We start from the raw sequence: 482755 nt of genomic DNA, 5'->3' as shown, positions 1-482755 counted from the left end.
CTAATGTAGTCATAGGTTTTGGGGATTAGGATCTGAACATCTTCAGGATGGCCATTATTCTGCCTGCTATATGGAATTATTTTAAATTTACAAAAGAGTTGCAGGGTACAGAGAGTTCCGAATAGCCTTTGCCCAGTTTTCCTAAATGTTACATAACCATAGCACATTTGTTAAAACTAGGAATTTGGCGTTCCCTGGTGACCTAGTGGTTAAAGATTTGGTATTGTTATTGGTGTGCCTCAGGTTCGATTCCTGGCCTGGGAACTTCCATATGCTGAGGGCTCAGCCAAAACCAAAACAAACAAAAACTAGGAACATTGGCACAATATCCTTAACTAAAGTCCAAATTTTATCTGGATTTCATCAGTTTTCCCACTGTTTCCTTTTTTTTTTTTTTTTCACTGTTTCCTTTTTTATTTCCAGGATCTGATCCAAGATACCCCACTGCATTTACCAGGAGGGTTTTCATGGCTTTCTTGTTACTGTTTCTGCACTAACTAGACACTGAAGTAGTTATCATGTTTCTTGTGCAGACAGTAAGGAAAGTTGGTGACCAAGGATAATACCTTGAGCATTGCATGTACAATAAGTAGTTTTCAAAGAACTGCTACTCCAATTCATGCATTAGATATTGTGAAAAACGTTCTTGGGCATTCCTGTTGTGGCTCAGCAGTAATGAACCCCACTAGTATCCATGAAGATGCAGATTCGATCCCTGGCCCTGAGCCGCGGGTTAAGGATCTGGCGTTGCTGTGAGCTGCAGTGTAGGCCCGAGGCTACAGTTCCAATTCAACCCCTAGCCTGGGAACTTACATTTGCTGCAGGTGTGGCCCTAAAAAAGACAAAAGAAAAAATCTTACTCTCTGATTTATGGCATTTGCTTAGCAACATTATGACATTTGCCTGGGCACACTGGTTTCTAGTGCAGCTTTTTATTTCAAGCTCTGCAAAAAATACAAATGGGAGGGGATGTTAAATTTCACAAACAGGATTGCCTCGAAATAGAACAAGCTGTTTCTTGGTCTATAAAGCTAGTTCTGAAAAGATGCTTACAATTGTTGCTAGGTCATTTTGGGGTAGGTAGACTGTGTAATTTTTGTACAGGCAAAATTATAAAGTACTTTGAGGTTGGTTTTGGTGCCTCTTTTTGCTATAGTGATTTAAAAATAAAATTATACATATAATTAATCTTTTTTTGCATAAGAATTAGAAAACACATAGGAAAAGACTTTTAATCATGCGTGATCTCATTCCCCAAAGATAATAATTGCTAATATCCTTTTAGCACCCACCCCCACAGTTATAAAGGGTATTATAAACATAATTCATATGTGAAAATCAGATACTATACATACTGTTTCCACTTAATCTGTCACCAACACATTATTCACAGCATTGTTTACAACCACTTCGTAGCAGTGCCCACCTCTTTTCGGCTAGGCTCCCAGGTACTTTGTATTTGAGTATATTTTCCTTCAATAATTCTGCCAAGTTCAACGAATTTTCTGGCAATAGAAGCTGGAAAAGTATATGTAAGATCTCTATAGCACTTTTCAGAGTATTTTGGCACATACTGACTATATAATGGAAATTACAGTGACATTTATTCCATAGCATTATTTAAGTAAAGTAATAGCGTATAGCACATACAAAACAACCCATAATGTGCGTTACTGCTGACATCGTCGATGTCATGGGAAGTATCACCATGATCCTGTATGTATTTTAGATGAGGAAACCAGCCGGAGAGGTGAAGCAAGGGCTTAAGGACGTCAATCTGATAACCTCAGCTCACTTGACCTCAAATTCTAAACTTCTGGTACTGCACCATATTGACCCTTTCCTGTTGGACATGTTCTTTCTGACAGTACTGCAGGCAGTTCTAGACCTGCTACTCTGTCTCTGTCAAACATTACTTTCCTATTTCCCCACTCGTCAAAGCTCTCCAAGGAATTCCTGGACTTTAGTGTGATGATTGGGTTGGAATGAACAGGGACCGTAATAAAGTTAGGCCACCAGAACAAGAGCTGCAAGGTAAACCAGGACTCCAGTAGGAGGGTTAGAAGCTTCGGTGTCTTCTGATTTTGCCGCGCGGCTTTGCCGTTGCCCTGGAGGCTCGGGAGTGTGGAAAAACGCGTAACGCCCAAAGGACTACATTTCCCAGAAGTCCACACGCCGCGCACCACGTGACCGCTAGCTGGAGCGCGCCGGGCCCTTCGGTCCCCAGAGGCGTTCTCGGCTGCTTCCCACTTCTTTCCCCGCCTCTGGGCCTCCGCACTGACGCTGCTCGGGCGGGAGCGGAGCCGTAGCAGGATCCGGAGCCAGGGCCAGAGCCGGAGCCGCGGAGACGTGGAAACATGGAGGCCTGAACCACCGTGCGCCACCCCGGCTGCGGCGGCGACCGAAGCTTGTCCTGTCCCTTCTGCCACCCACTTGTCTGTCTGTGAGCTGGAAGCCGATCTCCCCGTTGGCTGGGACAGGTGGGCTGTGGCGCCGCCCCTGGCAACGCGGCCCTGGAAGCCCCAACTGGGGCCTGCACCCCTTGCCAGAGCAGGTTTGGGGACACCCTTTCCATCTCCGGGAAGGGCAGGGGAGAAGGGTCCTTCTGCCGGGGGTTGGGGAACGGAGACACCCTGGAGGGCTGTGCCTGAGCCGCGAGAGCTGCCCATAACTCCCCTTCCCCCAATTCTAGGTTCAGTTCTGGCACTTCGAGTCCAGAAGTGAGGGGGTGTGTTAATCAGAGTGAGAGGGGCCTCTGTCCGAGTCTGGGGCTAGGAGTTGGGGAGGGGGGTTACCAAAGATCAAGTCGATGCTTTGGGAGATGGGGTTGAAGTGACAAATGGGCGTGTGATGGGCAGGGCGAGCAGTTTTTTTTTTTTTTTTGACATACACATTTTAATGGTAATTTACATACCATAAAATTCATCCTTTAAAAGTATAGTTAAAGTGTAACTCAGTGTTTTTTTTTTTTTTTTAAGCATATTTACAGGGCTGTTCAACTATCTAATTTCAGAACATTTTCATCATCCAAAAAAAGAAACCCGTACCCATTAGCAGTCCCTCCATATTCTCCTCTCCTCCACTCCCTGACAACTAGCAATTGTGTTTCAACAGAAAGGTGAGAGGGAGGGAAGTTAGCCCAGGTGTTTGGGAACTGGGCACAGTAGTGGGTGAATAAAGCTGATAAGATGAAAGTACTGAAATGTAGAGAAGCTGTGAGAGGATTGTAATAGGGTCAGCAAGGTAGTATCCAGGATAGACTTGGGGGCAGATTGGGTGGGATCCTGTAATGAGAAGAGGTAAGGTGCTGTACTGAAAGATACTGGGGTTTGAGGGCAGTGGAGAGGGACCCTGCCCTTGGGGCAGATGAATTGAAGGCTCAAGAGAGGAACTGGCTGTGGAATTGAAGAGGATCTATAGGAATAAGTGATTGATTGCTGCTGAGCATATGAAATTTATGAATAATGTAGATTTCTAGAATGCTGACTCTGCTTTGTAGTGTTTATCTTAGATAATTGTCTCCACAACTTGGCCTGGGGAATTGTAAATTCTCATCCTGCAGATGAAGAAACAGTCTTTTAATGGTTAGGTGACTTCCTGAAACTCATCAGGTTAGTAAATAGGGAAAAATGAGTGGAGATTAGAGAATAATTGATGCACTTGGCTTAAGTGGCAGACCATTGAGGTCGGACAAGGTTACAAGAAGGTGTTTCAATTGTTAAATACACTAAAAAATCTATATTAGTATGATAGGCCAAGGACTTTGTTTTTGTACTTTATAAATATGGAAAATTTCACACAATGGGGTCATATGGTAAACCCCTTTGTACCTTCTCCAGCTCTAACAGTAACTCGGGTTAATTTAGTTTCGTCTATGGCTCCACCCAGTCCTATTCTCACTCCATTTCATTTGTAAATATTTGCGTATATTGTCTATAGAAGATTGAGTCCCTCTCTTTTTCTTTTCTGCCACGCCCACAGCCTGGGGAAGTTCCTGGATCAGAGATGGAACCTGTGCCATAGCAGCAACCCAAGTTGCTGCAGTGACGCCAGACCCTAAACTAGCCGCACCACCAGGGAATTCTGAGTCATCCTCTTTTTAATATACCCGAAATATAATGATCGCACCTAAAAAATTAATAAGATCTTAATATGTAGAAGTACTTTTTAAAAAAATGTGGTACTCATTTGATATAAAGGGAATAAACAGCGCAAACACTTTAATGTTTGATTCTCTGAAAAATACAGTATTAATTGTTGCCTAATATTTCCAGTCAATCTTGCCTTCCTGATGGTTTCTTTTTCTTGGTTAGTATAGTTCATCCTTTTACAGAAAGTTTTAGGAATTGTCACTTTGGCTGGCTCTTTAATGGATGGAGTTTTGTGAAGGCAGGAGGAAAACAGAAGTGAAATTTCCACAGAATGCACAAATAGCTATTATATTTCATAGTGCTCTGAATATTTGGGCAGTTTGATTATGCTTTTCTTCTTTAGATGATTGTTAGAAGTTAGTTAATGTGTATGTATTCGTCTTCTGATTACTCTAAAATTATCACAGATATAGTGGCTTAAGACAATACAAGTTTAAACTTTAAGTTTATAAATTTAAACTTATACACTATAGAAAGTAAAACTTAAATTTATTAAATATAAACTTAGAAGTTTATAAATTAAAACTTTTTAAATTTTAAATTTTAAGTTTTGTATTTTAGAACTATGAAATGATTTTCACTGGGCTAAAATCAGTGTTTCAGTCCTATGTTTCTTTTTGGAAGTGTCTTGGGGAGAATCTGTTTCCTTGCCTCTTCCACCTTCTAGGGGCTGCCACACTCCTCGGCTTGTGATCCGCTCCTCCATCTTCTAAGCCAGCAGCGTTGAATCTCTCTGACCGTTCTTTTTAGTCAGCCTGACCACAGCTGGGAAAGAAGGGGTCTCTGCTTTTAAGGACCCATGTGATTAGATCAGGTCCACCTGAGTAATTCAAGGTACTTCCCACCTCAAGGTCCTTAACTTAGTTACACCTGCCAAGTTCCTTTTGTCACAGGTTCCGTAGATTAGGATGTGGATATCTTTGGGATCGTTCTGCCTACCACAGCATTTTGAGATATTTTGTTGAGACCTGAGAAAATTGGTGATTTTGTTTGCCACTTACAAATGCAGTGTGTCATCTTTCACTTTGTAGACAATGGGAATGGTTACTGCTAGAACTGTTCCAGTGACTATAAACAAACATATGGGGAATTCCCTTGTGGTGCAGCGGGTGAAGGATCTGGGATTGTCACTGCAGCAGCTTGGGTCCATGCTGTGTTGTGGGTTTGATCCTTGGCTTGGGAACTTCCGTGTGCTGAGGGGGTGGCGAAAAACAAAAACATGGAAAATACCTGTGACACCTGTAGGCTAGGTTTTGGTAAAATGAGACCTTTAAATACGAGTAAGTAAAAAAGGAAAGTAATAACATGTGAAGTTTTTCTATGTTTTGTTTTAGTGTTTTTGTATTCATGTTTTTTAGGTAATGTATGCTTTTTTTTTTTTTTTTTTTTGCTTTTTAGGGCTGCACCTGCATCATGTGGAAGTTCCCAGCCTAGGGGTTGAATTGGAGTTTCAGCTGCTGTCCTACAAGGCCAAAGCCACACCAGATCTGAGCCTCATCTGAGACCTATACCACAGCTCATGGCAACGCCAGATCCTTAACCTACTGAGTGAGGCCAGGGATTGAACCAGCATCTTCATGAATACTAGTTGGGTGCATAGCCCAATGAGCCACAACGGGAACTCAGTATTGTATACTTGTAATCACAGTGTATATAATGCTGACCCACTACTTGAAGTCACAGAGCAGTCTGGGGCTATGATGGTGTGCATGCCCAGTGGGTGACAGAGGCACCTCTAATTCACCAGAAAGACTCAAAGTGAGAGAAAATTTTCAGGAAGAATGAGTGTCTGTGAGACTTGGGCTTGAATTCTCTTCTAGAATTTCCATCTTGGGACCCAGCTAGGCATGGTTGAGTGCTGTGGGCCGGAAAAGCAGAAGGGCAAGATGGCTGTTGCCATCCCTTTCCAGGATGGAGAGAAGACTCTGCATCTTAGAGTGGAAAGAATTTTAGGAAGTCCTATAATTGGGTATCTTGCTTCCTTAGAGGGTTCCACTTTCCAGCTTCCTCTCAAGGTCCTGACTGTCTCCAGGCATGAAGGTGCTGGCTCTCTGATGGTGGTGTGTTTTCTTGAACCGCTGACAGTAGGTGTAGTGGGAATTGTTAAACATCTGTGCCTATCTTTAAGCTTATTTTCCTTAGTGAGGTTCTTAGTTGAGCTTAATGCTCTGAACTGCTACTTAAAAACTGCTTGCACTTTTTTTTTTTTTTTTTTTTTTTTTTTTTTTGTCTTTTTGCCTTTTCTAGGGCCGCTCCCATGGCATATAGAGGTTCCCCGGCTAGGGGTCGAATCGGAGCTGTAGCTGCCAGCCTACGCCACAACCAGAGCAACGTGGGATCCGAGCAGTGTCTGCGACCTACACCACAGCTCACAGCAACGCCGGATCCTTAACCTGCCGAGCAAGGTCAGGGATCGAACCTGAAGCCTCATGGTTCCTAGTCAGATTCGTTAACCACTGTGCCACAACGGGAACTCCTAAAAACTTTTAAATTATCCTTATGTTTATCTCTTTCTAGACAAAGTAATCTATTGGGGTTGAGAACAGTTTTACAACTAGCTCTTATTCACGAGAAGCTTTTTAAAATTCCATTCCTTTAAGGACATTTGGTAGTGCTTTTTGATGTCTTCTTAAGTTTTTGTCATGTCCTTTAAAAATGCAGATACCAGGTGAGGAGTGGGGGTAGGTGAAATGGATGAAGGTAGTCAAAAGGCACAAACTTCCAGTAATAAGATAAATAAATCCTGGGGATGTCATGTACAGCATGGAGACTGTATGTTTGAAAGTTGCTAAGAGTGGATCTTAGAAGTTCTCAACACAAGAAAAATTAACTATGTGTGCTGATGGATGTTAACTAGACTGTGACAATCAAGTTGCATTAATCATTGTGTTATATATACCTGCAACTAATATTAATGTCAATTATCTCAATTTAGAAAAGCAGACACCACAAGTGGCTGTAACTCTCCAATAAGGACATTAGAAGAATTAAAAGCAGTTTTTTGTATGTCATATGATGATAATAAATTTCTTTTTTATTATTTTTTGGCCACTCCTGTGGAATGCGGAAGTTCCCCTGGCTGGGGATTAAACCTGTGCCACAGAACTGACAATGCTGGATCCCTAATCCTCTAAATTTCTTTTGTAGATGAAGTCAATCACTGAACCTTGACAGTTCTTTAAGAAGGTCTCTTGCAACCTTCTTAGAATACATACATTCAAAGCCTCTTGTGTCCGTTAAGATTAGCTTTGGCTCTGAGTAGCATAAAAACACTAGCTTAAATGTGTTACTAGTTTGTTTCTCATGTAAAAGAAGTCCAGAGGTAGACAGTTCAGGGCTAGTATGGTGGCTCCACTGTCATTAAGGATCCAGATTCTTTTCTAGCTTCTAACTCTGTCACCCTCGGGTGTGGCCCTTGACTTCTGGGTCCAGATGGTAATTATGTCATACACTCAGATAAATGGTCTGGCACTCACAGACAAGAGTCACTCACAAGACAGTTCTGGACTAGACATAGATAAATTGAAATCGTCATTGTATAGAGGAAGACTGATGGGGGATGCCTGTGATTTTATGGTTCTAGTGGGCACAGTAGAAGACATGCCCTTTAGTAAGTCTCCCCATCAGGCATTGGCTTGTTTTCTGGCCTTTTTTGCTTCCTTCTGTACTCCAGATTTGTTGAGCTGCTGTCACTTTCTTGAATGGGCCCTGCCTGTTTTCCTAATCCTAGGCCTACATATATGCCTTTTTCTTTACTTTGAACATTTTCTGAACTCCACACCCAACCTGGACCATCTTTCAGGTCTTACTTATATTTAGGGCATGACCTCTGGAAAACTTTCACTGAGTTTTGAGTAGTTGCCATATTATAATTTCATGTTGCTTTATCTATATCTCTTACTCAACTGTAAATAAATTCCATCTTTTGCAATTTTAACGTTGGCTCATAGCATTGTACTGGCTACAGAGTGGGCACTCAGGAAATATTGACAGAGTCCTTGTCCTTACGTAACCAGTGTGATGTAGCTTGGGTATTGCTAGTTTGTTTTTTCAAGCCTGCACTATTCTTTGATATTTGCACATTGAGTTGTTTATATGAATCAATGACTGTGCAGTAGTAAAGCACATTCTCTCCAATCTATTTAAAAGTTAATATTTTTACTTAAAAGTAATCCTTGCCAACTGTTAGAAAAGATAATGAATTATTTATAATAATATAAAAAATTCAGTAGTACCCTACCTTAGTTATCCTTTTCAGCTGGTTCCCAGATATAATCTCTTTTATTTATTTGTTTTGGCCCTACCCATGGCAAATGGAGTTCCTGGGCCAGGGATTGAATCAGAGTCGCAGCTGTGATCTATGTCACAGCTAGGGCAGTGTTGGATCCTTTTAACCCATTGTGCCGGGCTGGGGGTCAAACTTGAGCTGCTGCAGAGACAACACTGGATCCTTAACCCGCTGGGCCACAGCAGGAACTCCCAGAGATAACCTCTTTTAACTGTGTTTATAAATAATGTCTAAATGTCTATTTTCCACATTGCTGTGGCTGTGGGGTAGGCTGGCAGTTGCAGCTTGGATTCCATCCCTAGTCTGGGAACTTCCATATGCCATAGGTTGAGTCCTAAAAAAGCAAAAAAAAAAAAAAAAAAAAAGGCTATTTTGTGACTTACCAGGTTTAAGTAATACTTACTGTCTCCTATTATGGTAGATAAGGTCTTCCTCCTCCTCCCTCTCTCCCAGTCCTTCCAATACAGATACTTAAGAATTCTTAGTTTGTTTAGTGTTCAGTTTGCATTATCATCATGACTGCATAAATATCACTGCTGAGCTGAGTAGTTTACCTTGTTTCCCTGCCCCTCAATGCTATTGCTTATTTTTCCATGAATATATTGCTGATTTTTACCAAATACTTTGAAAGACCTGTGGGGATTGGAACCCAGGAAACTGATGCAAGATGTTACCCTGGCTACTGCTGTTACTGTGAGCAGTGAGTTGGGTTTTTTTTTTGTTTTGTTTTGTTTTTCCCCTTGCCGTCTCAGAGGCTTTATTGTCTTTGTTACTGCACAGGTAAAGTACAATCTCAGACCTTCACAGTTCCCAGCTTGACAGTGTCTTGACCTAACTTTGTTTTGTTTGGGACTCTTATTACTAATCTATTAAGACCTTCTAAATGGTCTTATTTTCTGTCTCTTGCCTTCCATCTCTTTGTCTTCTTGCTCTTTATTATGGGATTTTCCTTGACCTTGTCTTTTCTCTGTTGTTTTCATTTAAAAAATTTTTTTAATTTTTTATTTATTTTTCTTGCTTTTTAGGCCACACCCACAGTATATGGAGGTTCCCAGGCTAGGGGTCTAATCGGAGCTACAGCTCCTGGCCTGCCCCACAGCCACAGCAGTGCAGGATCTGAGCCCCACCCATCCGAGACCTACACTACAGCTTACAGCAATGCAGAATCCCGCACCCACTGAGTGAGGCCAGTGGCTGAACCCATGTCTTCATGGATACTAGTCAGATTCATTTCTGCTGTGCCACAATGGGAACTCCTGTTGAATTTTTAAATCAGTTTTAAATTTGAAGTGTCTTTTCTTGTTCTTTAATTATTTCCTTTTTTTTATGATATCTTGTTCTTAGTTCATGGAATTTTTTTTTATTGATGAAATTAAAAATATAATACTAATAATGGTTGAGAATTTTTTTTGTAATAAAGGTTTGCTAATGGGAAGAATGAAATCGCTCTTTTGGAGAAGGGATAGCATTTTACTTAATTGGAGTTTAAAGTTGCTGTTCTCTATCATTAAAATTAATTACACATGTTCATATTGAATGCTGATTTCTATTGAGATTTTATGTATTTCATCTTTGAATATATCTTTTTGCTCAGTTAACTATTGCCAAATACTGGTAACGGTCTGTGAACATATGGTTTTTAAATTTTTTAAATTTTTATTAAGGTATAGTTGATTTGAATGCTCTGCTCTGAACATATGGTTTTCATGGAGCGTATTTATTGCTTGGACAGCATCTGTAGACTTCTGTTAGATTCATTTCTTGATATTTACCTTTTAGCAAATCCTTTACTAACTGATCACTTCTAATTGGGGGTTATGTAGAAGCTCCTTGTCGCACAGCTAAATGATTTTTGAAGTGTAGATAGTATTTCTATACTTGCATTGAGGTCTGAAAAATGCTGCTGGAACTGTAGTTTGACTTTGGGAAATATATCTACTACATACTTGTATGGGACTGTAAATCTCAAGTCTTATTTTGATATTTAACAGCTATGGAAGTGTATAAAGCAGCTTGACATTGCCTGTGATTCATCGTCAGTTGTTCTTGAGATTACTTTACCTCCATATAAGTTTTAAACATAAGTGCTGTTGGCCTTCTAATTTTTGGTTGAATTCCTTGTGAAATCTTATCAAATCTGCAGCGAATACTAATTTCCAAAGCCACTCAGTGCTCAGTGTTCAATAACAGTGATTGATGGGGTTTGTTCAGAATTGTTGTGTGGTAGGATGAATCAGGGTATTCAACTTTTATTTCTGGGAAAAATTTTATGGAACTGACAGTTAAGTTCATAACTGTTGACACTACGGGTTCAATAACACATAACGGATTCAAATATTTTATGTAGAATACCTGCTGATAGTTCAAAGAATAATGAACAGGCTTTTATTTAAAAGTGTTTTCACAAGGTTTGTAAGCTAGTCCAGTGAAACTTTTTTTCTGCTTCACACTTGTTTTTTTACCAACATCTATTGTTATACATCTTAGCAAATTCTGCTTCAGGTTGTACTGAATTAATATTTTCTCAACTGTTTTGGAAAACATTCATGGCTATGATTGTTTTGTACAGACTGTTCTTTGAGCAGCTATTTTCACTGCAAGACAAAGATGTTTTATTTTTTATGGACACATTTCTTTTCTGTAATCAAACAATTTAACTCATGATTGGTAAATGGTTTTTCTTGCTTGGTTAACAAATGAGCTATTTCGAATCTTACTGGTTGCAGCGTCATTTTCACTTTTTATTTTTTGGAGCACAGTTTGCTTGTGATGAAATACCTTGTTTTAAATTTTTTTGTCTTTTTAGGGGTGCACCTGCGGCATATGGAGGTTCCCAGGCTAGGGGTCTAATCGGAGCTGTAGCTGCTGGCCTATGCCACAGCCACAGCAACGCCATATCCAGCCCGCCTCTGCGACCTACACCACAGCTCACAGCAATGCTGGATCCTTAACCCACTGAGCGAGGCCAGGGATTGAACCTGCAACTTCATGGTTCCTAATCGGATTCATTAACCACTGAGCCACAATGGGGGCTGCCTTGTTTTAAATTTCTAATTTTCCTGATTGTTGCTCTCATGAGTTGGGAGTGAGTGCTGTGTATGGGACATGTCAGGTTATTACCTTAGTTATATTCTTCTTACACAGGTGTGATGTTATTACATGATAAACATAATGCTTTGATATCTAATTAGACTTAAAAAAATCTACACAGAAAAAAATCATGGACATGGAGTACAGACTTGTGGTTGAAGGGGAAGGGGGAGGGAGTGGGATGGACTGGGAATTTGGGGTTAATAGATGCAAACTGTTGCCTTTGGAGTGGATAAGCAATGAGATCCTGCTGTATAGCACTGGGAACTTTATCTAGTCACTTATGATGGAGCATGATAATATGAGAAAAAGGAATGTGTATGTGTGACTGGGTCACCTTGCTGTACAGTAGAAAAGTGAATAAAAAAAAAAAAACAGAAAAATCTACACTCCACTGTGACTTGAAAGTGTGACGTCGGGACTTTTCATTGTAGCTCTGTGCACCAAGAACCCGACATAGTGTCTGAGGAGGTGGGTTTGATCCCTGGCCTCCCTTAGTGAGTTAAGGATCTAGTGTTGCTGCAGGCTGCAGTTTAGGTCACAGATGAAGCTCATATCCCATGTTGTGGTGGCTGTGGCATAGGCCTAAGCTGCAGCTCCATTTCAGCTACTAGCCTAGGAACTTCCATACACTTCAGGTGCAGCCATAAAAAAGAAAAAAAATATGTGACATCAGAGTCTACTTTCTTTCTGTTTGGATGTGAGAGATACACTGGTAATTAAAAATGTCAAAGTATGGCAGTATGCATGACACTTGAAATGCTCTCTGGTCACGTGTCATTGATTTGTAGTCACTAAGTAGCAGTATAAAGGGATGAGTGCACACATATAGTCTCTGTAGTAACTACTCAACTCTGCTGTTGTATCATGAAAGCAGCTTTAGAATATGTAAATAAATGAGACTGTGTTCTAATAAAATTTTGTGAACACTGAAATTTCAATTTCATATAATTTTCGCGTGTCACAAATTCTGATTTTTTTTTTTTCAACCACTCGAAATGTAAAAAATCATTCCTCATACAGCAGGCTGGATTTAGCCCTTGGGTCATAATTTGCTAATCCATCATCTAGGCAGGGAAAGTAATAGCAGTACCACCTCATTGGTTGTGGTGAGGATTCAATGAGTCCATGTGTGTCAAGCACTTAGAATAGTATCTGGGACATAGTAGGTGCCACATAAATGTTTGCACTTATTGTTTTTATTATCTCTCCTAGAATATTAGTTTAAAATTTTTTCTTAGAATCATCTGTTTTCTGATTAATTTGTTTTTTCCTTTATTTCATATTGGAGGTTTTCCTCACAAGCCTAATAATTTTTGGTGGGCTGTTCTTAAGATTGAGACTCCCAACATTGATTGGAAGCTCTCTGTGTGAGTGGATTTTGATGAGTAGTGGGCATTGCTCTAGGTAACAAGCCAGAATTTTATTTATTTTTTTAGGGCTGCACCTGCAGCGTATGGAAATTCCTGGGCTATGGGTCAAATCGTAGCTGCAGTTGCTGTCCTGCCTCACAGCCACAGCAACTCGGGATCTGAGCTGTGTCTGCGACCTACACCACAGCTCAGGGCAATGCCGGATCCTTAACCCACGAGCAAGGCCAGTGATCGAACCTGCAACCTCATGGATACTAGTTGGGTTTGTTTCCATTGAGCCACAACGGGAAATTCTAATTTTTATTTTTTATGTTTTTGGTCACACCCAAGTTATGTGGAAGTTCCCGTTCCAGGGATTGAACCTGTGCCACAGCTGTAACTAGAGCCACAGAAATTTCAACAGCAGATCCTTAACCCACTGAGCCATGAGGGAACATCAAACCAGCTTTTTAAGTGAGGGGAGTCTATCTTTTCCCTGGGTCCTCCTTCAGTTTCTCTTGAGAAACATCCTCAATCTCCTGCCTTGGAAGCTGGGAAACCCACTGGGTAACTGTGTAGCAGTCAGCCTCTAACTTCATTCCCCTGGTTTTCATCCTCATTACCCTTTCCAAACTTGGCTTCGGAGTCCAGAGTCTCTCCAGTCAGATTTCTCCAGAGAGCACGCACATGGTCTCCTTCTGTGGGGAGAGACTCACGGACTTGAGCCCCACTCCTTGCCCATCTTCTGTGGTGCTTTTCTCCAGCTCTTTCACCTTCCCAGGGTTTCCTGGGGTGGATTGGCTTCCTTCTTGTTAGCATCTCCTTTGGCAGGCATTTGCGTTGGGGGCTTCCTCAGCTCTGCCAGTTCAGTTACTACCCCTATCACCTTTCCATTGTTCACACCTCCTCTGATCCTATACTTGTGGGCTTATCTCTTTTTATTTTCATCACTCTCATTTCACTGGAGTGGAATATGGAACTGTACTTACTTAAGTACACTTGGAACATAGTAACCTTTTAGAGAATGTTCCATTACTTGATGGACTAATGGCACCTGTAGTGTTTAACATGACTTTTGGCCAGTGATTGTTGCCCCCTCTTCTCTGGACTCTTGTTTTAGTGATGAGGTTTCACTTTTTTTTTTTTTTTTTTTTTTTTTTTAGGGCTGCACTGGCTGCATATGGAGATTCCCAGGCTAGGGGTCTAATCGGAGCTACAGCTGCCAGCCTACACCACAGCCACAGCAACACAGGATCTGAGCTGCATCTGTGACCTACACTGTAGCTCACAGCAACACCGGATCCTTAACCTACTGAGTGAGGCCAGGGATCGAACCTGCAACCTCATGGTTCCTAGTCAGATATGTTTCCACTGCGCCAAGATGGGAACTCCCGAGGTTTCACCTTAAGGTCTGTTGAGTCCAAATGAATATGTGTATGTGTACACACATATATATGTATTCAGGTGATTCTGAAACATAGTTCATAGTTTATGGATTCTCAGCCTAAGGTGGGAAAAAGTGCACTAGAGTGTTATTTGCATGTTTGTAGGGTATCAGGATAGAATTTGGATATCATGGATTTTTAGATCCACTCATGGTTACTTTCCAGCTAAGACTTATTAAATCAGGAGACAGCACACATAAAAAAGGAGATTTACTTTTATTTATGTCTCAGATATTTCACAAATTAAATACAAAATATTGAGTACATCATTTCTTGTTCAAAGTGTTAGCACTCATGATAGTAAAATTGACTTGAGGAAATAACTGATCCGAAAAGTTAAATAGCAGTATTATAAGAGTCAGCGAAATAAGGCATTATTAGAAGATTACATAAATTCCAAATGAGTGGTGGAGATAGACTTCTAGGATTATAGAGAAAAAAGAGCTCTCATGCTGTGCTTAGTGACTAGGGTTCAAGGTGCTATGGGACAGGTGTGGTGGTGGAAGGCAGGTGTGGATGGCAGGAGCAGAGCAGCGGATGCTAGGTGTTGAGAAGTCGGTTCACCTTACTTTGTTATGGCACTTATTTGCACATTGAGGTTCACAGACTACTTTTGTCAAAATCACTGAGTGCTTTTTAGAAAATGGAGATGCTTGGGCTCTACCCTGCCATTCTGAACCTTTGAGGCCTAGGCATTTGCATTTTTAGTCGCATGCTCCTCAGGTGGTGTTTTTAATGAGCCTGTAAGAGAGCTGGTTTGGAGGACGATTGAAAATAATGTCAGAAAGTGAGCTTTCAGACTGGAGGTTTTTTTTTTTTTTTTTTTTTTTTTTTTTTAAGTATAGTTGATTATATATATATATAAAACATATATGTAAGTAAATATAACAACAGACTGTGGAGAGTCCTGCATGTGGGTATTTGGCTTTTCAGGTAATGAAGAATCGTTGAATAATTTTGAGCTGGTGAGTGAAATGATGAAAGTGGTAATTACTAATATTAAAAATAGTTTATGATGTGTAGACTGGCAGCTGCAGCTCTGATTCGACTTCTAGCCTGGGAACTTCTATAATTGGAGGGGAGCCCTAAAAAGGAAAAAAAGAAAATTATATTTGACTTTTTATTTGGCTAAGCATACTCTGAGCCAGGTCCTTTACTGAGTGCTTTGCTTGCGTCATCTTGCTTCATCCTCAGACAATCTTAAGAGTTGTAAGTAACGTCTTTTTTTTGGTCATGCAGTGCAGTTTGATAAGCGGTTAAAAATGGAGATTCAGACTGACTCTATATAGACTTCGAGGGGTCTGTGTCACATTAGAACCTTTGGTCTTAATTTCAATGTTGGTCTGAATTTCCTGTTTTTTTTTAAAGGATTACTGTAGTGAGTGTGCAAAGTGAATGGAACTGGAGAGATTGGAAGCAAAGAAATCAGGATGCTTTTGTTCTGAGACGTGAGATTATAGAAGCCTGGTCTAGCATGGAGGCAGCAGGACTAAAGAGAGATGGGTTTGAAAGATGTTAGAACTGTGGATATTGTAGAAGAACCTATCAGACTTGTTGAGGTCATTGGAGAGTCACCCCCGTGAAGCAATAAAGACCAGGAACTCTGGAATTAGATTGCATGGGTTCAGATTCTGGCTTTGCTGACTTACTGTCTCTGGGACCTCAGGTATTTGGTAAGTTCCTTAACCTGTCTATGCCTTAGTTTCCTCATCGGTAAAATGATAAAATTGTGCCTGCCTTGTAGAGTTGTTAATGGGGACTAAATGAATCAGTAAATGTGAAGCACTTAGACCGTGTAAGTAAATGGGTTACTAGTGCCATTGTATAGGTGGTCTCCTCTTCCCTAGATGCTCCTGTATATTTCCACAGCTTCTTGTAATAACTCCACTGAGCTTCTTTTATGTGCAATGGTAATTTATTGACATGTTTGTCTCTCCCACTAGGCTTTGAGTTCATTAATGGCAGGGACCTGATTTTATTCATTTTTGCATTTTCAGTACCCATTGTTACAGCAAGCAGTCATTTACTGTTTATAGTAAGTGTGTAAGAGGCATGTGTGGAATGATTCCTGGGTATGTGAGTGAGATAAGTTGAGCCAAGAATGCTGATAAAATTGATAGGAAGAGGAATAGTGACTTTTTGAAGGGTTGCTTATTTGGGGAGACAAATGTTACATTCTATTTTAAAATTTAAGGTGATAGCAAGACATCAAATTGAATGTTCAACAAGTAAAGATTTATGTTTGGGTTTTGACTGAGAAGTTAAGACAAAATATTAGTTCTGGAGTCACTCTTAAAAGAGTTTAAAGCACAAGCCAGAAGTACTTTCCAATCCTTCCTGAAGCGGGGAGGGTAAAGAGAGAATACGTTTATTTAAGATTTTTTTTTTCACTTTAAATCACAGCATGTCTATGGTTTAAAAAAAAATTAAGCATAGTATAGAAGGTCATAAAGTGAGAAGTCCCTTCCCTCCAGATTTCCAGTCCCATTCTTCCAAGGTAACCAGTCTTGGGCCCTTATGTTTCCTTCCAGAATATGTCCAGGCATATATAAGAATTTACGTGCTTATTGCAACTAATGGGATCCTACTATATGAGTTGTTCTGTGTCTTTTTGTTTTTACTGGAGGTATTTAGGATATCTTTTTACGTATTAACATGTGACATCTGTGCTATTCTTCAGTGGCTACATTGTATTCCATCATAACCTTATTCCATACTGTAGTTAATCCCCAAGTGATGATCATTTAGGTTATTTTGTGTATTTGCTATTCTAAAGAATGATTAAAATCTGTATGTTTAGAAGTTCTCAATTTGTATGAGTTTACCCATGAAATTTTTTTTTTTTTTTTTTTTTTTTTTTTGGCGAGGCAGTGAATGTTTAGTGAGGCAATGTTTATTTAAAGAGAGAAGATAGGTGTGCAGAAAGCACAGGCACAGACAGGCTGGGGGGGGTGGGGCAGGGTAGAGAGGGAGAGAGAAAGAGACAGACACAAAGAGCAAGAGAGGAAGAGAGCCTATAAGATAAATTTTTAAAAAGCAAAAATTTTGGCACAGAGAGTATGTTCACTTAAAGTTTTGACAGACATTGCCAGATATGACACTGCTATTTAGATTTTTTTTTTTAAACCTTTACTAACCTGATGGGTAAAAATGATATATTATTGTTTCACTTAGCGTATTTTATTCCTCATTTAATACTGAAGATCTTTTCATAGATTTATTAACAATAGGACCTTGGCTATTTTCATAAGTTTTTTTTTTTTTTTGAGTAATTTCTCTTCAGCAGTGTTCTGTAGGTTAGTTAGGGATAAGGAGGAAATGTAAAGCCTGATTCATGCCTCTCAGGGATAATCTAGGGGGCTAGGTCATATATATTACAGAAGCATAACATTTCAAGATAGTTTTTACATCACAGGAACTTTAGGGGAGTAGTGAGGTGAGGGGAGACTGGTTTGGGAGGGAGGATGGAATTCGTTTTACACATGTTAAGATGGAGTTACTGACTGCATTGGATTAAAGATAGGTCTTTTGAAAGGTTTTCTGCTAAAAACATCAGCAATTGCATGCTGCTTATTTCTAGTATAGATTTATGTAAGGAGCTTTGTCATCCACACAGTTACACACACACACACGCACGTGCATGCACACTCTGTATATACATATATACATACATACACATATATACATATATACACATATATACACATACATACACATACATATATACATATATACACATATATACATATATATACACATATACACATATATACATATATATACATATATACACATATATACACATACATACACATACATATATATACACATATACACACACACATATATATATATACACACACACACACACACACACACCCTTAAGATGAAAAAAAATGTCTTAAGTGTTTTAGGCATATGGTATTCCTTTCAGAGGTTGGGACTAGGAAAGATTTGAAAGTAATATCATGGAAGCCACTAGTGAAACCAGGAGGGAGGCTCAGTTACTAATACATTGAAAGAAGAGCTGAAAGCCAAGGAACACTTGTGAGGCACAGTGAGAGGGAAGAGCAGAAGGACCTTAGCAGGTGAGGTGATTGGATAGTGGGTTTTTCAAGTTCCGTTGTGTTCTGGTTTTCATTGGTAAGAGCCTTGGGACTTCCAGATACATGGGCATGCACGTGATGTGTGTGTGTGTGTATGTTTGGAGTCCTTGGCATGAATCAAATGCAGCAGAGATGCCATTGAGTCTTGGGTTTTCTGCTCTGCTTTCTGTGGGGGTTGGGAGCAGGTGGAACTTTCTGGCAAGAGTACCTCCCGTGGTCTTTGCTTGGCTGATCGTGTGCCTCCTTGGCATTGCAGCTGCCTCAGGCAATGCCCGCCCTCTCTGTTCTCAGCAGATAGTACCTTGTTGCCGCCTAGGGGAGTGAGGGCAAGGGTGAGTGGGCAGGGTGTCCTAGCCAGGCCTGTTGCTCCTGGCCTCTGGCCCTTTGCTGACCGTCTGCCTCTGGCCTGGGGTTGCTGTTCCTACTCCCGATGCCCTTGATGGAAGGCTCTGGCACCTGCCCTGGATGTCATTTCCCTTTTCTGTCCATCTCTAGCTGTTTTACATTTTATTGGGATTCCTCACAGCTTCTGGTTTCTTTTGAATTTTTGAGCATGGTGTGTAATGATTGACCAACATTGTTTTGCATTATTTCCAGGGTTTGGTGAGGAAAAGAGGGGAAGGAGGCATTGCATTTTGTGCTCAGTTGGCTGTCTTGGTTTTCCTTGTTAGTTTTTTGTTCAATCTCTTCTTTTAGCTTACAGGGTTTATTCGTACTTTAGAAAGGTTTCATATTGATCCTGGATCGAGAAGTTACTTTGATAGTTTGGTCTAGCCTACCAGCTTTGACAGGAAAATTTCCTATAAATTGATAGAAAATTTGCAAAGGCTATGAACAGGGTAATAGCCTTATTCACAGCAAAAGAAATGAAATGCAAATTAAAATCATCTTGAAAACAATTTTCACCTTTCAGCTGGCAAAGATCAAAAAGTTTGATTAAACTGCGGTGACTGTGAAGTGGAAAAACAGGCATTGCCAAAGGGAGGGGAAGTTGGCGACCTCTAAAGGCAGCTAGGCAGTGTGGGGGAGGGAAAATAATCTTCCCTCTCTCCTTCTGAGTTCTTAGCTGAAGCCCTTGTGATAAAAGATCATCAGGAGAAAAGCAGAAGTTATTAACTTGCATTCCTCATGTATACATGGGAGACAGCTAGAGAAAAATGAGTAACTCCCAAGGTGGCTTAGAATTCAGGTCTAAATACTATCTTAATAGGGAAAGGGAGGGGTGTAGGCCTCTAAAGGGAGTGTAAATGGTTTTTAGGAAAGGCGAAGAGGCCTTAGAAGAATAGATGAGAGAGAGGTAGTTGGTGACAAAGTTTGTCTCAACGTCCGGTCACCTTCTTGCTCTCCTGTGCTAAGAGTCATTCTTCCCTGGTTGATGAAACTGATTATGATTGGAGTTCCTTTTGGAGAATCTGTCCTTAGGCAGGTAAGGAGGGTTCAGAAAAGGCCTCACCTTGCAGTTGCTGTTTTTCAAGTGCCTGCAGCTCAAAATAAACTGCCAAAGTGGCATATTTTGAGGTGGCATGTTCTGCTGCCTTTTAGCAGTATCTACCAAAATTAGAAATGCACATCATCTTTGTCCCAGCAATTCTGTTTCTCTGGATTTATTGTACCTATATACTGATAACATGCGTATATATACCAGATACTTATTGGAGAATGATTTGTAATAAGCTACTTAAATGTCTCATCAATATGGCATTTATGGAGTTAAAAACTGGAATGTGATAGAGTTGTAAAAATAAATTAAGTGCTTTATGAAAAGATATGTAACGATTTCTAATATATATTAACTGGGTAAAGTAAAGAGGCATATATAATGTGTTATGGTGTGTGTAAAAAGGAGAAAATATGTTTGTCTATACATAGAAAATCTGTGAAATGATCCTAAGAGACTAGTAATATTTTCTGAGTCGAGAAACTAGGTGGTTAGGAAAAGGGATGGAGGAGAGACTTTTTACTATATACTCTTGGAACCCTTTGTATTTTGTACCATATACATTATAGGGTTGAAAAAATAAAATACAAATAAAAAATCAAGTCTGACTTAAATTTTCAGTAATGGCCTCTATGATGATATTTTCATTGTTGCCTTTTCTAGGAGAGGTGGGATGGAATTATGCTCTTTTGAAAATTCAGCATCCATGGACCTGATTAAATCCCCACAGAAATTTTTTTTTCTTCTTAGGGCCGCACCTGCGGCATATGGAAGTTCCTGGGCTAGGGGTCAAATCAGAGCTTTAGCTGCTGGCCTACACCACAGCTACAGCAATGCCAGAACTGAGCTGAGTCTGTGACCTACACCACAACTTGCAGCAATGCCAGATCTTTAACCCACTGAGCAAGGCCAGGGATCGTATCTACATCCTCACGGATACTAGTTGGGTTTGTAACCTGCTGAGCTACAACGGGAACTCCCAGTAAATTTTTAATTGATTGCTTTTTGGGTACTACAAGAAAAGTAAAATATGGTTTATTTAATTGAGAACAAATTGCTCTGATTCTCATTTCTTTTTATCTGATTTTTATCCTGTTAATTTTAATGTAGCAAAGAGAAGGGAAATTGAGTCCATGGCAGAGCCAAGGGAGCCCATAACTAAAATACTTACTGCCAGTAAACCAGTACTTGCTCAGCTAACCATTTTGATCCACACTTAGGTGTTTATGCAATAAACTGTTGTTAGGCTCACAGCGCTAACTCTTAATTAGCGTGAGTCCCCAGATAAATAGAGAGGACTTGATAAACAAGTTGTGGAGTTTTTTTTGTTTTTTTTGTTTTTTTTGTCTTTTCTTCAGCTGCCCCTGCAGCATATGGAAGTTCCCAGGCTAGTTGAATCGGAGCTGCAGCTGTTTGCCTATGCCGCAGTCACAGCAACACCAGATCCTTAACCCACTGAGTGAGGCCAGGGATTGAACCCGCAACCTCATGGATACTAATTGAGTTCGTTATTGCTAGGCCACAGAGGGAACTCCTGGAGTTCTTTCTTGTTTGTTAAAAAAATTCATTGAGGTATATTCAAGAGTTGCAGGGATTATTAGACAATTTGGAAGGTTTGATAGGAAATAGTGCCTTTAAGTAGGTGGTAGAGGTCAAAATCTGCTGTATATTCTCTGGAGTTATGAAGTTAATGTGGAATCCCCAAAGGACCATGACTTATTTTGTTTTTGCTGAATAAGTTCAGTTTTGAATAAGATACGAAAGAAAGAATTTATTTGGGGAAACTAAGTGAAAGAGCATTCCAGGACACCAGGTAAAATAAATGTGATATCCCAGTATCTCACGTGATAATATAGGTGAATAAGTAATTTAACATGTAAAAGTAAACATAGTGGTTCTGATAGAAAATATCCGTTAGTCTGATTTGTTGGCACTTTTTTTGGGATATGTATGATTTTTGGATTTGATTTTTTAATTAAAAATTTTTTATTTTGAAATAATTATAGACTCATAAGTTGCAGAAATAGTACAGAGAAGTCCCATGTACCTTTCACCCAGCTTCTTCCAAGATTTAGATAACTATTGTACACTAATAAAACTAGGAAACCAATATTGACTGAACAAAATAGACTATAGGCTGTATTTGGATTTCTCCACTTTTTACGTGCACTCATTTTCTTTTGTGCATATAGTTCTATGAAATTTTATCACATGTATAGGTTCACTTCACCACCACCACAATCAGGATTCAGAACTTTTCAGGCCCCAGAAGTGAAATTTCGTTGTCAACCCTACCTTCTTAGCCTGCCACACACATCCTGGCAACCATGGGTCTGTTCTTTGTCACTACAGTTTTGTCGTCTTGAGTGTTACATAAATGGAGTCATGGTATTAATCTTTTTTGTTTGTTTGCCAAAACTCTTTTTTATTTTTTATTTATTATTTTTTTTTAGGGCTGCACCTGTGGCATATGGATGTTCCCAGGCTAGGGGTCGAATTGGAGCGGTACCTGCCAGCCCACACCACAACTCCAGCAACACAAAACGCCTTTTTAATAAAGAGTTTCAAACATTCAGAAAAGTAGAGAAACTAGTATAAGGAACACCATTTACTTCATCCTTCCAGAAATAATAATTGTTAATAGTTTTCCATGTTGTTTGCTTTGTCTCTGTTTTGTCCTGAATCATTTGAGAGTAAGTTGTGGACATGTCAACGTGTTTCTTTGTTCCTAAATGTGTAAGCACACATCATCCAAGAATCAGGTCATTTTCCTACTCACTTATATTATCATTATGTCATCTGTGTCCATAATATCTCCTATTTAGTCCATATCAAGTTTCCCTAATAGCCTCAAGATTGGATCTCAAGATTGAGTGGGTTTCTTGTAGTGTTGTGTTTTGTTTTTTCTTTTTCAAATCTGGGTTTGTTTAGGATTTACATTTGACATTTGGTTGTTGTATCCCTTTAGTCTCAGTTTAGAACAGCTCCCCCCACATACATACTTTTATTTTCATGATACTGACTTTTTTTTTTTTTTTTTTTTTGTCTTTTTAGGGCTGTCCCCACAGCATATGGAGGTTCCCAGGCTAGAGGTCAAATTGGGGCTATGGCTGCCATAGCAATGAGGGATCTGAGCCGCATCTGCGACCTACACCACAGCTCACCGCAACGCCAGATCCTTAACCCACTGAGCGAGGCCAGGGATTGAACCCGCAACCTCATGGTTCCTAGTCGGATTCGTTTCCGCTGCGCCATGACAGGAACTCCTGATACTGACTTTTTGATGAACCCAGGGCAGTGGTTCTTTACAGTGTCCTGTATTTTGCATTTGTCTGAATAGTTCTTCATGGGGGTCCTCTGATTTGCTTCTCTATCCCCAGCTTATCCTTTTAGGCACTCAAAGCATTTTATGATTTCCCTCCCTTCAATTTAAGATGTGTTTTGTGGCCCAGAATGTGGTTTATCTTGGTGAAATATTTAATGCGAGCTTGAGAAGAATTGTATTCTGCTGCAGTTGGATGAAGTAGCTGTAGATATCTGTTGTATCCATTTGATTGATAGTGGTGTTGACATCAGCTATATCCTTACTGATTTTCAGCCTACTAGATCTGACCGTTTCTGATAGTGGAGTGTTCAAGTCTCCAGCTATTATAATGAATTCATCTTTTTCTCCTTTTACTTCTGTTGGCTGTTGCTTCATATATTTTGATACTCTGTTGTTAGGTGGATACATGTTAAAGACTATTAGGTTTTCTTGGAAAATTGACTCTTTTGTCATTATATAATGCTCCCCCCCCCCTTTTTGTCTTTTTAGGGCTGTACCCACCATGTATGGAGGTTCCCAGGCTAGGGGTCAATTCATAGCTATAGCTGCTGGCCTACACCACAGCCATAGCAACTCGAGATTCCAGCCGTGTCTGTGACTTACATGACAGCTCATGGCAATGCTGGATCCTTAACCCACTGAGCGAGGCCAGGAATCAAACCTGTGTCCTCAGGGATGCTAGTCAGATGCATTTTTGCTGAGCCACGACACAAACTCCCTGTAATGCCCTTCTTTATCCCTGACTACATGATCTTTTTTGAACAATTTTTGTTTTTCCCAAAGTACATAGTTAAAAAAATCGTTTACTCTATGGTCTATATAACTGTTTTTTATTCCTTCCATATTCTACAGTATTTTAACATTTCCTAGAATAGGATCAGAGACATCAGGTGACCTGTCATCCCTGTGTTTTCTTCCTGAGGAGGTCACTGGGCCATGTTGACCCTTGTCCCAGTTGCTGTACAGCTGCTGGCCTGTGACTTCTCCTTAACACTATGTTGTATTGAATCCTGTTTCCTGAATTTTCCAGGTCTTCATTTTCCTTGGTTTATTCCCTTATATTGAAAGAGTGCATCTTCTAGTAGCTTTAAATGGATGCGTGGGGATTTTTCGAGACTTGGCACATCTAAAAATGTCTTTCTTTTACCTTCATATGTAACTGGTAGCTTACCTAGCTATAGAATTCTAGTTAAATTATTTTTTCTTAGTATTTTAAAGGCTTTGCTTCCCTATCTAGTTTCCAGTGTTGCTGAGAGATTAACCATTTTTTCTTTTAAAAAATTAATATATAAGACAGGAATGGAGGATAATGAAACAAAACCCCATGTGTCTGCTGTCCATTTTCAGCAAATGTGAACATTTGCCACGTGTGCTTCATCTGTTTCTATTCCTTCCCTTTTTTGTTTATGAGAGTATTTATCGACACTCCTGAAGCCCCCTGTCCCTCTCCTGATAGCATTATATGAAAGCATTCTTCTGAATTTGCTGTGTATTTTTCCCATGGATGTTTGAATACTTGTACCAGCATGGATATATCTACAGTGTTGTTTGTATATTTTAAAATTGTATAAGTGAAATCATACCATGTCTCGTTTGGCAGCTTTCTTTTATTTATTTATTCATTTATTAATTTTTTATTTAAACATTTTTTTTTCTTTTTAGGGCTGCACCCACAGCATATGGAGGTTCCCAGGCTAGGGTTCGAATTGGAGCTACAGCAACGCAGGATCTGAGCTGCATCTGTGACCTACACTACACTTCACGGCAATGCTGGATCCTTAACCCACTGAGTGAGGCCAGGGATCGAACCCACAACCTCATGGTTCCTAGTTGGATTCATTTCCACTGTGCCATGATGGGACCTCCTGTAGCTTTCTTTTAAAAAAGTATTTTTGAGATATGTCCATGTTGGCAGTTGTAGCTCTCATTAATTCATTTTCACTGGTGAGTTGTATCCCATTGTCAAGATATTAAAAATTTTACTTCTTAATTTTTATTTATTTATTTTTGCTTTTTAGGGCTGCAACCGCGGCATATGGAGGTTCCCAGGTTAGGGGTAGAATCAGAGCTGTTGCTGCTGTCCTATACCACAGCTACAGCAATGTGGGATCCGAGCCACATCTGCAACCTACACCACAGTTCATGGCAACACCGGATCCTTAACCCACTGAGCAAGGCCAGCGATCGAACCTGCAACCTCATGATTCCTAGTCCGGTTCATTAACCACTGAGCCATGATGGGAACTCCCAGTCTGTATTTCTTAGAACCATTGTTTTAGTTGTTAAAAGAGCTTCATTTTCAGACTATTTGTTAGTAACCTATGATTGTTATCAATTTTCTTTGGGACATTTTCTTGGTTAGAGGTATGCCCATTCTAAGATATCCAGGTACAGATTCACATTTTGTATTTTTGTTGGTTAAGGCAATTTTGTATCTGATGTCTATTTCAAAATAAAGAGAGGTGTGATTTTCTTAATAAGTTTGGAGTTTCTTATATTTAGGTCAAGGTCGGGAAAAGTAGGATGATTATTTTGAACACATTTGAAATTTCTTTTCATTCTTTATAGGTTGTCTTGTGGAAATGAAGGTTTAAGGACAAGTTGTCTATCAGATTAGAAGATGGGATCGAACAGCAGCAGAATCGGTGATCTTCCTAAAAATGAGTACTTAAAAAAATTATCAGGCACGGAATCTGTCTCTGAGAATGACCCATTCTGGAATCAGCTTCTGTCATTTTCTTTCCCCGCACCAACTAGCAGGTAAGAGGTTACTTGGAGATTGAAAATTTGTCTAGAGGGCCACACAAACTTGTGTGATATGCTGATTCTTTAAAAAATTTTTTTACTTTAAATGTTCTGTCTGTCCATCCATTTGTCGTACATATACCAGTAGAAAATCCAGAAGTATGAAAAGGAGGAAATAAGTTTTCTCTTTCCTTTCCCCCACTCTACTACCTTCCTTCCCCAGAGATAATTCCTGATGGTAGTTTCTTTTGAATCTTTCTAGAGATAGTACACCCATATATCTCATGTAATTTTACAGAATTGGTTAAACACAAATTGTAGCATACTACACGTATCTTGCTGTTTTTCTTTTGTGCTTGCTGTCCCTTGCTTTTTCCTACCACAGTTAAGTAAAACAAATGTACATGCATATATGCAACTGCCTTATTCTTTTAAATGACTGCAGAATCCATAGATTATATTAAATCAGTTTTTTATTGGTGGATACTTAGATTGTTTCCAGTCTTTTGTTATAGTGGATAATGCTGCATACATAATTTCTCATGCATATAAATATACTTCTTGTATAAATTCCTCAAAGTAGAATTTTGCTGGGTCAAAGTGTAGTACATTTGTAGTTTTGGTTAATGCTGCCATGGAAGTGCTAAACTGTGCTCCGTGGAAGTTGTACCAATTTATACTCCATTGAAATTGTACCAATTTATACTCCTACCAGCAGTGTATGAGAAGGTCTGTTTCCTTACACCTTTGTCAGTTTGCTGCTGCATTTTTAGACTCTTGGGCCTTTGTCAGTTTGATAGGAGAAAACTAGTATCTCTCTTTCTCTCTCTCTCTCTCTCTTTTTTTTTTTTTTTTTGCAGTTTTAGGGCTGCACCTGCAGCATTTGGAGGTTCCCAGGCTAGGGGTCAAATCAGAGCTGTGTTCGCTGGCCTACACCACAGCCACAGCAACACAGGATCTGAGCTGCGTATGAGACCTATACCACAGCTCACAGGAACACCAGATCCTTAACCCACTGAGCGAGGCCAGGGATCGAACCCACAACCTCATGGATCCTAGTTGGGTTTGTTAACTGCTGAGCCACGAAAGGAACTCCAAGTATTTCACTTTTAACTCTTTTTTATGAACCCTGACAAATATTACACAGTGTCTAGAATATTGAATTCCCATTATTCATTATCTAGATTTTAAACATTTTTTATTTATTTTTCACAGCTTTACTGTGGTAGGCTGAATAATGGCCCCTAAAAGTATCTGAATTCCGATTATTCATTATCTAGATTTTAAACATTTTTATTTATTTTTAATAGCTTTATTGTGATAGGCTGAGTAATGACCCCTAAAAGTATCTGTGTCCTAGTCCCTGGAGTCTGAATATGTTGTGCTGTAGCACATATCAGTATTGCATTCCTTTTTTATTTCTGAATGAAATTCCTTCATATGCTTATGCCATATTTTGTTTATCCATTCATTAAAGAATAGCCATTTGGATTCTTTCCATATATACTTCATCCATTTTTTTAAGTATTTTATTTTATTTATTTATTTATTTATTTTTTATTTTCCCACTGTACAGCAAGGGGGTCAGGTTATTCTTACATGTATACATTACAATTACATTTTTTCCCCCACCCTTTCTTCTGTTGCAACATGAGTATCTAGACAAAGTTCTCAATGCTACTCAGCAGGATCTCCTTGTAAATCTATTCTAAGTTGTGTCTGATAAGCCCAAGCTCCCGATCCCTCCCACTCCCTCCCCCTCCCATCAGGCAGCCACAAGTCTCTTCTCCAAGTCCATGATTTTCTTTTCTGAGGAGATGTTCATTTGTGCTGGATATTAGATTCCAGTTATAAGTGATATCCTATGGTATTTGTCTTTGTCTTTCTGGCTCATTTCACTCAGGATGAGAGTCTCTAGTTCCATCCATGTTGCTGCAAATGGCATGATGTCATCCTTTTTTATGGCTGAGTAGTATTCCAATGTGTATATATACCACACCTTCCGAATCCAATCATCTGTCGATGGACATTTGGGTTGTTTCCATGTTCTGGCTGTTGTGAATAGTGCTGCAGTGAACATGCGGGAGGATGTGTCTCTTTTAAGTAGTGTTTTGTCCAGATAGATGCCCAAGAGTGGGATTGTGGGGTCATATGGAAGTTCTATGTATAGATTTCTAAGGTATCTCCAAACTGTTCTCCATAGTGGCTGTACCAGTTTACATTCCCACCAACAGTGCAGGAGGGTTCCCGTTTCTCCACAGCCCCTCCAGCACTTGTTATTTGTGGACTTATTAATGATGGCCATTCTGACTGGTGTGAGGTGGTATCTCATGGTAGTTTTGATTTGCATTTCTCTTATAATCAGTGATGTTGAGCATTTTTTCATGTGTTTGTTGGCCATCTGTATATCTCCTTTGGAGAAATGTCTATTCAGGTCTTTTGCCCATTTTTCCATTGATTGATTGGTTTTTTTGCTGTTGGGTTGTATAAGTTGTTTATATATTCTAGAGATTAAGCCCTTGTTGGTTGCATCATTTGAAACTATTTTCTCCCACTCTGTAAGTTTTCTTTTTGTTTTCTTTTGGGTTTCCTTTGCTGTGCAAAAGCTTTTCAGTTTGATGAGGTCCCATGGTTTATTTTTGCTCTAATTTCTATTGCTTTGGGAGACTGACCTGAGAAAATATTCATGATGTTGATGTCAGAGAGTGTTTTGCCTATGTTTTCTTCTAGGAGTTTGATGGTGTCCTGTCGTACATTTAAGTCTTTCAGACATATGCTTTTGGCACTTCTGTCACTTTGTTGAGACTGCTCCCCTCCTCCCCAGCAACTCAGTGCTGGTTTTTGATGTGTGACCTGAAGAACCTTGACATCAAGTGGGCGTTGAGATAGAAGGTGCCACCTTATTGACAGGGATAGGATTACCTAGTTTATGAATTATTCAAGGCTAAGATAAATATCTATAGGGAAAGACTAAAAATCCAGACATTTCTGAGATTGCTCACTCCTAGAATTCCTTGAATCCCATATGTGCTGTCTTTAAGTGCAGCCAAAAATTGATGTCTGCCAATTTTTTTAGAAGCACAAAGTCCTTTAAGACTTATCTAATTCTTCCTTACTATAAACTGTTTTTGGCACCACAGTAGCCACATTTAATTTCCAGGCATGGTTGAAAAATCTTTAAATTCTTCAATAGTTTTTGTCTTTTCACCTTATTAAAATTCCTTGTGAGGCAAAGATCTGAAATAAAATCAGAATTAATTCAAATAAAGTTTAAGTAATACATAGTTAATACATAGTTTATTTGTCTTTTTCTTTTCTTTTTTTGTCTTTTTAGGGCTGCACCCGAGACATATGGAGGTTCCCAGGCTAGGGGTCGAATCAGAGCTATAGCTGCCAGCCTATGCCAGAGCCACAGCTACGTGGGATCCGAGCTTCATCTGTGACCTACACCACAGCTCACAGCAATGCCAGATCCTTAACCCACTGAGCAAGGCCAGGGATCAAACCTGCATCTTCATGGATACTAGTCAGATTTGTTTCTGCTAAGCCAAGATGGGAACTCCCCATAGTGTATTTTTCTCAAGAAAATATATAAAAATTACTTATATGGCTGATTTCTTTTTTTTTTTTTTTTTTGTCTTTTTGTCTTTTTTGTTGTTGTTGTTGCTATCTCTTGGGCCGCTTCCGCGGCATATGGAGGTTCTCAGGCTAGGGGTTGAATCGGAGCTGTAGCCACCGGCCTACGCCAGAGCCACAGCAACGCGGGATCCGAGCCGCGTCTGCAACCTACACCACAGGTCAGGGCAACGCCGGATCGTTAACCCACTGAGCAAGGGCAGGGACCGAACCCGCGACCTCATGGTTCCTAGTCGGATTCGTTAACCACTGCGCCACCACGGGAACTCCTGATTTCATACTAAATATTGCAGCAAAGCAAGAAACGAAACAGCACTAAAGGAAAAGGTAGTAAAATTATCTATATCCACACTAAGTAATTAAGGGATACATGAAACAAAAAGATGTAAAATGTGATGGAAATGCTATAAAATTGGCTCGTGATGATCATTGTGCAACTATAAATGTAATAAAATTCATTGAGTAATTAAAAAATGTAAAATATGTTAAAGGTATTAAACTATATATATATGAAAGTATATGCATATAGTTATATGCAAACCATATGGTAACCACAAGCCACAAATCTATAATAGATAACACACAAAAATGGAGAAAGGAATCTAAACATGACATCAAAGATAGTTTTCAAATCACAATGGAAGAGAGCAGAAGAAAGGAACCAAAAACTTACAAAAGAATTAGGAAATGATTAACAAAATGGCAATAAGTACATACTTATCAGTAATTACTTTAGGTATAAATAGACTAAATGTTCTAATCAAAAGACATAGAGTGACTAAAAGGATATAGAAATAAGACCCATCTATATGCTGTCTATAAGAGACTCACCTCACATCTAAAGACATAGCTGCAAAGTGAGGGGTTAAAAAAGGTATTCCATGGAAATGGAAATAAAAAGAAAGCCAGGTAGCAATATTTATATCAGACAAAATAGATTTTAAATCAAACACTGTAACAAGAGACAAGGACATTGCATAATGATAAAGGGATCCAACAAGAAGATCTAACAACTGTAAATAATTATGTATCCAGCATAGGAGTACCTAAATACTTAAAGCGGTTAACAGACGTAAAGGGAAGAATTGATAGTAAGACAGTAATAGTAGCACACTTTAAGCCCTGCTTACATCAGTGATTGTCCAGACTGAATATCAATAAGGGAATACTGGTCCAAATGATACATTAGAGCAGATGACCTTTACATATTATATATATTTATATATAAAACATTCCATCCAAAAGCAGCAGAATACACATTCAGGTGAACATGGAACATTCTCCAGGATAGATCACATACTAGGTAAATATAAGAAGATTGATATCATATCAAGCATCTTTTCCAGCTACAGCAATATGAGACCAGTGATGAACTACAAGAAAAAAACTTCAAAACACCCCAGACATGTGGAGGCTAAATAATATGCTACTAAACAACTGTTGGGTAACTGTGATACCAAAACCATACAAAGACCACACACACACACACACACAAATATTGTAGGCTAATAATCACTGATGAACATAGTGATATGCGTGTTCTCATATCATAAAATTCTCAACAAAATAGCAAAATGAATTCAACAATACATTAGAAGACTCACATACCATGATCAGTTGGAGTTTATCCCTGGATGCACGGATAGTTCAGTATCTGCAAGACAGTATGATATATCACATTAACAAATTGAAGAATAAATCATATGATCATCAATAGATGCAGGAGATGACAAAAAATCAACATCTATTTATAATAAGAATTTTGAACAAAGTGTAGGTATAGAGGGAATGTAGCTCAGCATAATAAAAGCCATATATGACAGACGCACAGCTGATGTCATACTCAGTGGTGAAAAGTTGAAAGCATTTCCTATAAGATCTATAACAAGACAAAGATGCCCACTCTTGCTACTTTTTTTAACATAGTATTGGAAGTTCTTACCATAGAAATCAGACAAGAAGAAGAAATAAAAGGAATCCAGATTGGAAAGGAAGAGGTAAAACTGTTACTGTTTGCAGATGATGTGATACCGTGTATAGAAAATTCTGAAGATACCACCAAGAAACTGTCAGAACTTATAAATGATTTCAGTAAAGCCACGGGTTACAAAGTTAATATACAGAATTCTGTTGAGTTCTGTACACCAACAATGAAAAGAATAATTAAGTAGAAGAACTTAAAACAATACCATTTACAGTTGCGTCAAAAGAGAATAAAATACTTAAGAATAAATCTAACCAAGAAGGTAAAAGACCTGTACTGAGGACACTAAGAGACATGAAATAAATTGAAGGCAACAGAAACAAATGGAAAGGTATACCCAGCTCATGGATTGGAAGAAATAATATTATTAAAGTGACCATATTCCAGAGGCAAACTATAGATTCACTGCAATCCCTGTCAAAATACCAATGGTGTTTTTCATGTAACTAGAACAAGTAATTCTAAAATTGGTATGAAACACACAAGACCCTGAATAGCCAAAAAAAAAAAAAAAAAACCCAAAAAACAACCTCTTGAGAAAGAAGAACTAAGCTGGAGATATCATTCTCTCTGATTTCAAACTATACTACAAAGCTACAGTAATCAAAACAGCATGGTACTGGTACAAAAATAGACATGCAGATCAATGGAACAGAATTGAGAGCCTAGAAATAAACCCATGCACTTATGATCAATTGATCCATGAGAAAGGAAGCAAGAATATATGATGGAGTAAAGAGAGTCTCTTCAATAAATGGTGCTGGGAAAACTGGACAGCTACATGTAAAAGAATGGACTTAGAACATTCTTTAATGCCATATACAAAATTAACTCAAAGTAGATTAAAGACTTAATGTAAGACCTGAAACTATATAGCTCCTAGAAGAAAACATGGCTAGTATATACTCTTCGTCATTGCTCCTAGCAATGTATTTTTGGATATGTTTCCTCAGGGAAAGGAAACAAAAACACAAATGGGACTACATTAAACTATAAAGTTTTTGCATAGCAATAGAAACTATTGAGAAAACGAGAGGCAGAAGATATTTACAAACTATCCAATAAGGGGTTAATAGCCGTGATACATAAATAACTCATACAACTTAACATCAAAAAAAACCCAACCAGATTAAAAAATGAATAGAGATCCTGAGTACACGTTTTTCCAAAGAAGATGTACAGATAGCCATGAGACACATGAAAATATATTCAACCCCACTAATCATCAGGTAAATGCAAATTAGAAGCACAGTGAGATACCACCTCACATCTGTCAAAATGACTGTCATCAAAATGACAGCAGACAGCAGGTGTTGGTAAGGATCTTGAGAAAGGGAACCCTTGTGTACCATTTGCAGGAATGTAAATTGGCATAGTCAGTATGGAAAACAGTGTGAAGCTTCCTTAAAAAGTTTAAAACTACCATACACACAACTTAGAATAGATTTACAGGGAGATCCTGCTGAGTAGCATTGAGAACTTTGTCTAGATACTCATGTTGCAGCAGAACAAAGGGTGGGGGAAAAATGTAATTGTAATGTATACATGTAAGGATAACTTGATCCCCTTGCTGTACAGTGGGAAAATAAAAAATAATAATAATAAAAAAAGTGAAATTTTACTTAGTTAAAAAGTGCTAAACTAGATGGATGCCAGGACAATAAACCAAATGCCCCAGGCAAACCAGAAGGTGAACTTACCCATATTAAACATCACATTATACTTGGTCACTTACGTATAGTGTGGTGGCATTTGGAGTAGTGTGCTTTTAAAATCTGAATTTAATTTTGTAAAATATGTAGCCAACACTATAAACTTAATCTAAAATGTCTAGGATAATTTACATGAGTGTTGCAGAGAATTTTACAAGTCTGAAAACCTATGATGATAAACTACTGAAAAATGAAATATCAGATGCTTTTACTCAGTGAAATCAAGCACATGATACATTTTTGTAAATTTTGTGAATCTACAGTTGTCACAATATTTCATTTTATGTTTCTTTTTCCTGAATAAAATTACAAAGTGCTATGGTTAAAAAAATAAATAAATAAATAAAACTACCATACAATCCAGCTATTTCACTTCTGGGTATTTTTCTGAAGAAAACAACGCTAATTAGAGATATATGTTCCCCTATGTTCATTGCAGTATGTTTATAATAGCCAAGATATGAAAGCAATCGAAGTGTCTATCAGTTGCTGAACATGTCAAAATTTATATAATCATTTACCTTTTCCATTTGGATTACTTTTCCTGTTACATATTATACAGTGGTGAATATCCCTATGCATGTGGTAGAAGTGATTTCTGTCCTGTGAATAAAGTATGGTCAAATGACTTTCATTAATTCTTCTAGTTCATGTTGGCAGGGCCTGAGAAAGAAGTGTAATAGGTCAGGAACAGATTTTATGGGGCACTGACAGTGCTTCCTAACATATTTCATGGTTTTTTTTTTTTTTTTTTTTGCCGATCAGGTATGGTAGCCTGGAGACCCTGAAGGTATGGGGATTCTTACTATGGAGGACTGAATGGGAAGATCAAGATCTGTTCACCTGTTTGGCAGATGGATTTTGGCACACTTTTTAGAAAGCCGAGGATTAGAATTGTGGTTCTTTGTAGTTTCTTGTTTAACTTGGTGAAAGCATTGCTTTAAGGAGTTTAATTTTGGAGTGGAGTGCATGTTGGTTTTGAAAGAGCAGGAAGGAGGAGAAATTCAGGCAGGAGTTTCTCCTACTAGGTGAGAGGCAACCTGCAGTGACATAACCACCATGTGATGAAGGTCTGAGTTTCTGTGCCTCTATAGGAAATGGAAAGCCCTTCATCCACTATGAAAGTTATATTGTTCTTTTATTTAAAATAAAAGTTCTTTTAAATTGGTATTTGATTTCTGCATTAGTACTTAACTAAGAGTTCTAGATTTGGGAGCAGAGCTGAGCAATGTAGTGACAGCTTATATACTTAGCAAGAATGAGAATCATTTTGCCAAAAAATGTGCTGATTTTAGGCAAAGTGTAGAGAATGGAGACAGTGAAACATGGTGGGGGAACACAAATTTTGGAGCCAGACTGACTTTGTCTTGCATCTCAGCTCTACTGCTTACTAGGTTGGTGAATCTAGGCAAGCTGCTTAATTTCATCAAGCCTGTTTGTTGATGCTTCTGTAAAATGAAAATATTATTATCTATCATGTAGATTTGTGGGGAAGATAAAACACCATGATGCGTGTAAAGTGTCTGACTTTCCTTTTCTTACAAGGAAATTAATCAACTCACTAATTTATTTATTTTTATTTATTTATTTTGCCTTTTGAGGGCTGTACCCATGGCATATGGAGGTTCCCACCCTAGTGTCCAATCAGAGCTATAGCCACCGGCTTACGCCACAGCCACAGCAACACGGAATCCGAGCTGTGTCTGTGACCTACACCACAGCTCATGGCAATACCGGATCCTTAACCACTGAGCAATGCCAGGAATTGAACTGCGTCCTCATGGATACTAGTCGTGTTCATTAACCACTGAGCCATGACGGGAACTCCTCAACCCATTAATTTAAAAAAGAGCAAGGGCTGTCTCTTGACAGTTAGTCTAAAACGTTTGAAGTTTGAAAATAAGCCACAGAAGCTTAACCAATTTTTTGATGACTGCTTTATCCTGTGATTGAAAATACCATGATTCTCTTGAATTAAAAGTTTAACTGTTTTAAAAATGAGACCAAACATAGAGTATAATATTTGTATCTGGGCAGACTCAGTGTCCTTTTTATAAAGGTTAGGGCTTTGAAACCTTTATTGAATAGTGAAAATTGTGTTACGTATACTGAGCACTAGATGGTGCTCAAATAAGGCAAGAAGTAGCTTTTGTTGCTGTGACAGTCACTAAACTCATATTTCTTAGTACCAAAGTGATGCATGTTCATTTTTATTATCTTTAAATATAGAAAAGCTCAAGGAAGGCAAAAAAGATAAAGATGATACTAATCAGAAATAATCATTATTAACTTTTTGGTCTATATCTTGTCAATTCTCTCACTTAGAAATGTTTGCATCATATTCTACACATTTCCTTAATTTACGTATTCCTTCTGTAATTGTTTTCATATAACATAATTTTAAATGGCTGTAGAATGTTCTGCCTTGTAGATGTCCATAATTTATATTGTTGAACATTTTGGTTATCTCTTATTTTTCCTGATGATATATAAAACTACGATGAGCTTCTTTGCAGCCAAATATTTGTCCATATCTCTAATTGTATAATTGGAGTGAGTGCTTAGCAGTTGATTTGCTGGTAAGATGGTCAGTTTTTTTAAAATCACACAAATCTTTAATTGTATAAAAATTAGAAAATATAAGAATAAAAGGGAAAATAGTCATATAGTCTCATCACATAGAGATAACCACTGTTGATATTTTGGTATATGTTTTTTCATATTTTTTTATTTTTTTTCATATATTTTTTAAATGTACATATCTGGTTGCTGTGAGCTATGGTGTAGGTCGCAGATGCAGCTTGGATCTGGCCTGGCTGTGGCTGTGGTGTAGGCCAGTGGTTACAGCTCCGATTAGCTAGCCTGGGAACCTCCATGTGCCGTGAGTGCGGCCCTAAAAAGACAAAAAAAATAAAAAAATAAAAGTAAATGCACATACCTGAAGATAGGCATGTATATTTATATCTGCTTCACCTTAAATATGTCATATAATTTTGGTATTTTGGAGTTGAACCTCGTCTGCTCTAATTTGCTATCACTCCTATAATATGGAAAGATGTATTCACGTAGTTTGTTTTATTGTGGTATAATTTGCATAATTTTACCATTTTAGCCGTTTTTAAGTGTATAATTCAGTGGTGTTAAGTACATTCCCAGTGTTTTACAGTTATCACCACTGTCCATTTCTAGAAGTTTTTCGTTATCTCAAACTGAAATTCTGTATTCATCAAATAGTAACGGCCCTGTTCCCCCTACTTCCCAGCCTATGTTAACCTCTTTTCTGCTTTCCATCTCTATGAATTTGCCTATTCTAGGTGCTGCATTTTGTGTTTGGCCTATTTGACTTAGCATATTTTCAAGGTTCATCCATATTGTAGCGTATGTCAGAAGTTCCTTCCTTTTTAGACTGAATAATATGCAATGTATATATTCTCCACATCACATAATGTTTTTGAACTTCAGTTTGTTGTACTTCCTTATAAATTATCTTAAATAAATGCCCTTTGTCTTCAGCATTGTTAGGTTCCAGTTACTACTCTAAGTTTTTTTTTTTTTTCAGGGATCTCCCTTGCATTATAAAAAATATGTTCGTTCTGCTAAGAGGCTTGGCTGATGTAAACATCACTGTTACTTTAGCAGTTATTTATTGAGCACTTACGGTGTGTTAGGTGCTGGGCTCCTTGCCTTAGGTGCCTTTCCTCATTTCATTCTCACATCAAGTCTTTGAAGTAGATGTTATTACTCTTATATGTGAGAGAACAGGCTTGGGGAGGTTGTCCAAGGTCATGTGGCTAGTAGCTCACATGGACCAGATTCAAACCAGGTTTATGTAGCTCCAGAGATGAATTCTGTTGGCTCTCATGCTACACAGTCTTCATTTGGAAGCATAGACTAATCACAGACTGAGCTTCAAATAGTGGCTAAAGAGATGAAGCCTTATATTCTATACGCTGAGGTGTCCTGTTTTGGCTCAGTGGGTTAAGTACCCGACTAGTATCCATGAGGAATGTGGGTTCGATCCCTGACTTTGGTCAGTGGGTTAAGGATCTGGTGTTGCTGCAAGCTGTGGTGTAGCTCACAGATTTGGCTTGTATCTGGTATTGCCGTGGTTGTGGTCTAGGCTGGTAGCTGCAGCTCCAACGTGACCCCTAGCTTGGGAACTTCCGTATGCTGCAGGTACGACTTTAAAAAGAAAAAAAAAAATTACATATGCTGATCTTCAAGAAAAGAATCACCAGATTTATCTTTTCAGGTTTCAAGCACTTTTGTTTTGTTTTGTTTTTTTCTGGCTACACTTGCAGCATATGGAAGGTCCCAGGCCAGGAACCGAATCTCAGCTACAGCTGCGACCTACACTGCCACGTGGCAATGCTGGATCCTTAACCCACTGCACCAGGCCAGGGATCAAACCTGCATTGCTGCAGAGGCAACACCAGACCCTTAAAGCACTGTGGCACAGCGAGAACTCCTTTAACACTTTCAAAGCAAGGGTGATAACAGTATACTTTATGTTTGAGCATCATTATTTACAATGTAAATGTAATAACATATTATTTACAGCTAATACAGGCAAGATGATGGATAATCTGTCCCGTATTTTAACCTTGCCTTGAGTGGAGTGCATCTTCTTGGTTTATGGAGAGCTGCCTGAATAATCCTTTCCCAGAGTTTCTTAACCTGCTTCCTCAGTTGTGAAACAGGAAAAGAGACTTTTATTGATTTAGGTCACAAGTTTTTAACTGACAAACAATTAAGTGGTTGTAAATATTTTCTTTGAATTTTTGTCTCCACCTTTATATTTTTATTCTCTTTGGCACACTCTGTGTACAATTTTGGTAGAATTTTTCAAGCTGGAACAATCTGCTCTGTCATTGAGGTGGGCTTGGGATAACTCCTAAACCATCTTCTAAACTCTCTAATTCTTTCATAATAAGTTTACTTGAATGGTGACCAAAATAGTGTACAAGGTCATTTTACCAAGGGAATAAATAACTTGAGACTTTTACTGGCATCTCATTTTCTCAAATTGAGGGACCAGAAGAGTTCATTTTTTATATCTTGAGTCAGAATCTTTATTTCCCTTTCTTTGATTTATACCTTTGTATGCAAAATCAGTTTAGAAGATGCTTGAGTTTGCTCAGGATTGTTTGCTCTTTTCAACTAGAAGTTTAAATGGGAGAAAACAAAACTAACACTGTTTAAAGCATTAAAATAAGGGGGAAAGTAAGTTTTGCTCCTGTCTTTCCTTTTCTCATTGTTTTGGTTGGAATCTGAAGGGTTTTGTTTGTTTGTTTGTTTGTTTTTGTGCTTTTCAGGGCAGCACTTGTGGCATATGGAGGCTAGGGGTCCAATCGGAGCTATAGCTGTTGGCCTATACCACAGCCACAGCAACATCAGTTCTGAGTCACGTCTGAGACCTATATACCATAGCTCATGGCAACGCTAGATCCTTAACCCACTGAGTGAGGCCAGGGATCACTGTTCCTAGTTGGATTTGTTTCCACTGTGCCACGATGGGAGCTCCTGGAATCTGAAGTTTTAAGCCATTTCTTTTGTTGCTTTCTTGAGAAAATAAATGCAATATGACCTTGTATGGTAATTGCTGAAATTTCGACATTTGAATAGTTATACTTTCTTTCATTTTTGCAGTTGAATGACAACACATAGGATTGTCTGTGAATCACATGAATATAAATACTTTTTGGTTCTGCTTGGTGCATTAAAAATTGCCATCATAAATTTATATGCAGTTTTTATCCTTTGACTTTTTCCTATGAATAGGTTCTTTTAAAACATTAACATTCCCACAGTTTAACCACTGAATGGGCTAATTCTTGTCAGTTTTGTGAATGATTTCTGTAATTCTCTCTTTGCTAAGGTAAGGGGAAAAATGTCTTCAGAAGTGCTTCTATGCTTTTCTGAATGGTTACTTGTTGATTTTACTCAGGTTGTGTCTCAAACTGACAAACATAACTTGTTAGAGAATGTGTGTTGTGGGCTGAAAACGACATTATTAATATAAAATATCAATTTTGAAGTAATTTTATGGTGGAATTTTCAGTGAAGAAGACTTAAGAATTTTCCGTGTTTATTTTATAAACCTCATAATTACAGCTACTTTGATCATTCAGCCAGTCAGTGTTCAGAAATCTATAATTCTCCCCCCAACAACTTTCTGTTCATCTGCTTTTCATTAAAAGATTTGAACTGTGAGTTTATCATCTTTCATTATTGGATTCACATGAGATTGGTGTGCTTAAAAGTAAAGTAAAACCAGTGTAAATTACTGAAAGCTGTGAAATAGGGAATGTATAATGACATTTAGCTTCCTTACCAAACAATAGTTTATGATTTCAAAGCAATTACAAAAAATTAACCTATCATCTTACCATTTTCCTTATTGGAAATTTTTTCTATTTTTTTCTAGTTCTTTATCATTCACGTATTTTTAAGTGATTTAAATCATAACATAGATACAATTTTAATAATATATATTAAAATAAATAAATAAATAAATTCGGAGTTCCCGTCGTGGCGCAGTGGTTAACGAATCTGACTAGGAACCATGAGGTTGTGGGTTTGGTCCCTGCCCTTGCTCAGTGGGTTAACGATCCGGCGTTGCTGTGAGCTGTGATGTAGGTTGCAGACGTGGCTCGGATCCCGCGTTGCTGTGGCTCTGGCGTAGGCCAGCGGCTACAGCTCCGATTCGACCCCTAGCCTGGGAACCTCCATATGCCGTGGGAGCGGCCCAAAGAAATAGCAAAAAGACAAAAAGACAAAAAAAAAAAAAAAATATATATATATATAATACATCTGTGACAACTTCTTTTAGGTATATATAGAAATTCCAGTTAGTGGTAATGTTTTAGTTTGATATTATGTGACTTTGCCTTAATAAAGTAGCTAAATAGTATTCATAGTTAAAGAATATTAAACTAGAAGCTAGATATGTGTATTCTTATGTTGTGACCTTGAACAAGTTACTTAGCTTTTCTATTTCTGTCTCTTGTAAAATGAAGATACTCCTATTTCTTTAGTCAACTTCTCAGGGTTTTTAAAAGCAATCAAATGAAATAATCAAAGTGAGAGAACTCTGAATAGTATGTAAGTCTATACACATTACAAGTTGTAAGCTAATGAGCAAATTTATTTGTATATCAGCAATTAATATGCTAGAGTCTTTGAACGCATTTCTTTTGTAGAAGCTTAAAGAGTTCTTTTCCTAAATCTCCTCCTCCCATGTTGAAATACTTTCTTTAAAAAGTCAGTTTCAACTCAATTTAGCCAAACAACCTAAATTAGTAGAGTTCAAATTACCAAAAATCTGCTAAATGTATAAATACTTAGTTGCAATTTTAGTTTTTTAAAATAAATTATTTTTCTCTGTAGTATAAATTTTTTAAAAATCTGATTTAAAATCTGCAACTCAAATTGCTTCTGTGTATGAGAATATGGTAATTTTTTTTTTTAGTTGTGTTATTGTTCTACAACCAGTTGGTAAGCTTCTTTTCTAAGATTATGTATTATTCAACCTCCTTTTTCTTTTTCGGCCGTACCTGTGGCATATGGAAGTTTCCAGGCTAGGGATCGAATACAAACCATAGCTACGACCTGTGTCACAGCTGCAGCAATGCCAGGTCCTTAACCCACTGTGCTACAGTGGGAACTCCTCTTTTTTCTTAAATCCCTGAGGGCCAACACCATAGCCTGGCATTTCCATTTCTGTCTTTTTTTTTTTTTTTTCCCAGTCTTTCTGCCTTTTCTAGGGTTGCTCCCGCAGCATATGGAGGTTCCCAGGCTAGGGGTCTAATTGGAGCTGTAGCTGCCAGCCACAGCCACAGCCACAGCCAACTTGGGATCCGAGCTGCGTCTGAGCTCACGGCAACGCCAGATCCTTAATCCACTGAGCAAGGCCAGGGATTGAACCCCCAACCTCATGGTTCCTAGTCGGATTTGTTAACCACTGAGCCACGATGGGAACTCCTCCATTTCTTATGTTACTTAAAATCGGAAGTGTGGACAGATGAAGAGTGAGACAGATGGGTTGATAGAAAAGAGAAAGTTGAAACAGAAAAATAAATGTTGCATGGTAGAAACTGCCTAAAAGACCACAAACAATTCCTTCTGGTGCTGTAAGTTGGTGCCATGAAATAGGTCACAGGTCATCGATTAAAATTATCTGCTTAAATATGTTGTTTCTGTTAACACCAGTGGGTATTTTTAATTTGCCAACTGTAGCCTGTCTGACCTGTTATACCAGCTGACTAAAATACTGTAAATAAATCTTACATATTTTCATGTGTGACAGTGATCAGGAATAGGTATTAAGTTCATTAAGGTGGCCTATGTTATATATTTATTTTGGTTGTAGGAACTTGAATTCCTGAACTACAGGCTTCATATGAAATTTAATTTTTTCCCCCTACTGACAAATGTTCTTTCTTGTTTGTCACTTTTGGAAAACTGCTTGCCATCTAACAGTGGTACTCTGTTGATGAATGAAGGGATATGTGCTGTACCACTGAGCTGTGCTCTTTTTATTTTCACGCACAAACTAATGGCAGGGTCTCCCCCAAGAGAGCAGATCTAACCATCAAGGCTAGAGGAGTTTTTCTTCTCTTCTGTCACCTCATGAATTGTGGCTGATGACATTCGGACACATATTCTGCATAAGTGGGTGATATAGTTGATTATCCCTTTTTATAATGAAAAAAATACTGTCCACATCATTTTTACTTCATATTTTTTTTCTTTTTCTTTTGTGCATTTCTGTATCCTCTTCACTATACCATGCTTCAAGTTAAGGCCAGAGTTATTTGTCATGCCAGAGGCTTATAACACGGAGTTTAAATAGAAAGAAGTTGTAAACTCTCTGTACCCCACCTTCCATGTTAGTTAATACAGAAATCAACTGCCTGGTACAGTGAAAGAATTCAGGTGGTGTTGAACTTGTTTTAAATTAACAATGGTGTGATAATTTGCCAATTAGATGCCATATCCTCCTTGATTTTCTCTGTGGGCCATTTTATTTTATTTTTTCTGTAGGCCATTTTAGAGGGGAAAAAGAATCTGTATTTGTCATGAAGGTTCTTATGCTTGCTTACTGTCAACACATGCTTATCTGAATAAAAAAATCATTGGATTTGGTGTCAGAAGATCTGGGTTTGTAATTTTGCAGATTTAGGAGTATGTGTGGGTTAAAGCCACAGTTATGCATTTTGGTGGGAATGGTAATTGGTTAAATCCTTCTGGAATGTAATTTACAGTATTCATCAGAAGAGTCATTGACCTAGCAATTTGACTTCTAGAGTTTATGTTAAGGAGATGATTGGACAAGTTCAGAAATATATGTAGACAGATGTATGTGTAAAGACGTTCGTAGCAATGTTTATAATAACAGAAAATTGCTAACATCTGAGTTTCTGCCAGTAAGGAGATTGGATGAATGAACAAACACATAAAAATGGTGCATCTGCACACTGAAACAGTACACAGTCATTAATAATGATCATGTGTACGACACTGTCACTGCTATGCCTTGGGTTTAATCCCTGGCCGGGGAATTTTAGGCATGCCAAAAAAGCTGTGATCATGTGTTTATAGATGTGGACCACAGCATATTAAGTGTTTGTTAAAAGCCAGTTATGACAACATTCATATAGCATAAACCCATTCAAGCAAAATTGTGTATGTATGTATATAAAAAGTATATATGTTTATATAACTTCTATTTAAGTTTTATAGCTTTTATTTGTATTTATTTATTTATATTTTGCTTTTTAGGGCTGCACCCACAGCATATGGAGGTTCCCAGGCCTAGGGGTCGAATCGGAGCTATAGCTGCAGACCTACACCACAGCCACAGCAATGCAGGATCTGAGCCCTGTCTGTGACCTACACCACAGCTCATGGAAACACTGGATCCTTAACCCACTGGGTGAGGCACAGGGATTGAACCCGTAACCTCAGGGTTCCTAGTCAGATTTGTTTCTGCTGTGCCACAATGGGAACTCCATGATTCTTCTTAAAAAAATTATTTCGATGAGTTCCTGTCATGGCACAGTGGTTAACAAATCCGACCAGGAACCATGAGGTTTCGGGTTTGATCCCTGGCCTTGCTCAGTGGGTTAAGGATCCGGCGTTGCCGTGAGCTGTGGTGTAGGTTGTAGATGCAGCTCGGATCCTGTGTTGCTGTGGCTGTGGTATAGGCTCCAATTAGACCCCTAGCCTGGGAACCTCCATATGCCATGGGCGTGGCCCTAGAAAAGACAAAAAGACACGCAAAAAAATATTTTGAAATATAGGTTCACAGGAAGTTGCCCCCCCCCCCCCCCCGCAGAAAAAAGTACAAGGAAATTCCTTGCATCCTTCTCTGTTTTCCCCCCTGGTACCATCTTGCATAACTGTATAGTTGGGTGCCAAACCCAGGAAATTGACATTGGTAAAAGTGACAAAGTTTATTGAGATTTCAGCAGTTAGATATGCGCTCATTTGTGTGCACATACATAGCTCCATACCATTTATCACATGTGTAACCACCACCACAGTCAAGATATATGATTGTTTCAGCCCAGCAAGGCTCCCTTGTGCTTTCCCTTTGCAGCCACATCCATTCTATCTGCCTTTCCCATCTCTAACCCCTGGCAGCCACTAATCAGGTTTCTATCTCTAGAATTTTGTTATTTCAAGAAAGTCGTATAAATGAATCATTTATCATATTATTCCTTATATAATATGTAACATTTTGAGGTAGGCTCTTTCACTCAGCATAGTGTCCTTGAGATCTATTCAAGTTGTTGTGTATATCATAGTTCATTCTTTTTTATTGCTAAGTAGTAGTCTATGTTGTGTGTTTACCATAGTTTGTTTCAGCAGTGACCTGTTGAAGGACATTTGGGTTGTTTCTAGTTTTTGGCTATCATGAATAAAGCAGCTCTGAACATTTGTGTACTGGTTTTTGTGTGAACATAAGTTTTTATTTCTTTGAGATAAATGCTCAAGAGTGGAATTACTGAGTTATATGGTTAATGTTTAGTTTTATATAAAACTCCCAGAACAATTTTTCAGAGTGGATGTATCATTTTTACATTCCTACCAGTAATGTATGTGATAGCCAATTTCTCTACATTCTTGCCAACCATTTGATGATATCACTCTTTTTTTATTTTAGCAGTTCTGATAGTGTTACCTCATCATGGTTTTAGCGTGGTTCATTTTTACAATAATAAATAAAAACTATTTTCTTTGTATAAAGGAAAAAATTTACCTAGATTTAAGTTTCTTTTCTGCTACTTGTTAAATGTTGTTTAATACTGAGAATTTTTGCTAGATGAATAAGGAATCTTGATTTCCATTGTAAGCCACTAGGGTTATATTTCTATTATAGTAACATATTAATGGAAATAAAGTCAAAGCATCTCACCTACAGTTTTTTGACACAGCTGTTTTGATACTATTTCAAAATGTAAAACCGCTTCAAAAATTACTAAATTATGCTTTATACTTCCCCTCTGCCTCAGTGGGGGAAGAAAGGCGACAACTGGCAAATTACCTGTAAGACATATTAAGGGATAAATATACGCAGAGTTGACAGTTTCTCACTTGTGGTATTGTTTTGTTTTGCTATTGAGGGGTTAGGGAACTTCTCTTTATTGAGTTGAGTGCTGAGTACTTTCCATGCTTCGCCATGTAGTTCTCACAACTATCCTATGAGATGGTGGCATCCTTACCTCCACTTTATGTGTAAGGAAACAGAGACTCTCAAATGAAGTGTCTTGGCTGGTCATATACTTAGGAATGAGGAAGCAGGAATTTAAATATGTGGCTTAGGCGTCTGTACTCTTTCTATTATATGGGCATATACATTATCTTCAGTAGTGCGAGTGACGGGAAATCCATGTGGCAGTGTGCAGGAATGGGTTTGATAATTGATGGTAATGGTTAAACTGAGGCTTAGTACACTCAGAGGGTAAGTATTGAAAGTGACCTGTCTCTAAATGGGTACAGAGTCATCCATTATTATTTCTGTTAGTGGTTTTTTGGTGTATTATTAGCTCATAGAATTTTTAAAGATTACACACTTGATTGTGTTCTGCTGTTAGTACCAGTTAGTGGTTTATCCAAGTTTGTTGGCCCAGTAGTTGGCAGCAATGATTAATTATAGTAGATGTTGTGAGCACGTGGTTAGGCTTTATCATATGTACTACTGGAGGCATTGTTGTTGCTCTTTACATTATCTTTTTGTTTTTTTGCCAAAAATCTGAGAATGAACATTTAACTGATGTATACCTGGGCACCTTGCTGCTGCTAAGCGTTCTGTTAGTGTATATCTTTGATTCTGTGGTTACCGGCTTCCCATTTTATGTAGGATAAAACCCAAATTCCTTAACATGGCTTTGAGGTTCTTCTCTCTTTTGCTTCATTTTACCTTTCCAGTCTTCTCTGCCACCCACACTCCCCAGTTAGTGAACTTTGTCATGGTGTATGTTGGTGCACTCTGCAGAGGTGGCAGAGATTTCATTGATTATTTGGGACATAACTTGGGAGTAATCCAGTTGTGTCATTGGTATTCCTTGGGGAATTTCGTCGTGGAAACTCACTGAAACATGTGGAGAGTGCGAAGTTGAGGGTGATGACAGTTCTCTCCTGAGGGAGGTTCTGTTTGTGAAATCAAAGTAGGGAAGGGAATAGACTTAGGATATAGCCCAGCAATGGCAGTGGTAATGTTCAGGAACTTTCCTGTAGTTGTGAAAAAAATATATATATATATTTTTTTGTCTTTTTGCTATTTCTTTGGGCCGCTCCCGCTGCATATGGAGATTCCCAGGCTAGGGGTCGAATCGGAGCTGTAGCCACCGGCCTACGCCAGAGCCACAGCAACGCGGTATCTGAGCCTCATCTGCAACCTACACCACAGCTCACGGCAATGCCGGATCGTTAACCCACTAAGCAAGGGCAGGGACCGAACCCGCAACCTCATGGTTCCTAGTCAGATTCGTTAACCACTGCACCACGACGGGAACTCCGAAAAATCTTAATAACCTCTTCCTTGCTCAGTTATCTTCAGGGAAACCCAGTGAAGGATCTTAAAACTGGAAAAAATCCCTAGACCAGTTTCAAATTCCCTGGTGTGTGAGTGCGAGGTTCTTGGGCATAGCTCTCCAGTCCCGTTGGTCTCATTGTCCACTGGGACATCACCCGAAAAAACTGAGATTCCTGTTCTGTGAGTCCATCTGTTTCTGTTGCTGCTGGAATGATAGCAGCCCGGAGGAGGAGCCTGATCTGCTGTTACAGCTAAGGATTGGTTCCAACACAGCCATTGGATCAATATGATTGTTTATCTAGAGTTTAGTTCATTAGCAAATTTTGACTTCCAGTTTTAAGTGTTTATTCCCAGTCTCTCATTAATGATATTTTCCAAGTTGTGCTAGTTGTGGAATTTAGGTATACAGGACATTTGAAGACCTCTGTGTGACATTAATCTATTTAATCTGTATTGATATGAATATTTGCTGCCTTTTTGCCCTTTTTTTGTTTGCTTCCAATGCCCCAAATCTGCTTTCAGAAACAGCATTCGGTTTCTAATTGTAATTGTCTTGGAAACATTGGCATCTTTTGCAGTTCAGTTTTACTTTTATTTACTGCAAATGATGATTTGTTAGTTGTCTGCTGCCAGAACATCTGAGCTCATTTGTTTGACTAAACAGGACTGTGCATAGATGCCTATAACAGGCAGCGACAGTTACCAACCACCCCAGTTGCTCACCACCTCATTTTAGCTCTAAATCAAGCAAATGGGAGAGAAGATTATTCTTAAAATGTTCCAAGAAGTGTAGAAAATTGGATGGAGGGGTGGGAGGAAAGGAATTCTATTATAACAATCAGTGTGTTGCTTTTGGCAGGGGTTGCCTGGCTGATTTCCTTTGTAGAACTTCAGAGGGCAGAAATGGCAGGGATATGGCAACAAGCAGAGCTCTATGAGACCGTGATTTGATAGGTCACTACCAGGCATTTTCCTTCTGGCTGAGCCACTGTACCAGGCATGGTGCGGGGGGACATGCAGGTGAATGAAACATTTCCCTTGTTCTCATGGAGCTTATGTTCAGGACACTCAAGATGCCTCTGACCTGTAGTGGCAGTCATTGAGGAGGTGATAGCTATGGTGCTGTTACAGAACCATGGCTGTGTGTAGGGGCCCCAGGCTTGATGGGCCTCAGTACAGAATGGCTGGTGCTGGCTGGTTCACCACAAGGCAGAGCTTTTCAATAAAGATGGGCTAATTCCCAGCCTTTCCTATCCCTTCATCCTCAAATGACAGCCCAGGTTGCTTCCAAAAGATACCTTATTTTACATTTGGAAACAAGTAAGTGACTTTAAAAATATCTTAATAAAAATTTAAGCTTGGGGGCAAATGTTGCCTCGAAATCTGGAGAGTGTATAGTGTCTCTTGAGGGCCAGGGAAGGAGTGAATTTTGTCCTGATGAATGAAGTATCTGACAGAGGATTTCATTGGTTCAGTGCATTTTTATTAAGTGCCTGATTTGCACCAGGCTGGGAACTCTGTGATGAGTAAGGAGTCCATAATCTAGGGGGGCCACAGACAGATAATTTGGCAGTCTTGCTACTATGTGCTTGGTTTTATGATTAGATACTTTGGGGATAGAAACCAGGCTTCTTACTTGGCCTTTGGTGCTCAGAGGTGGCTTCCTGGAGAAAGTGTTCATTCCAACCTCACTAGTACTTGGTGGAGTTATTTTTTCAGGCTGATGTTATATTAAAAAGAAATTGGAACCCTGTTTGTTTTTTGTTTGGGAAATACTCAATATCTTTCTGTTGAGAATGAGTTGAGAAACGAACTCTGCACTCTAGCCGTGTAGTATGTTATTCCAGGTTTGTAGTTTACTGACCTCTGCTTCCCAGAGCCTGCCAGGCTCTCTGTGACCGCCGTGCCCTTGCATACACTCTTCCTTGTGTCTGGAAAGCCCTCCCCCTTTTGTCTGTGCAGCTGCCTTCTCTTGCTTCTTTAGGACAGACAGTTACTTCCTCCAGGATGCCTACCTTGACTGCTAATAGGTAGGTTGGGTGTACTCCTGTAAACCCAGACACAGGGCCAGGCTTGATCTCCATTCTTCCCTGCACCAGATAGTCTGTCTACTTCTTCATGCCTCAGTGTAGCCTGGAGGCAGAGGCAGCATCTTTCACAGAGCCCAGCATGTCCTGGGCATCCAGGCAGTGTTTGTTGAACAAACAGATTCCAAAGCTTTTGAAGGTTATAGCCACATGTATATAATTGAAGTTCATGGGTCCAGCTGGTTTTAAGAGAGTGTTATTGACTGAGGAAAGTAGAAGCACCAGTGAAACAGATTTTATGCATGTGGTCTAGTTATTAACCTCATAAAACTCTTTACAATCTTTTGCATTTTATACCTCTTTACTTTTATTTTTTGCCCAAGTAATCCATAAACTGAGTAATTCATAGTTCCCACTTCTTGCCAACTACTAATGTGTATTATTAAATATGACCACCGTGATTTATTAATTAGGAGCCTTTTGGTTATTAACAAAAATTAATTTGATTTAGCATATGCCAGAAAGAGGGCCCTGTGTGATGAAGAGACGGGGCTGTCTCTTGGAATCCAAGATCAGAAACATAGCTGGGCTTCAGGAAGAGCTGGTCCCAAGAATTGGAAGGCCAGCAGGAATCTTGAGAGTCCTTTCTGTTTATCCTTGCTTCTCAGTGGCTAGAGGATGGCTTCCTGTCACCCTCAGCTCTGTAGCCCAGTTCTCTCCATGGTGGAAAACCTTTCCATCTCAATTCCAAATTACCTATGACTCTGGCATAGCTTTTATTCGATGCCTGTCTCTGATCCAGTCATCTATGGCCAGGGAGTGGAGTCAGACTGAATAAGCTGTGTGCCTCTGCTCACCACTGAGGAGTAGGTGGGAAGGAAGAAGAAAAGGATGGGGAGGGCAGCAGACAGATAATGGGCAGACACTCCCCCAATATCTACTATAATGATAAAGATCAGGGACATGTAAGCACCGTAGAATTATTTCTAGGTTATTTTGGCTAAAAAATTTGCAATCTTAGAAGAAACTTAAAGATTTACTTTGAAAAGATATTTATCTTTCTGAATATGGATATAATTTGAGATTCTTAAGGTAATGGCATATTCCTTGAAGTAATTAGTGAGTTTTAGCTTTGTATGTATGTATAATACTACATTCATATGGTCCTGTCCTCAGTTGCTGGGAGACAAGTTCTAGAGCAGTTCTAATAGAAATAAAAGGTGAGATTTGAATGTACTTGAAATTGTCTGTAGCCACATTAAAAATGTAAAATGAAACAGGTGAAATTAACTTCAACAATATATTTCATTTGGCCCAATAGATCCCAAATATTATAATTTCATGAACGTAAGGATTAATAATGAAGTATTTTCTATTAAAAAAAAAATCTTTGCAGTCAACAGTCTGGTACGTATTTTATATCTCAGTGCACCTCAGTTTGGGCTGGCCACATTTCAAGTAGTCAGCCGCTACATGTAGCTAGGGGTTACCACATTGGACAACATAGTTCTGGAACTAGCTAAAGCAATCCATTTTTTTTCATAGTTTCTCTTAAAATTTTCTTGTCATAAGCCTTAATGCTTATGGATTGCTCTTTTTAAAAGTATGCTTCATCAGCCACAGCAGAGAACCCTAGGAGGTAGGATTTTTAAACTAGCCATGGAAGACTTGCCCATTTGGAGGATTTGCTGTGTGCCATGTGTATTGGCAGAGCAGAACACAAATTTTTAAACCAGTCACCAGGCTCTAAGGCTGGTTCTTGTTTTTCCTAATCTTCTGATTCCCGGAATGTTACTTTTAAAGTCCTTGGAAGCTTCAGTTTGCTTATCTATTAAAATTGGGTTTATGAGGGGCTTGCTCATTAGAAAAGGTTTTAATGGAATTTAAATGTGCTAATAAATTGGAAAGTGCTTTGAAAAACATTTAAGAGTTATACAAATGTAAAGCATTATTTTAATTTACTAACTGGGAAAAAAGCAGTGTATTTTGGAATCTGTAATAGCTACTACTACTGAGATTTTATTTTGTGCCAGGCACTGTTCTCAGTGCTCTTATACCTATTACATAATTTAATGATAACACTTTTGAAGCAGGTACAGTTATTACTATCATCTCTGTTTTATATATGAGGCATAAAGAGTTAAGAAACTATCCTAAGCTTACATAGCTAGTAACTAGTTGAATTGGAATTGGAAGGCACTTTTTTTTTTTTATTGTAGCAAAATACGCACCACATAAAGTTTATTATTTTAACCATTTTAAAGTGTACCCTTCTGTGGTATTAAGTACATTCACACTGTTGTTTAACTGTCTCCACCCTCCATCTCTAGAACTTTTTCATCTTCCCCAACTGAAACTCTGAGTTTACCACACACCAACTCCTCATTCCCTCCCCTCCCACCTCCCTGCCTCCAACCACACCAATGGCCAACCACCATTTATGAATCTGACTACTTTAGGGACCTTATATATAAGTGGAATCATACAATATTTATCTTTTTGTGACTGGCTTATTTCACTTAGTGTAATGTTTTCAAAGTAACATGTTAGAATTTCCCTTTTTAAGGCTGAATAATAGTCCATTGTCTGTATATACCCCATTTAGTGCCATCATTCATCCGTCAGCAGACGCTTTGGTTGCTTCCACCTTTTGGCTATTGTGAGTAATGCTGTGAATGTCAGTGTACAAATATATCTGTTTGAGTCCCTGCTTTTAATCCTTTTGGGTATATGTATAACCAGAAGTGGAATTGCTGGATCATATGGTAATACCATATTTGATTTTTTGAAAAATTGGCTTACTGTTTTTCACAGCACCTGTACTATTTTACACACCCACCTGCAATACACAAGGGCATGTTACTTACTTATGTCCCCTCCAACACTTACTCTCCTTTCCTTTTCTCTTCTTTGCTCTGCTTTTTGCTATTAAGAAATAATAGCCATCCTAATGGGTATGAACTGGTATTCATTGTGGTTTTGTTTTACATTTCCCTAATGACTAATGATGTTGAACATCTTTTCATAAACCTTTTGGCAATTTTTATGTTTTCTTTAGAGAAATGTCTGTCTGAACCCTTTACCTATTTTTAAATTGGGTTTTGTTGTTTCAGAGTGTTTTTTTAGGGCTGCACCTATGGCATATGGAAGTTGCTGGGCTACAGATCGAATCAGAGCTGCAGCTGCCAGTCTATGCCACAGCCACAGCAATGCCAGATCCGAGCTGTGTCTGAGACCTACACTGTAGCTTACAGCAATGTCGGATTCTTAACCCACTGAGTGAGGCCAGGGATCAAACCTGTGTCCTCACGGATACTAGTCAGGTTTGTTACTGATGAGCCACAATGGGAAGTCCTGTGCCAGAGTTTTTAAAAAATACATTCTAGGTATTAACACCTTATCAGGTGTATTATTTGCAAATATTTTCTCCCATTCTCTTGGGTTGACTTTTCACTGTTGATAGTATCCCCTGATGTGCAAAAGTTTTTAATTTTGATGAAGTCCAGTTTACGAATGTTTTTCTTTTGATGCCTTTGTTTTTGGTGTCACCTCCAAGAAGTCATTGCTGAATCCCTTGTCATGAAGCTTTCTCTGTTTTTAAATATAAGAATGTTTTTGTGGTGTTCCTGTTATGGCTCGGCAGAAAGGAATCCAACTAGGAACCATGAGGTTGTGGCTTCGATCCCTGGCCTTGCTCAGTGGGCTAAGTATCCGTTGTTGCTGTCAGCTATGGTGTAGGTCACAGATGTGGCTCGGATCCAGGGTTGCTGTGGCATAGGCCAGTGGCTACAGCTCCGATTAGACCTCTAGCCTGTGAACCTCCATATGCTGCAGGTGTGGCCTTAAAAAAAAGACAAACAAAAACAAACCCTCTAGTCTCTGTGTCTCCTGTCAGTTTGCATCTTTTTTCTGTTTTTCTCTATATAAATTACTGAGGTTTATGCATGTGCTCTCTTTCTCTTCTTCCCTTTTGTTGTTGTTGAACTATTTGAAAGTTTTTTTTTTTTTTTTTTTGGTCTTTTTAGGGCTATACCCATGGCATATGGAGGTTCCCAGGCTAGGGGTCCAGTCCCAGCTATAGCTACCACCCTTCGCCAGAACCACAGCAATGTGGGACCCGAGTCACGTCTGTGACCTACACCACAGCTCACAGCAACGCCAGGGATCGAACCCGAGTCCTCATGGATATTAGTCGGGTTTGTTAACCGCTGAGCCACGACGGGAACTCCCTGAAAGTATTAGATATTGTGAGACTTAAAGTATTTCTTAAAAATAATGACATTTTTCTAAGTAACTATAATCCTGTGATCAGCACTGCCCTTGGACCTGGGTACTTGGGACCCCTGCCTTGTGCTCTGTGCTTGGGAATACCTTTCTTGAATTTTTCCAGGTCCCTTCAGCCCTCCTTCCTCTCCACTTCAGTACCCACTAGGTAGGGCGCCCCAAGTGGTTTTCTTTTAGTAGTTTTGTGTTGAGTAAATTTTCTAATTACATTGAGAATAGAAGCTTAACTTCATTTTGATGATTTTATTGTTCACCACTCTATACTGTATTTTCCTTCTAAATTGTCTTTCTTATCTTTCTATGTTCCTTTAACTGGTTAGTGTGTACATAGGGGTATAATTATTAATTACCTTTCTTTTCTTTCTCTAGTACCGAGTTGAAGCTCTTGGAGGAGGCAACCATTTCAGTCTGCAGGTCTTTAGGTAAGGAGGAAAAATGAGAGAGAAAGGGTGGGGAGAGAGAGAGAGTGTGTGTGTAATGTGTATATATATGTATGTGTATGAAGGAAATTATTTCAGAATTTCTGTTAAAATTTTTATTAGTATAATATGAATTGAATTAGTGAGGTGATATATTTTTGATGATGATAATTACAATAGTACTAATAATTCTGTCATGGTTTTCACTGATGCTACTAGAGAGTACCATTCAGTTAACAGCAGTGAGTCACATGTGATTAGTTCCAAGTAGTGCTAATAGACTCTGCTAAGCCAAAGAGCTTGTTCTTTTTGTGAATTTCGAAATACTGAGAAAACCTAAATATTATTAGTTTAGTAGTTGACTGTATAGTTCCTAGAGAATATAGGATCATTCATCCTTTGCTTTGTCAACCACATGTACTATGTATGCTGTTGTCGGCCATGCTAACTAGAATAATTATCGCTCATTAATTGGAAAATATGTTAGGAAGCTTCTCAAATTAGTAGTAACAACTTGGTGTTATAGTAAAGTACATGGGCTCTGGAATTATTTTATGATCTTAATTACAGCTCTGCTACTTATCAGCTCAGCTTGAATTTCCTCCTGTAAATTCCAGGGTTCTCAGAAGGAGAAAATCAGATAACATATGAAATATCCAGTATTGTGTCTGGCATCTCATAATTATTCATTATTTCTGTCAACAAATTTCATTTTTTGGGACCTCATTTATCAATACTTTCAATTTGGTAGTTACTGGATTTTTTTTTTTTTTTTTTTTTTTTTTTTTTTTTTTTTTTTTTTGCTTTTAGGGCTGCACCTGTGTCATATGGAGGCTCCCAGGCTAGGGGTCTAATCAGAGCTACAGCTGCCGGCCTATGCCAGAGCCACAACAACGTGGGGTCTGAGTCATGTCTGTGACCTACACCACAGCTCACGGCAATGCCGGATCCTTAACCCACTGAGCAAGGCCAGGGATTGAACCCGCAACCTTGTGGTTCCAATCGGATTCATTTCCGCTACGCCATGACGGGAACTCCCTTGGTAGTTATTGGAAAGAAATGTGAATGCTTAAAAGATGTGAATAGTTATATGTGTCATTGTTACTTTGAAAATCGGAGATAATGTAGCGAAATGCCTGTTGTACAGGAACTTAAGAAGTGATAACAAGCTTGTTTTGAATCAAGCTTGGGGTAAGCTCCATGTAAGTTGTGTGGCTAACTCCCATATAAGTTACTCTGCCAGAAGCAGTCTTTGATGAAATATTTTTGCTTTTAAAAACAAATTATGTTGGTAATGATAGAGATGTTATCATAATAGTTGCCTTGAATTTTGTTTGCAGTTAAATAGATTTGAGAATTTTGCACTAAACAGATCTGGCTTTCAAAAAGTTGACAGCTTGCTGATAATTAATTTTATATTTAACAGTGATATCAATGCAGTTATTATGGTGATGACTTTGAATGTGACCTTGGGGTTTTTACAGAAATAACATTTTAAAATTGGGAGTAATATTTACTTATTAATATAATGTGGAAAGCATACCAAAATGGAAAAAAAGAAGTAATTGCTCATAATTCCACAACCCTGAATAGCCCTTTTAATGTTTTGCCTTCTATTACTTATTCTTTGGATATACATTTACAAACATATATGCATGTGCACAATTATTTTAATCTTTGTTTTTCACTTGATATTCTGTATTTAAGTATGTCATTCTATATTTAAAACTTTAGGGAACAGCAAAAAAAAAAGAATATATGTATGTGTATTATATATGTTAATGCCAAAAATATGTGTTAATATATATATATTTAATTCCAAAAATTCCAACAGTATAGTGGTACAGTTAAAATTTTCCTGCATTACCCAGTTTGGGAAATCACTGCTGATCTTCTTTGCTAAGATTTTGTTCAGAGTATTATGTATTTATTTATATGGATAGTTTTATGTAAGTGGTATTATTTATATGTTGTTTTTACTCAACAGTATTCAGAAACTTATTTTCACATCCATAAATATAAATGTATATATCAACCTTTAAGAGCTATGTGGGTATGCAACAATTCTCTCTTTGGTCTGAAAATGTTTTCATTTTTCTTTCACTTTTGGAAGATGTGTTTGCTGACTGTAGAACAGTTTGGCATTAATTTCTTTCTGTACTTTAGTACATCATTCTGTTCTTGTTCCTCTCATTTTTGTTGAGTTTAAAGCTGTCAGTATTACTACTGTTGTTTTGAAAACAATGAAGTTTTTTTTTCTTCTGCATGCTTTTAAGGTTTTCTTTTTTGTCCTTTGGTTTTCAGCATCTTAGAATAATATGCTGAGGAGTGTCTTATATGGTACGTTTGTCACAACTAAGGAATCAGCATTGGTACATTACTGTCAACTAAACTTGATACTTTACTCAGATTTCTTTCCTCCCTCTCTCCCTCCTTCCCTCCCTTCTTTCCTGCTTGAGATTTGTAAAGGTTCTTAAATCTGTGGGTTGATGTCTTTCATCAGTTTTGGAAAATTCTCAACTATTATTGATTGATACATTGATTCTGTCCTGTTTTGCCTGTCCTATCTTTCTAGGATCTCTGTTATACTTCTGTTAACATCTTCATTGTGTCCCGTATGCCTGCTAGGCTTTTACAAAATTTTACATTATTTTTTTCTCTATGACCTTCGGTAGAATATTTTCTGTTAACCTGTCTTTAGTTTACTAATCTTTTCTTCTGTTAAACCCATCTACTGAGATTTTTTTTAAACTACAATTTTAAGGGAGTTTCTGTTGTGGCTTAGCGGTAATGAACCCTACTAGTATCCATGAGGATGTGGGTTCAATCCCTGGCCTTGTTCAGTGGGTTAAAGGATCTGGCATTGCCATGTGCTGCGGTGTAGTTTGCAGATATGGTTCGGATTCTGTGTTGCTGTGGCTGTGGCATAGGCTGGCAGCTACAGCTCCTATTCCACTCCTTGCCTGGGAACTTCCATATGTCACAGGTGCAGCCCTAAAAAGATAAAAAAAAATTTTTTTTAAATTTAGAATAGCTTTAGATTTATAGAAAAGTTGCAGAGCTTTGTAGCAGTCCCATGTAACCCTCATCAGTTTCCTTTATTGTCAACATCTTATACAGTACGTTTGTCACAACTAAGGAATCAGCATTGGTACTTTACTGTCAACTAAACTTGACACTTTACTCAGATTTCACTAGTTTTCCCAAATGTCCTTTTCCTGTTCCAGGATACTACATTACATTTAGTTATCAAGTAGCCTTAACTTCCTCTGGTCTGGCTCTTTCTCAGATTTTCTTCATTTTTAATGGCTTCTACAGTTTTGAGGAGTACTTGTAGAGTAGTTTCTAGAATGTCCCTTAGTTTGTTTGATATTTTGCTCTTGTGGCTAGATGGGGGTTTGTGGGAGGAAGATCATAGAAGTGACCTACTGTTTTGAATACATCATATCATGGGTACATGCTATTAATGTGAGTTTCACTAATGATCTTGACTTTGATTGTGTGGCAGGGTTGTATTTGTCAATTTTCTTAATTATAAAATTGTGCCCCTTGCTGTTGCCTTGATTTTTTTTTTTTAAACTGATATATTCTTGTGTGGGTCTTTTTTCACTCCTTTTACTGGAGATAAACGATGGAGTCTTTCAGTTAAAAAATGCATTTCCTTCAGATGTGAAGGATTTTCTTTTAAGGTTTCTTTTCTAATTTCTCCCCATCAATTTTTAAAAAAATTTTTATTTATTATTATTTTTTTTTACAGAATAAAATACATATATTTACACACAATTACATTCACACAGATTATTATAACATGGATCTTAAGAAACAGATTAAGTGACTCCCACTGGAGAAGTGGAATGGAAAATATGCTGAGGCAAATAGGAAGTTTATTCTATACTTTATCCCAATTTTATGGCTTTCATCTTTACTACTTAGTTTTATCTATTACATTTCAATTTTTCTTTAAAAATTAGCATTATATTAAATTGTTATATTATGCAACTAAAATTTATAAAGAAAGCCTTATATACCATTAAATATTTTATATAGCATAGTAAAAAGAATAACTGGTAAGCATAACAAAAATAATACACCCTCTGAAAATAAGTAAAATATAAAATGCATAAGTTGGTTAAAAAACAGTGTAACTATATAAATATGTCCTCACAATTTGTTCCATCTCATTGATTCTTCAATAAAGGCATTACACCATTCTAGGTGATGTGATAAACAAGACGTTATAGACTTTACATTGTACCTTGGGGAGAAATGGTTATTAATAATACAATTGTAGAACTGTATTATTTAATTGTACAGTGGCATTATGTAATTATAATTATCATAAGTTCTTTGCTGGAAAGGAAATCAGAATCAGATCTAAGAAGACTTCAGCATTCCAAGAATGATGTCAAATGACCCCCTTCATGGTGGATTATGCACTTATTTACTGTGAGATATATTTCTTCTCCAGAGATTCCTTGTTTGTGTATCAATTGTAGATTTTTGGTTTGCAGTTATTCTGAAGTTTTGATGTAAGAGTCTATATGTATATGAGATTGTTTTAAGTTGTTGGTCTCTTAATTGCAAGTTCATCTCTGGTGTCCCGCATTTGTACCCACCTTTTCTCATGATTTCTGATTTTGATGGTATAATTGTGCATGGATGATTTTGTATCTTTACTGTATACATACCTTTACTGGTGAGCCTTGTCATTTGTGGAATTTTTGTTTCCTGTTGCTGATCTTTTCTTTCCTGCCTAGAGAAATTCCTTTAGTATTTGTTGTAAGGCTGGTTTAGTGTTGCTGAATTCTCTCAGCTTTTGCTTATCTGAGAAGGTTTTTATTTCCCCTTCAAATCTGAATGAGAACCTTGCTGGGTAGAGTATTCTTGGTTGGAGGTTTTTTCCTTTCATCACGTTAAGTATATCATGCCACTCCCTTCTGGCCTGCAGAGTTTCTGCTGAAAAATCTGCCGATAATCTTATTGGGGTTCCCTTGTATGTTACTTGTTTCTTTTCCCTAGCTGCTTTCAAGATTTTCTCTTTGTCTTTAATTTTGGTCAGTTTGATTATTATGTGTCTCGGTGTGTTCCTCCTTAGGTTTATTTTATTTGGTACTCGTTGTGCTTGCTGGATTTGAGCAGGTGGTTCCTTTCCCATGTTAGAGAAATTTTCGGCTATTATCTCTTGGAATATTTTTTCTGTGCCCTTCTCTCTCTCTTCTCCTTCTGGCACCCCTATAATACAGATGTTGGTGCGTTTAACATTGTCCCAGAGGTCCCTGAGACTCTCTTCATTTTTTTTTCAATCTTTTTTCTCTTTTCTGTTCTGCATCCGTAATTTCTTCTAATCTGTCCTCCACCTCGCTTATTTGTTTTTCTGCCTCCTATATTTTGCTGTTACCTGCTTCTAGTGAGTTTTTTATTTCAGTTATTGTATTTTGTATCTCTTCTTGTTTAAGTTTTATATCTTGTATCTCTTTGGTTAGTATTTCCTGTAAGTTATCCATCTTTGCCTCCAGTTTATTTCCAATGTCTTGCATCATCTTCAGCATCGACAGTCTAAAGTCTTTTTCCTGGAGGCTGAGAATCTCCCATTGCTTAGCTGATTTTCTGGGGTTTTTCCTTTCTCCCTCATCTGAGTTATAGTTCTCTGTCTTTTCATTTTTATAAGTTTTTGGTGTGGTGACCTTTTTATAGATAATAAAGCTGTAGCCTCTCTTACTTTTGGTGTCTGCCCCCCTGTGGCTGAAGTCAGTATATCTGCCTTGATTTTGAAGGAGAGTTTTTCTGCATACAGAATTTTGGTTGGCGTTTATTTTCTCTCATCCCTTTGTCATTCCATGGCCTTTCAGACTCCTTTTTTCTCAGATGAGGAGGCTATTCTTTTTTGTTGTTGTTGTTAAATTACTCAATTTTATTACATTTATAGTTGTACAGTGATCATCATGATTTTATAGCATTTCCATCCCAAACCACCAGCCCATCCCCTCACCCCCAAACCTGTCTCTTTTGGAAACCATAAGCTTTTCAAAGTCTGTGAGTCAGTATCTGTTCTGCAAAGAAGTTCATTGTGTCATTTTTTTAGATCCAACATGTAAGTGATATCATATGATGTTGGTGTCTCACTGTCTGACTAACTTCACTTAGCATGATAATTTCTAGGTCCATCCATGTTGCTGCAAATGCTGTTATTTCTTTCCTTTTAATGGCTGAGTAATATTCCATTGTGGATATGTACCACATCTTCTTTATCTATTCCTCTGTCAATGGGCATTTGGGTTGTTTCCATGTCTTGGCTATTGTATATAGTTCTGCAATGAACACTGGAGTACATATATCTTTTCTAGTCATGGTTTTCTCTGGACAGGTGCCCAGGAATGGGATTGCTGAATCAAATGGTAATTCTATTTTCAGTTTTCTGAGGCTTCTCCATACTGTTTTCCACAGTGGTTGCACCAATTTACATTCCCACCAACAGTGTAATAGGGTTTCCTTTTCTCCACACCCTCTCCAGCATTTATGGTTTGTAGACTATTTTTGATGATGGCCATTCTGGCTGGTGTAAGGTGGTACCTCATAGTGGTTTTGATTTGCATTTCTCTAATAATGAGTGATGTTGAACCATCTTTTCATATGTTTTTTGGCTATCTGTATGTCTTCTTTGGAGAATTGTCTGTTTAGATATTCTGCCATTTTTTGATGGAGTTGTTTGTTTTTTTTTGGCATTGAGCAGTAGGAGGTGTTTATAAATTTTGGGGATTAATCCCTTGTCGGTCACTTCAGTTGCAAATATTTTCTCCTATTCTGTGGGTTGTCTTTTCATTATGTTTAGGGTTTCCTTTGCTGTGCAGAAACTTTTAAGTCCCATTTGTTTATTTTTCTTTTTATTGTCATTACTCTAGTAGGTGGATCTGAGAAGATACTGCTGTGGTTTATGTTGGAGAGTGTTTGGCCTATGTTTTCCTCTAATAGTTTTATAGTGTCTGGTTGTGTATTTAGGTCTTTAATCCATTTTGAGTTTATTTTTGAGTATGGTGTTAGGGAGTGTTCTGAATTCATTCTTTTACATGCGGCTGTCCAGTTTTCCCAACACCACTTATTGAAGGGGCTTTCTCTTCTCCATTGTATATTCTTGGCCTCCTTTGTCGTAGATTAGTTGGCTGTAGGTGCATGGGTTTAATTCTGGGCTTTCTATCCTGTTCCACTCATCTATATTTCTGTCTTTGTGCCAGTATCATACAGTTTTGATGACTGTTGCTTTGTAGTATAGTCTGAAGTCCGGGAGCCTGATTCCTCCAGCTCCATTTTTCTTTTTCAGGATGTCTTTGGCTATTCTGGGTCTTTTGTGCTTCCAAACAAACTTTAAGGTATTTTGTTTGAGTTCTGTGAAAAAAATGTCCTAGGTACTTTGATAGGGATTGCATTGAATCTGTAGATTGCCTTGGGTAGTATAATCATTTTGATAATATTGATTCTTCCAATCCAAGAGCATGGTATGTCTTTCCATCTGTTTGTTTCATGTTTTATTTCTTTCATCAGTGTCTTATAGTTTCCAGAGTACAGGTCTTTTGACTCTTTAGGTAGGTTTATTCCTAAGTATTTTATTCTTTTGGATGTGGTGGTAAATGGGATCATTTGCCTAATTTCTCTTCCTCATCTTTTGCTGTTAGTATATAGAAATGCAGTTGATTTCTGTGTATTAATTTTGTATTCTGAGACTTTGCCAAATTCATGGATGAGCTCTAACAGTTTTCTGGTAGAGTCTTTAGGATTCTCTAGGTATAGTATCATGTCATCTGCAAATAGTGGTAGTTTTACTTCATCCTTTCCAATTTGGATTCCTTTTATTGCTTTTACTTCTCTGATTGCCATGGCTAGGACTCCCAGAACTATGTTAAATAGTAGTGGTGAGAGCAGACATCCTTGTCTTGTTCCTGATCTCAGCGGGAATTCTTTCAGCTTTTCACCATTGAGAATGATGTTAGCTGTGGGTTTGTCACATATGGCCTTTATTATGTTGAGGTAGATTCTCTCTATGCCCACTTTCTGAAGGGTTTTTATCAGAAATGTGTGTTGGATTTTGTCAAAGGCTTTTTCTGCGTCTATTGAGAGGATCATATGGTTTTTATTCTTCAGTTTGTTAATGTGGTATATCACACTGATTGATTTGTGGATATTGAAGAATCCTTGGAATAAATCCCACTTGATCATGGTGTACAATCCTTTTAATGTATTGTTGGATTCAGTTTGCTAGTATTTTGTTGAGGTTTTTTCTATCGATGTTCATCAGTGAAATTGGCCTGTAGTTTCCTTTTTTGGTGGTATCTTTGTCTGGTTTTGGTATCAGGGTGATGGTGGCCTCATAGAAGGAGTTTGGGAGTGTTCCTTCCTCTACCATTTGTTGGAAGTTTTTTAATCACAGTTTCAATTTTAGTACTTGTGATTGGTCCATTCACTTTTTCTATTTCATCTTGGTTTAGTCTTGGAAGATTGTATTTTTCTAAGAATGTGTCTATTTCTTCTAGATTTTCAGTTTTATTGGCATGTAGTTGCTTATAGAAGTTCTTATGATCCTTTTTATTTCTGTGATGTCCATTGTAACTTCTCCTTTTTCTAATTTTATTAGAAAATAAAATTTCTAATTTTATTGATTTGAGTTTTCTTTTTTTCTTGGTAAGTCTGACTAAGGGTTTATCAATTTCATTGATCTTTTCAAAGAACCAGCTTTTTGTTTCATTGATCTTTTCTATGGTTTTCTCCATTTCTATTTTATTTATTTCTGCTCTGATCATTATGATTTCTTTTCCTCTGCTAACTTTAGGTTTTGCCTGTTCCTCTCTCTAGCTGCTTTAGGTGTAAAGTTAGGTTGTTTCTTTGAGATTTTTCTTCTTTCCTGAAGTAGGCTTGTATTGCTATAACCTTCCCTCTTAGAACTGCTTTTGCTGCATCTCATAGGTTTTGGAGTGCTGTATCTTTGTTGTCATTTGCCTCAAGGTATTTTTAAATTTCCTATTTGATTTCTTCTGTGATCCATTGGTTGTTTAGTAGTAGCATGTTGTTTAGTCTCCACATGTTTTTGTTTTTTGTAGTTTTGTTCTTTTTGATTTCCAGTCATATACCATTGTTGTTAGACAAGATGCTTGATATAATTTCAGTTTTCTTAAAGTTATTGAGGATTGATTTGTAGCCCAGAATGTCATCAATCCTAGAGAATGTTCTTGTGCACTTGAGAAGAATATGTATTCTGCTGCTCTTGGATGCAATGTCCTATAAATCTCTCTTAAGTCCATCTGGTCTAATGCTTCATTTAGGGCCTGTGTTTCCTTGTTGATTTTCTGTCTGGATGATCTGTCCATTGCTGTAAGTGGGGTGTTAAAGTCCTCCACTGTTATTGTGTTATTGTCAATTTCTCCTTTAAGGTTGTTAGCAGTTGCCTTATAGATCGTGGTAATCCTATGTTGGGTGCATGTATATTTACAATTGCTATATCTTCTTATTGGATTGATTCATTGATCCTTATGTAATGTCCTTCTTTGTCTCTTATAATATTCTGTATTTTAAGGTCTATTTTGTCTGATATGAGTATTTCTGTTCCAGCTTTCTTCTGATTCCCATTGGCATGGAATATTTTCTTCCATCCTTTCACTTTGTGTATGTCCCTAGAAGTGAAGTGGGTCTCTTGAAGACATCATATATATGGGTCTTGTTTTTGTATCCATTCAGCCAGTTTGTGTCTTTTGGGTGAGGCATTTAGTCCATTTACATTTAAGGTAATTGTTGATATATATGTTCTTATTGCCATTTTTACTAACTGTTTTGGATTTGTTTTTGTTGCTCTTTTTTCTTCCCTTCTTCTCTTGATGTCTTCTCTTGTGGTGTGATGACTATCTTTCATGTTGTATTTGAGTTGATTTTTCTTATTTGTGTGTGTATCTATTGTAGATTTTTGGTTTGCAGTTACTCTGAAGTTTTGATATAAGAGTCTCTCTCTATATATATGAGATTGTTTTAAGATGTTGGTATCTTAATTGCAGGTGCATCTCCTGTGTCCTGCATTTGTACCCTCCGCTTCTCACGATTTCTGATTTTGGTAGGGTTTATACGTGAATGATTTCCTACATTTACTGCTTATATGCCTTTACTGGTGATCCTTGTCATTTGTGATATTTTTGTTTCTAGTTGTGGCCTTTTCTTTTCTGCTTATTAAAGTTCCTCTTGGAGTTCCCATCGTGGCTCAGTGGTTAACGAATCCGACTAGGAACCAGAGGTTGTAGGTTCGATCCCTGGCCTTGCTCAGTGGGTTAAGGATCTGGCGTTGCCCTGAGCTGTGGTGTAGGTCACAGACGTGACTCAGATTCCGATTTGCTGTGCCTGTGGTGTAGGCCAGTGGCTACAGCTCCGATTAGACCCATAGCCTGGGAAGCTCCATATGCCGTGGGATTGGCCCTAGAAAAGACAGAAAGCCAATAATAATAATAATAATAATAATAATAATAATAATAATAATAATAATGATGATGATAAAGTTACTCTAGTATTTGTCATAAAGCTGGTTTAGTGTTGTTGAATTCTCTTAGCTTTTGCTTGTCTGTGAAGCTTTTGATTTCTCCTTCAAATCTCAATGAGAGCCTTGCTGGGTAGAGTAATCTTGGAGGTTTTTTCCTTTCATCACATGAAGTATATTGTGCCACTCCCTTCTGGCCTGCAGAGTTTCTGCTGAAAAATGTGCTGATAGCCTTATTGGGGTTCCCTTGTATGTTACTTGTTTCTTTTCCCTAGCTGCTTTCAGTATTTTCTCTTTGTTTTTAATTTTGGGCTATTTGATTGATATGTGTCTCAGGGTGTTCTTCCTTGAGTTTATTTTATATGGTACTCGTGCCTCCTGGATTTGAGTGAGCGGTTCCTTTCTCATGTTAGGGAAGTTTTCCCTGGTATTATCTCTTGGAATATTTTTTTCTGTCCCCTTCTCTCGCTCTTCTCCTTCTGGCACCCCTATAATACGGATGTTGGTGCATGTAATGTTTCCCAGTGGTCCCCGAGACTCTCTTCATTTCTTTTCAGTCTTTTTTTCTCTTTTCTCTTCTGCTCAGTGATTTCTACTAATCTGTCCTCCACCTTGCTTATTTGTTCTTCTACCAGCTGTATTTGCTCTTGGTTGCTTCTAATGAATTTTTCAGTTATTGTATTTTGCATCTCTGCTTGCTTAAGTTTTAAATCTTGTATTTATTTGCACAGTGTTTGTTGTAGATTATCAGTCTTTGCCTCCAGGCTATTTTGGATGTCCTGCATCATCTTCACTGTCATTAATTTAAAGTCTTTTTCCTGGAGGCTGCTAATAATCTCTAGGTCAGTTAGCTATTTTTCTGTTTTTTTTCCTTTCTCCCTTATCTGAGTTATAGTTCCTTACCTTTTCATTTTTTGTAGGATTTGGTGTGGTCTTTTTGCAGACAATAGAATTGTAGCCTCTCTTACTTCTGATGTCTGCCACCCTTGTGGCTGAAGTTGAGAAGGGAGCTTGCTATAGGTTTCCTCATGAGAGGGACTCGTGCCTGCCCACTGGTAGGTGGAGCTGGTTCCTTTCCCTCTGGTTGATGGGACTTTGTCTCTAGGTGAGATTAGAGGTAGCTGTGTGCCTGGGGGGTCTTTAGACAGGCTGTTTACTGATGGGTGGGGCTGTGATCCCATGTGGATTATTGTTTGGCCTGGGGCTTCTCAGCACTGATGGGTGGGGCAAGATTTTCCCAAAATGGCCACCTCTAGAGGAACACACACTGATGAACACTCCCGAGACCTTTGCCTCCAGTGGCCTTCCCCACAACAAGCCACAGTCACCCTGTTTTCCCAGGATATCCTCCACGAACTGCAGTCAGGTCTGACCCAGATACCTATGGAGTCTCTGCTTCTGCACACAAACCCCACTGGCCCTCAATGCCAGACGCTCTGGGAGCTCTTTCTCCCAATGCAAGATCCCTATGTATAGGCATCCAATGTGGGGCTCAGAACTCTTACTCCTGTAGGTGAGTCTCTGTGATACAGTTACTTTCCAGTGTGTGGGCTGCCCACCCGCTGGGTATGGGGTTGTTAATATCGTGTAATCCCCTTCTACTGTCTTGATGTGGCCTCCTCTTTGTCTTTTGGAATAGGATATCTTTTTGAAAGTTCATTTGGTTGAAGGTTGTTCAGCATTTGGTTGTAATTTTGTTGTTTTTATGAGAGAAGGTGAATTCCAGTCCTTCTAATCCACCATCTTAATCCCTTATGAGAACTTTGTTTTTTTTTTTTTTTGTTTTTTTTTTTTGCTTGATAATCATTTTTAAAATTTTGCACTGTGTGTATCTTCAGAGAGGTCTGCTCTTTAATTATATTGCTGTTTCCCTGTAAGTGATGAGTCATTTTTTTTCCCCCTTAATTGCTATCAAGGTTTTATCTCTGTCTTTATAACATTTTAAAATTTATTCTTTGTCCTATATAGGGTTTGTTGATAGTCTTGGACTTGTAGGTTAATGTTTTTATCAATTTGGGGATGTTTGTGGCCATTATTTTTGTTGGGCTTTTTATATTTATTTTTATTACTTTTTCCCCTGAATCTACACAGAAAGTTTTCTGGGTCCAAGACAGATCTATCTTCCTCCTTCCTTCCTTTCTCTTTTTTGGTCAGCACCTGTGGCATGCAGAAGTTCCCAGGCTAGGGGTCAAATCAGATGCAGCTGCTGGGCTCTACCATAGCCATAGCAACGTGGGATCTCAGCCACATCCCAACTACACCATAGATCATGGCAAAATTGGCTCCTTAACCCACTGAGTGAGGCCAGAGATTGGACCCAAGTCCTCATGGATACTAGTTGGGTTCGTTAACACTGAACCACAACATGAACTCCAGATTTCTTATTAAATACCTCACAGTAAGTTATCAATGCCTTTTTCTTCCTTCTTCCTAGTTCTTACCCACTAAATAGTGCTGTGAGAGCCAGGTCAGTTTTATGTGAGGAGGTGAGGGACAAGGTAAAATGATTTTCCTTGCTTATTAAAGGGGAAGGAGTTGGCTGTCCCCTCCTATCTTTACCCAGCTCTTTGGTATGTAAATAGAATCTCTAGAACCCAGATACCTTCCCTCTTCCCTCTCTTGGCTTTTTAGACCTACAGGTGTCTCCTAGCTCTGGGAACTTCTTTCCTCCTTGAAACATAAATATTTGGGAAGATAATGCTGTAGTTTCTCCTGCACCATTAGATTCACCCTTGGTGTTTATCATACCACAGCAGTAACCAGAGACATAGCAGTGACAGTACTGGATCCATAACCTGTAGAGCCCCAGGGAACTCCAGGTTGCTTGGTTTAAATGAGACCTTCTATTACTCCTTCTCTTTGGCTTTGATTTTGCTGAGAATTCCAAAAATTCCAAATTGAACATGTGGATAACATTTTTTTCTACTTCTACCCTCAGCATAAGCTCTGCGTTTGCTTAGTTTAATTCTTCAGTTGTTTTACGGGAGTTGTGGCCCCTGAATGTGTATAGAAAGTTGTTGGGTGGCATAATTAGCACGAATTTTCTGGTTGGAGTAGATAAAGGTATTTTCAGGCAGTTAGGTTTACTAATGACCCATTGATTACCAAATAAAATTTTGGTTCAGTTCTGTAAAATTGTATGTAGTTAGTGGAAGTATTTCCTGTGGGTTTTTTTGTTGTTGTTTAAAGGACTATCCTGATTCAGCATTTTTGTGATCTTTATCTTTTTGTATATTTTCATGGGTACTTTATTTTTAATTCTTTATTTAAAAATTTCATATTCATACAAAGGCAGACAATAATATAATGACCTCCCATATGCTCATCTCCCGGTTTATTTATTTATTTATTTTGCTTTTTAGGGCTGCACTCGTGGCATATGGAGTTCCCAGGCTAGGGGCCAAATTGGATCTGCAGCTGCTAGCCTATGCCAAAGCCACAGCCACATCAGATCCTAGCTGTGTCTACAACTGACACCATAGCTCACAGCAACACCAGATCTTTAACCCACTGAGAAAGGCCATGGATTGAACCTGAGTCCTCATGGACACTAGTTGGGTTCGTTTACCACTGAGCCAAGACCGGAACTCCTCAGATTTCTAACTGTCTTAGTTTGTTTGAATCTGGAGCCAAGTCAGGTCCACATCTATTTATTGAAGAATGTAGGTAGTAGAGTTACCCGCAACGTAGATTTTGTTGATTTCATCCTTATGGACTATTAACATTTCTCTGCCTCTATATTTTCTATATATTGGTTATTGCATCTTGGGGCTCATGGGTATTTTTGTGAGATAATGGAAAGGTTGTTGCAGAGGCTGGAAACAAGTTCCACCTCTCACCCACATGGAGATCCTCTGTATAATACCCTTATCTGAGTACTACCCAGACTTTGCTGGAACCCTTGTGGAGGTAGGGAATTCCCTTCTTTCCACAAAAGCCACTTCAGTGATCACATTGCTGCAAGGTCAGACTCAGGAGTCAAATGAGTTAATTTTCTATTGCCTAAGTGTTATTGTTATCTTAATTTTTGCAGATGAAGAAACTGAGGCATGGGGAGGTTAAGTTGCCAAGTGTCATACAGCTAGTTAGTCAGTGGTGGAGCTGTGCTTTGAACCTAGCTAGTTACCTTCTATAGTCCAGTTCCATATGCTTTTCTGCCTTCTTGTCAGATGTTCCCTGTTCCTACTCTGGCTTTAGAAGCTCCTTCAACTTCAACATAGCATTTGATTTTTGTCAGTTAAGTTTGATCCTGTTAAATTCTATTGAATTATTTTGGATTATTGAGTCTACCATTGGGTATTGTTTGTGGAGCATTGTTAAGTGTACTTAATTTTATAAATGTATTGCCCCATCAGCATCTTATCCAAAAAAGCCCAATGGGAACTTAACTTAGAATGTCAGGGAGTTCTCTTTTTAAGTAGTTCCATGTATACATGCTGTGTGAATGAAAAGGGTACACAAAACTTTAATTACATCAGTCTAGTGGTCTTGGTTGTTCTTTCCAACAGTACAGGGTTGTTTGTTATTTTAACAGCTAACCATTTATAAATTCAGACAATTACTTATAAAACTGTTCATGAACACAAGATTGTAAAGTTGGGATTCTGAATTATGGTTATAGTCCTGTCAGCCTCAGTTCTTTGTTTCAGCATTTTGTTTTGATTTACAGGAGCTAGGTAATATTAATTCACACATAGATGCACTTGAAAGCATTAACTGGTTTTTAAAAAACAGGATGTCTTTTTTTTTTTTTTTTAAATGCCTGCATCTGTAGCATATGGAAGTTCCCAGGCTAGGGGTCAAATCAGAGCTGCAGCTGCCAGTCTATATCACAGCTGTAGCAGCTGGTGATCTGAGCCACATCTGTGACCTGTGCTAGAGCTTGTAGCAATGCTGATCCTTAACCCCCCCTGAACAAGGCCAGGAATTGAACCCATATCCTCCTGGATACTAGTGAGGTTCTTAACTAGCTGAACCACAATGGGAACTCCAAAAAAAATCCCAAAAAAACAAAAAACCCAGTTTGTCCTGAAGTCTCAGGATATTTCATTAAAGTACAGTGAAATCTTGAAGGTAGGAAATTTTCATTTTATGTATGTATGTATGTATGTTTTTTAGGGCCACACCTGTAGCATATGGAGGTTCCCAGGCTACAGGTCCAATTGGAGCTACAGCTGCTGGCCTATACCACAGCCATAGCAATGCCATATCCGAGATACATCTGTGGCCTACACCACAGCTCAGGGTAACACTGGATCCGTAACCAACTAAGCAAGGCCAGGGATTGAACCTGCATCCTCATGGATACTAGTCAGATTTGTTACCACTGAGCCACAACGGGAACTCCAGAAATTTTTCTTTCAAAGTGAATTTCTAACAAAAGCTTTTTTTTTTTGTTTTTTGTTTTTGGCTGTGCCCGAGGCATACAGAAGTTCCCAGGCCAGGCCAGAGATCAAACCTGGCCACGACAGTTTTGCCACAAAAGTGACCCGAGCCACAGTGTGACAATGCCAAATCCTTAACCGCTAGCTCACTGGGAAACTCCACAATACCTGATATCTTAATTGCATATCTGTTCTGGATTATGAAAGCTGGATGAATCCTGCCCTAACTTAGAGCACAGATTGCTCCTTGTCACTCACAGTGGTGCTCTCCAACCAGCAGCACTGGCATCACCTGGGAGACTATCACAGGTGCAGAATCAGAATTTAAACTTTAATAAGAATGCCCTATGATTTAAATGCACATTGAACTTTGAGAACTTCAGTAGTGTGGAGTGGACCTGGGATTCTGTACTTCCAGCAAGCTCCAGATAATGAAATGCTGTTGCTGCTAGTCTATGAACCACGGATGGATTAGCAGTGCTACACATTTGAGTACAGTGAGAAGGTTATGCAGTTACTTGCATTGATTCTCAAGCTGTGACGGGAACGCATACCCAGCAGATAGGCCTTAGTTGGACAGTTACTGAGCACAAAGCAGGTATGCTGTAACGGTGTTCTTATTCCCATGTACATCTCTTCTTGACAGTGTTGGATTCTGAGATGAGAAGGCTGTTTTCTCCTACATCTTGGAAATCATTTTTTGTTACTTAGAATTATGACTAAACACTGCTTTTTTTCTCATTGGTAATTTCCCTAATTATATTTGAAATTTTCAATAAGGTTGGTCTCTGAGCAACTTCAATTTGACATTTGGTTTTATAAGTATGACATTTCCACTTTGACTTCAGTTTTTCATTTTAACTTTTTAAAACCTTTTTTTCTCTTGCAGTTGAAAACAATCCACGAACAGGAAACCTTGGTGCACTCATTAAGGTCTTCCTTTCTAGAACCAAAGAACTAAAACTTTCAGCAGAATGTCAAAAGTAAGCTGGCTGATTAAATCAGGTTCTCTTTGTATTTTAACAATATTAGTATTTTTTTCATTTATTGATAGAAATAGTTTATGGTCTTTTGGAAACTGTAAAGGAATTACTCTCACTATTAAGGGAAGCAAGTAAAAGGGGTTTTAATTTATTGTTCAAGTATAAATTCTGCAGTCTGTTTGATTTTGGCATTTTAGACAATCTTTAGGAATGCATTCTTTAAGATTAATTATGTAATTATTATTTAAAAAGGTAATTTTCTCCTCTTACCGCTGCTGATTGTATCTAGTTTAAATGCCAGAGTATTTAATGCTAGAGATGCTAGAGTATTATTTCATTCTACATTTGTTTCATTTATGTCTTTTTTTTTTTTTTTTTTTTTTTGTCTTTTTAGGGCCACACCCTCGGCATATGAAGGTTCCCAGGCTAGGGGCTGAATTGGAGCTGTAGCCAGTTGCCTACACCGCAGCCACAGCAACACCAGATCCTTAACCCACTGAGCAAGGCCAGGGATTGAATCTGCATCTTCAATGGATGCTAGTCAGATTAGTTTCCATTGAACTATGATGGGAACTCCTAGTTTTTGTCTTTCATATTAAATGAATGAAGGTTTGGAGTAGATATTATAGTTTTATATTTACATAGTGGAAAGTTCACCTTCTATGCAGTCAAGCATTTTTTTTTTTTTTTTGTCTTTTTGTCTTTTGTTGTTGTTGTTGTTGTTGCTATTTCTTGGGCCGCTCCCGCTGCATATGGAGGTTCCCAGGCTAGGAGTTGAATCGGAGCTGTAGCCACTGGCCTACGCCAGAACCACAGCAACGCAGGATCCGAGCCGCGTCTGCAACCTACACCACAGCTCACGGCAACACCAGATCGTTAACCCACTGAGCAAGGGCAGGGACCGAACCCGCAACCTCATGGTTCCTAGTCGGATTCGTTAACCACTGCGCCACAATGGGAACTCCCAAGCATTTTTTTGAAGCCATTTTTTGGATGGCCATTTCTTAAATGATTACTCATTCCCCTGCTTCCAAACAATTTATATCAAATCCAATGAAAATTTTTCTTGTGAGTCCATGATTATCAATATAAACAGCTGGTATTGTACTGTGCAGCTGGTGATGGATGCCCTGTTTAAAATTTTGGTTGTGAGTTTGCGTATATTCTCTTTATGTTACTATACTTTTTTATTTTTTCTGTTTTTTACTTTTCTTTGAGTTGCCTGTGTGTGGGACAACTATAAAGATCAGAACAAAGAGCAGTCCATGCCTAAAGGAAAAAAAAATTTTAAGTTGACTCACTGTCTAAAATACACAGAATGAGATGTGAGGTAAACTATAGTAGGTAGCCCTGGTCCAGTGTCATAAATCATGAACCATGAAAAAAGATATGGACCCTGTTCTAATATTACAAAATGTTACAAATCTCAAAATGATTGAGAAATCATGGGCTAGAAATAAACTGATCAGGCTCACGATTAACACTGATTCTTATGCGATGTTGGTCTTTTCCTTTCTAGTCACATCTTCATTTGGCAGACACACAATGCTTTGTTTATTATTTGCTGTTTGCTGAAAGTGTTCATTTGTGAGATGTCTGAGGAAGAGTTGCAACTTCATTTTACTTATGAAGAAAAATCTCCTGGCAGTTACAGTAAGTATTGCCTTTGAAGATGATTTGGGGATAACAAGTGTAACACATAAGAATAAAATTTGAAGAATAAAAGTATAATTTTCAAAATTCCATTTTTCCTTCCATAATTTTCTTTTTTTTTTTTTGTCTTTTTTTATTTTGTGTGTGTGTTTTGTAGGGCTGTGCCTGCAGCATATGGAGGTTCCCAGGCTAGGGGTCTAATCGTAGCTGTAACCACTGGCCTATGCCAGAGCTACAGCAATGCAAGATCCGAGTCTGCAGCCTACACCACAGCTCATGGCAACGCTGGATCCTTAACCCACTGGGCGAGGCCAGGGATTGAACCCACAACCTCATGATTCCTACTCAGATTCCTTAACCACTGAGCCACGATGGGAATTCCACATAATTTTCATTTTTAAATGACCTTGACACCATCACTCTTTCTTTCCAGCATCTGTATTTAAAACATTGTGCCGGTTGCTTGGCTGAATGTTATAAAACTGGTCAGTGTATTTGGTCTAAAGTGTTCTTTAGGGAGCCAGTGAGTGATTTTAAATGTTCTTGCTGGGCTTGGACATTCTCTAGTCTAAGTCAAGGAATGACAGTTCAGCAAACTCATATTGAATATATATCGTATGTCGTCAGACCAGCTTGTTGGAATTGGTTGTTAACTCGCTTGGGTTATGCTGGATAGCTTTGGCAGAGAGAGATTTAGGTAGCTCTTCTCATGACTTTCTTTACTAATTGAGCTAAGTCTCCTACTTCTAGAATGAGATTTAATGTGGTTATTGAACTTGATTCTTGCTGTGCATTCTTTTTAGCATTGATTGGTGTCTTCAGTGTGATTTAATAGTCTCTTCAAGCTTTGCACTTACCTCTTAGATGGCTACTGTGCCAAGGCAGCAAGGAATTTCTTCATAATATCTGAATATCGGGTGATACTATGATCTAGAAAAAAGAATTACTAAGCTTCTTTTTGAGATTTCAAGTGTTCTCATGTTTTGGAAGTAGCCACTAGATTTGTATTTAGATACTGTGATCAGTTCGGCAAACATCTATTAAGTGTATATTATGTGCCAAACTCTTTGTTTGTCACCCTCAAGAAGTACAAAGTCCGAGAGTCCCCATCGTGGCTCAGTGGAAACGAATCTGACTAGCATCTGTAAGGATGCAGGTTCAATCCCTAGCCTCGCTCAGTGGGTTAAGGATCTGGCATTGCTTTGAGCTGTGGTGTAGGTCACAGACACGGCTTGGATCTGGCTGTGGCTGTGGCATAGGCCGGCAGCTGCAGCTCCAATTCACCCCTAGCTTGGGAACCTCCATATGCTTCGGGTGTGGCCATAAAAAAAAAAAAAAAAGTATGAAGTTGAATAGGGGCCTGCCTTACTTGTAATCAGAAATTGTGTTATAATGTAACCAACATATATGATGACAGACAGATACACAAGGCATAGGTGCTGTTGAGAAGATGATGATGATGATTATTTTTTGTCTGTTGTCTTTTTAGGGCCACACCCATGGCATATGGCCACACCCACAGTCCCAGGCTAGGGGCCAATTGGAGCTGAAGCCAGCGGCTTATGCCACAGCCATAGCAATGTGGGAAATGAGCTGTGTCTGCGATCAACCCCACAGCTCAGGGAACGCTGGATCCTTAACCCACATCCTCATGGATGCTAGACAGGTTTGCTAACTGCTGAGCCATGATGGGAACTCCGAGATGATTGTTTTTATATAGGGTGAGACAAGAGAGTTGGGATTTATGGAGGAGATGGAGACCGAGGATGGCTCAAATAAATAAAGATTGGCTTTTTTAAAAAGTCAGGATTTTTTGTTGGTGGGCATTCCCAGCAGAGAGAATGTTATTGCTTATGGCATGTAGCAGGGAGCTTGGTGTGGCAGGGGTATAAATGGTGAAGGGAGTCATGGTGAGATAGAAAGGGATGCAGGGCCTGTATCTTGAAGGGTCTGATGCATTCACTTTGGGGCTTTGCGTTTTTTTTTCTGATAGTAGTAATCAGCTTAAAGCAGTTGAAGAGGTCTAAACCAGGCGAGTGAAGGGGTGGAATTTAGTTATTATCTCCCTTTAGTTAGCAGTCTGGAGTTTGGATTGGAGAGGAGTAAAATTGGGGGTAGGAATACTAATTAAGAAGGTTTAAAGATGTCATGGAATGGGTGTTCATTCATTAAATTTGCTTAACTGAAATGATGAAATAGTGAATGATAAGGAGTAAGGAAAGAGGTACTACAGAGAGGGGGGCTGTGTAATTCAGAGGACCTAGAGATTGCTTGGTTATAAGATGAGTAAGCAAGAACAGTCTGGGTTTGGGGCCTAAGTTACTGATGTAGTCTCCAAAAAGGAGAATACAGAGTAAAGTGGATTTGAAGTGTTAGGAGAGATGAGTTCAGTTTTGCACGTGTGGAGGTTGAGGGCTGGGCAAGAGGTCCAGGTGGAGGTGGCCAGTAGGTCATTAGATGTAAAGCTGTGAAGTGCAGTGGAGAGTCCGAGAGAGTAACTGGAGACCTGGAAGTCACCAGCATGAACGTGGTGGTCGATGAAGGGGGAACACAGGGAAGTGAAGAGAAGACACCTAGGGATGGAACTCTGGGGAACATGCCAGTGGTGAAGGGTATTCTGGGGAAGTGGATACTGGGAATGAATAGAAAAAGTAGCAGGTTAGAAAGAAGGTGAAGGGCCTGGGAATAGAAAGGATTTCACCAAGGAGCAGGTGTCAGTAGTGTCCAAAGCCAGGAGCCCCACGAGATTCTGATTGGCTTTGGAAGTTAGACGGTCACTTAGTTTAGAGCAGTTTGGGACAGAGAGGTATTTCTATCGGGACAGTCATTTGAAGCCCACCTTTGCTGCTTACTTATTCTGTGACTTGGGAAAACCATTTTGTCCTTGGCTCTTTGTGAAGAGCTGGTTGGCCTCTTAGCGGGTTCTAGTCTATGATGGTTATGGCTCCATGGGTTCAGAGAAGGTGCTTTGAGGGGATCAAGGGTGAGGTCAGGTATTTGTTGGAGGAGGAGGTGCAGGTAGTCTATTCCTGATTACAGCAAAGCTTCAGTTTTTATCTATTTGATATGTTTGACTTTAGTACATGATTTTATTTGAAAAAGCATAGCACAGTATAAGAAATAGAAAACTATTAGTCTGTAGGAACCATAGTTACCTTCAAGAATTTAAAGCTATATAATTAATAGCTGGTATTCAAAATTCCTCTACTAGATGAAGATTATAATAGATACTGACTTGCTCATGATACAGATTTTATTCAGGGGTCAACATTAGTGTTTGAGTGTCTAATAATAGCTCTTATCATTAGGAATTAAAACTGAACTTCTAAACAACCAAATTCTATTTTATGCTTTGTTAAAAAAATTTTTTATGTGTCTTACTAGGTTCTGACTCCGAAGATCTTTTGGAAGAATTGCTCTGCTGTTTGATGCAGTTAATCACTGATATTCCACTCTTGTAAGTTCTGGTCAAGCCAGGATTAGTTTTATCTTCTTTGTATATTGAAGATGACAGTTGATCATGTTGCAGAGTTTGTGGGTCATGGTGTAGTAATACTGTCACATGTGCCTTTTATGTGTGCCTTCAAGGACATGCTTGGGGTTCTTCTGTCTCTCTTGCCTAATAATATTTAGACGCTGACTCCCCATCATGAAACGAAGAATTTTATATTGTTGAGGGGAAAATAATCAAACTTAGTAATATTAAGCATATGATAGGCACAGAATTAGAGTGATCTCTGTAAACAAGGGTTTGAGAGAGGAGCAGTTTGAATCTCATCCAGGTATAGGTGCAGCTAGTTGTCCACCCATCCTTTGTTCTCCCTTTACCCCCTTCCTGCTGTCTGAGCTTTTATGGAGAGGTCAGATTTCCACTTCCAGCCTTTCAGAAACTAGGTGTGGTCAGTGGGTTGTAGAGGGAAGTCCTTCAATAAAACTTGTGGGTAGAACTCTTTAAGGCCATCTGACTCATCTAGGAGGCATATCTTTTTGTTCAGGAGAGCCCACTTTCCTGCTTTCTGGAATGTGGACAGGGTCTCTTGAGAGTTGTGTTGGACCTCTTGGCACCATAAGCTAAGACACTCGCATAAAATTTTGCTTTGACATCATTGAGCTGCTGAACCAAAGTCATCAACTAGTATCTACCCCACCACCCTGAATTCTCATGTGAGAAAAATAGACTCTTATTTGTTTATACTAGATTTGGTTTTTTTAAAGTTTTATTGAAATTTAGTTAATTTACAAGGCTGTGATAATTTCTGCTGTACAACCAAACAACCCAGTCATATATACTACGCTAGATTTGTTATCACCAGATTTTGTCACCACAGCTGAATAAAGTTCCTGTAAGAGTCAAAATGTTTGTTACTTTTAAAGCAATTACTCTCAGGCTTATTTTTCTTTTTTTTTGATTTTCTTGGTGATTTATTCAGATGCTGTCATCTTTGTGTGAAGATAGTCCTTTTGAACAAGTGTTTTTTTTAATTTTTTTATAATTTTTTTTAATTTTCCCACTGTACAGCAAGGGGGTCAGGTTATCCTTACATGTATACATTACAATTACATTTTTTCCCCCACCCTTTCTTCTGTTGCAACATGAGTATCTAGACAAAGTTCTCAATGCTACTCAGCAGGATCTCCTTGTAAATCTATTCTAAGTTGTGTCTGATAAGCCCAAGCTCCCGATCCCTCCCACTCCCTCCCCCTCCCATCAGGCAGCCACAAGTCTCTTCTCCAAGTCCATGATTTTCTTTTCTGAGGAGATGTTCATTTGTGCTGGATATTAGATTCCAGTTATAAGTGATATCCTATGGTATTTGTCTTTGTCTTTCTGGCTCATTTCACTCAGTATGAAAGTCTCTAGTTCCATCCATGTTGCTGCAAATGGCATGATGTCATTCTTTTTGATGGCTGAGTAGTATTCCATTGTGTATATATACCACACCTTCCGAATCCAATCATCTGTCGATGGACATTTGGGTTGTTTCCATGTCCTGGCTATTGTGAATAGTGTTGCAATGAACATGCGGGTGCATGTGTCTCTTTTAAGTAGAGTTTTGTCCGGATAGATGCCCAAGAGTGGGATTGTGGGGTCATATGGAAGTTCTATGTATAGATTTCTAAGGTATCTCCAGACTGTTCTCCATAGTGGCTGTACCAGTTTACATTCCCACCAACAGTGCAGGAGGGTTCCCTTTTCTCCACAGCCCCTCCAGCACTTGTTATTTGTGGATTTATTAATGATGGCCATTCTGACTGGTGCGATCAGGCTTATTTTTCTAATTGTCTCTCTGAGGAAACTTTTTAGAAATTTTTTCCTTAATTACCTCTCTGGAGCCCTAATGAAATTTGAATATTACAGATACATTGAGTATCTGTTTATGTGCTATGGCCTTTTGAAGGATTGCACTTCATTATAATGTCTATGAAGTTTTTTTACCCCTAAAGAACCAGTTTTCATCTCTTGAGGATGATTTTGCCCCCACTGAGAATGCATCCTTTTTTTTTTTTTTTTTTTGGCTTCACCTGAGGCATGTGGAAGTTCCCTGGCTAGGGTTTGAACCCATGCCACAGTTTTGACCTGCACCGCTATGCCTGATCCTTAACCCGTTGCACCACAAGGGAACTTCCAAGAATGCATATTTTAAAGGAATTAATTTTGAAATAAAGTAGATTTTAAGACTTATCATCATAGCATCTTAATTATCATTGGAAATGTGGCCCCAAAAGGAATGACAGGTGTTGGTGAGCAGGTAGGCTCCTGGCTTCTGTTGTGCCCCAGTGCAGCATCCAGAATTGTAATACAGATTTAGGAATGAGAACCACTAAACCTCCTTGGGTCTTGGTCTGTTGATATGCAGCATGGAAGGTTGGGCTGAGACAACTGAGGAGTCCCTGACAGGGAAGGGCATGGGGGAGTCCCATGCTTTTTGCATGTCTGGTATCCTTTCTCACCTTCCTGTACAATATTGTTGGGGCCGAGGGTGGGCACTGTGTGCCCAGCTTAGTTTTTGGGCACTCTGGGAATGAAATGTGGCTCCATGACACGGTTTGTGCCAGTTACCTGTAAGCAGAGTCATGAGCTTGCAGAGCATGTACCCATGTACCTTAAGCTCATTGCCCTTGGCCTTTCTCTTCTTTACCGGATGTGGAGCCAGTGCACTGGGCCATCTTAAAACGATGGTGATGAGTGCCACATACAAAAAAAAAAAAAAAAAAAACAAAAAAACAAACCAGTGTCCCGGGGCGTGGGATATAGATAATGTTATGAAACTATTAACACCAGCCCTAGATGGCTTATCTTTGGATTTTGTCTTATGTGAAAAGAGCATATACTTTTTTTGGTTAAGCCACTGTGGTTACATATGATCAAATGAGGGAAAGGAAACACATATATTGTCTACTCTTTGCTTATCATAGCATGTACGATGCTTTATGTGCTCCTGATTTAATTTAAAAATAGAACCACCTCTATTACATTTATTTCATTACCAAATACCACCAATTTTGTATATATCCTAAATGGTATATCAGGATATATACAAATACACTCATTGTGCATTTGTTTTGTTGTTGAGAAAATGTTTTGGTGGGAGGATGGAAATTATAAATCCCCTTCGGATAGTAAGCTGTGAATGCAGTGAGTAGACCAGCCACTTAAAGAGTCTTGGGGAGCAAGTAGACAGTGTTGTAATATTTCAGACGTTTCAATGTTTTAATGTGTTTATACTTTTTAAATGAACTGAAAATGCACAGACAGCCAGATGTCTTGTATTATGTGCAACCAGCTGCTGAAACAATTTCTTATGATTTAATGTTGTTGGAACTCCCTCCTACAAGAAGGTTTGTCTTGGTAACAGTTTCCATGTGAAACCAAACTACTCTTTAAATGTTTCATCTACTATAGTCAAAGTACAGTGGTATGGGTCAGCTTATAATTTAAGAAGGAATATTGACCTATGAAAACTGAGGAGGCTCCAGACACACCTGACTATCATCAGTCTTACTGTAAACATTGATCTGTAATGTTGGCATGCCAGGGCTGCCCCAGTAGGTGGATAGCAAGAGGAATCTAATTTTCATGCTCATTGCAGGTCATTCAAAAGTAGCTTAAACATTTCCTTTGAGACTGTGAAGTCATTCTATTAATGCTGAAAGCCAGTGGTCACCAAGACATAGATAGATATTTAGAAGTCTGTAAGTTTTTGTTGTTGTTGTTGTTGTTTTGCTTTTAGGGCCACACCCATGGCATATGGAGGTTCCCAGGCCAGGGGTCAAATAGGAGCTACAACTGCTAGCCCACGCCACAACCACAGCAATGCAGGATCCAAGCCTTGTCTGTGATCTACACCACAGCTCATGGCAACTCCAGATCCTTAACCCACTGAGTGAGGCCAGGGCTTGAACCCGCAACCTCATGTTCCTAGTTGGATTCATTTCTGCCACTATGGGAACTCTCAGTCATAAGACGTCGTTCCCGTCTTATGACTGAGAGAACAAGATCAACTATGGTAGTTTAAACTCCCAGAACTTGTAGGAATTCATTTGTAATGAAAATTGACTTCTGAATAGTAAGTGGATACTGGTTCTCAGTTTGGATTTCTCAATAAAATGCTAATTCTCCGAGGTGTTAAACTTCAACAAAGATTAAAATTACACATCTTCCAGGAGTTCCCTGGTGGCTTAGTGGATTGGGGATCCAGTATTGTCATTGCTTGGTGTGAGTTGATCCCTGGCCCAGGAACTTCCACATGCCATGGGTGTAGCCAAAAAAAAAAATACACACCTTTTAGGAATCCTTCCTTAACTTCATACCTCTCAGCTTTTATGTAAGTATTTAAAAGAAAGCTCAAGTCAGGCACAGTCTTGTGACTTGACATGTTTCAGTGTATATTGAGTTGATCCATTAGAATTGAAATGCATTCCAAAAGTAAAACCTTATCTGTAATTGTTACACCTTCTTGATATCAAGGAGTTGAATGGGAGCAGAATAAGGTAGGCTAAAGCTCTGTCCCTCAAGACACTAATGGTGGAACATGGTCGGCAGGCTAGGGGTGAAAGCACAACCGTTAGAATTTGTGACACTGGTTGGTTCTTATAGTGTTACTGGGAGGGTTGCCTGAGACCTCGTGACTCTACCCAGCAGTAGAGTTCAGGTGAGGCCCTAGCAGCAGAAGCAGTCAGGTTGTATGGGCCTAATAGTTATGTTTTGAGGACTGCTTATGATGCTTTTTTATTATAAAATAGTTGCTTTGAGAACTTGAACTGGATTTCTTTCCTTGTCTTTTTGTCTGTTTTTGTTGCTGATGTTTTTGTCAAAGCTGTCACTCTTAACTGTGTATAATCATGCCATTGTTGAGAACAAGTCTTACTCCCTCTCTCTAGTGCCCCTGCTCTGGACAGGTCGCTGTGAGGTCTGCTCAGAATGGGCATCTCTGTTGACTCCAGCCCCTTCCTCTGAGATCCATTTGTGTGTCTTCTCCTTTATCAACTTGTGAGCTTGATAAGAAGGGCTGGAGCTGCTGAATTCTCAGCTTGGCCTGATTGGCAGATATTTAAATTCCACAATTTAAGAAACTAGGTTTTTTGTAAGTGGTATATTGATAAAGATGAGATATTCAGTCAATTGCTTTCACTGCCTTTTCCAGGGAGTGTGTGTCTGATTGTGTAGCGGGACTTTGTCTGCCTCTCAAGCACAGGGTTATCTGGTGTTGTCTGCTGACCTTGTCCATGTCACACTTTCTCCTTCAGCCATGGTGGTATCCTTGCTAATTTGGAACATGCCAGTCCACTCCTGTCTCCAGGGCCTTTGACCTTTCTGCTTCTGCCTTGAATATCCCCTCAGATATTTGCACGGCTTATGTCCTGACCTCCTTCAAGCCTCCTTTTGCTCAAAGGTCTGCTTCTTAGAAATAGCTGCTCTGACTACCCATAATACTCCTCTCATTTTCTGTCCTTTTATCATACTTTATTTCTTTTGTTCTAATACAGAAACATTAGACCTTTCATGTTACCTGTTATTTCTCAAATACAATTAGAATGAAGCCTTCCACGAAAACAAGGGCTCTTCTTATGCTAGCATTTGTTTTGCTCACTGCTGTACTCTTAGTCCTCCTGTTAGCCTGGCATATGGAAGACTGAAAAAAATATTTGAGTGAGTAAATTTGTGGGGGCCACAAACTATGCAGTGTGCTTAAAGCATTTTGTTTGTCTTTCATATGTGCTAAGCCACATTCCATTGCCGATGTAGTGGCTCAAAGCCCCTTGCAGTTGGTATATTATATAAACATTAGATATCTCATAGACATTAATAGTAGAAGGGGGCTACTAGAAACTGAAACACTGAGAAATAACATCTGACACTATTTAAGGTAATGGTGGATTAATTACCTATAAATGCTGAGCCGTCTGGAGCCATTTAGTTTAGAGACAATCAGCATTGTATCTCTGTGGTCCCCACATTATCTCTTTACATTATAATTATTTCTCATTAAGTTTGTCTTCAAAAACATACCTTATGAATATACTATGTGTATATACTATACTGAACCCTGGATAAAGAAAGGCTTGACTTTGAAAGAGCTTAGCGATGGGTAGATGCGTAGAAAGATAGCCTGGTAAGAGGAACAGTTGATAAATGCTGCAGTCATTTGGAAGTGTAGTGATGAGCAGTGCTTAGGTCTTCAAGGAGGCAGAAAGGAGCTGCATAGGGACCTCTTGGATATGTCCACTGTGTTTGGAGAATCACAAGTGCATTAGTTTGATTAGAGAGAGGGTTTGTGGGAGATTATTGCTGGAGAAGCTATGATGTTTGATGGAGTAAAGACTTGAATGATAGAGGGACTAGATGTTTGATTATGTTTAGGGTTCTCTGTTTATTAAGATATAAAAGAACATAATATATCTATTTTTTGGAGCTATTTCTCCAAAATCCATTTTGGATGTGTTTGGGGAGGGATAGAACTGATTAAGAATCGTATTTATAAAATTCACTTTGTCCACTGGATTTATGAAACGTAATAAAATGATATAAAGTACACATTTTTTCGACTCATGGATGTTGGTATTGGCTTAGATGTTATACTTTGGAAAATTTGAATATTGAAAACTTTGCTAACAGTGGTGGCTTAAGAACCTGAAGAGCCATAAACAGTTTCTTTATGAAGTCTGCAGGGTTTTGAGAGTGAAAGAACTGGGGAGACTCATGGTCGGTGGTGAAGGGCCTAACTGTCAGGAAAATCCTTTCTACAGCCCTGCATGTGGATATCCAAACTCCTCTCAAATCCAGCCTCAACAGAGTGGGTGGCTAAAACAAGTCAGCATTTAAGTTTTAGGTGCTGTAAAGTAAATATCTAGTATAGCTTTCTGGCTGAATGAGGTATTTAAAACATTCCCAGCACTGAATTAAAGATGATAGCATTTTCAAATACTGAGACAGAAATAAGTTTACAGTAACTTATTAGTTTGAAAATTGATTTCTGGTGCCTCCGGTGGTGGGGGTGGGGGGAAGGAGGGGGGAATCCAGGTTAAAAATTGTTATTATGTAAAACCTTCCCCAGGTTTATTGAAAAAACCTGACCAGGATATATCCAGTAGCACAAATGTTTTTACAAGATACATGCTCGGATTTCATAATTGCATAACTGATTATTGCCAAGAAGTGTAGGAGACATTGTGTAGTAGGAAAAAAAACACCACTAATTCTAATTTGGAATCCCAAAGACAGGGCTTAAATCCTAGCACCAGCACTCATCAGCAGTGCACTCCAGGCCTTGGTTTTCTCATTTTGTTTTTGTGGGTTTTGTTGTTGTTGTTGTTGGCCGTGCCTATGGTATGTGGAATTTCTCAGGTCAGGGATCAAACCCACCCTATAGCAGTGACTAGAGCCACAGCAGTGACAACACTGGATCCTTAACCCACTGTGTCAAGAGGGAACTCTTCAGTTTTCTTTTTTAAATTGGGGTTCATAGATCATAGACTGTCACCTGGAAAAGGTATTTGGAGATACCTGGTGCAGTTGTTTAATATTTTAGATATGGAAACTGAAGTGCATAAGTTTGGAGACCAACTCATATTGCTATTGAACTTGGTAGTTTAATATACACCATGTCCTTAACTGCATTTGGGGGGCCAGCAGCTGAGAGGAGACATATCATCCTGGATTGAGGTCTTTCTAGTGCTCTTCCTGCCTACTCTCTTACTTAGGATTGTGTTGAAGACTAAAGTAATGCATTTGAAAATGCTTTTGTAAAATTCAAAATGTTTTATGATTATGAAAGTGTATTGCTGTACACATACTAGGTACTTAAGAGAAACATTGAATGTATTTGCTTCTGAGTTAATTTTTCTATTTTAAACTTCTCAGTAAAAAGTAGTAGTACTTGGTCATTGACAGATATAGTGGTCCTAAGGATACAGAGTGTCTAAGATTCAAAATAACAGGCTGAAGAACCTGTGTGGGAACTGATTTAAGTTTTTGTTGGGTCAGGTTGCTTGGAGGAGCTTCTCTGGCAGCTTTGGAGGACTGCTTCTAGCTTGACATTAGCTGTGAAAGATTAGCAGCAGCTAAAGAGTCCTAAATCTTAGCTGTCATTTTGCATATGTTTGTATATTTCCTTGCAAGTTATGGACTATTTAGAGGCATATATCATTGGGTTTTTAGAATTAGAATTAAGCTTGTTTTATCATTTTCATTTTATGTATGATGGTACTGAAGAAGCGAGAAAGTAAGTGACTTTCTTAAGGTCAGTTTGCAGGATTCTTCGCTCAGCCCTAAAAATGCTGAATCTCTGTCTTCAAAGAATTTTTACTCTTATAAAAGCAAGGCTGGTCCAGGATGCTTTTGTTAATTTCTTTTGCTCTTATTAGTGCATGTATGGCAAAATATGAATGAGGTGGTTTTGACATTAACAACTGCAGAATTTTAATTCTGCCAACAAACAGTTGATTTTTTTCTCCCTCTATAATTTTTGTGTTACTTATGTAAGTTAATTCTTTACAGAGTAATTTCATTTTGGGGGCATAATTACATTACCTTTGGGTATTTAATACTAGTTATTGATGCTGATGCAGTCATTTTACATTATAGTGTATGTGTGCACATGGTTTGGGGAGACAATCAAATAGCATGGAGGACTTATGATGAGAACAAATTTCCTTGTCCTATCCCTTTCTTCCTCAGAGACAATCATTTTTCATTTTTAGCTATTCTGGTGGTTTATAGAAACCTTTACCCTTATCTTACCTTTATATATATTGCTAGATAATATAACACTATTCTTTTTGTTTAAATTAAAGGCTTTATTTTTCAGAGCAGTTTTAGATTCATACCAAAATCCAGCAGGAAGTACAGAGTATTCCCGTATCCCTCCTCCCACACACACAGCCTCTCCCACTGTGAAATTTCTCACCTCAGTGATAACATTTGTTACAGTCAATGAACCTGCATTGACACATCATTATCACCCAACTCACAGTGAACCATTAGGGTTCACTCTTGGTGTGTTGTACATTCTGTGGATTTTGACAAAGGTAAGACATGTATCCACCATGACAGAATCATAAGAATGGTTTCAAAAAAAAAAAAAAAAAGGAGTTCCCGTCGTGGCGCAGTGGTTAACGAATCTGACTAGGAACCATGAGGTTGCAGGTTTGATCCCTGCCCTTGCTCAGTGGGTTAAGGATCCGGCGTTGCCGTGAGCTGTGGTGTAGGTTGCAGACGCGGCTCGGATCCCGCGTTGCTGTGGCTCTGGCATAGGCTGGCAGCTACAGCTCCAATTCGACCCCTAGCCTGGGAACCTCCATATGCCATGGGAGCGGCTCAAGAAATGGCAAAAAGACAAAAAAAAAAAAAAAAAAAAAAAAAAAAAAAAAGAATGGTTTCATTGCCCTAAAAATCATCTGGGCTCTGCCTGCCCATCTCCCCACCCCATTAACCCTTGGTTACCGCAGATGTTTTTGCCGGCTCCATAGTTTCACCTTCTCTCAAATAGCATAGAATTGGAATCTTGTAGTTCGTAGCTTTTTTTTTAGATTGGCTTTGTTCACTTAGTAGTATGCATTTAAGATTCCTTTAGTGTTTGTGGCTTAGTTGCTCATTTCTTTTTAGTGCTGAAGAATACTACATTTTCTGGATGTACTTATGTAGAAGTTAACTTTATGCATATATACAGATATAGTCCTTATGCAAGTTTTAGAATTACGTATGACCATTTAAAAATTTAATAAAAATAAATTTGGTAAGAAAAAATTCTCTAAGGAGAGTATACCAATTATAATCCCACCAAAAACGTTTAACAGAGCCTCAACAGTATTGTTTATTGCCTAAGTTTTTGTAAGCTAAAAATGGAAATCCCTATTGTGATCCTTTTTTTTAAAATTTTTTATTTATTTTTTTTCCACTGTACAGCATGGGGACCAAGTTACACATACATATATACATACTTTTTCCTCCCATTGTTGAATTGTGATGTAAGTATCTAGACATAGTTCTCAATGCTACACAGCCGGGATCTCATTGTAAATCCATTCCAAGAGCAATAGTTTGTATCTGTTAATCCCAAGCTCCCCATCCCTCCCACTCCCTCCCTCTCTCCCGGGCAGCCACAAGTCTATTCTCCAAGTCTATGATTTTCTTTTCTGTGGAAACGTTTATTTGTGCTGTATATTAGATTCCAGTTATAAGTGATATCGTATGGTATTTGTCTTTCTCTTTTTGACTTATTTCACTCAGTATGAGAGTCTCTAGTTTCATCCATGTAAATGACATTATGTCGTTCCTTTTTATGGCTGAGTAGTATTCCATTGTGTATATACACTACATCTTCCTAATCCAATCATCTGTAGATGGACATTTGGGTTTTTTCCATGTCTTGGCTATTGTGAATAGTGCTGCAATGAACATGCAGGTGTATGTGTCTTTTTTAAGGAAAGTTTCATCCGGATATATGCCCTATTGTGATTCTTATGTACATTTTCTCATTACAGGTGAGGTTGAACATCTCTTTACATGTTTAAATGCTGTTTCTAACTTTAAGTAGAAGTTTAGTAGTCATTAGTAATTTTTGAGGGCTCTTTTTCCCTTGATTGTTCCTTGTTTTATGAATGCACCATTTAAGCCAGCATTATTGTAGTTTGGAGCCCACATAACCACTTTGGTATATCTGCTTTATTATTACATATCCACCATATTAATCCATCTTAATTTTTTACTTTTTATAATGTTAAAAAAATTTTTTTGGTTAACCTTTATTTCGAGATATGTGGCTGTATTTTATACAGTTGATGCAGTCCTTGAGGAACCATAAAAACATGGAATGGATTTTGAGTTTACCTGATGCACACCATTTTTACATATGATAAAGTTGATAGATAAGTTGACTGATAAAGGTGAGGAGTGACAGATCTGATACTAGAATGCTGTTTTCTTGACTCCTAACCTCTAGGCACTTCCGTTCCATTCTTAATAACTTTTACAAATGAGGAGTATTACTGTGTCTTTGATTTTGTTTTAAAACTAGCCATCACTGCTATTGACAGCATCAGTAAAATACTATACCACTTTTTAATCTTTCCTCATAATTTACTTTTAGAATGTCCATGTTGGCATGATACTGATATTTCTAACTTTTGGTCTTAATCCTTTGAACTTGTCAGTTGTTTTTGTTAAACTTATGTTCCATTTACAGTACTGTTGGTTTCTTATCCAATAGTAAATCAAAGGATGTTTTTTTCCTGCGTATTCATTGACTTTGCCCTTTGCCAACACTAACACCCATTTCATGAAGGCTTTTGTCTTTATCCAAGTGTTCCACTCTGCCTTAGCAGAGCAGTGCAAGGTCATGGCGCTTGCCTTTTTTTTTTTCTTCACATGAAATTAATAACTTGCTCCAACAGTAGTTTGTTCTAGGACATTTCCAGCCCAGATGGTGGAAAGTTCTTGGGATAATATGGCAGCCAGAGCAACATTTTGGCTTTTTAAAGTTGACTTTGTTTTGGCGATTGTGTAATGAAAATCCTCTGAAGATTATACAAGGACGTTAAACAAGAAAGATCTGTTGGCTTAAAACATTTTTCATCTTTTAAAAACGGCCACACTCAGCATGGTAGAATTTTGGTTTCTTTCATGTATTGGACTGTCTTGGCTCTTTTCCTTGATTATTTGGCACTTAAGATAGCCCCAATTAATATATTTTAAATTTTGTTTTCACAGGAATATGACATTGCTTTGAGTTCCTTTTATTTGAGCATTATAGGATGTTACAGCAAGAAATGAAATGAGGGATCATCTTGCCCGATGTACTTATTTACAAATAAGAAAACTGAGACCCAGAGGGGTTATTTTGAAATAAGCAGAGTGAGTTTAATAGAGAACTTAGAAGCAGACCCTGAGTTTTCTAACTTGGGGGTCAGTAACTCCTATAATATTTAATTTTTTGTTTATTCTTATTTCACTGTCATCAGATTTTAATCAATAAAATTTTGATTTTAACATTTATGATAATCCTCTAGCTTTAGTTCCTGATTAATATAATTTTCAAACAGATGCTACACTTACGTTGTTCAAATACCAAACACATAGAAGTGGACATGAACCTGTCCTACCTGTCCCTGTTCCCCATCTCTCCAGCCTTGAGTTTGCCTCCAGAGTGATCACTGTTCTTAGTTTTCTTATGTATCCTTCCTGAAATTTTTCATGTGTATATATGCAGTTATGAATATAGACTCTTATTTCCTCCTGTATTCTCATAAAAGGTGGGAGATTATACATAGTGTTTTGAACTTTCCTCTTTTTCTGCTTAACAGTCTATCTTAACACCTTCTGTATACAGGCATTTAGAGAGCTTTCTCATTTTTGTCTTTCATTTTTTGCTTTTTAGGACCACACCCACAGCCTATGGAAATTCCTAGGCTAGGGATCGAATTGGAGCTACAGCTGCCAGCCTACACCACAGCCACAGCAGCAGGGAATCTGAGCTGCGTCTGTAACCTATGCCATAGTTCACGGCAGTGCCGGATCCCTGACCCACTAAGCAAGGGCAGGGATCAAACCCTCATCCTCATGGATGCTTGTCAGATTCATTTCCGCTGTGCCACAATAGGAACTCATTTTTGTCTTTTAAGTAACAACTTTATTGAGATATAATTCAAATAACCCAGCCTTTCAAATATTCTTTCAAAGTGTATATTTAGGTGGTTTTTAGTATACTCACAAAAGTTGTGGACCTGTCACTGCTATCTAATTCCAGAACTTCATTACCCCAAAGAGAAACACTGTACCCATTAGCTTCTTAGGAAGGAACAAAATTTCTAGGTGTAAAACCTTTCAAATAGTGTTTGCTTCTAATGACTAAATGCTTTTAATGAAAATGAATCTGGGACTCTGTGCCCTTTGCCAGTATTTAAAAGCTTAACTTCTTTGGCAAGTGTGATGGTTAATATTGTGTGGTAATTTGAGCTGAGGAATGCCAGAGGTCAGACGTCATTTCATTATCTCTGGGTGTGTCTGTGAGTGTGTTTCTGAAAGTGACTAGCATTTGAATTGGTCTGTAAAACAGATCATATTCACTAGCATTGGTGAGCATCACCAGTCCATTGAGGGCAGGGATAGAAAAAAGGTGGCAAGGGGCAGATTTGTCCTTTTGCATAAGCTGAGCCATCCATCTCCTCCTGTCCCTGGACGCTGGCACTCATGTTCTTTGGGCTTTTGCACTTTGACTGGCTATTCTGCTTCTCAGGGCTTTGGATGTGAACTGGAACTACATCGCTGGCTTTGCTGGGTCTCTTGCTTGCCGATGGCAAATAATGAGACCTCTTAGCCTCCATAATTGTGTGAACTAATCTCTTTTAATAAATTTCTTTCTCTCTCTATGTATATACCTCTGTATCCTGATGGTTCTGTTTTTGGAGAGCTCCAGGAATGCGACAAGTATGGCTAGTTCATTGCTATAGTCAGAATATTCGTGTCCTCCCCAAATTCTTTTTTTTTTTTTTAACAGCCACACCCACAACATATGGAAGTTCCTGGGCCAGGGATTGAATCTGAGCTTGCAACTGGAACCTACACCACAGCTTCAGCAATGCCAGATCTTTTAACCCACTGCTCTCTGCTAGAGATGAAGCCATGCCTCTGCAGTGACCTGAGACACTGCAGTTGGATTCTTAACTTACTTTGCCGCAGTGGGAACACCACCCCCCGCCCCCAAATTCATATTTTAAAACCTAACTTGTAGGTGTTCCCACTTTGGTGCAGTGCGTTAAGTGTCTGACTACAGCAGCTCGAGTTACTGCACAGGTACAGGTTTGAACCCTGGCTTGGCACAGTAGGTTACAGGATCTGGCATTGCTGAGGCTGTGGTGTGGGTTGCAGCTGTAGGCTCGGATTCAGTCCCTGGCCCTGGGAGCTTCCATATGCCCGCGTGGGTGCAGCCATAAAAAATAAATAAATAAAACCTGACCTCTAAGGTTATGGTGTTAGAAGGTATGGGGCTGGGCCTTTGAGGGAATGATTAGGTTATAAGGCTCTGCCCTCATGAGGGGATTAGTGCCCTAATAAAACATACCCAAGTAGACTTGCTTGCTGCCTTCCATCATATGATAACACAGTAAAAACACTTAATCTCTGTGAACCAGAAAGCCAGCTTCGTCAGACCCTGGCTATGTAGGTATCCTGCTCTGAACCCTCAGCCTCCAGAACTGTGAGAAATAAATTTCTGTCTTTTATACGTCACCCAGTCTATATTTGTTATTACAGTCCAGAAGAACTGAGACCCTCAGATTGTTTTTCCTTGTTGCAAATCCCCTTTGTTTACAGTGAAGTGAGAGAGAGGCATAATTAAGAAAACCTATAATCAGAATGAGATTAGAGATTATCCTCAGACCATCTCTAACATTTTTTTTTTTTTACAAATTTCCCGATAAAGACAACTGGTTTGAAGCAAATGTTTCTCCCACTCATATTCTTTATGCCCTTCTCATTTTAAAAATTTAAATTAAAAATAATGAAAATAGTCACCTATAACCTTATCTTCCAGGTTTGCTGTTTTTATTTTATGCAACTTAGTATCTGCATGTATATTCATTCATATGGTACATACTAGTCTGCTATCTTTGCTCAACATAACATCATGAGACAAATATTTCAATAAAATGTGTTTCAAAAGCAGAAGGGGGAACTTGTTTTATGATGCCAGCATAACCCTGATACTGAAACCTAACAATGACATTCCATAAAAAGAAAATTACAGAGCGATATCTCTCATGAATATAGGAGAAAAACCTTTTTTGTTAGGGCTGCACCTGCGGCATGTGGAGGTTCTCAGGCTAGGGGTCGAATTGGAGCTGTAGCCACTGGCCTACACCACAGCCATAGCAACTCCAGATCCAAGCTGTGTCTGTGACCTGCACCACAGCTCACAGCAACACTGGATCCTTAACCCACTGAGCAAGGCCAGGGATCGAACCTGCATCCTCATGTATGCTAGTCAGATTCATTTCTGCTGAGCCACGACGGGAACTCTGAAAAAGCTTTTTGAAAAAGCACATTGCATCCGTCAGTATATGAACAGGATAATACCTTGTAACCAAGTAGGGCTTGTTTCAGGAATATAATATATAATATTGTTAACATTTAAAAATCAATATAATATGCCACATTGACAAAATAAATTAGAAAAGGTGTACGATTGTTTCAGTAAATGTACAAAAAGCATTTGACAAAATTCACTATCTATTCATGAAAAAAAAAAAAAACTCAGCCAACTAGGAATGGAAGGAAACGTCTTCAACTAGGTTAAGGGCATCCATGAAAAATCTGCCATCACACTTAATAATGAGAGACTAAAGCTTTCCCTCATTTATGATTAAGAACAAGTCAAGGATGTTTGCTCTCAGCATTTCTGTTTCCTATTGTGTGAGACTCTAGCCAGTTTAATAAAATAAAGAATAAAAGGCATAGAGATTAGAAAAGAAGTAAAACTATCCTTATTTTCTGGCAACATTATTATTTATGTAGACGACCCTAAGGAGTATACAAAAACTTTTTATTGAAAAATACCTTTAGCAAGGTTGCAGGTTATAAGATGATTATACAAAAATCTTATACTAGAAGCAAACAATTAGGAACTAAAACCTTAAAAATTCCATTTTAAAACAATATAAAAAACATACTTAGCAAATTCACCACATGTGTACAATTTATATATTGATAACTAAAAAAATTGCTCAGTGAAGTGAAAGAAGACCTAAATATAGACATATATCATGTTCAAGAATTGGAAGCCTTGGAGTTGCTGTCGTGGCTCAGCGGAAATGAATCTGACTAGCATCCATGATAACTCAGGTTCGATCCTTGGCCTTGCTCAATGGGTTAATGATCAGGTGTTGCTTTGAGCTGTGGTGTAGGTTGCAGCTGCAGATCGGATCTTGCGTTGCTGTGTCTGTGGTGTAGACCAGTGGCTGTAGCTCCAATTCGACCCCTAGCCTGGGAAGTTCCATAAGCTGCGGGGACAGCCCAAAAAAGCAAAAAAAAAAAAAAAAAAGAAAAAAGAAAAAAGAAAAATTGGAAGCCTTAATAATGTTAAGATGTTAGTATTACTCAGATCGATCTACAGATTCAATCATCGCATTTGTTCTGGGTTTTTTTCCCCTCCATGGTAATTGACAAGTTGATTCTAACATATATATGGAAATGCAAAAAAGAACCTAGAATGTTTGAAGAAATAGTTGAAATAGAAGAACATATGGAATATTTACACTCTATCACTTCACAGTGTATTATAAAGCTATAGTTTTTTTAAACTCAATTTTATTACATTTATAATTGTACAACAATCATCACAACCCAATTAAAGCTGCAGTTTTGAAGATAATATGGTATTGACCTAAGTATAGACAAATCAGTGAAACAGTACATGGAGCCAAGAAATAAACCTATGCTTCTCTGGTCAGTTGTTTTTTTGAGAGAAACAACGAAAGAGTTCAGTTGGGATGGAAAAGCTTTTTAAACTAATGGTGCTAGAAAAGGTAATTTTATGGGGGAAAAGCAAAAAAAGGTTGACTCCTACCTTTGCATATAACACAAAAATTAGAAAAATATGCACAACCTTGGTTTAGGCAAAGATAACTTAGAAAGCATACAGAAAGCAGTAGCCAAAAAAGGAAAAACTTGATAAGTTAAACTTCTTCAAAAATAAAAATCTTGCCTCCTCAAGAGGGACTGTTTAGGAAAAAAATAGTCAAGCCACAGATGGGAGAAAATGTCTGCAAAACATAAAGCTGACAAAAGACTTTATTCTTAGGTATATAAAGATCTCTTAAATTTAAAAATAATTAGGCAAATAACCCAGTTGAAAATGGACAAAAGATTTAATTTGATACTTCACAAAAAAAAGGTATATGAATGGTCAATAAACACACTAAAAGGGTGTTTTTTTTTTTTAAGATTTTGTTTTTTCAAGTCCATAGGTTTGGTTTTTTTTCTATAGATATGTTCATTTGTGCCATATATTAGCTGCCGCATATAAGTGATACCATATGGTATTTGTCTTCTCTTTCTGACTTACTTCACTTAGTATGGGAACCTCTAGTTCCATCCATGTTGCTGCAGATGGCATTATTTTGTTCTTTTTAATGACCGAGTGGTATTCCATTGTGTATATACACCACATCTTAATCCAATCATCTCTCAGTGGACCTTTAGGTTGTTTCCATGTTCTGGCTATTGTTTTAATGTGATTAATCATCAGGAAATGCAAATTAAAGCTCTAGTGAGATATTACACAGCACTAGAATAGCTAAAATTAAGACTGATAGTATTGAATGTGGTGAAAATGTAGAACAATGAACTTTCAGAAATTGCTCTGGGTGAAGAAGCCAATCTGAAAAGGCTACATACAGTATTATTTTGTAAAAGGTAAAACTACAGAGACAGTAGAAAGATCAATGGTTGCCAGGGTTTTAGTGTTAGAGGTGCATAGGCAAAGCATAGGGGATTTTTAGGGCAATGAAACTGTCCTGTATGGTACTGTGATCGTGGATACATACTATTATACATTCGTGAGAATTTATAGTGATTATTAGAGTTCCTTTTTTGGCTCAGCGGTAGCAAATTTGACTAGTATCCATGAGGACGTGGTTCAATCCCTGACCTTGCTCAGTGGGTTAAGGATCTGGTATTGCCATGAGCTGTGGTGTAGGTTGCAGATGTGGCTCGGATCCGGCATTGCTGCCGTTGTAGCATAGGCCAGCAGCTGCAGCTCCAAATGGACCCCAAGCCTGGGAACTTCCACGTGACACGGTGTGGCCCTAAAGAGACAGACATACACAAAAATTATAGTGACTATAGAAACTGCATGGCAGTAGGGATCTTTAATGTAAATCATAGATTTTAGGTTATAACGATGTGTTAATTTTGATTCATCATTTTTGGCATATTTGGAACTCTGGGACAGGATGTTGATGTCAAAGGAGATTGTGCTTGTGTAGGGGCAAGGAATATAGGAGAATTCGCTGTACTTTTTGTTCATTTTTGCTGAGAACCTAAAACTCCTTTGAAAAATAAAATCTATGTTAAAAATTGCTATGGCATATAAAACGGTACAACCAGTTTGAGAAAATGTTTGACAATTTCTTATGAAGTCAGATATCCACCTGTCCTCTTGTCTAGCAGTTTTACCTTTAGGTAATTGCCTAAGAGAAGTGAAAATATATGTATGTTTGCATTTTTGGGGATTGGATTTTTTAGCTTGATATCATTTTGAGTAAATATTTGTATATGCTATAAGCCTTCCCTAGCCCTCAACATCAAAGTTTCTATGCTTCACTGCTATAGCTTTGCAGAATTCTGCGGTGAGAGAATATGGTTCAAGGGTAATAACTCTTTTCCTTTTCTCCCATTTGTGGTGTTACTTGGTCCAATTAATTTTGAAGAACAGCCTTCTTTTCTAAATCTACACTTTTTCCTTAAGATTGTTAGACCTAGTATTTATTAGTAGTCATAGGTTTTAGTTTAACCAAATTAAAGCAATTTCCTTCTGGATCTGGGACCTAGAGTGAGATGTTAAAGTATAAACTGCCAAAGTTGTTTTTATTATTATTATCTGGGATCTAGAGTAAGAAGTTGAATTGTAAACCACTGCAGTTGTTTATCATCAGCAGCAGCAGCAGCAACAACGCAGTGGTTGAATACATTGACAAATTTGTTGGAGGTGGTCACCTATCTTGATAGGCTGTATCCTGTGGCAAGATAGTTTGTTCTTCAGAATTTGGCTTTAATTCCTGACCCAACTAAAAAGCCTAGCCAATTGATTATAGAGTATGGATTCCTGACAGGCATAAACTCTATGAATAAATAATTATTGTGATTCAAAATCCTTTGAGCTTTTGAGCACCCACATCATCATTCGTGAAGAATTAATGAATCAACATGACATATCAGGGTTGCCTTTCACTTCAAGAAACGCAAATACATGTAGGAATTGCCTTTTATGTGGTTAATATTTACACCAGTAGTTATGGAAATTTCAGGAAAGGGAATTGTTGTACAATACCAGTCACATTTCTCAGTAGAAATGACATTTGTTCATTACATAATAAAATCATTTCCCCAGGCCTCTTGTGTTTTGTTTTGTATACTTGGCTTTTAAAAGGTATTCCTATCAGCAATAACTTCTTAAAATATCTGATAGAACTTAAAAATCTGGTAAGCTTGCCCATTTCTAGAATCAAGTCATCTTTAATTTCTTTACTGAGCTTCATTTAAGTAGGTGTTAATAAATGTTTTTCTTTGGGCTTACCATGAATATTTCAGTTCTACAAAATATATTTTGATGTTCTTTTGGAGCTGTCATTTTTTGTTGTATTGTTGAGATTTCCACTTTTCTGGTCTAACATGTTACTGTTCCCCATGATAAATGTGTTTAAACTTTTGAAATAGTTGGAGATTTCTTGATGTGTTTGTTCCCATTTGCACATGGGAAATATTATTTCCTTTTTATTTGATCTTAGATTTGTTTCTAAAAAGGATTGATGATCTAAAAAGTCCTTCATGCAAGAAATTTGCTTAATAAAACAGGAGTAATTTTTTACTATTCATATTTTGCTGAACAGGCAGAGTTGACCTGGAGAAAGTGGACACTTAGAAGATCTAGATATACCACTGTTCTCACTGTTAAGTGATTATTGACTCAGAATGGCATCATTTTCTTCCTTACACTGTGACTTCCTATTAGTTTTACGATCTGAATATTTGTTTCAGTATTCTAACTAAGCAGGGCTTTAGGGTGGCTCTTCAAAGCAGAACACTGCTGGTAACTATTTCCATTATACACTAATTGACTTGTCATTCAGTAGTACATGGGAACTGAAAAACAGGAAAGTAATGGGATATCTGACTCAAGTATAAGAACTAATGACATGGAAAGGGTTTCATAGTTTTGCCTGACTTAATTTTTTTTTTTTTTTGTCTTTTTGCCTTTTTGCCTTTTCTTGGGCCGCTCCCGCAGCATATGGAGGTTCCCAGGCTAGGGGTCTAATCGGAGCTGTAGCCGCTGGCCTACGCCAGAGCCACAGCAACGCAGGATTCGAGCCGCGTCTGCAAACTACATACACCACAGCTCACGGCAACGCCGGATCGTTAACCCACTGAGCAAGGGCAGGGATTGAACCCGCAACCTCATGGTTCCTAGTCGGATTCGTTAACCACTGCGCCACGACAGGAATTCCTGCCTGACTTAATTTTTAAGTTAAACATGTTCATATTTTTTAATAACCTAGAAACATGTTGGATATTTTGATTTGAGTTTTTAAATGTATAGTTTATTAGAAAAGAGAACACATTTATCTGCCAAAGTAATCATTATTCCTCTTTGTTTCCTATTTTCCCAGAGATATTACATATGAAATATCCGTAGAAGCTGTGTCAACAATGGTGGTTTTCCTTTCCTGCCAACTGTTCCATAAAGAAGTTTTGCGACAGAGTATCAGTCACAAGTATTTGATGCGAGGTCGCTGGTATGTTTCTATTTTAAATTTGTCTAGTTTTTTATTGTATAAATCTATATTTCTTGTCTTGTCTTCTTACTTTAGTGTTGTCCCATAGCTCCAAGCAGACATTTCCTCTGGTTGTTCCCTCAGAACTTCAGACCCAGCACATGAGGATCTGCTTTCCAGCCTAAGCATCCATCCTCCCTGCCCTTTGCATCCTCCAGCCTCTCTGCCTTCTCTAATGATTCCTTTATACAGTCGAAACTCTGAAGACACGAAGACACATTTTTTTTTTTTTTTTTTTTTTTTGATTTTCAGGGCTGCACTCGTGGCATCTGGAAGTTCCCTGGCTAGGGGATGAGTTGGAGCTACAGCTGTTGGCCTATACCACAGCCACAGCAGTGCCGGATCCGAGCCGTGTCTGTGACCTACACCACAGCTCCCAGCAACGTCAGATCCTTAACCCACTGAGTGAGGCCAGGAATCAAACCAGCGTCCTCATGGATACTAGCAGGGTTTGTTACCTCTGAGCCACAATGGGTACTACTGACTGTTACTACTTTCATTTAGTCAAAAAATATTTCTTGTGTGCAAACATAGGGGGCATAGATATGTTAGGATGTGGAACTGTGCTCCTGAGCAGAAGTTTATGGTCTCCTAGTGGATGGGGATGGAAGTAGATAAATATTAAATACAACCCCCCCCCCCCCCACATATACACGCACACATGCGCAGAGACGTTTTCTATTGACATACTCTTCACAGAACTTTCACTGGAAGTTTTGTCTTTTTCACATTCCTTCTTGCTATTTCGGTTATACCTGTGACGCATTCACAGAATCCTTTAGGGCTCTTTTGGAACATATTTGAAAATTACTGATAATAGGGATGAAAAAGCCTTAAGCTTTGGCTCAAGACTGTTTAAAAGTCTTCTTTAGACTGTAGGAATTAATTTATCTCCAGTTAATGGACACATACCCCTTTTAACCTATTTTCTCTTCCTTCTCCTCTCATTCTGTTACTTTAAAGCAGAGCATTAATGTTTAAAAAATACCTATATACATGTAGATATATTTTTGGATGCATGCATGAATTGAATAATTTCATACTTTCAATTTATTTAAAAAAGTAAGATATTTAATTATTATACTGGTTATATGTTGAATATTTTGGATGCATTGGGTTAAGTCAAATATACTTTTCGAGTGAATGTCCATATTTATTAATTCTTGCTTTCCCCTACTGATTCTGTGTTGCTACCTCCCTTCAAGTGCCCAGTGCTGTATTATACCCTGAATTTATAATATCTCACCTCTTGTACAGATTACAAGTAAGGTAACTGAAGCTTTGGCGGTGAGGTGATTTGATGAATGACATATGGCATAGTGAGAGAGGAAAGCCAGAATTAAGCCTCAAGTCTGACTTCAAAACCTGTGTTCCTCAGAGTGAGGTGCCAGTGCGAGATTTCTTTTCATTGTGTGAATCTCTTTATATCAATGGATTATTATGGGTTATATTTATCATAATACAAAGTCAGATGAGTCCCATAAATATGAGTTTCTTTTTTCTTTTCCTGTAGTCTTCCATACACCAGCAAACTTGTGAAAACCTTATTGTATAACTTTATCAGACAAGAAAAGCCTCCGCCTCCAGGAGCACATGTTCTCCCCCAGCAGTCGGACAGCGGGGGACTGCTGTATGGACTGGCCTCAGGAGTAGCAAGTAAGTCCTATCAAATTTTGTCAGCTCCCTGATGTATGTAGGTTTTGTCCATTTTGTCATAAGAAGTTCTCTTCATGTGGCTGCCACGGCTGTCTGTTACACTGGACCTGTGCATCTGGCTACATGTGAAATACCAGAAGTGATTTAAAATATTTTTTTCCATTTGGTGCAGTGATTTATATAAGGAAATATATGCAAATAATGAATAGATTCTTTACTATAAGACACCATTTTTTTCAAGAAGACTGTTTATAACTCTGCATACTGCATGAGTTATTACTGTACAGTATAAATACAATTATACTCTTAGAAAGTTTTTATTGCTTGCATTTTATGAGGAAATCATTCTATTTTAGGGACTTCATTGGTTAGGATTTTACATGACTAATTAAGTGTAGTTTTCTCATTATACTCAATGCTTCATTTGTTCAGTGACAAATTAGCACATTTTGAAGAGTCTTGTAATTCTGAAGTGGCACAGACCTGAGTTTTATCAAATTGGAGGCACATTTTATTAACTGAAGAAAGTCCTTTCCCGCTGTTAGAGTAAAGCCTCATTTCTGCTTCACAATGTTTAGATCTAAAGAAACTAAAAGTACAAGGGTACCTCTGGCTTTCCCCTTTGTTAGTGTAGAGGACCTGGGTCCTGTGACATTTTACCACCTGAACTTTTTCTTTGTTCTGAGGGAGAAACAAGAACAAGACCAGCACTTTGACAGTTTCGAGGTCTGCCTGGGTGCTCGTACTAAAGTAGCAGTGTACGTTCTACTTAATTACGTAGTGCAGAGGTCAGCTCTCTGAAGGATTTCACATGGACCTGAGGTCCACAGCTGCATTAGGCTGTGATGTGCTCTCCTACTCAGACAGAAACATCAGTTTGATAAGAAAATGGGGTTCTGCGTGGTAACTTATGAGATGGTCAGTCTTAGGAACCGCTTTGGATTCAAGGACCACGGTTCGAGGTTTGCTTTCCTTTGATTTCTCTTAATTTTATGAATTGAATTGCATTTGCAGTTGCTCATGGCTTTGTCTTTGGCATGAGTGTTGTACCTAGAACACCAGGCCTGAGAGGTACACGCTCTGAGGGACCTTTCCCACTGCCCTCATCGTTTCAGAGGAGGAGGCTGTACAAGGCTTGTTCATTGCCTGGCCTCTGAAGGCAGCACAGGGCAGGCTTTGTGTGTCCACATGAAGGTTTGAATAACCCATTAGTGTTTTCTTTTTTCAGTCATTAAACTGAACTAAGTATTCAGAAGCTGAGTGTTTTCCAACTCTCCAGTATGGATGGAGATTTTTTTGGAGGAGATAGTATAAATCCTTTGACCTTTCTTCAAAACAATGCAGTTTTTAAAAAACATAGATTTGGGGAGTTCCCTTTGTGGCTCAACAGTTAACGAACCCGACTAGGATCAATGAGGATGCAGGTTCGATCCCTGACCTCACTCAGTGGGTTAAGGAACTGGCGTTGCCGTGACCTCTGGTGTAGGTCTCAGATGTGGCTGGGATCTCACATTGCTGTGGCTGTGGCGTAGGCCAGTAGCTGCAGCTCCCATTCAACCCCTAGCCTGGGAACTGCCATATGCCATGGGTTCAGCTCTAAAAAGCAGCAAAACAAAACAAATAAACAAAACACATAGATTTGTGTGTAGTTCTTGATTTTTCTTGCAATTGTGTGTCATCATAGAGAAGTCCAGTGTGGTATGTGTTGTCATCGGTACTGGGTGCCAAAAAACTTGTTAATTTTAGGTCTATTCTGGGTATCAGAAGGAAGTTCCTTAATTTTCCTAGCTCCCAGTTTCTGTGTCTGTCACATGTCTGTCAAGGTTGGGATAGATGATCTCTGAGACTATTTCCACATAACTTTTAATAGTTCTGTGGTCTTTTCCTCTACCATTAAGAAATTTAATATTCCGCTAAGGGCATTAAAATAGACTTAGGATTTTTAGTGTGCCTATAATCATAAGACATTTTACATAGCTTCTTTAATCTTCATAAAACTATTCATGTAAAAGTATAAGTGATGGGGGAGTTCCTGCAGGATGAGGATCTGGAATTGTCTCTGAGGGAGCGTGGGTTTGATTTCTGGCTGGGCACAGTGAGTTAAGGATCTGGTGTTGCCACAGTTGCAGGATAGGTCACAACTGCAGCTTGGATTTGATCCCTGGCTTGGGAACTTCTATATGCCGTGGGTGCAGCGCCAGGAAAAAAAAAGTATAAATGATGCAATAACTTATCCTTTTACAGTATGTGACTCAAAGGATTATAAAAAACAGCAAAAGGATATTTTCCTTCTAAAAAGCACAGCTGTGTATTGTGGGCTAAATGTACATACACATGAATGGTCATAGTCATGTAATTAAAAAAAAATAATAATTAACTTATTTTTGCTTTTTAGGGCTGTGCCCATGGCATATGGATGTTCCCAGGCTAGGGGGTGGAATCAGAGCTACAGCTGTCAGCCTACACCACAGCTTACAGCACAGCTTACAGTGACGCCAGATCCCCAACCCACTGAGCAAGGCCAGGAATTGAACCTGCATCCTTGTGGATACTAGTCGGATTCGTTTCTGCTGTGCCACAACCGGAACTCCCATAGTCATGTAATTTTTAATTAAGCCGCATTGTTGAAAATCAACCAAGTCAACAAAGGGAGTTTGACTTTAGTCTTGTGATCTTTTTGCTTGATGATCTTTTAGTTGGTAATTAAGGAATTTGCTCTCTGTTTGTTTTTAGTGCCGCACCCTCAGCATATGGAAGTTCCCACACCAGGGGTCGAATCAGAGCTACAGCTGCCACCTATATCACAGCCACAGCCACACCCGATTCTAGCCAAGTCTACAACCTACACCACAGCTCATGGCAACGCCGAATCCTTAACCCACTGATCAAGGCCAGGGATCGAACCTGTGTCCTCATGCATTTGCTTCTGCTGAGCCACCACAGGAACTCAGAATTCTTTTACTTTAATATTGGCTTGAGAAAAACATGATTTGGAAGTTCCTCATCAAACAAACTATTATATCCCAAAGCTAAATGTAAATTATAAACTCTTTTGGATTATATTAATTTTCATTGGGATTAAATTTTTCCTGGATATAGAAAGCATTTCCTTTTATAGTACTAAGTATGCATATAGTATATTTTTCTTAAATTATTTCCTTTGAATCAGAGTGCCTTATTGCAAAGAACTGAGGAGTTTTAGACAGTGAAGTTCTGTTGGTACTGGAAGGGAAGGGGAGAATCCTTGTGCTAAAAACGGGGCTCCATATGAGTAGTGAGCTCCTCACAGGAGTTAGGCAGGGCCTTCTCCAATTTATTCTTAATTTTTTCAGATTTATATCTGGCTGTTAAACTATTTGTTTTCCAGATTTTAGCAAAAACTCTCTTGTTGCATGCCTGACATTCTTCCTTTTTCATACTTTCTCTTGGGTTATTTCTTAAACCTAGAGTCTTACTTCCTTCTCTTCCTGACTTTGATTTTTCCTCCATCCTTACGATAGCTCTCATGTCACCTTTTCCACAAGACTTTCTTTTCTCCTGCCTAGCTAGATGTGATCTTTTCCTGTGGCACTTAATGCTCTGCTGTCTTTTATGATCATTAAATATTGTTCTCTCTCCATTGGCTCTACATACAAAAAAATGAGATTTTATATTTACATATATATATATAATACTTAAGAGTTTATAGAGCAGCTTTTGTGTGTCTTACTTTATTCTCATAGCAACCTTGTGAAATAGATGGTTTTACTTTTTTAATATAGTTGATGAAGAAGTGTTCCTAGTTATTAAATTCTCACATAGAAAAGAATTGATACTGGTTTGCACTTGAGCTCAGTTCCTTTGACCCCTGGCCTTTGCTGTCTGGTGTTTCATTGTCACCACTTGAGTCCTGAGTGTGTAAGCTGATTCTTGACTTGTGTAAGGGTGTTAACTGCAGCAGAGCACCTTATATCTGTGGACCACCCATAAATCCTTATTGTATGTAATTAAACACCAAAAACTAATACTTGTCTACACTCAGGATAAATGTGAACTCAGTTATAACATATCTATCATTTACTGAGTGCCTTATGTTTGCCAGTCACTTTAATAATTTATATACATTATTTCATCTACTCTTTATTTAGTATTTTTCTGTTTCAACATTGTGGAAAATTTCAGATGTATAAACATAGAATGGTAGAATGAATCTACTGTATACACATAACTCATCTTCCAGAATTATCACCATTTTGCTATTTTTCTACTTTATTTTCTTTTAAAAAACCTTTTTATTTGGAAATATGTTCACAAATATATGAAAATTATAAAAATAAAAAAATTCATCAAATTATATACCTTTAACTAGACTGATTTATTGTTAACATTTTGTCAAACTATTGTTTTGTGTTTGTGTCACCTCCCCCCCCCATTCTACACACACACACACACACACACACACACTCTCTTAAAAAAATTTTTTTTGGCCATGCCCATGGCATGCAGAAGTCACCAGGCCAGCAATCAAACCTGTACCATAGTAGTGACAGTGCCAGATCCACAACCTCCAGGCCATGAGGTAACTCCACAAATTACTTTTTAAATATTTGTGGACATGGGAGTTGCTGTTGTGGTGCAGTGGAAATGATCCGACTAGGAACTTGAGGTTGCGGGTTTGATCCCTGACCTCGCTCAGTGGGTTAAGGATCCGGCATTGCTATGAGCTGCGGTGTAGATCACAGATGTGGCTTGGATCTGGCGTTGCTGTGGCTCTTGTGTAGGCTGGCATCTGTAGCTCTGACTAGACCCCTAGTCTGGGAACCTCCATATGCCACGAGTGTGGCCCTAAAAAGACAAAAGATAAAAAAAAAAAAATTGAATTATAATTAACTTACAATGTTGTGTTAGTTTCAAGTGTATAGCAAAGTGATCCAGTTATACATATATATTCTTTTTCAGATTGTTTTCCATTATAAGTTATTATAAGATATTGAGTATAGTTTCCTGTGCTATACAGTAGGTCCTTGTTTATCTCTTTCTATATAGTAGTGTATATATGTTAATCCCAAACTCCTTATTTATCCAGCCCCCATCCCCTTCAGTAAGTTTGTTTTCTATGTCTGTGAGTCTGTTTCTATTTTGTGAATAAGTTAATTTGTATCATTTTTTTAAGATTACATGTTTAAGTGATGTTATATTTGTCTTTGACGTGTTTCACTTAGTATGGTAATCTCTAGATTCATTGATGTTGCTATTTGATTCATTTTATCGCTGAGTAATATTCCATTGTGTGTGTATATATAACACATCTTCTTTATCCATTCATCTGTTGATAGACACTAGACATTTAGGTTTCTTTTCTGTCTTGGCTTTTGTAAATAGTACTGTTTTAAACATTGTGGTGCATTTATCTCATATTATGAATATCATAATTATTTTTTCTGAATATATACCCAGGGGTTTTTAAAGGAACCTAGAGGTTTTCCATAATGGTTGCACCAATTTACAGTCCCACCAACAACAGTGTAGGAGTGTTTCCTTTTCTCCACACCCTCTCCGGCATTTATTATTTGTAAACTTTTTGATGGCCATTCTTACTGGTCTAAAGTCATACCTCATTGTATTTTTGATTTGTATTTCCCTAATAATTAGTGATGTTGAACATCTTTTCATGTGACTTTTGGCAATCTGTATGTTGTCTTTGGAGAAATGTCTATTTAGATCTTCTGCCCATTTTTTGATTGTTTTTTTTTTTTTTTTTTTTTTTGTTATTCGCTTGTATGAGCTGTTTGTATATTTTGGAACTTAAGCCCTTATTGGTTGCATTGTCTGCACGGATTTTTCTCCCAGTCTGTAGGTTGTCTTTTTGTTTTATTTATGGTTTCCTTTGCTATGCAAAAGCTTGTAAGTTTGATTAGGTCCCATTTGTTTATTTTTGCTTTTCTTTCTATTGCCTTGGGAGACTGTCCTAAGAAAACATTGGTATGATTTATGTTAGAGAATGTTTTGCCTATATTCTCTTCTAGGAATTTTATGATGTCATGTCTTTAAGCCATTTTGAGTTTATTTTTTGTGTATGGTGTGAGGTTGTATTCTAACTTCATTGGTTTACATGGGGCTATCCAGTTTTCCCAACACCTCTTTCTGAAGAGACTGTCTTTTTCCCATTATATATTCTTGCCTCCTTTGTCAAAGATTGATTGCCCCTAGGTGTATGGGTTTATTTCTGGGCTCTCTGTTATGGTCCATTGATCAATATGTCTATTTTTGTGCCAACACCATGCTATTTTGAGTACTGTAGCTTTGTAATGTTGTCTGAAGTCTGGGAGGGTTATACGTCCAGCTTTTTTTTCCCCCCTCAGGATTGCTTTGGTAGTCCTGCGTCTTTAGTGGTTTCCTATAAGTTTTAGGATTGGTTGTTCTAATTCTGTGAAAAATGCCATGGGTAATTTGATAGGGATAATTTTAAATTTGTAGGTTGCTTTGAGTAGTATGTATACCCTTCATGTTACTTCTTCCTTTCACTGGAAGTGATCAGGATGAATTATACAAAAATATGTTACTTTGGTAATGTCTATAATACATGCCAAGAAACCGCTATTCCTAATTTTGCTGTACAAGAAAAAATGCTTTACTTCCTCCTTAAATATATTTTTTTTATTTAAGGCCACACCTGTGGCATATGGAAGTTCCCAGGCTAGGGATCAATCAAGGCTGCAGCTGCCTGCAGTCTACATCATGGCCACAGCAACACCAGATATAAACCGCATCTGCGACCTATGCACACACCTTGTGGCAATGCCAAATCCTTAACCTGCTGAGCCACAACAGAGACTCCAACTTCCTCTTATACTTTTTAAAAGTTTAGATATTCCTCTAGAGTGCTGACAAAATGAAGATTCAGTTGATGTATCACTTTACTTTTTAGAACAGAGTGCTATAATTTTAACTAACGTAGCATTTTAAAAATGAATTATAGAGCTCCAGGATTAGCAGAGATAATGATAAAGATCATCTGGTGGCTCCCAAAAGGTAGCAGCTCCGCGTGGCAACTTTTTAAAAAAATGCGTGAGCTTGTACTTATACCTGGGAATTTCTAAGTCATTAGACACGAAGTGGGGCCTGATCATGTGTATTTTCAGTAAGCATTCTAGATAATTCTGAAAAAGCTAGTCCATCTCTGCACTACTCTTGTGGTCCAGGTCCTGTTCCAGTGCTGTGGTTTCATCCTGGCAGACAGTTAAGCCAATACTATTAACCACTGGGCAGGACATTGTTTTGAGGCAGCTATAATGGGTTTAACCAACCCTCTCCTTTAGTATTTTCTTGCCTTTTCTTACTGACTTCTGCTGCTGCTGAGGTCTAGTTTGTCAGAATTAAATCTGATCATCAGTGTAATACTGTAGCATGAAATAGGTTGGACTCTGACCTCCCGGATTCTTGACACTGTATTTTCTTATTAATCTAGACTAAATGCCCATTGACTATTTTAGTAGATAACACTCAGTTATTAATTAATTTATTAGTAATATTTTATCATCTAAGTCTTTTCCATACCTGTAGCTTTCATATTCTGTCTTTCCCCTTCAAGTTTTATATATACAGGTACAGAACTTTCAGTACATATAATTAGTGTATATAATCTGACCTTTCAGTCAGATATAATCTTGTTAGCGTGGTGTGGTCCATAGTTCCAGCAACAACATAAGGTTTGCTCTAGTTTTGAGCCCTAGAATGTCAAAACAAATGTTTTGGGGCTTCCTGATTTATTCAGGGTTATATCCTAGGCATCACATGGAAAGGATTGACATATTCTAATTCCAGTGTGGAAAGCAGGGTGTTTCTATACACATATAAAATAACAAAAATTAGTTTGACTAGGGATTTTGCGACTACTCCATGTAGAATAGATTCCATTTCCTGGAATCCCACTGAGGACAGTAGCCTGGTTTTCCCAGGTAGCAGACTTTGACTTTTATAGAGTCAAAGAGGATTCCTGCAGTTCCCCCTGACTTGTAGGATTTACCTACAAGGATATCGTGAAACTCGAGCTAGTCCCCCCATGGCAGGAGGTGTTGAGTGAGCCTCATGTGAGTTCAAACCAGCACCTGCCTTTACTCCCACTCTTAAGATTACACCACAGGGCCCTCTACTGCCCTTTCTCTTCTCTCATTCCTGGGAGTCCTTGTGGATAAGAGTGGATTTCCAGAGCTTGATATTGAGAATCAGATGATTTAGGATGGAGCCCCAGCTTAGCATGACCTTTGACAAGTTTTAACTCTTTGAATCTCATTATTCTCCTTGATGAAACTGAAAAATGAGAGTTTTTGTCTGGGTTCCTGTGAAGAATAAATGAGCTGCTATATGTGAAACCTCTTCTAAAACTATACAATATCTCTCCTCAGGTGAATAATTTTCCTTACCGGTCCTCTAGCTTTGCTGTGTACTGTTAATTAAAATAAACATAATTTAAAAGAAAATAAATTCAATTAGATGAAGTCATTGATCAGAAAATCTCTAACAAATTTATGTAAGACAATTAAAAAATTTAGGAGAATATTTTATCTTTTTTGTATGCTCAAATTTTAAGATTTACGTTAAAAATGTTTTAAAATACTGACTAAAGTAAATATACTGGCCATGTTTTTGCTCATTCTCCAACTGGCTTTTCATTTTATGTGGTGCAAAATTTGGCCAATGACAGTCAGAAAGGAAAATTTGATTGTTAATAGATATTGCCCGCAAGAGATTTCTCCTTGCTTCCTAAATGAACTTGCCTTGACAACAGTAACTATGGTACCATTTCTTACTCACTAATTTATTGTAATTTTGTATTTTCTTTTTGATAGTTTGTTTATAAACTTAGCCAAAGATTTTAGTAAAGAAAAGATGTTGATCCAACCTAAATTGTAATAAATATTTCAAATGTTCAACTAATCCAAGATGGCAGTAGTATTAGTGGTCTTTTATAGTCAGTGAGGCAGTTGATACTTGATGCTTACTTTAATCTGTAAGCACATCACCCTACAATGTTAGAGATGTTTTACAAAGCATATGATCAAAGACCCTTACCTGTATATTTTTGTTACGTGATGGAGCAGGACGTTTGGTGGTGTAACACATAGTCAACTCTGATTGTTATAACAAAATATTATGGACTAGGTGGCTTGAACAATAGACATTGATTTCTCACAGTTTTGGACGCTGGGAAGTCTAAGATTAAGTTGCTGGCAGACTTGAATCTTTGAGAAGGCTCTTTTCCTGGCTTTCAGACATCGTATCCTCACATGGTGCATTGTATCTCCACATGTGTCTCCTCACTCGGTCTCTCCCTCCACTTATAATACATCATGGGGGCTCCACCCTCAGGATCTCATCTAAACTTTATGACTTGCCAAAGGCCCCACTTGCTATTAGGGCTTAATATATGAATTTCAGGGCTTAATATATGAATTTCAGAGGGGGACACAAACATTTAGTCATTAGTAGGTACTAAGTAGGTCATGCTCAAATTTCCCTCCCTAAAAGTTCTCAGTTTGGGAGGCCACTGGTCTCTTTGTTATGTTGATAGGTCAAGCACTCTTTTTTTTTTTTTTTTTTTTTTTTGCTTTTGGCTACCTGAGAACCACAGCAGTGACAACACTGGGTCTTTAATCCTCTACCAGGAACTCCCAGGGCGCCTGTTCACTCCAGTCATTCTTTATTTTAAACCACAACCTGTTTAAGTGCTGGTGATGAGGGTTGTGGCCAAAGTAGGTCATTCACAGCCCATTCTAACCTCACTAATACGTTTTGTTTTGTTTTGTTTTGTAAAAAGGGCATTCCAGAATGCATAAGGAGCCCCTCCAAAAACAATCCTGTGATTGAAACAAATTGTTTTCTTTTCTGCTTTTGGAGAACACCACTTATATTCTCCTTTGGAAGGACTGGCTCTAGATTTTGGTAATTTGGTCATGGAAGAGGTACATGTATCAGAATCCAGTTGTTGGTGTCAGACCTAGAATTGAATGCCAATCCTACCATTTACTAACTAGATGTTCTTGGGCTGTCTAACTTCTCAGTGACTCAAATTCTTCAAGGTAAAATGAGGAGTATACCTTCCTTTGTAGGACTACTGAGGTCATCAAATGAGCAAAACTGTAGGAAAGAGCCTGGCATCCAATAGGTACACAATAAATGGTTACTAATAGTAACAGATAGTACATAATAATATTTGAAAGATAACTTTTGTTTAAAAAAATAGAAAAAGTCAGGGACTTTATAGTGATTTACAAGTATACTCAGGTTTTTTTTTTTTTTTTTTTTTTTTTTTTTGTCTTTTTGTCCTTTTTTGGGCCACACATGCAGCATATGGAGGTTCCCAGGCTAGGAGTCAAATCGAAGCTGTAGCCTCCGGCCTACACCACAGCCACAGCAATGCAGGATCCGAACCATGTCCTCAACCCACACCACAGCTCATGGCAAGGCCGGATCCTTAACCCACTGAGCGAGGCCAGGGATTGAACCTGCAACCTCATGGTTCCCAGTCAGATCCGTCAACCACTGTGCCATGACGGGAACTCCTTACTCACATTTTTTTAATGTAAATTATGAAAATGTCTGATATTTGGTATATACATTTATAGTAGAGACTTCAGATAGTTACTACAAGAATTATGTTGAAAGTTTATATTGTGAAAGGAAAATTGTTATAACATTTATTACTTTTTCTTTGATTCTGTCCTTACTTCTTTGACCTGATCTTTTCATATATTTCCAAGCTTCTAAATTGCCTCTAATTCCTAAAAAAATAGTGAAGCAAGGAAAGGTTGACTTCGAAATTTCTTGTGTGTTTTTTCATTATAAGACAAAGCTGTAATGTGATTATAACTGAGTTTTTAATGTTTTAAAGAGCCAAGTCTAATTAAATGTGTTCTGCCAAATGGTGCTTTCCATCATAAGTACTGAGGTTTTACACAATAACTTCTGATATATGGCTTTTCCATTTGAATGAGCCATCAAAAATGTTTTTTTTTCCTTTGCTTGCAGTGGTGGGTGCCCCAGCCAAATCATAAGGCCAAAGTAGTGATTATTTGTTTAGGCAAGTGCTATAATAGAGAAATTAATAAAGTAGAATATGAAAATTAAAACTCATTTCTCCCAATACTGTTGAGAAAGTTATTGAATTGATTATGATAAGTATGGTATGCAGTAGTTGTAATTCATTTTATGTGACGTTGTTTTTGTCTTCAGTTTTGGCTTTTTTTGGGCTGACTCACTGAGAGAAAGAAAAACCACAGTAAGAGAAAAAGTATGTGGCACTCAGACACAGGCATAGTTGTGCAAACATTTCTAATTAAAGCACTTTGAACCTTCAAAAAAAGAAAGTGCTTTATAAACAGTAATCACATTCTCAGTTCATTTTTGTTTGGAATGAGTTGTTAGATTTTTATATACCAGGTGAAAGAATGACCCCTCCCACCCCCATGCCTTCTTTATTTTCAGGGCTGAACTCAGTTTGTGAATTAAAAAAATATAGTTAATTTCAGTTTATCATTTCCTTTAGTGGTTCCTTGTGGGATTACAGCGAATTTAGGCAAATCTCTACAACACAAACTGACCATGTTTAGTTGTAGAGTCATAAGGTATTTTTACTTTTAATTGCTCTCTGAAAAAAGTATTTCAGATTTTTAGGCTTTTAAAAGAGTGTTTATTAAATGATGTTCATTGGAAATAATATAGTGTCAAAATATAGTATTGACTTATCTTTTATCCTTACAATGTGCTGACAACCACTTCTAAACCAGTTTCCAGAAATGTCTTTGAAAGTGAGTGTACCAGCCCTCTATTCTTATTTTCTTCTTAAAAGGTTTGAAGGGAATATTGAGGCCTCTTTTATGCAATGAATAATTGGGGAATGAATTCATAAAGCAATCAATTTCAGATGATATCCTAAGAATAAGTTTCTAAGGCTTGCCTTAAGTGTTGTTTGTTTGGCATCAGTGATTTAATCTATTTTTGAGACTTCTGTAACATTATTTTATTATGGAGTTTAAAATATTAAGATATTTTAAACATAAGAATACTAAAGTTACAGAATTCTGATTTTTGAGAATGTAAATCTTACTTGAAAAATGAAACAAAGTGAATTTACTTTAAAACCTGTTAAATTCTTTCACCGTCAATGAGTATAACTTTTATTAAGCAGTTGCTTTGAAATTTACACTAATTTCAGCATGGATGTTTGGAGTAAATATCAAGGTTAGATTTATTCTAGGTTACTTGCTGACAGAATTTGTGAAGGGTAGTAAAAACTCTCATAAATTGAGGGTTGGTGTAGTTTTGAGACTATTTTAGATGAGTAAATAATTTAAAGTCTAGTGTTAGGACAGAGACATCCCTTTAAAAATGTTTAAGATGCATTAATTAAAATAAGCTACATTGATGGGGATTATAAGGATGCATAGATGCGTAGGGCTCTTATCTCAAATACAGCAAAATGTTAATGTAAAATCTTGATGGTCAGTATATGGTTATTCACTATGTAATTTTTTCAATTCTGGATGTTTGGCAGTTTTCATAATTTCATAATAAAATGTTGGGGAGAAAATGGAATTACTATGAGGATGAATTAGTATTGTAAATTTCATTTTTTTTTTCCTGCTAAAAAGCCGTCTCTTAACTTCCAGTCCTTCCAGAACTACTAGGTAAGATTCTGAAGAATGTAGGGTCTGGCCAGGCTGGACTCAAACCCTTACTGTAAGCTAATTAGCTCTATAACCTTCTGAAAGTTTTGTCATGTTCTCCAAGCCTTTTCCCATCTGCAGAAATGGAATAATGAGTCCTTACAGGATTATGATAAATGTCTCTTCATTTTTCTCCTCTTGTGCTTTGCCAGTTCATGGTCCTTAAAGGCCCATTGAATCCAGTTGGATGGAATGGTGTAGAGAGGGGAGGGAGGTACCATTCACTGTGTTGCCTGACAGCTTCCAGAGTCACTGCTGCAAGGTCATAGGGGTCCCATATGTGACAGTGGCTGAGCAAAAGAAAGGGAGGGGGAGAGTGAAAGGATCTTGAATTGCAAGAGAATATAACTTCTGGCATCAGATAGGTCTGAGATGGAAACTGGGCCCTCTCTTTGACTAGCTTTGTTTATTTATTTATTTATTTAGTCTTTTTGGCTTTGCTGGGGCCACTCCCGCGGCATATGGAGGTTTCCAGGCTAGGAGTTGAATCTGAGCTGTAGCCATCAGCCTAGCCAGAGCCACAGCAATGCGGGACCCAAGCAGCGTCTGCAACATACGCCACAGCTCATGGCAACACCGGATCCTTAACCCACTGAGCAAGGGCAGGGGCTGAACCCGCAACCTCATGGTTCCCAGTCGGATTCGTTAACCACTGCACCACAACAGGGAACGCCAGGTTTTGTTACTTTAAATTAGTTAACTTCACTGAATCCTAATTTTCTTTTTTAAATTAGAATATCTTTACCTGTGGGAGTTCCTTTCGTGGCTCAGTGGTTAACGAATCTGACTAGGAACCATGAAGTTGTGGGTTTGATCCCTGGCCTTGCTCAGTGGGTTAAGGATCCGGCGTTGCCGTGAGCTGTGGTGTAGGTTGCAGATGAGGCTCAGTTCCCGAGTTGCTGTGGCTCTGGTGTAGGCCGGCAGCTACAGCTTCGATTCGACCCCTAGCCTGGGAACCTCCATATGCTGCGGGAGCGGCCCAAAGCCTAGCTTCCATTGGCCTGCCTCATCTACCCTCCCCCCCCCAACCCACCTGGGTCAGTTTCTTTAGTTTTCCCACCATCTTACATATTTCATATTCCCTTAGCCTTTCTGCTTACAAAATTAAGACAATCTCCTCCTTTTACAGGTTATATAAAGGGATGATAAACTCAGATGCCCCAGGAACCTCTGTAATAGCCTTAACCATAACTTCATCAAATTGAAAGCCTTGTTCTAGTTATCAGTGCCATTTTTCAGGCCATTTGAGTGGTGCAAAAGCAAGCCAAGTTGAGCTAATTTTGCAATTAAAAAGATCAGAAGTTGGTGATCATGTATTTTCAGAGTCTGACATGTATTATATTTTCTGTGGCTCCTGATGCTGTGGATTGAGGGTAAATGTTGAAAAGTTTTAAACTTGTCATTTCAAAACTCTCATAATACCTCCCATGCCTTTTTGAAGTTAGTCAATTTCCAACCCCCAGTTTGTGTATTTTAGAAAGTGTACACAGATGAATAAATACTAGCATTAAGAGATTTTTTCAATAGTAATTATTCCAAAGTATAAAGCTTTCCATGAGTATTTCTAAAAGTAAAAATAGTTTTTCCTACTTCTACATCTGTATTAGTCAGTAGATGATGCTGTATGAGTAAAATAGCAAATTGGATTTATCTGTTTATTTATTTATTTACTTTTCAGGGCTGCACCCATGTATATGGAGGTTCTCAGGCTAGGGGTCAAATTGGAGCTACAGCTGCCGGCCTACACCACAACCACAGCAACGCCAGATCTGAGCCGTGTCTGTGACCTACACCACAGCCCATGGCAACACTGGATCCTTAACTCACTGAGTGAGGCCAGGTATTGAACCCGCAACCTCATGGTTCCCAGTCAGATTCATTTCTGCTATGCCGTGACAGGAACTCATGTTTGTTTATTTTTATTTTTATTTTTTATTTTTATTTTTTGCTTTTTAGGGCTTCACCTGTGGCACATGGAGGTTCCCAGGCTAGGGGTCTAATTGGAGCTACAGCTGCCCGCCTATGCCACAGCCACAGCAACCCTAGATCTGAGCTGTGTCTTCAACCTACACCACAGCTCGTGGCAACACCACATCCTTAACCACTGAGTGAGGTCAGGGATCAAACCCAAAACCTCATGGTTCCTAGTCAGATTCGTTTCCACTGTGCCATGATGGGAGCTCTTGGTGTTTTCCCTTTTGCATCAGCTTTTCAAAGTTTGCTCCATTGAAGTAATATTGCCACTTTTGAAAATGTGTAGTGTAAGCAGAACTCTGCAGCCTTCCACTTAGATTGAGCCAAATTCCTCCCTATGCTTTTTACTGGTGGAATGCATTTTCTAGTCTTTCGTGTTCTTTTTACTGGCTGGGCCATAACTCTCATAGGTATTTATTTATTTATTTGTTTTGTCTTTTTGCTATTTCTTTGGGCCGCTCCCGCGGCATATGGAGGTTCCCAGGCTAGGGGTCGAAACAGAGCTGTAGCCACTGGCCCACGCCAGAGCCACAGCAACGTGGGATCTGAGCCGCATCTGCAACCTACACCACAGCTCACAGCAACGCCGGATCGTTAACCCACTGAGCAAGGGCAGGGACCGAACCCGCAACCTCATGGTTCCTAGTCGGATTCGTTAACCACTGCACCATGACGGGAACTTCTCATAGATATTTAAATGACATACAATTTGAGTCTCCATTTCCTTCATGCCCTTTTCTTGCTCTGTAGTTGCAACACTGACTCATGCTCATGACTAGTTTTAAAAATCCTGTCTTGTTCATGTAATATTATATATTTTCCATGCCATTAATATTTCTTCATAAATACAATTTTAATCATGTATCATATGTATTTACCCAAATTAATCAAATCAGTTGATTAGTCACTTTGGTGGTTTCCACTCTCTTGTTAAAACACCTATTGAATATTTTTGTACAATGTATTGAAAGAGAACCTGCTGGCTCTCCTACAATAAGAGCCTTACTACCTGAGCAGGAAACAATTCAAACCTTGGTTGCATCTCCTAGAGATCCCACCAGAAATTCTGAGGAAATTACTCAGAATTCTGAGAGATGAATTCTGAGAGAGATTAAGAGATATGAAGATTTTAAAGATGTGACAGAAATTTTAGAAGTAAAAAGAAAAGCAGAAAACATAACACAACTAAATAAAACTGCAGATCCCCAAAGCTACTAGATAGTGGAGATTTTCTTTCTTTCTTCCCACCCAACCCCTCACTTGGTTTGTCTCCTATTTTCTGTCCTATCCTGAAGCCAGCTGGCAAAGACAAAATACAGCTTGCAGGTTTCTAGCCCTCTGTGCTATAGACTATAGGTGGGAGGGGTGCAGAAGTGAGAGCAAACAGACATTAAGTGGCTAGTACTATGATTCATATTTTACAGAGGTTATGTAATTTTCATAAAGTCACACAGCTAGTAGGTGGTGAGACTGAACTTTAAAATCATGTGTGGCCATCTTTCTCCACACTGTGTGCTCTATATATGTAAGATACATATACGTGTGTGTTTATAAAATCTTAACCATTGTTACACAAGGAGCACTAAAAGTTAAAAATTTTTAAAAATATGATTAGCTGTAATAACTCTACCACTGTAAGAAATCAGCTGTTTGCATTTTTTATTTTTTCAGTCCTTGTGTAGGTATTTACTTATACTTACAGCAGATTAAATATTAAAGTAGGAAGCATTTAAAATATGCAAGTAATATCAAGTTTTTTCTTATCATTAGGGTTATGAAGATACAATAAGATATTACTATATACCTGAAAATTTGAGTCCTAATAAAGAAAGGTGCAGTTTAAATCCAGGTTGCTACTGTATCATATATATGATTTGAGCTTAATGGATTTTCTTAGCTAACTGGGTTTTTCTTTCTCTTTTCTCCAAGCGGTGTGATATATTACCAAAAGACTGAAACCTGAATTTAAGCCTACTTGTGGATGGTAGTGGAGATAATTAAATCTCTACTTTCTGGTAGCTTTGGGGATCTACAGTTTTATTTAGTTGTGTTATGTTTTCTGCTTTTCTTTTTACTTCTGAAATTTTTGTCACATCTTCAAAATCTTCATATCTTTTAATCTCTCTTAGAATTCCATTTGTTTCTCAGAATTTTGAGTAATTTCTTCAGATTTACCTTCCAGTTCACTAATTCTCTTTCCAGTTGTATCTAATCTATGAAATTCTTTCACCAGAGTTTTATAATGTTCAAGTTACAACAAATTACAGAATCTTAAATGTACAACTTCATGCAGATTTTAGTGATAGTTTGATTAAGGAGAGGCCTTAGTATTGACTGCTGGAATTCAGTAAGTTGGAAGTTGATAGCTACCTGGTCAGGATTCATTTAGGTGGAATGGTGTTTAGAAAGCTGACTAGCCCACAGCAAATATAATATTCAATGGATAAAAATATAAAGCCTTCCCACTAAAATCTGGAACAAGATGGGGATGCCCACTCTCACCACTGCTATTCAACATAGTTTTGGAAGTCCTAGCCACAGCAGTCAGACAAACAAAGGAAATAAAAGGCATCCAAATAGGAAGAGAAGAGATAGAACTATCACTTTATGCAGACGACATGATACTATACATAGAAAACCCTAAGGACTCAACCCAAAAACTACTTGAACTGATCAACAAATTTGGCAAAAAAGTAGGATATAAGATTAACATTCAGAAACAGTCACGTTTCTGTATACTAACAATGAAATATTAGAAAAGGAATATAGAAATATAATACCTTTTAAAATTGCACCACAAAAAATCAAATACCTGGCAATACACCTGACCAAGGAGGTGAAAGACTTATATGCTGAGAAGTATAAAATATTAATGAAGGAAATTAAGATGTAAAGAAATGGAAAGATATTCCATGTTCCTTGATTGGAAAAATTAATATTGTAAAAATGGCCATACTACCCAAAGCAATCTACAGATTCCATGCAATCCCTATCAATGACATTTTTCACAGAACTAGAACAAACAAACAATCCAAAAATTTAAATGGAACCACAAAAGACCCAGAATTGCCAAAGCAATGCTGAGAAATAAAAATCAAGCAGGAGGCATAACTCTTACAGACCTCAAGCAATGTTACAAAGTCACAGTCATCAAGACGGTGTGGTCCTGGTACCAAAACAGACAGACAGACCAATGGAACAGACTAGAGAATGCAGAAACAAACCGAGACACCTATGGTCAATTAATCTTTGACAAAGGAGGCAAGACCATAAAATGGGAAAACGATAGTCTTTTCAGCAAGAATTGCTAAGAAGTCCGGACAGCTGCATGCAAATCAATGAAACTAGAGCACACCCTACCACCATTCAGGAAGGTAAACTCAAAATGGCTGAAAGACTTAAATATAAGACAAGATACCATCAAACTCCTGGAAGAGAACATAGGCAAAACATTCTCTGACATCAACCTTAAGAATATTTTCTCAGGTCCGTCTCCCAAAGCAACAGAAATAAAATAAAAAATAAACCAATGGGACCTAATCAAACTGAAAAGCTTTGCACAGCAAAAGAAACAAAAAAGAAAACAAAAAGACAACTTACAGAATGGGAGAAAATAGTTTCAAATAATGCAATCGACAAGGGCTTAATCTCTAGAATATACAAGCAACTTATACAGCTCAACAGCAAAAACGCCAACGACCCAACTGAAAAATGTGCAAAAGACCTGAACAGACATTTCTCCAAGGAAGAGGGACCAATGGCCAACAAGCACCTAAAACAATGCTCAACATCCCTGATTATTAGAGAAATGCAAATCAAAACTACCACGAGATACCACCTCACACCAGTCAGAATGGCTATCGTTAGTACGTCCACAAATAACAAGTGCTGAAGGGGTTGTGGAGAAAAGGGAACCCTCCTGCACTGTTGGTGGGAATGTAAGCTGGTACAGCCCCTATGGAGAACAGTATGGAGGTACCTTAGAAATCTATACATAGAACTTCCATATGACCCAGCAATCCCACTCGTGGGCATATATCCGGATAAAACTTTCTTTAAAAAAGACACATGCACCTGCATGTTCATTACAGCTGTCTTCGCAATAGCCAGGACACGGAAACAACCCTAATGTCCATCGACAGATGACTGGATTTGGAAGATGTGGTATATATACACAATGGAATACTACTCAGCCATAAAAAAAGAGTGACATAATGCCATTTGCAGCAACATGGATGGAACTAGAGACTCTAATCCTGAGTGAAGTAAGTCAGAAAGAGAAAGACAAATATCATATGATATCACTCATATCTGGCATCTAATATGCAGCACAAATGAACCTTTCCACAGAAACGAAACTCATGGATTGGGGAATGGACTTGTGGTTGCTTGGGGTTGGGGGGGAGTGGGAGGGATTAGGAGCTTGGAGTTAACGGGTGCAAACTATTGCTCTTGGAATGGATTAGCAATGAGATCCTGCTGTGGTAGCACTGAGAACTATGTCTAGATACGTAAAACGCAGCACGACAATGGGAGAAAAAATTACGTATACATGTATGTGTAACTTGGTCCCCATGCTGTACAGTGGGGAAAAAAAAGGGTGTTGGGAGAAATAACAATAAAAAATAAATTAAAAAAAAAAGGAAGTTGATTAGCGTGGGTTGATGGGAGAATGGGAATCTCAGAGTATAGGCAGAAAAATAAAGCAGCAACTGGAAGTGGACATGGATTCTAGAGAGGGTTTTGTTTTTGGCTGGGAAATGGCACAACATGTTTATATACTGTGGTAGGAAAGATTCATTTCAATTCTGTAAATATTACTAAATGCCTGCATTCATAGAACTTTTTTTTAGAGACAAATTGTTATTCCTGAAGATAGGAGAAGGGGATATTTCACCCCTTTAAAACATGAATGAAGGCAGAGTATACCTATGTTGATGCAGATGGGTGTGTGGGTTTTAAAGTGGAAAAACAAGGTAATTCTCTGGTAGACTATTGAGAATCAGCAGAGCGTGTAGATTGGGGATTGGTGTTAGAAGGTGGAAGGTTAATTCCCCTAGGGAACTAGAGAAATGTAGTAGGGTTGCTGCATAGAGCTGAGGACCCATGTGAAGTTTATGGGAATGAACTTAAAAGCATTTGAAATGGCTGTCTATTGTTCTTCGGTTATGTATATAGCTGCATTGAAACATGGAGTAGGTGGAGAATTGGATTTATTCAGGGCCAGGGTTTTGTCAGGCACATATGACGGAGGAAATGAGGACTGTAAGGAAGTCGAGAAGGAGTGTTCAAGGGAATGATCCTGGTGCTGATCCACTGAATCCTAGCTGGGTTAGGAGGGAAGCGAGGTCAGGTGGTGATGGACAATGAAGAAGTGGTTGAGAGAGACAACCAGGTCAAAATTTGAATCAGTTACTAGAGGAAATGGCCTGGAAAGCTAGGAGGTGGTATTCAGAGTGGAATACATGGATTCAAAATTGTGGTAGTTATGTGATTATTAGTAAAGAGGATGTGTAACCAGGGCATGATCCTGGGAATGAGTAGTTGAGGTAGGCTAGAGGAAGGGAACAACAGATCAGGGTCTTAGAAACTACATTTTTAGGTGGCTTGACTATGAGTATGTTGCTATTTTAAAAATGATGACTGGAAAATAACTTTAAAAAAAATGAGAACGGGAGTAGTGTGGAAGGAAGGACAGTGAACTAGGTGCTCAAATGATTAGAAAGTGAACAGGAGTGACTGTGATTGTCTGTAGATGACTGTAGCAAGAAGTATTGATGGGTAGTACAGTCCGATTAGGATACGTCAAGATGGCTGGGATATCAGGAGAAATGATTGGGCAGCTCTAATGCTTCTCTGTGGTACATGGGTTGTGGAGAGAGAAGAAGCAAGTCCCCACTTAAAAAGGCTTCTGAGAACAAACTGTCCTCAGGGGACACCCAGGTTTCTGTTAGATCAGGGGCAAGTGGGAGCTTGAAAATATTGAAGATTTCTCTGATGGCATATGTGAGTTTCAGAGGGCATAGTAGAATGGTTGGAATGGGGAGAGCTATGGGAGACTATGAATTTAGGGCATGAACTGAACCACATGGCACTGGGCAGGTATGTGGCGGCTTTAGGTCTCCTTGCTGATCAAGGTAAACAGGGATATAAGGCATAATTATATTTAGCCCTGAGTATCCTTTAGGGGAAGGTAGGTGATAATTTCATTTTCTTCCTTCCTCTTTCTTTCTTTTGATGCACCTGTGGCATATGAAAGTTCCCAGGCTAGGGGTCGCATACGAGCTGTAACTGTCAGCCTAAGCCACAGCCACACCAGATCTGAGCTGTGTCTGCAACCTACACCACAGCTCATGGCAGTGCTGAATCCTTAATCCACTGAACGAGGCCAGGGATCGAACCCTTAGCTTCATGGATACTAGTTGAGTTCGTTACTGCTGAGCCACAATGGGACCTCCAGATAATAATTTCTGATGATAGTTTTTGAGAGTTTGTCATGATGAGGCTTTTGGCTTTATCACCTGAAAAGGAGGTGTGTTACTGAAGAATTCAGGGCTCTGTGAACCTCCCTTATATATCCTGCTGGTTGGTTGTGTCCTGGCAGTGGAAGGGTATCATATTAGTAGCGTAGACTTAATGATTATGCATTGTTAATCTTACATAGGGTTAACTAGAGAAGCCACAATCATTGTAATAGATCATTTTGAAGCTAATTTAACAAATTTATAACTTAAGAAGCTTGAAATGCATCAGTTGAAGACCATGACCAATTCAAAACAAAATGGATAGTGCCTCAATAATAGAATATTCTCCCAAACTGCAGGAATTCCAGGCACCTGTGATATGTGTGTCTGCTGTGTGCATGTTTGTGCACGAGGAGCTTTGCAGCACAAACATTGCACAGCAGCCAGACTTTTTGATAGGAGGCTTCATTATTAGAATCCCCTGTAGGAGTTCCTGTCGTGGCGCAGTGGTTAATGAATACGACTAGGAACCATGAGGTCGCAGGTTCGATCCCTGCCCTTGCTCAGTGGGTTAAGGATCCGTCGTTGTCGTGAGCTGTGGTGTAGGTCGCAGACGCGGCTCGGATCTCACGTTGCTGTGGCTCTGGTGTAGGCTGGCGGCTACAGCTCCAATTGGACCCCTAGCCTGGAAACCTCCATATGCCGTGGGAGCGGCCCTAGAAATGGCAAACACACACACACACACACACAAAAGACAAAAAAAAAAAAAAAAAAAAAAAAAAGAATCCCCTGTAAACTCTAGTAATTGTTTTTCTAAGTTTATGAAATTATAATATCTCACATCAGATTTAGTGAGTTAATAGTTTGGTATTAATCACAGTTTGTAAAACTGATAAAGAAGGTTATATAATTGTCTGTCTTTGTCATTCATCAGCAAAGGGTGGAATTATTGGCCTGTTTGTGTCCATCAGAACTGGGAGTGAAGTGACCTTGAGAAGCACTGTCATGCAGCCCCCTCCCAGACTGCCCCTCTTCCCAGCCTTACCACAGCCTCTCCAGCTGGAGCTCCAGGTGTACCATTCACCCTTGCCCAGCTGTGTCTGCTACCTTTCCCTGCACGTAAATGCCTTCCTCCTCTCCACCTGCAGATCCCTCACTCCCCTTCACACCCCACCTCACAGGCAGCCTTCTTTGGGAAGCTCTCCTGGAGTGCCCTAGCAAAGCTAGTCCTCTTTTTTTTCCCCCACAGGACTCTGCAAAACTCTCAGGACATTGTGTTATAAAGACATTCCTGCCTGTCTCCTCCCTTAGGGTTATGGGCACCTTTGAATATATTGAAAGCGGTTTATTCATTGAAGAACCTGAGCATGCCTGCCAGCCTGCCAAAGAGACAATTTAGTAAAGGTTTATTCACCAGAAGAAAGGGGCAAAATGCCTAGGAGAGATGGTTCCTTAGGGGGAAATAAAGAAATACAGATGCAGTACCATGGTGAACAGAAGGTGGAAGAACCGAAACAAAATAAGACAAAACCCTAATACAAGCAAAACTTAAAAAACAAAAATATATAGGGTTTTGTGGTTGAGGTTGAAGAGTGGGAGAGTAATGTGTCTGGCAAGATAATTTGGGGCCAGACTCAGTGTAAACCACAGAATGCGATTCTTTAGAGCACACAGATTGAATTTAGGCCTGGGTTATAATTAACCCAGGTGCTGAAGCTCTGGTCTCTGCTAAGTTTTAAACTTGCAATTCCCAGCTGAGGCCAGGGGCCCCCTTTATTGTTTCGGTGTGGAGAGGCAGTGAGGGTAGAGGGTGAGAACATCTGCTTTACACCCAGAGCACTGTGGGTGCACATCAGCTTAGCTCTGTTACGAGAGTAAGGAACTTGGCCACTTTGAGGGTAATTTCTCTATGTGTAAAAGTGTCTGAATGATGGTGGAGATCTAAATGTGGTAATTTGTGTAGATCGTCATTAAACGGAAAAGCTGCTCTTTTTCTTCCCTCTTTTCTTTCACTGCTGCTCCCCTCAGCAGTGCCTTGAATATGGTAGTCTTTCAACTTTATTGATTGTACATCCCATAAATATAACCTTTTAAAGAAGCTCCCTGATTTAAGTGAATTGATTTATAAATTACATAATGCATTGTTATATTAATATATCATGTACATTATATCTGCAGATTGATATTTTCCAAAAGAAAAGATTAATAAAAAATTTCAAGTGCAGAAAACTGAGTATAATAGGGATTCCAGAAGGAGAAGAAAAAGAAAAGGGGATTGAAAATATATTTGAAGAAATTATGGCTGAAAACGTCCAAATCTGAAGGAAACAGATATCAATATACAGGAAGCACAGAGGGCCACAAACAAATTGAACCCAAACAGGTCCGCCCCAAGAGTAAAAATCATAAAAATCATAAAAAATTTAAAAAAAATAAAATTGAGTTTATTACCAATACAGGAAAATTTTTTTTTTTTTTTGTCCTTTTTTTGTCTTTTTAGGGCTGCAACCGCGGCATATGGAGATTCCCAGGCTAGGGATCGAACGGAGATGTCGCCTCCGGCCTACGCCAGAGCCACAGCAACGCCAGATCCGAGCTACATCTGTGACCTACACCACAGCTCACAGCAACACCGGATCCTTAACCCACTGAGCGAGGCCAGGGATCGAACCTGCAACATCATGGTTCCTAGTTGGGTTTGTTTCCGCTGCGCCACGACAGGAACTCCTTGATATTTTAAATATTAATCATCATCTGGATGAGTTTTTAAACTCAGTTGCTAATCACAGTGGCTTCATAGTATCATTATTTAATGTTTTAAGGAACAGAATTGTTCATTGTTAATAATAGGCTGTAAATCTCTCTTTCTGAGAGTGTTGGTAACGGATAGGGAGACAGTTTTCTTTAGAGATATGATATACATTGTTTTTAGCTTACAAAAATGACTAACAGGTGACACAGGGAGCAGAAGGGTTGTTGGCTCTACTGTTGTTTGTTTGTACTTGAATCTTTAACACATATTTTTTTCTGTGATTTCTTTACCAGAAAGCTTAAAACAGTATTATGGTACCATTAGTTTTAAAATAGACTTTTATGAGAGTCAGTTTATTTAAACCTAGATAATACAGTTAAGCCCACTAAACTGTAGGAAGTGCCATTATGCTGCAAGAGAAGGAAGGAGTGAGTACTTCTGTCACCCTGTCATGGGCAGGACCCTCACTCAGGGTCCCTAGATTACTGGGCTGGCACACGACTTCCTGACAGGTAAGTGAGTGTGGGCACCAGTACCAGCCTGTATAATGTGTATTACTAAGGTTTAGTGTCTTCATATTTCATAGATGAAACACAGAGTTCTAATACTTTCTTTTCCTCACCCACTTCAGAGACTGCTAGTGTTAGTGTGTGTTTATTAACTGCTTGTTGGATTGCATTGAATGGTCTGGGAATAGTTCTTCAAGCTCATGAGTACTTTGTGATCATTGGACCTACAGTGTTCACACTTGTTTGCGTATCTCACATTTGCTACCTGTAACTTTGGCTTGCTGATCGTTTATATCTTGGCAACTTTTTTTTTTTGTTTTGTTTTGTTTTTTTTTTTTTTTAGGGCCACACCTGTAGCACATGGAGGTTCCCAGGCTAGGGGTTGAATTAGAGCTGTAGCTGTTGGCCCTCACCACAGCCACAGCAATGATAGATCTGAGCCACGTCTGCGACCTACACCCCAGCTCATGGCAATGCCATATCCTTAACCCACTGAGCAAGGTCAGGAATTGAACCCGCGTCCTCACCGATACTAGTCAGATTTGTTTCCACTGAGCCATGGTGGGAACTCTGATGTCTTGGGAACTTTCTGGATTCATTAGTGCAGAATCTTCTTTTTCAAATATTTATGGTTGTCCCCTCATTTCATAGATTCTGGTTTCCTAGTGCTTCCCAGGCTCCTATCATACTCTTATCCTTTGATGGTAGGTGACATACATTGCTGTTGCTGCCTTTAAGGCATTTAAGAATTCATTTTAAAATTAAAATGGTCAAGGTTTTGGAAGAAATACTTCCTATCTTTCCTTGAATGTCACTTTCAACCAAAAAGTAATAGTTTCAGATTATCAGTTTTTAGTTCCCAGAAAAGTAGCAGCTGGAGACCTATATGGAAAAAAATAACTGTTACTAAAAGTGGGAATGAATCTATTCTACATATTTTATTATAGTTATTTGATTTATATTTTACTTCATTCATTTATTTTGTATTATACTTCTTCACAAGTGGAAGTCAAATGCTTTATGTAGGGACTCATAAAGATTTTACTGTTAGAAACTTATTTGTAGATCCCAAATTGATTCTTTTTGGCTACCGGTATTGTTAAAGTTAATAAATTTATATTCATTGCATTTTTGATTATTAATCTAATCCTAGTTTTAATATAAGTATTTTGGGACAAAAATATCTTGCATAATTCAGATTTCAATCCTGATTTTTATTTGGAAAAAGTAAAGAATGTCATATGAATATTTTTACTTAAAAGGAAAAAAAATCTGCCAAAAAGAAAAATTAAAAGTTGTTCATTTTCCTATTTAATGTAATATTAAAAAATTACATCATTTAGGTACAAAGGAATCAAACCATGGTGAAGAAGGGAATACACTCATCTCAAGGAACCCACACTCTAACAGGAAGACAGTCATGCAAACCAGGGCTGTGCAGTAGCACAGCCAGGTGTAAGAGGCAGATGAGGGTTGCATTAATGATGAAAATTCTGGACTTAATAACAGTTTTCACAGAGGTGACATACTGCATTATTGGATTTCCTCAACTGAAGAAGCAGTGAATGTTTATATGTGGTTAAAGCTTGTTGAAAAGTAACTTATGTTTCTCTTCCATCATTAACACACACCTAAATTTTGTTTCATTGAGGATGCTTCATTGCCAGCACATGGAAGGGTGGCCAGGGTGTTGAGGGGGTTAGAAACCATGTATCATGAGATAATGTTGTGGGAACAGGGCTTTTTTGGAGTCCAGATGCTTAGAGCTGTGATGAGAAGGCTTGTCTGTTTTCCTATAGGCATATTTCTCCAATTTCACCTCACATTCATGCAGCCACTATCATTTTGTCTTGTATGTGTACAACTTGAGTTCCAATTTACTTAACTTTCACTTTTTCAAAAATTTAAGCATATTATTTGCTCTATCCTTATATTACATGATCAGAGTCCTTGAAAATTGCAAGATTGTTATTCTCTTTATGTATTTCTGATATATTTAACTCTTGAAGATTTTTAAAAAGTGCTCTGCTTAACTGTCTCTCATTATCAGTGGTCCATGTACCATTTTGAGAAACACCACTTTAGGGGCCATTCTTGAGATACGTGGATTGAAGGTACTAAGGAAGCAGTTGTGGGCTGGTTCAAGAGAAGGGTTATCTGTCCTCTGAGCACACAGGCACAGTGCCCCTTTCATATTTCATGGACCGGAATTAATTTCTCTAATGTTTTTGCATGGGGGCATGAGATGGGATTTATCTCAGAGGACACTAGCTTTTTATTCGTTTTGTTTCCTTTTATGCTTTACACTTTAACAAGATACCTGCTTCATCTCTGCTTCTCATAAATGCTTATTTTAGGGATGTGCAATTCTCGAGTTTTATAGACAAATGAATTCTATTACCTTTCATTGTTTTTCCTTTTTAAAAACAGGTGTTATTTTCATAAATACTGAATTATTTCCATGGATTTTTAAAAAGTTTTTCTATAGTAGTTCTCTTTTCTATTCTTAAAGGAGTAAGACTTTCAAAAAAGTTTCATATGGCTTATATTATGCTGGATTATAAATCAGAGATTCTGACAGATTTCAAACTACAAAGGTGGATAAAATGTTTTACTGTGCTATGAGTTTTAGAAACATTTTCCTCTGTTCTTTTATGGTGTGTTTTTTTCTCTTTTTCGAGATGGTCAAAGCATTCCTTTTGGGAGACAGGCTGGGGGTAGTAATATCATGTTGTTTTGTGTAAGGAAAATTGAATTTGACTCAGAACTGTTTTAGGAGCTAGCAGTCACCAGATATTTTAAGAGTGCTTTAAATGTAAACATATGTAAAAAAGTGAAAATACTAGTGACCTTCCCACCACCCTCCCCCTTCTCCTAGTACTATGCTATGACTGGCCATAGTTCAGGCTTGTGTATGTTGCTGTTTTATGTTCATTCTAAAATGAGAAAAATAATAGCTAAAGAATGTTTTCTTAACATATAGATTGATTACATAGAAGAGAAGTATTTGTGGACTCTGCCCTTTTATACAGATGTAAAATAGGGTATGTTTTCCTCAATAAACTGATATCTTAATGTGTTTCTTTTAGGAAATATGTTTCTAAAGATAGTGTGTAAGCTTTTTTCAAATTTTATGGTTTCTTTTACTACATTATCATTGTATAATTCAAAGCATTCTAATGAGAAAAACAAATCACCTTTAGTTTTAGTAATCAAAGCTAACCACTCTGAGCATTATGGTATATACTTACCGTCATCTTACGAAAGGAGATGCATGCTGTGTTTTCTTAGCGGTAAACATTTTAAGTTTAATATATAAGAAAGTGTACAAGCAGTGTATAGCTCAATTCATTATCATAAAGTGAGTGATACATGTGATTGTTAGTCAGGTCAAGTAATTCCAGCACCCCTGAAACCCCTCTCCTAGCTGCAGAGGAAACCACTGATCTGACTTCTGGCACTAATGAGTATATGAGTCACTATGAGCCAGAAGTCACTGTGAGCATATGAGTCTATTTATATAGACTGTGTATGTTCTTTTTTATGTCTTCTTTCTTTTGCTTTTTTTTTGTGAAATCATTCATATTTTTACATTGTTCATTTTCATTACTGTATATTATTCCATCTTAAGACTAACACCACATTTTATTTATCCTTTATATTACAATATGTATTTGATGATTTCCAACTTTTGCCTGTTAAAATGATGCTGCTATGTACATTTTTGTACATTTTTTTGGCATGTACTTAAGCACTTTATTGGATATAATAATTAAGGAAATTGCTGGATCCTAGTTGTGCACCATTTACTATAGTGGTTACAGTTAAACAGTTTTCTAAATTGTTTTCATCAGTTTACACTGTCACTGTAGTATGTGAGAATTCAACTTGCTCCTCATCCATGCCAACATGTTTTTAGAGAGGAAAAGAATAGTCATGTTTATTGAGGTATGATTTTATATATAGTGAAATTTACCTTCTGTTAGTTTTATAAGTATGTACAATCATGTAATAACCACCATCACCAAGATTTTGAACATTTCTGTCACTCTAAGAAGTCTGCTTGTGTTCCTTTGTAGTCAGATCCTAACCATTGGTCTTCCAAAATAGTTGTGGAATGCAGACATCTACCATTTGATATCAGTAATCTATTCATGAAAATCAGACATTCTGCTGAAAATACTGATCTGGAACCTATTTAAAAATTTTAAGTTGTTATGTATGTAATATCACAAAATATTCAGTCAGTTTTCTAAAGCGCACTAAATACCACTGTTTAGCAAACTAAACAGTGTTTTTATATAAAATGCTTAAAAACCTGACTTCTTGATCAAAGTGATGATGATTGAATAGTAGTTTGGTAAATAGTAATCTACTCTCTTGCATTTAGTCATTTTTTTCTCACTCTTTAAAACCTGTTCAACGTTTGCCTCTTATTGTATAACACTTTGCAAAACTGAAGGCTCCATGTGAAAGGGTTTATGGAAACACATTTAGCGTGTGTGCCCAGTGGTGGAGAGTGGCTTACACAGGGCATGACACCAAAATGCCTTGTTAGTTACCAATGGCATCTGAGACATTCATCTCCTTTTTTTTTTTTTTTTTTAAGACACAGTTCAGTTTCAAAATGTCAACAATTCTGTCATACCAATTATCTTTGCAATGAAACTTGATTCCCCCCTCCTCCAATACATTATTTTGTTGAGAGTGTTTTGAGTTTGGGAGGTATAAATATAAAATATAATTTTTGTAAACATTAGTTGAAAAGCATTAAACTGAGTGAAATAGTCTAGGAGGGTTAGATAATGAAAACTAGGTGACATTGTACTGGGAAAATAACCTTTTGTTGACATTCTGGGGGATATGCCTGGATTTCTACCCACGGGCTTGGTTTTCTGTTGTGTTGATGAAATATGTCACAATTAATTCAGCCAGATCCTTCTTATTTGATATTTAAGTGTTTGAGTTTTTACTGAGTTTTAAGATAGATAGCTCTTGAATTTGACCTTTGTATTCATTCTTTAGACTAAATTGTAGAATTGAACTTGCTAGGCCAAATAATCTGTATGTTGTTAATGCTTGGGACAGTGACAGTGCATCACATTTACAGTCCTACCGCTTGGTGTCTGACTGCCCCCTAGCACCTTCATCAACATTGAAGTATTATAATTTAAAATATAGGTTTAAAGCCAATTTTTGACACCTGTATTTAGAACTTTTAAAGTAGCATGCTTTCCCTTTAAATAGCAAATACAAAATCTGTTATTTATATACCTTTAAAATATCAAATAGAAAGTCTATATTATACACTGTAAAAATATCCTCTGGTAAATGGAAGTAAAGAAGCAAATTAGGTTTATAAGTTGGAGCCCTCTAAGGAATATAAAACATGAAAAAGATGTAGCTCTTTTCCATCAAGGAGTCCACGGGAAAATTTGTGCGTGTGTTTCATACATAAGGATAATCAAAGTCAGACTGTGGCGAGTACAATGCTGGAGGGAGCTGTAATCAAAGTGCTGTAAGAGCGGGTTTTTTTTTTTTTTTTTTTTTGCTTCATGTGTTAGACGAGTATGACTTGGACCTTGAAGGAATTTTTCTAAGCAAGAAAGAGAGTAGGAAAAAGAAATGAAAGAAAAATGTTAAAACATAGGGAGAAGTGGAATGGCTTTTACAGCTGAATTGTAAACCTGAAAAAAGTCTGTAAACCAGTGATCAGTTCTTTAATCACTGATTTCTTAGCTATTTCTGAACTATTTTTTCTTCAGGGGTCATCCTGACATTTAGGTAACACTCTTTTTCTCTCCTTCAGACTCCTTGCAGTTTATTTATTTGCTTGTCTGTTTCATGTCTGTTTCTCCTTTAGACTGGAAACTTCATGGATAGGGACTCATTGTCTTGGGGATCATTAGTGTCTAATCTAGTTTCTTGCAGTCTGCCTAATCCATAGCAGTATCTTGCTAAATGATGAGTGTAAGTGCCCTGGCGTCAGTACATATTTGGGGCTATATAGGGCCTTTATTTTGTGGCTGGTATGTGACCCTTAAAATAATTCAACTTCCAAAAAGTTAAGTGATCATCAAATATTTTTCCCATACAAATATTCCTAACTGGTGATGGAATGGTTTTATATTTTGATGGTATCAGTGTCACTATCCTATAGTACAATAAGATGTTACCATTAGAGGAAATTGGATAAAAGGGTACATATAATTTTTTCTTAAGAGCATATGAATCTATACTTATCTTAAAAACTTCAAAAAGTTTTGATATGCAAAAATTTTTTAAAAATTGTTCTTAGTTTTTTTTTTAAAAGGTCTCTAACCAAGCAATAATATTGTGGACCTTTTAATATATAATTGTGTTATGTTATTGGTTTGGCTCTTAGTAAAGATCAGATACTGATGGCTTAAACAGGGTAGAAGATTTACATGAAATCTCTCACATAAAAGTCTAAGCTAGTTCAGGAGTGTAGTCAGGTTTGCTTCCTGAGGACATCCAGGGACCGAAGTTCCTTTTGTCCTGTTTTGCCATTCCCTTGCTGGTATCCATCCTCACATATGGAGTTAAATCTGTCTACCCATCACTTTCCCTGGGTTCTAGCCCATGAGAAGGGTAATGGTTTTGAAGAGAAACGTTTCCTTTTAAGGATGTAACCTAGAACTTGCATGTGCTCCTCCCACTCACATCCCATTGTCTGGAATTTAGTCATGTGCCTATAGTTTGTGAAGTGTAGTTCTGTCCTGCTAAATCCCAGGGCATTTTGGTAATAAAAAGGAAGAGAGAGCATGGCATTGAGATCAGGTAGTTACTGTACCCCAATGTTTGCCCTGGAATGCACGTTCAGTAACTTTATTGGGGAAACTTTATTTCACTATATTTATGTAGGAAAAGTACAAATGTTTTAAAATCTAGGTATTAATCATTATGGCATTAAAAATGATTTGAATATTTGTTTCCCCTTTCTGCTAACTTTCGCAAAAGACAATGTATGATTTTTTTCTCCTTTGTGTTTTTGATGACGCAGGGCCTAGCACCACTTAGACGCTTACTACGTATTTATTGACTGATTAGCCTTTTATCTGTTTTGATTGAAATGTCTCTGGCAGAATTTTCATAAGTATTTTTAATAGCTGACCTGCTTTTTTCATAATATCTGTTTTGTTAACAGTATTACATGTTCAAAATATATGAATGTGACCCTTGTTGCAGATTTTTATAACTGGATGACAGTATAGTGTAGTATCATTAGTTTTTGTGTAGTTATGCTTGAATAATTAGTGTTTTATAACATGTTTTTTAGGTATAAGAAATTAATGATAGTTTGACAAGTGGCATGGTTAGCAATATAAAAAAACAGTAATTTGCCTTAATTTCATTGTCTTGATAGTTTGCTATTGAGTTCAGATTTTTTTTTTTTTTTTTTTTTTTTTTGGTCTCTTTAGGGCCGCACCTGCAGCATATGGAGGTTCCCAGGCTAGGGGTAGAATCATAGCTGTAGCTGCTGGCCTACACCACAGCCACATCAATGCAGGATCCAAGCCGCATCTGGGACCTACAGCATAACTCATGGTGACACTGGATCCTTAAGCTACTAAGCAAGGCCAGGGATCGAACCTGCGTCCTTATGATGCTAGTGAGATTTGTTTCCGCTGAGCCATGACAGGAATTCCCAGAAAATTTTTAATGAAAGTTCTTTTTTCTTTGATTATTATTTTATTAATGTGTCAATTTTTCAAACTTTGTTTTTCTCACATTTTTGTTGTTAAGAATAAATAATGAGTCAGTCCTTTAAAAAAGTTGAATCATCAACACTAGATTTATTCTTTTAGTTAATTTCAGTACTTTTTTTTTAGTTTTAGATGACTTTTAAGTGTTTATTTGGAGGTCCTGAGGGATGCAATTAAAAAACTTTGGAGACCATCCTTAATTTGGTTTTTAGAACAGAAGGAAATATACTGTAACTTTCCCTTGTTTTTCTGGTGGAGAGAATCTTTTTTTTGCCAACAGGAAAATGCAATTCCACTAAGATTCTTGGGTCATAGATCAGAGGCTTGGATCAGCAAAAAGAAATGAACTTTTGGAAGAATTCTGGTCCAAAATTATGGGCCAGTTTAAACTACAATGTAGGCAATGGCAGGGTGCCTCATTTCTCCCTATAAGGAAAGGCCCCAGAGCAGTGATGCTTACCAGAGAGAGGAGGGCTGTGGGTCAGGTCAGGGTGGGGTGGGATAGTTTCTCCATAAGATTTTCATTTGTCTCATAGTATAAGCAGCTTTGCAGCCCTCTTGGAAAAACTTGAAGGGGGTAAAAAAAAATAAAAGGAAACTTGAAGTCCTATTAAAAGAGAATTGGTGTTTTGTTGTGAAATTTGTCCGGTGGTAGTCAACTCTTATTTCTCCTAGTAATGAAGATGTGCTGCTATGAAGAGAATCCAAACAAAACAAAACAAACAAAAAAGCAAGCAAAAAACTTTTACTTTACATTGGAAAGCATTATTTTTGTTGCAGATTGAACTTTCTAAATATGTTTTTCTTTGGTTGTAATCCTGGAACACACAGTGGTGGAGATAGGGGGAGGCAGTTATGGAGCATACTATGAGTGAAAGGAAGTGGCTGGAAATTTGTAAAATGTTAAGATAAATAACAAATCAGTCCCAAAGCAAATAACACTGGCTGTGGTTGTACTTTCTTAGATAACTTTTAATTTTCTTATTAAATGCCTTAAGTTTCCCAACTATAGCATGAGCACTGTTTGGAATAAATTTAAATTTGTAATGTGTAGAAATCACTTATTAGTTGATAATTTTTATCTGCATATTTAGATTTTCCTAATGAAAAACAAGGCATATGCTTAGCAGAAATTCATCTTAAAATTATACCTATGTTTATAAAAACCAAATCCTTGCTGATTTCTCTTGCCGGCCTCAAGTTTGCTTGTGCCTGCCCTGAAGGTTTAGACCAGATATGTGGTGTGCTTTGATGTTTTCTTGTATACTCCTCTGGGGACCTCTGAAACTTAGGTAGGAGGGTTATTATCCCCACTTTCAAATAACAGCTTTTTTTTTCTTCCAGGTTTATTGAGATATGCTTGACATACAGCACTATATAACTTTATGGCGTATAACATAATGATTTGACTTACATGCACCATGAAATGATTACCACAATAAGTTTAGTGAACACCCATCATCTCATATAGGTACTAAGTTAAAAAAAATAGAAAAAAAAATTTTCATTGTGGTGAGAACTCTTAGGATATATGTACTCTTTTGATAATTCATATATAACATACAGCAGTGTTAATTATGTTTGTCATGTTATACAGTACATCTTTAGTTCTTAATTGTCTTATAACTTGAAGTTTGTACCTTTCGACTGCCTTCATCTGATTCCCTTCCTGGCCCCCATCCCTGCCTTGGGTGACCACAAATCTCCTCTCTTTTTCTGTGAGTTTGCTTGTTTATTTGTATTTGTGTTTGAAGTATAATTGACCTATAACACTCTGTCAGTTCTTGTTACATAGCATGTAGTGATTTGATATTTCTATACATTTCAAAATGATCACCACAGTAAGTCTAATTATAATCTGTCACCATACAAAGATATCACATAGTTATCGACTATATTTCCCACACTGTACAATTCATAAATATCACTCATTTCAAATTATAGCTGCTGCTTCTTTTTTTTTTAACAGCCGTGCTTGCGGCACATGAAAGTTCTTGGGCCAGGGATTGAATCAGAGCTGCAGCTGGGGCCTGTGCCACATCCAGGGCAACACTGGGTCTCAGCTGCATCTGTGACCTATACTGCAGCTTGCCGGATCTTTGACACACTGAGCAAGGCCAGGGATTGACCCACATCCTCACAGAAACAACGTTAGGTCCTTAACCCACTGAGCCACAATAGGAATCCTCAAATAATGGCTTCTTAAGAGTTAATAGTAAAATCATTCCAATGAGTCACAAAAGAAGTTTGAGATTTGCAAGATTAAAATTGTGTAAGAAATGGTACATTGATAGGCTAATCCATGACATAGTTTTATATGTGTTCAATAAAAAATGCACAGTATTAGAAATGAACAGATGTTCAAATTGAACTGTTTACAGTGTAGAGAAGAAATAAAAGTATCTGCCTTTATTCAAACAAAATTAAAATTTCATCAGTTTTGCTTCTTTTGGTATCCATTTGAAATTTCTTTAAAAACGCATTTCATTTCCTGAACAAAGGTGATCTTGTGAAAATGGCATCTGCCCATTTTAATAGGTAATGAAAAAATTAAACGTGTAAAAGATTAAAATATCATGCTCCTTGCCACCATCGTGGACAGGTGTTAACATGTTGATTATCACCTACCCAGAGTTATCAGGAGGTGCTTTTTAAAATTTTTTTTCCTTTTTTCTTTTTAGGGTTGTGCCTGTGGCACATGGAGGTTCCCAGGCTAGGGGTGGAATCAGAGCTGCAGCTGCTGGCCTACGCCAGAGCCACAGCAGTGCAGCCTTCGAGACGCATCTGTGACCTACACCATAGCTCGTGGCAATGCCAGATCCTTAACCCACTGAGCAAGGCCAGGGGTTGCTCCTGCATCCTCACCAATACTAGTTGGGTTCATCACCCCTGAGCCACAACAGGAACCCCAGGAGGTGCTTTTTAAAAATAAAAATCATAGGTCTGTATCCCTAGACCAGTTGTGTATTTATTGCATCACATTTTCTGGGTTTAGTGACCAGGAATTTTCTTCCTTCTCCCCCTTCTTTCCTTACTGTTGTTTAATTGCTTAAGTTATACTTGAATATGTCTATGATTTAAAAGAGTCAAACAAGTAAAACCTGAACAAAATATGAGACTCCTTCAAGCCATTTTCACTCTTACTCTGCCCCATGATGATAGGTAACCACTGTCAGCTGTCCACCCTCCCAGACACCTGTAGGTACATCTACATGCATAGGTATATATGTTTGCAATTGTTTAAAAAACAAATGGGGCATTTTGTGTATAAATATCTTGTTTTGTGATTAGCCTTTTTACCTGTTGATGTATCGATGAGGTTTTCCAATATCCTGTGTAAATGTATACCAGTGGGCATCTCTTTTTGTTCTTTTATTTTAATTTTATTATTTTACATTTATTTTAAAATAAATAAATGGATATATTTCTATTAAAAAAATTTTAACTATGCAAAAAAGCAAAAGTCCTCTGTGAATCCCACACCAGAAGTAGTTTCTCTCGAGTTTCTGTCGTGGCACAGCAGAAAACTGGGAACCATGTGGCTGCAGGTTCGATCCCTGGCCTCACTCAGTGGGTCGAGAATCCAGCGTTGCCTTGAGCTGTGGTGTAGGTCACAGACGTGGCTAGGATCTGGCATTGCTGTGGCTGTGGCATAGGCTGGCAGCTACAACTCCGATTAGACCCCTGGCCTGGGAACCTCCACATGCTGTGGGTGTGGCTCTAAAAAGACCAAAAAAAAAAAAAAAGTTTCTCTTATCAGTATGATATACACTTTGTCCTTACTGTTTTTTAAAAAGGTATATTTATATACATATACATACATATGGTTTAGGTGATTTTCAAATTATTACCTCCATTTTTATGCAACTTCTTTACTTAACAATATTCCTTACAGAAAAATCCTTGTTAATAAATAGATATAGGCCCTATGTTGTAGTCCATAGTATGGATTAACATAACTTGTGTAACCTTTTACTGCTGGTGAACATCTACATTGTTTCTATTTTTGGCAATTATAAACAGCATTATAGTAAATATTCCTATATATGCATCTTTGCGTAGCTGTTCAAGTGTTCTTCAGTATAAGAAAAAAAAACCCTGCTGATGGGGGTGTGCATTTTTAATTTCAGTGATAAGTGCCAAATATCCTCCAAAAATCTGGTACCACTTTGATCTCTTCCTGCTGGTAATTTTTCTGTACCAATACTAAGAGTATTATGAATCATATCATTGATATTATAGTTATCAGTGATCTCATTATCATATTAATTAATTTTCTCTCTTTTGCTTTGGACTTTCTCACCCACTTTTATTTTGGCTTATTAGCTTTCTTTCTCTTCCTGATTTGTAGGAAGTCTTTAAAAAAAAAGTCTTTTCTGTTTTGTATGTTGCAAATTGCTTCTCTTCCTCTCTTACTTGTTAATGATATATTTCATTACATAAAAGTATTTAAATTTTATGTAGTCAAATTATTCTTTGTATCTTAGGTTTTTTTCTTGCATAAGAAAAAGGCTTTCTCAATTCAAGGTTTAAACAGATACTTCTGTGTGTTTAAATAGGGGAAATGAATAAATTTTATTGTCCTTAAGACATTTATAGATTTTTTTTTTCTTACCAATTTGGAACACTACCTGTATCATAAAGTTAATCCTCAGACACATACAATTTTGTTTCTGAAGTCATTTCTCTTCCATTGAACTATTGGTCTAGTCTACTTCCATATCACACATTCCTCTATTTGCTTATTTATTTGGCTTCACCTATGGCATGTGGAAGTTCCTTGGCCAGGGATTGAACCTGCAACACAGCAGTGACCCCAGCAACCCACAGCAGTGACAACACCGGATCCTAACCCATTGTACCACAGGAGAACTCCCATATCACACTTTTAAATGACTATAACGTTATAAAAATTTTGCTATTTGATTAGGAGCATTTCTCTCCAGTTTATTCCTCAAAATTTTTTCTTACATGGTTTTATATTCAGCAATATTTTATTTACAATGTATTTCAAAATATTACATAAATTCTTTGTATTTTGATAGTGATGATATTGAATTTTAGATGAACTTAGGGGCAGTTTTGTAGTAGTGAGTCTTCTTGTACATAAATATATTGTACGTTTGTATTAATTCAGATCTCATAAAACTTTCAGTCTCAAGTTTTGTGGTTCTCTGCCTAAATGTGTTACATCTTTCTTTTGTGTTTATTCTTGAATATTTTATTGGATTTTTTCCTGTTGTGATTGGACATTATAATTATTTATTGGTCATATATAGGCAGGCTTTTGATTTTTTTTTATGTTGAATATTTAGCTGCAGAGCTGTACAAAATCTGTTAGTTCTAATAGTGTGTCAGTCGATGCTCTTGATGTTCCTGGGTAAGTCTGTCCAATAGAATTGAAATGGGAGTCATAGATGTAAACCACATAGATAATTTAATATTTTCTAATAACCATATTAAAAAATAAACGTGAAAATAATTTTAATAATACACTTTAATTCATTATATCCAAAATATTATAATTTCAACATTATTGATATTACAAAATAAGCGAGTGATTTTAATTTTTTTTCATATTAAGTCTTCAGAATTCAGTGTGTATTTTATACTTGGAGCACAGTGCAGTTTGGAGTAGCTACATTTCAAGTGCCCAGTACACACAGTGGCTCAAGGCTGCTGTATGGAACAATGTTCAATCATATTGTTTTCAAATAACAAATGTTTTTCTGTTTCTTTTATTTTGCGGGGGTGGGATTCTTGCCTTAATGCTTTTGCTTGGAGCTCAAGTAGTACAGTGCTGATGCTGGTGACATGAATGGGAATTCTTCCAATGTTTGACCACTAGGGGTTTCTTATTAGATAGACGTGAGAAACTAAAGTGGCTTCTTTCCTTTTTTAGTTCCTAAGAATTCTTTTTCTTTAAAATAAGAATAAGCTTTAAGTTTAATTTTTTTTAAAAAATTCCTATCTATTTAGATGACCATATTTTCTTTTCCTCCATCTTTTTAAAATGAAGAGATATAATAGATTTTTTTTACTTTAAATTTGTTTCTTTTAATCAAAGTATAGTTGACTTGGTGTTGTGTTAATGTACAGCAAGGTGACTCAGTTACACATGTACATACATTCTTTTTATTATTATTTTCTGTCACGATTTATCCAAGGATACTGAATGTAGTTCCCTGTGCTATACAGTAGGACCTCGTTTATCCATTCTGTATATAATAGTTTGCATCTACTAACTCCCAATTCTCCATCCATCCCTCCCACCTCCCTTCCCCCTTGGCAACCACAAGTCTCTTCTATATCTGTGAGTCTGTTTCTGTTTGTAGATAGGTTAATTTGTGCCATGTTTTAGATTCCATATTTAAGTGCTATCACATGGTATTTGTCTTCCTCTTTCTGACTTCACTTAGTATGATCATCTCTGATTGCATCCATGTTGCTGCACATGGCAAAAATTTGTTCTTTTTATGGCTGAGTAGTATTTCATTGTTATCTGTGTACTACATATTCTTTAATCCTCTGTCAATGGACATTTAGGTTGTTTGCATGTCTTGGCTATTGTGAATAGTGCTGCAGTGACCATAGGGGTGCATGTATATTTTTGAATTATAGTTTTGTCCAGACATATGCCCAAGAGTAAGATTGCTGGATCATATAGTAATTCTCTTTTTAATTTTCTGAGGAACCTTAGGTTTTTAATGGTGAACAGTTCTTACATTTCAGAGTCAAAACCTTGATCATGATGCATCTGTTCTTCTAACAGATTTTTCTACAAGATTTCACCTGCTTGTCTTTAATTTAGGTTATTAAAAAAAAATCTCTGGGAGTTCTTGTCGTGGCTCACTGTTTAACGAATCTGACTAGGAACCATGAGGTTGCGGGTTCGATCCCTGGCCTTGCTCAGTGGGTTAAGGATCCGGCGTTGCTGTGAGCTGTGGTGTAGGTTGCAGACGTGGCTCAGATCCCGTGTTGCTGTGGCTCTGGTGTAGGCTGGTGGTTACAGCTCCAATTTGACCCCTAGCCTGGGAACCTCCATATGCCACGGGAGTGGCCCTAGAAAAGGCAAAAAGACAAAAAAAAAAAAAAAAGTCTCTATTCGTGGAGTACCTGCTGTGGCTGAGTGGGTTGCTGTGGAGGCATGGGTTCCACCCCTGGCCTGGCACAGTGGGTTAAAAGTATTTAGCATTGCAGCTGCTGCAGTATAGGTCACAACTGCAGCTCAGATTCAATCTCTGGCCTGGGAATTTCCAGGTGGGTGCAGCCATAAAATTAAATATCTCAGGAGTTCCCCTTGTGGCGCAGCAGAAATGAATCCGACTAGGAACCATGAGGTTGTGGGTTCGATCCCTGGCCTTGCTCAGTGGGTTAAGGATCCAGCGTTGCCATGAGCTGTGGTGTAGGTCGCAGACGTGACTCAGATCCTACGTTGCTGTGGCTGTGGCAAAGGCTGGCAGCTATAGCTCCGATTTGACCTCTAGCTTGGGACTCTCCATATGCTGCGGGTGTGGCCCTAAAAAGCAAAATGAATGAATAAATAAATAAATAAATATCTCTGTTCATTTCTCTCTTTTGTTTTAAATGAATTCTTTATACAATTGTGTATCAAAGAGATTTTTTCTGGCCTTGTCAAATGAATTGTGTACATATGGTCCTTGTTCTATATTTTGGAGCTGCATACATAATATGAGAATTGTCTGTGCTTTGAGGGTTTAGTAGACCTACTTTGCAAAAAAAAAAAAAAAATCTGCACTTGGTTTTTTTTTTTTTTTAAGGGTTAGCTCTGACCCTGGCTTCCACTCTTCTAAGGTTATTTATCCACTTAGGTGTTCATCTTCTTTGGCCAATTTTAATGTTTTGTTTTTTCCTAGACATTTTAATATTTTGCTTTGGTTTTCAAGTACAGTGCTATAAAGTTGTACATGAAATTTTCTTATGTAATGTTTTGATAATACAAAGAAAAATCAAGAAAGATATGTAAGGGACTTAGTAGTATTTTGGTTATCTATGGGAAGTAGAAGTGGAATTATCGGAATGGGGAATGATAGTCTTTACAAATTTTATATCCTTGGGCAATAATATAAGAATTTCCAGGAGTTTCCGTCGTAGCTCAGTGGTTAACAAATCCGACTAGGAACCATGAGGTTTCACGTTCGATCCCTGGCCTTGCTCAGTGGGTTAAGGCTCTGGCATTGCCATGAGCTGTGGTGTAGGTTGCAGATGTGGCTCGGATCCCACGTTGCTGTGGCTCTGGCGTAGGCCGGTGGCTACAGCTCTGATTTGACGCCTAGCCTGGGAACCTCAATATGCCATGGGAGCGGCCCCAAAAATGGCAAAAAGACAACAAACAAACAAACAAACAAAAAAACAGAATTTTGTAATTAAGGACTGGTTTTGCTCTCATAAGAAGAGAGTGTTATTCCAAACTTTAAAATATGAGCAAGTATAGAATGTTGTACAGAAATAGATTCATTTTACTAGTCCCAGCGCATTTTAACTGTGTGTTTTCTTCTCAAGCTGGACTCTGGACTGTCTTCACACTGGGTGGTGTGGGCAGCAAAGCAGCTGCTGCTCCAGAACTTTCTTCCCCTCTGGCCAACCAGAGTCTCCTGCTTCTGCTGGTGCTGGCCAACCTGACAGATGCTGCAGACGCACCAAACCCCTACAGACAGGCCATCATGTCCTTCAAGAATACTCAAGGTTTGTGGGGGTTTCTTTCTCTGAGTATTTTTTCTAATGAGGAAAAAAGGTATTATTTACTCCATTTTGTTTACCGACTTTCAGTTGTGGAGATTACTTGTTGAATTGTGTATTTTCATGTCAGTTAAAGATGAGAGAAGCTTAGATTTTATGTCTGTATTCTCAGGAAGATCAAGTAAATCTTACATGAGGCCAGCAGTTCCTTATATTCATTTATATTTACACTTTTCTTTCTGAGATAACCAAGCCAGCATGTGCTTAATTTGGATTTGCCTGTCCTACCTTATTAGGGGTAGGAATTAATCTGGAAAGCTCCAAATAATAGGTTGTTTGAAATTTTTAATTCAAAGTCTGTATTGCAGGTAGAGTTTTATAGGATGAAAAATAAGAACAGAATTCAGCAAAGTTTTTCCGGCAAGGGGCAGATGGCTTTGCAGGGCCATGTGGTCTCTGTCACCACCTCTTAACTGCCATTGTAGCATAAAAGCAACGTAGGTAATACTTAAGCAAGTGAACATGGCTGGGTTCCAGTAAATCTTTATTTCCAAAACAGGTGGTGGGCTGCCCGTGGGCTGTAATTTGCCAAACCCTGAAGTAGAGCCTTTGCAGAAAGTTCCATGTTGAAACAGTAATCACTGACCAAAAGACTGCACTCTAAAAGCAAGGTTAGCATGGTTGCTAGATTTTCAAGATACATCTAACACTAATGTAATGAAGATGGTAAGAAGGGCGGTTATTGGATAGGAACATTTTTAAGGTTTCTGGTGCTCTTTGCTTAGTTCCTTTCTGGAGCTGTTCTGATACATGTTTCTTATAGAGAGTGGGTGCCAGTTAGTTGTGCCTTTGCTGACTCTGGCGTTATTATTTGCAGGGGGATGTGAGTCTCTAACAGTTTGATAGGTAAGAATAGAAACTCCTGAATCTAGTTAGTGTTTTCCATTCTCATTACTGTACTCTTCTTGGTGACAGTGTGACTCAAGGGTTAGGAAAGGCAGTTGTGGAGTCAAGCTGACCTGAGTTCAGGCCACACTTCTGTCACTTCAGAGCTATGAGGCCTTTCACAGCTTGCTTAATCTCAGTAAGCCTCAATGGCTTTTTTGTAAAATGAAGATAGTATCACCTAATAGTATTTGTATAAGTACCAAACAGGCTAAGGCTTTAAAATGATGAGCTCAGATTTTGCAACCTAGCAGGTGTTCAGTATTTGATCTCTGCTATTGTTACTTTTGCTGCTCTGGCCAGATGTTACTGTTTAGAGTTGAACCTTCCTGGGATAGTCATCTTTTGAGAGACTGTGATTCAGAACATTGGCTTTTGGGTTAGATTGACCTGAGTTCATATCTCAGATTTTAATCTTAAAATACTAGTTTCCTTATTGATGAAACAGGTATTATAATCTCTATCTCATAAGGTTCTTGTAAGAATTAAATGAGCATTTATCAGAGGACAAACTCAATTTTTGCCACTATTATAAGAAATGATATAGTGTGGTGAAAACAACAGGAACTGATCTGTGTTATACTAAGAGATGACCTTGGAAAAGTTATTTAATCTCTCCAAGCCTCTCTTTCATCCTTTGTAAAACTGGTTAGACTAATGACATGGTTGTCCTATGGCTTAAATAAAGGATAATTTACGTAAAGCTGTCCATGTAAAGACTGGTTCATTGTTCTTTCTAGCTAGTAATGTATAGACACACAACAAATGTATTCCATTTGCAGTCAGGTGAACATGTTACTTTGCTTCCATTGTAAAGAAGTGTAGTATGTCCAGAATCTTCCTCCACTGAGTCTTCTCTAGGTTCTGTCATGTTGGCATACTCTCTGTACATCCAACACATCCTTTGCAGAGTATAGGTTGCTCTCACAAAACAATTGTTTTTTTAAGTGTCAAAAATACAGTGTTAGGATTGAAAAAATAACCTGTGTTATAAATGTGGAGGGAAAAGATGAGGGCACTTTGAAGAAAAATTGAAGATATTTTTTAGATGTATTTTTCTCATGGATGTAAAGGTTAGAAAGAAAAGTCTAAGAGGCACAGGACTGTGCTATCAAAGATTTTGTTGGCATATATTTCTTTTTTCTTTCTTTTTTTGGTCTTTTTGGAGCTGTGAAGACGCACAGTATCCATGAAGTATCCAGGAGGATGCAGGTCCGATCCCTGGCCTCACTCAGTGGTTTAAGGATCGGGTGTTGGCCGTGAGGTGTGGTGTAGTTTGCAGATGCGGCTCAGATGCATCATTGCTGTGGCTGTGGTGTAGGCCAGTGGCTACAGCTCTGATTTGACTCGTAGCCTGGGAAGCTCCATAGGCCACACATGAGTGCGGCCCTAAAATAGCAAAAAAAAAAAAAGTTTCTTAGCAGTTGTGGGTCAGTTCCACATGCTGCAAATGTGACCAAAAAAATTTAAAAAAGGAATCAAAATTATATGTTGTTATCCTAGCTGTTTTCTTCATAAGTAGATTAATGACATTGGTGAATATTTCAGCTGTGATGATTCATTTGAAAAAAATTAACATCTTCAAGGCAGTTTTTTCTTTTTAACTGTGTCTTATAAGAGGATTTTCTGTTTGTGTCTCGATATTTTTATTTAGGGCTGGTGGAGATTTAGTTTTGGTAACAAAAGAGCTCAGTGCCATGGTTAAATTTTATGTATTAGAGGACCGTTTGCCTCATTTCATAGCTATATTTTTTTTAAATATATGTGTGTGTGTGTGTGTGTGTGTGTGTGTGTGTATCCGTATGTATGTATTTTTTGTTGGGGGGGCTTGCCTGCAGTAAATGGAATTATCAGGCCAGAGATCAAATCCATGCCACAGCAGCGACCCAAGCTGCTGCAGTGACAACGCTGGATCCTTAATCCCCTGTGCCACCAGAGAACTCCTAAGTTCATATTTTTAATGATAGTTTAATTCATCTATATTAGTGCAAAAATAGTATTTTTTTTATATTTGGCTTTAAAAAAAATAAAAAGTCACTTTGTTACAGAACATTTGCTCAAATATTTGTAATCAGTGGAAATCCATGGTTTAGAATAGTACAGGGAAATAAACTCCCATTTGGGGTTTGGGTTAGGTTTTTATGTTTATTTTATTTTATTTTATTTTATTTTATTTTATGAGAACATTTCAGTTCGACTAGCAAATTTTGAGTATACTATTATCAACTATAGTCAGGTTTTACATTAGTTTAGTTCATTCTTAGGTAAAATTTAGAATACAGCTTGAAAATTTGAATCTGAAATGTAGCAGCTTAGTAGAAATTTAATTGTATGTATTAATGGCTTTTATTATATATATTTAATGCACAGTCTAGAAAGTGCTAATATAATACTTTTAAAATGTTGTTTTCTGCATTCCAGATAGCAGTCCTTTCCCCTCATCAAATCCACATGCTTTCCAGATTAACTTTAACAGTTTGTACATGGCCCTCTGTGAACAGCAGACATCTGATCAAGCAACCCTCCTTTTGTATACATTGCTGCATCAGAATAGTAATATTAGAACATACATGTTGGCTCGTACAGATATGGAAAATCTTGTGAGTATCACACTAAACATGGTTTTTGTATTTTATAATATTTTGAAGAGTAATTTCTTTTCCCAGGAGGGTATGTATGTTTGCCAGGTTACAGACGTCATGATCAAGGTTGATGAGATGCCAGCAGATGAAGGCAGGGGTGTGACTCTTACAGTGTAGGAGACAGTGCACATAGAGATGACTTCACAGCACAGAGGGAGAGAGCACACAGCATGACAGGTTTCCCTGACCTTTAGGTCCTTAACAGCTACCCACTACCTGTGACTCAGCCTGGATCAAGTCCTCCAAGACGCACTGGCTGCTGTTCTCTAGAATAATTTTATATCCTCTTGGTTCCTTTTTGCTGCTAAGTGCCCACCCACCACGTTCAAGTAGCCAGTCACAGTTGCAGCGTATTCCTGATGAGATTGACTAAGAGGAGGTTGATTTTTCCACTCAGTTTCCCAAGTGTCCTGTCCCTTCAATGGGCTTAACTTTAAGGCTCTCTGGGAGTTCCCGTCGTGGCTCAGTCAGTGGTTAACGAATCCAACTAGGAACCATGATGTTGCAGGTTCGAACTCTGGCCTTGCTCAGTGAGTTAAAGATCCGGCATTGCCGTGAGCTATGGTGTAGGTTGCAGATGCGGCTTGGATCCTTTCTTGTTGTGGCTCTGGCACAGGCTGGCATCTACAGCTCCAATTAGACCCCTAGCCTCAGAATCTCCATATGTCTTGGGAGCGGCCCTAGAAAAGACAAAAAAAAAAAAAAAAAAAAAAAGCTTTAATGCTCTCTGAACTCAGTTTCTAGAATGTTGTAGTTCTTTTTCAGTACCATTGCCAGACATCACATAAATGCAGACTGTGCTTCACTAGGTGAGTGAAATTGGTTCCAAATTTTTGCTCATAGACAAAAACTCCTATAAGCAATCATGTATTTCCTTTATCACTAGTGTGTAAACAAAAATCTTTCTTTCTTTCTTTTTTTTTTTGTCTTTTGTCCTTTCAGGGCCGCACCCGCGGCACATGGAGGTTCCCAGGCTAAGGGTCGAATCGGAGCTGTAGCCGCTGGCCTATGCCAAAGCCACAACAACATCAGATCTGAGCCGTATCTGCGACCTGTACCACAGCGTATGGCAATGCCGGATCCTTAACCCACTGAGCGAGGCCAGGGATTGAACCTGCAACCTCATGGTTCTGAGTCAGATTCATTTCCGCTGCACCACAACGGGAAGTCCATATTTCTATGAAAACTAAGCTACTTCACTAAGATTTTAGGTTATACTTGAAATACAAAATATATAAATAATGTTGGACTATTCATGCATTAATACAATTGTGAACATCTCTGAAATAGCAGCTTGCTTGTGGCAAGAAGAATGTCCCCTCTGCAGCAGTTTTTATAGGGTGATAGCAGGATTCACCAGGGATTTGGTGGCCATTTTTTTCAGCATTAAAGATGAAAATAATGAATAAACATGGAATATTATAATTCATTTGAAAAAGCTTATTCTGTGTCAGAATGACACTAAGGACAAAAAAAAAAAGTGATGAAAAGAACCTGTCTGCAGCACAAGCTGTAGGAGGAAACCATTGGCTTAAGTAGCAAAATTAGATATAACAGTGTATTACTCGTGTTAGCAAAAGCCTATAAAGAGAGGGCTTGTTTCCTAATGAGTGAGTGAGTATAAACAGACAATTCTGAGCATGATGTAGCCTAAAGGAAATGATGGTAGTAAGCAGAAAACCCATGACATCCTGTGTTTTAGAAAGATCCATGCAAGGGATGTTGGTACATAAGATGCAGGGAAACAGTTGTCTGCATGTGGTGAGTTAACACCAGTAAACAGTTAAAAGGTTTTGTTTTAGGATTTTTTTAGGGGGGTGAGGTGGGGTGAGGTGTAGTTTGTATATTTGTTTTCAGTCTCTTACATAGATTATCTTATAATGTTTTAACCAAAAGCATAATGTTCTTCCCTGTCTGTCTTCTATAATTTGTTGAGGCTCAGATAAGGAAAGATACCACTGGTATAAAATTTACTGTGCTGATATGGTCTTGTTGTTAATAATTCTTTTATTAAGAAGGTAATGTTTGACATATTATACAGCTTTTCTAAGAATACCCTGTTGTGTAAGTTCCTGCTAAGCTGAAGGCTCACTTGCTCTCTTCAGTGTCAGATGCTTACCAGTGAGCCTAAATGGTCCCTGTAAATCCAAACTGTATGTGGCAGCCAACCTTCACAGAGGGGGATGCCTTTCTCTGTTGGTACCTTAGCGTACACATGGAAAAATACTTTTAGTCACAGGCTGGTTTGTATTTTTTTTTTTCCCTTCTAAGGAAAAATACAACTAAATTAAAGCATAGGGTATGTAAGAAAAGTTATAAATAAAATACTGGTTTATAATAAAGTAATTGAAATAGTAAATTAAAATTTTTATTCACTAGGTTTTACCAATTCTCGAGATTCTGTATCATGTGGAAGAAAGAAATTCACACCATGTGTATATGGCCCTTATAATATTGTTGATCCTTACGGAAGATGATGGCTTCAATAGGTCCATTCACGAAGTGGTAAGCTGCCTTCACTTTGATCAGAGTTACAGAACAGACACGTCACTCCATAAAATTTACTGCCCTTAGTACCCTTATGTCCTTCTTTTCCCTCTGGTGGATGTTTTCTGCTAGTGCCTGATTTAGAAACGGTGTGTCTTTCTTCAGATTTATTAAGTGGTGTTTTGTTTTGTTTTTTCCCCAGAATGACTATTAGCTGCTATTAAAAACTCTCTCAAATAGTTTCTTTAGTAGTTGATAGAAATGTTTTTACTGCACCAAGTTCATTTTTCCTTTCCATTTTCCCTTTTTACTTGTAGCAGAAATTCTCAAACAGGTTTGTTCCTTTTATATAGAAGAGTGAAAAGCAGGGAACAAGAAGACTGAAAAAAATGCTTGGTATTTTTAAAAATAATATAATTTAACTCTTTAAATTTTAGTCCTATTGGCAAGTTCCATTCCCAAAATGATGTATCTTCCTCTTTGGTATTTTCTTTGTGTCGAAGTAGTAGAATGTAATCGTTTTAAAACTTGCATAGAAGTACTGGGTTTTAATACAAAATAGCAGACCCCATGTCTACCCCATACCTGATTCCCACTCCCTAAAGACAAATGCTTTGAGCACTATGTTTCAAAAGAACTTGCTTATAATATTATTTCTTTATTTTTCAATTTAGGTAGATTAACTGTTACCTCCCTGAGCTGTTAGCTCTTCTTCCTGCATGTCTTCAGTATTCCCTCTGGGTTCCCAGACCCCTTTCCAACTCACAGATTTTTTTTTCCTCCTTCCATTTTATTATTTTTTTTGGTTAACTTAGCTTTTACATTATTATAATTTTGTTAACTATTATTCTGTGCTCAGATGAAGTGTATGATAATTGCATTTCCTTTCTTGTACATGTTTTAATGTTCCTGTAGCACACCACTGCCCTGTTTTATGTTCATGTACCAATCACTAATGCAACTCTCAGTTCTTCAGCAGAACTGAGAATCCCCTCGAAAGCTATTAAAAACATATTGCATTTTTTCTGAAGTTCCATTTTCTTCTTTGACTTCTGTCTTAATCCTCATTGGAGGCTTTCCTCAACTGTGCGGTGATTCTTGCTCATCTGTTCCTGTTTGGGAGCATGCACTAAAACGTTGATTGGAAGTTCTGTGTGTGGGCAGCACTTCAGTCTCTTCCTCTGGGCATCCTACTCTCTGTAGGCCTTTTCTTTTGGAGCGATCAGTTTCTCAGAAGAGATTGTTCCAGTCTTGTGTGGGAATCTGGTGGGAGACGGTCTTAGAGGTCACAATCTTCTTCAGGTACAAACACTTTCTTCTTTTTCTCTTCAGTAGGCTTTTCGTATCATCTTTATCTTCCCTGCTATTCTGTTGAAACTATTTTTGTCTCTTATGTAGTGGGTCTTAGAGGTCACAATCTTCTTCAGGTACAAACACTTTCTTCTTTTTCTCTTCAGTAGGCTTTTCGTATCATCTTTATCTTCCCTGCTATTCTGTTAAAACTATTTTTGTCTCTTATGTAGTGGGGTCATCATTTCAACTTAGGTTTAAGGAATCTTGACATTGTAGAAAGGGTTTAAAACATACAATTTTTTTTTCATTCTTGTATTTAGTAAAGTACCACCAGAGAAAATATTTACACTGCCTTAATCAGTTTTTTTTTTTGAAAAATAGTATTTATCTTTCTTTTTTTTTTTTTTCTTTGTTTTTTTGTTTTGTTTTGTTTTGCTATTTCTTTGGGCCGCGCCTGCGGCATATGGAGGTTCCCAGGCTAGGGGTCGAATTGGAGCTGTAGCCACCAGCCTACACCAGAGCCACAGCAACGCGGGATCCAAGCTGCGTCTGCAACCTACACCACAGCTCACGGCAACGCCGGATCGTTAACCCACTGAGCAAGTGCAGGGACCGAACCCGCAACCTCATGGTTCCTAGTCGGATTCGTTAACCACTGCGCCACCACGGGAACTCCTATCTTTCTTTTGATAAGGAATAAAAAGCCAAAATGATTTTAAAAAGCATTTTAAAATTGAAGTATGAAGTAGAAAGTGCACAAATTTTAAAGTCACAGCTTATTAGTTTCTACGTATGTATATACCTGTATTATTACCACCCATATCAAGTATTGAACATTTCTAGCATAATAGAAAATTCCTTTTTGCCCTGTTCTGGTCAGTACCCAACACCAACCAGAGTTTACTATTCTGACTTCCTTCCTAGATTGTTTTTTTTTTTTTCTTTTTAGGGCCCTTTTTTAGGGCCACACCTGAGGCATATGGAAGTTCCTAGACTAGAGGTCAAATCAGAGCTGCACCTGCTGGCCTACACCAGAGCAGCACCAGATCCGAGCCGAATCTGCAACCTGCACCATAGCTCATTGCAATACCGGATCCTTAACCCATTGAGCAAGGCCAGGGATTGGACCTATGTCCTCATGGATACCTGTCTGGTTTGTTACTGCTGAGCCACAATGGGAACTCCCTAATAGATTAGTTTTTGCATCTCCTTGAATTATTGTAGTCACTAGGGGAAAAGAGGTAAAAGGTGCATTTTTCTTAAAACTACAATAATTTCAAAATAAAAAGTATAATTTAAAATGATGGGGAGAAATTTGGAAAAATGCTTCATAAAAGAAGATATACAAGGACATGGAAAGTACATGAAAAATGCTTATTATTACTGGATATTAGGAAGTGAAATTCGTGTGTTCTCTTTTATTTTGGCTCCTTTTACTCAACATAGTGTTGCTGAAATTCACCCATGTTACTACATCATTTGTTTGTTCTTTTAAATTGGTATGTGCTATTCCATTGTATGAATATGCCACAGTAGATTTATTTATTCCCTTCTGGGTTGATATTTGGCTTTTTTTCCACTCTGGGGCTATTTTTGCTTAAGTGACTGTGCACATTTTTGAACGTGTTTTGGTGGACATATGCACTCATCTATTTGGACATATACGTAGGAGTAGAACTGCTGGGTCATAAGACAGGTGTGTGTATAGTTTTAAGAGATATGGGTGAAACTGAAGCTGTGTATACCCCACAAGTCAGCATTTTACTCCAAGGCTGTCTATAAAGACTCTTGCACATTTGCATAGAGAGGACATGTCTATTAATGGTCATCTAACACTGTTTATAATATTGAAAATTTTTAGAACATGTAGAGTAAAACATGTTACTGGCTATATCAAAGTAAGAAAAAAGAATGAAAATGGGGAGGGCACACAGTAGGGCTTCTTTTAGGTCCATAATCTTCTGTTTACTTCAACAGCAGCAAAAACCAAAGTAAGAGTGACTGTTGTGGCTCAGCAATAATGAACCTAACCAGTATCCATGAGGATGTGGGTTCAATCCCTGGCCTTGCTTAGTGGGTTAAGGATCTGGTGTTGCTGTGAGCTGTGGTGTAGGTCACAGACGTGGCTTGGATCTGGTGTTGCTGTGGCTGTGGCTTAGGCTGGCAGCTGCAGCTCCGATTCAACCCTAGCCTGGGAACTTCCATATGCCTCGGATGTGGCTCTAAAAAAGGAAAACAAAACAAAACAAAACAAAACAAGAAAAAAGCCCCCAAAAGTAGAACCAGTAACCACACAAAACTTTCAAGCGTATCTGACAAAAACGTTAAGATTTAACAAAATTCAAGGGTGGATATACTTTTAATTGTATTTTCTGTTCTTTTTTGTATCTCTATTATGTTTGGTAATTAAAACAATTTTAAAATTAGCACAGAATTTTGCATTAAAATTAAACTTTACTGACCTCCAAAACAGGGAAGGTTAGATAGGGAAAGCATTAGGTTCAGCTCATATTTAAGTCCTTTCCATAAGGATTTCAGGTGGTGACATTTCAAATTCAGGTATTTAAATAATTTTTTTTCTCTAGAACTTGACTTTCTTGTTGATCTATTTATTTTATCCTTTCCCTTTTTATGTGTAGTAGTAAGAATAAATAAATATTTCTATAAAGTTCTCTATGTGGAATCATCCACTGGGGACATAATTATGAAATATATTCTGGTATGTTATTTTGGTTAGAATTTTCAGTTCTTAATGCCCAGTGATATTGAGCAGTTTTCGTGTACTTTCATGTGCTTATATATTTTCTTTTGTGAAGTATTTTCCAAATACTTTTCCAAGGAAAGATTGATAAAATATACTACATTGAAACTTAAAGCTAAAAAAAATTTAAAAATTAAAAAAAAAAACTTAAAGCTTTTATTGAAAAATATTAGTGAGAGAATGAAAAATCAAGCCAGAGGGTGGGAGAAGAGATATATATGTACATACACACACACACACACACACATATATACATATGTGTGTATGTATATATATATATAATTCACAAATGGCTTATATTTAGCATATGTAATATGATGTTATGTAATGAACTCCTACAAACCAGTAAGAATAAGACACAATGGTAAAATGAATAAGAGGCTTGAGGAAGCACTTGAAAATGTATCCATATGGTCAATAAACTTATTAAAAAGTGTTTTAAAAATTTCATTAGTAATTAGGAAATAGCAAATTAAATCACAGTGAGGTCTAGTAGACACCCACCTGAATGACTAAAAGTAAAAAAGGATGATGATACCTACTACTGGCTAGGATGTGGTGCTGCTGGTAGGGTTTTAAATGGTTGTAACTCCTGGTATTCCTGCTATGGTGCAGTGGATTAAGAACCCAGCTGCAACAGCCTGGATTGCTGCTGAGGTGCAGATTCAATCCCTGGCCCAGGAACTTTCATATGCTCTGGACCACTAAAAAAAATTGTCACAACTCTTTTGGTAAACTCATTTTCTCTATAATTTGAACACATACACACACACAAATCCGAACACCTAGCAATTCTAGTAGGTATGTATTCAAAGAAACACACATGCATATATACCAAGAGACATGCCAAAGATTATGTGTTTCAGCAAAGTGTCATGATTATGCTAATGAGCCTAAGGATACTGGTTTCATTAAGAAATATATAAAAACCCATAGCACATAAAGGTTTTAAGCGCTTGGGTGTAACTATGCAAGTACAATGGTTGATGATGTGTAAAGATAGTGATTGAATACATCTGGTCGAAGAACTCTCCTTCAAACCAGGGTAAATATGAACAATAAAGTAATGTAACAAACAACCTGAGAAATTTGGAATTTTTTATGTACTAATACAATTGAAAGTATCTTTCATGTTGAATATATGTGTTCAACTTGTTCTAATGGATCCATTTTCATATTAAATCTAAATACTGTAATATGTGAAATTACTACCTGCTTCAATTACTATTTCTAATATGAAAAATCACCTCTCGAATATCACTGCTATTCTGCTGATCCGCCACAGTGCTGTGATATTCATGTTAAATTTTCAATTCACAGATAGTGATGGATTCACTGATATTCTAAATCACGTATATTTATTACCATTACCATCAGCAACAATAACTTTATTAGACAGTTCAGCAAAGTATGCCCTGCAGGCCAGCTGCTTAGGTTTTTGTTTTGTTTTGTTTTGTAAATAAGGTTTTATTGCAAAACATCCACAGCTGTTTATGTGCGCTCCACTGTTGCTGTCGTTATTTTTTTAATGATTTTTATTCTTTCCATTTTAGTTGGTTTATTCCAAATGCGGTAGTTTACACCTATTAACCCCAGACTCCCAGTCCATCCCACTCCCTCCCCCGCCCCCTTGGCAACCACAAGTCTGTTCTCCAGGTCCATGAGTCTCTTTTCTGTGGAAAGTTCCATTTGTGCTATATATTAGATTCCAGATGTAAGTGATAGCATATGGTATTTGTCTTTCTCTTTCTGACTTACTTTACTTAGTATGAGAGTATCTAGTTCCATCCATGTTGCTGCAAATGGCATTATTTTGTTCTTTTTTGTGGCTGAGTAGTATTCCTGTGTGTGTGTGTGTGTGTGTGTGTGTACCATATATATATATACACCACATCTTTTTAATCCATTCATCTGTCGATGGACATTTGGCTTATTTCCATGTCTTGGCTCTTGTGAGTACAGCTGCTGTGAACATACGGGTGCATGTATCTTTTTCAAGGAAAGTTTTGTCCAGATACATGTCCAAGAGTGGGATTGCTGAGTCATATGGTACTTCTATATTTAGTTTTCTGCTGTACTGCTATACTGTTTTCCATAGTGGTTGTACCAACTTACATTCCTACCAAAAGTGTAGGAGGGTTCCCTTTTCTCCACACCCTCTTCATCACTTGTTATCTGTTGACTTGTTAATGATGGTCATTCTGACTTGTGTGAGGTGGTATCTTGTGGTAGTTTTGATTTGCATTTCTCTAATCATTAGTGATGATGAGCATTTTTTCATGTGCCCATTGGCCATCTGTGTATCTTCTTTGGAGAAATGTCTATACAGGTCTTTTGCCCATTTTTCAATTGGGGTTTTTTTGTTTGTTTGTTTTTGCTGTTGAGTTGTATAAGTTGTTTGTATATTTTAGAGATTAAGCCTTTGTCAGTTGCATCATTTGAAACTATTTTCTCCCATTCCGTAGGTTGTCTTTTTGTTTTATTTTCATGGTTTCCTTTTCTGTGCAAAATGTCAGTATGATTAGGTAACAGGAGAGTCGAGTCATTGGTGACAGGGACTGTATGACCTGTGAGCCTAAATTATTTAATGTGTTTAGTCGTGAAAGAAATTGACAGTGCTTAAGAATACAGAAGAGGCAGCTGCAGAAAGTAGCTGTTGCAGAGAGGAAGAGGAAGGAATTTAGAAATTTAAAGGAAGCTTCTCCATACCTACCCAAAGCTGAGATCCAGATCTTTGAGCAAGAGGACCTGGTTGCCCCGGGAATACACAATCTTCCAGGAGTGTGGGCAAAAGTGAACTGTGAAGGTCACTTAGGTAAACATTACGAAGTCTCCCGTGCTGATCTGTTCTTGACTACTGCATAGAAAACATGACACTGAAAGGAGGGAGGAAAGAGTCTTCCTTTTGCTTTGGTGTTGAGGTGTCCCTCCAAATGTCCTCTGTTTATAAAACTTAACATCAAGACAGCAAACAAAGGAGAAATAACTACAGTGTTCAGCTCTGGTGTCCAAAGCAAGGCAAAGAAGGTCATTATTTCAAGGCAGTACTGACAGAAATGTAATCACAGAGCTTATAAATTTAATTTGTAAAATAGAATAAAGCAAGATAGGAAAAAGAATATATCTGTCAATACCAACTACTGCAGGAGTAGAAAGATGGCTTCATATTAGAAAATATCTTGATGAAGTTTATTAATTTAAGCATTAAAATCCATATAATCATTTCCAGAGATGCAGAAAAAGCATGTGGTAAAGTCAACACTTAATTCATGATTTAAGAAAAACCTTGAAGTTCCTGTTGTGACTCAGTGGTAACAAAGCTGCTAGTTATCTATGAGGATGCGGATTTGATCCCTGGCCCCTCTTGGTGGGTGAAGAATCTGGCGTTGCCATGAGATATGGCGTAGGCCAGCGGCTGCACTCCAGTTCAACCCCTAGCCTGGGAATTCCGTATGTCGAAAGTGCGGCCCTAAAAAGCAAAAAAAAAAAAAAAAAAAAAAAAAAGGAGAGAGAAAGCTCAACACAATAAAGGTAGAAAGAAATTCCTGTCTCTACAGAAACCTATAGTTAAGTACTATATTTGGGGAATTTTAGAAGTATTTCCTTGAAAGTCAGAACAAAGTGTTTATGCCCTTTATTATCGCTTTTCAACATTGTACTAGAATTCTAAGCAGATTGTTAAGACTAGAATAAGCTATAAGTGATTAAAAATTGAAAAGAAAGGAAATCTAAATGTTCATATATGTAGTTATGATTGCACAGAAAATTTAAGAGTCTAATTTTAAAACTTTGAGGAAATTCGAACACATTTTCTGGATCAAAGATCAGCATACAAAATAAATACTATTTCTGCATAACAATAACAAGGAAATTCAAAATGTGATATAGAGATATTATTTAAAATGGCAATAAAACTACAGTGAACTTAGAAATCAATCTAAAAGAAGTATAGTTTTTAAAAATTATAGTTGATTTACAGCGTTGTGCCAGTTTCTGCTGTGTAGCAAAGTGACATTCTTTTTCTTGTGTTATCTTCCCTTATAGTCTATCTCAAGAGACTGGCTATAGTTCCCTGTGCTGTATAGTAGGAACTCATTATCCATTTTAAATGTAATAGTTAGCATCTGCTAACCCTAACTCCCCATCCATCCCACTTCCCCCCCTGCCTTGGCAACCACGTCTTTTCTGTTTTGTTAGATAGGTTCATTTGTGCTATAATTTATTTTATTTTTTATTTTTATTTTTCCCACTGCACAGCATGGGGATCAAGTTGCTCTTACATGTATACATTTTTTTCCCCACCCTTTGTTCTGTTGCAATATGAGTATCTAAACATAGTTCTCAATGCTGCTCAGCAGGATCTCCTTGTAAATCTATTCTAAGTTGTATTGGATAACCCCAAGCTCTCGAACCCTCCTGTTCCCTTTCTCTCCCATCGGGCAGCCACAAGTCTGTTCTCCAAGTCTATCATTTTCTTTTCTGTGGAGATGTTCATTTGTGCTGGATATTAGATTCCAGTTATAGATGATATCATATGGTATTTGTCTTTGTCTTTCTGACTCATTTCACTCAGTATGAGAGTCTCTAGTTCCATCCAGGTTGCTGCAAATGGCATTATGTCATTCTTTTTCGTGGCTGGGTAGTATTCCATTGTGTATATATACCACATCTTCCGAATCCAGTCATCTGTTGATGGACATTTGGGTTGTTTCCATGTCTTGGCTCTTGTGAATAGTGTGGCAATGAACATGCAGGTGCATGTGTCTCTTTTAAGTAGAGTTTTGTCCGGATATATGCCCAAGAGTGGGATTGCTGGGTCATATGGAAGTTCTATGTATAGGTTTCTAAGGTATCTCCAAACTGTTCTCCATAGTGGCTGTACCAGTTTACATTCCCACCAACAGTGCAGGAGGGTTCCCTTTTCTCCACAACCTCTCTAGCAGTTGTTATTTGTGGACTTATTAATGATGGCCATTCTGACTGGTGTGAGTTGGTCTCTCATGGTAGTTTTGATTTGCATTTCTCTTATAATCAGTGATGTTGAGCATTTTTTCATGTGTTTGCTGGTCATCTGTATATCTTCCCTGGAGAAATGTCTATTCAGGTCTTTTGCCCATTTTTCCATTGGTTGATTGGCTTTTTTGCTGTTGAGTCATATATGTTGGTTATGTATTCTGGAGATTAAGCCCTTGTCCATTACATCGTTTGAAACTGTTTTCTCCCACTCTGTAAGTTGTCTTTTTGTTTTCTTTTTGGTTTCCTTTGCTGTGCAAAAGCTTTTCAGTTTGATTAGGTCCCATTGGTTTATTTTTTATTTTATTTCTGTTGTTTTGGGAGACTGACCTGAGAAAATATTCATGATGTTGATGTCAGAGAGTGTTTTGCCTATGTTCTCTTCTAGGAGTTTCATTTGTGCTATAATTTAGATTCCACATATAAGCGATATCATATGGTATTTGTCTTTCTCTTTCTGACTTACTTCATTTGCTATGAGAGTCTCTAGTTGCATCCATGTTGTGGCAAATGGCAAAATTTACATTCTTTTTTATGGCTGAGTAGTATTCCATTGTGTATATGTGCCACATATTTTCTTTAATTACTCAATGAATTTTTATTACATTTATAGTTGTACAATGGTCATCACAACCCAATTTTACATCATTTACATCCCAAACCCCCAGTGCATCCCCCTCACCCCCCCAACCTGTTTCATTTGGAAAACATAAGTTTTTCAAAGTCTGTGGGCCAGTATCTATTCTGCAAAGAAGTTAATTGCATCCTTTTTTTAGATTCCACATGTAAATGATATCATATGATGTTGGTGTCTCACTGTCACTGTCTGACCAACTTCACTTAGCATGAAAATTTCAAGGTCCATCCATGTTGCTGCAAATGCCGTTATTTCTTTGCTTTGAATGGCTGAGTAATATTCCATTGTGTACACGTACCACATCTTCCTTATCCACTCCTCTGTCGATGGACATTTAGGTTGTTTCCATGTCCTGACTATTGTGTATAGTGCTGCAATGCACATTGGAGTGTATGTATCGAGTCATGGTTTTCTCTGGATAGATGCCCAGGAGTGGGATTGCTGGATCAAATGGTAAAATAAACAAGTGGGACTTAGTTAAAAGTTTCTGCCCAGCAAAGCAAACCCTAAACAAAAAGAAAAAACAACCCACAGAATGGGAGAAAATATTTGCAAATGAAGCGACCGACGGGATTAATTTCCAAAATTTATAAACACCTCCTACCGCTCAATACCAAAAAAAAAAAAAAAAAAGCCCATCAAAAAAATGGGCAGAAGATCTAAACAGACAGTTCTCCAAAGAAGACATACAGATGGCCAAAAAACACATGAAGAGATGTTCAACAGCACTCATTATTAGAGAAATGCAAATCAAAGTCACTATGAGGTACCACCTTACACCAGCCAGAATGGCCATCATCAGAATGTCTACAAACAATAAATGCTGGAGAGGGTATGGAGAAAAGGGATTCCTCCTACACTCTTTGTGGGAAACAGTATAGAGATTCCTCAGAAAACTAAAAATAGAATGTACCACTTCTTCTTAATCCATTTATCTGTTGATGTACATTTAGGTTGTTTCCATGTCTTGGCTATTGTGGGTAGTGCTGCTATAAACACACGGGGTGTGTGTAGCTTATTGAATTGTAGTTTTGTCTGGAAATATACCCAGAAGTGGGATTGCTGGATCTTATGGTAATTCTATTTATAGTTTTCTGAGGAAACTCCATACTGTTTTCCAGAGTAGCTGTACCAATTTACCTTCCCACCAGCAGTGTAGGAGGGTTCCCTTTTCTCCACACCTTCTCCAGCATTTGTTCTTTGCAGTAGTTTTTAAGTGGTATAAATTACCTAAATGAAAGATATTAAATATGGATTAATAAGTGGAGATACCATGTTCACACATGGGAAGAGTCAGTGTCATAAAGTTGTTAATTTTGTCTCCGTGTTAATCACTATGTTCATCTGATCAAAATCTCAGCATTTTTTTTATGATACTTGAGAAGCTAATACCATAAATCATAGGGAAAAGCAAGAAGCCTAGAAAGTTGTTGAAGCAGTTCATTGTGGAGTAACTGTACCACATAGATAAGTTATAAAACTTCAGTTCTTAAGATTGTGTTTTATTAACATAGAAATATGAAATAGATAAATTGAATTCCGAAGAACTGAGAGAGTCCAGAAACGACCCATTTTTATATGGAAATGTGAAGTGTGGCAAAAGTAGTAAGTAAATCATGCTGAGATTGGGAACATGGCTCATTCAGATGGAAAAAGTAAAATTAGATTTGCTTGCCTCACATACAAAGAAAAATTCCTCTTGGATCAATAAGACCTAGATGTGAAAGACTGCATTTTAAAATTTCCAAAGAGAAATTAAAAGATAGTATTTCTATAAATTTGAAAAAGGGATTTCTTAAGCAAAAACATGTGTAAACCATGAATGAAAAGATTAATGTTTGTGTTAAAATTCACTGTTAGAACAAGTAAAAACAAGCCACAGATAGGATGATGGGTTAGCATTTTTAATTTGTAAAGAACCCTTATAATCAGTTCCAAAACCAAAGTATTGATAGAATAATGAGCAAAGTAATAGAAAAAACAGACTAGGAAACCTGAATGGCCAGTAAGCATTTTTAAAAGATGTTTAATTGATGATTCATCATGATCATGCTAGTTAAGATAACCAAAATATTTTGTACTCATCAGATTTGCAAAAATTACATCTCATATATCAGGTGAGGCTGTAGATAAAGAGGACTCTTATATTCTGGTAGTGACAGTATAAACTGGTCGAACCACTTTCGAGAGGAATTGGCCTCTCTTATTCCTCAAATTACCTGCAGAATAAATACTCTACCTTCTAGCAGTTCCATTTCCTGGTTTGAGTCCTAGGAAAAACTTTTCGATAGATTCACCAGAGCACATTTGAAGGAATGTTCATTGTAGTATTGTTTGTAGTGCTCAAACATTCAAACAGCTGATAACATAAATACTGCAGCAGAGCTACAATGAATGAAATAAACTAAGTTTTGGTAATAGTAAATTCAAAAATATTCAGGTCATGAAGCACCAAATTTAGGAGAGTGGTTGGTTGTCAGAGGTTAGAGGATCAGGGAGTACTAGCTGGGGTCTTTAGGTGCTTCACAAGCATCAATATTAATATTTAATAAAACTGCATGAAAGATACAGTGGTGGTCCCTATACCAAGTTGTTGATTCGAACTTTCTATGTTGATGGAAATTTTCTGTAACTGCACTGTCTAATATGCCAGCATTTGAAATGTGGCCAGTATGACTGAGGAATTGAATTTTTAATTTTATTAAATTTCAATTTAAATCCCTGCTTGTGGCTGGTGCTACTATGTAGCACACTGGTGCTCTGTGCTTTTCAGTTAATAGAGATCAGAACATACATTTTTAAAAGGAGCTGTTCAGTGTCTTAGCAATTCTACTTCCTAACAAACTCTTACAACAGTCCTTGTGAAGTTGCTAAGTATCACAAACTGGGTAGCTTGAAAACAGGGACTTTATAGGTATTTTTATTTTCAAAATCTATGTGATTCCTGACTTGCACTAATTAACATCCAGCTATTAACAGTATGGAGTGTAAGGACTCCCTGCTTTCTGAGTTTAATATAGTGAGATTTTGCTTACTGAGGGCAAGAATCTATACTGTAACATTGCTTTTTTGTTTCTTTTTTGGCGGCACCACGGCATGTGAAAGTTACTGGGTCAGAGATGGAATTTGCACCACAGCTGTAACCAGAGCCACAGCAATGGCAATGTCGGATCCTTAATCCACTTAGTTATGAGAGAGGTAACCTTGTTTTTAATAGGGGGAAAACTGGAAATAACTTAAATTTCCATAGTAGAAAAGTGAATAAAACTGTGGCCTTTTGGCACAGGGCTGGTTGGATGGAATGAAGTAGAGGTGATTTTCAACTATTTAAATGGCATGACCTTTGTTCCTTTGTTCTCTGCTGTACATTAATTGCCAAACCATGAAGAGGTCCTGGGGGAGTGGTTTGGGGGTAGCAGCTGTTTACTATCTAGTATGTAAGTAGTTCATTTAAAAAAATATAGCTAGTACTATTAGACTTTGGCATACGTGGTAAATATTCTTTTTTGTTTTGTTTTGTTTTTTGGTCTTTCCTAGGGCCACTTCTGCGGCATATGGAGATTCCCAGGCCAGGGGTCTAATCGGATTTGTAGCCACTGGCCTATGCCAGAGCCATGGCAACGAGGGATCTGAGCTGCATCTGCAACCTACACCACAGCTCACAGCAATGCCAGATCCTTAACCCACTGAGCGAGGCCAGGGATGGAACCTGAAACCTCATGGTTCCTAGTCGGATTCACTAACCACTGAGCCATGATGGACACTTCAAATATTAATTCTTATATATATATCAATATAGAGGAGTTGCAAAGACATATTGAGTGAAAAAAGTAAGATACAGGCAGATCCTTAAGTCTGTCAGTTTACTAGTGCTGCCATAACAAACTGAGTGGCTTAAAACAACAGAAATTGGTTGTTTACAGTTTTGGAGACTCTTAAGTCTAAAAGCAAGGTGTCAGCAGGGCCATGTTCTCTCTGAAGGGTCTAGGGGAGTATATGCATCCTAGCTTCTGGTTGTTCATGGTGTTCTTTGGCCTGTGGCTGCATCCAGCCTCTGTGTCTGTCATCACATGGCCTTTTCTTATGAGCATGTCTTTCTTTCCTCCTTTTTTTTTTTCCCCCTGCTTTTTAGGGCTGCACCCATGGCATGTGGAAGTTCCCAGGCTAGGAGTCGAATCAGAACTATAGCTGCCAGCCTGCGCCACAGCCACAGCAACGTGGGATCCAGGCTGTGAGCTATACCACAGCTCATAGCAATGCCCAATCCTTAACCCACTGAGCAAGGCCAGGGATCAAACCTGCGTCTTCATGGATCCTAGTCTGGTTCGTTAACCACTGAGCCACTAAGGGAACTCCATTTTTGCCTTCTCTTCTTATAAGAACATCAGTCATAGGATTTGGGGCCCACCCTAAGTCAGTATCATCTCATCTTAACTTGATTGTGTCTACAAAGACCCAGTTTCCAAATAGGGTCACATCGACAGGTTTTGGGAGACGTGAATTTCAAAGACACTACTCCATCTGATATATTATGATACTATTTATATAAACTAGAAAATATACAAAGGAATGCCGGTTTTTGGTTGTGTGTGTGTGTGTGTTTATCTGTATGTATACATATAAAGTATTTAAAATGGACCAAAAAGGTACAGATTAAACACAAGAGAGTGGTTTTCCCTCTTTGGGGACCTTAAATGTTCATGTTAATAGAATGTTAATGTCACTTGTCGGAGTACGGAAGTTAATTCTTTGCGCTTTTCTGTATATGTTTAGTTTTTTAGAGTTGATATTGTATGTTACTATGTAATATTCTAGCCTATGAAACATATGGAAGGAATATATTCAATAAAAACAAATCACATGAGAGAAAAAAGCTGAAAAAAAGACCCGAAACTACAAACAATTCTTATATACTTTTCGAGAAGGAAGATGTTTTCAGATCCTTGAGGAGTTTCCTTCTACATGTTACTTGACTAATTTTAGAATAAAATGATAAATACATATAACACATAATCGAGATGATAACAGTCTGCAGCTATTAAACTGTATGGATGGTGAATGCAAGAGATGAGGAATTGTTTTTATAAGAACCAAATAAATAGGTCTAGAACTACAGCCAAGTTAACAAGAAAATTTTCTGTATGCTGCCTCTTATGCATTGACGTCCCATGGGAAGCTGTGTAAACTCTCTGACTAGTTATTTTTAATTTTTCTTAAACACTACCAGAATTTCCAGACATTGATTTATTTTTCACAGGAAGAAAAGACAGACTTTTATTTAAATGCTAAATTGGATTTCTAATTTTCATAGTAACATTGTAAGTTTACCATGTGGATACTCATTAAATATTTGTTGAATGTTAAATAAGACTACTTTTATTCAAAACACTTCTTCCATCCAGTTGTATAATTGACACACACAAGCAGACATTAAGAGCCAGTGACCTTGGTTTCAAATAAGGATGGCTTATGGTAATTTATTTCTAAACACCAGAGCCAAGAGAGAGGAGAAACCAAACTATACTCAAGTGTGTGACCTTTTAAAAGACAGAGGCTCCTCTGACTAGTAAAGCTGCCTAATGAGGATCCTGGGTTAGTATTCCCTTGGAGACTCAGGGCAGTGGTTCTTAACCTTTTTGGTCTTTACACTTAAAAATAATTGAGGATGCCAGATAACATCCTTTTGTGGGTTATTGTTCTCTACATTAACCATATTAGCAGTTAAAACTGACATATTTAAAAATTTTTGATTAGTTCATTTAGAGATAGTTAATATGGTAATAAACCCATTACATGTTAGCATTAGTAACATATTTTTATGAAAAGAACTGCTTTCCACAAACAAAAACTTAGAAGAATGGCTTCGTTGTACATTTTCGCAAATCTCTTTAATGAATAGCCTTAACTGATTCTCAGTGAGTCCTGTATTAAGCTTGTTGTGCTGTTAAACATGTAGCCTCTGGAAAACTGAACTACACGCATGGAGAAGGAGAGCAGAAAGTAATGTCTTGGTATTATCATGAAAATAGTGTTGACCTTGAGAACACTGCAGAAATGTCTGAGGGACCTGTAGAGGTCCCAGGGCCACATTTCCAGAACTGCTGCCTTAGAGAGTAAGTCACAGGGACTGAGCATAGCAACATTTAAAGATTCAACTGCCAAATCTCTCATTGTTTTGAATATGTTCCATTACTGTCATTTGTTTTGCATGGAGGTTATCTCTTCCAGTTAATTAAGGTCATTATTAATCATGAAGAAATGGAAATGTTTACGATTTTACATTTTTTACTTCATAAACAGTACTCAACGACCACGTACTGGGCACTTGTAAATGCCAGCCTCTGAGCAGAGCGTGCAGAACAAGGTCAGGGTTGGGTTATCTGTAATGAGGGATGCTCGGTGATGTGAAAATCTTGCCAAAAAGTTGAAGTGAGGAAAAATCTGTTGTGGAGGTACTTGTGGGCATTTAAATGAAGCTGAAGACAGTATTTCTTTACTTCTTTATTCTTACCTGTTGTCATGCCCCCTTTGTCATTTTTAATATTGTTTGGAGTTTGGGGGGAGAGGGACTTAGCAAAGAACTGTTTTGTTGGTCTTTTGGAAGAAATAAAGTCAACTATATTATTGAGATTTAATTATATTTCCTGATTGTGGGTTTTGTTTTTTTTTTTTTTTTGTGGTGGTTGTTATTTTGTTATTGTTTAGTGGACCCTGTTTTCCCTCTCTTTAATTTTTCTGGCTGTTAATGTTTCATTGTTTCATCACGGTGGTGAGGCAGGGCAGCTTAGCACTTTTGTGTGTGGTGATTTTTTTTCTCTCCCCAAAACAGCACACGGGTGGCTATAAGTCTTTAAATACTCATAAGTCTTCATTTTTCTGTATTTTGTCTGGTAGTTTCTCTCCATACACAATTCTGGAATTATAATCTATTCCTCAAAAATTTGTAGACATTGCCCTTCAGATGTATGGTGTTCAAGATGAGAAATCTAATGTTAGTCTGCTTTTCATTCTTTTTCTGACAACATATTTCTTCTGTCTAGAAGCCAGTAGGATTTTTTCATATACTGCGAATTCAGAAATTTTATCAGAATAAATTTTGATTTTTTCCTAATATTTTTGCTTAAAATGTTGAAAGTTTCTCTTTCCTTCAAAGAAATTTTCTGTTACTAATTTTTTCATTTTTCTTCTACAGTCCTCTCTCAGTATCAGCGGGGGATTGGTTCCAGGACCCGCCATGAATACCAAAATCCACAGATGCTCAAGTCCCATAGTCAGCCCTCTCTGTCTGAGAAGGCAACCTGCAGATACAGAGGGCTGACTGTATATTTATTGGAAGGAAAAATTTGCATATAAGTGGATTTGTATTGGTTCAAACCCATGTTGTTCAAGAGTCAGCTTTAGTCTGTCCCTTTTGGAACAGTTTTTTTTTTTTTTTTTTTTTTTTTTTCTTTTTTTAGGGCCGCACCCGAGGCACGTGGAAGTTCCCAAGCTAGGAGTCAAATTGGAGCTGCAGCTGCCAGCCTATATCACAGCCACACCAGATCCTTAACCCACCGAGCAAGGCCAGGGATCAACCCACATCCTCATGGATACTAGTCAGGTTTGTTAGCTCTGAGCCACAATGAGAACTCCCCTTTTGGAACTCTTATTAATGGATCTCTACTTTTCTCTTACACTTTGTCTTTTTACCTTTCATTGCTATTGTCTGAGGGAACTTGTTGGTTTTGTCTTTCAAATCACAAATTCAGTTTTCCATAGTGCCCATTGTGCTAATTCCTCTCTCTCTTTTAAGTTCAGTCATCATATTTTTAATCTTCAGGAGCTTTTCTTCGTTCTGTGATTCTCATTTTTCATAGTAGCCTGTTCTTGTTTTATGGTTACAGTATTCCATCACATCTCACCAGAGATACTAATTAGGATTTTAAAAACTTTTCCCCAGCTTCTTAAATTATCTTTGTTTAATTAGAGCTCTATTTTTCTGCTTGTTTAGTTTCACATTTATTGTTTCATATTATTTGTTTATTTAGTAAGCTTTTATGAACACATTAAATGTAAACATAATTGGAAAATAGTATAATGAATCTCAGTGGACTCATCAACATTCTTCTGTTCTTATTTCATCTGGCCACACCACCCTCTCTGCCTTTTGTATTTTGGCTAAAATATATTTTTTAATCCTGTAAATCATATACACAAACACACACACACACACACACACACACACACACACACACATAAAATTTCACTTGTGAATTTTTTTTTTTTGTCTTTTTTTTGTCTTTGTTAGGATCCCACCCTTGGCATATGGAGGTTCCCAGGCTAGGGGTCAAATTGGAGCTGTAGCTGCCAGCCTACGCCACAGCCCCAGTAACTCAGGATCCAAGCTCTGTCTGCAACCTACACCACAGGTCACAGCAATGCCGGTTCCTTAACCGACTAAGCAAGGCCACGGATCAAACCTGCAACCTCATGGTTACTAGTTGGGTTTGTTAGCCACTGAGCCACAACGGAACTACATCACTTGTGAATTTTTAAGTATGTCACTTTGATATGTATGGGCTTCAAAAAGATCTATAACCATTGGAATCCCATTGTGGCTCAGTGGGCTCATGTAGGTTCAATCCCTGTCCTCATTCAGCGGGTTAAGGATCTGATATTGCTGCAAGCTGTGGCGTGGGTCACAGATGTGGCTTGGATCCTGCACTGCTGCAGCTGTGGCATAGGCTGGCAGCTGCAGCTCTGATTCAACTCCTAGCCTAGGAACTTTCATATGCTGCAGGTGTGGGCCCAATAAGGAAAAAAACAAACAAAAACCATACACACACACACACACACACACACACACACACACACACACACACATACACATAATACCATTATCACATCCAAAAAAATCAGCAATATTTTTAAAGTATTAATAGTCCGTTTTCTCCAATTATCTTTAAAATGTCTTCTTTGAGTTGGTTGGTTTGAAGCTGTTCCAAAGCCTACTTAATGCATTTAGTTTTTGGCTTTTTTTTTTTTTTTTTTGTCTTTTTAGGGCTGTCCCTGCAGCTTATGGAAGTTCCCACGGTAGGGGTTGACTCGGAGCTGTAGCTGCCCGCCTGTACCACAGCCACGGCAACACTGTATCCAAGCCATATCTGAGACCTACACCACAGCTCGAGGCAATGCTGGATCCTTAACCCACTTTAGCTAGGCCAGGGATCGAACCCTTGTCCTCATGGATCCTAGTTGGGGTCATTACGGCTGAGCCACAACGGGAACTCCAATTCTCAACTCTTTTTAACCTATAACAGTCTCTCCTTCTCTCACCTTATTCCACCATTTACTTGTAGAAACTGGCTTATTTGTTTACTAGAAATTCATACACTTGGGTTTGGGTGATTGTATCACTGTGTTACCGTGTTCCATCCTCTGTGTTTCATATATGCTGATAATTAGAACAGAGACCTCATTAGATTAATCATACCTTTGAGATTGTTGAATTTCTCTACTTTTTTGGTGGCTTGTTATTCTCCGTTCATATTTGTAAATGAAAGCCTAGGTTCAGTTGTTTTGAAAGGCAGTGAGACCTCCTTTGGAAGGTGTAAATGATGGAGGTCTGCTGTACTCTGCGTAGGATCATATCTTAGTGGAGGGAGTGAGAACCAGCCAAAAGTCTCTTCCTTTTTCAGGCATGGATGGAAAGAATGTGGCCTATTGGCACCATATGTCAAGGAGAGAAGTAGGAGTGACCTTAATGGAAGAGAATGTCAGGGGAGTTCTGGTGCCAGTTGAGCCTGTTGGTTCTTGTGCATTTTGCCTCCTTCATTAGGGCAGCCCAGCATTGGCCTCTGTGCCACCCAATTTCTCTCTCTCTCTCTGTCTGATGCCCCTGTTACAAGTCTGTGGAACTGCACCAGTGCAGCTGGACAATTCATGCCTATACTGAGGCCTGGGCTGAGCACCAGAGCTGCCTGCTCTGAAGAGCCAGAGCAGAGCACAGGCATGTCTTTTCTAGAAGATCTTGGCCTCTCCGTGACACAAGTGTGGAGATTTTCTGTGGTGGTTGAGACAGCTCTACTTTTCAAGAGATGCCTCAGTTTTCTTATTTTTGCTTCAAACTACTCAGTTCTAGTGGTTTTATTGTCAGGTCAGTCTTGTCCTATGTGCATACCTTTTCAGATATAGCTCATTTCAGATATAGCTGCTACTGATATCCTGTTTTCCAGACCTGTTTTTTTCTCTTATATTTAAGAAGGACAGGTAGGTAAGTACATTAGCACAGTTTTGCCATCTTGAACTGAAATTCTCACAATTTACTTTTTTTTTTTTTTTTCCTTTAGGGCTGCACCTGCAGCATATGGTGGTTCCCAGGCTAGGGGTCAAATCGGAGCTCTAGCCTCCAGCCTACACCACAGCCACAGCAACACAGCATCCAAGCCACGTCTGTGAACTACACCACAGCTCACGGCAACGCCAGATCCTTAATCCACTGAGCAAGGCCAGGGATCAAATCTGCAACTTCATGGTTCCTAGTTGGATTCATTTCTACTGTGCCGCAAAGGGAACTCCAACAATTTACTTTTATATACTGTTTAGCTCATCTTCAGAGCAAAGCCTTAGCTTATCAGAAATTGCAGATATGGATAATCCCCTTTTTGACAAGCAGTCATGTTTACTTAAACTTTTCTTCTCCATTACAGATATTAAAAAATATTACTTGGTATTCAGAACGGGTTTTAACTGAAATTTCACTGGGGAGTCTTCTGATACTAGTTGTAATAAGAACCATTCAGTACAACATGACAAGAACCAGAGTAAGTGTTCCATAGCTATTTTTCTACCTTTATATCTATAACACTTTCAATATTTAGAGTGCTAACATCCTCATGGAATATGGTGGGAAAATATAGATGAGCATATAGCACTGCATTATAATCCTAAGATAATGTTTATAGTGTCTGTTTCTATCCCCCCCCCCCTTTTTTAGGGCCACACCCGAGACATATGGAATCAAATAGGCTAGGGGTTGAATTGGAGCTGCAGCTGCCGGCCTCCATCACAGCCACAACACCACCAGATCTGAGCCATGTCTGTGACCTACACACTCACAGCAACACCGGATCCTTAACCCACTGAGCAAGGCCAGGGATCGAACCCGAGTCCTCATGGATACCAGTCAGATTCATTACCGCTGAGCTACAGTGGGAACTCCATATTTCTTAATATTTAATAGGTTGTATGATCAGATATATTTTACATGTAATAGAAAATAAGCTATGAAGCACCTTTAGATAAAAGATGTATGTCATTGCTGGACCAGTAAAACTGATTTACCTTTTAAAAGCAGCAGCAACAAAGTTTACGAAGATGTAAGCACAAGAAAATATGAATTCAGGTAGGAAAGAAATGTGGAAGAAAGAGAATAAAGAGTAAAAGGAAAATTTCAGCTGGTTTGTTGTATTTGCTATACCTGGGAGCATGTTTCATTTGCAGTCAATAGAGAGGCAGTATATAAAATTCATAGCTCAGAGAAGTGGTCAGGTGTACTGTACTGCTTTCAGTAATTGCCCTCTATGAGACTAACATAGGCACACATCCACAGTCTTTTATCTGAAACTATAAAAGCCACATGTGTTTTATTTTTTCATTCATTCATTTTTGTCTTTTTGCCTTTTCTAGGGCCACTTCCTGCGGCATTTGGAGGTTCCCAGGCCAGGGGTCCAATTGGAGCTGTAGCCACCGGCCTACGCCAGAGCCACAGCAACTCGGGATCTGAGCCTCGTCTGCCACCTACACCACAGCTCACGGCAACGCTGGATCCTTAAACCCACTGAGCAAGGCCAGGATTGAACCTGCAACCTCATGGTTCCTAGTTGGATTCGTTAACCACTGCACCATGACGGGAACTCCAGCCACATGTGTTTTAGAAGGGAGAATTTTTTAAGTTTTTTTAAAAAATGTTTGTTTTTTTTTTTTCCCATGGCCACACCCATAGCACATGCCAGGCCAGATATTGAATCTACACCATATTACAATCTACACCATAGCAGTGATCACACCGCAGGTGCAGCAACACCGGATCCTTAATCCACTGCACCACAGAGGAAACTCCAGTTTTTTACTTTAGAAAGATAATTATAGTTCATTACTATATGGAACCATTAGGTTCTGGAATAGCACACTATAACTAAACCTTAGTATTTCTGCAGCAAAATATTTGAGTATTCTCCAGGGTGGGGTTAATGAAGACCATAAATAGCATTATCATTTTTTGTGCCAGATGTTGCCTCCAAATTGGTGGTGAATTTTCAGTGCTTAATGGATTTTGGAATCTTAGAGAAAAAAGCTTGTGGGCCTGAAAAATAGCAATGACAGTCAAGTTTGTGTCTAGTTAATTTTGCCTAAAATGTTGAGAAGCCTTGATGTGTGTATTAAATTTGCTGTTTTCTGACAGGACAAGTACCTTCACACAAATTGTTTGGCAGCTTTAGCCAATATGTCGGCACAGTTTCGTTCTCTCCATCAGTATGCTGCCCAGAGGATCATCAGGTAAATAAGAGCTTTAAAAGAAATACTAATTTTTGCCTTCTGGCTGACCTACTGAAAGAGGTACTATGGTGGTCCCTTTTGAAATGCTCTCTGTAAGGAACATCCCATTTTCTACTTAATTTTTATCACCTTCTTGTTTGGTTGAAAATACCTTGTTCTGCTTTGTTTTCTAACCCAAACTTCTCTGTCAAGGTTAATTGTATTTGCTTTCAACCTTTTTTATAAAATCTGCTTTTAAGCTTTTGTGTGTCAGCCCTTTACAGGGGAGCAGGTGTATTACTCAGCAATGCAAACTAAATCTTGATCAACATTTTTGCTGAGCATTTTATAGATCATCACTTGACTCTTTTAAAATACAGTTATCTGTTTCAGAAAATTCTTTTCATAGCAGTTAACTATTGTATTAGTTTCCTATTGCTGCCATAACAAATTACCACAAATTAGCGGCTTACAACAATGCAAATTTATCATATAATTCTTTTTTAAAAATTTTATCTATCTATCTATTTATTTATTTTCTTTTGTCTTTTTGAGGGCTGCGCCCATGGCATAGGGAGGTTCCCAGGCTAGGGGTCTAATCGGAGCTGTAGCTGCTGGCCTATGCCAGAGCCACAGCAACGCAGGGTCCGAGCCTCGTCTGTGACCTACACCACAGCTCACCACAATGCCAGATCCTTAACCCACTGAGCAAGGCCAGGGATCAAACCCACAACCTCATGGTTACCAGTCAGATTTGTTAACCACTGGTCCATGATGGGAATTCCTCTCCTGTTTTCAGAGCCAGCAACAGTAGGTTGTTGAGTCCTTCTCACATCTCCTCACTCTGACCTTCTCTTCTACTTTGAGGATTCTTGTGATTGCATTGGCCCTACCCAAATACTCTACCCATCAAGGTCTGAAGCTATGTGAATCATAGCTGCCGATTCCCTTTTGCCATGTAAGGTAACCTGTTCATGGGTTTGTGGTGGTAAGGATGTGGTCATTTGGGAGAGCCATTATTCTGCCCGTTGCAGCATTGCCAGAAACACCCATGTCCATTCTCCATTTTTTGCCAAAGACGCAATCTTTTTTTTTTTTCTCTATTTCTTTTTAGGGCTGTGCTTGTGTCATATGGAAGTTCCCAGGCTAGGGGTCGAATCTGAGCTGCAGCTGCCAGCTTATGCCACAACCATAGCAATGCCAGATCCAAGCCATATCTGCTACCTGTGCTCCAGGTTGTGACAATGTCAGATCCTTAACCCACTGAGTGAGGTCAAGTATCAAACCCTCATCCTCGTGGATACTAATTAAGGTAAGGTTCTTAATCCGCTGAGCCACAAGGGGAGCTCTAGAGACACAATCTTTAAGGCTAGGAAAGGTAGTTAACAATTGATAAATGATTATCATTTGTGGGGATTTTAACAAGTGTGGGTACTTTCTGTTCTTCAGGTAGAATGCAGAATATTGTCCTAGCAGCTTTCAAGTAGAACATTTGTTGTGTAATCAGGGACGTTAAATCCTTTCCTTTAATTCTTGCTTTTGAGACAGTGCAGTTCTGATGATTTGTTTTTGTATTCCAGTCGTTTGGTGGTTATCATAGCTCTGTATCACTTTGATCTGATTTTCCATTCTTTGGTTAGAGATATTTATTGACCTGGGCTCATTTTTAATAGTCAGTCAGTTACCTTATGTTCTTAGTCTGTTTATTTGTCCTCTGAATTTAGCAAGGATCTTTTCCTTTGACCCACTGTTTACTTTAATAGGACATTATTTTGGATTTTTTTGTTTGTTTGTTTGTACATGATAGGTTGTCTGGTTGACTGACTTAGCACTAACGCTGACTTCATGAATCAAAGTAAACACAGCATCTCCTCATACCTCAGCTTCCTCCAGGTGTTCCAAAGTGCTTTTAGTGTCTAAAAAATGAACCTTTGTCACAATGCCCCGTTTTAGCATGTCAGATTTAATGATACCTGAGCTGCTTTGTGGTCTATTTTAGTTTGTGTGTACATGGAGTTTTATAATGGTTTTCAGAAGATTTCATTACAATATTTTCCTCAGCTGATATATGAACATTTGGACTGTTTAATTTGAAAATGCCAGAAAAACTGGTTCGGAATTTAAGTTCTGATAAAATGTATCAAGCAAGATTAAATACAGTTTTTCTAGGTGTAAGAGTTGGAACAAATGCAAGTGAAACACTTTGCCCAGGAGTTCCTGTCATGGCGCGGTGGTTAACGAATCCGACTAGGAACCATGAGGTTGTGGGTTCGATCCCTGCCCTTGCTCAGTGGGTTAATGATCCGGCGTTGCCGTGAGCTGTGGTGTAGGTCGCAGGCGCAGCTTGGATCCCGCGTTGCTGTGGCTCTGGCGTAGGCTGGCAGCTACAGGTCCGATTAGACCTCTAGCCTGGGAACCTCATATGCCACAAGAAATGGCAAAAAGACCAAAAAAAAAAAAAAAAAAAAAAAAAGAAACCCTTTGCCCAATTTTCTATGATAACGAAAGTAGAAAACCAATAGTATTTGGAGAACTAAGAAATACAGTTTAGATTTGGAAATATTTAGATCAAGTTTATCATCATTACGGAATAGTGCTTTACTTCATTTTGATGAAGCTTTATTTGGTGTTAGTGAGGAACTGTGTTGAGCAGTACAAGGAATATCAAAATCAGTTTTAAAAGCTTCTGCCCTTAAGTAGCTTGTAATTCAGTAGCTGAGATAAATGAAGACTAACATATACCACTTGAACGAAGTAAATTTTAGAACAAAAGAAAAACTCCTATGGTGAGGGTGTGTCATTGTTTCAAAGAATGGCGAGGTCACATCTCATTACGAAGGCAAGGTAAGTAGAGAGCAATGACTCTAGAGATTGGCCTGATTAGGGAAAGTATCAACCAAACAAACCAAAACAATGCAAGAGGGGGTGTGGTGAGAGAGCATGGTTTATATTTAGAAAGTATCAATTCCATTCAGTTGGCATGGTGTGGACCTTATAGGGATTATAGGAGAGAGGCCTGAAAAAATCACCAGGGACCTTCTTGTGGAGGGCTTTCCTATGAGATCCACAGCTTAGGATAATGGAAGGACAGAAAGAAAAGAAGGTCTCATCTTCTGTACCAGCAAAAAAGGAAATGTCAGTGAATGAGTTGCAAATGGACTTTAAAAGCATTACTTTAACATAAATGTCTCGCGTTGTCAGTTTCCACAGATAGTATTGGTCACATGGAGGGGCGGGCTGTTCTAAAAGGTTCCAAGTACTGCTGGCACTTCCATTCCAAGTGCCGTGTTTGAGTCGCCAGTGTGGAGGAGAGCATCCACATCATCCTGGAGTGAGCGTCTTCGACAAGCAGTGTTGACCCAGCTCCAGATCTGCTGAATCAGACGCTTCCATTTTAACAGGATCCCCAGATGATTTGTACATACATCTAAGTTTGGAAAGTACTTTGATTTGGGGGCTGGAAATCAAGATTTATTCCCTTAGAAAACGCTTGTCTTGAATTGGAAGTGGGGGGCCAGCTTTTTTGTATCTTGTGGAAACTCATTTTCTACTAAATGTTTGTGTTTGGAGTAAAAAATTGTAAAGTATAATAAGGAATGCATAGCAAAAAGCTGTTTAGATACACAGAAGACTTGTTATAGCAGTACAGCTTAAGATGCACCAGATGCTCTAGTGACTCTTTCAAGAGAGAAGTAATTCATTTTCATATACACGTTTTCTAACTCCTTCATAAGGAAGAGACTACACAATTTTGTTTCTGTCATTTGCTTGCAGAACTTAGAGGAGCCAGTATTTCATGCAATCTTCAACACAATGCAAAACAGAGTAACATGTTTCATTGCTGTGAAAGTAGAATGTGAATAAAGCTTTAAAAAGTCTTTTTAGCTGGACATAAATGTATAGGATGATCTCATATGATGTCTAGGCTGTTGTTTCATGTTTATGACACTGTGTCTTCCATAGACTCTTGATATTCTAGAAAGATCACAAACCTACCTGATTTGGGTTTTGCTTAGCTATGACATTTTTGGAATATACTCTAAGCATGGATACTTGATATCATTGTTTGAGGTTGTAGGGTTATCAATTCAGTTGAAATATTTATATAGAGTAGGTGATGTGCAAGGGATTTGCTGTGGGTTCCAAAGATAGCATCACCTATTTCCTGCCCTTGAGGCTTCCCCGTTGCCTCTTTCATCCCCACCCTTCACTGGCTCCTTCTTCTGGCTCCTCCTTCACCTTTGGCTTAAATTAACAGATAGCTACTTAGACTTTTCTCCACTATTTCATTCTAGATTATTTTCTTCTCTCTCTTTTCTCATGTCCTTTGGGCATTTACCTCGATGCCTGTGGCCTCAACTACTATGTACTTTTATACTGAAAACCATCCAAATCTACATTTATAACCCCAGTCTTTCTCTTTTTTTCCTGAGGCGGGTAGTACAGCGTAGTGGTTAAGAGCACATAGTCTGAGTTTGGGATCCCAGCTTCAAAACTGACTAGCTATGGAATCTGGGAGAAATAACTTATGTATGCAGCCATTTCCCTGTCTTAAGATGGGGTGATGACAGTAGTTGGGATCTCGATGAATGGAGTAAAGACTAAGGGAGCTAATGTTTGTACAAGATTTGGCATGTAACTTGCACAATATAAGTGTTGGCCTCCTGATCACTAACTCTGCTAATCTCACCACCTGGACATCTCACACTGACCTCCAGCTTTTATTATGTTAAAACAAAACTCATTTTAAAACTTGCTCTTCCTGGGAGTTCCCTGGTAGCTCGCTGGGTTAAGGACCCAGCATTTTTACTATAGCAGCTCAGGTTACTGCTGTGGTATGAGTTCACTCCCTGGCACAGGAACTTCCACATGTGGGTGCAGCCAACAAAACAAAACAAAAACCAGGAAAGAAACAAACAAACTTGGTCTTCCTGTTAAATTCCCTATCCTAGGTAATGGCCCTCACTACAGCCAGCTAAATTGCCATGTCATAAACCTACAAGTAATTCTGTCCCACTGTCCCTTCCCCTCAAATGCTTTATTTAAATGGGCCCCAGAGTTCTAACTCTGTTGTAACCTGCATTCATACCCTGTTTTTCTGTCTCCACTACTGTTGCCTTTGGTCACATGTTCACCTTCTTTTCATCTAAAACTAAGTCTTTAGTCGGCCTAGTTCTTTTGCCTCCTTGCCTGCCTCCCTCTCTACAGTCTACCTCTGCATTGCTCCATTCATTTGAAAAGCAAATCTGATCATGTCTGTATTCCTTCCTGTGCTTAAAATCATTAAATGGCTTCCTATTGCCAGCAGCAATCTCCTTAAAGCAGTGGCTCTCAAACAGGGGTGGTTTTGCCCCCACGGGACATCTGGCAATGTCAGGAGTCAAGGTGGTGGTGGTTGTTGTTTTTGCCTTTTTTGTTTTTTTTTTTTTGGTTGGCACAACTGGGAAGGAGTTGCTACTGACATCTAGTGGGTAGAGGCCAGGGATATTGCTAAATATCCTGTAATCCACAGGACTACAAAGAATTAGTCCAGAATGTCAGTAGAGCAGAGGCTGAGGAACCTTGTCGTAGAGTGACATGATTGGGCCCTGCTCTTTGCTCTTAATCTTCTGTTCCCACTTGACACTTAGCTTCTTTCCTTACTGAATCATTACAGCCCACTTCTTTTTTTATAGCTGCACTCCTGTGTCTGGATAAATGTGGTCTGGAACTAGAAAGAAGTTGAAGCACTTCCCTGGTATCCCCTCTTCTTTCTGTAGGTTCTATTCCACTGGCTTCCTACTCCTCTATCCTGCCTTATCTTGAACCTACAGTGGCCAAGCCCCCCAGCCTCACCCACCCACTGTAGCTCCCAGGCCTTCTTTCTTTAGACCCAACTACTGCCAGCACAGTTGTTTCATATTTCCCTATTGAGATTAGAAAGAAAAAGAACCCAGTCATCTCTTTGTAGCAGTCCAGGAGTTACACAGTCAGCTTCTGGCCCAGGGGCTAGTTTTGGTGTAGGAGTCGGGGGGCCAGGAGAGGGGAAAGTCCAGGAAAGGAGAAAGACTCATGTTAGAAAATATGGCTTCTGGAGTTCCCATTGTGGCTCAGTGGAAATGAACCTGACTAGTATCCATGAAGGTGCAGGTTCGATGTCGCAGATGCAGCTCAGATCCCATGCGGCTGTGGCTGTGGCGTAGGCCAGCAACAATAGCTTTGATTCGACCCCTAGCCTGGGTACCTCCATATGTCTTGGGTGTGGCTCAAAAAAGACAAAAAAAATCGAAAAAACAAAAAAGGAGTTCCCGTCGTGGTGCAGCAGAAATGAATCTGACTAGGAACCATGAGGTTGTGGGTTCGATCCCTGGCCTTGCTCAGTGGGTTAAGGATCTGGCATTGTGGTGAGCTGTGGTGTAGGTCACAGATGTGGCTTGGATCCTGTGTTGCTGTGGCTGTGGTGTAGGCCAGCAGCTGCAGCTCTGATTCGACCCCTAGCCTGGGAACTTCATATGCCACAGGTACAGCCCTAAAAAGCTGGGGAAAAAAAAATATATATATGGCCTCCCTCAGAGGTAGGTGACAGAGAGAGAGAACTTCAGAGTCTTGACCTGGCCAGTGGGTACTTCTGACACACTGACTGGCCTGACCTGAAGTTACGAGTCTTGCTGCTTTTAAGCAGAGTAGTAGTTACTGGGGAGAAAAGATTTGTGTTATATTTATTTGCATTACTTCATGAGAGTAGCTGTCAGCAGGCACACAGTAGAATTTTAATAAATACCTAGTGACTGATTCTTAGAAGATGGCGTATCATTTGGAACTTAAGCTTAGTTCTGGCACCCACCTTTCTGAGACTTCACCTTAGATGATTCATCTCATTTTGCAAATATCTGCTGCTTCTCAAAACTAGTGAAGTTGATGACAGTGCATGCTATTATTGAAAGCTTTATGGTCTTTTAAGCCTCCTGAGAATAATATAACATCACACATAGATTAGATTTTAATTAACATTGTTTAATTAGAGTAGCATAGTACTATTGTTTTTTTTATAAGATCTAGTCATGTAATTTAAGAATTTTAATATTCTTCAATGCATGATTTATGCTTAGCCCTTTTTCACTGTTAATAGCCACTAGTAGTGAACATATATACTCTTCAGATTTTAAACAAGTTCACTGCTGTCTGTCTTTTCTTTGTCTAGCCTCAAGCTGGCAGTTTATGTAAGGTGTACTCTGCACAAGAAAGGGTGCACCTTGTAGTCACCCAGCTTTTTTCTGAAGACTACAAAAACACAAGTTGGCATATTTAACTCTGGGGGGTTAGTTCCTCTATTTTGGACAAATATAGATCTTTAAGAATAGCCTATGGAATCAAAGGAAGTGGAATAATTTGCTTTTTGTAATACCTTCTAGTATTAGCTTACCACATCAAGCTTCTTCACTTTTGTTCCCACAAAAGTCTTTGGTAGTGAATTTTTCTCTAAACCAAATGATGCATTGAACTGCAAACATACAAGAGAATGTTACAACGCACAATAGCGTATTATTGGGATTCATTTATATTGTACAACACAAAATATTCAAAAAATATAGTAACATCTGGTTTTTGCTCTTGGTTTTGATATTTCAGGAATACTGTCTTATTTTAAAAATAAGGTCCATTTAATGATAAGTTCATACCTGTCAACTTCAGTGTCACTTGTTTCTCTTTTGTTAGGTTTAAGACTAGTAAAAGTCTGGAGGCTTCTATGATTTAGGGTGTTGGCATTACACAGCGGAGAAGTGGCTATCCCAGGTTTGTCCGATTAAAAGCCTATGCTCATTCTACTGTACTCTCATGGAAAGACTGCAGAACATTATTAACGAGAGTAACTCACCTGCCATGTGACCATCAATCCAAACTCTAGGCAGGGAGGGGGCTTCTGAAACAGATGGTTCTCAGGTAGCTGAGCCCTTGTTGATTATTCTGTTTGCTGCCCCCACACCTCATTCCAGCCTCCTTCCAGGATAGCTAAGTAACTAAAGTTAGAGTAGCAAAGACTGGAGGGTCTTCTTCCTTCTCTTCCCTTCTTTTCCCTCTTCCCACTTCACTCTCTCTCTCACTTTCTTTCACTGACTAGTTGAGAAAGGTATGGATCGGTCAGGTATTACGTAATATATGGATTATTTTCCTGGAAAATAAACATGGAAAAGAAGACAAAGACTGTATTACTTTTAGCCTGAAAATCTTAATATTTTCTGTATATCTAATCCTTCATATTTCATTGTATTTTTAATTCAATAAGACTTATGGGGATTTTGCTATATGTCTGCCACTGCCAAAGTCCTCTTTAGTTTCATATTTGTTTACATTTTAATTTCAGATTAATGCCATTCCTTGAATCTAGAAATTAAATGTTATAGTCATATTGGTTTTATTTTTTAAAATTTAATTCAGTTTCAGCCTTATATCATTATCTGATTTCATTGTAGTTAGGAAGTTGTTTCTTGAGGGAAGGAATTTTCTGATATTAAGAGTTACAACAAATAGTTCAGTTTTGTTTCTAAAATCTTGGTAAGTTGTTCAACATTGTTTTCCATCTCTAAAATGATATAGGAGACCAATTTCGTTGTAGTGTTGTCGGAGTTAACAATGGATTATGCAGTCTTTCACGGCTCTATTTTGTTATAACATTTTGGAAATAATTTTAATTTAAAAATAAATCTAGAGAACACCTCTACAAAAAGTTTCTTGCTTTCTGTTAATATCCCTCCATTCTGATTCCTTGCCTGAAGGATCATCAAATTGCCTGTATTTCACAAGTATTTCCCTCAATGAAAACCTCATTGAATATAGATGGGTTTTAATGATAATGTTTTATTTTGGATTGGTAGGAGGTCTAAGCGATGGTTTTTGCAGTATAAGCATTTCTTTTAAACTTATGTGATTTATTTTTTAAAAGACAGAATTAACTTGTTCTTGCCCAGTGCCTGGGCAATAAAGAAACTCCAGTTTTTCCACTGCTTTGGTCTTTGTTGATCCTTGTTTGCTCTTGGCATAGCAGTAGCCAGGAAAGGAAAAAGGAATATTTTGCCTTAAAAATCTTGCTTTCTGTACTTCCTACAGCTAGTGGCGCTTTGAACATAACTACATTTTTTTTCAGGAAAGCCTGACATAGTTTTCTTTTTCAGTTTAGTCCTTTCTTTGGACACTATGTTGAGAAAACATTTAGACAGCTCCCAGTTGAAAATTTGTAAGTTTCCAATAGAAAATTTATATTTAGAGATTGCTGTTATTATACAGTAAAGGGTTTTGTTAGACTTGATGGGACATGTGAAAACTTTGTAGTTTAATTTCCATTTAGACTGTTGACACATTCGATATGTCAATTTTTAATTGACATTTATCTGAATTTTGATTTCTTATAAGTAAAGACCTTTCTGGACAGAATTGCCATGTGGGAAATTAAACATTAAAATAATTTACTATTGTGAATGAGCGGAGATTTTTACCCTGCTTTCAAGCTGACAAATTAGCCTGTCACAAATTTGTGGACCCTGGTCCAGACTCAAGATTCCTAGGCCAGGAGTTACCATCATGGCGCAGTGGAAAAGAATCCGACTAGGAACCGTGAGGTCGTGGGTTCGATCCCTGGCCTCGCCTAGTGGGTTAAAGATCCAGTGTTCCCATGAGCTGTTGTGTAGGTTGCAGACGTGGCTCGGATCTGGCATTGCTGTGGCTGTGGTGTAGGTTGGCAGCTGTAGCTCCGATTTGACCTCTAGCCTGGGAACCTTCATATGCCATGGGTGCGGCCCTAAAAAAAGCAAAAAAAAAAAAAAAAAAAAAAAAAAAAGAAGAAGAAGATTTCCGTGTCAGAGACAAATGACAGTTTATTGCTCACCATGGTGTGTGCCAGGGTTTCATCATTTTCTTGCGTGGCTCCCCATGCCCAGAGAAGCGTGACAAGGGTCAGGTAGTATCTGCGCATGCAATGGGTTACATTACAGGAGAGAACCCTCAGCTTAGGAAATCCCATCTTTCATAGCAGGCTTCAAGCAACCCTGCCCAGACTTTGTTTTGGACAGAGACATCTTTAATATATTTGACAGCAGCAACCTGCTGTTGGTTCTAAAGGGAGTCACTCTTTCTCCTTTCCATGTCTATTCACTCTCCAGAAATCCATGAAAAACTAGTCCAGAGGACAAGGCTGCTAAAACCTCTGCTTTCAAGATGTGCAGAAACACTAAAGACCTATGGGGAACTCTCTCCCCATGGTATTACTAGCTATTTATGCATTTCTGTTGCCAATTGGAAAAACCTGTCACCAAGTCATTTAGTTAATTGATACTGTTTTAGGTTTTCTATCTCACTTGCTAATGTGCTGGATTTATGTATCTTAGAAGAGGTAGTAAAGGGCCAAGTGGCCTCACTAGCCTCTGCTTTGTCCATGTGTCCTAATGAATCTTCTACTCAGGTGTCAATGTCAGTAATACCACCCTTACAGCCTTGTTTTTGAGTGGCTTTGACATAACCCAAGTATTTTTGCATTCAACACAAATCATAAAATTTTAGATTTGGAAGGATCTTTAAAGAACATCCAAGACAAGTTTGCACACTTCACTTGTGGAAATATTGACACCTAGATTTATCATGTGACTAAGTCTAAGTGAAAACTATTGCAGAAGCAGATGTAGAAATCAAGCCTCCCAGCTCCTTGCCTAGTGTTCTTCTCAGAACGAAAGAGAAAAACCGTGTGTGTTCATGCACATGTATTCTCTCTCTCTTACATAGTTGTGATCCCTAACACATTTAAAATGCTAAGGCCAGGTAAGAGAAATAAAATCACTTAATAAAGCATTTTCCTGCTTGATGAATTGCACATGCTTGATGGACTTTGTAAAAAGCAGCTTTGTCCAAGACAAAGAAATAAGAGTTGTGCTAACAGGAGAAATGAGAGTAAACAGAAGGTAAAGAGATTTAAAATGACTCATGTGCCCAATATAAATACAGACGGGCCCACAAGGGATGAGAGAATGCTGCTTTAGGAGAGATAGAAGGATAGTTGGGAAAAGGTACCTGCTACAAAGGAGGGTAAATGCTGTCACAAATACTGATGAATATCTTGAGCATTTAACATTTGTTTATTCTTTAAATGGGCCTCAGTTTCCTCATTTACAAAATGGCAATATCCTGCTAGGACTGCTTTGAGGAATAAATGGGTTTTTATACGCAAAGCGCTTAGAATAGAGCCTTTTCAGTAGCAATCACCTAGAAATTAGCAGAGGAAAAAAAAAAATCTTCCTTATTAGAGGACAGACAGCACAATGTCTTGCTTGTGATGGCCCAGTATGTATTTGAACAAATGATGAAATTCTGATGCTCTAATGAGATTAAAAGAAAAATGGTTAAATCTGCAGTTCTAAGGAGGAAACAACATGCCATATAGACCACCATTTTATTTTTTGCTTATTTATTTTGTCTTTTTGCCTTTTCTTGAGCTGCTTCCGCGGCATGTGGAAGTTCCCAGGCTAGGGGTCAAATCGGAGCTGTAGCCACCGGCCTACACCAGAGCCATAGCAACAAGGGATCCGAGCCACATCTGCGACCCACACCACAGCTCACAGCAACACCGGATCCTCAACCCACTGAGCAAGGCCAGGGATCGAACCCGCAACCTCATGGTTCCTAGTCGGATTCGTTAACCACTGCGCCCCAATGGGAACTAACTCCTCAGTGGCAATCTTTTAGTAAGTGCTGACTGAGATGATTCCAGGATGAATTGTGGGGTCTCAGACACCTTGTGATACTGTAGCAGCTTTTCTCAGTTAGGGTTTCAGGACTGAGTCAAACCCTCTGGGGAATGTGATGAATGACAGTTGTCTTAGTTCTTTTATTTTCTTTGTATATCTACCTTTTTCTCCTTATTCTGGATTCTTTCGAAGTGGTTTCTGACACTTTATCAAAATTGTACGATGTTAAAAGGATGAGATTTTTATGAGCATCTATTATGATTTGGTCCCTCCACAGGTTAGAAAAAATAAAGTCAGTGTTGCCACTGTTTTTCAAGTTTGGACATTACCCATATTTTGGATTCTCAGTCATTCAGAATCCAGTTCACTCTATCACACGCAGCTTGTCATTGTATTATGGAGACTGTCCAATTGTGACTATAGCTGTGTATGAGGTACATAGTCTCTGTTTTAGAGATGAGGAAACTGAGACTCAGAGATCCTGCAAAACTTATTCAGGATCAGACAGCTCATAGTGTGGAGGAGCTGAAATCGGAATCCTTGAGTGACCCTTGTCTAGAGGCGTGCTTTCCTCTCTCTATGGCAGACCTGACATTGATAAATACTGAAAAGGAAAAACAGATGTCAACCACTTTAAACTCAGGTTCTCAGTTAGGAATGAGTGAAATGTCTCCTGTATAGAGTTTCTTCAGTTTTCTTCCTTGGATCACACCAATGCAGAGGTTGTCACAGTGCACTTCACAGACCACAGAGGTTCCATGGGGTCTAAACCATTTTTAAGAATGAGACATCGTATGCCATTTTCACCATGTGGACATTTGCACCAGTGTTGTAAAAGCAAAGTTGGGGTAAAACTGCTGGTGCCTTAGCAAAAATCAGGGCAGTGGCACCAAGCTATACTGGTAATCACTGTGTTTTCCACATAACACACTTGCTATAAGGGAAGAAAAGGCATTTTGCTTAAAATCTTTGATGAAACAGTAAAAACGATGAGTTGTGATAAATCTTGACCCTTCAATCCATGCCTTTCTAAAATTTTGTGTGAGGAAGCGAAGTTCATGTGCAAAACACTTCCACTGCGTGCTGAATTATAGTGATTTTGTATGTGATTGAATTTTGAGCTGAACTAGCCACTTTTTTTGATAGGATACCATTTTTTCCATGAAAGAATGAGTGACAATCTGTAGTTATTTAGACTTGGCAGACATTTTCTTGAAAATTAATGAAGCGAGCTTGTCACTTCAAAGAAGACAACCACCAGTGTGGGTTGCCAATGATAAAATTGGAACTCACAAGCAAAAATTAGAATTTTAAAAAACTGGTTTTGGCACCATGAGTTTGACAGCTTCCCAATAATTAAAGACTTTTGTGATGAGATTGATGATGATATTAATGAATGTGGGATTTTTTTTGGATACTGTATGATGCAATGTGTCAACATTTGGAAGATGTTTACAGCTCAGTGAACCAGTATCTTTCAAATGACCTATGCATGAGTGAAAAGAGTCATTAAAAGTACAAATAGACTAATGCATCTTAATGCAACACACTCAGAAAGTTCTTTGTTATAGTGTTTGAGTCTGCCTTTTTAACCATCTTTAAGAAACTATCCCTTGTTTTAGTGTAGTATCAAAGAAGATTATATACAATTTTCTGTAAAGGGCATTAAAATACTACTTTCTTTTCCAAGTGCATATCTCTTTGAGGCTTTTTTTTTTTTTCATGTGCTTCAACTAAAACAACATATAACATGAGATTGACTTAAGAAGCATCTGTTTTCTTTTAAGCCAGACAGTAAAAAAGATTTGCAGAAATAGAAAATAATGCTACTTCTTCACACATTTTCTTTTGATTTGGAAGGGAGTTGTTTCTCATGAAATATTTTGTGTTAACATGTAATGCGTTCATTATTATATTTAAGTGAATAAATATTTTAGATTTTTCTCAGTTTTATTTCTACTGCAGTTAATGTTTGTAGATATATCCCACATATAAAAAAGTTCTTTGGGGTCCTTAATAATGTTTTAAGAATTTAAAGGAGCTCTGAGAGAAGTTTAAAAACCACTGTTCTGATGCCCTTTCAGAGAGGGGGGGTAGAGGTAGTGATGTGAGCATGTCTGTCACAAAGCTCACTGTACATACTTTCAAATTCCTACTGTTTCTGAATTAATTATACCCCTACTTTCTTCCATCAATATAATCAATAGTTAGCTATGTGTGTATTATTCATGCCTTCATTTAATAAATATTTACTGGGAACGCAGTTATTAGAGCTTCGAAGAGAAAGGGGATATACAGAATCTATAAATCATATTTATTCCCTGTAAGGACACATGGTTTCTTGAATCTTTAAAAGTCATAAGATGGGGAGCTTACTGTGGTAAATTGTCTTAGAAGTTTATTACTCATCTTGCCTGGGTATGACTATAAAATAAATTTGTCCTGGTTGTTTATTGCTGTGTGACAAACCACCCCAAAACTCAGTAGCTTACAGCAACAATTCATAATGATCTCTCCCAGTGCTGTGGATTCTCAGCTTGGCTGAGTGATACTCACTCAAGTGTTCTCACATGCTTGCATTCGGACAGCAGCAAGGCTGGATGTCCAGTATGAACAGTCTCATGGCTGGCGGTTGATGCCACCTATCAGCTGGGAGGTCTGTTGAGATGGTGACTAGAGCATCTCAGTTTTTCCATGAGACCTGTCCACAAAGCTTGGTTTTCTCACAGGTTCTCAAGGGGATGCTCCCAAGAATAAACATCCCAAGAGTGAGAAAAGCTAAGGCTTCTGACGACCTAGCTCACCTATCCCACAGTGTCGCTTTCACCACGTTTTATCAGTCAAAAACAGGTCACAGGACCAGCACAGATTCAAAGGAGCGGACCACACAAGGACATAAATGCTGGGAGGCTTGGTTGATTTGTGGCCGTCTTTGAACAGTAGCTGCCACAAGACTGTCATGAACTGGTGAAGCTGGGAAAATGAAAGACTACTTTCCTTCTCAAATTCTAGGCTTAAGATAAATGTCTAGATTTCGATTCAAAAAAGAAAAGCTGAATGCATTCAAATGCTATCTTTGCATTTTTCTTTCCTTTGTTTAATTTACACTTGACATAAAAGTTCTCTCCCCTGACTTTTGCCTGTGTTGTATTTCTTTGGTTCAGAAGGAATGCCCACTTGCCAATAATGAATGGTGTCTTTACTTAGACTAATGGACAGAGTTCCTGTCTTATAAACGCTCATGGGGCTGCACTTGCTGGTCACCTAGTGGTTGATAATGGCCAGCTCTTGTCTTTGGGTTGAGAAAACTTAAGGGCTGTGTTTCCCTGGGGGCAGTATGACTGGCCTTATGTTCACTCTGGCACTGGCAGCTGCAGAAGTCCTGTGTGGGGGAGGTTGAGGGGGCAGCATGACGTTTGGAGGGTGGAGCTAGGAGATTGTCTGGAAATGGCATTTGTACATCAGTCACACTGTCTCCAGTTGATTATGTGTTTGCCTTGAGATCTGGCTGGAGGACGTTTGATGGGGGGGGGATGCTTTAGCTAAAGTGCCCCTTGGTGGTGCTGTTGCGCTATAAACTTCCAAAGAAAACATCTTCTGGTGCCATTTTTTTTTTTTTTTTTTTAAAGCAAACATTTTATTGGACACCTGTGGTACACCAGGCCCAGTGCTAGGCTTAGGGGAAATAAAATCTGGTTATTGTCCTCATAGTCTAATCCTTGCTATTGACTTTCTTGACATTTTCTGAAAAGTGGTAAAAATAATACCTCATTGAATTCAAGCCAGGCCCATAGCTGCCTGTAGGCCTTAGGAAAGTAGTGACCAATTTGCCTAAAGATGTATTCACAAAGTTAAAAACATTTTAAGTTATAAAAAAGTTATCAAATAATCCATATATTTTTTTTTAAACACTCAATTTCACACTATTAAGAAAAATGCAATTTAAAACTTCACTAAGATGCCATTTTCCACATATTCGATTAGGAGGATCTGTTTGGGTGTTTGTAACATTCTCAAAATTTTGGGTAGGAGTGTAAATTGGTATGGCTCCTATGAAGAACAGTATGGCAATATGTAAACAAATTCTAAGTACATTACCCTGTGAGCCAACTGTCATACTTCCACATTTGTGAAAGTGACAATGTACAGGTTTATTTTGGCAGTGTTTTTCTTTATAACAAAAAAGATGAGAAACGACTCTAAATCAATAGAGACGTAATTCAGTATTGTACATTGATACAGTAGACAGTGTGTAGCTATAAAAATTTAAAAAAATAATAAGGCTTTTCAAGATATGCTGAAAAGCAAGGCATGGCACTGTACGTATACAGTGGTCCCCTGGTACCCAAGATTTCACTTTGCTCAGTTTCAGTTACCTGTGGTCAACTATGGGCTGAAAATGCTAAATGGAAAATTCCAGAAATAAACGGTTTATAAGTGTTTAATTGTATGTCATTTTTGTGCTGTTCTGCCTGGGACATGAATCATCTCTTTGTCCAGTGTATCACTTAGTAGTCACATTACGCACACATTATGCGTGTGTGTGTGTGTGTGTGTGTGTGTGTGTGTGTGTGTGAGATGACGTAGTTCTGTAACATGATGGCTTCAAAATGTCATTGAATTTATCCAGTGAAATTAATAATGCCATGTGGACATTTAAGTTGTCGGTGCGTATGCACGTACGTAGACATAACAGTTCTGGAAAGAAAATCCTTGTGCATGTGTGAGGAACAGCGTATGGTAGTGGTTAGCAGTACACACTGTAGTGAGGCCCACCTCTGCCTCTTACTGGCTGTGTGACCTTGGACAAGTTTTCAGACCTTTTCATGTGTACGTTTCCTCATCTGTAAAATGTGGATAATAATTCCTATTTTGTAGCATCATTGTGAGGATTACAACAATATAACGTGAAAATCTTTCAGAACAGTGTTGAGCACATTTAAGTGTTAGCCAGCCTCTTCTCTCCAAATGTGCAGCATGGGGATAAAATACAGACTTGATTCCGAGTGACTCTTACTGTTCATTATTAATGAGCCTCAAAACTCTTGACAAACATTTGTTTGTAGCTCATCCTTTCGGTACTGTCCTCGAAAGTGATTCCTGGGGTCACAAGCAGAAGACGCTTACGGATAATTTGCTTGATACAATTAGCATGAGGAGAGCCAGGATGAGCGGCTGCAGGGGAGTTGTTCTCTTCCCTTCAGGGAGGGGAATCTAGTTATGCTCTCAAATCTCAGGTGTGTCTGGGGCTTCTTTCAGTAGCAGGGAAAGTTATTCAGAGTCTTTCTGGGGAAAGCATGTTGAAAATGGGTCGTCATTCACCTGGCTAAATGATGTGAACAAAGAGGAGACCTGTTTGGACTGATCTAATTTGCTTAGTGTACATGCTGCGTTCATCCCCCACCTCCGAATCTATGTAGCTGCCTTTTGGGGCAGTCAGCTCGCATTTCCCCATTTCCTTAGGTCATTATTTATTTTCTAAAGGCTTTATTTTCATTTCTTAATAATTGTTGATTAGCTCCTAGAAGTCATCCCTGCCTGTTTCCCATCCTGAGTCGAACCATTTATAAAGCAGTTTCTTTTTTCCACATCTTGGTTTACTTGAAGTGGGATATACTTGATCACATTGAAACAGTTCTGATGACATGACTGAGAATGGCTCTTTATATGTATTTTTTCATTTATGTATCAGTGGATATTTCATAGACCACCACACAGAAAGGGAAACCTAGAAGTCCTTTCTGATAGGTTTTAAAAGAAGGTTTTAGTTTTTAGTTTACCTAAAAGTGACCCCCTGGAGTTCCTGTTATGGCGCAGTGGAAACAAATCCGACAAGGAACCATGAGGTTGTGGGTTCAGTCCCTGACCTTGCTCAGTGGGTTAAGGATATGGCATTGCCATGAGCTGTGGTGTAGGTCGCAGATGCGGCTCGGATCTGGCGTTGCTGTGGCTATGGTATAGGCCGGCAGCTACAGCTCAAATTCGACCCCTAGCCTGGGAACCTCCATATGCCACAGTGGAACCCCAAAAAGCAAATAAATAAATATAAAAAAATAAGTGACCTCTGAAATGTGAATAAAACATTTCACAACCAAAAATTTTTTTAGCAAATTACTGAGTCTTTTACACAGATTCTGTTTTCCTCATGTATCTAGAAACCCCATGTTTTATGTTCAGATTGAATTAGCTTAAACAGATTTTGTTTGCAGAAATCTTCGATTCCTTATGAAGAAATAAGGATAGTGTGAAGATTTTATAGTAGTATCTGCTTTTACATTACAATGATGAAATGGAGTATTTGTGATAATTAAACGATTGAGGCATTTTCAAGCCTATTTTTTTCTTTCATAGTGATATATAGTACTTACTTGAAATTGTGCTTTTCTTTCCTACCAAACCATTTGCATCTATTTTGCTGATGTATATTGCAAACCATAATTAGTAATTCTGACCAGTCCAAACACTGATAGTGATGTAATCTTAGACCATTTTGTTTCAACTTTCTTAAAATTGGATCATATACAAGTGTTATGAATTTTGAAGTAATAATATATCTGCGGCAAATAAAGTGAAAATAAACCTTATTGAAGGCTATCTAACTATCATCATTCCACATATAAAGTATTCACAGCTTGAAGTAATATTCTGCTTTAGCCTTTTATTCTTGATAGCAGTTAACGATGCTGTGCTGTGTTGAAAGGATTTCATCAAATGTATCAGTCAAATTTAGGTTCAGCTGTGAGTAACTGAAAAACTGACAATCCTAGTGGTTTAAAGAAGAAAGAATTTTATTTTTCTCCAGGTAGAAGTTTAAAGCAGACCTTCAAGGGCTGATTAAGGAGACTCTGCTCCAGGAAGTCTATTACTAGTTTCCTTTGTCTGCTATAACAAATCACCACAAACTTAACTGCTGAAAACAACACAAATGTATCATGTCACAGTTCTGTAGGTCAGAAATCTGGCTTAGTTCAGCTGGTGTCTCTGCTCCAGGTTTCACAAGGCCTAGATCAAGTTGTTGGTCTATTGGGCTCTTCTCAGGAGGCTCTGGGGAGCACCTGCTTCTAGATTCCAGGTTCCTTTTGATTGTAGAACTTAGATTCCCATTTCCTTGTTGATGCTTTTCTGGGAGCTGCTCTTAGCTCCTAGAAGCCTCTTGTACAGGCCCCTACATTTCAGAGCCTAATGGCACATCAGATAGTTGGCATGCTTGGAATCTCTTTTATTCTTTGGCCACACCCCCCTGACTCTAGCCAGAGAGAGTTCATTGCTTTTAAGGGCTCATGTGATTAGCTTATGCACATCTGGACAGTCCAGGAGACTCCCCATTTTAAGATCTGTAGTCTTAATTACATCTGCTCATTCCCTCTTTGACTTAGAACATGCGCACAGGTCCCAGGGATTAGGGCATGGGCATCTTGGGGGTAAATTCCTTTCATTGTACCGCCACCACCCCTAGGGGCTGAGCTTTCTGGTAAGGGTCCCAGTTAGCATCTGAGTTCAAGCCCCAGAATGGAGGAGACAAAGAATAAAAGGTGAGTTAAGGCTCCAGGTGACTCTGGAAGGAAGGAAGGAAGGTTTTCTGAAGCGGCCTCAATATCTCTTAAGCCAGAATTTAATCACCTGACCACATGTAGCAACAGGGGAAGCTGAGAAATAGAGTTTTTAATCATTGCAGCCATGTGCTCTGCTATAAAAGTCTGTTGCCAGAGAAGGAGAAAAATGGATACCTGGAGAACAACGAATAGTTGTATTTTTTCTACTTCCTGGAAAACAAAAAACTAGAGGAGATGATGGTAGCACAGCTACCATACCGGAAGAGTGGGACAACAGTGGCTTCCAGAGTGAAAGGCTCTTAGGGGAACACTGAAGAGAAATCCTCAAATAATGCACTTGACATCAGAGCACATATTTCTCTGCCTAGAAGAGCATCTAGCCTTGATTCTTTTTCTGTGCTTATGTACCCAGCACAGTGCTTTCACAAAGTAGGTTTTAGTAAATATTTTTGGAATGAATAAAAAAATGTTGCTACTCATATGGCATTTGGAGTGAGATAAGCTGTTTTATAAAGCTACAGTGGATTTTTTTTAAAAATCCAGCTGTTCTGTGAAAATACATTCTTGGATATTGAATTGAATCTCAACTAGAAATCCCCACACTACCTAACTGATCTGTCCATTTTTGCATTTATGTGGGTCCTTAATGCCCACATTTAAGTATCTTGAGTACCAAAAAAAAAAAAATGTAAAAGTACCATTTATGAATAAGAAATTTAGTTTTAGTCCAACAGAATTTCTCTAGGGCTAACTGTAATGAGGCAGAAAGTGATAAATTGTTCAAAGTGCTGAGGGATATAGAAGGAAGAGAGGCGTAATTCTGACCTAGGATAAAGTGAAAGACTCCATGCAGTACATGGCAGAAGCTGAGAAAGTATGCATAATATTTCAACAGGTAAAGGTAGGGGAATAGGAAAATCATACATATGGTGAAAAAACATCAATGGTCTGACAAGAATTTTGGTAATATTTAGAACTGCCTGTGATTATAGAAGAATTGCTTGCTTTTTATTTTATATCAATGTTTACTTCTGAACTTTTGTGCAACCTCTGTTCCTTTCCCTGTTAGCAAAAGTAAAATCACATACAGACACTGTTTTAGGAACCATGTCGATGTGGCCTTTTTCACTTCTCATGAGTACCCCAACCTACATTTAGACTTTGACTGAGGTTCTTCCGGTAATTTTTTAGCTCTAGATGTGCTAGTACAGTGTGAGACATTTTAATGGCTGTTTAATGTCATTATCTTTGGATCTAGACTGCCACTAACTCAAAGGAACTGGACACAAATAGATTCACCCCACCCTGCTCTGTTTTGGGGCATGCTGACGCTAATAACTAAAAGGGGTGTGGTTGCTTTCATATATTTCAGTGTCTTTCACATAGAACAGTATAACAATGACCTATGTTTCAGCTTAACCTGGGAAAACACTGAGGTAACTTAAGCTATTGAGCAGTGGTTATGTACCTTTGGAGACAGCGTAGAAGATTGATGGAAAGCAAAGAGCCGTGAGGCCCTTCTCAAATCCCAAGCTGCTACGATTCTGCGTTTGAATTTTGTGTTTTGTTCTCCTGTTGATTTCCTGTTTTTCTTGGTGGCAGCCACACGAGCCACCAGGGCTCTCAGGCAACTTTACTCCTCCCATAGCAGCACTGCTCTGCTAGTTCTCTGTTCCTTGTTGCACATCAGCTTTCATTTGAAGAAAGGGTTTTCAGGAGTTCCCTTGTGGCACAGTGGGTTAAGGGTCCAGCGTTGTCACTGCAACAGCTTGGGTTGCTGCTGTGTCTCCAGTTCAAACCCCGGCCTAGAAACTTCCACATGCCACAGGAATAGCAGAGAGGGAGGGAGGGAGAGAGAAAGGAGGGAAGGGAGGGAGAGAGGAAGAAAGAAAGGGTTTCCATTGCCTTATTTATTTATTTATTTATTTTTGTCTTTTTGCCTTTTCTAGGGCCGCTTCCCGTGGCATATGGAGGTTCCCAGGCTAGGGGTCTAATCGGAGCTGTAGCCGCCACTCTACGCCAGAGCCACAGCAATGCAGGATCTGAGCTGCGTCTACAACCTACACCACAGCTCACGGCAACGCTGGATCTTTAACGCATTGAGCAAGGGCAGGGATCAAACCCGCAACCTCATGGTTCCTGGTCGGATTCCTTAACTACTGCGCCATGACGGGAACTCCCTCCATTGCTTTAAATAAGTACATGCATACATACCTTCATCAATAAATAACTAAGGTGAAAATTAGGAAATGCTTCTTTAAACGATGTAATAATTAGGCTAATCTTAAGGTTCCTCAAACTTCTCAAAAGGCAATATGTTATTCTGAGGTATGCTGTCCATCTAAAAGACCTAAAAGAATAATAGCATTTTTAAAGTAGCATTAGTGAAGTCAGTGGTTTTTTAAAAATAATGACTCTAGTTATTTAAACTCTGTATTTTCTTATATATTTGTAACATAAAAACATTCTCTTTTGTCTTTTATTTATTTCTGCATATAGGTTATTGAGTTTTTCTGCTTGGCTCTATCATTTACTCTCTCTTGTTCTAGAGTTTTATCTGTTAAAAGATAGAATGTAGATTCTTATGGAGGAAATCTGTTTTATTAATTATAAGGCATATGTCCCAAGCTCCCAAACCAAGTATACTGAGTGTTTTGAATTAAATATTTAGTGTTTCATTGACTCTTTCCTCTGACTTCCATTAAGACCTCTAGAAATAGTTCTTCTCTAATAAGCCTTTTGTTTCTTTGGGGCCAGTGCACGGATTGATAGGGAATGAACCATTGCTGTACTGTTCAATGTGTGGTAAGCTTTTCTCGGTAACATATCTAACTTCAGTATAATTCATTTTTGGTGAGATGGTCAGTTTCTGTCAGAGCAGGAAATACTTGGTTTTTGTTCTCAGCAGATAGTAGTACTTATTTGGGAATAGTAGGACATTTTTGATGATGGCATGGAACAAGAAACTTTAAAAAGGGCTCGATAGTAAAGGTTTTTACTAAGACAAATGATCTGTGCTTGAACAGGATATATAGAACTGAGCCCGGAATCTATAACCTAATTTTCTTCTTCCCTTGAATCCATTTGGTATGTTTGACTAGCAAAAGCTAATATTTCCATAGGTGATTGTTTTTAATTTTTTAGGACAGTATAAAAATTGCTTTATTATGTACCGAAAGTTTCACCTTGTTGAGTTGACAAATACATATCTATTATCATGATCAAGATAAGTTTTATCTCCCTAAAGATTCCCCTGTACAACTCTATAGTCATACCCTTCCAGCCACCCAAACCTTATTCGGTTTCCTTGTAAGTGAAACCGTCTGAGATGTAGTCTTTTGAGTCTGGATATTCATCTGTTTTGTTAGACCATTCCTTTTTATTGCTGGCTAGTATTCCATTGTATGGATACTATAGTCTATCCATTTATCATTTGAAGGACATTTGGATTGTTTTCATTTGGGGGCATTTATGCATGAATTATTATAAGTATGTGTGAAGAATTTTGTGTGAATGTAAGTTTTCTTTTGGGTAAATGCCTAAGATGTTGTCTTTGGGTTATATGATAAGTGTATATTATAAAGAAACTGTTAAACTCTTTTCCAAAGTGATAATACCATTTTGTATTCCTACTAGCAATGCATTTTCACCAATAACTAATATTATCTTTTTGTAAAAGCTATTCTAATAAATACATAGTGATATCTCATTGTGCTTTTAATTTGCACTTCCTTGATGACTAAAAACATTGAGCAACTTTTCATGTGCTCTTTGTATTCATATAACTTCTTCATATGCCTATAATTCATGTAACTCTTTATATTCATATATTCATTTAACTTATATTCATGTAACTTCTTTGCCAAAATGTCTGTTCATATCTTTTGCCCCTTTTTATTGGGTTCTTTGGGTTTTTTATTTTTGACTTTTGAGAGTTCTTCATACATGTTTTGGATATAAAGCACACAGGTGTGTGTTTTGCAAAGCTATATCTACCAGTCAGTGGCTTGTCTTTTCCCATAACAGCATCTTTTAAAGAGCAGATTTTTTTTTTTATTTTGATGGAGTCCAATTTATCATTTTTTTCTGTTATGAGTCATGCTTTCGATATCTACTTAAGAACCCTTTTCCTAACCCAAGACTACAAAAATTTTCTCCATTGTTTTCTTCTGTAGAAATTTAATAGTTTCAAGTGTGATCTTTAGGTGTGTAATTTATTTTGAGTTCATTTTCACATATGGTACAAAGTATGAATCAGTGTTCATCTTTTGCATGTGGATATGTAATTTTTCCAGCAACATTTGTCAAAAAGATATCTTTTTTCTGTTGAATTTGGCAATTGTAGTACACGGGCGGTTTTTAAAGAATTTATGGAGATGAGCCTTTCACCATCAATGTTCTTCTTACCACCTATCAGAATGAATAATGGATGAAAAAGAAAGTTAATAAATAAAAAGGGCAATGGTAAAATTGGCAGCCATTTGAACACTGAAATGTTCCCTCCTCTACTGGTACCTCTGAGCTTTGGCCTTGTAACTGGAAGAGCCCAGGAGCATCCCTGTCCCTTCCCTGTTCCCTTGTCTTCTCCAAGTTTCTGCTCTGATGGTGGTCTGTCCTGAGATGATTACCATCTGAATCACAGAAGCCACAACTGCAAATTATTAAAGCCACATTTTTACCTTTATAAATCGATTTTATGTTGGAATGATAGATTTATAAACATCAAAGCATTCTTTAAACGAAGAATTATTTTGAAAGCAGCCAGAATCACTTGGATTCACAATAAGTCAGCACCTGTAAGCGGTGGAAGTGTGAAGGGAAACTTGCTTTCCTTTCTGGACAACAATTTGTACAGCAGATTTTGAATATACTTCATGTGTTAAGTCTTGCCATTTCAGAAACGATTAGGGCTGGTATTTTTGTTTTTTGTTTTCTTTATATTGTTTCAAGTTGTATGTTCTTGGAAACAACTGAAGTACTCTAAGAAGAGAGCAAGAATACTTAAAATCTGTGGTTTGAATGTGAAGGTAGAGTTTGGAGAACATTTTTGGAAAACCTTATTCTGCTTTGTTCTAAGACTGTTCTTGATGAGTAATGAGGAAAGTAGTTGAGGACAGCTAAGAGGTCTTTAAGTTTTCTTCCTGTTTGGAGTCTTCCATTTTAAGTAATGATGAAATTGATGTAGGTAGGATGGCCTGTCTGCTGCTGCTGTTGTCACCTCAGCTGTCAACCAGGTGTCAGGAGGAGGAGGAGGAGGTCCCCTAAGCCCACAGGGAAGGGGCTGTGATGATGTATAATCTCATCATCTCTAGTTGAATGGATATACCTTGCCCACTGTATTGGTTTCCTACAGCTGTTGTAATAACGTACCAGAAACTGGGAGCTTAAAACAATAGATATTTATCACAGGCTCACAGTTTTGGAGGCTAAAAGTGCAAAACCAAGATATCAGCAAGGCCACGTTTCCTCTGAAACCTGTAGAAGTATAATACTTGCTTTCTTCTTCTAGCTGCTGATGTTTGCTGTCATTCCTTGGCATTAGTTGGCTTACAGATGAATCACTTCAGCTTCTGCTTCTGTCATCAAATGGCCATTTTCTCCCTGTATGTTTCTGTCTCTCTTCTCATAAGAACACCAGTCATATTAGATTAAGTGCCCACCCTGCTCCAGTGTAACCTCATCTTAAATAATTATGTCTGCAACAGCTCTGTATCCAAATAAGTGACATCTGGAAGTACCAAGGGTTAGGCCTTAAACATGTCTTTTGGGACGATACAATTGGATCCATAATACCTACTTAAGATTCTTCTCCTGATACTTACTTGTTATAGTCTACAGTCATCTCTTCTGTCCCTATTCTTTACCGCTTTTTGTCATAGATTCATTACTTTGTCAATTAACAAATATATTGAATTGTATTGGCTTTTGTCATTTAGTTTTTAGTCTCTTTATATCTTGAATCTTTAACTACATTATAAGCTGCCTGATGGGTAACCATTAGTTAATTTCCTTGTATGTTACATACCAAGTAGAGATGAGTCACAGAGCTGTTTATTCAGATGCTAGGTAAATAAGTTAAATAGCTTCTATCATGATATAGATCATTCTTGTACCCTGTTTTTTCCCCTCTGTGAATTGTCGTAAAAACAAAGCACTTTGGAATGTCTGTCTTTCCATAGTAAGCTTTTTTTTTAAACCCCTTTTTTGATCTTTTTCATCCCATCTTTGCCATTTCCTATATCCAACAGTTATAACTTCTGTTAAAAAGGATATGAAGCCTTTCATAGGCATCTAGTTCTAGAATTAGGTAGGTTGTTGCTAATTTTGATCCAAAATAACATAAAGTCTTTCATAGAATGAACAAACTTTCATAGAATGAACAAAGTGATAGCTAGTAAGGTCTTCAGAACTATTTCAGGATGGCCAGCTCTGAGCTTAATCATGTCATCCCAGTTCTTTATTCCATAGAAAGAAAATAAAAAGTTTTTGTTCATTTAGGGAGGGTGATTAATACAATTAAATCTTTTGCACTTGTACAAAGTGGACAAATCATGGGATTCTTTTAAAACTAAAAAAAAATTTAGCAGTTAAGTCCTTATTATGTAAGTTCCTGTTGCCAGTGATTTATAGACCTTTGCTCTCTCCTAAGGAAGGAAGTAATTTTATGTTTATGGTTATGACTCTGAATCCCAGCCCAGCCTACAGTGGGATTGTCAGTGTAGTATAAATGCACCCAAACTCTCATAAACAGAATAACCTGTGGATCATTGAATATGGAACATTAATTTTTGTCAGTCTTCCTCCAGTGAATCAGTAAATACTGTGCTTGCCTAATGACAGTCATTGTGCTGGGTGCTAGGGAAACAGATATAAACATTCAGGATCTGCCCTCAGAAAGGTTGTGGTTGAGAGGGAAGATAGATGCGAAGACAGTTAATAACACGTTTTAAGTTGTATATTGTCAGTAAGCACAAGTCAAATGGGAACCTAGAATGGAAAGCACCAAAGTGAGCCTGAAGCAGTCAGGGAGAGCCTTACAGGAGAGTCATGCTTACAGAATGGAGGAAGAGGAGTTTGCCAAAAGTTCAGGAAGATGCAATGAGCATCTTCAGGTAGTTGGCAACAGGTGCAAGGACCCAGAGGCAAGGAACACATGGCCATCTTTTCCACCAGAAGGAGGTGTGCTGGTGTGTCTGTCAGTTACTGTGGCAGTAAGGCTGATACTTTTGTGAGGCTGATGAGAGCGTTGAGCGGGTGAAACCAAGATTACACTTTTCATCTCCACCCACCTACGCCAGTGAGCTTCTTCCGTTTTGCGATGACCACATTCCTTGACAGACAGCACCCATCGTCCTGGCCCGCCAGCTCACAGATGAGGGTTTAGTGGGTGTCACCACGCCCACTAAAGTGGGTGAAAGGATGAGGGAGTGCGGCTCTTTTCAGGGTATATCCATGACCACACTGAAAAATGACTCCAAGACAGTCTCCGAAAGAGTTTTTAGCCATGAAGACTTGTTCTTATTTTTAATGCCCTTAATAGATTTTCAACTCTTACAATCATATAGCATTTTATCTTGCGTGTATTTTTCCATCTCTGCTGTAGAAAGGTGCGACATAAATATTTAATCAGTCTCAACAGAAATTGGCTTTTTTTCACGGCTTCAGATTGTCTAATTTCACTGATCTAATACTTGTGGCACGTATGTTGAGAATTAAGTCTGAGAACTCACATTTTTTCAGAATTTTACAGTAGCTATAAATCTTTGTGCCTTTTTTGTTGAGTTTGTAAAATATAATGATCTTAGAAGTGAGCAAGCTTTTTGATGGTCATAAGATGTACTGAATATGTTATTTTGTACCTATTTCATTGTGAACCCAGTCTATCCATTACATCCTTAGTGTTTGTACCCCAGATTACTTAGTGTAGACTGATGTGTGTGCACTGAAGGACAGTTTTGAATCTAGTATATAGTCATTATTAATGTCCCCTGAAGACTAGATTTTTAGAAATAAGTCTCTTAATTTCAGAAGATGATGTATAAAGATAAGTTTAAAGACTCTCAGGCTGAGCTCTCTTTGATAGCTATTTCTATAATGATCATGTGCTTTGGGTCTTTTTTCCTTCAATCAACTCCACCTCCACTGGAACCAATTTGGCATCTGTGGGTGTCATCATTTTAATGTATGCTCTGTCAATCTACCACTCCACTTGACACAAGGAGGAAGGTAATGACATATAGAAATGTTTCTTTGAGAATATAAATTGTAAACAAATCCAATCAAGCAATTGTTTTCAAGTAAGTTTTCTTTTCTTATGAAATTTCCGTCAGCATTCCCTTCCTCTGAACTCTTAAGTTCCTGGAAAGAAAGTGTTAGAGAGGAGCTTGAAATGAATGTCTGTATTTGTGGTTTTTTAGACCTTGTTATTAGACCACAAGTAGGGCAGACAGCAACATGCTATTAACACGTTGAAATACAACTTCAAGCCATATAGCATAACTGTGCGTTGCTGGGAACCAAGCCGGCTCTACATTCCTGCATGGCCATGTTGGGCATTTGTAGAGCAAATGTCTGCAGTGGAGAACCATGATGACGTTTTTTAAAAAATAGTTGCCTTGTCCAAAGTCAGAAGGCTTTTTAAATACATATGCCACGTAAAAAGGAATGGCTCTAATAAATTGATTTGTTTGTCCATACCTGTAATGTATATTATAGCATCATCTTTAAAACAAGGGATGTTGTTAAAACTTAATGAGTACCATGTAAATTTCCATCCGCTTAGTGTAATATTTTTAGATATTTGGTACATATGATCCTTACTTAGTGTTTACAAAGCTTTGCAAAAATTATTTTCAAGCGCCTTATTCCCTTTGCTTTGATAGTATGTAAAAATAAATGCCTTAAACTATTTTGTTTTCACAAAGGAGAATGAGATTCTATAAACTGTGGTCAGGTTTCCAAAGTTAAGATTCTCAAAAACGCTCTTGGAAATAAAATTTGTCCATTAAAAATAGTGTAATCCTATAGATACTACCTACCAACTTCATAACTGATTATAACAAATATTTTAAAATCAAGCAAGTACATTTACAAAAACATCATGTAAGTGCTATCCAAATTATCTGCCTATTTTTTGTTGCTTCCCCACATTTTAAAAAATTGAAGCATAGTTGAAGTACAATATTAATATGTTATAGGTGTATAATATAATGATTTGTAATTTTAAAAAACTTACTCCATTTATCATTATTGTAAAATATTGGCTATATTCCTTACATTATGTAATTTATTCTTGTATCTTATAACAGCTTTTAACCTCTTAATCCCCTACCTCTATGTTGCCCCTCCCCACTTCCCTTTTCTTGCTAGTAACCACTACTTTGTCCTCCATATCTGTGAGTCGGTTTCTTTTTGTCTTACATACTGGTTAATTGCATTTCTTTAGAGTCCACATATGAGTGATATCATACAGCATTTGTCTTTCTCTGTTTGACTTATTTCACTTAGCATGATGTCCCCCAAGTCCATCCATGTTGCAGCAAATGGCAAAATTTTGTTCTCTTTATGGTTGAGCAGTATTCCGTCCTGTGTGTGTGTGTGTAGTTGTGTGTCTTTTCCCATTCATCTGTTGATGGACACTTAGGTTGCTTCTCTATCTTGGCAATTGTACATAATGGTGCTGTGAACATTGGGGTGCATGTATATTTTTGAATTAGTGAGTTTTTTTTCTGGATGTATATCCAGGAGTGGAATTGCTGGATCATATCATATGCTAGTTCTATTTTTAGTTTTTTGAGAAACCTTCATACTTTTTTCCATAGTGACTCCACCGATTTACATTCCCATCAACAGTATGGGATCTCACCAACATTTGTTATTTGTGTACTTTTTGATGATAGCCATTCTGACAGGTGTTAGGTGATATCTCACTGTAGTTTTGATTTGAATTTCCCTAATGATTAGGGATGTTGAGCATCTTTTTATGTAGGCCTGTTGACCATCTGCATGTCCTCTTATTTTTTTGTATCTGTATCCTAAAGCAAAGGAAATAAAAGAACCTAATTAAGCTTGAAAGCTTTTGCACAGTAAAGGAAACCATTGACAAAACAGAAAGACAGCCTACTGAATGGGAGAAAATATTTGCAAATGATATGACCAATAAGGGGTTAATATTTAAAATAGAGAAGCAGCTCATGTAACTCAACATTAAAAAAACAAACAACCCAATTAAAAATGGGTAGAAGCTGGGGAGTTCCAGTGGTGGCGCAGCAGAAACAAATCTGACTAGGAAACATGAGATTTCAGGTTCGATCCCTGGCCTTGCTCAGTGGGTTAAGGATCCGGTGTTGCCATGAGCTGTGGTGTAGGTCACAGACGTGGCTCGGATCTGGCATTGCTGTGGCTGTGGTGTAGGCCGGCAGCAGCAGCTCCGCTTAGACCCCTACCCTGGAACCCTCCATATGCTGCAGGTGTGGCCCTAAAAAGACAAAATACCAAAAAAAAAAAAGGGGGGGGGTAGAAACTGTGATAATCGATGTGGGAAAAGAGTCTGAAAGAGAATGAATGTATGTATATGTATAACTGAATCACTTTGTTTTATAGAAGAAATGAGCACAACCTTGTAAATTAACTATATTTCAATGAAGCTTTAAAAAATGGAAAAAAAGTTGGTAGAAGACCTGAAATATTTGCCTGTTTTAAAAGTTTCTAAAAGTATTCACATTTTAGGTCTTTATTGATGCTAATTTAGGATGAAAGTGTTTATTGGAAGACCCTTAAATCAGAGAATTTGATTAAATTTCAACAATCAATAACAGTATAAATTCTAATTGATTAAAATATTTTTGTTATACTGCAAATCTAGGGAGTTTTCTTATTTTGAATTTATTCAGCAACTGAAATAAATAAGAAGTTTGTACTGTAGTGTTAGACTGTTGTTGAAGAGGTCCTTTTATTATTATTCAATCTCTGCTACTTTCTAGACCTGGCAATGGGATGTTAGGTCATTTCATCCCTTCTGAGCTAGTACTAGATTGTTCCTTTCAAAGTATTTTCCAGTGTTCCAGCCAGTTTGTTAATCCTTCATACTAGAGATTCCCAGGATCTTCATTGCTGGCAGTAGATTTAGCTCCAGGAAAAATGGCTTCTGGTGCCAAGGAGTTAAGTGATTCAAGAGTTGTGCTTCCACCACAGCTGCGTAGTTTCCTGACACTCATCCCAGATTTTCCTTTGCTTATTTTCTTGGATATCCTTAGATATCCACATTGTACTAAGTGTTTTATACTGTGTAAAATTGTGTGTGAGAGAGCTATTTTATAAAATTTTTGGTTTGCAAAAAATCTCCCCTGGCAGCTTAACAATATTTAATGTGTGTAGATGAGCTAATCAGTGGTATTAAACATGAGTCTTATATCCAGGGTTGGGTTTTAATGAATGATACTTTTTTATGATACTAACAAAAGGGATTGTTAATCACCAATGACTTTCATATTGCTCAGTCCAGGGGACGGCTTCTGTCTTATTTGTCCTCTCAGTTGCGTTTGCCACTTTTAACTACTCTTTCCTTAAAACCATCTCTCCTTGGTTTCCTCATCTTGCTTCTAGGGTGATTGGTTTGTTTGTTTTGGCTACTACTCGAAATCCTGTGAAGATTTGTCTTCCTCTAATCTAGATTGAACATGATCTTATGACACCGTTAAATGTTGGCATTTCTCAAGACCACTCCTACCTCTCCTTTTCTCTGCCCCTTCCCATAGGTGATGGAGGACTCCCAAATGCACAAGTCCTCAACCTCTGAAACTTTTTTGTCCAGACAGCTATGTGGTATCACCTTTTGACTTTCTCAGAGTCTTCTCACACTCAACCCGTGTAAGACGGAGGTCTTGCCCTGTCCCAGCCCTCCCCAGTCCTCTTTTCCTCTTCCCTGCTTTGCTGAATGACGTCACCTTTTATGCAAGCCAGAAACCTGGGAGTCATGTTTTTTTTTCTTTTTTAAGGCCTGTATCTGTGGCACGCAGAAGTTCCTGGGCTAGGGGTTGAATTGGAGCTGCAGCTGCAGGCCTACACCACAGCCACAGCAACACCGGATTAGAGCCACATCTGCGACCTACACTGCAGCTTACAGCAACGCTGGATCCTTAACCCACTGAGCAGGGCCAGAGATCAAACCCGCATCCTCACCGACACTATGTCAGGTTCTTCACCCACCGGACCACCATGGGAACTCCCGTGGGAGTCATTTTTGACACTTCCTTTCTCTTCCCTACCACATCCAGTTCAGTTCCATGCCGTGTCGGTAGCTCTTTCTCCAGTCCATCACTTCTCTCCTTTACCCTTTCGCCTTAGTTCCCTGCTCTACTGCAGTAACTTCCTAACAGGTCTGTTACCAACTCTTACCTCAACAGCCTGCAACCAGACCCATCCTTGCAAAATGCCCTTCTAATTCTATAACTCCTCTACTTAGAACACTTCAGATGCCTGCTGTTGTTTGAAGGATAAAGACAAATCTCCCATCTATCTCTCTTCTTCCCTAAGGTCAGTTCCTGCCACACTGTCTTTGACTTCTGCATAGGAGATGTATTCCTTTCATTCTAAATTTTGCCATTGTTCTTATATGTGATGGTTTCATCTATAGATGGTTGACTGAATTAGTTATTTCATTACAAACTGCCAAAGGAAAATTTTTAATTGTAATATTAAAGCTTATTTTAAGGTAGGGTTCTTTTTTCCAGTTAGGTTTGGTTTGTAAGATAGGATTAATGCTTAATTAAGTCTTTCCTTTTAATTATTTCCTTGTTACCTCTACTAGTAACTAGTGCTTTGTTGTTTTTTGTTATATATATATATATGCATATATATATAATATTATATAATTAAATATATATTAAATATGTATGTATAATGTGTTTTAATCATTTGCAGAGTAATCATTCTGATTTCTGGTTGTGCCATTTTGTATGATATTGTCTCCATGTCCTTTTGTTCGTCTTTGATAGTTTTCTCGCTTCCTTTCTCTTACGCCAATAAGATTCTCAGGCTGTCTTGCACATTTCCTGCCTCAGATGTAGAAACAGCCATTCTTGCAAGGACCCTGGTTTCTTTTACTGGGAATGATACTTAGAAATCACAGTCTGGTTGGTAGGTGATAGGGTTGCTAATTGCTAAGGAGTTTGTCATTTCTTTCCACTGTCTTTGGTGGACAAAGCTAGGAAAATATAAATCCTTGAAAAGGCAAAACTGTTAGTTCTCATTCACATTTAAGATTATTTAACATAAATTCTGATTTGATTCTTGAATCAGCATTATTATATTTTTTATTTTTATTCCGCTATGTGTCTCTATATATGCCTGTGTCTCTCTCTATATATATACACACGTGTGTATATATATTTTTTATTTTTATTTTTTATTACTACTAAGTGAATGAAGTTTAGGATTTTTTGTTGTTCATTTGTCCTTAGATTATATCCCACTGAATATGAGCAATTCTACATTTTAAAGTTATACAAAATAATTTGTTGTGTAACTTTTTTTTCTCCCTTTTTTGGCCGCACCTGTGGCATGCAAAAGTTCCTGGGCCAGGGACCAAACCTGTATCACAGCAGCAACCTGGGCTGCTGCAGTGATGATGCTGGGATCCTTAAGCCACAAGGGAACTCCTGTATAGTTTTATACAGTAGCTTGATATATAGATAGATAGATAGATAGATAGATCTATATATATAGTTAAATTTATTTTTTTCAATTTGAGGGATTTTTTTCTTTTTGATTTAATTTTACTTTTTTGAAATAATTTTAATCTATACTGATAGAATATAATTTTCTTATCACTGCCCAAAACACATCTAAAATGATGTGTTCACTTATATTGCTGTATTTTAAGAATAACCAGTGTTGCACCAAGCAGGGGATAATATCAATGGTTTGGGCAATAAGAGAATGTATTGTTTGTGCCTGTAAAGAACTTAAAAACTATAATAAAACTAACTAAAAGTTGGTCTGCTTTTTTTATTGTCAGTTCTAAATAGTATCCGTGAGAAAATAATTCTCTTTGCCCTTCTTACATTGCTGAGGAACTTACTAATCAATGTGAATGTTCAAAGAAGAGTAATAAGACTGATGAAGAATTTAGAAATTATAGCCCATGAAAGAACAGATATCTAATATCAATCAGAGAAGAAAAAATTAAGGGGTTCACAGTTTCTTTTTATATTTAAAGGCAGTCATGTAGAGAAAAAAGTTAGAGATCTAATTCCAGATGTCTTAGCTGCTTAGAAATTTACCTTGTTATAAGGAACAGTTTTCTAATTATTAGACTTACTTGTCTATGGAATGAGATTGTCAAATTAGAGGGTTCCCTTTTGTTTAAACATGTGCAGTAAGAGCAATATATGCACAACTTACAAGGGTAGAAGTACTGTCTGTTGTGGGTAGAAGTTTGGATAAAACAACATTCTGATAGATGCAAACTATTACATTTAGAATGAATAAACAATGAGGTCCTACCATATGGCACAGGGAATTATATCCAGTCTCTTGGGATAGACCTTGATGGAAGATAGTATAAGAAAGGTAATGTGTATATGTATGACTGGGTCACTTTGCTGTACGTCGGAAATTGGCACAACGTTGTAAATTAACTATAATTTAAAAAATTTTTAAAAACAAAAACAAAAAACCTCCCAGGCCCTCTCTACCTTGTGACTGTGAAATTACAGATCCGCACGCAGGCATCCTCGTTTTCCAGCCCCATCCACTAAAAAAACTCATTATCTCATTCATGTCAAAGCCCTGTTAAAGTTTGTTAATATCTCTTTCAGTTGAAATATCAAATGTTTTTATTCAGTTATGTAGTGAAGAATGTAAATTAGTCCATAATGTTATGAAATACTTGAGAATTTGAGATTGTAGTTCTTCTAGGCGTTCATTTCTCAGTTCAGATGTCATTCCGTTGGTGAAGTCTTTCCAACAATCCAGATTAGCCCCTCCAGCCCCTCTCCCACCACCCTTTTTCCCATTTTCTTTTTTTATTACCTGAAATTTTCTTGTTTTTTTTTTAACTCATGTACTCTCAATCTTCCTTTATTCTAATGTATGTTCTGGGAATTTAGAGCCCTGTGCATGAAATGTCCATATTCCTGTATTCTTGCCATCCGCATCAGCTTTTTTTAAAAAAACAATAGCCAAAAATTGGTGTTTCATTGTTGAAATTTTGTTTTTTGAATCACTTGTGAGAGTAAATTATTTTCAAATGTTTATTGCTTATCTATTTTATGAATTACCAGCATGTGCCCTTTGTTTATTTATCGGTCATGTTTCTCATCTTTTCATTTATTAACTTTTAAAGATGTTTTTATAGACACAAGGAGAAATTGTCTACCTTGTGTTATAAATATACGTGTTACCTTTTAATTTCAGTGATTTTTTTTTTTTTTTTGCTGTTTTGAATGTTGAAGTTGAATCGACTAATCCTTTTTCTTATAGCCACATCTCCCACATGCCTCTTTTATTCTTTTGGTCCTTAATTGCATTCACCTCTAATGATGTGGATTTAGTTTGATTTTTCATATAAGATATATGTCTGTTTTTCTTTTCAAATATGTTAATGGTTTTTCCAAACATATCAAAAAAAAAAGTCCCTCTCCCTTCCAAGGTTTAAATTCAACCTTTATCACATATCAAATTCTATTTTTTGCTTTTTTTGGCTGTTAGGTTTATTCATATGCCTATTTTTCTTTTCTTTTTTTTTTTTTTTTTTTTTGGTTTTTAAGGCTGTACCTGTGGCATATGGAAGTTCCTGGGCTGGGGTCCAGACGGAACTGCAACTGCCGGCCTATGCCACAGCCACAGCTACCCAGGATCCGAACCACATCTGCAACCTACACCACAGCTATGGGGCAACAGTGGATTCTTTTTTTTTTTTTTTGGTCTTTTTTGCCATTTCTTGGGCCGCTCCTGCGGCATATGGAGGTTCCCAGGCTAGGGGTCTAATCGGAGCTGTTGACACCAGCCTACGCCAGAGCCACAGCAACTCGGGATCCGAGCCGCGTCTGCAACCTACACCACAGCTCACGGCAACGCCAGATCATTAACCCACTGAGCAAGGGCAGGGACCGAACCCGCAACCTCATGGTTCCTAGTCGGATTCGTTAACCACTGCGCCACGACGGGAACTCCATGGATTCTTAATCCACTGAGCAAGACCAGGGATCAAACCTGCATCCTCATGGATACTGGTTGAGTTCGTAACCTGCAGAGCACAACGGGAACCCCTATTTTTCTTTTAATAATTTTTCCCCACTTTTATCATTTTAGATTTATGTATTTAAATAACATGTGCTTATATTCCTCCTAATTACTATTATTCTTTTTCAAAGTTCTCTTGGTTCTTTCACCTGTTTCTTTTTCTCTGCAGGAGCTCAGTACTTGCACTTCATGACTGGGGTGTAGGGATGATATAAGTGGGCTTTAGGTGTCCTGTGAAGATCTTGAAATTTTATATAAAATTATGTGTGTATATGACAGTACATTTTTCTCTAAGGAGTTACATATCTTTTATTGGCTTTTAAGGTGGATGCTTAAATTTAGGAATCACTGAGAGTTACGTTGTCAAAATCAGATATTCCTATTGAGATTTTTGAATCTGTGGAGGATAATATCATTCTTTATGCAATTTTGTTTTCCCATCCAGAAGCATACTGGTGTCTCTTCATTTAGTGCGGATTTCTTTTATGTACCATAGTAAGTCTTTGTAATTTTCTTTATATAGTTCCTAAACATTTATTATTAATTTTCCTGTATTTTAAACCTAGTGAATCTGCTGACCAGCATTTTTGAAAGAAAGAAATGGAAAGAGGGAGAGGGTGAGAAAAAAAGAAAGACGGAGGTTGGAAAGCGATACACAAAACATCCTAGGTAGTCCCTAAAGTTTGACATGCTTCTGGTAATCTCATTTTATTCTGTAATTTTATTGTCAATGTATTATAAAACACATTATTAGAAAGCCTGACCCTGGGGTCTTTTTTAAGCATCACTCTCTTGCTTGTGGTTTTGGGGATCTTTTACAGACTGCAGTGTTGTTCTAGGACAGAACCTTTCCCTCCTTTGCTTTGGTGAGGCATAACCATATCAGGTAACATTCTGGAACTCTACATTGCATAATCTTGGACATTTTCATATAAGAAGGCACTAAGGAGATTTTATTTTTTATGAAAAAGCAACTCTTAAGTAACAGTGACTGTTTTTTATGGGATAGCTCCAGACCGCATTTGCTTACTTCCCACGCTCTAGTTTTTCTGATGTCCTAGAAGCTTTAAGTACAGAGGTCAGAATGACATTTTAGGGCTCTCCATCTGAATTCCATAATCTTAAAATGGATACTATTCACCATATCAAAAAGGCTAGTTCTATTTTCTTTATTTTCTAGATTAAAAATATATTCACTTTTTGATATATTAATATTTTATTCATTTTAAACAACTTTTATCTTGAAGTTGCAGTCTGAAAAAAATGGTATAAAGATTTCTTTTTTAACCTTTAACTCAGATGCCCAAGATGCTAAAATTTCACCATATTTGCTGTATCGTGTGTCCTATTTTTTTCTGAAACGTTTGAGAATAGGCTTATAACAAAAAAAAGAATAAGCTTATAGACATGATGTACCTTTAGCACCAAGAACTTTAGTGTGTATTTCTTAAAAATAAAAAGGCATTCCTCAGAATTAGGAAATATTGAGAAAATATTTGTGTCTAATCTACAGGCACTCAAATTTGGTCATTTGCCCCACTGATTTCCTTTCTAGGAAAAAAAATGCCTTTTTACTCCCCTAGTCTAGGATCCAATCCCAGAATCATGTACTGCATTTAGTTTGCCCTCTTCAGTCTCCTTTAATCCAGAACCGTGCCTTGATTTTTTCATCTTTCAGAATTTAAAAAATACAGACTTCTGCTTTTTTCAAGAATGCCCCTCAATTTGGATTTGCCTGATGATTCTGTGAGATTAGACTTAAACTCTGCTATGATCATTTCAGGAGACATGTGATGTCTATTTTATTGGTGATAATATTCACTGTGATCACTTGTTTAAGGTGATGGTTGATTTTTTTTTTTTTTGTCTTTTTTGCCTTTTCTAGGGCTGCTCCCCCTGAATATGGAGGTTCCCAGGCTAGGGGTCGAATCGGAGCTGTAGCCACCAGCCTACGCCAGAACCACAGCAGCGCGGGAACTGAGCTGCGTCTGCAACCTACACCACAGCTCATGGCAACACCAGATCCTTAACCCACTGAGCAAGGGCAGGGGCCAAACCCGCAACCTCGTGGTTCCCAGTCAGATCCGTTAAGCACTGCGCCACGATGGGAACTCCGGTGGTTCATATTTTTAAAGAGCACAATTTTTATGTTAAGATTTTGTTTTCCTTTGGTGGAATGAGTCCTAGAGACCTTTCTAGGACTCAGTAAAAATATCTGTTTAATTGTAAGCCTTAAAAACTTTTTTCTAAGCTCCACCTTACCTTGGACATTATCAGCTTCTTAAGACTCTTATCTGGGAGAATCAGGCAGGAAAAAGACTTGGAGAGCTTCCAGAGCAGATGGGTCCTCAGCCTGAATATTTGTTTATAGGGGTTAGGAAGCCTCTGCACCTGATCGTGACAGAATTGTTGGTGGATCCCATGGGGTAGAATTCTATCATTACTAATTGATAAGACAGCTAACATGTCACTTATTTTCTTTATTCTGCAATTTTATCATTTGTTAAATGGGGATTGTGATACCTGTTTTTAATTACCACAGTGAAATATGGGGACAAAATAATAGATCAATAAATGTGAAACTTTTTTTTTCACAACCCTCCTTCATATATTTATGGCGGAAAAGCACAGAAAAGCTGTTGATTATTGTTCATCTATGTACCGATGGCCGACACAGAGATCTCCAGTGCATTTTTCCAGGAGGTCTGTCCTTGACTTGTTTCTATTCAGTGCTCCTATTAATAACTTTCTTAGAAGAAATTATGAAAGATGTTCTTAGTTTTGTAGATGACAAAGTCAGAGAATTCATATTCAAAATTATCTTGAAATACTAGAATTAAAGCCAGGTACTGCAAGATGACATTTCCTAAAATAAGTTCCAAAGATCAGTTGTAAAATAGAGGATTGAAAAGATGAACTTAATATGAGCAACTGCAGAAAACCTAATTTAAACCTATAGTCATCAAAAAGAGGTTATACTATTCCATTCAAAGAAGGTAATAGTAAAATTATCACTGTTTTAAGAATATTTAAAAACTAGGGTATATCTAGAAAAAGGTAACCAAGATCTTGATCTTTTTGTCACAGCGAGATTTCAGTTAAATACCATATAACTGTTTTTCGGTAATGATTAGAAGATATTCTTTTGTGTAAAATGCTGAAGTAAATGCAACATTACATCTTTTTATCCATTTTCATATTGGCACCTTTTGAAAAGTTTTATTAATTTTATGTAGATGAAATACTTTTAAAATAATTTCATAATTAAAGTCTTATTCAGCAACCAATAAATATTATTTATCCAGTAGATACTCATAAAGATTAGTTAATAATGACAATATAATTAAAAACCAGTTTTCTGTGCCTTCATTTATATTTAAGGAATACAGCTGAATTCAAAATAACAATTTCAAGGTCTAGGTCTTACTGAATTTCTGAATTTATTTTTTACCATTATCGCAGTTGCTGTGGAAATATAAAGACAGTCTTCATAATGGAATTGTAAATGGTTAAAAGGTAATTATTTAAAGCTACTTGTATTGGTTTTTGTTCACTTCTTGTTATTTTGTAAGCTAAAGGTATGGAACCAAAGGATTTTTTACATAATGAAGATAAATTTCTCACATGTCTGCGAGTCACCTGGTCTGTTTCCATTCAATCTCTTAAGTATTAGTAAAGCATATTTCAAGATGATTAAATTAAGAGGAAGAACCTTCTGGATTTGAGCGCCTCTGCAGCCTACACCACAGCTCACAGCTCACGGCAATGCTGGATCTCAACCCACTGAACGAGGCCAGGGATCGAACCCACCTGCATCCTCATGGATACTAGTTGGGTCTGTTACTGCTGAGCCACAATGAGAACTCTGTATGGTCTATTTTTGAACTCTTTTGTAGTATTATTTTTCCTTAAAATCTTTGATCAACTTGGCATTTAAGAGATGAGGCAGAGAGTCAGCTATATTTTTTTCTAGTTATCTACCCTATTACCCCAAGACTATTTATTGCATAACTTACCTGGTTTTTCTGTTTTAAAGTAACACCTTTATCTTATACTAGGTCTGTCTCCTACTTCAGTCTATTCTGGTGTACTTTCCACTCATGCGCGCTACCAAATTGTTTCTGATGATGTCACTTTAGAGGTTTTTTATACCTGGTAGATATAGTCCCATCTTTTAACTCTAGTTTTTCAGAATTTCCTGGCTCTTCTTAAATGTTTAATTTTCCTATGAACCTTAGAATTAACGTGTCTAGTTTCTAAAAAATCGTACTGATGTTTTTGAGGATATTAATCTTTAACATATGAACATTCAGTGACTTTACACTCCTAGAATTTCCTAAGAAATTTTTTTTCCATTATACCAAGTCTAAAATTTTTCCTTACTACTATTTTAAAGATTTCTTCATAACATATTTACTCATAACTTTTTGATTTATTCTTGGATACTCCATCATCTTTTGGTGTCATTGTAATGGACTCATTGTATTTTTAAAAACTGATCGTTTTTGAATAGAGGAAGTCTATTAATTTTGAGCCCACTCTTTTTATCATATTCATGTATTGTTTGTAATAGATTTTTAATTCATGTCCCTTGTCCTCAACCCACACTGTGTGTGTGTGTGTGTGTGTGTGTGTGTGTGTGTGTGTGTGTGTGTGTGTGTGTGTGTGTGTGTGTGTGTGTGTTTAGGGCTGCACCTGCAACATATGGAAGATCCTAGGCTAGGGGTCAAATCAGAGCTGCAGCTGCTGGCCTACAGCACAGCCACAGCAACGCCAGATTCTTAACCCACTGAGCAAGGCCAGGGATCAAACCTGCATCTTCATGGATACTAGTCAGGTTTTGTTAATGCTGAACCATGATGGGAACTCCTCCCACACTCTTTATTTAGCTAACTTGCATTCTTCCTTAAGATGTCAGCTTCAAGATGACTTTGTAAGAGCCCTTTCTCAACCTCCAAATCTCAAGATCCCCATTGTACTCCTCTTAGCTTTCTGTACTTCTCCTTAGAGTGCTTGCTGCAGCTTGAAGTTTGAAATTATACACTTTTGGTGGGATTTTGTTGTTGTCTTAACATTTGTCTTTCCCTCTATCTTGTAAACTCTGTGTGGGTAAGAAATGTGTGTATTTTCTTCCTCTACCTACCTTCAGTGTGGAGCACTGAGCACTGTTCCTACATGCAGTAGACAGTAGATACTGCTTGACTGATTCTTGATTGATTAGTTGGTTGAATGTGTGATTGGATTGTCCATTTGTGGAAATTTACCTATTTCTAATTTTTCAGTCTCTTACTATTATTTTGAGTTCCACCACACTTTAAAAATCACCTCCTGGGGAGTTCCCTTGTGGTGCAGTGGATTAAGTATCTAGCATTGTCACTACAAAAGCTTGGGTTGCTGCTGTGGTGTGGGTTTGAACCCTGTCTAGGGAACTTCTGTATGCCACAGGCATGGACAAAAAGAAAACAAAAAAAAAAAAAAAGAAAGAAAAAACACTTGTTGCCTTCTTGGGAACTTGATCTACTTTTGTTAAGGTTTATCAGACATGATTCTCAAAGACAAATAGTCTAGGCATATCAGTTGATGTGTTCACTGTTTGATTAATCAACCATGTCAGATTGAATGGGTATTTTCCTCTTTCAAACTTGTTATTTTTAAGTGGACAGAAATGTGATACAAGTAAAATTGCTCTGAAAATGATAATACTAGTAAATTCTTATTATTATAGTTTTTTTTTTTTAATATCGCTTCAAAATTTGGGAGTAATTTAGAGTTTGTACTTCCATGTTGCAGTTAGTGGAATTGAAGCTTAGAGAGATCAAGTACCATAAAGCTGCTAGTGACTGGGCTGGATCTAGATTTCCAAGTTTTCTGACTTTTAATTCTGTATTCCCTCTACCATGGCATCACCCACATTGCTGTGGAAGTGTTACCTTTCTTCCAGGAATAAATTTGTAATACTGTCGGAAGAAAATGCCTCATTTTACTTTGCTCTACCAAGGCAAATTTCATATGGTTAATGAATGACAACATACTTTGAGACGTTTCCCCTTGTCAATATATCTCTTTTCTTCCTTGAGGAAAAGACTTTTTCTTTAAGAATAGTTTTAGATTCCCAGCAAAAGCGAGCAGATAATACGGAGAATTCCCATCAAACGCCTGCCTGACCCCATACTCAGCCTCCCCCACTATCATCATTCTGCACCAGAGGGGATACATTTGTTACAATTGATGAACCTGTCTTGCCACATCATTATCACTCAGTCTGTATTTTACATTAGGTTTCACTCATGGTGTTGTACATAATGTGAGTCTGAACAAATGTACAATGCCATGTAGCCACCATTATGGTATCATAATCGAATAGTTTCACTGCCCTCAAAATCCCCAGTGCTCTGAATACTCATCCCTGCCTCCCCTCTAACCCCTGGCAACCACTGGTCTTTTTACTGTCTGCATAGTTTTGCTTTTTCTAGCATGTCATAGAGTTGGAATCACACATGATGTCATCTTTTCAGGTTGGCTTCTTTCACTCAGGAATATGCATGTAAGGTTCCTCCATGTCTATTCATGCTTCATAACACATTTCTTTTTTAGTGCAAATAACATTCCACCATCTGGATATACCACAGTTTATTTATCCATTTACATACCAAAGGGCATTCTAATAGTTTCCAAGTTTTAGCAATTATCAGAAAAGCTGATATGAATATCCATGTACAGGTTTTTGTGTGGACATAAATTTTCAGCTCATTGGGATAAATACCAAGAAAGATGATTGCTGGATTGTGTGGTAAGAGTATGTTTAGTTTTGTAAGAAAACTAAAACTCCTCCAAAGTGGTTGTAACATTTTGCATTTCCATCAGCAATAAGTGGGAATTTCTATTATTCTACATCCTTCTCAGCATTCGGTGTTGTCAGTATTCTGGATTTTGGCCATTCTTATACATGTGTAGTGGTATCTCATTGCTGTCTTAACTTGTATTTTCTTAATAACATATGATGTGGAGCATATGAAACATATGCTTATTTGCCATCTATATAACTCCTTTGATGAGGTCTACCTAGGTCTTTTGTCCATTTTTCAAAACCAGGTTGTTCATTTTCTTTTTTCATCTTTTTAATGTTCTCTTTTACAGTTTTTTTCTTGGGCACTATCTAGTGAAAATAGAGAGAAAGCTTTGAGGTCATTGAGAATGATTTACCTTTTCAAAGGAAAACTTCTCTCTTTCTGTTTTTCTTCTTTTACCTTTGTCTTTCAGTTATACCTGCCGCCACTTGCGGAGATATGTTTATGTGTTGGACAAACTGTATTTCCCCCACTCTCACTGTTCTACGCTTCAGCATTGCTTCTCGACCCTCAGTGACAATGGAGAGGAACTCTTGTCTTTAACTTGCTCTCACATTCTCAGATCCTATGCTTCCAGGTTATTAACCTCTGCTGTCCATTTACTGCATGCTGCATGCTATATGTGACTGATAATTGCATGTTTTAATGGGACACCTGTCAATGAAATGATTAAGGAGCAAATTTATATTTGACATGATACTAAATAATTCTTTAAAATAATGGCTGGGTTTTTTTTTTTTTTTAAACAAAATGGCCTCAAGTGTACTTTGTTATGTTTCATGGGAGAGAGAAAAGCTTTCAGCCACACTGCTGTCATGTAAACTTGACAGAACTTTTTTATACTTTGTTTCATTTGGAAATCTTTTGGTTTAATTTACAGTAGTTGGGAGGGCTCTGTCTGATTTTTATATGAAATGTCTCTACCATTCCTATTAATTACATATGAATTTTGAATTCTCTTTCTTGCTCTACACACACAGCTGGAAGCTGGCTGTGAAACTTTACCCATGTTTGATAGAGGCACATTCAGCTGAGCAGATTCTGTATAATAAGAAGGTAGAACTTATTCTTTGGGGTTTTGTATTTCTTTCTTTCTTTACATGTGGAAGAGTTATGAAACAGCAAATTGCAGTGTGTCATGGATGAATCTAGATTAAACATCAAGGATGGTGGGAGTAGTAAGAGACAAGCCATCAACCTCAAGTGTCAGAGAACATCACTGCCTGTTGTTTAGTGTGTATCATGCACCAGGATGGAGGGGCAGTATGACATGACTGCTTTGTACTTGCAGTTGATATTTTTAACACACATTTTCTGTAAGTCAGAGGTGTCTCACACCGGCATTATACTGTTAGCCAGCTATGATATTTGAGGACAGTATCTTCACTGCTAATTGATTAAGAGGAAGAAGAACAACAACGAAAAAACTCCATGACCGCCTTCTAGAAAAGAGCAAGCATTTAGAGTTAAAATAGATCTTGCCAGGTAAAGAAGCGTAAAAAAGCTTCAGACTACACAGCATATCTAAGAAAACACTGCTTATTAGGAGTTGAAGACAGTATGGTGTCTAAGGTGACAGAGCTTTTTCTTGGTAGCAGAAAAACTTCAGACTCTAATAATGTTGGTCAGACTCTTATTAACAACATTTTTAGGAAGTGGAAGAATTTAGGGATAGAAAAGCAAATGAAAATAGAATGAATTGGAGTTCCCGTCATGGTGCATTGGAAACGAATACGACTAGGAATCATGAGGTTGCGGGTTCGACCCCTGGCCTTGCTCAGTGGGTTAAGGATCTGCTGTTGCCGTGAGCTGTGGTGTAGGTCCCCGATGTGGCTTGGATCTTGCGTGGCTGTGGCGTAGGCCGGCAGCTGTAGCTCCAATTTGACCCCTAGCCTGGGAACCTCCATATGCCACAAGCACAGCCCTAAAAAAGCAAAATAAATAAATAAATAAATAAAAAAACAAAGAGGAAAAAGAAAAAGGAAATAGAATGAACTCTTGCGTATATAATACAGAAGAATTTATTAAACTAAAGCCAGTGACTTTCAACTGGCTTATATTAAGTGAGTGAATATCAGGTAAGTGAATATTCTTTGGGCCTGGAGACAGAACTTGTCTGGTTTCAAGGAACAGAGAGAGCAGCTGCTAATCATTGACCCTCTTAATTGGGCAGCATAAATGGTCTTGGCCTTGTTTACTAGTGTATTAGTTAGGGTTCTTCAGAGAAACAGAACTGATTGGATATGTGGAGGAGGGGGAGAGAGAGATTAAGATTGATTTTAGGGCATTGGCTTTGGTGATTATAGAAACAAGTCTGAAATCTGTAGGACAGGTGGAAATTCAGGTGGTGATGTTGCAATCTTAAATGCTCAATCCATAGGGCAGGCCAGCAGACTGGACACTCAGGCAGGATTTTTATCTTCTAGTCTTGAGACAGAATTCTGTCTTCCTCAAGAAACTTCAGGCTTTACTGTGAAGGCCTTCACCCACATTACAGAGGGTAATCTGCTTTTCTTATTATAATGTTCATCGCACACACGAATACCTTCACAGCAACATCTAGATGAGTGTTTGAGCAAACAGCTGGCCACTGTAGCCTAGCCAAGTTGGCACATAAAGTTCCCATCAGACTATGCTGCTTGTTTTTCCTTTGTGTGTCTTCATGTGCATCACACCGGTCTTACCAGACTGTGAGCCTCCTAGTCTTATTCCTCATCTGTCTCACTCCTTATATGTCGTATAGCACCTCATGCCTGGGGTGCTGTTCGTTAACACTAGTTGTGGCAGGTTTTACCATTTGCCACCTGTGACAGGGCACCCCTGTACCTTGGAGTTACACCCTTCTACTGTGCAGGAACAGGTAGGAGAGGGTCAACTGGGAAAATAAGAGGAAATGGAAGGAAAAGGACCAGGGAGATGAAGTAGAGAGCAACAGGAATAATCAGTTGAGAGGGGGCAAGACAAAGCTACCATATGGCAGAATTAAATCCACTCAGTTTCTGAGTCACTGTAGCATTTCTTGCTCACTTTCCACTTCCTCTCTCAGCGTCTTTGCTCAAAGGATGCTGAGCAGAGGATCCACGCAGCCCGTCCCCACTCTGGGTCCTTTCTTGTCCCCAGGAAATTGTTCAGTACTCTCAGCTGAGGTTTAAGACATTAACCCTCAATACAAAGCCTTGTTCAGGGCTGGAAAGCCTCTAGGACGCATTGGTAAGGAAATACTAGGCCCCAGTAGGCCCTGGGTAAGGAAACATTCTGATTCCAGGAAAAGTTACAGCATTTTCAAAATGCTGCCCCCTTGCAAGCCTGTCCCTCTCTGCCAGTCTCCCATCTCCTCTTCTCTTATAACAGCTTTTGCAACAGCGCTGTATGCTGCCTCCTGGCCTCCAAATGTCCACTTTTTCTGAACAACAAAGAAGAAATGTAGTGGTTGGGGATATGGGGTCTGGAGCTGAGCGTGCCCCCTGCCCCCTGCTTCACGTCCCCTCTGCCACTTGTAGCTGAAACAGTGGGCAGGAGACACTTCCATACTGGACAGACCTCAGAATGTGGGCAGGCCTTGCATAAAAGGAGATATCTGATCACTTTTGCAGCATGTTTATCTGCAAGTGACTAAACACAGTGACACATGGTCAAGTGTGATCTAGTCCCTGCAGCTGAAAATTTTTCTTTCAATAAAACCACGTTACATGGAAACCACGCTGCATGTTTGAAAGGAGCAATCACAGACTCACTTCACAACCTCAGAGAGCATTTGGTTATGTGGAATATTTAAAATGGATGCAGATTGTCACATGTTAAGTCTTCCTGCCAGTTACTTTCATATATTGGTCTGGCTCTGCTTGGGAGAAACACACAAATGTATAAACTTTGCTGCTTATGAAAACCCTTCAGGTTTTTAAACAGCTGTCATGACTCCCCTTAATCGTTTTTCTTTAGCTTCAGTAGCCTGATCATTCCTGAAACAGATGATTTTTAGGTTTATTCAGCCGCCTTATCTTCCTGGGTGATTATATTTGTCAGCACCCATCACCACATTTTGGTATCCAGAAATGGATGTATTATTTCAGTTATACTTTATAATTTTGGCCTTTAGAAATCAAAACTATATAAATTATAAATTGAACTATAGTTATAAATTATACTCTGTTAATTTGTCCTAAGACAAACCACACTGACTTTTTTTTTTTTTTGACTGCGCCCGCAGCATGTGAAAGTTTACAAGCCAGGGATCGAACCCATACCATAGCAGTGACCCAGGCCACTGCAATGACAAATGCTGGATCCTAACCTGCAGCACCATAAGGGAACTCCCCACACTGACTTTTTAAAGCAGGCACATCTTGGCTCATGTAAAATTCCGAGATCTTTTTCACAGGAACTTAATTTTTGAACCTAATTGCAGGGCTTTACATTTATTCTTACTTTAATGTATTGATTTTGTCCTGTCTTTCTCTGAATGAAGCTATAAGCTTTTCAGACTTGGTAGACTTGGTAGCTTTTCCCATCCTCACAAGTCTTGAGATCAACTTTCAGAGTACTAACCTAAGAGTCGACATCTATAGAAATCAAATTTAGAATTTTGAGTGAGCATTTGAGAATTTTAATTAATCACTAGTAATTACAAGTAAACTATATCCTATCAACTCAATGGGATATTTTGCAGCTATTAAAAATATTTTAAGACAAAATGAGTAGAAATATGGAAAACATTTGATGTATTGCTAAGTGAAAAAAGAATATAAAGTTATATGCTGTTGTCAGTACAACTGTATAAATTATATGTCAGGGACAAAAACTAGACAGTGTTTAAAAGTATTCGTGGAATATTAGTAAAATATATGTGACATTGCTTTTCAAAATAAGCTTATTTTTTAGCCTTTTTAAAAAAAAATCCTGCAAATTTAAATTGTAAAGTTTCTTCTTTCCCTTTTCTGTGCCCTTTCTCCACTGCCCCAAGTAAAATCTATGTTTTAGGCTTTTCTTTTTTTCCCCTCACTACAGCAATAATGCCATTTTTTTTTTAGTTGGGTAAGACCTGCAGTGGTTTATGGGAATAGATTGGATTTCCCTGATCTGTGATCACAGAAAATTTCTCCCACAGCTTATAGTTTTTACAGCTTTTTTACAGATTTCTCTTTTTTTCTTTTTAACTGAATGGGTTTATAATTGTAATCACAACATTCAGTCATTTCTCTATCTAACCTGTAGTACTTTAAAATTTAGGAATGCTTTTACCCATTTGGTATGTCTTTTATATTGTGGTTTAAAAAAAAATCACATCTGGTACCATTTTATTGCTTTGAAAGGACTGCATCTTCAGTCTAAATCTAAGGTAATATTCTAATGGGTTTCCTCAAAAGAGGTTTTGAAAATTACTAGAACAGTCTTGTCATAGCGTATATACCACGCACTAAACGTATAATGAGTAAATATTTGAAGCCATAGTAATAATTTTTCATGCATATGAGACTGCCTTAATAATTCTGTTGTGGCTGTGCGCTTTATTGATTTTTGTGCCACTCTGTGGCATGAAATGAAATGTATTATCCCACTTAAACCATTATGGTTTCCTTTTGAATTACATATTCACTACTTGATCTTGTCATCAGGCTTATCCCATTTTCTGTAATGTGATGTTCAGTCTTACGATTTACTGCTTTAGTACTCAGTGCCGTAGAAATCAAAACAGGACAGGTAAATTCAGGTCAGAAAAGCTGGGAGGAATAAACAATAGGCAGTTCAATTTTTTTTTTTTTTTAAATCGCTATTCTAAATGAGTATGTTTTCTGATTTGGGGGCTTGGGGTTTTCCATTTCTTCTCAAGAATTGCAGGAATGAATCATTGCTACGTATTCCAGAGAAGAGGGGAGGGGAAGGCTTGACAACCCAGGCACCATCTTTGCTTGGTCTCAGAGCTGAGGTGTATGTGGACAGCTTGGCCCCATGCCCCTCCCTTCGCTTCTGTGATCACATGCCTCCCGGCTCTCTTCCCACCATTTTGTCCTTTCTTTTTAGGCTCTTTGTATTATGTATTTATTTATTTATGTCTTTTTTTGGGGGGGGGGCCCATACCCATGGCATATGGAGGTTCCTGGGCTAGGGATCGAATCGGAGCTGCAGCCGCTGGCCTACACCACAGCCACAGCAATGCCAGGTCCGAGCCGCGTCTGCAACTATACCGCAGTTCAAGGCAATGCCAGATCCTTAACCCACTGAGCGAGGCCAGGGATCGAACCCGTGTCCTCATGGATGCTACTCGGGTTTGTTAATCACTGAGCCATGATGGAACTCCCCTGGGCTCTTTTTTAAAATATTAGAATTTTTAAAGGCTTGATCCTGAGATCCTCCTCTCATTTCACTTAAACTCTTACCTTGGGCATTTTAATCTATTTCTGTGCCTACATGTCATCCAAGTGCCAATACTTCTCAAATTGATAACTCCAGCTGCAGTTCTGAGCTCCCATCCCATACTGTCAGCTGTCTTCATGCTAACATCACCATTCACACCTCTCACATGTCCCATCTCCCAGGTGAACTCTTAACTTTTTCTTTTAGTCTACTCGTCTCAGTAAGTGCTGTCTCCACCTGTCAAGTTACTTATGACCATCACATGAAACTCTTCATTCCCTCACCCCCTACATCCATCCTCACCCCATTCATTTCATTTCTGTATCCAAAACGTAAACAGAATCTACCTCCTTTTTTCTGCCCCCCACTGCCAGCTACTCTAGCTCCAACTGTCTTCTCTTACACCCAGACTGAGATGTATTTAGTTTCTCCTCTTCCGCTTTCATCTCTCCCATTCCATCCCTAATTCCTCATCTAGCAAGCATCTTCAGATACTCTTAAATCCAATCATGACCCTTCACTGGGTTCCCTTTGCCCTTAGGATGGTACATCCTTTAGCCACAGTAATTCTTTTGTAGGATTTGTTGACCCCATGTCCATCTTTAGACTTTTTACATGCTCATTCCTATCCTCATTCTGTTCTTACCTCAACTCCCTATATCTCTTACACTTCTTACTTCCTCAAACAAATTTTCCCTTATCCCTTATCCTCAAATCCATTGTTATACTTAATACTGCCTTTTCTCTCACATTATCATTCTTTCTCTCTCTGTCTCTCTCAGAGTAGAGTATAAGCGCCATGAGGGCAGAAGATATGTGCTTTTTTATCCACCATACTCCAGCACCTAATATGATACTTAGGTATGCAATAGGTGCTTCATATTTGCTGAGAATGGATGATTTTGGTTTATTGCAATTAACTTTTTGCAGACTTGCTCAATCTAATAATGACCACTTTTTCAGAGATTACTTGGCTAGAGGCAGTGAGATGACAATCCTATTGTAATGGTACTCCATCTTCAAAATGGCATTCAAGGTAACATCTTTAGATAATGAAGTATTGTCAGAGTTTCTGCAGATATGCAGATGTGCCAAGGAAAGACTCCTTAATTCTTCCTGAATATGTGAAATTGCATTGCTTTTTTTCTCCTAAATATTTTAACAGGTTTTCTACTTTTTGGATTTATATGGTAAACCATGACCTTCAAAGCAATACCAACATAGTTTGAAAGTCGGTTTATAAAAATGCAAAAATAACATTTTTCCCCAATGGCTCTAGCTAAGCAGAAAAAACTTGGAGCAGTAAAATTATTTTACATTAAATTTTCCTTCTCAAAATTCAACCATAATACTACACGTCATAATAATACAAAGCATTTCAAATAATTTGAAGCTAGAATAGTTCTTACAAACTCTACCACCCTCCCACCCGAAAAGTTTTCCTTTGAAATAAATCAATTATGGATGCTGGTAGCTGTAAAAGTAGTAACAGAATGAAGTTTCAGAAATATAGGTAAGAAGTAAAAAAAAAAAAAAAAAAAATCACTCTGTGTATTAAAAATTCTATTTAACTTCTTTTTTCATTCAGAATTGCTTAATAGAGAGGCAAATGTATCCATTATACTGTACCCAGTCGGAAACATTTAGGAAAATGTTTTCAGTGTTACTTATAAGAACATTGATAAGATTTGTTAAAGATCAACTGTAACATTAAAAACCCTGGTCAAAATAAATTGTTATACTCCCCTGCCACGGTGATCTCTGTTAAAATGTCCACAGGTCATGCTGTGCAATTTATTGTCCGAAAGGAAGAAGTTTAGATTAAATCAGTAAAATATAACAAAAGATGCTTTTTTTTTTGGCCTGCACACAGGCCAGGGATCGAACCTGCTCTGCAGATGCAGCCTGCGCCAGCTGTGGCAACACTGGATCCTTAACCCACTGCGCCACAACGGAACTTCCAAAAAAATACTTATTAACTAAGTAAAAAAAAATTTAGGAGTTCCCGTCGTGGCGCAGTGGTTAACGAATCCGACTAGGAACCATGAGGTTGTGGGTTCGGTCCCTGCCCTTGCTCAGTGGGTTAATGATCTGGCGTTGCCGTGAGCTGTGGTGTAGGTTGTAGACGCAGCTCGGATCCTGCGTTGCTGTGGCTCTGGCGTAGGCTGGTGGCTACAGCTCCTATTCGACCCCTAGCCTGGGAACCTCCATATGCCGCAGGAGCGGCCCAAGAAATAACTAAAAAGACAAAAAAAAAAACAAAAAAAAATTTAAATTGGTAAGTTGGACTTAATAAAAATTAAAATTCTCTGCTCTTCCAAGGACTATAAGAAAACTGATTAGAAGAAAATATTCAATGTACCTATATGTAAAAACACTTCTAAAAAAAGATATAAAAATGCCTAGTAAAAAAGAAAAATTATGAGTTACAGATAAGTAAAAGTTTCGTCTGAGAAGGATGCAATGAAAATTTTGGCATGTGGAAACGAAATAAGAAAGATGATACAGTAAGGAGGGAAGGATTGGGAGTTTGGGGTTAGCAGATGCAAACTATGACATATAGGATGGATTGACAACAAGGTCCTACTCTACAGCACAGGGAACTATATATAAAATTGTATCGCATTGGTTTAATCTTGATATCCTGAGATAAACCATAGTGGAAAAGAATGTATATGTATGTATAACTGCATTACTTTGCTGTACAGCAGAAATTGACACGACACTGTAAATCAGCTGTACTTGCATTTTTAAAAATTTTAATAAAAAATGTGAAAATGAAGAAAGAAATGATAGAATCTTAGGAAAAAACAATATGAAATTCATATTTGATCCCCCAGAATGGTAACAGATCTTATTTGCCACCAAATGCCCATTGGCAAAGGAGGCACTCAGGTCTTAGTTGATGTACCTCTGGTGCGTAGGTGTAACTAGAGTTTCTGAAAATGAACACTCGAAGCCACAAAATTAAAATTTCTCATGCAGTTTAGACTATGTATGGAGCATTTGGAGTGGATACAAAATTCCCCAAGTGGGATGCTCTTTCCCTGGGGCTGCCATTTGCAGGGAATTTCATGTACATATTCAGACATGCGGGCTTGCATAACTGCTTATTATAGAAATATTCTTGGTTACTAAATGTCTAACAGACTTAAACATACAGAGTTTCCCGTATATGGAAGAAAAGTGATTTCACCCATTCTCCATGCCTTGGCACGTCATGATGCCAGCCTTACATTTATTTGACTTCTAGAATTAAAATAGGCAGTGATGTAAATCAGAAGTTACTGTTTCACCTACTGGCACTAAGTAACTAAATCATCATACTCATGATGCGAAAGGTAAATCCTTTTCAATTTGGCCACAGAGTGGGAATGACATTTATTCTAATCTTATCCGTCTAAGTTAGATTGACAACAAAATGATTTATTTCCATCTTACAAAAGGTGAGGAATTAGAGGAGAATATAGAGAAGTTAAATGGTTTGGCACAGATCACACAATAAGCTTGAAGTAGACTCCAACTCTCTAGAGATCAAAGTTTCATCTTACTGAATGTCACGGTATTGTCAAGTGAGATAAATGCCGCTCACTGTGCAACTGCTTAATGAGCTATTCTCCAACTTTTAAAAAATTTTAGGTTTTGAGATTTTTTAAATTTCAGTTCAATCCTGTTTTATTTTAAATCTGTTACATTTTAAATCTCCATCTTAAAGCATTGAGCTGCAATGAGAATTGAAGAGTTACTGCCTTTCTGAGGCATTTTTCCATGTGCGTTCTTACATTATGGATCTTAAACTTGAATCAGATATGTTTCAAGAGGTTGATTGTTTTGCAAAACAATTCTGTAAACTAGCTCTCTGCAAGAGACCATTCATTAAAAATTAATTTCGAAATGAACTTTAGATGTACTATATAGATATTCTAAAGGCTATGTGTTAGAGCATACATACAAAATATTTTCTTTGCCCTGTAGTGGTGATAATAGCTACTGTTTATTGAACTTTCTTACTCTAATGGACAGTGTTCTAATTATTAATTACTTTTATTTTAATCCTCAAAGCAACTCCGTGAGGTAGTTAATATCATCATCATCATCATCATCTTTTTTTAGGTAAGGAAACTGATGCACAGACTAGTTTAATACCTTGCAAGAAGATGGTAAAGCCAGTATTGAGACTGAAATATTCTAGCCATAGGGAGCTACACTTTTAGCATCAAACTGCCTCCCAAGAAACTTTTTACTAGTAGTATGATTTTATTAAGTAACTTTGCCCTTGAAATCATTTCAGCCCATTTTAAGAGCCCAGTACAAATTTGATATTATTTGATGATTATACATTTTAAATTATTTGTGTTTAGGAGTTCTTGCTGTGGCACAACAGGATCAGCAGTGTCTCTGGAGCTCTGGGATGCAGGTTCAATCCCCTTCTCCACACAGTGGATTAGGGATCCGGCTTTGCCACAGCTGTGGTGTAGGTCGCAACTGCGACTTGGGTCTGATCCCTGGCCCAAGAACTCCATATACTGTGAGGCGGCCAAGAAAGAAATAAAATAAAATAAACTATTTGTATTTAAATTCTTATACTTCTCTGCCCACTCAAAATTTCACTTGGGGATAGTTTATACAACTGGCTAAATTTCAAAATTACACCATAGACTATAGAAACAGAACTGTATTTCTTGTTCCTGTAAATTCTGTAGGTACTATTTAGTCTGGTTTCTACTCTCTAAACATGCAGTGCCTCCTGTTATTCAAAGCTACTAATCCTAAATTTCATAGTGTTGTATCCCAGATGACTAAGTTTGGCCTTAATTTTTGCTATAGTTTTGATTTCTTTTTTCTTCACAGAGTAATAGTAGATTCAAGCTGTTCTCAAAAGGTTTTTAACCCATTTTCACAAAGCAAGCATTTATAGGCAGATTTTCAAGGTAACCCAAAGGATATATTTTACATTTTACTTACCACTGGGGGAAGAAAAAGTAAGAGCAATTAGCAACTGAATGTAATTTCCAGGAGTGACTAAAGGTCTCGTTTCTCCTCTAATGAACAATTGTGTCATCCTTCTAACTGAATAAACAAGCAGAAGCTTTCTGGGGGATTTAAAATTATAGTTACTATCCATGTATGTACATTTTTTTATCCAGGTGACATTTAGACAAACTTTAAAATGTTTGTTATTTTAAGTTTATTCTTGGTGTATCTGATGTTGATTCAGTTAATCCTTTTCCTTTGTGCATTTATTCTCAAGTAGCACACACTAGAAGCCAGTAGGAAGCTCCAGTCCCCTATTGCTCAGGGCAGTAGAAGTTTATTGTATGGTCTCTACATCATGGCACACAGTGGTTGTGGCCACACTGGGAATCTGCGCAAAGAGTGGTTGTGTCTGGTTGGAGTGAGTCCACCTTTTAGGATTTATATAATGTCCTTCAGCCCTAAACTTCCCCAAGCATGTTTGAACATAGGGATGCAACAACATATAATAGTATTTTAGTATCATTTCTGTAAAATATTAGAAAGTAAAAGAAATGTTGGCAAATTAATCTAAAACCAGTGCATACGTAGCTGCAGGTAATTTTACTTCTGAGTATGCAGTAAAAATAGTATATTTGGGGAGTATTTTTCATAGTTTAGCAAATCGTAAAGTAGCCTCTGGATTGCTCTTACTGGTCAGGTAGAGAGCATCATTGTGGATTAACAGGTCCATAAAACCCAACGTTCTGTTGACTTTGTAATTCTTGCTATTTTCTTGTTTTGAATAACAGTATATTACTGTAGCAGGCAAGACATGGAGGTGATATGTTGTGATAGTCTAGTTTAAAGAAAAGAGCTCAAGAACCACTTCCTTTTTTTTTTTTTTTTTTTTTTCTTTTTTTTTGGTCTTTGTGCCTTTTCTAGGGCCGCTCCTGGGGCATATGGAGGTTCCCAGGCTTGGGGTCAAATCGGAGCTGTTGCCGCCGGCCTACACCACAGCCACAGCAACGCGGGATCCAAGCTGCATCTGCGAGCTACACCACAGCTCATGGCAACGCCGGGTCCTTAACCCACTGAGCAAGGCCAGGGATCAAAGGCGCAACCTCATGGTTCCTAGCCGGATTCATTAACCATTGCGCCACGACGGGAACTCCAAGAACCACTTCCTTGATTTCTGTGCCTGGCACTAAGCAGCAAATGCAACCCAGGCTACCAATTTGCATGACTCTTGGTGTGATGATGATAAGAGTTTGTGGTATTTCCTGTTACCATAGTTTAAAGAAATTGTATTTCACTCTTGCTGTCTGGTTTTCTAGTCCCTCCCTTCCTCTTTTGAATCTAATAATGATAATAGAACCTGTTTATACAGCAAATCTATATACATTAATAACTTGTGGTTTCACTGAAAGATGATCCAGTTGAGCTAGAACCATGATGAAAACTAAGAGGCATCAGTTGCAAATTTGTGAATGTAACTCATGTACGCATCTTCTCCTTAAGTGAGATCAAAGTCAGTTTGGCTTTAATTGGCACTGCTTTTTACAACTAAGATGGTAGTGGTTCTGTTCTGCTGTCATGGGAATATTACCCCAAACAGTAAAAAGAACTCTTAAAATTATTGTTTTGTTAACTAACTCAGCCCTGGTGTATTTGTATTCTTGGATTTGAATTTGTTGGCATGGGGCTTAAATCACTGCTCTCTATGTACTGAGGAATGTATATACCTGTATGAGTCAGAAATGAATCTGACTAGGAACTATGAGGTTGCTGGTTCAAACCTTGGCCTCGCTCAGTGGGTTAAGGATCCGGTGTTGCGGTGAGCTGTGGTGTAGTTTGCAGATGCTGCTCGGATCTGGCATTGCTGTGGCTCTGGCATAGGCTGGCAGCAGCAGCTCCTGATTAGACCCCTAGCCTGGGAACCTTCATATACCATGGGTGTGGCCCTACAAAGACAAAAAAAAAAAAGAATTAAAAAGACTAAGTAGTCTTCTCATAGGGTAATGTGGCCTTATTTGTTTATAGCATGTGGAAATTTAACATGCCTCCCCATAACCAAAACCATAGAACTAACTTTCCCAATACGTGTTGCATTCTTTTGCATAATGAAGCTATATGTATTATCGTGTTATTCCTAATCTGGTTCTGGGGAGTGCATTCTCTGTTTTTGTATATTTAGAGAAGCTGATTTTCCCTCTTACATAATCAAATGGTGTTTCTTCTGATGACTTATACTTGTATAAATGCAGTAGTTATTTCCTTGCCTATTAATATTTGTTATTCAAATATTTTTCTGAGGTGAGTTTAGTTTTCATTTTATTATTTTTAGATATGTTATCATTAAAAATATCTTTCTGGTGCCATCCTGTTTCAGCTTTGAATTTTAATTCATTGTTGTTTTAAATAAGCCATCATGTTCCAAAATTACAGCATTGGGAGTTCTTTTGTGGCTCAGCATTGTCAGCAACATGGCTCAGATCATTGCTAAGTATCTGGCATTGTCACTGCAACAGCTTGGGTCGCTGCTATGATGTGGGTTCAGTCCCTGGCCTAGGAACTTCCACATGCAGTAGGTGTGGCCAAGAAAGAATTACAGGGTTATCTAGAACTAATTATCTTCCTTTTTGAATGTAAAATCCCCCTGAAAAAAACATAAAATGCAAATGAAGTTTTTTTCATATATTAGTTCATTAGACTGGCTCACTTAATATCACTTTGGCTTAAAAGAGCTGGATTTCTGTGGGATGTTTTGTTTTTCTGATTTTTCTCTGTAGCAGATATCTCTGTCCTTATTGTCAGTGAGGACAAACAGAGTTTGGGCAAGTTGTAGCTGAGAGAAGCACAGTAAAACCAGTGTTGCAATTCACCCATTTCCCTCCCAAGACGTATCATAATACTCTAATTTTGTGTTACCAATGCATGTGGTCTTTTTGACAATCAAATCCACATATGACTGTTTGCCTTGTATCCCCTAAATGCAATGGTTGTATTTATGATTTTTTTACCAATCCAATCTAGGTTCCTCTAGATTATGCATTCTCTTTGGTTAATAGATATAGGCTTCTCTAAAAGCCCTACTTTTAAGTTGTAAAGTTTGTCAAGGTTCACATTCTCTTTGATGTAAGAGAATATGGTGAACTTCACAGTAGTGTAATAACAAAAACATCTCAAATTTGAATCTGATGGATTCAGCCCCTAAATAGGACAGGTGGGTAGAAGGGTGATCTCAGGTAGGCTTCACGGACTAAAGTGACTTTTAAAAAGTGATTTGAGGACAGATATGTGGTGGATCAGTAGGTTGTTCCAAGCGTAGGGGGTGACATGAAAGAAGATAGAGGCAAGAGTAGGCGAGAAAGACAAAGGGTTCATTTAGGAGAAAAGAATCGGGAATGGGACAGGGTGTGGGAGGAGATGAGATCAGACATAAAGTGGGAAAGAGTTGTGGAACCATTTGGAGAAAAAAAAAAAAAGTTATACTTTAAATGTTGAGAAAGCCAGCAGTCTCAGAAGAAAAGGTGTGGCAAACTTACTCCCCCAAAAGAAAGAAGGATGGCAGTTTACTGTGTTTCATTATGTAATAAGGAAGACGCCTGGGCAGAGCAAACAATGAAGTGACGATTAAGTGGATGACTGTAGTATTTATCATTCAAACCAGGACCCTGAATAGAGTGAAAGCGAACTTAAACAGTTCCACTGGGACAAAATATATAAACTGGGACCGTCGGGACATATGGTTATCACTTTGTTATTGAATACCTCTTTGGCATTCATTCATAGCTCACAAAGATAGGAAACATTGAAATCCTGAGTTTTGAAAGTGATACACCGTAATATTCCTCAACACAATAAATTGTAAATTGCTTCAGATTCTGGCCAGGACCAGCAGGACCCACTGCTGAAGTTGATTTACAGATGTTGGCATTTTCATGGCAGTGTGGCATGTTGCTTAGATGTTGGGTCAGGCAGCCTAGACTTGGGTGCTAGTTCTGCCACTGAGTAGCTGGAAATTCTTGAGCCATAAAGATGGAGATAATAGGGAAACCTGCCTTTTAATATCAGATTTAAATGAGATGATGTATGCGGATATACCTAGCACAGTGCTAATGTCACATGTTAAGCACCCAAATTCTGCTTTTATTGTTTTTCACATGATTACTGCAGCAAAACTGCTACTGTTTATATATTGGTGGTTAGCATGTTTTCAATTTAAGCTAATTTAAAGTAACAAATACTTTAAGCTTTCTGATGTTGCTGGTAGCTTTCTGACTTTTATTTGCCATGATAATTTGGTAATTAAAGAAATAAGTTTAGAAAACTGCTTTTCATTCCAGCTTTAGTGTAGTGTAGCTCACATCTCACCTTCTATCTGTCTATGCCAATTGTATTCAGAAGTAGACAGATTTTTCACAGTCATATTATTGAATTATTGAACACAATAACTCTGATTTTGCATTCAAATTAGTCTCAAAGATGTTTTCAGTAGCATTGTATTTTTCAAATCCAACTCCTGTTCTGCAGCAGATTGCTGACTGAAGAGTAATCATTTAATTTTCTGTTTTAGGTAAGAAAAATTAAACTTAGTTTTGCTAAGGGTAGCGTATGGTCTTAGCAATTAAAAATAAGGATGTGTTTTAGATCTTTCAAGCTTTAAATAATCATTAAAGAAGTTCTTGACGTTGTTTCCAGTAATGCAATTTGAACATGCCCCTCTTCGCTCCATTTGCACTTATTATTCCTTTTTTCTAGAATGTTCTTGCCCCAGATAGCTACTGAACTCACACCGTCACTTCTTTCAGGTCTTTACTTAAATATCACTTTCTCAGTGAAGCCTTCTCTGGCTATCCCATCTAAAAACAGAGTCTCTCTCTCTGCTTTCCATTCTTTCTTTAGCTTTATTTTTATAAGTGACAGTTTTTTTTTTTTTCAGAAGCACTATGATCATCCCCGTACTTCTGAGATATGTATTTTTGCAGGAGCAATTATAAACTCTAATCTTATGATGGGATAAAAATCTGTGCTTCTCTAATACCTCAGTAACTCAGTCCCTAGGGAATTGAGCTTTCTTTTAGAATTGAAATTGCTTATAAACAAGGTTCAAGAATGTCTGATCTTTTTGGTTTGGAGTGAATAGTGGTGGCAATGGCTAGGGGTGAAATGGCAGCACTGTTTCTGGAGGAAAGGCAGAAATAAATTTTTTTTTTTTTTGTGCTATTTCTTGGGCCACTGCCACGGCATATGGAGGTTCCCAGGCTAGGGGTCGAATCGGAGCTGTAGCCACCAGCCTATGCCAGAGCCACAGCAACGCGGGATCCGAGCCGTGTCTGCAACCTACACCACAGCTCACGGCAACGCCAGATCATTAACCCACTGAGCAAGGGCAGGGACTGAACCCACAACCTCATGGTTCCTAGTTGGTTTCGTTAACCACTGCGCCATGACTGGAACTCCCTAAATTTCTTTTTAAACAGAAGAGAGAGGACTCCCTGGTAGCCTAGTGGTTAAGAGGTCAGCATTGCCACTGCTGTGGCTAGGGTTCAATCCCTGGTCTGGGAACTTCTGCAAGCTGCAGGCATAGCCAAAAATAAATAAATAAATAAAAATAGAAGAGAGAGTTCCCACTGCTGGTCCTTGAGACCGAAGAACCCTAGCCTGCCTTCTAGTTGGGAGAGAGGAACAGCCTCATCTTAACCACCTCTCAATGTGCATTGGGCAGCTCAGCCCACCGTAACAAAATATCATAGACTGAGTGGCTTATTTAACAGAAATTTATTTTCTTACACTTCTGGAGTCTAGAGGTCCAAGATGCAGAACTGGCAGGTTGATGTCAGGTGAGGGATCTCCTCTTGAACTGCAGGTGGCAGCCTTCTGACTGTATCTTCATGTGATCTCTTCTTTGTACCCACATGGGGAGAGTGGAAGGGAGCTCTTGTCTTTTCCTATAAAGACAGTAGTCCTATTGAATCAGGGCCTCATTTCGCCTAGTTATGACCTCATTTAGCAAAAATTATTTCCTTACTCCAAAAATAGTTACATTGGGGGTCACGGCTTCCATGTATGAATTTTGGAGGGACATATAATTCAGTCCATGACATGCTGCATCCCAGGTTATTTCTGTTTCTGAGTTTAGTTAATTAAACACTTTTTTTTTTCCGTCTTTTTGTCTTTTTTTTGCTATTTCTTTGGGCCGCTCCCGCAGCATATGGAGGTTCCTAGGCTAGGGGTCCAATCGGAGCTGTAGCCCCCGGCCTACGCCAGAGCCACGGCAACGCGGGATCCGAGCCTCGTCTGCGACCTTCACCACAGCTCACGGCAACGCCGGATCGTTAACCCACTGAGCAAGGGCAGGGACCAAACCCACAACCTTATGGTTCCTAGTCGGATTTGTTAACCACTGAGCCACGACGGGAGCTCCCTTTTTTTTTTTTTTTTTTTTTTTTTTTGAGACTCTTTAAAATGCATAGGCACTAAGATAGGTACTAAGGAGGCCAAAGTGAATTATTCCATGCTCAATAATTTAATGTTTTAGTGGGGGAAATAAATATGGATCCAACTAAATAGAAAATGTGATCAATACTTTTTTTAAGTTTGTAAGTAGAAACTTGCCAAGTAGATTTATGTAAGAAATGGAAGTAAAGGCAAAAGGTTAGCATGAGCAAAGGCCTGGTATATTCAGGAAATGATGAGTCGATCAGTGTGAACAGTGTATGCAGTGAAGTAGGGAGTGGCAGATCTGAACTAGAAATGTAAACTGCTTTGTAGTGTGTGTCTTCCCTAATGGTGTCACAACATCATCTGAAAAAGTAGAGAGTAGCTAGTATGTTGGTTTCTACAGTGAAGAATAAGAAAAAGACTAGGAAAGATTGACACTAACAATCAACAAAAGAGACTGTGCAAATACAAATATGGTAGAACAAAGCACGTAATCAGTGTCATTATTTTAAAGGAATAAAGTTTCCATACAAATTGAACTAAGTGTGTACTTAGTGTCATGTTTGAGAAATCAGGGTGAAATTTTAAAAAACTGTGATTATTAGAGGTGAGAACAAAGTGTGCAATCACAGCTTCAAGTAAGGAAAAATAATAGATTAAAATCTTGGGCTTTCTCCAATCATCCTTAAGTTTTTATGCAGAATTTCTAAAACTATGCAGTTTTTCATGTAAGTAGCTTAAAATTACTATTCGCGTCCAACCAAGATAGAGTAACAGAGAATGGATTTACCTTTTCACGTGAAACAACAACAAAAATGGAAAAAAATACATGAAGCAGTGGTTTTCAAGCACTGAGCATCAGGCAATAATAATAATAATAATAATAATAATAAAAACTAGTCCCTGAGAGATGGGAAGCAAAAGGAAGTGATCCCTACGAATACCACGGCTTACTGTTTTAAGAGAATTTCTAGACCACCACTTAGAATTGCAGCTAATAAATAAATGAGTGGACTCACAAGAAACCTCAACCCAAAAGAAGACAGAAAAAAAGGGGAAAGACAAAAAAATAAATGGGACAAATAGAAAACTAACAGTAAAATGATAGACATTACCTTAAACCCATCAGTAGCACTGGTCAAAAGAAAGGGGAAGTGACTATAGAGCATAGATTCTCCAGGAATAAAGAAAGCCATTTCATAATGGTCTTGGAGTCAGTTCATCAAGAGGACTGTTAGAATGCTAAATGTAGGTACCAAATAAATAGCAACTTGAAGATGCATGAGGTAAAACCACGGATAACATTCCAAGGAGAAATGGACAACTCCACAATTAGAGTTGGAGATGTAAATACATCTTTCTCAATAGCTGATAGGAGGATTAGACTGAAAATGAGCATAAATATTGAAGACTGAGACACCACTTTCAATCAGCTTGACCTAATTGACCTGATAGAGTAACCTAATAGAGTACTTGACCTGGTAGAGTACTTGACCTGATAGAATACTTGACCTAATAGAGTACTTGACCTGATAGAGTACTCCAACCAATAACATCCAAATACACTTTCTTCTCATTTGCACATGGGAGTATTTATCAAGTAAGACCATATTCTGTGCCATCAAACAAGTCTCAATAAGTTTTTGTTTTTGTTTTTTGTCTTTTAGGCCCACACCTGTGGCATATGTAGGTGCCCAGGCTAGGGGTCGAATTGGACCTGTAGCTGCTGGCCTACACCAGAGTCACAGCAATGTGGGATCCGAGCTGCGTCAGTGGCCTACACCACAGCTCATGGCAACGCCAAATCCTTAACCCACTGAACAAGTTCAGGGATCAAGCCTGCATCCTCATGGATGCCAGTCAGGTTTGCTAACCTTTGAGCCATGATGGGAACTCCTCAATCAGTTTAAAAGGGTTCTAGTCATGGAAAGCAGGTGTTCTCACCATAAAGGAATTATAACAGAAATCAATAACATAAAGCTCTCTGGAAAATCACGCAACATTTGGAAATTTTAAAACATACTTCTGGAGTTCCCATCGTGGCGCAGTGGTTAACGAATCCGACTAGGAACCATGAGGTTGCGGGTTCAATCCCTGCCCTTGCTCAGTGGGTTAACGATCCGGCGTTGCCGTGAGCTGTGGTGTAGGTTGCAGACGCGACTCGGATCCTGTGTTGCTGTGGCTCTGGCGTAGGCCAGTGGCTACAGCTCCGATTCAACCCCTAGCCTGGGAACCTCCATATGCCGAGGGAGCGGCCCAAGAAATAGCAACAACAACAACAACAACAAAAAAAAAAGAAGACAAAAAAAAAACATACTTCTGAATAACCCATGGGTCAAGGAATCAAAGGAGTTTGTTTTTTTTTTTTTTTTTTTTTTTTTTTTTTGGTCTTTTTAGGGCCACACTTGCGGCACATGGAAGTTCCCAGACTAGGCGTCTAATTGGAGCTGCAGCTGCTGACCTATGGTACAGCTGATGCAACGCAGGATCCGGGCCACGTCTGTGATCTACACCGCAGTTCATGGCAATGCTGTGTCCTTAACCCACTGAGCGAGGCCAGGGATCGAACCCACAACCTCATGGTTCCTAGTCGGATTCGTTTCCCCTGAACCATGGTGGGAACTCCGTGTTTTTGTTTGTTTGTTTAAAGTAGTTTAGACTAAATGAAAATACAACAGATCAAAATGTGTGGGATGCCACTAAAACAGTATTTAGAGGGAAATTTATAGCCCGAAATGCCTGTGTTGGAAAAAGAAGTCTCAAATCAATGACCTCAACTTCCACCTCAAAAAAACTAGAAAAAGAGCAAATTAAACCAAAATAGGAGAGATGAGAGACAATAATAAAGAGCAAAAATCAATAATATAGAAAACAGAAAAGCACTCGAAAAATCAGTAAAACCAGAAATTCATTCCTTGAGAAGATCAATAAAATTGATATACCTCTAGCCAGGATTGAATGTTGGTTGAATAAATTTGGACTGTATCCTGGACATATGAGTGTTATATTGTAGAGACTTTGGATTCTATTATAAACAAACTAATCTGTCTCTCATAGAACAGGGTGTACATATTTTCTTTACTGGGAAGTCAGGGATTAAACTGAAATGCGTGTGCATAAAAATCAAAGATTTTTAAAGTGGAATGTAAGTATAGTACTGAGCTATCTCAGAAACATGATCTGCCAGAAAAAAAAACACTTTGTGCATTGAGTTTCTCTCATAAAAATCCTCTTAGTTTCCACCCTTGACTTTTCCTGCTGGAGCACATCTCTTTCTTTTAGAATACCTGTCTAGCCCCAAAACGGCCTTGACTTCAGATGCTTTGTTCAGTTTCATGACATGTGACATTTCCAGTGAAGACTCAAAATAGAAACTACGTTCTGACCCCCTGCAGTCTGGTTTCAGCCCAGAGCGATGCTGTGTTTGGTTTTAGTACAGTGTGTTTAAAAAGTTAGCATTTGTTGCTAATATATAACAGGTAAATGGAATAGCTGGTAACCCAGGGCCCACGTTTCTCCATGCTAGTAAACAATTGGAACCGACTGGTGGCTTTTTCCTTAGGCTCCCTATTAAATGTTTTTACACTAATTGTTTCATTGAATCATCACTACTCTTATTCAGTAGCTTTCACCATCATTATCACCACATGTAAGGAACTTGAGGCTCAGAAAAGTTAAGTACCCACATTTACATCACTAGTAAGTGAAGGGCTGGTGTTTAAACAAAGGTGTATCTGAATTAACCTAAATCCCTTCTTTATAACATCAAAAACAAGGTTACTTTTATCTGTTATTTCTGCGGAAAAATCAATATCAATAAACGGTATTTGGTAGAGCCCAAGGTAACAAGTTTATCAGATTATTTAAAACTGCAAGATTAAAAATTTACATTCATCTGTCAATTTATCCTAAATTCCTTAAGACTGGACTTAACCCAGGCTTCTTTCTCATTTCTAAAATGTTGACATTTTTTGTTTGTACTGTCCAAATAGGTTACCAATAAGTAATTGAGAAATATATCCACTTGAACACTAGTTTCCTCCTTATTTAAATATTTTAACGTGATTCCCTTCCATGAAAAATAACAACTCATCACTGCCAGAGAACAAAGATAGGCGCACTAATGTCTATACTTTTCTGTTTTCAAAAGGAACACAGAATTTAAACTTTACTTTGAATAAAAATTGTTCACGATTTAGATAACAATTTGTATCTTTCATCCTGAAACAAATGTCTCTTCCCCACAAAGATAGACTTGTATATTCTAGCTTAATAAATATTTACTTTTTGTCTGAATAGATTAGATTCTTTAATCCCAGACTGTTTGTGTCTATCTAAATAGTATTGTTATCAGACTAGAACTAGTATTTTCAGTTTTCCACACACAGACTACTTGACAAATAATTAAATACATCCATTAGACAAAAATCAATTGGAATTAATCTTTGTGAACACTTACGGTATAGGTTCATATACCATCTTCTATTAAAAGTAAGGTAAGTATTAACCTCCACACTTCAGCTTAAATTTTAAAAGAAATTAAATAGGCTCATGTTTTTAATAAAATACCTTTTCCCCTCAAAGCTTTCCTTCCTAATTGGGCACTGTCCAAGAAAATCAGAACCACGGACATTCTTTGTATTTATGCACTGGATATTGGTCAAATGCCCTTATCAATCATAATTATAGTTTAGAGAAAAATCTGTGTGTAGCCCAAATATATCAAGCTTCTGATTTTAGGTACATGAAGACATTGAAATTGTTATGGAGTAGAAGGAACTTTGGATTGGGAATCAGAAAGACTGAAGTTGTTCTGTCTCTCAGCACTCTGTGTAATCTTGGTCAAGTCATGTTTTTCTTCTCTTGTTTTCCCTCAAAGCCCAAAGGAGGGAGCTGGATTATATCTTGAAGATACCAACATTGCCTTTCAGTGTGTTGTAATCAGACTGTGTTGTATAAAATATCTCCCAAGAATGGCATTAACTAGAACCATAAAGCCAGCAGAGGGAGCACAAAGCATGAATTTATGTCTGGATCTTGGGTAAATTGGGGGGTTTCGTGTGGTTAAACATTAACCACAGTTCTTAAAACAGAAGATTATTTCTTATCAGGTTATGTTCGACTTGATTTGAGCTATAATTTTGTCTTGAAATGGTGACATTTTTACGACTACTGTAGAATTCTACCTTTGTAATTATTGGTAGTTGTAATAAAGACCTGTGTTCTGCAGTGACATTTAATAATGATTATGCACGAGGATTACTATGGTTTATGTTCTGTATTGTTATATATTTTAATAAAAAATACCCTAATTTCTATCATATCAGAAACATTCTGGTTGATACTCTAATAATTCTGCTGTTTGCACTTAACCCAGAATTAAAAGGGACTGTGGCTTCAAGTATTACAGGCTTTCAAAGTTCTCTCTAAGTGATCTATCTCATTTATCTAGAATCCCTGGAATTACGGATTTCCTTGTATTTTCCAGATAACAAGAAAGTACTACTTTAAATAGTTTAAAAGTATTTCATTGAGCGACATTGCTGTTGCACACTTTTCTGAGTTTTTAAGTATAAGACTTTGTACACATTGAGTCTTAATACTTTTATGGATGTGAAAATGGACTATTGTACTAAACAGTAGTAGAACTCTAAGTTAGCTCCTACTTTGATGTCAAAACTCTTTTCTCTTTCTTGGTCACGCTGCTAACCATTTTGGGACACTATCCTGGTTTTCTCTTCTTCACTAATTTTATTATGTAGGAGCTTTAATGGAGAAAGCTCATAATTTAACTTGCTGAGAATTGTGTTAAATCAGACTAATAAGACTTGAAGTTCATAGCTTTCCTTTGGGCACTGCTAACCATTTCTTGCATGGAAATGTCTATGTTTGTGGTTAAGATTTGTCTCCAGAGGTAGGAAGGGGGCTACCCCTCTGAGGATGAGTCATGGTAGAGGAGGGTTTCTTCTTCCTATGATGAGTATATATATTTGGTTTCTTGGTTATTCTAAAAACATATTTCTAAACTTTAACTCGGAGTATATCTTATCCTCTAGTAATCAGTCAGTGAATATTTAAAAAAAAGAAAGAAAGAAAGTGGGGAAGGAAATAACTAACTCACTGTGTATACATGGGAGATACTGAAAAGGAGTTGAAAGAAAGAGGAATGGACATCTGTGCCCTTGAAACTGTGTTCAAAGAAGAAATGGAATAAATACACAAGCAAAAGATAAAGGAATATGTAGAAGAATAAATTAGCAATTAAGTACACAGTGGTTGAAAGGAAATTGAAATAAAAGGATAGAGTTTTTACAAATCTTAAGGTTTTTAATAGTAATGAAGCTGGCAGATGTTAGAAAAAGGCATTTACTAGTAAAGACCTATAATTCCAATTAGGACTTCCTGTTTTTATCACCCCCCCCTCCAGAGACTGATTATATTTGCTAAATTAAGATTAAGGGCTAAGAAAAAGGAAATCCTGAAGTTCTAGTTGGGATCCTTGAATTAAGGGTCCACCACCATCTTCCTGATTAATTGATTTTAAGAGTAGGTATTCTGCGGCATTTTCTAAAGACAGCTATTTGTGTCATGTTTCCTTTGACTATCTTTGTAAAAATCTGACATATAGTGAACATACTTTATTTGGTAGGTTTCTCCCTAAGAGGAAATTTCTTTACAATTAGGAAGTGCCTTACAACTTGTGATAATAACTTATAAACTGTTCATTCTGGCTCCTCTTGTGTTCACTATGAGATAATCCCACTTTCCAAATGAGTATTCTCATTATATATCATTTCAGTCCTAATTGTTGTCATAAATGAGTGACATTGTGCTACAGAATTTTTATTTTTAAGGAAATAGCTTAGCTGTCTGCTTGGTAGAGGGTGATAGAGAAAAAAAAGCTAATGTCTTCCAAGTCAGCAGATGCATTTCTATTCTTAATGGAATGTATTTTCTAATAGAAAAGAGAAAAATACAATCAAACTTCTAGTAAGCTTGATATCTCTAGAATTGCATTCTAATTACAAAAATACTTTGTTTTACATTGTACCTAAGTTTAAAAATGTGAAGATACCCATTTTTAAGTATGTTATCCATGAAAGAACTATGAAACAGTAAATGAAGACTAGCGATAAAGTTTTTCTTTTCAGATAAATCAAATTACCAATTTTTTAAATTTAGTTAGGTCATTCTTAGTAGCATTTCTGACCAAATGTAGCCAAAATGGAGACAGTCTGCTTAAGAAACAACCCTTTTGCATTATGTTCACTTATTAGATGTTTTCCCCTGTATTACTTTAAAGGTTAAAAACATGCAAGAAATTTGCATGGATGCCTTGGTGAAAAGTAGAAGTAATTGCTTTTAAGCTAATGATAGATTCTCTTATTTCATGCACTTTATATTTTTTATAACACAGTTACCAGATCATGTATTTTATCCATTATTTTCAAAATATTTTTACTTGTAATAATTTGTATAACATTATTTTTTAAATAGTTATCTTTCAGTTTTCCTTCTGTGTCCTCCTTATGTTGTTACTGTAGTGTAAGCAGGGGAAATTCAGTTCCTGAGTTTGAAGCATTTTTTTAAAAGAAACGTCATTTAGTTGCATATTTTGCCATGTTGCATGACATGCTCACAGAGCAGATCATACTGGACATTGTAACCTAATTTCAAGTTCTTGCCAAGATATCTTGTGTATTTTTATGGCAAAGAGATTGGATCTTCCAGTTGCAGTTCAGTCTTACTAGATTTTATAAATGCATGTCTTTGTATCTTCTGCGTTTACTTCAGAGTGTTCGAAGATGAGTTGCTGGGTTTTTCCTTAGAGTGTTGAGGTATGGAACAATATAGATCTGATGGACACAAGTTTCCATGCATTGTGCTTTGTACCGCTAGTCCACTAAACATTTGCATTTTAACAAGCCTTACTTGACAGCGGCAGGCTAGTGATGCTGAGGTTTCTTATTTTGTACTCGATGCCATTTTATCCCTTGTCCTGAATGGAAATGAATTTCAAGCTAGTTGTTTTATATATATGTAAAATAATGTTTGTGGTTATTATATCAATTAAATGTGAATGAATGGGCAACCTTGCTACTTTTTGTAAATGTCAGTGTTCTTAGCAGAGATAATTATGTAGTTAGTTGTCTCCTTCATTTTAATTTTAGGTCCTTAAAAATACAATTTATGTTCTCTAAAAATAAACAAAGACCTTTTGTTTCCAATTTTGTAAGGCAGGATTATGGAGATCTTTGCCACAGTTTCCTTTACTGGAGTAAGAAAGATGGATGAGAAATAGAAAGACATTATTAGTAGCACACGTATATTAGGCCCTGTTGTATGCAGAAGACTATAAAAAAAATCTACAATCAAGGCCATACTAAGCTTTTGATGGGGGAGAGACATGTTTACAATACATGTATATATTATGTATGTATACATAATTTCAAGCGAGTTAGGTGCTTAGTGATTTAAGAGCATAAAGCAGCTTATTAAAACAAACAAAAAATTAGGAGTACATAATTTGTTAGGCAGGAAGAGCCTGGGAAATTTCCTTCCCTCCCTCCTTTCTTACCTTCCTTCCTGTCATTTTTATTATATTCTACAAACAGAGGGACATGTTCCATAAAATGAATTTGTTCTAATCTTCGTAGCCTTTGAGTTTTTAATCACTCAGGGGTGTTTTAATGCTCCGGTTTGTCCCCCACATTTATTAAAGCCGTCCGTCATCTCTCCCTTTCTCCCTCAGCCTTTTCCGCCACCTCTGATTTGGTCTTTGACAAAGGCTGCTGGGATCTCGTCTTTGGCAGTCATTGCTCTACTTGACTTTCTCTGAATAGATGGAGGGATTTTTCATGAGAAGCAGAGAAGTGGACTGAGGAAGAAAAAATATTCACTATGAATAGACCAGGATTTCAAAAGTACTGGTCATCATTTTAAACTCCCCTCCAGCTACACACATCTACAGGCACACACTCCAGCTGCTTCTTGCACACTGTCCCAATACAGTTAGGCTGCATCAGTAGTAAGTGTTGACCCTGTGTATAATCAGATGTTATTCACAGACTAGCTATAGAGTATAATATGGTAATATTTATTTATTAAACAATTTGTCTTGAAAGTCTTCATTTTAATCTTTAGAATAAAAATTTGGCAGAGTTGCGAGTTCTGTGTTCAGAGTCATTTTCACTCTGCATGTAGTCATTGTTTTGTAGCCGTTACGATGCCTAATGTGTCCCATTTCTTGACATTTGTATATGATACCCCCTCTCTTTTTCTCTCAGTTCTTATGATCTTTTGTCACCAGTGTTTATAAAATTCCAGTCATATGCTTTTTTGAGGGACTTTTTTTTGTTTGTTTTTACCTATTTTCTGAATTCATGGCGGGCTCTCTCAGTCTGGAAGTGCATATTTTTCAGTTTTGAAAACTTTTCTTGGACTAGTTCTTTACTAATTTCCTCCTTTTTCCCTTCCACATTCTATGTTAATTTAAACTTTGTGGACTAGTTCTCTGCCATTTTCCCACTGCTTTCCATCGCTTTGTCTTTTTTATTCCCCTTCCTGGGAAAGGTCTTCAAATTTATTTTTTCAACTCTTCTCTTGAATTAGCATATTTACGTTTTCCAAGAGCTCTTTTTTGGTTCTCTGATATACCTCTTTATATGCCTTCCTTCTTGTTTCATAGCTGCTCTGTATTTACTTTTTCTTTTAGCTTACTAATAGTGATATTTTGAAAGTTTTAATCTCCCTGCTTTTTCTCTATTTCATCCAGATTCTTTTTTTCATTTTTGCTTGTTTGTCATTTTAGTGGCTTTTGTGATGATCTTCGGCAGAGTTGATATTTAAAAGTGAGCCACTAAAGAGCAAATCAGAAGTTCTGTGTGCTTGAGTTGAGCTTTGTTGGCTGGTGGCTTCATTTCACACTGCTCCTGCAGGGTTGGGATTTTGGAGAAAATCCCCAAGTGTGGGTATCTTTGGGTGTTTTTTGAATTTTCTGTCTTACACTTTTCATTTTCTCCTGAGAGTAATCCTCCAGTATTTTTCTTAAGTATATAAACCTCACTGATGGCTGATTAGGGGATGAAGCAGGAGGTTTCAGTGTTCAGCATCTAGGCTTTTACGTAATTATTCTCTCTGGGTGTAGCACTCCCATTCTCCCTTGGACCTTGTATCTCTTGTATCCCTTGTATCCCCAAGTCCAGAGTCTGCTTCATCCTTTGGAGACACCTCCATTCTTCTGCCAAGAGTGAAGGCACTCACTGGGCTGAGGGAGGGAGGAGAGGAAACTGAAAGTTTGACTTTTTTAATGCAGACTCTCAGTCAGTCTTCCTGTCTTGGGCCTCATTTGCATCCTCCTTTCTACTACTTGGTACTTTTAGTATCTGTCCCTTGCTGGAGTTCTAGAGCATGAACTCATTAGCATTTGGTCCTTTCCTTCTACTTAGGTTTTAGCTTTTTCTGGTCTCTCTTCTGCTCTCTATCTATACTAGTCACTGAGTTTTCTCATCCATTGCCATGGCTTTATTTTCTAGTTGTATGTTTACAGTTCCCAAATGCATGGCTTTAACCTAACTCTCTTTCCTAGGAACTCTCTTTCTTCATGGGCGAGGATCCATGAGGATGTGGGTTCAATCCCTAGCCTTGCTCAGTGGGCTAGGGATCCAGCCATACATCCAAATGGCTGCTTGAAGCTTTCACTTAGGATAATGAATCGACATCTCAAACTAGCACATCTAAGAGGGAGTACCTAATGATCTCCCTGGAACCACCTCCCACCCCAGTGGACAGTCTCCTATCTCAGTTCATGGTATACCTACCCTTCCATTTGCTACCAAACCCTGATCATATCCTTGACTGTTCTCTTTTGCCTCAGCTCCAGTCTGTTGGCTTTAGCATAAGCTAGGTTTCTATACCAAGGAAAGATAATTGGAGGCTTACTCTCAGAAGAAACTGACAAGTGTAAGACAATTATATTTCTAAGTGAATGGGAGAGAATTCTTTTTTTTTTTCTTTTAGTGCAGTAAAAATACAAAAGGTGATATTTGCCTAACCATAAAAATACTAGGTATTGGTATAAAGAATCAAAAACCAGATAAACTTTGAAATTTTAAGTTTAGCCAAAGTATTTTTCAGGGAATTTCTATTTTGTATTTTCCTCAGTGAACCAGTATTGAATATCTGCCATGCACCAGGCATTGTTCTAGGTACTGGCAATATAGCAGGAAGCAAGATGGTGAAAATTCCTGCCATGGTGGGGCTTACAGACTAGTGCAGGAGTCAGAAAACTTTTTCTGTAAAGGACTAGATAGTAGATATTTGAGGCTTGGCACATCAGATTATCTGTGTCACAACTACTCAACTCTGCCACTGTAGCGTGAAAACAGCCATAGACAATACAGTGGGCTAGGGATGGATGTGGACGTGACCCAATACATCTTTATTTACAAAAACAGATGGTGGGCCAGTTTTGGTCTGTGAGCTATAATTTGCTAGCCTCTGTTCTAGAGGATGGAAACAGTAAAAACATGTAAGTAAAACATATACTGTTTTAGAAATTGATACATAATAAGGGAAAATAATCAAGCAATGGAAGGAAAACAGGGCACACCAGGGTTGGATTGTGATGGGTCTCAAAGAAGAGATGAAGATTGAGCAAAGACTTCAAGGTGAGGGAGTAAGCCATACCATATTCTAGCATGTGTGAAAAAGGAGAGGGGTTTTAAGGCTACTTAGTGGAGAATAGCTCACAGAAGAAATGCAGGCGAAGGTGTTTCTGTCATGGCTTCGCATAATGAACCTGACTAGGATCCATGAGGACGTGGGTTCAATCCCTGGCCTTGCTCAGTGGGTCAGGGATCCAGCTTTGCTGTGAGCTGTGGTGTAGGTCCCAGATGTGACTGGGATCTTGCATTGCTGTGGCTGTGGTATAGGCCAGCGGCTGTGGCTCCGATTCAACCCCTAGCCAGGGAACCTCCATATGCTGTGGGTGCGGCCCTAAAAAGCAAATGATAATAATAATAATAATAAAACAGTTGAGGGAGTTCCCGTCGTGGCGCAGTGGTTAACGAATCCGACTAGGAACCATGAGGTCGCGGGTTCGGTCCCTGCCCTTGCTCAGTGGGTTAACGATCCGGCGTTGCCGTGAGCTGTGGTGTAGGTTGCAGACGCGGCTCGGATCCCACATTGCTGTGGCTCTGGCATAGGCCGGTGGCTACAGCTCCGATTCAACCCCTAGCCTGGGAACCTCCATATGCCGCGGAAGCGGCCCAAGAGATAGCAACAACAACAACAAAAAAGACAAAAAGACAAAAAAAAAAAAAAAACAGTTGAAAAGGTGAATGACAGAGTACATTCTAAGTAAGTGACAGCTACTATCATTCTTTTTATTTGTCCTCAGCACATAGAAGGATACCAGTGGCATCCGTCCTTGGAATGTAAGGTTGCGTTAACATACCATCATTATCAATCAGTACATTCTACTGTATTAATAGGCTTAAAAAGAAAACTGTATGGTCATCTTAGTAGGTATAGAAAAAGCATGTGATGAAGTTCAACACCTGTGCATGATGATGAGAAAATTCAGTTAGCAAGGCATTTTCCTCAGTTGAGGAAATTCTATGAGAAAACTTACAGCTAAAATCATACTTAATGATAAAAGACTGAATGCGTCTTCCCTGGGATTAGGAAAATGGCAAGGATGTTCACTCTCACATTTATTTATTATTCATCTCACATCTATTGTGCTAGAGATCCTAGAACAGTGCAGTGAGTGAAGAGAAAGAAATCTTAATAATCCAGATTAGAAAAGAAGACCTAAAGCTGTTTTTATTTAACATAAAACATGATAGGGAGTTCCCCAGTAACCTATCAGTTAAGGATCTGACATTTTTACTGTTGTGGCTGGGTCACTTTCACTGTGCTGTGGCACAAGTTCAGTCCCTGGCCTGGGGAGTTCTGCATGCTGTGAATACAGCCAAAAACAAAAACAAAACCTACAGTCATGTGTTTAATAATGAATCTACAAAAAAATCTGCTGTAGTTAATAAGTGAGTATAGCATGGTCATTGGATACAAAGTCAGTATGCAACAATAATTGTATTTTGATATTCTCAAAAAAATTGAAAATTTAAAACAATGTTCTTTATAGTAGCATAAAAATATGAAATAACTTCAGAATGAACAGAGGAAAAACAGGCATGATCTGTACAATGGAAACAAAAACACTGCTGAAATAAATTAAAGCCCTAAATAAACCTGGTAATCCCATGCTCATGAATCAGAGAATTAGTATTGTTAAGATCCTGAAATTGATCTATGTATTCGTATAATCATAATCAAAATCCCACCTGACTTTTTGGTAGAAATTGACAAAGTTGATTTTAAAATTTACATGGATATACAAAGAACCTGGAATACCCGAAAGCAATTTTGAGAAAGAAAACTTAAGTTGGAGGACTACCTGATTTCAAGATAAAATTTAAATTAAAGCTATTGGGCTATGATAAATTTTTAGACCCATGGAATAGAGTCCAGAAATAGACCTCATGTACATATGGTCACTGAAAGTTTGGCAAGGCTGCCAAGGGAATTCAAGGTGGAAAGGGATAGTCTTGTCAACAAATGGATCCAGAACAATTAAATATTTACATGGCAAAAAAAACAGTTAAAAGGAACCTGGCTCTTACTGTATACATATTACATCCAAGTGGAGCACAGACCTAATTGTAAGAGCTAAAACTTTAAAACTTCTAGAAGAAATTATAGGAAATCTTTGGAATCTTGGGCTAGGCAAAGATTTTGTCTGATGCGAAAAGCACAAGTAATGTTTTTTATTTCACAAAGGACTACACCAAATTCTAAAACTTTCCTGGAGTTCCTGTTGTGTCTCAGCAGGTTACGAACCCAGCTGTATCCCTGAGGATGGAGATTCAATCCCTGGCCTCGCTCAGTGGTTTAAAGATCTGGCATTGCCGAGAGCTGTGGTGTAGGTTGCAGATGTGGCTCGGATCCTGTGTTGCTGTGGCCGTGGCGTAGGCTGGCAGTTGCGACTCTGATTTTCAGCCTCTAGCCTGGGAACTTCCCTATGCCACAGGTGTGGCCCTAAAAAAGAAAAAAATAATAAAAAAACAAATAAATAAATAAATAAATAAAACTTTCCTTCCTCTGCCCTAAACCCTCCCCAGTGTGGGAGAAGTTGTTTACAAAAACATACCTGATAAAGGACTTGTATCTAGAATATATAAAGAACTCTCACAACTCATGAAGAACAAAAACAACCCATTAAATGGACAAAAGATGTGAATGGACACTTCAACAAAGAAAACATGAGCACAGGGAAATTCATTAGGGGAAGGCAAATTAAAACCACAGTGAAATCTTCACACCCACTAAACTCAAAGACTGAAATATCAAGTGCTAGCAAGAATGTAGAACAGTTTGGTAATTTCTTACAGAGTTAAAATAAATTGCACACCCCCAGCAGTCCCACTTCTAGGTATTTATTCAAGAGAAATGAAAACATATGTTCACATAAAAATTTGTACGAGAGTGTTTATACTTGCTTTATTCATAATGGCTCAAAACTGGATACAACCCAAATGTCTGTCAACTAATAAATAAGCAAATTGAGGTTCATTCATACAATGGAAAACTACTCAGCAATAAAAAGGAATGAATTACTGACACACAAAAGAGTGAATTTAAAAAAACATGCTAAGCGATAGACACCAGACACAAAAGAGTACATATGGTCTGATTCCATTTACATGAAATCAAGAAAAAGCCGGACAAAAGTGATGGGAAAGAGATCAAGGGTTAACTTGGAGTGAGCTCTAGGGGTGGGCCTATTGGAGGAGGGACTTGACCTCAGAGGGCACAAGGATAATGGGGTCATGAGAATAGTCTCTGCCGAGATTGTGGTGACGAATTTCATGAATGTTGATATTTTCAAAACTCATTGTCTACTTACAATTGGTCTATTTTACTGTATGGAGATCATTCCTCCATTAAGCTGATTAAAAATAAAGTAACCTGGGAGTTCCCATCGTGGCTCAGTGGTTAACGAATCTGACTAGGAGCCATGGGGTTGCGGGTTTGATCCCTGGCCTTGCTCAGTGGGTTAAGGATCCGGCGTTGCCATGAGCTCTGGTGTAGGTCAAAGATGTGGCTCGGATCTGGTGTTGCTGTGGCTCTGCCATAGGCCAGTGGCTACAGCTCCGATTAGACCCCTAGCCTGGGAACCTCCATGTGCTGCAGGAGCGGCCCTAGAAAAGACAAAAAAAACTAATAATAAATAAATAATAAAAATAAATAAAGTAACCAGTAGTGCAAGACTGTATTTGTTTATGTATATATATATTTGGTCTTTTTCTCTTTTTAGGGCCACACCCATAGCATATGGAGGTTCCCAGGCTAGGGGTCCAATTGGAACTGTAGCCACTGGCCTGCACCATAGATAGTCACAGCAACATGGGATCCAAGCCACATCTGCAACCTACACCACAGCTCATGGCAACGCTGAATCCTTAGACTGCTGAGCGGGACCAGGGATTGAACTTGAATCCTCATGGATGCTGGTCGGGTTTGCTAACCACTGAGCCATGATGGGAACTCCAAATGACTGTGTTTGAATGTCAGCTGAGTGGTGAGGAGGTTAGTGTGGTTCAGAGGCAGGATGAGCCCAGGTTAGGGAGGGTATGGAGTTGTGCCTTGACAGAGGTGGGCAGAGGGGGACGGAGGGCTTCCTTCCTGTAGGAGTCTGTGTCTGCAGAGGAGAGCACATGAAGATCGGTGTAAGGAGATTTGGTTTCTAGTTGTAGATCTGTCTTTAATAACTTCCATAATAGTTGGTATTTCTTTGCATTGTAATCGCTCCTTTAGAGTTTGTCAAGAACGTGTATATTCACTGCACCATGTAACTTTGACCTTGAATGAACTATCGGCTCTGTAGCTAAGTTGCTTTGTCTGTTCCCTTTGTAGGGTAGAGTTGTCTATTCCCTTTGTAGAGTAGAGTTTGTGTTTTTTGTTTTTTTTTAATCCTTCTTTACCTTTTGACAGTGATGAGTGGTACCCTCCTTGAGATTATTTCTTGGCTTCCAGAAGAACATCTTTCTCCTCTTGTTCTTTGACCTCTCTTTCCTTTGAGTACCCTTTACTCTGCCGCCCCTTTTAGTCTTGGTGTGTCTCGGAATTCTGCCCTCATCTTTCTTTTCTTTCATTACACATTATCTTTGGGTAATCGCCTGTACTTTTAGGATTTCAGCTGATGCTGATAACCCTAAAAATTTTCTCCTGAGCCCCAGATGTGTATTTCTGAATCTGGACGTTTCTAACCATCTCCATCTGGAGGTTCCTGAGCACCTTTGAGTTTCAGGGCAGAACTGTTAAGAGCACAGATTTGGGAGCCTGGATTTGACTCCTGACTCCACCAGTTAGTAGTTCCCTGCCTGAACTGCCCTGCACCTTAATATCAGCATCCCTTCCAAATTAAAAAAGAAGGGAGAAAAATTGCACATGCATCAGGAGATCGTCTGATGAAGTGTCTGATACACAGGAAATGCTCTGTCAGCCAAAGCTGCTGCCACTTTGAGGCACAGCTCTTTGTCTTCTCCCTTCCCCTTGGCTCTTCTTCTTATATCCCTGGCACGTTCAGTCACATTCTCAGCCAGCCACTAAGTTTCTCAAACCCAGGAGTCATCTGTGATTCCCTTTTTTCACTCTGTGTTCTCTCTTTTGCCTCCCAAGTAACTCATATTTGCTTCAGTTTGAGGCCTCCTCTCTTGCCATCTTTAACCCTCCATCCCCATGAACTTGCGCTGTTCTGACCCTAGAAGCTATTGGTACCTCCCTGAAACCTCTCTCTGCCTTTCTGTACACCTGTTCTCCCTTTCAGAATGGCTCTCCCTCCCCCTTTTTTCTTCAAGCAAACCCCCTAACCTTCAAGGTCACTGTCAAGATAGATCTCTTCTGAAATGTGCTTAACCTTCAACTGACCTCCCCCAGCTCTCTCTTCTGACCCATGGTGTTCTTTGCTCTCAATATTGCAGGCATTCTTTTTTCCTTATCCCATTAGGCTGGAGTTCCTTGGGGGCAAGGAACCATGTCTCTTTCCTTATTTTGTAAGACCAGGGTTTGATTAGCTTCTCACTCCATATAGAAGAGTCCCGGGCTTTTGATGTGCCGTAAGCTCTTCACAGTCTCCAGACTGTCCTTATTCTGGTCTCGTCTCCTCCACCAACTGGGCCCCCTAAACCACAGCCCTTGGCAGCAGCCAGTGGTTTTCTGAGCATAGTCTAGGTTGGACTCACCGCACATGTTTACATGCTTCTTTCTTTTGTGAAATGCTGGCTCTTGGCAGGGGCTCTGTTTTCTTCAGGATAGTGTGTTCTTTTTGTTCTAACTTTTAAACCGTGTAATATTTTAGGCATACACTAAAAAAGCAGAGAGTAATACAGCAGTCCCTCGGTGTATATATCCAGTAAAACTGAAAGAACATTTGAGGGAGAGGAGCTGGGATTCCTCCCTGATCCTGTTTCTTTCCCATCTTTGTCAGAGAATAATGACTCTCCTCCATGTACTGTTTATCATTTCCATATGTTTGTTACTTCAAATATTTTACCTGTGGAAGATAGGTAATCTTGTTTTGCATTTGAGAAACACAAAACAGTGCCTTGTTCATATTCTCTATAAGAGTCCCTGCTTATAGAACAGCGTCGTTTTTAGATACCTTTCAGTGGCATATGGTATGTCATTGTATGACTGTCCCACAGTTGATTTACGCACTGTGTTCTGACCAGTGTTTTGGTTCTTTTCATTGCAGACCAATTTGTAATGAACATTCTCATACAAAAAGGAAAGTCTAATCTTTTTCTAATTTAAATTTAAAAAGTGTTGTGGAAACTATAACCTGAGTAAATATCGGTTACACCTGGAAGTCAGTTTCACTTATTTCCAGAATCAGTTACCTCTTCCATGAAAATATTATATGGGTCACTTACTCTGTCATTGAGCCAGGGCTGGACTTTTGAATGCAGAAGTTTTAAGCAAAAGTTACTTTTCTCAGCAGTTTGAAAGTCATGTCTCATAGAAATTTAGGTCATTTTGCCCTAAAAATGCTAAACAAAAGACAAAATTAGAATGTTTTTTAATATTAAAAAAAAAAAAAAAACTTTGAGAGCTCTGGCTAACAGACCTGAGGGCGGGGGGGGGAGCCTTATTGGATTGTAGAAAAATAACAACCTGAGTAAGTGTGAATTCTCTGTTTCTCATTCATGATAGAAAACTGAAAGTGAGCTCAAGTCATCTGGTCTTACACCAACTTCCTTAAAAACAACTGGGAGCAGTAGCCACAGCTTCTTGAGATGGACCATGTCAACATTGTATGCCCATAACAGTCTGTCCAACTAGAAGAGGTTATGTTTAAATTGCAGCTCCTTCCCTTGTTTTGTCTTCTACTAACAAGGAAAGCAGATTGTCATTATTCTCTTTTAAAATAAACAAACTATCCTTTCTTCTCCAAAGGAAGCAATTTCAAATCCTTTTTTGCTTTGATTCCTGGGACTCATTTAATTTCTTCAATTATTGATAAGGAGGTACCATAGCACTGTTTGTCCTTCTCTGAAGGGTACACTTTTAGGACACAGAAAATCCTGGCTTTATTGAAGCCATAAAAATAGCTCCTGGAGTTCCTGTTGTGGCTCAGCGGGTAATGAATCCAACTAGTATCCCTGAGGACTTGGGTTCAATCCTTGGCCTCACTCATTGGGTTAAGGATCTGGTGTTGCTGTGGCTGTGGGTTAGGCCAGCAGCTGCAGCTCTAATTCAACCCCTAGCCTTAGAACTTTTATATGCCATGGGTGTGGCCCTAAAAAGACAAAAAAAATAAATAAATAAATGAAAGAAAGAAAGAAAGCAGCTCCTGAATTCTGGTATTTTTAAAACTTAACAAAGTATGCTACTGTATTTCACTTACCCCCTTTCCTCTTTCTACCACCAAAAAAACAAAAAACAACAAAACAACCCCTCACTTCTTCCAGGTCTATTTATTGCTTTCCGTTTTTGTTTAGGCATCCAGTTAATGTGTCTGAGTCTTGCCATGCCATGTACTAGAATCAACCACAAATTCCATTCAGTCTCAGAAAATTTCTGAAATTCCATTTAACCCGGAAAATATACTGCAACCAATTAGAAAAATCTTACTAATTTCCCTCTTTTATGCAGTTCCATGTGGATATGCTCTATACACTGTCCCAACATATTTTTATCTTTTAATTTTCATCGCCTGCAAAATAATTTGTATATTTAAGAATATATACCCCTAATGCAGTTTACTACTGTGTTTAGTTTTTGTGGGGGGTTTTTTTGGTTTCGTTTTTGTCTTTTTAGGGCCACACTCAGGGCGCAAGGAAGTTGCCAGGCTAGGGGTCTAATCGGAGCTGTAGCTGCTGGCCTACACCACAGCTCACAGCAACGCCAGATCCTTAACCCACTGAGCAAGGCCAGGGATCAAACCTGCGTCCTCATGGATGCTAGTCAGATTTGTTTCTGCTGAGCCACAACGGGAACCCCTTTTACTTAGCAATTTATTCTTTAGTCAGTCTTATCTTGGATATGCTAAAAATTATGTACAAGGGTGTTCACTGCATAGCTATTTATAATGCACAAATTGGAAATGTTATAATGATTTATAATGGACAGGTTAAATTATGGTATATCGATATGCTCGGAGGAATTTATTAAGTGGAAAAAGTGCAGGGGATAGAACAATACCTATTTTGTGGGATGAAAAACATGGATATGTATGTACAATAATTATATACATTCCTTGATGTATATAATATTTCTGGAATCATATACAATAAACTGCTAACATTTGTTACCAATGGATCATGGGAATGGATGTGAGGAGAAAGTGTAATGTTTACTTTTAACTTTAAAAAAGAAAAAAAAAAGCAAAACTAAACCTCAAATGGAGAAGACACAGAAAAATAAAATGATTGGAAAAAATGTGCCATACCCTTAGAGACTGAGTCTTTTTCCTGCTTCTTTACATAGCACTTCCATTTTAATCTTCTCACCATCACCTTTTTTGCCTCTGTGCTTTGCCTTCTGTTTGAAAATGCCTTCTCTTTTCTCTTGCACACCTTTTTTTTTTTTTTTTTTGTCTTTTTGCCATTTGGGGCTGCTCCCTTGGCATATGGAGGTTCCCAGGCTAGGGGTCTAATCGGAGCTGTAGTGCCGGCCTACGCCAGAGCCACAGCAACACGGGATCCCAGCCACATCTTCAACCTACCCCACAGCCCACAGCAATGACGGATCCTTAACCCTCTGAGCAAGGCCAGGGATCGAACCTGCAACCCTGTGGTTCCTAGTCGGATTCGTTAACCACTGCACCATGACGGGAACTCCTTGAACACATTTTTTTTCCTCTTCAAGCCTTCATGTAAAATTTAACCTTTTTATGAAACGTTGCTAGACTATTCCATTTCAGAGAAATCTGCCTTGTAAACATATGCTTGTCAGTATCATGTGATTTTCCACTTATTCACTCAGTAATTATTTTAGTTATTTTTTTTTCCTGCTGTATTTGAGTGTATATTTAGAGAATATGCTTGCCTCTGTTACATTGCTTTGTACACATCCAACATTACCAACAAGTGTTTAAGGGATTTTTTTCCCCATGATAATATTAGTTGAAACAAAATCTAGAAAGTATTTAGTAGCCTTGTCTTTGGTGATTATTCCATTTAAATTATTTGGAATAATCAAGAATTTTCCTATATTGACATGCAAATCACTATTCTGTTTAGAAGGTATTGATAAGAAGTACAAAAGTTGGAATTCCCATTGTTTCTCAATGGGGTTAAAACCTGACATAGTCTCCTTAAGGAAGTGGGTTCAATCCCTGGCCTCGCTGAGTAGGGTAAGGATCTGGCATTGCTGCAAGCTTTGGTGTAGGTCGCAGATGCACCTCGGATCTGATGTTGCTATGGCTGTGACTTAGGCCTGCAGCTGCAGCTCTGATTCAGCCCCTAACCTGGGAATAATATTTCAGGCATTAAAAAAGATGCTATAGTAGGTTAAGGATCTGTCATTGCTGTGAACTGTGGTGTAGGTTGCAGATGAGGCTCGGATCCTGCATTGCTGTGGCTACTATGGTTGTGGCCAGCAACTATAGCTCCAATTTGACCCCTAGTCTGGGAACCTCCATATGCCTCTGGGGCAGCCCTAAAAAGAAAAAGAAAAAAAAAAGATACTATGGGTCAAACTTATATGGGAAAGTGCTTAGAATCAGAATTGCCTTTATTTTTAAGCTATCATCTAAACTTAAAAAGGAATTCTTTATTCATTAGATATAGTAGGTTTACTATTAGGATCATATAATTCATTATATTTGAAGCTATATTGTTAGGCACATATATGTTTAGGATTGCTATAACCTCTTGGTGTATTAGCCCTTTCATCATTATAAAAATTTTCTCTTTATTTCTATTAATAATATTCTTAAACATAAGCCTATTTTGTCTAAAGTTAACATAGCCACTCCAGCTTCCTTATGACTAGTATTTATACAGTATCGCTTTTGCATTGTTTTACTGTTCACTTATCCATATCTTTAAATTTGCAAGTGTGGCTCTTGTGAATGGCATGTAGTTGGGTTTTTGCTTTTTTAATCCAGTCTGACAATCTGTGTCATTTAACCAGAGTGTTGAATCCATTTACATTTAATATAAATTTGTTTTATTCTCTGAAAATTACTCATTTAGATCTGTTAGGATGCATCTTGGAATAATCTTTTTTTTTTTTTTTTGGCCTTTTCTGGGGCCACTCTCTCGGCATATGGAGGTTCCCAGGCTAGGAGTCTAATCAGAGCTGTAGCCGCCAGCCTATGCCAGAGCCACAGCGACGCAGGATCCAAGCCTCGTCTGCAACCTACACCACAGTTCACAGCAACACTGGATCCTTAACCCACTGAACAAGGCCAGGGACTGAACCTGCAACCTCATGGTTCCTAGTCGGATTCGTTAACCACTGCGCCATGAAGGGAACTCCTACATCTTGGAATAATCTTTACTCTGGATTAGAATAGCCCCTCTCCTAAAGCAAGGCCTTTCTGAGAATTCAACTGAGTATTTATGTTCAGTGAGTTTTATCCACAATGACTGGTTGGAACCTCAGTGTCCCTCCAGCCTTTTGTGACCTCTAAAATCTCTGTTCAGTTTGTGACTCCTGGATGGTGGTTCCCTGTCATACCTTGTAGGGTCTTTTTTTGCATAGTGCACCTTAGTGTTTAGAGGATTCTTGGGCACATTGTGAACCTCCATCTTGCAACTCTCTCCAGTCTAATAATTTACCCTGCAAATTCCAGTGGCCACAGAAGCCCCAAATTCGTATCTCTGTCTTAGTTCAGCCACATACTATGTGTACTGTTTGGACCCCAGCTTTCTGAACCACAGTCTATAATGTTCCTCTAGGCAGAAACTCACTATTTGAGGGCCCACATGGATCTCTCTTATTTTAGTGGTCATAATTCCATATTCTCATGTTCAGCATTTCATTTAATTTGTTCAGTTTTTTAGTTGTCTACACAGAGGATTTGTTCAATACCAGTTAATCCACCACAGCCAGAAACATAAATCTTATAATGCATATATTTAAAGTTATTCCTTTTTTTCTTTTTATGGCCGTACCTGTGGCATGTGGAAGTTCCTGGGCTGGGGATTAAATTGCAGCTGCAAGCTGCAGGCCTATGCCACAGCCACAGCAATACCAGATCTGAGCCACATCTTGCAGCAACACTGGATCCCTCACCCAGTGAGTGAGGCCAGGGATTGAACCCACTTCCTCGCGGACCCTATGTCAGGTTCTTGACCTGCTAAGCCAAATGGGAACTCCTAAAGTCATTCTTTGGGAGAAGTAAGAATATTAAAGCTATAACCTAGAATCATAGACTCTGTATTATGTTAGAGGAATAATCTCATCTAGTACACTTATTAGAAAGATAAGAAAATTGAGATATAGCAAGCTCGGTGATTTGTAACAGATTATCCTATAAGTTACTCATAAAGTCATTCCGTATCCCAGGTTTTCTAAATTTCTGCTCCCTGTTCTTTCCATAATAGTAATCTTCTGAAAATTTCTCCTGCATTTGAAATACAATTTTAAACTGTCAAACTTTTGTTTTTTAGACCCTTTATAATTTAAACATTCTCCTCACTTTATTTTTTGCTATATCAATAATATTATTAATCCTGCTGTTAACACAGGCATGAGAAAAGAATCACTTACAAGTACATTTTAGAATAATTGGCATTCTGTAGATAAGACCTGGAAAAGGAGATATTTAAGTCTTTTAATATAATTAAAGTTTTTGTTTGTTTTTCAGCTTGTTTTCCTTGCTGTCCAAAAAACACAACAAAGTTCTGGAACAAGCCACACAGTCCTTGAGAGGTTCACTGAGTTCCAATGATGTTCCTTTACCAGATTATGTAAGTAGTTACTGTACTTTCTCCATGAAATTTTTTCCTTTCATTGCTAAATTAAAAATAACAATACCCTTCTCTTCACAAGATATGATTGTGATCTTGGCCCCTGAGAAACGCTTAATAGGTAAATAAAGGCATGACATCTCAAATTAAGGGGGAAAATATTTGATGATTATTAACAAGTGGTTGGAGAAAGTCAACACTAAATCAGTGATTGTTAATAATTAGGAAACTTACTACCTTAGTTAAGAAAACCACTCAAACTAGTTACAGAGAAACAAAAGGAGAGATTTTATAAGAAGTGTGCAAAGGTTTCTCACTGATCTCAAAGGGAAGGCATACACCTGGATTTAAGAGAACGAGAACCTGAAATTGAAAAGCCGTTGGAATCACTCGAAATAGCCTGTCTTTCTGGGTCATTTAGTTTCTGTTATCTGCTTCTTCCTTGCTTCAGTTTTATTCTGCTGCTGCTTTCTCCAGGCCTGGTTTCTCTATTTGCTGACTGAAATAGCAACTCCAATTCCTCCCCTCACCTCTCTCCTCCTCTCCCCTCCCTTAACATGTCCTTGTGAGTGTCATGCTTCTTGCTGACTGATCAGACTCCTAATTCTTAGTTTCTGGGAGAAAGAATCTAATTGGCTCTGCTCCAGTCAGTATGCTGCTGTGGTCTTGTCAGCCATGGTCAGCAGAGAACAACAGTAACATGTTGTATTTGGTCCATTGGTTTTAAAGATGAGGAGCTAATTACCACCCGACCTCAGGGGATGATGATGGAATAGAATAGACACAGCACAGGGATGAGCATCATATGATAAGAGAAAGGAGAAGGCGTTATGAGTTCCTTTAGGACACTGCCCCCATCCATGACACTGCTTATATTTTGGGACATGCCTTAGGTGAGGATGCTAAAAATCTCATGTCACGAACCACAGAGTGGTTCTTCATGTTCTAATAAAGACCTCCCTCTTTGTTTGCTGGGGGACAACTTAGTTGATATTTAGAAGCTTTATGAGAGTTTTTATATTCTGAGTTTGAGGTGGTGATGTGTACCAGACAGGTGGAGAGTTGTTTTGCTTGTTTCCTGCTGTGGTTTGTTTCACTTCTAAATGGTTGTACTGATATGAGACTGTGGGAACAGCACCCAGTCCGGATATCAGACGCCAATAAACAGAGATAGCTGTGTGTAGCCACAACCTGACCGGTGCTATTTTTCCTCTCTTTTATTTATTTATTTAGTGTGTGTGAGAAATGTTATGATCTCTCATCCCTTTAAGGTATTAAGTTTAAAATTCCAGAGTTCTTCTCTCTTACTAAAAAAAAACCCCACCCCAGTATCTTCATTTTCCTGTAAGTTGAGTATTCTCGACTTAAAAAAACAAACAAAAAAAAAAAACAAAAAACTATTATGGCTCATTTAATTTTATCCTGTCCTTGTCCTGACTTGTTCTAAGAAAAATAATTCTTTCTAATTGCTTCCTTGAAAATCTCAATGGGGGCCAGAGTGGCAATGGGGATTATGTTTATTAAGAACTTGCATTTTGTTCGTCTGTAAATGTTTTGTCATTTTTCTACAATTTTTTTTTTTTAGGCAAGAAATAGATTTTTTTAAGGTAGGATGCTTGTGAGAGATGCAAGTGGGCAGGCAAAGAGGCTCTGCCCATTTTTATACATTTTTTGTTTGATTTATATAGTGTTCCTCTTGTTTAATCCCCAAAAATGTATTGAGTGTATATAGTACTGAAGGTGCCCTGGCAGTATTCTCCTTTAACCAGAGGCTAGAAAATTGATACTTCTTTGACAAAATAGGTCATATTTAATAGTATTTGCCAATTACGGGGGTGATTATGCAGTGAAAGGATAAGCTGAACTCCTGATGGACATATGCATTCTACTCTTGAACTCTACAGTTTTTAAAGTCATTGAACTGTTTTCTTCTTGCATGAAATTTTCACCAAGTTGAAATGAATTTCTTAAAACTTCTGCTTCCTGGAAATCCAAGGAAAGTTCCATTTGGAATCTATCATTGTCCTTATTTTAACATTTGTGTGTATGATACTTTGCAAATCACAACATTTTCCAAATGGGCTTCTGAAGTTGGGTTTTGATGACTTTCCTCAGAGTTTAGTGAAGAGGGCAGGTAACACTGATTCAGAAGTAGAAATGATAACTGAAATCACTCCTCCTGCCACTGATCTGAAAGGTGATTAAAGAAAACAGTAGCAACCTTAAAAAAGTAAGTGGTACACTATGTACATCTTTGGTGATAACTCAGGTTCTATTGGTCATTGCCATTGCTCACAACACTATGTATAAGTGAATTAACATTTGAAGCCATGTTTTCATTGTTATTCTCTTTTAAATTGCTTGTTAAATGGGAAAATTAGGTTTGTCCCTTTTTTCTTCCCTAGAAATGGCCAACAGCCACATAAAATTATGTGTCCTGGACTAATGCTTAGACCTCTTATGTGTAAAAGATGGAAAAGGCAAATGAAAGGGTCCTCATGCAGTGGTGGAATCCTGGATGTATACTTGCCACACCAGGATGGAGAGAACTGTGTTAGCAAGGAGTTTGATTATAAGCATATGTTTTCCTTCTCACTGTAGTACATAGAGTACTTTCAGTCTGCCTAGGGATTTCTGAGTTTAAGAAAGTGTTTATTCTCATTATACCATATAACTCGCCAGTCAATTGAGTAACAACGTAGAAAGCAGATAGCAAGTTACAAAAGCATTAGTGTTATTACTTTAGTACAGCCATGTTTGTCTGAACATCTCAGGGGAAAGCTGAAGCCTTCAACCAGCTTCTAGATAATAAGGAAATGCCCTGGCTGCTTAAAGAAAAATAAAACAAAAATTGCACTCAGGTTCTCCATAGGGAGAGAGAATGCCCACCACAGAGAGGGTTAAGCGTGTCTAGGAAAGACAGTGAAGTTCAGTTGGCGTGGCTGAGCTCTGATGTCTTTATACCAGAGTTTCATAAAATTTAATTCAGTAACTGAAGAGTCATGGGAGAATTCTTAAAAGACTCTTTTGACAATTTTTTAATAAGAATAAACCTCTGAAAAAGAGCGGATGTACATATATATATATAAATCAACCACTATTGTGCAGCAGAAATTATCGCAACAATATAAATTAATTATACTTCAATAAAACTTTAAAAAATGAAAAAACAGCAAAAAGAATAAACCTCTCAAACAATTTTGGCCATATAAAAACAGAACCTGAATATAGAAAATGAAACAAAAATAATGAGTTATAGTTGCTTTTTAAATACAACTGAGCTTTTAATTATGACTCTTGTCGCCATATCACGTAAGCTTTGTTTCCCTAACTTCTAACAATTAGCCACTACTTGAGAGGAATCTAACTTTTATTTGAGGTGGAATCATGAGGAACCAAATTATATTGCCCCCTAATCATCAAAGAACTTTTGAACCTTTTCACAGGACCCACTTTTCCATCTCATTCCCAAAGTAAATGCAAAGGCCCAAGCCAAAAAGACCCTGGCCAAAAAGAGTTAGGAGCCAGATCAGAAAATCAGAAGAATAAATAGAAACAGTTTATCATCAACTTTCTGAGCAAATACAGTCATTCCCCACTTCCCCACAATTTTGCTTTCTGAGGTTGCATTTACCCAGAATCAGCCATGGTCTAAAAATCTTAAAATGGAGAATTCCAGAAATAAACAATTCATAGTTTTAAATTTCATTCATTCTGAGTAGCATGATGAAATCTCTCGATGTCCAGCTCTGTCCTGCCTGGGACATGAATCATCCCTTTGTCCAGCATATCCCGACTGTTAGTCACATAGTAGCCATCTGGGTTATCAGATGACTTTCAGACATTTGGTTTCTTCAGAAATGTATTATGAAGTCTTCTGACCTTGTTCCATATGACAAGATAATTTAAATTCAGGAATTTTTCCATTTTTTCCCCTTGTTCATTTTAGGTCTTTCTGTTTTGAAGATTCCTTGTCAGTGTTTACTATTTAACTCAAATGTCAAAACCATTTGACTCAAATAGTTGATCGGTTGGGTAATATTGAAAGCTATCTTCAGCCATCTGTTTGTGCCTTTATTGAGCTGGTGTTAATATCTTCTTCTTCACACACACACAAGTAAATAAATACAAAAATACACGTACATACTTCTCTGTATTTCATAGTATCAGTTTTGGATGAGACTGTCACTTAAAAATTTTTCTGAAGATTTAAAGGTTGGAGTCAAGAATCTAACTTTTATAAAATATGAAAACAGGGATTCCCATCATGGCACAGCAGAAACAAATCCGACTAGGAACCATGAAGTTGCGGGTTCAATCCCTGGCCTTGCTCAGTGGATTAAGGATCCCGTGTTGCCATAGGCTGCGAGGTAGGTCGCGCACACAGCTCGGATCTGGCATTGCTATGGCTGTGTCATAAGCCGGCAGCTGTAGCTCTGATTAGACTCCTAGCCTGGGAACCTCCATATGCCACAGGTGCGGCCCTAAAAAGACAGAGAAAAAAAAGCAAAAACTTGAAGACAATTATTGGAGTTCCTGCTGTGGTGCAGTTGGTTAAAAATCTCGATTTCAGTCCCTGGCCCAAGAACTTCCATATGATGCAGGTGCAGTCATTTAAAATATATATATATATATTTCTTAAATGTGTCGCCATATCTAAGAAGTTTGAAACTACGAAATTTGTCACTGTTAAAACAGTTCCTTTTAGATGTTGTCTTTTTTTTTTTTTTTTTTTTTTCATTTTAGGGCCACACCTGAAGCATATGGAAGTTCCCAAGCTAGGGGTCGAATCTGAGCTGCAGCTGCTGGCCCATGCCACAGCCACAGCAATGCCGGATCCGAGCCATGTCTGCAGCCTACACCACAGCTCATGGCAATGCCAGTTCCTTAACCCACTGAGCAAGGCCAGGGATTGAACCCACATCCTCATGGATGCTTGTCATATTCTTAACCCACTGTGCCTCAATGGGAACTCCTAGATGTTGTCATTTTTGAAGAAATTGTTCTGGGGTATTTATCCCAGTGATGGCGACATTAATCAGAAATATTGCTTAAAACTTTGATTTTGAGAGTTACTACTGTGGCGCAGTGGGTTAATGATCCAGCTTGTCTCTGTAGAGGTGCTGGTTTGATCTCCAGCCCAGTGCAGTATGTTAAAGGACCTGGTGTTGCTGTAGCTGTGGTAGGTAGGTCGCATTTCCACCTGTGATTCTATCCCTGGCCTGGGAACTTCTATATGTCACAGGAGCAGCAAAAAAAGGAAACAAAACAAAACTTTGATTTTTGGGATTATTTTAACATGATGTGAGGTAAAAATGAAGACGGCATAGCACATACACACCTATGGGGGTTCTAAAAGGCTATTTAAAACAAATGCATGAGGAGTTCCTGCTGTGGCTCAGTGGTAACAAACCTAACCCTAATCCATGAGGGTGTGGGTTTGATCCTTGGCCCCACTCAGTGAGTTAAGGATCCGGTGTTGCCATGAGCTGCAGCGTAGGTCACAGACACAGCTTGGATCCTGTGTTGCTGTGTCTGTAGCATAGGCCGGCAGCTGCAGTTCTGATTGGATCTCTAGCCTGTAAACTTCCATAGTGGCCCTTAAAAAAAAAAAGAAAAAAAAGAAAAAAAAAACCTACAAAAAACAAATGCACAACTAAAATACAATCCAAAAATGACAGATTTTATAAGAGAGCTATAACCAAACTTGTGGCATCTTGGAAGAGGGAGAGAACAACTTTGGGGAAGGTGAAGAGGAATTATTTTTATTGAAAGGAGTTGAAATTTGAGCTGGGTGGTATTTTTAAAAGGAGACATTAAGGCTGGAAAACATTCCAGGGGTTATGCTTTTTGAACAAGGGTATAGACGTGAAAACATCACATTATTGCCACTGGGTTTCACATGTCCAGCACGGTGTCTGGCATGTGTAATAGGTGCTCAAGAACTATTTGTTACCCCTTTCTCATACCATACACAAAAATTAACTTAAAATGGGCCATACACCTAAATGTAGAGATAAAATTGTAAAACCTTTAGAAGAAAATATAGAAGTAAATCTTTAAAACTTTGGGTTAGACAAAGACTTCATAGATGATACCAAAAACACAAGCAACGAAAGGATACATAAATTGAACTTCATCAAAATTTAAAACTTGTGCCTCAAAGGACCATTAAGAAAGTAAAAATACAATCCAGAGAATAGGGGGAAAAATACTCGCAAATCTTACATCTGATAAGAGGCTAGTATTCAGAACATGTAGAGAACCCTTAGAGGTCAATTATAAAAAGACAGTCCAGTTTTTAAATATTTTGTAGCTTGGTTCTTTTGTAGCTGTCTGGCCTTGGGCAGGTCATTTTGCCTCTCTGGGGCCTCAGTTGCCTCATATGTAAGATGGGAGTAACAGTAGAACCTACTACCCAGAGTTGTTGTGAAGATTAAATAATGAGGAGTTTACTTCATGGCTTAGTGGGTTAAGAACTGGATGTAGTGTCTGTGAGAATTCAGCTTCAATTGCTATCCTTGCTCAGTGGGTGAAGGATCCGGCATTGCCACAAGCTGCAGATAGGTCACAAATGTGGCTCAGATCTGGTGTTGCTGTGGTTGTGGTATAGGCCAGCAGCTGCAGCTCTGATTAGACCCCTATCCCAGGAACAGGTGTGGCCATAAAAAGAAAAAAAAAAAAAAAAAAAGATTAAGTAATGAGTCCGGGTAGGGTCCTTGGCATACAGCATACTTATTAAGTGTCAGCTTCTACAATTATGCTGGCAGCTCCTGTGTGGAAGAGACATTCTAGAACCACAGGAAGTAGTTCAGAGGATGGAGATGTGTCTGTGCCCCCTGGTGACAGGGAGAGCTTCCTGCAGGAGGAGAGATGTGACATCAGTGGAGAGGGAGGAATAACAGAGGCACCCTTAGCTGACACAGATAAGCAGCAGCATCAAAGGCATGTCTAACCTTTTTTGGCATCAAGGGATGAATCTCAGCCCCAAAGATGGACCTTCACTTCCCATCGTGCTCCCTGACTTTAGAATTACCGGAGCTGGATATGTTCCAGAGGCCCTAAAATGAACCAAACCAGAATGACCACCAAGAGCAAAGGAATGAGTTATATTGCCATCTGTCTAGTCATTCAGCTATCTTTCCTGAGTGCCAGGCATGGGCCTGGCACTTGGGTAAGTCAGTGACTAGCTGGATCCTTAGCAAACTCATTTCCTCTCCTTGATTACACAGCCAAGCAACATTTTCCAATATCCTTGCATCTTGCTGGGGGTATCTGACAAGCTCTAGCCAGTGGAATGTAGGTGGAAGTGATCTTTCACCACTTCTCTCCCTTCATCTTCCTCCAGCTAGATGCAGGAAATCCAGTGGGAGGTTGCAGGATCCCAGGGGATGGATGACAGTGTCTGGACCCCTGAATCATCTTATAGAAGGCAAACTGAGTACCCTGCTGGACTGTGATTCAAATGAGCCATAAAGTGTTCACTACATTTTTTTAAATGGGCAAAAGGTCTGAATAGACATTTCTCCAAAGAAGACTTACAAGTGACCAATAAGCACATCCAAAGATGCTCAACATCATTAGCCATTAGGGAAATGCACATCACAACTACAAAGAAGTTCACATTCATTAATCAAAAAGACAGATTATCACAAGTGTTGGTCAGAGGGAGGAGAAATTAGAACTTCATACAACTCTTGGTGAGCATGTAAAATTGCATGGCTGCTTTGGAAAATAATACACAGTTCCTCAAAAGGCCAAAAATATAGAATAACCATATGACCCAGCATAGGGTAATTAATAAACCCAAAGAACTGGAAACATAAGTCCACACATACATGTGAATGTCCTTAGCACCTTTATGCACAATAGCCAAAAAATGGCAATGACCCAAATGTTCATCCACTGGTAAATGGATAGATGTGTATATCCATACGGTGGAATATTATTTGACAATAAAAAGGAATGGAGTCCTAATATGTGCTTCAGCATGGAGAAACCTTGGGAGCACGCCAAGTGGAGGAAACCATGACAGAGGCCATGTTTCATTTGTATGAAATGTCCATAGAAGCCGAATCTAAGGAGGTAGATAGATAGTGAATCCGTCGGGCTGGAAGTGTGGTGCAGGATGGCAAATGACTGCCAATGGTTGATGATTCGGGGATGATTGAAATATTGGAAAATTAGATTGTGGTGATGGTCGCACAATTCTGAATGTACTAAAACCCATTGAATTGTACATTTTAAATTGACAAAAGTACATGGTGCGAGAATGTTATCACGGTGAAGCCATTGAAACAAAAAAGTAGGACTTGGAGCACTCGGGAAAAAAGAACTGTGTGTTGAATGTAATGGTATATAGATACCAGCTTGGCTGGCATTATGGCTTGAGTATAAAGTAGAAAAATAAATTTTGTACTTTTAAAAAGTTAATATTTTCAAGGAGAGAGAATATGTTTCTTGAGCGGTGACTTGAGAAACTGCCAGTCAGTTAGATAAGCAGTTACACAAAGGTGTGTGTATTTTTCAGCCTCCTTGAAGAGCAAAAAAACGGAAACAAGCACAATCTGGCAGTAGGGGACTGATTACAGTATAAATTTATCCAATGCAATATTCTGCCATCATTTTGTAAAATGAATTCAGTCCGTATAGGTTTATATGATAAAATATCTATAATAATTAAATCAATAGAAACAAACAGAAAACCACTCTTTATACTAAGTATGTAGGTTATGTGTACATGTATGTTTGAAAATATGCATTTAGTTTTTCTAGAATAAGGAATAAGAAACTATTAAATAGTGGCTACCTGTGGGGAGTTAGACTAAAGGGAAGGGAAAATGGAACTTATACTTTTAACCTTATACTCTTCTTTGTAGGTATAGGTCTTTACATTTTTGTCAAGTTATATGACTTACTGTCTCCTGCCCTCCTTCTCCCCTTCCCTCCTTTCTCCTCTCCCTCAGTCCTTCCTTCCTTTATTATTTTCAGATAATTTTAGACTTAGAAAAGAATTCTTTAAAAGAGTTTTAAAGAATTTCTGTATGTCCTTCACCCAGCTTTCCCTTTTGTAAATATCTTACATAACCACAGAATATTTTTCAAAACTAAGAAATTAACCTTAGGAATTCCTGTCATGGCTCAGCAGAAACGAATCTGACTAGTATCCATGAGGACACAGGTTCAATCCTTGGCCTTGGGTAAGGATCTGGCATTGCCGTGAGCTGTGGAGTAGGTTGCAGACGCAGCTCAGATCCCTAGTTGCCGGGGCTGTGATGTAGGCCAGCAGCTGCAGCTCTGATTTGACCCCTAGCTTGGGAACCTCCATATGCAGGGGGTGAGGCCCTAAAAAGACAAGAAAAAGAAAAGAAATTAACCTTGGTACAATACTGCTAACCAAAACACAAATAAATCTCGTTTGAATTTTACTGGTTTTGACACTAATGCCCTTATTCTTTTCTAGTATCCAGTCCAGGATCCCATGTTACATTTTGTTGTCACATCTCCTTAGTCTTGGATTTCGTGATCTTGACACTTTAGAAGAGTACTGGTCAGTTGTTTTGTAGAATGTCCCTCAGTTTGGGTTTGTCTGGCATTTTCTCATGATCGGATTAATGTTATGCATTCTGAGAAGGAGACTACACAAGTTGGTGTCATTTCAGGGAGTGCACGATGTTGGTGTGTATTACTGTGATATTTACCTTGAACACTTCACTAGGATTATATCTGCCAAGATTCTCCACTATAAGCTTGCTCATTTCCCCTTTGTGTTTACTGTATGTTTTATGTAATAATTATTTCTACTATTTGTAAATACTTTATTAGATTATTAAATATTTCCACTCTGTTGGAATGGGGGAGATACTTTGAAATTATGCCAGTACCCTGTTTCTGCCTAAATTTCCCCACAAATTTGGCATCCATGGATCAATCTTGCCTGCAGTATCATTTTCCTGATTTATTAGTGATTCTCTATTTGTCTCATTCCCTCTATATCTATTGAAAGAATTCCTCTGCGAGGAGGAGTTGTCACCTCTCCCCAGTGTATTTATTTATGCAGTCATTTATCTATATCAGTATGGACTCCTGAGTACTTGTAATTTTCTTCTTATCATCTAGGACTGTTGCTATTTTGTTACTTAGGTTATTCAGCTTTGGCCACAGAGAGCTCTTTGAAGGTTGTATTCACTGCCCTTTGAATATGCTCCTACCTTTTTTTTTCCTTTGAGACTTTCAAGATGCTCCAACTCATCTGGTATTTCCCCTGCTCCAGCCCCCAAATCAAGCAGTTCTCTGAGGAGAATCATGAAATTTGAATCAAGATCTTTGTAGTTATTTCATAATGTTGAAACCAGTGGTGAAAAACAGAGCCAAATCTTGAGAATAAGTTTGGAGAACGTCCCTTGAAACAATTGCTTGAACTTAAGTAGATTCCAGCCCCTCACTGATTAGGTCCCAGGAAGTTTCTTCCCTAGAACAATTCATTTTAAAAATCAAATAAATAAGCCCTCTAGCCAAGTGAGTAAGCTCTACACCCCATCCCTGCCCTCCCCCCCTTTTTTTCCTAATTGAACACCAGCCCTGACTTTCACACAATCAGACTGATTTTCTTGGTTGCTTTCTGACTCGGCTTTGGATTCATTTCTGAACTAGGAGTTGCAGAAATGTTCTGAGAATGCTCCTAAGGACAGTTTTAGTTGGAGGGATTCCCCTCTTATTTAAAAAAGAAAAATAAATTCCTTTGTTCTTAAACAGAACACCTGAATTGAGGGAAAGACTATTCCCTTTCTTTATTCCTTGAGAGCATGTTTATCCTGTCCCTTTTTACAAGGTATGGCAGAATATTCCTTATAAGGGTTTTTAAAATATTATCATTATGGAGTTCCCGTCATGGCTTAGAGGTTAGCAAACCCGACTAGCATCCATGAGGACGTGGGTTAGATCCCTGGCCTTGCTGTGAGCTGTGGTGTAGGTCACAGACACAGCTCAGACCCCACGTTGTTGTGGCTGTGGAGTAGGCTGGTGGCTACAGTTCGAATGGACCCCTATCCTGGGAGCCTCCATATGCCACGGGTGTGGCTCTAAAAAACAAAAAGACAAAAAAAAAAAATATATATATATATATCATTAAAAATACTTAAGTAACTATTATGTTCCTTCCACTGCCTTATAAAAGGAAAAATGATGTGTTACATTGAAATCTGGGAATGATTAATTAACTTTCTAAGTAAAGTTTAAAGAATACAGGAAAAATAGGCCATGCATATTAAATTCAGTAGCAATGTGTGATAGATTTGTAAAAAGCCAGTGATCACAGTTTTTCCCCCTTTCCATTGTAGTGAAAATATTCTTACCTGCTGCTGTACAGAGCTAGTATACCAACATCTTTTCCTAAGATTCTTCAAACTTTGTTATTTAAGAAATCATTAAAAAATTTTTTGCTTGAATTTTGATTATTTTTCCCTCTCTTTCTCCCTTTCTGCCTGAGTTCATAGTTCCTAATAGGAAGAAAAGAAGTCTACTATTTGGAATTTTCTTTGATATATCCTTGATTTACATGGCAAATAGAAAGCAGCTGTCTATTTAAGCATCTAATTCTTGAAACCATAGTCCCCTCAAGCGTCATCTGGAAATAATGTAGCTTGTAAAACAAAGCTAAGAAGAAAAGGCAATGTTTGTTTTATGTGGGATGAATGATTTCTGTTGGGGTCCTTTAATTCGGCTATTATGAGGGTTATTAAAAAGCAGTATTACAAAAGAGGTTTAAATGAAAAGAATTTTTTTGAGCTGGTATCTTATTATTACAGTTGATTATAGTCAAAGCTGCAAATATTTTATAAATGGCACTTTATTATAGTTTCTCCAAATAAGACCCCCAAAAACTAGTAATCTTACTCATTGTACGAGTGGAAATTCAACTCTTTCCTTAGTGGATTTAATTTCTGAAAACAAATTGCATTTGAGAATTCAGCTCTGCCTGTTTTCCTGGAAATGTCATGGCTTTCTGAAAAATTCTTAAGAATTCTTACAAGAATATTTGGGGATTACCTTATAAGTGCAAAAATGAACATGAAAGCATCAGCATTTACCTAGGCTTCAGGTATTATTAGAAGATTCAGTTAACACCAGATAAAGATAAGCCTAAATTGCTTCTTAACTTATGAATTATTTGAGTTTCTGAGTTGTGAAATTGGGGGTCTCATGAGAAGTGGCATATACTCTGGGAAGCAGAAGACAGGTTACTTTGTGCCTTGACGGTTGTTAGAGGCTCTTTGATGGTTGGAGTGTATTGGCGTTCCTGATTTGTTAACACAGCAGAGTAGTTGTTTTTTTGGGTAGTTGACATATAAGAATGAAGTTTCGGTCCTTAATTGTACTTGGTACCGCAGAAATGAAGTTACTTAGCATGTTTGTTTATTAATAAATAGGGCAGGTGTGGTTCATTATTTTTATGCAATTGAGTCCAATCTCTCACCTGGTATCTTCTATGATCTGAAATTTTGATTGAGATCATCATGAGGAAAGTATTGTGTTGCTCTGAAACATACCTTTTTTCTTTAATTACAATGATAGTTGATCAATGTAGTTGTTGAATTAATGACTTACCCTTTTGAGGGTCAGGTTCTAAACATCTTCTAAAAAGTACTGAGCCTTTAAATAACCAGGTATTAACCCTCTTATGAAGTTGTATCATACTGGTCAGTGAACTCAATTAGAGCAATTTTTATTTCACTGTTAGTAGTTTTTTAGCTCATTAACCAATTCCAAGTCCTAAATTTCCCAAGCCCGTTGTGAATGCTCCATATAATTACTGATATTATCCAGGTGAACAGTTAGTAATACCAGTTACAAAGGAGTAGTAAATGTATTAAAAAAGAAAAAAAACTCCATATGGTACTTGAAATTCCTTATTTCATCCAATAAGTAGTGAGCAGCTCCTACCTTCTCAGGCACTTTTCTCTGGATCTCTGCCCTCATGAAGCTTACATTCTAATGAAGAGAGACATATAATGATTGTATGCACAGGCAAATGAATGAACAAATGAATGAAATGTTAGAAGTTCCCATGGGAAAATAAAGCAGGATAAAGAGTTTGGGAGTGCTAGCAATGGAAAGGTAGCAGTGTGATAGGTGGCCAGTGGAGGTGGCCTTGCTGAAAAGGTGACATTGGAGCAGAACCTGAGGAAGGAGAAGCAGTGAGTCATGTAGCTATCTAGAGGACATGTGTTCGAGGAAGGTGAAACAGGGAGTGCAGAGTGCTTGACCCAGGAACCTCCATCAGCCCTGCCAGGGTATTGTGGCTTGGAAAGAGATTGTCTGGACTATATTTATAATTATCTTGAACAAATGCATATTGAGGAATGATCCAGAAAATTTTGGGATAGAGCAACAGCGTAAAAATTAGAAGACCTGTGTTTGCTTTTTTGTTGTAGTTTTTTAACTGTGGGCTTGGACAACTTTTGCCATTCTGACCCTTGTTTTTCTTGCTTTTAAATTGTATCTTGAAGTAGATTTTGTGTGTGTGTGTCATTTCTTTAACATCAACATTTTCTGGTTCCATTAGTTCTATGAAGAGACACTGGATGTGTAGAAAGGGATTGTACTGCTGCAATGCACAGCAATGACAGGGGATTCCATTCTCATTGCATTTTGTATGAACCATGTCTCCTGAGCTATGTCCCAGAATACAGTGTGCATGGTGTGCCCTGGACGTAGACAATAATAGTGGGCCTGGGTGTTTGGCAAGGCTGGGTAGGAAATGCAGAGTGATGATGCAGACCCTTTCTTTAAGGAGTTTAGACAGACATTTGTAGATATCACAGAATGATGTTCATATTTATGGATAAGATACATATCAGGTTGTTTTGTAGACTACTAGAGGTGGATAAATTTTATTTTTAAATAAAATTAGAAATAAAAATCATTTCAGAAATGTTAGACTCTACACAAAGATATTTAGTAAAGAAATACATATGCCTTAAGAAAAATAGAAAGTAAAAGGAAGAAAAGCTTGAAAGCAAAAAGGGAATGAAAGAAATAAAAGGATTTGAGGGAAAATGACTAAATACTATAGGTGAAGATCCAACATATATAAAATAGGAGTTCCTTGGTGGCTCAGTGGATTAAGGTTCCAGTGTTGTCACTGCTTTGGCCCTGGTTACTGCTGTGATGCGGGTTCAGTCCCTGGCCTGCGAACTTCTACATGCTGTGGGTGAGGCCAAAAAAAAAAAGATCCCTCATATATAAACTAGGAATTCCCCCTTCAAAAAAATAAAAATAAAAAAATACTTAAAGCTATGCTTTAAGGAAACTTTCCTAAAATTATGAGGAAAAATGTTTTGAGACTGCATGTTGAAAGAACGTGTACTGTATGCCTTGGAAAATCAACTCAGGACAACAAATACCAGAATCCAGTGAACTTGCAAAGTAACAAAGCTAAAGAGAAAGAAGAGCTAAGGAGTACTCAGACAAAAAGACCAGGTCACTTTTAAGGAAAGGAAGTTAAATTGTCAACAGACTTTTTGGCAGTGTTTTATGCCACATTAAAACGGAATAACATTTTAAAGATACTTAAGGAAAGCAATGTAAGCCAAGGATTTTATATCCCACCAAACTGACTGGTAGATATAAGAGATACAATCTTATGAAATCTAGGAACTCTGAGAGTACTGTTCCCTTCCTGAGGCCTCTGCTACAGTAGTGGTCAGCAAAGGTTTTCTCTAAAGAGCCAAAGAGTAAACATTTTAGACTTTGCAGGCTACATGCTGTCTTTGTGGCATATCTTTGTTTGGGGTATTTTGTTTTGTTTACAATCCTTTAAAAATGTAAAAACCATTCTTAGCTCAAAGACCATGTTAGAACAGGCCACAGATCTAACCTGGCCTGTGGTTCGTAGTTTGCCAATTCCTATACTAGAGAAAGAACTTTAGACAACCACAATGACTGGAGAAATATGAAGAAGAAGATTAATGATGAGCATTAGCTGTATTTTTACTTGTAGAACTAACTCCAAATAATACACAGGAAGGAGAGAGTGTATTATAGTATGAAAGACTGTCTCTGATAATGAAGATACATCACAGCTATTAAAATATAGAGGGGAGAAATGGGGAGAACATGGAAAAAGTGGAATAAGCTGCTGATTGCCTGATGGTTAACTGGGAGTTAAAGGATATTATTTCAGAATGGGTGCTGAGAGAGAAGTGGGAGGAAGAAGAGGAGGTAATTACCTAATGTGATATTGCTTACAGAAGCAAACCAAAACAAAATGACCAAAAATAAGACAGGCATTATATAAAGTTATTCACATAAAGGTAACTATTAGAACAAAAACACAAATTTCCTGAATACCAAAAAATATACCAAACATAAAATATAAAAAGAAAGCAAATATAATAGGCCCCATATGGAAAGGCTACTATCCAAAAGACCTGCATATATGAATATAACATAAAGTTATATGTGAGAATATTGAAAACAAACAAATTGACCTTCAGTCTATAACTCTATCAATAAGAACTGGTCGAATGAACTTCGGTACATTCACACAGTAGAATGCTATCCAGCTATAGAAATGAATGAAAAATATTTCGATATGAGACTCTGTAAGTTACCACATCCTCCTCAGGACAGGTTGGTGTTATCCATTTGTGTCTATTTATGTTTGAAAAGAAAAAAACGAAGGATAAATTATAAAAAAAATTTTTTTTTAAGTTACTTATAAGGAGAGTGAAGAGTGTGAAAGTGTCTGAGAGGAATAAAGGTAGACTTCAATTGTTTTTTTTTAGATTTAACTTAAGAACTAACTGCATAGATAGTTCTTAAATTAAGAAAAAGTTCCTTCTGTAGAGTTGGATTGAATATTAGTGGTTATACATATAACATAATAAAACAGTTTAAAAAAGCAATCTCTAAAATTTAAATGAATTGAAATAAATAACCCTAAATATACATCCAGTTGGTGGTATAACCAAACCAACCATCCAAGTGACTCTTCATCTCTAGTAAGCTGTAGCTTAATTATACAACTGAAAAGAAAATTAAACTGCTTTTACTAATCCTATTTGTGTAGCAACCTTGGTATTGTTATTTCAAGACATGACTTTGTAATGTGAGATAAAACAAATGAGTAGTCCTACAGTATTCTAATTATGTTTTCCCCATTGTCTTGGGAACCTGGATTCTTGGTGTGGGAGCAGTATATGAAGATGTAAAGTCGAAGAGATTGAGTAAAAGCTCTTTGATCATAGTTTGAATAGGAAGTCTCTGTATGGACTCAGGTTTTTTGTTTTTTAATATCTGTAGCTATGCCTAGTCATTCTAATTCTGTCCTTTGAACTCATAGAAATGATGACCAGCCCAGTAGCATAGCATTGAGCATTGCTAGCAACCAGATTTCCATTAAAAGGAACAAAGAATTTATCCTACCTTCATATAAGATAGTAATAAAATAAATAGATATGAGAAAGTTCCTCTTTAGAGAATTATTATAGCTGATAACTGAAAAGGGAATGATACAATTAGAATATCACCATCCAGCTAACCTTAATAAATTAGTAGAGCCAAAACACAAGTGGCTACTGACTTATAAAAAGAGATAACCAGGGGAGTTCCCATTGTGGCTCAGTGGAACTGTATCTGACTAGTATCCATGAGGACAAGGGTTCGATCCCTGGCCTTGCTCAGTGGGTTAAGGATCCGGCATTGCTGTGTGCTGTGGTATAGGTTGCAGACTCAGCTCGGATCTGGCGTTGCAGTGGCTGTGGCGTGGATGTAAATGCAAAAGTACACTTTCTTTCCCACTAGAGATCCAAGTAGAACCAAGATGAAGTCTGCATTTAACAGAAATGCTCTAGAACTGATTCCAGAAATAGAGTGGAGGTGACTGCTCAAATCTCTTTCTAACTCTCTATCCTGTGATTCGTTTTGTGTCTATTTATCACCAACCTCATTGCTTTATTTCATCTCATTGAATAACTCAGGGTGAGACCTCTCTCATTGTAGCATCATTATTGCTTATAGAGGTAGAACACTCTAGAAAGCTTCATGGAACTTCCATGATGCTGGGAGACCTGGCCATTGTCCTTGGGGAACCTCAGTAACATCACAAAGGGAAGCCACAGAGGCTTTTTAAAATGAATTTATTGTAGGAAATTTATATTCTCAACATGTAAATAATAGTATGCATCTACTTACTTTTCCATGAAAAGAGGAAAACATACAAGTTCTTATATAAAAGTCATTGATAAATCATATGAGCTTCAGTTTCTCCATCCAAGAAGAAAGACTCTGGAGTCATACATACCTGGATTTGAATCCCACTTCTCCCTCTTAGTAGCTATGTAATAGTAAGGAAATGACTTAATCTTTGGAGTTTTAATTTCCACTTCTAAAAATAATCACAAAAGTCCTACTCTTGGTTACTTATTAGTCTTTAATTAGGATTAAACAGAGTAAATACAAATGTAAAACACCACATAAATTCAAGGAGGGCATCACCCATTTGAAACACATGATTTTATTCATGTTGTATTTTTCCCTAGGCTTTGAGTATGCAGTGATGAATGAACAGACATGGATCCTGCTGGCCTCAGGGAGCTAGTGGAGGGAAAGGCTCCATCAGTTAGCAAGCAAATGAATACAAAATTATAAATAGGGTTAGGGAAAATAACTTCCAAATAATGCAAGAGAATCACAAGAATCTTAATTTAGATTTTGGGATGTGGAAGAGATCGAGTATTTGCTCTTTGAGAAAGTGATGCTTAACTGAGACCTGATAAATGAGTAACCACCAGAGGAAGAGTGGGAGTAGAGTGTTTTAATAGCATATGCAAAGGCAACTGAAGCAGGACAGGGAAACTGTAAGCAGTTCCAGGAACCTGTAAGCAGACCAGAATGTCTTAGAGTGTGGATGTGGGAGGTAGGGGGGAGTACCACTAAATGAGATTGGAGTGATGGGCTCCTCAATTGTAAGGAGTTCAGATGTTATCCAAAGTTCAGCATGAAATCATGAAAGGGTTTTGAACAATGGGGTGAATGGCCTGATGTGCCTTTGAAAAAAAAATATTGTGAAATGATTTAAAGAGGTGAGAGTTGAGACTGAGTGAGCCTTCAGTGAAGTCAACTTGGTGAGAGATGATGGTGGCTTAGAAATCAGAAAAGTCTAGACTGGAAATGGAAATGCAGAATAAGATATTCAAAGTCATGAGATAGATGAGAGTACAGTGAGACAGGAAGAGGCCTGAGAAGGAAGGAGGGATGGGTCCAGAGCCCTGACAGGCCTCCAGCCTTCAGAAGTCAGGTAGAAGAGGAAGTTCACTATGTCAGGTCGGCAGGTCTTCAAGAGGAAGAAATGTTGATCCAACTGTGGATTGAAGATTGAGAATGAGATGCGGATTAAAACATAGCCACTGGATTTGGCAAAACGGAGGTGGTATCTGGGCATGTAAAAGTGGGAATTATTTTGAATAGCATAAACTGGAAAGTAGCTAGATTAATCATGAGAAGAGTCTTTTAGGGATCAGATGTTTTTAGTTGAAGTCTAAGAAAGAGGACAACATTGCTTATTCTCAATCTCCTAGTTAACCTTTCTTACCTTTGAATATGTGTAAACACCTGTTCCTACTTATTAGCATACCCAATCTTATGACGTTTTTGAGTGGACTAATGATGATAGTTAAGCTTATTTAAAATGCAAGTTAAATATCAGTACTGTAATCAATAACAACTTGGGATGGTAAACCTCATAGTAGCTAAATATCCTGGTTACTTTTCTTTAAATCTGTATGTCTGTCAGATGTTAAATTAAGTTATGCTTAATAAACCAAGTGAAAAGTACTAAAATCAAAACATACATTATCCCCACAACTCAGGTTATAGGAAGCTCCAGATGGTTTCCTCATAGCATTGGAATTATTTCCATGAGACTGCAGGATCTATTTAAGTATCTCTTACCTTATAGAATAAACTTTACATTCACCATCCCATCTGTGGTTCAAAGGAAATACTCTGAAAACATGTTATAAATGTATTTTTGCTTTACAAATGTTTGTCGTTTCCCTCTCAAAAAGTATAGAGAAAGAGGTTTTGAGAACTGAGTACAAATGACAAAAATGCGTACTGTGTAACAAAGAATGACAATTAAGAGAGGGAGAGAGAGGGAGTCTGTGTGTCTGAAAAAGCTTTAGATTGTTTTTTTTTTTTTTTTTCTTTTCAATCTTTCATCCTTGTGTCCTTACTGTTATATTACTTATGTAAAGCCTTCTGTCCATTGAGTTCAAAGCACTTACAATCATCAAGTCATTTATTTCTTGGATTTATTGAATGGGTGCCCATTGTTCAAAAGCCCGTGGGCGTAAGTACAAAGTTATAAAAGCACACAAATTAAATGTAATAGCACAGGAGCAAGAGAGAATGCCAGCAGGATCACTGTTGCGCCTATTGAGAATGCCAGACTCTTATAAAGAAAGAAAAGAAGAGAAAAAGAAAAGGAATGGAACAGCCACCTAGGGTTCGTCATGTTCTGAGAGTTACAAAATAAATTTGTCAGTCAAAAGCAATGACCATAGGGTATAGTTGAAGGGCCTAATTGAATTTAGAAGGTGCTCTGGAAAATGGTCCAACTCTCTTGGACCCAGATTCTTCCCTAGTAATGAAGCATGAGAAATTATTATTCTCTCTCCCTCATTTTGCAGATGAGATATTCAGATAAAAGGGGATTTGGTTAACTGCCGTTGTCTCAAAGCAGTGTCATCAAATTTGAAGCGTGATCCTCCTCTGAGATTCCCAGTTAAATCTTGTTTCATTTCTTTCAGCGTGTTTCCTTTTAGTTGTCTCCTTCATATGGTGGTTTAAATGTGGATAATTTCAGTTCAGTAAATCAGAAAAAAACTTAAGCTGATTCTAAAATGAATTTAGAAGAGGAAAGGCCTCATTTTTCAAGAAGTCAGTAGATAATTGAAAATTCTAAAATTAAGAAGAACCAGCACACACATACTGTTTCAGAAGAAGAAGACAGATGTTGGAGGAAATAGCTAAAATGGTTCAAAAGACTTGTCTCTGGGGAGAGGGGGTTTGGACAAGTGAGGGGAGGATGGCTTCAGGACCTGCTCTTGTTTTGTTTCGAATCTCACAGTAGCCTTGACTTTCACACTGTGTGCATTTGTTACTTTGGTAAAAATTAAAGCAAGAGTTTAGGGAAAAGAAATAACAGGAAACCAAACACATGCACAATGAATATTTAGGATCATTTTCAAAACTGAGTTTAATATATTGTTCTCTAGATCTTATTTGGCGGGTACAGTAACAGACTTGTCAGCCCCCTCACTTTATGAAGCAGAGTCTGATTTTTGGTAATTCAAGAGAGATTGGCTAAAACTGCTAATAAATTATGCATTCCACAATTAGGCATTTTTCTCCTACTTCTGGTATTCTTCCTTATTTAATTGGAAATCTCTAATGACACTGACTGAAACTCTTGAAAGCATTATAATGTGAAGTCTTCAGTGGGACACTTCCTGTGCTGTTTTATTCAAGTCTCCGCCTAAATTGCTTTTTTTTTTTTTTAATCCTCCCATTTCTCCCTATTCTTTGCCTGGAAGGATTTCCCACAACTCATAGTTCTCTCCCACTGAATTCTAGGCTCCATATAGGCAGGGATTACTTCCCTTGGTCTCTGCTTGAATCCTGCACCTAGTTCAGTGCCTTTTCACAGCACCAGTCATTCAGTATTTCTTAAGTGAATGACAGATTTCATCTGGGAATATTGTGTTAACTAATAAAGAGCTGTTGGGAGGGTTGATTAAATTGCACCAATTAGCCTGGTAACCTGAAGGAGTTAATAAAATTTCCCCAGCTGCCGAGGATACGTTGAACCAGACCTTCCAAGGCCAGAAAATTACAGGGGTTCACAGAATACCGGGCAGGTGTTCTGTATCCTTGCTGTTATCAAAGCTCTCAAGAGGTGTAAGGAATATTCAGATAGCAACTGTTTTTGAGGTCTTTTGTAAAAGGTACTTTGTAACTTTTTTTTGTGTGTGTACAAGGTTAATGCGATTTTAACTTCTCCCTCTGTGTCTTTGTCTTTCAGTTTTTGTATTTTTGCTCAACATGACTGATTTCTCACCCAATTTACTCAAATTTTGATTGACAGAAAGTTGAAGTCATTAAGAAGGTTGTAATCATTCTTTTATTTCGCTTGTTGGAACACCAAAGAGTTAGAGTTAGCAGTGACTGTTGAATAATAACCAGTAAATTAGTTCAAATAATGTCACAACATGTTTCTCAAATGTAAATCAAACACACATACAAGGAGAAAAACTGCTTCCTGAACATTTTGGTTGGAGAGGCATTTTATTAAGAAAGCAATTGAACTGCTAAAATTGATTTTATACTGCCTTGTTGTTGTTGTTCTTGGGATATTTGAGCGTTCTTGTACACCTAGTTCTCAGTATGATCTTTTGGTAAAACTAAGTGATTTTCAGGAAAGTTTGAACTGATCATTGGCTTTGTTGATGACACGAGGTGGTGGTTTCTGCGTTGCTGTGCTTGATTAGGTCCTTGTGAAAACTAAGTGAATGCCATCCGCTACAAAAGACACTCTCTTGTCGGTGATTGTTGCCCATGGGCATGTACAGTCCATTCCACTTGAGCTGGTGCACGTCTAACAACATCTATAACTTTAGACTTTAAGAAAATCGTGGTTTTCCCTTAACTAAAGAAAAAAGAAAACTGCCTGTCTCTTATCTATAAACTTACAGGACAGCTGACCAAAGAAAATTACCACTAAATCACTGCTTAATGGTCTGCACAATATAGAAAACCCTGCATCTTCATTGTGTTACTTCCGTGTACTGCCGTTGTGCTTTTGGGGTGTGTGAGAAATGCTACCGAGTGAATTTTAGCTGTTACCAGTGGTGCCAGCATTAGTACCTGAAGCAATGTACTCATTACCTCTTTTGCTTCCATTTCCTGTCTTCCTAGTAACAAAATTTTTTCCTTATTCCCAAATTGATTCAAGTAGACCTAAAGACTCACAGTAGAGGAAAGGGGAAATCATATTCTTTGTTGTCAAGTAAATTTTACTTGAGACTCCTTTAATAGCCTTTTTCTATATTTCTATATTAATATCACCTTTTCCTTGCCTCTAAAAGATGGATTTCCTTCATGCTACATTACCTATTTTGATTTTATCTTTTACATATATTGATAGTTGTTCCTATTACCCTTTGTCTAGGAAAAACTTCCAGAAGATAAAATTAAGCATCTCTCTCTTTTTCCAAAAAATCGGCACCAAATAGCAGAATGACAGGCAGCCCCAACTCATGACTTGATTGCTAAACTATGATCCTTGGGTGAGCCATTTCAAGTCAGATCCTTCTAAATGTTACATACGTTAAGTTCCGTCCCCTCAAATTAATTTCATGTGGTAGAAACACAAAAAGAGATTTCGGTGAGTGAAAAATTTGTGTTTTATAACTCTGTATCACAAACAATAACAAGATAAACATCAAGTTCTAGTTATGCTTTTGGGTGCCTTTGGGGCTTTTGAAAATCTAAGTCCAATTCCATTTAGAATGAAGACGTCTTGTTTTAGTAACTCTTCCTGTAGTAAGCATTCTTCATTACTCTAAGGACCTTCAAACTGCTTTTAAAATTAGTTTCTGCCACAAGAAATAAATTGCACATTTAATACAGAATTGCCTCCCAAAGTTTTTGAATGGTAATTGCTGGGCAATAGGCTGTTGCCATGGAAACTTCTTCAGTGATCTCTTACTCTAATTGTAGCAGCAGACTGAGTCACCCTCATTGCCATTGACCTTGCCGAATCGTGAGCATTGGCAGTTGTTTGGTTGGAGAAAATGTAGGCATTGGTCCCAGTCATTAAGCTACTGTAAATACAACTTTTGGTCATTATGTGGAATATGGTTATAAGGTAGTGGCTTTCAAATCAAGCTATCTTCAATCAGGGGTCACCTATATTTCAGCAATACTCTTGGAATATTTTTTAACATAGTTTCCTAGGGATTAACTATTTAGTATGACAATAGCACTTAGGTTCTTAAAGATCTCAAATTCACAGTTAGCTGAGAACATCTCATTGTAATGCACACAAATGTTCTGAAATTCAAATTTCAGTGTCATGGAAGCACTTCTCTGTAAATGGATGTAAAAGCGCAAGTCAGGAGACAATACAGTTGTTTGATTTAGTGTCTTATGGAAGTAACATCCCAATTACATCTGTATCTAATAGGAAGCTTTATACTTAGTATTTCTTGAGCTGCTGTTATACAAATGACATTGGGGTAGGTGTTTTACATATTCATTATCTTGTTTCCACTCTTAGTTTTGTTGATAAAGAAATCAAGGTTTAGAATCTTGCCCAAGATCACAAGAGCAGTAAATAGTAGAACAGGGATTTGGAGGCTAGTCAGATTGACCACAGAGCCTTGGCTGTTAACTACTGTGCCACAGTACTCTTCTCCTGTACTTTGGCCAGTTTCCCATAAAACAGGAAAGTCATTAATATAAAAGTAATTGCTCCTGATTTGAATCCATCAAAATAGTTTTCTGTGTTTAGATTGAGGATCATTGTCCCTCAGTTAGATTTGCAGTATTTCCAAATGCAAATAATGACATAAGTTTTTGTTCCCTTTTCTAAATTTTAAATTCCTTACATATCTTGAAAACTGTTTTTGAGACATTTCTGTTTTACAAAATTAGTCAGGATTTTATAACTCCAAGGTGAAATAAAGGGCAAAGACTGCATTTTATTTATATCCTCAGAACCTGTTCTCAGTACTTAAGACATATGGCATGACATGACATTGACCTTCAGTTACTACTGTTTGTGAAATCATTGTCTTCTGTGGTTATTTTATGCTCATTTCTCTGTCTATTTCAGTCAATTGAGACTCTGTTTTGTCAAGTTTTGTAAAATTGTGGGATAGATTTGTTTATTCCCATCTAGAAATAATCAATAGAGAAAGCCTAGTTTTATGTTTTAGAGGGGCTTCCTTTTTGAAAATGAAAATACCTCAAGCATAAGATATAATTTGATTTTTAAATTAACAATTCAAAAAATGTGTCTTATATTATTGCTTTGTAATTTTAATTTGCTCATTATCTGAAAAATAAATTGGGGTGGTATTTCATACTATTCGAGACTTAGTCTCCATACAAACCTTTTGCTGCTGTTCTGCTAGAAATCTCACAGACCCCAAGATTTTCACCCAGTGCAGTTTGACAACCATTGATTGAGTGGAGAGGTGGGCTTGCAAGATCACTGGGCTAATTGTTTGTTTGTTTGTTTGTTTCAAATATACAAAAAAGTTGAAAAATTTTTACAGTGAACACGCTTATACCTCCTACCTAGATTCTGTAGTGAACATTTTACTAAACTTGCTTTATTACCTGTCACCTCATCTAAGTCCTTATATCCGCCTCACTCTCTTATACATATCAAAGTGAGTTGCCCAATACCCATCATTTTAATAACTCCATGGTATTCCATTGTCCAAATGGCTGTAGCTTATTTAACCAGTCATCCACTGTCTCACATTTGAGATTGTGGTAGGTATAATGACCCTTGAGGAATTGTGGTAGAGAAAAGTGTCCACGTCCTAATCCCCAGAACTCATGGATATATTAAGTTACATGGCAAAGGGGACTTTGCAGATGCAAGTTTTTGAACCTTTAGATAGGGAGAGTAGTTTGGCTTATTCAGGTGGACCTGATCAAAACAAATGAGCCCTTTAAAGGCAGAGAACTTGCTCCATCTGAAGCAGAAGACAAACACCAAGAGGAGAAGTCAGAGATTCAAAACTGAAAGGGATCTGACACACCATTGCTGGTTTGAAGATAGCAGGGGCAATGTGATGCAGGCAGCATGAAGTTTCGAGGTTCCCAGCTGACAGCCAGAAAGAAAATTGGAAACTCAGCACTGCAGCCATGAGGAACTGAGTTCTGCCAATGACCTGAATGAACTTGGAAATGGATTCTCCTTTGGAGCCTCCAGATAAATGTCTCACCCAGCTGGCGCCTTGATTTTGGCCTCCTGAGGCCCAAGGCAGAGGAACCAGCTGAACCTACTTGAATGCAGAACTATGAGATACTAAATGTATTATTATCAAATAATAATAAATTATTATTTATTGTAATAATAAATAGTAGCACAACAGCTAAAGTTGTGCTAGTTTATTATGGCAGCAATAGAAAACTAATTCAGGGATGATGAGACTTTTTTACTTTCATACAGTAAATATCCACAGAGAAATCTTATTTCCTTAGAATAAATTTCTAACATCAGAATTGCAGGGGCCAAGAAAAAAAAAGTCTTATTTTTTAAGACTTTTAGTATAAATTTATAAATTGATGCCTGGAAAAGGCTATCTCAGGTTATACTTCCACCAGTACTCTGCTGAGAATTCCTACTTTCTTTCTTCTTGACAGCATTGAGAATTACAATTATTTGTTATTTTTAATCATTGTGACAGGTGTAAAAAAAAAGAAGTATAGTGTTATAATTTTATTGGGTATTTTTAAACTCCTAGCGAAGTTGAACATATCTTAATTTTTTTTTCTTTTGTGAATTAGGTGTCCATTGTGCATTTTTCAACTGAAGACCCTTTCTCCTACTTTACCAAACAACTTTTCAGATGAGAAATGAAAATTAACTTTTCCTAAATTCCGTTTTTTGGGGGGACTGGAGGGAGCACATCCGAGGCAGTTGGAAGTTCCTGGGCCAGGGATCAAACCCACACCACAGCAGCAAGCCAGGCTGCTGCAATGACAACACCAGATCCTTAGTCCATTGTGCCATAAGAGAATTCCTCAAATTCCCTTCTAAAACTGTCTAGGATGATAACGTTTTTCTCCTTTGCGTGTTAATTTTATTACTTCAATAGATGTCCTAGTATTGGTCTTTTCTAGAATTCTTAAACCTATTTGGGTTGTAGAATTTTTCAATATGGTGTTGACTTTGATTTGTATATGTTTTATTGAGTATTTTAGTGACATTGATTTTTATTTTTATTTTTGAGCTAACTTTACCATATTTTGAAATCAGTTATGCTTACTCTCATTTAAGGAAAAAAATGAGAAACTATCTTTTTCTTTTGATCTAAAAGCTTATTAAATGGTATAGCAATTATATATTCCGTAAAGATGTAAAGAAATTACTTATAAAACTATAAGAGCACAATCCCCCTTTTAACAGAATATCTTTGACATCTTTCTCCCTTTTTTTATGTTATTCTCTTTACATATTTTATGTAATTATAGGTTGAATTGAATAATTTATATTTATGAAGGCAATCTTTTTTCATTCAAATTGTTAACTTAAAAAAATATTCTAGGAGTTGTAGTGTGGCTCAGCAGGTTAAGGATCTAGCATTGTCACTTCAAAGGCGCAGATTGCTGCTGTGGCACAGGTTTGATCCCTGGCCTGGGAGCTTATGCATGCCACAGATACAGTTAAAAAAAAAAAAATTCTATTATGAAAAAAATTCAAATATATCAAAAAATTGTTTCATGAACCCCTATATGCCTATTATCTAGATTTGACAATTAGATTTTGGTCACGAGTCCTTTGTCTGAACCTTTTATTTTTCCTTTGCTGAAATCTTGGACTTTTACTCCTTCATATTTTGGTATTCAGCTCTAAAAATAGTAGTTTCTTTCATAATCACATATCATTATCACACCTAACAAAAGTAGCAATATTTCCTAGACATAATCTAATAGCATAATCAAATTTCTACAGTAGTCTCAAATAGGGCTGTTGGCAGTGTATTAAATGAGAATCCAAATAAAATTCACACATTTGGCTGTTATGTCTATTAAATCTCTCTTAATCCAGAGCAGTTCCCTCTCTGTTTTTTTCCCTGTACCATTATCATACTACAGGAACAGCCATTTATCCTATAGAATCTTCTACAATCCTTTTGCTTTCTTTGGTATTATTTAACTTGTTCTCTGTCCGTTATATTTACCGAACCTGGAAGTTAGCTCTAAAGGCTTGAATCAATTCAGATTCCTATTTCTTGACAAGAATACGTTATAGGTGATACTGTTTGCCCCATGCATTAGGAGGCGTTGTCTTACTTGAAGTGATGCTAAGACAGATCAGTGATTTTGGGTGGGGACAGACTCATTTCTCCATTCTAAAGTTTCTCTTCAGATTTCTATCTAATAGTTTTTAATTCATTGACTATTACTACTAAAATTAGTTGATTAAGAATTGTAGTACTTTGGTTTTCAAAATTATGTTTCCTTTTATATTCGCTAGTTGTAATTCTTTTATAAAGAAGAATGGGGCTAGTGTATAAAGGAAAATCAAGATAAAGACTTAATTACTCCTTTTTAATCTCCCATTTTCAGAGTGAAGCTGGTGGCCTACTTATAATGTTGTCCAATGAATTCTAGGGTTTTAGGGCTGAGAGGTCTCTCTTTCATCTTTTAAATGATCATTATTAAACTGATAGAGGTTTTTTAAATTGAATTATAGTTGACATACAATATCGTGCCAGTTTCGGGTGTATAGTATAGTGATTTGGAGATTTTTTGCATATTTGCAGATTGCAATAAGATATTGTGTATAATTCCCTGTGCTACGCAGTAAATCTTTGTGCTTAATCTAACTCTTAGAGCTTTACATATTGAATATGTTTATACCCACTGCATTCTTATTCTTTAAGAAAAAAAAAACTTTTTAGGGAAGTATTATACCCATGTATAAAAGTGTACAAATCTTAAGTATATAGTTAGAAGACTTTATCACAGATTTTCCCCCCCTTGGCTGCTTTTAAGATATACTCTCTTTGTGAGAATGAATGTGTGTACAAGTATAACTGAATCACTTTGTGGTACAACAGAAATTATCAGAACATTGTAAATTAACTATACTTCAATCAAACTTTAAATTTAAGGGGAAAAAGATACTCCATTTGTCTTTGGTTTTTCAGCAGTTCTAGTTAGAGTGGTTTTGTCAGATTTATCCTGCTAGTGTTTATAGTGCTTCCTGAGTTTGTTGCTTAATGTATTTCATCAGTTATAGAAAATTCTCAGCTAGTACCTCTGAAATATTATTTATGTCCCTTTGTCTATATTCTGGATGTCTTATTATCAACTATTTTCTACTTCATTTGTTTTCTCTGCAGTTGTGTCTTATCTGGTCTTTAGCCCAACCATTAAGTTCTTAATTTCTGTTATATTTTTAACTTCAAGATTTTTCATCTGGTTCTTTTTCATAGTTTCCAGTTCTCTGCCAAAATTCTCAGTCTTGTCCTTGAATCTATTAGGCATTTTTTTTTTTTTTTTTTTTTTTTTTTTTTTTTTTTTGCCTAGAGGTCAGTAGAAATATTTAAAAATTTTTTTATTGTAGTTGATTGACAGTGTTCTGTCCATTTCTGCTGTACAGCAAAGTGACAGAGTCATACATACATATACATTCTTTTTCTTTTTTTTTTTTTTTTTTGTCTTTTGTCTTCTCAGGGCCACACCCGCAGCATATGGAGGTTCGCAGGTTAGGGGCCTAATCGGAGCTACAGCTGCTGGCCTATGCCACAGCCACAGCAATGCCAGATCCAAGTCGTGTCTGCAACCTACACCACAGCTCACAGCAACACTGGATCCTTAACCCACTGAGTGAGGCTAGGGATTGAACCCGCAACCTCACGGTTCCCAGTCGGATTCATTTCCACTGTGCCACAATAGGAATTCCTACATCCTTTTTCTCATATTATCTTCTATCATGTTCTATCACAAGTGATTGGATACAGTTTCCTGTAGGCACAGTTATTTTAAAATACATGTCTGATGTTTCCCTGTGGGTCTATTTCTACTGTCTATTGTTTCTCTTGTCTTCTGATTATATGGTCTTCTCTTTAAAAGTGCCTGGTTATTTTTATTGAGTGGCAGGCATTGCATATGTCTGCCACTTAATAAAAAGTGTGGAGATAATTAGAGGCCCTGGATAATGTTTTCTTCCTCCAGAGAAGATTTTTGCTTGTGGCAACTGTCTAGGCTGGGAATGCTATTACATTCAGATTGACTTAATCCCATCTGATTGAGATGCTTAAAAATTGGATTTGAGTCTCTGTGAGAAATTGTATATTTCTTTTTACTCTGACAGTTCAAGTGTAGCTTTTGGACTTGCAGATGAAAGCCTGAAGGAATTACGTGGGTCCCTCTTCTTTGACAGATCCTGAATTCCAATTTTTGCCCTTGCCTCCTTCTAATCCTTTGACCCTATCAAACTTTACACTAAGCTTCTTAGCTACTCAGCTGCTCAGGCTCTCAGCAAACACCTTTAAGGGAAAAGTGGTTCTAAATGCCAGATTTATCCTCTAGGCTTTCCTCTTCTCCTAAATCTTGCATTTATAATTTCTTGCTGCCTTGATTGCTTTCTGAGGCCGTTAAACCATTTGTATGGTATGTACATATGCACACATATCCAGCTTTTGTAGCTGTTCTCAGGTGGGAAAGTTGGTCTAAAACATCTATTCCACCTACCAGAAATCTCATATTTGAACCTCAGCTCTTCAAAGTTTCATCTTAGGTCACTTAATATCACATCATGTTGACTTCTGTGTCCTTTAACACAATCCACTAATCATTAAAAGCTTCCTTGGAAGTTCCCTTATGGAACATCAGGTTAAGGATCCGGTGTTGCCACAGCTGTGGCACTGGTCACAGCTGCAACACAGGTTCAGTCCCTGGTCTGGGAACTTCCATATGCCATGTGTGGAGAGAAAAAAAAAAAAAGCTTCCTTGGTTTCTAGCACAATATGTTTCGGTTGATATTCTGTACTTTCTGCCACAGAACTGGTATCAGTTATCCTTTCAAGAAGACTTGGATCAGGTTGAGGGAATGGGTTGTTTTGTTTTGTTTGGGGGTTTTTGGTGGTGAATGGTGTTTAGTGAACACAATCTCCTAGAAGATAACATAGGTAAAACACTCTCTGACATAAACCATACAGATGTTTTATTAGGTCAGTCTCCCAAGGCAATAGAAATAAAAACAAAAATAAACCAATGGGACCTAATCAAACTTACAAGCTATTGCACAGCAAAGGAAACCATAAACAAAACAAAAAGACAACCTACAGAATGGGAGAAAATAATTGCAAAGCAACCAACAAGGGCTTAATCTCCAAAATATATAAATAACTCATACAATTGAACAAAAAAACAACCCAATTGAAAAATGGGCAGAAGACATATAGACATATCTCCAAAGAAGATAATAGACATATCTCCAAAGAAGACATATGGATGGCCAGTAGGTACATGAAAAGATGCTCAACATCACTGATTATTAAAGAAACACAAGTCAAAACTACAGTGAGGTACCACCTCACAGGGGTCAGAATGGCCATCATTAATAAATCTATAAATAATGCTGGGCAGAATGTGCAGAAAAGGGAACCTTCCTACACTATTCGTGGGAATGTCAATTGGCACAACCATTTTGGAAAACAATATGTAGGTACCTCAGAAAACTAAAAGAATTACCATATGATCCATCAGTCCCACTCCTGGGTATATATCCAGACGAAACTGTAATTCAGAAGGATACATGCACCCCTATATTTAGCAGCACTACTCACAATAGCCAAGACATGGAAACAACCTAAATGTCCATTGATAGATGAATGGATTAAGAAGCTGTACATATACACAATGGAATAGTATTCAGCCATTAAAAAGAACAAAGTAATGTCATTTGCAACAACATGGATGCAACTAGAGATTCTCATACTAAGTGATGTCAGAAAGAGAAAGACAAGTACTATAAGATATCGCTTACATGTGGAATCTAAAATATGGCACAAATGAACCTATCTACAAAACAGAAACAGACTCACAGACATGGAGAACAAACTTGTGGTTGCCAAGGGGGTGAAGGGGGGACTGGGAGGGACTAGAAGTTTTGGGTTAGAGTGGATAAATGGAGTTCCCATCCTGGCTCAGTGGAAATGAATCTGACTAGTATCCATGAGGACAGGTTCGATCCCTGACCTCACTGAGTGGGTTAAGGATCTGGCATTGCAGCGACCTGTGGTGTAGGTTGCAGACATGGCTTGGATCCCACATTGCTGTGGCTGTGGCATAGGCCAGCAGCTATAGCTCCAATTTGATCCCTACCCTGGGAACTTCCTTATGCCACAGGTGCAGCCCTAAAAACACACCCACACACGAAAATAATAAATAAATAAATAAATAAATAAGTAGAATGGGTAAACAATAATGTTCTACTATATAGCACAGGGAACTATAGCCAGTCTCCTGGGATAGACCATGATGGGAAATAATATAAAAAAAGAATGTATAGATATGTATGACTGAGTCACTTTGTTGTATAGCAGAAATTGCCACAACATTGTAGATCAGCTATACTTTAACAAAAATTTTAAAAATTTAAAAAGAAAACAATTAGCAAAATCTGATAGAGTGTTACTAACTTAATAAAACTTTAATGACTGTGACTCTGGTTCTAAAAGGAAAAATATAAAGTAATTGACAGCTGAAAATTGTATTTGAAAATAAAGCATTCTGTCAATCAGGGGGAAATAAGCTTCTTCGATTTTTAGCATAATATATCTCAGCTAATATTCTGTATTTTCTGCCACAGATCTGGTATCAGTCATTCTTTCAAGAAGACTTGGATGGGGGCAGGGGTTTTGTTTGGGATTTTTTTTTTACATGATGAATGGTGTTTAGAGAACACAGTCTAACAATCAATGTTCCCATTGCTACTTGGTTGTCATTACTACTAGACATTTTCAGTGGACTCTTATTTAAAAAATCTTTTTTCAATAAGAAAAAAATCACATTTAACATTATGAATTTTTAGCTTTATTTCTTTGATTTTATGTTTGTATCTCCTCTCTTACACTGAAAACTTTGATTCTTAAAAATATTAACATAAATATTTTATCTATAATGCCAGTGTGACTATTAATAATGAGACTATTGAATAAAGTTTGAGATTTCAATTCTATTTGTCCTTAGAGTAAATTCTATTTAATATCCTACTAAGGTCTTATATGAGTCATTCAAAATATTATGTTCCAAAGACATAAGAATTAATTCTTTTGTCTCTATCCTTATGCCACCATTCTGACACGTCATTCCAGTTTGGTGTCAAGTTTTAGAGAATTCTTTTTGATGTTATTTTGGATTATGTAAAGCATATGTTTCCAAAATCAAAACTGTGTAACAAGGTATACATAGAAAGGTCTTGCTTTTATCCCTATTCATTCTTCTCGTTTCTTCCCTTCTTGTAAAGGTGATGTTTTTTTTTTTTGTTTTTTTTTTTTTTTTAGTTTATTCTTTCAGAGAGTTGGGAGTTTTTTGGTTTTATTTTGTTTTTCATACACACACAGTCTTTCTTTCCCAGGTCCTTTCTTACCCCAAAGATGACACATTACGTGTACTGTTCTACACCCTGCTATGTAAACAGTCCTAGAAGTCACCCTATTTGCGTACAGAGACATCTTCATTGCTTTTCCCTAGTGCATAGTATCTGTTATGGGGTATACCATAATTTAATGATGGACTTTTTGTTTTCTTTCACTGTTGCCAATAATGCTATAATGAATAGCTTGTGCATGTGCTGTTGCCTCATTGTGCAAATGTACTTTTATAATCACTTCCTAAAGATGGGATTACTGAGTCAAAGCGCAGAGGCCCATGTAATTCTTCTGTATATTGCCAAATGTTCCTCCAGTGAGGTTGTACCATTTTTGCATTCCCACTAATACAACATTAGTTCCTGTTTTCCTACAACTCGATAATACAGTCTATTATTAGTTTTTTAAATTTTTGTCACAGATTGTCTATTTTCTTAGAGAATTTTAATTGAAATGTCCTCCATATCTGTAGTTACAGTCCTTTTATCCTCCCTAATGTTTTATACTTGTGTTTTTCCTCTTTGTTCCTAAGATTAGCATTTTGTCCATTTGCTTTTAAAAGAAGCAAATGCATTTATTTACTTACTTATTCTCTTGTGGTTTTACCCTATTTTCTGAAATACTCATTTAGGTTTTTATTTTGGGTTTATTCTTTCTGCGGATTTATTTTGTTTACTTTTTAAATTTTACTTATTTACTTAGGGGATGACTGTGAAGCTGTGCCTTTTCTGTAAATACACTGTTGGTTGCATCTCTTTTATTGATTAGCATTTTTTAGTTCAAGAAATTTACATTTTCATGTGTCCAAAGCTATGTGTTTTTTTCTTTTAGGAATGCTGGATTCCCCACCCCCACCCCCAACTTTGAGAAAAGCCTCCATGTCTTCCTACCCCATCCCTGGGTCATGACTGTGAAAATATTCAACTATATATTTTCTACCTCCTTAAGATTTATTTTTCACCTTTTAATGTTCTATAGCATTCTTCTCGTTATGAGAAATGAATTAGAGATCTTGCTTTTACTTTTTGCTATTTAATGATTGCTCAGTAACAGCGATGCAATTATTTTATCCCCTCTGATGTGAAATTCTGTGTAATTTACCTCAGAGAGGTTCAGTAAATTGTCCAAGAATACACAACTAGTAAATGCTAAAGCTGGAGTTCAAATGTAGGCCTGACTCCAGAGCTTATGTTCCTAACCACTCTGCTGTGCTGTCTCTGGGAAGCCTCTTTCCCCCAACCGCCCCCCCCCAACCCCCAAGTGTTCCCACAGCAACTTCCCAGGGTGTATCTACTCTAAATAATAGCCTATGTAAACATATGGACATGTCTGGATCGCTGCTTTGTCCCTAGCACCTACCAGATTATATATTCTGGTTTACTAATGGACCATATAACTTATTTTATGTGTCTCATAATTTTCTATTCAGTGCCAGACAACGTGTATAGGACAGCAGAGGCTAAAGCAAGAAATATTTATGGCTATAAATGGGCATACCTCTGCTGCTAGACTGCTAATGTGGAGTTGAATCATTCTAGTTAGGACTGGAGTCAGGTTTGGCTTTTGTATCTTCATTGCACCACCAAATTCAAATTCCCCAGCAATTGTTATCTGTGCTTAAAGACTGAGGTTGTGTAGGGTTTTGTTTGTTTGTTTTTTCCAGTGTTCCTTTACAGGGAGTCCTTGCAGTAGAGTTAGAGAAGAGAAGGAATATTTCTCTTGTCCTGGTCCAGCCTCAATCTTGGGGAGTCCCAGGGTGCACCATGGTCTTAGAGGTATGGCTTTCTCAACATATCTGCCCCAGCTCCCCTTGGCAACCAAACTCTGCCTTGTATCTGTGGTTGGCCTTGAGTTGGAGCTTACTGCCCCTTCCCCAGTGATAACAGACCTCCGCTTGGTGTTGGTATAGGAACGGGATCCTGGCCCCAGTCCCCAGTGTGAGAAAGTTTTTGCTTCTGTCCTTCCACCAGCAGAAATGGACCATTGCCTGTGTCCTAGGGATGAGAAGGTTTCCTGCTTCTTGTTCAGAGGCAGATGAGTCCTGTCCCTACTCTCCCCTAGAAACTGGAAATCTGCCTGTGCTCTAGGCCAAAATGGTCTGCTGCCCCAGTAGTATAACTTTCACTTAGCATGAGAAGAATACCTGGGAAGTAGCAGAGTCTTGGTGCCTGTCCCAGCTGCAGCTGGTCACCTACTGTGAGCTTGAACCTGGGAGAGGCTGATGGAAAAGAACTTTGGGGTGAGTGCAAACCCCACTGTATCTGAGGCTTGCCACTTCCCAGACTGACACATTAGACTGTGCTTACCTTTTAAGAATTCATTGAAATTTTAGCTGATTTCTTCTTACCCACTTCTCTAAAGACCACCTGTTCTGCCTGCGCTCTGCCAAAAGTGAGGGAGTGCTTGTGTTCCTTCTCTCCTTCGGGGAATTGTCCCTCTTGGGAATTCATTTCACTTGATTACCTTGCAGAATCATTCTCTGATGGCCTTAAGAAGACTTTTGACTTATTATATTATCTGGCTTTTCCTCATTGTTAGGTTAGGAGATGTGTTCTTTGTAGCTTTCCGTATCCTAAGCAGAAGCCAGTCCAGGACCCTTAATGCTTCCATGCATTGCCCAAAGCATCCATTTATTTTACGTTTGAGGCTCAGAAAGTGACTTGTGGAGTTCCCGTCATGGCTGAGCAGTTAATGAACCCAACTAGCATCCATGAGGATGCGGGTTCAATCCTTGGCCTTGCTCAGTGGGTTAAGGATCCAGCGTTGCCATGAGCTGTGGTGTAGGTCATAGATGCGGCTTGGATCCAGCATTGCTGGGCCTGTGGTGTAGGCTGGCGGCTACAGCTCCAGTTGGACGCCTAGCCTGGGAACCTCCAGGTGCTTTGGGTGCAACCCTAAAAAAAACAAAAAGAAAAAGAAAGTGACTTGTCAAGTCTATGGCAAAATGGGACTAGAACCCATTCTAGAGCTTCTCTCTAGTAACTTGTAGCTTCCTCTCTTTTTCCTTTTTTTAAAACATCAGGGCTATAGCTCCCTTATATGTGATTCTTTACTGACTCTCTTAGCACCACTTACCATTCTTCCCAAGAAAGAATGAAGAAAGGACACCAAGCATCATAGGTCCCTAACGTGCATGTGAAAGCCATGATATACAGTTTTAGAGATTATTTTCTGTACATTGACAGTATCAAAGATGATTAACAACTGCTGAAAAAAATAAGCTTGCGGTAGGAGAATCAGTAGTTTCCTTGGTTTAGAGGATGATTATTTTCAAACTTAGCCTTATACATTTCTATTCTCGAAGCTTTTTGGAGGTTTTTTTTTTTTCCCTTCTAAATGGATGGTGACACTGTTTTAGGTGCTGTGATAATCTAAAATAAATTCTGGATTTTACTGAAGTTTGAGATCGCCCTAAAGATTTTTTGACATTAATTATGTTTTTGGTTAGTCTAAAAAAATGTGCCCTCTAAAGTAAGTATTTTCTACATTCTTTGTAAAAACAAAGACTAGAAACTAGGAAGGGATTTTTAAAATTTCATAAGCACTTATTTTTACAAATAAAAAACTACCGCTCGGGTGAAGTGATTTCCTGAAGTCACAAAGCTGGTTTCTGGCAGAATTGGGACTAGAACTGGGACTCTTGTATCTCAGAGTGGGGTGATGGGAGGCACACAGTAGAATGTCAAAGCCATTTTTTAAAAAAGAAATACATCTTCCTAGGTAATTATTTTACTCTGATATTACTTTTTGTAGGCTGTGGAAGGACATTGGTTTTATAATAATAATAATAATAATAATAAAGCCAGTGTAGGAGAAGAATGGAAGTGAACACTGATTCTTAATGCAAAACATTGAATTTTTTTTTTTTTTTTTTTTTTTTTTTTTTGTCTTTTTGCCTTTTCTAGGGCCACTCCTGCGGCATATGGAGGTTCCCAGGCTAGAGGTCTAATCGGAGCTGTAGCCACTGGCCTATGCCAGAGCCATAGCAACGTGGGATCCGAGCCGCATCTGCAAGCTACACCACAGCTCATGGCAACACCGGGTCCCTAACCCACTGAGCAAGGCCAGGGATTGAACCCGCAACCTCATCGTTCCTAGTCAGATTCGTTAACCACTGCGCCACGATGGGAACTGCAAAAACATTGAATTTTGAAAAACAAAATGAGGGAGTTCCTGTTGTGGCTCAGTGGGTTAAGAACCAGACAGTGTCCATGAGGATGCAGGTTTGACCCCTTGCCTCGCTCAGTGGGTTAAGGATCTAGCGTTGCCACAAGCTACGGCATCAGTTTCAGATCTGGCTCAGATCCTCTGTTCCTGTGGCTGCGTCACAGACCTCAGCTGCAGCTCCCACTCGACCCCTAGCCCAGGAATTTCTGTATGCCACAAGTGCAGCCATTAAAAAAAAAAAATTGGAGAGTTCCCTTGTGGTGCAGCAGGTTAAGGATCCAGCATTGTTACTGCAGTGGCTTGGGTCATGCCGTGACTCGGGTTCAGTCCCTGGCCCAGGAACTTCCACATACCATAGGTGTAGCCAAAAAAATTAAAAATAAATAAATTTTTGAAAATTTTAAGAAATGGAAATCTCTCTTGGGGTGAGAAGCACTGCCCTGCACTCCACTTGCTACCCAGTGTGAGGAGCCTGCTAAGGTGTAATAAGCTTGTTGGTGCTGCAGCCTAGCTGGATTTCCATCAGAACATTCCTTTTTTGTGAGTTCTCTGGCTGTTTTCCAGGTGTGGGAAAACATGTAAAGTTAACCCATGTCCCCTAGCAGCCACCATTATCTTGCCTTCCTGCCGCCAGTAAGCATGTTTTAAATAACAGACTTTCCAGGGTTCTACTTGAGGCTTTCTGGCCACATTCAGACCCTGTCCAAGACATGAGGAAAGTGGCCACACTCTTTTTCCCCAAGACATGGTGCCTTCTGCCCTCCCTCTCTGTCCTCCCCCTCACATTATTAAGGTTTCAGGTTGTCTCCTCTGGTCACAGAATTGATTCTTCAGCTATGATTTTGCATGTAAGAGAAAGCCGGGTCTTGCTATCAGAAGCTCGATATTTTGGGACAAATCCAGTTCTGGCTGGAAATAACATGGTCACAAAGCTTTTCAGCTTGTGTGCCAATGAATTTTAACAACACAGAGATAACAAGACTCCATCCCCAAATGATTGGCTTTGAAGGCCATTTGCACGTTAACTTTAAAGAGTCTTGCCCGTGCGCTTCCTCCCCCTCTTCCCTACTTTGGCAGAGTCCCATTAATTTTGTTGAAGGTTTTATTTTCTGCTGAAAATGCAGGAAATTCAGACAACTCTCTTGGAATCCCCCCAAAACTAATACAAACAAGATACATATGCTTCTCTTAAGGAAACTAAAAATAAATGATTTGAAACTATTTAACTGTGTAAATTCCCTCCTAAAAGGAAAAGGAAGTTTATACAGTGAAGCAGCCATGACTGCTGTTGACAGGGTAAGATACTTGCAGAACTGCCAGCTTGTCCTCCTGACATCAGCTCACTCCTTAGCACAGAATTTGTGCAGTGCTCATTACCGACACGTACAAGACCATCAGAAGCATCCGAAAATGGAGCCATTTCCTCAGGGCCTTTGTTTTTACATTTGAGATTTTCTGCAATAAAATAAGTATGCCTTTCCCCCCTTTTTTTGAGAGGAAAGTCTGTTTGACATGGGACTTATTCCTGGAATGGAAACTATACTAAAAAGAAAATGCCATGAACGAAAAAAGCATAATATTCACCAAGTATTTTGCTGCTCTACCAATGAGCCATCCGATTTTATTTCTGACAGAGCTAATTCTGGTTAGTTTCTAAAAACAAGTCTTTTTTTGAAAACCTTATTGCATAAATGTAAGTCAGTTTTTGCCATACACTTCCCTAATTGACCAGTTTTGTGAATTAATAAAACTAAGAGGTGTGATTCTTTGTAGTTATAATAATTGAACTAATTTATCTTTATGTTAGAAAAGCAGTATCTTTATGTTCTTTTTGCAATAATGTCTAAAATTAAAATGATTTTTCTCCTTAAAATACTTTAATGAATTTATTTTTATTTTAAAAAACAGTCGCATGGCACTTAGTATGTGTTACACTCTGTTTTAAGGGCCTTATAAATCCTATCTCATTTAACCTTCATGAAAAAAAAAATCAAATAAGAACCTTTTTTAATATCATTTGAAATTCTTTTTTTTTTTTTTTTTTTCTGTTCTAGGCCGCACCTGTGGCATATGGAGGTTCCCAGGCTAGAGGTCAAATCAGAGTCGTAGCCACCAGCCTACACCACAGCCACAGCAACGCCAGATCTGAGCCGCATCTGTGACCTACACCATACCTCACCACAAAGTTGTGGGATCCTTAACCCACTGAGCAGGGCCAGGTATTGAACCTGTGTCCTCATGGATACTAGTCAGGTTCATTCCTACTAAGCTGCGATGGGAACTCCTCATTTGAATTCTGACACTGAAATAATGATTAAATTAGAAACCTTTTAGATCTGTTTAACTACTGAGATTTAGATGATGTTATAATTTCATTTTATGTTTTTAAGTGTGTACTTGTTTTCTTTCTTTTTTTTTTTTTTTTTTTTTTTTGAGCCACGCCTGCAGTTCCCAGGCCAGGGCTTAAACCTGTGCCATAGCAGGAACCAGAGCCACAATAAGAAAAATACTGATAACCCAATAGAAAATAAAGGATAAAATGTCTGAGTAGGTAGTTCAAACACATATAAAAATTCTCAATACTTATAAGCATATGAAACTATACTATCACTCATACTATTCATGACTTTAAACATTAAGGTACTGTATTTCACCCAAATATAGATCACGTAAGCTTTTAGTTCTGTTTACTGAGATTTAGATGATTTTGTGATTTTAAAGAAACCCCATTATCAAATTCATGCTGATTTTTCATCCTTTCACCGGTGATGATGATTACCCAATAATGCTTTTTTAAAATAGAGCATAAAGGATTTCATTTGTTGGTTGCCATACATAGTAGGAACCCACACTAAAATCTAGTCATAGTAGCAACTTGAAGATTCAAGATAAATCGTAAATTATAATTACTGGGATAGTTTTCTTTAGAAATTAAAACTAAGCAAAATTTGATATTTTATTTTGAGTGAATCAGAATCTCCTGGTACAAAGCTTACCCCCTGGCTCATGATTTATTTCATGACCTGCTTGGTGCAGTTGATCGCCCAACAGAAATGGAAGGATTCGCAAGAGCAGGGTTTCTAGGAAACAACGTCCACAGCAGTAATGTTGGCGGTTCCTTAAAGAATGATACAGTAGTGGTTAGTAGAGAACCCCTCCTTAAAAAAGAAATGAATTAGTTGCTGGGATTCTAAAAACGTACATTCATGGGAGTTACTGCTGTGGTGCAGAGGCGTTGGTGGCATCTCTAGAGCTCTGGGTTGCCGGTTCAATCCCTGGCCTGGCACAGTGGGTTTAGGATCCAGCCTTGTCTAGGTTGCCACAGCTGTGGAATAGGGTACTCCCTATGCTGTACGGGGCTGTTAAAAAAGAAAAAATAAATAAATAAACAAGACAAGGATTGTTTTTTTAAAAAGCTATGGAAAAGTACATTTATGTACTTATGTATCTTATCAAGATAATTAAATCTACAGAATTAATTACATCTGTTATCAGAACAGTCCAAATGGTGGGCATCTAACAGAATGTGAATAGAATAAGGCTTTAAACCAGTTAATACTGAGGGACAGTTGGAGTTGCTGATGGGCTTGGGAAGGTGGTAGCTCTGACAGCGGCGTAGAACAAAGGCCAATGAGCAGACGTACTAAATAATGGACTTCTGCTGAACCGTACCAGCTTTCTGTAACTACAAAAAAAGAATGAACCGGGATTCTCTCAAATATCTTCTACCCTCAAAGATAAGTTGGTTGTTCACTTGAAGTAAATGGTATAGAAAGGATTTGAGGCCTTAAGGGGAGTGTCAGGAGTGTCTTGATTAACTTCTGAGCATGTTTTTTAATTTTGTAATTCTCTGATCAAGTTCTAAGCTTTCTAACTGGATCAGAAAATAACTGGGTTCCTCAGTATTAAGCTAGAAAATTGTTAAATTGAGTAAAATAATATATGCAGAAATTAATACAGAAACCTCAATTCGAGGAAACATCATGTTGTTGTCAAGAAATAATCACTGTGAAAGTACTTATGGGAATAAATGTGACTGGCCTCCAGCAAGTACAAGCTGATAGGACTACTTGGTCCTGTATAACCCACATCCAGTAGGTCTAGCAGTTGTTAAATATTTTGGCCTAGTAATTGTTAAATATGTTGAATTTCAGCCCTGTGAATAACCAGGAAGGAAACTGACCTTATCTCATAAACAGGGTAGTTGGGCTAGGGTTGGAAAGAAGGTCTTTTTTTTTTTTCTCCGTCTTTTTGGGGCTGCACCCACAGCATATGGAGGTCCCCAGGCTAGGGGGCCAATCAGAGCTGTAGCTGCCAGCCTGTCCCACAGCCACAGCAACACAGGATCTAATCCTTGTCTGCAACCTACACCACAGCTCACGTCAATGCCGAATCCTTAACCCACTGAGAAAGGCCAGGGATCAAACTTGCATCCTCACGGATACTGGTCAGATTACTTTTTTTTTAAAGCAAAGACATTTTATTTATAGAGAAGAGGCAGTCATTTTTCAGTGGATTAACAAAATATTTCATTCTTTTTTGGAAAGGGCCTCCTAGAAGTTGCGTGATCTTTTGTATTCTTTTAGCTAAACTAATCAGTTGAAGGTTGCTGTGTGATTTTTTTTTTTAGTGATTTTTATTTTTTCCATTTTAGTTGGTTTACAGTGTTCTGTCAGTTTCTACTGTACAGCAAAGTGACCCAGTCATACATTTATACCCATTCTTTTTTTCATATTATCCTCCATCATGTTCCATCACAAGTGAGTAGACATAGTTCCCTGTGCTATTCAGCAGGATCTCATTGCTCAGCCACTCCAAATGCAATAGTTTGCATCTATTAACCTCAAATTCCGAATCTATCCCACTCTCTTCCCCTCCCCCTTGGCAACCACAAGTCTATTCTCCAAGTCCATGATTTTCTTCTCTGTGGAAAGGTTCACTTGTGCCATATATTAGATTCCAGATATGTGATATCATTATGGTATTTGTCCTTCTCTTTCTGACTTACTTCGCTTAGTATGAGAGTCTCTAGTTCCATCCATGTTGCTGCCAATGGCCTTATTTTGTTCTTTTTTATGGCTGAGTAGTATTCCATTGTGTGTAGGTACCACATCTTCTTAATCCATTCCTCTATTGATAGCCAGTGTCCTGGCTGTTGTGAGTAGTGCTGCAATGAAGATTGGGGTGCATGTGTCTTCTTCAAGGAAAGATTTGTCCAGATATATGCCCACGAGTGGGATTGCTGGGTCATATGGTAGTTCTGTATTTAGTTTTCTGAGATACCTCCATACTGTTTTCCATAGTGGTTGAACCACTAGTCAGATTCCTTGACTGCTGAGTCATGACAGGAGCTTCAGAAAGGAGGTCTTGATATTTCAATAAACCTAAATTATTTAGTGTTACATGTCAAAATATATGTCAGAAAATTGTAATCAACCACTCCTAATTTAAACTTTTTTAATTCCCAAATTATGTTTAATTTCTCATTTTTATTTTATAATAGTTTTATAACATTAAAATGTACAAAATGCTTTCTAGTATGAATGACAATATGGCAAAATATGATATATAGAATATCTTTGCTGTAATTTTTCCATATTACATTTTCAGTCAATTTGAGTAATGTCAAGAAACCTCATGTCCTTGTCATTTAATTTATAAATCTTCAGCTGAAAATAATCCTTAAAAGATAGCATTCGAATTAGAACTTATCGCAGAAACAATTTTTTTTTTCAAGTTAAGTAAAATACCCAGTATTTCCTTTAAATGTAAGTGGGTTGGTATAACTCCTAAGGAGCTTCAGTCAGATCGATTAATGCAAAATGAAAACTAACATGGAGTATGCTTATTGATGTAAACTTTGCAGTTTATACTTGACCTGACTTGGGAATAAAATAAATGGCCAATAGTTTAGTTTGGGTTTAAGTGAGCAGGTGCTCACTTAATGGTGGGGTACAATACCCTGTTTGTTGAACCAGATTTCTTATTAAAACATCAAAAATAAACTATCAATATGTTTGGAAGCAGAAATTGTAAGCTATCAATGGGTAATTCATTTTTGATACTTGTTTGATATATTAGGACCTATACTTAACATGAGTATGAAATACTTAATATAAAATTCTGCAGAAAGCTAATACTTTCACTTGTGTTAATAAAGCGGTCATACTGTCTTATTGGGTTGCTTTTACATGACTTTGAGAAAGAATTTTGAAACTCAGAGTCTCTTCCTCCTCTTCTAATTCAAGTACCAATGTGAGATAAAAATACAATTGAGAGAACTCTAGTCCAGATTATGTTGCCAGTTTCCAGTATGAAGGTTAACCTCTTCCCTTTGCTCCAAGAACACAAAAGTAATAGATGAGCTATCTCCATAACAGAAGTAGCTATCTCCATAACAGGAGAACATTTAAAACATGTGGCCACACCCCCAAATGAGATAGCTACTTCTTTTTTTTCTTTCTTGCTTTTTAGGCCCACACTCACGGCATATGGAAGTTCCCAGGCTAGGGTTGAACTGGAGCTACAGCTGCTGGCCTATGTCACAGCCACAGCAACGTGGGATCCAAGCCTCATCTGTGACCTACACGACAGTTCATGGCAACGCCCAATCTTTAACCCACTGAGCAAGGCCAGGGATCGAACCTGCATCCTCATGGTTACCAGGTTCGTTACCAGTGAGCCACAATGGGAACTCCTGAGATGGCTACTTCTTGATCAGCTAGAAATAGAAAAAGCCTTCAAAGCAGACAGCAAGGTCTGAAGCAGTGAAGCTGCCAAGCTCCAGGTCTGGAAGGAGGCAGGAGTGGCCGGGAGCACAGCTGCTGCAGGGCAGGCACAGCACTAAAGGTGCCCAATGAGAGGCAGCACATTAGTGCCAGGTTCCCTGCTGGAAGTTGAAAGCTAGAATAGATCACTCATTGAGATCACTTATGTAAAAGATCCTGGGGAGTTCTCATTGTGGCATAGTGGAAACGAATATGACTAGTATCCATGAAGATGCAGGTTGGATCCCTGACCTCGCTCAATGGGTTGGGGGTCTGGCATTGCCATGAGCTGTGGTTTAGGCCAGCAGCTGTAGCTCTGATTCAACCCCTAGCCTGGGTACTTCCATATGCCACAGGTGCAGCCCTAAAAAGAAAAAAAGAGAGAGAGAGAGAGAAAGAAAGAAGGAAAGAAAGAAAGAATTCTGAATAGAGGTACTGGTAATAATGACTATTAAGTTCTGTGTCTAGGGAGGTGGGAGGACACAGAACCAGCCTCGCAATGGGATCTTTTGAGCCCTGTGTCTTGGTGATGGACGCTGCCCATGCTACCTTCAATGTGACTGCGGGGCAGCAGCCCTGGCATAACCAACAGTGAGACCTAGTTTCAGGGGGCTCTAGGAAGCTACTGCATGACCTGTGGGAGGGTTGGGGTGGGAATTGGGCCACATTAGATGAACCTACATAACCAAAATTCCAAAATCCACTGAAATCTGGCTAAATGCTAAGAAAGACAGCCAACGTATTCATGATCATGATTACAGTAAATTTGTCCAAAGAGATCCAAAAATGAACTGAATAATTTCAAAATTATTTTAAGTATTTTTTGTATCCTCAGAAATGAATATAATATTCATTATATTATGAATATAATTAGGGATATAATATTCATTAAGAAGAATAAATAATTATGAAATAAAAACAGGGAGAAATGAAGCAAGAACATGACTCAGAACATTTTAATTAGAAAGCTTAGAATGAAAAATATGGTCATTAAAACTGAAAGCTCAGTAGACAAAATAAATTCTAAACAGGCAGAGTTAGTAAGTTGGAACAAAATGAGAAAAAAATTATCAAAATTATCTTTATAGAAGAGACTTGGTTGTCAGATGAAAAGTACACTCTGAATATGGAGCAGGATAAAGATAACACCTAAAGCACATGATTGTGAAACTCCGGAGTGTTAAAAGATGGAAAGTAAATCTTAAAAACTATCAGAAAGATTATCTACAGGGAAATAATAGATATACAGTAAACGTCTCAATGGCAAAAATAGATGGCAAGAGAAAGGGAACTTTCTTTAAAATGTAGAAGTATCTTTAAAATGTAGAAGAAAGTAACTGTAGGAGTTCCCTTGTGGCACAGTGGGTTAAGGATCCAGTATTGTCACTGCTGCAGCTTGGGTTTGTACTGAGATAAAATAAAATGTAAGAGTGAATGCAAAATAAAGACATATTTCAGCCACACGAGGATTAAAAGAGTTTCTTGTCCTTAGACTTCATTGAAAGCACTACTAAAGGACGTACTTCAAAGAGAAGAAAAAGTAAATATGTAGAGGCATGGGATGCCAGAAACAGTGGTATGTGCTGAAATTCATATGTAAATTTAGTTATCCCTTGACTTTTTAAAAAATTTATCAGAGTATAGTTGATTTATAGTGTCTTGGTTTCAGGAGTACAGCAAAGTGAATCAGTCATACATATGAATCTATCCATTCTTTTTTCCCACACAGGTTATTACAACCGTTGACTTTTAAAGAAAACAGTTTATAGGCTTTTATTAAAGATGAAATTTAAAACCTAGGCAACTATAAAAAAAAGCAAGGGAGGACGGAGTCAGGGGCTTACTAATCAAGGAGAAGTGAAAGTGTGTTAACTTCCTTGGATCTTGTTCAGGAGGGGAATAGCATTTTTATTTTTATATTTTTATTTATTTTTAATTTTTAATTTTTTTGGCTACACATGCGGCATGTGGAAGTTCCTGGGCCACTGATCAAACCTGCACCACAGCTGCAGCAACACCAGATTCTTAAGCCACTGTGCTACAGGGGAATGTCCTTTTTACTTTCTTTCTTTCTTATTTAAATATCAGTATTTTTAAAGTTGGGTATGTATGTTAAATTTCTAAGGGCTACCTCTGTGAGAATAGAAATATGCTGTCTTTAGCCAGTAACCCAGCAGAGAAGAAGAGGAGCCAAGGTAATAAAAAGCTTTATTAATTCAAGAGAGGCTAGAAAGGGAAGACAGGTTTGGAAGAGGTAAATTTATAAAGGGTGGTAAACAGAAATGTGACAGATTATCCATCCCAGAGATGATGGCAACACCATCTTTTGTCTCATATATTCTGCCTCACATGCTTTTATTAGAACTTTGCCACTCCTCAGTAAATAATGTGTGGCACCATTGGTAGTAACTCTTAAGTGGCAGTGACACCAAGTGAGTTCCAAAATTAGATCTCTTGGAACCTTCACACCCTGAGGAAGCTCATGGAGCCCAGAAGAGTCCATATGAAGAAGATTCCCCACCCCCAGCTGTGCCCCCAGCTCACAGCCAGCACCAACTTGCCCACCATTTTATGATAGCAAGCTATCGTAAAAATAGCTTCTCCAGCTCCCAGTCAAGCAGCCCCGTGAAGCCACATGGAGCAGAGACAAACTGTTCTCACCAAGGCCAGCCCGAATTGTTAGCCAAACAAATGATCACTGCTCTTCTAAGCTGCTAAGATTTGAAGTACAGGCATACCTCAGAGATATTGCAAGTTTGGTTCCAAATCACTACAATAAAGTGAATATCACAATAAAGTGAGTCATAAATTTTTTCTTTCACATTACATATAAAAGTTATATTTACACTAAGTCAATTGTGTGCAATAACATTATGTCTAAAAAAATGTACATACCTTAATTTTAAAATATTGCCAAAAACTGCTATCATCTGATAAGAGAAGGTGGCCACAAACCTTCATTTGTAAAAAACACAGTATCTGTGAAGTGCAATAAAATGAGATATGCCTGTAGCTTGTTACACAGCAGTAGATAACTGATATAAGGTCATAAAATAAGATGATAGATACAAATTCCAAAGATATCAATAATAACATAAGTGGAAGTGGGAGTTCCCTGATGGCTCAGCAGGTTAAGGATCTGGTGATGTTATGGGAAATTTTGACATAACTGTTAAAAACTGATGAATCTTTCAGGCAGTGAATATTAAAAGAACAGTTGGGGAGTTCCTGTTGTGGCTCAGCAGGTTAAGAACCCAACTGATATCCATGAGGATATGGATTTGATCCCTGGCCTTGCTCAGTGGGTTAAGGATCCAGTGTTGCCACATGTTGTGGGGTGGGTTGCAGAAACAGCTCAGATCTGGCATTGCCATGGCAGTGGCATAGGCCAGCAGCTACAGATTCAATTTGAACCCTCATGTGGTAACTTCCATATGCCACAGATGCAGCCCTAAAAAGTAAAAATAAAATAACAATTATACTTGGGAGAAAATGAGGGCAAGCTAGAGCTTTCCTACATTGTCAGTGTAAATATGTTGCCATCGCTTCTTGAGCAAAGTCTGGCAACATCTGCTAACATTACAAATACAACCTTTTCAGCAGTCCCTCTCCTGGAATCTCTCCCAGAGAAACAAAAGTGCCCATATATAACAACAAATCTACCAGGATGCTTATTGCAGCCTTGTTCATGGAAATAGGAAACAAAATTGGATGCCCATTAGTAGGAAAATGTTGTGATAAATTTTACATATTTTATGTGAACTATAAACCTATAGTACATTGCTGCTATTTTGCTTCTGAAATCAGTTTTCTTTTTTTCTTTCTTTCTTTTTTTTTTTTTTTTTTTTCTTTTTAGGACTGCACTCACAGCCTATGGAGGTTCCCAGGCTAGGGATTGAATCAGAGCTACAGCTGCTGGCCTACGCCACAGCCACAGAAACGCCAGATCCAAGCCGCGTCTGTGACCTACACTGCAGCTCACAGCAACGCCAGATCCTTAACCCACTGAGCAAGGCCAGGGATTGAACCCACAACCTCATGGTTCCCAGTCAGATTCGTTTCTGCTGCGCCACAACAGGAATGGCAGTTTACTTTTAGAATGATTTCAAATAAAAATGCCTTTATTTCCTTGTGTATATCCACCGCTCTGTCTGGCTTCATATTCCTCTTGTCTGAAGAAATTCCTTTAGCATTTTTTACAGTGCAACTGCACAAGTAATACATTATCTCAACTTCTTTCAGTCTGAAAAAGTCTTTATTTCACCTTCCTATTTGAAAGATATTTTTCTAGCTATAGAATTCTTGCTTGACTCTTATTTCAACACTTTAATGATGCCACTCCAAATAGATTGGCTTGCATAATTTCTCATGACACGTCTCTTAGCTTTGTGACTCTGTATTTAATCTTTTTTTTTTTTCTTTTTCCTCTTCAGCTGCCTTCAAGATTTTCTTCTTCTCTTTAGTCTTCAGTAGTTTGAATATGATGTATCTAGGTGTTTGGTTTTTGTTGTTGTTTTATAGGGAAGTGTGTGCTTTGGGAATACTTTGGGGTTATTCTGAGCTTCTTGGATCTGTTGTTTGATTCTTTTGTTGTTTTAAGAAAATGCAGCAGAAGTTGGCACATAAATCAACTATAATTTGAAGAAAAAAAGAAAATACTCAGCCATTATCTCTAAAAGATTCAAGTCTACTGTTGAACCTGTCTAGACATTCTTCACTTCTATTACCAGCTTTTTTAATTCTAGCATTTCCATTTCTTACTTTCTTAGTTTTCAATTCTCCTAAAATTCCCCATCAGTGCAACATATTGTAGACTCATAGTAGATTTTGTAGATCATAGTTCTTTCAAATTCCTTATTTGATATTTTCAGTATCTATATAACTCTAAATCTTCTGATTATTTGTCTCTTGGACATGGATTGTTTTTACTTGCTTTTTTGTCTCAAATTTTTAATGAAATTAAAGCTGGGCATTCTGCTTAAAATAATACAAGTGGAGGTAAATTTTATGGAAATAAGTATACCTTTTTCTCTGTTAGACCAAGGGTGGTCTTTTCTATAAGGAGCCAGATAGTAAATATTTTTCATTTGGTAGGCCATACAGTCTTTGAAGTGAAGTGTACTTTATCTGATATTAATATAGCCATTACTGCTTTCTTTTGATTAATAATTGCATGATATATTTTTTCCGTACTTTTACTTTCCATCTAACTTTACTTAAAATGAGTTCCATTTGAATGAAGTTTCTTATAGACTGCATATAGTTGGAGCATATGGTTTTTATTCACTCTGTCATTCTTTGAGTTTTAATTATTGTATTTAGACTATTTACAATTAATGTAATAATTGATATGTTAGAGCTTAAGTCTACCATTTTACCTTCTTTTCTGTTTGTTCCTTGTTTCCTTCTCATCTGTCTGTCTTGTTTTCCTGCCTTCCTGTGGATACCTGAACATTTTTTTTAGTGTTTTGTTTTTATGTATTGGTAGTATTTTATGTACACTAGCTCTTTGTATAGATTTGTTCCATATGTTTTACATGTGTAACTTGCCACAGTCTAGTAACATTGACATTTTCCCCATTCAGGTGAGATGTAGAAACCTTCCCCTCTTTAAATCCCTTTGCTCTCCCTGGTTTATAATACAATTGTCTCAGGTGTTCCTTTACTTCCATTGAGATCCACATCGGACATCGGCATAATTTTGGCTTCAACTGTCAAACATAATTTAGAAAATCAGGAGAAGGAGAGTGTGGTATTCGCCTGTATTTTTGCTCTTTCCATTGTTCTTGCTTTGAGTTTTGCTGTCTTACAACGATTTCATGTTCAGAATCCCAAAGACCATTAACTCTGAGGAAACAGAAGCAAAGTAATAGGCTTTCTGTCTGTAAATCTGAACATTGGAATGACAGTGAAGAAAAACAAGGTTATATTCTGAATTAGACAGTTTTCTTAGAATTGGCAAGACCCTGCCACTACTTTATATTGTGCAAGTCTATTGATTTAGGGCGATAAAGTGATAAGAGTACAAATTAGGCTCTATTAATTGAAGGGCGGAATAAATTCTAAATCTCCTTCTAGATTGGCCAGTCTATAATTTATTACATGAAATTTATATGTATCACTATACTAAGTTCAAAAGATTTTTTCATTGTTAAATTTTTTTTTCCCACTGTACAAGGGAATCAAGTTATCCTTACATGTAAACATTACAATTACATTTTTTTTTCCCCACTCTTTGTTCTGTTGCAACATGAGTATCTAGACATAGTTCTCAATGCTACTCAGCAGGATCTCCTTGTAAATCTATTCTAAGTTGTGTCTGATAAGCCCAAGCTCCCGATCCCTCCCACTCCCTCCCCCTCCCATCAGGCAGCCACAAGTCTTTTCTCCAAGTCCATGATTTTCTTTTCTGAGGAGATGTTCATTTGTGCTGGATATTAGATTCCACTTATAAGTGATATCATATGGTATTTGTCTTTGTCTTTCTGGCTCATTTCACTCAGTATGAGAGTCTCTAGTTCCATCCAGGTTGCTGCAAATGGCATTATGTCATCCTTTTTTATGGCTGAGTAGTATTCCATTGTGTATATATACCACACCTTCTGAATCCAATCATCTGTTGATGGACATTTGGGTTGTTTCCATGTTCTGGCTATTGTGAATAGTGCTGCAATGAACATGCATGTGTCTCTTTTAAGTAGAGTTTTATCCGGATATATGCCCAAGAGTGGGATTGTGGGGTCATATGGAAGTTCTATGTATAGATTTCTAAGGTATTTCCAAACTGTTCTCCATAGTGGCTGTACCAGTTTACATTCCCACCAACAGTGCAGGAGGGTTCCCTTTTCTCCACAGCCCCTCCAGCACTTGTTATTTGTGGATTTATTAATGATGGCCATTCTGACTGGTGTGAGGTGGTCTCTCATGGTAGTTTTGATTTGTATTTCTCTTATAATCAGTGATGTTGAGCATTTTTTCATGTGTTTACTGGCCATCGGTATATCTTCTTTGGAGAAATGTCTATTCAGGTCTTTTGCCCATTTTTCCGTTGATTGATTGGCTTTTTTGCTGTTGGATTGTATAAGTTGTTTATATATTCTAGAGATTAAGCCCTTGTCGGTTGCATCATTTGAAACTATTTTCTCCCATTCTGAAAGTTGTCTTTTTTGTTTTCTTTTGGGTTTCCTTTGCTGTGCAAAAGCTTTTCAGTTTGATTAGGTCCCATGGGTTTATTTTTGCTCTAATTTCTATTGCTTTGGGAGACTGACCTGAGAAAATATTCATGATGTTGATGTCAGAGAATGTTTTGCCTATGTTTTCTTCTAGGAGTTTGATGGTGTCCTGTCGTATGTTTAAGTCTTTCAGCCATTTGGAGTTTATTTTTGTGCATGGTGTGAGGGTGTGTTCTAGTTTCATTGCTTTGCATGCAGCTGTCCAGGTTTCCCAGCAATGCTTGCTGAATAGACTTTCTTTTTCCCCATTTGATGTTCCTGCCTCCCTTGTCAAAGATTAATTGACCATAGGTGTCAGGGTTTATTTTCTGGGTTCTCTATTCTGTTCCATTGGTCTGTCTGTCTGTTTTGATACCAGTACCACACTGTTTTGATGACTGTGGCTTTGTAGTATTCAAAAGATTTTTTACTCAAATCCTTTAGTAACTGATAAAATTCTAGAAATTCTTGACAAAAATAATCTTAAGGGGTCTTCTGTGGTCTTTCCAATACTGTTACAGTTGTAAAGCAGTTGCCCTCATTCTAATTTATTCTGTGACAAGGAGAAAAACACTGACTATAGGGATTTCCTTTCTTTATCAGGCACAAGACCTAAATGTCATCGAAGAAGTGATTCGAATGATGTTAGAGATCATCAATTCCTGCCTGACAAATTCTCTTCATCACAATCCAAACTTGGTGTATGCACTGCTTTACAAACGCGATCTCTTTGAACAATTTCGAACTCATCCTTCATTTCAGGATATAATGCAAAATATTGATCTGGTAAGTATAAATGGAGATAATTATTATGACTCTTTTAAAAATATTAAAGTATAGAAAGTTTAACAAACCTTGATAAAAACTACAATAGTCTCTTGAATACTAACTAATCTGTGTGTTCTGCTGTAACAATTTTACCTTCTACATATGTGTGTATGTATTGTATATAGACATATATATATATATACATGTGCACATATATGTTTAGAAGAATTGAAATCATACTTTTTATAGTTCTATATTCCAGCATTTTTACTTAACATTATTAACATTTTTCTGTGATGATATCAATTCTTTTAAAATCTCACATTTTAATATCTATTCAACCTATATTATAGAGGTCCTAAAATACATTTAAACTCTTACCCCATTGCTTATTTGGTTGTTGCTAATATTTTGTATTAATCCATAATTAATAGTTTATAAATAATTTTATCTCACCTTTTTAAGTTATATTTTGGTTTAGTCTTTAAAACTGGAATTCCACTACTTTTTCCTGTCAGACATATCTGTATTTTTAAGACTCAACCTATGTCAGATTGATTTCCAGAAATACCATACAATTAATGCCTCTGTGTATCATCTTACACTTGTACAAGTGGTCTGTGAGAGGATCTTTCTCACTATGTTTTTGTAGCTTTGAGTATTAGGATTATTTTAATATTTGTCTATATCAAAAATAGTATTTCACTATTGTTTTATAATTTTTAATTTTTATTTCTTTCATCATTAGTGTGATTGGACATTTTTCATAGGTCTATGAACTTTTGCTTCCTGTCCTTTTTAAAAATGTTTTTCTGCTAAATTATCTATTACTGTATTAATATTTTCCAATTCAGTTTGAGTTTACAATATTTCTTGTATAGCTAATCAGGTTCACAGTGTTATGCACAAGAGGAAATCCCTGTCCCTGTGTTACTTAAATTTAGGAAGATTTTTAAGAATTAAAGTATTGCACAAATATAAATACATAATTTCCAGCATAAGTAAGCACATACATACACCTTTCTCCTGGTGCCTCATGATAGAATTTGCTGTATAATGTGTATCAGGCCAAACCATTTCTTTTGGGGTATAGCCATTTTACTCTCCGACCAGTGGTGGATAAGAATTCCTGGTGTTCCCATCATGGTGCAGCGGAAACGAATCTGACTAGGAACCATGAGGATGTGGGTTCGATCCCTGGCCTCACTCAGTGGGTTAAGGATCTGGTGTTGCCCTGAGCTGTGGTGTAGGTAGCAGATGCTGCTCAGATCTGGCGTTGCTGTGGCTCTGGCGTAGGCCAGAGGCTACAGCTCCAATTTGACCCCTAGCTTGGGATCCTCCAAATGCCATGGGTGCAGCCCTAAAAAGACAAAAGACCAAAAAAAGAAATTCCTATTGCTTCACATCCTTATGAACACTTAGTTTGTCTCTTTTGTAAGGCATCTCATTATAGTTTTAGTTTGGATTTCCTCTTTTGTAAAGCCTATTCAAGTCTTCTGTCAGTTTTTCTACTGAGTTATTTATGTAGATTCTTTGTCTGTTGTGGACTCTCAGCCTTTCTTGGTCATGTTTTACAAGTAGCCAGTCACTAACACAGGTGCAAACTTTCTGACATCACTCTAAAACTCTTCTCAAAATAGTCAAACATCACATTCTCGGTTCCATTCTTTTCTTTGGAGACCTGCTTCCAGCCCCAACCAGGTTGTACTCTGGTGCATCCCAGCTGTAGCTTCTTCCTGGGAATGTCTGTCATCTGTCTCCTTTGCTTGGCTCAGCCCCTGTGCCTTCCTTTTTCTTGATTTGTTGCTTCATATTGGTGGAGCATATACTCCAGTAGCTTTCTGGGGGAAGGGTGTATGTGAAATAGGTTTTTTTATTTTCTAATGTCTCATGTCTAAAAATGTTTTTCTTCTCTCTTTATATGTGACACATTGTCTTTGGAAGCTCTTCCGGTTGCTTTTCTTACTGTGTTCTGAAATTTCATGATATGCTGTGCCTTGGTCAATTGCATTTGGTTCTTGGAGGGCCCTTTCTAGAGACTCATGCTCAGAACTTTCAGATATTCATTTTAATTCTTTCTTTCCTGTTGTCTCTGTCTCCTTCTGTTTCCTCTCTATGAAACTCCTGTTAGAAAGGTGGCCATTTCTTTTCAAGCCCCCAATGTCAAGATCACTAAGTCTTATTTCTTGGACTGATCAGTGTCCTCATATTAATAGTTTGCCAGGCTCCTGCCTGGCATCTGTAAGCCCATCTGTGAGGGTTTTAAAAGAGACTAGATAGAAATTGGGGGTGGGGAAGAGAGGGTGAAAGTGACAGCTTCCTGTCTCCTTCCAGGATAGCAGCAATGTATGGTTGGACACATGGACTCTGATCAAATGTAAGATATTTAAGAACATCTCTATCCATTCTCATAAGCCAGTTTGCCCAAGTAGGTTAATTTTTGCTCATCCCAGTAGAATCTTAAGTACTTGTTAGGTACTTAATTGAAATCAGCTTTGGGCTATAACCAGGCTCCCATTCTAGACTCTTAGCACATAGGTTTTATGAATTGCTAAATACTCTAGAATCCACTCAATTATGCAGTTTAACTACAACCATGTATACGGTTGCAAATCTGTTCATTGACTTGCTTCATATCACTTCTGTGTAATGATTGCTGGTAAACAAGAAATAAAAATTAAAACTCTTGAAGTTCCAGCTGTGACACAGTGGGTTAAAATATCTGGTGTTGCCACAGCTGTGGCATAGCTTGCCAGCTGCAGCTCAGTTTCAGTCCCTGGCCCAGGAATTTACATATGCCATGGATGTGTCCATTAAAAAAAAAATTAAAACTCTGCAGTCAGTTTAATTAGTGTTTTCATGAGCCTTCCTTAAGTTACCTCAACTATGTACCTAATGGTTGCAGCTATAGCAAATTATTTTGCCATGCACACACTTGTCATTTTCCAAAACCACTATCAATATTATTTATTTATTTATTTTGCCTTTTTTTAGGGCCACACCTGCAGCATATGGAAGTTCCCAGACTAGGGGTTGAATTGGAGCCGTAGCTCCCCAGCCTATGCCACAGCCACAGTAATGCCAGATCTGATCCATGTCCATGACCTACACCACAGCTCATGGCAAATGCCAGGTTCTTAACCCACTGAAAAAGGCCAGAGATTGAACCTGCATGCTCATGGATACTAGTCAGGTTCTTTACTGCTGAGCCACAGCAGGAACTCTGATATCATTTAGGTTTCATTAACAGACTTGGGGTAGCCAAGTTGTTATCTTTGCAGTTAGGATAAGTGAGAAACACCATTCCAAATGAGTGTGTTTATATCTTAGAATTAGACTTGACATTTCTAGTCTTTAATTAAATTCTTCCTGTTATGAACCAGTACTTCCATGTAGATTTGTTGATATTTAGGATGTGTGAGAGCATCCTCAAGCTGCTTCTCAAATATTTCTTCTCTGGCCCCATGTCCTTGTTAACTCTGGGTTTAATGGGTATAAGCATTATTGTCCTTTTAAAATTGTCCCTTTAAAATTGACGATATTGTTAACAAGATAGTGAAACGGATGCCCAAGGGACATCCATCACAACTTATTTCTGCCTTCTTTTGTTGCCTAGATGCTTTTTGACAACCGGTAGTCTGTAGTTCACAGTCCAAGAATGCGTATTAGTGTGTATGCTTTGATGCGAAAACACCAGGCACTGAAAAATGTTTACCTCTGTGGAAAAAGTAAAGTCCATAGGGGGAGTCTCCTGGGGAAGTGCTATCCCTTCTCTGATCCCAGCTCTCAAAGAACCTATCCAGACAGGAGTTTCTGGAGAGAAAAGTAGGTCTCTATTTCTCCTAATAGTGCATTCCTCATAGGGATCTCGGCAATTACAATGTTGAGAGGAAATCACTTTTCTCTGTGAAGACAGACTTTTCGGGCCAGCTTATTTCTAAGATGCCAGTTCTAGCCAGCCAATTCATGGATTTGTCCAAATACATTTCTAGTTTCTTGCTAGTACCATTTTGGGGATTGAAACACTGGAATTGAAAAATTCATTGTTCATGTGAGTAAAGCTTCAACAAAAGCCATTCTCTTTTACCTGGGAAGTTGGCCTTGGGTTAAGCAGCTTTTAGCTCTGTTCCCTGGAAGTCTGATGAAGTGGAATGTCAGCTGCATTACTAGGTAACACTGCTGTGATCAAATGAGAATATGATAAAATGACATTTGATTGGTAAGTGTAGTCTAGACTGGAAGGACTGAAGCTTTGGGCTTCCCTGAGTGAGAAAAATCATAACCAGGCATGTCCTTTACAGGGATGTAGAAGCTGAGATTATCACAAGAGGTATTGGCTTCTATTTGGGATATGGCTTCTTAGTGAGGGTGGCTATTGGATCTCACATCAGAGCTATCACTTGAGGGTCCAAAGACTGGCCCTGAGACTGCTGCGAGCACTCCAAGGGAAAGCAGAAGCCTGTAACCGTGCTGTTGACATGCTCTTTTTCCTGTCCTTTTGTCCTTTTAAATTAATCTGATGCCAAATGTAGCCTGTTATATGAGTCTCTTGATGTCTAATTGGGTCTAAGAATACCACCCCAGAATGGGCATGTTTTCTTGTAATATCTCTCTCAAGTTCCAGGGTTTATCCAGATCTTTGAATTATAGAACTACACCATATGTCCTTTTTAGCCTTCACATTTCTGACCTCATAATCTTCATTGTTTTAGTCTGCCCTTTTGGCAAACCCCTACCCCGTCTATCATAACTTTTTGGGGAGGGGTTTGAAAGTTCCTGGGCCATAACAGCGACTCAAGCTTTGAATCCTTAACCTGCTGCGCCAGGAGAACTCAGCGGTGACATTTGCCTTTCCCTGGACTTCTTTGATTTCAGTTTCTTTCATCAGTCCTTCCTGTCTTTTTTCTCCTTTTCTCCTTTCCTTCCCCCCCCCTCCCGCCCCCCGGCCCCCGTCTCTCTTACTCACTCTTTCTTCCTTTCTTCCTTTGGATAGTCTCCTGAACTGTGCACAGTTTATGTCAGATAGTCTCTATCTGCTGTATATTGGAGGGAAATGTTTTCTTTTTAATTGCCAAAACCTCTTTTCATAATAGCCAATTTTTTCCTTTTGTTTCTGATAAAATACTCACCCAGAGTTATTTTTTCTCTCGTCATAACTGTAATAGGTATTAGATCATCACGTTATGACACATCGTTTGGATTTATTTGGCTTTAAATGTTTAAACCACATCAAAAATTGTTTGCTCCCTTTCTATTCACTTTATCATTAGCATTGCTTGCTTTTATTGCATGCTTTCTAAGCAGTTATGTGAATTATCTCTCTTAATCTTCATTAAAAAATAAACTTCATTAAAAAATAAATATATGAGGTATATTTCATTTTAATTTTCAATTATAGATAAAGAAAACAGCTTAGAAATATTTAACTTGCTTGTGCTCACACATTCAGAAAGTAATAGAGCCAGAACTTAGACCCAGGCAATTTGATAATAAAATCCATATTGTAATCATAATGTCTAACTACTATCCACATTCACTAAAAGTTCCTACAGTTTCTCATTGGTTTGCCTGTTCACTATCTGAAACATCTGAAAACATATCCAGGAATTGCACTGTTTTCTTTCTCCGTGGAGTTCACTTCTGATGTCAAATCAATCTTTATAGCACCAGTGGTGAAAGCAATGTTCTTTTCTTGGTAACCAGCCTGCTGACATCCTTAAAAATATCCCTGAAGGACCATGTTAATTTTTTAAAGGACACACAAGAACCATGCAAAGGATTTAAACTATATCAATTTGAAAATCAGTCTCCTTTAGAAAAAGCAAAAAGCAGAGAGAAGGTGAGGAAATAGAAGGGACCTCACTGTTTATCTCACAGTGTTTAATCACATGGAAATAAAAGCAGAGTGTTAAACTGAACTTACATCCAGTGCTCACTTTCATGTTCTTGTCAGAATGGGCTCCTTATCAACACTCTAAATCTGTTCAGTGAAAAATGCATTTAGGGGGTAAATATTTGGCTGTGTGCTGTTATGCAGTTCTTAAAAATAGATAAATTTATGCCTAAACATTTTTGAGTACCTAATAAGTGCTGGGAATGAGGCTAAGTGCCTTTGCATGCATGAATCTTTTATTCTTTTTAAATTGGTAAACTAGTTATTATCCCGCTTTACCAGTAAGGAAGCCAGCAGTCTGAGAGAGGGCTTCCCAGGTGATTTTAACACAGATTCCCCACCTAAGAATCTTCCTCTTAGATAATTATCACATATTTGCATAGGGTTATTTGCATACACATTATCTCATTTGACCCTTAAATTATCCCCACGAGGAAGGCAGAACAGGGCTTGAGCGTGAAATGGTTGGCTTAAGGTCACTTAGCTAGTAAGTCACCCAGCCTTGAATCTAGATCCACTCATTTTAAACTCCATATTTTCAACATTCATTTGGATAAACCCTAAGATTCCAAATGAGCAGATTTTCCAACAACTTTTTGTTGAATTCTGTCATCCAGAATAGTGTTGGGCACACTGGAAATTCATTCAAAATCATTTTAAACTCTTTTTACATATTTTGAAAAGAATGCCAGGGTAAAGATATAAATAACATCTCTGTTTTGTGCCTCTTTCAGCACTTTACCTTCCCCTTCTCTCCCCTAAATGCTCCTGAAATTTTGACTTAAGCAAGCCATTGCTATTCCTTCTTTCATGGAGTTAACCTTGAAAAGTGTTGGTAGAGGAGACTATGAATCTACCGTTATTTTTAGCTGACAGGGAGTCGAGAGTTGATATTTTTCATTAAGACATTAAGCAGTATTGAATGTCTGAGACAGGAGTGACTAACCTGTGAGTACTTTTTAACTTCTGCAGAAGGAGTTAGGCATGTGCTTTTCAAGTAGCCGAATTTCTGTTAGCTGCTGGTACATACCTCTCCCATATAACTCATAAGACGATATGATCTGACTAAATTAAGCAATAGGACAAAATAGAAATACCACCCCAAATTAGAGAGGGCAGGAAAGAAATTTCATGGCTGAATATAAGTAAAGAACAGAGCCAATGAACAGTAATAGTTGTATGGTAAAGGCAAGAACTATTTTTATCTTTGGACAGTGTAAAATTTACACTATGTGTTCTGTATTTCCAGACTTGACTGTCCTTAACTGAGCTCCAAACTAGTGCATTCAGTTGCCTGTACAACAGTCCCACAAATATTGAACAGGGTTAAATCAGAATTCTGTATTTTCTTCAAATAAAATCATACACAAAATGAATCAGCTTTTTCCTCTCTTCCTTAGTTCTGTAAGTGACATCAATATCTACCTTGTTGCTTAGGCCAAAAAAGAAGAGGAATAATGAGTGCTGTTTGGAATAAGGTTGGGAAATTGCATATCTAAAGAGTGCAGTCATAGAAGACTTCTCTCTGAAATGGTGCATTTGAGCTAAGACTTGAAGGAAGTGGAAAATGAAGGAAGTGCATGTATCTGGAATCAGATGGGTGTAGGTTGGGATTATGTCTCTGTCTCCCTCTGGAGAAAAAGGGGGGCATGCTTACTGATCACTAAGGGATTTGGGTTCCCTAAGCTCAGCAGTTGCAGGGGTCATCTCTCTGTCTTCAGATCACCTTGTGCAGCCCCACTTAATCAGTGGACAGATCATCCAGACAGAAAATCCATAAGGAAACACTGGACTTAAATGGCACATTAGACCAAATGGACTTACTAGATACATATGGAACATTCTGTCAAAAAGCAGCAGAATATATAGTCTTTTCAAGTGTACATTGAACATTCTCCAGAATAGATCATGTGCTAGGCCACAAAACAAGTCTCAGTAAATTTAAGAAAATTGAAATCATAACATGCATCTTTTCCAACCACGATGCTATAATACTAGAAATCAACTACAAGAAAAAAAAAAAAAAAAAAAAAAACCACAAACATATGGCGGCTAAATAGTATGCTACCAAACAACCACAGGGTCACCAGAGAAATCAAAGAGGAAATTTTTTAAAACCCTGGAGACAAATGAAAATGGAAACACAGTGATCCAAAATCTGTGGGATGCAGCAAAAGCAGTTCGAAGGGGAAAGTTTATAGCAATACAAGCCTACTTCAGGAAATAAGAAAAATCTCAAATAAACAACCTATCTGTTTACCTAGAATTAGAGAGTGAAAAATAAACAAAACCTAAAGTTAGTAGGAGGAAAGAAGTTATAAAGACCAGAGCAGAAATAAATGAAATCAAGGCGGGGGGAAAAAAAAGAAAAAGTCAATGAAATGAAGAGTTGATTCATTGAAAAGATAAAAAAAAAATTGATAAACCTTTAGCCAGACTCATCAAGAAAAAAAGAGGACCCAAATCAATAAAATCAGAAGAAAAACAAAAAGAGAGAAGTTACAACCAATACCACAGAAATACAAAGAATCATAGCAATTACCACAAATAGCTGTATGCCAATAAAATAGGAAACCTGGAAGAAAGGGAAAAATTCCTAGAAATGTATAATTTCCCAAGATTGAACTGGGAAGAAATAGAAAATAAGAATAGACCAATTACCAGTAATGAAATTGAATGAGTAATTTAAAAACTCTCAACAAATAAAAATCCAGGACCAGATGGCTTCATAGGTGAATTCTACCAAACATCTAGAGAATTAACATCTAGAAGAAGGAACATTTCTGGACTCATTCTTTGAGGCAGCATCACCCTGATACCAAAACCAAACACAGACACCACACACACAAAAAAAAGAAAACTAGGAGTTCCCGTCGTGGCGCAGTGGTTAACGAATCCGACTAGGAACCATGAGGTTGAGGGTTCGGTCCCTGCCCTTGCTCAGTGGGTTAACGATCTGGCATTGCTGTGAGCCATGGTGTAGGTTGCAGACGTGGCTCGGATCCCGAGTTGCTGTGGCTCTGCGTAGGCCGGTGGCTACAGCTCCGATTAGACCCCTAGCCTGGGAACCTCCATATGACGCAGGAGCAGCCCAAGAAATGGCAAAAAGACAAAAACAAAACAAAACAAAAAAACCAAAAAACAAAAAAGAAAACTATAGGCCAGTATCACTGATGAACATAGGTGAAAAAAATCCTCAACAAAATATTACCAAACTGAATTCAGCAATATGTTAAAAGGATCATACACCATGATCAAGTTGGATTGTTGCAAGGATTGTTCAGTATGTACAAAATTACTGTGATAATACCACATTAACAAATTGGAGAATAAAAATCATGTGATCATCTTAATAGATGCAGAAAACTTTTGACAAATTCAACATCCTTTTATAAACTCTCCACAGTTAGATATGGAGGGAATATACCTCAATGTAATAAAGGCCATATATGACAGACCTATAGCTAACATCATACTCAACAGTGAGAAGATGAAAGCATTTCCTTTAAAATCAGAACCAAGACAAGGATGCCCACCCTCCCCACTTTTATTCAACATAGTACTGGAAGTCCTAACCACAGCAATCAGATAAGAAAAAGAATTAAAAGGAATCCAGGAGTTCCCATAGTGGCGCAGTGGTTAACAAATCCGACTAAGAACCATGAGGTTTCACGTTCAATCCCTGGTCTTGCTCAGTGGGTTAGTGATCCACCGTTGCCGTGAGCTGTGGTATAGGTCACAGATGCAGCTTGGATCCCGTGTTGCTGTGGCTCTGGCGTAGGCTGGCGGCTACAGCTCCGATTGGACCCCTAGCCTGGGAACCTCCATATGCCACGGGAGCAGCCCAAGAAATGGCAAAAAGACAAAAAATAAAAATAAAAAATAAAAAGGAATCCAAATTGGAAAGCAAGAAATAAAACTTTCGCTATACATAGGAAATCTTAAAGATGCCACCAAAAAAAAATGATCACTATTAAAAGAGTTTAGCAAAGTTGCAAGATATAAAATTAATATAAAGACATCTGTTGCATTGCTGTTTCTATACACTGACAGTGAACTATCAGAAGGAGAAATTAAGAAAACGATCCCAAATTGGGTTGTGATGATCATTGTACAACTATAAATGTAATAAAATTCACTGAGTAATAAAAAAAAAAAAAGAAAACAATCTCATTTATCATAGCATCAAAAATAATAAAATTAGAAGTTTCCATTGTGGCTCAGTGGTAATGAACTCAACTAGTAACCACGAGGATGTGGGTTCAATCCCTGGCCTACCTCAGTGGGGTAAGGAGCTGCACTCAGTGGGTTGCGGTGAGCTGTGGGTAGGTCTCAGACACGGCTTGGATCCTGTGTGGCTGTGGTGTAGACTGGCAGCTGCAGCTCCAATTCAACCCCTAGCCTAAGAACCTCCATATGCTGCAGGTGCAGCCCTCATAATAATAATAATAATAATAATAATAATAGGGATAAACCTAACTGAGGAGGTAAAGGATTTGTACTCAGAATATTCTAAAACATTGATGAAAGAAACTGAAGATAACACAAACAGATGGAAAGATATGCCATGTTTGTAAATTAGAAGAATTAATATTGTTGAAATGTCATAGTACTCAAGGCAGTCTACATATTCAGTACAATCTCTGTCAAAACAACAATGGCATTTTTCACAGAACTAGAACAAATAATTCTAAAATTTGTATGGAAACACAAAAGATCCCAAATGGCTAAAACAGTCTTAAGAAAGAAGACCAGAACTGGAAGTATTCTTCTCCCTGACTTGGGACTATACTACAAAGCTACACTAATCAAAGCAGTTTGGTATCAGCATGAAAACAGACACATAGATTACTAGATCAGTGGAACAGAATAGAGAGCCTAGAAATAAACCCAAGAGCTTATGGTCATTTAATTTATAACAAAGGAGACAAGAATATGCAATGGAGAAAAGACAGTCTCTTCAGTAAGTGGTTCTGGGAAAACTGGATTGTATATGTAAAATAATGACATTTGTATATTTCCTCACAGTATATACAAAAATTAACTCAAAATGGGTTAAAGACTTAAATATAAGATCAGAATCCATAAAACTCCCAAAAGAAAACATAGAACATTCACAGAATAAATCATAGCAATTTTTTTGGATCTGTCTCCTAAGCCAAAGGAAACCAAAGCAAAAATAAACAAGTGGGATCTAATTAAATTTAAAAAACTTTGCACAGCTAAAGAAACCATAGACTGGAGTTCCCTCATGGCTTAGTGAACTAAGGATCTGGCAAGCAACCACAGACTAAAGGAAAAGGTAACCTACTGAATGGGAGAAAATATTTGCAAATGATATGAATGATAAGGTATTAATATCCAAAAATATATAAACAGTTCATATAGCTCAATGTCAAAAAAAAATTTAAAAATGAGCAGAATACCTGAATAGACATTCTTCCAAAGATGATATACCAACAGGCACGTGAAGATGCTCACCAATGACTAATCATCAGAGAAATGCAAATCAAAACCACAATGAGGAGTTCTTGTCATGGCTCACCAGTAATGAACCAGACTAGGATCCACAAGGATGTGGGTTTGATCCCTGGCCTTGCTCAGTGGGTTAAGGATTTGGAATTGCCATGAGCTATGACATAGATTACAGATGCAGCTCGAATCCCATGTTGCTGTGGCTGTGGCATAGGCCAGCAGCTGTAGCTCTGATTCGACTCCTAGCCTGGGAACTTCCATATGCTGCAGGTGCAGCCCTAAAAAGCAAACAAGCAAACAAACAAACAAACAAAAAAACCCACAAAAGAATAAAAAACCAAAACCACAATGGTTTATCAGAGTGGCTGCCATCAAATAGACCACAAATAACAAATGTTGGTGAGGATGTGAAGAAAAGGGAACTCTTGCACACTCTTGGTGGGAATGTAGATTGGTGCAGCCATTGTGGAAAACAGTCTGGATGTTCCTCAAAAAACTAAGAATAGAACTATCGTATGACCCAGTAATTCCATTCTTAGGTATATGGGAAAAAAAAACATGAATTTAAAAAGATACATGCATCCCAGTGTACATAGCAGCATTATGTATAATTGCCAAGATATGAAAGCAACCTAAGTGTGTATAAGAGTGAAATTTTGCCATTTGCAGCACCATGAATGGACCTAGAAGGTATTATGCTTAGTGAAATAAAATAAATAAATATAGCAAAACAGAAATAGACTCACAGATATAGAGAATACACTCTAATGGTTACCAGTAGGGAGAGGGAAGTGGGGAGGGGCAAGTTAGGCATAGGGGATTAAGAAGTACAAAATATAAACTATAAGGATATATTGTATAGTACAGAAAATATAGCAAATATTTTATAATAATTATAAGTGGGGAGTTGGCATAGTGGCCAGGGGAAACAAATCTGACTAGTAACCATGAGATTGCAGGTTCGATCCCTGGCCTTGCTCAGTGGGTTAAGGATCCAGCATTACTGTGAGCTGTGGTGTATGTTGCAGACAAGGCTCAGATCTGGTGTGGCTGTGGCTGTGGCTGGCAGCTGTAGCTCGGATTAGACCCCTAGCCTGGGAACCTCCATATGTCACAAGTGTAGCCCTAGAAAGAAAAAAAAAAAATTATAAATGGAGTATAGCCTGTAAAAAAAATTTTTTTTTTTTTTTGCTTTTATTAGATATTGTCCAATATCAGGGACAATAGAGGGGACATTGAGAGGATAATAAAGGAGTATTGTGAATAAGCTTCTGGCAATAAGTTTGACAATTTAGGTAAAATAGTCAAATTTCTTAAAGGACACAGACTTTCAAAGCTTACTCATAAAGATAATCTAAATAGTTTTATATCTTTAATAGATATTGAATTAGCACATAAAATTTTTTCAACAAAGGAAATTCCAGGCCTAGATAGCGTTTTAATTACCCTTGAATTCTGCCAGACTTTTAAGATGAAAATAATACTATTTCAGTAGAATTCTTCCAGATATTAATAGACAAGGACATTTTCCCAACTTTTTTTATGAGGACATTACCTTAATACCAGTACTAGACAAAAACATTATAAAAATAGAAAACTACTGATCAATATTGCTCTCAGACATAGGCAAAAAAAATCCTCAATGAAATATTAGCAAACCAAATCTATCAGTATATCAAATGAATAACACATCATGATCAATTGGCATGTGTCCTGGGAATTCAAGGCAGACTCAACATTTAAAAATTAACTGGTGTAATTTACTATATTACACTAGACAAATCTTAAGACTGCAGAAGAAAAACCATACAATCGTCTCAATACATGCAAGAAAAACATTTGTCAAAATTCAGCATTCTTCCATTATTTTCTAAAAAACTATGAAAACTTCCTCAACCTGGTACTAAGTTTAATTTTTCTGAAAATAATAAAACGTGAATTCTTTGGAAAGAGAGGAGTTTATACGTTAATAAATTAATCAAGTAAAAATAGAAGAGTTGTTCATTGACCCTCAGTAATGTATTAAACTAATGGTGCTTGTGTTGTTGTTGTTGTTGTTTTGGCCATGGCACACAGCCACTTTATGTGGGATCTCAGTTCCCAGACCAGGAATTGAACCCAGGCCACAGTGGTGAAAACACTGAGTCCTAACCACTAGATCTCCAGGAAAGTCCCTCGTCATTTAGTTTTAACCAGCGGGCTCTCCTGAAAGTTCCTTTCCATTGATTTCACTTGCTAGTCCTAACTGGTTTGGGTGAGATGACCTTTGCCACCAAACTCAGTTGTTATAAATTTTTCGCCCATATCAGGCATAAAATCAGGAATGTAGACATATAACTACAAAGAAATATTACTGATTGGATACGCTGGTAGGGTAGTACATTTCTGGCTTTCATCCTTAACAGATAACTTTTACATGTATTAGTATTATCTCCTATGTGGTAGATAGGGCAACTTTGTCATTTTATAAATGAAGATACTGCGATAGACCTAATAATAATCATAGCATTTGACACTTTGTGAGCACTTAGCATGTCTCAGGCATTGTTCTTAGCACTCAGCAAGTATTAACTTACTTAATTCTAAGAATAACCCTATGAGGCAGACACTATATTCTTCCTCATTTATAGATCAGGAAACTCAGGCATGGAAAAGTTAAAATAACTTGCCTAAGTTTATAAAGAAGGCTTGGGGTTTAAACCAAAGCAATCTGACACCTGGTAAGTGCTCTAAACCACTACATGAGGCTACATCTGGAAGAAGTTGAGCTCTTACAAGTCACATTGTTAGTAAGTTTCTTAACTAGGGCTCTGCCTTTGAGCAGTTTGTAGTGTACACTTCCATGCTGTCTAACTAAATCCATTTAATTATACACGGAGTTCCCTGATGGCTCACTGGGTTAAGGATCTGGTGTTGTCACTGCTGTGGCATGGGTTGGATCCCGGGAACTTCCACATGTCATGGGTTTGGCAAAAAAATAAATGGATAAATAATCCATTTAATTATTCATGTTTGATCTATGTCTTGTCCTTCAATTACATTGCATCCATCGTTCTCTCTTTCTTTTCTTGCCTTTTGTCTTTTTAGAGCCGCACCCACAGGCATTTGGAGGTTCCCAGGCTAGGGATCAAGTGGGAGCTGTAGCTGCTGGCTTTCGCCACAACCACAGCAACATGGGATCCAAGCTGCGTCTGCGACCTACACCACAGCAGCTCACGGCAATGCCGGATCCTTAACCCACTGAGCAAGGCCAAAGATTGAACCCGCATCCTCAGTGGATGCTAGTCAGGTTCCTTAACCACTGTGCCACAACAAGAGCTCCGTTTCTTTTTATTTTTTTTTTTTATTTTTTATTTTTTTATTTTTTGCTATTTCTTTGGGCCGCTCCCGCGGCTTATGGAGGTTCCCAGGCTAAGGGTCGAATCAGAGCTGTAGCCACTGGCCTACGCCAGAGCCACAGCAACACAGGATCCGAGCCGTGTCTGCAACCTATACCACAGCTCACGGCAACGCCGGATCGTTAACCCACTGAGCAAGGGCAGGGACCGAACCCTCAACCTCATGGTTCCTAGTCGGATTCGTTAACCACTGTGCCACAAGAGGAACTCCCGTTTCTTTTTAAATTTTTTTTTCTTTTATTGAATTTTAGTTGCTGTAAATGAATGTAATATGATGATGTAAATGTAAATTACATTGCATCTTTCTTTAAGACACAAGATAGCATCTATTTTCTTTGTAAATTCTCTGGATATCTCACTGAGTAGGGTCATCAGTGTATTGATTAAAAACACAAAAACTTGAGGTAAAACCAAAATTCAAAAAAAATTGTTGCTGAACTTATTTATTTTACACATATAAAATGCCCATTTAAAAATAAGGAGACATTTTTTAAAAATCAGTTTCAGCACCTGCTGTGTCTAAACTCTGTGAACAAAATTTTATACCAGAATTCCCCAAAAAAGCTTTAAATCTGACTTGGGAAAAATAAGACCCATAGGCACATGTTGAAAACCAACCTGTCATGGACAAAATAAGCAACTTGCAAAGGAGTTGGTGCCAGCAAACTGCCTGAGATAAAGAAATGATTTATTTGGAATCAACAGCACTGTGGCCAGGCATTGCTGCCTTTGTTTTCACTCATTGCCATAGAGTTTCAAGGCACAAGTTTTTTAGGGTTCTGCCTCCCACTGGGTCTCTACTTTCCAGAATAAGTCCATTTCAGTGGCATTTATATTATATTATGTGCTTTCCACTATAAGAGAAAAGCTTGGGGGCCACTTGAGCAATTAATATTTAGGAGAGTAACCCTGGGAGAAAATTTGTTAAAATGTTCAGCAACAGCTGTGAAAGGAAATTCCCCTGCAGAACAGCAGGTTTAGGATCTGGCATTGCCTCAGCTGTGGTGCAGGTCACAGCTGCAGCACTGGTTTGATCCTTGGCCTGGAAATTTCCACATGCCATAGGTGTGGACAAAAAAAAAAAAAAAAGAAAGAAACAACTGTTAGTAACTTAAAACATTTTACCTACGAAATAGAAAACATGATGTAAATAGAAATACTCAACATTGTAAAAGACAGAAAATTTTTATATTTTTGCATGTCTGATTATAACAACTTGTCTATAGGGTATAGTATAATTTCTTGAATAAAAAGTGACCCATAGTTTTCTTGATTTATTAACATCATGGTTTTTAAGTGATTTCCTAAGAAATGGTGACATTCTTTTAGTTTTTAACGACAAGTGTTAAGAGATGGTATTATTTCCAGAATGTTACTCTGTTAGCATCTTGCTACATAGTTCAGGCTGTACTGTGACATGAAACAAAAAAAAATTACAGCTTCCTGTTAATTATCCCTGGTGATCAGGGATAAGACTTAAGTGGATAAATTAAATCAATAACCCTAAAACATCATTTTAGCTATTAGCTTCAAATTCCTTTCTTAAGACCTTTTTTGAGGTCACCATCAAGCCTCAATATTAACAAATTTTAAGCTTTAGCTTTCTCTTCCTGGGTGCTGCTCTCTAAATGAAATATAAATGCAAGGTGAGGCAGCACAAGAAAGAGCAGAATTCAGGAGCCTACTTAATTCAAACAGTGGGTAATCAACCCTGAATATTCAGGAGTTGGCTCTGATTCAGTCATCAAAGTCTTTGTAGAGGGGACTGATTTAGGAGAACTAGTGGATTAAAAGCCAGGTCACTTAAGAAATGGAACAATGATCATTTGACTATGATATGAGAAAGGTATCTGCTGAGAATTCATCTCCTACATCCACTTGTTTAAAAAAATAACACTTTACATTCCAGGTGATCACCTTCTTTAGCTCACGGTTACTACAGGCTGGAGCTGAGCTGTCAGTGGAACGGGTCCTGGAAATCATCAAGCAAGGGGTTGTCGCGCTGCCCAAAGACAGGCTGAAGGTAAGACTGGTGAAAGAAACGTACCGTTGTATCACTGATGTAAATATTGGCGTCTGAGCAGGCTCTATTCAGACTCATACCACTTACCCTGCACTTGCGCTAGAAAAGGCTCTCTGAATATGGCCTACGCTATAGAAGTGACACCCAAAAGTGCAATGAAGGATTCTGACATTTTTCCAGAAGAAATAACAAGGGAAGGACTGTCTTCCTACCACTGCATAGCCTGTGAGTGAATAAAGGAGCACCTTATTTTTCAACCCAGTGAAATAAATTCAGTCTTCTAAGTGTCATCGGGGGCTGATGGGAAGGTGGTGGAGATGATCACTACAGGAGCTGATACTTACAAAATGTGGACTCGGTGCTTTGCAGGGGTGGGGGGTGGATTATCAGTGTCTTACATATATTAACTCTGTTAGTCCTCACAGCAGTTCTTTAAGGGTGAGTAGTGTTATCTTAACCTTCAGATGAGGAACCTGGTGCACAGAGAGGCTAAGTAGCTTACCCAAAGCTGTGCAATTAGAAAATGAGGGAACAAGGAGATTCACACCAAGGCAGTCTGGCTCCAGAGAGCCTGCTCGTAATCACCACGCTATTTACTGGATGCCTAGGTATAGCTGTAGAAAAGGGGACCATTTCACAAAACAGGTGGGGGAAATGTTTGTCCTTTGAGAAGGCAGTTAGACTTGTGTGTATTACATTAGGCATTTGCATTAGGTATATTCTTGAAGTGATCTCATGATACAAGAGTCATACTTGAAGACTAGTTTTCCCATAGGAAAAGACGTAATGGGGACATTTGCAGGGAATGTATGAATGTACAGTAGTGTCGCCTGTTTTTACTTTAATACTTCTATTAACTTTTTTCCTTCATTATCTCTAATTTTTTTTAAAGTTTAACAGCATACAGGGTGTCACCATGAATGTTTAGCCTTCTTCACAGTGTTGTATCACACTGTGTGATACAAGTTTCTGCTCCAAAGTTACTGTTTTGCAGGCTGTGTTTTTCGGCATTATCACTAGAACCGCTGCTTAATGAACGTTGTAGAATACAAAAATATTTTCAGTTATAACAACAGACTGTGTAGAGCAACAGCACATGAGTCATAATCACTTGCCAGAATTCCACTGTATGTAAACTGCGGTTCACACAGGGTGAGCAAAGGCGAAGGGGTTTCTTACTTATCAGCTAAAATGGCACCACCATGTGGCAGTAGCAGAAAACCTGATTACAGTTCACCAGAGCCTCCAGCTTTGACTTTACTCTCTTCCTGACAATTCCTTAAGTGTGGAGAATTTGTATTATTTCCTTTCTTACATAACGTAAGACCCCTGAGGTCTTTTGGGCTTTTTTCTCACTGTTTCAAATTTATTTATACCATGTTAACCCATACAAAACCCCACGATGAGTAGACCGGCAACTCAAAGGAAGTGGTGGATCTTTGTGTTTAAGCTAAGTCAGGGAAGAAGTGGAACTGTCAGGAGGCTGTAAGGAAAAGACAATGCAGAAGTCAAGGGAAGGGGGATATGATGAGATCAAAGAACCAGTGTAGTAGAAGCAATGGAAATTGTGATTAGAGAGCAGTGTATGTAGACCAATGATGTTAAAAAGGAGCTGATTTCCATGACAACATGGCCTGGATTCAGCCATGAGTGAGGGGCTGAAATGATACAGATGTGAATGAAAGTCCATGTGACTGAACCAGTTAATGACTTGGAAGCCAAGGATGGGCATCATAGTCAGCCAGGATGATAAGCCATGGGATGGAAAGAAAGACTGAGCCAGACGCTACAGTAAGTGGGGGAGAAGCCTAGGAGTAAGATCCAGGTTTCAGTTACTGAAGTGGTGAGAAGAGACGATTCAGGACAGGGACTGAGAATGTAGGGATTCATAAAAACCGTAAAATGGGGTTTGAAAGGGCCGTGTGGGCTGTCGGAGGGAGAGAAGCAGCAGGAGGTTGGTTCAGGAGAGAGGAAGCACAAAGCAGAATGGGGGCAAAAGTACAGGAGAAGATGGCAATGACCAATGCCAAGGACCTCGGATGTTAGGTTAAAGCTTGTCACAAGATTCCATCAGGATCAGCACTGAATGCATCTTTATCAAGCATCTGCTCTGTAACAGCTATTGCTCTAAGTGCTTGGGTGCACAGTGAGCAAAGATCCCTGCCCTTCCAGTGCTCCTGCACTAGCAGGAGGAAACAGACAATGAACAATCAGCATAATATAATGAGTAACAAAATGATCTAGTGTACTAGAATGTGATAAATACTCTGGAAAATAAGGAAATGATAAAACAGGTTAAGGGTGTTTGGGGTATCAGTGAGGATGTGGTGGGAACAAGTTGTAGAATTCCAGAGATCCAGGTCCAGACAACCTTTAGGGGAAAGGGGGTTAGGGGAATTAGGTATGCAGATTCAGGGGAGAGTCCCAGGCAGTAAGGACATCTCCTAAAAAGGTCCAAAGCCAAAAGGGTAACAATCATATTGTGGAAATGAAAAGAGCAAAGCAGATAGAGCTGTGAGGACAAGGGCAGAGGAGCAGGAGCTGAACAGAGATGCTAAGTGTGGGGAGGTGCAGTGCAAGATTTTGAGGAGTGGCGTGGTGGGGTTTTGATTTTAATAGGATCACTCTGGCTGATGTGTTTAGAGTAGACTATAAGCAGAGGGATCAATTAGATTTTTGTTTGACTTGGACCATGGCGGAAAGGTGGAAATGCTGACAGACTTTATCCAAGAAGTTGTCTGATGGGCAGAGAAGTGCTCTTAGGCCTTTTAGGAGATAGCCAGAGTCTGCACTGAACTCAGAGGTTCTGAAGGACTAGTAAGAGAACTAGTCTGCGAGTATTGGAAGAATTGTTATTGGAACTGGATTTGGACTTGGACTAGATGGTCTCTAGGACAACTTCCAGACGTTGGCTAACTGAGTCTGTCATGGTGAGATGCCTGGCTCTGCTTTGCCAAATGTTGTGCGACTCAGCAGTGCACATGGGTCAGTATGCCGCTAGTATATAGAGGCTGTCATGACAGTTCGGAGCAAACTCTGGGTGTCACACCTTAAGGCAACGTGGAAAACTTTCAGAAAATCTCCCAAACTGAAAGAACATAGGGATTCATTAGGGGAATTCACAGGTGCCAAGCAGAAGAGACTTGTCTTCAAGGACTGGAAGAATTATGTATGAAAGCAGATTAGGACTTATTATGTGTGGCCTCAGGAACAGGACCATGGGTAGAAGCCATATACAGGTACCTGCATTTCAGTCCCACATAAGGACACACTTTCTAAGAAATGGAACTACAGTTGACACTTGACCAATGCATGGGTTAAGACGCTCTACGCAGTTGAAGACCCAGATATAACTTACAGTCAGACCACTGTATCCACAATTTCTCTGAACTCAGGAATTCAGCCAACCATGGATTATGTAGTACTGTGGTTATCTACTGTTGGAAAAGTGCATAAGTGGATCCATGCAGTTCAAATCCTTATTATTCAAGGGTCAACTGTATTTAGAAATGGAATAGGCAAGTTCTGGGAAGTAGTACATTTACTCTCACCGGAGATATTAAAATAATAGGTTGAGGAGTTCCCGTCGTGGCGCAGTGGTTAACGAATCTGACTAGGAACCATGAGGTTGCGGGTTCAGTCCCTGCCCTTGCTCAGTGGGTTAAGGATCTGGCGTTGCCGTGAGCTGTGGTGTAGGTTGCAGACGCAGCTCGGATCCCGCGTTGCTGTGGCTGTGGTGTAGGCCAGAGACTGCAGCTCCGATTTGACCCCTAGCCTGGAAACCTCCATATGACGCAGGAGCGGCCCAAGAAATAGCAAAAAGACAAAAATAAAATAAAATAAAGTAATAGGTTGATGGCCACTTGACAGGGGTGTAAACAGGTTCTATCTGGGATGTGGCGCTTCCTTTCGGTACCAGCTAACTAGCACCGTGAATGGAGAAGGAGTCTAAGGCTGAGTTCAGGTACAGCATGGAGTGCTGAGATCCATTAACAATGCCCACCACTGGTAACAGGAGCAGAAAGTAAGGAACACATATGCAATTATTTGCTGTTCCAATTGTAAGGCTTCAAATATTGGTTGGGAAATCCAACTATGTGACTTTTAAGACCCTTTCCATTCCTAAAAGTGTAATCCTGACCATGCATATTCTAAAACTGTCATTCTCCACAAAGCAGGAAACTGCATACATTTTTGATAACAGTTTTCACTCTCAGAAGACACAAGAGGCAATAAGGAAATATTATTAATCTGGGGATTTTTTGTGACAAGAGTTCACCTTTGAGGGCAGAGTCAGATTTGTATGCCAAAAGAACATAAATTGCTAAAAGTTGTATGTGGCTCTTAAGAAAAATTTGGTTCACAGAGGATGGAAGACAAAATTTACAATGTTGACTATCCAATCCCTGATTGTCCTGTGCAAACAAATATGAGAACCGTGTTTGTACTGAAGTTATCTCTTTTCAACTCTGCATCGCCATTGCCTCCTCCTCTGTGTGTAGTTCTGAGTTGGAGTCGCCAAGGAGAGGCACACTTGCATGCGATTCAGAAGGCAGAAGAGAAGGAGCCATTATTCTCCAGAGGCAGCTCCTGCCTGACTTGGTGCTGTAGGTGGCAGGGGTTGTCGATGGCATCTCAGAGATCCTGAGATTTGCAGCCGCTTCAGTGAGCTCTTGAGAACCACCCACTTCGGTGCTAAGGAGAGTCTTCTGTTACAACTTCTCTGATCTTGCCTTTCCAACAGTTGCATAAGCCTCTTTTTTCCTTACAAAACCCTTTATACTTGAGTTATAGAGAGTGGCTTCTGTTTTCCCTACCAAACCTGTCAGAGAAAGTAAAAGCCCTGATTTCAAACAGAAAGCAATTTAATACCAGAAATTCAAAAGTCGTAAGGACTAGGGAAGCCAACTTCAGTGAAAACCAGTGCTGGCTTTCAGGAAATCAAAAGTGGCAAGAATCTCATCCCCAATGGTCTGGCCTGCCTGCAGCATCCATGTGGGGGTCTGCAAGAAGATTGCGAGAAACCACCGGCAAAACTTCCGCTGAAGCCCACAGACCTGCCCACCACTGTTACCAGACCACCAGTGGCCTGTTTCTCTTCTTCCTTCTGAAATGCAAGTTCCTCTCATTGCCACAGTCTAACCCAAAACCCTTCAGAGGTATGCTAGGAAATGCAGTTTCCAGGTTTCAGCATGAAAAGGAGTGAAAGGTGCCTGAGTTCCAACAACCTGATATATGATCAAAGGAAACTAAAGCAGTATGAGAAGTTTCTTCACGAGCACGGATTTTTTTCAAGGATATATGCAAAAGATAGAATGGTATGTACAGAGGCCATATGTAATGGAGCGACATGAATTTATACAGCTGTTTTCCAAAGACTCAAATTGAAAGGGGACTTTGATCCTCTGAGAGGAGAAAGCAAAGAAAATTAGAAGTTGTGGGCCTTTTGCATTAAGAGCATGGACAAGATTACATGATTGATTGATGCATTCTCCTACTTTCAAATGCTAGTTTATCTCCTTCAGTGAGAATAATCTCAAACAAGAAAAGAATATATCCTTTAATAAAATTGAAGCCCAGGAGTTCCCTTCATGGCTCAGTGGTTAACAAATCTAACTAGGATCCAAGAGGATGTGGCCTAGCTCAGTGGGTTAAGGATCTGACGTTACCATGAGCTGTGGTGTAGGTCACAGGCGCTGCTCGGATTCTGCTTTGCTGTGGCTGGGGTGTAGGCCCGCAGCTATAGCTCTGATTCAGCCCCTTGCTTGGGAATTTCCATATGCCATAGGTGCAGCCCTAAAAGGCAAACAAACAAACAAATAAATTAATGAATTAAATTAAAACCCAGAATAAGTATGTGAATTGTACAAGAGCTGCCAGCCTTTTTCAGCATAAAACTCAGATGCAGTTTCTCCAGATGCTGGCAGATGGATGTAAACCTGTGAGTAACATTTGAGACCTCAAGCTCCGCAGTAATACAAGTAATGCTATGAGATGCTTTTCTAAGCACTTTATAGTGCTATGAATTGGTGCTATTTTCCTGATTTTCTAGATGAAGCAGCTAAGGCTCAGAGAGGTTAAATTACTACCCAAGACACACACACACAAAATTGGAGTTCCTGTCGTGGCTCAGAGAAAATGAATCCAACTTGGAACCATGAGGTTGAGGGTTCAATCCCTGTCCTCACTCAGTGGGTTAAGGATCTGGCATTGCTGTGGCTCTGGTGTAGGCTGGCAGCTATAGCTCTGATTAGGCCCCTAGCCTGGGAACCTCCATATGCCGCGGGTGTGGGCCCTGGAAAAGTCAAAAAAAAAAAAAAAATTACTACCCAGATACAAAGATAGCCTTCAAACCAAGGCAGTCTTTCTCTGGAGTCTGTTTTGTTCACCACTGTCCTGTACCTTATTTTCTTCCATGCTGGTCAAACCACTCTAGGACCATTAGGTCCCGTCTGAGCATCACATTGGTAAACTAAGCCGTGTGCAGAAGCAGGTGAAGTTACGGCAAAGAACCTGTAAATCACCCAAGGTGAGGACTAGATGGTATATAACCTGGAAAAGAGAGGATTTCAGGAAAACATAAAAGCTGTGTTCAACTACTTTAAGGATTATTCTGTAAAAGAGGAATTATTATGAAATTACTATTTCATGTTATGCCACAGGGCACTGGGCAGTAGCTAAACAAAGACAGGTATTAGTGCCACCTAAGGAAATGTTTTCTGAAGGGTAAAGTTGTTTAGCAGCCTATATGGAGCTTCATGAAATAGTAAAGTATCGTATTCACCAGAAAGTCTGGATGGTAGATGTTAAAAAACAAAACAAAACAAAACAAACAAACAAATAAAAACCCACACACCAATTGACAGAGAAACTCAAGTCTATGATATAAGAAAAAAAGTTGAAAGAGTTCCTCTCAGTAAGAAATTACACAGGGTAATCCCAAAGATTTCTTGCCATTCTTAGGGGCCTAGAATTCTGTCTTATAAAATTCCATGGAAAGTTTTTGCAAAGCAGTGCTCTAGTAACATGCTCCTCCAATTTAGAGGTCAAGCCCTGTTGCTTCCTGATAAGGTCTGGAGTCCTTAGGCTGGAATTCTAGACCATCCACAGTCTATCTCCAAGCTGCCGTTCCAGCCCTTTCCCTCCCCCACTTCCCATCACTCCCATGCCCACCCCAGTGCTCTAGCCAACTGGAACCATGGCTGTGCTTTCTTCTTCCTTCCTGCATTTTTGGATTTGCTTACACAGTTTTCTTTTCTCAATACACTATTCTCTCATTTTTGCTTATTCAGATTGAAGGCATTCATTGAAGCCCTTGATAAATTGAACAACTTTTATGAAGCCTTTCCCTTTACTCCTCAACCTACCTGTGCCTCCATCCTCTAAATCTTCTTTGCTTTCTAGGAGCTCCCATTGTGTCTTAGCAAGTTAAGAACCCTACTAGTATCCATGAGGATTTGGGTTCGATCCCTGGCCTCACTCAGTGGGTTAAGGATCTGGCGTTGCCATGAGCTATGGTATAGGCCATTAGATGCAGCTCAGATCTGGCATTGCTATGGCTGTGGCATAGGATGGCAGCTGCAGCTCTGATTTGACCCCTAGCCTGGGAACTTCCATATGACGTGGGTGTGGCACTAAAAATTAATTAATCATTTACTTAATATTCTTTGCATATACACTCTAGGGACCTCCTCTTCTACCTTGTATGTAGTTATTTAAATGTTTTCTCTCTCCCACTCTATAACTTCCTTAAGAATAGCGGTCATGTCTTGGTCATCTGCATCTCCTTGATGCTTATTAGTTCAATGTCTGGTACATAATAGTCGCCCAGTAAATGTGATGAGTTCTTGAATGAAAAGCACACTTTATATACTCTAAAGAAGAAATGGGGGAGTTCCCGTCTTGGCGCAGCAGAAACAAATCTGACTAGGAACCATGACGTTTCGGGTTTGATCCCTGGCCTTGCTCAGTAGGTTAAGGATCTGGAGTTGCCATGAGCTGCTGTGTAGGTCATGGACACAGCTCGGATCTGGTGTTGCTGTGGCTGTGGCATTGGCCAGCAGCTACAGCTCCGGTTAGACCCCTAGCCTGGGAACCTCCATATGTCATGGATGCTGCCCTTTAAAAAAAAAAGAAGAAGAAGAAGAAAAAAGAAAGAAATGGGGACTTGATAGAATTCAATAGTTTGGGAGTAAAATTTTCTGTCTCCAGACCTGCCTTTCTAATTTTTATTCTTCCATCCTCTTTTCAATTTTAATTCATTTAACTGTTTCTCTCTATATGTGTCAGGCACTGTTCTAAACTTTGGATACACAAGTGGACAAAAATAGACAAAAATCCCTGCCTCACAGAGCTTGTGTGGAGGAGATAGACAATAAAATAAATAAGTAAAATATTTGCTGTTTTATTTATTTTTTGTACCCTGATGTTTTTATTTTTTGTTTTCTTTTTCTAAATTGAAGTGTACAATATAGTGAGTCACAATTTTTAAAGGTTATACTTCATTTATGGTTGTTATAAAATATTGGCTCTATTCACCATTGTACAATATATCCTTGTGGCTTATTTTATAATATTTGCTATTTTAGATAGTAGTAGATAAAAATAGAGGAGGATAGACAGTGTTGGGAAGGGAGCAGTTTTACATAGGGTGTCCAGAAGAGATTTGAATCAGTGCCACCTTGATTTTTTTTTCACATTTTAAATAATTTTAGACTTACAGAAAATTTGCAAAAATAGTAGAGACAGTTCATGTAAACCCTTCATCCAGGTTCCCCTGTTGTTAACAATACATATACCTACATATAACTATAGTACAATCATCAAAACCAGAGAATTAACATAAGTACAATGCTGCTAACTAAATTACAGACCTTATTTGAATTATACTAGGGTTTTTTTTCCCCTCTCCCAATGTTCTTGTTTCTGTTTCAGAATCCTTTCCAGAGGCCACATTGTATTTAATTCTGAGTCTCCTCCAACTTGTAACTGTTCCTCAGTCTTTCCTTATCTTTCATGACCTTGATTGATACTGTGCATGAGTGCTGGTCGGTTGTTTTGTATAATCCCTCTCAGCTTGGTTTTTTCTTATGTTTCCTCATGTTTACATTAAAGTTACGCATGTTTGGCAAGAATACCGTGGAAGCGACATGTGTCCCTCTCAGTTCACTGTGTCAGGAGGTACCTGCTGTCAGCCTGTCTCATTGCTGGTGGTATTGCCCTTGATCACTTGGTTAATGTGGTGTCTCTCAGAGTTCTCCAGTGAAAAGGCACTATTTTTCCCTTTGTAATTGATTACTATCTTGGGAGTGAGGCTTTGAGACTGCTAATATCCTGTTTCTCCTCAAACGTCTGCCCTGACTTTTATCATTTATCAGTGGAGCTTCCCTACACAGTTATTACTGTGGTGTTGACCTAGTGGCAATTTGGCATTTTATTCTATAGATTATGATTCAATACTGTCATTTACTTATTTGTTGCCCAAAATGTTCTAGCTTTGGCCAGCAGGAGCTCTTCCAGGTTGGCTTTTGTACCCTCCCCAGTCCTGGATCAACCACTTCTTCAGTGAACCCCTGGTTCCTTTTTTTTCCTTTTCTTTTTCTCCTTCTTCTTCTTCTTCTTTTTTTTTTTTTTTTTTTTTTTTTTTTTTTTTTTTTTTAATGGTACTTAGGAAACAAGACCTGGGCATTAGGCTCCATTCTTCCTAGAACCTTCTGTACCCTTCCTCTTGCTCATCCTTTCACCACCTCTTTCTCTTCTGTGGACAGTCACTGCTTCTTCACTCTGCTCTCATACTCGGGTACTCTTCTTTTTTTGTTTGTTAGTTTTTATGGTCACACTCACAGCTTATGGGAGTTCCCAGGCCAGGGATTGAGCTACAGCTATGGCCACACTGGATCCTTTGACCCACTGCACCGGGCCGGGGATTGAACCCACACTTCCACAGCAGTGACCCAAGCCCCTGAAGTCAGATTCTTGACCCACTGTGCCATGGCTGGAACTCAAGTTCACTTCTTCCTTTGTGTGTATCCCTCCCCTATGATAAACCGTAGCTCCCTCTTTTGGACTGTCTCTTACTAGTTGTGTCTCCAGTCCATTGTTTTTCTACTTCTAATCCCAATCTTATTTTCTAACTCTTTTAAGTGAATGCTGCTGGCCCCAAGAGCCCCTCCACCAGCCATAGCAGACAATAAAGGTTAATTCTGTAGTTCATTCTAATACTTACCTTAAAGCAAAATGAATTACAGTGTACAGACCATCTGTGTGAATGTCAGTATGTTCATTTATTCTACTGTGTTCAGAAAGAACGTGCCCTTTATATTTGAGACAGTAAAATATAAATAAGAAACTATTGCATTTGGAATGGATAAGCAATGCGATCCTACTGTATAGCACTGGGAACTATATCTAGTCACTTGTGATGATGGAGGATAATGTGAGAAAAAGAAGTATATGTGTGGGACTGAGTCACTTTGCTATACAGTAGAAAATTGACAGAACATTGTAAACCAACTGTAATAGAAAAAATAAAAATCATTACCAAAAAAAGGAAATATAGGAGTTCCCATCATGGCACAGCAGAAATGAATCCAACTAGGAACCATGAGGTTGTGGGTTCGATCCCTGGCCTCACTCAGTGGGTTAAGGATCCACTATTGCCATGAGCTGTGGTGTAGGTCACAGACGCGGCTCGGATCTGGCATTGCTGTGTCTGTGGTGTAGGCCAGCAACCGTAGCTCTGATTTCACCCCTAGCCTGGGAACCTCCATATGCTGTGGGTGCTGCCCTAAAAAGCAAAAAAATAAAAAAAATTCAAAAAATTTTTCTAATTAAAAAAGATAAAAAGAAATATAACTCTGTTCTTCAGGATTATGGCTAAATAAATGAAGAAAGTAATTGATGTGTAGGAGGTCCCAGGCCAGTTACCTCTTATTTAGAACAAGATCCCACTGAGACCAAGGTCATGGATAAATTCCTTAAGTGGGCCAGTTAATTCTGTACTGAAACATAGCAAGAAACTGTATGCCTGAGTGCAACTGACCATCTTACTCTATAGAGGGACAAATGATGGAAGATGGATGACTCATTTAAAAAAAAAAAAAAAAAGGAAGAAAGGAAAGAAAAGCATCTCCAGTACTAGAAAAGAAACCAAAATTACATTTACTCACAGACGGTGAGTCATCCTCAGTTGGATTAAATGATAACACATTATTACCACAGATGTTACTAGAGAAAAAAAATACTGTTTATAATCGAGCTTTATCTCAGTTATCTTAATCATCTTTTGGGATTGTTTATAATAAAACGAATCACTTAAAACCTCTAGAGTTTAATTCACAGAATTCTGCCATATCTAAAGTTGATTGAAAATTCAAGCTGTGTGTTGGATAATATTTGTGCTATACCACATGACAGAATGTTATAGTCTTTTGGGTGGTTCACTAATATATACTGATAAAATAATTGTCGGGTATGTAATAATAGCTTTGTGCATGAGATTGATGTCAAAGGGGTTGTTTTGAATTGGAAATGCTGTTTTAGTAAAAGCTCTTTATGAAAGTGTGGAATAGTGAGTACTTACTGATTTGTTCTTCCTTAAAATATAAATTAAACATTTAAAAAATTGAGACTTCTTTTGAACCACTTTGGGGGTTGTGGAGAGAAGCACAGTGGAGACGTTAGCCAGCTAATGTCAACTGAAGAAGAGCCAAAAGTTTTTGAAGTTTCCCTTGCATTGCAGACTGAAGCCAAATTTGTAGAAGAATTACTCTTCCAATTTTGGGCGAGTAAACACTAAGATCTGGAAGCCCATGGCATAGTAATTGACTCTCAACCAAATAAAATATTTCTCAATCAAATGTTACTTGACATAGCCTTGTAAAATATTTGTGTAATATCCTGTGTGGAAATATATACTCTTTGGATAAATCTGTCTATATAGTTAAACAACTTGGCTATCCCGAGTAAATAGTATTAATATCATTCTAAACATCTTCTTCTTACTGGTATTGCGTGAAGGCTGGGAAAGGCAATACCAGGTAATGAGTTTGAGGGACCCTCCTGCGTAAACAGAGACAGAAAGAACAGGCTCTGAAATCCTCAGGTGCTTATTCCTCCTTTCAAGTTTGGAAGGAAATAAATGAAGTTAGTGTGTCCTCCAGAAGCTCAGCTAGAAGCCACAGCTCAGAGTTCTCTGTCTGCATCTCCAGCAGGGCCTGTCCCTGGCTCCCATTTCACTTACTCATGAGCATTTTGTATGTCCCGATGATCGGTCAGGATTCACCCAGATCTATGCAGGTTCTCGACCACCACCACCCCACCTCATATTTAATTATGTAAAGTTTCCAGGTTCCCTCTTTTCTTTGGGTTAGTGAATTATCCATGTGACTTGAGGATTAAGGATTTTACTGTTATCTAGTGTTTGAAAATTAGGTCATGCTCTTCAGGGGGGATGAACCCCTGAAGATAACTCCTCTTTTAGTGTAAACAGGAGACTCTGGAATAATAGAAGCTACTAACACTAACTGAACTTTTCATTTCATTCACTTAAGACACTTGATAAATCATCGAAATTAAAAGTGGATAGGCAGTGGCTCAGCAGTAACAAACCCGACTAGTATCCATGAGGATGCAGGTTCCATCCCTGGCCTCCCTCAGTGGGTTAAAGATCCAGTGTTGCCTCAAGCTGTGGTGTAGGTCACAGACGCGGCATGAATCTGGCATTGCTGTGGCTGTGGTATAGGCCTGCAGTTATAGCTCCAGTTCGACCCTTAGGCTGGGAACTTCCGTATGCTGTGGTGTGGCCCTAGAAAAAAAAAATTAATTAAAAAATAATAATTTTAATAAAATTAAAATAATAATAATTAATTTAAAAATAATAATTTTAAAAATTTTAAGTGGATAGGCAGTTTCACACTAAATGATTTTTTAAAACCTTAATTTTATATCTGTCTTTTAGAATACTTGCACTGTTGTTAGTTACATAAAGAGAAATATGGAAAGTTGAAATTTCCATAGTTTAGTGTCTTAAAATTGACTTGCTTAAAACCTTCCCCTGGAGTTCCCGTCGTGGCGCAGTGGTTAACGAATCCGACTAGGAACAATGAGGTTGCAGGTTCGATCCTTGCCCTTGCTCAGTAGGTTAATGATCCAGCGTTGCCGTGAGTTGTGGTGCAGGTCGCAGACGCGGCTCGGATCCCACGTTGCTGAGGCTCTGGCATAGGCTGGCAGCTCAGCTCCGATTAGACCCCTAGCCTGGGAACCTCCATATGCCGCGGGAGCGGCCCAAGAAATGGCAAAAAGACAAAAAAAAAAAAAACCTTCCCCCTATTAGGAGTCTCTCCCTGTCCCCACCCCAAATGTCTTCCGTTTCTCTGTTGGTTCTCTTTCTCCAGACAGAATACCAAGTGCCCCCTTGGTGCGCCCACCTCCTCTGGGAGCCACAGGAACCAACACCCATCCTGTCCGCAGATACACTCTTCCACGTCCCTGCACATCCACTCTCCTCAAGTGCTTCTACCCATGCGAGTATGACGAGCCAGCATCCTATCCTCCCTCTAACTCACAGGACCATTAGGTCCTGAGTGCTATGAATTCTGAGTATTTCCCAGATCTGCCCTTTCCCTGCACCTCGCCTCTGTTCCATTTTGCTTCTCCACATCTCACAACCCGTTATCATAGCCTCCAGCTGGCCTATCCTCTTCCACCTTTATCCTCCTCCACAGCGTCCTTAGCCCTGTCGCCGGCAGAGTCTTCATGTACACCCTGCTCTGATCCAGCACACAGGGCCCTTCAGTAGCCTCACTCCTGACTTAGCTGTGGTTCTTTTTTCCCCTAAGGCTCCTGTGCTCCAGCCACGTCAGACTACTAGCAGATCTCCAAACGGGCAATATTCGTGCTCATCTGCACCTTAGTGCGTGCTGCTCCTGCCTTCTTCCTCCTTTCCTTCCAGCTTCTCACGAGTCTTATCTGTCAGGTGAACTGCCCTCACTTCAGGTCACAGCACTGGCTGTCCCTTTTCTGTGAAACCACGTGAGTCATTCAGGCAGACCATGTTTCTGTGGTACCTTGTTTGTCCCTCCAGTATAGCAAAAAGCGTCCCACAAGTCCCTAGCTTGGGGCCTGGAATCGAACTCATTCCATAGATATTCACTGAATAAATTAACTTCTCCACTCCACCTCTTGATTCCTTATATGTCTCTCTATCCTCTCAGCAAAAATATTTTTATGATTTTTATTTTTTGCCATTATAGTTGGTTTACAGTGTTCTGTCAGTTTCTACTGTACAGCAAAGTGACCCAGTCAAACATATATGTATATTCTTTTTCTCCCATTATCCTCTCAGAGAAAATATTGATTTCTCCTTTGGTCCCTCAGCTCTTCTCATCCAGTACACAGCATTAGATCAAAGCATCAAAATGACTTATTCCTCCCCAGGGAAATGTGAGGCTTTTCTCCACACAATGCTGTACCAAGGATCCCTCAGTCCGGGCCCTGGGGTAGAGAACGGGAAGATTGGGCCATGATGCTCTCTTACCACGAAGCTCTCCCAGCCAATTGGCTTCCCTTTATTTTTCCCTCTTTCTGCCACCCATGTACCCTTGTGCCCAAATTTGCATCTTAGAATGTATTCATTCATCTGTTCCTCTGCTGAATTTCCATCATCATCATCATCATATATATTACATATAAAACACAAACAATATAATTTAAAAATGTGGTTTGACTGTTTGTTCCATCCATGGCCAGTCCACTTTGAATCTGACATTGCTAAGGCATTCTTGGGGAAACACAGGTGTCTTCAAAAAATATTGTATCACTTTGCTGGAGAGAAAAGCAGAATCTGTGCTGCATATTCAACAAATAGTATGGAAGTAAAGTTCTGGAGGAGGTAAGAGGAAGGAAAGAGAGACATCATTGGGAAGATTTTAAGGAGAAGTTTGACCCTGATCTCCCTTGATGGGAGATGGAAGAGGAGGAATCCAGGCAGAGGAAATCCAGTAAGAAGACCCAGGATGAGTTCAGCTTAGTGTCCATCCAAAACAATCAGACTCCTTTAATTCCCTCCACCAAATTAATGTGGTTTTGTTGTTTCTTGATACGCTAAAGTCACCAGACTAGTGGCTTTCCAGCTTTTTTTGACCACCACCCATACTAAACAGTACATTTGACACATTTTTGTGTACAACTGAAACAAAAGCTTCATAAAACATAAATGTTTCATCTATGTGTCATGAGCTCAGATATTTCCTATTTTATTACTTTTCTTTCTTTTTTAAAAAATTTCCAGTCAGACCTGTTGAATTGATTACATGGGCCATTTTTATTTAGTGACTCCATTTAAAAATAATTCCAAGCTCAGTGATTTTCACAGTGTGATCCTTACACCAGCAGCATCAGCATCCCCTCAGAACTTATTAGAAATGGAAACTTTCGGGTGCTCCCCAGACCACCTGATTTGGAAAGCTCTGGGGCTGGCATCCAGCAGTCGCCCTCCAAGTGACTTCTGATGTGGGCTCAAGTTTAAGAAGCACAGCAGGAGTTCCCGTCATGGTTCCGTGGAAACAAATCTGGCTAGGATCCATGAGGATGCAAGTTCGATCCCTGGCCTCGAGCACGGGGTTAAGGATCCGGCATTGCCGTGAGCTGTAGTGTAGGTCGCAGACTTGGCTTGGATCCCACATTGCTGTGGCTGTGATGTAGGCTGACAGCTGTAGTTCCAATTAGACCCCTAGCCCAGAAACGTCCACGTCTTGGGTGCGGCCCATAAAAGACAAAAAAAGAAGAAGAAGCACAGCAGTAGATAATCCTCTCAGACACACCAGCACTCTCCATACTTAGGGCCTCTGCTCTGGCTTCTCCTTCTTGCCTCAATTGCTTCCCCTCCCCCAGATATCTGCACACCTTCAAGTCTTTACCCACATGAGCAAACGAAGACTCCCTGCCAGTGAGGCCGTCCCTGACCTCGGTGTTTATATTTCAGCACTCCCAATCCCCCTAATCCTACTGTAGGTTTCCTTTTCCCACAGCATTTATCACCTAGCACACTATGTAATCACTTGTTATTATTCTTTCAGATAATGTGAGCTCCAGGAAGTCAGGAATCTGTAACATTTTGTTCACAGATGTACCTGAAGGTCATATCTGGCACATGGTGGGCACTTTAATATTTGCTGAATGGAAGAGAAAGAGAAAAGAGGGAGGCCATTGATCACTAAGTGATGATCCCAGATGCTGCTTCAAGTAAACATTGTCTTTTGGAGAACAGCTCTCCATAGACTCTTGCAAGGTCAACTCTCTTCTCAAAATATTCTAGAGGAGAATAAGAGTAGAGGCCCTGGTCACTTTGCTGAAATAGATACATTTTTTAAGCCTGTAATGTTCTACACTCATGCATTCTTATAGCTGCAAAGCCCTAGTCCAAAGACCTTGTACTCCTCATCAGTAAGTTAATTACTATGTAAACTGGCCTCACTAAATTTTTAATCATTTCTCAGGGATTCTCTTCTTGGCTCTCACCTGCTGGGAGATTTTTAAGGAAACTCCATACTGTTTTCCATAGTGGTTGCATCAGCTTCCATTCCCACCAACAATGCGGGATAGCTCACTTTTTTCCACACCCTCTCCAGCATTTATTGTTTGTAGATTTTTTGTGAAGGGATGTTCTTAATTGAGCATATATGCCAAAAGTTTCTGAAAAGTTTTAAGGTGATATAAGACTTTTTAAAGAAACTGTCTTATTAAACACCAGTACAATTCCTTACTCATAGCAAAGTTGGTCATTTAGGGAAGCAAAACTCTTTCCTTATCATGGCTTTCATTTCTGGGGCAAGTTGGGAGGGGCAGTGATTGGCACATAACTAATCACACAGGGAAGCTGGTAAGCATCTTGCCACAGAGTTGAAGTTTTTTGTCCAGCATTTGTTGGTTTTAGAAGATCCAAACTCCTAAAACTCTAACATAGTTCTATGAAGAATGTGAATACGGTTGATATGTAACAGTGAGTTTGAGATAATTAATAGGCTAACATAACAATTTTTGTTTTCCTGTCAATTCAACACACCCAGTTCTTTATAGGAATCTTGCCTGGGAATTCTGAGAGCACTAAGAAGTACCTTGGACAATGAACACTAATTGGTAGGGATCTAATCCATTTTGAAACTTGGAAATAATGATATTGTCTTTAACTCAAGCACAGTTTGAAATAAGAATTTGGACAAATAGTTTGGGGGATTTCCTAATTTTTGACAAATACAGTGCTAGTTATTTGATTGTAAAGATATGCTCTTCTTAAAGAAAATCTAGTATGTAAAAACCCCAACATTAAAAAACAATAAATTATAGACTAATTGGCTGTGTCCAGGAAGAATCTTTGCTCATCAAAATGATTTCTCACGTGATCTTTCAAATAGAAAGGACCCTGTTACATTTAAATATGAAACAGTTTCCAAAAAGCGCTTAAAGTCAGCTTTTCTCTGGAATAGTTAAGTTAAACCAGACTGGTGTTTAGTATCAAATTATATTTTTGCCTTAAAATGAGATTGGAAGGAATGTATTTTAGACCCATTTTTAGAAGTATATTGAATCACAAGAATAGTAACTTGTTCATAGTCATGCATCATACCTAGAATTGTAATCAAGATCCCATCTACTGATAAATTCACCCTTTTTATTTTTTTACTTTTTAAATCGTGAGAAAGTGAAGATTTTTTTTTTTTTTTTTTTTTTTTTTTGGCTTTTGTTGTGGTTGTTGTTGCGGTTGTTGTTGCTATTTCTTGGGCCGCTCCCGCGGCATATGGAGGTTCCCAGGCTAGGGGTTGAATCGGAGCTGTAGCCACCGGCCTATGCCAGAGCCACAGCAATGCGGGATCCGAGCCGCGTCTGCAACCTACACCACAGCTCACGGCAATGCCGGATCGTTAACCCACTGAGCAAGAGCAGGGACCAAACCCGCAACCTCATGGTTCCTAGTCGGATTCGTTAACCACTGCGCCACGACGGGAACTCCAGAAAGTTAAGATTCATGTACTCACTCTTTAGAACAAGAAAAGGAACATTGCCAAGAGTGCAGAAGTCCCAGTATACGTACCCTGTCCACCTGTAAACACACACTGTCTTGAACTTGAAGATAATTGCCTTCTTTTTTTCTTCATAACTTTACCACCTGTGTGTATAGTCCCAAACAATATGGTTTCCCATTTTGAAACTTTTTATAAGTGGAATCATGCAGTTTATTTTCTTTTTTAAATGTTTTTATTAAAGTATAGTTGATTTACAGTGTTCCTTCAATTTCTGCTGTACAGCAAAGTGACCCAGCCACCCATACACGTTTCTTTTTTTTTTTTTTCTTTTCATTTTCCATCATGTTCTAACCCAAGAGACCAGACATAACTGCCTGTTCTGTAGAGCAGGACCTCATTACCCATCTGTTCTAAATGTAACAGTCTGCATCTACCCACCCCAAATTCCCCATCAGTCGCCCTCTCTCCCACTTCCCCCTGGCAAGCACAAGTCTGCCATGATCTGTTTGTTTTATAGATACATCACTTCTGCCACATTTTAGATTCCACATGTAAGTGATACCTTATGGTGTTTGTCTTTCTCTTTCTGACTTACTTCCCTTAGTATGAGAATCCCTAGTTCCATCCATGTTACAAATGGCATTATTTTGTTCTTTTTTATGGTTGAGTAGTATTCCATTGTGTATATGCACCATATCTTCTTAATCCATTCATCTGTCAATGGACATTTGGGTTGATTCCACGTCTTGGCTATTGTGAATAGTGCTGCATGAACACAGGGTTGCATGTATCTTTTTCAGTGGAAGTTTTGTCCAGATAGATGCCCAGGAGTGGGATAGATGGATCATATGGTAGTTCTGTTTTTAGTTTTTAGTTTTCTGGAGTTCCTCTATATTGTTTTCCATTGTGGTTATACCAGTTTACTTTCCCAGCAACAGTGAAGGAAGTTTCCCTGATCTCCACACCCTCTCCAGCATTCGTTATTTGAGACTTATTAATGATGGCCACTCTAACTGGTGTAAGGTAGTATCTCATTGTAGTCTATTTAGGTCTTGTGACCATTTTTCAATTGAGTTATTTTCTTTTTTTGTTTTTTGTTGTTGTCGTTTGGTTTTGCTGTTGAGTTGTATCAATTGTGTGTATATTTTGGAGATTAAGCCTTTGTTGGTTACATCATTCACAAAGATTTTGTCCCCTTCTGTGGGTCGTCTTTTTGTTTTTTTAATGGTTTCCTTTGCTGTGCAAAAGCTTTTGAGTTACTATAGTTAGGTCCCAATGGTTTATTTGTCTTTCTTTTCATTATTTTAGGAGGTGGATTAAATAAGATGTTGCTGTGATTTATGTCAAAGGGCATTCTGTGTATGTTTTCCTCTAGGAGTTTTATATTATCTGGCCTTACATTTCAGTCTTTAATCCATTTTGAGTTTATTTTTGTTTATAGTATTAGAGAATGTTCTAATTTCATTCTTTTACATGCAGCTGTCCAGTTTTCCCAGCACCACTTATTGAAGAGACTATCTTTCTTCCACTGTATGTTCTTGCCTCCTTTGACTTAGATTAGTTGACCATAGGTACTTGGGTTTATTTCTGGGCTTTCTGTCCTGTTCCATTGATTTGTATTTCTGTTTTTGTGCCAGTACCTTACTGTTCTGATGACTGTAGCTTTGTAGTGTGGTCTGAAGTCAGGGAGCCCGATTCCTCCAGTTCCATTTTTTCTTTTCATTATTGCTCTGGCTATTCAGGATCTTTTGTGTTTCCATACAAATTTTAAAATATTTTGTTACAGTTCTATAAAGAATGTCATTGGTAATTTGATAGGGATTTCATTAAATCTGTAGATTGCCTTAGGTAGTATTGTCATTTTGACTATATTCTTCCCATCCAAGAGCATGATATATCTTTCCATCTATTTGTGTTATGTTTGATTTCTTTCATCAGCGTCTTATAGTTTTCCAGGTACAGGTCTTTTGTCTCTTTAGGTAGGTTTATTCCTAAGAATTTTATTCTTTTCGATGCAAGGGTAAATGGGATTGTTTCCCTATTTTCTCTGTCTGATCTTTCATTGTTAGGGTATAGCAATACAGTTGATTACTGTATATTAATGTTGTATCCTGCAACTTCTACCAAATTCATTGATGAGCTCTAACAGTTTTCTGGTAGTGTCTTTAGGATTTTCTAGTTATAGTACCATGTCATCGACAAAGAGTGATCATTTTACTTCTTCTTTTCCAATTTAGATTTCTCTTATTTCTTCTGCTCTGATTGCCATAGCTAGGACTTCCAAAACTATACTGAATACCATTGTCTTGGTCCTGATCTTAGCAGAAATACTTTCAGTTTTTCACTGTTGAGAATGATGTTAGCTGTGGGTTTGTCATGAATGGCTTTTATTATATTGAGGTAGTTCTCCTCTTTGCCCATTCTCTGGAGAGTTTTTATCAGGAATGGGTGTTGAATTTTGTCAGAAGCTTTTTCTTCATCTATTGAGATGATCATTTGGTTTTTATTTTTCAGTTTCTTGTTGTGATATATTACTCTGATAGATTTGTGGATGTTGGAGTCCTTGTATCCCAGAAATAAATCCTACTTTATCATTGTGTATGATCTTTTTAATATTTATTTGGAGGCAGTTTGCTAATATTTTGTTGAAGATTTTTGCATCTATGTTCATCAGTGATATTGGCCTATAATTTTCTTTTCTTGTAGTATCTTTTTCTGGTTTTGGTATCAAGGTGATGGTGGCTTCATAGAATGAGCTCAGGAGTGTTTCTTCCTCTGCAGTTTTTTGGAGGAGTTTCAGAAGAAGAGGTGTTAACTCTTCTGTGAATGTTTCATAGAATTCATCTCTGAAGCCATCAGGTCCTGGATATTATTGTTTTTTGGACGTTTTTCAATCACATTTTCAATTTCAGTGCTTGTGATTAGTCTACTCATGTTTTCTGTTTCTTCCTGGTTCAGATTTGGTAGGTTGTACCTTGTAAGAATCTATTTCTTCTAGGTTGTCCATTCAGTTTATTTTCTTTTACACCTTTCTTATTTTACTCAATATTGCTTATGAGAGCTGTTTGTGTTATCATACAAAGTTTGTTCATTTCCACTGATGTATTAGTATTACATTGTATAAATAGCCCATGATTTATGCATTTTACTAAGTGTAAACATTTAGATTATTTCCAGTTTTAAGCTACCGAAAAAAGTTCTCATACTGTCTTATGTCTTAAAATCTTATTTGATTTTAAGTTTCTTGCTGTATTTTCTATGTTTATGTCCCCGCCATAGCGTTTAACATAATACGCTGCCTTGCTCAGAATAGCTACTTATTAAATGTTATTGAATGAGTTGAAAATCAGCTTGAGAATACTTCCAGGTATCCCAGCCTAAGACCCTACTAGAAGTCACCCACTACTATAAAGTCCAGACAAATAATACAAAACACAGCTACCTGTAGGTACTGGAGAGTGAATAGAAGTGTGGCGCAGCAGAAGTGAATCAGACTAGGAACCATGAGTTTGAGGGTTCGATCCCTGGCCTTGCTCAGTGGGTTAAGGATCTGGCATTGCCATGAGCTATGGTGTAGGTCAAAGATGCAGCTCAGATCCTTCATTGCTGTGGCTCTGGTGTAGGCCCGCAGCTGTAGCTCCAATTAGACCCCTAGCCTGGGAACCTCCATGCAGCCCTAAAAAGACAAAAAGACCAAAAAAAAGAAGAAGAAGAAGATGGCGATAGGAGACTATATAAGTAAGTTTCCATGTCCATGGCTTCTAGCCTGGGGTTAAGCACAGTCCAGGTAGTTGACTGTGTGGTAGCAAGGGATTCACATGGAAAAACTCTTAATTTTTCTGACCTGGGGAACCCCTGAAGTGAGGCTGGTAAAGTGTGAGGACTAAAGAGAGTAGAGGAATCCAGAAGGGGAAGAACCAGAGGAGGAACTCTTAAACTGGATCTGTCCACACCTCTGACAGATCCCTGAAACGTATGTGGGAAACAGACTCAGAGCAGCTTAGCCAAACACCAAAATTCTGAACTAAGACCAGACTTGCCACCCTAAAGATGCAGAAGAATGGACAAATGCAAGAAAACTCTGGTGGAGCATATGTACTTTCACATGAAGGATGGGAAATAGACTTCCTGTCTCCGAGGTCATTTAGCCTGATCCTAATTGCATCCCATGGCACATACAGCAAAGATCAGGCACAGGGAGAAAATTGTAGCCTCTCTGGACTGAAGAACCAAAAAATAAGCTGAGAATCCATGGACTCTGAAAATAGTGGAGGAATCCTAGAATAGATGGAGTCAGAGAAGGAGACCCCTAAACTCTGTTTACCCACACCTCTGACTAAACCACGCATTCATAGACTAAACTTTAAACGGCGCAGCTAAAGACAAAAGGTATGAACAGAAACTGGTGCTGCTACTGAAAATGTAGAGTTTGCAGTTCAAGCCCAGATGAGAATCTCCACAACTTAATACCATTCAGGAAGCATTCCAGAATTTCCTAACATCCAAGGAACCAAGAAAATAGAACACATTCTCTATGTAAAATCAGTTGAGTTCAACCCCAAAACAAACCAGATGTTGGAACTAACAGACAAGGATTTAAAAGCAGTTACTATAACTCTGCTCAGTGTTTTCAGTGCATGAAACATGTTTTCAATGCATGGAATCTCAGCAGACATGACTCGGCTCAGCTGAGAAATAATGACACTTAAAAAAAGTCAGTAGTTTGCACATACAAGATGCTAATACTAAGCAGAATAAACACAAATAATCCCACATCAAGGCACATTATTGTCAAAACTGTTGAAAGCCAGTGATAAAATGGCATGATACATAGCAGGGAACAACAATACAATTAACATTCACTTCTTACCAGAAACTGTAGAATACTGAAGAGAATGGAACAAAGTCTTCCAAGTGTGAAAGGAAAACAATAGTCAATCCAGAATTCTGTATCCAATGAACAGATCATTCGAGAACGAAAACAAAATAAGATTATCACATAAATGAAAACTAAGAGAATTTGTTGCCAGAATACTTTTATTATAAAAAAAAAATGCTAAGAAAGTCCTTTGGGGCTGAATTGGAAATAATACCAGATGGAAATTCAGATTTTCAGAAAGAATGAATGTTTACCAGAAATGTCAGGTATCTAGATAAATGCAAAATACTCATTTATTCTGTCTCTATTCTCTTCCTTCCAGCACCCTTTTTTGTTTAGCCTTTTTCTCTTAAATTTTTTTAATTTATTTTTATTGTAGTTGATTTACAATGTTCTGTCAATTTCTGCACAGTGACCCAGTTATACATATATATATGTGTATATATATATATATATATATATATACATATATATATATATATATATATATATACACATATATATATGTATGTATGTATTCTTTTTCTCATATCTTCTGTCATGTTCCATCACAAGTGATTGGATATAGTTCCCTGTGCTGTACAGCAGGATCTCATTGCTTATCCACTCCAAATGCAATAGTTTGCATCTACTAACCCCAAATTCCCAGTCCATTCCACTCCTTCTCCCTCCCCCTTGGCAACGCACCAAGTTGGGATTGAGAACAAGTCTGTTCTCTATATCCACAAGTTTGTTTCTTTTCCCTAGATAGGTTCATTTGTGCCATATTTTAGATTCCACATATATCATATGGTATTTGTCTTTCTCTTTCTGACTTATTTCACTTAGTATGAGAATTTCTAGTTCCATCCATGTTGCTGCAAATGGCATTATTTTGTCCTTTTTTATGGCTGGCTGGTATTCCATTGTATATATGTACACACATCTTAATCCATTCATCTGTCAATGGATATTTAGGTTGTCTCCATGTCTTAGCTATTGTGAATAGTGCTGCAATGAACATAGGGGTGCATGTATCTTTTTCAAGGAAAGTTTTGTCCAGATAGATGCCCAGAAATGGGACTGCTGGATCAAATGATAGTTCTATATTTAGTTTTCTGAGTTAACTCCATACTGTTTTCCATTGTGGTTGTAGCAGTTTACATTCCCAGCAACAGTGAAGTTCCCGTTTCTCTACACCCTCTCCAGTGTTTGTTATTTGTAGACTTATTAATGATAGCCATTCTGACTGGTATGAGGTGGTACCTCATTGTAGGTTTTATTTGCCTTTCTCTGATAATTAGTGATGTTGAGCATTTTTTTATGTGCCTGTTGGCCATTCATATGTCTTCTTTGGAGAAATGTCTATTTAGGTCTTTTGCCCATTTTTCAATTGGGTCATTTGTTTTTTTGCTGTTGAGTTGTATAAGTTGTTTGTGTATTTTGGAGATTAAGCCCTTGTCAGTTGCATCATTTGCAACTATTTTCTCCCATTCCATAGATTTTTTTAAAAATGGTTTGTTTCCTTTGCTGCACAAAAGCTTTTGAGTTTAGTTGGGCCCCATTGGTTTATTTTATTTCTGTTGCTTTGGGAGACTGACCTAAGAAAACATTTGTATGGTTAATATCAGAGAATGTTTTGCCTATGTTCTCTTCTAGGAGTTTTATGGTATCTTGTCTTGTGTTTAAGTCTTTAAGCCATTTTGAGTTTATTTTTATTCCTGGTGTGAGGCTGTGCTCTAGTTTCATTGATTTACATGTAGGTCAGGTTTTCCCAACACCATTTGCTGAAAAGCCTGTCTTTTCCCCATTTTATATTCTTGCCTCCTTTTTTGAAGACTAATTGACCATAGGTGCCTGGGTTTGTGTCTGAACTCTCTATTCTGTTCCATTGATCTGTATGTCTATTTTTGTACCAGTACCACACCGTCTTGATTACTGTAGCTTTGTAATATTGCCAGAAGTCTGGGAGAGTTATGCCTTCTGCTTGTTTTCTATCCTCAGAATTGCTTTGGCAATTCTGGGTCTTTTATGGGTCCATATAAATTTTGGATTGTTTATTCTAGTTCTGTAAAGAATGTCATGGGTATTTTAACAGGGATTGCATTAAATCTGCTTTGGGTAATATGGCCATTTTAATGATATTAATTCTTCCAATCCGGGAACATGGAATATCTTTCCATTTCTTTGCATCCTCTTTAATTTCCTTGGTTAATGTTTTATAGTTCTCAACATATAAGTCTTTCACCTCCTTGGTCAAGGTTGTTCCTAGGTATTTAATTTTTGGAAGGTGTGATTTTAAAAAGGCATTGCATTTTTAATATTCCTTTTCTAATGTTTCATTGTTAATATACAGAAATGCAGCTAATTTCTGAAAGTTAATCTTATGTCCTGCTACTTTGCTGAATTCTATCAGTTCAGGTAGTTTTTGTGTGGAGTCCTTAGGGTTTTCTGTATATAGTCTCATGTCACCTGCTCTTCCAGTTTGGATACATTTCATTTCTTTTGTTTGTCTGATTGCTCTGGCTAGGATTTCCAATACTATGTTGAATAAAAGTGGTGAGAGTGGCCATCCTTGTTTCATTCTATATTTTAGCAGGAAGGCTTTCAGTTTTTCTTTTTTGGGTATTATATTGACTGGGTTTGTCATAAATGGCTTTTATTATGTTAAGATGTGTTTCCTCCATACCCACTTTGGTAAGAGATTTTATCATGAATGGATGTTGGATTTTCATCAAATGCTTTTTCTGCATCTATTGAGATGATCATGTGTTTTTCACTTTTCTTTTGCTAATGTGGTGTATGACGTTGATTTCTGTGTGTTGAACCATGCTCGTGAACTTGGGATGAATCCCACTTGGTCGTGGTGTATGATCTTTTTTATGTGTAGTTGGATGCAATTGACTAAAATTTTATTGAGAATTTTTGCATCTATATTCATCAAAGATACTGGCCTATAATTTTCTTTTTTTGGTAGTATCTTTGGTTTTGGTATTAGGGTGGTGGTGGCTTCATAGAATATCTTTGGAAGTGTTCCTTTTTCTTCAGCCTTTTAGAAAAGTTTAAGGAGGATGGGTGTAAGTTTTTCTTTGTATGTTTGGTAGAATTCACCTGTGAAGCCATCTGGTCCTGGAGCTTTGTTTGTAGGGAATATTTTTATTACATAGTCAATTTCATTTCTAGTGATCAGTCTGTTTAAATGATCTATTTTCTCTTGACTCAGTTTTGGCAGGCTGTGTGTCTCTAGAAGGTTTTCCATTTCTTCTAGGTTGTCAAATATGTTGGCATACGATTATTCTCTTATGGTTTTTTGTATTTCTGCAGTATCCATTGAGATTTCTCCTTTTTCATTTCTTGTTTTGTTTGAGTTCTTTCTCTCCTCTTTTTGGTGAGTCTGGCCAGAGGTTTGTTAATTTTGTTTACCCTTTCAAAGAACCAGCACTTGATTTTATTGATTTTTTTCCCTTTTTTTTTTTCTTTTTGAATCTCTATTTTACTGATTTCCTCTCTCATCTTTATGATTTCCTTCCTTCTGTTGACTTTAAGTTTTGTTTGTTCTAATTTTTCTAGGTGGTAGGTTAAGTTGTTGATTTGAGATTTTTCTTCTTTTTTGAGGAGGGCTTGTATCACTATGAACTATGAACTACTTTTGCAGCATCCCATAGCTTTTAAATGGTTGTGTTTTCATTATCATTTGTTTTGAGGTATTTTTTAATTTCCTTTTTGATTTCCTCACTGACCCATAAATATATATATATAATACTATATATATATTTATAGTATTATGTTGTTTAGTCTCTGTGTAGTCATTTTTTTCTCATTTCTTTTCCTGTGCTTAATTTCTAGTTTCATGCCATTGTTGTTAGGGGGATGTTTGAACTAATTTCTATACTCTTAAATTTGTTGAGGTTAGTTTTTGGCCCCAGTATGTGGTGAGTCCTTGAGGATGTTCCATGTGCACTTGAAAAGAATGTATATTCTGATTTTTTGGGGTGTAATGTCCTGAAAATATCAATTAAGTCTTAACTGTTCTGTTGCGTCATTTAAGATCTCTGTTGTCTTACTGACTTTCTGACTAGTTGATCTGTCCATTGATGTGAGTGGAGTGTTCAAATCTACTATTATTGTATTCCCATCGATTTCCTTTTATGTCTGTTAGTATTTGTTGTATATATTTGGGTGCTCCTATATTAGGGGCATATATAGGAACAATTGTAATATCCTCATCTGGAATTGATCCTTTTATCATTAAATGATTTCCTTCGTTGTCTTTCTTTATGGACTTTGTTTTAAAGTCTATCCTATCTGATATGAGTATTGCAACTCCTGCTTTCCTCTTTTTTCCATTTACATGATATATATTTTTCCATCCCCTTACTTTGAATTTATATGTGTCCTTTGCCCTAAGGTGAGTCTCTTATATGCAGTATATTGTAGGCTTTTGTTTTTTTATCCAGTCTGCCACTCTTTGTCTTTTGATTGGAGTATTCAGTCCATTGACATATTAGGTAATTATTGATAAATATGTATTCATTGCCATTTTAAGCCTTGTTTTCCAGTTGATTATAAGTTTCTCCTTTGTTCTTTTCTTTTTTGGGTTGGGTGATTTCCTTTTATTTTATGCTTGTTTCATCTTCTTTATAGTTTTCGTGAATATACTGTTTGGTTTTGATTTGTGGTTGCCCTGTTTTTCAAGTATGTTAACCCCTTCCTATATCTGCTTGTTTTAGCCTGATTAGGCATATAGGTTCAAATTCTAAAAAAAAAGTCTAGATTTTCTTACTTTCCCTCCCCACATTTTATGATTTTGATGTTCTTTCTCTTAATTTTTAAGTAAACTATGTAAATTCTTAAAACTAGGGTTATCACATTGTCTTGTAGGATTTATAATGTATGTAAATGTATCACACACACAACTATAGCATAAAGGACAAGAGAGGATGAATATAGTTCTGTGTGATATGGTCCTGTATAACACTCTGTATTTTACATGAAGCAATAAATTATTATCTGTAATTTGTGAAAAGTTAAGGATATGTATGTATTACAGTCCCAGGATAGCCATTACTTTTTTAAATATACAAAAACAACAGCTGAAAAAAACAACAGAAAATTAAAATAGAAATCTAAAAAATATAATTACCCTTCCCCCCTCCCTAGGTAGGAAAGGTGGAGCAAAGGAACAAAACAGAGGATTCAAATAGAAAACAAAAAATAAGATGATAGACCAACCTAAGCATATCAATAATTACATTAAATATTAACACACTGAATATTCATTAAAAGGCAGGGATTGTCAGAATGGTTAAAATAAGACCCAATTCTGTACTCTTTGCAAAGCGTGTGCTTTTAAATATAAAAGCATAGATGGGTTGAAAGCAAATGATGGAAGGAAAAGGAAGTACCATGAAAACAGCATAAGAAGGTTAAAGTGGCTTTGTTAACGCCAGCTATTACAAATTTCAAAATAAAACCTAAGCTGAAGGGGATACGTCAAAATAATCAAAAGGACAGTGCAACAAGAAAAAAAGACATGATAACTATAAATGTATATCCACCAATGACAGAGCTTCAAAAATCATGAAGCAAAATATTGGCAGAATTAAAAAGAGAAAAGCAGACCATTCCACTATTATTTTGGAGATTTTAACTTCCTCCTCCCAGCAAGTAGTAAAACAACTAGACAGAAAAGAATCAGCAAACGCATAGAAGATCACTTTGATTTGATTGATATTCATAGAACATCTCACCCAATAATTGCAGAATTCATTCTTTTTGAATGCACATGGCACATTTAGCAAGATAGACTATATTCTGAGCCATTGAACAAGTCTTAGTAATTTTAAAACATTAAAACCATTAAAGCTAAATTAGATAATTAGAAATCAGTAAAATGCTAGAAAAGACAAAATTGTGGCCAAAAACAGATCAGTAGCTGCCTTGGGCCAGGGGGACAGGGCAAGGAATCAAGGGGAAAGGGTTAAGAGGAACTTCTCATTGATGTCTTGATGGTGGTGGTGGTTACATGATTATATGCAAACAGCACAAGTCATACATGATTATATGCAAACAGCACAAGTCATCAGATTGAACATTAAAATTAGTGACTTTTGTATGGTGATAATCTCAAGCAAAAAAAAAAAAAAAAAAAAAAAGAAGGAAACAGTCAGTTTGGTCATTTTCATCTAATAAATGCCAGAGTTCAATTCAAAAATATCATTGGAGACCAGAACATTGCCAAAATGAAAAGAAAAAAAAAGTACTTTTGTGAAGCTCCCCTGTTGCGCAGGGTACCATTGTGTTTTCATCTCTTGAGAAAAGAGCTGATTTATGGTTAGATATTTAAAGAGTTTAGATTTGGAGTTCGGAGGACTCAAGAACCTTCTTTTCTCCATGTCCAGAACTAGACTTTGTGACAATAAAAGCTACATAATGCCCATTCTCAAAAACAAAGCTTTTTTAGGTGGAACAAGAAAAAGATTTTCCATCTCAGCATATTATCTGTCAAAAAAATTCTCGGGACCAGCACCAGTGTGCACCATGGCAGCCATGGCCTGTCTGTGGTGCTCCCAGGAAAAATTCCGGGAGTAACCAATAGAATATTCATGCTGTACCTACAAAGGTTTTTTTAGAAGCAGAATCTAAAACTCACTTCTCAGGTCTATGCAGCATGTGAACATTCTGTACTTTATATTGTTACTAAATTTTTATATTACTCTATATAAAAAGTAAAATGACTCCAGAAAAATAATTTTGTGTGGCCTGTGGTCTCAAAAGCTAGACAACACAGCGTTTGCTACTACATTGGAGTTGTGGATTACTTGAACAATTACAATGATGTGTTTTTTGGAGTTCCCTGGTGGCTCAGCAGGTCATGGTTCTGGCATTGTCACTGCTGTGCCTCGGGTTGCTGCTGTGGTGTGGGTGCAGCCAAAAACAAAACAGTAAAACAATAGCATGTCTTATGAAAACATATTTCAGTGATTTATTTCTGGCATAATCTCTGTCACATGGAGTATAAACCGAAAGTTGGAAATAATTTAATATGTCATCTAGAAGTAGGAATGCATGGTAGTCTTTCTTAAAGTGTCTCTCAGACTCTAAAACATCATAATACTTTTCGTATCATTGCAACTATGTTCATATTTATATATATACACTTTTGTGCATGTATTCACTCATCCAAGTGCAGACACACATACACAGACAGAAAGATTATTCCCCCAAATGAAAATATTTACTTACTTTGAGTAGTAAGATTAAGGGTGGGTTGAGTTTGTTTGTTTGCTCACTTGCTTTGCTTTCTTAAAATTCTCTTTAATGTTCTGCTGCTTCAGTAACAGGGTGCTCCTGCCCAACACATTTCTGACCTTACTCTATCTAAATGGAGGATAAACATTACCACAGCCTCAACAGGAAAATATGTGTTAGCAAGCTTTTAAGTGTATAGGGTTTAAACTCTTCCCATGTTATATCAGACCCTTACTGTAAACTAGCCAGAATGTTTCCCAGCAGAAAATAATAATTATGTCTTCCCCTGGAAAGAGCACTTCATAAAACTTTTTTTTCTAGAAAACAGAGTAAACATTCTTTTGGTCCCTCTGCTTCCCTACCTCAAAACTTGAACTACCATTCCTTGTTTCCAAAACTCACAGCAGTAAATGTTTTGAATTCTCAGTGTTGAAAAAAAACTCTGATATTTTCTAGCATTACCAGTATTACCCACTACCCCCCTCATCAGAATGAGGGGAAAGTTTTGCATCTGTAGTTTAGCTCATCGTGCCCGTTGCCAGCATCTCAAGTAAGGATCCAGAAATTGTGTGTTTTCCTCTCGATCCCATCGTTGCCTCCCTGTCCACCCTTCACTGAATCTCTCCGTACCTACATTTCCTCGGCTGTGTAGTGGTCCTGCCCGCTGGATTTAATGAAACGGTTCGGAGTGACTAATTCTTGGCCGCGAGTCTGAGGAGAGGTGTAAGGAGTAGTGGGCACATGGGAAGACCACCCCACCTCCCACCCCTGGCCATTCAGGCTTGGTCTGCTGGAGCCAGGCCAGCAGAACATCCCTCCTCAGGAGGAGCCACACACTCAGCTCTCAGACTGGAAAGTAACCTGGAAGGTCAGATGCCTAATCGCTCATCCCCTAGGGTCCTCATCCCCTGTCCAGCTGTAAAGGTCATGCTGTCTATCCTTCACCCATCAGGGAAGCGGCACTGAAGCTGGGTCCCTGACCTCCTGGACATTGAGTTGATGTGCATCTGAGGGGAACCCTGCCCTGTCTGTGTCCCCCAGGCTCCCCAACGGCCACTCTTATCAGAACTCCAGTGGCCTAATCACATCAGGCCTTTGCCACAGCAGTTTCCACATTATCATTCTTTACGCCTTCTGTTCCTCTCACCCCAGCTCCCCCCAGCTCTCCCCCTCCCTCATCCAGCGCCTGAATTTGAGACTGTCTGAAAGCAGCCACATTCAGGAGAAAACAGAAAAATGTTTTAGTTCTCTTGGAACTTACTGGCTAAGCAACTCAATGTGCTTTGCAGAGTATTTACAAGAAACAGTTCTTGAGATTAATTAAAGGCCTCAGATGTGCTTGTGGCCATTAAACTCAGAGGTCTTTTGTAGCTCTGTCCCACAAAGCACTGATGATTATCCTTTAAATAACTCAGTTTTCATGTTATGAACCAGACGGATTCTCCTACCACAGGTAACGAGCCCTGTTTTTAAATTAAACTGTTCTGTTTTGCTTATTTTCTGAATTTAAAAGTACCGTGCACAATTGTTGTCTGCATAGATAATTAAAATTTGAAATGGGTCATTATCATAATATTTAGAAATTTACTTTTTTGCTCTTGATTTATAAGCTGTCATATGAGTGATCAGAGTCACAACTCAGATGGTTTTAAAATAACCAAGGAAACTCCCTTTCCCTTCAGTCTTTCTGTTATCAAATAATTTGACCGAAATATAGCAAACTTAGGACCAACTCCCTGCAAGTGAAGGTACATTCTGCTCTCCCTAGGCTGGGCCTGGAGACAGCCCGACCCAGCGTCACCAAGAAGTCAAAGAAAGAATGCATCTTGTGGTCCTAAAACCATGAAGAAGAGAAAAACTGGACTGAATGCTTCAAGCTTCTTGGCTTTCCCTCTGTCCTCATTTTACGCGTTGTTCTCGGTGGATGAAATTAACATCCTCTGTCTGCAAACCCCGAACGTTTCCTCATTGCTGCTGTGACGTGCATTTGCGAGGGTGAGGCTAATCAGCTCCAGGTTCTGTACTGCCAGGCCAAGCCTACAAGCCTCTGGAAAGCGCACTAGTTTCAGATTTTGTTTTCTTTATTTTTTATAATTAAGGGCCTGAAGCCATTATTGAAGACTTTTCCCCTCCTCCCGCCTCAAGTGTTCATTTGACTATTTTATGTAGGGTAATTGTGTGTTTTCTAAGCAAGCCCAAATGAGAGATTTTAAATCTGTCAAGTTAACCTTTGATGAAAATTTACTTGAATTCAGCAAACATATTTTTAAGTATATGCTTTGGCCAACTCTGAATTTATGTGAAAAATGTTCTTAAAGTTGTTTTTACATTTTAAGCATTAAATACAGCATCTATGCTTACAGTTATGAGAATTGCCTTTGTGTCTACTTATGTAGGTATTTATTTCATTTCAAGCTTAAAATGTACGTAATCTTGGAGTTCCCGTCATGGCTCAGTGGTTAGCAAACCTGACTAGCATCCATGAGGACATGGGTTCAATCCCTGACCTCACTCAAGGGGTTAAGGATCTAGTGTTGCTGTGAGCTGTGGTGTCGGTTGCAGACAAGGCTCGGATCCCGAGTTGCTATGGCTGTGGCATAGGCCGGTGGTTACAGCTCCAATTTGACCCCTAGCCTGGGACCCTCCGTGTACCACAGGTATGGCCCTAAAGAGACAAAAAGACCAAAACACACACACACACACACACACACACACACACACACACACGATCTTGCGATCACTTACACTGTTTACATCTCAGGTAAACTTGTTTCAGTACTTTGAGGGACTTTCTGTGTAAATCCCCTTAGGTGGACTTTCTACATTTTACTCTTATTTATCTGAGTATTTGTTGTTTTTAGACACTGTAGTGTCCCCAGCTCTAAATCTGAGCTGAATGCTGAGGATCTTTTGGGTTTTGTGGGACAAAGGGGGATAAGTTTAAATGATAGAGACCATTAAACCTGCTGTTTCAGAATAATTTTAATAGGCTTGTGTTTGTAGCCCCACAGGTTAAAAAGCCCAGCATAATGGAAGGGACTGACCACGGCAGCATCATTTCTTAAAGGGACCCCGCATGTTTGTGAAGCCCTCTTACTCACGCTTCAGTGAGTGTAAATGGAGTCTGGCAGCTGCCCTGTTTGCATGGGGTGGCCTGGCTCAGCAGTGATAAGCAATAGACAGGCTGGCTCCTTGAAGGAGTCTCGCAGTAAAGTCTGAGCTCTCAACAGTTCTGAAGCTCACTGGCCGACTTTCCCCTGTGGACCATTCATTTATCAGGAAATGAAATTGGTTACAGGGTTTCTCACATTGCCAAACCTCACTGACGAAATCTGGTTTCTTCCAAAGTTCAGGAGGAGCATTAACTCTTTATCGCTGGCCAGCATTTCATGTCTTGATCCCTGGGAACCCCTGTCAATATCAGGGTTTGAGGAACCCCACAGGGAAGGGGCTGGAGTGGGGAGCAGGCCACGAATGTGGGTCTGGGGGCTGCTTCCATAGGTGTAAAAGATGATCCTTGGGAATGGGATTTCCTTCTTCTGTGTCGCTATCTTTCTCTTTCAAACGCAAGTGTCAGTTTCATAGAACCAATTTTTTTCATTTTAAAAAATGAAAGCCTTTAAACATGACCCAGACCACTTTATTGGCAGCATAACCCTGTAACTTAGACCAGAGATCATTGTTTAAATTTTGTGAAACTAGAAGGAACGAAAATAAAGCGAAGCACGTAGCTGTATGGCATAGAGAGTGTTTGGGTACGTGAAGGTTAAATTATCACAAAGTATATAATCTAGTTCATATGTTTAAGGAGCGGAACTAGGCTAAATTATCTAAAATATTCTGACGTCCTGAATCATTTCATTTTGTAAAACAAAATCTGACTCTCAGGGCATTCGGTTGTCGGCTGGTCTGTTCAGTGCAGTCTACAGCTACGACCTCCTGTGTTTGGAATTAGCAGGCCCAGAGGTAATACACAACGGGCATGTGGCAGTTATTATGCTTGTGGAAGTGGCTGCTGGCTAATTGATAGCAGTAGCAGCTAGAAACAGCCTTATTTAATTTTTAATAGTCCCTATGACAAGATGCTATAAATGAGAACCTTTGTAGTCGCACCATTATTGTCCTTTCTCGAACATAGAATATCTGATACTTAATATATACACTTGATCACATTTAGGAGTGAATTCATTAGACGCTTCCCCCCAACCCCCCACCTCTGGAGATACTTTCCTTTCAACTTTTAGCCCTGATTATTTTAGGCCCCCAAGTTAGTAAAGAATTACTATCAGTGAACACTAGTTCCCTTGACTGTCCTGGCTCCTGTTTGCTAAAAATAGACTTAAAGTCGCAAAGCCAACCCTTAGCCTAGCAGGCTGATGACCTTGCTCATAATCTGAAGCCCAAAGAGACACACTGGTTACATAAAGGGTGAATGAATGCATCATTCTCTCTATTCATCCCTCAGAGATAAGCTTTTGTGGGCTTGAATTGCACGTAAAGCATTGTGTCCATGGTTTCAGTTGTTTCCCAGTGTTAACACAGATTGAAGTGGGTGGTTGCTTATAGTCAAGAGTGATCTTATTTTTCTCCATTCAGTTTCAATATGTTTGTAGCAAAAGACCATTTTGGGGCATTGAAAGCCCAGTCTTTCTTTAAAAATGTACGTTGGAGGAATTTCACAAGAAAAATATTCAAATTGTATGTCTAGTTCTTTTTCTTGTTTCTAACAACCTCTGCCATTAAGTAAACACGAGTCTTATCAAATTTGTGCATTCAGCCCTCTTCCTGTTGATACAGAGATGAGAAATAATAGCAGGTAGGCACTATAAAAGATTTGCCTTCCTCTCTGACCATCTGTATCCCCACCCTACGCTGCAAGATCTGAAAATGAAAACGCAGTATTTTAGTCCTTTGTACATGTTCTCCACATTCCCTCATAGAGCTGCTCATTGTTAACAGTCCCTATTGAAGAAAAACACTGAGCCAATATTGAGGGTTTTTCAGATCAGGGTACAATTGAGTACAGCGAACCGTGGGGGCTCTTGATGATTATATTTGTTTATGTTGTTCTCGCAGTCCTTAGACCTCTGAGTCCTTGAAGAAATATCTCCAACATCCAGTGGCTAACATTCCTCTTACAGAGCTTCTATTTGCAGTTGGGATTTTCTTGCCTTTCATTTATTTGTTCAGCTAGCATTGATTGAGCAACCCCTGCCTGCACAGCCCTACGATAGAGGTTGTCCCTGACCGAGGCAGCCTATAGACGAGGGCACAGTTTCTAGGATAGCAGTCCAAGAAAACAGCTGCTCTGCTCCACTCTCTTCTTTTTCAAATGAAGAATCTTAAGTAAATTAGGGGATGCAAATGGCAGAGGAAAGAGACAGCTGAAACCCCAGAGGACTTTGAGATACCTTGATGTCCCTGACTGGAAATGAGAAGTGGCTTCAGACAAAATGCAGACCCTACCCCAGTACCCTGAAGCACATAAAGGGAGAGGCAGGCAGGATCCTGTAGGGCTTGAGAGTGAACCACGTCTCCACTAGCAGCACTGGCTTGAACAAATTACTGCACCCTCACTGTGCATCAGTTTCTCACCTCAAGGACAGGTCTGTCTCATAGCCTTGTGAAGGGACTAGGGAAATTTAAAAGAGACAATGAATGCAAAGTTCCTAGCACAAAGTAAGCTCTCAGTCATTGTTAGCTGATGTTATTTTCCCATTTATCTATCAACCCACCTTCTAAAACAAAACCAGCCCCAAGCTCTGAGCAATCAAAATCTGTGGCTCAAAGTCCTTTCCATGCACTTTATTACTAGGAGAGGGCTACAAGCCCCTTGCTCACAGCCTGATACCTGATCTTAACAAGCTTGGCCATCTGGATCCCAAGTCTATAACAGATTAGAAGCCATAACTTGAAAGTCAGTACATTAACAGTAGTGAAAACTAAGGGCCACTTGTCGTGATATAACAAGGGAGGGAACAGAAAAACAACATATGTGAATCTTGCACTTCATTACTTATAAGAACTTTTACATACTATTCATGAAAAGACAGCCGGCAGAGTTGCAAGTCCGTAGAGGTCATGACATTGAGGAAAAGATGGAGTGTTATAGGATATTGAGTTGACACCATCTCTTTCTTTGGAAAGCAGAAGGCCTCATCTTTCAGAAGAGTGAGTTACTGTTCCCGTCATGGCTCAGTGGTTGGCGAATCCGACTAGGAACCACAAGATTGCAGGTTCAATCCCTCGCCTTGCTCAGTGGGTTAGGGATCTGGCGTTGCCATGAGCTGTGGTGTAGGTTGCAGACATGGCTCGGATTCTGCATTGCTGTGGCTCTGGTGCAGGCCAGAGGCTACAGCTCCAATTGGACCCCTAGCCTGGGAATCTCCATATGCCGCAGGAGCAGCCCTAGAAAAGGCAAAAAAAGACCAAAAAAAAGAGTGAGTTACTGACCTAAATCCAAAGAAGCCTCAAGTCTCTAGTCTGAACTCTCAAAACAGATAAATTCCTGAATGATTTTATTCGACTAGCTGGTTGGTTTGATATTTTAGTTTGAAAGAAATCATAACGAGATCCTCTTAAGTAGTAACTTTAGAATTCTTCTAAATAATAATTGATTTGATTTGTAATAACTTACAATTTAGACACCCCATTTTTCGTGTTCTAAGTGTGGCTGATCCAGGTTATCTACCTCTGAAGCTCTGTTCTTTCCATAACCAACTTCTTGTACTGTGCTGCTTTTGTTTTGCCCATGTTTCCTCAGTATATATCCTCTTCTCAATATACAGAAACTGAAAACTTGGCATTACATGGAGTTCCCGTCATGGCTCAGTGGTTAATCTGACTAGGAGCCATGAGGTTGCGGGTTCGATCCCTGGCCTCGCTCAGTGGGTTAAGGATCCAGCATTGCCATGAGCTATGGTGTAGGTCAAAGACGCGGCTCAGATCCGGAGTTGCTGTGGCTGTGGTGTAGGCTGGCAGCTACAGCTCCAATTAGATCCCTAGCCTGGAAACCTCCATATGCCGTGGGAGCAGCACTAGAAAAGACAAAAAAAAAAAAAAAGACAAAAAGAAAAGAAAACTTGGCATTACAGATTTTTCCCTGATTCCAGTATTTTTATTTTTTTGGAAAATCCTTGCATAGACCAATATTCAAATCTGCAAAACACCCGAGGAATCCAGAAGAACACAACGTTGCCTGTCCTATCACTGAAAAAAAAGTAGCCCAGAGTTCGTGGGTCCTGAAGGAGAGGCCATCATTATTATGAACTGGGCTTTTGTTACCTGGTAATATTCTAGCAGACATCATAGGCCAGAGGGTTGGGCGGAACATAGAACTGGAGGATGCAAGCATTGATCCCACCACCTCTCACAGGCTAGGCGAGCACTCTACCATTTGAGCTAATCCCCCACCCCTGATTCCAGTATTTCTAAAAGACACTTTGGTGTATATGTTTATGAAAAGACCTGTCAGTTCCATGCAGCTGCATTCACATTTACTGTCAGAGTTGGCCCTGGCTCTGTCTCACAAGTGTACCACTTTCCAGATAAATAAAAAAGATGGTTTGGAATGTAATCATTCCCAGAGAAGAAACAGGAGAAGCCACTTCCTTGTTTTAAACTTCCACTCTTATCCCCGGCATATGAGAGCTACACATGATATTTAAATTTCTAACAAAAGCAGCCAGGGTTCCTTTCTTTGCTTGTTTTGATTGGTCTTATACTTCTCACTTCCAGCAGCAACTGTGTTCAAGTGATTTCAAAAACAATCTCTCTGGAGTTCCCCTTATTTCTCAGAGACAGCTTCAGGCAGTGCCCCGTCTCTTTTGTGAGCCTTGGGGTTTGTGGGAAAGGTACAGAGGAGGCAGGCGTGAGCTTTTCTTATTCTTAAGGAAGTAGACCAAAAAATATCCCTTCTCTCAGCACTAGTTATTAGAATGGAAAGATAAGAGGTATTTTTGAAATGCTGTTTCAACTCCTTGATTTTATGAATAGAGAAAGTGAGGAGAATTGACTCATGGCCCAAGGTCACAAGGCTGGCAAGGGGCAGATGCAGGCCGAGAGCCAGGTTTCCTGACTCCATTTGTATACGTGACACTTCTCTGCATTCAAGGAGTGCTGGAACTGCCAGCATCAGGTTAAATCATCTATTAAAGCAGCCTCAAAAATTTTTAGAAGTCCAGCTATTACTAGGAATTGGCTCTTTGCTGTTCTTTATATAGAAAGATGATGCAAAGATTTTGTGCTTGCTGTCGAAGATATATTTGTGTTAATTCAAGCCCTCTTTCCCTGACCTGTTCTCTTTGTGACCAACAGAATATCTTTACTAAAGGACCACTTATGGAGTACTGTCTGGCCTCTGACAGTAATGTCACAGATCTGCCTAGGCCTTAGGGGCTCACACTGTCCAGCTAGGCTAGGGGGCTCAGTGTTCTAGCACCATAAGTTTTTTAGAGCTGCATTTTGGAGTTGTATTTGAATGTACATTTGTGACTAAAGATGGTTTTAACTGACGGAATTTAATTTTTGTATTATGTTGTATAACTTATTTAGCTGTGCAGTTACTCTTTAACTGGCCATGTGAGAGACAGATTCTGCCCCTGTGCACCCCAGTGTGGCAGGGGTCGTTGCTTCCGGAAAACACCCATCCTCCCCTCTTCTCTGAACATAGCATTCTCAGCCAGCCATGGTCTTTGCCTGTTTCAAGCCTGTGTTTCCGTCAAGGCCCAGCCAAGTTCAGATCCCCTCCCTGAGATTTTCATACATCACTCTACCCCTCCCGCTGCTCTGCTTCTATGGCTGTTCAGTAACGGCACCGCCAGGTTGCTGCTTAGTATGTGCCACTTCTGTTAAGACTTACCTTCTTGTCTCTGTGCCCTTTTTTCCAACTCACTTGTAACACCTAATGACCAGAGCCGATCATCTGCCTTTCACATCCCCCGAGTTCAGCCTGCAATCCTGCACACAGTGTGTATGCCCTGTGTGGGTCTTCACTGCAGTGTGAAGGGAAGGGATGTACCTGCTCCAGGAGGCCCTGTTGGCCACGGGGCAAGTCTGATGGCCACCAACAGGCTGTAACAGTTTCCAGCGAGGGTTCGACAGAGGGGCAGGATCAGAATAAGAAAAGCAATAGACCTTCAATAGAAGTTTGACCTGTCTACTAAAGTTGAACAAATGTACACTGTTTTACATGGGTGTGCCAGGAGACACATACAAGAATGGCCATAGCATCTTGTTCATAATAGTCAAAGCCTGGATACAACCCGGTGTCCATGAGCAGTAGAATTAACTTTAAAATTGTGGTGTATTTAAGCGATAGACTACTGGATAGCAGTACAAATGAGTGAACCACAGCAAGCCTGCTAAATGAAAGGCTCCAAATACAAAAGGGTGTATGCTGTATAATTTCATTAATATGAAGTTCAAGGACAGGCAGAACTCAATGATAGTACTGAAGAATGCAGATGTGGGTGGTAAAAGTCTAAGAAAAAGCAAGGAAGTGACTACCGTAAAAGTCAGGACAGGACAGTGGTAATGAGCGGTCCTATGAGAGTGTTCTTTTTCAGTGATTACATGAGCACTTGCTATGTACTGACTTAGTTGTCATATATTTGTGTTTGTGGACTTTTCTGTAGGTATGTTATGTTTCATAATAGCAAAGGCTAAAAAAATGAAGACTTTTAAAAAATGAGGAAAGTAGGGTGACAGAAATGTTAAGATTTCAATAAAAATAGAAACATTTTTATCAGTATGTAAGATTTTTCTCCCTCTTTCCATTTGCATGTGGAAATCAAATTATTTACTTCTCCTAAAATATGATCTATGCCCTCCTGTCCCACAAAAAAAAATAATAAAAAAAATTTTTAAAAGATGGGGGCTAGAGAAATATGTATCAATATGTTTAACAGTTGTTGGATTTGGGTTGTGGAGTTAATGATAATTTTTTTAAATCCCTGTTTTAACTTTTTTCCTCAGTAATTAGTGTATTTTACTTTATTATGAGACATGAAATAGAAATTTTCTTAAATTTTTAATTAAAAAAACACACCCATTATGACTGCTGCTATTAAGTAACAAATGTTGGTGAGGATTGGAGAAAAATTGGAACCTTTGTACACTGTTGGTAGGACTGTAAAATGATGCACGCATTATGGAAAACAGTTTGGCGGTTCCTTAGACATTAGAAACAGAACTTAGCATATGATCCACCGAATCCACTCCTGGGTATGTATCCCAAAGAATTGAAAGTAGTATCTCGAGGAGATATTTGCACACCCTTGTTCCTAGCAGCGCTATTCATGGTAGGCAAATGGGCAAACAAAATGCGGTCTATACATACAATGCAATATTATTCAGCCTTTAAAAGGAAGGAAATCTGGAGTTCCCATCGTGGCACAGTGGCTAACGAATCCGACTAGGAACCATGGGGGTTGCGGGTTCGATCCCTGCCCTTGCTCAGTGGGTTAAGGATCCGGCGTTGCCATGAGCTGTGGTGTGGGTCGCAGACGCAGCTCGGATCCCGCGTTGCTGTGGCTCTGGCACAGGCCGGCACCTACAGCTCCGGTTAGAGCCCTAGCCTGGGAACCTCCATATGCTGTGGGAGCAGCTCAAGAAAAGGCAAAAAGACAAAAAATAAATAAATAATAAAAAATAAAAGGAAGGAAATCCTGTCACATGCTACAGCAGGGATGAACCTTGAGGTCATTATGCTACGTGGAAGAAGCCCATCACAAAAAGACAAATGATTCCATTTATATGAGGTTGCTAAGATAGATTCATAGAAACAGAGAATACGAATTGTCAGGGTTTGCGGAAGGGGGAAAGGGGAGATGTTTAATGGTATAGAGTTTCAGTTTTGCAAGATGAAATATACTTTTTCACAACAGTGTGAATATACTTAACACTATTGTACACCTAAAATTGTCTAACATGGTAAATTTTATTTTTTTTACTAGAGGGAGTGAGGCAGGGAGGGAGCGAGGCAGGAAGAGAAGAAGATGGCATAGGCAGTATGAGTTAGAAGAGGTTATAATGATGAGTGTATGGACCAGGGAGTTAATGGTTTTATAGAAAATGGGAATGGGAAAATAGTTTCTATCCCTGCTTTCTCTAAAACAAAGACTCAAGTTATCTTAGGGCTGTGCTGTGCATAGAACCCCAGGTCAAGCTTGTGATTGGCCCTGAGCACTTACAATGTGTATTTGAGTTATTCTCCCTGATCTAGCAATGACGTAGTTAAAACAGGTAGCTAAGTATACTTTAAACAGTTCAGTACTTTCAGAAGTAAGAATGTAGCTAATTTAAATCCTGTGAGTAAAAAGTTTGAGAAAATAATTTGTTGATTGCTTAGCAACCCCATAGGATTTAGGCATCTGTGTTGAGTCAATACTTGGTTATAACTACAGATTAATAATAGGTAATAAGCAACCAAGGGTCGAATTGCAAAATAGTACAGAGAAAATAAAACTGTTAAGTAAAATTGGAATTAGCACCTAACACATTGCTTAATGCTTATCATGTGGTTAATAAATACTTGTCAAAGAAATGAAAAAGAAAAAAAATTCATGTGTTGACACTGTATGGGTCTTGATTCAAATAAGCCAACTGCAGAAAAGGTCTTTATGACATTTGGGATAATATACACACTGTTAGATATTATGCAATTGTAATTATTTTAACTATTTCAACTCTGATACATTGTTGTGGTTATACTTTTTAATTATGGTGGATAAGAATTTAGGCAAACTGTTGATAATTTTGAAGCTGGCCAGTAGGTCCATTGGGCTCATTATACTAGCCTCTCTACTTTTCATATGTGTCTGTGTGAGTTTTTCCATAATAAAAGTTGTGAGGCTTTTTTTAAGAGAGAAACTACAATTTTGAACACAGGAAAAATTAAAACTGAATTTATTTCAATTGAAGATTTTGAAGTCTAAAAAGGAAAAATTTAGGAGTTCCACTATGGCTCAGCAGTAATGAACCCGACCAGTATCCATGAGGATGCGGGTTTGATCTCTGGCCTCCCTCAGTGGGTTAAGGATCCAGCATTGCGTGAGCTGTGGCATAGGTCACAGATTCGGCTTGGATCCTGCGTTGCTGTGGCTGTGGCATAGGCCAGTAGCTGCAGCTCCAGTTGGCCTCTAGCCTAGGAACTTCCATGTGCCGTGGGTACGGTCCTAAAAAGAAAAAAAGGAAGAAAAAAAAGGAAAAATGTCTATTTAGAGTACAGTATCCTGGATGATTTATTAATAGAACTTAATACTCTCACCAGAGATTTCAAATACATGTTAACCTCTCTACAACTAAGTGCAAAGCCTAAAAATTCCATTGCATCAATCGGTCTACTATAGTTTTTTTTTTTTTTTTTTTGTCATTTTTAACTTTCAAGTAAGGTTTAATCGAGTAGATCATAGCTAAAAATTCAGAGTGGCCCTCAAAAAGTGAATGTAAAATACAGCTGCTTCTGTAGCATATGGAAGCTTCCAGGCTAGGCATTGAATCAGAGCTGCAGCTGCAGACCTATACCACAATCACCACAACACCAGATCCAAGTCATACCTGTGACCTATGCTGCAACTTGCAGCAACAATGGATCCTTAACCCACTAACTGAGGCCAGGGATCAAACCCACATCTTCATGAACACTATGTCGAGTTCTTAATCCACTGAGCCACAATGGGAATTACGTAAAATTTTTACAGAATTAACAGTTTCTTTAGGGAATATGAAATCATAGAGCTTGTTCTGGAGAACTTCACAAAAATTAATCTATTTCAGAATAATGTATTTTGATTTAAATTTTTGCATGTTTATTTTCAAAGACATTTTCTTTATAAGTGGAGAGGAGAATAAAAACAGTAGTTTAAAATAATTGAACTCTCAAATTAATTTTTATTGACCAGTGACTAGGTTTATGAAATGTCTCATTTTGAAATCAGGGAATTTATTATTTCCAAGCTGGAATCTGCTTTAAAAGGCTACTTTTCTAGGCATTGCAGTTGTTCTGATAAACTTTTTTATGATGTATACAGCTTTATGATAAGACTCTACAAAAGGGAGTTCCCATCGTGGCACAGTGGAGATGAATCCGAAAAGTATCCATGAGGAACTTGGGTTTGATCCCTGGCCTTGCTCAGTGGGTAGGGGATCTGGCGTTGCCACGAGCGATGGTGTAGGTTGCAGATGTGGCTCTGATCCTGCTGTAGGTCTGATTTGACCCCTAGCCTGGGAACTTCCATATGCCACTGGTGCAGCCCTAAAAAAAAAAAAAAAAAAGAGCTTCTACAAAAGGCTTATAAATTGTAAACTGTTATTAGTTTATAAGAGGTATAAAACAAAATTTTAAAAAAACCTAGTCCAAACTCATGGACATGATGAACAGACTTGTGGTTGCCAAGGGAGAGGGGAAGGAGTGGGATAGACAGGGGATTTGGGGTTAGTAGATGCAAACTGTTGCATTTGGAGTGGGTAAGCAATGAGATCCTGCTGTATAGCACTGGGAACTATTCACTTGTGATGGCACACGATTGAGGATAATGTGGGGAAAAAAGTGTATATGTATGTATAACCGGTTACTTTACTGTACAGCAGAAACTGACAGAACATTGTAAATCAACTATAATTTTAAAAAAATGAAAAAAGAACAAACAAAAACATGGTCATTTGGGGAGTGACCAGTTTTACTATCTCCTTCCTAAAGATAAAGTTACTACTATTGTTTTCCCCTATTCATATTTTTTCCCAAGGTCTCAAGTGCTTGCTTCCTCCCTATCAAAACTCATTCTTTTTTCTCAGTATTTAGAAATTATCAGAGTTCCCACTGTGGCTCAGCAGGTTAGGAACCTGACCTAATGTCCATGAGGATTCAGGTTTGATCCTTGGCCTCACTCCGTGGGTTGGGGATCCAGTGTTGCCAAAAGCTGTGGCCTAGGTCTCAGATGGACTCAGATCCAGTGTTGCCGTGGCTAGCGGATAGGCCGACAGCTGCAGCTCTGATTCAGCCCTAACCCAGGAGCTTCCAAATGCCGCAGGTACCACCATAAAAAGAAAAAAAATTTTTTAAAGAAAAGAAATGATCACCTCCTAAGCAAAGCCTTTCCCCCTACTTTGTTAGTGCAGCTATTAGAGCCCTTGATACTTTGAATTATCATGTGAGGGACTGTCCTAGACCACACCCAACTCCTTGGCTCTGTGATGTAGTGTCTTTCATTGACATATTTCTTTTTTTTTTCCCTCTCTCTCTTTTTTTTTTGCCATTTCTTTGGCCGCTGCCACGGCATATGGAGGTTCCCAGGCTAGGGGTTGAATCAGAGCTGTAGCCACCAGCCTACACCAGAGCCACAGCCACGTGGGATCCGAGCCACGTCTGCGACCTACACCACAGCTTACAGCAACACCAAATCCTTAACCCACTGAGTGAGGCCAGGGATCGAACATGCAACCTCATGGTTCCTAGTCGGATTCCTTAACCACTGAGCCACAATGGGAACTCCTCATTGACATATTTCTTTAGTTCTCTCTGTATGTTCATTTACTTATTAACTATACCTTCAATACAGTTGGCTCCCTAAGCTGCTTTTTTTTTTGTTGCGGCGGGGGCACCCCTGTGGCATGTGGAACTTCCTGGGCCAGGGATCAAACCACAGCAGTGACAACACAGGATCCTTGACCTGTCGAGCTACCAAGGAATTCTTCCCTAAGCTTTTTATAGTTAAGAGGGAAATTCTTCAGGCATAGATGAGGAACATGTTGCTTTTTTATCTTTTGTGGATAATTCAGAATCTTGTCTTTCCATCATTGGTCTAATGTGTGTTCTCCTTGCACAGGCCCGTGTAAGACAATGTGCAGCATATGTAATAATCTTAGTAGGAGGTTTCCTTGGAAGTACATTGTGTTTTTTTAACTTACTGAATATATGCTTGTTCTCTTTATTTCTCTGTCCTAAAAATAAGTGTGCTTTGATGAAAGTTCCAATTAGCAGGGGTCTAGTTCAGTCTAGATTTGCCACTCTGGGGAAAGGGGAAAATGAGAGATGAATAAAAACTGATGATGGCAGACTAGTCCCGATACAGAAAGCTCCTATGTGAGAATTGTGTTGCCTTTTACTTTTAGATGAAGTCAGGTTACCTTAGTGGCTTTCCAAGTTTATTCCAATTTCCTCCTTTCTATCACCCACTCTGTTCCCATCCCTGATTTCCAGAAGTAAAAAGGAGATGCAATGGGGAAGAATCCTGGGAATGAAATTGGCATGTGCATTTCTAAAAAGGAGCAAGTTTTTCTACACTTTGTATAGAGGGTGAACCCCTCATTGGAATCTGTTTTTCTAAGCTGGAACCTTTAACTCTAGTGTGTCCCAAAGATTTTTTGTTTCTTTCCAAATAATTTAAGGGCAGAGTTGGAGGAAGACACATGACAAACAGCCTGACCTTCTGTGTGTGTTCTGTGCATGGGACACAGGGCGGGTCCTGTGCCGCACCTTGAGTCCACTCCAGTTTAGCTCTCATCCCTGGAACCTTCAGGGCTTGCTGTTTTTCCCCAAACATGTGGGAGGCAGTTTCCTGGCTTCCATTTCTGGCAGGAAGACGGTCCATCAATCACTGTGCATCTACAGGCCTTAGAGATGTTAGAGTCAAGGCCCGGGGGCTGACCAGGGCACCTGTCCACAGATCCTGAACCTGAGCTAAAAAGTCGGTCATGGACGACCAGGGAGTCTCTCCTTGTTCCTAAGTCATTGGTACTGCTTGCCAGTATTTACAGGCTGATGATCAGAGATGAAAAGGAACAAAATTAAGGAAAACATCTCCCTTCAGAAATAGGTCTGGGCCTTCCTCCCAGGCTCTGTGTTTCCCCTTTTTTTCTAATTTTCACAGATAGAGGCAGGAGAATCAGAATTGTGATAACCCTTCCAGACAGCGTGCCTAATCTGTAAGGCTGTCGGGACTGGGGGCTTGTGTCAGCAGCTACCGCTGACCTAAATATAAAGGCTTTGTGAAGTCAGCTGCATGGAGACCCTTTCCCAGAGGCAACCATATCACAAAGATAAAGACTCATTAGAATGGAGCCAGACGGAGGATGGGACCGGATTTTATTTGTCTGCTCCTTTGTTTCCAGTGAAAAACAAAAGTAACAAAGGTCACTGGACTCAACATATGAGCATCAACAGACGAGACTCTTGGATTTATTTCTGGAACTACCCCATCTAAGCCCTCATCTCGCTTTCTGGGCAGGGGCAGCTGTGAAAAGCAGCCCAGCCTCCCTCCCTCCTCACCAGGTGGCTTTGCTTCCTCTCCTCCTCCCCCTCCTCCTCCTCCTCCTCTGTTCCCACCATCATCTCAGGTCCCCATCCCCTCACCTGGGCCCCTGCTCTAGTTTCCAGCGCCTTGCCTCCTGGGCCCTGCCTCAGCACCCCCTTCAATCAGATGGGTCACTCTGCTTCCCAAGTAATCCTCCACAGCCACATCAGGTCCTGTCACAGCTCTACACACACGCACAGACTGAAGACTAGAGTCAGGCTCCGTAAGGATCCGTAAACCTGCCTTTAAGCTTTATTTCACATCATGCCCTCTGGTGTTCCCCCTTTTCCAGATGGCCTGAACCCCGGTTGGTCCTGGCCACGCTTGTGCTCCTCTGCCTCTGCACCTTCTCTTCTGGTACCGCCCTGCGCCTAATGCCCTTCCTCCTGCCTTCAAGGGCCTGAATTCCACCCACTTTCACAGGCCACCCATCTGCTACCTCCGCCTGGAAGCCCTTCTTTTCTTTTTTTCCCCCTCTTTTTCTTTTTCAGTTGCACCCTTGGCATGAGGAAGTTCCCGGGCCAGGGCGCCGCCGCAAAGACAAGGCTGAGCCACGGCAGAAGCTCCAGAGCCTGTCTTGATGCCTCCATTTAAAGTCATTTCTTCCCGGACTCCCAGAAATTATACTTATTTGTACACTTTACATGATACTTATTCACTTCTACCTTGTCTTACAGTTATTTTTATAGATGTTTTATCACCTTGCTTTGGTTATAAACACCTTGGTGCAGTCTCTGTTCTTTGCCCCGTATTCCGTGGCAGTGGTTTTCATCGGGAAGCCACTGAGGATTTTTTTTTTTTTTAAGCCATAAGAGAATCATGATCAGATGTCCCCATTGCTCACGCACCCCTCACCACCCAGGAGCGCCTCACAGAGGTCAGTGTATGGAAGGGTTTGAACCTTTTCCTGTCTGGCCAGGGTTTTGAATCATTCCTTATGCTGGGAATGCTTTTCCACATCTCCCCTCTCCTTCGAGACCACGTAGACCCACTGTCAAAGCCGCGTCCCCTGCTGCTTACACCTGCAGAGCCCATCCCTCTCCTGGGCCACTGTAGCTCCTGACAGGAGTGGGTATATTCCTTACTCAGCAAAGCCTGCCTTCCAAACCTTTATATCGGAGGTGAGTGAAAACCATATATGGAACCATATCCAGTCCACGCACCTTGCGAGAAATGTACAAACAGATGCCTGAGGTGGGGTGGGCAGGCCCTGGAGGGGCCCATGAAAGCCCCTGGGGAAGAGGGGAAGCATTGGAGCCAGCCTTGTAGGAAGGATAACGCAGTGGGAAGGACAGCTTAGCTGTAAAGAGCAGTCTCAGAAATGGAGCCACCAGGAGTGGGGACTTGCCTGGAGTTCACAGAGAACCTTGGAGAGTTCGCTTTGGCAGAGGCTGATGGTTCATGGAAAAGAGAGGAAGCAGATGAAGCTAGGAGGTCACTTGGGTTGTCTGTGTACGTCCTAGAATCCATCTCGATCAGAACTGATAATTAGGATGTTGGTGCTTCTCACATGAGATTACATTGGAGAATTCCTCTTTGGTGCTTCTTTTTTTCATTTGCATTCCTCTTAACTCTCCAGGTAATTGCAAAGACTACTTAAGGGCAGGAACCGTATTTCATTTTTTTTGTCAAATACTTTTATGATAGGATCACTCTGTAACTGAATTTTGAGTTCTTTTACCTGTTTGATAATATATAGATTAATATTTAGGGATAAACTTATAGCATTGACACCAAAATAATTTGAGGTAGCTGAAGCAAGAGTGACCATGAATTGATACCTTGGAGCTGGCTGATGGACGCACTGATCTCTCCACTTCTATGTATGTGGGCATCCCTGGTGAGTTGCTGGGGGAGATGTTGGGCCTTGAATGGGACAAGACCTTGGGCTCCAGCCCCACACCCTTCCTGCAGCACTGTGTGGCAGCCACTTGAGCCTCATATCGCATTGCTGCAGCCCCGACCACCAGGACAGCCAGGAAAACAGCCAAGGGCCAGCCATTTGGTCGGGCTCTTGGTATAGTCACAACAAATGATGCAGACCCATCAGCCAGATGGCAAAGGAGACCATTATTTTTGTATCCACCATTGTGTTAAAATGCCATATTTGTTAAATCATCAGTGGTTATAATTAAAATGTAAATAATAATACAAAGGAAGGAAGGATACGTGGGTGAACAGGTCACCTTACAAGAAGGATTTAATCAGAAGCTTTATCTTAACATCCTTCTTCATCAGAACGTGTTTTGTATGTTCACAAGGATGGAGAAACCAGGCAAGATGTATCAACAATGTAAATTACTCTTACAATAAGTGAAGCATTTTCTCTTCCTTAATCTGCTTCGTTTGAAAGTAGAGCAAGAGCAGTATTTTAAAAGCCCCGGAACTCAGATGTCATCCCTTTCATGCTGAGCACACAACAATTCTCCTTAGGGAAATTTATAGTTTCACCTTGTCTTCTTGTTTATCCCAATTTTCTATTTTTTTTTTTAAATAAAACACATTCTACATTCTTTTCTCTAAATAAATCCCACGTATGAAAGTGTTTTATCATTTGTTTCCTATATTCAAATTCTAAAATATAATATGTTGATTACTTAAGTTTAGAATTTCCCTTAGAAATATCTTCTAAGGAGTTCCATGGTGACTCAGTGGGTTATGGATCCTGCGTTGTCACTGCTGTGACTCCAGTTCGTTCCCTGGCCCAGGAATTTCAGTATGGCACAGATGGAGCCAAAAAGAAAAGAATAAAAAAGAAAGAGAGGACATTCCCGTCATGGCGCAGTGGTTAACGAATCCGACTAGGAACCATGAGGTTGCAGGTTCAATCCCTGGCCTTGCTCAGTGGGTTAAGGATCTGGTGTTACCGTGAGCTGTCATGTAGGTTGCAGACACAGCTCAGATCTGGCTTTACTGTGGTGTAGGCCGGCAGCTGTAGCTCTGATTGGACCCCTAGCCTTTGTCACAGGGCAGGAGATGGCCTCTTTAAGGCCCATATGTGCAGGTGCAGCCCTGGAAAAGACAAAAAAAAAAAGAAAAACAAAGAGGGACAGAAATATCCTTTAAAATGTTTGAGTGTTTTCAAGGTAAATTCCAATTTTAGCTAACGTTCATGCTTCCAGTGTATAACAAACTGAATTATCCATGGTTAGTCGTTGCAAGTCAATTAAGAGATAAGCAATGCATGTTTCTTTATTGAAATAATAATAATTAGGCCTGTGTTATATAAAATTCCTTCCCTTTAAACCACTGTCCCGTTTTAGAAATGACTATAGATGTTCAGGTGCTTCACCTGCAGAGGTTTTACTTGCCTGCTGGGGCCCTGCTTTGAAACATAAACATATGGAGACCAACATGGAGGCAGGAGGGGTCCCTCTGTTCCCAGGTTTCCTCTGGCCATGACCTTTGTCACAGGGCAGGAGATGGGCTCTTTAAGGCCCTTCTGCAGCATAGCTCCTGTGGACAAGGCAGGGCTCAGCCCAGCAGCCCTGCCGGCCCTCATTGGGCCCCTCTCCCTTCGGGAGTCACACATCACAGCCAGCCTTTCATGTAGGATAACGGACCAGCAGAGGTGGTTTACAGATGAGGTGACTAAGTGTCAAAGGGGTGACGTTATCCGTCCGGGTTTGTTAGTGTCAGCGCCACGTCTAGAATTCAGACGTCCTGAGTGTTCCCTCCCTCACGCCATTCAGAGCATATTAGTCTTAAAAGTTTATGCTTCCTTATCATAGTGTCTCTTTCAAGTTCAGATAACTGGTAAGTGTGACCACTGCCAGGAAGAGCATTAAGTACCAACTGCCTGCCTTTTACAAGCTCCAGTCTTTCCAAGCTGAGGAATTCAAAGGGGCAGGAGTCCGAATGCCCTGCCTGCCTAGGCTGTGAATGACACAGGGCCCTGTGGCTGCCGAGGGCCCAACCAGACCCCTCGGTTGATATTTGCAGTTGGTCCCCCTCTACCCACACCCACGGCACACAGAGCTGCTGCCACAGAGAAAAGAGAAACAGCTCCCAGCTTCTTGCCTTGCTCTTTCTGACCACTACCCCACTCTGTGGCCCCACCTGACCTGAGACGTGAGCAGTGTCAGCGGAAGGCCTGGGACTCCACAGGTAGCCCTCTAAAGAGAAGCTTCGAGCCACGATTTGGGTCAAATTGGACTGTTGCTGCTGGCCTACACCACAGCCACAGCAACCCCAGATCCAAGCTGCGTCTGCTACCTATACCACAGCTCCCCGCAACGCTGGATCCTTAATCCACTGCGTGAGGCCAGGGATCGAACTTAAAACCTCACAGTTCCTAGTTGAATTTGTTTCTGCTGCGCCATGACAGGAACTCTGGGTCACTCTTTTCTGAGCGTCCTGGTCCTTCCTCTTGATTAGGACCACTGTTTTGCCAACTGTGAGCATTCCTTTTTTTTTTTTTTTTTTAACCTGCCTGCTGTGTCATTGCATATTCATAAAGCTGTAAAAGGTTCCCTTCGTAAGAAAATTATGGGAAAAAAAAGAGAAATCCCACAAATATATACTAGTGCTGTTAAATTTCCCACCTGCCCTGAAGTCAGCGCAGTACTCCATTTTAGCCACGGCGGGCTGGGTTTTAAACTTCTAACACACTAAGAAAGGAAACTTGAACCCTGAGTTTTTTGTACAGGGAACAGTAAAAGCAGGATTCATGAATGGCAAAGAGTAGGCTTTTGTAACTGGAAGATTTGCTCTGTGTTTCAGCTTCCGAATATTAATATCTTCATATTCTGTTGAATGTGTTAGCTTTCCCTTGAGTGTCTTCCTCAGTGGCCTGCAGTCTGAAATCCAGGTCATATTTGCTTTGTGATCACATCACCTGTCCCTTGTTTATTATCCTCTCTGTGTGTTGGTTTTGGAGAGCAGAGAATGTGAAGTATTTTTCTATTCTGCCATAATATTGACAATAAAAATACCCTCTCTTTAGTGGGCTGTTTAGTTGCTCTGTCTCATTGCGGTGGTGCTAGAATAAAGAAGGACCCTGAGCCCGCTGTGTGGCTGTCAGGTCTCTGACTTGTCTTAAAGGTCCTGCCTCTATTTCAGGGAAATGGGAGTAAAGGGTGAAAGCTGAAGAAACGGGGATGTGACTGAATGACCTGGGAAGTCTTTTTCGGCCCTCTTCCCTCCCCTGCCCCTGCCCCTACCCCAGAACAATCTGTGGCTGGCACTGGGGCCATTGTTACTTGGTAGTCAGCCACAGATCGCTGGTTCATTCCTTCTGAGGGAGCCCTCCCCAGGGTATTTCTTAAAACCATAAAGAGAAACATTTCTTCATCTAGCCTTTTCAGTTCTTCAGCTCATCATAAGCTTTGCCTTCCCATTCCTACTGCAAACAGACCTTTATCCAAGAAAGGGAATTAAAATTATTTACCTAAAGCACAGGAACCATTTGACTGTTGAGCCACTCTGCACTTTGGGGAAGCTCTGCACCTTGCTCCTGAGCTACTACGTGGGCAGAATCCATTCAAAACTTCCAACTGGGGTTCCCATCGTGGCACAGCAGAAACGAATCTAACTAGGAACGATGAGGTTGCGGGTTCGATCCCTGGCCTTGCTCAGTGGGTTAAGGATCCCGAGTTGCCGTGAGCTGTGGTGTAGGTTGAAGACATGGCTCAGATCTCGCATTGCTGTGGCTGTGGCGTAAGCTCCGATTCAGCCCATAGCCTGGGAATTCCATATGCCTCGGGTGCGTCCCTGAAAAGATAAAAAAAAAAAAAAAAAAAAGAGAGAGAGAGAAAACGAAAAGCAAAAAACTTACAACCAAAGGGAATGTTACTCCTGTGCATTAGAAAGAGCTTGACACTTGGTCTTCTGAATCTGTCTCCCATTAACATCATCATCATTGAAGACAGACAGCAGTAACCTAAGAGTCATTAGTCATTTGTGAAATGATTGCATACTAGAAGGACTAAGAAGCTCCCAGCAGAATCTGTACCCCCTAGATCGTACTGAAGACTGTTTTTTGCCATCCTTTCACCTTTTTATCTGATTACCCTCACTTTGTTTTCAAAATCAAAACTTTTGGAAGTTTAAATTTCAACCTCTTTTTATTTTGGGGGGGGGTATTATAAAATAAATCATATCCTGTCTTCCCCAGATGAGATATTTTATACAGATCTTTTGATTACTTCTTCTGTGATTATAGCAGGTATAAGTTCTAAATTATGAACATCAATGATGGTCCAGATTAAAGGGGAGGAATATCATATACCACTCAATTATTTAACTTTATGGTTTAATGTATAGTGAGGTAGGCTCCCCTTCATTATTTTCTTTTTTTGTCTGAGGTCTCGAGTCACATAACTCTGTCGTACTAGTGTTTTTTCTTATGCCATCCCCACCCCCGCCCTTCAGTGGCATATCCCACCACCCACTTTTCTCTGTCTTTGCTTCTTGCTGTTCATGTTTTCCCTGAGAAAAATTAGACAACCTGCTCTGGTTAGTTCTTTCTGATGCATTCAATTGCTTATCTTCTGTCTTGAGATTTTCAAGCAGTTGAGTGTTTCACCATTGATAGCTCTTTTGCAAATAGAAAGAACACAGTAAGGTGATATTACAGTGTGATGCATAACACCAAATCAGGTTTTTGAATCATTTAATAACGTCATTTAATAAAATGACAGTAATCATTTTACTGTCTTCAAGGAGATAAAAACACAACTAACTTATCAATAGCATTTTTTAATACTTTTTTTCATACTATTTCCCATTATGGTTTAGCACAATAAATTTTTTTTTTTACTTTTTGGAAAGCATCACCTGCATTCCCAAAGAGAACAAGCCTGAGTCTGAAGGAGTTTTGGGGTTGAGGTAATGAATATGTTTCCTATATGAGAACAATTTCTTAAAAAGTAATCTTATACACTAGTCATTTAATATGAATTCCTGTTTACTTGGCCCGTACGACTGTTAAGGCTGTTAAGGATTTTTGTGGTTTTATTTATACATGTTTGTACCTTCTTTTTAGAATTGGGAGCTAAGGGTGTTGCATCTCTTCTAGTGCTCATGTTCTTTGGTTCCGGGCTTTCTTCATGTTAAGGTTCAGGAAAGTAATACAGATTTTTCAGGCTAACCTAGACCTGTCCAGTTGACACTGAGGGGCCCCGTCTTCTAGATGGCTCTCCCTCACATTGGTGGACTCACTTTATATCAGCAAATTAAGAATCATTGGGAGCACTCTGCTTCTGTCCCTTTCCTCTAGATTTGCTAATTCTAATCCCCTTTGTCAGTCCTCATGACTGTGAAACAAACCTCCGTTTGTGCCTTTCATTCATCAGTCTCACACGTTAGAGTAACCACTTGGCCAGGACTGTTGCGTCTGACAGGAAGTCACAGGTCTGGCTCAGACCTCACTCATGGACCATGCTTGCGACACTGGGAAATGCTGCCGTAGGAAGCACTGAGGTTGAACTTTAGGTTGTAAAATGCATGCCATTAGAATTAGGGGATTTTAGGAGGATTTTCTCCAAGTAGATAGAAGAAAACATTGACTTAGCAGCCCCAAGGCTTTTCATGTACCGCTTGGAATAGATTGTTCTTTCCATAAGCAGAGGGAATGAAATTCTCCCATATAATGGATACGTGGGAGTGTTGATTAGCAGAGCCTGGTTTTAACTTCTTGCTCAGGAATAATTAAGGCCTGACTTTTCTGAGGGTGGGGTGCCCCTGGAAGGCTTGCAAAATTGTCACATTTACTTATAATTTAAATCCTAAGAATGTTCAAAGGAGATAACTCAAGAAATTAAAGACAACTTCTTATCTCTGTCTGTCCTAGTTGGAATTCTCTTTCCAGATAACTCTTTGACCTGCTCTGGCCAAGGCTGTGTTCCCACCTGACATAACCACACAAATGCTCTTCCTCTCAGAGGCACATCCATCAGGGCCAGGGCAGTGCCAGCAAAGCCCCTCATCTGCCCTTGTCCCCCACATGTCACCCACCTGTAACTCCCAGCATGGACATTCCAGACACAGCAAAGATCCTTGTTCTGCCAGAATTTGTCTAAACATGATTTAGAATCTTTCTCTAAATCTTTATCTCCCACCTAATTTACATATTAATCTGAAAAAATAATCTGAAAAGTGTAAAGAAATATTATCACAGACACTGTAGTTAGGGTTTAACTGTTAGATTTTGAGGTCATACCACACACACTCACACCCCCCCACTTTTTTTTTTTAAACCCATATTGCAGTCTTTTTTTTTTTTTTTTTTTTTTTTTTGTCTTTTTGCCATTTCTTGGGCTGCTCCCTAGGCATGTGGAGATTCCTAGGCTAGGAGTCGAATCGGAGCTGTAGCCGCCAGCCTATGCCACAGCCACAGCAACGTGGGATCCAAGCCGAGTCTGCAACCTACACCACAGCTCACGGCAACTCGGGATCCTTAACCCACTGAGCCTGGCCAGGGATCGAACCCACAACCTCATGGTTCCTAGTCATATTCGTTAACCACTGAGCCACGACGGGAACTCCAAAACCCATATTGCAGTTTTGACAAGAGTAAGTGAAGGACTCAATAAAAATGGAGCTTGTCTCAGTTTACCTACCAGGCATCGGGTCATGACTAGTGCACGTGGATGGGCTCACTTTGTCTTCCATAGTTAGATGGATATTGAAATATAAAATAGGACCATGACCACCTACATCAACATCATTCATTATCCATGATCTGATTTTCCCATGTGAGACTATACCGGCAGTAAGGCGATGGTAAGGAAAACAGGCAATTTGAGAAGTAAATTAATCTATTAGTCTTGAAGTATTGCCCTCCCCCCCAAGCCCCAGTAAGTCAGTGCATTTGCTTCTGAAAGGGACATAGGCTTAATTTGGCTCATTTTATCCCAAATAAATTTGGGCAGTTATTCCACTAACTCACTTAGTGAGCAGGACTCAGTTTTCCCAACTCTTTTTTCCTCCCATACCTCTTGAGTTTTTCTACAAACAGCAATTTTTACCTCTTTGTTGGTTTAGTCCTTTGTTCACTCACTGAGCAAGTATCTCTTAAGCACCTAACGATATTCTAGCACTGAGGGGACATATCCGTAGGAAAAAAAAACACTGCCCTTATGGAGCTTAGATTCTACTTAGAATTTTTTTTTTTTGTAGGAATGCGTTCTTTTTTGCTTTTTAGGGCCATACCGGTGGCATGTGGGAGTTCCCAAGCTAGGGGTCAAATCAGAGCTATAGCTGCCAGCCTATGCCACAGCTACAGCAATGTGGGATCCGAGTTTCGTCTTTGACCTACAACACAGCTCATGGCAACACCCAATCCCCGACCCACTGAGCAAGGCCAGGGATTGAACCTGAATCCTTATGCATCCTAGCCACATTCATTTCCACTGACCCACAACAGGAACTCCCAGGAATGCCTTTCTTTCTCCAGGCTCTCACTCTCTTGGCCAGATATCTGAGTCCGCACTGCAGGAAGGACCAGCAATTCCAATCATCTGTGGCTCCCCCTCTGGGCTCACTTTCAGCACAGGAAGTTCTGCCAGTAAATTCTCTGCTGTTGCCCTTCATCTCCCACTGTGGGATCAAAACGTTCTCTCCCTCCCAGCCTTCAGTATTGCAATTGGTTTGCCTTTGAAACAGGGCCTGGACTCAGTGCTGCATTCAGTCTTCTTGAGGAGTTGACACACTTGGCAACGTCAGTTGCCATCTCAGAGCCAATGACTTTTAAATTGGAAATATCTATCCCTAGCCTACCTGTTCTCTCAACTCTAGTCTCTCCAAATAAACAGACTTGTTATCCTGACCCTCAAGACCCCCCCTCTCCTTGTCTTTCCAGCAGTGTCTCCAGCCACCAGCCTTGCTGTGCGCTGGTCCCACATGACTGGCCAGGCCCACAGGTGAGACGCTGGCCTCTCTGTTGGCTCACAAGGGCCTCTGGACATGCAACGCCAGCTCCCTCCCTGCCACCCGTCCTGCCCCTGCAGGGCAGAACCCATCTGTCAGGGCCTTTCTCAAACTCCCCCTGCAGCAGGAGAGCCTGTCCTTTCTTCCTCCTCCTCCAGGCCACCCTATCAGCCCCCAGAAAAGAGAGAGAAATTTAAAACTGAAGACCTGCTCCTCCTCAGGAACCCCTTAACCTGGACCTGTGAGAGAAGGGTCTGACGGGGACATTCACGCAGACTTCTGACTCACATGGATCTCAGATTCTGGCTGATGGCGTGATGGTGAGTTTGTGGAGGGCTCATCACAGGTGCGGCTGCAACCTTCTGTTGTATCCTTCTGTTTTGCCCCTAGTCACAGAAGCCATTAGTGTGGCTCGTAATCCTCAGAGATGGCAAAACAAGGTCCTGAGAGGGAGGTGCGGTCGCCCAGCCTGAGCTTTCAGGATAGGGGTGTGTGCTCACCCTGTAGCTCCCTTTTTGGTGATAACTTACTGCCCAGAGAGGTCCGTGAGGTCCCCGCTGCCTGGCCGGCCATCATGCTCTTAGGTATGCAAGGTATCGTGACTGCCCTCCGAGCCTCCTCATGGTGGACTTCTTCCTTCTAGCTTTGTATTTCCTCATTTGTAACTTTTAATAAATAGCCCTCTATAATCTTCTGTATTTTGAATTTAGGTTTTTCACTAATTTTGAAACGAATTTGCATAAAATGGAACTGCTCCACGGTCAGCAGTGCTGTTATTCGTAGGCCAGTGCTTATCTTTTGCTTATCAAGTTAGGTAATAATATGTGATCCATCAGCAGCACATTCCATTATGCATAGAAGAGTAGGCCGTGGCCTCCTTGTTCAGACCATAATTGAGCTGAGTTGATCATATGGATTCTTTTCCTGGAGCTTGCTCTTCAAAGCCGACCAGCAGTCTTCCAAGCCCAGTGTTAGCCAGTCTGCCTGGGAGAACACCTCTCCTGAGCATTGTTCTTCCATCTTGTGTCACGTTCTGCCTCCTGCTAAATCATACCCCCGTTAGAGGAGCAACAGCTATTCCTCTTTCCTCTGCAGCCTCAAGCACAGTGCTTCATAGATAGTTGGCGCTCACCAACGTTTAGTTGAAGGACCCAGTATTAACACAGAGTAAAAGAAGGGAGGAAGAATTCCCATCATGGTTCAGTGGTAACAAACCGGACAGTATCCATGAGGGTACGGGTTTGATCCCTGGCCTCGCTCAGTGGGTTAAGGATCCAGAGTTGCCGTGAACTGTGGTGTAGGTTACAGATGCATCTTGGATCCCGTGTGGCTGTGGCTGTGGCTGGCAGTTGTAGCTCCGATTCGACCCCTAGCCTGGAAACTTCCACATGCCTTGGGTGCAGCCCTAAAAAGACCAAAAAAAAAAAAAAAAAAAAAGAAAAGAAAAATAGGGAAGAAATACTAGGGAAACTGGTTCATCATCCAACATCACCCCTGGATAAAATAATCGCCTGTAAAATGCCTACCTTGATATCTTTTTAAGACAGAATCTTGAAACCAGTTTACTCTCCAGCTGTGCAGAACCTGCCCACAGTAGCCCCTTCGTGCATTGTAGGAGCTCTCCTCGTCTGTCCCACCCCATCTCCCAGCAGTGACAGGCCACCTCGCTACTGACCATCACCAGTCACTTGCCTATTTAGAGGCTTGATACAGTCTTTTCAGGAATTTTTTTTTTTAATGTGTTATCTAGCTATTTGATTTTAAATTGCACCAAGCACTCTTGGAGCCATGTCAGTGCTTGCTGGCGTTTCTAATGCTATCTATATAATCTTTAGGTAGAAGAGGAAAAACGCCATTGAACTTTTGTGGTAATATAGTTATTGCAGTTGAGCCCTACATCTGTTTGCTGAACTTCCTGTGGGTTTTCACCAGATCACATGGCTGACAGCAGAGACAGTCTTTAAAGCTTTTGGTCTGCTTGTTATACCCGAGTCTCAACCACCAAATCAGACCTTTGCTTTGTCTCTGGGCCGGGCGTCCGGATGTCCCACTGTGGTGGGTTGATTCACTGGAGCTGGTAAAAACATTCCGGCCAAATTCGAGCGTCTAGCATTACCTCTGGCTCCAAAAATCAAAACAACAAGATTGTTGTAAGTAGCTTTGGATTGAGACCAAGCTCCAGGCTTGAGAGATGGGTTTTTCCCTCCTCATTGAGCTGAGTCACAAGACAACTGTCTTGGAAAGAGAGGGGCGGAAACCTGCCCCCTGCTGGCCCCTTCCAGATGCAGTCTGTGGAAACAAAGCCGCCATCCCCCCTGAGCTCTTCCTCCACCTGCCCAGAGCTTTAGTGGTCCTCAGGTGCATCCACCCAGCTGTCACTGGCTGGAGCCCACAAGGGGACCGAGGAGGCGGGAGAGAAGATGGGGTAGAAAGGTGAGGACCCAGGAATGCCCTGTGGCCTGGGCATCACTGGCCAAGTCAGGAGTGAAGGTGCTTGAGCGAGGAGGCTGGACTTGGCTGAGCCATCACAGGATGCATTATCGCTCCCCACAGGCTTGAAAAGAACATAAAGGGAAGAGTGACTCTTTCTAGGTTGCTGATCTGACATTTAGAATATGACATTTTTTGGACTGAATCCTGACAAAATGTGTCCCCAGTGTCCAGTGCTAAATAAAACCTTTTGGGAGTTCCCATTGTGGCTTAGCAGAAACAAATCTGACTAGCATCCATGAGCCCGCAGGTTGGATCCCTGGCCTTGCTCATTGGGTTAAGGATCTGGTGTTGCCGTGAGCTGTGGTGAAGGTCACAGACAAGGCTCGGATCCCATGTTGCTGTGGCTGTGGTGTAGGCTGGCAGCTACAGCTCCGATCTAACCCCTAGCCTGAGAACCTCCATGTGCTTCAGGTGTGGCCCTAAAAAGGCCAAAAAAAAACCCTTTTGTCTTTCTTTTCCTTAGCTCTCAGACTTCTAAGAGTATTAGAGGAACACATATTTTTTATTTTTCTTTTTAAAAGAAATGCATATTTCTTTTTCTTTTCTTTTCTTTTCTTTTTTTTTTTTTTTTTTTTTTTTGGCTGTACCTGTAACATGCAGAAGTTCCTGAGCCAGGGGTTGAACCCTTTCACCGCAGCAGTGACAACGCCAGATCCTTAACCTACTGAGCCACAGGGGAACTCCAAGAATGTCTGTTTCACTCTAAACCCGGGTGGGTTCTCTCTCTGGCTAAATAGCTCCCTGTTCAGGGGGTGCCATATTCAATGCAGCTTGGACACAGGTAGTCACACCAAGAGGCTGCATACACATTCAGTCTGGTTCACTGACTAGTGTTTGCAAAGCCCTCTTATGACTTATGCCTCTTAGTCACCTTTTTAAAACGTTCCCAGTACACTGTCTTAAAAACAACTCATTGCAGGAAAGAGGAGGCTCTCTACTTTGTGCTTTGTTATATTGGCTTGGTTAATAGCCAGTCCTCAGCCACTCCAGCCCCCATCCAGCCACACCCCAGGCTGCTCGTTGGAGGTTGTTGAACACGCCCCAGAATCATGCAGGGAGATTGTGACGCTGATGTCAAACACGGCTTAGAAGTGGCCCTTCTGTCAACACCACCGCAGCCCCATAAGCTTTCCTCGGGGCCGATCCCCACTTCGAGTCGAGTCCCGCCACAGGACTATACGCAGATATGAAGCTATGAGTTTCTTAATGTAACTCACTATTCAACAAATGATGACTCTATAGCTTTTTAGAACCTACCTTTTTTCAGTGACAGAACTTTATTCTTTAAAAATGCTAATGAAGGAGTTCCTGTTGTGGCTCAATAGGTTAAGAACCCGACATAGTATACATGAGGATGCGGTTTGATGCCTGGTCTCAATCAGTGGGTTAAGGATCTGGGGTTGCCATGAGCTCCGGCGTAGGTCAAAGATGTGGCTCAGATCCAGCGTGGCTGTGGCTGTGGCTGTGGCGTAGGCCGGCAGCTGCAACTTCAGTTTGATCCCTAGACTGGGAACTTCCATGTGCTACAGGTGCAGCCATTAAAAAAAGAAAGGAAAAAAAAAAGTGCTAATGAAGATGAGTCTGTCCCTTTTAGGCCATTTGTCAGCACTTGTTCCTAGGTTTTCACGTGGGGAGGCTCAGGTTCTTTATGTTTCTGTTATAATAACAGGAAACAGTGTTGCCAAGTAGAAAGTGTCTAGTTGGGTGGAATAAGAGAAATAGGTTAGGACCAGGCCAGGGATGGTATTTCTAGTCTTTGGATTTGATTGCTGAAAGTGCTAAAATAAGAGCATACCTTATTACATTTGCAGATCACTTTAATGTCAGTATTAACAGCCAACATTTATTGAGCTGTTAATAAATAGTTTTTGGGTCAGGTTCTTTAGAAGGCACTTTTACATGGCTCATCTCATTTGATTGTCACAACCCTGTGAAATAGAATTCAAAATCTGTTAAATTCAGAATCTCAGCATAGAGTAAACTCATCTTTTGAGAGCTTTGGTCTGAGTGATGGTACAAGATTTGTCTCAAGTCACCCAGCTAATAAGGACTGAACTTACAGCTCGTAAATGCTGTGATTATATTCATAGGTCTGTTCTTAGTACTGTGCTTGCTACACAGTAGGCCCTCAGTAAGTATTTAATGAATGAATGAATCAGTGAATTGATGAATGAATGCATGGAAAGAGGTGCGTGTAGAACTCCAGTCATCTGTCTGCCTTTCAGGTGCTTTTTCTTGTTACTCAAAGATTAACGAGTAACTAGAGTAACTGTATGTCAAGTGTTTGAACATGCCTGCCATATAATAGGCAGTCAGTTCTGTTAGCTATAAATGTTAGCTGGAATCTCAGAGTTAAGTTTTTGCAAAGAACTTCTACTGATCAACTTGAAAAACGTCATAATGAAATACACATATGCTATTGTCAGGTAAAGTTGATATTATACTGTTTGTATGTTCTATTATATACCATATCTGGATAAAGTTGATACTATATTAAATACTATTTGTATGTACTATTAGATACTATGTCTGAATATTCTTGCCACCCTGATAGTCACCCTACATTGAGATTCGTTTATTGTACTTACTCCAGAGTGAGATGGGTTATTGTTTTCACGTAAACTTGAGCCAAAATGAAAACAAGGCCTTTTCAGCTCCATTTTTCCCAGGTGGTGGAAAGGATGGATGGTCACGGGGGTGGCCGGGTGCTTTTCTCCTGGTGGCCTTTTCCTAGATCCGCCTGTGCATGATCTAAAGGCAGCCTTTGACTCATTACTCTTCCTAACTGGAGAGTCATCAGAATTTCCCCAAAACCATGAGGGCGGGGAAGACTTAGCGCTGGCACAGACATGTGGTGCCACCCCACTGAGCGGCTCCTGCCCAAGCTGCTTTTAATTCTGCTGGAAGGAATTCTTAGGAAAGCAGTTTGCTCCTTTTCTTTCCCATTCCACCCTCCCTGGAGCTACAGGAAGCAGGCTCAGTTAAGTTGCCTCACAGCCTTTCCTAAGGCCTGCCTTCGTAGGAAAGCCCCTAAACATGTCACTCGGTAGAGAAAAGGCTCATCTTTTAGTCATTTTTCTCTTACAACAAGAAGTGCATCTTATTGGCTACATTACCACTTAGAAATGTAGGATGTTGTTACTCCAGCGGAAAGAGGCAGTGCAGGGGGGTGGTGGGAGGAGGGGTCTGGCCTTTTCTAACCACCACCTCTGTGCCCCCAGCCCCCTCACTCCTCTCCGAGACAGGGTGAGAGGTTTTCTGAAGTTGAGGCCATTCCAAGAACCAAGACTTCCATCTTCGTTATTAGGGGGTAAAATTCTTTTCGTCTTCAAACGCGGTCCCTCATCAGTTGACATCATTGTGGGTTTGGTAATTTTTCAAGGACCCAGTAGGGTGCTGGGTTCTGTCCACACAATGAAAGAGCATAGAACAAACCCCAAAGGGCTCCTCGGAGCCTAGGAGAATTAGATTTTAGGACAAAGCGCTGGGGTGGTTACAACAATGGCGTCTTTCCAAACTGACTTTCCCACCCAGTCAGACCCAGACGTCAATCCTGACTCCACCCCACAGACTGTATGACTAGAACCAGCACTTAGCTGCTCCAGGCCCCACTTCACCTTCTGTCAGTGATATTGGCCACATCAGCCTCGGCAGGACACCATAATAACTGACCATGATGTGCGTGGGGACCTTCCAGACCAACCTGGAAGCTGCTTGCCACACCTTCTTGCTACAAATGCATGGAAAAAGAAAGTTACTGTGTTGGTGCCTGTCAGACCCCTGATTCCATGGCAAAGACATTGCCACCTCTGAGAACTCTGTCCCCATACCTGAGAACCTCATTCCAGGCCGAAAGCAGCACAGAGCACATGAGAAGGCTCATCAAGGATGCCCCAGGCCCCCAGAGACCACCCAGCTGCTGAGCGGTTGTGGTGCACCCACGCGGGCTTCGAGAGGACTTAGTGAATAGATGGCAAGGGAGTGGAATGCCAGTCAGATCACTGAGTGCCAGAAATAGGGCCATGTCCCTTAGCTGATCACTGTCAGTCAGACTGACCCCACAAGCCCAGTAGGAAGAGTCATCCTCCCCTCCACACTGTTGTCAGCGTTGCCATCAGCGCACACAGACACACTTAGCCTATGCCGACAATAATGAAGAACTGAGTCAACACACTGAGGGTCTGAAAAGGCTTGGGTTTTCACTAAATCTGAGTGGTTCTGCAAAGTATGGAGCAGATAGAGTATGAAGGAGGATATCGGGGTAGGTAACTTATGCTAGAGGTCGGCCCACCTGTAAAACTCCTTGCTGGAGTTCCCGTTGTGGCTCAGTGGTTAACGAATCCGACTAGGAACCATGAGGTTGCGGGTTTGGTCCCTGGCCTTGCTCAGTGGGTTAACGATCCGCTGCCATGAGTTGTGGTGTAGGTCGCAGACGCGGCTTGGATCTCATGTTGCTGTGGCTCTGGCGTAGGCCAGCCACTACAGCTCAGATTCGACCCCTAGCCTGGGAATCTCCATATGCCATGGGAGCGGCTCAAGAAAAGACAAAAAGACAAAAAGACCAAAAAAAAAAACAACTCCTTGCTGTATATTCTGTATCTACTGATGCCCTGGGAGCGTGGAATAGAGTTGGTTTTCATTAAAGTCGTAATAAATGGGGACTGTGCTGTCTGTGGTATGTTGAAGTAACATCCATGACCAGAGGAGCCTCCTTTTTCATGAATCCCTGTACCTTTTTCAGGATTTAACTCAAAACTCACCTTGCCGCAAAGCATTTCCTGCTCAACTCAGCCCCCACTCATCATTCTCGAACTCTCAGGATCCAGCACTTAAATGTTCAGTCTTAATCATTACGAATGTTGTTTTGTTTTTTGGTTTGGGGTTTGTTTTTTTAAGTATAGGTGATGTACAGTGTCCTGTCAATTATTGCTGTACAGCAAAGTGACTCAGTTACACATATACGTACATTCTTTTTCTCACATTATCCTCCATCATGTTCCATCACGTGACTACATATACCTCCCTGTGCTGTACAGCAGAATGTCACTGCTTATCCACTCTGAATGCAATAGTGTGAACTACCAACCCCCAACGCCCAGGGCATCCCAGTCCCTCCCCCTCCCCCATGGCAACCATAAGTCTGTTCTCCATGTCCGTGAGTTTGGGGTTTTTTTCTGTAGATAAGCAGATGTTGTTTTAAGAACCTTTAAACCTGTGTGTGTATGTAGCTCCCCTACTCCCTCCACCACCACCCTCCTTTCTGTTTAAAATCTTTTAAATCCACCCAACTAGTGTCCTTTTAGCTCCGGCCTGTTTGCTCCTCACCTGGCCCAGGCCCCACCCCTGCTGGGTGCCCCCCAGTTCTCCCCTCTGTGATCCAGTCCCTGCTCAGAGCCAGTCCCATCGGGCCCCTTTCTGAGACCTTTCGGATGCTTCTGGGACCTTCGCGCAGCGAGCTGGATTCTTCCTGCAGCTCCGTCCTCCACTGTGGGCCCTGCTCACCGGGACTTACTCTGCCCCCCAGTGTAAAGCACCTCATGCCTTCCTTCCGTACTGCTCCCTCAGGAGGAACACGCTTCCCTCTTCACCTGGCTGCCTCCTCCACCACCAGGCCTCTGGAGCCTCCTGTCCTTCCCTTCTCACTTCTCGGTGATCATTGTTTTGCTGTTGCTACTGCTGTTTCCTTTGTCTCTGCTCCACAAGGACGCTCGTCCGAGAGGACAGGAACTGTGTGGAGCTGCTGGCCCTGCATCCCCGGGTCCTGGTGCTCAGCCCCCACCTGTGCTGAGGAGCAGACGCTCAGCCAGTGTAGGAATGAATAAGAGGGATTGAGCAAGATGCCTTACGTGAAGTGGTTACCCTTGTGCCTGGGACGTAGTTGAGCCTTAGATGGTTGATTGCTTCATTCTGCAAGTTATTTACTAAGTGTCCGGCCACTCTCTGTCGGGATACAGCAGCAGACACAGTGGATGTAGAAATCTCTGCCCTCGTGGGCCACGCGTTCATGGGAGTGTTTCCCCTTCGCCCTCTGCCAGCTCTCTCCCTCCGCTGTTGCCTGCTTCTCCCCAGCCCCCTACCCCTGCCACCATCACCAAACTGCAGCCTCTCCTGCCAGAGTCACCTTGGCCAGGGAAGCGGTGGGTGGGGCTTTTAGCTGAATCCTGGGCTCCTCGGGCTGCGGAGAGGAGAATCACCTCCTCTGCCCTGGCGGGAATATGTAGATCGGGAGTAGAACGAGAACAAAATCAAAAGCCCAATGAAAGTGCTACTTACTAGACCTGGGAACTGCACATGCTGTCTCTGCAGAGCAGCGACTAAGCCTTCCCTGCGCCTCAGGCACAGGTCCCCTCCACAAAGCAGGGGCGACCCACAGCACTGCTGGCCCTCTGTGCTCACCGCCCGCCCTCAGGGTCAAGGCCAAGGAGTTCTGAGGGGAACTTCAGCCAGAGGAAGGTGTCTCAGGAAGACCCAGTGGGCGGCGGTGTGCAGGAGACAGTCTTGCTCAAACACTGCCCGCTGTTTCCCACTCTGGCGTTTCTCACCCCGCCTTGTCCACTGTTCTGGTCCCTGCTCCTCTCAGCACATGGTCACCCCTGACCAGGGCCAGTGGGGTTGTGTGCCCTCCCTACAGGTGACTCACACGCCCCCGGAGCGGCAAGCTGGATCTTGTGTCCCTGGGGCTCTCAGGCCCTCTGACCCCTCAGAGGAGGTATAAACTGCTCCTTTTCATGGGACTATGGGATTGACCAAATTGTCTTGTTTTCGTTACAGAAATTTCCAGAACTGAAATTCAAATATGTGGAAGAGGAGCAGCCCGAGGAGTTTTTTATCCCCTACGTTTGGTCCCTGGTGTACAACACAGCAGTAGGCCTATACTGGAACCCGCAGGACATCCAGCTGTTCACCATGGATTCCGACTGAGGGCGGGACGCTGCCTCCCAGCCTGACCCCCTCCAGCCAAGCAGCTCTTCTAGTGATGTTTTTCTGGGGAACAGAGGTAGACAGAGTCCCTGGCGTGTCTTCCATTGAGGAGGATCACACTGGCGTGTTTCCCTTGCACACTCGGGTTTGCAGAATTGGTGCCAGTTGGCAGTAGATCACTCAGTTTAGATGATAGCGTGGGGGGTGGGGGCACAGAACAATAATAAATGTAAAAACCTGCCGTTTCACATGCAATTTTATTTCTAAACCAAAAATCATGAGCTTTTCTAGAAACCTGATGCCTTAGGCATGTAACACTTTACCAACACATACTTTTTTTTTTTTTTTTTTTGCATGTTCAAGCTTTTTGTTTTGGTCATGTGTGTGTGCATGTGTTTCAACATTAAGAAACATCAGTCTGAAAAGATGACATGAGTTAATAAGAAAATGAAGCTGTGTGTGTGGTGTAGTTGCCTTTCAGAGGGCCCGTGATGTCAGCCAGAGCAGTTGGATCTAAGCCTTTAGATGCTTGGCCTCTTTCCCTCAAAGAAAAAAATGGATCCTTCTCGTGAAGCCCAGATTAGCTTTTCTGTGGATTTGGCCTCTGAGCTGTAGCTGAATTAAATTGGAGTCTAGCACAAATTAAGTTAATCTACTCTGTATTAATCATGGGGGGAAAAAAAGCTTCATGTTGAAAGCAATCTTTTTTCTTCAACCAGATGAACAGGAGAAAGAGGAGACCAATTTGATTAATGCAGTATTCCGTATGAGATGAAAAACATTTCTCTCCATTTCTGGCTTTAAACTCTTTTGGGGTCTGTGTGACCTGCAGTTTCCCCCCTGAGCCGGAGGAAGGAGCTTCTCAGAGGGAGAGGGCCCCTGATCGCCCTGAGCAGACCTGTAGCCCCTACGGGCAGAGGTGGACGGGACTTCAGAATCATACTGAGTCCACGGCCACTTCTGTGGCCTAGGTTCATTCTCAGAGACGCAAAATATTTGCTTTTCTGCACAGGAAGCACATAATCACAGGTGAGCCAGAGCACCCGTTGCAGCCTCCTTGTCTAATGTCTGTCAGGAACAGCTTCTCGCCAGTCCCTGCGTCCCAGGCTGGGGGCCTCGGTCATTTGGGCTCAAGACCACCTTCTGAGGGTCTGGGAGGAGCCCCCTCTCACACTGAGCTCTGGCAAAGGCTGAAAACACAGGTGTGGTTTCCACCTGTGAAAAGCCTGACTACTTTCTTTCAGTGGCGTTTGAGGTCGACCCTGTGGTTTCTTTACTGTCAGGACAGGGGCTGAGACCAGTGCTCCCTGAGGATGACTGAGGAAGGGCCGTCGTTGGCCGTGGACGCAGAAGACACTTGCAGCCTGCTTGCTGCCTCCTCAGCCTCGTTCTGTTCGGGCCACTGAGGCATCTCCATGGATGACTTGGGGGCTCTGGCATTTCACTACAGGTCGTGTGGCCAGGGCCTCTGCACACATGAGGCATGTGAACGGCTTCTGCTGAGCTGCCCTGTGGGGAGAGGCGGTCTGGAGGTGGAAGGAACAGTCCCCTAGTCAGACGGGAAATGATGACATTATTATTTCAGGGAGCAATTAGATTTCCTACATGGGAACTGATATATAGCTTTCATTTGTTCCCAGAACACTTTGCTTCCTTTAATCAAAATCACAAAATTTTAGAGGGTCACATGGGTCTCCTGAGCCTCTGGTAAGAGCACGGAACTGTCCCACCAGGCTGAGAGCTAGGCAGTGCCATGGGACAGTCACTGAGCTGCTGGACCATCCGTTTTTGTGAGTCAGGGCAGGGAGTGGGGGTAGGGCTGTGGCGCCTCAGAACTGAGAGCAGGCAGACCACCAGGAGAGCTTGGATTGAGGAGATTCTACTGTCTCTTGCCCGGGCCACCTGGCTCACCAAGGTGCCCCCAAGCCCTATTCTCCAGCAGTATCCTCGCCCTCCCAACCCCCTTTTAATTAACCACACAGGAGAAGTGCTTGCCGGCCTCCAAGCTCAGCCGGAGCTGCTGCCTTAGAGGCAGCGTGTAAGTACACACTCCCAGACATCACTGCCTTGGTCCTGCAAATCCACCCGAGTCTCTATTTTTATGAAAGATTTATGATGTGACAAATTTAAATGATAAACTTGAACGACACGTTAATTTGCTTAGAAATGCATTTTGTTTTCCACAAACTAAAAATGTATAGAATAAGGCAATACCAGACCATCACGTGTTTGAACGTAAATTAACATCTGATCTTTACCCAAGATACAGAGCCTTTATTGCAGTGTGTTATCTGAGCAACAAAGGCTTCTACCACAGTATTTAAAGTATGTGCCCCTTGCAATAGCACTTTTCCTATTAGTTCAAGGCACTGTGCAAAAAAAAAGTTTCAGAACCCTAACTCTGGTTCCCACAGTCACCCCTTGAGATGGGTGTCTGTCATAGGATCTGTGAACAGCAGCCTTGCAAGGTCAACATCACAGGGTGGCCACCATTCAGCAGTGCAGATGGGAGAGGGGCTGGGGAGCAGCTCAAGGACAAAGACAGAGAAAGGCAAGAACAGGTTCCTGAGCGCACGGCCAGCACAGACACTGAACACCACACAGTCCTCTCCTTCAGAAGGAGGTCGCAGGCGCTGGAGAAGGGAAAGGTGAGAGGAAAGAACGCAGGACCAGCGTCTGAACACTGAGCAGCTTCCTCCAGCTTGTGGAGCTCCCCCAAGAGGAGCCTTTAGTTGGGAACTGCTCTTAGGCCCTAAGTTTCTTAAGATATCTTTCTTCAGGCAACACTGTCCTAGGTGTTATAGCATTATAGCTCTCCATGTAACTGAGCCACTCTGCTTTTCAGAGCCATAAATTAGTGTTGTGGTGCTTCCTGATACTTTATAGGCTTGAGTTTGCAAGGTCAACCTCTTTGGGTCTCTTACTTTCCTCCTAAGCACTGTGCCTGCAGTTTCAGTCACTGCCACTTGACATCAGGGACTGATCCTCGGGGTTTGACGCCAATTCGGGCCTAGTCCAGTGTCCTACAATCGCTTCCAAGGGTCAAGGAGGTCAGGGTTTCTCTTCTCTGACAAAGAGCTTCCTATGTTTCCCATTGTGGTTCAGCAGTTAATGAACCTGACTAGCATCCATGAGGACTGGGGTTCGATCCCTGGCCTCGCTCAGTGGGTTAAAGATCCAGCATTGCCATGTGCCATGTCCAACTTGCAGACCTGGCTCAGATTACTGTGGCTGAGGTGTAGGCTGGCGGCTACAGCTCCAATTGGACCCCTAGCCTGGGAATATCCATATGTTGTGGCTGAGGCCCTAAAAGAAACAAACAAACAAAAAAAAAGAGTTTCATATAAACATGAAAAGCTGAGGAATGGATTATAGCCCAATCCACAATTACGCCTTTTTTTTTTTTTTTTTTTTTAAAGAATTCAAAGTAGGAATTACCTGGTAGCCTAGTGGTTAAGGATCCAGCATTGTCACTGCTGGGGTTCAGGTTATTGTTGTGGTGCAAGTTCAATCCCTGGCCTGGGAATTTCTGCATACCGTGAGCATAGCCAAAAGAAAAAAACAGATTGACAGAACATTGTAAATTAACTACAATTTAAAAAATTTAAAAAGAATTCAAGCCATAAAATTTAATCTCATTAGAGAATATCCATTTGGAGCCTTCAATCCAAAGCAAAGGAGATTGATCAGGAACTCTCCACCCCCTTGGTCAGGTCCTGTATGGCAGCCGCTACCCTCCTAACTCCTACCCTCCTGCCTCTGGAATTAGCAAAAGCCCCTCTGCAGAAGAAAAAACATCCCACACAACTAGCCAGGTAATATTTCATCATTCTGCTGGTTTTTGGATGACTTCAACAAAATTTAAAATATTTTGGTGAAGTTCCCATTATGACACAGCGGCAACAAATCCGACTAGGAACCATGAGGATGCAGGTTCCATCCCTGGCCTCGCTCAGTGGGTTAAGGATCTGGCATTGGCGTGAGCTGTAGTGTAGGTCACAGACGCACCTTGGATCCTGCATTGCTGTGGCTGTGGTGTAGGCTGACATCTGTAGCTCCAATTCTACTGCAGCCTGGAAACCTCCATATGGCATGGGTGAGGCTCCCAAAAAGCAAAAAAAAAAAAAAATGTTGGCCAGATTCCCAAGTTGTCATTAGCTGGAGGGTTAGTTTGGATTACCTAGTTCTCATCAGTAGACTATCCTTCGTGGAAACTGTGGCCCAGCTTCTAAATCATCTCAGTCCCTGAATGTGGACTGAGGCAAAACCAGATCACTAATGTCCCCAGGTGCATAGCAAATGGACGTTCTCTCTGGAGGACATGAACTGTTATGGACTGAATGTATCCCCCAGATTTTGTATACTGAGCCCTAACCCCCAGTGTGATGGTATTAGTAGGTAGGGCCTTTAGGAGGTCATTAGGTTTAGGCGAGGTCATGATGATGGAGCCCCCATGATTGGGCTTAGTGTCCTTCTAAGAGCAGACATGAGAGAGCTCATTCCCTCCACTGTGTGGAGACACAGCAAGATGATCACTATCCATAAGCCAAGAAGAAAGTCCTCACCAGGAACAGAATCATCCAGCACCTTAATCTTGGACTCTGCAGCATTTTCACAACTGAAAAATCAATGCCTCTTGCTTAAATCACCCAGTCTACAGTATTTTGTTATAACAGCCCTGGCTGACTTAAGCGCATAACCCAAGGCCTCAAATTATTTCTGTTACAATCAGAAACATGCAGGTATATTAGAAGATCAAATAATGTAAGTTACATTTATTAAAACCATCAGATGTAAAAAAAAAAAAAAAAGTGTAGCCAAGAATTTCAGAGAATCAGCAACAATAAAAAGGAAAAATATAACAGGAATTAAGAGTAATTCAGTGGATTGAATTAAAAGTAGATTAGTCACCACTGAGAGGAGAGTAAGGTGAAAAATCAGAGCAAAAAAGCAGAGACGAGAACAGGATTAATATGGTGGAACAGAAGGACTGGAGCACACCTCTCATAAAACAATAAAATTATAACCAAATGCTGAATAACCTTCAACCAGTGGACTGGAAACTTTCAAAAAGATATCCTACTCCAGAAGTTAAAGAGAAAGCCACATCAAGACAGTAGGGGGGCGATCACGTGATATAAGCAACCTCATGCCTGCTATGTGTGCAGCCCACACACTGGAAAGTGACTGTATCACAGAGACTCACCTACAGGACCGAGGGTTCTGAGCCCCACATCAGGTCTCCGAGCTTGGGGATCTGGCATTGGGAGCCCCTGGAGCATCTGGCAAGGAAGGCCAGTGGGACTTGTGCACAGGAGCTCCACAGGACTGAGGGAAACAGACCCCATTCTTGAAAGGCACACAGAGGCTTTCATTTGCAATGGGTCCCAGGGAAAAGCAGAGGCTCCATAGGAATCTGAGTTGGACCTGACTACAATTCTTGGAGGACATCCTGGGAAAACAGGGGTGAATGTGGCTCATTGTAGGGGAAGGACATTGGAGGCAAAGGTCTCAGGAACATTAATCAGCATGTGTTCCTCTTGAGGTGGCCATTTTGGGAAAAGCTAGCCCAGCCCATCAGTGCTGAGAATCCCTAGGCCAAAAATCCAGGTAGGATCACAGCGCCACCCATCAGTTAACAGGCTGCCTAAAGACCCCCCAGGCACACAGCCACCTCTAATCTCACCCAGAGACAAAGCCCCACCAACCAGAGGGATAGGAATCGGTCCCACCTACCAGTGGGCAGGCACCAGTCCCTCCCATCAAGAAGCATAGAGCAAGTCCCCTTATTAACTTCAGCCACAAGGGGGACACACATCAGAAGTAAGAGAGGATATAACTTGGGAGTTCCCTTTGTGGTTCAGTGGTTAACAAACCTGATTAGGATCCATGAGGATGCAAGTTCGATCCTGGGCCTTGCTCAGTATGTTAAGGATCTGGTGTTGCCATGAGCTATGGTGTAGGTTGTGGAGGTCAGACATGGCTTGGATTCTGCGTGGCTGTGGCTATATCTGGCAGCTATAGCTCTGATTCAACCCCTAACCTGGGAACTTCCATATGCTGCAGGTGTGGCCCTAAGAAGCAAAAAAAAAAAAAAAAAAAAAGAGGAGAGGCTACAACTCTATTGTCTGCAAAAAGGAAACCACACTGAAAACCTATAAAAATGAAAAGGCAGAGAACTATAACTCAGATGAGGGAACAAGAAAAACTCCAGAAAAAACAGCTAACTGATCTGGAGATTATCACCCTTCTGGAAAAAGACTCGAGACTGGTGATGCTGAAGATGATGCAAGACACTGGAAATAAACGGGAGGCAAAGATCAATAATTTACAGAAAACACTGAGTGAAGAAATACAACATTTAAAACTTAAGCAAGCAGTGATGCAAAATACAATAACTGAAATAAAAAATTCATTAGAAGCAACCAACAGCATAATATAGGAGGCAGAAGAACAAATAAGCGAGATGGAGGGTAGACTAGTAGAAATCACTGATGTGGAACAGAAAAGAGAAAAAGACTGTAAAGAAATGAAGAGTCTCAGAGAACTCTGGGACAATGTTAAATGCACCAACATCCATATTATAGGGGTGCCAGAAGAAGAGAGAAAGGGGCAGGAAAAAGATATTAGAAGATATAATAGCTGAAAACTTGCCTAACATGGGAAAGGAACCACTCACTCCAATCCAGGAGGTGCAATGAGTACCATAAAAAATAAACCCAAGGATGGAGTTCCCGTTGTGGCACAGTAGTTAACAAATCCGACTAGGAACCATGAGGTTGCAGATTCAATCCCTGGCCTTACTCAGGGGCTAAGTATCTGGTGTTGCCACGAGCTGAGATGTAGGTTGCAGCCCCAGCTCGGAAACCAAATTGCTGTGGCTGTGGCATAGGCCAGCAACTACAGCTCCAATTAGACCCCTAGTCTGGGAACCTCCATATGCTGCAGGAAGCGGCCCTAGAAAAGGCAAAAAGACAAAAATAAATAAACAAACAAACAAACCAAAAGAGGAACACCCCAAGACTCATATTAATCAAACTGACCAAAATTAAAGACAGAGAAAATAGTGAAAGCAGCGAGGGAAAAGAAATAACATATAAGGGAACACCAATAAGGTTATTAGCAGATTTTTCAGCAGAGACTCTGCAGACCAGAAGGGAGTGGCATGATATACTTAACGTGATGAAAGGAAAAAAAACCTCCAACAGAGATTACTTTACCCAGCAAGGCTCTCATTCAGATTTGAAAAAGAAATCAAAAGCTTCACAGATAAGCAAAACCTAATAGAGTTCAGCAACACTTAAACCAGCTTTACAACAAATACTAAAGGAACTTCTCTAGGCAGAAAAGAAAAGGCCACAACCAGAAACAAAAATACCACAAATACAAGGCTCACCAGTAAATGCACATATACAGTAAATGTAGGAAATCATCCACACGCAACTATGCTATCAAAGTCAGAAATCATGAGGAGGGTACGAATGCAGGACACTGGAGATGCACTTGCAAATAAGACAAGACCAACAACTTAAAACAATCTCATATATATATATAGACTCCTATATCAAAACTTCAGGGTAACTGCAAACCAAAAATTTACAACTGATACACAAACAAATAAGAAAAATCAACTCAAATACAACATGAAAGATAGTCATCACACCACAAGAGGAGAGAACAAGAGAAGGGAAGAAAAAATAGCAACAAAAACAAATCCAAAACAGTTAATAAAAATGGCAATAAGAACATACATATCAATAATTACTTTAAATGTAAATGGATTAAATTACAACCAAAAGACATAGACTGGCTGAATGGATACAAAAACAAGATCTACATATATGCTGTCTTCAAGAGACCTACTTCACTTCTAGGGACATACACAAATTGAAAGTGAAAGGGTGGAAGAAAATATTCCATGCAAACAGGGATCAAAGGAAAGCTGGAACAGCAATACTCATATCAGACAAAATAGATCTTAAAATAAAGAATAAGAGACAAAGAAGGATGTTACATAAGGATCAAAGGATCAATCCAAGAAAAAGATATGACAATTGTAAATATATATGCACCCAACATAGGATCACCTCAATATATAAGGCAATGGCTAACAACCTTAAAAGAAGAAATTGACAACAACACAAAAATAGCAGGGGACTTTGACACCCCACTTAGAGCAATGGACAGATGATCCAGACGGAAAATCAACAAGGAAACACAGGCCCTAAAATGAAGCATTAGACCAGATGGACCTAAGAGGTATTTATAGGACATTCCATCCAAAAGTAGCAGAATACATATTCTTCTCAAGTGCACACAGAACATTCTCTAGGATTGATCACATCTGGGCCACAAATCAAGCCACAAAACAACCAATGAATCACTGAAGAAATCAAAGAGGAAATTTAAAAATACCTAGAGGCAAATGACAACAAAGATACAACACTCCAAAACCTATGGGATGCAGCAAAAGCAGTTCTAAGAGGGAAGGTTATAGCAATACAAGCCTACTTCAGGAAAGAAGAAAAATCTTAAAGAAACAACCTAACTTTACATGTAAAGCAGCTAGAGAGAGAGGAACAGACAAAATCTAAAGTTAGCAGAGGAAAAGAAATCATAATTATCAGAGCAGAAATCAATGAAATAGAAATGAAGACAACCATAGAAAAGATCAATGAAACGAAAAGCTGGTTCTTTGAAAAGATTAACAAAATTGATAAACCCTTAGCCAGACTCATCAAGAAAAAAAAGAGTATTCAAATCAATAAAATTAGAACTGAGAAAAGTTACAACCAGCCATCACAGAAATATACAAGAGACTACAGTATGCAACTATATGCTGATAAAACAAAAAACCTAGAAGAAATGGACAAATTCTTAGAAAAGTACAATCTTCCAAGACTAAACCAAGACAAAATAGAAAAGATAAATGGACCAATCGCAAGTAATGAAATTGAAACTGTGATTAAAAACCTTCCAACAAACAAAAGTCCAGGACTAGATGGCTTCACAGGTGAATTCTATCAAACATTTAGAGAAGAGCTAACACCTATCCTTCTGAAACTATTCCAAAAAACTGCAGAGGAACGGATACTCCCAAACTCATTCTATGAGGCCACCATCACCCTGACACCAAAACCATACAAAGATACCACAAAAAAACTACAGCCCAATTTCACTGATGAACATAGATGCTCAACAAAATACTAGCAAACCAAATCCAATAATACATTAAAAAGGATTGCACATCATGATCAAGTGGGATTTATACCAGGGATACCAGGATTCTTCAATATCCACAAATCAATCGGTGTGATACACCACATTAACTATCTGAAGACTAAAAACCATACAATCTCATCAATAGTTGCAGAAAAAGCTTTTGACAAAATCCAACACCTATTTCTGATTAAAAAAAAAAAAAACCCTTCAGAAAGTGTGCATAGAGGGAACCTACCTCAACATAATAAAGGCCATATGTGACAAACCCACAGCTAACATCATTCTCAATGGTGAAAAGCTGAAAGAATTCCTGCTGAGATCAGGAAGAAGACAAGGTTGTCCACTCTCACTACTATTCAACATGGTTTTGGAAGTCCTAGCCATGGCAATCAGAGAAGTAAAAGAAATAAAAGGAATCCAAACTGGAAAGGAAGAAGTAAAACTATTACTATTTGCAGAGGACATGATACTATACCTAGAAAATCTTAAAGATGCAACCAGAAAACTACTAGAGCTCATCAATGAATTTGGCAAAGTCACAGTATATGAAATAAATACACAGAAATCAACTGCATTTCTATATACTAACAACAAAAGATCAGAAAGAGAAATTAGGCAAATGATCCCATTTACCATGGCATCAAAAATAATAAAATACTTATGGATAAACCTACCTAAAGAGACAAAAAGACCTGTACTCTGAAAACTATAAGATGCTGATGAAAGAAATCAAAGACTGCACAAACAGATGGAAAGAATACTATGCTCTTGGACTGAAAGAATCAATATCATCAAAATGACTGTACTACCCAAGGCAATCTACAGATTCAGTGCAATCCCTATCAAAGTGCCAAGGACATTTTTCACAGAACTTGAATAAAATACCTTAAAGTTTGTTTGGAAGTAAAAGAGACCCAGACTAGCCAAAGCCATCCCGAGGAAGAAAAATGGAGCTGGAAGAATTAGGTTCCCTGACTTCAGACTGTACTACAAAGCTACAGTCATCAAAACCATATGGTATTGGCACAAATACAGAAATAGAATCAGTGGAACAGGATAGAAAGCCCAGAATTAAACCCATGCACCTACAGCCAACTAATCTGTGACAAAGGCAAGAATATACAATGGAGAGAGGACAGCCCCTTCAGTAAGTGGTGCTAGGAAAACTGGACAGCCACATGTAAAAGAATGAAGTTAGAACACTTCCTAACACCATACACAAAAATAAACCCAAAAGAGATTAAAGACCCAAATATAAGACCAGATACTATAAAAAATCTCAGAGGAAAACATAGGCCAAACACTCTCTGACATAAACGACAGCAACATCTTCTCAGATCTGCCTCCTAGTGTAATGACAATAAAAACAAAAATACACAAATGGGACTTAAAAGTTTCTGCACAGCAAAGGAAACTGTAAACAAAATGAAAAGACAACCCACAGAATGGGAGAAAATATTTGCAAATGAAGCAACTGACATGGGAGTAATCTCCAAAACTTATACACACCTCCTACAGCTCAATACCAAAAAAAACAAACCACCCCATCAAAAAATGGGCAGGTCTAAAAAGACAATTCTCCAAAGAAGACATACACTTGGCCAAAAAACACATGAAAAGATGTTCAACATCACTCATTATTAGAGAAATGCAAATCAAAACCACTATGAAGTACAACCATACACCAGCAAGAATGGGCATCATCAAAAAGTCTACAAACAGTAAGTGCTGGAGAGGGTGTGGAGAAAAGGGAAACCTATTACACTGTTGGTGGGCATGTAAATTGGTGAAACCACTATGGAAAACAGTATGGAGATTCCTCAAACAACTAAAAATAGAATTACCGTTTGATCCATCAATCCCGCTCCTAGGCATCTATCCAGAGAAAAGCATGACTAGAAAAGATACATACACTCCAGTGTTCATTGCAGCACTATATACAATAGCCAAGACATGGAAACGACCTAAGTGTTGACAGAGGGGTGGATAAAGATATGGTACACATACACAATGGAATATTACTCAGCCATTCAAAGGAAAGAAATAATGGTGCTTACAGTAACATGGATGGACCTAGAGATTTTCATGCTAAGTCAGACAGTGAGATACCAACATCATATGCTATCACTTACATGTGAAATCTAAAAAAAGGACACAATGAACTTCTTTGCAGAATAGATACTGTCTCAGACTTTGAAAAACTTACTGTTTCCAAATGAGACATGTTGGGGGCTGGGGGGATGCACCTGGAGTTTGGGATGGAAATGCTATAAAACTGGGTCGTGATGATTGTTGTACAACTATAAATGTAATAAAATTCATTGAGTAATTTAAAAAAAGGAATTGAAAGGCCAGAGCTTAAAAAAAAAAAATTCAAAAAAAGAACAGAGAGGAGTTCCCTTTGTGGCTCAGTGGGCTCAGTGGTTAATGAACCCAACCAGGATCCATGAGGATGAGGGTTCAATCCCTGGCCTTTCTCAGTGGGTTAAGGATCCAGTGTTGCCATGAGCTGTGGTGTAGGTCACAGATGCAGCTCGGATCTGGCGTTGCTGTGGTTCTGGCGTAGGCTGGCGGCTGTAGCTCCAATTGGACCCCTGGCCTGGGAACCTCCATATGCTATGGGTGCAAACCTGAAAAGACAAAAAAGACAAAAAAAAAAAATTCAAATGGGATAAATAAAACAGAGTCCATACTGAGACAGATCGCAGAAAAACTGTTGGAAAGCAAAGAAAAAGAAAAATTTTAAAGCTACTAAGGAGATGGGGCATGGGTAGAAGAAGGATTACCATCAAAGGTGCAACAATTAAACTTACAACTTCTCAGCAGAAACAATGAAATACAGTGCCTTTGGAGTGCTGATAGGAAATGACTCCCAACCTAGAAATGTCTAATTGGGGAACATATCCTGCAAGAAAGAAGAAATAAAGACAGTTTATACAAATAACTAGAAGGATTCATCAGCACCACTCTAAAGGAAAATTACAAGTATTCTAAAGGCAGAAGGAAAAATGATCCCAAATATTAGGACAGAGGTTCAGGAAAGGTTGAAGAGAAATGAAAATGAGAAAGACTAGGTCACTTTGCTGTACAGTAGAAATTGGCAGAACACACTATATCGACTATAATGGAAAAAATTAAAATCATTAAAAAAATATAGTCATGAGTTCCCATTGTGGCTCAGTGCAATTGAATCTGACTAGGAATCATGAGGTTGCGTGTCAGTGCAATTGAATCTGACTAGGAATCATGAGGTTGCGTGTTCGATCCCTGGCCTCGCTCAGTGGGTTAAGGATCCGGTGTTGCCGTGAGCTATTGTGTGTCGCAGATGCTGCTCAGATCCTGCATGGCTGTGGCTGTGGCGTAGGCCAGCAGCTATAGCTCCAATTAGACCCCTAGCCTGGGAACCTCCATATGCCACAGGTGCAGCCCTAAAAAGCAAAATACACACACACACACACAGTCATCATAAATACTGACTGCATAAAACAGTGTGCCTTGTGAAGTTTTAAATATATATATAAAAATGTGTACATATTTAGAACTTCACAAGGCACACTTATATAAGTGGGGAGGGCTTAAATAGGGCTTAAGTTTCCCAAGCCTCTTGAATCATTCTAGAAGTTTTTTTTAAAATCCCATTTAAGGAGTTCCCGTCATGACACATTGTTTAACAAATCCGATTCTGAACCATGAGGTTTTGGGTTCGATCCCTGGCCTTGCTCAGTGGGTTAAGGATCCGGCGTGGTTAAGCCATGAGCTGTGGTGTGGAACGCAGACGCGGCTTGGATCTGGTATTGCTGTGGCTCTGGTGTAGGCCAGTGGCTGAAGCTCCGATTGGACCTCTAGCCCGGGGACCTCCATGTGCACACAGGAGTCGCCCTAGAAAAAGGAAAAAAGAAAAAAATATATATATACACACACACACACACATATAGGTAAATAAAAAAATAAAAATCCCATTTAATATTAGGCTTTGGTAAGTCTAGGGTGCATATTACAGTCAATATTAGTACAAGAGTATATAACCTTGAAGCTAATGAGGGAGGATGGAATAATTTAGTGGGCAGGCTTAAGACCTGCAAAAGAAGAGAAGAAAAATAATAGATGGGACAAGTAGCAGGTTATAAGATATACATGATAAGTCCATTGTTACATTAAATGTAAATGGGCTAACACCCACTGTTGACAAGATTGTCAGGCTTGATTTTAAAGGCAGTACCATAGTTCACACTTCCAGTTATAAGGACTAGGAATGTGAAGTATAATGTGATAAATGCAATGTAACACTGCTGTTAGTTATATACGAACATTGTTAAGAGAGTAAATCCAAGAGTTCTCATCACAAGGAAAAAATTTTTCTATTTCACTTTTTGTTCTCTCTATGAGAGGATGAGTGTTCATTAAAAGTATTATAGTCATTTCATGATATGCGTAATTCAAATCATGCTGTACACCATAATTTTATATCGTGCTGTATGCCAATTATATCTCAAAACAAAGAAAAGAATTAACACAGTAAAAGGAGTTAAAAAAAAAAACTATATGCTGTTTACGAGAGACACTTTTTAAAAAATTTTATTGGAGTGTAGTTGTATTAGTTTCAGGTATACAGCACAAAGAATATCTCCATTCTTTTCTCCCATATAGGTTATTACAAACTACTGAGTAGATTTCCCTGCGCGATACAGTAGGATCTTATTAATCAGCTACTCTGTACATTAGAGTAGCATATATGCTACTCTATTCCTCCCCACCCACACCCCAGTGGTTTCCCCATGGTAACCATAAGATTGGTTTTGAAATCTGTAAGTTTCTGTTCAATAAACAGAAGTTCTCTTGTATTTTTTTTTACTAGATTCACATATAAGTGATATCATAAGACATTTTTAAAACACACAAATTTAGAAATTTTGAAAGAAAATGATGGAGAAATATATCCCCAGCCAGCAGCAACCATGGGAAACTGGTACAGATATATTAACATTAAACTTTAAGGCAAAAAAACTATTAGAAATGAAAGCAGTGAATTCAATTACCATAAAGAGGTAGTGGTTCCAGAGTTCCTGTCGTGGCACAGCAGAAATGAATCTGACTAGGAACCATGAGGTTGCAGGTTCAATCCCTGACCCCGCTCAGTGGATTAAGGATCCGTTGTTGCTGTGAGCTGTGGTGTAGGTCACAGACAAGGCTGGGACCTGGCGTTGCTGTGGTGTAGGCTGGCAGCTGTAGACCCCTAGCCTGGGAACCTCCATAAGCTGGGGGTACAGCCCTAAAAAGCAAAAAAAAAAAAAAAAAGAAGATAGTGATTTTAAATTTTATGTACTTAATGATAGGATCTTAAAAAATTAAAAGTTGATATAACTAGGAAATTTTGGCCAATATGCAATCATAGTGAGATTTTAACACATGTATTTCAGTAATTGATAGTAAAAACAAGCATGCAAAAATCGAGTTAAACAAAATGTAAGCAGGTGATTAGAACACTTGGCCAAATAGAAACATGTAGAACACTACACTCAACAGCTTCCTTTTCAAACACAAATGGCACATATGCCAAAATGTCTATGCTGAGCTATAAAACAAGTTGCAACAAACTTCAAGAGAGTTCATTCAAATGAAATATGTTCCCTGACCACAATGCAATTAAGTTGGAAATCAATTACAAAAAGATAATGTAATAATCCTCATATATTTGGAAGTTAAATAGATTGCTAAACAACCCATCTGTCAAAGAAGAAATCATAAACAGAATTTGAAATACTTTGAACAATGAAAGTACTACGTATTGAAACTTAAGAAAACTTGTGAGTTGCAACTAAAACTATGCTTATAAATTTAGATCTTTAACTGCCTGTTAGAAAAGACGCTAAGGCTGAAAATTATCTCAGCAACCATGAGGAATTTATTTATTTACTGTCTTCTTTTTGCCTTTTCTAGGGCCGCACCCTTGGCATATGGAAGTTCGCAGGAGCTGCAGCTCTTGGCCTACACCACAGCCACAGCAACATGGGATCTGAGCCACGTCTGTGACCTATACCACAGCTCACGGCAATGCCAGATCCTTAACCCACCGAGCAAGGCCAAGGATCGAACCTGCAACCTCATGATTCCTAGTCAGATTTGTTAACCACTGAGCCACAACGGGAACTCCGAGAAATTTTTTTTTTAAAAAAAGCAAATTAAGCCCAGAAATAAAAGCCAAGTACAGAACACAAATATACAATAAAGGGAATCAATAAAGTCAAAAGCTGGTTCTTTAAAAGGACTAAGAGGGATTTCCTATTGTGGTGCAGGGGAAACAAATCAGACTAGTCACCATGAGGTTGTGGGTTCGATCCCTGGCCTCACTCAATGGGTTAAGGATCCACCATTGCCGTGAACTGTGGTGTAGGCCACCAGCTGTAGTTCCAATTCGATCCCTAGCCTGGGAACCTCCATATGCCTCAGGTGTGTCCCATAAAGCAAAACAAAACCAAAAAAAAGCCACTAAAAAGGGTTGACAACCCTTTTAAAAGACTGATCAAGAAACAAGGATAATGGAACAGCCATTATCAGATGTCAATTCAGATTAAGCAGACATACATATTTAAGAGGATTATTATAGATACTAATAAATTTGTAATCTGGATTGAGTGATAATTCAGGAGTGTATACATATGTCAAAACTAATCAAGTTGGGAGTTCCCGTCGTGGTGCAGTGGTTAACGAATCCGACTAGGAACCATGAGGTTGAGGGTTCGGTCCCCGCCCTTGCTCAGTGGGTTAACGATCCAGCGTTGCCGTGAGCTGTGGTGTAGGTTGCAGACACGGCTCGGATCCCGCATTGCTGTGGCTCTGGCGTAGGCCGGTGGCTATGGCTCCGATTCAACCCCTAGCCTGGGAATCTCCATATGCCGCGGGAGCGGCCCAAGAAATAGCAAACAACAACAACAAAAAGACAAAAAAAAAAAAAAAAAAAAAAAAAAAAAACTAATCAAGTTGTACACTTTGCATATGTGCAGTTTTTGTATGTCAACGATACCTCAGTAAAGCTCTTTTTAAACTTTGGATGCAATGAATGAATTTTTCTTTAAATAGCTAAAACTGACATCAGAAAATCTTGAAAATTGGAGGCATCCTGTATCTATTGCCTGAACTGAATCCATAATTTATTTATTTTTTGCCTTTTCTAGGGCCGCACCCACAGCATAGGGAGGTTCCCAGGCTAGGAGTCTAATCGGAGCTGTTGCTACCGGCCTACACCACAGCCACAGCAACACCAGATCCGAGCCAGGTCTGCAACCTACACCACAGCTCACGGCAATGCCAGATCCTTAACCCACTGAGCAAGGCCAGGGATCAAACCTGCAACTTCATGGTTCCTAGTCAGATTCATTAACCACTGAGCCACGACGGGAACTCCACTGAACCCGTAATTTAAAATCTCCTCATGAAACTGAGCAGGGCCCCCACTTCTTGTTTTAGAGAATGGGCCTCATTCAGCCTCCATGCCCTTCCCTGAGTTCCAAGGGGCAGGTAGGTTCAGACAGTTGCTCATCAGGGAAGGGAGGGGAAGCAAAGCTAAGGAAGGAACCAGTCAAGAAAGAATAGTACGGCCTTGGGGGAGGATCCTGGTTCCCTCTCAAGGGATACACAAAATGATTTAGGCAACCTATACATATACATAACCCATGAGAAAAGTTATATTCCTTATGCTTCTTTTGGAAACACATACTTTGAACAGCTTGGAGCCCTTCCTTGTGCTTCTCCCTCATTTGATTGCACCCTAAACACAATCCCCTGTGAGCTTAAGTGTATACACCCTGAGCACAGCTGCCTGTGGGTTAAAGATTATAAGGACATGATGTTCATCAGGAAGTTTCCTACTTTATTCTGATCTATGATCAATATGCCCTTTTTGCAAGTATTGTTTTTCTAGGAAAAGTCAAGATGCAATAACCCAAAGACCACCACCAGGATCATGCTGAAATCGCCCGCTTAGATGACTAAGATTTCCCTGAAAGAAAGAAGAATGCACATTTGCCCCAACCCTGATTCTCATCTGAAACGCTGCTTTTCTCCTTTTAGACTATGAAACAACTCCCTGCAGTTCTTTCCCAAAGGAGGAGGGCTCCTCTTAAAGGCTGTGCTTCCTTTGCCTGGCAAAGCAATAAAAGCTATTTTTTTCTACTTCACCCAAAACTCTGTCTCTGAGTTTCTATTTGTTACCAGTGGGCAGAGGTTGAGCTTCAGCAACACTCAAGGAAATCTACAGGCCCAGATGGCTTCACTGGTGAATTCAACCAAACATATGAGAGAGAGAGAGAACAATCTTACACGAACTCCTCCAGAAAATAGAAAACCTTCAAATTGATTTTATGAGCCCAGCATAACCTTAGATACCAAAAACCTGATAGGAACAGTATAGGAAACTACAACTGCTGACCAATCTTTCTCCTTGCTGTAGAAGCAAAAGGTCTAAAGAAAACGTTAGCAAACAGAAATTAGCAATATATAAAAATATGATTAAACTGGACTTATTAAAATCAACGTATCATTCACACTAACAGAATAAAGAAGGAAAAGTAGCCAATAGTAGGTGCAGACAGAAATTTTTGATAAAATTCAGCAATCATTGGGTGATATGTTTAGCCAACTAGAAAAATAAGGAAATGTCCAACTGATAAAGACAACTATAAAAAACCAACCATAAACACATCATACTTAAAATATCAAAAACTTTCCTACTAAGATGGGGAGCAAGGAAGTCATGTCCACTAACACATCTATTCAAAATAGCACTAGATCATAATGAAATGCATGCCACAGTCGGGGGGGGGGGGGCGGTGTAGTGCACCCCTGTCTGCAACTACTTTGAAATGTACCACAAAAGGAAAAAAGAGGAGTTCCCTTTGTGATCCCAGTAGGAACCAGGAGGTTTCCAGATCTATCCCTGGCCTCCCTCAGTGGGTTAAGGATGCGGTGTTGCCCTGAGCTGTGGTATAGGTCACAGACACACCTCGGATCTGGGATCTGGTGTGGCTACAGCCAGCAGCTGCAGCTCTGATTCCACCCCTAGTCTGGGAACTTCCTATGCCCCTGGTGCGGCCCTAAAAAAAAAAAAAAAAATATATATATATATATATATACACACACACACTATGGTAAGCTTGGTAAAATCTAAAATGGTAGGACCTAAATGGTGGGTGTACAAGTGTCCACTATAAAATTCTTTTCATTTTACTGTATGTGGAGGGAAAAGAGTAGCTGAAGCCTCAGCTTGGTACAATAATGGTTTTTGGTTTTTGTTTTTGTTTTGCCTTTTTGTCCTTTTAGGGCCGCACCTGCAGCATACGAAAGTTCCCAGGCTAGGGGTCTAATCGGAGCTACAGCTGCCGGCCTACACCACAGCCACAGCAACGCCAGATCCTTAACCCACTGAGTGAGGCCAGGGATCAAACCCGCAACCTCATGGTTCCTAGTCGGATTTGTTTCTGCTGTGCCATGGCGGGAACTCCCAATAATGGTTTTAAAAAGAAAAAGTAAAGAAAGAAAAGATTGGATTGGGTGGAAAGAAAACGAACTGTTGTCCATAGAGAACAGACCTGTGGTTGCCAAGGGGAAGAGGGGGCTGGGGAGGGATGGATTGGGAGCTTGGGATTAGCAGATACAAACTATTCTATATAAGATGGATAAACAAGGTCCTGCTGTATAGCACTGGGAATTATATTCAATATCCTATGAATAACCACGATGGAAAAGAATATAAAACTGATGCATATCTGTGTGTGTGTACTGAGTCACTTTGCTGTACAACAGAAATTAAGCACATTGTAAAACAACTATATTTAAATAAATTTTTAAATTATATTTTTTTTGCTTTTTAGGGCCGAACCCGCAGCAAGTGGGGGTTCCCAGGTAAGGAGTTGAATTTGAACTATAGCTGCTGGCCTGCACCACAGCCACAGCAGCAGGATCCAAGCCACGTCAGCGACTTACATCACAGCTCATGGCAACACCAAATCCTTAACCCACTGAGGGAAGCCAGGGATCAAACCAGTGTCCTCATGGATACTAGTCAGATTCGATAAATGCTGAGCCATGATGGAAACTCCCTTGCTATAAAAAATTTATTTTTATAAATTTAAGAGTCAAAACATTGTAAATCAACTATAAAAAGTTAAAGTATGTTATACTGTTTGAAAAAAACTTTAGGAGTTCCCATTGTGGCAGAGCGGAAATGAATCCAACTAGGAGCCATGAGGTTGAAGGTTTGATCCCTAGCCTTGCTTAGTGGGTTGGGGATCCAGTGTTTCCATGAGCTGTGGTGTGGATCGCAGATACGGCTTGGGTCTGGCATTGCTGTGGCTGTGGTGTGGGCTGGCGGCTAACAGCTCCAATTAGACCCCCAGCCTGGGAACCTCCACAAGCCGTGGGTACACCCTAAAAAAAAAAAACGCAAAACAAAACAAAACAAAAAAAACTGGGAGTTCCCATCATGGCACAGTGGTTAACGAATCCAACTAGGAACCATGAGGTTGCGGGTTTGATCCCTGCCCTTGCTCAGTGGGTTAAGCATCCGGCATTGCCGTGAGCTGTGGTGTAGGTTTCAGACCTGGCTCGGATCCTGCGTTGCTGTAGCTCTGGTGTAGGCCAGCGGCTACAGCTCCGGTTAGACCCCTAGCCTGGGAACCTCCATATGCTGCAGGAGCCGCCCAAGAAGTGGCAAAAAGACAAAAAAAGAAAAAAAAAGAAAGAAAAACTGTCATCCTGTACAAATGCCATGAATATTGCAGATAATCTAAAAGAAACTGCCAATGACCTAGCAGAATGAGCAAGCTTTCTGGATGCCAATCATATACAAAAATCACTTGTATTTATACACACCAGTGACAATCAGAAAATGAAAAAGTTTTCTTTTTTTTTAGGGCCACACCTGTGGCATATGGCGGTTCCCAGGCTAGGGATCAAATCAGAACGGCGGTGGCCAGCCACAGCTGAAACTGACAGCGCTCACGGCCTCAGCGCAGAAGGAAATCTGCGAGAGACAAAGTGATAGGTGAGAAGCAGTTTTTTTTAGGATAGGAAGTTTGAGAGAGAGATGCAAGCAGGCAGGCAAGGAAGCTCTGCCCCAGGATCCTGTGGGCCACAGTTTTTTCATCCAAGGGGAGTGGAGGCTGGAAAGGCCCGCCTCTTCCTTTCTGGGAATAGTAGCTCCTCTTCAGTATCCAGTAAGGTGTGTATTCACATCAGCTCACGGGCTGTCTTCCAACTCCTGCCCTAGGTCTGAATCTGAATGCAGGCCTCCTCCCATCCCCCACCCAATGGCCTGAGGCCATTGTAGCACCTCCACTAGTTGAGCCAGCCTGCCTGGTTCTGAGGGCTTTGCTGAACTTCCAGTGGCCTCCCAGCATCCCCCAGGTTTCCTTCTCTATGATCCCCTATTGGAACAACCACCTGTGCCTACTCTAGCCCTAGCATTTCCCCCTCCAGGTGTTTTACCACTTGATGCTTAAAGGGGATATTGGGGAGTTCCTGACACGGCTCTGGGGTAAAGGAACCTGACTAGCATCCATGAGGAAGTATGCTCGATCCCTGGCCTTGTTCAGTGAGTTAAGGATCTGGTGTTGCCGGGAGCTGTGGTGTAGAGCACAAACGCAGCATGGATCCTGTATTGCAGTGTCTCTGGCATAGGCCTGTAGCTACAGCTCTGATTCGGCTCCTAGCCTAGGAACCTCCATATGCGGCGGGTGCAGTCAAAAAAAAGGGGGAGTGGGTGGGGGGGGGGAAGGAGATGTTAGGCCACAAACATTCAGTAATAGCTTCTTGCAGAGATAGGGCACAGTCCTGCCTAGGGAAGGAGTAAAAGACATGGCTAACTGTCCCTTTTCTGCTAGGAGGGCTACAAGCCAGTGTCGCTCTGGTTAGCGTGATTTTCCCAGCCTCCCTAGAGATTAAACAGCGTTACGGTGAAACCTGTAGCAGCAGGACTACCAGCGCTTCTACGAGCACCTTTGGGTCCAGGAACACCCATGTCACCAGTGGGGCCAGGGGGACCAGGCTCACCATGATCAGTGGGGAAACTTCTCTCACCTCTTGCTCCAGAAAGACCAGGAGCACCACGGTCTCCAGGAACACCCTGTTCACCGGAGTTGCCTGCAGTGGGGCTGGCAAGTCCAGGGGGGTTCCTGACCTCCTGCTTCTCCATCCTTGCCAACAGGACCAACAGTCCCAGGGGGTCCAGGACCATCTCCCTCTCTGGCTTTGCCAGGCTCTCCAGCAGCACCCAGTCCACAATGCTCACCAGGGTTCCAGGCAGGCCAGCAGGTCGGGGTTCACCTTGGGCTCCCCACTTCCCTTCTCCAGCAGGGCCAGGGGGACCTTGAATACCAATGGGCTGGGCTGTCCCTGCCACCAGCATCTCTTTTGCTGCCAGGAGCACCAGGTTCATTCCTGGTCCTCCTGGGACATGAGAGGCCACTGGGGCCTGAGGCCCAGAGGGGCTCCTCGGGGACCAACTTCACCCTTAGCACCAACAGCTCCAGGGAAGCCAGGAGGCTCACCAGGGCCAGTGGGACCAGCAGCAGCAGCATCATTTCCACAGGCATCAGCAGGGCCAGGGGGTCCCGGGTGACCTCTCTCACTGTGGGGGCCCATCTGACCAGGAGCTCCATTTTCGCCAGGGCTGCCAGGCTTTCCAACTGCGCCATTCTTGGCAAGGGGGTTGGGGGGGCCATGGGGACCCATGGGACCAGAGGCTCCAGGCTTACCCAGGCGGGCTGGGAAAACTTGGGGTCCCGGTGCACCACTGTCTCCTTTGTATCCCTCGATTCCCATGGTGTCCTGGTCCATGGCAGGCACCTTGCCTTTGGGGAACCCTTTCTCCATACATGAGGGAGGGTCTTCACAGCATTCTCACCCGCCTCTGATGTTAAGGGGAACGGCTTCTTGTGGGGCTATTCCGGCCCAGGTCATTCCTGTGGCCAGGCCTGGAACCCCCATATTCCACACTCCAGGGTCCACTAAGGCTTCTACCTCAGCTGCGGCGTCCGTCAGTTCCTCGCTGGTTTCTGTTAGAACCACATGGTGATGAGGGTGGGTCCCTTGCTCCACCAGAAACAGAGGGACCCCTAACTCTGGGAATCAATCTCTTGCTATGAAAGGGATAGGACAGTCAGGCACGAAACAGAAAGGAATGTCAAAGCAGCTGGCCACTGATGCTGCTCAAAAAGGGGCTCCAGGAACGTGTGCCCGGGCCTCTTCCCTGATGGCCCCGTTACGAACTCCTTAACCCTTTCGGTTAAGCCTGAGAGGGCTTCACCAGTATCTGCAAGTGATTCTATTATAGATATAGCTCCCTCAATAGCCACCACATCAATGACCACTCGAGTGGCTCGGCATTTGTTGTGTAGCTGGTACGTCTAGGCAGAGCCTCTTTTGGCCTCGGGCCCCCTGATCTTTTGATTGCAAAACCGTCTATGGCAGAGGGGCCGCTGTGGCTCTCTGGCGTCTGGGGCACTCCCTCTTCCAATGCCCTGGCTGCTTGCAGAAGGCACAGTGATCACAATTCCCCTCTCTGGTGCCCCTTTAATCCACACAGGGTACACTGGTCCTGTCTGGGTACTTGTGGGCCTAGTGACCTGCCAGGGCCAGATTGACCTGGAAGAGCCAGCCTTCCCACTGGTGGATTCTGAGCAGACAAAACCACGCCAAGCCGTTGAGGCTGTGCACAGTTCTCTGGGTGCATTCAGCCTCTTCAGCCACCTCCCTGGTATTGAAAACCAAGGAAGCCAATTGGAAGAAATCGTTCCTTGGAGTCTGAAGAGCAACAGTTGCTTTCTGAAGTTTGGGCCTGGTGTCCGGGGCAGACTGGGCTATGACATGCATGGCCAAAGGGGCCTGTCCCTCGAGGGGAGGAGGGATCCGCATTTGCCTACTTCCCAAAAGCCTCCACGAGTCTCCCCTGGAAGACCTCAATATTTTCATCCTGTCCCTGTTGGACCTCTCTCACCTTGCCATGGTTTACAGGCTTTACTCTATGATTCTTCATAGCCTCTATTAAACAGTTCATCATAGGATCCCTTCTATATCAATGCAATTCACCTGGTGATTCCACTGAGACTCTGCCTCAGGAACAGCATCATTCCCCACTGGTGAACTGCATGGCCCTTGTGGACCTAGGGCTGCTAATTGGTCTGCATGGGCTCTGGCCCCCAGTATATAGGATGCCTTTCCTCAGGGCTGCAGCAGTGGGAGAGGAAGATCCTTAAATCTACCCAGGAGAGATCGGAAGATCTCAACAGTGGGTCAGGCGAGACCCTTTTAAACCCTTTGTAAAGATTTCAGGATCCTCAGAAAATGTCCCCACTTTTCCTCTGCCATACTTAGATCAGACATTGAGAAAGGCACATGAACCCTAATTGTTGCCTGATTTCCATTGGGAACGTCTCTCAGGAGCCAAAGTATGGAGGCGGTTGGTAATTTCTTCTGCTGGGCGAGCTAGCTGGGCTGAGGATAGGCCCCTCAGGCAACGCGGGCTATAAAGAAGAGCTTTCTGAATGTGGAGGGGGCCTCTTTTCACCCCCAGCTCTGTCAATACCCTCAGCTGGGGGAGGGAGTCTTGTTGGGGGTGGGAGGTAGGAGTTGAAGCAGCCAGACCCGTTTCAGACCCAACCCCGAGGTGGTCTCTAACTCCCACATTATCCAGATCCCACTCTTATGTCAAAACCCACTGCACAACTGGCATGAGATTTGCACTTACTGTCTTAGAAGACATCCGAGGAGTTGCCACAGGGAGAGGTACAGAAGGTGTCCCCAGCAGTGTCCACGATGCCTGGGAATCCATCTGGCCTGCACACTGGGAATTAACCCTCAGCATCTGCACGGGCAGGGGCAATAAGAAGGAGTCCTTGGTGGTCACACAGGTCACTGGGGTTGACAGGAGGGAGAAGGGAATGGAGCTGGGAAGACCCTCAGAAGCAGGAGAAGAGTGTCGAGATTAGGAGTTCTGTCCTGGAGCTGCTGGTCTAGGACCAGGACCCTAACTCTGAACATTTCCTTGCCTCATCACTGTCCCTTTGTGGTCACCAGCTGAAACTGACAGCACTGAGGGCCCTACCCCAGCCAGAACCCAGATTGGGACTGGAACCCACGTGCCCGGACTCGAACCCAACCTGAAGCCAGATTGGGACTTTAATCCATGGTTTCAAAGTCCAGTTACTCACCTTGTGTCTGGACTCACTCTGGTTCAAGATCTTTATGCCTTAGAGCAGAAGGAATTCCAAGAGAGACAAAGTGATAGGCGAGAAACAGACTTAACAGAACTGGACGCTTGTAAGAGATGCAAGCTGGCAGGCAAGGAAGCTCTGCCTGAGAATGTGGTGGGGCACAGTTTCATCAAGCGAGGCAAGTGGGGGTTGGAAAGGCCTGCCTCTTCCTTTCTCAAGAGTAGTAGCTTCTCCTTAGTATCAGGTAAGGTTGTGTATTCAAATCAGCTGAAGGGCAGTCTTCAAACTCTTGCCCTAGGTCTGAATCTAAATGCAAACCTCATCCAGTGCCCTGAGGCAATTCTTGCATCTGCAGGGGTTAAGCAAGCCTGCCTTGTTCTGAAGGCTTTCCTCAACTTTCAGTGGTCTCCCAATATCTCCCATGTTTCCCACTTTATCTATGATCTCCTACTGGGATTTCTACAACCACCTGTGCCTCCTCTAGCCCTATCCCAGCCACAGCACCACCAGATCGAAGCTACATCTTCAACCTCCACCACATTGCATGGCAATGCCAGATCCTTAATCCACTGAGTGATGCCAGGGATCGAACCTGCTACCTCATGGATACTAGTCAGATTCATTTCCGCTGAGCCACGATGGGACCTCCAGAAAGTGAAAAATTTTAAGTGTGCTGTTTACAATAGCATTTTAAAAATCCATGAAGTTCCCAGATGAAAACCCTAAGTAAGAGGGGGTATATTAGATTCATGTGGCTGGAAGGTTCGCTATGGCTTGCGGCTGCGGAAGAGTGGAGGATAATTCCACTTGCGTGGTCTTTCCCTTTTCTTATCCACCACACAAGTGGAGTCTTCTTTCCCAGCAAAGAGCACCACACATCCTCCTCAGAGAAGATAAACCCAAAGTCCCACGTGAGAAAACAGCTTGGCCTCATTCTTTCCCACTGCCTAACCATCTGGGACATTGGCTTTTCACCATCTACTCTCAAGCCACCTCCTCTAAGCTCAATGGCACATTTTAGGTGATATTATTTGCAGGACTCATGCAGTCCACTCGAGCTAATTTAGGCAAAAAAAAGGATCTCCGGGTATTAGGTACCCCATGAGCCAGGAAACTAGGTACCCCACCCACAAGTCAGCACCCATCCATGCAGCTGAAAGACCAGTCACTGAAATCTGCCCACAACTTCCCCAGAGGAACCAAGGGCCACCACCCTGCCTGAATGCCCACCTACCTGCCACCATCTGATGCTCACTCCCATTTTCTGAGTCTCAGCTGCAGCACTTCAGGAAAGCAGGCAAGCCTAGTAAGTGAAGCCTTCTGCTTTCCTGCCTCTGTCAGGAAAGCCCAGTTCATGGGGCAGGGGTTGGGGGTTGGGGGTTGGGGGGGGTGGGCCTGCTGCATGAGCCAACTGTGGCATCTGTCACTTTACCTCATGCTGTTGAGTCTTAAGTGAGGTAATACTTAAAGCATGAAAACGTACATTGTCTGAGTCAGGGATCGTAAATTCCCTGATGTCTGATTCCTTTTTTCTTTTTCAGGGGCGGGGGGTGCAGTGGGCACTTTTTGCAGTGGCTTGATGTGGGATTTCAGTTCCCAGACCAGACCAGGGATTGAACCCTGGCCACAGAAGTGAATGTGCCGAGTCCTAACCACTAGACCATCAGGCAACTCCCCAATGTCTGATTTCTGTATGTCTGTGTCCCATACCCAGAACAGCGCCTGACCTCCAGAAATATTTGTTGAATGTGCCAGCATTTAGCACAGTCTCTTGAACATGATAAGCCCTCAATAAATAATACCTAGTATTATTTCACATGATAGGAAGTCCCACAGAGGACTGCTTGCAGCAGCCCAGTGCCATATTAAGGTCCCAGACTCTGCCCATCTATAGGTATGACACTCTCTCACTGGCTTACCTCGTAGTCACAAGAGAGCTGCCTCATTTGCTGACATTGCATCAAGGCATGATCTCCTCTAGGGCACAACTTGGGAGCAGGGCTCCTCTCCTAGAGGTACCCTCACATTTCCATGCCTGGGCCTGCTTCCCACACCCACTCCTAAAGCATCATTAGCAAGGAGAAGTTTCCATCATATAGCAAACTAATCAGGATCTGGAACCTGGATGGATCAGTTGTATGAGGAGAGTGAGCACCAGAATATAAATCAGGCTCTTTTAGGAAGATGGAAGCAAGAGGCAGGGGTGGACAGGCAGCCAGCAGTATAAACTATGCTCAGGGGCAGAGGAGAAAAGCAGAGGACCCTACCCCCCGCAACCGGAGGTCTCCTGAGTCCCAGCTCTCAGACCCTACAGTTGCAAGAGGCTGCTCAGGAGTCAGGGGACAGTTCCCAGGATAAGGGCCTGTGGAAGGCCAGGAGGTCTGTGGGGGCAGAGCCATTTCTCAGCCCTCCCCAGCCCTGTCATCCTCAGGGCTCCCACACAGGCTACTTGGTCAAATGGCAGCTCCGTCATCTCCTAGAGTCAGCTTAATAGGAAACAGGGTTTGGTGGGGAACAAACAATTTATGACAACCAAGCCCTCAAACTGGAAACATCTGTCCCCGCCATAGCACAACCCCTCAGCCCAGCTCAGCCCGGCTCCTGAGGGGGCCCACCCGTCCAGGCGGGGGAACTAAAGAACACTAGGGAAGGTTCTCTGGGCTCCCAGTTTGGACCTGAGAGGCTCCCAGACTCATCATGCTGACCTGGACGCTGGCACTGCCCCCACACCAAGCCGGGGGGTGGATTTAAGACTGATGGTCCCACAGGACCCCTGGCTATTTCTTTCAAGGCCAGGCAGGGAGATACTCTACCTTCAACTCCACTGCCCCTGCCCACACTCTTTCCCTGGATCCCATCCTCTCCGTGTCTCCCTGCCAATTTCTATCCCCATTCAAGGCCAGGCTCGGAAGTCGTCTTTGCCAGGGAGCCAGCCCATCCCCATGGAGTCCCTGTCAGGGGCTCTTTCCAGCAAAGCTCTTCAGGGCCAGAGCCCCCATCTGGGGGCAGGAGAAGTAACTGAATGCACCTGGGACCAAGGCGGCATGACAGAGGCCTGAAGCCCAGGGTTCCAAAAGGCAGAAGCTGATTCCCCCACACACAGCTTTCCCTTCCACCCGGGGTCCCAATTTCTGGGGCAAAGATCAGTGTGGTCCCCGCTCCACCAGGAAGAACCTGGCTGCAGAGCAGCAGCCTGGCTGCCCATCTGCGCAGCCTGGTTCCCTAGTCTTTAATGAGGATGGCAAGTCTGCAGGGGGCAGGGTTGCAGGAACACTGAGATGAGAGGCCTGGGTAGTGGGGGCTGGGGTTGGAGGGGGGGTGGTTTAGTAGTGGCAGCTGTCACCAATGTTGGTTCCAACCTGAATTTGAAACTGACAGCACTAATGGCCTGAACCCAGCCAAAACTCAGATTGGGACTTGAACCCACGTGCCCGGACTCAAACCCAACCTAAAGCCAGATTGGGACTCAAACCCACCGTTTCAAAGTCGAGTTACTCACCCTGTGTCTGGACTCACTGAGGTTCAGGCTCCTCATGTCTCAGCGCAGAAGGAATTCTGTGAGAGACGAAGTGATAGGCAAGAAAGAGACTTACCAAGATAGGACGCTTATAAGAGATGCAAGCGGGCAGGCACGGAAGCTCCACCCAAGAGCTTCATGGACCACGTTTTTATCATCCAAGGGGCGTGGGGGTTGGAAAAGCCCACCTCTTCCTTTCTAGGAGTCATAGCTCCTCCTTAGTATCCAGTAAATTGTGTATTCAAATCAGCTGAAGGGCGGTCTTCAAACTCTTGCCCTTAGTCTGAATCCACTTGCATCATCCCATCCCCACCCAATGACCTGAAGCCATTGTAGCGCCTCCACTAGTTAAGCAAGGCTGCCTCATTCTGAGGGCTTTCCTGAACTTCCAGTGGCCTCCCAGCATCCCCCAGGTTTCCCTCTTTATCCATGATCCCCTATTGGTGTTTCTACAACCACCTGTGGCTATTCCAACCCTATCAAATTCACCTGGATGATGGCCTCACAGAGGGAATTTCCCCGAGGGTGTGTTGAAGGGATCGAGGCCAGGGAGGTGTACCTAAACCCCAGAAGGCCCTACCCAGACCCTGGTAGGGTGGGCCTTGGGGGGGGTTGAGGGGGTGTCTCTCTTGTGATGGGGGTGGAGGGAACAGAAGGAGCCTGTGGCCAGGGCAGAACAGTCCTCCTGGCACCTCTGAGAAGGCCTCACCCTGTTGGCCCAGTTTGAGTCCAGCCACCTCCAGGAAGCCTCCCTGGACTAGCCCATCCTGGGTTCCCATAGCTGAACTACAGACAGCCTTACCACCCAGGGAGGTTTTCCAGGGGACAGAGCCCCTGCCTAGTAGCAGCTTCCTCCCAGCCTCAGGGGGCCAAGCTCCCCTGATGTGCCCTGGTCCCTCCTCTGAGCAGACAGGAGACCGACTGAGCAGAACCCAGATTCCTGACTCTGCTTCCACATCTGTTCCCTGCCCCCTCTTCTGCCCTATGGATTGTGGGGAAAACAGGCCTTGAGGAGGGGCTGCACTGGGGAGGGAGCTGTCAGCAGGGATGCTTGGGGGGCGCTCTGTACAGAGCAAGTGTTTGTCTGCCAAGGCCCTCCAGCCAGCGGGGCTCCCGAGTGTGTGAGTGTGTGAAGAGGGTCCTGTGTGGGGGCCATTTCACCCAGCCCCTGGCTGTACTGGTCCCTTGTCCCCAAGGACCCCCCCCCAGCTCCCCCCTCAGCCCTCCCAGGCCTGGGCCTCAGCACCCTCTACACCCTGCCAGCCTCAGGCCAGTACTAGTCCCCTCCTGGGATGGGCGCTGGCAGAGCAGGGGGTGCCCAGGCAGCAGAAACACCCCTAGACCAGCCCACCCCCACCAGAGGAGAGGAGGCTCAGACTCAGCCTCCCCCACTCGGTCCAGAGACCAGGAAAGCAGATGTCGGCTGAGGCAGCACACATCTTCAAAGCAGGGTTATTTTCCATGTCCTTTGGGCAATTTTAAAACAAGTTTGTAAAACTGGAATTTTAATAGATGACATATTGGCATGCATGCAAGCACGTGTGCACATGTGTGCGTGTCTTGCACACATGTGTCTAGGCACCTTTGGAGGCTACTGAAGTGACAGCATCTTGGGCGATGAGGTGGGGATGGGGGTGGGGTGTTTCCTAAAGGACATCAGGTTCGCGTCCACGTTCACTGTGTGCTTCCAAGGAGCTGAGCCTTCAGGACCTAGAGAGAGAAGGGAAGTGCTTCGGAGCCTTGGGGGGTGGGTGTGGGCAGCCCCAGAGGCCTCCTGTCTAGGGTGCGGGTGGGAAGCACTGCCGGCTCTGAAATCACTGCCTCCCACCTCCCGACCCCTCCAGGCTCAGGAGCCCAGTTCTCCTGTCTCAACTTGGAACCTGGATGTCTTCATCTGCACAGGCTTCCTCCCAGTTGTGGAAGCTAGAAGAGCAAGATCAGGGTGCCCGCAGGGCTGGTTTCTCCTGAGGCTTCTCTCCTTGGCTGGGAGATGGTGGCCTTCTCGCTGTGTCCTCACATGATCTTCCCTCATGTGTATCTCTGTGTCCTAGTCCTGTCCTATAAGGACACCGGTCATATTGGATGAGCGCCCTCCCCGATGACCTCATTTTACCTTAATTACCTCTTTAAAGATCCTGTCTCCAAATATAATCACATTTTAAGGTCAAGGCTTCAACATGCAAATTCAGGGGAAACAATCCAGCCTATAACCTGCAACCCCTTCGCTTGCTTCCTGCTTCCTTGCTTCCTGCTTCTATTGGGCACACCAAATAGTGTCCCCCTCAAACACACACACACACACACACACACACACACACACACACACACACACGGCAGGGCCGCCCCCCCCCCCCCCATCCTCTGGCTCTGGCTTGAGAAGCTGGACCCCTCTCTCCCTAGAAGGACTGTCAGGCACACAGACCTCCCTGGCTGCCAAGATCACCTCCCATACCAACCCCCCAACCCCCAGGATCTGACGGCCCCCCCGACGGCCAACTCCTCCCCGGACCCTGGCCTCAAAGGAATCCACGCCCACCAGCTCAATGCTCCAGCCAGTTCCTCACCCACCTGGCTCCCTCCACACTTTTCCCACATCCTGTGTGTATCTGGCTCATGGACTGTTGACCCTGGACTGACTGCCCATCCACCGGGGCAGCACCTGACCCGGGCACATGCTCAGAGACATTTCCAGTGGCTCACCTCATTGTCCACACACTCAGGTGGAATCAGAGCTGATGAGAGCGAGGAGAGAGGATAACGGAACAGCAGTCTCTGTCTTTACACTTTGGGGGTGGGGGTGGGTACTGACACGCATGCAGCGAGCAAAATAATTGATCTGGGCAGCGCGCCCTTGAGCAGACTGATGGGCATCAGAGGAAAAACTGCAGTTTTGTTTGGATTCTCTGAAAGCCGTGAGGGGGCTACTGGGGAGCATGGCCACAGCCCACTGCTCAGTCAAAGCCAAGTATCTTTCCCAGGACCTCTACCCTCAGCCTGATTCGCACCATTTCTCTCACCCTTGCCTCCCCAGAAGCCAGCTCCTTGCCTGTGAACCACGGTGCTCAGACAAGGCCCGGGGATGGGACTAGGCAGATGGCCTCCAATCCAGGCCACAGGGGACACAGAGGAGAGGTGGTGGGTGTTCTGGTCTGCACCGGAGAGGTGGATTTTGATGTGCCAGAAGATAAGCAGAAAACCCAGACGGGTTCCTGGAGAACACCCACAGTCAAGGGGTTACTGACAAAGGGAGCCCTGTGAGGGTAATTGAGACACGGCAATAGGGGAGAAGGCAGAAACCAGGAGGGAGGGAGGTGTCAGAAGCCAAAGTTCAGGACAGTGTATTTTTTGTTGTTGTTGTTTGGTTTTTCTTTTCTTTTTACTACACCTCCGGCAGGTGTCGAATCAGATGGGTTGAATCAGAGCTGCAGCGGCCAGCCCACGCCACAGACACAGCAATGTGGGATCCTAGCTGTGTCTGTGACCTACACCACAGTTCATGGCAACGCCGGATCCTTAACCCACTGAGGGAGGCCAGGGATAGAACCTGCATCCTCATGGATACTAGTCGGGTTCTTAATCTGCTGAGGCACAACGGGAACCCCCCAGGAAGGATATTCTCAAGAAGGCCAGAATGGTGGCTGAGAGGCAAAGAAAGTTCAGGGGGAAGTGAACGCCTTAACTTTAGCCCCCCAGAGATCGTAGGGGACCTTGGTGACAGGGGTTTCTGTGCAGGGGTGGGAGCAGGAAGCGGATGGCAGCTGTCTCATTTATCTATTGCTGCATAACAAATAAGCCCCAAATTTAGCAGCTTAAAACAGCAATTTCATTCTGTGCACAGATTCTGTGGGTCAGAAGTTTGGGCAGAGCACAGAGGAGATGGCTTGTTTCTACTTCATGATGACGGAAGCTCAGCTGTTAAGACTCCACAGCTGGGGGACACTTAATAGCTGGGGTCCCAAGTGCCCTGGAGGTGTCTTCACTCACATGGATGGCCAGTGCTAATTGTTGGCTGGGATCTCAGCTAGAGTTGGCGACTGGGACACCTGCATGTGGCCACCCCACGGCCTGGGCTTCCTCACAGCATGGCAGCCTCAGGCAGCTGTGCTTGGACACAAGCAGGTGTCCAGCAAAGCAAGCAGAAGGGCATCACCTTTTCAGACCTAACGTCACACAGCATCACTTTGACCTCATTCGACCGGTCACATGCCCACCGGAATGAAGAGACCAGAACTCTCAAGGGAAGAGTGACAGGGTCACTGGGTAGAAGAGAATATGGGATCAGAGCTATTGTTGCCACCACCTGTGACACAGCGAGCTGAGCAGGGAGTGGAGAGGCAGGAAGGGGGTTGTGACACAAGGGGGTTTTCAGATGACAAGGATGTGGGCAGAGGGGAAGGAGGGAGGGGAGAGGTCTGGGCCTCAGGAGGGGGAAGGCTGTCATGAGGGCCTTCAGGGCCCAGGGGACCCCCCCAGTACAAGGTCACATTTCAGCTGGGCTACATGGGGACACCATCAGGAAGGGCAGTGCCAACACAAAAGCAAGAGGCATGTCCTGAGAATTTTCATGGCTTCACTCAACCAAGGCATGGGCTGAAAGGAGGATGGAGGCCCCAGGCCTGGTCCTGTGGGGCCCAGTTAGGATGGAAATGAAAATCCAGACTTTGAGGAACACGGAGGAGACTTAGAAAAGGGGTTTCAGAGGAAAGACAACTCAGCATTTCCGTTCTCAACCCATTCCCCCAATTACTGGAGCCCCAGGCCATGATCACTTTTATTTTGCTTGCTACCATCTTTTTTTTTTTTTTACTTGAAGTCTAGTTGACTTACAGTGTTGTGCTAATTGCTGTTGCCATCTTTGAAACAGAGCAGAAGAGGAGTTCCTCTTGTGGCTAAGCAGGTTATAAACCCAACGAGTATCCATGAGGATGCGTGTTCGATCCCTGGCCTCGATCAGTGGGTTAAGGATCCGCCGTTGCCATGAGCTGTAGTATAGGTCGAAGACAAGGCTCAGATCCTGCATTGCTGTGGCATAGGTCATCAGCTACAGCTCTGATTTAACCCCTAGCCTGGGAACTTCCATATGCCACAGGTGCGGCCCTAAAAAAAACAAAACAAAACAAAAAAATAGAGCAGAAGAAATGTGTATACATCAGAACATTGATGTGAAATCACTCAGTGAAGTGTGTGTGTGTATATATGTGAGAGAGAGAGACAGGGAGAAAGCACACAAGGGAGAGAGGAAAAAAAATGGAGCCATTATAACACACACGCAGCAGCCATCACATCAAAGCCAGGGGCGGAGTGGGGGATGCGCCTCCTAGAGTTAAGCAGTGCACAACCAGTGCATACTTGGCTGCCCTGAGTGTGTCACCTCCCATAAGCTAAGGGAAGCCCTTGAGGCTCAGGCCAGCCCCCAGCCCCCTAGCCCCTACCTGCAGGAGCTGCTCCCTAGGCTCCCCAGCCTGCAGGCTGAGCCACGAGGAGCTTGCAACTTCCAACTCTCTGGGACCCCGGGCCCCTCATGGCCTCCCCTCGTCCTGAGGTGGGTCCCTGGGCCAAGTGGGGAAGGCCGTGCCCTATGGCCCTGTTGTGCACTTCTGTGGACACAGCAGGGATGGCCAGGTGGCAGGGCGGCATGACCTTGGCTCTGAGACTTTGGCAGGGCCCCGCCCCTCTTACCTGAGTCATGGAATTCTCCAGAGGTGGGCAGGGCTGCTGCCTGGAGCCAGGAGAGATGAGGTCATGGGTCGTGTCCACCACGATCCCGCCCCTCCCTGGGGCAGGGCAGCTGAGCTCATGTTTCCCGGAGCTTGCACGCTGACTGACCTGGAGACTCTAGAGCAGGTGGGAGGCTCCCTGTTGGTGCTACATCCCCTTCTGGGCTTCCAGCACCCTTTCCCTTCCCATCCCTTCCACCTGAGAGAGAGGCCAGGGGCCCAGGGCATCCCCATGAGAGGATACGGAGGACATGGCAAAGGCCTTCAAGTGCAGGACGCCCTGGTGTCTGGGGTAAGTGATGAGTGATGATCAGCCCTGGAGGGTTCTGAGCAGGGAGTGGCTTGGCAAAGTTCAGGGTTGCCCTACCCACGGGCCATTCTGGACACAGTGCCGAAGGGCTGGAGGGACCCTTGTGAAGGCAGTTAGAGCCTTTGAATGCTAGTGACAGCCATGGGCACACAAATGGAGAATGGAGGGTGGACGGCAGTGCAGGACACCCAGCTCCCGGGAAGAGTATCTCACACACTGCACTGTATCTCATATCACATCCTCCATCTCCCCCGCTGCCTGGAATAGACGGGCCACAGCTCACAGAAGGGAAACCAAGGCCCCAGGTCATAGGGGTCCCTAGGGGCTTGACCCAGCTCCCACCATGGAGCAGGGCTCCCCTGGCCCGCCATGTGCCCCTTCTTTCAGAAGTGATGGGATTTTGGACCCAGGTGATGGGATCAGGAAAATGAGCAGCCACCACTGGCAGGAGGTGGGCCTCTGGGCACAGGGGGCAAGAGGAGATGTAAAGGACCTGCGAGTCTGGGGTGGGGATGACACATCCAAGGACAGGTGAGGAAATGACTGGAAACACAGGTCTGGGATGGAGAGAGGCCAGGACTGAGGCTTCTGAAGCTGACTCTCCAGAGGCAGGAAGGATGACCCCAGACCCCCTGAGCCCCAAGAAATACATGGGGTTGGGAGAGCAGAGCTGCTCAGGGCCAGAGAATGGGAGGGTGAGGTGTCATCCTGGGGGGCCCGTGTGTCCTCAGACTTAATACCATGAGTTCCCTGGTGGCTCAGAAGGTTAAGGATCCAGCATTGTCACTGCTGTGGTGCAGGTTCGATCCCTGGCCCCAGAATATCTACATGCCGTGGGCGTGACCAAAAAAAAAAAAAAGAAAAGAAAAGAAAAGAAAGAAGGAAAAGAAGTGCCACCTCAGAAGGCTACTGTAGGGGTTAAATATGATGACACCTGAAGAGGGCAGTGGAGGCTCAGTGGACAAAACCATTTTTCCAAAGCCCAGGAGGTGGTGGCCAGCCAGAAGACTGCAGACCCCTGTCACCTGACTGTTCAGGCTGAGCTCAGATGACTACAGGCCAGGTCAGGTGGGCAAAGGGAGAAAGAAAGTCCCTGCCAGAATAGCCCAGCCAGCAGGCCGTGCCCAGGGCTTGTGCCTGGGATGCTCAGAGGCCCAGAGAGAGGCCAGCAGAGCACCGCCAAGGAGACATGGAGGATTCTGGGCCACTGCAAAGGCACCTCAGAGTGGGGTGGATGGCGGCCCTAGAAATACAGGGAGAATGTCTGTGTCTGCCACCCTAGCCCTGAACAGCACCACTGTCAGTATGTGTGGGGTGGGGGTCAGGGGGAGCAGCACCGTCAAAGGCCTGTTCACCCATCGACGCCGGCTGAGGGCGCAGGAGTCTAGGGAGCAAACAGCCCGTCCCTCCTTCAAAGCCCAAGCCTCTTATAGTTTCTGTTCCTCGGCCCCTATGGATCCTGTGCAGAACCACCCACACCCCTTACCTCTTTTGGCCTCACTGTTTCTCCCCACCCCTCAGACGCCCTAGGGGTGAGGGCAAAGCAGTGCCTCAGTTTTCCCAGTAGTGCCTGGCGTGCTGCTTCAGCTTCAGCCTGAGAGCCCTCCACAGCCGGCACATGCCTAAAGATGGGGAGGGGGTATGACAGGGAAGGGTGGAGGCTGGGGTGGGCCGGCACCCAGATTTTTTTTTTTTTCCTTTTTAGGGCCACATCCGCAGCATATGGAAGTTCCCAGACTAGGGGTCAGTCTTGGCCTATGCCACAGCCATGGCAACCCAGGATCCTTAACCCACTGAGCCAGGCCAGGGATCGAACCTGCATCTTCATGGATACTAGTCTGGTTCATAGCCCGCTGAGCCACAACGGGAACGTCCTGACACGTAGATTTACCCTAGGAGTGGCCAGGTCTAACCGGCCTTTTTGTTCGAGTTGCCCTTATTCCCACAGACTTGGTGAAAGGGGAAGAAGGCTGCTTCCAGTTCCCGAAATCCTCTGGCCTTCAGGGAGGCATCTTCGAGTGAACCCTCTCCCTCCTGGGCCTCAGTTGCCTCCTCCTGTGAGTTGGTAGCCTCCTGGCGCACCTGAGACTGTTTGCGTGAGCGCTGAGGTCCTGGCTGGGAAGCCGTGAGGCTCCTCCAGGATGACATGCCATAAATACCTCCTCAGTCTCATTATCTTCAATAGGGCCAGGACCCCAGGCAGGATGGAGCCAAGTGGGCGGTGCACGTGAGTTGCTCCAGAGGAGTGGAGCCTCTCCTGGGGACTGGGGAAGTGGGAGAATGAAGTCCAAGCTCTGGGGAGGGCTCTCCCAGCCCCCTCCCTCTCCCCCACTGGCCATCAGGCCTCCAGCCCCTCTCACTCATCCTCCACCTTCCAAACACAAGTATGCCTCTGTCTGTATGCCTGGAGGATGAATGTTTATTGAGCACATGCTGTGGGCCAAGGCCAACTCTGACCAGACTGCACAGGGTGCAAAAGGGCCATGGGTGGGTAAGGACAGCAGGGGGTCTCCCTGTTGGAGGTGAGTCTGAAGAAGGACTAGGAGAGAGTGAGAGGGTAGGAAGGTAAGAAGCAGTGGGTACTGTGACTGGAAAGGAAAGGTGGAGTGGGCTGGGGGAGAGAGTTGGCTGAGACACCCCTGGGCCAGGGATGGGCCTGGAGTCCAGGTCTCCTCCAAGGGCAGAGCTGATATGCATGCACCTGGGTGTCCCATGGGCCTAAGCAAGATCAGCAAGTGGGGCGCCTTCTCTTGTTCCTTGCTGCCCCCTGTCTGGGAGAGGCAAGGTCCATTGGTACTTTCTGAGTTGGTGACAGAAGACCCATGGTGCTGCCCCACCACCACGGCCCTACTCATGCCTCCAGATCTGCCCCTGCCAGCCCCTCTTTTCTCCACTGGCCAAAGTCAGACCAGAGCTTGCCAGGCATCCAAGGTCACTGAGCTGACTGTTATTAGAACGAGTAAACAAGTTCAGCAAGTTTGTAGCATACAACATTCATATGCAAAAACCAATTTTATTTCCATACACTAGCTATGAGCAATCCAAAAGTAAAATTAAGAAAAAAACAAATTCCAGAGCTCCTTGTTGGCTCAGCAGGTTAAGGATACAGCATTGTCACTGCTGTAGCTTAGGCTGATGTTGTAGTGAAGTTTCTTTTTTTTTTTTTTTTTTTTTTTTTTGTCTTTTTTGCTATTTCTTGGGCCGCTCCCTTGGCATATGGAGGTTCCCAGGCTAGGGGTCCAATCGGAGCTATAGCCACCGGCCTACACCAGAGCCACAGCAACGCGGGATCCGAGCTGCGTCTGCAACCTACACCACAGCTCACGGCAACACCGGATTGTTAACCCACTGAGCAAGGGCAGGGAGCGAACCCACAACCTCATGGTTCCTAGTCGGATTCGTTAACCACAGCGCCACGATGGGAACTCCCTGTAGTGAAGTTTCAATCCCTGACCCGAGAACTTCTGCAGGCTGTGGGTGCAGCCAAAAAATAAAAAAAGGAAAAGAAAAGAAAAAAAAGAAGAAAAAAATCCATTTACAATAGCATCAAAAAAATACTTAAGAATAAATTTAACAGAAGAAATATGGGTATTATACTCTGAAAACTACAAAACATTGAAAGATTGAAATAAATGGAAAGACATCCCATGTTCATGGATTGGAAGACTTATTATTGTTAAGATGACAGTACTTCCCAAAATGATCTAAAGGGTCAATGAAATCCCCATCTCTTAAGGCTCCAAAATGTCTATTTCTGTGAAGCAGAAATTTTTGAGAAGCCATTCCCACAGGACCACACCAGAAATCTGCCCACCTTAGGGCAGTAAGTTTGTTGCAGAAGAAAAGCTCAGACTCTGGAGCCAGATAGACCTTGAATAAATCCCAATACTGTGTGACCTTGGATATGTTACTTTACCTTTCTGAGCCTCTTTTTCACAAGATGGGGGTTGACACCACCTATCCCACAGGATGGTGAAAGGGGAAGTCAATGTTTGCAAAGCATCTCCTACATGGACCAGCACACACCAAGATTAGTTTCCTGCATGTTTCTTCTTTCCTCTCTATGCTCCTGGGCCAGACGGATGCACCTGCCTTGAAATAAGCCCAGGCCCATGGAAGCCTTGGGACCCAGAGGCATACGCGTACTCAAGGATGTTGCCAGTGGCCCAACATCCTGTGGAAGAGCTGGCAACCATAGGGATCTCCCAGAGCCCTCAGGACCCTGGTCACTGATTTAAAGGCATCACCCTCACACACACACAAACAAACCCCCATAGTGCTGAGCATGTGTAGACTCCTTTAATCCTTACAACCACCCAATGAGATAACTAGCATCTTTATCACAGTTTTGTAGGGGTGGTAAGTACTGTCTTGAATCACAATTTTACAGACGAGAAAATTGAAGCCAGAGTTCCCGCTGTGGCATAATGGGATGGGTGGTGTCTCTGCAGTGTCAGGACGCAGGTTCCATCCCTGGCCCAGCACCGTGGGTTAAAGGATCCAGTGTTGCTATAGTTGTGGCCTAGGTTGCAACTGCAGCTCAGATCTGACCCCAGGCCTGGGAATTCCATATGCCATAGGGCAGCCAAAAAAAGAAAAAAACTGGGAGGGGGGTGGGGAGTTCCCATAATGGCTCAGTGGAAACGAACTTGACTAACATCCATGAAGATACATACGGGTTCCATCCCTGGCCTCACTCAGTGGGTTAAGGACCTGGTGTTGCCATGAGCTGTGGTGTGGGTCACAGACGACAGATGTGGCTTGGATCCTGGGTTGCTGTGGCTGTGGCATAGGCCAGCAGCTACAACTCCCATTTGACCTCTAGCCTGGGAACTTCCACATGCAGCAGGTGTGGCCCTTGAAAAAAAAGAGAAAGAAAGAGGAGTTCCCATCGTGGTGCAGTGGAAACAAGCTGGGACTTGAACCAGAGTGTCTGGCCCTGGAGTCCTTGGCCATTCTTTACACAGTCCCATAGGTCAAGAGAGTAAAGGCTCTTAAAATGGCAGCAACTACCATGAAGTGAGTAGGTTCCTGGCCTGTGCTAAGGCTCAGAAGATATCAAAGGTTCATAAAATGTTCTGGGCCTTCCAGGATAGATTCTGGGAACTCTGAGCATGGCTTTCTTAGGGGGCTCCCATTTTCCCTAGGCACAGCCAGACCAGCTCTGGGACATGGGACCCCACCACGCCTATGGATCCCTCCTGTCTGTGTCATCAGTGAGGCCCATATCCCACTGCCCCCCCATCTCCATGACTTCACCCCACCGGGCATTGCGTGTGCCCCCAAGGAAAAGCTGCCTCTGCTAACATGCCCAAAGGCACCAAATGAATGGGCTGGCAGTGGTGCTGAAGAATTCTGCCCTCCTCGATTTCATTCCCAGCCTTGTCACTGAGCTACTCTATGACCTTGGGGAAAAATCCCTTAACCTCTGTGAATCTCAATTTGCTCATCTACAAAACAGCTATAACCGACTTTCCTGGTTGATGCAAGAATGACAGAAAACGTGTAGAAAGAGCTTGCATGAAGTAGTTGCCCAATAAATGGCAGAAATTTTTATTAGGCTTTTAGAATGGAGGAATACAGGGTGAGAAAGAAATGCCGGAGGAGCAAGTCACCGGCCGGAGGGTGTCATAAAAGTTGAGGCATTTGGATTGGGCTGTGAGGGAGAAATAAGAGATTCCCATGCAGAGAAGGAAAAAGCAATACCAAGTGCTGGGAATGGGAGTAGCCATGGTGGGTGGGGGGCGAGGGGGGACAGTTTCGAGAATAAAAGCCAAAACTTGTGTCCTGCTTACTAAATGGCAGAGGAAACTGAGCCAAATACTTTCCAGATTCTCACACATCCGGTCCTCCCAATAACCCACTTTATAGAGAAGACACTGAAGGGTACAGCGTTTAATAACCCGCCTGAGGTTGTGGAGTGGTGAGAGGTGGAGAAGGAACTTGCACCTGTGCATGGTGAGCCTGGGGGCCAGGGAGGTCCTCCGCAGGTGAAGCGTGGGGCAGAGTGCTGGGTGGAGGTGGGGAGGGGATGCAGGTGGGGGAGACTGGAGCTGGTCAAGAGACCATCCTTGGTAAAACAAGGCCATTGACTTTGCCTGGCAAGACTGACCCTGGAAACAAAGACAGGTGCAAATAGGTAGAGCCAGACTATGGTGGGATGCATACAAAGGAAAGTGAGACAGTGATGACCTGGAAGTCGGGGTGGTGGGGCCAGAAGGAGCTGGGACTGGGAGGGGCCCCAGGATGCAGGGTGGCTTTTGGGATCTGGGGCATTCCCATGATCTGTGTGGTGACTGTAGGCATTTCCATTATAATCCTTTATTCAGCCGTACATTTGGCCTTTTTTTTTTTTTTTTTTTTTTAAGGGCCACACACAGCATTTGGAAGTTCCCAGGCTAAGAGTTGAATAGGAGCTACAGCTGCTGGCCTACACCACAGCCACAGCAACACCAGATCTGAGCTGTGTCTGTGACCTACACCAGAGCTCATGACAATACCGGATCCTTAACCCACTGAGCAAGGCCAGGGATCGAACCTGTGTCCTCATGGAACCAGCGGGGTTCACTACCACTGAGCCACAGTGGGAACTCCTGTACATTTGTCTTAAATGCACTTTTATCTATGCCTATCTCATAATAAGTAAGGATTTTAAAAAGAGGGGGGAAAAACCCATGACAAGTGGGGCCAGGGAAAAAGAGCCCAACATCAGATAAGAGTGAGGTTGTTAGGAAGTATTGCAGGTAACATTCTGCCAAAACATCTGAAAATCAAGATCTTATGGGTGCTTTTTTGGAATTGCTGGGAAAGAGACTCTAGAAGGAAGAGAAACTGATCAGTTCTGGCCAGACTCCAGGCCTGGAGGCTGGAGGGAGGTGCCCAAGTGGCCAGCACCGTCCCTGTGATTCACTTCTGGGATGGTTGAGATTTTTGTAGATAGTGCATAGGGCTTTTTTCATTTTTTTCATTCTTTGCTTTTTTAGGGTCCCACCTGCAGCACATGGAGGTTCCCAGGCTAGGGGTCGAATCAGAGCTGCAGCTGCCGGCCTACACCACAGCCACAGCAACACCAGATCCGAGCCGTGTCTGCAACCTACACCACAGCTCACAGTAATGCCAGATACTTAACCCACCGAGCGGGGCCAGGGATCGAACCTGCATCCTCATGGATGCTAGTTGGTAGTCAGATTCTTAACCCACTGAGCCACAATGGGAACTCCATAGGACTTTTACAATGGGGAAAACCCCAAACGTTTAACAACTAAAAGGCAGCTGTGGTCATTACTACTGAGTGTGGTGGCCTCAGGGGAGGCTGTGCTCCAGGGGCCACTTCTGCAGACCCATTTTCTGAGGAACCTTCCAGGGGCCTCCGAGATAAGGCTGGACTTGTGCTGTGGCCAGTCAGTCTGTCGAATAGATCCTGAGCACCATTCTTTCCAGAAAAGTCCATTAACATAGCTCCTCTATCTGGACATTGGAGCCAATGCCTCCCTGCCCGCCCCTCTCCCAGCAGGATGGTTGTCTCCTGTTCACCTCCTGGGCCAGGGAGTGAGTCTGCAGCCCTGGGGGAGGCTCTGGCAGGTAGAAGGGGCCATTCCCGGGGCAGCCAGAGGCCAGGCAAAATACCTTTCTCTGGGCTCCTGTGCCAGCAGGTCTGAATCCCCATCACTTTTACCCTGAGGGGTAGGATTTGTAAGATGCAGAACACCCAGGAACAGCTGTGGCTAGGATTCGATCCCTGGCCCAGGAACTCCCATATGCCACAGGTGCAGCTAAATAAATCAATAATAAATCAATAAATAAATAAATAATGTGTATCCTGAATCTATACACAAGCAAAAAGTTAGCTTAATAGAAACAGGCAAAAGACGGAGAGCAGAAATTCCCAAAAGAAAATAAAATGGTCCACAAACATAGGAAAATATGCTTATTCTTTCCCGTAGATCAAAGGAAATACGAAGTGACATCAAAGAGGTATTATTTTTCTTCTTTCAGTTTGGAAAAAATTAAAAGACAAATAATACACAGTACTGGGAGAGATATGAAAACAGTTAGCATGCACTGTCAATTTGAAAGTAAATCGTGGCTGCCTTGGGGGGGTTAATTTAGCAACAGTGACCCAAGACTTAAATACACCCAACTTTCAACCCAGCAATTCCATGTGTGGGAAAAAAATACTGCACAGAAGCACTGCTGACAGCTCATGAGGGTGGTTTTGGAAAGATGCCGGTACAGCTTTGTTGCATGAGCAAAAAATTAGAGACACCCCGAATGTCCATCAATGGACAGGTTGTTACAGGAAAATATGGACCCTCACACTGGGCATCTTGGCCATTACATTCTTTCCAAGGAATCTCCATGATCTTGTGCTGTTGTGTGAAAAAGCGGATTATAGAGGAATATGGAAAAGGTCAGCTCAAATTTGTGAAAACAAAACAAATCAAAGCTGAACAATAATACAGAATAAAAACCCTTTGAAAGAGAGGGGGAAGGAAGGGGGGAGAGAAAGAGAGGGAGAAAGAGAGAAAGGAATTGTTAGCTGCAGGGAGTAGGATTAAAAGAAGGACGTGGCTTTGGAGTTCCCATTGTGGAGCAGCAGAAACGAATCCCACTAGGAGCCATGAGGTTTTAGGTTCGATCCCTGGCCTTGCTCAGTGGGTTAAGGATCTGGCGTTGCCATGAGTTGTGGTGTAGGTTGCAGACGTGGCTCAGATCTGGTGTTGCTGTGGCTATGGTGTAGGTCGGCAGCTGTAGCTCTGACTGGACCCCTAGCCTGGAAACCTCCATATGCCATGGGTACCACCCTAAAAAAGGACAAAGAGATGAAAAAAAGAAGGAGGTGGCTGAGGATGGGGTGGACGTTCTTTTGGTCAAACCTGTGGGATGTAGAAATTCCTGGATCAAATCTGCACCACAGCTGCAACCCAAGCTGCTGCAGTGACATCACTGGATCCTAAACCTGCTGAGCCACCAGGAAACGCCTCATTTCTTATTTCAATATTTTGTGTCGTTTTACAATTTTTCAGCAAATGCATATTAGTTATATTCTAAAAACTAATAGAGAGGAAAACACTGGGTTAAAGATCCAGTGTTGTCATTACTGTGTCTCTGGCCACTGCCGTGGCTCAGTTTCCATCCCTGGACTGGGAACTTCCACATGCCACAGGTGCTGCTAAGAAAAAAAAAAAAAAAAAAGGAAAGAAAACTAATAAAGTAATTTAAAATGAAAAAAAAATATGATTTTGAAAGAGCTGGCAAAAGCTGTGAGCTGCAGATGACTTTGTTGGTGGCAAAGGATGGGAAGTCAGGGTGAGGTGACATGTCACTGGCAGGAATGGGACAACATCTCAGTCTTTCCATCCCTTTGAGCCCCTCTGGCCCCTTCTGCAGGACAGTGGCACAGCCGCCCCCCTCAATACCCCCATAGGCCCCAGGGTGTGGTCCTCAGTGAGGAAGCAGCCTGCCCACTCTCCCCTGCAGGCCTTCTCCAGGGGGCATCGTTCTGAGACACAGAGGCTGCAGCCCCTGCTTTCTGCCCCAGAGCTGAAGCCCCTGAGCAGGTCTGGCTCTCCATCCACTTCAACCTGATTTCTTATCCTTTGCCACCAACAAGTCCGGTTCTCCAGCCCGGGCTCCTTGCAGCCCTCCGTCTTCCCCACCCAGGCTAAGCCTCTTGCCAAAAGCTACTGCTGGGGCAGGTCTTGGCTTCAGCCACTGGGTCCCCTTCCCAGAATGGTTCCACCGTCTCTGCCAGCTGAACCCCACTCACCCAGAAGGTGCCCCCCCTGCCTCTGCCCCTAGCTCTGCCTCTGATGGTTCCCCCAGCCCTCTATTTTGTCATGGTCTGAGAAGGCAGGAACCAAGCCTGGTTTACAAGGGAAGAGGATGCTTGTGTAGACATGAGGGCGTGGCAATCCACTTCTAAGAGTTTACAGATCCTCTGCAGACTCAACCAAGGCTCCAAAGTCAACAATGAGTGGTTTTCCCTCCATAGGCAGGGAGCCCCGCTGTGGGTGACCAGGCAGGCAGGGAGAAGGACCGCTATCACCCTCTGTCCCCCTCATGGCCATCATCCTTCCTCAGGAGCCTCTGGACCCTGGACTGTCCAACACGAGCCCTGCAGAGAAGCAGCAGCTCCTCACGCAGCTCCTCTTGTCCACCAGGCCCTGTGGCCTCACCTTTACTGCAGGAGGGGAGGGAGGTCTCTTCCTCCAGGACAATAAAAGTTGACCTCTTCACCAGCTGTCCTACAAAGACCAAAGCATTGCTTCAGTCGCCTGCTCCAGTGGCTCCCAATTTTCCTCAAATGTGTTGACTTTTTAAAGCAAATACAGAAGTTCCCATTGTACTTCAGAGGGTTAAGAACCCGACATAGCATCCAAGAAGATATGGGTTCCATCTCTGATCTCAGTCAGTGGGTTAAGGATTTGCTATTGCCACAAGCTTCAGTGCAGGTTGCAGACGAAGCTCTGATCCTCCATTGCAAGGGCTGTGGCGTAGGCCTGCAGCGGCAGATTAAATTTGACCCCAGGCCCGGGACCTCCCATATGCTGCAGGTGTGGCCATAAAATGAAAAAAAAAATTTTTTATTAAAAAATTACAAAAATACTCATTGTTGGAGCTCCCTGGTGGCCTAGAGGTTAAAGATCCAGTGTCACTGCTGTGACTTGAGTCACTGCTGTGGCACAGGTTGGATCCCTGACCGTGGGAAATTCTGCATGCCATGGGTGCGGCCAAAAAAAAAAAATACTCTTTATTTTAAAATTCAAACCATGGTGATGTATATAAAGCAAAAGTTGAAAAATCCTTCTTCACCCTCCCACTATCCAGAGAATACCTCTCTTAACAATTTAGAGTGGATCTTTCCAGCCTTTCCCCTAGAAAGCATATACAGAGAAGCCTTTTTTTCTTTTTTTTTTTTTTAGGGCCGCACTCGCAGCATATGGAAGTTCCCAGGCTAGGGGTTTAATTGGAGCTACAGCCGCCCCAGATCTAAGACTTGCCTGCAAACTACACCGTAGTTCACAGAAACGCTGTGATCCTTAACCCACTGAGCAAGGCCAGGGTTCAAACCCAGGGTCCTTATGGATACAAGTTGGGTTCGTTTCTGCTGAGCCATGATGGGACCTCCCAGAGAAGAATTTTTTATACACACACCCGTTGTAACCAAAAGGCGTGCTTTCTCAGCACCTCCAAAGTCAGCTCCTGGGCCTGGGTTTTGGGGATCCTGTGTGATCCGTCTTGCCTGGCATAGCTCATCTTTTTCCAGTCTTTGTTCAGAACTATCTACTGCTCTGGCAGGCAGTGGGGAGGACAGGGAACCAACCAGCAGACAGACTCCAATCCATGGGGAGCCTGAATTCTTGATGGTAGGCGCCAAGTTAGCATAGGGGACCTGCTTGGATATTGCTAAGCATTTATAGTCAGACTCAGCATTGGCTGTCTCTCCGCCCATCGCTCTGACTTTGCAAACCCTTCTCATACTTCCAGCCCAGCTCTCCCTAATTATCCCAGCCCACCCAGATCTCTTTCCTCTCCCAGACTTCCTCACTGCTGACTAAGGAGCGGTGTGTATTTTATTTTTCTCTATTAATCACATTTGTCCACTGAGAATGTCAAGCACCTGTATGAAGCCCTTATGATGTGCTAGGTTCCATTACTTCCTCTGTAAGTAATGTAATGACATCGGTTAAATGTCACTTTATGATCACAGCCCTACAAAGTTGTTATGGCCATTTTACATAGGAGGAAACTGAGGCGCAGAGAGGTCAAATGCCTGGCTCAAGGTCACGCAAGGCTTGAAACCCAGGTCTACCAGAGCCCTACGGCCCCAGTGATTCTGAAAACCCCACTGCGGGGATCAGGATGGGGGCCGGCATTGACGATGCCATCCATCTACCATTCCCAGGGCAGCCCTAATGCCAAGAGTTCGCAGAGCTTGATGTCCATCCTCTGAGCCCTGGGGCAGCTAAATAGTATGGTTTAGGAAAGAGATGGGGAATTCCCTTCATGGCTCAGTGGAAATGAATCTGACTAGCGTCCATGAGGATGCAGGTTTGATCCCTGGCCTTGCTCAGTGGGTTAAGGATCTGGCGTTGCTCTGAGCTGCGGTGTAGCTGGCAAGTGCAGCTCTGATTCGACCCCTAGCCTGGGAATCTCCATATGTTGTGTGTGCAGGCCTAAAAAGATTAAAAAAAAAAAAGGAAAGAGATGGAGTGTGGGTTTTGTGGGTGACCCCATTTGCCCACCTCAAGACGAGGAGAAAGAAATTTTGGGAACAGAAGACAGGCCAGGTTGAGAAGAGCAAGTGGGAGGAAGGAGGCTGGAGGGAAGGGGCTGGCCTCTGGGCTCTGCCTAACGTGACGATCCTCGAGCGTGTTTTGACACGTTGCGCAGAGGAGGGTGTAATTATTTTCAGCAAGGGTTTCCTAACGTATCATTAATGGATCGTTTCCCGCCTGCTGCAGAAGGTGGTTGCTTAGAGACTGGGTGAAGGGGCACATTCTCTAAAGGGCTGCATGAGAATCTAGGGAAAGCTGGATGGTGGCCCAACTGCCACACCAGCCCACCCACTCCCCAGCCCCCTCCTTGTCACCAGCAGACTCCAAGAAGCCAGACGTTCCCTCTTTGTGTTCTGATCCACAGATGGACCAGTCCCCATTGGCCGTGTCCTTGCATTACCATTTACTGTATGTTTCCCAGACACAGTTGGTTTACCTGTGCTGCAGTTTATGAGATTGTCACCTTCTCCTGGGGTGGGGGTTGGCTAGAGCAGTCTTTTGGGGGCACAGAGTAGCTGCCTGGTATCAGGGAAAGAGCAGAGGCTTCAAAATCAGGACACTGAAAACCAGCCCCTCTAGCGGGGCAACTTCTGGCAAACTGCTTCACCTCTCTGAGTCACGTGCTCCGTCCGTAAAATGGAGACTCTGCTACGTACTGTGCAAGGATTTCAAGAGAGTTAGAGGTGATGTTTGAAAAAAGATCAGAACAGGAGTTCCCACTATGGCTCAGCAGTAACAAACCTGACTAGTATCCATGAGGATACTAGAGGATACTAGGATGCTGTGGCTCTGGTGTAGGCCAGCAGCTGCAGTTCCAATTCGACCCCTAATCTAGAAACTTCCATATGCCATGGGTGTGGCCCTAAAAAGAAAAAAAAAAAAAAATCAGAACAAAATATGTGCAGTAAAAGGTAGTCTTTGCTCTTTGGGTTTATGTAGATTTTCATTCATTCATTTCATTCCATTCATTCATCAAACACACCCTGAGCCAGACACTGTTATTGGCACTCAGAATGCATCTGTGAACAAAGAGGGAGCTCTCGGATTTCCCTACGTGGCTCAGTGTAAATGAACCTGACTAGTATACATGAGGATGTAGGTTCAATCCCTTGCCTCACTCAGTGGGTTAAGGATCCGGCGTTTCCTTGAGCTGTGGTGTAGATCGAAGACCAGGCTCGGATCCCACATTGCTGTGGCTGTGGCATAGGCCGGCAGCTATAGCTCCAATTGGACCCCTAGCCTGGGAATCTCCATATGCTGTAGGTTTGGCCCTAAAAAAGACAAAAGACAAAACAAAGAGAGAGATCTCAACAGAGTTAATATTCTAGTGGGAGAAGTTAGCCTCTAAGCAGGAAACATCTTAAGTAAATTATACGAAACATTAGACAGTAATCGACATTACAGAGTTGAAGTTTTAAATAGGGTGGGAAGGGAAGGTCCAATCGGAGCTACAGCTGCTGGCCTACACCACAGCCATGCCAGATCTGAGCTGCGTCTGTGGCCTACACCACAGCTCACGGCAACGCCAGATCCTTAACCCACTGAGTGAGGCCAGGGATCGAACCTTTGCCCTTATGCATGCTAGTCACCTCATTGATGACGGGGATTTTCTTCACTCAATCCACTAATTCAAATGCTAATCTTTTCTGGAGACACCCTCACAGACCCAGCCAGAAATAATGTTTGACCAGCAACCGGGCATCCCTTAAGCATAGCCAAGTTGACACAGAAAATTAACCATCATCTCCCTCAACTTTGAGTGATGAGCCAGGTTCCCCTAGGGCCCTGGGCCCTGAGTGGCTGCCAGTGGGGCTGCAGGGGGCTAAATGCAACCAAGAAGCCCCCACCACTTTCCTCCTCCTGGGACCTGAGATCTAGAATTTTCTTCTATGCAGGATGGACCATCACCTTGCTCCTCTGGATGGCAGGGCGTCCATGTGACTCTATGCGAGGTCCAGTGGGGGTGATCCAAGGGTAGGGCCCCAACAAGCAACATCTTTTCTAAAAAATGTACTACACTTGTCGCTAGAATTAGTTGGTAGGTGTAATGTTGCTTTGATTTTTATTTCAATTTGGAGGTCCGAATTTTATTATAGGAAATGAAATTGATTCTTTTCTGTTCTTTAATTATTTGGCCCTCTCCACATTGTATTTAAAAACTGAAAGAAAAAAAAAAACAAAACTGAATAAGGGAGTGTACCTGGTGACTCAGCAAGTTAAGGATCTGGTGTTGTCACTGTTGTGGCTCAGGTGTGAGCCACATGCCCTGTGTGAGGCCAAAAAATAAATAAATAAATAAACGAGGAACTGCATATTAAAGAAAGCAAAAAAATGGAATGAGAAGCAACTTACAAAATGGAAGAAGAATTGTAAACAAAATGGAAGAGAAGAATTGTAAATCATATACTGGCAAAAGAGTTAATATCCAGAATATATAAAGAACTTCTACAACTCAACAACTGAAAACTAAGTAACCCGATATTTTTTTTGGCCATGCCTGAGGCAGGGATGGAACCTACACCATAGCAGCAATCAGGGCCACTGCAGAAACAATGCTGGATCCTTAACCTGCTTCACCACAAGGAAACTCCCAGTAACCCAATTTTAAAAACAGGGAAAGGGCCTGGATAGACAGTTGTCTGAAGAGGATAATATAAACGGCCAACAAGTATATGATAAGATGTTCAATTATTAGAGAAATACAAGTCCAAACCACAATGAGATATCTGCTCATACCCATCAGGATGGCCAGAGATAAAGAAAGAATGAAGGAAGCAAGAGAAGGAAGGGAGGGAGGAAGGAAAGAAAAAAAGAAGGAAAGAAAGAAAGAAGAGGGTGAAGATGTGGGGATTAGAAACATTAGAGCAGCACTGCTGATGGAGATGTGAAGTGGTGCAGCCATTATGGAAAACAGTAGAGTGATTCCTCAAAAAACTAAAAATAAAATATCATCTGATCCAGCAATCCTACTTCTGGGTATGCCCAACAGAACTGAAAGGAAAGTCCTGAGATATTGGCACACACATGCTCATTGCAGCATGATTCACAACAGCCAAGAGGTGAAAGAAACCTAAATGTCCATCAACAGATGAGTGAATAAAGAAAATGTGGTATAGGGAGCTCCCGTCATGCGGCAGTGGAAACAAATCCGACTAGGAACCATGAGGTTTCGGGTTCGATCCCAGGCCTTGCTCAGTGGGTTAAGGATCCAGCATTGCCATGAGCTGTGGGGTACGTTGCAGATGTGGCTTGGATCTGGCATTGCTGTGGCTGTGGTGTAGGCCGGTGGCTATAGCTCCAATTCGACCCCTAGCCTGGGAACCTCCATATGCCACAGGTATGGCCCTAGAAAGCCAAGAAAGAAAGAAAGAAAGAAAGAAAGAAAGAAAGAAAGAAAGAAAGAAAGAAGGAAGGAAGGAAGGAAGGAAGGAAGGAAGGAAGAAAGAAAGAAAGAAAGAAAGAAAGAAAGAAAGAAAGAAAGAAAGAAAGAAAGAAAGAAGGAAAGAAAGAAAAAGAAAATGTGGTATACATGTAGGAGGGAATGCTATTCGATCTTTAAAAAGAAGGAAAGTTTGGGTGTTCCCTGGTGGCTCTACCAGTTAAGGATCTGGCATTGTCCCTGATGCACCTTGGGTCACTGCTGTGGCATGGCTTTGATCCCTGGCTCCAGAAATTCTACATGACATGGGCAGGACCAAAAAAATAAAAAAGGAATGGACCAGTGAAAATGAACAAATTCTAAAATCTGATTTTAGCAAATAGCGTATGCTTGCTTATTTGTGAGCTTAGCACTTGATTTTACTGATACGCAGACTGCATTAATTATAGTCTCAAAATGCAACAGCAAATTTTGTTTTTTTTTTTTTTTTTCTTTTTTAGCTATCCCGAGACGGATGGAGTTTCCAGGCCAGGGATCAGATCCGAGCCACTGTTGCCTCTTGCGCCGCAGCTGCGGCAAAGCCGGATCTTTTAACACACTGGGCCAGGGATGGAACCTGCATCCTGGAGCTGCAGCAACACCACCAATCCCATTGTGCCACAGCAGAAACACCACAACAGTCAACTCTTAACCTCACTACCCACCACCCCATGAGGGTCTCACCTTCTCCCACCCCCCAGTCCCGGTCCAGCACTTTCAAGGGGTCTTAGCTCTTCCCCAGCACCCTAGAGGGCCACGTGCATCCATCCAGGGGAGTCTGGCCCTGGGCTGGGCATACAGTGGGCTGGGCATACAGTAGGCTGGCAGCTAGGACCTGATGCCTGGGTGAGGGCCTGGGAGCCTGAGGAATGTGGGGTTCGGGCAGGACAGGCATGGGAGGGTCCTGGGATATCAGAGTCTGGGGTGTACAGGGTCCCAGACACCCTTGCCAAGAGGGAAAAGTCCACAGCTGGTCAGGGAGGTGACATCTGGCAAGAGCTCTGGCTCTCCACCTGGGCGGTCCGTGAGGATCTCACCGTTACATCAGATCCATGTATATTTTTTAAAGCTCCACAGGCGATTCCAGTGCAGGACCGAGGTTGAGAATGGACTGATGTGTGGTCTTTTGGGGCCAAGGGCTCGTCCTGTCCTCATTGGGAGCTTCGGCCCAGGGACAAGGACACCCTCCCCAGCCCCCATCAGGAGTCTGGAGAGCCCAGCTCTCAGCTGCACCTGACCTTGGTCAAGAACTGAAAGGCAGTCACCAAGGGTCCCGCCTGGAATTCCAAGGCTGTCACACGTTCCCCGTCACCCCGCCCGGGAGCCAGAGGTGTTACATCATGTTCAGGGCCCTGAGTCATTGAGTGTCTCTGGCGATGGCCGCAGAGAGGCAAGAACCCAGCGGGAGGGAGGAAGCCGTGAGCACAGCCAGGCTCCCACGTCCCCTCTCTCACAGCAGCCCCATAAACAGGGCCAAGCTATTTTAGGGGAATAAGATCAAATGCGGGTATCAGTTCCCCCAGCTACTTTTGACTGAGAGCTTCGGGTTATTTCTGTGAGGGCGCAGGCTGGTGACACTCCGCGTCACTGAGCACTCCGGGTCTGAAATTAAATGTGCGTCTGCCTGGAAGAGCGAGTGTGAATTCCTATAGGATAGACGGTTGCCTGGCAACTGCAGTGTCAAGGCCAAAACATAGGCCAGGATGGAATGGGCGCTGGAGACACTCAGGTTTGCAGAGTACCAGCTCACAAGTCTCCACTCCTCTGGACTTTGATATTCACCCAGGACAAGAGTGGGCCTTAAACCATGCATGGAGAAGAGAGCCTGTGTAGCTGAGAAGCTTGTGCCTCAGAGCTCCTCACAGCCCGGGGCGGGGGTTGGGGAGTGGGGGTGGCTGCCTAGTTTTGGTCGGTAATTCTCTATGGTTTTTCTTACGGAGATGCCCTCCCAAATTAGGAAAGCTTCAGAGTCCTCCCCCCACCAAAACTTTGAGAGCAACCTCTGACCCCTTACCATAACAAAAGAAAAAATTTTTTACTTATATGTATCCAGGTTGAATTCATTTACAACAAACTCCACTGGTGTGAAAATTCCATTGAAGAAAGCTTTGGCTAAATGTCCCGTTTAAATCTATATACATAGAAGTACATAATTGGTTCCAGGGAAGGAACTTGAAAGCTACAATTTTTAAGAAGGGGGAACTGAGGCGCTGGAAGTTAAGGTGACTTGCTCCCGACCCCCCAGAGAGAGCTGTCAGCAGGGCTACCTCTCCGTCAGGGGGCATCCCTTCCCTGCTTCCACCCCCAGCCGCTGGAGCTGGTGATACGGGGAATGGATCTATGATTATTTTTGGAGAATGTGGCTCCGAAGTGAAAGACAGAGTTCGAAGTGGCGTTTTTATTATTCTTGTAATGTCATCACTTTGAGAAGTTTATCTGTACACATATCTTGCCACCCCAACAACAAAGTCAGCTTCAAAAAAGAAAGCCCTGAAGCAAACTGTTTGTTTCATGAGTTGCTTAGCAAGGAGAGGCATCTGCTCTCCAGATTCTAAAACTGTAGGTGTCGTGGGCAGTAGCGGCTCCCAGGTCTCGCGGGCCCCGGCCAGGCCGCGGCAGTGTCTGGGGGCCGGGGGGCGAGGGGTCCCCAGGAGGAGGCTGCTAAAGCCAAGACAAGCTGGGGAGGCAGAGGAAGGCCCAAAATTTCCCCTTGGCCAACGCTGATCCACCCGCAGTGGTTTCTAGAATCTTCTGCCCAAACCTTCCCACCCTTGCTCATCACCAGCCCTCATCCCTGTCTCATGATGATCACCTAACCATCCAGAAAATGAGGCCTAGAAATGATCTCAGTTCATCCAGCCTGGTGGCTTTTTCGAAGAAATCTCAAGGCTCTGATGTGCTAAGAGTCTGCAGGCCACATCTGCTGGCTTCTTAGCAACACTCTTGTTTTTCTGGACCACCAGTCTTTTCTCCTGAAAAATCACTGCCTTGGGTCCTGTTCCTATGGGGACTTCCTGGACCAGTGGTTTTCAGATTGTGGTCCCTGGACCAGCAGTATCAGCATCACCTGGGAACTTGCTAGAGTAGCAAATTCTCATGTTTCACCCTGGACACCTACTGGATCTGGAGCTCTGGGGTTGGGGCCCATATTCTGTGTTTTAACAAGCTCCCAGTTGATTCTGATGAACCTAAAATTTGGGGATGCTTCTGCTAGACTGTAAACTCTGTGAAAACAGTGATCCATCTGCTTTGGTTACTGACATGCAGAGCTCCTAGAAGATAGTGGACGTTCAATCAATGTTGAAATTATTATTATTATTATTATTATTATTTTTATTTTTATTATGCTCCTAGAGCCACACCTCCGGAATATGGAAATTCCCAGCCTAGGGGTCTCATCAGAGGTACAGCTTCCGGCCTATACCACAGCCACAGCCACAGCATCATGTGATCCAAGCCATGTCTGAGACCCACACCAGAGCTCATGGCAACACCAGACCCTTAACTCACTGAATGAGGCCAGGGATCGAACCCACATCCTCGTGGATACTAATCAGGTTCGTTAACCACTGAGCCACAAAGGGAACTCCCTGTTTGTTGAAATTAGATTCTAGCTAGCGTTTAGCCACTGGGAAGGGCTTAGTGGATTTATTAACATTTACAGCTTAGGAGGCCTTTAGGGAAAGTGGGTGGGTGATAAGGGAGCTGCGGACACCATGGAGGGGCAAGGTTCAAAGTTGGTTGGGGTGGTCAGTGGACTGGGTGGGCTGTCCGGGGGGCTGTGGAGTGCATTGCTGAGTCCTAGGACAGTTAGTTAGCTGTTAGTTAAATGTGAAGATCCTGGCTTCTCAAGCTGTCTTTATTTATCTAATCTCTCTCTTTCTTTTTGGCTATACTCACAGCATGTGAGCATGTGGAAGTTCCCAGGCCAGGGACTGAATCCTTGCCACAGCGGTGACAGCATCAGTTTCTTAACTCACTGAGCCAACAGGGAACTCTGTCTAATTTCTTTTCTAGAAATGGTCCTTTTTTTTTTTTTTTTTTTTAAGGGCTGCACCCATGGCATATGGAAATTCCCAACCTAGGAATCAAATTAGAGTTGTAGCTGCAGGCCACACACACACACAGCCATAGCAACCCTGGATCCAAGTCACATCTTCGACCTACACCACAGCTCAGGGCAACACTGGATCCTTACCCACTGAGCGAGGCCAGGGATTGAACCTCCATCCTCATGGATGCTGGTCAGTTTCTTAACCTGCTGAGCCACATTAGGAAGTCCAGAAATGATGCTCTTCACTTTCTGGGAAGAAAAGCCACTGAAAGAGTAGAAAGTGAAGGATGGATCATCACAAGCTAGAGACTAGCTTGAGGCTCAGGACACTCAATAATTTTCAGAACAAAGGAGCCAGAGGAGGATGTGTCATTTACTCCTCTGCTGATCAGCAGTCCATCTTGGGTGGCATCACATCTGCCCTGTGCTCTGTCTTCCAATGAGGTTGGAAGCCACTGGCTTTGAGGCGAAGCTGTGGTGGATTCAGAAACGGAGGCCCACTGGCCTCAGTCTGGGCCCAGCAGAAAGGAGGTTTCCAACGAGGGTCTTTGGTTAACAGCAGGTCTGTCTCGGGCTCCTGAGCTGAGCCGTGTTAAGGCAACAAGCACATAGTGTCTCCAATGACTCCACACTGGTCCCCACTCCATATGCTGGGTGGTGTGGGGACACTCCAGAGGCTCAAGGCACAGGCCCTGTCCACCTCAAAGGGGCAGCGTCACTGCAGAGGGAAAGGCAGCCACACAGAGCTGTATGCAAAGCACTTGGGCAACCTCTGAAGGCTGTCCCAGTAACAAGGGGTCAGCTCAAGGCTGCTGGAGGGGAGATGCTGGGCAGGGATGGGAAATGGGGTGTGCAGATAGGATGTCCCCCAAGAAGGCAGATCTTAGGAGTTCCTGCTGTGGCTCAGCAGTAATGAACCTGACCAGTATCCATCAGGACGTGGGTTCCATCTCTGGCCCCATGCAGTGGATTAAGGGTCTGGTGTTGCTGTGAGCTATGGTGTAGGTCAAAGATGCAGCTCGAATCTGGCATTGCCTGTGGCTGTGGTATAGCTGGCAGCTATATAGCTCCATAGTTCCAATTCCATTCCTAGTCTGGGAAACTTCCGTATGCCTCAGTAGCCCTGAAAAGCCAAAAAAAAAAAAAAAAAAGGCCAATCTTAGAGGTTTTGTGGTGGTTTTATGGTAGAACAGTGTCGAGAAGGGGGGGATGGGGGTGGGTTAGGCTGCTCAGGTCACTTTTTGGGAGGCATGACAATTGTCCCCACTGTCTGCACACTGAACTCCATGGATTAACTGGAGAGAACATGGCCCAACACTATCCCTTCAAAAATCCCCCCAATTACCAACCATCTCTGAGCCCAGCTCCTGGCCAAAGTTAAAAGAAAGCCATTCAGCACACCCTACCCTCTGGGTTGTTGGGGGTGGGGGGGTGGGGGGGTGGAGGTCATTATGTGGGGGGCGGGGTGGAAGAGGAGTGCAGGGGTGAGGGAGAGGAGAGGGAAGTGCCTTGGGAATCGTTTCTACATAAATAACTTACTATTTTAGTTCCACTCCTGGGCTAAAAGCCAAATATCAATTAAATATTTTTGAAGAAAAAAATAGATGTATTAATCCTCGCTTCATCCCTTTGTTGACATGTCTGCCCTTTGCTGTTTCTGAGGTTGGGTGTGGGTGTGAATGTCTGTGTGTACACGAGAAGTGTTTAGAGCATGTGCGCTGAGCACACGCAGTGTACACATACATATTCATGTCCAGATGATATGGGTGCCCTTCACAAATTATAAAACCGCTTCATTAATCCAACCCCAGAAATGACAGGGTTTAGCATTTTCATGGGATGGGACGCTGAGGCACGTCGCCTCCACATGCCATCTCCCATGAGGACAGAAAAGAACATCATACTTTATTTTATGACCAACAGGTCATTCGTCTATATCTGCTCTTTAAAGCCACTGAGGACATTTTGCCAATCACTAAGAGAAACTAAATAAACAGAGCCAAACACTGTCAGCTCTCTGCGGCTGAGTAATTATGAGGAATTCCTCTTTAAATAGAAGTTTAAGTAAATATAGAAAGATCACTTTACAGAAGGCAGCTCGGGGAGAGATGGGGGAGCCGGCTGACGTGAGACCCCTTCGAGGTCAAGGAGGAGATGGAGGTGAGGCTCTGGGGAAAGGAGAACCAGAAGCCCTGGCTCCTTCTGTCCGCACCTCTCTAATTGGGCGCCATCGCCTCTGTCTTCATGTTGGCGGGTTTCAATTTCAGATGCTTCATTCATAAAAATGGCTCCTATTCTGAGTCTAGGACTGAAACCCCAGCCCTGAAGATTCAGTCTCTGTTAACCAGCCTGCCGGGGGCGGGGGAGGGGGAGGGGGTGTGTTCAGGTCTTCTGTTCTTCTGGGGCACAGCACTAAGCCCTGGGAGAGGGATGGGGTATGGAGAACAGGTAGACCTTGGAGGGTCAGCCGGACACATGGATAGAAGTCCCTGGTCCTACTGCACAACTAATCAATAGTACTGTTTGACGGTGCTAGGCGCGCAGAAAGGCCAATGCGTGATAGTCAATTTAAAGGTGAGGATCAAGGAGTTCCCGTTGTGGCTCATCAGTAACAACTCTGACTGATATCCATGAGGATGCAGGTTTGATCTCTGGCCTTGCTCAGTGGGTTAAGGATCCCTGAGCTGCCATGACCTTCGGGGTAGGTCGCAGACACGGCTCAGATCTGGTGCTGCTGAGGCTGTGGCATAAGCCAGCTGCTGCAGCTCCAATCAGACCCTTAGCCTGGGAACTTCTATACGCCACAGGGGCAGCCCTAAAAAGACCAAAAACAAACAAATAAATAAAAAGTAAGGATCGAAACTTGTCACTGCTGTGGTGTGGGTTTGATCCCTGATCTGGGAACTTTGCATGCCACGGGCTCTGCCAAAATAAATAAATAAATAAAGGAAACAATCAGTGCCCTGGCCTGGGGAGGCAGAGGGCTGTGGAGGCTGGTGACAGTTCAGGGAGGAGGAGAGGTGGAGAAGGCATTTGGGCAGGAGCTCCTGGCTGAGCAAAGGCTCAGAAGCCAGGATGGTGTCAGGTGGAGGTGGAGGGCAGGACAAGAGGTGCGAGGCTGGGACAGATGGAGCTTGCTGGGAGCAGTAGGAATCCTGCTTGAGAGGGGAGAGCCAGCTCTTGGCTCACTCAGTGCCAGATGAGGTCGCCCCTTCCTGACACAGCACAGAGGGACCTGAGCTCTAACCACGCACTCCCCCAACCTGGGAAGCAATTTTAGGGGACCTCTTCTGGCAGCTGTTGGGGGCTGGCATCACCTTTAGCTTCAGGCGCTGTCAGAGTGCCCAGCCTGGCAAATCCAGTGGGTGACATGAAATAGCACAGAGTGTTCACTCACCCAGCAAACAACTCTGAGGGTGTTCTCATGGTGGCTCAGTGGTAACAAACCCGACTAGTATCCATGAGGACTCAGATTTGATCCCTGGCCTCCCTCAGCGGGTTAAGGACTCCAAGTTGCTGTGGCTATGGTGTAGGCTGGCATCTCCAATTAGACCCTTAGCCTGGGAACTTCCATATGCCACAGGTGCAGCCCTAAAAAGACAAAAAAACAAAACAACAACAACAAAAGAAACCCCACAAAAAACATTCTGAGCCCTTCCGTATGCCAGCTCTGTGCCAAGTGCTGGGGATACAAAGAAAAATCATCCACGGCCCCTGCCCCAGGGAGCTCACCAGGCAGTTGGGGCACTCAAGGACACAGGGAATCCTGCTGTGTAAATGTCATCCCTGAAGGAGAAAGTAGCTGTGTTAAAAGAGCCTCTGCTGGATGTGGGGCTGGGTGGGATGAGGTGGGGGCATCACTTACCTGGACTTGATTGCAAAGTCACATAGAGTCCCCCCGGTACTGTACCTGGGAGTTTGTGGCGACCCCTGAGGGACCTGTTGGAAATGGCAGGGTTCACACTCTGGAACTGAGGCATGTTCAGTTTAGGCCACTAGTGTAAGTGCAAACTATGAACCTCAACAACCTCCGGGCCTCAGGGAGGAGCCAGGATGATTTCCACCAGAGCCTAGGCTGCCTCTTCCAGAAGAAAGCAGAGTGGTCCCTCCTGTCCTGTGCCATCTGCAGTCCTGGACCTCTGCTTTCTCACCCCAGTATTCTACTAGAAATTGGTTTTTGTTTTTCCTTATTTTTCATTTTTTTCTTTTTCTTTCTTTTTAGGGCTGCACCTATGGCATACTGAAGCTCCCAGGCTAGGGACTGAATCTGAGCCACAGCTGCAACCTACAATGTAGCTGTGGCAATGCCGGATCCTTAACCCACTGTGCTGGGCCAGGGATTGAACCCATGTCTCCACTTCAACCCAAGCTGCTGCAGTTGGGTTCTTAACCCATTGCACCAGAGCAGGAACTCCAGAAACTGTTTTTAAATGTCAGTTAAACTGCAAAGTGTCAAGAACGTACCCACAACTGCACTCTGCCCATAATACATTACTGTTCTCCATCTGTCATCCGTGTGTCACCCCCTTACCCTTGTGAGCTTCGGGACACATTTCAAAACAAATTGCAGGCATCAGTCACTTCCCCCTAAATACTTCAGTGGGCATATCGTTCACTATAGCTCAATTTTTGTTTAAAAAATTTGTTTTCTTGGAGTTTCTGTTGTGGCTCCATAGAAACAAATCTGACTAGCATCCATGAGGACGCAGGTTCGACCCCTGGACTCACTCAGTGAGTTAAGGATCCAGCGTTACCGTGAGCTTGGTGTAGGTTGCAAACATGGCTCAGATTCCACATTGCTGTGGCTGTGGCATAGGCCAGCAGCTCCAGCTCCGATTCCAGCCCCTAGCCTGGAAACTTCCATATGCCTAAAAAGAGAAAAAAATTAAAAATAAAGTGTTTTCTTTTGATACAAAATATGTATACAGCAAAATGCACAAATCAAGTGTATATTTGCTGAGTTTAGACAAATGAATACACCATGTAACCCAAACCCCAGCAAGATACAGAACGTGCGTATCAGCCCAGAGAGCTCCTTGGTGGGTGAGCCTCTGTTTTTAGCTGGAGAAGACCCTTTATTGACGTTTCATCTGAGATGTGAGGGCGAAGCTCACTGCAGGCTCTGCCAGCTGTGTCCCACAAATAAGCCCCATCCAGAGCAGGCTGCCCACCATGAGGACTATGCAATGATCTCTCTCCTCTCCTCTGAACACCCTGTGGTTCCCTTCCCGAATTCCCCATGGGCTGGGGCAACAGGAAGAGCTGCCACCTGGAAAGCCAGAGCAGATGTGCTCCATACTGTAAAGCACCAAGACATAGTCCAAGTCACTCTTGCACACAAACCAGGAGGTCCTGGAAGGCTTTCCAGGGGAAGCAGCTCTCAAGCGAGGTTTTGAGGACTGAATAGGAGTTCAGCCCGATGAAGTGGGGAAGGGCATTCCAGAGCAGGTGTGATGTTTCAGAAGTGTCAGTCACAGTATGCTAGAGAAGTCTAGGGAGACAGGATGACTGGAATGTGGGTGGAGGGGTACAGGGAAGGAGCTGGGAGGAGGAGATGAGGGCAGATAGAGGACTTTATGGAGTTCCCGTGGTGGCACAGCAGTAACAAACCTGACTAATATCCATGAGGATGTGGGTTCAATCCCCGGCCTTGCTCAGTGGGTTAAGAATCTGGCGTTGCCGTGAGCTGTGGTATAGGTCACAGACACAGCTTGGATCTGGCGTTGCTGTAGCTGTGGTGTAGAAAAGAAAGAAGGAAGGAAGAAAAAATTAAGGAAAGAATGAAGAAAAAGAAAGCAAGCACAGGTCCGATTTGACCTGTGAAGTCTGGGAACTTCCATACGCTTTGGGTGTGGCCCTAAAAAGACAAAAAAAAAAAAAAAAAAAAGAGGAAGAATAAGTCTTTGTCCTGGAGTTCTTGCTGTGGTGCAACAGGATTGGCAGCATCTCTGGAGCACAAGGATGTAGGTTCGATCCCTGGCCCAGCACAGTGGGTTGTTGCCGAAGCTATGGCATAGGTCACGATTGCAGCTCAGATCTGATCCCTGGCTCAGGAATTTCATATGCTGCGGGGCAGCCAAAAAAGAACACATAAGTTAAATAATTAATAAAAAATATAATAAAAGAGGACTTTGTTCTAAGAGCAGTGGGAGCCCTGAGGAGGTGTGTGGCAGAGAAATACATATCCAGGCTCCTGTGCTTCAGACTGGCCAGTTGTTGCTGAGCGGAGAAAGGGGGAAATGCAGTAAATGCAGGAACTGCAGGAAATGCTGAGTGGAGAAGGCAGGAAATGCAGTAGAGATCCTTGCAGGGTCTGGGTGAGAAATGATGGTAGCCTAGACCAGGCTGGTGGAGGGAGGAGGAGAGAAGGGGATGGATGGAGACTTAGGGGGTAAAAGGAGCTTGGTTGAGGGGCAGGGCCTGAAGGAGTCCAGGACAAAGGGAGGAAGTTCGATGGATAAAGAAAGCTAGGTTTTCTAAGACCAGGAAACGAGAGGGGCAGCTTGGGCGTGGAAGGGTTGGGCGTGTCTGTGGGGACACCAGGGGATGTATCTGTAGGGACACTAGTAAGCAGCCGACTTCAGGGGGCTGGAACTCAGCTGGAACTCAGAAAACAGGCCCAGGCTGGAGGTGGAGTCTGGGTGCACACAGCATCTGAAGCTGTGCCACTCCTGGGAGAGTGGGAGCAAGGACAGGGCTGAGGACAGGCCCCCAGGGGACCCTGCTTCGGGGCAAGGGGCAGGAGAGACCAAGCAGTCTATCAATAGAAGAACTGGATATTCCCATTGGGGCTCAGCAGGTTAAGAACCCGACTAGTATCCATGAGGATAAGGGTTCAATCCCTGGCCTCGCTCAGTGGGTTAAGGAGCCAATGTTGCTACAAGCTGCAGCATAGTTCCCAGACACAGCTTGGATCTGGCGTTGCTGTGGCTGTGGCTGTGGCCGGCAGGTGTAGCTCCGATCATTCGACCCCTAGCCTGGGAAACTCCATATGCCATGGGTGCAGCCCTAAAAAGCAAAAAAAAGAAAGAAATCAGACCACAGAGAGGAGGTTGGGAAGCCAGTAGTTTTGGCAGGTGGGGGCTCAGAGGAAAGAGGGAAAAGTCTAAGTGGCCGTGGTCACCTCCTTCCTGGAGAAGAGCTTCTGGGAGGTTAGGAGAGTCCTGTCTGCTGGGATCTGGGGATTGGCAGCAGAACCAGGATCCTATCCAGCCTCAGGGCAGGGCGGCCGGGCACTCCTCCCCTCCCCAGAAGAATTTAGGAACTTGACTCTGCTGTAAACTGTGACCTCCTCTTGGCCTCATTCTTAACAAGTTTCTCAGAGATAGACTAATTTAATCACCTCCTGGAATAGGAAATGAGAATTCTACAGAGAGGTTAGGTGCCTCTCCCAAGATCACACAGCACAAGGCAATCAAGTCTAGAATTCAAGCTCTCAGAGTCATGTTCCCAAGAAATTAAAAATGCAGCACATGAGGAGTTCCTGTTGTGGCTCCATGGGTTAAGAATCTGACATTGTGTCCATGAGGATGTGGTTCAACCTTTGGCCTCCCTCAGTGGGTTTAAGGATCCAGTGTTGCTGCAGCTGCAGTGTAGGTCGCAAACGTGGCTCGGATCTGGCGTTGCTGTGGCTGTGGTGTAGGCTGATTTGACCCCTAGCCTGGGAACCTCCTTACGCCGCGGGTGTGGCCCTAAAAAGGAAAAAAAGAGGTAAAAAGATCCAGTACATGAATCATTTCACAGTCATTGAATACTGAGCCCTGCCTCCCTCCTGGAAGCTCTCTGAGGGAAGGGTATGCATGTGTGCCACCCAGAAGCCAGCTGCTGGGGTGCAGACCCTTCACACACACACACACACACACACACACTCAGCCTCAAGCCTCCAGGCAGGCCTACATGTAGCACAGAGCCTGGGCCGCTCTCCTCTCATGAGCTCACAGAGATGGGGGTGCAGGGAACCTGGTGCATTCAGCAGCATCTCTGCTGAGACCAGGCAAGCAGTGAAGCAGGTGGGGGCGGGGGGATGAGGGGATACTGGGGGCACTAGCTACAGGTGTGCACAAGCGGGTCCTGAGCCCCCACCCCCATCCCCCGCCACCAGAACAAGACCAGGACATGGGGTTGGAGGGCCAGGGCCAGGGCCCAGGGTCCCGAACAGGTGGGACCTGGTAGGCTGCATCCACGCCTGGCTTCCCTCCCTTTCCTCCTTCCCACCCATTGCTGGGCGGACACCCAGGCCTCCACTTTCAGAACTGTCTTTAGGACTGTGAGTGTGCAGAGCAGCACCAAAGACTCAGGGCTCAAGTCACCCCTGATCAGGGGCTTCTCCCCAGCCTTTCCAGGGACTTTGGGCTCCCAGCCCTTGCAGGCTCCACCCCCACCGAGTTAACTGAGGCTGGAGCTGGATAAGAATTTGAGGCCGGGGCCTTTGGGAAGTAGAAACCACTAATCTTATCCACTGGGCTCTGAGGAATTTGGCAGGGCAGGAGGAAGGGGCTCCAGGGACTGGGCTGGCTGGCCCCGAGCTGTCTCCCCCACCCTGGAGCAGGGGTATGCTCATTATTCATAGCCTGACAATAAACCCCAGCGATAACAGGCTCCTCCTCCCACAACACAGATAGTCCTTGGAGTTTGGAACAAGGCACCAGACAAGCAAACCGCCAGACCCAACACGGCTGGGTTTTGTCCGTGTAACAAATCTTTGGCTTGATGCCACAGCCTGTGTCCAAAGAGGTCCCATGTTCACTGGTCCACCCGGCGTGCCAGGATTGCCTCTTTGCTCTACAGACACTGCATTCACTGGCCTCTGCGCCTTCTCCAGTGAAGCTGTCCCTGTCCCTGCCAGCAGAGAGCTAACCTGGGCCTGGAGGCTGCCTGTGCCCCATAGTCAGAGGCCTGCCTTCGGGGTGGTTGTCTACGGCTCTCCCCCCAGGGTCTCCTGTCTTTGCAAGCACCCCAGGTAGGCCATTCCCCTCTAGAGGCCCAAAGCATTACCCTCTTAGAGCTTTTCTGTCTGTTTGCAGTTGTTTGTTGAGTGAATAATATTGAATGAATGCGTCATAGAACCAAGCCCGCCTGGTTGCTAGACGACGGCACCTTAAGAGTCATCACGTCACATGCAGGGAAGTTTGTGGGAGAAGTAGGAATTGGATGAGGGCACAGCCAGGGGCTAGGGTGTCACCCGCCTTCGTGTCCTCTGTGCCCTCGGGGCAGCAGAGGGTGCTGGATGGAATCCATCCCCTCTCACAGCTCCTGAGTGGACCCAGAGGGCCGTGAGAGGCCTCATCAAGACACTGAGATCTGGGACAGGCCAGAGCAGCTGGGCACAGGTAGAGAGCTTACTTTGGGTGGTGGGGGGTGGGGGGTTGATCGTGAGCCCCCTAAAGCAGTCAGTAACCTACCTTCTTGGGTTCGACTGGAATACCCAGAACCCCTGGTGGGGAACTAGGCTCTGCCTGTTTCTCATCATGGCCTTGCCAGGCAAGGGCCCAGGACCTTGGGAAGTCCTGCCACCTGCCCAGGGGTCCTCAGCATCCTTCCTGAGCTCTCTCCTCAAGAGAGGCTGCATTTGTATGCCTGAGGCTCCTGGGAACCTGGGGTCCTCTCTGAGCCGTAGAGGGGAAGGACCCTGCTGCCTGCCTCGTGGGGCCTCGAAGCTGGGCAGGCCACTGTGGGGACAGGCCCTCCTGCGGGCACGGTGTGTACAAGGCAGGCCTTCCTCCTGAAGCTGGGCTGGGGTCAGGGGCAGGGTGGGGGGGAGTGTGGCGGCAGGGAGTCCCTGAGACTGATGCCAACCTCAGATCCAGAGAAGCCATGCTGGGCTTTCAGAAAAACATGACTCTCTTCCTCGTTACCAGTACATTTTGGACACCTCTTAAACAAAGAAACCACGTGGGGAGGGTGGAAAGGGAAAGGAAGTGCACGAGAGGGCAACTTTTTTTCTGAGAACATTTACTTTTCCCCGAGTAGCCAAGCAAGGCCTAATCCCAGCAGTTTGGGGGCCAGATTCAATAAAAACGCTGTCTGCAGAGGCCTGAGCGAAGCCACAGAAAATAAATACTTCGCGGCTTGTCCGGTCTCCTGCCGCCTGGAGCCCGGAGGCCCCTTCCATTGATTCTGGGCCCAGTGGGATATGGACGAGCGTGGAATTCTCTCCCCAGCCAGTCAGCTTCCTCTCCCCAGTTAGGACCATTTAAACATCATAAGTAGAGTTTCCGGTGTGGCGGGGGTGGGGGGGTGGGAGAGAAGAGAGAATATTTTGTGGAGGGAAGAAAAAAAAGAATGGCAGAAAGATTGATTTATTTTCTATCGGAGCCTGAAGAGGCTGCCCTGTCATGTGTGTAAAATAACATCTGGGATAAGGAATTCCCTTAGGTCTCACACTCCACCTCGGGTCCCCTCAAGGAGTGCCACCTCTGCAGGGAAAGCCCAGTTCTCAGAGAATGTGGCTGCCAACTGACGGAACAGCTTTGTCTCTGCAGGCTCCTCTGGGTGACAATGGGGCAAGTCAAGGGCAAAAAGAGCCATGGGAAACCAAGACAGAAAAACACCCAGGGGAGTTTCCCTTGTAGCTAAGAACCTGACTGGTATCCGTGAGGATAAGGGTTTGATCCTTGGTCTTGGTCGGTGGGTTAAGGATCTGGTGTTGCTGTGAGCTGTGGTGTAGGTTACAGAGGCTGCTCAGATCTGGTATTGCTGTGGCTGTGGTGTAGGCCGGCAGCTGTGGCTCTGATTCAAGCCCTAGCCAAGGAACTTCATATTCTGTACGTGCAGTCCCCAAAAAGATGAAAGAATACAAATATGAGAAAAAAAAAAAAAATGAGCCAAACTCAGCTGTCTGGACTATCTAGAAAGGATGAGGGGCTTGCCTGCTTCGTGCTCTGAAGTCATGGCCCAAGACAATAACAGGATTCACTTAGGGGACCACAGTCACCAGGAAAGAAAGTGTTCCATTCTGTTCAGGGGAGTATGTGAGAGTTTTAAGAAAGGTTTCTATTAAAAATTGACCAGAACTTCTTTCAGTGAACTTAACCCTAACTTTTAAAAAGATAGACACTCGTTTTCTGAGCATTAGCTTTCCCCTCCAGCTGAGCCGGAGTAGAAGTTTTACTGCACAAACCTCTGATTCCAGCAAGCTCTTTGGCTCATGGGAGGCACCCCTGGAAGCAAAGAGAACGGGGTCCTCCCCTGGATCCAGCATCAGCAACCCATCGGCACTCAGGCTCCGAGGCCTCTTCAGCTTTTGAGCTCCATTGTGGCTGGTGTGACAGTGGACCTCTACCTTCCATTCAAATTTAAACAGAGGCTCGAGGCAACTTTTTCTGGAAAGCCCAGTGACGCTTGAGGAGCTCCACAGGGTGCTCTCAGATGCCCAGGAGAAGCTGCTCAATGCCTTGTCAGCCTGGACTACCAGAGGCATTCATTCATTGCACATGCCACACTTATTAAGCACCTAAAGTATACCGGGCAGAAAAAGATTATCAGGTGAAATACTTGGGTCAGCTATCAGACCCTCCCTTCTCTCTTTCTCCTTTCATAAGCAAATCCTGATTGCCTACTAAGTGCTCCACAACTGTTCTCAAACTATTCTGGATACCAGAATCCCTGGGAGACTTGTTAAAAAGGACAGACACCTGCTGTGGTACAGTCAGTTAAGAACCTGACTGCAAAGGCTGGGGTCTCTGCAGAGGCGTGGGTTCGATCCCTGGCCTAGGAACTTTCATATGCCGTGGGTGCAAACATTAAAAAAAAAAAAGTGGAACTCCCCTTCCCACCCATTTGATCTACTGAATCTGAATCTCCAGGGCTGGGTCCGCCATCTGAGGCTTCCTGCAAAAAATACAAAACCAAAGGCAGGCGCTTTTCTACCAAGAATTTAGAATTTTTAAAAAATTAAAAAATTTTCTTTAAAAAACAGGCCTGTAAACAGACTTGCGGTTGCTAGTGGGTAGGGGAAGGAGTGGGATGGACTTGGAGTTTGGGGTTAGTAGATGCAAACTATTGCACTTGGAGTGGATAAGCAGTGAGATCCTGCTGTATAGCACAGAGAACTATATCTAGTCTCTTGTGATGGAATGTGATGGATAAGTGAGAAAAAGAATGAATATGTGTACACACACACACACATGTTAGGGTTAGGGTTAGGGTCACTAGGTCACTTTGCTGTATAGCAGAAATTGACAGAACATTGTAAATCAATTATAATAGAAAAAATAAAACACTTTAAAAAATAGAGAAAAAAACCTATAAATAGAGGTTTTTTTTGTTTGTTTGTTTGTTGTTTATTTTTTTGGTCTTTCTGCCTTTTCTAGGGCCACACCCACAGCATATGGAAGTTCCCAGACTAGGGGTCTAATCAGAGCTGTAGCAGCCGGCCTACACCACAGCCATAGCAACGCCAGATCCGAGCTACATCTGTGACCTACACCACAGCTTACAGCAACACTGGATCCTTAACCCACTGAATGAGGGCAGGGATCGAACCCGCAACCTCATGGTTCCTAGTCAGATTTGCTAACCACTGAGCCATGACGGGAACTCTGAGTGAGCTCTTTTTATGAACAGCTATTCCTCAAGGACTGTCTGCAAATACCTGGGAGAGAAATAATACCAAAGGCCCTTTTACGGTGACATCTTCAGGGAATGCGTTGAGCAGATGTTTTCCTACCTCAGAAGAGAAGAGATTCTGCCTCCAGCCCAGCCTTTGTGACCTTGACAGAAGCCTTCCCGGCTCTCTTTCTGTCCCCTATCTGTCACCAAGCTTCACAGCAACTTGAGGAACCTTGAAATCCTCAGGGCTAGGAGGGATTCTGACCTGCAGAGGGGATAAGGAAAGGGAGCCCCTCCCCCACTCCAGCTGCCCCACGTTAAGGACAGGTAGACTTTCCTTCACATTGGGAGACTTGACCTTAGAAAACATTATATTCTCTTTGTATTCCTGCTCAACTGGAATGCATTCAGAAAATGCATAGATTTGCTTCTAACTCAAACTGGTGCATCGGGTTACTTTTTGAGTTAAAAAAAATGGATTTAAATAAAGCGTCAGTGAAAAAAAAATCTGAGTTCAGCGTTGAAACTTTCAGGTGGAAAGTTTTGATTCATTGGTTCAGATCAAGTTCCTTGTTTGGATCAACTTAACAGCAGTTTTGTTTGTTTGTTTGTTTTGTTTTTTAACAGCATTTATTTAGCACCTAATTTCTTCCAGGAATGGGTGTGGGACAGTCTCAAGGAAATTCTGCTCAGTTAAGGAAGAAGACAAGGAAACAGTTTTACTCCCCATGAGCAAAGCACCCAGAAACCCCCACAGGGAGGGACGAGCTCTGGGTGAGGCCGGTCATGGAGGGGTGATGTGGATTTGGGCACTGAACAGTGAGTGAGGCTGTGGTGATGAGACAGGGTGACAGGAAGGTCACAGAAGCTGGGGGGTACACATAGCCACAGAAGAGGGGAAGCGGGGGCCTCTGGTCTGGGGGGGGGGGTGCTGTGGGCTTGGAGAGGTGCCCAGAAGACAACACCAGGACTCTATGCTGGGTCTCTGCACTTAGGACAGTCCCCACCCATGGTGGGAGAGCTTGGTCAGTACACTAAATCTCCTGGGCAGAAAGAATGGTGTTGTATTTACCCACATAGTTATTTAACAGCTTTATTGAGATTCAGTCTTCATGCCACACAACTCATTTATGCAAAGTGTACGAGAATGTTCACAGATATGTGCAAACATCCCCCCCACTGTCGATTTTAGAACATTTGCATCACCTCAAGAAGAACCTCCAGGAGTTTCCGCTGTCGCACAGTAGAAAAATCTGGCTGTGGCGGCTCAGGTCACTGTGGAGGTGAGGGTTTGATCCCTGGCTTGGCACAGCGGGTTAAAGGATCTTGTGTTGCTGTAGCTGTGGCAGCTGCAGCTCAAATTCAGTTCTTGGCCTGGGAATTTCCATAACCCGTGGGTGAGGCCATAAAAAAAAAAAAAAGAAGAACCTCCTTATCCTACCCGCCCAACCCCAGACCCCAACCTGACTCCAGCCATAAGCAACCTAAACTGATTCCCCCTAAAACCAAATTCCTGTGTGGAGCTTAAGATTAACCTTTCTATCCAAAATGTTATTCCCTTTCCTGTCCAAAACTTGTTCCCCTTAAGACTGAGGCGTATCATATGCTGCACATGCAGCCCTAAAAAAGAAGGTGTTCCCTTTATGGCTCAGTGGTAACAAACCCAACTAGCATCCATGAGGATGCAGGTTCAATCCCTGGCCTTGCTCAGTGGGTTAAGGATTCGGGGAAGCCGTGACCTGTGGTGTAGGTCGCAGACATGGCTTGAATCCTGTGCTGCTGTGGCTGTGGGGTAGGCCGGCAGCTAAAACTCCTAATTGACCTCTAACCTGGGAACTTCCATATACCTCAGGTGTGGCCCAAAAAAAAGATTGAGGAGTATCACAGAAAAGAGGAGACTGAAGCCAAGCAGGACCATGGAAGACCCTTCTGGGTACAAAAGCCTTTCCAATGTACCCTTTCCCATGTTTCTTGTTTGGAGAGTAAAGACTTTCCCCCGATTCTGCTGTACCCTATGTTACTCAGCCATTGCTCCATTGATGAACATTCTCTGCTCCTGACCTTCTCTGAGTTCCAAAGTGCTGGTTGTTACTAATTGGGAAGTGAGGGAATGCAGAAAGAAACAATAGTGCAGATAGGGCCTGGTCCAGATCCCCCCACCCAACCCCCGACCCTCAGGGACAGCATATCAGTTTGATACTGATCTCTTGAGTTCCTCTACATGAACTAAGGCCCCCAGCCAGGTGGAATATGGCAACTTCAGACTGAGCAGAAGCATGTGGACCCCTTTTAGCTGGACCCAGAAAGCTGATGATTGAGTTTCCTGGCCCACAACCCTTTTAATCCATCACCAACCAATCAGAGGAAGGCCACACTCCCTGCAGCCCCGCCCCCTAAATTTGCCAATAAAAACTCTTCCCAGAAAACTTTTGGGGAATTCCGGCCCTTTGAGCATTCTTCTTGCTTGACCCTTGCAATAAACACTTCTCTGCTCCAAACTCTGACATTTTCGTTTGTTTGGCCACACTGTGTGTCAAGCACATGAACTTGTGTTCGACAACCACTAACTTTGTTTCCGTTTGTATAGATTTCCTTGCTCTGGATATTTCTTTTCTTTTTTTTTTTTGTCTTTTTGCCTTTTCTAGGGCCGCACCCACGGCATATGGAGATTCCCAGGCTAGGGGTCTAATCGGAGCTGTAGCCGCCAGCCTACGCCAGAGCCACAGCAACGCGGGATCCGAGCTGTGTCTGTGACCCACACCACAGGTCATGGCAATGCTGGATCCTTAACCCAATGAGCGAGGCCAGGGATCCAACCAGAGACCTCATGATTCCTAGTCGGATTCGTTAACCACTGAGCCACGACAGGAACTCCCTTACTCTGGATATTTCAAATAAATGGAATTCTACAACATGTTATTTTTTGCATCTGACTTCTTCACTTAGCGTAATGTTGGCCGAGACCCATCCATGCTCTAGCATGTATTAGCACTTCACTCCTTTTTTATGGCCAAATATTATTCTGTTGTCCCATATATTATTTATCCATCACTCCATTGATGGACATTTGGGTTGTTTCCACCCTTTGGCTGTTGTGAGTAATGCTGCTATAAACATTCCTATACAAGTTTCCATACAAGTCCTTCCTGTTATTACTCCCATGTTACAGATGAGAACATATGTTTTCATTTCTCTTGGGTATATACCTAGGACTGGAATTGCTGGGTCGTAGAACAACTCTAAGTGTTGGAGGAATGGCCAGAATGTTTGATATTTATATGTTTATTTTGAGCAGAAGGAAATGAATGAGGAGATGGCAGTAATCATGGAAATCTGCTTGAAGCCAAGTTGAGCCAGTGTCCTGGGAAGGGAGAGGTTACGAAAGCAATCAGATCACTGTGAGTGGCACTGCCATTTTCCCAGTGACAGTGCCAACTGGGAGGAGACAAGGGGAGGGCCAGCACCTGTGGCCACCCGCCTAATGACCTAGGGAACCTCCTTGTCACTGCCCCACCCCTCCCCAAAGCAAGGCCCAGGCAGACTGTGAGTCTCCAAGGAACACAGCAAACATATCTGCGCCCAGCCTGACATCTCGCTGTTCAGACACAGTTAAAGGCCCAACAGGATGAAGAGACCTGTTCAAGGGCATATCTGCACTAACACGTTAGTTGAGCTCCTACTAGGTACCCGGGGCTGCATGTACACATATTCCATATACATGGGGCTCACCACGTGCCAAGCACTGTTCTAAACCCGTTCTCAATTGAAGTGCTTTAAATCTTTCCAACAGCCCTGTGAGGGATTTCTGTTATGACACCCATGTTTCACATGAAGACCCTGAGTCAGGGGGTGAGCTAACATCCCCAAGGTTGAATAGCGATGAGGCCAGGCTTTGGAGGCAGGCTGTCTGGCTCCAGTGCCCACTTGACTACATCGCCTCAATTGCTCTCTCACAAGGACAAGGTTGACATTCTCACTTCACAGACAAGGACACTCAGGCTGAGTCGGATACCCTTTCCCAAGGCTGGGGACTCAAGCCCTGTCTCCAGTCCATGCCAAGGTCTCCCTTTATTGAGGCAGGGGACAGGGCTCAGTGTGAAGGGAGTCACTGTGATTGGAGTTCTGGGCGTGCACCTCCTTCAGGAAGTTCTCCATGACTGCTCTCCTAGTTGGGGCTATAATTGCCCCATCTGGGTTCCCGAAGCTCCCACGGATGCGTCTGTGGTGCTGCCCCCTGAGTGTGACCCTGGGCCGGCAGGCGGCCAGTGCCCACTGACTATGAACTTGACTTCATCCCCTGAGCATCTCCAGCATCAAATCCAGGGCCTGGTCCAAGCAAACTCTAAACAAGCCTGTGGGTGTTAAACAGGTGAACCATGACAATGTGGTGGAGGTAATAAGTGACAGCTGGTTTGGGGAGGGAAGAGCTGAGCTGTGCCTTAAGCCAGGCAGTGGGGAACCCAGAGCAGCAGAGGGGTGGGGACCCCACATGGGACAGGACTTCCAATGGGGAGGGCTGGGGGTATCCTCAGGGCTCTGAGGTCCAATAATCCAGAGAGGCTGCAGGTGAGTGGATGCTGTGCTGTGGGGGGCAGTTTCAAGACACGGTGAGCATAGACCCGGACTTTGTGCAAATGAGGAAGTGCCCATCCTCCCTTGGGGGTGCCCAGCCATGCCCAGGATCTTGTGAGCTGCTCAGACCCCTGAGCTGGGCTCCTTGGATAGGGCACCAGCTGTGCACTGCCCATTAGATTCTCTGAGGTGTTTACGTGTGTGTGTGTGTGTGTGTGTGTGTGATACGTGAGTTTGCCCTGCTGTTTACAGATCTCTTTAGCTGGTTGTCCTCTGAGCAATGAGGGGGTAGGAAGCAGAGGTGTGAGGATCCCACTTCCCTGAACCAGAAACAGGGGATGTCTTTCAGAGGAGGTCACAGTTGCTTCCACCCTGCTTCCTGGGAACAGGGCCGACACAGATCCTTCAAGATGCTAAGAACAGGCTGTTGGTCCCTGGTGGGCAGGACACAAGCTGTACTTTGCTAGGTTTATTCCTTAGTTGGTGAGGGGAAGGGTCTGGAAGGAAGAATAAAGGGAAAATGGTCTGGTCACCCAACTGTGGCTCAGGGGGAGAGACCCAGGGAGACAGACCAAGGAACCACATAAGGAAGAAGAATGTTCTGAAATCCAGTGATCTCCAATAGTGGAGGAGGTGGCTTCATAAGGGTCAGTGCCCCCACCCCCGCCCCAGCACAGATATGTTCCAGCAGAAGCTGGGGTCCACCTCCACAGGGTGTCAGAAGATTCTCTCCTTTGTGATGCAGGGCATGGATTGGGAAAAACTCAAATCGATCCCTTCCATCTTCAGGTTCTGTAAAGGGAACAGGGCCTCGTAGGATGCCTTCTTCCCAGGAACTGCACTTGCCCTCACCCCTGGAAATAACTTAATCCTTTTCTCTCCAGCTGGCCCTCCAAGAACTCCAGGCTCTCAGGATGTGGAGGGGAATTTAGAACCCATCTTCCAATCCTATAGAATGAGGAAACTGAGGTTCTTACACAAAAGGGGTTTGCCCAAGGTCATGGTGACAGCCAACACTTATGGGTGTGTGTTGAAGCAGGCAACCAGCTGAACACGTCCTGGCTTCTCACTACAGCACCAGAGAGTCCAATCTCCACTGTACCCCGAAGGAGAAAGGGTGATGTGCCCCAGGTCCCATCACTAGAAAGAGGAGCAGCATTTTAAAGGGTCACTTCTGCCTCCAAAGCCCTTGCTGGTGACCCTGAACTTCAAACCTCAGTGTCCCATACACAGCGACAAAATCCGGGAAGTCCGCTGAGAAATGCGGACAGTCTCTCTCAGTGACATCTGTCAGAATTAGTCTAGGGAGGTTGGGCAAGTCTTTTCTTTTGGGGTGAAGGGGGGGCATACTTGAGGCATGCAGAAGTTCCCAGGTCAGGGAGCAAACCTGAGCCACGGCTGTAACCAGAGCCTCAGCAGTGACAACACTAAATCCTTAACCCATTGAGCAATGGGGGAACTCCTAGGGCAGTCATTTTACCTCTTTGAGTTTGTTTCCTCTATTGTAAAATGAGTTCTGTAACACTAATATTTGTACAATTGTGCAATTTTAGTAAATAACATATGCAAAGCCTTCTCTTTGCAGCCCTCAACAAATAACACTACTACTCTTTAATCCCTTTCCCTCACCAAAGCGTTATGGGTATAGTATTTTAAGTTCTTTCTCTCAAATGTTAAGAATGATGCCAAAAGCGGATTAGCCAAATGATCTTAACAAAGCTCCCAGACTCCTGAGACTAATGGCCTCAGTCAACTTTTTGAGGTATAATCTACATTCGATAAAATGCACCCACTTTAGGAGTTCCTATGGTGGCTCAGGGGTAACAAACCCACTAGGATCCATGAGGATTTGGGTTCGATTCCTGGCCTCGCTCAGTGGGTTAAAGATCCCGCTTTGCTGAGAGCTGTGGCGTCGGATCTGATGTTGCTGTGGCTGTGGGGTAGGCTGAAGCTGTAGCTCCAATTTGACCCCCAGCCTGGGAACTTCCATATGCTGCAGGTGCGGCCCTAAAAAGCAAAAAAGTTAAAATCAATCAATCAATCAATCAATCAAATGCACCTATTTTAGAGTTTGATGGGTTTTGAAGGCTGTAAACACCTATGTAACCACTTCGATTAAGACACGAGACGTCTCCAAGACAACTTTGTAAGTCAATTACACTCCAATCATTTTTTTTTTTTAAGGTTAAAGAAAGAAAAAGATATGGACATTTCTGTCATCCCAGAGTTGCCTGTCTCCATCCTCTGCCTACCCCCTACCCCCACACAACCAATGGTGGTCTATGAATCAGATTCGCTTTTTTCTAGGGCTTTTACAAGGGGGTCATACAGTATGTATTCTTTTGTGTCTGGCTTAGATTCATCTACTGTGGCCTGCATCGGTAATTTGATCCTTTTTATTCCTACACAAGGATCTAACAAGTGAGCGGGTCGCTTCTCTAACAGGCTGGGCTTAAGAAACGGCCAGTCTCCTGCTCAATTGTATCTTCAGTGCTAACTACGCAGGGTCCGGCGCTCAAGTTTGTAGCCAGGAGATTGAGTAAATGTGCAATATTTGTGAAAGGTCTAAACAGCCTCACCAGAGCGGAGAGGAAGGGGTAAAACTCGAAAATGATGGAGTGGAAAGGACAGTTTAAAAGAAAGAGCTGAAGCCAACCTGGGAATACTCCCTGCGTTCAATTACCCAGCTCAGCTCGGCCTTCCCCGCCCCCGACCCCACCAGGGATAATTAAAAGCTCGCCGCCTAGGTCGCTTCCCCGGGGAGGCGGCGGTGCTCCCCGAGTGAATGGGCTCTAAGGAATGAATAACGACACAGTGGCCTCCTTGTTCCGAGGCCGGGGGAAACTGAGGCCAGAGGGCGGGAGGGAGGCCGCCGGGTGACTGGAGGCTGGGTCACCGCGTGAGTCAGCGGCGCAGACAGGCAAGACTGCTGTCATTAAGGTTTACAGGTCCGCCGCCGCCACCGCGGCTGTGCGGCCCGCGCCCCGCCCGCCTGCCCAAGTCCCCGCGGCCGGCGCGCCTCTCCGCGACCCGCTGGGACCCACCACGCCTCGGCGCCTTGCGGGGGTGCCCCCACTTCCCCCAGAGCGCCCCACTTGCGCCCAGAGCGCAGCCGCGGGAACTCTCGGCCGCCCGCGGCTGGGTGGGTAGGAGGCGGGGGGCACTCGCTCGGCCCCGCCCCGCCCCGCCCCGCGCCGGCACGCCTCCGCCTCCTCTCCCGGCTACCCCACCCCCAACCGTGGCCCGCCCGCGTGCCCGCTGGCAGTGCGCTGCTTCGGGCCAAGCCAGGCGGTTGGAACCTGAGCCCTGGGGTGGCCCCCGCCCCCGCCCCAGCTTCTACCTGCGCCACCCGTGCGGCGCCCCGGGAGGCGGCGCGGGCGCTCGGAGCTCGGCGCCGGGCTGACGGCACACGGCCGGGCCCGGGTCTCCGCCCGGCGCCTCCGCTGCGCGCGCGCTCTCTCCCTCCCTCCCCACAACTCGGGACCCCGGGCGCGCGCCGAGCGAGTCCCCCGGGTTCCCCAGGCCTTGTGCCGCCGTCCCCAGCCGCCTGAGTGGCGGGCTACCGGATCCTTGGAGCCCCAGAGCCCGGAAGGGGGGTGGAAGCCCCTGTGATGTTCTTTGCAGCTATTTTAGAGGTGCATGAGCATCCCCTCCACCCCGGTCCTACAGGGGAGCCACCCTTCCTCCCCCTCCCAGCCTTCGCCCCCTCTGAACCCAACTGTGAATGATGTTCCCCCTTCATATATCTCCTGCCTCCCCTGGGCCCGGTCTTGTCAGCCCCGGGCAGGTTCCTTAACTCCTCCCCCAAGCCCGGCCTGGGGTGGGACTGGGGATAGTCGGGGAGAGGCGGGGATGCAGTTAAGAAGGGGACCCGACCATGGGCCTGTGTCCAGCGGGTGGCAACTGCGAGGATGGTGGGGCCGGCGTCAGGCGGAACCAGCGCCCTGCTTAACCTGAGGGGCGTGGACTGCTGCATTTGGTGTGGACCTGAATACGTCCTTAAACGTTTAAAAATAGGCTCGCTGTATAGAGAAGAACACTGGAACCTTTAAGTCCCCAATCCTCTCGCCTGAGTCCAGAGTGAAACTCCAAACATACTTATTAAGAAACTGTTGCTTTATTTTGACTCGTTTACATAAATTTTCCGCTTTGAGGGGGGATGGTGGTGGGCTTGTGGAATCCTGAAAATAACTTTTAATGGAGCGAAGCCTTCCATTATGGGAAGCGCCTAGTCGCAAGAGGCGTCTGGAGGCCCAGGTTCCCGTCAGAGCCATGCCTCCGACTGGCTGAGTGACAGGTCACCTCGCTGCCCCTCCCGGCCAGTGTTAGGAAAGTGGACGCGGTGTGTAAAGCCAACACCCCGCGCCCGGATTGGAGCGATTGGAGGAGCTTGTTTGTCTATACCGTTAAGAGACAAAGTGGGGTTTCCATTCTTAATGTTCTGATACTGTAGACAGGCAAAGTGGAGAGGAGATTGAAAATAAAAAAAGGTGAAAGCAGTTTGCTTTTCTGAATGGTGTGCTCTGTATTTATCACTCAGTCAAGGTCAAGGTAACCTGCACAGTCTGTGCTGTACCATTAATTATATATACTTCACCACCATGGGGAAACCTCCTCTGAGAACTTTGCTTCCTATATCGCTTTAGAACCTTCAGACATTTGTACCCTCTTCCCCTGAAGGGACATGCTTGGAGGAGCGCCAAGGGCCTGAAAGGAGGGACTTTTGCTAGAAGGAGAGAAGAATGAAGATGAACAGGTGATGTTAACTTGATGTGTCACATTTGGGGGAGCCATAAAAGGTTTATGGCTCTGTCCTCAGGAGGCCCTGCCCACCCTTTCCACCATGGCTGAGTAATATTAGTGGACACCCAGCAGTGCAGCTGTGAAACTTTACCATCTGGTCATGTGCTCTGGGAACCCATCTAGCTCCTTTTCCCTTCCCCTCTGCTCTGCAGGGGTGGGGGGGGTGAGAGTGGGACAGAGCCCTGCTGATCCTGTGCTAAGCAAAGCAAGTGTCAGCGCCCCCCCCCCCCCAGCTACAAACAGGTGTAGTAGCACTTTTGCAATGGGCCAGACGCTGCCGCGGGAGAGAAGCAAAGGGTTTAATTTAAAATGATGGAAAGATGGGAAGAATGAAAGAGGAGGTGATTAGTGCTCAACTTTGAAAGAAGGCAGGGGAACAATTACTTGAAAAGATTTTAATTGGTCCTGTTCTGAGGCACTCACTCCTCCTGTGCTAAAATCCCAGGCCAGCTCAGACCTGTAGTTCTGGATTCCCCAAGTGCCTCCCTGTTTTTCCCCTTTGAACACCAGCTCTCTGAGTGAAGGCCTCTGTTGCCCTCTCTGGAGTGCCTTCTCCTGTGTGTGTGTGTCTGCATGTGTCTGTGTCCATGTCTGTGTGTGCATGGCTAGCTGGCTACCAATCTTTACGTAGCAGTTTTCCAGCCTGGCAGTTCTGAGGCCTTGCAGGAGGAAGACCTCTCTAATTTATTCTCCCAGTTCTGCAGCCTGACTCACTTGGGGCGGGTCTACATCACTGTCTAAGTCAAGGGAGTGAGGAAAATGGCTTCGAGCAAACTGAAAACCATTGGGGAGAAGAGAGGGTAGAGGTTAAGCACATCCTCGAACCACAGCAACAAACCAAAATTGGGGGGAAACCAATCAAACTGGTTGAAAGTTGTTGGCAAATGGCTGATTTGTGTCACATAATAAGGATGGGCTATTTCCCACCATGAGGATTGCTTGCGTCTGGAGGGGGAAAGCTGGGTCAAAACTGGCCAATCTGTTCTTTGAACAAATGGTTGGTTCTGAGGCTGGGGCAGGAGATACTCAAGGTAAGTGGCATCTTGTAGTGCCAGAAAGCTGGAAAGTGTTCAATGATTAAAAGGATGGCACATAGCAAGGGACACAGGAACCAACCTAAAAGAGCTCCCAATGGTCAAGGCTGGAACAATTCAGGCAAAAGAAGAAATAATACCTTATGGGATGTTAATCCAAAGTGTAGAGTAAATATCGATGAATGAATCCATACTGATACAAAGAATATTTGATTCAATCAATAGGGGAGAAGTGTCAAATCTCCCACAGAGATAATTGCAAATAATCTATGTAGACCTTGGAGTTCCTGTCGTGGCTCAGTGGTTAACGAACCCGACTAGGAACCATGAGGTTGCGGGTTCGCTCCCTGGCCCTGCTCAGTGGGTTCAGGATCTGGTGTTGCCATGAGCTTCAGTGTAGGTCCCAGACGTGGCTTGGATCCAGTGTTGCTGTGGCTCTGGCTTGGGCTGGTGGCTACAGCTCCCATTAGACCCCTAGCCTGGGAACCTCCATGTGCCGTGGGTGCGGCCCTAGAAAAGACAAAAAAAAAAAACTATACAGATATTGTCCCCTCAAAGAAGTAGAGCTTAATTTCCTTGTCCTTGAGTGTGAGCTGCACTTAGCAACTTCCTTCCCCACGGTCCAGTATGGACAGGGTAGTAGGAGAGAGTCAGTTTGCAGTGCAGAAACCTGGCAAACAATGACCTCAGCCAGGTGATCAAGGTCCTGTTAACAGCAGGTACTCCTGATTTGATGTGCACTTCACCTCTGTAGTCTTCCTCCCCCAAACCCGTAACCATGAGAAAAACATCAGACAAACCCAGCTGAGGGGCATGCTACAAAATACCTCACCGGTATTCCTCAAAAGTGTCAAGGTCATCCAAAACAAGACAAATCTGAGAAATTGTCACAGCTCAGAGGAGCCTACGCAGACATAAGAATTAAATATAATATGGATGGATCCTAGGAGAGAAAAAGGACATTAGGAAAGAACTAGTGGAGTCAGAATAAAGTATGGAGTTGAGTTAATAATAGTAAAATACTGATGCTGTGTTGGAGTTGTGACAAAGGGTACCATAGTAACGTAAGATGTTAACAATAGGGGAAAGTGAGCGCAGGATATATAGGAACTGTCTGCACTGTCTTTTTTTTTTTTCTCTTTTTACAGCCATACAACGCCTACACCACAGCTTGTGGCAATGCCAGATCCTTAACCCACTGAGTGAGGCCAGGGATCAAACCTGCATCCTCATGGAGACTATGTTGGGGCCTTAACTCACTGAGCCACAGTGGGAACTCCTGCAGTGTCTTTACAGCATCTCTATAGTACAAAACTCTTCTAAGAGGAAAAAGGTTTTTTTTTAGAGCTCGTCTGGCTCGGGTCTTACAATCATGGGATTTAGGTGTTCTAAGAAGGGGAAAGGGCTAGCAGTGGAGCCCCAGGAATCCCAAGAGAGACTGCTGAGTCTCGTTTGGTGAGTTGATTCCACAGAGGCCTTTGAAGAGGTTTCTGCAGAAGAATTGTACCACCACACATCAAACTCACTAGCACTTCAAGAGCTGAGTTCAACTTTAAGGTTGCCTTTTTTTTTTTTTTTTTTGGTCTTTTTGCCATTTCTTGGGCCGCTCCCACAGCATATGGAGGGTCCCAGGCTAGGGGTCGAATCAGAGCCCCGTAGCCGCTGGCCTACGCCAGAGCCACAGCAACGCAGGATCCAAGCCTCGTCTGCAACCTGCACCACAGCTCACGGCAACGCCGGATCCTTAACCCACTGAGCAAGGCCAGGAATCGAACCCGCAACCTCATGGTTCCTAGTCGGATTCGCTAACCACTGAGCCACGATGGGAACTCCCTACGGTTGCCTTTTTTTTTTTTTTTTTTTTTTTTGACTTTTCTGGGGTTTTTTTCAGCACTGTAGGTTGATCTACCATTGTAAGACTTGTATGTATACCCTTCATCTGATCTCCCTCAGTCATAACATCTTACACTAAGATTGTCCTTTTTATTTTTTTTAAAGAACTGTACCCTTGGCATATGGAAGTTCCCAGGCTAGGGTCAAATCAGAGCTGTAGCTGCTGGCTTACACCACAGCCACAGCTGCTCGGAATCTAAGCCACGTCTACAACCTACACCACAGCTCACAGCAATGCCGAATTCCTAACTCACTGAGCGAGGTCAGGAATCAAACCTGTGTCCTCATGGATACTAGTTGGGTTCTTTTCCACTGAGCCACAATGGGAACTCCAAAATTGTCTTTTTATAGAGTTCCCTGGTGGCACAGCAGATTAAGGAACCATCCACAGGGGTGGGTTGATCCCTGGCCTGCAGGTGTGGGCAAAAAACAAACAAAAAAAGATTGTTTTTTTATGTGATATGAAGGACGACAGAAAGCTTACTGAAAGGTCATGTAGATAAATCCTCCTCTTTTCGTGATAAGAAAACTGAGGTCTGGGGTAGCCAGGTGACTTTCCCAGGCTCATACCTGGGAATGGTAAGGTCTGGACCTTCCCTCTCTGGCCCTCCATGGCTCCATCTTTCTTTTTTCTTTCTTTCTTTCTTTTTTTTTTTTTTTTTTTGTCTTTTTAGGGCCGCACCCATGGGATATTGAGGTTCCCACGCTAGGGGTCAAATCGGAGCTGTTGCTGCCGGTCCATACCACAGCCACAGCAACACCAGATCCAAGCCGTGTCTGCAACCTACACCACAGCTCACAGCAACACCGGATCCTTAACCCACTGAGTGAGGCCAGGGTTGAACCTGCAACCTCAGGGTTCTTAGATTCACTTCCACTGTGCCACGATGGGCACTCCCTCCATCTTTCATTTTCTGTGCCCCAAATACCTGGGATTAGGATAGTTTGTCAGGTAGAGGTAGACACCCTTTTGTTCCCCTTGCCTACTCCCCTGCCCCAACTGGTAAAGCAACAAAGGCTTATCTTTCATTCAAGTTCCATGTTCCTTGTGGATTGGCTGGCCCTCTGCTCCTTGGTCCCCACTGGGGCGGTTCCTTCTCTGGGCACACATGATTGCCAAAGGCAGGAAGAAGGGAACGTGGTGATTGTACCTGGCTCTTCCATTCTGTTCATTGTCAAGTCAAGTGGCTGCACTTAATTTCAGGGGCAGGGAGGTTCTATCTTTTGCCTGTAAATGGAACCAGGGATAATTGTGGAGCGGCATTAGGGAACATCCCAATAACCCCCAGTCCATCGGGAGAGACAGGACCTTTTGAGTCCGTCCCTGGCAAGCTTCTTTTTCTCCATGGTAAGAGTGCTTGTTTTTGGGTTTCACCTCTTCCATGGTGCTGCCTCCCTCTTTGCCAGCTCTCAGAGCAGGTGGCCATCAGTCAGTGGGTACTATAGCCTCATCTCCCTCGGGGGAGGGGAAGGATCTGGGGAGGCACGCCTGAACTGCCAAGCCAGCAAGCTCTGGAAGCCTCTCTTAGAAAAAGGTAATAGATTCTAAGACTCTGTTAATAAAAGGAAGATGATAGTTGTGGTGTATTTTGCTAATTGGAGTACTTGGTTCATTCATTCATTCACTCAACATTCATGTGGAGGGCCGCAGAACCAAAATGCTGTGATCTGGGGACAAACTTTCAACAGGTATGTTGACCAGGAGTTGCCATTGTGTCTCAGCGGGATAAGAATCCAACTAGTATGCATGAGGATGCAGGTTGGATCCCTGGCTTTGCTCAGTGGGTTAAGGATCTGGCATTGCGTTGAGCTGAGGTGTAGGTTGCAGACTCAGTTCGGATCCGGTGTTGTTGTGGCCGTGGCTGGCAGCTGCAGCTCCAATTGGATCCCTAGCCTGGGGACTTCCATATGCCTCAGGTGCAGCCCTAAAAAGCAACAACAACAACAACAAAAAGTTATGTTTGGAGTTCCCGTCATGGTGCAGTGGAAACTAATCTAGCTAGGAACCATGAGGTTTCGGGTTCGATCCCTGGCCTCGTTCTGTGAGTTAAGGAACTGGCGTTGCTGTGGCTCTGGTGTAGGCCGGCAGTTATAGCTCCTATTAGACCCCCTAGCTGGGAACCTCCATATGCCGTGAGTGCAGCCCTAAAAAGACAAAAAAAAAAAAAGTTATGTTTGATCAATTTAGGGTTCCCAATTGAGGGATCTGGAAATCCTGTTCCTCAGAGTGAAAGAAGATGTAGCAAAAAGCTTCAAGAAGAGCTGGCAGAGTGCAGTAGATTACTTATGTGGCTGCTGAAGGTAGGAGTCAGCTCAATGGGAGGAAATTATAAACAGGCAAACCAGTTCAGTGTGGGGTCAGCCTTTAAACTAGAAATTCCACCAGGAAAAGAACAGGTTTCCTTGAAAGCAGGGAATTCACAGTCCCTGAGAGTCTTCAAACAGGCAGGATGACCTGATCTCTTATTGATCATTTCTAATGTTCTTCCTCATCCTGAGTCTATAATTCCTGAGGAAAGAGACTTTCCAGCATCTCTTATTTCAGGATCCAAAATTTCATCTTTAACCACAAATGAAGTCATTTACCTCTTAGTATAAGAGGTCTTTTTCATATATGGGTCAGTTTAAAGAATAGTAACATTGATGATTGTTATTTTATAGCTAATGCTTATAGAGTTATGTGTCAGGAACTTTCTAAGTGCTTTACACTAATGCAATTATTAATATATTTAAACCTCAGAACAATCCCACAATTAAGGTGCCATTATTATCTCCCCTCCCCCCAACCATTTCACAGATGTGAATACTGAAGCATGTTGCTAGTAAGGAGCAGAGCCAATATTTAATCTAGGTAGTGTGGCTCCAGAGTTTGTGCTTCTAATCACTACCTCTCATCCCACCCCACCCCACCCCCTTTTTTTTGTTTTTTTTTTTTTTGTTTTTTTGGTCTTTTTAGGGCCAAACCTGGGACATATGGAGATTCCCAGGCTAGGGATCAAATCGGAGCTGCAGCTGCCAGCCTATGCCACAGCCACAGCAATGCCTGATCTGAGCTGTGTCTTTGACTACAGCACAGCTCACAGCAATGCCAGATCCTTAACCCACGGAGCAGAGCCAGGGATCCAACCCGCGTCCTCATGGATATTAATCGTGTTCGTTACTGCTGAACCACAACAGGAACTCCTCATGCCACCCTTTTTGATAGCTGGGGAAATGGTACCCAATGGGATTTAATGATATGTTCATGGTGACAGGGCTAGATGAGTGGTGGCATATACATCTGGATGGGATTCCAACATGCTCAGTGGGAAAGGCTTTTATCACCTGTGACCCACACATATGATTAGGGTCCTGGACAAGGTATTGCGTTAAATGAGATTCCTCTGCCTGGAAGACTGAAGCTCATGCCCCAAATCTCCCAGAAGGTTGAGGTCGAAGCAGTGGTAATCCAAATGCTTTACTAACATTATGAGGCTTGCCTCTTCTCATTTCCCAGGATTCAAAATACTTCTATTTTCTCTTTCTATATATAAATCCCACTCTTCAAGATCCAGTTATTGGCCACAAAACTTCCCAAGTCCTAAACTCTCCCAGTGCATAATTTCAAACATACTCTTTTTTCTTCTTCTTTTTTTTTTTAGGGCCGCCCCCATGGCATATCAAGTTCCCAGGCTAGGGATCAAATCAGAGCTACAACTGCCGGCCTACACCATAGCCACAGCACCTAGGGATCCAAGCTGTGTCTGTGACCCACACCACAGCTCACAGCAATGCTGGATCCTTAACCCACTGAGCGAGGCCAGGGATTGAACCTGTGTCCTCATGGATGCTAGTCAGAATCATTTCCACTGAGCCATGGATGGGAACTCCAATTTCAAACATACTCTTGACCTCTCATCTAACCTCTAAGAGCAAGTTCATGGTGATTTAGGCTAGCAAAGATTTGTGTATTTTACATAAGCTAAACTTAGCAATTTGTTTTTTTTTTTTTTTTGGTTGTGCCCACAGTATGCAGAAGTTCTTGGGCCAGGGCTAGAGCCCATACCACGGCAGTAACCAGAGCCACAGTACTGACTATGTTGGGTCCTTAACCCAGTGAGTCACCAGGGAACTCCTAAATTTATCAATCTTTTAAGGTTGGATTTAGAAAAACTTTCCCTACACTGAAATTTTAAAAGAATTTCCTATTGTGTCCTTCTAATATTATTATGGCTTTAGTTTTTATGTTGAAATCTTTGATCCATCTGGAATCTCTTTTATTATATGAGATGAATAACCAGTGGGTTTTTTTTTTTCTATGTTCCCCCTGAGTTGTCCTGCTGCTATTTTTTGGATATCCATTTTCTCTCAACTGATATGAAATACCATCTCTATATTTAACCAAACTCCATATATATATACATATATATATGATTATATATATGTGTGTATATATGATTTCATATATACACATGTATGAAATCATTCAGAGTATGTTCTCTGATCCCTATGAAATTAAGGTGCAAAAATAGAGCTAGAAAATATCCCAAATGTTTGGAAGTAAGGCAACATAAATGGAAAGTAGAAAATTTTTTTAACTGAAAATGATTTTATTTTATTTTGATTAAACAAAATAATTTTATTTTATATTAAATATAAAACCGATAATGAAGATATAACATAGCAAAACTTATGGCCTAGAGCTAAAAGTATACTGAAAGAAATACATCATCTTATGAATATATTATAAAAGAAAGAAGGCTGAAAAAAATCAATGATCTAAGCATCTCTTTCAATTAATCAGGGGGAAAAACACATGGTAAGCCCAAAGGAAAAGGGAAGATAATAATAACAGAACTCAAAAATTAACAAAACAGGCAAAAATGTAATAAATAAAATGATCAAAGCCATAAGTTGGTTCTTTGAAAAAAAACACATATATTTAAACCGATTTCTAACCTCTCCATTCTGTTCATGGAATCTATTTATGAATGTGTCAGTAAAAAGCTATTTTAATTACTGAAGCTTTATGGTGTCTTTTTTTTTCTTTTTCTTTTCCTTTTTTTTAGCTTTTTAGGGCTGCACCCGCAGCATATGGAGGGTCCCAGGCTAAGGATCTAATTGGAGCTACAGCTGCTAGTCTACACCACAGCCACAGTAATGCAAGATCCAAGCCGTGTCTGCGACCTACACCACAGCTCACAGCAATGCCAGATCCTTAACCCACTGAGCAAGGCCAGGGATCAAACTCGCATCCTCATGGTTCCTAGTCGGATTGGTTTTTGCTGCTGACCCACTACGGGAACTCCTGTAGTGTCTTTTAATATTTAATTGGCTAGTCCCTATCACTCTTCTTTTTCAAATTTTATATAGAATTTGCTTTTCATTTGAACTTTAGTCTTAGTTTATCATCCTAGCCAGTTCCCCTACACATCCCTTGCTTAAACCCTATTGGCATTTCTTTTTTTTTTTTTTTTTTTTTTTTTTTTTTGTCTTTTGTCTTTTTGTTGTTGTTGTTGCTATTTCTTTGGCCGCTCCCGCGGCATATGGAGGTTCCCAGGCTAGGGATTGAATCGGAGCTGTAGCCACCGGCCTACGCCAGAGCCACAGCAATGCGGGATCCGAGCCGCGTCTGCAACCTACACCACAGCTCACGGCAACGCCAGATCCTTAACCCACTGAGCAAGGCCAGGGACCGAACCCACAACCTCATGGTTCCTAGTCGGATTCGTTAACCACTGCGCCACGACGGGAACTCCCTATTGGCATTTCTATGGGGAGCAAGTTAAATTGTATACTAATTTGAAAAGGACTGACATCTTTATGACGCTGAGTCTTCCTATCCAAGAACAGGGTATGTCTTTTCATTCATTCAAGTCTTTAGTGTTTGAAAAATTTCTCCATTTAGATCATGCATTATTTTCGGAATGTTTTCCCTAAGTATTTTATTTTTTACCATTGAAAATGGGAGCTTTTCTTCATTTATATTCTGTCCCTTCAGTTTTCAATTTCTAATACCTCTATTTAACATGTAAAGGAAGAAACACAATTTTGGACATTTTAGCCAAACCCACGTGAATCATACTTGTTGACCACATCCTCTTGAAACATGAAATACACATCCAACATTATATTTTTTTGGTACCTCTGACATGTAATCTTTGGGCAACTTGCTGTGTATATCCAAAAGTTTCAGCAAAACTGCTACATAAAGTATTTGGGGTCTCAGTTACCTAATCACAAATGTTTATCACAAGTATCTCCATTATGCTCCGGGTACTTTGCTGATAGACAAGGTACATTATAGATCTGATTCATCCTCAAGAGAGCTCATTGGAAGCACACACTCCAGAACACTGCCTGTGCCAACCCCTTCCTGGGCACAGAAATATCCAGTGAGGTCCAGAACACTGCCTGTGCCAACCCGACCCCTTCCTGGGCATAGCAAGATCCAGTGGGGATCTGGAGACACAACCTCAATCTCTATAGTCTTTCTAATATTGATTTATCAGGACTTCCCATCCTGGTGCAGTGGAAACAAATCTGACTAGGAACCATGAGTTTGCAGGTTTGATCCCTGGCCTCGCTCAGTGGGTTAAGGATCTGGCGTTGCCGTGAGCTGTAGTGTAGGTCACAGATGTGGCTTGGATCTGGCATTGCTGTGGCTGTGGTGTAGGTTGGCAGCTGTAGCTCTGATTTAACCCCTAGTCTGGGAACCTCCATATGCCACAGGTGAGGCCCTAAAAGGACAAAATCTATCTATCTATAGATAGATAGATATAGATTTATCATATTTTGACATAAAAATAATATATACTCATCGTAGAACATGAAGAAACATAAAAAACATAAAAATATGTCTATAGGGAGTTCCCGTCGTGGCGCAGTGGTTAACGAATCCGACTAGGAACCATGAGGTGGCGGGTTCGGTCCCTGCCCTTGCTCAGTGGGTTGACGATCCAGCGTTGCCGTGAGCTGTGGTGTAGGTTGCAGACGCAGCTCGGATCCCGCGTTGCTGTGGCTCTGGTGTAGGCCAGTGGCTACAGCTCCGATTCGACCCCTAGCCTGGGAACCTCCATATGCCGCGAGAGCGGCCCAAGAAAATGGCAAAAAGACAAAACAAACAAAAAAATGTCTATAATCCCTACCACTCAGAGATAACCAATAGTTTCTTTCCTTATGAAGTTTTTTCCTTATGCATAGATAGGTATGCATATTCCAAAATCGAGATCACTCTGGGCAGATCGTTCTGAATTCTGTTCCTCATGAATGTTTTGCCATGTCATTACATATTCTTCAAAAGTAGGCTTTTATTAGTGGCATGATGTTTTCTAACACAGATATTTTATAATCTGTTTACTCATTCTGCTATTATTTTGCCCTTGGGTTGTTTCCAGTTTTTCCAAAATAAGAATTAAGTCAACACCCTTAAACAAACATCTTCGCCTCCTTCTCTGATTATGTCCTTTGAATATATTCTTAGATGGATTACTGGGTTGTAAATTAGAAACATTTTAAGAAACTTGTGGTAAAATATATCTAACAAAATATACCATTTAAACCATTTTAAGTGCACTGTTCAGTGCCATTAAGTGCATTCACATGTTGTGCAACCATCACCACTATCCATCTCCAGAACTTTTTTCATCTTGCAAAATTAAAGCTCCATACCCATTAACACTAAATCCCCATTCCCCACCCTACTCCCAGCCCCTGGTAACCTCTCTTCCACTCCTTCTGTCTCTATGAATTTGACTATTCCAAGTATCTCATGCCCTCAAGATTCATCCATGTTGTAGCATAGCATGTATCAGAATTTCCTTACTTTTCTTTTTTTTTTTTTTTTTTTGTCTTTTTGCTATTTCTTTGGGCCGCACTCGTGGCATGTGGAGGTTCCCAGGCTAGGGGTCGAATCGGAGCTGTAGCCACTGGCCTACGCCAGAGCCACAGCAACGCGGGATCTGAGCCGCATCTGCAACCTACACCACGGCTCACGGCAACGCCGGATCGTTAACCCACTGAGCAAGGGCAGGGACTGAACCTGCAACCTTACGGTTCCTAGTCGGATTCGTTAACCGCCGCACCACGATGGGAACTCCTGTCCTTACTTTTCAAGGTTGAATAATATTCCATTGGATATACCACATTTTGTGAATCCATAGGAACATATTTAAGGATTTGTGTGTGTGTGTGTGGCCACACCTACAGCTTGTGGAATTTCCAGAGCCAAGGATTGAACCCAAGCCACAGCAGTGACCTGAACCACTGCAGTGACAATGCTGGATCCTTTACCTGCTGAACCACAGGAGAACTCCTTTTTTTCTTTTTAAATGCTCTTGGTCAAATTGTCTATTGCTGCCCAGAAAGATCACACCAATTTATGCCAGGAATGTATGAAATTAAAATTCTGAAGTTTGGAGTTTCCATTGTGCAGAGGACACAAATCTGAATAGTAGCCATGAATATGAGGGTTTGATTCCCTGGCCTCGCTCAGTGGATTAAGGATCCAGCATTGCTGTAAGCTGTGGTGTATGTTGCAGACAAGGCTCAGATCTGGCATTGCTGCGGCTGTGGCATAAGCTGGCAGCTGCAGCTCTGATTGAAGCCCTAGCTTGGGAACTTCCATATGCCATGGGTGCCCTAAAAAACAAAATAATAATAATAATAATAATAAGTTTATGCACTTAAACTATATTATAGTAACTTGTGGTCTCATTTATTTATACCATACCTGCATAGGGTTTTCCATATTTGCAGATATGCAGCACCAAGTTATTGCAAGGTGACCCTCAAAGAACTCCCTTCCTTCCTAGTGTATGTGTGTATGTTACACAGATTCATACATATAGCTGAACATGAATATATTTAGTATTTATCAAAGGTTAAAGGAGCTTGTCCATAGTTTGGATCAGAGCCTTGGAACCTAAACTCATGCCATATGGCGTTTGTCAGGTTTTTACCTCCTAGGGTTCCATTCTTTTAAATCCCATTCAGTTTGGGGGCCTACCAAGAAAGGCACCAAAGATGCTATTTGGGAGGAAACATCTGGCATTCGTATGATGCTATTCAACTTTTCAAAGGGCGTCACTTACGTGCGCTCACCTGGCTTCTATAACATCCCCAGCCTCAGGAGGCAGGCAGGTGATACTGTCAATCGCATTTCTGTAGAGAAGTGATGCTCCCTGCTGGAGTTGGCAGAGCCGGTTTAGGACCCCAGGACTCAAGCTCTTATCTTCTGACACCTGGGTACTGCCTCTGCCCTCTCACTAATTCCCAGCTCACTCTTGCTGTTGCTAGAGTGTGCTGTTCCTTTACTTGGCATGTCAGTGTTCCTGGGTTGTCCAAGAATGTGCTTTCTTTTCTTTTCTTTCTTTCTTTCTTTTTTCTTTTTTTTTTTTTTTTGTTAGGGCCACACTCGTGGCATATGGAAGTTCCCAGGCTAAGGGTCGAATCAGAGCTGCAGCTGCCAGCCACTGCCATATCAAGGCCAGATCAGAGCTACATCTGCAGCCTACATCACAGCTCACAGCAATGCCAGATCCTTAACCCACTGAGCGAGGCCAGGGATCAACCCCTGCATCCTCATGGATACTAATTGGGTTTGTTACCACTGAGCCACAACTGGAACTCCAGGAATGTGCTTTCTTGGAGAGGAAAGGGAATAGATATTTTAGCCACACACAACACACTGTGCTTGCCAGGCACCTAATAGGGACACTCAATAAATATTAATTAAAGAGTGCAGCCACATTGGCTTTCATGCTGGCCAGATCCTTTGAAGTGTCAAGAATATTCCATGAGGGATTGAGTGTTGGGCTAGAAGACTGTGTGGAGGCGGAGAAGACATCCTGGAGCAAGGAAAGGGATTCTCTTGAAGGTGAAAATACCCCCTGGGGGCCCCTCTCCATCACTGGAGAGAGGAGGAAGGGAACTCACATTTATTGAGAGTCTTCTGGGACTGTATTTTCCCAGCTGGATGGGATTTACTCTGCTACTCCCCTACCATGTCTCTCTCAAGCCAGTGGAGCATGCTAGGAGACAGTGGGTGGGGCCTGAGGATGAGTATGATTCCTGGCATGTGGAGGGGGTAAGAGGGAATGGGTGTCCTCCCATCTCTGGCATCCCAAGGGATGTAGGTGCCTGTTAAGGGTCTCCGGCTTAACAGAGAACCAGTGGAAGTCTATCTGGGGAATTCCTGCTGTGGCACAATGGGATCTGCAGCAACTTGGCAGCACTGGGACTCGGTTTAATCCCTGGTTCAGCAGAGTGGGTTAAGGTTCTGGCATTGCCTCAGCTGCTTAGGTTGCAGCTGTGGCTCAGATCTGATCGTTGGCCCAGAAACTTCATATGCCGCAGGGGAGCTGAAAAAAAAAGTCTATTTGGATAGGCAGTTCCAAGCACCCAGGCAATTGTTGGAGCCTCTCCCCTAGTGGCTCTCCTCTGCCCTCGGTGGCTCACACAGGCAGAGCTGGTATTCCCTGAAGCCCAGGATGGTGGGAGAGGGGACAGCTGGACTGGGAATGGGGTGAGGGAGACGTCTGAGAACCTTTGGGGAGCCACTCAGAGGGAGGGCTACTGTCCAGAAGGCTGATGTGCCAGGAGAAGCCCCCCTCTGTCATCTGGGGAGGACCATCGGGAAGGCGGGGACCTCTAACCCCATTTGGTACCTATGACTACCCCAGGACCTGTTAGATGCAAGAGCACATGCAAGGGACATGGCACTCCTCTGGAAAGGCCAGAACCTGGTTCCTAGTTTAGGACCCTGGAGCTCTTATGAGTGAGCTTATACCGGCTTTCCTAGGCCTCTCGGGGGCACTTTTTCTTTTGCTTTTTTTTTTTCTAAAAGTAAGATTTGTGAATTTGTGCAATCTTAAACAAATACTCAATTTCAGATTATTTTGGTGTCAGAGAGCTTCCTCACCATCTTCATCAACAAATTGTACTGCACAGTTCTCTTGTGGCACAGTGGATTATGGATCTGGCATTGTCACTACTGTGGCATGGGATCGATCCCTGGCCCTGGGAACTTCTACATGCCTTGGGTGTGGCACACACGCGCGCACACACACACACAAATTGTATTTAATATATTGCTGTTAATCAAGGAGTAAAAGAGGAATGGACATGAGTTACACATTTTTGTATGTATTGTATTTACTACACAAATGTATTCAGCAGTGATTCCACAAATGGAGGTTTTCTGGTCAACCAGCCTATGTAAGTGGACACTTTTAGGACCACCACAAAATTATTCTAAGTTGGGTTCCGAAATGCCTGATGGGGGTTTCTTCTTAGATCATGATTCTTTGGCTCCATCTCTGCAATGTTCTTTGACGTACATCATCTCATTTAATTTCAAGACAACTCTGCATTGGTAAGTATTATTATTATCCCCACTTATCTGTGGGGAAATCAAAGCCTTAGGTGACACAAGTAACAGTGACAGACTGATGTTTGAACACGGCATTTCTGGCTCCAGTTCCAGAGGACTTTGTGTTTCCCCTGATACCATAATTGTCTCTGTTATCGTGGGTCTTCGGCACATCATTCAATAAGCATGAACACCTACCTGGGGGGCTCTGCAGAACCTAGGTTACCACTCCCATCCCCCCAAGTAGCTCTCTTTTCCTCGATTCTGACTGCTCTTCCCATGCTGTCACCATGTCCTGTGACTGTAGGTTTCAGATCATGAGTCCCCCAATGCGATCGGAGTGACCAAATGTTCCTTCCTTCCTTCCTTCCTTCATTCATTCACTCACAGAGCACCTACTTTGTGCAAACAGCCAGAGTCAGCCAGCCAGGGAGAGCCAGGCTGTATTTTTCTGTTTCTTTTTACCCGTGCATTTGCTATCTTGTCTTTTAGACATTTGGGACAATTGTGCATTGCTGGTGTGTCCACGGAGGGGTAGCTGAGTTCTGGATCCCAGGTGCTACTGACCAAGAGGATGATCTTGGAGAATCTTCTCTCCAACTTTTTTCTTTTCTTTCTTTTTTTTTGTTTTTTTGTTTTTTTGTTTTTGTTTTTTAGGGCCAAACTGAGGCACATGGAAGTTCCCAGGCAATGGGTTGATTTGTTGGAGCTGCAGCTGCCAGCCTACACCACAGCCACAACAACACAGGATCTGAGTGGTGTCTGTGACCTACACCACAGCTCATGGCAACACCAGACCTTAACTCACTGAGCAAGGCCTGGGATTGAGCCTGCATCCTCATGGATACTAGTCGGATTTGTTTCCGCTGAGCCACAAAGGGAACTCCTCTTCTCTCCATCTTCAAGAAGCTCCAGCTGAGAGAGTGTGTGTGGTGACCCCCAGATGGGAAGGGGAGGGGAGAAAATAACAGATTTTGAATTATGCCCCCTTGATTTTTGGTGCAACTTTTTCTTTAGTAAAGTATTTAGATTCCTCCAGGGTCTCTGGGTCTGAAAGTCTCACCTTGAGGGGTTTTTGTTTGTTTGTTTGTTTGTTTTAAGGTTTATTTATTTATTTATTGTTTGGCTGCACCCAAAGCACATGGAAATTCTTGGGACAGGGATTCAACCTGTGCCACAGCAGCGACCCAAGCTGCTGCAATGACAATGCTGGATTGTTAACTTGATGTGCCACAGGGGAATTCCTCCCTGGGCTTTAGGCAGTAATTTGTCAGTTTTGGGGCTTTTTTCTTTTCTTTTCTTTTGCTCTTTAGGGCCGCAGGTGCTGCATGTGGAAGTTCTCAGGCCAGGGGTCAAAATTGGAGCTGCAGCTGCCGGCCTACACCACAGCCACAGCAACTCCAGATTCAAACTGCATCTGTAACCTACACCACAGCTCTCGCAACACCGGATCCTTAACCCACTGAATGAGGCCAGAAATCAAATCCGCAGCCTCATGGATACTAGCTGGGTTCTTAACCCGCTGAGCCGCAATGGAACTCTGAAGTGTGGAATAATTTACCATTTGAGAAAACATATTATGCAAACTTGAATATGGATGATGGGTTCCGGGGTTTAGACTGGAGGGGAGGGCTCTCTTGGCTATGTAACCTTTAAAATCCCTGCCAGGGAGTTCCTGTTGTGGCTCAGCAGTTTATAAACCCAACTGTGTCTATGAGGATGCGGGTTCGATTCCTAGCCTCTCTCAGTGGGCTAAGGACCTGGTGTTGCCTTGGTTGTGACACAGGCTGGCAGCTGCAGCTCTGATTTGATCCCTAGCCTGGGAATTTCCATATGCTTATGGAGAGAGATGGGATTAAGATTGCACTGGATATCTCCTGCCCCACAAAAGTGGACCCCTTCACACTTCTTTGTTTTGCTTGTCCTAATTACCAATAGAGTTATTTCTAGGACATAAGAAAGAACTGGAAATACTTTGTATTGTGTTCTCATTCTAAGAAAAAGATTTTCCAGGCTTATTATTAGTTTGTCTTTACACTCTGATTCTGGCCTTGCTTCTTTGACAGCATCCCAGCTGGTCCTGGAAAAACCCACCCACATCCCAGACACTGGAAAGAGAGGCTTCCTTCTTCATTACCCTATCACTTGGACACTTAGCTCTGTAAAAATTCATTTCCTAGACTTGGAAGGTTAGGCAAAAGAAACTTATTGGGTGGCTCTTACCTCCGAATCCATGATAATCATCATGATTAGCATCTCTATGCCAGTTAGTTTACATAGCACTGGTGCCGGCCCAGTGTCCGGTGTGCCAGAGCCTCGTCCCAGCAACCCCGTGGTGAAGGCTTTGTCCCTTGAGCCTCTCGTCGAGTCTAGCCCAAGACGTTGTTAATTCAGTGTTTGTTGTATGAGGAAGGCAGACAGACTACGGAAACAGCTTTCCTAAAGCCTTGCAGCTAGTAATGGCAGAAAAGTCTAGTTAATCTGGTAACTGGGCTGAGGGTGCTGTCTGCTCACTCCCCCAGGTCCTCACAGTGGAAATGCCTTGGCCATCACTCCTGGGGCCAGGCCTCTTTGGTGGGTCCCAGGATGTGCCAGGGGCCGCGTGTGTAGTCACCTCTGACTCTCTGCTCCATGACAGACAAAACATAACCCCTTCCGCTGGCTGCCCAGTTCTGATTCACCATGAACAGGATGTCTAGTCGCTAAGATGCTAACAGATACTGACTAGGCAGAATTCAGTACCAAAATCATCCTTTGATGACTTTTGGCAGGGGAATGGGAAAGGTGAAAATAGGGGAAAAATCAGAAAGCACTGAAGGCTCATGGGGTCATCCAATATGACCAGGAACTTGGGGGCCATTTGATTGTATCTTGAGGTTCAAATGAAGACCCTGTCTGCAGTGCAGCTACTGCAGGGTGACAGCAGGGCTCATCAGGGTGATTCTGAGTTAGGCTCAACATTTCTTTCCTTGCTTTGCTGTCTTAAAATCGTTTTTTAAAAATTATTTATTTTCTGCTTTTTAGGGCCACACCCGTGGCATATGGAGGTTCCCAGCCTAGGGCTCAAATCAGAGCTACAGCTGCTGGCCTACACCACAGCCACAGCAACTCGGGATCCGAGCCGCGTCTACGACATACACCACAGCTCACGGCAACACTGGATCCTTAACCCACTGAGTTAAGGACTAGATTGGCTGAGTTACAGTAACAAGTTGGCTGAGGATAACCGAAAACTACCAATTGCTTCTCTGTCGTGTTTTCTGGATCATTCTTCTCATGAGCACCTCTGCCTGGTTGTCAACTCAGCCAATCCAGTCCTCAATATTTCTTCCTTTGGGAGATTTTCTGAGACCCTCTGACCCTGACATATTAAATCCCTTGATTTTCTGCAAGTGACTCCATTCTTTTTTTTTTTTTTTTTTTCTTTCTTTTTTGGCCGCCCAAAAAATGGAGTTGCCAGGTATCGAAACTTCATCCTGGCACTGCAGACACACCGCCGATCCCATTGCACCACAGCGGGAACTCCTGTTGTTTTATTCTTGAGAGGCGGCTGTTTTAATATTTCTAGCCCTCTCCTAGATTAAGCACTTTTTTTTTGGTAGAAAATTAAAATTAAAAAAAAATTGAAGTATAGTTAATTTACAATTGTGTTTTAGTTTCAAGTATACAGCAAAGTGATTGAGTTATATAAACATGTGTATATAAATATATATTCTTTTTCAGATTATTTTCCCTTATAGCTTATTACAAAATATTAAGTATAGTTCCCTGTACTGTGCAGTAGGTCCTTGTTGATTATCTATTTTATTTTATTTTATTTTATTTTTGTCTTTTCTAGAGCTGCACTGGTGGCATATGGAGGTTCCCAGGCTAGGGGTCGATTATCTATTTTATATATAGTAGTGTGTATATGTTAAGCCCAAACTCCTAATTTATCCTTCCCACCTCTTTCTGTTTGGTAACCACAGGTTTATTTTCTATGTCTGTGGTTCTATTTCTGCTTGGTATATAGTTCATTTAAATCATTTTTTATGAATCTAATATTTGAGTGATATCATGTAACATTAGATTATGTACTTTTTGAGGGCAAAGCTTATTTAATACACTTTTTTTTTTTTTCCACGCTCATGGCATGCAGAAGTTCCCAGTTCATGGATTGAACCTGTGCCACAGCAATGACCAGAGCCACAGTAGTGGCAATGTCAGGTCCTTAACAGCTAGGCCACCAGAGAACTCCTAATATACTTTTATATGTCTCACAAGTCCTGCCTGGTACCTGGCACTACCTTTTGCATCAATGATGGATAAATGGATTAAGAATTATGTGAACACATCTCTGTTCCCCAAAGCACAGCTCCCATTTTCTCAGATGGGGCAGGTTCCTTCCTGTATCTCTGTCATTGAGATGTCAGTCTTTATGAGGCTCTCCTCTCTGGGTTAGGACGGGCACCTGACTGATATCTAGAGTGACTTTTGATTAGGACTGGCCTGTTTCCTCACTGACTATTGCCAGGGTCATGACAAGGCAGCCTCCACCCTTGCTGTCTGGGATGACACACTGGCTTCTGTTGTCATCGGCCTTCCTGTAGTAACAGCCCCACAGAGAGACAGACACTGTCTGCAGCCTCACTTCCACATGGGACCTTGCCAACTGGTTATTTTCTACAAGGACACCAGAACAGTGAAATTCAGGAAATGAGAAAAGCAAGCAGGGATTAAAAAAAAAAAAAACTTAAATCTATGTATTTTTGAAAAAATAACATATTCACATGGTACAAAATCAAAAGGGACAAAAAGTTAGGTACAGTGAAAATTTCCCTCCCAGCACTTTTCTTCAACCATCCAGCGGCCTTCCCTGGAGGAAACTATCTCTCTGACTATATATATATATATATAGGGCAGCACTTGAGGCATATGGAAGTTCCCAAGCTAGGGGTTGAATTGGAGCTCACCTGCCAGCTTACACCACAGCCACAGCAAGACCAGATCTGAGCTGTGTCTGCAACCTACACCAAGCTCAAGGCAACACTGTATCTTTAATCGACTGAGTGGGGCCAGGGATCAAATCCACAACCTCATGGATACTAGTAAGGTTCTTAACCCACTGAACCACAAAGGGAACTCCCAGACTATATATTTGAATGCCTTTGTTGTCCTAAATCTTTACTTTTTCTGGATGTTTCTCTTGTCTCCTTCATAAGAACATTCATCTCATTCTACCCCTCCTCCTCTAGCCCCCAGTACCTAGTTGAGTGCCCTGGACAGCCACCTGGCAAATGTTACAGATCAGTTGACAGCATGTCTGTAATAAAGAATATTTGATGAGTCAGGGCTTATAGGATCTTTATTTGATTGTGAATTAGATGCATTTCATTCACTTATGTTCTTGTTCTTCTAAGATAAGCCAAGAAGTGCTGATTGTCACATCAGCCTCACTCATGCCCACTTCCTTTCATGAACCGTCATTTCCATTTGCATTGCTGCCAGTTCAGGATGGTTTAGGGCTCACTCACACATTTTTCAGGGGATGGTTGTGCAAGAAGTGTCGAGATTTTCCAACACTTTTTTTGGCCTCTTCAATTGTTTCTTCTTTCAGCTTCTGCAAGGAAAAATCCTCATTCCTTCCTTACCCCTTGCCCTTGGCCCCACCAACAACATGCACTTTGGGGTGTCTCTCTGCCCTTCTCTTCCAGAAAGCTCTGTAAATGAGAGAAGTGCTGAAAGGAAGAATCCTGTCCTCCCTGGACAGGGCTTGCTTTATTTATTTATTTATTTATTTATTTATTTATTTATTTATCGGCGCTTTTGCTTAGAGTTGCTTGTAGTTTAAAGTTCTCTCTTTTGTCCTCCTCTTTCTCTTTCATTGCAACTTCCCCCAGGCAGTTGTGGACCGTTCTCGGTTCACCTGCTTCTCCTCCGCTTCCTGTGCCCTATGCTGCCTCCTTCCTCATGCACCCTGGGGCCCTGACTGCTCTAGACCAGGGGCCTTGGCACAATTTCCCTCCGGCTTCCTCTCTCCCCTAGGTGCTTAACCAGCAGTCAGTCAGTTGGCGGCCCCCGCGGTCCTTCGGGCGTCAGGGACCAGTGATTAAGTAGCCAGGTCTTTAGCTGACTCCCTCCTTGTTTGTTATAGCTCTGCTGCAAGTTATTTTGGTCCCTGTGACTTGTGGCTGCACCATGATTAGGGTTTGATTACTATCACCAAAGTGACTAAAAGATGAAAATAGAAGCCACAACAGGAAATAAACAACTGCAAATGAGATATTTTATTCCATATTCCCAGCCAGCAAATGATTAGAATCAAACTCATTCACAATAGTTTGGTGAACTCCTAAACTTTTTTTTTTAAGGTTCAGAATAGTCTGAAACGGGGTGCTTGTCGGTCTCGTTTTTGCCTGTGGAAAGGAAAGGAACTCCCTTTCTAGGCACAGGAGCCAGCCAGGAGTTCCTCTACCGTCCAGCTTCTTTCTTGGAAAGGAAAGGAATAAGAATGTGCAATGGGGTGGGGCTGGCTCACAGGAAGGCTGGGGATGTTAACTGATTCAGGGGATGCCAGTGAGCTATAAAGCAACACCAACCACTGTAGCTACTTGCCCAGCAACCCACCCATTGTCTACCTAGGGCAGTAAAATGGAGGAGGAAAGCCATGAGAGAGGGCAAGACAGGGGTGACGCCTGAATTAAAACACCCACAATTACACTATATGGGAACATATCTTTGCGAGTATATGCATGTTCCACCCAGACAAGTAATGACGTCAGATTCAACTCCTGAAACGCCCACTAAATCTACCTGGCCTCTGTGTGTTCCGGCCTCTCATCCCAGAGTGTTAGTGTCATTGGCCAGATTTCCCAGAGTCTTCAGATTCCCTGTTTAGCCAGAAACCTAAATAGAAGGATGCTTTTTGCTTTCACTGCTTAGTTACATCTTTCCTGTCATATTGCAGCCTGGTCTACCCTCCGGAGGAAAGCAGACATCTTCTAGTGAGGCCCCAAGCAGAGAGAGGGAATGGGGACCCTGCGAAAGGGCAGGAAACTTGCCCAGAAAGCTTTTTAATTTTTGTCAAGCACTTGACCAACATGAGGATCACCACTAGTACAAGTTATTTAACCAGTGAGTGGCAGAGTCCCAGCCAGGAATCAGGTTGTCTGACTTCTAGTTTGGTCTTCTAAGCCTTTCTGAGGTGAGCATATTATACATTTCCCAGATGCTTGCTACAAAATATCCCATTTCTGAAGTTCTGTGGTGCAGTAGGTTAAGGATCTGGCATTGTCACCACAGCAGCTGGGGTCACTGCTGTGGCGTGGGCTTGCTCCCTGGTCCAGAACTTCTATATGCCTCATGCACAGCACCCCCTCCCTGTCTCCAAATAAACAAATAAATAAAAAATTCCATTTCTGACTCTTTTGTCTTTCCCTGTGCATGGGGGTGGGATCACTCAGAGTCATTTTCTCCTGGGTTTTCTCTGCTGCTGTCCTTGCTGGTTGCTTGTTTCGCAAGTTAAACCTAGGCACACACGTTTTCAATACCCTTTTCAATAAGCAATATTTTTATTTGTAACAAAATTATAATCTTATACAATTGCAGCCTCTGTGGCTTACAATGTAAATGTTCAGAATGCCAGCTGCTGCCTTGTCCTACTTGTTTCTGCACTGCTTGGCATCCCTAGGTCTTCTAGGTCAATGAGCTTCAGAGCCTCTCGCCTAGATATATATGATCATGATTCGCTCTCACATTTATATGTCCAAAGGTGCTCTTGGTGGGTTTGGTGGGAATGGTCCAAATGCCTACCCGACTGTCAATACAGTCCTAAATATTTATTAAGCATCTACGGCATGTAGATGCCTTTTAAGTTGCTGGAGGAGAAAGGGCTGAATTATAAAGCTAAGATTCATCTATGCTTTTTTTTTTTTTAAGGAGCATAATTTAGCTGGGAAAATGAAAACAGTCAATTTCAACTTTTCTAAAGATTTGTGAAAACCCCCAATGAGTTTCATTGTCGTCCTGATCTCACAATCCTAAACGGCCTTAAAAAAAAATCTTATTTCACTGAATAAGACGAGAGGTTGGACCACCATGCCAGCTAGTGGCCTCGTCAATACTGACGGTTATATATTTAAATCATTACTTTTCCGAGTACCAACAGCTTTCATGCAGTAAACCTAATCTGGTCCTTTGCCCTACCAACGCCTTACCCATTTCCATGCAGTAATTTGCCAGCTGGGTCTACGCTCTTCTAAAACGCAGGCTAAGGGGATAAACTCTCTGACTCTTAAGCACCTTGAAAGCTGCGGGGCCGAGGAGGGCGCAGAAACAGGCCACGCATGCATATGCATGCCCTAGGCAGGTCTGCTAGGAAGGTAACCTTCCCGCGCCGGGAGGCGGGGTGGCGGAGGTCTTCCGGGCTCGAGAGGAAACCTGCCCGCGGCGGGAGGGCGACACCCCTCCCCGCCGCCGCCCCCAGGATACTGCCCCTCGCAGTTCGTCAGCCAGCCAAATGCATTCCAGAGATTTGCACAAGACACACTTCTCCAGGCAGTCCTAGAAACCCGAGCCCGGAGCGGGAGAGGGCGGGAGGGAGCGCGCGGCCGCCGCTGAGGTCACATTCGCGCCGCCTCCCCGCCCTCGGCGGCCCGGCTGTTCCCTCTAGCGCACACTTCCCAGGGCCTCGGTCCAGTCCGGTGTAAATGTCTTTTAAACAGAGACAGCGCTCTCCTCCCCCTTTCCTCCCGCGCGGGGTCCAGGGCATGTCGCCAGGGCCTTTAAGGCAAAACGAATGAATGAAACATTAGGGCGAAAGCGCACGGGACAGCCACTGCGAAGCTCCTCGGACTGGGTCTAAATCCGGCCACCGACCCGCTCGTTCCGCTCCAAAAACTCGCCGGCGAAGCGCGATCCGTGTTCTTGGGTCTTCCCATTTCTCCCCGGATTCTGCCAGTTCTCAGTCGATTCAAGGAGCTTCTCTGCTCCCCACCGTTATCTGCCCCCCCATTAGCACCCCCCCCGCAGACCGGGGAGGGGGTG

General features: G+C 40.6%; 1 protein-coding gene and 3 long non-coding RNA genes across 11 annotated transcripts; 2 read left to right on the top strand and 2 right to left on the bottom strand.

Moving 5' to 3' along the window:
• The first annotated feature begins 2329 nt into the window (after nucleotides 1–2329).
• DYM (dymeclin) lies at nucleotides 2330–384046 on the top strand. Of its 8 annotated transcripts, none has more exons than XM_021092897.2 (18): nucleotides 2330–2480; nucleotides 25764–25955; nucleotides 52995–53047; nucleotides 69819–69912; nucleotides 71432–71565; nucleotides 74950–75022; nucleotides 95446–95571; nucleotides 97124–97266; nucleotides 137920–138102; nucleotides 141463–141641; nucleotides 144063–144188; nucleotides 164563–164676; nucleotides 166317–166411; nucleotides 209157–209321; nucleotides 249882–249984; nucleotides 301147–301329; nucleotides 317987–318100; nucleotides 383656–384046. In XM_021092897.2, exons 2-18 carry the CDS (start codon nucleotides 25816–25818, stop codon nucleotides 383803–383805), a joined length of 2175 nt encoding a protein of 724 aa, XP_020948556.1. In that variant the 5' UTR covers nucleotides 2330–2480; nucleotides 25764–25815; the 3' UTR covers nucleotides 383806–384046. The 8 variants fall into 8 exon arrangements, 7 of the variants coding, with proteins under 7 accessions (XP_020948556.1, XP_020948563.1, XP_020948581.1 ...); XM_021092904.2 differs by having other exon boundaries at nucleotides 2330–2554; XM_021092922.2 differs by lacking the exon at nucleotides 209157–209321.
• Nucleotides 109463–115496, top strand: LOC146406280 (uncharacterized). Its single transcript, XR_014808666.1, has 2 exons — nucleotides 109463–110437; nucleotides 112421–115496. It is a non-coding gene; the product is annotated as an uncharacterized LOC146406280 (long non-coding RNA).
• On the bottom strand, nucleotides 217302–225666 carry LOC146406279 (uncharacterized). Its single transcript, XR_014808661.1, has 2 exons — nucleotides 221990–225666; nucleotides 217302–220936 (listed from the first exon to the last, which is right to left on the bottom strand). It is a non-coding gene; the product is annotated as an uncharacterized LOC146406279 (long non-coding RNA).
• A 21879-nt stretch (nucleotides 384047–405925) lies between the features above and the next one.
• Nucleotides 405926–411875, bottom strand: LOC146406278 (uncharacterized). Its single transcript, XR_014808638.1, has 3 exons — nucleotides 411827–411875; nucleotides 407768–407884; nucleotides 405926–406076 (listed from the first exon to the last, which is right to left on the bottom strand). It is a non-coding gene; the product is annotated as an uncharacterized LOC146406278 (long non-coding RNA).
• Between the last annotated feature and the right edge of the window lie 70880 nt (nucleotides 411876–482755).

The sequence above is a fragment of the Sus scrofa genome, chromosome 1 (genome assembly GCF_054392235.1).
Source record: "Sus scrofa isolate SSC_HxYL_T2T_F1_AM1 chromosome 1, Sscrofa_HxYL_maternal_Yorkshire_Landrace_v2.0, whole genome shotgun sequence".
NCBI lineage: Eukaryota > Metazoa > Chordata > Mammalia > Artiodactyla > Suidae > Sus > Sus scrofa.
This window is presented reverse-complemented; position numbering and strand designations above follow the sequence as displayed.

Bases quoted from the DNA above. Each gene is read 5' to 3' on its own strand.
- DYM (XM_021092897.2), top strand. From the start codon at position 25,816: ATGGGATCGAACAGCAGCAGAATCGGTGATCTTCCTAAAAATGAGTAC. The intron at 249,985-301,146 runs GTAAGTAGTTAC...TTTCTTTATCAG, and splicing joins ATGTTCCTTTACCAGATTAT to GCACAAGACCTAAATGTCAT. The intron at 318,101-383,655 runs GTAAGACTGGTG...TTTTCGTTACAG, and splicing joins TGCCCAAAGACAGGCTGAAG to AAATTTCCAGAACTGAAATT.